Genomic DNA, 513,103 nt, shown 5'->3' on the forward strand with positions numbered 1-513,103 from the left:
ATGAGCACCCAATGTACCTGGGACTCTTATAGCCATAAGATACAGAAGTGAACAAAACATGAAAATGTCCATCCTCACACATTCTAGAGGAGGAAAGAAACAAATAAGTAAATATACAATGCATCAAGTGGTTGTAAATGGTAGGGGAAAAATAGGGCAAGATAAGAGGAAAAGGGCATGTCTTATCAAGACCTCTTTTCTAGGCCGGGCGTGGTGGCTTATGCCTGTAGTCCCAGCGCTGTGGGAGGCCGAGGCGGGTGGATTGCCTGAGCTCACAGGTTCGAGACCTGTATGTAACAGCAGTGAGCCAGAGTAAGACCCCGTCTCTACTAACATCAAAACTAGCCAGACGTTGTGGTGGGCGTCTGTAAACCCCGCTACTGGGGAGGCAAGGGGACAGAGCATCGCCAGAGAAAGAACATCTAAAAAAAAATAAAAGAAGAAAGACCTCTTTTCTTTTTCTTCTTCTTTTTTTTTTTTTCTTTCTTTTTGAGACAACAGAGTCTCACTCTGTCACCTTAAGTAGAGTGCTATGGCATCATAGCTCACAGCAACCTCAAACCCTTAGGGCCCCTCTTGCCTCAGCCTCCCAAGCAACTGGCTAGTTTTCCTTTATTTTTAGAGACAGAGTCTCACTTTATCACTCTCGGTAGAGTGCTGTGGCATCACAGCTCACAGCAACCTCCAACTCCTGGGCTTAGGCGATTCCCTTGCCTCAGCCTCCCGAGTAGCTGAGACTACAGGCGCTGACCACAAAACCCGGCTATTTTTTGTTGTGGCCCAGGGCTGGGTTTGAACTGTCCAACCTTGGTATATGGGGCCGGTACCCTATTCACTGAACCACAGGTGCCGCCCCTAGTTTTTCTATTTTTAAAAGAGTCCAGACTGGTCTTGAACTCATGTGTGGTTGCTCATCCCTGCAATCTCAGTATTTTGGGAGGCTCAAGTGGGAGAATCTTTTTTTTTTTTTTTGCAGTTTTTGGCTGGGGCTGGGTTTGAACCTGCCACCTCTGGCATATGGGATATGGGGCCGGCGCCCTACTCCTTTGAGCCACATGCGCCACCCAGGAGAATCTTTTGAGGCTAGGAGTTTCAGACCAGCCAGGACAAATGGCCACTCCCCATCTCCAAAAAAAAAAAAAAAAAGGAGGGATTATTTTGCTATTTTATGCAGTATGGTCAGCCTCATTGTTAAGGTGATATTTAAACAAATACCTTGAAAAAGGTGACGAAGCCAAATTGATTTGGATAGGAGGAAGAGATTTGTAGACAGAACAAAATGAGCATATACAAAGGCCCTGAGGTAGGAATGTGTCTGTCAGGTTTGAGGAAAGTTCTAGAACAGAACATGATGTTTATAGATGCAATCAAAGAGTAGCCAGGAGTCAGATCACATAGCACCCTGCAAGTCTTACAGTTCTTTTAAATCATTGCAATGATTTTGGCTTCTACTCTGAGAGGGATGGGTTGTTACCAAAAAATTTGAGCAGGAGAGTGAGATGATTGAACTTGTATTTTAAAAGAATCATTCTGGCTCGGTGCCTGTGGCTCAAGTGCCTAAGGCGCCAGCCACACACACCTGAGCTGGCAGGTTCAAATCCAGCCTGGGCCTGCCAAACAACAATGATGGGTGCAACCAAAAAATAGCCGGGCATTGTGACGGGTGCCTGTAGTCCCAGCTACTTGGGAGGCAGAGGCAGGAGAATCGCTTAAGCCCAGGAGTTGGAGGTTGCTGTGAGCTGTGATGCCGTAGCACTCTACCCAGGGCGACAGCTTGAGACTCTGTCTCATAAATAAATAAATAAATAAATAAATAAAAGAATCATTCTGTGGGCAGCGCCTGTGGCTCAAAGGAGCTGGCCCCATATGCCGGAGGTGGCAGGTTCAAACCCAGCCCTGGCCAAAAATAGCAAAAAAATTTAAAAAAGAATCATTCTGTGTGTGGAGATTAGACTGTAGGGATAAAAGTTATTAAATTCGGAATGTCATTGTTAATATGTACCTAGATTATGCAGGAAGAAAGAGCAGACCTGGTTAGTTGACCAGCCATTTCTTTTTTTTTTTTGTAGAGACAGAGTCTCACTGTACCGCCCTCAGTAGAGTGCCATGACGTCACACAGCTCACAGCAACCTCTTAACTCTTGGGCTTACCCAATTCTCTTGCCTCAGCCTACCCAGCAGCTGGGACTACAGGCGCCCGCCACAATGCCCAGCTATTTTTTTGTTGCAGTTTGGCCGGGGCTGGGTTTGAACCCGCCACCCTCAGCATATAGGTCCGGCACCCTACTCACTGAGCCACAGGCGCTGCCTTTGACCAGCCATTTCTTTTGGATGTCTTCCATCAGCACGTGACCTGCAGAGTTGTTTTTTTTTTTGCTTTTTTTTTTGTTTGTTTGTTTTTTGAGACAGAATCTCACTACGTCGCCCTGGATAGAGTGCTGTGGTGTAACAGCTCACAGCAACCTCGAACTCTTGGGCTTAAGCGATTCTCTTGCCTCAACCTCCCAAGTAGCTCAGACTCTAGGCGCCTGCCACAACGCCCAGCTATTTTTTGTTGTTGTTGTTGTTGTTTGGCAGCCCAGGGCTGGGTTCCAATCTGCCACCTCTGGTGTATGTGGCTGGTGCCCTAGCCACTGAGCTACAGTAGCTGAGCTTGAGATGGAGTCTCAAGCAGCTGTTGCCCTGGGTAAAGTGCTGTGACGTCACAGCTCACAGCAACCTGAAATACTTGGGCTTAAGCAATTCTCTTGCCTCAGCCTCCCAAGTAGCTGGGACTACAGGCACCCGTGCCACATGCCCAGGTATTTTTGTTGTTGTTGTTGCAGTTGTCATTGTTTTAGCTAGCCCAGCCATGTTCAAACCCACCAGCCTGGGTGTACGTAGCTGGCGCCGTACCCAGTGAGCTATGAGCACCGCCCTGTTTTTTGTTTGTTTTTAACAAGGTTGGTTCATTATCCTTCAGGAAGACACAGAAAATTTGAGGGAAACAAAGTATAAAGTAAATGAATTTCAAAGAGACGGAGAGGATGCTTGGAGGGGGAAATGGGACTATAATAATTTAAAAAGTCAAAATAACTATATTTTGGGTAAATATTAAGTTCTATCATAAGAAAAATAGCTAAGACTTACTGAGAATTTTTATTTATTTATTTATGTATTTATTTTTTGAGACAGAGCCTCAAGCTGTTGCCCTGGGTAGAGTGCTGTGGCATCACAGCTCACAGCAACTGCGTCACAGCTCACAGCAACTTCCAACTCCTGGGCTCAAGCGATTCTCCTGCCTCCGCCTCCCAAGTAGCTGGGACTACAGGTGCCCACCACAATGTCCGGCTGTATTTATTTATTTTATTTTTTTGTACAGACAAAGTGTCACTTTATCACCCTCAGCAGAGTGCCATGTCATCACACAGCTCACAGCAACCTCCAGCTCCTGGGCTTAGGTGATTCTCTTGCCTCAGCCTCCAGAGTAGCTGGGACTACAGGTGCCTGCCACAACGCCCGGCTATTTTCTTGTTGCAATTTGGCCAGGGCCGGGTTTGAACCCGCCACCCTCGGCATATGGGGCCGGCGCCCTCCCCACTAAGCCACAGACACCACCCATATTTATTTATTTTTGAGATAGAGTCTCAAGCTGTCACCCTGGTAGAGTGCAGTGGCATCACAGCTCACAACAACCTCAAATTCTTGGGCTTAAGCAATTCTCTTGCCTCAGCCTCCCAAGCAGCTGGGACTATACGCACCCACCACAATGCCTAGCCTTTTTTTTGGTTATAGTTGTCATTGTTGTTCGGCAGGCCTGGGCTGTATTTGAACCTGCCACCTCTGGTGTATGTGGCTGGCGCCCTAGCTGTTTGAGCTATAGGCGCCAAGCCCTGAGCATTTATTGTATTTCAAGCACTACACTAAATGCTTCAGATAGTTATCATTAATCCTCACATTCTATGAGATAAGTACTGTTATTTTTACTTTCTTAGATGAGGAAAAAAAGAGGCTTAGAAAAGTTAAATAATTTGTCTATAACTCAAGCCTGTCTGATTCATGACAGAGCCTGTGTTTTGTTTTGTTTCTTTTAACAGTGAAGCATACTTCAATTTATTGACATTGTCAATTTATGAACAAGACGGGTATATTTTTTTTCCATGATGCAAGATTGTTTTCAATCTGCCATAGTTTATGCCCACACATCTTTACCTTGGAAATGTAGCATTTCATGCAGGGTAGATCATTCCTTTTTCACTTTCACAATTTTCACACTGTTGCCAGCAGTCTTCTTGGCATTTGCTTTGAATTCTGTCTTCAGGGCATCTCTCACTGCTTTTGCACAGATCTGGGAGTATCCGATGTAGCTGAGTCCGGCCTGTCGCTAATATGCCACCATGATGTCGCCAGAGTGAAGTGTGTCGGGCCGAATCCAGAACCTGTGCTTTTAACCACCATACCATACTATAGACCTGTATTGTATTTCTTGTGTGGGTGTGGGGCACTCACACATACTCTGTATCCAGAATATGTAGAGAACACTGGCAACTCAGTAACAAAAAGATGACCCAATATTTTTTTTGTAGAGATAGAGTCTCACTATACCGCCCTCGGGTAGAGTGCCGTGGCGGCTCACAGCAACCTCTAACTCTTGGGCTTAGGCAATTCTCCTGCCTCAGCCTCCCAAGCACCTGGGACCACAGGCGCCTGCCACAACGCCCGGCTATTTTTTTGTTGCAGTTTGGCCGGGGCTGGGTTTGAACCCGCCACCCTCGGCATATGGGGCTGGCGCCCTACTCACTGAGCCACAGGCGCCACCCGACCCAATTGTAAAATTAGCATAAGCCAGGCACAGGTGGTTCATGCCTGTAATTCCTGCTGCTCATGTTACCGCTCCGGTGGCCAAATGAAGAACAAGAATAAGCAGTTTGAAGAAAAGGAAAGAGAAGTTTATTAACTTGCCGGTAAATGAGGAGGATGGTAGAGTCCTGTCTTAGAAAAAAAATCATCCCGACTATAAGCAGAAATATAGGACTTTTAAAGGGGGAGATTTCAGCTTTTGGCTGTAACTGTTTATAACTATAGTTCTGATTTACCCCATTTCCAGTGAAAACAATCTTGTGACTTCTGCTCAGGCAATTCTGTTGAGCCATCTCTTACATTATGAAAACACAAAGAACATTTCCCCACCCCTCTGATTACAGTCCTCAGGCAGGGATGTAGGTTTTAGTTCCCTAAAAGGGTCAGGGGCCTTTAAAGAGACAGCTGGTAAAACTCTTTTGCTCTTTTTCAGCTCTTTGCCTGTGTTATACTTGGCATTGAGGAAGAAGGATCCCTTGAGGCCTTGAGACCAGGAGTTTAAGACCAGCCTGGGCTACATAGGTGACTCTATCTCTAAAAAATTTTTTTGATTAGCTGGTTATGCTGGTGTTACCTGTGCAGGCAGGGCCTTGGGCTTTCTACGTAATAGAAATTAACAAGAGGTCAAATAGAAGTCACAGGCAAGGCTTTATTTTTTATTTATTAATTTATTTTCCAGACAGAGTCTCAAGCTGTCCCTGGGTAGGGTGTTGTGGTGTCATAGTTCACAGGAACCTCCAACTCTTGGGCTCGAGCTATCCTCTTGCCTCAATTTTTCTATTTTATTAGAGATGGGAGGGGTCTCACTTTTGCTCAGGCTGTTCTCAAAGTCCTGAACTCAAGCAATCCACCTGCCTCAGCCTCCTGGAGTGCTAGGATTAGTCGCCTGGCCACAGGCAAGGCTTTCTCAGGGCTCACCTTAGAACATAAGGCAGACAGCACAAAGGAAAAAGTCCTCAAGTAGTTTCCACAAAAGGAGTTCAGGGAAAGTGTTGAAGAGGCTTGGGCAGGAAAAGGTGAAGTGTAAGCATGTAGAGGTGGAGAATTTCTTGCAACCACATAATTCTATTTTAAGGTTTTTCATGCATCATATATCTCATTTAACATGTTAAATCTCCACCCTGGGAGTGAATTTTAGCATTAAAATGAGAGTATAGTGAGGGAAAAGTCAGGGTAAGCTCAGCGTAGTAGTCTTTTCTGGCTTGAGGCAGTTGGATCTAGCTAGGTCTGGTTCTTTTGCAGCCAGGTACTCTATCAGCCTATGTCAGTATCTTGCTCCAGTGGACCTGAAAAGCTTTATTCATAAGGTTATGCTGCCTCATGTTGTCTCCCTTGGTCAGAACGGAGGCCCAAGTCCTGACCGTATACTGTCTCAATGATATGTGCTTATATTCAGCTATTCTGGAGGCTGTAGCAAGAGGATTGCTTGAGCAGAGGAGGTTGAGACCAGCCTGGGTGATATCGAGATGCCATCTCAAAAACAAAAACCAAAAGAAAGTAAACCTGGCAAAAGATCTGAATAGACGTTTCTCCAAGGAAGATATAAAAATAACCAAAAGCACATTAAAAGATTCTCAACATCATTTGCCATCCAGGAAATGCAAATCAAAATCACAATAAGAGACATTTTATACCCACTAGGATGGCTACAATCAAAAAGGTGGATAATGACAAGGAGTGGGGAGGATGTGGAGAGATCGGAATCTTCATACACAGCTGGTGGGATTGTAAATGGTGCAGCTGCTTTGGAAAACAGTTCAGCAGTTCCTCAAAAAGTTAAATATAGAGTTACCAAATGACCCAGCAATTCCATCCTGGGTGTATATACTCAAGACAATTGAAAACATATGCCCACACACAAACTTGTGCATGAATTTTTGCAACAGCATTATTCAAAATAGCTGAAAAGTAGAAACATTAAATGTCTATCAACTGATAAACAGGGAAGCAGTCTTGTATCTATCCATACAATGACATTTTGTTTGGCAACAAAGATGAATGATATACACTACAATGTGGATGAAGCTTGAAAACGTTGGCCCCATATACCGAGGGTGGCGGGTTCAAACCCAGCCCCGGCTGAACTGCAACCAAAAAATAGCCGGGCGTTGTGGCAGGCGCCTGTAGTCCCAGCTGCTTGGGAGGCTGAGGCAGGAGAATCGCGGAAGCCCAAGGGCTAGAGGTTGCTGTGAGTCCTGTGACATCATGGCACTCTACTGAAGGCGGTAAAGTGAGACTCTATCTCTACAAAAAAAAAAAAGAAAAAAGAAAACGTTATCCTAATTAAAAGAATTCAGTCTTAAAAGATCACATATTGTGGGCAGAGTCTGTGGCTCAGTGAGTAGGGCGCCAGCCCCATATACCAAGGGTGGCAGGTTCAAACCCAGCCCTAGCCAAACTGCAACAAAAAAATAACCGGGCGTTGGGCGGCACCTGTGGCTCAAAGGGGTAGGGTGCTGGCCCCATATGCCAGAGGTGGTTGGTTCAAGCCCAGCCCTGGCCAGAAACTGCCAAAAAAACAAAAATAGCCGGGCGTTGTGGCAGGTGCCTGTAGTCCCAGCTACTTGGGAGGCTGAGGCAAGAGAATCGTTTAAGCCCAGAAGCTGGAGGTTGCTGTGAGCTGTGACACCATAGCACTCCACTGAGGGTCACAAAAGTGAGACTCTGTCTCTAAAAAAAAAAAAAGATCACATATTGTATTTATATGAAATGTTCAGAATAGGAAACTCTATAAAGGTGGGTTTAGGGGTGTGGGGTACTGTATATAGACAATAAGGAGCCACTGCTAATGGGAATAAGGTTTTGTTTTGTGGGGGGTTTTATTGAAGCAATGAAAATCTCTAATTGGCTGCCTTCACAGTTGCACAATTTTGTGAACCTACTAAAGATCATTAAATTGCACACTTTAAGTGGATAAATTGTATGTTGTTTCAATTATATCACCACAAAGCTATTAAAAATGCTCAACTAAGTTCATTAATTATGTTAAACAATTACAGGCCATGATTAGTAAATACAACAAATATGGCATAACTATAATCCTCATTATTTTTGTAGCTCATGAGGTAAAAATTGTCTTTCCTCAGACATGCTTAGCTTTAAAGCAATGGGATTTATTCAGTCATGTAATAAATTAACACTATACACACTATTAAGGACACAAATTGAGCCTCAAGTGATTTAATCCCAGCCTAGCCCTTTGGTGGTGGAAGTGAGTTAACAGTATATTGGAAGACATGTGTTTATTCATTTATTAAACAAATACTTATTGTAAACCAATTATGCCCCCAGTCATCATGCTAGAATTGGGAATACAATGGTCCGATTCATAACATGCAAATATCTTTTCCCATTCTGGAAGCTGTCTATTTGCTTTGGTTGTTGTCTCCTTAGCTGTACAGAAGCTTTTCTGTTTAATTAAGTCCCATTTGTTTATTTTTGTTGTTGTGGCTATTGCCACAAAACAAAAGCATCAAGTCTTTCCCTAGGCTGATATCATCAAGTGTTTCCCCCCACATTCTTCGAGGATTTTTATTGTTTCATGTCTTAGATTTAAATCTTTTATTCACCTTGAATTAATTTTAGACTGTTGGCAGGGTCACAAACTCATATAGCCTTTTTGGGAAAATGTATGGAGAATTCTCAAAGATCTCAAATTAGATCTCCCTTTTGACTCTGCAATCCCACTACTAGGCATCTACCCAGAAGAAAAAAAATCATTTTACCATAAGAACATTTGCCGTAGATTGTTTATTTCAGTTCCATTTACAATTGCCAGCATGTGGAAACAACATAAATGCCCATCAACTCAGGAATGGATTAACAAATTGTGTGGTACGTGCACACCATGGAATACTATTCAGCCATAAAAAATATGGTGACTTCACATTTTCTGTAATATCCTGGATGGAGCTGAAACACATTCTTTGAAAGGGGGCGCATGCTAACATTCTTCTTAGTAAAGTATCACAGAATAGAAAAGCAAATACTTAGTAAAGTATCACAAGAATGGAAAAGCAAATATTCAATATACTCAAAACTAATAGGAAGCCAGTAGACAGTCCAATGCATGCCCAAAAAGGAGAAAAACTCATTTCAATTCAGGTTGGCGGGAGAGGAATTGGAGGCTCTCACTGAGGCACAGGGTAGGGGAGGTTGACACACCTTTTGTGTGTAGGACATAACCAGAAGACAAACTCTACCTAATTAAATCAAGTATTTTGACCTGGTTGCTTATACCCCCATATTAACCTGAAATAAACTTACTTAAAAAATAAAATATGGGCAATGCCTGTGGCTCAAAGGAGTAGGGCACCAGTCCCATATGCCAGAGGTGGAGGGTTCAAACCCAGCCCTGGCCAAAAACTACAACAACAACAAATTAAAATAAAGTAAAATAGGAGCTTGGAAGTCTACTTAAAAAAAAAAAAGAAAATAATATGGAGATTTCCCCAATTTACATTATCTATTCTCTATTCTCACAGTACAATAGAAGATTAGGAGGTAGCTGTTAACAGTTATCTGTTGTCACAATAATGTTTCACAAAACCCCACAGAATCACAGAGGCATTCAACACGTGTTTATTACTCTTATATCAGGAGGCTGACTAGTGATTTTGCTAATTTTGGTCATACTTCTGTAAATGTCTACAGTCAGTATACTGTTGAATATTCTATTTTTTTTACAGGTTCTTTTTTTTTTGCAGTTTTTGGCTGGGGCTGGGTTTGAACCTGCCACCTCCAGCATATGGGGCCAGCGCCCTACTCCATTGAGCCACAGGTGCCGCCCTACAAGTTCTTAATAATAACTTTTTTTTGAGACAGAGTAGAGTGCTGTGGAGTCACAGCTCACAGCAACTTCAAACTCCTGGGCTTAAGTGATTCTCTTGCCTCAGCCTCCCAAGTAGCTGGGACTACAGGTGCCCACCACAGTGCCCAGCTATATTTTTGTTGTTGTTGTAGTTGTCATTGTTGTTTGGCAGGCCCAGGCTGGGTTTGAACCCGCCAGCTCTGGTGTATGTGGCTGGCACCCTATGCTGAACTACAGGCACTGAACCAATAACCTTTTCTTTTCTTTTCTTTTTGGCCAGGGCTGGGTTTGAACTCGCCACCTCTGGCTTATGGGGCTGGCGCCCTACTCCTTTGAGCTACAGGCACTGCCCACTTTTTTTTTTTCTTAAAGTTAATATATGCAGTATAGGAAACTGAAAAGCACAGGAAGCAAAAAACAAAGTTATCCACAATCACGAGCAGTTTATACTTTGACACGTCTTTCTTGAACTGTTGGATATTCTAAAATTACCTTGGTGTGACACCTGGAGTGATTTGGCTCTACTCCACACATTTCAAGCAAGCTAACATGCGTGGGGACGATTTTTAATGGGACAAAAGGCAAAAACACAAGTGAAAATATGCAAGTGCCTGCTTACATCACAGCCAAAGTACATCACAGGATCAGACCTAGAGTTACAGTGGGAAAGTGTTACAGATTATATGTTAAAAGGAGTTGTAAGAAGTTTGGGCAAGCTACAAAGTTAGAGAAAACAGTTCCCTCCAGAGAGGACCCTCACATCTGATATCCACTTCAAGGTTGAGGGATTCCCAAAACCACCCTTGGTTTCAATAGAAAGAGTCACAGAGCTCACTGAAAGCTATTAACCTCATGGTTATTGCTTATTATAGGGAATTAATACAGATTCATGTCAACCAAGAGAAGAATCACATAGGGACAGTGTGGGGAAGCTTCATCACTAAATGTGGAGCTTCCATTGTTCTCTCTGCAGAGTCAGGATACATTATTTTTCCAGCATTGGTATGTGATAGTTACACACAGGGAAACTCACTCAAGCCTCTGCATCCAGAGTTGTGGGTTTTTTTTTAATTTTTAATTTCAGCTTGCTTGTTTATTCTTCGTTTGAAGTACTCTTTTTTGTTGTTTTGTTCATTTTCTTTCTTCTTTTTTTAAAATGTTCTTCCTCTGGTGATGCTCTGTCCTGTTGCCTCCCCAGTAGCTGGGATGACAGACGCCCACCACAACGTCTGGCTGTTTTTGATGTTAGTAGAGACGGGGTCTTCCTCTGGATCACTGCTGTTCATACTGGTCTCGAACCTCTGAGCTCAGGCAATCCACCCGCCTCGGCCTCCCACAGTGCTGGGACTACAGGCGTGAGCCACCACGCCTGGCCTGCATCCAGAGTTTTTATTGGGGTTCCATCACTTAAAACTTGCACTCTAGGGGCGGTGCCTATGGCTCAGTGAGTAGGGCGCGGGCCCCATATACTGAGGGTGGTGGTTCCAAGCCGGCCTCAGCCAAACTGCAACAAAAGAATAGCCAGGCGTTGTGGCAGGCGCCTGTAGTCCCAGCTACTCGGGAGGCTGAGGCAAGAGAATCACCTAAGCCCAGGATTTGGAGGTTGCTGTGAGCTGTGACGCCATGGCATTCTACTGAGGGTGACAAAGTGAGACTCTGTCTCTAAAAAATATATATATATTATATATATATATATTAGTTCTAGTAGGCCGGTCGTGGTGGCTCACTCCTGTAATCCTAGCACTCTGGGAGGCCGAGGTGGGTGGATTGTCTGAGCACTCGAGTTCAAGACCAGCCTGATGGCTTGTAGCCCAAAGCTCAGTGGTTAGGGCGCTGGCACATACACCAAGGCAGATGGGTTCAAACCTGGCCGAGTCTGCTAAACAACAATGACAATTGCAACAAAAAAAATAGCCAGGCATTGTGGTGGGCACCTGTAGTCCCAGCTACTTGGGGGGCTGAGGTAAGAGATTGCTTAAGCCCAAGAGGTTGCTGTGAGCTGTGATGCTACTGCACTCTAATAAGGGAGACATAGTAAGACTTTGTCTCAAAAACAAAAACAAACAAGGTGGTGCCTGTGGCTCAAGGAATAGGGCACGGGCCCCATATACCGGAGGTGGCTGGTTCAAAGCTGACCCCAGCAAAAAAAAAAAAAATTACAAAACAAAAACAAATAAAAAAAAATAGCCAGGCATTGTGGCGGTCACCTGTACTCCTAGCTACTCTGGAGGCTGAGGCAAGAGAATCGCTTAAGCCCAAGAGATTGAGGTTCCTGTGAACTCTGATGACGGCATGGTACTCTACTAAGGAGCGACAAAGAGAGACTGTCTCATTAAAAAAAAAAAAAAAGATTAGTTCTAATTATTTCTATTTCTTTTTTTTGTCAAAGTCATTGAAGCAAGTATAAAACTCATCAACCTTGACTCTGTGATTTAAAAACAACAACAGGGGGCGGCACCTGTGGCTCAAAGGAGTAGAGCGCAGGCCTCATGTGCCGGATCAAACCCAGCCCTGGCCAAAAACTGCAAAAAATATATAAAAAAATAAATTAAAAAATAAAAATAACAACAAAATAAAATCCACACAATTCTATGCCATATAGCATCTATTGATGATTATTCATATTTTTCTTTTTGAGACACAGTCTCACTGTATCGCCCTAGGTAGAGGCTCATGGTGTCACAGCTTACAGGAACCTCAAACTCTTGGGCTTAAGTGATTCTCTTGCCTCAGCCTCCCAAGTAGCTGGGACTACAGGCGTCCACCACAACGCCTCGCTATTTTTTGTTGCAGTTGTCATTGTTGTTTAGCAGGCCGAGGGTGGGTTCAAATCCACCAGCCTCGGTGCATGTGGCTGACACCATAATCACTGTGCTATGGGCGTTGACCCAGATGATGGTTACTCATATTAATATAGTACTTTATATTTTTCCAAGAATTTCCAGAATAACTATGTCCAATGATTTTAACGATGTCTTTGTTTTTTTGTTTTGTTTTGTTTTTTTGAAACAGAGAATCACTTTGTCACCCTTAGTAGAGTGCCATGGCATCATAGCTCACAGCAACCTCAAACTCTTGGGCTCAAGTGATTCTCTTGCCTCATTCTTCCAAGTAGCTGGGACTACAGGTGCCTGTCACAACATCTGGCTAGTTTTAGAGATGGGGTCTCGCTGATGTTCAGGCAATCCACCTATCTTAGCCTCCCAAACGGCTATGATTACAGGTGTGATCCACTGTGCCTGGCAATTTTTATAATGTCTTTGCATGGTTGGAAGGGAAAATATTATTATGGCCATTTGGTTAATTAAGAAATTTCAGCATTAGGGCGGTGCCTGTGGCTCAGTGAGTAGGGCGCCGGCCCCATATGCCGAGGGTGGCGGGTTCAAACCCAGCCCCGGCCAAATTGCAACAAAAAAATAGCCGGGCGTTGTGGCGGGCGCCTGTAGTCCCAGCTACTTGGGAGGCTGAGGCAAGAGAATCGCGTAAGCCCAAGAGTAGAAGTTGCTGTGAGCCGTGTGGCGCCACGGCACTCTACCCAAGGGCGGTACAGTGAGACTCTGTCTCTACAAAAAAAAAAAAAAGAAATTTCAGCATTAAAGTTAAACCAATTCACTCAAGGATACTCTAATATACTGTTAATAGTGGACTAAAACCTGGGCTCACTGTTTCCATTAGCTCTCCTTACAAATCAAAAGTTATTATTCTTCCTATCAGATACTGTAATTCTGTGACTGAATGAACTCCAGTTTCTAAACCCTGAGTTGTGTTTCACCAAAGTCGAGGTTACTGGCATTCTTGCCTGGTTTGTTTGAGCTCCCGACAAGTTTATATGAGTAGAAGAATGCAGGGACCAGCCAAGCTCTACAAATCTTTCGGATAGCTAAGTGAGATTCTGTTTGTTTATAAACAGAATACACAAGTATTCTTCTGAAATATAACTTTTTGTTTTTAGTAAAATATTTCTTAAATTTGTAAACATTTTCTTTCTTTCTTTTTTTGAGACAGAGCCTCAAGCTGTCACCCTGGATAGAGGACTGTGGCATCGCAGCTCACAGCAACCTCCAACTCCTGGGCTCAAGTTATTCTCCTGCCTCGGCCTCCCAAGTAGCTGAGACTACAGGCGCCTGCCACAACGCCCGGATATTTTTGGGTTGCAGCTGTCATTGCTGTTTGGCGGGCCCGGGCTGGATTCGAACCCGCCAGCTAGGGGGAATGTGGCTGGTGCCTTAGCCGCTTGAGCCACAGGAACCGAGCCCGTCAACATTTTCTATGCTTGATAGAGTAGCTGTTGGATATGCCCCTGCAAATTATAGAACTTGAAATATTTAATATACAGGACTCAAATTATTATTATTATTATTATTTTGTAGAGACAGAGTCTCACTTTACCACCCTTGGTAGAGTGCCGTGGCCTCACACGGCTCACAGCAACCTTCAGCTCTTGGGCTTAGGAGATTCCCTTGCCTCAGCCTCCTGAGCTGCTGGGACTACAGGCGCCCGCCACAACGCCCGGCTATTTTGTTGTTGTTGTTGCAGTTTGGCCGGGGCGGGGTTTGAACCTGCTACCCTTGGTATATGGGGCTGGCGCCCTACTCACTGAGCCACAGACGCCGCCCTCAAATTATTATTATTATTATTAATTTATTTTTTTTTTTGAGAAAGAGTCTCAAGCTGTTGCCCTGGGTAGAGTTCTGTGGTGTCATAGCTCACAGCAACCTCCAGCTCAGGCTCATGTGATCCTGTTGCCTCAGTTTTTTTCTATTTTTAGTAGAGACAGGGTCTCGCTTTTCCTCAGGCTACTCTCGAACTTGTGAGCTCAAGCAATCCACCCGCCTCAGCCTCCCAGAGTGCTAGGATTACAGGACTCAAATTATTTTATTTTATTTATTTATTTATTATTATTTTTGTAGAGACAGAGTCTCACTGTACCGCCCTCAGGTAGAGTGCCATGGGGTCACACGGCTCACAGCAACTTCTAACTCTTGGGCTTATGCGATTCTCTTGCCTCAGCCTCCCGAGCAGCTGGGACTACAGGTGCCCACCACAACGCCCGGCTAAAATTATTTTATTATTATTATTTTTTTGTAGAGACAGAGTCTCACTTTACCGCCTTCGGTAGAGTGCCATGATGTCACAGGACTCACAGCAACCTCTAGCTCTTGAGCTTCCGTGATTCTCTTGCCTCAGTCTCCAGAGCAGCTGGGATTACAGGCGCCCACCACAACGCCCGGCTATTTTTTGGTTGCAGTTCAGCCGGGGCTGGGTTTGAACCCGCCACCCTCGGTATATGGGGCCGGCGCCCTACTCACTGAGCCACAGGCGCCACCCAGGACTCAAATTATTTATATTCAAAGGGCACTATATAATAACTATATCACTACGAAAAGATACTAGAAAACAGAAAAGGAACAAATGGGGTTTGCTACACATGTCATGCTATTCATAAATTTTCAGAAACCAAAATTTGTAAATAACTATACCTTATTCACCAAGATATTTCCAATAGCTGATACAATGTCTGGCATACTATAGGTGCTCAACGAATATTTATTGAAGGAATGAACAAGTGAATAATTAAAACAGGCTTCCTTGCTTGGTAAAAGGAATTATTCTTCTGACACCATTGTCTTCCCTTTGGGAAACAAGTATATCTTCTTTAGGAATTATAAATTTTGTTCAAAACAGAACAGTCGAGAGCTGAGTTTTCACTTTCTCTAGAGTGGATCTTAGTACTGAGTATTTAAGAGTTAGTGTTAAGGTACTACATCAGTTGTGTTGTTTTCTTGCAACTGTGATTTGAGAAAACTGAAATTTAATATGCTTAAACAATAGGGAATTTATTCGCTTATATAACTAAAACATCTAACGTTAGTTCAGGCTTCAGATACCACTGGATTAGGGCTTTGCTCACTTCCTGTCAGCTCTGACCTTTTCCATGTATTGGTTTCCATTATGGTAGAGAAATGGATTCCAGAAGATCTTAGGGCGTTTGACTTTATTATTCCTTTTCAGAGCACGTATACCCTCAGCCATGAAACAAAAGTATGATATTCACTCTGTTGATACCAATTCAGGTTACAATCCCCCTTTCTGAGCCCCTAACCAAACAATTCCTGAGGTTAAAGGGATTTCATGAATTGTTTATGACCTGGGATAAGTAACCATTTCCCAATCATTATGGAAAGAAAGACTATCACATTACTGATGCAAATTAGGCACATTTGAGTGAGGAGAGCATGCGTAAAGTGAGTTTGATGTCTTTCATTATTATTGGAATATTCTGTCATTATCTCTTCAAAAACAAATTTTTTTTTTTGAGATAGAGTCTCACTATGTTGCCCTCGATAGAATGCCATGGCATCCAGCTCACAGCAACCTCAAACTCTTGGGCTTAAGTGTCTCTTTTGTGTCAGCCTCCCAAATAGCTGGGACTACACCACAATGCCCGGCTATTTTTTTGTGTGTGTGTGTGGTTTTTGGCCAGGGTTGGGTTTGAACCCGCCACCTCTAGCATATGGGACCGGCGCTCCACCCCTTTGAGCCACAGGTGCCGCCTCCAGCTATTTTTTGGTTGCAGTTGTCTTTGTTGTGTACCAGGCCCAGGCCAGGCTGGAACCCGCCAGCCTCCGTGTAAGTGGCTGGCACCCTACTCACTGAGCTACAGGCAGCCGAGCCTCTTCAATATTTTCTAAAGCCCCATTTCTTCAACAGTTCATATGCAGATTATTTGGTATTGTTCCATAGCTTTTGGATGCTCAGATGTTTGTTTTTTACTCTTCTTTTTTTCTTTTGTACATTGGTTTGGATGATTTGAAATTTTCTCAGTTATGCTGAGTACCAATGAGTCCATTGTTCACATTTTGATATTCTGAATATTACAAAATTTTTCTCCTCCCACTTTTCATTCAACTCTTTCTTATATTTTGCTTTGTTTTGACAGGGTCTTGCTCTGTTTTCCAGGCTAGAGTGCTGTAGTATGATTATAGTTCACCGCAACATCAAACTCGTGCACTCAACGTATCTTCCTACCTCAGCCTCTCAAATAACTGGGACTACAGGTGCATGCCACCATGCTGGGCTTTGAGGGCTCACTTTGTTCCTCAGGCTGGTCTCAGAGTCCAGGGCTCTATTGATCCTTCTGCCTTGGTATCTGAAAGTGCTGGGATTATAGGTGTGAGCCATTGCACTTGGCCAGTTTAACTTACATCTGCAAAGTTCTTTTGCCATGTGAAGTAATGTATTCACAGGTGCTAGGCATTAGGATGCAGACATCTTTGAGGGGCCATTATTCTGCCTACCACAGTGAGCATCCCTATTGAGGCCACATAATGTAGGTGGTCTTGCTACATCAGTGCAGCCAGGATGTCTGTGACTAGAATTCTTTCCAGGTTCAGTTCCATTCTAGAATCCCTTATTTCCTGACTTTCATTTCCCTACTCAGGAACATGGAGGAAGTCCCTGTCTCATACTCTCTAGGCCCATCCCCATGTCCAGTGACATGTCATTCAAAGGAAAACCCTTCTCTTACATTGCATTTTTCCATTCTTAAATGGAAAATAAATAACATAATGTTACTCTGTTGCTTCAAACACTTCAATGCTTTCCTTGTGTACTAGTTACAGTGCTTAATAGGCCCTGCATGATTTAATCTTTGCACACCTTTCCAGTCCCTTCTTGTAAGGGTTTCTCCCTTACTTACTGCACTTACTGCACAGCCATACTAAATTTCTTTTAGTTCCTCAAACACACCTTTTGTTTGCTTTCAGTTACACAGGCCTCACATATACAGTACTATTCTCTCTTTTTAGAATGCTTTTATTCACACATTTCATCTGGCTGACTTGGGTCAGTTTAAAGGTCACTGCTTTGGCGACACTTTCTTTGTGTTATCAATCTAAATCATGTTCTTCTGTTATTCTTTCCTATAACACACATATTTTCCTTATTATTTTCACTTATCAAATGTATGTATATATATGCATATATATGTATATACACACACACACACACACACACATATTTTGTATGTTGTAGGTTTTTTTCAAAGGGCTCCAAGCTCTACGACAGCAGGAATCATCTACCCAACACTTAGCATATTCTATTCTGGTTTTTATGGGCAGGCAAATATTTATTGCATAAATAAATTCCCATTGCTAAGGTGCAGGTTTTAATTCTTTCCAATAAAAAAATTCCTTTCTACACTTGATCTTAGCCAAAAGGCCAAGAAGCGATTTTTTTTTTTTTTTTTTGTAGAGACAGTCTCACTGTACCGCCCTCGGTAGAGTGCCATGACATCACAGGACTCACAGCAACCTCCAACTCCTGGGCTTACGCGATTCTCTTGCCTCAGCCTCCCGACCAGCCAGGACTACAGGCGCCCGCCACAACGCCCGGCTATTTTTTGGTTGCAGTTTGGCCGGGGCTGGGTTTGAACCCACCACCGTCGGTATATGGGGCCGGCGCCCTACTCACTGAGCCACAAGCACTGCCCAAGAATCCTTTCTAATAAAGATTATAATTACGAACTCCTTAGAAGCAGAGCTTGTTCAAGTTTGTTCTTCTAAGAGCCAGTTGGCAGTGTCCCATAAATATTTATTTATTTATTTATTATTTTTTTTTTTTTGTAGAGACAGAGTCTTACTTTACTGCCCTCGGTAGAGTGCTGTGGCGTCACATGGCTCACAGCAACCTCCAGCTCTTGGGCTTATGTGATTCTCTTGCCTCAGCCTCCCGAGCAGCTGGGACTACAGGCGCCCACCACAACGCCCGGCTATTTTTTTGTTGTTGCAGTTCGGCCGGGGCTGGGTCTGAACCCACCACCCTCGGTATATGGGGCCGGCGCCCTACTCACTGAGCCACAGGCGCCGCCCTAAATATTTATTAAATGAAACTTGGATTACTAATCTAGACTTCACTTTCTTTTTCTTTTTCTTTTTTGAGATGGAGCCTCAGGCTGTTGCCCTGGATAGAGTGCTGTGGCATCACAGCTCACAGTAACCTCCAACTCCTGGGCTCAAGCTATTCTCCTGCCTCCACCTCCCAAGTAGCTGGGATTACAGGTGCCCGCCACAATGTCCGGCTGTATTTATTTATTTATTTTAATTTTTCGTAGAGACAGAGTCTCACTTTATCACCCTCAGCAGAGTGCCATGGCGCCTTAGCTGTTTGAGCCACAGGTGGCATCTTACAAGGGTACCTGTGAAACTTAGTGAATGCAGAATATGATTGTCTTAACACAATAACTAAGAAAATGCCAGGAATGCTGTGTTAGCCAGTGTGATGAAAATGTGACGAACTGTTTATAAAACCAGTGTATGGTGCCCCATGATCGTATTACTGTACACAGCTATGATCTAATACTAATAAAAAAAAATTTTACACAACCACACGGGGCTCAGTGGCTAAGCCTATAATCCCAGCAACTCGAGATGCTGAGGCACGAGGATTGCTTAAAAGGCCAGGAGCTCCAGACCAGCATAAGCAACATAGGAAGATGCCGTCTTTAGAAAAAAAATCTTTTACCATCCAATAATTCGAAGAATTTCCCATGGATTAGCTTTATTGTCCCTAAAATTCAACCCTGCTTCTCTTCCACTATTCACATATTTTTTTGCTGCTAGAGCACTGGGCACATTCAAATAACTATAAGAGGTCTGGTCCCATACCTTTGTCTTAAAATGCTGGGTAGGTGAGCATAATGGGCAATATATTCTTGGAAGCCAGTTGAGACAGCTGGCAATATTTAACTACACATGGAAGTGACTGTGGGTTACAAAAATATATCCCAGTAAACTCAAACCAAATGTATCCCTACCTCAACATCCCTTTAGCTACATTTAAAAAATGTCTGCTAGCCATTCCAACATTCTAGAGAAGGGGGTACATGGAAGATGGAAGTCACTAAGCACTAAAGATTGTAGTTAGAATACCTTACTTTTACAAATTTTGCAAAAGCGTATCACTGTGTGAACATATGGCTAGGGCTTCTTCCAAGTACTTGGAAAGGGCTGTGCAAGTGAGAGCCCCTGAAGCTGAAGTCTCTTTGGCTACAACAGTAAATCTGCCTCACAGGGGTCTTCAAACTATGGCCTGCAGGCCACATGCGGCTGTGTGATTGTATTTGTTCCTGTTTTGTTTTTTTTACTTCAAAATAAGATATGTGCGGTGTGCATAGGAATTTGTTCACAGTTTTTTTTTTTTTTTTTGTAGAGACAGAGTGTCACTTTATGCCCTTCGGGTAGAGTGCCATGGCATCACACAGCTCACAGCAACCTCCAACTCCTAGGCTTAAGCGATTCTCTTGCCTCAGCCTCCTGAGTAGCTGGGACGACAGGAGCCCGCCACCATGCCCAGCCATTTTTGGTTGCAGTTCAGCCGGGGCCGGGTTTGAACCCGCCACCCTCGGTATGTGGGGCCGGCGCCTTACCGACTGAGCCACAGGCGCCGCCCTCACAGTTTTTTTTTTAAACTATAGTCCCGCCTTCTAATGGTCTGAGGGACAGTGAACTGGCCCTCTGTTTTAGAAGTCTGAGGACCCCTGGTAGAGAGAGTCATTTAATTACCAGGTAAATTGTCAATTTTCACAGTCAGCTTTACCTAGGACCAGTAGAATTTTTGAGGCAAAAATTCCCTAACAGGAAGATACCTTTGTCTCCTGTGTCAAAGGGCTCCCTGCTATTTGTTTAGACTAGATCTCAAACTCTTTCCTCTTAGGGCCACTTCACACTCCAAAGTATCAAAGACTCCAAAGAGCTTTTATGTGGATCATTTCTATCAACATTTGCTGTTAGGGATTAAAACAAAAAATGTGAAATACTTGTTTATTCATCTCTTGAAACTACAATAATAAATCTATCACATGTTAACATAAATAACACATTTCAAATAAAAAATAACTATTTTCCAAAGCAAAAAGAATTTAGTGAGAAGAGTGGCATTATTTCACATTTCTGCAAATTTCCTTAGTGTCTAGCTTAATAGAAGATTTTCCTATTTGCTTTTGCATTTAATCTATTGCAATATCACAGGACATGTAGTCTCCAGAAAACCCCACTGTATTGTTATTAGAGTGAAAAAGGCAAATAAAGTCTTAGTATGAAATTAATTTTGATTTTGTGGAGAATCATTGATTTAGACATCACTATATCTACTTTTTAGTTGCCTAAGCTCCCAAAGTACACTCTCTCTGACGTTTTCTGCAGCTATATAAACAAATTCACCTCCCAGATAAGAGATGATGGCTGCATTTTTTAATCATACATGGAAAACTTTAGAAAATTATTTTTAATGAATAGGATTTTTTTTTGTTTTTTGAGACAAAGCCTCAAGCTGTCGCCCTGGGCAGGGTGCTATGGCATCACAGCTCACAGCAACCTCCAACTCCTGGGCTTAAGCGATTCTCTTGCCTCAGCCTCCCAAGTAGCTGGGACTCAGGCGCCTGCCACAATGCCTGGCTATTTTTTGGTTGTAGTTGTCATTGCTGTTTGGCAGGCCAGGGCTGGATTCGAACCCGCCAAGCTCCGATGTATGTGGTTGGCGCCCTAGCCGCTTGAGCTACAGGCGCCAAGCCACTGTCATTTCTTTTTTACAGATAAGTAAACTGAGATTCAGCGGTTGTTAACGCTCAGTGTTCTGCAGGACTGAGCCAGGATTTGAATCCAGGAAATCTGATTCAGTCTATTATCTAATGATAAAGTATAAAAGTAAGAGATATAATGAGATTAGTATAAAATGACCGTAGAGGTGTGAGAAGGTTGGCAAAGCACAAAGCCTTTCGAGGGCCGAGACAACTGACCTATGAAGTCTGAACGCACTGTATTATTTTCCACCCGTCCACGTTTTATTTTCTACACGCTTAAGTTCTGCTTCTCATTTTTAAGTCATTTCATTGCCAGCGGCTTGGTCCCTTAGGCCTGACACTGACCCTGAAATTAAGGAGCGAAAATAAATCAGCGTTGGGGTGGGGCAAACCCACGTGGTAACCACGGTAACACGGGTAGGGCTAGAATCCTGCGCAAGCGCGTTACATCCCAGGTCCGCCAGCCCACCGCTGGGCTGCCAGCCTGAGTCCCTCCTCTCTGCCTCAGACTCCTAGGGCGGGCCCGGCAGGGGAGGGAGAGCGAGGCCGGGGCTGAGCGCCTGCGCAGTGGCTGGGGCGCTGGTGTGATCGAGCTCACGTAGCGAGGGCCGCCGCCGCGGCCTAGAGGTTATAAAAGGGCTAACTGGCTCCCTCTGCTGCCCAGTTGCGCCGCCAGCGGGCTGAGGGGAGGGAGAAGGTAGCCAGCCCGGGTGCAGGCTACAGGGGACCCAAGAGCGCGCCACCATCCTGTCCCACTTTACAGGTGAGACGCTCCCTCGACCTTGGGTGCTGAAGTTGAGGCTCTTGGGCAGCGGTGGTCTGTCTCAGATGGCTGCGGCGATTCGGTCCTCCCAGCTCTGGTGGGATGGCTTGGGGGCGGGGGGTCTCCAGTTCGCCACAGCAGCCTCGGGACCTTTTCCTCTGGAGACTCGGCCCCTCGCCCTGCGCCGCGCGACTCCTGGCTGCAATGGCCCGGCTGCCAGTCCTCTCAGTGCTCCCCTTCCCACCTCCGTCCCCGTTGTGCCTCCGACCCTCGGGGCTGCGGCAGCCTCCGTCCCCGCTCCGGGGACCAGAATTTTCTTGAGTTTTCCTTTCCAGGGAGGAATCACCCTGTTGACTTTTCCAAGCTCCCTTCGTACCTGGTCCTCCTATGAAGCCGAGGGCGGGGCGTGGCTTTTTGGCCGCCACAGCCGCAGATGGTTAGCGTGTGGCGATGGAGAGTGGATTTTAAAAGCTCAAGAGGATGCACTTCATGCGTTTTCGCCCTGTCGAAAAGTGGTGGGTTGGGGAAGTGGATCAACCCAGAAAGTTCTGGCTGAACTCATCTGTTGCACGGGGCGGTGCTTCCTCCGCAGCTAGACGTAGCCCCGGGCGCCGAGTTCAGTGCGGCTCGCGCGGAGGAAGTCCGCTGTCAGGTCACCTAGTTGTCTGGGAAGCTAGGCTTCTTCCTTCCCTTTTCTTCGTAAAAAAATTTTAAAGCCACCAGAACGTTCAGCGCTGCTCTCTCTGTGATTTGCGGCTTTTAGAAATTCACATCAGTTCCAAGGCTGCGTGAGAATTTTGAGTTAGGGTTAGAGATGTATGTTTCAAGGGGGGAAGAAGGATGGTATCTTGAGACTATTTCTCCTAAATGATCTGATCTTTTAAAAAGAAGTCCGAATAGATTATGACCTCCGAGAGGAGAAGACCCTTGGAATTTTGCGCTTTCTTGAAGAAAGGGCTGAAGAAGCTGCTAGATCCCCTTTTGGGAATCGATCTAAAAGGCCGGAGAAACTTGCCAGTTCGAAACCGTTCCACTTAACTGTTTCTGTTTCTGCGAAAGCTATGGTTCTTGGACTTTCCTTGGAATGCACTCTAAAGGGGTGAAGTAGCCACTACGTGAGTGGGGGAAGGGGAGAGACGTGGCAGCAGAGTTCTTTAATCAACCTTTTGGTCCTTTTTTTTTTTTTTAAGGTTCTGGGTAGAAACGTGTCCCCTTTTAGGCTTAGATGTAGCTTATGAATGAGGCTAGTCTTTTCCTAAAATAAGGAAAAATTGAGGCTACATAGCAGGAACATTGGAAGTTAACTTTAAAAACATGTTAAAAGGATTTTCTGATGAAATTTCTATGGAGAAAATGGATACTTTTAAAGCAGGAAATAGTCAAGAAGCTGAAAGTGAACAATCTTGAATATTTGCCTTGATCTGAACTGTGAATAGATATTCTGTGATTTTTCTCTTAATTTTGGCTTTTAGCCTGTGAATATAATTTAAGAATCTTAAATTTGAATTTCAAATCTTACCTTTTTTCTTTCTATGGAAAGCATAGATTTTGTCTCTTACCTTTAAAAGTCATATTAGTTTTGGTTTTAGAACATTGTGCCCTAAGTTCTGTCATCGTTTCTGATAGCTGATGGCAAATGCTTATTAGATTTGTGTAGACCAGGAAAAGGACCACTTTGTCTCTTTTAGATGCATTTGCTGTTTCCATTGATAGCATGAAATGAGTTTTATTTTGAAATCCTGAAAGCCAGGAACTTTGGTAAGAGGATAATTACATTGGCTATTTTATATTTCGGTAACTTAGGTGGTAAAACAGATGAAAAATGTGTACAGCTTTTAATGATTACAAAAACCATTTAGACACTGCAAAAGGCTATTGAAAAAACAAAAATTTTATTAAAAAAATTTAAAAAAGCAAAGTTTTTTTTTTGGCCGGGGCTGGGTTTGAACCCACCACCTCCGGCATATGGGACCGGCGCCCTACTCCTTGAGCCACAGGTGCTGCCCAAAAGCAAAGTTTTATTATTGCTTATCTAGGCCTGTTTTTGCAATTAAATCTTGGTTTTTGATAAGGAATTGTTAACCTTTTTTTTGTTTTTTTGTTTTTTTGGCCAGGGCTCGAACCCCCCCACCCCTGGCATATGGGCCCGCGCCCTACTCCTTGAGCCACAGGTGCCGCCCCTGTTAACCTTTTTTTTTTTTTTCCTCTGAGACAGGGTCTTACTCTGTTGCCCAGGCTAGAGTGCTATGGCATCAGCCTAGCTCACAGTAACCTCAAACTCTTGGATTCGAGTAATCTTCTTGCCTCAGCCTCCCAAGTAGCTGGGACTACAGCCCCTCCAGACACACACACACAATGGCTGGCTAATTTTTCTATTTTTAATAGGGTCCTACTCTTGCTCAGGCTGGTTTTGAATTCCTGAGCTCAAGTGATCTTCCCCGCCTTGGGAGTGCTAGCATGAGTCACCACACCCTACTAGTTAACCTTTTCTATTACTGCAGAGTAACTTGGCTGCTGATAAGTAGTATCTTTCATAGGACAATTAAGTTCAAACTCCTGCTTTATTCCAGAAGTGCCACAAGATTGGGATAGCCATAGAGCTTAAGAGCCTTCATTTCTATGGAAGGAATATTTTATTTTATTTAGCAACTAATTATCAAAGTGGGACATAATTACTGCTCTTAGATTGACCTGTGAGAGCCATAGTAGTGGTGCTCAACCTATTTTGAGTTCATGAAATTTTTTGAGAATCTGAGGAAAGTTGTGGTCCTAGATCAGAAGATGCAAATACAGTAGAACCTCTGTAAGTTGACACTAAAGGGACTGTAACAAACTGGTCAACATATGGAGGTGATCAACAAAAGGAATGAGACCTTCGTATGTGTGGTGCATGTCCAATTTATATAAATTAAGTCAACTTAAGGAAGTGGTCAGTGTAGGGAGGTGGTCAAATACGAAGGTTATACTGTATATAATTTCCTTCTCCTCCCCCAAGCTCATTCCTGAATTCTATTAAAAGAATCCCTAAAAAGTAAAAGATATGAAGCTATTCTTTAAGGATATCTAGGTGTCCTGAGATGTAGTTCTTAAATATTTCTGAAAGTTGAGTTGGGCTTGTAAGTTGGATTGGACTTGTATGTATTATAGATAGTCCTAAACTTGTGCTTATTTAAAGCCCTCTTGCATGTAATACAACATACCTGGTTTTTCACTCTGAAAGTGAAACAGGCTTGGAAGTAAACAAAAATAAATTGCACAGACCCTTGACATTAAACTTTATTCTTGCAGTGAGATCTTGAATCTTAGAATTAAAACATAATGGGAGTGTATGTATAAGTGTATGAATATATTTCAAAAGACAAGTCCGCCTGGGCACAGGGACTCATGCCTATAATCCTAACACTGTGGGAGGCTGAGGTAGGGGGATTGTTTGAGTCAGGAGTTCAAGACCAGTCTGAGTAGGAGTGAGACTCCCATCTCTACTAAAAATAGAAAAAATTAGCCAGGCGTGGCAGTCTATGCCTGTAGTCCCAGCTACTTGGGAGGCTGAGGCAGGAAGTTTGCTTGAGCCTAGCAGTTTGAGGTTGAAGTGAGCTATAATAGCACCTTTGCATGTAACCTGGGTGACAGAAAGAGATCTTGTCTCAAAAAATAAATAAATAGGCTGGGTGCAATAGTTCATGCCTATAATCCTAGGACTCTGGGAGGCCAAGGCAGGAGAATTTCCTTGAGCTTAGGAAGAAGCTCAAGCATGAGACCCTGTCTCTACTAAAACCAGAACAAATTAGCTGGGCTGGTGACTGATGCCTATCTTCCTAGCTACTTGGGAGGCTAAGGCAAGAGGATTGCTTGAACCCAGCAGTTTGAGGTTGCTGTGAGTAAGGCTGATGCCTTAGCACTCTAGCCTGGGCAACAGAGTGAGAGTCTGTCTCATAAATACATATATACATACTTACATACATATATACAAAGTGGGTAAAAATACACGGGAAATTGGTTAAAGCTTTGTCTTTCTCCCCTTATCCCCTTCTATGGCCCAGGCTGAAGTGAAGTAGTGGGATTATAGCTCACTGCAGCCTTAAACTCCTGGACTCAAAGAATCATCCTGCTTCAGCCTCCTGACTAGCTAGGACTACAGGTGTGTGCCACCACACCCAGCTAATTTTTAATATACAGGGTGTCCATAAAGTTCACTATTTTTTTTTTGTAGAGACAGAGTTTCACTTCATTGCCCTGGGTAGAGTGCTGTGGCATCACACAGCTCACAGCAACCTCCAACTCCTGGGCTTAGGCGATTCTCCTGCCTCAGCCTCCCAAGTAGCTGGGACTACAGGTGCCCGCCACAACGCCCGGCTATTTTTTTTTTTTGTTGTTGTTGCAGTTTGGCTGGGGCTGGGTTTGAACCCGCCACCCTCCGTATATGGGGCCGGTGCCCTGCTCACTGAGCCACAGGCGCCGCCCTAAAGTTCACTATTTTAAATTGTACACGAACTCTGTGGACACCCTGTATTTTGTAGATACGGGATCTCATTGTATTGCCCAGGCTGGTCTTGAATTCTGAGGCTCAAGCAATCCTTCCTTAGCCTCCTTGAGTGCTGGAATTACAGCCATGAGGCACATGCCTGGCCTTTGTGTTTCTACTCAATGAAATTTATTTGTATAAATTGAATCTGTCCTGTCATTAGTTTAAGGAAATAAATAATTGTGCCAAAAGAAAAACTTTAGAAACTCAAAAGGACTCCGTTAGGTTACACTAGCAGTTTTTAAACTTGATATAATGAAAAACATTTGTTTTCTTGGTCTTTGGATGATCAGTATGACTATTAGTCTATTTAGTTGAACATGGGCTAAATATACATTAAAGAGATCCATACTCTGTGTGTGTGTGTGTGTGTGTGTGTGTAGAGACAGAGTCTCACTTTATCACCCTCTGTAGAGTGCCATGGCATCACACAGCTCATAGCAACCTCCAACTCCAGGGCTTAGGCAATTATCTTGCCTCAGCCTCCCGAGTAGCTGGGACTACAGGCGCCCGCCACAATGCCCAGCTATTTTTTTGTTGCAATTTGGCCAGGGCTGGGTTTGAACCCACCATCCTCTGTATATGGGGCCGGTGCCCCACCCATTGAGCCACAGGTGCCGCCTGAGATTCATACTTTTTACAGAATTGTCATCAGTGAATAACTACTATCTTGAACTTCTTCCTCCTGCTTAGAGTTTCATATAAATTTGCCCATATTTTAGTAGTTTAGATATTTCTCACTTAAATAGTAATATTATATCAAATTAGTATACCCAGCCTTTCTCTCTTAGAGCCTTTCTCTTATTTGTTTCTTCATTATAAGAAGTGCAAAGAGAAGACTAATTTAGTAATTAATTATTTAGTTAAGTGATTATTTTGAGATAGGGTCTCACTCTGTTGCCTGGGCTAGAGTGCAATAGCATTATTGTAGCTCACTATAACCCCAAACTTCTTGTCTCAGGCCATCTGCCTGTCAGCCTGCTGAGTAGTTGACACTATAGGTGTGTGCATTTGGCGTCCAGTTTTTGACTGTTATAAATAATGCTGCTATGAGCATTCATGTACAAGTTTTTGGAGGGATGTATGTTTTCTCTTGGGTAAATTTCTAGGAGTAGAATAGCTAGATGATAAGTGATAGGGAAATTTTTTTTCTGAGTTTGTGACTAGGAGTGGAATGGCTAGATGATATGTGATAGGAAAATTTTTTTTTGAGTTTGTGGCCCATGTTTATTCTTTTAACAGTGTGTTTTGGAGAGCAGTCTTTATTCACAGAGAACATGGTCTATGTGGGAAATCCAAAAGACTTTTCTTTTTTTTTTTTCTTTTGTAGAGACAGAGTCTCACTTTACTGCCCTCGGTAGAGTGCCGTGGCCTCACACAGCTCACAGCAACCTCCAGCTCTTGGGCTTATGTGATTCTCTTGCCTCAGCCTCCCGAGCAGCTGGGACTACAAGTGCCCGCCACAACGCCCCGCTATTTTTTTGTTGCAGTTTGGCCGGGGCTGGGTTTGAACCCGCCACCCTCGGTATATGGGGTCGGCGCCCTACTCACTGAGCCACAGGCGCCGCCCCCCAAAAGACTTTTCAAAAAAGCTCTAGTGAGTAAATGAATTCAGCAAGGCGGCAGGATAGAAGGTCAATAATACAATGACCAATTGTATTTCTGTGCACCAGTATCGACCAATTGGAAATTAAAATAAAAATTTAAACATTAACTGTACAAAGTGTGTTTAAGGTTTATATGTTAGAAATTATAAAACACTGATTATGCTATGGTCATGTATTGAAAGACTTTATATATATATATATATTTTTGGGACAGTCTTACTATGTCACCCTCAGTAGAGTGATGTGGCATCATAGCTCACAGCAACCTCAAACTCATGGGCTCAAGCAATCCTCTTCCAGAGGTTCTCAACCTTCCTAATGCCACAGCCCTTTAGTACAGTTCCTGTGGGTTGAGAACCTCTGCTCTTGCCTCATTCTTTCAAGTAGCTAGGACTACAGGTGCCCACCACAACGCCCGGTTATTTTTTTGATTTTAGGCCCAGGCTGGGTTTGAACCCACCAGTCCTGGTGCATGTGGCCGGCACCCTAACCACTTGGCTACGGGCGCCGAGACTGAAAGATTCAACATTAAGATACCTTTTCTTCTCAAACTCATCTATCAATTCATTGCAATCAGTCCAATCCCACTGGCATTTCTTATGGAAACTGATGAACTAATTCTAAAATTAATATGGAAAAGCACTGGAACTAGAAAAGCTAGTACGATTTTGAAAAGAAAAACAAAGATTTTGACTTAGTTTAAAGCTGCAGTAATCAAGACAGTGTGGTATTAGATAAAAGATGGACGTACAATTCAATGGAACAGAGTAGAGAATCCAGACCCAAAAAAAGTCAATTCATTTTTGGCAAAATATAAAGGTAATTAAATCAAGAAAGGATAGTCTGAAACAGAGAATTGTTCATATGCAAAGAAGAAAAAGAGTGCTTTATTTGAGCACCCAGTATTCCGTGTTGGACACTGGGTAGCACCTTGGCCAGGAATTTATATGAAAGTTGGGACAAATGGTGTAAACTTAGTTTATGCACACAATAAATAGCAAGAGGATTCCTGAAGGACAAGGACTCGGGGTTAGTTCAGAGTGAAGTAAAGCAAGAAGGAAGTAAGGTGACATGGAGTAGAGAAGAATAAATGCATAAGAATTAGTTACTTGTCTCAGTGCCTGTAGCTCAGTGAGTAAGAGCACCAGCCACATACACCACATACACGAGGGTAGAGGGTTCGAGCCCAGCCCCTAGGCCTGCTAAACAATAACAACTACAACCAAAAATAGCCAGGCGTTGTGGTGGGCGCCTGTAGTCCCAGCTACTTGGGAGGCTGAGGCAAGAGAATCACTGAAGCCCAAGAGTTGGAGGTTGCTGTGAGCTGTGATGCCATGGCACTCTACCAAGGGCAACATAGTGAGACAAAAAAAAAAAAAAAGTTATTTCATTATTTATTTGAATATAAAAATTTACCAAAAATATTAACTGCAGGGTTGATGAGATAAACTATTAATATATTAATTGGTACCCTGGGTTAAACAGAAACCCAACTCATACTAGCACATAGGAGAATTTATTGAATTATTATGGGAGAAAAAGAATTGTCTTAAAAACTGAGGTCAGGAATGTGATTAGACTTGAAGAGCAATTGGAATATCAGAACATTCTCTTCTCTCTAATCTTTCTTTCTTTTGCATATTTATCTCACATTTTATTCTTTCCAGATAACCTTAATCCACTTTTTTGACCTATGTGACAAAAGTAGGTCTCTAAGTTATCTTGAGCTTTATTTATATAGTTCAATAATTCAGAGAGTAACTGCCATTTCTTTCTCAGTTTTGTTTCCAAAATTTTCAGGAAAGAACTTTGAATAACCTCTTAGTTAGGACATGCTGTATGTAATATGACTGATGAACCTATGGGAATGAATTAAAGGTAGAATAGAGTGGCAAAAAAAAGAAGGTAAAAAGGGGCAGTTTCCAGAAGAAAGAGAAAAGACATGGTGGAGGTGCCACTGGCAAAAACAGCTATATGGTTTTGAAATGATCTTGATGTTATTTCTGATGAAGGAGACTTAGGACTTTGGAAGAACTTCCCAAAAAATAGCCTGTGTAGTACTTTGAGTTAAAGGAAATATCTTGACTTTGAGCTGACTTCCAATATGAATTTTGAAATACTAGTCAATTGGAATTAAGCCAACAACTAGGCTCACTGCCGCAGTGAGGAAAGAAGCTAGCATGATTTCTGAGCTTTTCATAGAAAAGTGGTCATAGCATTAAAGTATTTGTCCATCAGCTTCTAAGTCATGTATCTCTCAGACAAGTATGTCACTCTCTTTGAGAGTAAAAGTATGACAGGAATTCATGGAGTTAAGTTAAAACAAATGGCAATTTGTAGAGGGATTATAGGGTAAGAACATAAATATAACTAGTTCTATTAGTAATCACTCATTTGTCTCAGAAGATACATCCTGCTTAGATGGATAAGACATGGCCAATTTTGCTATATAGCACATTGTTGTGGCCTGAATTAGAAGCATGAATTCAGGTTGCTCTTTTGTGTTGACCCTGAAAACTGTCAGAAAGATTAAAGTCTGAACACAGATGTCGGGAGGACCAATACTTGAATAAGGGATCCGTATGAGGAAAAGTAAATTTAAAGCTGGCACTTTCTAAAAGAAAAGGTTTGGAACAAGTATAGAAAGTGTGGAAGCTGTTAAAATGACCCTTGTGGAAAATATTTAGTGAACATTTAGATTAGAATATGAGGCATTCTTGGCTGGTCTGATTGTAGTAATGTTTACAGGTAACTGATCACAACCAGTTAAATTTTGTTTCTTTTCCACTCCCACAGCTTCACTTGACTAGCCTTAAAAAAAAAAAAAAAGAAGCATTCTGTAGTCTGCCTTATTAATTTTGGTATGATTTGTCTGGGAAAGACAAACTTTTTGAAATGTTGCAACTTTTTCTTGGAAGATGTTAGACTGAAAGACTAGTAGAATTATTTGCCAGGTGCCCTGTTGTAGTAATTCATTGAGTAACTTGAACTTAAATGACTCCTGACAGCTCAATATTGTAAATACAGATGCTTCTTGACTTATGATGGGGTTACATGCCAATAAACTAATTGTAAGTTGAAAATGCATTTAATATACCTAACCTAATATGACCCTTGTGGAAAATATTTAGTGAACATTTAGATTAGAATATGAGGCATTCTTGGCTGGTCTGATTGTAGTAGTGTTACAATAGCTTAGCCTAGCCCACCTTACATGTGCTAAGAATAGAATACTTACATTAGCCTTCTGTTGGGCAAAATCAATCTAACATAAAACCTATTTTATGATAAAGTGTTGAATATCTCATGTAGTTTATTGAATACTGAAAGTGAAAAACAGAATGGTAGGATACTCAAAGATATGGTTTTCATTGATTGCATCATTGTAAAGTTGAAAATCATAAGTCAAATTGTCTTAAGTTGAGGACCATCTAAATTTACAATGTAATAAAACTGTTTTAAGATCTTTTCCTAGATTTGCTTGACCTGTTGAATGTATGAGACTGGACTTCCTAGAAGAAGGACTGTAGGAAATTTTTGTGTTGGGATAAGTAGCACACTTTACATTTTATTTTTATTCAGGCCTCCCTGAATTTTCTTTTTTTTTTTTTTTTTTGAGACAGAGCTTCAAGCTGTCGCCCTGGGTAGAGTGCTATGGCATCACAGCTCACAGCAACCTCCAACTCCTGGGCTCAAGCCATTCTCCTGCCTCCGCCTCCCAAGTACAGGCGCCTGCCACAACGCCCGGCTGATTTTTGGTTGCAGCCATCGTTGTTTGGCGGGTCCGGGCAGGATTCGAACCCGCCAGCTCAGGTGTATGTGGCTGGTGCCTTAGCCACTTGAGTCACAAGTGCGGAGCCCTGAGACTATTTTCTTTCTTTCTTTTTTTTTTTTTTTGAAATGGAGTCTTACTTTGTTGCCCTGGGGTTGAGTGCTTTGATGTCATAACTTACAGCAACCTCAAACTCTTGCACTTGAGCAGTTCTCTTGCTTCAGCGTCTTGAGTAGCTAGGACTACAGGTGCCTACCATAGTACCCGGCTAGTTTTTCTGTTTTTAGTAGAAAGGGTTTGCTTTGCTCAGATTGGTCTTGAACTTCTGAGCTCAGGCAGTCCACCCACCTCAGCCTCCCAGAGTGCTAGGATTACACACATGAGTGACCATGCCGGCCTCTGAGACTATTTTCCAGTAAGATTTCTTCCATACTGTTTACTTTCTTACAGTTGTAAATATATAATCTGCATACCAAACATTATATGTATTATGCATGTACGTTGCAAAATTATGTAATAAACACTCATGAACCATCCAACTGAGAAACAAAATATTACTTATGCATACTTTTTTTTTTTTTTTTTTTTGCTGGGGCTAGGTTTGAACCCGCCACCTCCGGCATATGGAACCAGGGCCCTACTCCTTGAGGCGCCGCCCTACTTATGCATACTTTTACAGCACTGAATTTTACAGTATTAATTATCTTTGGATCTTTGATGCTTGGGTTTTGTTGTTGTTGTTTGTTACAGTTTTTGGCCAGGTCTGGGCTTGAACCCACCACCCTCGGCGCATGGAGCCGATACCCTACTCCTTGAGCCATGGGCACCACCCATGAGGTTCTTTTTTTTTGGTTGTAGTTATCATTGCTGTTTGGCAGGCCTGGGCTGGATTCAAACCTGCCAGCTCTGGTGTAGATGGCTGGCGCCCTTGCTTTGCTTGGTATGGGGTGATGCTATATGGGTCACCTTTACTGCAAATGACAGAAATCCATCTTAAACTAGCATAGTTAAGAAAAAGAGAACTTACAGGTTTCTTAGCTGGCTTGAGATTATTGGGATGGTTCACAGATTCAAAGCAATAGTTGTGAAGAATCAGGGCTCTGCTGGTGGAATTGCTTATCTCTGTATGACTTTGTCCTGTTATAGATCCTAAATAAGTGGGAAGGATGGTCACAGGACAGCTTCAAATTCACATTTCAGCTTACCAACTCTAGGAGGAGCTGCTTTCTACAACTCATTAGACCATACCTCAACCATTATGTTCATGGGGGTGAGGGGTCAGTGACTAACTTAGTCTAGAATATATGTCTGTCTATAGGAGAAAAGGATGAGAAAGTGTGCTACTTTGACAAGTAGGTAATTGGGTTGCTTTTAGGCTTAAGTCTCTTAGAGAAGGAGAGAAAGAGAAATATGGAGGCTTGTAGAGTTGGAAAATGGAACATACTCAAGCTTATGGTATTTCTTACTTTTTTATTAGAGAATAGTTATCTTAAAAACTTTGGGGTATCTTAATCTGAGAGTTGATGTTTTAGGTTTATTATTTTGTATGAAATCAATTTTTTTTTTTTTGTAGAGACAGAGTTTCACTTTATTGCCCTCAGTAGAGTGCCGTGGCATCACACAGCTCACAGCAACCTCCAACTCCTGGGCTTAGGCGATTCTTCTGACTCAGCCTCCCGAGTAGCTGGGACTACAGGCGCCCGCCACAACGCCCAGCTATTTTTGTTGTTGTTGTTGCAGTTTGGCCAGGGCCGGGTTTGAACTCGCCACCCTCGGTATATGGGGCCGGTGCCCTGCTCACTGAGCCATAGGCGCTGCCCGAAATCAATTTTTTGTGACTATAAAATAAATATTCTATAGGACATCTGGAAACTACAGAGATACAGAAAAAAAACACCTAATGTTCTATTATCCAGAGATAACTACATTTTGGTGAATTTCCTCTGCAGAATTTTCTTGCATATTTTTATGAACATACTATGATTTTTTTTCTTTGTTTTGAACAGTATTAATTATCTGTCAAAAGAGTGACAATCTCATCCAATACTGATTCCAGCAGGGTGGCATGATGTTAATTTTTAAATCTTGTTTTTGGGGTGCTGGCCCCATATACCGGAATTGGCGGGTTCAAACCCTGCCCTGGCCAAAAACTGCAACAACAAAAAAGTTTGTTTTTTCACTTAACTTTACAAATTAAAGGATATGTTTTTTTCTTTTGAGACAGAGTGTTACTGTGTTGCCCTTGGTAGAGTGCCTTGGCATAACAGCTCAAAGCAACCTCCAACTCTTGGGCTTAAGCAATTCTCTTGCCTCAGCCTCCCAAGTAGCTGGGACTACAGGAGCCCACCACAGCGCCTGGCTATTTTTTAGAGCCAGGGTCTTACTTTTGCTCAGGCTGGTCTTGAACCTGTGAGCTCAGGCAATCTGCCTGGCTCAGCCTCCCAGAGTGCTGGTATTATAGGCATGAGCCATCACTCCGGCCTCATCTTTAGTGTTTTCTTAAAAGTTGATTTGTAGGGCAGCGCCTGTGGCTCAAGGAGTAGGGCGCCGGTCCCATATGCCGGAGGTGGTGGGTTCAAACCCAGCCCCGGCCAAAAACCACAAAAAAAAAAAAAAATAAATAAATAAATAAATAAAAATAATACTCAAAATTAAAAAAAAAAAAAAAGTTGATTTGTATTAGCTTGTTAAAAGAGCTCTGTTTTCTTTAAATGGTTTCCTAGTTAATAGGTTTTTTTGACATATAAACTTAAATTATTTTGTATATTCAAATTCCATCTGTCTTGATACATTTTCTCATTTTTGAGTTTAAACATCTCTTTTAGTGATCCAATGACTTTCCGTTCGTTATTGTTAATTATAACTGTTCAGTGCATCTAGAATCTATTCTGAATCATGATGTAAGGTAATGTTTGTCTATGTGATTGATGTTTTCAATTTTTATATAAGCTGTGGATTCTTAATATTTTGGAGTTGTTATACTTGAAAAATACCATCTTTTTCTTTTTTTTAGTTATTTCTATATAGGCTGTTTTTTGTTTGTATTAAATCATAGCTGTGTACATTAATGCAATCATAGGGCACCATACACTGTTTTTATATACAATTTGACATATTTTTATCACACTGGTTAACATAGGCTTCCTGGCATTTTCTTGTGTTAAGACATTTATATTCTACATTTAGTAAGTTTCACATGTACCCTTGTAACATGCACTGTATGTGTGATCACACCAATTACTCTCTCTCCACCCATCATTCCCCTCCTTCCCCTCCCTTTCCCCATATTCTTCGGTTATAATTGGGTTATAGTTTTCATATGAAAGCTATAAATTAGTTTCATAGTAGGGCTGAGTAGGCTAATGTTTTTTGATTCATTGTGCAGTTTAAGGACAAGGAAAGATGACAAGGAAACTTTAGTGACTTCAGAGTATATTTTTATTTTGACAGAATATATTTTAGCAATGAAAAAATAATTTCATACCCTGAAATCTAAACTCTCATCAAAGTTCAAAATTTAAACAACATTTGTGATTAGCCTTTTGTTGCTACAGCAAAAGCATTTATATTTTCTGGAAATAGCATTTACTCACGAAAATTATGACAGAAATCTGTTTAAGTAGAAAATTCTAGACTCTTCAGACAGCCCAGTGTTTTGAAAAAGCTTTGTGCATTGGCAGGAGCCCAGGAGAGGAAGTGTCTACATTTACTACATTCTAGAAACCTTCCCAAAAATCACTGTAAGGTAGCCAAGAGTGCAGTGTATTTCACTGCTGTGTGGTTCTGGAAGTATCTGGAAGTTTGTAGTAAACTTGAGGGAGGAAGATTAGGAGTACTTTTAGAAAGTCAATTTTTGTGGTGAGCTATTTTTATTAACATTCAAGTTAGGGGGAAAGTAGGGCTATTTTTCAGCTTTTGTGGAATAGGGAGCTTTCAGTGTGGACTTGAGCCTGTTGATTTGGCTCAAGTCACATGAGAAATATCTGAGGTGCCCGCACAAAGATGAACAGGGTGACAAGTCCGAGTAATCAACAGGAACCTGTTGCTGGGGCAAACTATATGGTGATGTTAACTTATTCTTCGGTAAGGTAATAAGAAAAACATAAAGTCCATATTTATGATGGAGAAAGAGCAAGAGAAGAGTGCTAGCAGGGGATCTGAGAAAGCGAGGTAAAGCCTTTGTTGGTTAGTTGATATCCTCATCTGCCATGGTGAATCTCATTAGAAAAGACAGTGCTACCAGGGACATAGAGAAAAAAGACAGAAGGGCTTTGATGCAGGGTTTTTAAAAAGGAAAAAATGAACAGTCACAGCCATGTCTTAGGTTAAGATATTTTTACATAGAACATAATGGCTAAGAAAATACTAGGTCCTTTGAGAGAAATTACTGGTTTAAATGGACAGGGCTATTTATTCATTTTGGATTCTTTACAACTTAAAAAAAAAGAAGCTGGCTCTAGTGGGCTGCCTGTAGTTCCAGCTACTCAAGAGGCTGAGGCAGGAGGATCCCTTGAGCCAAGGAATTTGAGGCCAGCCTGTGCAACACAGCAAGACTGCCCCATCAACCTCCCAAAGACAAAAAAACCCAGCATTATTGAGATATAACTCATATATCATACAGTTTACCCATTTTATAGTCATGGTTCAGTGGTTTTACTCTCACAGAGTTGTTCAACCGTCAGTTATTCACTACAGTCAATTTTATTTTACTTACATATTTATTTATTTATTTATTTAATTTTTTTTGTAGAGACAGAGTCTCACTTTATGGCCCTCGGTAGAGTGCCGTGGCGTCACACAGCTCACAGCAACCTCCAACTCCTGGGCTTAAGCGATTCTCTTGCCTCAGCCTCCCGAGTAGCTGGGACTTCAGGCGCCCACCACAACGCCTGGCTATTTTTTGGTTGCAGTTTGGCCGGGGCCGGGTTTGAACCCGCCACCCTCGGTATATGGGGCTGGCACCTTACCGACTGAGCCACAGGCGCCGCCCTACATATTTATTTTTTAAGAGGGTGCTGTGTTGCCCAGGATATCCTCCAATTCCTGGGCTCAAGTGATCCATGACTCTGGAATAGCTGAGACTATAGGCCAGTGCCACCACACCTGGCTGATTTTAGAACATTTTCATTGCCCCTAAATCTACTTTTTTTTTTTTTAATGAGGCAGAGTCTTACTCTGTGGCTATGGGTAGAGTGCCCTGGCATCATAGCTCACAACAACCTCAAACTTTTGGTCTCTTGCCTCAGCCTCCCAAGTAGCTGGGGCTATAGGCACCTGCCATGACACCCAGCTAGTTTTTGTATTTTTTAGTAAAGATGGGGGTCTTGCTCTTCTTCAGGCTGGCCTCAAACTCCTGAGCTCAAGTAACGGCCTGCCTTGGTCTCCCAGAGTGCTAGGATTAGAGGGATGAGCCACCATGCCCAGCCTACAAATCTGTAACTTTATTTTACTTAGTGTTTTTTGTTGTTGTTTTGTTTTTTTTTTTGAGACAGAGTCTCACTTTGTCACCTTGGATAAAGTGTCATAGCATCATAGGTTATAGCAACCTCAAACTCCTGGGCTCAAGTGATCCTCTGGCCTCCACCTCTCAATCAGCTGGGCCTACAGGCGCCCGCCACAACACCCAGCTATTTTTTTGGGGGGGAGGGTGGGCAGAGTCTATGTCACCCTCATTAGAGTGCTGTGGAGTCACAGCTCACAGCAACCTGTAACTCTTGGGCTTAAGTGATTCTCTTGCCTCAGCCTCCCAAGTACAGCTGGCCAAGTACTACAGGCGTCCACCACAACACCCAGCTATTTTTTTTTTTTTTTTGTTGTTGTTGCAGTTGTCATTGTTATTTAGCAGGCCCTGGCCGGGTTCAAACCTGCCTGCCTTGGTGTATGTGGCCGGTGCCCTAACCACTGAACCATGGGTGCCAAGCCATCACCTGGCTATTTTTAGATATGGGTTTTGGCTCTTGCTCAGGCTAGTCTTGAACTCCTGAGCTCAAGCAATCTACCTGCCTCAGCTTCTCAGAGTGCTAGGATTATAGGCATGAGCCACTGTGCCTGGTCTGAACTTACTTTAAAAATTTAAGCCATATAGGGAAAAAAATGGAATACGTTAGTAATTTTAAGTATTAATCTGAAACCTCTGAAGTTGTTTTACTGTAAAACATAATCTGACATCTTTAAAATGCACAGGTCATATTTAAATCAATAAATTAGTATATTTTTATGGGAAATTGGTTTAGACATAGATGATGGAGAAAATTGTTATTCAGGCTGTATGAAAGAGCTGCTACTGTTCAGTTATTCTAATTGTTAATAGTAACTAAGGAGAAAAACTCAGCTTGAGATTTTAAGCATGAATTTTAGGTGATAAACATGTACATTTTCTCTTATGTGAAATATCAAGGCACTTCTGTAAGTGTAGGAGGAATAATATAGTACCTATTATTAAATTGTTAAACAATTTATAAGAATTAACATTAATTCTATGGGCAGTCTTGGAGTCTTAACTTTCATTTTGTTTATAGAAAGAATAGGTAAGGAATTTTTCCTTCCCTTTTTTTTTTTTAAATAATGGCTATATTTCTCTCTTGTAGATTTGTGAACCTATAAAGTTAAATCTTCCAAGATGATCTGGTGTATTTTAATTGTAGGGAGTCTACTTCCCGACTCTTTGGCCCATCCAGGCTTTTTTACTTCAATTGGTAAGTCTTACAAATTTTTTGTTTGCTTTTACATTAAAATTTTCTATTTTTGAGTGTTTTCATTTATTTTACTTATTTTTTGAGAGACAGTCTCTGTTACCCAGGCTGCAACCTTAAACTCTTGGGTTTAAAGGGATCTTCCTACCTATAGGTGCATGCTATTACACCTGGCATATTTTCTTTAAATTAACTTTTTCCTGGTTATAAAAATGATTTATATTCAGGTTATAAACTTATGAAAGTTTAGGAAAGCATATCAAAGAAAGTTGCTCAGTAATGGGTCTATCAAGCAAATAATTTAATGTACATAGTCTTTTATGCATATTATATATGCATATTATTTTCCAACGTGCTTTTTTTACCTAAGATGCCAGTGAATTGGCTTGGTGCCCATAGCACAGTGGTTACAGCACCAGGCACATACACCAAAGGTGGTGGGTTCGGACCCTGCCTGGGCCAGCTAAACAACTGCAACAACAACAAAAAATAGCTGGGTATTGTGGTAGATGCCTGTAGTCCAACTACTCTGGAAGCTGAGGCAAGAGAATCGCTTAAGCCCAAGAGTTGGAGGCTGCTGGGAGCTGTGATGTAACAGCACTCTACCGAGGACAAGTGCTGTGGCATCACAGCTCCCAGCAACCTCAAACTCTTGGGCTTCAGCAGTTCTCTTGCCTCAGCCTCCCGAGTAGCTGGAACTACAGGCGCCCGCCACAATGCCCGGCTATTTTTTGGTTGGAGTTGTCATTGTTTAGCAGGCCCAGGCCAAGCTCAAACCCGCCAGCCTTGGTCTATGTGGCTGGCGCCCTCCTCACTGAGCTACGGGCGCCCAGCCTGATTTGTATCTTTTTATAGTATCCTGTATACATACTTTTTTCATCTTCAATGAGATATTTTTCTTTCATTCTGTTGATCAGTTTTTACCCTTGTGGAATTGTAGAGCTAACTAAAACATAAGTATTATGTGACACTTGATTTTAGGATATAAAATGATGACTCCTCTTATTTTATTATAAATAAGCATAGATCATTTGAAACTTCTTTTTAGTGTGTTTTTTGCTTATCAAATGAAAACTTAGTCTCAAAAAATGGTAAGGGAGGAGATGGTGAAGAAATGTTGATCCTTGGAAAGTTGTGTTGTTTTGTAATTTAAAAATAAAATTTGTGGATGAAAAGACAATTTGCCAACATAGTCTAAGCTTGTGAAATTTAAGTGGCTTGAAAATTAGAACTGGAATACTTGATTAGAAAAGTTTTGGGCTTTATTTTTATTTATCTGGTTAAAAAAGGGAAATAAGATGACAATCTTCAATGTTTATGATTTTTGCCCGTTACATCCTCTCATAGAATGAAACATTCTCAATCATTTTTAAATTATTCTAAAATATTTGTGTTGACAAAAACTTTCTCCTTCTAGGTCAGATGACTGATTTGATCCATACTGAGAAAGATCTGGTGACTTCTCTGAAAGATTATATTAAGGCAGAAGAAGACAAATTAGAACAAATAAAAAAGTAAGCAAAGTGTTTTACTTATTATGACTGACTCTCCACGGATGTTTCCTTTCTTAAGCTCAAGTATTCCTTGAATAGGGATGAAAGCCATGTTTCAGTCTTATAAAGTTAGCTAAAATGACTATAATAAGAGCACAGAAAACAAGAGTTAGGCCTCAGCCATGGTTTACATGGAAGAACATGGATTGAGATAAGAGTATGGATGGATATGGGAAGTTGACTGACAAATTTCAAAAATACTATTAGTATCTTCTGTCTTGCCCCAGCTTCCCTAGTCAAGCCACCTGCTGAAACTGTTTTCTGATTCTATTATGCACTCCTATGTTTCCATTGTAGAGATTATAGTGATAAGTATGGTTATTATTTAACTGATACAGTTTTTCTCAAATACTAATTTATTTTCAAGTGACTCAGGTTCATAGTTAATCCTGACCTGAGAATTCCTATTTTTTATCTAATGCATAGCCAAATGTTCACGTTTTTTGTTTTAAAATACAGTTTCTAGATACTGGATATAAAAATTCGCTATAAGTTGATTTTTTTTTTTTTTTTTTTTTTTTTGCAACAGAGTCTCACTTTGTCACCCTTGGTAGAGTGCTGTGGTGTTATAGCTCACAGCAACCTCAGACTCTTGGGCTCAAGTGATTCTCTTGCCTGAGCCTCCCAAGTAGCTGGAACTACAGGCATGTGACACCACACCTGACTGTTTTTAGAGATGCGTGTCTTGCACTTGCTCAGGCTTGTCTTGAACTCCTGAGCTCAGGCATGTCTTGAACTCCTGAGCTCAGGCAGTCTGTCTGCCTTGGCCTCCCAGAGTGCTAGGATTACAGGTGTGAGCCACTGTGTCCAGCCATCTAAGTTGATTTAAACAAACATATAAGTAAATTTGGGTTAATTTGTACTTTGCAGTAATCAGTTGGCTTTACAGACCTATGGGGAAATACATTTTTGGTCTTTTACTAGAGGGATCCAGTCACAGCCTTGACTGAGATAAGGAGGTTTCTTTTACTGTAATTGTTAGGGGAAACAAAACTAAAACAAAAAGTCTTACAGTTGTGTTTTAATTCTGCCAAGTTAGGGTTTTTTGTGGGGTTTCTTTTTTTTTTAATTTTTCTTGAGATTGCCCTGGGTAGAGTACCATGGTATCATAGCTCCAGCAACCTCAAACTCTTGGGCTCAAGTGATCTTCTTGCCTTAGCTTCCAGAGTAGCTGGCCTGCCTGCCACAACACCTGGCTAGTTTTTTAGTTTTTAGTAGGGAAAGGGTCTCGTTCTTGCTCAGGCTGTTCTCAAACTTCTGTGCTCAAGCATTCTACTTTCTCAGCCTCCCAGGCTGCTAGGATTTATAGGCGTGAGCCCAAGTTATGTTTTTCTTTTTTTTTGGAGTCCCACCCTATGCCCTGAGCAGAGTGCAATGATGTCATAGCTCACTGCAACCTCAGATTCAGGCTGTGGTCATCCTGTTGTCTCAGCCTCTGGAAGCTGCTGGGATTATAGGCACGTCCCACAGCGCCCAATTGGGTTTTTCAGTTTTTTAGGAGTCAGGGTCTCACTCTAGCTCAGGCAAGTCTCGGACTCCTGAGCTCAAGCAATTCTCCCTCCTCAGCATCCCATAGTGCTAGGATTTACAGGTGTGAGCCACTGTGCCCAGCCCCAAGTTAAATTTTTATCCATAAATAAATCTTGCTTTTGGCTCAGTGTCTATAGCTCAGTGGCTAGAGCGCCAGCCACATACACTGGAGCTAGCTGTTGTTTGAATCCCGCCCAGGCCTGTCAAACAACAATGACACCTACAACAACAGAAAAAAAAATATAGCCAAGCGTTGTGGCGGGTGCCTGTAGGCACAGCTACTTGGGAGGCTGAGGCAAGAGAATCGCTTAAGCCCAAGAGTTTGAGGTTGCTATGAGATGTCATGCCATGGCACTCTACCCAGGGCAACATAATGAGACTGCCTCCAAAAAAAAAATCTTGCTTTTTAAAGAGCCTTTATAATTGACTGTGTGTGTGTGTGTGTGTGTGTGTATGCGTGCACGTGTGCATGTGAAAGAGTCTCACATTGTCACTCAAGCTGGAGTGCAGTGGCTCGTCATAGCTCACTGCAACCTCTTTAACTCCCAGGCTAAAGTGATCCTCCTAGTTCAGCCTCCAGAGTAGTGGGGACTACAGGTGCATGCCACCACACTCAGCTAATTTTTTAATTTTTTGTAGAGATGGGGCCTTTCTGTGTTTCCCAGGCTGATCTTGAAAATCTGGACTCAAGTGATCCTCCTGCCACACTTTCTCAAAATGCTGATAACACAGGTGTGAGCCACCACTCTAGGTTTTATAATTTTACTTTAAAAAGAAATTGTATGTATAGTTTAACTTAAAAACCTCTAGCCGTTTTTCCCCCCAAGTGCTTTACTAAATTGTATTTTTTCTGTGAAGTGTGTATATACTCCATTTTCATGTTTTACATCTACAGATGGGCAGAGAAGTTAGATCGGTTAACCAGCACGGCAACAAAAGATCCGGAAGGATTTGTTGGACATCCTGTAAATGCATTCAAGTTAATGAAACGTCTAAACACTGAGTGGAGTGAGTTGGAGAATTTGGTACTTAAGGATATGTCAGATGGTAAGTCTGAGGAGAATATTGAGCCAAAAAGAGTGTTCAGTATTATAAGTGGATTATTGCATAGGTACATTTGGTTTGAATAGAGTTAATTTAGTCAAGATCTTGAATTCTTTGATTAAAAAAGTAGTTTCTGCTGTTGGTAACTAATACTGGTGCTTTTTCTTTTGAAAGCTGCAAAGTGAATAGATTATTTGGCATATAGCTTCATTTTGGAGAGATTTTATTTTAGGATTACCTTCATACTTTAAAAATGTATGTATAGGCCTGGCGCCTGTAGCACAGTGGTTACAGTGCCAGCCACGTACACTGAGGGTGGTGGGTTCGAACCTGGCCCTGGGTCAGCTAAACAACTGCAACAAAAAAATAGCTGGGTGTTGTGGTGGGTGCCTGTAGTCCCAGCTACTTGGGAGGCTGAGGCAAGGGAATCACTTAAGCCCAAGAGGTTGAGGTTGCTGTGAGCTGTGACGTAACAGCACTCTACTGAGGACAACATGGTGAGACTGTCTCAAAAAATATATATACGTGTGTATGTCTTCAGTCAATTTTTAAAGTGTTGGGAGTGTTAATGTAAAGAGAAGTGTTAGCTTTGTCGTACCTACTTTTTTGACCCTTAGGATTATTTTACTCAACATAGACAATAAAGTGAAAAGCTGAGGCTGCAAACAGTGACAGGAAGTCTTTCTATGTGAAATAATAAAATTATAGTTAGAATGTAGAGATATTTTAGATATGTTAGTAGCAGATATAAAAGACTAATTCTACAGTGTACAGAGGTAAAGGGATTATGCTTGATACGTAGTAGAGGCTCAAATAATGGATGAATTAAGTGGCAAAAAAATAGAGAACAAGGGAGAGAAATGCAGTGCTTCAAGGGTGTTTACCAGTGTTTGTAAGCAGTGAAGTAAGCTATTCTGCCTATACAGGGAATGTTGAAAAGAAAAAATAAGGCAAGTACTTGAAAAGTACTTCTTCACTATGAGAGAGAAATGCCTTTGATTATTTTCTCTACTATGTATAACACGTTGAGAACATCTTTAAGGAAGTGTGTGTGTATCTATGTGTGTGTGTCTCTCTTTCTTCTCTCTCTTTTTATTACAGAGGATTTAAGCAACTTCTGGGATTTTGTTTGGGGCATAAGAAACATTAGGGCCTTCTGTAAAATTTACTAGTAAAATTCCATGTAGAGACTGTGATTGAAAGTTGGTGTTAGAACCAAAAAATGTAGTCTAACGTATTTTTTGTTAGCTACAGGGGGAGGCGCCTGTGGCTCAAAGGAGTAGGGCGCCAGCCCCATATACCGGGGGTGGTGGGTTCAAACCCGGCCCCGGCCAAAAACTGCAAAAAAAAATACGGTCAGAGGCAGAGCAGGTCAAAAGTTTCATGCTGATCAGTAGGGGGATCATGCCTGTGAATAAGCCTCTGCATTCCAGCCTGGGCAACATAGCAGGACCACAACTTTTAAAAAGGGCAAAAAAAACACTCATGAAAAATAATACTTAAGAATTTTAGCCCTCTTCTAGCTACTTGTTCATTTATACATTTCTATTAACATTAAAATGCCAGGTCTTTTGCTATTCAAAGTACATGTAGCTGATTATAATTTAATGGGGGGGGAAGTCTCATGTCTAATTTTTATTTGCATATATATATGATGACACCTATATTAAATTTTTAAAGCACTTTTTTTGTTTGTTTCTTAAAGAATATTTAGCATCCATTATCCCTGAGGGTTATACTGTTACTAATAATTGGTTTGTTTTTTGCTATACTTTATATAAATCCTATTTAAATTAAGATTAGTTTTCATATGTAGTAAATCTTGATTGATGAATACTATATTTGATAATTAAACAGGTCTAAATATATTTTAATAAACTAGTTTAGCTGTTGATCTTAAACATATAATTAATATCTTTTCCTTCAAAGAATTCTATCAAATTATATGTTTACATATTAATACAATGCGTGGTATATAGAAGACAATGATAAGAGCACAGATTTTACTTATTACCTAGTATCTGAAAGTATAATTGATTGCTAATATATATCATTTTCAGATTCACAAATCTGTTCATTTCCTAAGCTCAGTGCAGGCACTTTCTGTTTTCTTGCTATATTGTATAACTAAGAACTCAGTTATTGTGTTAGTTGTTTTTTACTTTCTAATACAGATATAATTAGACCTCTGATTACTTAGGCAACATTAGAAAGGGTTTGCTTGGATTTAATAAGTTAGGGGTATGTTAAATCTCATTCAATGTGTTTAATTTTTTTTTCTTGTTGAGATGTGGAACTTTCATGGTATGGTGGGAAATAATAATAAAGTAGATTGGGAAAAATCCTTATAAAGACTCTGGATTGGAAGTCTGTAGAGTTCAGTGGCATCATAGTAACTCACTGCCATGTCAAACTCCTGGGCTCAAACCATCCTCTTGCCTCAGCCTCCTGAGTAGCTGGGACTACAGACACATAACATATGTGGCTAAATTTCTGGGTTTTTTTGTAGAGATGGGGTCTTGCTCAGGCTGGTCTCTTAACTCCTGAGCTCAAGCAATCATCTCACTTGGGCCTCCCAGAGTGCTAGGATTATATGTGTGAGTCACCATGCTCGGCTTTTCTGTGATACTCTTTTACAATTTTTTTTTTTATCTTGTTTCCACAGATACCACAACGACTTACTTTTTTCTTCCTTTTCTTTTTCTATTTTAAGGCTTTATCTCTAATCTAACCATTCAGAGACAGTACTTCCCTAATGATGAAGATCAAGTTGGGGCAGCCAAAGCTCTGTTGCGTCTCCAGGACACCTACAATTTAGATACAGAGACCATCTCAAAGGGTAATCTTCCGGGTAAGATAATTCTTCCAGTCTATAAAATACCTATTACTTGGCTTCTCTGTTCAGTCCATTAGGACAATGTTAATGTAAAAAAGATGTGTTTGAGATTTTTTATTTTTATTTTGTAAGGTTTTATTTATTTATTTATTTATTGAATTTTTGAGACAGAGTTTCAGTGTGTTGCCCTTGATAGAGTGCCGTTGGGTCACAGCTCATAGCAACCTCCAACTCTTGGGCTTAAGTGAGTCTTTTACCTCAGCCTCCCAAGTAGCTGGGACTAGAGGCGCCCACCACAATGCCTGGCTATTTTTTGGTTGTAGTTGTCATTGTTGTTGTGGCAGGCCTGGCCTGGGTTCAGATCTGCCAGCTCCACTGTATGTGGCTGGCTCCCTAGCTGCTGAGCTATAGGCACCAAGCCGATTTTAAGATTTTAAACTATAGTTTGTTTCATAGCCTTTGAGGACAAAATAGCCACCTTCCCTTTCTCTCAGGGCTTAGTTGTGGATATGCTTCTAGCTTGTTACTGTGAAAGCTTGTGTTTATAAAGACTAACTTAAATAGACAATTTAAGTGTATAAGAGAAAGAAATTGTTGCTTTTCCAAACATTTTTCTTCAGAGTACTTGAAACTACTTGAGTGCTTTGTATGTAAAGATATAAGAGTACTGATAATTTAGTGACTCCTTGAAGTGTAGTTAATCAAAATTTATTAAAGAAAACACCATTTTTGGGCGGCGCCTGTGGCTCAGTCGGTAAGGTGCCGGCCCCATATACCTAGGGTGGCGGGTTCAAACCCTGCCCTGGCCAAACTGCAACCAAAAATAGCCGGGCGTTGTGGCGGGCGCCTGTAGTCCCAGCTACTCGGGAGGCTGAGGCAAGAGAATCGCTTAAGCCCAGGAGTTGGAGGTTGCTGTGAGCTGTGTGAGGCCACGGCACTCTACCGAGGGCCATAAAGTGAGATCTGTCTGTACAAAAAAAAAAAAAAGAAAACACCATTTTTCTTTCTTCTTTCTTTCTTTCTTTTTTTTTTTTTTGCAGCTTTTTCTTTTGGGCTGGGGCTGGGTTTGAACCCACCACCTCTGGTATATGGGGCCAGCACACTACTCCTTGAGCCACAGGCGCCGCCCGAAAACACCAATTTTTCTTTCTATACCAATTTCCTTTGTGATATCTGTTTGTTTTTTGGCTTTTTTTTTTTTTTTTGAGACAGAGTCTTACTATGTTGCCCTCAATAGAGTGCTGTGGCGTCCCAGCTCACAGCAACCTCCAGCTCTTGGGCTTAGGCCATTCTATTGCCTCAGACTCCCAAGTAGCTGGGACTACAGGTACCCACCACAATGCCCAGCTAGTTATATCTATTTTTTTTGAGACAGAGCCTCAAGCTGTTGCCCCTGGGTAGAGTGCTGTGACATCTCACAGCAACCTCCAACTCCTGGGCTGAAGTGATTCTCCTGCCTCCGCCTCCCAAGTGGCTGGGACACAGGCGCCCACAACAATGCCTGGCTTTTTTTTGATGGCAGCTGTCATTGTTTGGCGGGCCTGGGCTGGATTCGAACCCACCAGCTCAGGTATATGTGGCTGGTGCCTTAGCTGCTTGAGCCACAGGTGCCGAGCCATGATGTCTGTTTTATTAGGAAAAATATAGTTTAGTCTGACTGATAATTTATTTTAAACACTTTACTTTTCTAGAAGCATGACTTCTAGTATAATATTTTAGTCTCAGAACTATACTATAAGTAAAGTGTTCTTAAGTAAGTAATATTTATCATATAATTTAATCTTTTCCCACATACTTGTCATTTTTTTTGTTATTAGTGTCAGAAAGGGAACTATGTGGTTTTCTTTATAAGGCCCCGGACAACAGGATTTTCTTCTTTTTGTTGTTATTTATAAAACTTATTTTATTATGGAAAGTGTCAAACATCACATCCACACAAAATAAAGATAATGAGTCTCATGCTTCCATCACCAAGCTTCATCTATTCCCACCACCCCTTCTTTTTTTTTTTTTTTTTCTTTTAGAGACAGAGTCTCACTTTGTCAGCCTCGGTAGAGTGCTGTGGCGTCACAGCTCACAGCAACCTCCAGCTCTTGGGTTTAGGCGATTCTCTTGCCTCGGCCTCCCATGTAGCTGGGACTACAGGTGCCGACCACAATGCCCAGCTATTTTTTTTGTTGTTGTTGCCATTTGGCTGGGGCCAGGTTTGAACCCGCCACCCTCAGTATATGGGGCCGGCACCCTACTCACTGAGCCACAGGTGCCGCCCCTCTTTTTGTTGTTTTTGTTGGAGTATTTTAAGAGCAAATCCTAGCCATCACGTCATTTTATCTGTAAAGACTTCAATATGCGTATCTAAATGATCAGGTCTTTTTTAAAAATAACATAACCATTTACTATTAACCCGCCTAACAAAATTGGCAGTATTTTCTTTTTTTTTTTTTTTTTTTTTTGTAGAGACAGAGTCTCACTTTATGGCCCTCGGTAGAGTGCCATGGCCTCACACAGCTCACAGCAACCTCCAACTCCTGGGCTTAAGCGATTCTCTTGCCTCAGCCTCCCAAGTAGCTGGGACTACAGGCGCCCGCCAGTTCAACGCCCGGCTATTTTTTGGTTGCAGTTTGGCCGGGGCCGGGTTTGAACCTGCCACCCTCGGTATATGGGGCAGGCGCCTTACTGACTGAGCCACAGGCGCCGCCCGAGTATTTTCTTACTATAACTTAATACTAAGTCAATATTCAATTTCTCTGGTGATCTCAAAGATGTTTTGTTACAGTTGCATTTGTTTGTTTTATCTTCTTTTTTTTTTCTATTTATGACATTGATTATTTGGGAAAACCAGGTTATATGTTCTGTGGTCTGTGCTACATCAGTTACATTCTGGAGTTAGCTGATTTCTTCTTTGGTGGTTAATTTTTTCCTTTAATGCCTGTGTTTCCTTCAAACTGATTAGAGATAGAGGCTCGATTAGATCCAAGCTAAGTTTTTAATTAACTCCATAGATGGCGCTATGAACTCTCTGTTGAACTGTAGGAACTGACATCTAGTGTCTGTCAAGCTTTTTGTGATCTCATTGATAAATCAGGCTCTTCAAGTGGTGAGTCTGATTTCCCCATGTAAAGTTCTCTTTGAGTTTCATCTAATGGTTTTGGCAACCTTTGGTAGTTAGAGTGGTTCATTGCCTAGAACTACCACAACATTAGAGGTTGCAAATTGGTGATTTATCTCATTCCATCATCTTTTTTACTTTTTTTTTTTTTAAGACAAGAGTCTCACACTCAGTTGCCCTGGAGGTGAGTACCATGGCGTTATAGCTCACAGCAACCTCAAACTCTTGGGCTCAAGACATCCTCTTGCCTCAGCCTCCCTGGTAGCTAAGACTACAGGCACCCACCACGATGCCCGGCTATTTTTAGAGACAGGGTCTTGTGCTTACTCAGGCTGGTCTTGAATTCATAAGCTTAAGCACTCCACCCGCCTTGGCCTCCCAGAGTGCTAGGATTACAGGCATGAGCCACCATGCCTGGCTTTCTATTACTTTTAATAGCTAGAATTCTTTTATTTTTTTGAGACAGAGCCTCAAGCTGTCACCCTAGGTGTAGTGCTGTGGCATCACAGCTCATAGCAACCTCCAACTCCTGGGCTCCTGCCTCTGCCTCCCAAGTAGCTGGGACTACAGGCGCCCGCCACAATGCCTGGATATTTTTTGGTTGGCGCCCGCCACAATGCCTGGATATTTTTTGGTTGCAGCTGTCATTGTTGTTTGGCGGCCCGGGCTGGATTCGAACCCACCAGCTCAGGTGTATGTGGCTGGCACCTTAGCTGTTTGAACCACAGGCACTGAGCCAATAGCTAGAATTCTATAAACAAGAATGTCCTTCATGGGCGGCACCTGTGGCTCAGTCGGTAAGGCGCTGGCCCCATATACCGAGGGTGGCGGGTTCAAACCCAGCCCCAGCCAAACTGCAACCAAAAAATAGCCGGGCATTGTGGCGGGCGCCTGTAGTCCCAGCTACTCGGGAGGCTGAGGCAAGAGAATCACTTAAGCCCAGGAATTGGAGGTTGCTGTGAGCTATGTGAAGGCCATAAAGTGAAACTCTGTCTCTACAAAAAAAAAAAAAAAAAGAATGTCCTTCATGAACTATTTGGTTACCTTGAACTATAGCTTACATTGGAAAGATAAGATAAATCTATAATTATCCTATATTTTTCTTTTTCTTATTGTTCACTTTTCAGAGTAATGAGTTGATGTCCTAACAACTTTCAGTAGTGACCAGTGATTTTTATCTGAAGTCTCATGAATTCATGGATTTACATACATGTTTTTATTTCCATCCATTATATCTTTATTTCTTTGATGCTTAAATTCTCTCATTTCAGGATAGTGGCAACTTCTTCAGGTTAGCACATTTGTCTTTTTGAAATTATCTTACTGTTCTTTGATAGCAAGGAAGTAGCTCAGGCTGGAATACATTGGCTGTTCATAGGTGTGATCATAGCTCACTACACCCTTGAACTCCAGGGCTTAAGTGATTCTTCTGCTTCAGGGTCCTGAGTGGCTAGGGCTACAGTTGCATACCACTGCATTAGTTGTGTCTTGATTCCTCTTAACAAGGAATGGCATTTAAGCAGCAGTTTAGCTAAGTTTTAAGGGTGTTTATTGCTTTTGATTTTGTTATTTATTCCAGATCTTTCCAATGAACAGAGATAAGAAATATGTAAGTTCATATTGTTATTCCAATTCAGATTGAGACTATAGAGTTCATACTTAAATCTCTTTTCTCTTCTTTTGAAAATCTTGGTTCCTAATGACCAGTGACCTAATGATGCCTAAAATGTTTCAAAATCATAATAACATTGAGAATAAGGAATGCAGTGTTTAATACTTTTTTTTTGTATGAAAGGTTTTTATTGGCGAGGGAGGGATGCTGCAGAGCAGTACCAAGAAGGGGAGAAAAGAGAGAGAGAGAGGAAAGAGAGAGGGGGGTAGAGAGGAGAGACCCGGAGAGAGACAGAGAGAAGAGAAGAGAGAGGGGAGAGAGAGTTTTTTTTTGGTTTTTGGCCGGGGTTGGGTTTGAACCCGCCACCTCTGGCATACGGGACTGGCCCCCTAACCCTTTGAGCCATAGACGCTGCCCTGTTTTAATACTTTTTGTCCTTATAATATGTCATAGTGGATATCATCAGTCAAAATACTGTTTTAAAGACACCTGAAGTAATTCAGTTGCCTGCGTAGTTATGCTCTCATCATGTTAAACAGATAGGTTCATTTATTTCAATATCTTTTCTCCTATTTTTTAGGGATTGTCCTTTTTTCTTTTGATTTATTGTTTTTAATTATGCAAAACTTTTATATTGTTTCATAGTCCAAACTATTCTAATAAGGTACATTAACAGAGATCTCACTTTGATTTCCTGTGCTCTTCATCTTAGTCCCTTCTTTTTCCTGTATATAACCATTTTATTAATCTTTCCATTTCTAATTGTTTAAAATAATAATATACTGTATATTTATTCCTATTTCGTTTCAACACATACCCAAAAGCTATATACTATAAATACCATTTTGTACTTTTGTGCTTTAATTTATTGATGTGTCCTAGATATTACCTCATATCATGTATAGAAATCCTTTTTTTTTTTTACAGCTGCATATTACTCTTATTTTGTGGAAGTTCCACAGTTTAACTAGGCCCCTATGATAAACATATGGTTTGTTTGTAGTCTTTTGTTGTTAATAAAAATACTGCTGTGAATAACCTTGTACATAAGGTGTTTTGTATTTTTGCTAAGAGATCTTTGGAATATTTTCCTTTTTGTTTTTAAATTTATTTTTTATTTTTTTGTAGAGACAGAGTCTCACTGTACCACCCTCAGGTAGAGTGCCGTGGCGTCACACAGCTCACAGCAACCTCTAACTCTTGGGCTTACGCGATTCTCTTGCCTCAGCCTCCCGAGCAGCTGGGATTATAGGCGCCCACCACAACGGCACTATTTTTTTGTTTTTGTTGCAGTTTGGCTGGGGCTGGGTTTGAACCCGCCACCCTCGGCATATGGGGCCCGTGCCCTACTCATTGAGCCACAGGCGCCGCCCCCTGGAATATTTTTCTAGAAGTGGTGCCACTACATCAAAGAGATAATTTTGCTTATATGGTTCCGTTACCCTCCACAGGAGTTATATCATTTTGCATTTGTACTAGCAATATATGAGAGTTCCTATTTCCCTGTTACACCACCAGAAAAATGTCAAACATTGAAAATTTTGCCAGTCTGGTAGTTCACTTTTCTTTAATTTAGATTGGTTTGTATGTATACCACTTTGTGGATTATTCTTTCTTGGTCCTCAGACTTTCTTTCTAGAATTTTCCTCTTGAAATATATCCTTGGCTCGGCGCCTGTGGCTCAAGCGGCTAGGGTGCCAGCCACATACACCTGAGCTGGCGGGTTCGAATCCAGCCCGGGCCTGCCAAACAACGATGGCTGCAACCAAAAAATAGCCAGGCGTTGTGGCAGGCGCCTGTAGTCCCAGCTACTTGGGAGGTGGAGACAGGAGACTCGCTTGAGCCCAGGAGTTTGAGGTTGCTGTGAACTGTGATGCCATGGCTTGAGGCTGTCTCAAAAATAAAAAAAAATTACAAAAAAAAAATATATCCTTAAGAAGCCCTTATATATACTTTATTTGTATGGCTTGAGATTCTTTGTGTTTCCTGAATCTGAAGTTTCATTTGTTTAATTTTGGAAAAATTTCTACTATTATCTCTGTTTATTAGAGCTGGAGATCATTTCTTTTTTTTTTTGTAGAGATAGAGTCTCACTTTATGGCCCTCGGTAGAGTGCCATGGCCTCACACAGCTCACAGCAACCTCCAACTCCTGGGCTTAAGGCGATTCTCTTGCCTCAGCCTCCCGAGTCGCTGGGATACAGGCACCCTCCACAATGCCCGGCTGTTTTTTGGTTGCAGTTTGGCCGGGGCCGGGTTTGAACCTGCCACCCTCGGTATATGGGGCTGGTGCCCTACCGACTGAGCCATAGGCGCCGCCCGATCATTTCTTCTAGAAAAACAAGCTCTGGGGTTAGAATGGAACACAGTGAAATAAGAGAGCTCACTTTATAATTTATCTATCAAACTAATTTAGAGTTTATCAGTTTCTTTATACGAGTATTACTTTGACATTATATAACAAGTTATTAATAGAAACAAACTCAAAAACTTTATATTCTCAATCTAGTCAGTCAACTCTTCTTAGAGTTTTGAAGACATAAAAATAATTTCTGATAACAGCACTCAAATACCATATGCATTTGTGATGAGGTACAGCAGTCAATTTTAAGCCTCATATTTTCCAGGTTTTAGCTAAAATAACCCTTAACCAGTTTCTTAGGTTTTTGTCAGCTTTGTTTTGGGGCTGTTTGTTACTGGGCATAAACAGAAGATAGTATTAAATATGTCAGTATATATGAGAACACAGTGTAAGTGGGCTTCTAATTCCTTAGGGACACAGTGGAAACACAACTGAGAACACTGGTGACTGCTCCTAGTTATCCTGCATTAGGCAGTTTCATGCAGTCATTTTTTTTTTTTAGCTCGAAGTCTGTGGCTTGATTTTCCTTGTAGCTTCCAGAAAGTGGGTTTACTTTGTTACCAATTTCTTTTCTTGGTGCTCAAGAATGCCATTTTCCTGATGCTACCACAAAAAAATCTCCTGAAGATAAAGCTTTACCTTCCGGGTTTTCAGAGTAGGCTCCATTACAGGCTCAGAAGAAGTACCACACCCCAAGATGGATAAATTCTATAAACATCATCCTCTGCTTTTGTGGACTATAGAACTTTTTCTTTTCATCCAGAAAGGTTTCTCCTTTGAAATAAGGTTGGAAGCCCTTTATTTCAGTCCTGATCTGCTCCTTCACCTCTGCATGGAGAGGGTCACCCAGCTCATCCAACTTGTGGCTTCAGGGAGGACAGGTCTGCAGCCTCTTCCTGACAGAGGAAATAGCCTTAGCCTGGCCTCTGCACAGCCATAATCAACAGCTCTATTCTTTTCCCTTTGCTTTGAAAGTCCTTGGTTCTTCATTGTTTTTAGGTCTATGTCCTCTAAATACTCTAGCACTGCTTTCTGTACCTTAGACAGAAACACATTATTGGCCAGGAACAATGCCATGGCAGCAGTGCCAGGACCTCCTGCACCGATAGCCCATATCCCCATAGTTAAGGAAGTTGTGTCTTTGTCTCTAGCCATCTCCACCTTCTCCTTCAGCTCCTGCAACAACCCCAGAACTTTCCCTTTCACCTCCCTTCTCTGGTGTCAACTGAGGCCTGGATGCTGAGAGGCCAAATCCTCCTGGGCTTTGTTGCTCTGGTAGGGTGCCAGAGAAGGCATCACAGCTCATAGCAGCCTCAAATTCTTGGGCTCAAGAGATCCTTTCACCTCACCCTCCCAAGTATCTGGGAATAGAGGTGCCCACCACAATGCCTGTCTAGTTTTACTATTTTTAGTAGAAATGGGGTCTTGTTCTTTCTAAGGCTGGTCTCGAACTCTTCAGCTCAGGTGATCCACCCACCTTGGCCTCCCAGAGTACTAGGATTACAAGCATGAGCCACCACACTTGGCCTATCATGGTGGTTTTAATTTCATATTTCTCCAGTGGTTAATGAGGCTTAAGTATTTTTTCAAGTTCTTTGGTTTTCTATTTATATTTTATCACGTGTGAACTGTCAGATATCTCTTTTTCTTGAAATAGAAGTTTCACTTCAGAAATCAGTTGACATACTACTACCACCAAGAGCACAAATGGGAAACGTTTAATAGTTATACTGCTTCAAAATAAAATTTTGTGCTTCAAAGCACACCATCAAGAAAATGAAAAAACAGCTCTTACAATGGGAAAAAATACTGTAAAGCAATGTGAATGATAAGGGATTTATATTCAGAAAAGCTAAGAAACTAACAAATCAATAATGAAAATACAAATAACCAAATTCATTTAATGGGCAAAAAATGTAAACCAACAATTTTCCAAGGAAGATCTACAAATGGGCAAATGGCACATGAAAAGATGCTTAATATCATTAGTCCTCAGGGAAATGGAAATGAAAACCACAGTGAAATGCCACTTTGTACCCACCAGAATGGGTGGTACAAACCCACCATGATAGGCCAAGTGTGGTGGCTCATGCTTGTAATCCTAGCACTCTGGGAGGCCAAGGTGGGTGGATCACCTGAGCTGGAGAGTTCGAGACCAGCCTTAGAAAGAACAAGACCCCATTTCTACTAAAAATAGTAAAACTAGACAGGCGTTGTGGTGGGCACCTCTATTCCCATAAAAAAGGATGATAATAAGTATTGACATGGATGTGGAGAAATTGACATCGCTGGTGGGAATGTAAACTTATGTAGCCACTTTGGAAAAGTGTGGCAATTTCTCAAAATGTTAACATAGAGTTGCCATAGGACCCAGAAGTTTCACTGCTACATATATACTTGAGAACTGAAAACATATGTCCTCATAAAAACATTTATACAAATGTTCTTAGAAGTAGTATTCATAAAAGCCAAAACATTTTTTAAAAGGGAACAACCCAAATATCTATCAACTGATAAACAAAATGTGGTCTATTCATATAATGGACAATAAGAAGGGTACTACAACAGGGATGAACCTTGAAAACATTGTGTTAAATGAAAATGGCCAGTCATATTGTATGATTCCATTTATATTAAATGTCCAGAACAGGCAAATCTATTGAGACAGAAAGTAGATTGGTGGTTGTCTTGGGTTGGGTGGGAGGTAATAAGTGGTGACTGTTAATCATTACAGGGTTTCTTTTGAAGTGATGAAAAAGTTCTAAAACTGGATTGTAGTGATGATTGCAGAACCCTGTGAATATACTAAGAACTGTTGTAATCTTTTTTTTTTTTTTTGGGGGGGGGACAGTCTCACTTGGTCAGCTTCAGTAAAGCGCTGTGGCATCACAGCTCATAGCAACCTAAAACTCTTGGGCTCAAGCAATTCTTTTGCCTCAGTCTCCCTAGTAGCTGGAACTATAGGCACCTGCCACAACACCCAGCTTGTATTTTTGTTTGTTTGTTTAACAGGCCCGGGCTGGGTTCAAACCCACCAGCCCCAGTACAGGTGGCCAGCGCCCTAACCACTGAGTTACTTGTGCCCAGCCAGAACTGTTGTAGTCTTTAAATGGGTGAACTTTATAGAACTTTATAGTATTTAGATTACATGTTATTAATGCCATTTAAAAGAAAGAAAGAAACCAGTTAACAGGTTGTTCTCTCCTATACATCCATCTTGCCTAGAGTATTATTTAGGGCAGCAGTTCTCAACCTGTGGGTCGCTATGCAGTATACCCTTTTAACAATGAAAATACATTGTGGCATTGTTGAGAACCACTGGTTTAGGGTGAAATAGATATATATGTGTATCATATGGTGCTTCCTACTATGTTAGAAAACAGCATATTTCAACTTAATTGATGTTTCATTTGTTATGATGTTATCATTTGAGTCTTAGGTTTTCTAGGTCCCACATCCTCTCTTACCAATTGTGTCATTCTTGTCATATTACATTACCTTAGAGATTGTTCCTTTGTTTATAAAGTTAGGGAAATGTTTGCTTTTCCTATCTTACAACATTATTATGAAGTTCAAATAAAAGAGCAGTTTGAAAGCTGTATGGTCTTAAATGTGTAGTAGTGTTAAGATTACTGAAGTTCTCTGTATTTTCTTTTCATAGGAGTAAAACACAAATCTTTTCTAACAGCTGAGGACTGCTTTGAGTTGGGCAAAGTAGCTTATACAGAAGCAGATTATTACCATACAGAACTGTGGATGGAACAAGCACTAAGGCAACTGAACGAAGGCGAGGTTTCTACTATAGATAAAGTCTCTGTTCTGGACTATTTGAGCTATGCAGTATACCAGCAGGGAGACCTGGATAAGGCACTTTTGCTCACAAAGAAGCTTCTTGAACTAGGTATGTTATCTGGGCCTAATTTACGTCTGTAGTTATATTGGAGAGTATATATATTATCTATCTATTCCTATCCATATACCTTTGGTACTTTTCATTTGTTAGAAGTCAAGAACCTTATCTGTCTAACATACTTTATCCTCTTCCTGTTTATTCTCAGGGTAAATGGGAACTGAGTTTTCTTACCAAATAGTACACAGCAGCTGTATTTCTCTGCTTTGTCTTCTCCAGGAATTTCAAAACCTAACCTAGCTAACTTAGTCAAAAATGTTTGTTTCAAATGTTAATCAGTTTCATTTGAAGGATGGTTTGGTTTATTGCATTTTATAATGAAAAATAAAGTGATTTAAATGAACTGAAAATATATTTGATTGTCATATTAAATGTTAGCAAAATGTAATGCCTTATGAGAGAATTTTATCAGTATTACTTTGAATAGAGAAGGTAGTTGTTTCTTTTATGGTCTAAGGACCACATGCATCAGATACTTGGATACTTCTTAGAAATAAAAAGTCCTTGATCTATACCTTAGACTACTAAATCATCATCTCTGGGGATGGAGTTCAGAATTTATATGACAATAAGTTCAGGAGGCCTTTGGTATATAATGAAACTTTAAAAAGTTTAAAAAATTAATTATCATTTAAGACAGTCTCACTAGAGTATTGTAGCATCAATCTAGCTCACAGCAACTTCAAAACTCCTGGGTTCAAGCAATCCTCCTGCCTCAGCCTCCTGAGTAGCTGGGAATACAGGCGCCCACCACAATGCCCACTTCGGTTTTCTATTTTTGGTAGAGATGGGGTTTTGCTCTTGCTCTTGCTCTTGCTCAGGCTGATCTTGAATTTCTGAGCTCAAGTTATTCTCCTGCCTCAACCTTCCCGAGTACTAGGATTACAAGTGTGAGCCACCACACCCAGCCCTGAAATTAATTATTTTTATGAATAGAAAAATATGTTATGTGCTGTGAGCTGTGTGATGCCACGGCACTCTACCGAGGGCAATAAAGTGAAACTCTTGTCTCTACAAAAAAAAAAAAAAAAGAAAAATATGTTAGGAGAGTCAAACAGCTCAAAAGGATTGATCATCTGAAAATGAACTTTGGGTAATTGGGTTATTTTTTTAGTTAGATGAAATAATAAATTGACATATTAGTTCAAATAGCCTTTTTCATCCTTTCAGTATTTTCCAGTGATTTTTTCCTCCTGATGTAAAATACCTATTTTGTATTCATTCTAAAAAATTTGTTAATACAGATAAAGATACAGAATCATTCATAAGCCAGTCATTCAAAGATAATCTACACATTTTTGTTTTCTTGTAGTATGCACTCTCCTTCTCCACTCACACACATACTTTTCTCTTTATTTTATAAGATTAGGCTTATGTTGTATATCATAATATATATTGTGAGCAGTTTTTGAAGGACAAGAAATATTTTACAATATAGAGCTAAATTTCCTAAACACTTAAGTTACTGTCACAAGTAAAGTTTCTACAAACTGTTCTACTGTGTAGGTGTTTGGATTTTTTTCTCCCAGATGGGCAGTTTAGTCCTCTTTTCTCTTAGTAAAAATTATGACTAGCAATTCTGAGGTTTTTAGTGGAGTGGTGGCTTTTTTGAAAATTATACCTTAATTTACCTTTTCTTTCTTACCTAGAAATTTGGGACTAAAATCTGTTCAGCCCTCAAAAGTAGGCTACATTTATAATGCATTTGTGGTAAGGGTTGCTTTTCAACCAGTTTTCCCCATGATGAATATGCCCAGTTTTCCCCATGAGGAGTATTTTTCAGTCTTAGGAAAATCTTTTCCATTGCTTAAAATAAGTAGAATGAATAAGATTTTAAAATTCATTTGACATCAAATTGAACATAGTTCCTTTGGCTGATTATTAAATCACTAGTATGCTACCTTGAAATAAATGGCTATTTTCATCTCCAGAACTGTGTTTATATAGGGTGACTGTAGGTCCTGATTTACATGAGGGCTTTACTAGTTTAAACCTCTTGTTTTTGGTATACTTTTTATTCGTGATTCCTTTCACAAAAGCAAGCAGTTTTGGAAGATAAATTATATGGTCTCTTATTTTTATATCACTGTATTCTGATGCTTAACCAAGTGTAACCTTACCCATGGACATGTTTTCTTTCTCTTTTAATAGATCCTGAACATCAGAGAGCTAATGGTAACTTAAAATATTTTGAGTATATAATGGCTAAAGAAAAAGATGTCAATAAGTCTTCTTCAGATGACCGATCTGATCAGAAAACCACACCAAAGAAAAAGGGGGTTGCTGTGGATTACCTGCCAGAGAGACAGAAGTACGAAATGCTGTGCCGTGGGGAGGGTATCAAAATGGTAAAGTGGAAAAGCCAATCGTGTGTGTGCGTGTGTATGTATTTATACATAGTTTTAGAGAGAATTAGAGTTCATTTATATTTAAGCCTATGTGATAAAAATCAGAATGAGTACATAAAATACTACAGTATGCCACATTACATCAGTATGGGTGTCACACTTAATATGTTACAATTATTAGTAAAACAGCTTGAAGATAAAGCTTGCGAATTGTGTACTATTATATGCATTTGTGGTAATATTATGCTTTCTGTAGCTCAAAAAAAGGGTTCTTTTCTTTCTTTCTTTCTTTTTTTTTTTTTTGAGACAGAGTCTCACTCTGTCACCCTAGGTAGAGTGCTATGGTATCATAGCTCATAGGAACCTCAAACTCTTAGGCTTAAGTGATCCTTTTACCTCTGCCTCCCAAGTAGCTGGAACTGCAGGCGCCCACCACAATGTCTAGCTAGTTTTTCTATTTTTAACAGAGACAGGGTCTCACTCTTGCTCAGTCTAGTCCCAAACTTCTGAGGTCAAGTAGTTCTTTTTGGCTTCCCAAAATGTTAGGATTACAGGCATGAGCCACCACTTAAAAAGAGTTATTTCAAGCGTGAAGGATCATATACGTTTGTGGAAAGTGATTATTTTTCTTATACTTAATGCAAAAAAGATATCAGTAATCTTAAGTAGAAATAATACAGTATTCTGACCTATCTTAGATGAGACATAACAGATTCATCTATACAATAATCTCGTGTTATTGCTTTTAGTCATTTGATAAGATTGGTTGGTAAAATTAATGAAATGTTTTAGTCTATGTTAGAAAAGCTTAAAATGCAGAAAGACTTTCAACAGATTTTGTCTTTAACTTTTATTTTATGTTATTCATTTTTTTAGAGAAAGAATCTTGCTATGGATTGTCATGGTGGCTTTTTGGTTTGTTTTTAGAGATGGGGGTCTCACTATGTTTTTTTTCCTTTAATTGTTCAAATTGTTTATTTGATTCACAGCCTGTGCATGTGCTATATCGTGCAAAGGTGGAAGCTGCAACAAATTAAGTGTTGCAGGCAGTGGGTAACGTGGTCTCAAACTCCCAGCCCCAGGTAATCCTCCCATCTCAGTTCCCCAAATACTGGGATTACAGGCATGAGCCACCATGCTCAGCCAACCTTTATTCTTTAAAAGGCCCAAATATGGGGGCTGGGTGTGGTGGCTGACACCTATAATCCTAGCACTCTGGGAAGATGAGGTAGGTGGATTGCCTGAGCTCGAGCAAGACCCATCTCAAAAAAACAGCTGGGCATTGTGTCAGGCACCTGTAGTCCCAGCTACTTGGGAGACTGAGGCAAGAAGATCATTTGAGCCTTAGAGTTTGAGGTTGCTGTGAGCTGTGATGCTATAGCACTCTACCTAAGGTGACCAAATGAGACTCTTGTCTCAAAATAAATCAATAAATAAACGACCCAAATATATCTATAAATATTTCTTTATTATATATTTATATATATGTATTTATCACTCAGAATGCTACTTCTTCAGGATGTTACTAGATACTAGGCCACAAAAAAAGATCATAGCCTTGGAAACATTTGTTAAACAAATTTGAAAATAGGTTTTTGTTTAGCCTAAGGACTTCTCAGAGCCTTTTTATGATAATGTGCATTATGGATATGAAATACATTATTTTCTAATATTGAATGTGGAACCTTATAGAAGTTTATTCATTTATTTATTCTTTTCTTTTTTTTTGAGATAAGAGTCTCATTTTTGCTCTCAGTAGAGTGCTATGGCACCATAGCTCATAGCAACCTCAAACTCTTGGGCTCAAGCAATCCTCTTGCTTCAGTCTCCCAAGTAGCTGGGACTACAGGTGCCTGCCACAATGCCCAGTTATTTTTAGAGATGGGCGTTTCGCTCTGGCTCAGGCTGGTCTCAAACACGTGAGCTCAGGCAGTCCACCTGCCTCAGCCTCCCAAAGTGCTGTGATTAGAAGTATGAGCCACCGCGCCTGGCCTTTAAAAGTTTTTTTAAAGAAAGGAATATCATGTGTTACTAGTGTTCAATTGAACACATGCTTGCATAGAAGGAGTTAGTGAATTTTTAGAGCAGGTGGTTTAATGTGAATATTGGAAAAGTGTTTAAATTTTTCTTTATTGCTAATAAATTAAAACTGGGCTTTACATTTTGATACTGATGACTGTTAGCAGCTTAACCACTAACAACAAGTAAGTATATCATGTCTATGTTGACACTTGATAGCTAGGTTCATGGAGTCTTAGGAGGCTATGCATGCTTTTACTTTGAGAGCTAATGAGTAAATACAAGGATAGTGACACTTTGTTAGACTCAATAAACATTTTCTTGTGTAATTTTATTTCTAAATATTTTAGTATGTGCTTTTTAAATATAAGAACTTGGCTAGAAAAAAAATAAAGTAAAGCACTCAAATTAACTACAATTCAGGGCGGTGCCTGTGGCTCAGTGAGTAGGGCGCCGGCCCCATATGCTGAGGGTGGTGGGTTCAAACCCAGCCCCGGCGAAACTGCAACAACAAAAAAATAGCCGGGTGTTGTGGCGGGCGCCTGTAGTCCCAGCTGCTTGGGAGGCTGAGGCAAGAGAATCACATAAGCCCAAGTGCTGGAGGTTGCTGTGAGCCGTGTGACGCCATGGCACTCTACTAAGGGCAGTAAAGTGAGACTCTGTCTCTACAAAAAACAACCAAAACAAATTAACTACAATTCCATTGTCATACCTAAAAAATTTCACAGTAGTTTCATAATATCATCAAATATCTAGTTAGTATTCAAATTTCCAGCAGTAAGCAGATTTTCTTATTGCCCTTAGGAACTCTTAAAGAGCAAAATAAAACAGGAGTCTGCAAATTTGCCAGTTTATTGATGTGACATATACATGTCAACTCTGTATTTTTCTCAGAATATTTAAATTTCGGTTTGGCAGCTAGGGTGCCAGCCATATCCACCGGACCCAGTGGGTTCGAATCCAGCCCGGGCCTGCCAAACAGCAGTGACAACTACAACCAAAAAAAGAGCCTGGCATTGTGGCAGGTGCCTGTAGTCCCAGCTACTTGGAAGGTTGAGGCAAGAGAATTGTTTAAGCCCAAGAGTTTGAGATTGCTGTGAGCTGTGATGCCACCACACTCTACCCAGGGCAAGAGCTTGAGACTCTGTCTCAAAAGAAAAAAAAAAAGAATATTTAGGATGGTGCTTGTGGCTCAAGGAGTAGGGCACCGGCCCCATATACTGGGGTGGTGGGTTCAAGCCCAGCCCCCACCAAAACTGCAAAAATAAAAAAAGAATATTTCAATTTATTTCATTACATAGAAGATACTAGATAGGGTGGTGCCTGTGGCTTACTGGGTAGGGCGCAACAACAACAAAAAAAAAAGAAAAAGAAAAGAATCAGCAGTGAGATAACTTACTAATATAATACATAGATGATTCAAGGGAATTTACGTGTTTTGCTGACTGCTCTTTTTATACCCCCTAGTAAAAGTACTTGGCGTTTCTGTTTTATAACTTACCTTCTCTTTTTCAGAGGTACTCATTTTCATAAAAAAGTCTTTTTTCTTTGAGACAAAGTCTCACTCTGTTGCTCCAGGTTAGAGTTCCATGGCATTAGTCTAGCTCACAGCAACCTCAAACTCTTGGGTTCAAGCAGTTCTCTTGCTTCAGCCTCCTGTGTAGCTGGGACCATAGATGCCCACCACAATGCCTGGTTAGTTTTTTATTTTTAGTAGAGATGGGATTTCACTCTTGCTCAGGCTGGTCCGGTGATCCTCTTGCCTCAGCCTTCTGGAGTGCTAGGATTACATCCGTGAGCTACTGTTCCCAGCTTCCCCCCCGCCCCCCCCAAGCATTTAACTGTGAGGTATTTAAGAAAACTTTGTTTGGTTTTTCCTTTTGGAAACTTTCTTTCTGGGTGCTTCTCAGTTACATTGTAAAGTTCAGAACAATGCTAGGCATATATTTAATATTACATAAACATTTCATTGTTACTTTCATTTTTATAACAGCTGAACTTTATTTTGAGAAGAGAAGGATTAAAAGAAAAACTCTACCTTTTTTGTTAGTAAAGGCTTTCTCCCATCTCCTCCAGAAAATAATCATTAATAAGCCTTAACAACAGCAAGACTTTGTCTCTTGAAAGATAAATAAATACATAATTATAAGAGAGACTCTACTTAACAAATGCAAATATTGTAACCTTATTCTTTGTACCCTCAAATTAACTTGAAATAATAATAAAAAGATAAATATATAAAAACATAAATATTTTTGTCATTTTTTTCACTTCATGTTTAGACTCCTCGGAGACAAAAAAAACTCTTCTGCCGCTACCATGATGGAAATCGGAATCCTAAATTTATTCTGGCTCCAGCCAAACAGGAGGATGAGTGGGACAAGCCTCGTATTATTCGCTTCCATGATATTATTTCTGATGCAGAAATTGAAATTGTCAAGGACCTAGCAAAACCAAGGGTAAATAATTTTTACTTTTTTCTCTTCAATTTACTGTACCTGTGTATCAATTTTTTCTTTGTAAGATAACAGGAAATTGATATGGTAATAGCTCCAGAGATAGTTTTAGATATTGTCACCTCAAAGTAATGGAGTTGTTAATGACTCTGTTTATGCCAGTTTTTTACTGTTTATCATCCACACAAATGACATACCCTGCACCTGGGTTTTAATCACTGAGTTATGAAAATCGTAAATGAGATTTTTATTCACACTTAACAAATTTATGTTGCATCATCTTTCTGAAAAACTTCTCTATATATTTTGGAGTCTCTTAATCTTAGGGACTACTCAAAACTCGCTTTTTATGCCTTCTGTATTCATCTGAAAGAATACTTGAAGTATTTCTATTCCCTATTACAGCTATTAGACAAGTCATCACTAGAAAGATAGAATTTGGCCCAAGCATCATGTTAATTTGAAATGACATCACAGTTTTCTGACTTTAACCCACATAATTTTTCTTTTCTTTTCCTTTCTTCCTTTTCTTCTTCTTCTTTTTTTTTTGGAGACAGAATCTCACTGTGTTCCCCAGTGCCCAGTGTAGCTTAGCAGCCTCAAACTGCTGGATTCAAGTAATCTTCCAGCCTCAACCTCTCAGTTAGCTGTGACTATAGGCACCTACTACCACACATGGCTGATTTTTCTATTTTTAGTAGAGACAGGGTCTCATTCTTGTTTAGGCTAGTCTTGAACTCCTGAGCACAAGCAGTCCTCTTGCCTCAGCTTCCCAGAGTGTTAGAATTAGAGGCATGAGCCACCACACCCGGCCACACGTCATTTATCTTAATAAGAAAAATAATGTATTGTAAACCCAATCTTAGAAACTTAGTGCTTAGCATAGAAACTCTTCTTCAGTGAGATTGTGGGAAGGACCAGCCTTAATATTTGGCCATTTTTTCCTAAGGTTGTTCTTAAAACACGTTTCATCTTCTTGATACTAAACTATGAGCTGCCATCATTTTCATAAAGAGATTGTAAATAAATGCTGGGTATATGAGCAAATTTTTTTTCTTAAAGAGACAGTGTTTCTTTCTGTCCCAGAGGCTAGAATGCAGTGATGCAATCATGGTTCACTGTAACTTTGAACTCCTGGGCTTAAGTGATCTTCCTCTCTCAGCGTCCCAAGTAGTTGGACACTATAGGCATGTGCCACCACATCTTGCTAATTTCTTAAGGGTCTTGCTATGTTACCCTGGCTAATCTCGAACTCTTGGCCTCAAGTGATCCTTCCATCTTGGCCTCCCAAAGCGCTGGGATTATAGGCATGAGCCACTGTGCCTGGCTCAGTGGTAAATATTTTCAGGCTTTGCAGGCCATAACTTAAGTCTGCATTGTAGTGCAAAAGCAGCCAAATATGTAAATGAACGAGTGTGGCTGTATTATAATAAAATTTTATTTCCAAAAACAGGCAACAGGCTGATTTTGGCCTACGGGCTGTAATTTGCTGACCGTTCTTGTATCATAAAGGTTTCAATTATCTGGTTATCTGTACTGCAAAATAAACTTAGAATTTTTGTGAAGTTTTACTACTTTTCTAAGTTGGTAAATTTTTTTTTCTTTTTAAGATAGAGTCTTGCTCTATTACCCAGGCTAGAATGAGCGCTCTGCAACCTCAAACTCCTGGGTTCAAGCAGTCCTCAGCCTCCCAAGTAGTTAGGACTCTAGGTTTGGGTCACCATGCCTGGATGATTTTTCTTATATTTGTAGAGATGAAGTCTCACTATGTTGCCCAGATTAGTTTTGAATTCCTGGCCTTAGGTGATCCTTCCGTCTTGACCTCCCTCAGTGCTAGGATTATAGGGATGAACCACCACTCCTGGCCAGTACTTTTTATTTTTTTATCAAACAAAGATTACATTATATATGCAAACTGCTGGGCTAATATTAATATGTATGGATGTTGTCCAAGGGAATTCTTATAAATCTACTGCCAAACAGAATGTTACTTACGATTATATCAGATTCTGTCATTAACTTTTGAATTCCTATTTCAGTCTTTTATTTATGGTCAGCAAACCTAGTAAACCAAAATCTCTTGATAAAATATTAAAAATTCATTTCAGGGTGGTGCCTGTGGCTCAGAGGAGTAAGGCGCCGACCCCATATGCCAGAGGTGGTGGGTTTAAACCCAGCCCCAGCCAAAAAAAAGCTGCAAAAAAAAAAAAAAAATTCATTTCAGTCTTAACCTCTCTGGGTTAGATGGCCTCAGTCTTCAAAGGAAATTCCTCCATTTGGATTGTTTTCAATAAATAATTTTAATGGCCATAAAATTTCATGCTGGTTATTTTTTAAAGTTTGAAATTATTATCTAGCCTGTCATCTTTTTCTTAACCATTTTTAACATTTATGAGTTATTTTTTTTACCTACCTTTGTACTCAGTCCAAGATTATTTCACTATATTTTACTGAGTGGATTACCTTGAAAGAAGAAAAGATTAATCTTAAAATGAATTTTAAACAACATTAAACTTTACAAACAATTTCATCACAAAAAAAATTAAAATCAAACTTTTTGGAATGGATCGTTAACCTCAAATAGCCATTCTTACATAAATTAGACTTCAAATTTTAGATATTTCTCATTTTCTCATGTTCTATCCTCTAACCATTGAAAGAAATTTAATTTCTAAGCTCTTTCATTTGTGCACAAATGCAAAACAAAGTAATTTTTTAAAAATGACAAAACTCTTAACCACTGGCTTTCAAGGCTCAGCACAAGGTGACTGGAAGAATATAGAGTTATTTTCTCTTTTCATTCTCCTTTGTTAAAACAACAACAACAATCACCCCCACCCGCCCCCACCCCCAGAATTCTGTCTGGTTGGATAAATGTGACTAAGTTTTTGTCTTGTAATGCAACTATTTTGATGGTTGGCTTCACAGCTGAGGCGAGCCACCATTTCAAACCCAATAACAGGAGACTTGGAGACGGTACATTACAGAATTAGTAAAAGGTAAGAGATGTGTATGCTGCATATTTTGCCCCCTAATGAGTGTTTTGTACATCCTGCAGGAACTATTATTTATTTAAGGGAAGTAGGTCATTTTCCGTCTCCAGCTCAAGTCATCACTACTCTGTATATAAATGGGAACGCATGAATAAACTGCTTTGTGTTTCACAGGTCTTTCCCTTTAACTGGAAGTTCTGTTTTTAATCTTTAATTGGTATGTCATTTTTATTTTATTTTTAGAGAAGTAATATGCTGTATATCTTTATTCAGATCAGGTATCAGATCTTCAGGAAATGGTCTGATACTTGTTTTCTTTTTCCCTTTTGTTGCCAAATGGGAAATAAAAAGCAGCAGCCTGGTTAATCTTGCTTCTGCATTTGTCTTCCATTCATAAATGTTGCAGTGAGTCACATCATCCTTCGTGGTGATTGTGTTGGCATTTGTTCATATGTCTTATAAAATACCCTTGTCATTACAAAGTGGTCCGTATTCCTCTTGTTGGAGTATTTTATCTTATTAAACTCACTGACTCAAAACTTGGCAATGAAAAGAATAGAGATATGCTCTGAACTCAGTCTTCCAGAAATTACTTGTGAATTTAGTTGCCTTTTGCTTTACCAGAGAGATTTAAAAATGGTTTTTTGCAGTCAGAGTTTTAAAAAACGAATTTTGAGGGACTACTAATTTTTTTCTGAAGTATTTAAATAAAATTAAGCTTCTAGATCTGAGAAAGCTCCTGTGAAACCCAGTGCTATAAATCATTTACATACAGCTTCAAATGATTTTTTTTTAAAAAAAAGTGAAAGGACAATAAATCTATAACAAAAATCTGTCACCCATTTCTCTTGATTTGGAAGTGGCTATTCTTATTGCCACCTTTCGAAATGTTTTTTTGCGGATTTGAAACCATTACCATCCAGACCAATCTGAACCCTTCCAATCACCTGTGGCTTGGCAAAACAAAACAAACAAATCTCAAAATTGCCTGCTACTAGAGTAAGTCCTTGTCCTTTCTCTTTTTTTGTAGCTGAGCCGAGCTACAGTACATGACCCTGAGACTGGAAAATTGACCACAGCACAATACAGAGTATCTAAGAGGTAAGGGAGTAATGGGTAGAACTTTAGTCATATTTGGACTATTTTCTTTCTTGGGAATCTAATTTTCACAAAGCCCATCATTTGATTTTTAAGACCTAGATTAGGCATAGATAAGTGAAGATATCTGTGCTTGAATTTTCATGATGGACTAATAAACAGATATGGTTATAGGGCATCTAATGGAGGTTTTCCAGAGTAACTTAATAAATAAACTACAAAATGCCTCATGAAGTTACCCAAACCCTACCTGATAATTAAAGTTGTGTTCTCTTATTGAAGTGTCAGAATTTCTTGAAGACCTTTCATAGAAAAAGGTTTAATTTGGACTCTAGTAAAGTAGGGGTTTTAAAAAATCTTTGGGTCTTTTTACATCTGTAGGTATTGAAAAGGTAAATGCCTTGAGTGACTACATAACAAAACCTTTGCAAGGCTCAGCGCCTGTAGCCCAGTGGTTAGGTGCTGGCCACATACGCAGGGGCTGGGGGGATCGAACCCAGCCTGGGCCTGCTAAACAACAATGACAACTACAGCAAAAAAATAGCCAGGCATTGTGGCAGGCACCTGTAGTCCCAGCTACTTGGGAGGCTGAGACTTAAGCCTTAAGCCCAAGAGTTTGAGGTTGCTGTGAACTGTGACATTATGGCACTCTACCGAGGCGACATATGAGACTCTGTCTCAAAAACAAACAAACAAAACCTTTGCAAGTCAATCAGTTTCAACTTTCTTGCTTTTAACAATGTTTAAAGAGAATCCAATTAGGTTATTAGTTGATAGATCACTAAAATAATTTTTAAAAATAGGTCACTGTGTAACTTAGGTATATAACTTTTAATGACCTCACAGAATTGAGTGACATTATTCCAACAGAGCTCCCAGCTCTCATGAAAATAGAAATATCTTTATGCTGAATTCTGTCTTATTCTAACAATAAGTAATGTTCACCTACAGGTGTAATAACTAATTAGAAATAAATCTATCTCATTAGGAGAGTTTTAATATAAATCTAGATTAATGTATATGTAATAACATACATTCCTGGTTTTCTGACTGTCCTTATATACAACCATCTGCCCGTTTGCCTGAGTAAGTATGGAGAGATTTTTTTCCTTGCCCTTCATTAGGTTCATGGCTAGGACTCCTATAACAAAAGACTAACAAGAGAAAAGCATGTACATTTATTTTTTATTAATTTTACATGACACAATTGCCTTTAGAAATGGCCCAAAGAAACCTCTGTAATTTTATGCTAGGTTTCATGAAGAGTGGACAGCCAGGCAGAACTGTTGGTTGGACAAAGGGAATATAATGTAATGATGATAAACTGAAGGGCACTTAGCAAGGCCTGTTTGTTCACATACTTCTTGATGACTCTGTGAGGATAAAGAGATTTCTTTCCTCTGGGTAAAGGGATGATATTTCTGGACTGAAAGTGTTATAACTTAATTTTAGAGGAAGATCAGAGAATTCTGGCTTGCTTAAGGGGAGAAGGTCAGAGAGACCTTCTGCCTCTGCTGTTTCCTCAAATGCTAAGGTGCCGTATTTTGGGGGTAGAGTGCCCTGAACCTTGTCAGAAGACATGAAGAAAATTTAAATTTGTCATAATATGATTTTGATTTTAATCATAGGACCAATTATCCTTAAGGAGCACTAATAGATAAGAATTTGCAGAAGCTAGTTTGAATAGACATATTTTGAGTTATGATTTATACTACTTCTGAACATTGTAATTAACCCTAATTTTAAGTAAAGCTAATTTTATATTCTATTATAGAAATTTATTCATGCCTGCAAAAATAAACACTTTATTTAAAAAAAAGATAAACTTAAGCTATTAAATATTTTATAAGATTATGACAAGCTTTTAGGTATTTTTACTGTTATGCAGTTTATAAGAATCTCAGATTTGGATGCTTTTCGGAAGCATACAAAACAAAATTTCATGAATTCAGTGCTTTAGAAGAGATTTTAGGGAAATTTCCTATTTATACATTGAACCTTTTGAAGAAATATCCAGCCCACAGAGTCAATAGACTTTTTTTTTTTTTTTTTTTAATTTTTAGTAGAGATGAGGTTTTGCTCTTGCTCAGGCTTGTCTCAAACTCCTGAGCTCAACTGATCCTCTTGCCTCAGCCTCTTTTGAGTGCTAGGGTTACAGGTGTGGGCCATCGTGCCCAGCTTAGAGTTGATAGACTGTTGACAGCAAATCAGAAAACTGTTGGAAAGTTATTTATTTATAAAACTTATTATTATTATTATTTTTTTTTTTTTGGCCGGGGCTGGGTTTGAACCCGCCACCTCTGGCATATGGGACCGGCGCCTTACTCCTTGAGCCACAGGCGCCGCCCTATAAAACTTATTTTTATTAAAAACTAAATATTTCTAAACATTTCAAACTTTCTTAAATATTCTAGTTTTATAGCTGTTAGAAGCAGCTTTAGGATTTTTGAGAAAAGTACAACTGTACTTTACGTTTTATGGTATACATTATAAATAGCTGCAGAAGCATTTAGCCAGTAGTATTAGAAGCAGTGGAACACTGTGAGAAAAACCAGAATAAATTCATTCAGTCTTGGCAAAGTATGCTATGTTTGTGTATCTCTCTGTTGTGTGTGCGTTTAAAACAACCTACTGAAAAAGGACTTCCATAGAACAGTGACTTTCGTCTTTACTTTTAGAGAAAATTGCTTAGCAACCTTTTAAAAAACATCTTTAAAAATACATATTGAGAGACAAATCTTAACTGTTAAAGAATTTGCCCCTTTAAATATGTAGCATATTTTATATTTTAATAAATGAAATATTTTTTACTGTTTTGAGAATTAAATAGCTATGTCAAGACATTTTCTACCCATCTCTGTAAATATGAATTTGAAGACTCCCTCAAATGAAATAAACAGTTTATATTTCCCTTTTAAATTATAAGACAACTTAAAAGAGAAAGTCATCTCAAATGCAAAGTGGAAGAAAATTTGTGCTCTGGTGTTAATTTAATCCCTTTTGGTCTGGGAACATCTGTATTTTGGGAGATTCAGAAGGGAATTTCAAATATGTGTATCCTTATTTTGAGAAATTTCTACAAGGTTATATCATCTTTTGTGGAAGTAAAAATTTGTTCCAACATTCCAGCAAATAGAATTTGGCAAAATATGTGTGGAAATCCTTTACTGTTTTGAAAACGTTTTTATTTATGTAATTGACCATGTGTTAACTTTTGACAAGCCATCTCTGTCTTTTCCAGTATTAAGAAATAAACAATTTACTACAGTTTGTTAATGGAAAAGCTAATAATTTTGGCTAGATCAGAGAAATGGAATTTTAAGTATTTAAAAGGTAAACATTCAGTTTTGTGCCCTAAAAAGACAGTTAGGTGAACTTTATAAAGTCCAGTTAAGTAATATAAATAATAATGTATGCAACTAAACAAGAATTTGTTTAGAATGGCAGAAAAAGCTTTTTTGATTCTGGTAGGCAAGTGGTTTTTATTTTAGTAATGATTTCCTACAATATGGTATTTAAGATTCATAAATGTAATATGCTTATGATATTTATGCTTAAGATTTTATTTTACCCATATTACTGAGGAGCAAATTAATATTAAAGTATAATATTTTTATAATATATATAAAAAAAGAAATCGTTTTGAATGATTTCTGTTTTTTTGTTTTTTTTTTCCTTGAGATGAGATCTTGCTGTGTTATCCTGGCTGGTCTCAGACTCCTGGGCTTCAGGGATACTGTTACCTTACCCTCCCAAGTAACTGGGATTAGCTCAGTTTTTTATTTAATTGGCATAGCATTTAACAAAACTACCTTCTCTCTAATGGGTTGAACAGTGGTTCACAGACTGAGGTAACTGAAATGTATGGGTCTATACTGTTAGTGCATAATTATCTCGCCAAGAAGCAAAGGGACTGGGTAAATTCCTTGTCTAGATGATTAGTCTGTGTTAATCATAGAGCATTTAGAAAAAGAATTATTGGAAAATTTGGCCCCTGCCACTTTGGACCCTGAATTAATTTTCTAAAAAAACACATAGTGGTTTTATATTAGCTAATTGGAAAGTTGATTGTTATAAGCTATGTTGTTTGAAGAAGAAGGCAGTCACCAAATTATATTACTGACATTTTTCTTCAGAGATTTTATAGCAGTCTCTGAAACTTTCATAATGGTATTATTTGTTTACTTGAACATGCCTTCCTTACTCACATATTAGAAATATAGTCATGCAGTGTGAGGATATTGTTCTCTTACTCAGAGCATTCCAGTGATTTTTTTTTTTTTTTTTTTTTTTTTTAGGCAAACTCTCATTTTGTCGTCCTTGGTAGAGTGCTGTGGCGTCACAGCTCACAGTAACCTCCAGCTCTTAGGCTTAGACGATTCTCTTGCCTTAGCCTCCCCAGTAGCTGGGACTCCAGGCACCTGCCACAATGCCCGGCTATTTTTATGTTGCAGTTTGGCTGGGGCCGGGTTCGAACCCGCCATCCTCGGTATATGGGGCTGGCACCCTATTCACTGAGCCAAAGGTGCCGCCCATTCCAGTGATATTTTTAAAAAGCATATTAAAATAATAAAAAAAATTTAATAGCAGAAATTCATTAAAAAGAGAAAAATGTAGAAATGTTATTCAAATTAACAACTTTGCTCTCAGGGCCTGTCATTAATGTGAAAAACTAGATATTTGGGGCTGTTTAGGTTTTAATGGAAAAAAGGGACACATGTAAAGTTATTTGAAGAAAGCATTCTTTTTTTTTTTCATAACATTAAATTGTGTTTTACAGGAAAAAGCATTATATAACTGAGTTGACATTTTCAGTTATATTTGTACAAATGATAAATGATCTTCAAATGATTTTTCCTATTAAAGTTTATAACTTAAAGTATTAAATACTGAAAGAAAGGATTGATTTCTGGTGATTTAATTTAATGCAGGACTAAAACTTCCAGATCCAAGAAGAATCGACCTTTATTACAGTGTAATGGTCACCACTGAATTTTTAGCAGTGTTGCAACCATGTCAATTCAGAGCTAATTCTTAGGCTAACTGAAAGGTCCACAATAGTAGCATTGAAGACAGAGTAACATTGTTAAGGATGGGATCCAGATGAATAAAGTGTTACAAATGAATGTAGTTTTTCAACTAGGAAGAGTCTTACTTCTTTATTTATTATTATTATTTTTTAAGAGATAGAGTCTTGCTTTGTTACCCAAGCTAGAGTATAGTGGTACAATTATAGCTCACTGTAACCTTGAACTCCTGGGCTTAGCCTCCCAAGTAGCTAGGACTACAGGCACATACCACCATGCCTGGCTAATTTCTTTCTTTCTTTCTTTTTTTAATCTTTAGAGATGAGGTCTTATATGTTGCCCAAGCTGGTCTCAAATTCCTGGCCTCAAGCACTCCTCTTACTCCTCCCTCCCAAAGTGCTGGGGTTATAGGCACGAGCCACCAAGAAGAGTCTTATTATATTTTGAGGAGGTTTTTACATGAAAGTCAAATTAAGTGAAATAACTTTCCATGTATCAGTAGAATTCATTTTTCAGTGTAGTGAGTATAACGTAACCACAATTAAGATGACAGTGTTTTTTGTTTTTTGTTTTTTAACTTACAACCAACATTGGCTTTATCTGCTAAGCCTCAAACCCTCTACTGCAGCAGTTCTCAACCTGTGGGTTGCAACCCATAGGAACTGTATTAAAGGGCCATGGCATTAGGAAGGTTGAGAAGCACTGCTCTACTGAGATTTTTTTCCTCTAGAATAAGCAGTGTAAATTAAAACTTAAAAAATTTAAACTATTGAAATCAAAATATTTTGCCTCTCAGATTGACAAAGAATAGAAAGGTTGATACTGGCAGAGATTTTATTAAATAGATAAGTATAAATCTGCAACTTTTTTGGAGGGCAGTTTGACATCATTTATCAAAATGTAAAAGTCATCTAGTAATTCCACATCTAGAAATTAATCTTACAGAGATATTCCCACAAGTGTGCAAAGATGATAGCTATAGAATTTTTGTTTAAATAATGTTTGTAGGCTAAGTATGGTGGCTCACACCTGTATTCCTAGCACTCTGGGAAGCTGAGGTGGGTGGATTGCTTGAGCTCATAAGTTCAAGACTAACCTGAGCAAGAAAGCAAGACCCTGTCTCTATTAAAATATACCTAGAGGTACAATTGTTACCTCATATGGTAAACTTACTTTAACTTTTTTTTAGGAACCATCAGACTATTCTCAAAGAATTGAAAGTGGGCTCAATACCTATGGCTCAAGTGGCTAAGGCGTCAGATACATACACATGAGCTGGTGGGTTTAAATCCAGCCCGTGCCCGCCAAACAACAATGATGGCTACAACCAAAAAATAGCCGGGTGTGGTGGCGGGCGCCTGTAGTCCCAGCTACTTGGGAGGCAGAGTCAGGAGAATTGCTTGAGCCCAAGAATTGGAGGTTGCTGTGAGCTGTGATGCCACGGCATTCTACGCAGGGAGACAGCTTGAGGCTCTGTCTCAAAAAAAAAAAAAAAAAAAGAATTGAAAGCGAGAAATCACAGATTCTTGGACACCAATGTTTATTGATAATAGCCAAAAGACAGAAGCAACCCAAATGTCCATCAGCAGATAAATGGAAAACATGTGATACATATACATAAAAATATTATTCAGCCTTAAAAAAAGGATGAAATTCTGATACTTGCTATAACAAGAATGAATCTCGAAAACATTACACTAAGTGAAATAAGCCAGAAATGACAAATATGATTCTTATCATAGGAAGTACCTAGATTAGGCAAATCCACATAGACAGGCACAAAATAGAGGTTACCAAGGGCTAGGGTTAGAGAGAGACAGGGATTTATTGTCCAGTGGGTACAGCGTTTGGGATGATGAAAAACTGGAATTGGAGAGTGGTAATGGTTGTACAACCTCATACCACTGAATTGTACACTTAAAAACGGTTAAGGCTTGGCACCACCTCAAGTGGCTAAGGTACCAGCCACATACACCTGAGTTGGCAGGTTTGAATCCAGCCTGGGCCTGCCAAACAACAATGATGGCTGCAACCCCAAAATAGCCGGGCGTGTAGCAGGCGCCTGTAATCCCAGCTACTTGGGAAGCAGATGCAGGAGAATTGAGCCCAGGAGTTGGAGGTTGCTGTGAGCTGTGATACCATGGCACTCTACCTAGGGCGACAGCTTGAGGCTCTGTCTCCAAAAAAATGGTTAAAATGTTAAGTTTTATGTCATGTATATTTACCATAATTTAAAAAATAGTTAAAGTGGTTAATTTTATGTTATTTTATGTATTTTACCATAATATTGTAAAATGAGGTAGTGCTATATTGCATTGGCTTGAAAAGATGCCAGAAATATTTTCAGGGGGAAGTATATATGTATATGGAGCTAGGGAGATTGGAGGGTCGGTAGACTACTTTTTTTTTTTAATTAAATCATAGCTGTGTACATTAATGCAATAATGGGGTACAATGTGCTGGTTTTATATACAATTTGAAATATTTTTCTTATTGTGTTAAGATATTTATATTCTATACTTAGTAAATTTCACATGTACCCTTGTAAGATGCACTGTAGGTGTGGTCCCACCAATTGCCCTCCCTCCCCCATCCGTCCTCCTTCCCCCTCCTCTTCCTAGACTACTTTTTTTCTTTATTAATTAATTTATTTTTATTGTTAAATCATAGCTGTGTACATTAGTGCAATCAAGGGGTACAATGTGCTGGTTTCATATACAATCTGAAATATTCTCATCAAACTGTTCAACGTAGCCTTCATGGCATTTTCTTAGTTACTGTATGTAGGCATTTGTATTCTGCATTTAGTAAGTTTTGCCTCTACCCATTCTAAGATGCACCGTAGATGTGGCCCCATCCATTACCCTCACTCCACCATAACCTCCCCCCTCCCTTCCCCTTCCTTGGCCTTTTCCCCATAGTCTTGTGCTATAGTTGGGTTATAGCCTTCATGTGAAAGCTATAATTTAGCTTCATAGTAGAGCTGAGTACATTGGATACTTTTTCACATGTACCCTTAGTAAGATGCACTGTAGGTGTGTAGACTACTTTTTAAAGAAAAATTCTCTTTGTTTTTATACAGAGGGAAAAAATGTTAAGAGTATATATTCATATTTGTTAATATTTATTTAATATTGTTCATTGTATATGAAACTAGGGAAGTCACTTCATATACTTTTATATTGTTTGACATTTTTATAGTAAACATTTTTTTTAAAAACCGCATTATTGAGATATAATTCACATACCGTACAGTTCACCCATTTAAAGCATACAATTCATTGGCTTTTAGTATATTCAGAGAATTGTACAACTATCATCACAATCAATTTTACAACATTTTTATTACCCCAAAGAATATCTTCATCACTCCAGAGGGAGTGGTACATTGACATACTAGGTTAGTTCTACCAGGAACTCAGTCAGCATTGGGAGAAATAAGTTTCTAATATATTTATCAGCTAGAGTCTTTACAACAATGAATATTCTTTGATTCTTTCTATTTCTGTTACATTGAGGAGGAATTTTACTCAGCCAGTCTTGATAATTTGGAGATCACCAGTCAAATAATTTCGGTAAAACAGGAAAAATTTTGGATTTGTTTCAAGAAGTCTTTTGGATTCGTTTATTCATTCAGCAAATATATATATTATTTATTGAGTATCTACTATGTGCCAGGCATTAGTACATAATGCCAGACATGACAAATATGATTCTTTGTCATATTTGAAAGTGCAAAGAGGTTCTGCAGATATAGTACTGAGTAGAAATAGGCAGAATTTATATGTAGTCAAATGAAAGTGGCTTACCTTACTCAAACAACATATTAATGTAAAACTATTACTATATCGTAAAAGCATAGTAGGGGCAACTGTCTTCTCCACTTCCAGGTGCTTAGAGGTGGCCAGGCTGTAAGTGCTTACCAACTCTTAGATTCTTGGAGAGCTATGAGAATCTGAGGACAGTTCTTTTTAGTTTTTTTTTTTTTTGAGACAAGTCTCTGTTGCCCCTAGGCTAGAGTGCCCTTGCATCCTCATAGCAGCTACAAACTCCTGGGCTCAAATGATCCTTTTGGCTCACCCTTCCAAGTACCTGGGACTACAGGCACTCGCCATAACACCCAGCTAGTTTCCTATTTTTAGCAGAAATGGGGTCTTCTCTTGCTCTTGCTCAGGCTTGTCTTGAACTGAGCTCAAGCGATCTGCCAGCGTCAGCTTTCCAGAGTTATGTACCAGCTAGGATTATAGGTGTGAGCCACTGTGCCTAGCCCCCAGGACAGTCCTGAGAGTTTAACTGTCACTACCCTTCACCTTCCTAATCACTAGTCGCATCCAGCAGGTGCTTCAATCCAGTTACATATTGTAGGTGCCACAGGCTCAGTTAATTTGATGAAGAACATCTTATTTCCATCATCAAAGAAAATATTAAGAGTATCTATAGACAAAGATATTTCTTCACTTTTGAAAGAAAAGTGCCAGCTGGACATCAATACTTTGAAGAACTAGGCAAAAGATGATTCCCACTAGAATAGGCCTGTTCTGATTCCTGCAGTGGGGACAGATGACCTGCTACATGTGACCCAAGCTGTGGTACATAACTCTGGAGAAGAAGACTGTGGTGCTGAAATAGCTGCAGGGCTACATGTGCAGGGCAGCATTCATGAAGATGTAGTTCCATCATTTGGGAAATGGAAAAAGGCTAGAATAAAGGTACATATGTATTCTTTTTTTTTTTGAAACAGAGTCTCAAGCTGTCACCCTGGATAGAGTGCTATGGTGTCATAGCTCACAGCAACTTCCAACTCTTGGGCTCCAGTGATACTCTTGCCTCAGTTTTCCTTTTTTTTTTTTTTGAGACAGAGTCTTAACTATCTGGCCCTTGGTGTGGTGTTATGTCGTGGCATCACAGCTCACAGCAACCTCCAGCTCTTGGGCTTAGGCAATTCTCTTAGGCAATTGCCTCAGCCTCCCAAGCAGCTGGGACTACAGGTGCCTGCCACAACACCCGGCTATTTTTTGGTTGTAATTTTCATTGTTGTTTGGATTCAAACCCGCCAGCTCCAATGTATATGGCTGGCGCCCTATCATATGCTGAGCTACAGGTGCTGAGCCCAATTTTTCTGGTTTAGTAGAAACAGGGTCTTGCTTTTGCTCAGGCTAGTCTTGAACACATGAGCTCAAGCTGTCCACATGCCTCAGCCTCCCAGAGTGCTAGGATTGCAGGCGTGAGCCGCCACACCTGGCCAGTATCTATTCTTCAGGGAGTCTAGAGGCACAGAAACTATTACTGAGGCATTCTACAGAGGGACATACTCTTGAGCTTGTTGATGATTACTTTGATAACAAGATTGGGTACAAAGTTGAGAGTGAGAGTTAATGAAAGATTGCAGACAGCCAACAATATTCTGTTTCTGAGAGATGTTACTCTAAAGGCAAGTGTTGCTGAGGAAAGAGATGTACGAATTGGTGTGGTGGTGAGACATGGCACTGTGGGACTAACGAATGATGAGAAGGCTGTAGTTTCATTATATCCTTCAGCACACTGCACCTGCCCTCTTTAACCCTGAGGATTTTTAAGGAAGACCAAACTGTTCCTCAGAGTTTTCCCTGTAGTATGGTTTCATTTTAACAGTAAAAGTAACTTTAAAACTACATCTAAAAATAGATGCAAGGACACTCTAGCCTGAGCACAACAAAAATCACTTCAGTACACAGAGGGATTGCTTCTAGGACTGTCAGTATGTATCAAAATCCTTGCATACTCAGTTCCCACAGTTGGCCCTGTGACAGTGGTTCTCAACTTTCCTAATGCCGCGGCCCTTTAATACAGTTCCTGTGGGTCATGACCCACAGGTTGAGAACTACTGATCTAGGAAAAGTCAGCATTCTGTATGTGTAGGTTTTGTATGCCAAGATTTCCACATATAAGTGGACTTATATAGTAGACTGCATACATCCATATATGTATGTAAGTGTATATATGTGTGTATATGTTCAGATTATATTCCACAGGTACATAAGTGGAAAAAAGATCTTGAAGTAGAAATTAATTTTAAAATCTATTACCTGGGCTTGGCGCCCCTAGGTCAGTGGGTTGGAACCCAGCCAGGGCCTGCTAAACAACGATGGCAACAACAACAACAAAAATAGGTGGGCATTGTGGCAGGCACCTGTAGTCCAGCTACTTGGGAGGCTGAGGCAAGAGAATTGCTTAAGCCCAAGAGTTTGAGGTTGCTGTGAGCTGTGACGCCATGGCACTCTATGGAGGGTGACATAGTAAGACTCTGTCTCAAAAAAAAAAAAAAATCTATTACCTGTACATGTTGAAATTATTTAAAACCGTATCACTAACCCTTATTGAGGGCAAAGTGTAGTCAATAGAAGAAAGTACTAACATACATATCAAATGTGTCATGTTTATGAGCTTATGTGCCTAAGTAGAAAGCTACTTTTGAAAAGTTATTCAGAAGCCTTGCTATTTTAAAAACTGGAAATATTTCAAAGGATTACTCTTAATTGTAATTAATTGCACCTGTTTACTTGTGAGGAACTAGAAAACTACAACAGTTGTAGTACAATACAGTAGAACCTCTGTAAGTTGGCCATCAATGGGACGGTAACAAACTGGTCAACATAAGGAACTAGGCCTACTGCACTGATAGATACATGTGGTGCACCTCAGGTCTATGGAAATTAGATCAACTTAAGGAGTGGTCATGTAGGGAGGTGGTCAACTATGGAAGTTCTGCTTTATTTCCCTACCATTATACAAAAGCAAAGGTATTATTTGCTTGTACTTGAAAAGAGCAAAATTTGGAAAGAAAATTTCAGTCTTATAACAATTGAGTATATGTCAAGAAAAAATCTGAGAGGCTCGGCGCCTGTGGCTCAAGCGGCTAAGGTGCCAGCCACATACATACACCTGAGCTGACAGGTTCGAATTCAGCCTGGGCCCACCAAACAACAGTGACAGCTGCAACCAAAATATAGCCGGGCGTTGTGGCGGGTGCCTGTAGTCCCAGCTACTTGGGAGGCGCAGGCAGGAGAATTGCTTAAGCCCAGGAGTTGGAGGTTGCTGTGAGCTGTGATTCCACAGCGCTCTGCCCAGGGCAACAGCTTGAGGCTCTGTCTCAAAAAAAAAAAAAAGAAAGAAAGAAAAAGAAAGAAATGATTCTCTTGCCTTAGCCTCCTGAGAAGCTTGGGACTATGGGCGCTCACTACAACGCCCAGCTATTTTTTGTTGCAGTTTGGCTGGGGCCGGGTTTGAACCCACCACCCTCGGTATATGGGGCTGGCACCCTACTCACTGAGCCACCAGGTGCCGTCTGGTGTTCATGAATTTTAAGTGGAACATATCTGCCCTGTTTTGTGACTTTCTCCAGTTGGGTTTAGTGACATAGATATAAGCTCAAAAAAAGAGATTAATTAAAGATTGTGTTTTTACCAGAAAGTTGAATTTAAGGTTTTAGCAAGAATGTTGTTAAAATGATGAACCATGGAATCAAAATTTAATGAGAGAAGACGTGAAGAACACAAAGGGATGATAGATGAGGAAAAGCAGATGTAAAAAAGGATATATGGTTGAATTGGGGGGTGCTTTTAAAATTTGAAATCTAGATCCCATAGCATAAAATCCCTGCCTTTAAAGTGAACATTTAGTGTCTCGTAAACTTTTTTTGTTGTGCAACCATCACCAATATCTAATTCCAGAACATTTTTAGTTATCCCAAAAAGAAATCCTAACCCATTAGTAGTCATTCTCTATTCCCAGCAACCACTACAGTACTTTCTATATTGATTGATATACCTGTGAATATAATATTCTATTTACATGAAATATACAACATGGCCTTTAGTATCTGGCTTCTTTCAGTTGATGTTTTTAAGGTTCCATATACATTGTAGCGTGACAAAATAATATGCTATTTTATAAATAATACCGTGTTTTATATATCCATCAATTGATAGACATTTGGGTTGTTTCCATTTTTGGACTGTTAGGAATAATGCTGCTATGAACATCTCTGTTCAGGTTTTTGTATGGACATAGATTTAATTCTCTTATATACATACCTAGAAGTAGAATCACTAGGTCATTTGTTAACTATGTTTAACATTTTGAGAAACTACCAAACTGTTTTCCAAAGTTCTGTACCATTCCATGTTCCCACCAGCAGTGTATGAGGATTCCCAGTTTCTTTTCTTTTCTTTTTTTTGCTGTGACATCATAGCTCACAGCAACCTCAAACTCTTGGGCTCAAGTGATCCTCCTACCTCAGCTGCCCAAGTATCTGGACTACAGGTGCCCGCCATAACGCTCAGCTATTTTTAAAGATGGGGGCTCTGACTCAGGCTGGTCTAGAACTCCTAAATTCTGGTGATACACCTGCCTTGGCCTCCCAGAGTGCTAGGATTACAGGTATGAGCCACTGCACCCAGTCTAGGACCCCAGTTTCTTAACGTCCTCACCAACACTTGTTAATGTTCTTATTTACTTTTTGACACCCTGGATAGAGGGTAGTGGTATCATAGCTCACTGCAACCTCAAACTCCTGGACTCAGTCAGTCTTCCTGCCTCAGCTTCCCAAGTAGCTGAGACTGTAGCCACATAATCACCATGCCCAGCTAATTTTTCTATTTTTTGTACATAAGGGGCTTTCACTCTTACTCAGGCTGGTCTCAAATGCCTGACCACAAGCAGTCCTCCTGCCTTGGCTTCCCAGAGTGCTAGAATTACAGATGTGAGCCATAGTGCCTGGCCCTCTCTTTTTAACTATCTCAGTAGGTGTGTTTACTTTTGTTTAAAAAAAAATACAAAGTTTTTTCTTATAAAGTATTAGCATTACATATTTCAAATTATGGACTCTATGACTTCCACTCCAGTTTGGTGAGTATTTTTCTAGAAGTTTTAGAAATTCTCAATACAGGGCAGTGCCTGTGGCTCAGTCGGTAAGGCGCCGGCCCCATATACAGAGGGTGGCGGGTTCAAACCCGGCCCCGGCCAAATGGCAACCAAAAAATAGCCGGGCATTGTGGCGGGCGCCTGTGGTCCCAGCTACTAGGGAGGCTGAGGCAAGAGAATCGCTTAAGCCCAGGAATTGGAGGTTGCTGTGAGCTGTGTGAGGCCACGGCACTCTACCGAGGGCCATAAAGCGAGACTCTGTCTCTAAGAAAAAAAAAAAAGAAAGAAAGAAATTCTCAATATAAATGGCCTCAAAATAGCCTTCTTATATTAATCCAACTGTATTCATAGAAACTCTATACTAAATGATAATAATTTTTTTTCTGTTCCACTATGTAATTATAGAAAGTGTCAGCTTTTAAAAACTACAATATTCAGTGGCCAGGTACAGTGGTGAATGCTTGTAATCCTAGCACTCTGGGAGGACGAGGCGCATGGATTGTTTGAGCTCAGGAGTTAGAGACCAGCTTGAGCAAGAGTGAGACCCCATCTCTAAAAAAAAAAATAGCTGGGCTTTGTGGAGGGTGCCTGTCGTCCCAGCTACTGGGAAAGCTGAGGCAAGAGGATCTCTTACACCCAAGAGTCTGAGGTTGCTGTGAGCTATGACGCCAAGGCACTCTACTGAGGGTGACAAAGTGAGACTCTTGTCTCAAAAAAAAAAAAATAAACTACAATATTCTTTAATAACAATCATATCAAACAAGAAAATCAACTAAATGCCTTTAGATAAAGGTTTATTGTCCTATATATTATGGCTTTTAAAACAAAAGCTATTAGTCTTACTATAATGAAATATTATCAGTAAAACTATTATTTTCTACTCAGTGCCTGGCTCTCTGGCTATGAAAATCCTGTGGTGTCTCGAATTAATATGAGAATACAAGATCTAACAGGACTAGATGTTTCCACAGCAGAGGAATTACAGGTAGGTAGTCACATTATCCTTAATTTTCCGCTTCAAGAGATGCTTCAGATGAGATTTCCTGACACTGAGCAGGCAGTCCTTGATTTGCACAGTAGTTGGGGCTATGAAGAGAAGCCCTGTAAGGTGAAGCCATGCAAAGCGATCATAATAATCAGTCGGAAAAATTGTGATTATTCTGTGATCTTTAAATTTTTTTAAAAACATAAAAAACTCCTATTATTAAGCATAAATATGTGGAGAAGTGAAAAAAATATGTAGCACTAATATTTATGAAGTACACTGTAATTTGTTTTCCTTTTCTCAGGCTTCAGTCCACCTGTCATATGGCCAGGGTGGATTTTTTGTTAATAATTTATTTTTTTCTTTTCATTTTCTTGTTTTTTTAATTTGAAATAATCAAAGGAATACTTTTTTCATTATTTCTCTTTTATACTGTTAAGTCTGTAAATTAATTGTCATAAAAAGCAGCTCTCCCCCAATAATTCTTTTCCATTATAATAATCACAACTTGACACAATTGTCTTTTATTTTTATTTATTTTTTTTTTTTTGCGGGGGAGAGGGAGGGGAGACAGAGTCTCACTCCGTCACCCTGAGTAGAGTACCATAGCTCACAGCAACCCCAAACTCTTGAAGGGGCTCAAGCAGTCCTCTTGCCTCAGCATCCCAAGTAGCTGGGACTAACAGGTGCCCGCTACAATGCCTGGCTAAGCTTTTTTAGTAGAGATAGGGTCTTACTCTTGCTCAGCCTGCTCTTGAACTCCTGAGCCAGACAATCCACCTGCCTTGGCCTTGAGATTATAGGCATGAGCCACCACGCAGGCCTTTAAGATCATTTTTTTAAAAATTTATTTATTTTTATTGTTAAATAATAGCTGTGTACATTAGTATAGTCAAGGGGTACAATGTGTGGGTTTCATATACAATCTGAAATATTCTCATCAAATTGTTCAACGTAGCCTTCATGGCATTTCCTTAGTTACTGTATGTAGGCATTTGTATTCTGCATTTAGTAAGTTTTGCCTCTACCCATTCTAAGATGCACCGTAGATGTGGCCCCCCCATTACCCTCCCTCAACCAAAACCTCCCCCCTCCCTTCCCCTTCCTTGGCCCTTTCCCCATAGTCTTGTGCTATAGTTGGGTTATAGCCTTCGTGTGAAAGCTATAATTTAGCTTCATAGTAGAACTGAGTACATTGGATACTTTTTCTTCCACTCCTGAGATACTTTGCTAAGAAGACTATGTTCCAGCTCCATCCATGTAAACATGAAAGAGGTAAAATCTCCATCTTTCTTTAAGGCTGCATAATACTCCATGATATACATGTACCAAAATTTGCTAGTCCATTCGTGGGTCGATGGACACTTGGGTTTCTTCCATGACTTAGCAATTATGAATTGGGCTGCAATAAACATTCTGGTAGAGATGTCTTTGTTATATTGTGACTTTTGGTCTTCTTTTGTTGTTGTTGCAATTGCCATGGCAGTCTTCTTCATGAAGTCTTTCCCCAGGCCAATATCTTCCAGTGTTTTTCCTATGCTTTCTTGGAGGATTTTTATTGTTTCATGCCTTAAATTTAAGTCCTTTATCCATCTTGAATCAATTTTTGTGAGTGGGGAAAGGTGTGCGTCCAGTTTCAGTCTTTTACATGTAGACATCCAGTTCTCCCAACACCACTTATTGAATAGGGAGTCTTTCCCCCAAGGTATGTTCTTGTTTGGTTTATCAAAGATTAGGTGGTTGTAAAATGTTACTTTCATTTCTTGGTTTTCAATTCGATTCCAAGTGTCTATGTCTCTGTTTTTGTGCCAGTACCATGCTGTCTTGAGAACTATGGCTTTGTAGTACCGACTAAAATCTGGTATGCTGATGCCCCCAGCTTTATTTTTGTTACAGAGAACTGCCTTAGCTATACGGGGTTTTTTCCGGTTCCATACAAAACGCAGAATCATTTTTTCCAAATCTTGAAAGTATGATGTTGGTATTTTGATAGGAATGGCATTGAATAGGTAGATTGCTTTGGGAAGTATAGACATTTTAACAATGTTGATTCTTCCCATCCATGAGCATGGTATGTTCTTCCATTTGTTTATATCCTCTGCTATTTCCTTTCTGAGGATTTCATAGTTTTCTTTATAGAGGTCCTTCACCTCCTTCGTTAGGTATATTCCTAGGTATTTCATTTTCTTTGAAACTATGGTGAAGGGAGTTGTGTCCTTAATTAGCTTCTCATCTTGACTGTTATTGGTGTATACAAAGGCTGCTGACTTGTGGACATTGATTTTATATCCTGAAACATTACTGTATTTTTTGATGACTTCTAGGAGTCTTGTGGTTGAGTCTTTGGGGTTCTCTAAGTATAAGATCATGTCGTCAGCAAAGAGGGAGAGTTTGACCTCCTCTGCTCCCATTTGGATTCCCTTTATTTCCTTGTCTTGCCTAATTGTATTGGCTAGAACTTCCAGCACTACGTTGAATAGTAAAGGTGACAGAGGACAACCTTGTCTGGTTCCAGTTCTAAGAGGAAAAGCTTTCAGTTTTACTCCATTCAGTAAAATATTGGCTGTGGGTTTGTCATAGATAGCTTCAATCAGTTTTAGAAATGTGCCACCTATGCCTATACTCTTTTTTTTTTTTTTTTTTTTGGTTTTTGGCCGGGGCTGGGTTTGAACCCAACACCTCTGGCATATGGGACCGGCGCCCTACTCCTTGAGCCACAGGGGCCGCCTATGCCTATACTCTTAAGTGTTCTAATTAGAAAAGGATCCTGGATTTTATCAAATGCTTTTTCTGCATCTATTAAGAGGATCATGTGATCTTTATTTTTCCCTCTGTTAATATGGTGGATAACGTTTATAGACTTGCATATGTTAAACCAGCCTTGCATCCCTGGGATAAAGCCTACTTGATCATGATGAATGACTTTTTTGATGATAAGCTGTAATCTATTGGCTAGGATTTTGTTGAGAATTTTTGCGTCTATGTTCATGAGTGAGATTGGTCTGAAACTCCTTTTTGTTTGGGTCTTTTCCTGGTTTTGGTATCAGGGTGATGTTTGCTTCATAGAATGTGTTGGGGAAGATTTCTTCTTCCTCAATTTTTTGGAATAATTTCTGCAGTACAGGAATAAGCTCTTCCTTGAAGGTTTGATAGAATTCTGGAGTGAAGCCATCTGGACCAGGGCATTTTTTGGTTGGAAGATTTTTTATTGTTTCTTTGATCTCAGTGCTTGAAATTGGTCTGTTCAGGAGGTCTATTTCTTCCTGGCTGAGTCTAGGGAGAGGGTGTGATTCCAAATATTGATCCATTTCTTTCACATTGTCAAATTTCTGGGCATAGAGTTTCTGGTAGTATTCAGAGATGATGTCTTGTATCTCTGTGGGATCAGTTGTTATTTCCCCTTTATCATTTCTGATTGAGGTTACTAGAGATTTTACTTTTCTATTCCTTGTTAGTCTGGCCAATGGTTTATCTATTTCATTTATTTTTTCAAAAAACCAACTCCTTGTTTCATTAATTTTCTGAATGATTCTTTTGTTTTCAGTTTCATTGATCTCTGATTTGATTTTGGATATTTTTTTTCTTCGACTGAGTTTAGGCTTAGATTGTTCTTCTTTTTCCAATTCCATAAGATCTCTTGTGAGATTGTTGATGTGTGCTCTCTTTCTGTTTTTCGACTGTAGGCCTCTAAAGCGATGAATTTTCCTCTCAAAACTGCTTTTGCAGTATCCCACAGGTTTTGGTAGTTTGTGTCTTCATTGTTGTTATGCTCAAGGAAGTTAATGATTTCCTGTTTTATTTCTTCATGCACCCATCTGTTATTCAACAGAAGATTGTTTAATTTCCATGCCTTTGGGTGGGGTCGAGCATTTTTGTTAGAGTTGAGTTCCACCTTTAGTGCCTTATGGTCTGAGAAGATACAAGGTAAAATTTCAATTCTTTTGATTCTGTTGATATTTGTTTTGTGTCCCAGGATATGATCAGTTTTGGAGAATGTTCCATGGGGTGATGAGAAGAATGTATATTCTTTATCTTTGGGATGGAGTGTTTTATATGCGTCTATCAAGCACAGTTGTTCTAGGGTCTCATTTAAATCTCTTATATCCTGGTTTAATTTCTGTTTAGAGGATCTGTCCAGCTCTGTAAGAGGAGTGTTAAGGTCTCCTGTTATTATGGTATTATCAGATATCATATTGCTCAGACTGAGTAAGGTCTGTTTCAAGAATCTGGGAGCATTTAAATTGGGTGCATAAATATTTAGAATTGAAATCTCTTTTTTTTTTGGCCGGGGCTGGGTTTGAACCCGCCACCTCCGGCATATGGGACTGGCACCCTACTCCTTGAGCCACAGGCGCTGCCCTCTTTTTGTTGTTTTTTTTTGTAGAGACAGAGTCTCACTTTATGGCCCTCAGTAGAGTGCCGTGGCATAGCACAGCTCACAGCAACCTCCAACTCCTGGGCTTAAGTGATTCTCTTGCCTCAGCCTCCCGAGTAGCTGCGACTACAGGCGCCCGCCACAACGCCCAGCTGTTTTTTGGTTGCAGTTCAGCTGGGGCTGGGTTTGAACCCGCCACCCTCGGTATATGGGGCCGGCGCCTTACCGACTGAGCCACAGGCGCTGCCCCTGAAATGTCTTCTTGTTGTATTTTTCCCTTGACCAATATAAAGTGACCATCTTTGTCTTTTTTGACTTTAGTTGCTTTAAATCCACATGTATCTGGAAATAAGATTGCAACTCCTCTTTTCTTCTGAATTCCATTTGCCTGAAAAATTGTCTTCCAACCCTTGACTCGGAGCTTTAATTTGTTTTTTGAAGCCAGGTGTGTTCTTGCAGACAGCAAATGGATGGCTTGTGTTTTTTAATCCAGTCAACCAATCTATGTCTCTTCAGTGGGGAATTCAAGCCATTAACATTTATTGAGATAATTGATAAGTGTGGTAGTATTCTATTCCTCTTATTTTGTGAGAGTCCATTGCTTAGTTTTATCTTTTGCATCAGTGTGGAGGTTAGGTTCTGTCCTTTAATTTCTGAGTTCTTACTTTGCTGCTGATCCATTGTGGTGGTCAGTGTGCAGAACAGGTTGAAGTATTTCCTGTAGAGCTGGTCTTGTTGTGGCGAATTTCCTCCATGTTTGTATATCCGTAAATGATTTGATTTCTCAAATCAATTTTGAAGCTTAGCTTAGCAGGGTACAGAATTCTGGGCTGGAAATTGTTCTGTTTAAGTAGATTAAAGGTAGATGACCATTGTCTTCTTGCTTGGAAAGTTTCATTAGAGAAGTCTGCGGTCACTCTGATGGATTTGCCTCTGTAGGTCAACTGGTGCTTACTCCTGGCAGCTTGCAGAATCTTTTCTTTTGTCTTGACTTAGGACAGGTTCATCACAATGTGTCTTGGAGAAGCTTGGTTAGAGTTGAGGCGACCTGGGGTCCGATAGCCCTCTGAAAGCAGTGTGTCAGAATCTTTGGTGATATTTGGGAAATTTTCTTTTATAATATTCTCTAGTATGGCTTCCATTCCTCTGGGGCATTCTTCTTCCCCTTCTGGAATTCCTATAACTCGGATGTTGGAACACTTCATAAAGTCCCATAATTCTGACAATGAACATTCTGCTTTCTCTCTCTTCTTTTCTGCCTCTTTTACTATCTGAGTTATCTCAAAAACTTTGTCTTCTACCTCTGAAATTCTTTCTTCTGCATGGTCTAACCTGTTGCTGATACTTTCCATTGCATCTTTAAGTTCCCTAATTGACTGTTTCAGTTCCTTCAGCTCTGCTATATCCTTTTTATATTCTTCATATCGTTCATCTCTTATTTGATTCTGTTTTTGAATTTCCTTTTGGTTATTTTCCACTGTATTAGCAGTTTCCTTCATTGTTTCCATCATTTCTTTCATTGTTTTCAACATGTGTATTCTAAATTCCCTTTCTGTCATTCCTAACATTTCTTTATAGGTGGAATCCTCTGCAGTAGCTACCTCATGGTCCCTTGGCGGGGTTGTTCTGGACTGGTTCTTCATGTTGCCTGGAGTTTTCTGGTGATTCTTCCTCATGAGTGATTTCTTTTATCTGTTTCCTTGCCCTAATTTTCCTTTCACTTCCTCTTGCTCTTTAAGTTCTCGTGCTTGTGGAAGTTGCAGGCGGGTTTAGACGGATTGAACACACGCGACCACTTGCCGGTTTTCCACTGTTTTAGTCTTCCTCTTGGGTCCAGAAGTCTCTCGCTGACTCCCTGTATCATCTCAGGGGTGATTGTAGGCAGATCCCACCAGCCAGAGATGCCTGGAGTCCTATCTCCCCAGACTCACGGTGCCCAGATGCAAGGAAGCTGTTACTCGGCTGCCATCTTGCTCTGCCTCCTGTGCAGAAGCTTTTTAGTTTAGTTTGATCAGGTCCCAGTAGTGTATTTTTGATACTGCTTCAATTGCCTGGGGAGTCCTCCTCATAAAATATTCACCCAGGCCGATTCCTTCAAGAGTTTTCCCTGCACTTTCTTCAAGTATTTTTATAGTGTCATGTCTTAAGTTTAAATCTTTTATCCAGTGAGAGTCTATCTTAGTTAATGGTGAAAGGTGTGGGTCCAGTTTCAATCTTCTACAGGTCGCCAGCCAGTTTACCCAGCACCATTTGTTAAATAGGGAATCTTTTCCCCACTGAATGTTTTTAATTGGCTTGTCAAAGATCAAATAACGGTAAGTAGCTGGATCCATCTCTTGGTTCTCTATTCCGTTCGACATCTACTTCTCTGCTTTTCTGCCAGTACCATGCTGTTTTGATCACTGTCGATTTACAATACAGTCTCAGGTCTGGTAGCATGATTCCTCCTGCTTTGTTTTTATTGCTGAGTAACGTTTTGGCTATTCGAGGTTTTTTCTGATTCCATATAAAACGAAGTATTATTTTTTCAAGATCTTTAAAATATGGCAATGGAGCTTTAATAGGAATTGCATTAAAATTATATATTGCTTTGGGTAGTATGGACATTTTAACAATGTTGATTCTTCCCAGCTATGAGCATGGTATGTTTTTCCATCTGTTAACATCTTCAGCTATTTCTTTTCTTAAAGTTTCATAGTTCTCTTTGTAGAGCTCTTTCACATCCTTTGTTAAGTATATTCCCAAATATTTCATCTTCTTTGGCACGACTGTGAAAGGAATAGAGTCCTTGACTGTTTTTTCAGCTTGGTTATTGTTGGTATATATAAAGGCTACAGATTTATGGGTGTTGATTCTGTAGCCTGAAACATTGCTGTATTCCTTGATCACTTCTAAAAGTTTTGTAGTAGAATCCCTAGTGTTTTCCAGATATACTATCAAATCATCTGTGAAGAGTGAAAGTTTGATCTCTTCTGACCCTCTGTGGATACTCTTGATCGCCTTTTCTTCCCTAATTGCAATGGCTAAAACTTCCATTACAATGTTAAAGAGCAATGGAGACAATGGGCAACCTTGCCTGGTTCCTGATCTAAGTGGAAATGATTTCAGTTTAACTCCATTCAATACGATATTGGCTGTGGGTTTGCTGTAGATGGCCTCTATTAGTTTAAGAAATGTCCTTTGTATACCAATTTTCTTAAGTGTTCTGATCATGAAGGGATGCTGGATATTATCAAAAGCTTTTTGACATCAATTGAAAGAATCGGGCAGCGCCTGTGGCTCAGTGAGTAGGGCGCTAGCCCCATATGCTGAGGGTGGCGGGTTCAAACCCAGCCCCGGCCACACTGCAACAAAAAAATAGCCGGGTGTTGTGGCGGGCGCCTGTAGTCCCAGCTGCTTGGGAGGCTGAGGCAAGAGAATCACATAAGCCCAAGAGTTAGAGGTTGCTGTGAGCCGTGTGTTGCCACAGCACTCTACCCGAGGGCAGTACACTGAGACTCTGTCTCTACAAAAAAAAAAAAAAAAGAATCATATGGTCCTTATTTTTTAGTTTGTTTATGTGCTGAATCACGTTTATAGATTTACGTATATTGAACCAGCCTTGAGACCCTGGGATAAATCCCACTTGGTTGTGGTGTATAATTTTTTTGATGTGTTGTTGGATTCTGTTTGTTAGGATCTTACTGAGTATTTTAGCATGAATATTCATTAGTGATATTGGTCTATAATTTTCTTTTCTTGTTTGGTCTTTCCCTGGTTTGAGGATCAAGGTGATGTTTGCTTCGTAGAACGTTTTGGGTAATATTCCTTCTTTTTTCTAGATTTTGAAAGAGGTTTAGTAGTACAGGTACTAGTTCTTCTTTAAAGGTTTGGTAGAATTCTGACGTAAAGCCATCTGGTCCTAGGCTTTTCTTCTTAGGGAGATTTTGTATAGTTGATGCTATTTCAGAACTTGATATAGGCCTGTTCAACATTTCCACTTCGTTCTGGCTAAGTCTTGGTAGGTGGCGTACTTCCAGGTATTGGTTGATTTCTTTCAGATTTTCATATTTGTGAGAGTAGAGTTTCTTGTAGTATTTGTTAAGGATTTTTTTAATTTCTGAGGGGTCTGTTGTTATTTCATCTTTACCATTTCTGACTGATGAAATTAGCGATTTTACTCTTTTTTTACTGGTTAGGTTGGCCAAAGGTTTATCTATTTTATTGATCTTTTCAAAAAACCAACTTTTGGATTTATTGATCTGTTGTATAATTCTTTTGTTTTCAATTTCATTTAGTTCTGCTCTGATTTTGGTTATTTCTTTTCTTCTGCTGGGTTTGGGGTTGGAGTGTTCTTCCTTCTCCAGTTGCTTAACATGTCCCAGTAAGTTATTAACTTCCTCTCTTTCTGTTTTCTTGAGGAAGGCTTGCAGTGATATAAATTTGCCTCTTAGGAGTGCCTTTGCAGTATACAAGAGGTTCTGGTAATTCGTGTCTTGATAGTTCTTTTGTTCCAAAAATTTGGTGATTTCCTTCTTAATCTCATCTATAACCCATCTATCCTTCAGCATAATGTTGTTTAACTTCCATGTTTTTATATGGGTATACAGGTTCTTGTTGTTATTGAGTTCAACTTTTATTCCGTGATGGTCTGAGAAAATGGAAGGAATAATTTCTATTTTTTTAAATTTGCTGAGGTTAGATTTGTGGCCTAGGATGTGATCGATTTTGGAGTATGTTCTGTGGGCTGATGAGAGTAATGTGTATTCAGTTTTGTTGGGATGAAATCTTCTGTAGATGGCTGTTAAGTCCAGATATTGAATGGTTGAGTTTAAATCTAAAATTTCTTTGCTTAGCTTCTTTTTGGAGGATCTATCCAGCACTGCTAAAGGGGTGTTAAAATCTCCAAATACTATGGAAGTGGAGAAAATCGAGTTGCTCATGTCTGGTAGAGTTTCTCTTATACATTGAGGTGCGTTGTGGTTGGATGCATAAATATTAATAATTGAGATCTCATCATATTGAATATTACCTTTAACAAATATGAAGTGTCCATCCTTATCCTTAATTATTTTGGTTTAAAGACTATTGCATCTGCGAAAAGGATTGCAACGCCTGCTTTTTTCTGCTTTCCATTTGCCTTGAATATAGATGACTATCCCTTCACCTTGAGTCTATTATTTGTCTTTTAATGTAAGATGCGATTCTTGTATGCAGCAGATCTCTGGCTTGAGTTTTTGTATCCAGTCAGCCAACCTGTGCCTCTTTAGAGGACAGTTTAAACCATTCACGTTAATTGAAAATATTGATAAGCCTTTTGAGAGCCCAGTGGACATTTTTAATCGTTTTGCGACTGTGGAAGTTGGAAATTGATCAAAATTTTCTGGGTGAGTTTACTTTTGTGGTGGAGGATTACGCTGGTTATTATGGAGGGTAGGTCTCAGAATATCGTGGAGAGCTGGTTTAGTTATCGCAAATTTCTTCCACATGAGAATGTCATTGAAGTATTTAATTTCTCCGTCATAAATGAAACTCAGTTTAGCTGGATATAGGATCCTGGGTTGAAAGTTATTTTGTTTTGGAGATTAAAAGTTGATGACCATCCTTTTCTAGCTTGAAAGGTTTCAGCAGAGAGATCTGCAGTTATTCTGATATTCTTCCCCTTGTAGGTAATGGTTTTGTTTCATCTGGCAGCTTTCAGAATTTTCTCCTTCATATTAATTTTAGTGAAATTGATTATGATGTGTCTGGGGGATGTCTTATTTGGGTTGAGTTGTGCTGGAGTTCTGAAACTGTCTGCTATCTGAATTTCAGAATCTCTTGGCATGTCTGGAAAGTTCTCCTTCATAATCTCATGGAGAAGAGACTCTGTGCCTTGTGAAGCCACTCCGTTGCTTTTGGGGATCCCTATTAGACTAATATTGATTTTCTTCGAATTATCTCAGAGCTCTCTGAGAGAATGATCTATTTTTGCTGTCCATTTCTAATCCTCTTCGAGAATTTGGGGGCGTTTGATAGCTTTGTCTTCAGTGTCAGAAATCCTTTCTTCTGCTTGCTCCATTCTGCTACTGAGGGATTCTACTGTGTTTCTCAGATCTTTGAGGGCTGCAACTTCTTGTCTCAATGTGTCAAAATCTTTGGTCATTTGGTCTTTGAATTTGTTGAATTCTTGAGGTATCTTTTGAGTTACTGCTTAGAATTCTAATTCAATCTTATTTGCTATCCAGATTCTGAATTCGATTTCTGACCTCAGCTATTTTTTTGTGTATGGGATCTTGTGCTGTGTCTGCCCCATCGATCCTTGGGGGAGTTGCCAGAGTTTTTCTGTTGATTTCGCCTCATGATTGTTTTTCACCGTTGCCTCTGGTCGTCCTCAGAGTTGGGGAGGTGTCACTCCAAGATTAGATCCCAGCGGGATCACTCTATTGTTGCTGGATCTTTGTAGGAAGTGACCCTGTGTAGTTCCTCTGGGGCTGCTCCAGCTAGGGAGTTCTGGTTGTGGAAGCAGCTCCGGAGCATGACACACCTGGATCCAGCAACAGGGCGGGAGGTGGTGCGCACGGTTCTGGGAGTGCCTGGCGCCCAGTGACTTTGGTGCAGAGAGCCCAAGGCTCCAGCACTCTCTGGCCAGAAGAAGGGCTGTGCGCAGAGGCAGGGAGGTCTCCAGAGGGCATGCGGCTACCAGTATCCCTGGCCAGACGAGCGAGCCAGTGTGGAGGCTGGGAGGACGCGGTATTGCACAGCTCCCGCAATTCCTGGTCAGGGCATGCGGAGGCCCGGTTGGTGCTGGGTCACGGCACAGATCTTATTGAGGTCCAGGCATTGCCAAGCCCAGGAATTTGAGGTTGCTATGAGCTGTGACACCTCGGCACTCTACCCAGGGCAACAGCCCAAGCCTCCAGTGTGCCAAAACTGTCTCACTCTGTCCCTAAGGGTAAAGGCTGTAAGGCAGCTCAGTCCCCGCCTTGAGGCTGCTTAGTCACTAGGTTACTAGGTCCCACCCGATCCCTGCTCTGGGACCCTGAGGGCAGAGTTTGCCGGGGCCGTTATCTCACACAATGGCTCCCTGCAGCCCAGCTCAGTGGGTCTGTCTGGGGTCCCAGACAATGCCCAAAGTTCTCTGCACTCCTGCTCAAGCTCTCCCCAAGGCAGTTCAACTGAGTCCAAGTCCAAGTGCCAAGTCCAAGTTCACAGGTAAGGCCTTTCCGGTTTGCAGTCTCACTGCTGCTTGTACTACAGGTGCAGGCAGGAGTAAGTCGATCAAACACACGCAGCCATTTGCCAGTTTTCCACTGTTTTTGTCCTCCTCTTGGGGTCTAGAAGTCCCTTGCTGACTCCCTGTACCCTCAAAGGGATGATTTTAGGCAGATCCCACCAGCCAGAGATTTCTGGAGTCTTATCTCCCCAGACTCACCATGCTCAGTTGCAGGGAAGCTGTTAGTCAGCCGCCATCTTTAATCTCGGTCTGAAGATCATTTTTTGAATTGCTTTTCTGGCAACTCATTTTTTTTCCATTGGGGTCTGTAACTAACAAGTTATTATCTCAGTGGTGTCATATTTCATTGCTTTTTCATATTTCTTGTGTCCCTACATTCATGTCTGTGGTCTTAGTGTAACATTTGCCTCTTCTAAACTTGGTAGAGTAGCTTTCATTTTGAGACTTTCACCTGCAGTTGGGTCTTACTATGCCAATGGGGAAGAACATGGTGATATATAGTCTCTGTACAGCTTCTTCAGCTGCATTAAACATCAGCAATAACTGTTGGTGCCACAGTGGCCTGGGCTGGAGAAGTTTGTCGTAGCACTAGCAGCTGCCTTGGTTAATATCCTTGGTGGTAGGGGCTTTTGGGGATTCTCCTATTCTTGTTTTCTCCATAAAGGGGGGACTTAGCTGAGGAAGGATTCTTCTTGATTTCAGATTTGGCACAGGCTACAAACTGGTGCCATGGCACTGCAATCCATGTGCAAGGGACCAGGATCCTAGGCTCAGTCTCATAAAACTATTGTGACACCTGCATTTTAGGGAGCAGTTTCACTCTCTCTGACAGGGTTGGATATTGCCCACAGCGCCAGCATCTCAGACTCTGAGGCTACCTCTTAGCTACTTTGGCCCAAAGGATTGGGTTGTAGGTATGACTTAATGCCTGGGAGGTGGGGCACAGGGTACAGCCATAATTTAGGAGCTTGGGCCCATAAGGCTCAACGGCAACCCAGGTACGTAGGGATGAGGCACTGTATAATGGTCACTCTAGAACCTAGGATGGTGGGACTTGGCTATATCCCAGACTCCGTGAGGTTAAGTACATCAGTGGTGAGTACCACAGAATGGCCAAGCACAGCTGTTAATTGGGCCTGGGAATGAGGCAGAAAGCAGCATAGTGATGACTTTGCTCAGTCCAGGTCTAGGGAAGTGGGGTACTAGAGTTATTTTGCCTATGGGTGGGTGTTTCAGCTCAGCTACTGCTCTGCTACCCTGGGACGTAGGGACTACATCAGTCCTGGCATGTGCGGCCGATTTACTTGGCCAAAGCATCAATTCTCCAGTAGTAATGTACCACTTCAGCTCAGGCTGAAGGGTGGGGAGCATAAAGCATTTTTCTGTGATGCAGGGCTCTGCCAAAGCACTGTTTACTTAGGAAGGAGTATGAGCTTTAGCTCCTGCCTGAGGGGTTGGGAGAGAGGTAGGTGGAACAGTTATACCTCTTTTGGGCCCCACTAGGGAGGTGTAACAGCTGCTAGCAGCTCTGTGTGGGAATATAGGGCCAGCTCTAGGAGGGGGGTGGAGTTCAGGTGACAGTGGCTTAGCTTCAGGGATGAAGCGGTGCTATGGCTACTCACCCCCAGAGCAGGACATTTCAGCAGCAGTTCTAGTTCCACAGTGTTCTTCTATTTTGTCAGCAACACTCTTAATTATGTTCTTTCACTTTGTCTGCATTTTATTGTTCTCATTTTACAAATAAGAAAATAGATCATATCCAAAGTTACATACATTTTAATTAAAAGAGCTGGGATTGGTACTCAGACCAAGTAACTTCCTCTTGCTGTCTCACACATTGTCATAACCACCTGAAATTGTAGGGCCCTTCAGCAGGAATAATTAAATTAGTGTTAACTTTTTCCCTTTTTACCTTAGCAGGGAAAAAATATGTAATAAAAGGGATTTGGTTAAAATAGATTGGGAGTTTGCTTTTATTCAAGGCTGTGGGAAAATTTTTTTTATAATTTAAATTCTAAAGGAAAGTGTTTGGTAAAAGTAAATAATAGAGATCTCAGATTTTAGTTTTGTTATGTATTAGGAAAAAATGTGTCCCCCCAAACATTTGCTAAGGAAAAGCATATTAACTAAAGTTCTAAAATAGCTCCTAGTAGTTATTCTTACTTTTTAGCCTTATTTTCTTAGAACTCTTACTGATTTTAAATACTTTGCTTTTCATTCATAGGTACATATCATATATAAGAGGCCAAAATGGGGCTCCTGATTTTTGAATAGTAATCTTCAAGATTATTTGAATAATAATCTTTTTTCTTTCAGGTAGCAAATTATGGGGTTGGAGGACAGTATGAACCCCATTTTGACTTTGCACGGGTAAGTAAAATAAATGGAGAATGTAAGAAATTCATTGAAGTTTAAGTATTACGTTGTTGAAGAAAAAATTATTCATGACACTCATTAAAGATGGTAAGGCAGACTATACTCAAGGGGGTGAGGGTATTGTGATAGGTAAAGGGACCACTGCAATGGAGTTTTGCAGTGAGGTAGAGAAACTAAGCTGCACTCCAAATACAACAAGGAAAAGTGGAAATTTATAGCCAGTGAACAGAGGTGGGAGTCAATAGGTAGAAAATTACTATCAAGAGGGTCAGTATGGGTATTCTAGCTAAACTGACCTAAGATCAGGATTCTTACTGATCAGACATCACCCAGGAGCACAGAGGAAGATGAGGGACCCAGTTAGATATTGAAGTTATCAGATATCAAGGATGGGGGATTCTGGCTAAACTGACTTAGGCTTCTTAGTAAAATTGGATGATGCAGATCTGAACACAGAAGCCCAAAGGTCAGGGCATACTTTAGAAGGAAATTCAGAGGAGGCTGGATAGAATTTGGTTAAGGAAAAAATCTTTGTCAACATGTTAATTCTGTTTTTTTAGCATTTAGATTTCATAGCCTATTTGGAATTTGTGGAAACTTTGTATAATTATAATAGGTAACCTATGAAGCCTTTTTAGCAGTAAAAGAAATACGTAGATAACCAATAAAAGTATTTAAGATTTTTTTTTTTTTTTTGTAGAGACAGAGTCTTACTTTATGGCCCTCGGCAGAGTGCCGTGGCCTCACACAGCTCACAGCAACCTCCAACTCCTGGGCTTAAGCGATTCTCTTGCCTCAGCCTTCCGAGCAGCTGGGACTACAGGTGCCCGCCACAATGCCCGGCTATTTTTTGGTTGCAGTTTGGCCGGGGCCGGGTTTGAACCCGTCACCCTCGGTATATGGGGCCGGCGCCTTACTGACTGAGCCACAGGCGCCGCCCAGTATTTAAGATATTTTTAAACGCATTGGTGAGCCTGGAAGAAAGTAAGGCAAATTGAACAAAGATCAAAAACCCAGGGACTAAAATTAGAGTTAAAGGGGTGGGTTAAAAGGCTGGGGCTGGAGACATATGCCTCTAGGAACCTAAAGCTTCAGGGCTTTGTCTAATCCAAAATGCTTGGGAGGGCATTGTGGCTCACACCTGTAGTCCTGGCACTTTGGGAGTCCAAGGTGGGAGAATTGCTTGAGGCCAGGCATTCAAGACCAGACTGAGCAACATAGCAAGACCTTATCTCTACGAAATATAAAAAAAAATTAGCTGGGCATAGTGGTCTATGCCTGTCCTTGGTAGGCTGAGGCAGGAGAATTGCTTAAGCCCTGGAGTTTGAGGTATCCAGCGAGCTATGATGACAGCACTGTACCCTATTCTGAGCAACAGAGTGAGACCCTGACCCCAAAAAAACCCCAAAACCAAAATACTTGGGAACAAAAAGTGTTTTGTATTGAGGATTTTTAAGATTTTGGAATATCTGCATATACATAATTATACATCAACTGAAAATACAGAATTCATTTATGTTTCATATACATTGTATATACATAGCATAAGGCTAATACAATATTTTTAATAATTTTGTGCATGAAACAAAGCTTGTGTTAAGTACTTCCATGTGGAATTTTCAGCTTGTGGTGTGTCATAGCGGCACCTAAAAAGTTTGGATTTTGGAGCATTGCAGATTTTGGCTTTTTGGATTAGGGATGCTCAACCTGTATTCTGCTGAATAGATGAAGCACAGTTTAGCCATTCACCCACTGAAAGACTTTGGGATAGTCTTTAGTTTTTGCTATTACAAATAAAGATTGTATATAAACTTATGTGTAAAAAATACATTTTTATTTTTCTGGGATAAATACCAAGAGATTATATTGTATTTTAATTTAGATTTTTTTTTGTTTGGGCGGGGCTGGGTTTGAACCCACCACCTCCAGCATACGGGACCGGCGCCCTACTCCGTGAGCCACAGGCGCCACCCTTAATTTAGATTTAAATATCTAGATATGAATTCTCTAGCATGATATAAGTGCCTACTGACTGACTAACAGAAATGCAGTCTCAATAACAGTAAATACTTGAATGGGTCATGAGTTCAAAATAAATGTCAGGGTAAGTTTTTTATCCACAGAAAATAAGCTTCACGAATGTAGCTAAGAGGTGGCTCTCATGTTTTGCTTTTTTGGAAGCTAACATTGCAGGTTTTTTTTTTTTTTTTAATAATTTGCAATTAGGTGATACTGGCTCTCATTTGTTTAAGCTAACACAAATCTCCCCCGCCTCAACAGTGATCTTGTCAAAAGTATTCAGTATACAAGTCCATTCAAGTGCCTGATGTGTATAGTGCACTAGGCATTATAAGGGAACATTTAGGGGCTTTTTTGGCATATATTTCAATATTTTACTACTGTATATAGTTGCCCCTGGAGTATTTGCATTAATGAATTTTACGCCATTGAATTCACTGTGTCTTACTCACAGAAAGATGAGCCAGATGCTTTCAAAGAGTTGGGCACCGGAAATAGAATTGCTACATGGCTGTTTTATGTAAGTATTGCAGCTAAAATTTTTTTATTTTAAATTGGGATTTGATCACATAATGCATTTAGCATCTTAGCATCCTAAAGTTTTTACAACTGAGTAAAGAATTTTCTTGCATTTGGAACTTTTTCAGAGTATAATATAGATATTCATTGTAGAAACTTTTGGAAAAAACCTGAAGAAGAAAATTAAAATTATTGATAATTCTGCCACTTGGAGATAACCATTAATATTTTGAAACATGGACTGTTTAATCATATATATGTATATAAGAATTTCTGTATATTTTATATGAATTTCTGCATATATACACACATTTTAGTAAATTTTTCTGAATTAAATTTTTATTGAAGTATATCATTTATCAGAAGAGCGAACAAATCCTAAGTATATAACTTCATTAATTTTCACAATGTAAACACATCTGATGTAATCAGTACTCAGATTAAGAAATAGCACGGGGAGGAGGATGGGCAGAGGGAGAGTGATTGGTGGGATTATACCTATGGTGCATCTTACAAGGGTACATGTGAAACTTAGTAAATGTAGAATATAAATGTCTTAACACAATAACTAAGAAAATGCCAGGAAGGCTATGTTAACCAGTGTGATGAAAATATGTCAAATGGTCTATAAAACCAGTGTATGGTGCCCCATGATTGCATTAATGTACACAGCTATGATTTAATAAAAAAAAAAAAAAGCACAACACCCCAGAGTCCAATTAAAGGAAACCATTCTCATTTTGTTGAAAAATTCAAAACAGTATTATCTTAATTTTAAAAATTGTTTATATATTCATAAATAGATTTTTTGATCATATTTGTTCCAGTTATTTATTCCGACATATAACAAATTCCTACACCACAAAACTGAATAGTTTAAAATAACAATCTTACATTATTTCTCATAGTTGCAAGGTTGACTGCGCTAAACTGGTTCCTGCTCCAGATTTGTCATCCATTTGCAGTCAGATGTCTGGCCCTAGGGTCATCTTAAAGGCTGAAGTTGAGGCTGGCTGTTGTCCATCTTAAAGGCTGAAGTTGAGGCTGGCTGTTGTCCAGAATACCTAAATTATGGCCAATCCAGTCCTTCATTTCCTTACAGCATGGGGACTGGTTTGCAAGAGCAAGCATCCCAAAAGAACAATGCAAAAGTACATGGCATTTTTATGACCTACCCTCAGAAGTCATAGATGTCATTTCTGCTATATTCTATTACAGCAATTACAAATGGCCCATCTTTAAGGAAGGGCATGTAGACCCATGTAAAAACAGCATCTATGATGGGGCATATTGGGATGTATTACATGTGTATTTGGAAAATACAGTCTACCATAATACAGCTTTAGTTGACTTTAAAAAGGTGTATTTTATATCTAGACTTAATTTTGTTTATTGCATTGATTCCTTACTCCCATTTGAATTGTATAAAACTATATCTTTTTGCTGTCTGTAGTATCTTACTCCCTACCGTATTGTCTCTTTACTCAGGCTTTTCCTCTCCCTGCCTCCTCTCATTTATCTTTTCCTCTTTCCTTCCTTCCCTTTTCCCCTTCTTTGTATCTATCCCGTCCTGTCTGCAACCTACCTTCTCACCCTACCTCCCACCTTCTTTCCTTACCACTCTCTCTTCTTCCTTCTCCATTTGCATCCCTCTCACAACTCCATCTTATTTCCAAAAGAATGTAAAATACATTACAAACATTCATATAAAATAAAAGAGAGAAATATCACAAAGGGAAAACCAGGAGAGAGGTTGTACCAGTTTGTACCCCACCTGTAAGCATAATATGTTTGTGAGATATGTTTGTCAGACTTTTGGATCAGTACATCTTTTCACTTACCAGATTGACAGTGTGGCTTTAATTTGCATTTGTCTTATTAGAGAACTTGAGCATCTTTTCAGATGTTTAAGAGGCACTAGTGTTTCCTTTGTTTCTGCATTCCTGTCTTTTTGTTTCTCCTCATATTTCTTTGCTTTGTGAGTGTTAATGCTATATTATTTGGTCCACTATCCACATGTTAGATTATTTGGTTATTAGATTATGTTCACTTATTTAATATTTTCCTCTTAATGCATACATCCTTTTTGTTTTCCTAAAATAGTTATATAGCATTTTTTGGTTAGTATTCATTCTAATAGCTAAATAGTATTCCAAAGTGGAATACAGTATATTATGTAGTGTTATATATATAATATATAGTGTATATTATATATTGTGTGCTCCATTTATAAAAGTCACGCACAACTTTTAAATGTCTCCAAAGTGAATTTTTTCATTGCTTCAAAGCTCTTAACTCTTAATTATATATTTATCACTATAAAATACCCTCTTCTCAATGCTTTTTCACCTTGATTTAAACTCTCCCATATTAAGATCATAATCCAAAAAAAAAAAAAATCGTAACCCTGTTTTCTTTGGACCAGCATTTGCCCCAAATCTTGTTTTCAGTGTTTGTCAGTTGCTTTAGATGCAGCTCATTGATTCAGCATACACTTGGATTTTGCTTTGTGGTAGGATCTGACTCTGTCTGTACATTTTATTCATGTCACTTTAAAAAATATACATATATATGATTTTTCTTTGTCTTGTACATGTGCTGCTTCAGTTAATTTCGGTGTTTTTTTTATTCTAGGTTACTTTATGACAATAACTTTATATAATCCTTTAATTTTCTCATTAGTTAATATGTATTGACTGTCCACCATGAGAAATGACAAAACTGATTTTAGGTTATTGTTATTTTTATCTTGGTGTTTCTTTGTTTGAATTTTTTAAAAATAAATACTTAGTGAGCACCTCCTGTTCTCAAGGTACTGTTCTAGACATTAATGGTCAGCAGTGAGCAAAATGTGAAAATTTCTGCCTCCATGGAGATTACATTCTGGTATAATAAAATACATGTTTGTACCTCTGTATTGATTTATCAGTTTTAGGTCATTTCTTTTTCCTTTCGGCTATAAATTAAGTGCCTATCCCAAATTACATCCCTATCTCCCTTCCTGACATTTTCTTTGTTAATCATTCCTTTATGTTTTGTAGTATTTTACTTATGTATATAAATGGCATTTTATTTTTGAAAAACTGAGTAATACGCACAAACCCTGCTATGTAAAGACAAGTCTGTATAATCCCAGTATTTAATAACAAATCCTCCTCATAATGGCATATTTTATTCTACCAGCACTTTTGATTAATATTCTCTGTGTCTTATAGATGAGTGATGTATCTGCAGGAGGAGCCACTGTTTTTCCTGAAGTAGGGGCTAGTGTTTGGCCCAAAAAAGTAAGTTTGGCTTGTTTTTATTGTTTTCATTTTTTAAAATTTTTCTCCTGAGGAAGAGAGAACACTTGTATTTCATGGTCTAATTAGTTATATCTTTAAAAGTGGACTACATTATCTCTTGGTAAAAGTTTAGGTATTTTTATGGCACAATTTACCTTAAATACCTAGAGCAGGGGTCCTCAAACTATGGCCCGTGGGCCACATGTGGCAGTGATTGTATTTGTTCCCGTTTTGTTTTTTTACTACAAAATATGTGCAGTGTGCATAGGAATTTGTTCATAGTTTTTTTTTTTTAAACTATAGTCCAGCTTTTCAATGGTCTGAGGGACAGTGAACTGGCCCCCTGTTTAAAAAGTTTGAGGACCCCTGACCTAGAGGTAAGGAGCAGCAAGCAGAGACTAAAAGTATTTAAACTTTACATTTCTAAAATGGATTCCATATGATGTTTGCCCCCTCATCTGGTTATTACAAGATTTAATTAGTTAGCTTTATATTGGCAGAATACTCTTTTTTGGTCAAGCAATTTTGTGGTATTAACTTTTTCACATGATCAAGAAAAGTTTTTTAAAGTGATATATAATCATATTTAAAAAATTACATAAGGGCGGCACCTGTGGCTCAGTGGGTAGAACGCTGGCCCCATATACTGAGGGTGGTGGGTTCAAACCCGGCCCTGGCTGAACTGCAATTAAAACAAGAAATAGCTGGGTGCCTATTGTCCCAGCTGCTCGGGAACCCGAGGCAAGAGAATCACCTAAGCCCAGGAGACGGAGGTTGCTGTGAGCTATGACGCCATGGCACTCTACCGAGGGCGATAAAGTGAAACTCTTGTCTCTACAAAAAAAAAAAAAAATTAGAGGAAGATAATATGGGTCCTTCAGGAGGAACAGAGGAAAATTTAAGTACTGTAGAAAACAATAATCTAACATTTTATTTTGGCATAATTTTGAATTGTTTTCCATAGGGAACTGCTGTTTTCTGGTATAATCTGTTTGCCAGTGGAGAAGGAGATTACAGTACACGGCATGCAGCCTGTCCAGTGCTAGTTGGAAACAAATGGGGTAAATATTTCTTTTTTTTTTAAATCATAGCTGTGTACATTGCTATAATCATGGGGCATCAATCAATATTTCTTGAATTATATGAGTAGATTCGTGATTTTTGTCTCATATTTTGAAACTATTATAATCTACATCTTAAAACAGCCTCCCCCAGATTTGCATAATATAACTTTAACAGTTCAACCAAGCACCTGGTTTTAATATAAGTTTGCATTTAACAGATCAGAATTTTGATGATTTTACTTTTAACTCTATTGCCACTTACTAAGAAACACTGACTCAGAATTGAGAAAGACAATTACCTTCTGCTCTGAGAGTTAACAATCTGTGACAGAGTCTCACTTTGTCACTCTCAATAAAGTGCTGTGGCATTATAGCTCACAGCAACCTCAGATTCTTGGGCTCAAGTGATTCTCTTGTCTCAGCCTCCCAAGTAGCTGGGACTACAGGTGCCTGTGACAATCCACGACTATTTTTGTATTTATTTATTTGAGACAGAGTTTGACTATGTCGCCCTCGGTAGAGTGCTATAGCGTCACAGCTCACAGCAACCTGAAACTCTTGGGCTTAAGCAATTCTCTTGCCTGAGCCTCCCAAGTAGCTAGGACTACAGGCGCCTGCCACATTGCCCAGCTATTCTTTGTTGCAGTTGCTTAGCTGGCCCGGGCCGGGTTTGAATCTGCCATCCTTGGTGTATGTGTCTGGTGCCGTAACCACTAAGCTACTGGCACTGAGCCCCGGCTATTTTTTTAGAGTCTTATTGTGGCTCAGGCTGGTCTACGAACCTATGAGCTCAGGCAATCTACCTACCTTGGCCTCTCAGAGAGCTGGGATTACAGGCAAGAGCCGCCATGCCTGGCAAAAATGTATTGCTTGGGATTTTTTGTTTTGCAGTTTTTGGCCAGGGCTGAGTTTGAACCTGCCACCTCTGATATATGGGGCTGCTGCTCTACTCTCTGAGTCACAGGTGCCATCCAAGAATGTATTTTTCTTTCTTTTTTTTCTTTTTTTTGAGACAGAGTCTCACTTTATCAACCTGGGTAGTGTGCCGTGGTGTCATAGCTCAAAGCAACCTCAAACTCCTAGGCTCAAGTGATTCTCTTGCCTTAGTTTTTCATTTTAAGTAGAAAAAGGGTCTCACTTTTGCTTCAGCTGGTCTTGAACTCACGAGCTCAAGCAGTCCACCCTCCTCAGTCTCTCAGAGTGCTGGGGTTAAAAGCGTGAGGTACCATGCCCAGCCTGGGATACATTTTTCCAAAAAATCTTAAAAACTTAATGAGCATATAATAGCATGGTTAATTTATCATAAAGTTGTTCCCTTAGAGTGGAGAGGTTATGGGTTTGTATCCATTATTAAAATATCTTTGTATTTTGGCAATTGTACTGTTGAGTAGGGCGCTGGCCCCATATACCGAGGGTGGCGGGTTCAAACCCTAGCCCCGGCTGAACTGCAACCAAAAAATAGCCGGGCCTTGTGGCAGGTGCCTGTATTCCCAGCTGCTCGGGAGGCTGAGGCAGGAGAATCGCTGAAGCCCAAGAGCTAGATGTTGCTGTGAGTCCTGTGACATCGTGGCACTCTACTGAAGGCAGTAAAGTGAGACTCTGTCTCTACAAAAAAAAAGAAAATAGATAAAAACAATGTTCTCCTGTATGTGTGCCTATATCTTAATTCTATTTGTGTCTCATTTCAAGCTTCACAATGAATATTGGAAACTTTAGGAAATGTACATAGACTTTTAAATATACATACACATGTGTATATATATACACACACATAAGTACAAGTGTTGACAAAAACAGTTACATTTTTGAGTAGCATCTGCCTTTATCTGGTTTTGAACTTTTAGCCATGTTGAAACTTTTAGAAGCTCATTAAATATTAATGAGGGGGGGGAATTAATACATATTAATGGGGGGAATTAATACATATTTTCTTTTCTCATAGTGTCCAATAAATGGCTCCATGAACGTGGACAAGAATTTCGAAGACCATGCACCTTGTCAGAATTGGAATGACAAACAGGCTTCCCTCCCTCTTCTGTTGACGTGCTCTAATGTGTCTGATACACACATTTCCTAGTCTTAACTTCCAAGAGTTTACAATTGACTAACACTCCATGATTGATTCAGTCATGAACCTCATCCCATATTTCATCTGTGAACAATCACTTTGTGGGTTTTTTCCTGTTAAAAGTAACACTAAATCACCACACATTATACTATATATAAAACATTAAAGTTCAATTAGTATCACAGAAACAGGGCAGAGTTTAAAATGAGGAATTTTTAATTTTGTGCTATATTTTAAAGAACTTTTTGGTTGGATAAAAAATAGAATTTCACTACATCTCAGTTGGATGGTAGGCTAGAATCGGCCATGTGATAGGAAACACCTACCTTACAGTATATATCTGGGTGTTATGTTTACCTAGCCTTACTGTTTATTTTCTGGATCTGCCTAATAATCTAGGACTCTAATATGGGTTCTCTACAGTGTTTTCTCTTCCATACAGTATTCTAACTTGATTTTTTTTTTCTTCCATCCCTTTCTAGTCTATCATAGCTCCTCTGTGGTGAATTTAACCTGTTTGAGTTAAAGTACTTTGATTTAAAAAAAAAAAAAGTTTTTACGAAGTCCTATATAACAATACTGGGCCTTCTTAACCAAAACACTCATCATTTAATCTGTTTCCTTCTTATTAAATGACTAATAATTTTGTCCAGAAATTTTGTTCTTTTTCTTAGTGCTAATACCTTGCCTCTTACTCCTGCTACAGCAGGGCGGGGTGGTGATGTTGGCATTTTGATTAAACAAATATTGTGCCTTAGGAGACTGGAAGTTTAAAAATGTGTAAGTCCTTTCAATGATGAGGAAAATGATTTTTTAAAAAGTAGCCTTTTACTTAAAAAGCCAAAATGTTTGTTTTTTAAAATTCTGAAATGTGTTGTGACAATAATGACCTATTTATGATCTTAAATCTTTTTAAAAAAAAATGTTTGTTTTCTGTGTGGTTTTTTAATTTAAATCCAAATGTATAATATAGAAATAACAGGTTAATTCTAATTTATGTCATTTCTTTAGTACCTAGGGCTTAGACTCTTGCTTTTAACTCACACTAATGCCAGTCACATGTTTATAGAAGAAAAATTGAAGTTCTCTAAAGTTTGACATATTTAATCAATCAAAATGTGTTTCCCTCAAAGAGAGCTCTATGACATTACTGTGGTTGTAGGGTTTTTTTTTTTTTTGAGACAGAGTCTCAAGCTGTCACCCTGGGTAGAGCGCCGTAGTGTCACAGCTCACAGCAACCTCCAACTCCTGGGCTTAAGCGAGTCTCTTTCCTCAGCCTCCCAAGTAGCTTGGACTCAGACACTCCCCACAACGCCCGCTATTTTTTGGTTGTAGTTGTCACTGTTGTTTGGCAAGCCCAGACTGGATAAGAACCCGCCAGCTCCAACATCTGTGGCTGGCGCCCTAGCCACTTGAGCTACAGGCGCCAAGCCTGGTTGTAGATTATTATAATAATGATACTTAAGACTCTCTCCTATTCAAAAAATACAGTGTGATACAAAGCTGTGAACTTAATGAAATAACAAATTGATTCTTTAGACCAACATTTTACATTTTAATGGCGAATGTTAGTTCACACAAGGGCTCTTTACCATTTGTGCAGTGTTTAAACTTTGTGTGGTATTTAAATTTTTAAAGAAGAATTTGGTTTGTTCTTTGGAAAAGTAGGAGTAGGTATTTTTACTTGATCTTTTTTTTTTTTTTTGAGACAGGGTCTTGATCTGTTGCATGGGTTAGAGTACTGTGGTGTCATAGTTCATAGCAGCCTTAAACTCCTAGGTTACAGCCATCCTCTTGCCTCCACCTCCAGGGAACCTGGGACTATAGGAACATGCCACCACACCCAGCTAATTAAAAAAAAATTTTATCAAACAAGATCTTGCTATATTGCTCACAATGATCTTGAGCTCAAGTAATTCTCTTGCCGCAGCCTCCAAAAGGGCTGGAATTATAGGCATGAGCTACCATGCCCTGACTATACCTATTTTTAAAATGAACTGCTAAGATCCTTTCTTCCAACTACCCTTTGTTCCAATACAAGTATTTGAGAAATGCTGAGAATTAAGTTCAGCACTTTAATTCACTCAGATTTTGCGACCATATTTTTTTTAACTTTATATAAAGATTAGATGGAACCAACAAATTCAAAAGTATGGAAATGAAATGGGAGGTTAAAGGATGGGAAATAATGTTTATTACCATGTGTATTAGTAAGTAGAGTAAAAATATCTTTCAGAAGGAAATTAAAATATTTCATAATCTTACAAATTTCTTTATTATATTCAACCTGGAGCCTCACATGGGAATTAGTAAGTTCTTCAGCGTTAGATCTTATAGAAGTCTCCAAAGTTTCATAATCACTAATGATTTTTCTTTCCAAATTAAAAGGGGATAGAGTCCAATATGAATGGGTGGCACCTGTGGCTCAGTGAGTAGGGCGCCGGCCCCATATACTGGAGGTGGTGGGTTCAAACCCAGCCCTGGCCAAAAACTGCAAAAAAAAATCCAATATGAAGCTTTATATTGGTTGTTACAATTCTTCTTTTTCCTTTTTCTTTCTTTTTTTGTTTTTGGTAAATGCTGATCTTTTAAATGAGGGCCAGAACTACCCTGGAAACTGGTTTCCTTACCCTAAGTCTTTCATTCAAGATTGGGAGTTCCATTATACACTAACTTTAAATATGGAGATACCACCAAGATGGAGTTAACTGAAGTAACCATCAGAACATCCTAACAGTGGGGTCTTGAACTAGTAACAAAGTAAGAAAAGTGAAGAAACTTAAGGATTCTTTGAAAAGTTAAATGGTGCTGGGTGTGGTAGTTCACGCTTATAATCCTAGCTCTTTGGGAGGCCAGGGTGGGTTGACTTCTTGAGCTCAGGAGTTTCAGAACAGCCTGAGCAAAATCGAGATCTCATCTCTGCTAAAAGGCATTGTGGCAGGCATCTGTAGTCCCGCTACTTGGGAGGCTGAGGCAAGAGGCTGGAACCCAGGAATTTGAGGTTGCTGTGCTGTGATACCATGGTACTCTAGCTTGGGTGACAGAGTGAGACTCAGTTTCAAAAAAAGAGAAAAGTTAGGACATTTCACATCCTTCATATTAACCTGGATGGAAGTGAAGACATTATTCTTAGTAAAGCATCACAAGAATGGAGAAGCATGAATCCTATGTACTCAATTTTGATATGAGGACAATTAATGACAATTAAGGTTATGGGGGGGCAGAAAGAGGGACAGGGAGGGGGGCGGGGCCTTGGTGTGTGTCACACTTTATGGGGGCAAGACATGATTGCAAGAGGGACTTTACCTAACAATTGCAATCAGCGTAACCTGGCTTATTGTACCCTCAATGAATCCCCAACAATAAAAAAAAGAGAAAAGTTAAATGGTAAATATAATGGTGAAAGAAGCCATCAAAGGTTCATTTCAGTGGTTGAGAAAAATTACAAGTAGTAAATCAGCACATATATGTAATATATATAAACTGGTATGTGTGTATATATATGAATGAAATATTGTTGCTGCTTACAAGAATATCAATATCTTTACATAGCCATGTGTTGACTACTATATGTAAACCCCATAACTGACAGATGAACAATTTATGTTCCTGTTAAGAAACTTATAATACCAAAATAGTTATGATTTAATAATTACACATCATTTAAGAAATAAAATTATGAAATAAAGATTGCGGAATGGAAAAATGACATCTCAGTACAGATAGCCAGCAATGCAAAGACCAGACTTTCTTGGCAGCACTTACCTCCTCTGTAGCAAAAGTTGGTGTTTTAGAAGGAAGACTGGGACGGAGGCGGAGCAAGATGGTGGCCGAGTAACAGCTTCCTTGCATTTGGGCACTGTGAGTCTGGGGAGATAGGACTCCAGGCATCTCTAGCTGGTGAGATCTGCCTATCATCACCCCTGTGAGGATACAGGGAGTCAGCGAGAGACTTCTGGACCCCAAGAGGAGGACTAAAACAGTGGAAAAACGGCAAGTGGTCGCGTGTGTTCAATCCGTCTAAACCTGCCCGCAACTGTAAGTTCAGTAGCAGCGAGACGGCAAACCAGAAAGGCCTTACCTGTGAACTGTTTTGGTGTCTTTTGACTTGGCACTCAGTTGAACTGCCTTGGGGAGAGCCCGAGCGGGAGTGTGGAGAACTTTGGCTGTTGTCTAGGGCCCCAGTCTGAGCCGCTGAGCCAGACGGAGGTAATAGTGTTTGGGTGTGGGTCACATGGAGCCATTGTGAGCGATCTGCCCCTGCAAGCCCGCCCTCAGGGTCGCAGAGCTAGAATCGGGTGGGAGCTGGTAACCCAGTGACCAAGTAACCTAAGGGTGGGGTCTGAGCTGCCTTGCAGCCATAACCCTCAGGGGCAGAGTGAGACCAGTTTTGGCACACTGGGTAAGTGGATAGCCACTTCAGCAGTGATTCCAGCGACAAGCACTTTCCTGGGAAAGCTTCTGCTCAGCAAGTTTACAAGTTCAAAGTGCCTTTTAAGTGGGCTGAAGAGAGATTTAGGGTGTCTACCTGCTGGGGTTTGAGAAATCAGCAGCCTCCAGTCATATCAGAACTGTGATTAACATCTCATACCCCAGAAGACCACGTGTTGCCCAAACAATATTCAATAACATATACATACTGCTTTGTTTTTGGTTGTGTTTTTTTTTTCTTTGGTTTGGTTGGTTTTTTTTGTTCATTTTGATGTGGTTGATGTTGTTTTGCTTTTTAATTTCAACCTTTTCCATACAGATCCTTTTTCTTTCTCAATTTTTCTAGTTTAATTATATTTTCCCATTGCTGCCTTTTTCAATAACTAGAACTTCATTTTTGCTAGTGTTTCTACCGCTATTATTTGGTTTTTCACCCCATTTTATCCTGTAAAGTTTTCTGTTTGCTTGTTTTGGTTTGATTTATAGCATTTTTGTCTTTCCTCTCTACTTGGTGGAGGTGGGGTACTGTGTCTGATCAGGTTAGCAAAGAGCTGCTGACCTCAAGGGAACCACCCAACTGGGCACCCCCAGAAGGTGGAATTTTTTAAGGTTGTGTCAAAGTACCCTACTGTACACCTATATTGCTCTGTCTCCCTCTTTCTCTGCCTCTCTTCTTTTTGTCAATATTCCTTTTAGCACCTCCTCTCCTTTCTCTATTTTTCTTTTTTTTTCTTATCACTCGGTCCTTCTTTCTTTCATCCTTTTTTTTTGGCTGGGGCTGGGTTTGAACCCACCACCTCCAGCATATGGGACTGGTGCCCTACTCCTTGAGCCACAGGCGCCGCCCTTTCATCCCTTTTTTGCTCTTCAACCTTCTCACCCTTCTGGTCCTGTAACCCTTAGTCCACAGGCACGATAACTTAAAGAGCAAGAGGAAGTGAAAGGAAAATTAGGGCAAGGAAACAGATAAAAGAAATCACTCATGAGGAAGAATCACCAGAAAACTCCAGGCAACATGAAGAACCAGTCCAGAACAACCCCGCCAAGGGACCATGAGGTAGCTACTGCAGAGGATTCCACCTATAAAGAAATGTTAGGAATGACAGAAAGGGAATTTTGAATACACATGTTGAAAACAATGAAAGAAATGATGGAAACAATGAAGGAAACTGCTAATACAGTGGAAAATAACCAAAAGGAAATCCAAAAACAGAATCAAATAAGATATGAACGATATGAAGAATATAAAAAGGATATAGCAGAGCTGAAGGAACTGAAACAGTCAATTAGGGAACTTAAAGATGCAATGGAAAGTATCAGCAACATGTTAGACCAGGCAGAAGAAAGAATTTCAGAGGTAGAGGACAAAGTTCTTGAGATACCTCAGATAGTAAAAGAGGCAGAAAAGAAGAGAGAGAAAGCAGAACGTTCACTGTCAGAATTACGGGACTTTATGAAGCATTCCAACATATGAGTTATAGGAATTCCAGAACGGGAAGAAGAATGCCCCAGAGGAATGGAAGCCATACTAGAGAATATTATAAAAGAAAATTTCCCAAATATCACCAAAGATTCTGACACACTGCTTTCAGAGGGCTATCGGACCCCAGGTCGCCTCAACTCTAACTGAGCTTCTCCAAGACACATTGTGATGAACCTGTCCTAAGTCAAGACAAAAGAAAAGATTCTGCAAGCTGCCAGTTGACCTACAGAGGCAAATCCATCAGAGTGACCGCAGACTTCTCTAATGAAACTTTCCAAGCAAGAAGACAATGGTCATCTACCTTTAATCTACTTAAACAGAACAATTTCCAGCCCAGAATTCTGTACCCTGCTAAGCTAAGCTTAAAAATTGACGGAGAAATCAAATCATTTACAGATATACAAACATTGAGGAAATTCGCAACAAGACCAGCTCTACAGGAAATACTTCAACCTGTTCTGCACACTGACCACCACAATGGATCAGCAGCAAAGTAAGAACTCAGAAATTAAAGGACAGAACCTAACCTCCACACTGATGCAAAAGATAAAACTAAGCAATGGACTCTCACAAAATAAGATTAATAAAATACTACCACACTTCTCAATTATCTCAATAAATGTTAATGGCTTGAATTCCCCACTGAAGAGACACAGATTGGTTGACTGGATTAAAAAACACAAGCTATCCATTTGCTGTCTGCAAGAAACATACCTGGCTTCAAAAGACAAATTAAAGCTCCGAGTCAAGGGTTGGAAGACAATTTTTCAGGCAAATGGAATTCAGAAGAAAAGAGGAGTTGCAATCTTATTTCAGATACATGTGGATTTAAAGCAACTAAAGTCAAAAAAGACAAAGATGGTCACTTTATATTGGTCAAGGGAAAAATACAACAAGACGACATTTCAATTCTAAATATTTATGCACCCAATTTAAATGCTCCCAGATTCTTGAAACAGACCTTACTCAGTCTGAGCAATATGATATGTGATAAGACCATCATAACAGGGGACTTTAACACTCCTCTTACAGAGCTGGACAGATCCTCTAAACAGAAATTAAACAAAGATATAAGAGATTTAAATGAGACCCTAGAACAACTGTGCTTGATAGATGCATATAGAACACTCCATCCCAAAGATAAAGAATATACATTCTTCTCATCACCCCATGGAACATTCTCCAAAATTGATCATATCCTGGGACACAAAACAAATATCAACAGAATCAAAAGAATTGAAATTTTACCTTATATCTTCTCAGACCATAAGGCACTAAAGGTGGAAGTCAACTCTAACAAAAACGTTCATCCCTACACAAAGGCATGGAAATTAAACAACCTTCTGTTGAATAACAGATGGGTGCAGGAAGAAATAAAACAGGAAATCATTAACTTCCTTGAGCATAACAACAATGAAGACACAAGCTACCAAAACCTGTAGGATACTGCAAAAGCAGTTTTGAGAGGAAAATTAATCACTTTAGATGCCTACATTTGAAAAAAAGAGACAGCATCAACAATCTCACGTGATCTTATGGAATTGGAAAAAGAAGAACAATCTAAGCCTAAACCCAGTAGAAGAAAAGAAATATCCAAAATCAAATCAGAGATCAATGAAATTGAAAACAAAAGAATCATTCAGAAAATTAATGAAACAAGGAGTTGGTTTTTTGAAAAAATAAATGAAATAGATAAACCATTGGCTAGACTAACGAGGAATAGAAAAGTAAAATCTCTAGTAACCTCAATCAGAAATGATAAAGGGGAAATAACAACTGATCCCACAGAGATACAAGAGATCATCTCTGAATACTACCAGAAACTCTATGCCCAGAAATTTGACAATGTGAAAGAAATGGATCAATATTTGGAATCACACCCTCTCCCTAGACTCAGCCAGGAAGAAATAGAGCTCCTGAACAGACCAATTTCAAGCACTGAGATCAAAGAAACAATAAAAGATCTTCCAACCAAAAAATGCCCTGGTCCAGATGGCTTCACTCCAGAATTCTATCAAACCTTCAAGGAAGAGCTTATTCCTGTACTGCAGAAATTATTCCAAAAAATTGAGGAAGAAGGAATCTTCCCCAACACATTTTATGAAGCAAACATCAACCTGATACCAAAACCAGGAAAAGACCCAAACAAAAAGGAGAATTTCAGACCAATCTCATTCATGAATATAGATGCAAAAATTCTCAACAAAATCCTAGCCAACAGATTACAGCTTATCATCAAAAAAGTCATACATCATGATCAAGAAGGTTTCATCCCAGGGATGCAAGGCTGGTTTAACATACGCAAGTCCATAAACGTTATCCACCATATTAACAGAGGCAAAAATAAAGATCACATGATTCTCTCAATAGATGCAGAAAAAGCATTTGATAAAATCCAGCATCCTTTTCTAATTAGAACACTGAAGAGTATAGGCAGAGGTGGCACATTTCTAAAACTGATTGAAGCTATCTATGACAAACCCACAGCCAATATTTTACTGAATGGAGTAAAACTGAAAGCTTTTCCTCTTAGAACTGGAACCAGACAAGGTTGTCCTCTGTCACCTTTACTATTCAACATAGTGCTAGAAGTTCTAGCCAATACAATTAGGCAAGGCAAGGAAATAAAGGGAATCCAAATGGGAGCGAGGAGGTCAAACTCTCCCTCTTTGCTGACGACATGATCTTATACTTAGAGAACCCCAAAGACTCAACCACAAGACTCCTAGAAGTCATCAAAAAATACAGTAATGTTTCAGGGTATAAAAACCAATGTCCACAAGTCAGTAGCCTTTGTATACACCAATAACAGTCAAGATGAGAAGCTAATTAAGGACACAACTCCCTTCACCATAGTTTCAAAGAAAATGAAATACCTAGGAATATACCTAACGAAGGAGGTGAAGGACCTCTATAAAGAAAACTATGAAATCCTCAGAAAGGAAATAGCAGAGGATATTAACAAATGGAAGAACATACCATGCTCATGGATTGGAAGAATCAACATTGTTAAAATGTCTATACTTCCCAAAGCAATCTACCTATTCAATGCCATTCCTATCAAAATACCAACATCGTACTTTCAAGATTTGGAAAAAATGATTCTGCATTTTGTATGGAACCGGAAAAAACCCCATATAGCTAAGGGAGTTCTCTGTAACAAAAATAAAGTTGGGGGCATCAGCATACCAGATTTTAGTCGGTACTACAAAGCCATAGTGCTCAAGACAGCATGGTACTGGCACAAAAACAGAGACATAGACACTTGGAATCAAATTGAAAACCAAGAAATGAAACTAACATTTTACAACCAAACAAGAACATACCTTGGGGGAAAGACTCCCTATTCAATAAATGGTGTTGGGAGAACTGGATGTCTACATGTAAAAGACTGAAACTGGACGCACACCTTTCCCCACTCACAAAAATTGATTCAAGATGGATAAAGGACTTAAATTTAAGGCATGAAACAATAAAAATCCTCCAAGAAAGCATAGGAAAAACACTGGAAGATATTGGCCTGGGGAAAGACTTCATGAAGAAGACTGCCATGGCAATTGCAACAACAACAAAAATAAACAAATGGGACTTCATTAAACTGAAAAGCTTCTGTACAGCTAAGGAGACAATAACCAAAGCAAAGAGGCCACCTACACAATGGGAAAGGATATTTGCATATTTTCAATCAGACAAAAGCTTGATAACTAGGATCTATGGAGAACTCAAATTAATCCACATGAAAAAAGCCAACAATCCCTTATATCAATGGGCAAGAGACATGAATAGAACTTTCTCTAAAGACGACAGACGAATGGCTAACAAACACATGAAAAAATGTTCATCATCTCTATATATTAGAGAAATGCAAATCAAAACAACCCTGGATATCATCTAACCCCAGTGAGAATGGCCCACATCACAAAATCTCAAAACTGCAGATGCTGGCGTGGATGTGGAGAGAAGGGAACACTTTTACACTGCTGGTGGGACTGCAAACTAGTACAACCTTTCTGGAAGGAAGTATGGAGAAACCTCAAAGCACTCAAGCTAGACCTCCCATTTGATCCTGCAATCCCATTACTGGGCATCTACCCAGAAGGAGAGAAATCCTTTTATCATAAGGACACTTGTACTAGACTGTTTATTGCAGCTCAATTTACAATGGCCAAAATGTGGAAACAGCCTAAATGCCCACCAACCCAGGAATGGATTAACAAGCTGTGGTATATGTATACCATAGAATACTATTCAGCCATTAAAAAAAATGGAGACTTTACATCCTTCGTATTAACCTGGATGGACGTGGAAGACATTATTCTTAGTAAAGCATCACAAGAATGGAGAAGCATGAATCCTATGTACTCAATTTTGATATGAGGACAATTATGGTTATGGGGGGGGGAAACAGAAAGAGGGAAGGAGGGAGGTGGGTGGGGCCTTGGTGTGTGTCACACTTTATGGGGGCAAGATATGATTGCAAGAGGGACTTTACCTAACAATTGCAATCAGTGTAACCTGGCTTATTGTACCCTCAATGAATCCCCAACAATTAAAAAAAAAAAAAAAAGGAAGATTGGGTAATTTAGGAAAAACAGAATTAACAAGAGCGTACCATAAATTACCAGATTTACCAAAGTCAAATAGGTTTCATATTTTCTACTCCTGAAGTCCTTGGATATTATTTCACCACATTGATGGTGTTTTGCAAAATTAACTGTAGTGGAAAAAGTTCTCAGCTGCCTGTTTTCTTAAATTTGAAGACTTTAAAATTTACTTTCTACCTTGTAAATACAGCTATCAGTTAAATTTAAACTTCGAAGCAGGAAACTGATAAGACTGCTTTACTGTTAATTTTTAAAAATAATTTATCAAATGTGCAAGCAGATATTAATGAAAGTAACAACCAAAAGAGGTAGAAATCTTTCTACTGCTTTTTGAGGTCTTGTTGAGCTAATGTGGCCCTGTTCCGTTGAGTTATGGGTCACTTAACAATGAGAAATGTGTTGTTAGGGATATAGAGTGTGCTTACCCAAGCCTATATCGTATAGCTTACTGCCCGCCAAGGCTATATGGTCTGTCCCATTGCTCCTAGGCATCACACCATATAGCATGTTACCATACTGAATACCGGAGGCAGTCATAACACAGTGGTGTGTGTCTACGCATATCTAAACATGGAAAAGGTACGGTAAAAATACAGTATTACAATCTTACGGGACCCCCATCATATATGCAGTCTGTCAATGACTGAAATGTCATTTTGCAGTGTGTGACTGTTGTGCTTTACAGAGCAAGATAATCACATATGAAATAAGTTCTAAAAAGAAAGTCTGAAAAAGGAAGATCCTCAGTGATATCATTTGGCCTTCCCAATTCATAATAGGCTTATTTCTAACATAAATCTGTTTTAACCTAAGCACTTCAAATAATTCAGAATAGAACATTTTAAATATGGAGTGATGTGCACTTCCACATTTCATTGCTTTTAGTTAGAACAATTGTCTCTCAAGTCAGCCTTTTCTTAGAAAAGGCATTCACTTACTTTATCCGCAGTCAGAATTGTTAATATCTACGTTAAAGTCATAAGCGTAGTTGAACTCCATTGCAGTGTAGGTTTTACATGGGTTTGGATATATCATAAGTTAAAAGATACCATGTAAAAAAACTACATACTGGTTAACTTCTAATATCTTTTGATACATGTGTAATAAGTTGTAATTAAGTCTAAAATGAATAACTTACATAATAGTTGAATTTAGTTATGCTCTATTTTTAGTTTTAACAAGCAAAAAGATGAGGTTCTGTGACCTGAAACACTTTTCAAACTTATCAGACTGTACTATCTTCTCCATGTTCCTTTTTTATGTCTCTGACTATGGGGTTCATGGAAAGTTTAAAATAAGGCAATAATAAAAGTGCCCTGAAACCATGCAAGTCAGAGTGTGATTTGTAGATGAGTTACTGTGAGTTTTCTTATTGGTCCACGTAAGCTGAGGAGCTTACGCCAAAGTGTAAATACACTACATCAAGTAAGTACACACTTGATTTGGTTCAGTTGACTTTTTTCATATCAAGACTACCTGGATAAAGAAAAGTTTGCTATTTGCCCTGTGGTCTAAATTCCTTATCTCGGTGAAAACCCGATCTATTTGGTAGTATTGCTCAATTCCATCCCTTGAACTGGAATGAACAGAGCAGAACATACTTCCAACATTCTACCTTATCTGGGGACTGTGTGAAGGACTGGTCTGTTTGACCTAACTCAGAGCTCAGGAAACATAGCTGGGGAAGGTCGAAGGCCTGCAAGACCTTTAAGCCCTCACCCCAAGCTGATGACAAAAAAAGTTGTAAGACATACAGAAAAGAAAAATGGCACACGAAGGTTTTCCCCTATTAGAAGGTACTAGTGAAGTAAGGTTGTCCTTGGCATGGAGCCAGTCTACAAAGACAGGGGAAAAGGGGAAAGTAACTTTTTAGATGCCTAATTTCCAACCAGGAAACCACAGGCATACAATGAAACTGCAAACATGACATATTCAAAGGGAAGAAAAGCAGAAATCATCTTTGAAGGAACACAGGCTTCAGAGGTACTAGACAAAAACTTTGAAACATCTTTAAAATGCTCAAAGAATTACAGGAAAACATGGCCAAGGAATCAAAAAGAAGTCAAGAAAATATGTGAACAAAATGAGAATATCAGCAAAGAGAAAAAAACAAGCCAAACAAATTCTGGAGTTCAAATACACAATAACTGAATTGAAAAATACATTATGGCAGCTCAAACATCAGGCTAGAATTAAAGTTACTTTGTTACATTAGATGTTATATGATTCCCATGATACCAAAGAAAATATAAAATATACCCAGAAGAAGTGTCTCTACCAAAGGTGACATAGGCTATCTCAAAAAAAAAAAAAAAAAAAAAAAGAAAAGTTGCAAACTAGAAAATAATCACAACATAAATGAAAGAGAATTTATAACTAGATTAATAAGACAATCTTGGGCGGTGCCTGTGGCTCAATGAGTAGGGCGCCGGCCCCATATGCTGAGGGTGGCGGGTTCAAACCCAGCCCCCGCCAACTGCAACAAAAAAATAGCCGGGTGTTGTGGCGGGCGCCTGTAGTCCCAACTGCTTGGGAGGCTGAGGCAAGAGAATTGCGTAAGCCCAAGAGCTAAGAGTTAGAGGTTGCTGTGAGCCATGTGATGTCTTGGCACTCTACCCAAGGGCGGTACAGTGAGACTCTGTCTCTACAAAAAAAAAAAAAGACAGTATTTTATTTAATTTTTTTTGAGACAGTCCTCCTGGGTAGAGTGCCATGGTGTCACAACTCACAGCAACCTCAAAACTCTTGGGCTTAAGCGATTCTCTTGCCTCAGTCTCCTAAGTAGCTGGGACTACAGGTGCCTGCCACAATGCCTGGCTATTTTTTTTTTTTAACACCTGGCTACTTTTGTTGTTGTTGTTTTTGTTCTAGTTGTCCTTGCTGTTTAGCAGGCCCTGGCTGGGTTCGAACCCAAGAGCCCCAGTGTGTGTGGCCGGCAGCATAACCACTGAGCTATGGGCACCGAGCCACAGTCTAATTTTAAAAGGGCAAAAGACATTCACCAAAGAGGATACATGCTACAAAGCATATGAAAAGAAGCTTAAAGTATTTGGTCACCAAAGAAATGCACACTGAAATCACAGTAAGATACTACCACATACCCACTATAAAGCCCAAGATTAAATTTGAAATCACTGGAACTCTCCTGTTAGTGGGAATGCAAGATGGTATAATGACTTGGCAAACAGTTTTGCATTTTCTCATGAAGTTAAATACATAGTTGACCCTTGAACATCATCGGTTTGAACTGCAAGGGTCCACCTATGCACAGACTTCCCCCCCCCCCCAACCAAACAAAAGATGAAAATACATGTTGGGAGGATAAAAAATCCACTCATATGGAGGACCAGTATTTTTCCTCTATGTGGATTGTTCAGGGCCCGCTAAGAAATGAGTACATGCAGAATTTGGTGTATGTGGGGAGTCCTGGAACCAGTCCCCCTCATATACTGAAGAATCTTATCACATACCCATCAATTCCACTCCTAGGTAAGTACCCAAGAGAATGAATACATGGATCTTCTTAGCAGCTCTGTTCATAATAGCCCCAAACTGGAAATAACCCAAATTTCCATCCATAGTGCAATGGATAAACATGTAGCATGTTCATTCGATAGAATACGTCTTAGCAACAAAATGGAGTAAACTAGTGATATATGCAATGATATATATGACTCTTGAAACATGCTGAGTGATAGTGACCAGACACAAAAGGGTAAATATTCTATAGTTACATTTACATGATTCTACAGAAAAGAAATTTCATCTAGGGCCTTAGCCCCCCCTCCACGAGCCCAGCACCTCCTGCCGCTCCCTCTGTTCCTTCCCCAGCTCCTGCTAAATGCCCACCACAGGCCCTGTGTCCAAGGACTGGTAGGATGGGGCTAAGCCACTTGTCTGAGTTTTGAGTACCAGTAATTGCTTTTCCCACGTGGTGCTCACCTGTCACCAGAGGCTTCCCCACCCAGGGTGCAGTGAAGCATACAGGGCCTCTCAGTGCTGCTCGTGGATTAACCAGACTGAAAGGTTTAAGGGGTAAAATGGGTACATTTCATTCAGATGCTTCTGGAACGTTGAAATTGTTTCCTTTGGAAAGAACAATCCCCTTTGGTCTTCAGAGGCCCAAATTTAAGGTGCAGTGATGACAAGAGGTGGTGGTTCAATATGATACCAGTCTGGAGGGACAGACAGAGCTGAATAGCAGACACTGTCTTCTTTGTAAGCTCGGTGCTCAGAAATTTAGTCTCAATATTTGTCAAATGAGCAAGTAAAGACAAAGGTCACAGGACAAATGTATAGTTGCCATAGAGGACAGATAATCTATGTCCCATTTATGTAAATAGTGAAAAACTGTGTCCATTATGACCAATTAATTGTAAGATTGCTCCTAGAATACAAAGTACTTTTATTGTTACCAAGCAAAACAACAAGACTAAAAAAAAGAAAGAAAAAATTTTCATCTATTGTCATACAAAGTAGATTGCAGGTTGCCAGAGGTAAACATCCTAGTGGTGTTTACTCAGGTGTATACATTTGTCAAAAGTCATTTTATAGTACTGTTCCTCACGCCTATAATCCCAGCACTTGGGGGGCTGAGGCAGATGGACTTCCTGAGCGCACAGGTTCGAGATCAGCCTGAGCCTGAGCGAGACTCTGTCTCTAAAAAACAGCCGGGTGTTGGGGTGGCGCCTGTGGCTCAAGGAGTAGGGCGCCAGTCCCATATGCCAGAGGTGGCAGGTTCAAACCCAGCCCCGGCCAAGAACCAAAAAAAAAAAAAAAAAAAAAAAAACAGCCGGGTGTTGTGACAGGTGCCTGTAGTCCCATCTACTTGAGAGGCTGAGGCAAGAGGATCAATTGAACCCAAGATTTTGAGGTTGCTGTGAGCTATGACACCACAGCACTCTACCCAGGGCAGCTGAGTGAGACTCTCAAAAAAAAAAAAAAAAAAAAAAAAAAGGTATGATCCCCCAAATTCTATTCTAGGTACATGCCCTAAAGAATTGAAAGCAGGTCTTGATGACCAGGATTTAAAAATAAAATTGAAATCAAGGACCTGAACGGGTATTTGTCCACCAACATTCATAGCAGCATTATATATAATAATGGATTGACACATGCAACATAGATGAACTTGAAACATTATGCTAAGTGAAATAGACACAAAAGGACATGTATTATTCTGTTTATATGAGGCACGTAGAACAGGTCAATTCATAAGGCCAGAAAGCACAATAGTTGTTGCCAGGGGCCAGAGAGACAGGGGAATTATCGTTTAATGAGTACAGATGAAAAGTGACAATTGTGAGGTGATCAGAAGATGGCGGCTTCCCTGCAACTGGGCACAGTGAGTCTGGGGAGATAAGACTCCAGGCATCTCTGGCTGGTGGGATCTGCCTATAATCATCCATTTGAGGATACAGGGAGTCAGTGAGAGACTTCTGGACCCCAAGAGGAGGACAAAAACAGTGGAAAACTGGCAAGTGGTCGCGTGTGTTCAATTGGTCTAATCCCACTGGCAGCTGTAAGTACAGCAGCAGCAAGACTGCAAACTGGAAAGGCCTTACCTGTGAACTGTTTTGGTGTTTTTGGACTTGGCACTCAGTTGAACTGCCTTGGGGAGAGCTTGAGCAGGAGTGCGGAGAACTTTGGGCATTGTCTAGGGCCCCAGACTGAGCTGCTTAGCTGGATGGAGCTAATAGTGTTCGGCTGTGGGCCGCAGGAAGCCATTGTGAGAGAACTGCCCCAGCAAGCTCCGCCCTCAGGGTTGCAGAGCAAGGATGGGGCGGGAGCTGGTAACCTAGTGACTGAGCCGCCTTACAGCCTTAACCCTCAGGGGCAGAGTGAGACCAGTTTTAGCACACTGGGTAAGTGGAGAGCAACTTCAGCAGTGATCGCTGCAATAAGCGCTTTCCTGGGAAAGCTTCTGCTTAGCCAAGTTTAGAAGGTTAAAGTGCCTTTTAAGAGGGCTGAAGAGAGATTTAGGCTGTCCACCCTGTGGGGTTTAAGAAATCAGTGGAAGCCTCCAGTCGTATCAGCATTGTGATTAACATCTCATACCCCAGAAGACCACCTGTTGCCCAGACAATATTCAACAAGATATATATACTGCTTTGGGGTTTTTGTTGTTGTTTTTTTTTGGTAGAGACAGAGTCTCATTTTATGCCCTTGGTAGAGTGCCATGGCATCACACGGCTCACAGCAACCTCCAGCTCTTGGGCTTACGTGATTCTCCTGCCTCAGCCTCCTGAGCAGCTGGGACCACAGGCGCCCACCACAACGTCCGGCTATTTTTTTGTTGCAGTTTTGCCAGGGCTGGGTTCGAACCTGCCACCCTCGGTATATGGGGCCGGCGCCCTACTCACTGAGCCACAGGAGCTGCCCTGTTGTTTTGTTTTTTAATTTCAACTTTTTCCGTACAGATTTTTTCTTTTTTTCTTTCTTTTCTTTCTCCATTTTTCTAGTTTAAATACAATTTCCCATTGCTGCCTTTTTCAATAATTACAACTTCATTTTTGCTAGTGTTTTTACCCCTATTATTTGGTTTTTCACCTAGTTTTATCCCGTAAAGTTTTCTGTTTGCTTGTTTTGTTTTGATTTATAGCATTTTTGTCTTTCCTCTCCACTTGGTGGAGGTGGAGTACTGTGTCCGATCAGGTTAGCAAAGAGCTGCTGACCTCAAGGGAACCACCCAACCGGGCACCACCAGAGGATGGGTTTTTTTTAAGATTGTGTCAAAGTACCCTACTGTACACCTATATTGCTCTGTCTCCCTCTTTCTGTGCCTCTCTTCTTTTTGTCAATATTCCCTTTTACCCACCCCCTCTCCTTTCTATATTTTCTTTTTGTTCTTTCTTTCATCCCTTCTTGCTCTTCAAACCTTCTCATCCTTCTGGTCCTGCACAAAAAGGACTCATCAAAACCTTAGTCCACAGGCACAGGAACTTAAAGAGCAACAGGAAGTGAAAGGAAAATCAGGGCAAGGAAACAGATAAAAGAAATCACTCATGAGGAAGAATCATCAGAAAATTCCAGGCAACATGAAGAATCAGTCCAGAGCAACTCTTCCAAGGGACCATGAGGTAGCTACTGCAGAGGATTCTACCTATAAAGAAATGTTAGGAATGACCAAAAGGGAATTTAGAACAAACATGGTGGGGCGGCGCCTGTGGCTCAGTGAGTAGGGCGCCAGCCCCATATGCTGAGGGTGGTGGGTTCAAGCCCAGACCCAGCCAAACTGCAACAAAAAAATAGCCGGGCGTTGTGGCGGGCGCCTGTGGTCCCAGCTGCTCGGGAGGCTGAGGCAGGAGAATCACGGAAGCCCAAGAGTTAGAGATTGCTGTGAGTTCTGTGATGCCACGGCACTCTACCTGAGGGCGGTACAGTGAGACTCTGTCTCTACCAAAAAAAAAAAAAAAAAAAAAAAAAGAATACACATGATGAAAACAATGAAGGAAATGATGGAAACAATGAAGGAAACTGCTAATAAAGTGGAAAATAACCAAAAGGAAATCTAAAAACAGAATCAAATCAGAGATGAAAGATATGAAGAATATAGAAAGGATATAGCGGAGCTATCGCTTCTCGGCCTTTTGGCTAAGATCAAGTGTAGGATATAGCGGAGCTGAAGGAACTGAAGCAGTCAATTAGGGAACTTAAAGATGCAATGGAAAGTATCAACAACAGGTTAGACCATGCAGAAGAAAGAATTTCAGAGGTAGAGGACAAAGTTCTTGAGATAATTCAGATAGTTAAAGAGGCAGAAAAGAGAGAAAGCAGAATGTTCACTGTCAGAATTATGGGACTTTATGAAGCGTTCCAACATCCGAGTTATAGGAATCCCAGAAGAGGAAGAAGAATGTCCCAGAGGAATGGAAGCCATACTAGAGAAGATCATAAATGAAAATTTCAGAAATATCACCAAAGATTCTGACACACTGCTTTCAGAGGGATATCGGACACCAGGTCGCCTCAACTCTAACCGAGTTTCTCCAAGACACATTGTGGTGAACCTGTCCAAAGTCAAGACAAAAAAAAGATTCTGCAAGCTGCCAGGAGTAAGCGCCAGTTGACCTACAGGGGCAAATCCATCAGAGTGACTGCAGACTTCTCTAATGAAACTTTCCAAGCAAGAAGACAATGGTCATCTACCTTTAATCTACTTAAACAGAACAATTCCCAGCCCAGAATTCTGTACCCTTCTAAGCTAAGCTTTAAAATTGACAGAAAAATCAAATCACTTACAGATATACAAACATAGAGGAAATTCGCCACAACAAGACCAGCTCCACAGGACAGACCTCACCTGTTCTACAGACTGACCATCACAATGGATCACCAGTAAAGTAAGAACTCAGAAATTAAAGGACAGAACCTAACCTCCACACTGATACAAAAGATAAAACTAAGCAATGGACTGTCACAAAATAAGATGAATAGAATACTACCACACTTATCAATTATCTCAATAAATGTTAATGGCTTGAATTCCCCACTGAAGAGACATAGATTGGTTGACTGGATTAAAAAACACAAGCCATCCATTTGCTGTCTGCAAGAAACACACCTGGCTTCAAAAGACAAATTAAAGCTCCGAGTCAAGGGTTGGAAGACAATTTTTCAGGCAAACGGAATTCAGAAGAAAAGAGGAGTTGCAAACTTATTATACATGTGGATTTAAAGCAACTAAAGTCAAAAAAGACAAAGATGGTCACTTTATATTGGTCAAGGGAAAAATACAACATGAAGACATTTATTTCAATTCTAAATATTTATGCACCCAATTTAAATGCTCCCAGATTCTTCAAACAGAACTTACTCAGTCTGAGCAATGATATCTGATAATACCATCATAACAGGGGACTTTAACACTCTTCTTACAGAGCTGGACAGATCCTCCAAACAGAAATTAAACAAAGATATAAGAGATTTAAATGAGACTCTAGAACAACTGTGCTTGGTAGACGCATATAGAACACTCCATCCTTAAGATAAGACATTCTTCTCATCACCCCATGGAACATTCTCCAAAACTGATCATATCCTGGGACACAAAACAAATATCAACAGAATCAAAAGAATTGAAATTTTACCTTGTATCTTCTCAGACCATAAGGCACTAAAGGTGGAACTCAACTCTAACAAAAACGTTCATCCCTACACAAAGGCATGGAAATTAAACAACCTTCTGTTGAATAACAGATGGGTGCAGGAAGAAATAAAACAGGAAATCATTAACTTCCCTGAGCATAACAACAATGAAGACACAAGCTACCAAAACTTGTGTATACTGCAAAGGCAGTTTTGAGAGGAAAATTTATCGCTTTAGATGCCTACATTCAAAAACAGAAAGGGGGGGGGAAACAAGATGGCGGACTGAACCCAACTTTCAACAGAGGCTCCCGTCCAGAAGGGGAGTTAAGGGACAGGAATTTAGTAAGTATCCTGGTGGACTTGAGCCTCACCAAGAGAGAAGGTTGAAGAACGCACATCAACACCGCTGAGGCAAGCTGTGATCACAAGGACGCAAACAAAAGGTACAAAATCCACCACCAAGCGGTCGGGAGTCCCCCTCCCCCATGGGACCAGCTCAAGAGCCCCACAATTAAACAAGTGGGCAGAAATTAAAGGCCTTCCCACTACACTCCACGGGAGAGACCTTCTAAAAACTGGACCTGCCTCCCCTACTGGGGTGCCGTGGCGTTCTCCTGCCGGGCATAAAACTGAATAAAACTTTAAAAATCCTTTGCTGGCAACCCTGAATCCCCAACACTCCCCTCCCGCCCACTGAGGTCTGGAGGCCAGTCCCCTAGGAGTTCAGATCCTTGAGTGATTTCTCAAGGGGAGTGGACAGTCCCCGAGTTGTGACTGGTCCACATTGACTCTGAGGCACGCGAGTGAGGAGAGGGCACCGGGCTGAGGTGGATTCACGCCTCGGCGGCACTTCCCTGTGGTGTGGTGCAGCAGCCCTCCCTGTGCATCAATACAGCCAGACATAAAACTGAATGAAACTCTAGCTTCCCCCCCGACTCTCACTCGGGGTCTGGGGACCTGTCCCCCAGGAGTTCGGATCCTTGGGTGATTTCTCGAGGGGAGCGCACAGTGCCCGAGCCACGACTGGTCAGCGCTGACTCTGAGACACGCGGGTGAGGAGAAAGCCCTCTACTGAGGGGGAGTCACGCCTCGGCAGCACTTCCCTGCGGATTAGGTGCAGCAGCCCTCCCCGGGCAACATTACGGGGCCGGGCACAAAACTGAATAAAACTCTAGCTTCCCCGCTGAGAGCCGACAGCCCCTACTCTCACTCGGGGTCTGGAGGCCTATCCCCCAGGAGTTCAGATCGTTGGGTGATTTCTAGAGGGGAGTGCACAGTGCCCGAGCTGCGTCAGGTCAGCGCTGACTCTGAGACACGTGAGCAAGGAGAGGGCACTCTGCTGAGGGGAAATCAAGCATTGGCGGCACGTCCCTGTGGTGCAGTGCAACAGCCCTCCCCAGGCAGGCGTAAAACTGAATGAAACTCTAGCTTCCCCCCCCACTCCCAATCGGCGTCTGGGGGCCTATCCCCCAAGAGATTGGATTCTTGGGGGATCTCTTGAGGGGTGTGGACCCAGCATAAACTGCGGCCGCTCAGTGCTGACTCTGGGGAGCGAGACAGAGGAGAAAAGGGTCGGCTGAGTGCCCACACCAGAGCAGCAGTTCCCTGGAGGTAGATCAACAGCCATTTTTTCTTTAACGGAAGAATGCTCACTTCTGGATATTCTGAGGCCACACCCGCTGTCTCCCTGGGCAACCAGAGGAGGCCACCGGTAAGCGGGAGATTTCCTGACACTGCACACAAACCTGGGAAGCTTCCAGGGCGGGGCCGACCCAGAGAGGTGATCGGCAAACCTCCAGTAGCAAAGAGGACACAAACCTCCAGCAGCAAAGACGTTTGAACTCAGAACAGCCCGTCTTCTGTAGACGATTTCGGCAGGAACAGAGACAGAACCCCGCAAAGTTGTCTGTTCTGTTCTGTTAGCAGCATCCATCAGGGACGGGGCTAAGCCTGAGTGAACACCTCCTTCCCATCACCTGCATCAAGCACTCAAAGATGTCAGGCCCCATCTCCTCCTGCTAGATAGCGGCAGTCTGCGGGGGCCTGGCAGACTTCCTTGCGATTCAGGCAGGTGCAAACCCCTGGAGTTTCTGTTCACTGCAGGCAACTGGGTTAGCCATCTGCAGAGATACCAGTGACTGGGTCCGAAGGAGGGGCAAAGTGGGGAAGGAGACGTCAACCTTCCCAGACTGCTCTGTTTGCTGGGTGGCTCCTCCTGACTCCACTCTGCACTGGGGTGAGCCATGTCAGAGGAGTCACCAGGCTCCTGTGATCCAGTTCCCAGAGACCTCTTGAACTCTCCCACCCGAGACAGGTGCCGATTGAGATAGTTGATTTGGACCTTTTGACCTGGGCTAATAGACTGAGGACTTTTCAGGCGGTGCCCTGGATGTGCGGTTATAGGAAGGTTTGATTCTCCTTTTCCAACTGGGGCCAGAGGTGGGCGGGCGGGGTGACTTAATTGCTGATTTTTCCACACAGCTGAGACTTCAAGCCAGAGTAGAAGTTGCAATAGGATCGAACAGAAACCAGCTGAAAACAAGACAGAACCACTTTGCTCCACCATACCAGACAGGGCCCCAGTTTCTTAGGCCACAACACTGTACGGCCCCTCGATAAAGCCCCAGGGGAAAAACCAAAGGGAGTAAAATAACCATGGGGCGGAATCAGCGGAAAAACTCTGGTAACATGAATAACCAGAATAGATCAACCCCCCCAAGAAAAGATACGGCAGATGTGATTGAAGATCCCATTCATAAACAACTGGCTGAGATGTCAGAAAACGAATTCAGAATTTGGATTGCAGACAAGATTAATAAAATGGAATTAGGAATTCGAGGAGAAATTCAAAAGTTGTCTCAAGAATTTAACGAATTTAAAGAAAAACCACCAAAGACTTAGACACACTGAAGCAAGAATTTACAGCCCTCAAAGATATGAAAAATACAGTAGAATCCCTCAGTAACAGAATGGAGCAAGCAGAAGAAAGGATTTCTGACATTGAAGATAAAGTCTTCGAACGCTCCCAATCTCTCAAAGAGGAAGAGAGATGGAGAGCAAAAATGGATCACTCACTCAGAGAGCTCTCAGATAATTCGAAAAAAAAGCAATGTAAGAATTATAGGGATTTCTGAGAACGATGAAGTGGCCTCCAAGGGCACAGAGGCCCTTCTGCATGAAATTATGAAAGAAAAATTTCCAGACATGCCTAGAGAATCTGAAATTCAGATAGCAGACAGCTTCAGAACCCCAGCACGTTCAACCCCAATAAGTCATCCCCCAGACATATCATAATTAGCTTCACTAAAGTTAACATGAAAGAGAAGATTCTCAAAGCAGTCCAGCGAAAGAAAACTATAACGTACGAAGGTAAGAATATTAGAATAACTGCAGATCTCTCTGCTGAAACTTTTCAAGCCAGAAGAGGGTGGTCATCAACTTTTAATCTCCTAAAGCAAAATAACTTTCAACCCAGGATCTTGTATCCAGCCAAACTGAGTTTCATCTATGATGGAGAAATTAAATACTTCAATGACATTCATATGTTGAAAAAATTTGCTATAAGTAAACCAGCTCTTCAGGATATTCTCAGACCTATCCTCCACAATCACCAACCCAATCCTATACCACAAAAGTAAACTCACTCAGAAACTTCGGATCAAACTCCAACTTCCACACTGGCGAAAGGATTAAAAATGTCCACTGGACCTTTGAAAAACTCGATACCCAAAATTCCACCAGACTTATCAATACTCTCCATCAATGTGAATGGCCTAAACTGTCCTCTAAAGAGGCATAGGTTAGCTGACTGGATACAAAAACTCAAGCCAGATATTTGTTGCATACAAGAGTCACATCTCAACTTAAAAGACAAGTACAGACTCAGGGTGAAAGGATGGTCATCCATAGTTCAGGCAAATGGTAATCAGAAAAAAGCAGGTGTTGCAATTTTATTTGCAGATACAGTAGGCTTTAAACCATCAAAAGTAAGGAAGGACAAGAATGGTCACTTCATATTTGTTAAGGGTAGTACTCAATATGATGAGATCTCAATTATTAATATCTATGCACCCAACCAGAATGCACCTCAATTTATAAGAGAAACTCTAACAGACAAGAGTAACTTGATTTCCTCCAGCTCCATAATCGTCGGAGATTTCAACACTCCTTTGGCAGTGTTGGATCGATCCTCCAGCAAGAAGCTAAGCAAAGAAATCTTAGATTTAAACTTAACCATCCAATATTTAGATTTAGCAGACATCTACAGAACATTTCATCCCAACAAAACTGAATACACATACTTCTCACCAGCCCACGGAACTTACTCCAAAATTGACCACATTTTAGGTCACAAGTCTAACCTCAGTAAATTTAAAGGAATAGAAATTATTCCATGCATCTTCTCGGACCATCATGGAATAAAACTTGAATTGAGTAACAAACAGGAATCTGCATACTCATACAAAAACATGGAAGTTAAATAACCTTATGCTGAATGATAGCTGGGTCAGAGATGAGATTAAGAAAGAAATCGCCCATTTTTTGGAACAAAACGACAATGAAGACACAAACTATCAGAACCTCTGGGACACCACAAAGGCAGTTCTAAGAGGGAAATTTATAGCACTGCAAGCCTTCCTCAAGAGAATGGAAAGAGAGGAAGTTAACAACTTAATGGGACATCTCAAGCAACTGGAAAAGGAAGAACATTCCAACCCCAAACCCAGTAGAAGAAAAGAAATAACCAAAATTAGAGCAGAATTAAATGAAATTGAAAACAAAAGAATAATACAGCAGATCAATAAATCAAAAAGTTGGTTTTTTGAAAAGGTCAATAAAATAGATAAACCTCTGGCCAACCTAATCAGGAAAAAAAGAGTAAAATCTCTAATCTCATCAATCAGAAACAACAAAGATGAAATAACAGACTCATCAGAAATCCAAAAAATCCTTAATGAATATTACAAGAAAGTTTATTCTGAGAAATATGAAAATCTGAAGGAAATTGACCGATACTTGGAAGCACGCCACCTTCCAAGACTTAACCAGAATCAAGTGGAAATGTTGAACAGACCCATATCAAGTTCAGAAATAGCATCAACTATACAAAACCTCCCTAAAAAGAAAAGCCCGGGACCAGATGGTTTCACGTCAGAATTCTACCAAACCTTTCAAGAGGAATTAGTACCTATATTACTCAACCTGTTCCAAAATGTAGAAAAAGAAGGAAGACTACCCAACACGTTCTATGAAGCAAACATCACCCTGATCCCCAAACCAGGAAAAGACCCAACAAGAAAATTATAGACCAATATCACTAATGAATATAGATGCAAAAATATTCAACAAGATCCTAACAAACAGAATCCAGCAACACATCAAACAAATTATACATCGTGACCAAGTTGGTTTTATCCCAGGGTGTCAAGGCTGGTTCAATATACGTAAATCTATAAATGTAATTCAGCACATAAACAAATTAAAAAACAAAGACCATATGATTCTCTCAATTGATGCAGAAAAAGCTTTTGATAATATCCAGCATCCCTTCATGATCAGAACACTCAAGAAAATTGGTCTAGAAGGGACTTTCCTTAAACTGATAGAGGCCATCTACAGCAAACCCACAGCCAATATCATATTGAATGGAGTTAAACTGGAATCATTTCCACTCAGATCAGGAACCAGACAAGGCTGCCCATTGTCTCCATTGCTTTTCAACATTGTAATGGAAGTTTTAGTCACCGCAATTAGGGAAGAAAAGGCGATCAAGGGTATCCATATAGGGTCAGAAGAGATCAAACTTTCGCTCTTCGCAGATGATATGATTGTGTATCTGGAAAACACTAGGGACTCTACTACAAAACTCCTAGAAGTGATCAAGGAATACAGCAGCGTCTCAGGTTACAAAATCAACATCCATAAATCGGTAGCCTTTATATACACCAACAACAGTCAAGTTGAAAAAGCAGTTAAGGACTCTATCCCATTCACAGTAGTGTCAAAGAAGATGAAATATTTGGGAATTTACCTAACAAAAGACGTGAAAGATCTCTATAAAGAGAACTATGAAACTCTAAGAAAAGAAATAGCTGAAAATGTTAACAAATGGAAAAACATACCATGCTCATGGCTAGGAAGAATCAACATTATCAAAATGTCCATACTACCCAAAGCAATATATAATTTCAATGCACTCCCTATTAAAGCTCCACTGTCATATTTCAACGATCTTGAAAAAACATTACTTCATTTTATATGGAATCAGAAAAAAACCTCGAATAGCAAAGACATTACTCAGAAATAAAAACAAAACAGGAGGAATCACACTACCAGACCTCAGACTTTACTACAAATCGATAGTGATCAAAACAGCAGGGTATTGGCACAAAAACAGAGAAGTAGATATCTGGAACAGAATAGAGAACCAAGAGATGAATCCAGCTACTTACCGCTATTTGATTTTTGACAAGCCAATTAAAAACATTCAGTGGGGAAAAGATTCCCTATTTAACAAATGGTGCTGGGTGAACTGGCTGGCAACCTGCAGAAGACTGAAATTGGACCCACACCTTTCACCATTAACTAAGATAGACTCTCATTGGATTAAAGATTTAAACTTAAAACATGAAACTATAAAAATACTAGAGGAGAATGCAGGGAAAACCCTTGAAGAAATTGGTCTGGGTGAGTATTTCATGAGGAGAACCCCCCGGGCAATTGAAGCAGCTTCAAAAATACACTACTGGGACTTGATCAAACTAAAAAGCTTCTGCACAGCTAAGAACACAGTAAGCAAAGCAAGCAGACAGCCCTCAGAATGGGAGAAGATATTTGCAGGGTATATCTCTGACAAAGGTTTAATAACCAGAATCCACAGAGAACTCAAACGCATCAGCAAGAAAAAAACAAGGGATCCCATCGCAGGCTGGGCAAGGGATTTGAAGAGAAACTTTTCTGAAGAAGACAGGTGCACGGCCTTCAGACATATGAAAAAATGCTCATCATCCTTAATCATCAGAGAAATGCAAATCAAAACTACTCTGAGATAACATCTTACTCCAATAAGACTAGCCTATATCACAAAATCTCAAGACCAGAGATGTTGGCGTGGATGCGGAGAAAAGGGAACACTTCTGCACTGCTGGTGGGAATGCAAATTAATACATTCCTTTTGGAAAGATATATGGAGAACACTCAGAGATCTAAAAATAGATCTGCCATTCAATCCTGTAATTCCTCTGCTGGGCATATACCCAGAAGACCAAAAATCACAACATAACAAAGATATTTGTACCAGAATGTTTATTGCAGCCCAATTCATAATAGCTAAGTCATGGAAAAAGCCCAAGTGCCCATCGATCCACGAATGGATTAATAAATGGTGGTATATGTATACCATGGAATACTATGCAGCCTTAAAGAAAGATGGAGACTTTACCTCTTTCATGTTTACATGGATGGAGCTGGAACATATTCTTCTTAGTAAAGTATCTCAAGAATGGAAGAAAAAGTACCCAATGTACTCAGCCCTACTATGAAACTAATTTGGGGCTCTCACATGAAAGCTATAACCCAGTTACAACTTAACAATAGGGGGAAGTGGGAAAGGGGGTGGGTGGGTAGAGGGAGGGGGATTGGTGGGATCACACCTGTGGTGCATCTTACAGGGGTATTTGTGAAAGTTGGTAAATGTAGAATGTAAAGGTTTTGACACAGTAACCGAGATAACACCGAAAAGGCTATGTTAACCACTGTGATAAAAATGTGTCAAATGGTCTATGAAGCGAGTGTATGATGCCCCATGATCATATCAATGTATACAGTTATGATTTAATAAAAAAAACAACAACAAAAACAGAAAGAGAACACATCAATAAACTCACAAGCCATCTTATGGAATTAGAAAAAGAAGAACAACCTAAGTCTAAACCCAGTAGAAGAAAAGAAATATCCAAAATCAAATCAGAGATCAATGAAATTGAAAACAAAAGAATGATTCAGAAAATTAATGAAACAAGGAGTTGGTTTTTTGAAAAAATAAATAAAATAATAAATAAAATAGATAAACCATTGGCCAGAATAACTAGAAATAGAAAAGTAAAATCTTTAGTAACCTCAATCAGAAATGACAAAGGGGAAATAACAAGAGATCCCACAGAGATACAAGAGATCATCTCTGAATACTACCAGAAACTCTATGCCCAGAAATTTGACAATGTGAAGGAAATGGATCAATATTTGGAATTACACCCTCTCCCTAGATTTAGCCAGGAAGAAACAGACCTCCTGAACAGACCAATTTCAAGCACTGAGATTAAAGAAACAATAAAAAAGCTTCCAACCAAAAAATGCCCTGGTCCAGACGGCTTCACTCCAGAATTCTATCAAACCTTCAAGGAAGACCTTATTCCTGTACTGCAGAAATTATTCCAAAAATTGAGGAAGAAGGAATCTTCCGCGACACGTTCTATGAAGCAAACATCACCCTGATACCAAAGCCAGGAAAAGACTCAACCAAAAAGGAATTTCAGACCACTTTCACTAATGAATATAGATGCAAAAATTCTCAACAAAATCCTAGCCAATAGATTACACTTATCAAAAAAGTCATACATCATGATCAAGAAGGTTTCATCCCAGGGATGCAAGGCTGGCTTTACATACGCAAGTCCATAAACGTTATCCACCATATTAACAGAGGCAAAAATAAAGATCACATGATCGGGCGGCGCCAGTAGCTCAGTGAGTAGGGCGCCGGCCCCATATGCCGAGGGTGGCGGGTTCAAACCCAGCCCCGGCCAAACGGCAACAAAAAAATAGCCGGGCGTTGTGGCGGGCGCCTGTAGTCCCACCTGCTCGGGAGGCTGAGGCAAGAGAATCGCGTAAGCCCAAGAGTTAGAGGTTGCTATGAGCCGTGTGACGCCACGGCACTCTACTTGAGGGCGGTACAGTGAGACTCTGTCTCTACAAAAAAAAAAAAAAGATCACATGATCCTCTCATAGATGCAGAAAAAGCATTTGATAAAATCCAGCATCCTTTTCCTTTTTTTTTTTTTTTTTGGCCAGAGCTGGGTTTGAACCCACCACCTCTGGCATATGGGACTGGCACCCTACTCCTTGAGCCACAGGTGCCGCCCTCCAGCATCCTTTTCTAATTAGAACACTGAAGAGTATAGGCATAGGTGGCACATTTCTAAAACTGATTGAAGCTATCTATGACAAACCCACAGCCAATATTTTACTGAATGGAGTAAAACTGAAAGCTTTTCCTCTTAGAACTGGAACCAGACAAGGTTGTCCTCTGTCACCTTTACTATTCAACATAGTGCTGGAAGTTCTAGCCAATACAATTAGGCAAGACAAGGAAATAAAGGGAATCCAAATGGGAGCAGAGGAGGTCAAACCCTCCCTCTTTGCTGACGACATGATCTTATACTTAGAGGACCCCAAAGACTCAACCACAAGACTCCTAGAAGTCATCAAAAAAGACAGTAATGTTTCAGGATATAAAAATCAATGTCCGCAAGTCAGTAGCCTTTGTATATGCCGATAACAGTCAAGATGAGAAGCTAATTAAGGACACAACTCCCTTCACCATAGTTTCAAAGAAAATGAAATACCTAGAATTATACCTAATGAAGGAAGTGAAGGACCTCTATAAAGAAAATTATGAAATCCTCAGAAAGGAAATAGCAGAGGATATTAACAAATGGAAGAACATACCATGCTCATGGATTGGAAGAATCAACATTGTTAAAATGTCTATACTTCCCGGGCGGTGCCTGTGGCTCAATCGGTAAGGCGCTGGCCCCATATACCGAGGGTGGCGGGTTCAAACCCGGCCCCGGCTGAACTGCAAAAAAAATAGCTGGGCATGGTGGCAGGCACCTGTAGTACCAGCTACTCGGGAGGCTGAGGCAAGAGAATCGCTTAAGCCCAGGAGTTGGAGGTTGCTGTGAGCTGTGATGCCACGGCACTTTACCGAGGGCCATAAAGTGAGACTCTGTCTCTACAAAAAAAAAAAAAAGTCTATACTTCCCAAAGCAATCTACCTATTCAATGCCATTCCTATTAATATACCAACATTGTACTTTCGAGATTTGGAATAAATGATTCTGCACTTTGTATGGAACCAGAAAAAAACGCCATATAGCTAAGGCAGTTCTTAGTAATAAAAATAAAGCTGGGGGCATCACCATACCAGACTTTAGGCTGTACTACAAAGCCATAGTGGTCAAGACAGCATGGTACTGGCACATAAATAGACATAGACACTTGGAATTGAATAGAAAACCAGGTAATGAAATTAACATCTCACAACCACCTAATCTTTGATAAACCAAACAAGAATATACCTTGGGGGAAAGACTCCCTATTCAATAAATGGTGTTGGGAGAACTGGATATCCACATGTAAAAGACTGAAACTGGACCCACACCTTTCCCCACTCACAAAAATTGATTCAAGATGGATAAAGGACTTAAATTTAAGGCATGAAACAATAAAAATCCTCAAAGAAAGCATAGGAAAAACACTAGAAGATATTGACCTGGGGAAAGATTTCGTGAAGACGACTGCTGTGGCAATTGCAACAACAACAAAAATAAACAAATGGGACTTCATTAAACTCAAAAGCTTCTGTACAGCTAAGGCGACAATAACCAAAGCAAAGAGACAACCTACACAATGGGAAAGGATATTTGCATATTTTCAATCAGACAAAAGCTTGATAACTAGGATCTATAGAGAACTCAAATTAATCCACATGAAAAAAAGCCAACAATCCCATATATCAATGGGCAAGAGACATGAATAGAACCTTCTCTAAAGAAGACAGACGAACGGCCAACATGAAAAAATGTTCATCATTCCTATCTATTAGAGAAATGCAAATCAAAACCACCCTGAGGTACCATCTAACCCCAGCGAGAATGGCCCACATCACAAAATCTCAAAACTGCAGATGCTGGCGTGGATGTGGAGAGAAGGGAACACTTTTACACTGCTGGTGGGACTGCAAACTAGTACAACCTTTCTGGAAGGAAGTATGGAGAAACCTCAAAGCACTCAAGCTAGACCTCCCATTTGATCCTGCAATCCCATCACTGGGCATCTACCCAGAAGGGAAAAAATCCTTTTATCATAAGGACACTTGCACTAGACTGTTTATTGCAGCTCAATTTACAATCGCCAAAATGTGGAAACAGCCTAAATGCCCACCAACCCAGGAATGGATTAACAAGCTGTGGTATATGTATACCATGGAATACTATTCAGCCATTAAAAAAAATGGAGACTTTACATCCTTCGTATTAACCTGGATGGACGTGGAAGACATTATTCTTAGTAAAGCATCACAAGAATGGAGAAGCATGAATCCTATGTACTCAATCTTGATATGAGGACAATTAATGACAATTAAGGTCATGGTGGGGGTGGGGGAAGGGGAGAGCAGAGAGAGAAAGAAGGAGGGAGGGGTGGGGAAAAAAGAGCAGAGAGGGAAGGAGGGAGGGGGTAGGGCCTTGGTGTGGGCCACACCTTCTGGGGGCAAGACACGATTGCAAGAAGGACTTTACCTAAAAAATGCAATCAGTGTAACCTGGCTTATTGTACTCTCGATGAATCCCCAACAATAAAAAAATTAAAAAAAAAAAAAGTGGGCGGTGCCTGTGGCTCAGTGTGTAGGGCGCCAGACCCATATACCGAGGGTGGCGGGTTCAAACCCGGCCCCAGCCAAACTGCAACAAAAAAATAGCCGGGCGTTGTGGCGAGCGCCTGTGGTCCCAGCTACTCGGGAGGCTGAGGCAGGAGAATCGCCTGGGCCCTGGAGTTGAAGGTTGCTGTGAGCTGTGTGACGCCATGGCACTCTACCAAGGGCGATAAGGTGAGACTCTGTCTCTACAAAAAAAAAAAAAAAAAGAAAAGTGACGATTGTATAACAGTGTGAAGGTACTTAATGACATAGAATCATACACTAAAAATGGTTAAAATGGTAAATGTTATGTTATGTACTACAACAAAATTTTGAAGATACTGAAAATGGGGAAAATACTGTTAACAGCCCTAGTAACAGTGGCATCAGCAAAGAGCCCTCTCAAAATTAAAAATTATCAAATATTACTTTCTACTTGCATGTGCCAAGAGCTACTGACATTGTTTACAGTTATACCGAGGTAAAACAAAGCTGTTAAAAGTATTAACTTTGATGACCTAATCAATGACTTTCCAGAAAAGCAGTCAGAAAATTCTTACGATCCAGCAAGATACCACATATTAAAGTATTAGATATTGTATTATATACAATTATGACACTAAGTTTTTAAAGTTTGTTTCTATTGATATTCATGTATCACTATTACCTCTATTATATTTTACAAACAATAAAACATTTTTTAAAAGCTTTATATTTAGTATTTTAGAGCCATTTCCCTCCTGCTTTTTGAAAAGAAATTCTGTGTTTTGTTCTGATTGGCCTCGTAAATTATGTAGCTGGCCCTGGTCTCAGCTTTACTATTGACAGCCTGTCCAGCTTTGGCCAAGTCATTTATCCTGTCTTGGTTTTTCCACCTCTCAAATGGGAATGATATTTGCCTTGCATCATAGAATTAATGTAAATATTTGTGTATGTGTGTGAGTGTATAAGAAAATGGTTTGAAAACATATAGGTATTTTAACATATTGATTGGCATTGTTGTTAATATGGATAATTTTTTTTTTTTAAGAAATGGGATCTTGGCTTGAGGTCTGTGGCTCAAGCAGCTAAGGCGCCAGCCACATATACCTGAGCTGGTGGGTTGGAATCCAGCCTAGGCCCACCAAACATCAATGATGGCTGCAACCAAAAAATAGCCAGGTGTTGTGGCGGACACCTATAGTGCCAGCTAATGGGGGGTGGAGGCAGGAAAATCACTTGAGCCCAGGAGTTGGAGGTTGCTGTGAGCTGTGATGCCACACCCCTCTACCTAGGGAGACAGCTTGAGGCTCTGTCTCAAAAAAAGAAAAAGAAAAAGAAACAGGATCTTGCTATATTGCCCAGGCTGGTCTTAAACTCTGGACTCCAGTGATTCTCTGACCCCAGCCTCCAAATAGCTGGGGGTACAAGTGTGAGCTACTACCCCCACCTAATTTATTTGTCTTTATTTTATTTTTTAGAGACAGAGTCTGATTATGTTGCCCAGGCTAATATGAATAACTTTTTTTTTTTTTTTGTAGAGACAGAGTCTCACTGTACCGCCCTCGGGTAGAGTGCCATGAGGTCACACGGCTCACAGCAACCTCTAACCCTTGGGCTTACACGATTCTCTTGCCTCAGCCTCCCAAGCAGCTGGGACTACAGGCGCCCGCCACAATGCCCAGCTATTTTTTTTTTTTTTTTTGTAGAGACAGACTCTCACTTTATGGCCCTCGGTAGAGTGCCGTGGCCTCACACAGCTCACAGCAACCTCCAACTCCTGGACTTAAGCGATTCTCTTGCCTCAGCCTCCCGAGTAGCATCGCCCAGCTATTTGTTTGTTGCAGTTTGGCTGGAACTGGGTTTGAACCCGCCACCCTCGGCACATGGGGCCGGTGCCCTATTCACTGAGCCACAGGCGCCGCCCATGAATAACTTTTAATCACTACCATTTTTGCAGTTTGAGGTGTTAGCCAAACACATTTCTTATCTGAAATGAAGACATTTTTAAAATTCTTTAATTCATTAGTTTCTATAGAGTCTTCCAGCCATTTGAGAAAGAAGCTAAATGATTTATTTCGTCTATAAAGATATCATGTTTATAGACTACTCATCTTATAGGTAGTATTTCTTTACATGACTGAAAGTAAAGTATAAACTAAAAGTGATACCAGATACTACACTCTAGTGAGCAATCTTGAAAGCCTAAAATCTCAAATAGGCTTTCTATTTACTAAACCCCTGGCTTTTAAGTAATTCAAAGGAAGAACAACACTAGGGGAGCCCCCAGAACTGTCCTTGGACCATCTATAGGTCTTGTGATCCAATATTGCTGAGTGTAAACAAAGATGCTGCTGGAAATAGCAGCTAAAATGCTCTGGCACCCAGATGGCTGTTTAGGAGGTTGCCAGAATGGAGGATTTGAGTCTGAGAGCCAAGGAGGGACCAGCGCAGAAGCCAGGGTCTCCAGTTTGAACCCCTACTTGACAGCATTCTCAGACCACGTTCGCTGACGATACCCAGTGAGGCACTGTCCACTCTCATCATTTCTCAAGCCCTTGACACATCATCCGACTCTCCCTACGGACTCTGTGGAGGTGACTGGTGAGGGTGTGGCTAGGACCTTGGAACAAGCTCTTGCGTTGAGATGCTGGCCCTGGAGAGCCACATTTGTAATTGATCGGTAGGTTAAAAGGCAGTTGAGCGCATAATTCTGAGGATGCCTGCGTCCTACAAGTTGGACAACGCTTCCCTCCTCCAGGATGGTGGAATCCACTCTGAAGTGCTCTCTCTTCCCTGGCCATCCCTGAGACAGGCCCTCCCCCTGCTAACCTTTGCCCTCTTTCTAATTGCCCTGACCTCATCCCAGCCTCCATAGCTATGTTTAAAGTCCACCTCTTGAGAACACAGATTGAACGTTCCAGATAATCCCTTTCCCAGCCCTGCCTGACATCTGGCTGGGTTGGGGGGGGGGGAGTACTTTTTACCTGAACTTCTTGGGACCTGGCTAGGGTTTAGGAGAGAACTCTACCCACCTGTCTGAGGATGAAGCTGGCCACTGGCTTTGCGATTTTGTGGCTCAGCCTGGGCAGTGGCCTGGCTCAGAGTAACACCAGCCCTGAGGAAGAGGAGTCCTATTCAGACTGGGGCCTTCGGCACATCCGGGGAGGCTTTGAGTCCATCAATAGCTACTTTGACTCATTTCAGGAGCTTCTGGGAGGAAAGAATGGAGTCTGCCAGTACAGGTGCCGATACGGTGAGTGTGCGTTTCTCTTCCTGTAAAAACTGTCTCTGGTGACCTGTGCGCAAACCCAGAAGGGTCACAGGCTGCCGTGCACTTTTCCTGTTATCCACCTCTTAGGTAAGGTTGCCAGATTTAGCAAATACAAGGGCAGGATGCCCAGTGAAATTTGAAGTCCAAATAAACAACAAATAGTTTATTAGTCTAAGTATGTCCAGTGAAATATTTGGGACATACTTATGCTGACAAGTTACTCATTGCTTATCTGAAACTCCCGAATTTCCCAGAGCTTCCTGTATCCTGGAAACCTGCCCTGGAAGCAGGTACTTTGGGGAAAGCAGCATGGGGTAAGGAGTTCCTAGGGATGAAGACCAAAGTTGAAGACTCAGAGAAGATTCTGCCAGAGGGTGAAACACCGTCCTCAGTGGCTCTGTGCTCAGCTTGGAAACAATTTCTCCTCTCCCCACCCCCTCAGCGAAGCCCACACTTTTGACCCAGCTCTGTCAATCTCTGATTGGCATCAGTGTGCCTGATCCTCTCAAGGGATGGTCCCTGCACCGCTGTCTCAGGGGGCAATGGCAGGCCAAGCTATCCAGAGCTAAGTCTTCCTGCCACCAGGGACCCATCTCCGGCAGGCGCCAGACCTAGGATGGTGAGCTGGGAGGAGCACTCCCCACTGCCTTGCCTGAGTAATCAAGAGGGGACACAGGAGCAGTGACACACGCCTGACTACCAAAGTGGAGGCCCTGGTTCGATCCTTCCTGCACACAGCACTGCCAGTTAGTGTGAAGGGAGCAGCATACCGAGTCTTGGACCTCAAAGCGGGGTGACACGGTGTAATTTCAAAAACAGATGAAAATGAAAATGTTTTCCAAAGTGTACTCCAGCTCATGCAGCATTAATTTTATGGTTTATCAAACGTCCCATTGTAGGATTTGAAATGAAAATGATGAGTCAGTTTAAGCAATATTTTCTGCAAACACTGACCAGATAAAACACAGTTTTCAAGAGAGACACGAAAAAAGCTACATCCTTGCTGGACTCACCCCCCCAAGTCTCTTTCCCCTTTTATCTTTGAGCAGGGAAATAATTTCCTTATGCACTAAGAGTGGCCGGGAGATAATGGTTAATCATTGCTCTGGAACCAAAACTTTTGCAGTACAGAAGTTTTAACCACATAGGGATATAGGAGTAAGGTTAAAAAAAAAAAAAGACACTGTCTTGTCTATGTGCTCTGTTAGCATTTCATAGGGTAAAAAGCTGCCTGGTCTGTCAGGACCCACTGACCCACCTGGACCCCAACCCATGTATTTGTCCAAAGTGGGGTGACAAATACAGAGTACCTTGCCATCACATTATGGGCCAGGAAAAGGGTTAAGTCACTTTAGGCATTGGAATCAACACACGACTCATATCTGTGGTTTAGCAAATGGATAACAGCAGGAATGATTTAGGACAGTGGTTCTCAACCTTCCTAATGCCGCGACCCTTTAATACAGTTCCTCATGTTGTGGTGACCCCCAACCATATAGTAGCAACGAAAATAGTTTTATGGCTGGGGGTCACCACAACATGAGGGACTGTATTAAAGGTTGTGACATTAGGAAGGTTGAGAACCACTGATTTAGGAAGTCAAGAACCAAACCCTCTTCTTTCTTCTCCAGCAAAACAGCATGACAAGATTCCAGCAAATTTTAGTTTCAGAGCCTGGGCAGGGTCCATGTCAGTAGCCACTGGTGGGGACAGGAATAGTCAACAGAGAGGTGACAGGAAGGCAAACACTTATTGTGCAAAATAACCTGTCCAAGTAGGGGCCTGGAAAACACTTAGGAAAACAGGGGGCTAAGCCCTTTTACCTTTGAACCCCTGGGAGCCAAGAAGCTGGAGGTTGTGACCAAACAGCACAAAACTTCTTCTCAAACCGATTGTGAGTCAGCCCTCGTTGAACACCTGATCAGTCACTGACCCTCTCTGTTCTTTTGCAGTGGGCTTTGTATTCCATCTCTCTCTTTAGTGATTCTCAAACTCACCTGGGCATGGAAGCCCCAGGGGGGGCGCGTTTAAACTGATTGCTGGTAAATACCCCTGGTATTTCTGATTGGCAGGTTGGGATGGGGCCAGAGAGTTTGCATCTACGAGTTCCTGGGTGGTCCTGATGCTTCTGCTTTCAAGACCCCATATTTTGCCAGAAGAAACAATTTAGTAACTGTCTATAGGAAAAAATGTTACATTTGATAGGCACTAACCACTGTTTAAAACTGTGGCTTTTTAACTGGGCTACGTATTAGAACCACCTGTTAAAAACTCCTGAAACCAAACCAATTAAATGAGAATTTCTGTGGGTTGAACCCCAGATAGTAGTAGTTTAACATTTCCCAGGTGCAGCCACGGTACAGGAGAACTATTCTACAGCACCATTCTTAGTGAACTTTAGCTCAAAGCTTAAATTACTTAGTCAGGTAGAAGTGTGTTTGTGTTCTGGTAGCCCACCATTGTGTGTCCACAGTTTCCCAGTCTTCTCATATCTAAAATAATTTGCTCCCCAATGTGGATTTTAGGAGTGCTGAACCCCTGCACAGTCAAAAATGCACATAATTTCTTTATCTCTAAAAACTTAACTATTGATAATTTCGTGTTGATTAGAAGCCTCACTGTTGCAGGAAGACAAGGCCCAATGCAGAAAAAGAGCACCCAAATACCACGTTTATAAGAGGAAGGGCTTTATTCACCAGCCGGGAGCTTACAGCATAGAAGATTCCAAATGGCCGGGCTCCCCGCCTGCCTTGGTCTTTCCCTTTCTATTGACAGTCAAAAAATTCCACCCCACAGGTACCCTTCTCATTGGCCAGTTTGAATCAAGCAGGAGATGCTATTCCCGCCCCCACAGAACTACAGGATTTCACAGAACTTGGACATTTCCAAGTTTCAGGAAATTAAGTTTACAAATTCCCAAGAGCTGAGTCACCATGGAGAGGACCCTGCAAGCGTATCCTTGTGGTCTCCTCGAGAAGACCTGCTCTTCTAGACCTCACCCTTCTCAGCTATCCTCTCTCATTCCCCCCTTTTGAGATTCCGATATATTTTAATTTGGGGTCTCAATATCAGCTTGTTTCTGCAGGTGCCAATATTAATTACTTTTCAGCACTGAGGTTTTAGGGACTGTGACTGTTCCTGGGTTCCCTACTCAAGCCTTAATAGTACCATGGTGGTAGGCTAATATACATACGAGTTTTTACTTTTCTCTGTGACATTTCCCCCCTTTTCCCAAAGTTCAAAGTCCAATTAAGACAAGTCCCTTGAGGGGTTTCCTTAGGCTTCAGCGGTGCTTTGACCAGCCAGCTCCCAGTATGTGGCTGGAGCAGGGCATGCTGATTGTCTTAAAAGTTACCTTTATTTTCCTAGGGGCAGTGAAGCCCTATTCAGCCAGCTGTGATGACTCCAGGTGAGGATTCTTTCCACCTTCACTGCTGTACGTGTGGTCAGAATGATGGTGTAAAGTCCTTTTTACCTTGGTTTTGGGGGGATCAGGTTCTGATTCCAGACCTAGACTTGGTCCCTTTTGATCTTCCAGAGAGAAAAGATGTACAGACACCAAAGACTAAACAGAACAAGGTTAATCACCCCAGTGGAGATTTTCCTTGCTATTTTTTTTAGGGTTTTTGTCCTACTCAGTTCAGTCTTTCCCAGTTCTTTTAGGAGTTCCTGCTAAATTGCAGAGAATTGACAGAGGCCTCTTTGAACAACACCAGTGGCAAGGCCTGCATCCAGTTAAGCTTTGCTTCCTGGCAGAGTTTACCAATTTCTGCTCTTATGGTCCTGTTTAGGCACTTTACCCTGTTTAAGCTTTGAGGCCTATAAATTATTCAAAGGTTTAGCTTATTATTTGCACTAGTTCTGTTAAGAAGACTAGCCCGTTGTCAAATTTAAAACAGCCTAAACCATGGGACGATTTCTCTGGGCAGTATTTGTACTACTTCAGGAGTCCTTTTTATCCCGGTGGGGAAGGCTTTAACCTATCCCAAGTCTGATAGACCATCACCAGCCAGTACTTGTTCCCTCTAAACCTGGGCATTTCAGTAAAGTCTACCTGGAAGTCCTCAAAGGGCATTGCTCCCTACGACTGGATTCCTGGGGGTACCGCTGGTCCTTGGCACGCATTGAACTGGCTGCCGGTGACACGCTGTAGACTGACAGTTTTGGCCAGGGCTGCCAGGTGGGAGATGTAGAGGCCCAGCAACTTCATCAAATACTCCTGTCACCACGGTGGCTCCTAGAATCTGGGGACTGCTACTCGTCCGTCTGGCATCTTTAGTCATCCTCCCTCTGCTTCCTGGTTCCCTTCCGCTGCCAACCAATCCTTCTCCTCCCGGGAGTAGATAGGGGTGAGCTCCGGGACCCATGGGATGAGGAGAGCCACCTGTGACACCTGGTACGGCTGGGAGGCAGCCCTCTTTGCCTCAGCTTCGGCTCTGGTGTTCCCCTTGGCGATGGTGGAAGCATCTCTTTGATGTCCACGACAGTGCATAACTGCCACTTTCTGGGGTTTCCATACTGCCTCTAGCAACTGAAGTTATCTCCTGCTGATACTTAATGTCTTTTTTCCCAGAATTTAATAGTCCCTTCTCCTCATACAATGCCCCGTGCACTTGGAGAGTCAGAAAAGCATACTTAGAGTCAGTGTAAATATTTATACTTTTTCCTTGGCTTAATTCTAAGGCTCGGGTCAAGGCAATTAACTCAGCCTTCTGACCCGATGTTCCTTGGGGTAGGGGCTTAGCCTCTACAGTCTCTGTTAAGGTAACCACTGCATACCCAGCCTGCTGCTCACCTTGCGCTGTCATGTAACTGCTTCCATCTACATACAAGTCCCAGTCTGCATCTGTCCAGGGCTGGTCACGCAAGTCAGGTCTGCTAGAGTACACATTATCTATAGCTTCTGTATGCTCATGCTCAGTCTCTCTTCCACTGACCGGAAGGAGTGTGGCTTGGTTCAGAGTGTTGCATTAGAGAGCCAAAAATGTCCCTTAGTGTCCATTAAATTGAGCGCAGAGTGCGGTACTTTCACTCTGAGATCCTGCCCTAGAGTCAGCTTATTGGCTTCTTGCACAAGGAGAGAAGTGGCAGCTAGAGCCCGTAAACAGGGTGGCCATCCTTTTGCCACTTCATCCAACTGCTTAGAGAGGTAGGCTACAGGCCTTGACCAGGACCTAACCAGCTGGGTTAACACACCCACAGCCATTTTATCTCTCTCTGTTAAGGTGACCACTGCATACCCAGCCCACTGCTCACCTTGACATACAGAGTAAAGGGCTTGGCCAAGTCAGACATACAGAGTAAAGGGCTTGGCCAAGTCTGGCAGTCCCAGTGCAGGAGCAGCCATCAGCCTCATCTTTAGCTGGGAGAAGGCATGTTCCTGTTCTCCTCCCCACTCCAAGGGCTCTCCCTCCTCTCCTTTAGTTGCCTCATACAAGGGCTTAGCTAAGATGGCAAAGTTGGGGATCCAAAGATGACAGAAGCCAACTGGGTCTAAGAATTTCCAAACCTGCTTTTGGCTTGTGGGGCTGAGGAGACAATTAATGACCTGCCTCCATTTCATGCCTAGATACCTCTACCCCTGCTGGATAGTAAATCTTAGATAACGTACTTGCTGCTGGCAAATCTGGGCCTTCCATTTGGATACTTTATAGCCAAATACCTCTAGATGTCATAAAAGATAGTCCATGCCTTGGGCGCAGCCCTCCTGGGTAGGGTGTCCTGAAAGGAGGTCATCGACATATTGGAACAGCACACATTCTAATTCCTTAGCAGGGAATTTCTGGAGGTCACGAGCCAGCCTTTCTCCAAGAATCATGGGTATTTTGAACCCCTGTGGCAACCTGGTCCATGTGTACTGTTTCCATGTCTGGTCTCTCCCACTGGAAAGCAAACAGCCTCTGGCTTCCCAGAGCCAGCCTTATACTAAAAAAGGCCTCTTTTAAGTCCAGACAAGTGGGCCACTTGTCTTCTGCTGGCAGCAGATTCAGCAGAGTAGGATGCAGTGTTTACAATTACACCATTTATTGGGAAATTCTAGATAACATTTAATACTGCACAAGTTTTTCCAGTGTAGCCAACAGGTGACCTTTGTTGAGTCTTAAGGCTTCAGAGTAAATATAATTACTGTATATAATTCTATACTTTTTGGCCAGTCTCTTAATGCCATTTAACAGATCAATTTAGTAAAACAGTTATATCTCATTTGTTGACAGTACAGACAGGGTTGGGATCTAAATACAGATGGACCACAGCTTCTTTTTCCTCCTTTTAAACTATTTCTCTCTCTCCAATTTCTCTCTTTACTAAAGGCAAATTATAGTAGAACTAACTTATTTGCCAAAATAAACTGTACCTTCAGTATACAGGGTCTGATTATTTGCATAAAGTGCAGTAAGAATAATTAATTATTAGCCATCTAGGCTCTTCTTTCCTTTAAAATTTGCTTTGCTGGAACCTTTTATAAGGCATCTCAGGCTGGACTTTCTTGAAAGCCTTTCAGAGCCCAGGTTTCATCTGTGCCATTAGATACCTGTATGTGTTGGGTAAATCCCTCTTCTCTTGAGGTCCCCAAGCACATTTTGATTCCTGAACCTGTCAGCAAGCGACCTTCGTTACTTACTACAGATAAGGAAATGTTACTGATGGGTATCTGCTAGTTTTCTTTTTTTTTTGTTGTTGCAGTTTGGCCGGGGCTGGGTTTGAACCTGCCACCCTTTATATGGGGCCGGCGCCCTACTCACTGAGCCACAGGTGCCGCCCCCAATCTGGCCAGTTTTCTAAAGGGCTTTTTTATTGGCCTTATAAAGTCAACCTTAATTCCTTAACGCAGTCTGGACCCCTCTGGAAATGCTATTCCAGCCAAATCCTTGGTAAAATAACCAGTGCCTTCATCATGTCCTGTAGAACAAAACAGATTCTTATTGAACTTATGCAAATAACTGTATTGTCAGAAATTAAGAATAATTACAAATGGGTTTCAAATTCTGGAGAAATCAAGGAGAGAGAAAAATATGTGTTTCAAACTCTGCTCGTAAGTACATATATTGCTTGAAAAGCTACAAATAAGCTCAAAAGACAGAAAATTATTTTCTTGACTTCTGGAAAACAGAACACAGAAAGAATCGACAATATTTCGAACAAAAAGCCATTACAAACTATCCCAGTTCCACATAACTGATTTCTGCTCTATTGAAGTTAGGTTAGCAATACTCATAGACATGTTAATTTTCCAATAAAAGTTCTAAAAATCTGCTTTTAGTACAAAGGTATTCAATTTCCAAAGACATCAGGAATTTAAATTCGAGAGAATTCGTCAGCCTCTCTTAATATTTCTTTTTCTTTTTAGGATAAACTTTGGACTCAGCCAGTTACATAAAAAATGCTTTCTTTTTTAGATGAATTAAAATTATTACCGACAATATATGTTAGGACAGACCAGTGCTTTACAGATGAGGACAGACCAATGCTTTATACATTAGGACAGACAAATGCCTTATAATATTGGAACATATATAATCATAGCCCACACAAAATGAATCACCATTTCATATTTGACAATGTTTCCTATATATTTTGAATAAATCAAATAAGTTTGATTTGTTTTCCCATGACTTTCAGTGGTCTTAATATTTTAAGAAGACCAAATTTAGAGTTGTGTTTTTTTTTTTTGTTGTTGTTGTTGGCCTGGGCCAAGTTTGAACCCTCCAGTCTCAGTGCATGTGGCCAACGTTGCAACCACTGCCCTACGGGTGCCAAGCCCCAGATTTAGAGTTTTTATTTTGGAAGGTTTGTCAAATATCAAAGGCCTAAAACATTTGTTTAAACAAAATTACAAGCCAAAAGATTTTAAAGGAAATACATAGTCAACTGGATCACATGTAAACTCTTTCACAAATTCTCTTTTATGAACTTCATTTAACCTGCACAGACCATCAAACATTCTAAACTTTCTTTAACTTTTGCCCTGCCTTCCACTTTCTTACACAACCATTCTGTTACAGGACAAAATTTATCACACAAGATTCTTTCTTTACACAATGCCATTCTCCTTTCTGTCTAATTTCTCTTACTCTCAAAAACTCACTTCCCACAAAACAGGATCCCAGTTTACCATGCAGTCATCCATTCACTCGGCCAAACTGATAACTAGAAGGTTTAAAAGGCAAGAATCTTATCCTTTGACAAAGACTCAGTTTCCCCAATAATTTAAACAACCAAATTATTACATTTTACAAATGAGACATTTTATGAGATGTAACATTGATACAGGATTTTCCCACTCAGGGCTGGACAGGGAACCCCCATTTTTCAGGCTCAGGTGAGCTTAGATATCAGACTCCCATCTTCAGGCACAAACCCTCTGAGCCCCAGCAAGGTCATGGACAAAGCAGCCCAAAACCTTTTGGACGGCTCCACCATAAGCAGCACACACCCTAATCCCCTCCCCAGATAAATCTGCAGCAAAGACCTAACAACCTTGTCCAGGATGAGGTGCTGCATCCATTCATTTGCTAGAACACCCCTTCAATTTGTAAAGGTATTTTTCCATCTACCAAGTCCTGGCCAAAATATCTCTCAGGGCCAATTATTTACCCCTAGAAAAAGGACTTATGCAGGAAACTTCCGATCTGGGCCTCCTCCCCCCTTCCAGAGGCTGTTCACCTTGGATACCTGTTGCTTTTATGGATACAGCCTCGTCCAGCATGAGATTTACACTCTCTTCCCCAGATTTTCAAGGGCCATCCAGAGCTCACTGGACTGCCTGAACCGCAACACTTTTCAAGGCACAACCCTCTGCCAATAGCTCTCTCTGCATGCCCCTCAGTCCAACAAAATGCCATTTGATCACTGCTCTGTGGCCCGCAGGCTCAATTCTCAAATTCCTGAGACCAAACACTCACTGAAGAAATTCCAGTAACAAAACAACAACATCCTTTCTAATGTTTTTTCATTTTCCCCCAAGTTCCACATGGCCACGTGGCCACCACCAAAGACAGAAAGCGGAAAACCTGGAACTTCCAGTTTCTGTCAGAATAGCCAGGGGGCAAAGTTGGAGCAGGGAAGAAGGGCACACTCACACATTTGTTTCACCCCATGAATGGGGGGTGAAACCCCCACCTATTGTTACCCATCTCAGTCATTCTCCAAGCACACACATGCACACAATTCCAACCCATTTCTTAACCTGGGCAGCCTCGATTTCCCACTCCAGCTGCCACCCATAGGAGGCAAACCAACACTCCCCTAGGCCCTGTGAAGGGAGGTCCAACTCCACCCTCGGAGTTCTGTCAGTCACACCACATCCACACACTCTCACACACCTCTTAACAGACCTGCTGGCAATCGAATGCCCAAGGAGTTGATCAGGCATCTCTTCCACTAAAACTGTAGTGGGATCCCCAGATGGATCACACCTTGCCTTAGACATCTCCCTGTGTAGGTACCTGTTCCTGCATGCCAGTTCCTCCTGGTGTTTGACTCCTTGAAGACCCGCCGAGGGGGTCCTTTCTCAGCCCAATCGAGGCGTCCACACAAGGAGGCCAAACTGCCTCCCTGGCGCGCTCAGTGGTTCATGTTGCCCAGGCCGATCAGGGGCCCCCACGTGGGTGTCCAGAGCATTGGCAGCAACTACCAGGTGCATGTTCTCTCCAGGGGTGATCTCCCTTCCCGGTCAGGGAACCAAAAATGTTGCAAGAAGACAAGGCCCAAGGAAGAGAAAGAGCACCCAAACACCACGTTTATAAGAGGAAGGGCTTTATTCACCAGCCAGGAGCTTATGGCATAGAAGATTCCAAATGGCCACGCTCCCCGACTACCTTGGTCTTTCCCTTTTTATTGACAGTCAGAAAATTCCATCCCACAGGTACCCTTCTCATTGGCCAGTTTGAATCAAGCGGGAGATGCTATTCCCGCCCCCACAGAACTACAGGATTTCACAGAATTTGGAAATTTCCAAGTTTCAGGAAGTTAAGTTTACGAATTCCCAAGAGCTGAGTCACCGTGGAGAGGACCCTGCAGGTGTATCCTTGTGGTCTCCTTGAGAAGACCTGATCTTCTAGACCTCACCCTTCTTGGGTATCCTCTCTCATCACCAATAATATAAAGAGTTGATTAGTATATGTTTTGTGTGTGTATTATGTACTGTATTTTTATAATCTAAAAAAGAAAATGTTAGGAAAATCGTAAGAAAATAAATTTGCTTCTGAAAAAATGAAAAAAAAATCAAGTAATTTGTTCCCATGTCAACACACAAAATCTGTACTTGTCAAAGGATTGGGCTGTAAATATGATATAAATATTCAGTGCGTGTCAATGGCCTACATGGCCGTAAGGAGTCTGCACCAAGGAGAACAAGATTCTCTTGAGAATCTTTAACATAGAACTCCTTCTCCAGCCCCAGAGATTCTGACTCAGTAGGTCGGAGGTAGGACCCTGGTACTGCACTTTTAACAAACAGGTGGTCCTCAAGCCCAACTTTGAGAACTACTACTAATGGGAAAATCATGGATTTGAATTTGAGGAGGAAATCCCATTGTTGGTGGCCTCTGGTAGTTACCTAATGCTCTCAACCTTAATTTCCTGGTATGTAATAAAATAATGTTAACAAAACCTGCTTCACAAGGCAATTGTGAGAATTAAGGATAATATGCATGAAGAATTAGTGGTATGTATGGCGCATGGTAGGTAACATACAAATTTTATAAATGTTATGAGAAAGACAGTCTGGTCAATAGGTTAACTGCATTTCAATTCTCCCAAGTTCTCTTTCAACATAAAATTTTAAAAATCGGGTTGGCGCCTGTGGCTCAAAGGAGTAGGGCACCGGCCCCATATGCTGGAAGTGGTGGGTTCAACCCCAGCCACGGCCAGAAACTGCAAAAAAAAAAAAAATTAAAAATCCCAGAAATTGGGCGGTGCCTGTGGCTCAGTGAGTAGGGCGCCGGCCCCATATGCCGAGGGTGGCGGGTTCAAACCCGGCCCCGGCCAAACTGCAACAAAAAAATAGCCGGGCGTTGTGGCGGGCGCCTGTAGTCCCAGCTACTTGGGAGGCTGAGGCAAGAGAATCACGTAAGCCCAGGAGTTGGAGGTTGGTGTGAGCCGTGTGACGCCACGGCACTCTACCGAGGACAGTAAAGTGAGACTCTGTCTCTACAAAAAAAAAAATCCCAGAAATCCTAGTGGCTGGACAACAGCCTCTTAGCTTCTGGGATGATGATTTAAGTGTTCTCTGCCTTAGAAAGGTCTCTGGAGCAGAGTTTCTGAAGGAATTGAAGATACCATATCCAGGAGTGTCTATTTTTCTCCCCTCTGCCACACATTATAAGAATAAGAGTTGTCTTCAATACACAAACACTAACAAAAGCTGATGAGCAAAAAAGGGCCATCCATACTTTCATGATATCCAACACCCCAGATAAGAAAAAAAGTGTCCTCACAAAATCAGCATGTACCTCCTGCCCCCACCCCAGCAGCAGTTGGACACCTGGTCTATCACATCCCACTTTAGTAAGAGGACTTTGTGATGAATTTCTTCTTGGTATAGTTCCAACAAAAAAGGTTTTTTATAAAATATCTTTTTTTAAAAAAAGTATCTTTAAATATCAGTCTTTTTATTTTTTTCTGCAGTTTATTGGCCAGGGATGGGTTTGAACCCACCACCTCCGATATATGGGGCCAGCGCCCTACTCCTTGAGCCACAGGCGCCACCCATATCAGTCTTTTTTTTTTTTAAGAGAGATTTTTTTTTTTTTGAGACAGAGCCTCAAACTGTCGCCCTGGGTAGAGTACCGTGGCATTACAGCTCACAGCAACCTCCAACTCCTGGGCTCAAGTGATTCTCCTGCCTCCACCTCCCAAGTAGCTGGGATTACAGGCACCCGCCACAACACCTGGCTGTTTTTTGTTTACAGCTGTCATTGTTGTTTGGTGGGCCTGGGCTGGATTCGAACCTGCCAGCTCAGGTGTATGTGGCTGGCGCCTTAGCCCCTTGAGCCTTTAAGAGATCTTTTATCTGTCTGAAATCTTAGAGCAAAATTTTTTGAACCTCTGAGTTTGTATATTTTGGCAGGGAAAGAAGTCATAAGCAGCATTAGATTGGGGGGATCCATAGCCCCCCAAAAGAAAATAGCCACTGGCTTAGAGGCAGAAAGATTGTTCTCTTGCTAGAATGACCAACCTCCCAGTTTGCTGGAGAGTCAGGGAAGAAGTGAGGGCATGTGGGGCAGTGCCAGGCAAACCAGGGCCAAGGTGGCCACCCGACCTCTGCAGTAAGTTAGTGACTAAAACAGAGTTCATTGCTTCAGTAAAACCGTCACTATTCTGTTTTGTTCCATCAATGCTGTGTTTGAGTATTTCTGGAATTAGAGAGGGTTTACATTTTGAATAAAGTATATAGACGCCTTACTAGCACCTAGCAAAGAAAAATTTAGAAACTGTACTGAGCCTGCCACGAATGTCCCTTTCCAGCAAAGCTATTAAAAAGATGTTTCGTTATCAAATTTAGACATTTATTTCTTCATTTAAAAATTTTTCACCAGGCTTGGCACCCATAGCAGAGTGGTTATGGCACCAGCCACATACACTGAGGCTGGCAGTTTCAAACCTGAGCCGGGCTAGCTAAACAACAATGACTATTGCAACAAAAAATGTCTGGGCATTGTGGTGGGCACCTGTAGTCCCAGCTACTTGGGAGGCTGAGGCAAGAGAATGGCTTAAGCCCAAGAGCTGGAGGTTGCTGTGAGCTGTGACACCATAGAACTCTACCAAGGGGGACAGTGTGAAACTATCTCCAAAAAAAAAAAAGAAAAGAAAATTTTTTTCACCAGTATCTATAAAGTAGTGTGTAGAATACCTGTAAAAGAACAATCTAATGGGGAAAAAGTCATCATAATCTTTTTTTTTTTTTTTTGAGATAGAGTTTCTAGTTGTTGCCCTTGGTAGAGTGCTGTAGCATCACAGCTCACAGCAACCTCCAACTCTTGGGCTTAAGTGATTCTCTTGCCTCAGCCTCACAAATAGCTGGAACTACAGGCGCCCACCACAACACCTGGCTGTTTTTTTGTTGCAGTTGTCATTGCTGTTTAGCTGGCCCAGGCCGAGGTTCAAACCTGCCACCCTCAGAGCATGTGGCCGGTACAGTAACTACTGTGCTATAGGCGCCGCCCATAATCTTACCTTCAAAGGGACATTTAATTGTCTGGCAAAGTGTGGTTATATTTGTATGTGTAATTTGATTCCTAATATTATTTAATCCACTCTACCCATTCCCTTATCCCCAGTGCTACACGCGCACGCGCACACACACATACGTGCAAGGTAGAATGAAATAAAGAGAAATCATCTAGTGGCAGAAACCAGCAGCCGAAGTGGAGAGTTGCTACTTCAGTGACTCTCGGGGTTTTCAGTCTGGAATATCTGTAGATGTCCAGAATTGAGGATGGTGTTTCAAGGTACAAAGACAGGGAAAGTAACTGTCACCTATAAGAATTGGGAAGCTGGAGCTGAAACAGCCTCAGAAAACTTAGAGCAGCGGTGCTCAACCTGTGGGTTGTGATCCCTTTGTAACAATGAAAATACATTGTGGCATTACGAAGGTTGAGAACCACTGACTTAGAGCCTGAAGAGCTGCCTTGTGTGTTTAAAAGGGATTAGAAAAATGCCACATGATATCCCAAGGTGGTAGCAAGGACTCTTTCCAACTACCTGGGGCTAATGGTGGAATAAAGAACATCTACCAAAAATCACCACCCAAGCATATATGACACATAGGTGAGGGATTTGAATTTATACAGTTAGCCTGGTGCGAGTGTCCTAAGCTGAGCACTAAACACAAATACTAGTCTGTCAAGTCTCGTGAGACTCCAAGAGCCACGGCAAAAGCCACTGAGAAACTACTTTGTACTTATGTGACCCAGGGCACAGGAACTCCCCCAGAAAACAAGCCCTCTGAAGATGAGCTCTGAGTAAGAAATTATACACCATGTGAGCAACTAACCCATTCTGAGGGGAAGTCAGTAGACATTGCAAAATGAGAGACTTAGCACCCCAAGGACTGGAGGTAATGAAATAATATAACAAGAATATCTGAAATATTAAAGACATAAAAGAAGGAATATAAAACAGAATATTTAAAAACCTAGAATTCAATGAAGAAGGAACACACAAATTTAAAAGATTCAAATAGAATTCAAAGAAGTAAAAATTATAGCTATTGAAAGAAAACACTCAGTGGATGGATTAAATAAATATAATCTAGAGAGAATTGGTAAAATGGAAAATAGATCTGAGGAAGCTTGCCAGATAGAATTCAGTACAGAGTGAAGAAAAGATGAAAAATGTGAAAGAGAAGTTAAGATACGTGAAGAGAAGGATTAAAAAAAAGATTTTAGGAGGTATCCTTAGGTCAGTGGTTAGGGAATTACCGTGTGACCCAGCAATTCCACGCAGGGGTCCTCAAACTGCGGGCCTGCGGGCCACATGAAGCGGTGTGATTGTATTTGTTTCCGTTTTGTTTTTTTACTTCAAAATAAGATATGTGCAGTGTGCATAGGAATTTGTTCGTAGTTGTTTTTTTTAACTGTAGTCCGGCCCTCCAATGGTCTGAGGGATAGTGAACTGGCCCCCTGTTTAAAAAGTTTGAGGACCCCTGAAGGAACTGCAAATAGATATTCAAACAAATGCTTGTACACATTGGTTCCCAGCTTCGCTATGTACAATAGCCAGAATGTGGAAACGGTCAAATGCCTACCAATGGCTGGATGAATAGACAAACTGTGGTATATCCATAGGATAGGATACTATTCTGCCAGACTGATACATTCTACTACATAGACAAACCCTGAAAACATTATGCTAAGTGAAAGAAGGCGAGCACAACGTGTTATGTATTGTATGATTCCATTTATTTGAAATACCCAGATAGGTAAATCCATAGAGACGGGAAGCAGAGTAGTGGTTGGGGGAAGGAAAGTCGGGAGTGTTATTTATGGACTGAATTTCTTGTCTGTGTCTTCCTCAAATTCGTGTGTTGAAACCCTCACCCCCTCCAGGAGATTGTCATTCCGAGGTGAGGGCTTTGAGAGCTAATTAGGTTTAGATAAGGTCTTGAAGATGGGAGCCCATGATCAGGTAGTGATCTCTCTCTCTCTCTTTTTTTTAAATAAGAGAAAGAGACTAGAGCTATATCTCCCTTTGCCTGGTGAGGACACAACACAAAGACATCTGCAAACCAGGAAGAGGGCTCTGGATAGACACTGTCTCTGAGAGCACACTGAACTTGGAATTGCCAGCCTTTAGAACTATGACGAATACGTTTTTGTTGTATGAGCCACACAGTCTATGATATTTTTGTGACAGCAGCTCAAACTGACGGAGACAGGAAATGACTACTTCATGGGCACAAGGTCACTTTAGGGGTGATGAAATGTTTTGGAGCTAGCTAAAGTGATGGTTGTATAATGTGAAGGTGCTGAATTGTATACTTTCAGCTGGTTGATTTTAAATGAATTTCACCTTAATAGAAAAGAAAATAGATACACCATCAAGAAAGTGAAAAGACAACCGATAGGATGGGAGAAAAAAAATATTTGCAAATCTGACAAGACACTTCTTTCCAGAAGATGAGGCTGGCACGTGAGTTTGCAAACTCGTCCTAGAAAAAGTGCTACATACCTCATTGCTGAATATCACCATGGCCACCTTTGAAGAGCTCCCCTTGGGAATCTACGCACTGAGGCCAGTGCCTAGTCCACTTTTCTTTTTTTTTTTTTTTTTGTGGTTTTTGGCCAGGGCTGGGTTTGAACCCGCCACCTCCGGCATATGGGACTGGCGCCCTACTCCTTGAGCCACAGGCACCGTCCTCCTAGTCCACTTTTCAAAGCACTTCTTCTAGGATGAATTCATGAACTTAATTTTCGGACCTTGTACAATGACAGGTCTGATGGCCATTTCAGAAAAAGTGTTCCAAAATTGCTTTGAAGGGTGGACTAGGTCCTGACCTTGGTGTTCACGAACTTAATTGTCTGACCTCGTACATAAAGACTGGTTACAACTCGAGACAGTAAAAAGAGAAATAACTCAATCATAGTGTGAGTAGAGGATTTGAATAGACATTTTTCCAAAGAAGATACGATGAGTGCCAATAAACACACCAGATATGGATTTCTTTTTGAGATGACAAAAATGTCCTAAAGTTAGATTGTGGTGACGGTTTCACACTCTGTGAATAGAACCATTGAATTGTACACGTTAAATGATAATGTGAATTAGAGCTCAATAAAGCTATCGCAGAAAAAAAATGTAAAGAAAAAGGATACCCAAATCATAGTGCCAAGTGCAATAGCTGCATAGTATTGAATAGCAAGTTACCCTGAAATGTAGCAGCTTAAAATAGCAAACATTGTATCACACACTCCGGGAGTCCTGGAGCAGCTTTGCACAGAGCTCCTGGTAAGCTTGAGGTCAGGCTGCCGGCTGATGCTGCCATCTCTGAAGAGATGTCTGGGGCTGGAGGATCTGTCAAATCCACATGGCTACTGGCGGGAGCTTTAGTTTTTTCCCACATGGGCTTTCTGTGGGGATGTTCATGACCTAGCTTCCCCCCGAGAGGATGATGACAGGCAGCACCCCAGATGTGTATCTCAGGCTTTTACAGTCTCGTGTTAGGAGCAGCACACCTGCCCTTCTGCAGCATTCTGTTGTCACACAGATCAATCCTAGGGCAAAAGAGGAGGGTCTGAACACCAGGAGGTGGGGAGCCCTTGGGGAGCTTGGTCCACAATCTTATACCACGTGTTGTATCACAGCAACAAATGCCCAAATGTTCTGCTTATCCTATACCCAGAAACTGCTTATGGTCCCCTAATGTCAATTCTTCCTTCTTTTCTACAGTAATAAGCCCTCCTCCTAATTTTTAGCTGCAACTTGTGGCTGACTACTTCTTTTCCTAGCCCACCTTTGCAACTGTTGCCATTTAATTAAGGTCTGGCCAAAAGGAAGTAAACAGAGTGTGCTTACTGAAGAGAGGGGTGTGGCTCTCTCAGTTTCCTGCTGGTAAGATAAGTTGATCTTGGGCCACCAGAGCCAGGGCCACAGGCTGGGGCTGGTGAGTCTGAAAGCTGGAACCAGCCTGGATGCCAGAAAAGTGCAGATTTGTCGTGCCAGCCTTGTGATCCTTGCTTCTGGACTTTTATGAGATATTCTCTGATATCTTGTTTAAGGCTCTGAATAATATAGGACTATAGGAGGTATACTATATGGGGAAACTGAAACAGGAAGTTGGGAAACACACAGGAAGACCTCAGTAAACAGAGAGCCATACTGCGCCCATGTTTGGGAAGACTGAATAGTCTAAGAAAGGCAGTTTTCTCCAACTTATACAGTCAATGAATTTTCAATCAATTTTTTTTTAATTGTTGGGGATTCATTGAGGGCACAGAGAACCAGGTTACACTGATTGCATTTGTTAGGAAAGGTCCCTCTTATAATTGCGTCCTGCCTCCAAGAGGTGTGTCACACACTGCGACCCCCACCCCTCCCTCCTTTCCTCTCTCTGCGCCCCCCTTTCTACCCCCCCACCATGTACTAGGTCATCAATTGCCCTCATATCAATCAAAATCATGACAATATTTCTTGTAGTGTTTACTAAGTTGACTCAAATTCATATGCAATAGTAAAGATCCAAGAATAATCAAGATGATTTTCAGAAATAATAAGAAAGGGGGCTTTAGCACAGAAACTTAATATCTAAATATTAAAACAGAAAGACGGAGGTAAAAAGGCTTCAACTTTACCTGAACCCGAACTGTGACATTAATGAAATAGAAAAATTATTTATAGCAAATTTGGCAAATGTTAACATTTATTATGTTTGCACAGTGGTGACAAAAGATTCTCTGATTTTCTTCAATTTTGAAATATTTCATAGTACAAAATAATTAAAAATAAGTACCTGATGGAAGAAGATTAAAGGAAAGAAAGAAAAGAAAAATTGCCTGTGCCTCACCCTGAGGCTTAATCATTCCCAGAGCATTTCCTCGGATTTATGTTAGGTTTTGCATCTCCTAAAAAGAGGCAGAGATGTGGCGAAGGCACATGAGCTTTGGGGACAAACAGGAAATCTCGATTTATATATAGTTTCCCCGCTAACTGTGTGTATGGTGGGCAAGTCACAAAACCTCTTAGCTCCATTTTCCTTTTCTGGATAGTGGGATAAAATAGTGGGTAGAGGACTGTGCTGAGGTCACCTCAGGTCAAGGTTATCTTCACCCGTGGTGAATGCCATTGATACAACTGACAAAGCTGCTCTCTACACGTTTTCAAGATCATAAAAACCAAGAAATTAAAAGCTTCTCCGATCGTTTCTGCTTAGTTCTATGACACGAGTGCCTAAAATATGGCATCAGAGTGTTTTATTCGCTCTTCGGTCAATAATGCTTTGTCTACGGAATCTTGAATTTCTTTTTTTGCTATAACTCCTGCAGAATGGAATCTTGTTAAACTTCCTTCAAGTTAATCCAAAACACATTTGGGTGCTGTAACACTTCCAGTTCCTTAAGCGTATAAGCGGACAGTGCTCTGCTTGTTCTCTGTGGAGTGTGTGGTCTTATGGTAGGCAGAGGAACAAGGAACCTTCAGTTTCAGTCTGGTTTTGCCATGGCCTTTAGCTTCAAAGTCCTGCACTTAAGAAGTGTTAGAACTGTTAGTAAATAAATGCTGATGGAATGCTTTGATATTAGGAGAAAATTGTCAAGCTTATCTGAAGGTTATTACTCTGTTATGACATCATCATAGCCTCATTTGGATGTGAGGAGCAGTGAATTTTTTTTTTTTTTGAGGCAGAATCTTGCTCTGTCACTCAGGCTAGAGCACCATGGCCTCAGCCTAGCTCACGGCAACCTCAAACACCAGGGATCAAGCAATCCTCCTGCCCCAGCCTCTGAGGAGCTGAGACAAAAGATGCCTGCCACAATGCCCAGCTAGTTGTTCTACTTTTGGTAGAGATGGGGTTTCGCTTTGCTCAGGTGGGTCTTGAATTTGACCTCAAGTGACCCTCCCACCTGGGCCTCCCAGTGTGTTCTCAGAGTGTCACCAAGCCTGGCCAACAAACAGTGACTTATAAAGGAAAAATGGAATATGCTTTAAAAAACCTTTTTCATTTGATGAATGATCCGAAATGCTTGATTTCTAAATGTTTCTTCCTGCTTCTCTTTCTCCTGCTAGGCAAGGCACCAATGCCCAGACCCGGCTACAAGCCTCAGGAGCCCAATGGCTGCAGCTCCTATTTCCTGGGTCTCAAGGTACCAGAAAGTGTATGTACCACCACCATTACCTTTGGGTTGATCGGTCTTAGAGTAATCTGAGAGTTATCACTGATAGAAGTGATAATTTATGGAATCTAGTTGAACAATATAATTAGGTATTTTAAATTGGATATGGGGGAAGGGAGAGAATTTTCAAAGAAGATATCTGAGTTCCTTTTCTCAGAGGCAGCTGTCCCTCAGTCAAGCCCTTGGTAGTAGACCAGAATTTTGAAATTAACACTGAAAATATCATCTGAGATTAGGATTTTAAAACATAACTTAATTTGAAATAGATCTGACAAGCTTGGCTGATCTAAGTTAATGAGTCATTCCAGTGATGTGCTGGAGCCGGCTGGGACTGGCCAGTAGAAGCTGATTGTCAAATGGTCATGACTTTGGCAAGTGGCTGACTTCACACCGACAGCACCAAGCCAGCTCTGTTGGGAGTAAGGACGTCAGAGGAATCTGCAGACACACACACCCCCAGCAGCCTGCTGTTGGCACACCACTGACCCTTTCTCAAACTGTTGGCCTCCCTGAAAAACAAATATTGAGTTAATTTCTTTTAAGTCTTCTTGGAAGCCTTTTTACCTTCTTCACTTTAGAAAAGAGATTTCATTTAAAATGTATTATAGATGGAGGGATTTTATATCTAAGCTATGAGTTTGAATTGTGTCTTCATCAGGCTAAACTTCACTTTTCTGCGGATGCAAAGATTTTACTTTACATTTACAGTATGTTTCTAAGCAGCATGGTGTTTATGCTTTTAATCTAAAAATACCGTTCACTCACGTGGCATTTTTGTGCAAGTTGTAAAAAGATTCCCCTTTCCTCAAGACAAATTTCTTCCATCTGTCAGAAATGTATCTGAATCTACTAATTTTGTTAGGAAAAGAAACTTGACTGTGACTACTGGCTATTTTTAACAAGTATGTGAATCTATAATGTCTTGGGGGGAAGGTGGCACATAAGGTCTTAGATGTGGTGCTCTGTGCATAGCCCAAAATCCCCAGCTGTGTGCCCAGCCTTGTCCACAGCATCAGTTGTACATGGACACAGAAGAAAGACAGGCCTTTCCAGTATCTATCTATATTAGAGAGACCATGTATTTTCAGGTAACATATTTTACCCCATATCAATTTAGTAGCTATGGAAATGATATGCACTCTATTACTTAGGATCACAATTGTTTAAAAATTTCCATTTAAGTTGAATTGAAGGACAGCTCAGCTAATTTTCCGTTGCCTCTGTTATGATGGATTTTTAGTCTCAGGGGTACGATATAGGCAAAATAGTTTACTTTAGACATTTATGGCAATTTACCCAGAATTGCAGAGCCCAGGCCTTTGCCTATATTATTTCTTGATGTAACAATTTTTTTTTTTTTAGCTTAAAAGGGCATTTTAAAATGTTACTGTTAAGGCGGGGACTGTGGCTCACACCTGTAATCCTAGCCCTTGGGGCTGAGATGGGTGGATTGCCCGAGCTCACGAGTTCGAGGTCAGCCTGAGCAAGAGTGAGACCCCCATCTCTAAAAAATAGCCGAGTTTTGTGGCAGGCACCTATAATCCCAGCTACTCCGGAGCCTGAGGCAAAAGGATTGCTTGAACCCAAGAGTTTGAGGTTGTTCTGAGCTATGATGCCATGGCACTCTACCCAGGGTGACCAAGTGAGACTGTCTCAAAAAAAAAAAAAAGCTAATGTTTATATTTTGTTTTAGGTGGCCATAGAATAAAAGTTTAAGTAATAGAATACTTAAGGACACTCACATGGAAAGGATCTATAATCTCTGGTTAATCAATCCCTATCCATACCCTGAAACCAGATTTTCACAGTTTCCATCCAAGTCCAAGTTTATAGAATGAGCAAAGCTGCAATAGATTCTAAGATGTCCACCTACATCCTGTTCCCATCTATTTCACATACCACCGAACTATTACTCTTCTTTAATCACATGGTTTTATCATGTGCCTTCCTTGCTCAACGTTCAACTAGTTACTTTGGAAGTCTCCCTAATTAAAAAGTTATACATATATGCACATATATATCTGTGTACATACTTATATCCCCAAGACCCTAAAACTAAGTTGACTTGTTCACATATGATTTGCTCATTATTTCCTTTTTCTATCCACTATATCCTAAGTCTACCCTCATCTCTACTAATCCTCTCTCAATTTTCTTTCAAAATCTTCTCACAACAAAACAAAGCAAACAAACAAACAAAAAAAACAAAAGTCTATTTGACACTGTACCCGTGGCATTCTATGAACTTACTCCGTTTGAGACACATTTGCAGTTGCATATAGAATGCTTTGTAAGCGGCTTGGCGCCTGTGGCTCAGGCGGCTAAGGCACCAGCCACATACACCTGAGCTGGTGGGTTCAAATCCAGCCTGGGCCTACCAAACAACAATGACGGCTGCAACCAAAAATAGCCAGGCATCGTGCCAGGCGCCTGTAGTCCCAGCTACCTGGGAGGCGGAGGCAGGAGAATCGCTTGAGCCCAGGAGTTGGAGGTTGCTGTGAGCTGTGATGCCACAGCACTCTACCCAGGGCAACAGCCTGAGGCTCTGTCCCAAAAAAAAGAATGCTTTGTAAGCATGTATGTGCAAATATATTTGTGTGTGTGTATGTGTGAGAGAGAAAGAGAGATGTGGTTTGGCAGTTGTCCCCTGTGGTGAAGAACTGTGTGTTCTATACCCCACCCTACTCCCTGACTTAGCCACATGCGCATATCCTGAAAATAGAGCTATATGGGGTGCCTGTGATCTCTTGATGAACTGAGGCCGATTTTTTTATACTTCTTAGTCTTGTAATCCTTTGCTCAAATAAAATTTCATGGAAATGTTAACAAGTTTTAATAGAAATTGGAACCCTGTAGTTCTGCCCTCTTGACTACCCTTCTGGTCTCTTTTTCATCACTGTAGCCTGGAAATGTGAAAACTACTAAAATCTAAAAAAAAAAATAAAAAAATTAGAGATGGGCCAGAGTTACTTATTAAACTGATAATTAAAGAATAATTAAAACTTAGCATCCTGGCTCAGCGCCTGGAGCTCAGCGGCTTGGGCACCAGCCACATACGCCAGGGCTGGTGGGTTCGAGCCCTGCCCAGGGCCTCCCAAACAACAATGACAACTTTAACAAAAAAATAGCTGGGTGTTGTGTCAGGCACCTGTAGTCCCAGCTACTTGGGAGGCTGAGGCAAGAGAATTGCTCAAGCCCAAGAATTTGAGGTTGCTGTGAGCTGTGACACCATGGCACTCTGCCGAGGGTGACATAGTGAGACTCTGTCTCAAAATAAATAAATAAATAAATAAAAATAAAAAACAATAAAATAAAACTTAGCATCCTGTGACGCTCCATCTGATGTATTTTGCTGAGTCATGGGTGTTTCTGAATTGATTTAGAATAAGCAACAGGGATTTGAGATCTGACTAGTTAATAACTAGGTGGGTGAGGTTGCCTAAAGTCCTTCACCTACACGTGGCATTTTCTTCCCTTCATTTTCCTTCCTTCACTATTCCCCAGATGGACTTGGGCATCCCAGCAATGACCAAGTGCTGCAACCAGCTGGATGTCTGTTATGATATTTGTGGTGCCAATAAGTATCGCTGTGATGCAAAATTCCGCTGGTGTCTCCACTCAATCTGCTCTGACCTTAAGCGGAGTCTGGGCTTCGTCTCCAACGTGGAAGGTAGGTACCTTAAGGGCATGTACTTGGGGGCAGGGAGTTTTGTTCCTGCAGCCAGAGCCCCTTGAGCTCTGAGGAGCTCACTGCGTCTTCTTTTAGAATGCAAGAAATGGTGTAGGAAGCATCTGGGCACTTTTTCACTAAAGTTCTTGCTGTCCTGCCCAGGAGCTGCTGGCATCACTCCTGATGGAAAGGACCACACCAAAGCATTCCCAGAGAAATAAAAGTCTAACCTTTAAGACTTGGGAAAGAGTTGCCCAACTGGCTGGGGTCATCCATTCCGTGGTTAAATAATTTTCCGTATCAGGAGTTATTCTGTATAGGACCACTTGGTTCAGCTTAAGCGTTTTTCTTTCTTATTTTCAGTCAGAGTAAGAATGCAAAATACTACTTCTTTTTTTTGTGTGTGTGTGCAAAGGTCTCTACATACTTGAGAATAATTATTTTAAACAACAGCTTTGCTACCCAGTTTCTCGCACTGACTCTTTAATCTCAGATTCCTAATTGACCTTAGGAAAAGTTCTTAGTCTCTCAGTTTCTGAAGTCAGAACATTATATCCAGGCGTTAATAAGCATTTTATATTTTTGGATGGTAAAAGTTAAAATTCACGTTTATAAAAAGCTGGCTCAAGGCCACAGAGATTATCAGCCATGGAAAGAATCTTAGATCTTGTTCACAGATCGATGTCTGGAGCGTAGTCCTGCAGGGAAGGTGTGAGGGCTTGCCGGCGTGAATAATTCACTTGGCCCTGTGCGAGGGAGTATCATTCTATTGTTTGTACAAAGGGTAAAAACGTGGCTGCTGCTAAGCTCCGGTCAGGTCCGGTTACTTCCTTAGAGAATGTCCTATTGATTTTTTTTCTCTTAAATATTTTTTTTATATCCAACTTGGCCTTGGCTATTGCAAATTAACCCCGTCTCTGTGCCCCATCTGATATTTTCCCCATTGAGACCAGATTTATTTTTATGGAAATTTTATATGAATCTGATCATCTTCACCCCATTTTAAGTCATTCAGTAGGTTCTTCCTCCTTAAGGATGAAATCTAAAATGCTTAGTATAACATCCATGGCCCTTTCTGATTCAGCCCTAGCCTGGCTCTCTAGTGTCATTTTGGTAATTCCCGATTTCTCTCCAGATTCCTCCTGTTCCAGGCTTCTTGGTTTGATGCCCTATACCTTTCCGCCCCTGCGTTCCCTCTGCTTCGAACACCCTGATCATTTACTTTGGTTGTTGAAACAAGCTTGTTAAGCCGTAATTCATGCACAATTCACCCTTTTAAATCCTTTCTAAATATGTTCAACTCCACAATCAACTTCAGCACATTTTCATCTCCCCCCAAAGGGAACTCCATAGCCGCTAGCAGTCCCTCCCCAAACCTCCCCCTGCCACCTCAAGGAACCTGCCAATCTATGTTCTGTTTCTATAGATTTGCCTATTCCAGACATTTCATACAAATGGAATCACACAGTACCTGGTCTTCTGTGACTGACTTCTTTCACTTAGTGAGGTTTATCCATGTGGTAGAATGTATCAGTATTTCACTACTTTTTATTGTTGAATAATATTCTATTATTATATGCTATAAAAATATTATATATATATATATTTTGAGATAAGAGGCTCATTCTTTCTCTCTAGGTAGAGTGCCATGGTGCCCTAGCTCACAGCAACCTCAAACTCTTGGGTTTGACCAATCCTCTTGCCTTAGCTCCCAAGTAGCTGGGACTACAGGCACCTGCCACAATGCCTGGCTAGTTTTTCTATTTGTAGTAGAGACAAGGTCTTGCTCTTGCTCAGGCTGGTCTCCAACACTGGAGCTCAACAATCCGTCTTAGTCTCCCAGAGTGCTAGGATTACAGGCATGAGCCACCACACCTGGCTTAAAATACTTTCTTTATTCATCATTTGATGGATAATTGGGTTGTCTCTACCTTTTGGCTATTGTGGATAATGTTGCTATGAACATATATGCACAAACTTTTATGTGACATGTTTTCATTTCTTTTGAATGTGTAGGAGAGGATTTACTAGGTTAAGTGGTAATTCTATGTTTAACTTTTGGAAGAAATGCCAAACTGTTTTCCAAAGTGGTTTTACCATTTTATATTCTCACCAACAATTTTTAAAGGCTCCAATTTCTCCACATCCTCACCAACATTTGTTATTATCTGTCTCTTTGATTAGAGACCTACATGTGAAGTGGTATCTCATTGTGGTTTTGATTTGCATTTCCCTGACAGCTAATGATGTTGAGCATAGTTTTATTGAGAGAAATGTCCATTCAGATCTTTTGTCCCTTTTTTGATTTATCTTTTTATTATTGAGTATGTGAGTCCTTTATGATTAACAAATATTTTCTCCCATTTTCTGGTTGATTTTTTTTCACTTTCTTGATGGCACTGTTTGAAGCATAGAAGTGTTAAATTTTGATTAAGTCCAATTTATCTGATTTTTCTTTTAATTTTCTTTTTATTTTATTGTATTTTATTTTTTGAGATAAAGTCTCTGTATATTACCCTTAGTAGAGGCCCATGGCGTCACAGCTCACAGCAACCTCAGACTCTTGGGCTTAAGCGATTCTCTTGCCTCAGCCTCCCAAGTAGCTGGGACTACAGGTGCCTGCCACAATGCCCGGCTATTTTTCTGTTGTTGTTGCTGCAGTTGTCATTGTTGTTTAGCAGGCCCTGGGCTGGGTTCGAACCTGCCAGCCTTGGTGTGTGTGGCTGGCACCCCAACCCCTGAGCTATGGAGCCTGATTTTTTCCTTTTGTCACTCACATTTTTGCTGTCATATGTAATAAGACTTTGACTAATCCAGAATCACAAAGATTTATTCATGTTTTCTTCTAAGAGTTTGTTTTAGCTCTTACATTTAGGTCTAGGATACATTTTTGAGTTGATGTTGAAAGAAAATATTACCATGAGAATGTAACCACTTCTCACTCTCTACCTTAGGAATGTGACCTTTTGTAACTGTTCCAGGAGATAGCCCCAGGAGCTGCAGCAAATATTTGACTGTTAGTCTTGTCTTAAGACAGTTGAATAGTGAACTAGAGTTCTTCTTATCTAGTTAGAGTCCCAGGTGTGTGTATTCTCTTTTACTTTATTAGACCCCCTGGCATGTCTGCTATTCCCGCCTACTTTGTAGTTTTTGCCTTTATAAGCTTGTAAAAAACTGCTGTGCGGGGCTTGACTTCTCGGCTCCTAAAAGAGTTGTGAGTCAAGTCCCAGTATACTGGAATAAAAATCCTCTTGCGTTTTTGCATCAAGCGACGTCTCTTGCGGTTGATTGGGGTGGTCAGAGCTCTGGGCTGAGTGGGGGTTTCTGCCCCAAGTCTTTCAATGTTTGTGTAAGAAAGGGGTCCCACTTCATTCTTTTCTATGTGGATATCAGTTACTCCATCACCATTTGTTGAAAAGACTATTCTTTCCCACCTTACATCATCTTTGCACCCTTGTCAAAAATCAATTGACCATAAATGTAAGGATTTATTTCTAGATTCTCAGTTCTCTTGATCTATGGCAGGATCACACTGTCTTTATTACTGTTGTTTTGGGGTAAATTTTGTCTTCTTTGTCAAAAGAAGATATTCTGGACCCTGTACATTTCCATAAGAATTTTAGGATCAGCTTGTCAATTTCTACAGGAAATTGCACCTGGAATTCTGATAGGGTTTTTGTTGACTCTGTACCAGGGGTCCTCAAACTGTGGCCTGCAGGCCACATGAGGCAGTGTGATTGTATTTGTTCCCGTTTTGTTTTTTTACTTCAAAATAAGATATGTGCAGTGTGCATAGGAATTTGTTCATAGTTGTTTTTTTTTTTTTAAACTATAGTCCAGCCCTCCAACAGTCCGAGGGACAGTGAACTGGCCCCTGTTTAAAAAGTTTGAGGATGCCTGCAAACCGATAGAGTTTATGGCCACCTCAACAAAATTGTGTTTCTTGAATGGTTTTCTATTTATTTAGGTCCTTAATTGGATGGGAGCTTTTCTGAAAAAGCTTCTCTGAAATGTATGTTCTTTTAATTCTATATTTGGGTTGCTGTCTGTACTTTCCTCCGGTATCATATCATCCTTGGAAATACACTGCTTCTTCAAAATCACTCAGTGCTGATCTTTATTTTTATTTCTCTTCATATTTTTCAAGTAGCCTGTGATTCTCTGGCTGACACTGTGTTCAATACTGTATGGACCTTGGGCTGCCGACCCTTCATGAATAGTCAGCGAGCAGCTTGCATCTGTGCAGAGGAGGAGAAAGAAGAATTATGAGGAAAAGGTGACAGCCCAGCCATCAGCTCAGAGATGGCAGTGTGACAGGTGTCTCATCCTTTCTTCCAGAAGTTGGGATCCCACAAAGCAGGAGAAAGGAAACATTGTTCTACCACTGAAAAGTGAGTCCTATCCTTTGAGGAAAATTGAAAAAAAGGCATGGAGTGATTTGAAGGCTATCTTCACTTTAACACTGATCTCCCCAACCAAGACACATTTACCTGGAAATTCATCTTAGCTTAAAGACTAAAATACAAGCAAATTCTGTAATTCCTGGAACTGATAATTATATTCACAAGTGAAATTTGGAGGAATCCAGCCATTTAAGAGGCATTGACTTTCCTGTGGCTTGTGTTTCAGTTGCTGGTAAGCATCTCACATTTAATAAAGTGTACTTTTTAGAAAATTTGAAACCAGGTGAATGAATTCCATGATTGCCCTATGCTTCCATTATCACTCAGAAGAGACCAGAGCCCAGCCTGGTTAAGGTCCTCTAATGACAACAATTACTCCCACTGAAGAGAGAAAAACAGGTGGACAAGGTCAGAGGCCAATGGAGGCAAAGGTCAGATGGAGGTAGTTCTCTGAGATTTCATTTTTTCCTCCAATGTCCAACCCTATTAGTATTCCCTGTTACTAAGTCGTGTTAGAGTCATGCTAAGATTTGAAACACACGAGAATCGCCTAAGCCCAGGAGTTGGAGGTTGCTGTGAGCTGTGATGCTACAGCACTCTACCAAGGGCGACAGAGTGAGCCTTTGTCTCTAGAAAAAAAAAAAAAAAAAGAGTTGAAACACACTTAGTGAGGGTTACCAGTGGGGAAAGTGGATTGCAGGGAGACAGTCATTCCTTAACTTGCTGCTCTCAGCCCTGACTATAGATTAGAATCACTTGAGGGCCTTTCAAAACAAACCAATAAAGAATTTTGGGAAGGTGGGGTGATGCTACAACTGGCATTTTGTAAATTCATTTCAGGTGATTCTGATGCATAGTGAGGCCTGAGAGCCACTGATCCTGATTGGGAATTGGCCAACTACGTCTTGTGGGGCCAAACCCAGCCCAGAGCCTATTTTTGTACAGTTTTACTGGGACGCAGCCCCGCTCACAGTTGTTTACATATCATCTCTGGTTCCTCTAAAACGGCAGAGCTGAGTAGTTGTGACAAAGACCGTATGGCCCAGAGAGCCTACAATATTTACCACTTGGTCTTTTACAGAAAAATTTGCTGACCTCTGATCTAAATAATTTTCTCCTTTCCCTTTCTTTTGTTAATTTTACTGATTTGATTAAGAATTGTTAACTGTAGCAACTTTTAAAAAGAAAAAGAAGAAAAACTGTTTTTCTGATCTTATGTAAAGTCAAAAAATTAACTGGCATATCAAGAAATTGGATTTAGCTGCAGATAAAATTTATCTTTGTTTATGATATTTATTTTAATTAAATTTATTAAGCACCTGCAAAATACAGTATGGTAAAACTTTATATTTTTTTCTATTGTTTTATTGGCCTGAAGGCATAGAATTCCAGTGATAGGGCATATGATACCAAACTTTAGTTATGTTTAGTCATTGAAACATTTAAATACATGTCAATCAATTTATTCATATTATTAAGTGAAACTATTTCACTTAAGGCAATATAAAAATATCAAAAGAAATTATGCAAGAGAAAAACAAAATTGGAATGTTTTAACTGCACACTCTTTTACACTTTTAAAATCACTTAGAACTAGTCTGTTTTCAAACAAATTTCAGGGCATAATGATTATTCACATATTTAATGAGTCATTAAGTATTTAAGTCATAATTTAGTAACGAATTTTTTAAGGTTTCTAACTTGAAATACTATACCCAATTTCTGATTTAGCGATCCTAATGCATCATACACGAGGTATTTAATTGTAGAAAAGAAACAAGGGAAAAGGGATAAACTTCCTGCTGGGTAACAGCTTAGCTTTCACTTTGGGAGGGTGAAACCCCACCCAGGCCACGTTGTCCAGCGGTGCAGTGACCTGTGCTAACCCGGTGGACAGGAATCAGAGTGAGTCAGTTCTGGGAGAGTTTAAAGAGGTGAGGCGCTCCAGGAGGCTGGCTGATGTTCTCAGAGGCTGTGGGGAGGAGCTCCAAAGGGGACAACAGCCCAAAGTGTTGGGGGGGGGGCGCGCCAGGGCACTGCAGGTGTGCCAATGAACTAGTCCTCCCAGTCGATGCTGATCGGGCCGCCCGTCAGTGTCTCGCTCTGTAGACCAGCTGAGTCCTCTTCTTCTGCCTCACGACGCATCCGCCGGTGGCAACCCTGGGCACAGCGGGAGTGCTGGTCCAGCATCCCACAGACCAGAACCCGGCAGTGCAGAAACACTTCCTGGAGAGAGGATCATGGTCATTAACAAAGACAGTGGTAACAGCTGCCACTTGTGGGGCACGGTTGGGAGCCAGAAACAATTCTGAGTGTTCCAAAACATCCTCTCATTTAATTTTGACAATAACTCTTTGAGGTGGAGGTTACCATCCCATTTTACACATAAGGAAACCGCGGTGCAGAGAGGTTAATGAACTTGCCTAAATGTACACATTTAGTAATAATGTGGCAAAGGTGGGATTGAAGTCATGTGGGTGATTTTCTTTTTTTTTGGCTGAGGCTGGGCTTGAACCGGTGCCCTACCCCATTTGAGCCACAGGCGCCACCCTATGTAGGTGATTTTAAAACCATAGTTCTTCCTCCAAGTATCTTAGTCTGCCTAAACCTTGCTCTGCCTAGTTGAGCGAGATCAGGATTTGCCAGCATTGTTAGCAGTTGTTCTAGATATAACTGGAAAGGACAGGAATATACTTAAAGATAGCATGGAGAAGAATGAAAACAAAAACTTTCTTTTGTTCAAATCTTTCAGCAATTATGGAAAAAGAACAGAAAACTTGCACCTTATCTCACTATAGCCTTTTTTTTTTCTTTCTTTTTCTTTTTTTTGCCGTTTTGGCCAGGCCGGGCTTGAACCCACCATCCCCGGATTATGGCGCCCTACTCCTTGAGCCACAGGCTCAGCCTCACTTTAGCCTTTTCTCTATAGTCCTGTATGACCTCTAAGCATGTGTATACATTCTTTTTTTTTTTTCCAATTTTTTTTTTTTTATTGTTGGGGATACATTGAGGGTACAATAAGCCAGGTTACACTGATTGCATTTGTTAGGTAAAGTCCCTCTTGCAATCATGTCTTGCCCCCAGAAGGTGGGGCACACACCAAGGCCCCACCCCTCCCCCTCCTTCCCTCTCTCTGCTTTTCCTTCCCCCCCATGACCTTAATTGTCATTAATTGTCCTCATATCAAAAGCATGTGTATACATTCCTAAGTGTAGCATATTTAATATGCATGAAAATTGTTCTGACAATAGTTTTTATGTCTTTTTTTCCCATATTCATCATTTTAACAACAGAACTGTGGCTATGAAGGTTGGAATCTGCTAAGTGTGTAATAACTCACCTGTCCCTCCAATATATATACTGTAGCTTTTAGCCTTGCTTGTTTGGTGGCTTTTCTTTCACCCCCTTAGAATAATATTCTACAAACATTTTCAACACACCTTGGTTTTTTGTTTTGTTTTTGAGAAACTGTCAAAATTAGAATTTTTAGGTAAAAGAATCTGTTGAGGCCGGAAGTGGTGACTCACGCCTGTAATCCCAGCACTCTGGGAGGCCGAGGCGGGTGGATTACTTGAGCTCGGGAGTTCAAGACCAGCCTGAGCTTGACTGAGACCTAGTCTCTAAAAACAGCCGGGCATTGTGGCGGGCTCCTGTAGTCCCAGCTACTTGGGAGGCTGAGGCAAGAGAATCACTTAAGCCCAAGAGTTTGAGGTTGTTGTGAGCTATGATGCCAGGGCACTCTACCAAAGGACATAGTGAGACTCTGTCTCAAAAAAATAAAAAATGAAAATAAAAAAATGAAAGAATATGACTATGGTTATTATTACATTTTATCAGATATCAAAAAGAATATCAATTTCTGCAGCTATTGTATACTGCTCCCTATAACCTTGAAAGTAGCATGCGTATAAAATGGTGTCTTATAATTTTTTTTTAGAGACAGAGTCTCACTTTATCACCCTTGGCCTCAGCCTCCTGAGTAGCTGGGACTATAGGTGCTTGCCACAATGCCTGGCTATTTTTTTGTTGTTGTTGCAATTTGGCTGGGGCAGGGTTTGAAACCGCCACCCTCAGTATTATGGGGCTGGCACCCTACCCACTGAGCCACAGGCGCAACCCTGTCTCATAATTTTTTAAATTGGCATTTTAAGTACTATTTTCACTGAACATTTCACTATTTATCTTTTCTGTGAATTCCCCAATATCCTGTCCACGTCCTTTGCCATGTGACCGACCACCACACTGGCTTTTCCAGCCATACCTGTCCACAAAGACTTTCAATTATGACTTTATAGTATTTTCTTTGAACAACACAGTTATTTTATGGGAGAGGGAAGATAATTGTGCCATGTATAAAGATGTTAAGCTTCTTGATGGCCAGTTTCTCTGTGTTTTTCCTAGAGGTCATGCAGATCCTAACACTGGGTTCTTAGAATGTCAACACACTGGGATACCAAGCAGGCAGGCTCAGGTCCCAGGGCTACCGGGGAAAGACATTCAGCTCACCTTGTGGTCTTTGCCCACAAACTTGAAGACTGGGACTTGGAAATGCTTCGCGAGGTGATCCCGGGATGTGTACTGCTTTACCGAGTCATCTGAAACACAGCTGGAAGTAGGATTGACAGCATGTAAGCTTTGATGGTTTTAACAGAGTGGAAAAATAATCCAGTCCAATACACTTGGCCCGGGGAGAGACCAACTGGGTGGAGGAGGCTGGGCTGCACTCACACTTTTTGAGAATGAAGGAAAAATTAAATTCCCTCCTTGTGAAGGCCTCTTCAGATATAGCACCACTCATTAACAATGTCCCACCCATTTGTGATTCAACATACCCACAAACTGGGCTTCCTGCTCAGTTAACATGTTTAAGTATTATCAACAGCAACATTTATTTCAAAGATACCTTTTGCTGGCAAGGCTATCTTTTCACTTGTAATATACTGCAGGAATTCTGCTTCCATGTACTTTATTATTGGTTTGAGGAGGCTTTTCTTTAATTAAACAAATGTTTATTGAACATCTAATACAAAGTAACCACTGAAGGGGATACAAAAGTGAGCAAACCACAATTAGGGGGCAAAGTGTTGCACAAACATCTAAGTTTATGTTTATTCAAACATCTAAGAATAACTTTTTCTACTGTATTAAAGTCATTGACCTCCAAACTGTTTCCATTTCTTTCCCCAAATTTCATGCTAAGCTGCAGTTTGATAGGATTTGGGGGTTTTAGTCTCCTGTCTACTGTGTAAAGTGAAACTCCCAAGTTCACCTAGGGTCAGCTGGGGGAAAGCAGCGTTCTGATCCTCCATGCTGAGGCCGAGGATTTGGACACTGACGAACCTCTTCTTTTTACAGACCAAGGATTCCTCCCTCATATCACCTTTCCCCTTCTATATTCTAAAGAAAGTTTTATTTTTCTGGATATAGTTGTCTTTTAATGGATACTTAGTGGTTTCTGCCTGCTGGGCCAGGAAAAACAGTGGGGGTCAGGTGCAAAAGCCTGGGAAAGTGGGTACCTGCTCTCTATGCTTACAGGCCACTGTCTGGTTCAATGATTACTGCTCTGTCAGTGCACTTGAAAAATACAATGAAACCGTTTGAAAATAAGGCATCTTGACGTGTATTCCTGCCAGTAGCGTATTCCTGCCAGTAGCGTATTCTGTCATACCAAAATGAAGAGGATCTAAATATAATGTGGTTTCTGTTATTTCTTCTACTTATTTACTAATTTTTATTTTCCTGGGGTAACATTAATTTATACCATCTTCTGATTATGTTCTATAATAAATGTCTTTTGTGTACCTAATCTGTGCAAACCCTTCTGCTGGGTACTGCAGAGGATGTAAAGATGAATAATACGGTGTCTGACATCAGGAGTTTACAGTCTACCATCTATGTTAATAGTAACACTTGATAATAAAAATGGTACTTTTTATCTACCAGCTTCAGGATTTTCAATTTACCTTTACCTAAAAATACTATTATTTTTCATTAAAAGCATAAACAAAGCAGGAGCGATTACAAGGTAACGCATTACAGAATAGAAACCAGGACAATGTCGACTCTTGATTTGGTGTAATTAGACAACTCTGGTTCCAACAACTCCAAGTTCATATGTTAAAAGTACATAAAGATGGTATAGGAGGATCCAAAATAATTGTTTACCAGAAAATTGTTCAATACCTGATTTTGGAATTCAATATTTTTTTTTCTGGAGATTACCTTTCTAATTATAGTTTGGTTAGCCAAGTATTAAATTATTTGGCATTTTCAGAGTACATACCAACTAAAACTAGAAAGAAGTGAATCAGACATGTTTAATAGCAAGGGACAACCAGGCTGGTTTAAGTTTAAGCTGAGGACAATGAAAAAAAAACCCAAAGAAATGAATAATCAAACAATTTGTAAATATAAGTAAAGTGAATTGTGTTACTTTAGGTCTGTGGACTAGTCTCAACTTATTATTATGAATACTTATTTAATAATTTATTTGGCAAATACTTAATGACCCTTACTATATATATGTTGGGTACTGAGGAAGAAGGAAAAGAAAGGAAAATTTCTAGTTCAGATGGGAAAGGAATCAGGAAGGCTTCACAGAGGAAGTAAATCCTGCTGAATTTTGAAAGATTAGTAAAGGTCAGACAGGAAATGAAGGTGGGGAAGATGGATTTCAGACAGAGGAAACAGCATATGCAAAGTCCAAAGGGTGTTTGGGAATTGTCAGTCATTCCGTTGGGAGGAGCAGACACGGAAGGAGACTCAGGTCGGAGGCTGAGGGTCAGCCAAGCTGAGCATCGGGTTATCTTACGCACCCCATTCTTGTGCGGTGCCACAGACGGCACTGTTTGCCTGCTTACAAATTAGGACCACATTATTGTGGTGTTCAAGTTCTCGAGTATGCTTTTTTCTTCTGTGGCATATATATTTTTTCTCTTGTTAGGGGCTGGTGAAATAAATAGTGTAGCTTCTAAAATAAAATAGTCCACTGAGAATCTGAATAACAAATATATAAATAAATTTCACACACTTTATTGAGACCTTAGGTTATATGTTTTCCCAGCGAGTTATAATTATATATATATTTATATATATAAAAATATATTTTTGCAAAAAGTGGATATGAGGGACAGGAGAAAATGTATAGGGTGCAAGAGAAAGTTCGATGACTTCGTGGGTGTGTATGTCAGAACTTACCGAGCTATATATACTTCAAATACATATGTTTATTGTATGTGTAGAGTACTCCATTAAAATTGCAAAAAAAAAAGGGCCGGCTGTTTACCCCTTTTATCTTTTTTGCCTTTTATTTACCAACTAAAGGTAATAAAGGTAAAAGGTTTTCATCAGGGATGTAACAAGATGCAGCTTTCCTTTTGAGTGGACTGTGGAAGGTGGGTGTCTATGAAGCTGAGGTTTGAGAGGTGGGGTTAGGAGTCTGTGGGAGGGGGCTGCTTTTTTGTCCAGATGAAAGACAACAAGGGCTGGAATTCAGAAAACAGCAATGAAACAGAGAGGCATTACTATTTTTTAAAAAAAACGCTTCTCAGTTGATCCTAATGTGCACGAAGGGTTGAAAAATCAGGGTGCAAGAGATGGACGTCAGCAGGTGAAGTTTGCCTGCGGTGACAGAGAAGGAGGAATAAAAGCTAAGTAGAAATTTCCAAGAGCCTACAGGCCAGCCAGCAAAGGGCAGGGACCAGAGCTGCGCCCGAGCCGCTCTTCCTGGGCCACTTTCCTGTCATTAAGCTTCAGCAAGTCCCTGACCCTGCCGGAGACCGTGTCCCACCTGACATTTAGAACGAGGAAGAAACTCATGGGTTTGGGTTTGAGTGTAATCTTCCTAGGAATGTAATTTTCATGGGAGTGCAATTTTCCCACTGAAAACTGTTAGATTTCCACCGACAGCGGAGGACACCTGCAGATTTCAATCCAAGGATTCTCAGCAAGTATCACAGAAAGCTCTTTTGCATAAAACAAGCACAAAAACAAACCACTATATCTTCCCCCTCAACCTACCAAGTATTTCTTCTCTTTCCTTCACTACCAAACTTCTCAAAAGAGGGCTTAATGCATCCTACTTCCACTCCATCATTCCCATGGTTCTCTGCCACCCCCATGCAGCCCTGGGCCTCTCTCAGGGTAGATTAACGCATCTTACAGTTTCAGCTGTAAACAGGGGAAGTGTCTGTTTTTCACCTCTAGTTGCCACCTTGTTCCTGAGTCTGATAAACATTTTTCTTTTCTTTTCTTTCTTTTTTGAGACAGAGTCTCACTTCTCGCCTTCAGTAGAGTGCTGAGGCATCACAGCTCACAGCAACCTCAAACTCTTGGGCTCAAGTGATTCTCTTGCCTCAGCCTCCCAAGTAGCTGGGACTACAGGCGTCCACCACAGTGCCAACTATTTTTTTAGAGACGAGGGCTGCCTCTGGCTCAGGCTGGTCTCGAACCTGTGAGTTCAGGCAATTCACCTGCCTCAGCCTCCCAAGTTCTAGGGTTATAGGCTTGAGCCACACACCCGTCTCTGATAAGCATTTCTAACTGCCCCCTGAACTTCTCTTCCTAGGTACCTGCAGGTATTTGAAATTTTAAAATATTCTGTATATTCTTTCAAACGATTAGATTCAGACACGTATCTCTACCTCAAATCTACTTTTCTAGTCAGCCACCAGTGCTGGACACGTTGGAATCATTTTTGACTCCCTTCCTCCCTCCCTAGATTTTACTTCCAAAATGCCAGCAAAGGGCTCCTGACCTAAGGGGGCGCGGGCAGGCGCCTAAGCCCGCGGTCTCGGAGGCCGGGGCGGCCAGGGAACCGTGCACCCTACCCGTCTCGGATGAGGTAGTACTTGAGCACCTCGTCGACCTTGGCCGTGGGCGTGGCAAAGCAGCTTTCCACCAGGCTCTCCAGGCCGCTCACGTGCACCAGCGGCTCGATGCCGAAGTAGAGGGAGTCGCGCAGCTTGAGGGTGGGCAGCGCTTCCCGGTAGGGCTCCTCGAACTCACGGTCCTTGAAGATCTCCAGCGTGAACGGGAAGACCCCGTGGTTTCGGCCCCTGATTTCCAGCGGCGAGTTTCGGAGGTTGGGCACGTAGCCCTCGGAGATGGTGTAGAGGCGCGGGAACTCGCAGGTCACCGGGACCAGCAGCTTGCTGGTTCGGATGATGACGTCCCCGCTGCTCCCCGGGGTCTGCTTGGGCAGACCTGTCACCAGGTTGCTGGCCACGATCTTGTCATTCACCACCTGAGCCAGGCCAGGCAAGGCGAGGAAAGAGCTCCTTCAGGTTATTCTGCACAGCTTCCCCAGCCCCACCTCAACCTTCTCTGGATTTCTGCTCACATCAAAGCACATTAGAGATTTGGTTGCCTAAGACTGAAGTTGTGGTTTTTGTTTGTTTTTTCCATTGCCTCTGTTTTATTAGCAAGACACCCCCTAGCTCTTAAGAACTTTACGGATTACTTCTTGGTCAGCCCACATGTCCCTTTGGAGTTCTACTCATAAAACCTGATCTCTGCGGGGGTGGGGTGGTGGAACCTGATCTCTGCAGAATCAGCATATTCAAAAGTCTGGTATTTTAGGGAAAAATAGCTTCCGTATATTACGAGTTTTAGACTTGGTGATCCTGCAGCAGCTTGACCTTGTGCTGAACTCATCTGCGCTCAGAACCTCAGCCGTGACATTCATGCAGATGATTTTCTGCTCTTTACCGCCAGCTTCATCTGCCCTCCTGGCACCAGAGAGTAATGCCAACCTGTTAGGGGGCGTTTCCATCTGATTACCGGCACACACAGCCAGCACCACTTGTCTAAAGTGGGACTACCTGCTCCTTGAATATCTGCCCCTTGTCTCATCCCGACTCTAATTAGCTTTCTGATTTTCATTTAGTAGGATCTGTAAATAAATGTTCATTTAACCAAATGATCGCAAAGGCCCCTGCACCCATCTGCAGGTAGACGCGCTTAGCTCTCTGTTGCCTACGCTTCTGTCAGACCAGGGCTTTCTTCACCACAGTCCCTGCCTAAACCCAGTGCTGTGGGAGGAAGCTCAGAGCACTCACGCTAGCATACAAGGCAGCCCTTTGGAAACTGTTTGCCTCATCCGCTTTTCCAGTTTCAGTTTCCAGTAGGAATTCCTTGCCAGTCAGGCTGTGCTGCCCATTCATCTCAGCACAGCCCTGAAATTCCCCTCTCTGGGACTTTGCTCACTTGTTTCCATATGAAAGGCCCTTTCTTTTCTCTGTGCTTATGTAAACACCACACACACAAACACACACACACACACACACACACACGCACACACACACGGATCTTCCACCTGGATCCAACTCCCACTTTTCTCGACTACTCCGGTGATTGTCCCTTTACTGGGCTTGTCGTCTGTCTCACTGTTCATGCCTTACTGAAATTTTATGTATTATCATCTCAGTACTGCTGTGTAAGTTTCTTTCTTTCTTTCTTTTTTTTTTTTTTTTGAGACAGAGTCTCACTTGTTGCCCTTGGTAGAGTGCTGTAGCATCACAGTTTACAGCAACCTCAAACTCCTGGGCTCAAGCGATTCTCTTGTCTCAGCTTCCCAAGTAGTTGGGACTACAGTCACCCGCCACAACGCCTGGCTATTTTTAGAGATGGGGGTCTCACTCTTGCTCAGTCTGGTCTCAAACCTGTGAGCTCAAGCAATCCACCTGCCTTGGCCTCCCAGATTGCTGGGATTACAGGCGTGAGCCACTGCACCCAACCTATGCTGTGTAAATTTCTAAAAGCATTTCATATATCCACCAGACTCTCCAGCTCAGGGCAGATTTTTGGATGAAAGTATAAATCTTTTTTTTTTTTTTTTTGGTAGAGGCAGAGTCTCACTTTACGGCCCTCGGTAGAGTGCTGTAACATCACAGAACTCACAGCAACCTCCAGCTCTTGGGCTTACGCGATTCTCTTGCCTCAGCCTCCCGAGCACCTGGGACTACAGGTGCCCACCCAGCTATTTTTTTGTTGCAGTTTGGCCGGGGCTGGGTTTGAACCCACCACCCTCAGTATATGGGGCCGGCACCCTACTCACTGAGCCACAGGCACCGCCTTTTGGCTCAACCTGGTTCAATACTTGAACCCATTTACTATGTCATAAATGACCCATCATTCGTATTAGTTGCTTTCTTCAAATAAAAGAAGTGGTTGAAGGGGATGGAGCCAGCCACCCAGTACCACTTGGGCCAATGCAGTCAGGAAAATGTGCACACTGGAGAGATGGGGCTATTTAATGGACAGAAATCGCAGAATTCTTCGTAACTCCCCGTCCTTACAAGTGCCAGGATCACGGCAGATGTTCAATAACATGCTTATTAAATGAATAACATGAGATGTCTTGAGCTTAGTCGGTTTATGTGTGAATATCCCATCTATGACACCAACCACACCGCATACCTCTGTTGACTACCTCCCAAATAACTGGCTCCTGGTCATTCCCCAAGTGTCCTCCAGGAGGAACCTACATCCACCACTGTACCACATGTCTTGAGGGAGAAGAGGATGTTGACGTGGGTGCCATTGGACACTCCTCGGCAGGATGCGTTGGTCAGGAAGAGCTCCAGGCCGCCAACCAGCTCCCTGGGGACACTCACTTCAATGGTGTTTGACTTGCACAACACAGGGACTGTGGCAAAAAGGGGCTACTGTTAGAACCAGGAAACGGGAACCGGGAAGAGGTCTTCTACGAGAAGAAATTTCACCCTCATGTAACCTGAGCTTTTTATTCTATCCTCAAGAAAAAGGGCTCAAACTAAGCTGGTGAATGAAACCAGTATTCCTAACTCCCAAGACTATGGTCAAATAATGTGCCTCATATATACAGTTCCCTGAAAGAGGAAATGTTATGTTCAAGTCTCCATTCAGCAAATAGTTGTTTCAAACTGTGACTAGCATAACTCCATGACCTGGAACACTTAAAGGTTTAACTTTTAAGCACAAACACAATTTATTAGCAATACAGAAAAAGTACTGCTATGATATAGGCTTGAACTTCATAACAATACTGCTTTGACTTTACCGTTAATTACTGCCCCATAAAACAGAAGTAATAAAAACTGTGCTAGTGCACTCGGGGAAGGCTTCCAAATTGTCCTTGCATTGCCCAGTAAGCCATAAACTCTGACCATAAACTCTCCATTTTAACTTCATATACAATAAAAAATATTTCCGTAGCATTCCCAAGCTCAATTCCTCCAGACTCTACAAATACCCTATAAAGTATTTTAGGGTCACTACTTGGGAGGCTGAGGCAAGAGAATAGTTTAAGCCCAAGAGTTTGAGGTTGCTGTGAGCTGTGACACCACCCACAAGGGTGACATAGTGAGACTGTCTCAAAAAAAAAAAAAAAAAAGTATTTTAAGGTCAGAGCACTGTCAGAGTCCAGTATATGAGGACATATCATAACAATGGTATAATATAAAGAAATCAGAAATAGGTGTTCATCAAATATGTGATGAATGAATTATTATTCTGGATGTCATGTAAACTACATGTCCGGAAAACAGTTCTCAGAGGATTGTTAATGCTCATATTATAAGTGTATGTAGAAGAATCCGTTCCCTAGGGCTTTCAAGTTAGTTTCACTTAGTTTCAATCCCAATTATTTTTTAGAAAGAGAAGGACTGTATCACTGTCTTATACTTCTAAACAGAGTATGAGTTATACAACTAACCATAGAAATTAGAGGAAAAAAGGAAAGGTAAAGAGCAAAGGCAAATTAGCTTTTTGGTAGTCTTTTTAAAGAGCTTCTCTCAAGGGATGACTCAGGTATACACACTACTCAAATACCTGGCATTTTAAAAGATGAGAATTATGACTCACTTGAGGGAAGAACGCTGGGAGTTTCAGGGAAGAAAGAAATGTATGTTAGAGCAGAGAGGAAGCCCCCACCCCCGTGTACTACCTTGGCAAGTGTGGTTATCTTCAGACAGCACCAAGCCCCGGGGACATTCGCACTGGTAGCCTTTCTCAGACCCAAGGCACGAATGGCTGCAGCCACCATTGTTATTGTGGCATCCTTCAATGTCTGGAGTAGGAACCAACAGAAAAGAGAATCATCTTGTGACCCTCTACTCCAACAAATATTGGCACTTTGCATCAAAGATTATGCTTATCTCATAGCAGTAACCCTGGTGCCTAACCCAGTGACTGAGACAGGTAGGCAAATCCACCAAAAATGTTTATTAAACATTATGGCTAGAAAGAGCAATCTTTCAACATCCATAGCTCTACCCAATTAAGCTGGTAAGGTATTTTGTAAAATGTTTTTCAATTTGGGTTTGTCTGATGTTATGGGTTTTTAGAAGTAAAACCCAAAAGTCATGCTTTAATCGCCATAACATTTATTCCACCCAATTCAAAATTTTATTGAGCATTATTGATGTAAAAGGGACTGATGGAATATAAACTCAACTAGATGGTCTCAATGGACCAGAGTTGTTATGGACTGGCTGAATCACCTGGCTTTCTCCCCAAATCTCTAGGAACAAGAGTACTGGGGATAAAGAGTCTTGGGCTGATAGCACCCTATAAAAATGAGGTCTGTCCAACATGATAAGAGAGTCCATTCCACTGAACTCTTGGTGACATTCCTCCTATGAGGCAACTTTTTAAAGGTTCCTTTTGTAATGTTTTGCATTTTCAAAAAGCATACTCAGTCAAATGGACAAAAAGGAAAAAATATTCAAGTGGAAACTAAAGGAACTACCAAGTGATTTCAAACTTAACAGAGGAAAAGTAATGACCTTTACAAGACCTGGACATTGTCTTCTAGGTCAGGTTATCAAACTCTAACATGCTACACATTGTTATAAATAAAGTTTTACTGGCACACAGCCATGCCCATGGTCATGCCTGCTTCTACTGATTCCTTATGGTACACAAAACCTAAATTATTTACTATTTGCCTTGGAGAAAAATTTTGCTGATCCCTGCTCTAGGTTAAGATAAAGGAAGGTAATGTTTGGAAATCATCTGAGATGCTCAGAAAAAGGTCTAAGCCGATTTCCAGTGATAGCTGTAACTCTCAGTTCAATAATATCTTTAAAGTTTCTTTGGACTATCAGTCCAATAATATTTAAAAGTTTCTTTGGACTGTCAGTAAATTAACTTGGGATGAATTAGTTTTTGTGAAATATACATAGAAAAAAATTTGTAATGAATCAATCTTTGAAAAACTTAAAAGAGAGTAAAGGTCACCTGTTCATAAATCTGTTTATTTAAGAAGAATAAAATCACACCTCTGGCCTTTTGAAATACCTGAAAATATTATGTAACACTATGGAAGAAAGCATAAAAAATGTTATGAGATGTTAAAGTCAATATTAGTAGAATTTTTTTTTTTACTTCCCTTAAGTAATTTTATTTCTCTAAGTCACACTTTCAGTATTCGTAAAATAAAGATGTCACACTAAATATTCACTTGGAATAGTTCCACGTCTAAAACTGCAAAGTACGAAATAAACTGAAAGTCTAAATTATCTTAAAAGATTTAAATCTGTCAGGAAGATATATCCAAATGTTTAGAATGGCTATAGCTAACAAATGAGGTTGTGGGTCATTTAAATGATCTTTCTTTTACTTCTATGTATTTTCTTCTATAATAAAACAAAATAATAGAAATTACCTAAAATTAAAAAGAGATGAATGTTTTGAAATTGTTTTATTTTATTATTATTATTTTTTGAGACAGAGTCTCACTCTGTCACCCTGCGGGGAGTGCTGTGACATCATCACACCTCATAACAACCTCAAACTCTTGGGTTTGAGCAATCCTCTTGCCTCAGCATCCTGAGTAGATGGGACTAGAGCGTGTCACAATGCCCGGTTAGTTTTTCTATTTTTAGTAGAGAACAGGGCTGGGGGAGGGTCTCCTTCTTGCTCAGGCTGGTCTTCAAATCCTGAGCTAAAGCAATCTACCTGCCTGGGCCTCCCAGAATGCTAGGATTATAGGCCTGAGCCACTGAACCTGGCCTAGAGCTGTTTATTATTTTTAAAAGAATATACAGTTATCTAATAGTCTAGCTAAAGAAATATGTATGTTCATATTATCAATGAAACTTAATGGTTATAAATAGAACTATAATCCTAAAGTGTAACTCATATAATTTTAATCTTCTGCTATAATATTTTTTCAGTTATGGTTATTAGGTTTTAAGACTATATGAGGATTAATTGTTTCTAATAAAGTGCTTATAAATAACTCTAAATGTTCCTCATAATTTAAAGAGGGTTCAGGATGTTACTCTTATTCAATAAAGTTTAAAATACATTAAGTCTTATTATGCAAAGTTTATTGCATGAAATAAATTGTGGATACTAGCCACGATGTTTCCTTTTGCGGGAGTGTTTTACTATTTTGACTATAACTGGAGTAAAGTAAACCCTTATAAGCAGCGCTATAGCTCCATTATTTCACAAATTTATTTATCCTAAGGAACAGATCATACATCCTCTGAAAATAACTGATAAGTCATTTATTTCTCCAAATAATCTGCAAAGAGTATTGTAAGAATTTAGACTTAATAAAGTGGAAGTGATTGAAATTTTAGTTGTGATATTTTGCAAGGGTAAATGTGCCTTAGAGGAAAGACATTATCTAAGTTTCATATAATAATAATAGACAATGTCCATTTCAATTATTTGATACACCCTGTGAATTCTTTTTTGTCATATAAAATGTATAAAGCATCCCTTCTACTAAAAATAGATGATTTTGTTTATCTCAAAAAAATGTATTAATCTCTGACAAATATAAAGCATAGGAAGAGAAGGGGAAATGGCTTCACGTAAACCACTTTCCCAGATTTCCAACATGGTAGGAGTTGCCTATGAAACTTGTTAGAAACTCTGAGGCCCCGTCCTAGCCCCTGTGAGGCATAGTCTGCAGGACAGAGGCCTGATGGGGCTGGGGCAGCTCCCAGGGAGCGTCAGCAGCAGGGAAGCTTGAGAAACACTGCTGGAGCTGCTTGTTTTCCTACCCGTCCTACCTTACTAATCCAGGTGTGCTCCTTGGACTGGCAGCATAGGTGTCATCTAGAAGTTATTTAGAAATGTGGTATCTTGACTTGATCCCAGACCTAATAAATCAGAATCTGAATTTTAACAAGATTCTAGGTAATTCCTGGGCATATTAAAGTTTGAGAAACACAGAATACTCCCTATTTTTATTTTCCAAATAAAAATGTGCCTTTCTGCCTCTTGCAAAATCCCTTTCTGTTAAATGTTGGAGACAAAATAGAACTGAATTCTGGACAATAACATGAGAATCCTGGATGATGATTAACCCTCTTGTTATTTCTTTACACAATCAAACTCACTCTCTCTCTTTCATTTTTTTTTTTCAGTTTTGGCCAGGGCCGGGCTTGAACCCACCACCCCCGGTATATGGGGCTGGCGTTCTACTCCTTGAGCCACAGGTGCCACGCCAAACTTACTCTCTTCTAACACTAACATATTTCCCTAAACATCAAAGAATAAGCCGATGGCTTCCTGTGGGTTCCTGATTGCAGACCCTTCTTACCCATCCTCACCTTCACAAGTCTTGCCGTCACTTCTTAGTACACGGCCAACCCCACACTCACAGCGGTAGGAGTTTTTCAGGTTCACACAGATCTCACTGCAGCCACCATTGTTTCGATCACATTCATTTTCATCTGTGGAAGGAGAACCACACCATTTCCATAGCAACTCAACTGTTTCCCAAGCCCCTGAGCAGAATCTCTACATCTTTTTAGATCTGTTGATTCTACAATCCAACTCTCCCACTGTGATCTAATCACTTCTATCAACATGATGTCAACCAAGTTATTTGTTCATCTGCCTTCTACTGAGTGGAAGGCATCTAATTACTTGCCAACTCCCTCCTCTTAAGGGCAAAACTTATGGGGAAATAAAGTTCCTTTTGTGTCCTGAATTACATCTAATTTATTTGTATTGGTGAACTTCACTTTCTCCAATGAGTTCTTGAAAAGTTGCTAAGGAGATACAAATTTATAGGCTCGGTGCCCATAGCACAGCAGTTACAGCGCTGACCACATAGACCGAGGCTGGTGGGTTCGAACCCAGTCTGGACCAGCTAAAAAACAACAATGGCAATTGCAACAAAAAACATAGCCAGGCATTGTGGCAGGTGCCTGTAGTCCCAGCTACTTGGAAGGCTGAGGCAAGAGAATTGCTTGAGCCCAAGAGTTTGAGGTTCCTGTGAGCTGTGACCACATGACACTCTACCAAGGGTGACATAGTGAGATTCTGTCTCAAAAAAAAAAAAAAACACAAACTTGTAAGTTAAGCTGTATTTTAAGTCATGAGATGAGCTTATGTTAGTGGAAGGAAATATCTGATAAAATATTTTGTGAGGTAGTCTTCTGTGGTAACATGAACAACCGCCCTCGAAAATCTACTTTTTAAATTGGTCTATTTTCACACTGCACTTCAGCAATTATTGCTAACATTGTTAAGTATCTGATGAAAGGTATGGACGCTTGCCATAAAAAATGCACACTTGGCAGGAAATGCCTACCTTCTTCCATCTATAAACAAAAGGAAGATGGGGAGCTAAAATTGTCATGGCCCTCGGGAATAACAAACCTGGATACAGGACATAAATCAGGGGTTTAAAAACCCATAAGGTGACGAGAAGAATGACCTTGGCCCCCTGGAGGTAGGACAAACTGTAACTGAAACTCTGCTTAAGTCTAGGACCCCAGAACTGTGTCCCTTGCTTAAGTTGAGGACCCCAGAACTGTGTCCCCTCAATGAGAGGGGGAGCAGAAGCACTTTCCCTAGTGGGCCAAGGGAGCAATCAGGAAGCTCTCTGCCTGAGGCCCAGGAGACAGAAAAGCCTTCAGAATAATGGAAACCCCAAGCCAGGACCCCCACAATGGACGGAGCATGTATTTATACTTTCCCAGATGGCGTGGGGATCTTGAAGCTGAGAAATTGATATAAAATTTGGCTCAAACCAGGTGTTATGGTTTGGATATTTGCCCTCTCTAAACCTCATGCTCAAATTTAATCTCAATGTTGGAGGTGGCGCCTAATGGGAGATGTTTGGGTCAGGGGCCTCTCATGAATTGTTTGGTGCCGTTTCTTGGTAACGAGTGAGCTCTCACTTCAGTGGCTGCTGCATAAGCTGGTTGTTAAAAACAGCCCGGGTACCCCTTCTCCCTCCTGCCTCCTCTCTTGCCATGTGATCCCTGCCCCGGAGGAGAAGCAGCCCGAGGCTGTCACCCTCTGCTCGCCTGCAGAACCGTGAGGCAGATAAAACCGTTTTTGTTTGTAAATCGCCTGACCTCAGGTATTCCTTTCCAGCAACGGAAGGCAGGAGACACGAGGAAATGATTCACTGCGAGAGAGCATTGGCAAGATAACAAACAAGGCTTGAACTACAGATGACAGAATAATCCAGAAAAGTCCATCATACTAATACCCATGAGAATGACTAAAATGATAAAAGATGAGAAATAAGAGAAGTGGGTAAAAAGACGAGGCAAAACTAAAAGCAAGCAAACAAACATACACAGTAGAACTTGTAGAAATGAAAGCGTCATTAAGATTCGAGTCTTACCTGCGGTCCCTTCTTTCCTTAACTTCATTATGCTGCCTGGAAAGTGGACAGTTAGAGACTAGCAACCCTCCTGCATGTGGACGCGGTCATCTCTGCATCTGGGTTCCATAGAGGCCTCTGTTCCAAGCCTGGATTGCTTACCTTAGGACTGATTTTTTTTTTTGAGACAGAGTCTCACTATGTCACCCTCGGTAGAGTGCTGTGGCGTCACAGCTCACAGCAACCTCCAACTCTTGGGCTTAAGCGATTCCCTTGCCTCAGCCTCCCAAGAAGCTGGGACTACAGGTACCTGTCACAACGCCCGGCTATTTTTTGATTGCATTTGTCATTGTTGTTTAGGTGGCCTGAGCTGGGTTCAAACCCTCTCAGCCTCGGTGTATGTGGCTGGCACCATAACCACTGTGTTCCAGGAGCTGAGCCAGGACTGATTACTTTTTAATGTGAGGGAGAGATAAAGTACTTATGTAAGCCATTGTTAGTTGAGGGTTTATTATTACAGACAATTTAGATACTCTATGCCCTAGCAGTTCCATTCTTATGATACATCCTAGAGAAAATCTCACACATTGAGTAAGGTAATATTTTTAAATTAATTTTAAGAACACATAAAACAATGCTATACATTGTTATAGGTACAAACATAAACAATAAAAGCATAAAAATAGGGACCAGAAGAACACGGCTAACTTCACAATAGTGATCACCCCTGGAGGGTGAGGGAAGGAAATAGAATGGGGTGGGATAGCTTGACTTGCATCTGCAAGTGAAGTAAAATACTTTACTGTAGGGCCGCGCCTGTGGCTCAAATGGGTGGGGCGCCGGCCCCATATGCCGGAGGTGGCAGGTTCAAATCCAGCCCCGGCCAAAAACTGCAAAGAAAAAAAAAAAGAAACCCAAAACTTTACTGTCTTTTATGCAAATTAGAAGAAAAAGAAAGCAAAATTTAACCACAGTTAAATCTGGGTACAAAGGTATCTGTTGTACTATTTTTTTGTACTCTGCCTGAAAAAATTGTATAATTTAAAATAAATAATTAAAATTATGCTACATTTAAATAAATACTAAAGGGAAATTGTGTGGCATAAACACAAAAGCCTGCTTGTAATTTCAGAGGATTCACGATCTCCCTGAAGCCCACAGACCCTAGATAGGAACTTGGGGCTTTGATGGATGAAGATGTCCAAGATAAATTAGGGAAGAGATGTGTGTGGTGTCTCAGTCTGTGTGGCCATAAAGGAATCCCCGAGACTGGGTAATTTATAAAGAGGTTCATTTGGCTCATGGTTCTGCAGACTGTGTGAGAATCATGGTGCCACCATTTACTCCTGGTAAGAACCTCAGGAAGCTTCCAATCATGACAGAAGGTGAAGGGGGAGCAGGTGTGTCATGAGGTCAGAGAGAGGAGGAGGTGCCAGGCTCTTTTTAATACTCCGTTCTCACTTGCACTAACAGAGTGAGAACTCAGTACCTCAAGGACAGTACCAAGCCCTTCATGAGCGATCTTTCCCTATGACCTAAATCTCCCACAAGGCCTCGCCTCTAACAGGGGATCAAATTTCACATGAGCGGGAGAGGGGACAAATATCCAAACTATATCACATACTATGCTACCTTTGATGTAAAAAAGAAACAGTAAATAATTATACACATTTGCATTTTTATATCTGCCTGAAGAAAGCCTAGAAGCATACGTAAGGAAATAATACAGGACTTAACTAGGGAAGGGGTGGGGGAAGGGCAAAATGGAACAATGGTGCACATGGGCAACTGAGAGCCGGACATTTCACTATATATCTTTTCATGCTGAAAGATACAATCATTAAATGTATTAATCAAATACAATCAATTAAATGCATTAATCAAAAGTTATATTAGAACAAAAGCAAAGAAACTGAACAAACAACTCCTGGCTTAAAATGAAGCCAAATATTTTTCTTTTTCTTTTGTTTTTTTGAGACAGAGTCTCACTATGTCACCCATGGTTGAGTGCCATGGCAACATAGCTCACAGCCACCTCCAGCTCTTGGGCTTAAACGATTCTTTCGCCTTAACCTCCCTATTAGCTAGGACTACAGGTGCCCTCCACAATGCCCAGCTATTTTCTGTTGCACTTGTTATTGTTGTTGAGCTGGCCCGGGCTGAGTTCGAACCTGCCAGCCTTGGTGTATGTGGCTGGTGCCGTAACCACTGTGCTATGGGCGTCGAGCCTGAAGCCAAATATTTTTCAACAGATGCCATGCATGAGCGTGTACAGAGATTATGGAAGCCACTATTGCCCTTTCCCCAGGCCATGATCATTAAACCAAATAGCCAGAGTCGACCATTTGAGACCCCTAACAGCCCCTATGGTAAGGCCTACACATGCTCCATAGGACGGTCAGTGGGGCTCATTTATGAGATTGAGGAGCAAAAGCTTTTTCTAAAATAAGAAGCCTTTTATAGCCCCTTACCCCCTAATCCCCTATCCCACCCTACCCCCCCCCTTAATGTTCTTCTTGGAGGGAGGAGAGTAGGAGTGGGGTAATCCTCCCCTTTGCCTCTAGACTTGTTTCATATATATTTGAGTCTGAATCCAAAAACCTTCATAACATTAGAGAAAGGGGGATGATCTTCACTCTTGGGTTTTTTATCTCTGTTCTCTTCCAGTTGTAGACAATGTAATATTATGTACAATTCAACAACTCTAGATTTCCTACAAACAATCCGACTTGCCTTTCTTTTTTCTTTTTTGAGACAGCCTCAAGCTGTCACCCTGGGTAGAGTGCTGTGGCATCACAGCTCACAGCAACCTCCAACTCCTGGGCTCAAGCAATTTTCCTGCCTCTGCCTCCCAAGTAGCTGAGACTACAGGCACCCACCACAACGCCTGGCTATTTTTTTTAAGAGACAAGTTCTTGCTCTGGCTCTGGCTCAGGCTGGTCTCAAACTCATGAGCTCTGGCAATCCACCCACCTCAGCTTCCCGGAGTGCTAGGATTACAGGCTAATCACTTATTACTATTTTTATTTTATTTATTTATTTATTTTTGGAGACAGAGCCTTAAACTGTCGCCCTGGGTAGAGTGCTATGGCATCACAGCTCACAGCAACCTCCAACTCCTGGGCTCAAGCGATTCTCCTGCCTCTGCCTCCCAAGTAGTTGAGACAATGCCCGGCTATTTTTTGGTTGCAGCCGTCATTGTTGTTTGGCCTGGGCTGGATTCAAACCCGCCAGCTGAGGTGTATGTGGCTGTCGCCTTAGCTGCTTGAGCCACAGGTGCCGAGCCATGACTTGCTTTTCTTGACACTCAGAGCAACCAACATTGTATTAGTGAAGCTTTAGGAGTATGTCCTTTGATAATTCTAGATCAGGGCTGCCTCAGAGAAATATTAAGCAAGCCATATATTTAATTTCTAATTTGCTAGTAGTCACATTACAATTTTTAAAAAAGAAATTAGTCAAATTAATTTTAATAATATATTTGATTTAATCCAATTATACCCCAAATATGTTCATTTTTATATATAATTAATTTTTAAATCATTGAGTATTTTATATTCTTTATTTGTATTAGTTGCCAAAATCTGATGTGTGTTTTGAACACACTTTTAAGTGAATTTATAGCATAACTAAATTCAAATAACAAATTTTTTATCAGAAATACCAGATCCGTACAGTATTTAGAGTCATAAAATATAATCTGTCATGAGATTAATTAAATAAGAAAGAGTAAATTATAATGAGTCATAAAATTTACAATAACCTAAGTTGTCCCGGACATTTTCAGTTTCCCAGTGACTGAATCAAATATGAGAGTTTTTTTTTGTTTTGAGACAGTCTCACTCTGTCACCCTGAGTATAGAGTGCTGTGGTGTTGTAGCTCACAACAACCTCAAACTCTTGGGCTCAAAAGCTCCTCTTGCCTCAGCCTCCTGAGTAGTTGGCCTGCCACAATGCCCGGCTAGGTTTTCTATTTTTAGTAGAGATGGGGTCTTACTCTTGCTTAGGTGGGCCTCGAACTCCTGAGCTCAAGCAATCCACCTGGCTTGGCCTCTCAGAGTGCCAAGATTACAGGCTTGAGGCACCTCACTTGGCCCCAAATATCAGATTTTAAATTAAAAGTAAGCAAAATTAAAATGCAGTTTTTCAGCCACATTAGCCGCATTTCAAGTGCTCCATAGCCATGTGCAGCAGAGAGCACAACTCCCCACTGTCTGGAGTCACATCTGGCTTGAGGCTTTAGTCTGGGCATAAAGTAAAAAGACAACAAACCGAGAAAATGATGGTTCTCTGAGGCAGGAAGAGGATTTTTTTGTCCCTTTGATCCTAATAGCCTGTTTCTGCCAGAGGATCAGTTTCTTACCGAGGCACGTCTGCCTGTCGGGGCCCAGCACAGTTCCTGGAGAGCATTTGCACTCACTGGTTTCCAAGCAGCTGCCGTGACAGTCCTCATCACAGATGTCATAAAAATCTGTGGAAGAATAATGATTACCTTTCATGACAGGAGAGAACCAGGAGCATGCTCTTTAAACAAAAAAAAAACAAAAAAACAAAAAACGGGGTCTCGCTCTGTTGCCCAGGCTGGAGTGTAGTGGTGCAATCACAGCTCAGTCCGGCCTCCAATTCCTCAGCTCAAGTAATCTTCCTGCCACAGCCTTTCAAGTCCTGCCACCACACCTAGCTTAGAAATTAATTTAAGAGTATTATTGATATCAAGTGGCTTCTTCCTATTATATTTTATATATATATATATATATTTTTTAGATACAGTATCATTCGGTTGCCCTAGATATAGTGCCACAGCAACCTAACCTCCTGTGAGGTAGCTCACAGCAACCTCAAACTCCTGGGTTCAAGCCGTCCTGCTGCCTCAGTCTCCCACGTAGCTAGGACGACAGGTGCCTGCCACTACATGCGGCCAATTTTTCTACTTTTATTTCATTTTATTTGTGTTTAGCAGAACTGAGTCAGGCTTGAACCCACCAGGCCTGGTGCATGTGGCCAGTGCCCTAACCACTGAGCACAGGCATCCAGCCCATTTTTCTACACTTAGTAGAAATGGGGTCTCGCTCTTGCTCAGGCTGGTCTTTAACTCCTGAGTGCAAATGATCCTTCCGTGTCAGCCTCCCAGAGTGCTAGGATTACAGGCGTGAGCCACCGCACCTGGCTTCAGTACATCATTAAAAAAAAAAATCAATGGATTCTAAGCACAACGCTACCATATAGCTATCTGAATATCTACCTATCTATCTATAGATATCTTAAAAAGGGGTCCTCTGTATGAAAAAGGTTAGAAATCCACTATTTAGATAACCTAAAGCAACATTTAATTTTCGAATTTTTTGTTTGAATGGAATGAAGACAAAATAATAGAACTGATCAAAATCCTGGGTCCTTTCCAAATTTTTCGGAGATTCTAAGAACAGATTTCAGAAATCACAATCTAGAGGCATCTTTGGCCCCAAATCAATGTTGTTCAGACTCTGAGATACTATTGTACATAACTTACATAACTGAATTTCTTGTGGCATTTTTCCCTTTGAATCTACCTGTGGCCTTATTGGGGAGGAAAAAGAGCACAGGGAAGGTACTCACGACCACAGTAGACGTGGAAGCAGACGCTTGGCTTGCTCAGACGATACACATAGTAGCCTCCAGGGCAGGCCTTGACCTCCACCGTGGTGTTCCAGAGGCAGCAGTTTCCATTGAAGCTAGCGCAGGCCTGGCGTTGCACAATGCCATCACCTTCTAGGGGGTGGCTGCCATTGAGCCAGACAGGTGCATGGGTTCCGCAGTGGTTTTCTGGGATGCAGAAGGTGGGCATGGCATCTCCTGCCATGCCTGTGAAGCGGTACCACTCTCCATCCATGTGGTTGTCACAGAGAGGAGGACCTTGGGACTCATCAAACTGGTGGTCAGTGTTCCTCCAGGGCTCGTTCAGACTGATGTAAGCAGAACAAGGATCTAGGGCTAGGGATAAAAATGACACCTAAGAAGTACCCCCTGCTGTTTCAGACCGTAGTGCCAACAGTCTGAGGCCACTGTCTGGCTCTTGCATTTTGCTTGAGTTCAAGAAAGAGATTATGGAAGGTCCCCAAAGGTCTTTGTTTAAATAAGTTTCCTCAAGTTGATTTAAGCGTGTTTCATAAATGTGTTTTACAAAATCATTTCAAACCTATTTAAGGTTTAGTGTTAGCACTGGATTAAACTTTTTATACAGAGTGATCATTTGATGGGAAGTTTAGGCTTAAAGCCTCACTGAACTCTGCCCTGGTCAGACCGTATTTTGAGTATTATGCTCACACCTGGAAGCTGTATTTTATGAAAGTAATTGGCAAACGTGTCCAGAGAAAGTTGACCAGATACAGAGGGGACCTACTAATTACTTCCTACAGAAGAACTGAGCACTGTCGTTTGGAAAAAAGACAAAACAAAACTCACATCAAATTTTAAAAATCTGGAATAGATTTGTGAAAGAGGAATTAGCTATTTTGTTACAGAAGCAAGAATAAATTGTTTCAGGAAAGCACATTTCCGTTCAGCTATCCAGTCACAGGAGAGGCCATATCACAATGGTTAGCTCCTAATCTTCGGAAATTTTGAAAAAAGTGTGTGAATGGCCATTTGTAAAGATGATGGGTGGAAATTTGCCTTAGTGGGAAGTTTGACTTGATCAAGAATGTGTAGCACTGAAAAGGAAAGGCCTCAGACTCGTGCCACCTGCTTTGAAATATCCAATACATTGTCACATAGTTACTAGAGCTATTCTCAAAGTGAATTTTGGCATATATCCCAACAACTTATTGACAGTATCAAGAACTTTGTGCATTCACAATTAGCTGGCATCAGTATCCTAGCTATCATACAGCAAAACTTCTCCAGCATGCATTTTTAGTACATGAATTACAAGGATAAATATCTCATCAAAAACATTTTAATGACTGAAGACACCACCATCTGCAATATTCTTATTGCTTCCCTCAACTGAATCAAGACATTAATGTAGGTAAATTGTTCTTATGAGGAACCTATGAAACCAAGAAATTCTAGAAAAGAGCACTGGCCAGAGAGTACTATCCTTCTTAATGTATGTGAAACTGACTTGGTCAATTGACATTGTAGGCAAGGAATTCCCATTCATTTTGTGGGCTGGGAATTCTGTATTAGCAAACACTGTGCAATTAAATGTGAATGAGCCATGTGAATTAATTAAATGTGAATGAGCCATGATCACCAAAGCTAAATTGTCTAGAAAATAGTTTGGATTTTCCCAATCTACATTTCAAAGTCAAGTTTACTCTCTAAATTTCAGTCAGAGGACGGTGCTAATGGTCCCAAGGGGAATATGACACTGAGAAAAGCAGTGAGTGGGATATTACACTTTCTGGAAATAACACTTAGCAGTGGATGGCAGGAGCAACTCTCTTAATTCTTTAAAATGTCCTTGATGAGCTGAGCCCTAGACCCCAATCCTTCGAGGAGAAGAAATGTCCTCAGACTCTCCTCTCTCAAAAGGGAAAAATTTCCTCTTCTGCTTTCCCAGCTTTCACTCTCTAGCAAGCAAGGTTTCCAGAGCAATTTCACAGATGATTATAAATTCAATGAAATATGTGATTCACCTCCCTGGCCCAATTTTATAAGAAATGGCTAGATACTCAACTTTTAATGGCTTCTACAGAAATTCCTAAACCTCTCGCAATAACTATGTCAGGATTTATAAAGTTTTCCCCTAGAGTTCACTGTCATTTCTTTTGCTATTTGTTAACAGTTCTCTTCCTCTGCTGCTGTAGGGAAGCTATGGCATGAAGAGGGGAAATTTATCCACCATCTTCTTTTAATAAATAATACATTTGGCGGGCATTCTTCCTTTCTCTGAGCTGCAATGCCATTTCTTGCTCCTTTTCTCTCTTTCCCCCCTTTCTCTTCCTCTCTCCTTCTAAAACATAAAATAAACATATACTTTTATAGCCTAAAAAAACCCCACACATTAAAAAAAATTTAACCATTCGGTATTTTCCCATATTAAGTGTACCCATCCCACACCACACCCCTTAAGGTAGCAATTCAATCCATTATGATCTGGCCACTGGTTTTAAGTCCTATTTTCAGACTTGCCGGGGAGCCTGGAATTTGGTATCCCACATATCCATCCCCAATTGCTGATCAGATGCTTCTCAATGGGAGGACTTCAAAAAGAGCAGGGCTGCAGGTCCCTTCCTGCCTGACAGAAGCCACTCAGCCATTTACTAGGACACCCCCTCCCCACCCCCTTCATGGGGACCACAGTGAGGGCAGAGAGCACGTGTCTGTGTCCTCCAGCCCTCCAAGTCCACACTGACACTCCCTGGAGGAGAGCCCTCAGCCGACCCTGCACCCCCCGGCCCCTTCCCTGCCTCCTCCTCCCTCCGACTCCCCTTTGTTCCCCTCTTTTCTGCCTCCTCTCCTTTCCTTCCTTCTTCCTCGTCTCTTACTTCTCCTCTCCTCCTAGGGCAAGGCCCACCACAGACTCAGAAGTTCCCCCTTTATCTTGCTCCTGGCATTGAGCCGAACCTCCTAGCAGTGCTGAGGCTGGGAAGGGCAAAGACACTTAGGAGGACTGGGAGGATACAGAAGGTCCTAGAGAGAGAGAAAGGAAAGAGAGTGGAAAGACGGGAGTGGGAGTTGCCCCAGGACACTCTCGTCTCAGTGACTCTGTAATTGGCTACAGATACATGGTGATTAAGGACAGGAAGCTCGAGTCTATTTTGGGGAACAGTTTTGGATTTACAGTGTAACTGAGAAGATAGTTCAAAGAGTTCCAATAGACCCACACTTGCTTTCCCTTGTTAGGATGCACCACCCGCGCACGGTGCCTTTGCTCCAATTGATGAACCACTGTTGATGCATCATTACTAACTCAAGCCCATAGTTATTGAGATTTCTTTAGTTTTTACCTATACCTTTCTCTGATCCAGGATTCCATCCAGGATACACCATTACATTTCACTTTCAAGTTTCCTTAGGGTCTCAGGTCTACTTTTAAAGGTGTTCAAGCAAAGTCCAAGTAACCATCAAGAAATAAATCAGGATCTGTTAAATACTGAGCTGCTCAAAGGTGCCAACAAGGATAGGTTTTCTCATCTCACCCTCTCCCCTTCCAGTGAGAATTGATATTCTACTAGAAAAAGAAGTGAGAGAGAAATCTGTCAGTTAGCTGGAATTGCAACTTTTCTTTGCCTGGTTGGCCAGTTTTGTGCCAAAATCTGAGGATAGACGATTTAAGATTTACTCAATCTGTGCAAAAAATCATTTTTTTCAGATGCGAAAACTAATGAACATGGTTTATCCAGATCTGTGCGCTTCATGGGGACAGTCTTTGCATTCATTAAAGAAAAACAGTATTCTCCACTTTCAGAATCATTATTTGCTTTTAAAGTTGGAACTATAAAAGTGCCTAGAATATAAAGAGGTTATAACTCCTTACACGTACTCTAAGAAATATTTAGCTAGTGGAAAGCTGTTGGATATGGCAGATCCATGGAAATTTTGGATGCCCAGGCAAGAGGCTAAATGGAATGTGCAACAGAAATTCTCTGAAAATATGTTTGCAAATGTTATCAGTGACTTTTCTTTCTTTTTTTTTTTTTTGAGACAGAGTCTTACTGTGTCACCCTGGGTAGAGTGCTGTGGCATCATAGCTCACAGCAACCTCAAACTCTTGGGCTTAAGAAATTCTTTTGCCTCAACCTCCCAAGTAGCTGGGACTACAGGCTCCTGTCACAATGCCCAGCTATTTTTTTGTTGTGGTTGTCATTGTTGTTTAGCAAGCCAGGGCTGGATTTGAACCCAGAGCCCCAGTGTATGTGGCTGGCACCCTAACCGCTGAGCTATGGGAGCCAAGTCTTTTTTTTTGAAAAAGAATCTCACTCTGTCATCCCTGGTAGAGAGTGCTGTGGTGTTACAGCTCGCAGTAACCTCAAATTCCTGGGCTCAAATGATCCTCTTGCTTCAGGCTCCTGAGTAGCTAGGACTACAGGTGCCCGCCTTGATGCCTGGCTAGTTTTTCTATTTTTAGTAGAGAAGATTTCACTCATGCTCAAGTTGTATCAGTGACTTTTCTTACATGATTCTAGAACTAGTATTTAGTCTAGAACTCATTTAATTCAGTACTGCAATCTAGTTCTTAGCAATCTGTACAAAATAGCAAGTTGCATGAACAAAAAATGCATCATGCCAAGTTCTTGACATGAGGCTTACCTGTCAATGACACCGAGGTGACCACGACGGAGAGGTAGATCAGCAGGAACAGAGGCATCTCTCAGGACCAACCACCAGACACAGACTGGAAAACCCTCAACTCCAGCGCTCCTTTGTCTTCTTTTTCAAGCACTTTTTAAAAAGGCCTCTAGGGTCTTGTGAAGAAAGACTTTATCAGCCCTGGTCAGGGCTTTCTCAGAGGAAGAGGGTAAGTGGGATAAGGTGTCCATTGCTCTGGCCTTGACCCCAGATAGAAGCACCACTCGACACTGTCAACATGATTATTTTATTGATATTTTTCTTTGAGAAAAAAAACTTCACAATTCCTCATCCTCCTATTGTTTTCTCTCAAGAATTCCCAGCCACGCAGCCTTCACTATCTTATCCAGAAGGGAATGGTAAATGAGGGACATCCCCTCACGTCAAAAATCTTGTTTTGTGACTTCAAGGAGTTGATTGGGTGATGGTGCAGCCACGGCCTTGCACGTGAAATGAGATAAAGCCCAATTGTGGGAATTGGTCATTAAGACATACCTTGTTCATGTGATCAAGACTTTACAATAGTGTCTAATAGAGTAGTAAGGGGAGGTATAGAATGGGGTAGGATTCTCTTAAAGCAAGTCCCTAAGCCCATCTTATTATGGTCTTTGGTCTCAAAACCTCCTAAAGAAATAAGCTTTTAGTTGTGTTTTTACCAATTCAAGCAGTAGTACCTTACGTTCTCATAGTCTTTCATCCCCCAAAGTTAAAATGGTTTATTATTATTTATTTCACTAATTCTTGCGTTAAGATAAGGTAGGAGCTTAAAATTAATACCACTGTGGAAAGTTAAGTGTCAACATTTATCAAAGTGTCACTTTTAGGCAAAGGAGGGAAAACACAGGGCCTGTATGTGACATGTTACTAGATGTAACCAAAGTAATTATAGGTTTGGAATTTGCTAGCTCCCTGTCATTATACAGAGCGGTGGACACCTGAGAATTAGCAAGAATGATGTGAAGGAGAAGGATAAAAAGGATAGGGAAAATTAAAAAGAATTAAGAAAGCATTAAGTAGAATCTATGGCAAACCAAACATTTCTCTCCCAAGAATAGAGGCTTTGGGCCTCTATTATTCCTGTTCTTGCTCTCATCTGCATTACTTTTCCTACTAACCAAATTTCTAGGGTTTGAAATAGAAATACTATCTTTGGAAGGTAGTGCTTAAACTTGTTTTCCTAACCTTTTAGCACCCCCCCACCCCCCAAGAGACAGGGTCTTGCTATGTGGCTCAGACCAGAGTGCAGTGGCTATTTGCAGGCACAATCACAGTGTACTACAGCCTTGAACTCCTGGGCTCAAGTGATCCTCTTGCCTCAGCCTCCTGAGTAGCTGTGACTATAAGCATGCACCATGGTCCCACCCAGCTTCCTAACACAATTTTTTTTTTTACTAAACTCAAAGGCATTCACATTATCATGGTCCATTTCTTCTAAGCATGTCAGTTCAATTAAACAGTGGCTACTGGGGGCCAGCTGGTATACTGACCACTGGCTTTTGATAAAGGTAAAAATGGTCCCCACAAACACAGAGTTTACAGTCTAGCAAAGGGTGTCCATCAATTTAAAATTGTAGCTAGCTACTTTATTACTAACGTTAGTGTAACACGGGCAATTTTATCATTCGCATATTAAGTTGTGGTTCGATGGCAGCAATGGGTGACTCTGGGACTGTGTCGTTACAGGATAGTGCCGGTAAGTGTCAGTGCTTTTAACAGAAAAAACAAACCCCACAATTTCCTGGCCCTCAGAAGCCATCTGAATGCTTCGTATGTGTTGTAGTGAAGCAGAGGATGTGCCCATGAGATAAACCCAGATTGGCTGCCAGGACTGATTGCTGGAGTCAAGGACTTTTACCAGATAGCCCTTTGGTTCTGTAAACAAGAATTCCCGGGATGGTAGGATTTACCCCCCTCCCATTTCTATTTTTTCCTTTTTAGTTGGCCTGCCTTTTCACTCTTGACTTTTTATGATGAAAAATTTCAAATGCATACAAAAGCAGAAAGAACAATACCGAAAATCTAGCTGCAATAATGACTTTTTGTCAATTTCATTTATATATAATTGCACATTTAAAATAATGGTCTTTCGGAGGGAGACAAGATGGCGGACTGAACCCAACTTTCAACAGAGGCTCCCGTCCAGAAGGAGAGTTAAGGGACAGGAATTTAGTAAGTATCCTGGTGGACTTGAGCCTCACCAAGAGAGAAGGTTGAAGAACACACATCAACACCACTGAGGCAAGCTGTGATCACAAGGACGCAAACAAAAGGTACAAAATCCACCACCAAACGGACGGGAGTCCCCCTCCCCCATGGGACCGGCTCAAGAGCCCCACAATTAAACAAGCGGGCAGAAATTAAAGGCCTTCCCATTCCACTCCACAGGAGAGACCTTCTAAAAACTGGACCTACCTCCCCTACTGGGGTGCCGTGGCGTTCTCCTGCCGGGCATAAAACTGAATAAAACTTTAAAAATCCTTTGCCGGCAACCCTGAATCCCCAACACTCCCCTCCCGCCCACTGAGGTCTGGAGGCCTGTCCCCCAGGAGTTTGGATCCTTGAGTGATTTCTCAAGGGGAGTGGACAGTCCCCGAGTTGCGACTGGTCAGCATTGACTCTGAGGCACGCGAGTGAGGAGAGGGCACCGGGCTGAGGGGGAGTCATGCCTCAGCGGCACTTCCCTGTGGTACGGTGCAGCAGCCCTCCCCGTGCATCAATACAGCCAGACATAAAACTGAATGAAACTCTAGCTTCCCCCCCACTCTCACTCGGGGTCTGGGGACCTGTCCCCCAGGAGTTCGGATCCTTGGGTGATTTCTCGAGGGGAGCGCACAGTGCCCGAGCCACGACTGGTCAGCGCTGACTCTGAGACACGCGGGTGAGGAGAAAGCCCTCTACTGAGGGGGAGTCATGCCTCGGCGGCACTTCCCTGCGGATTAGGTGCAGCAGCCCTCCCCGGGCAACATTACGGGGCCGGGCACAACTCTAGCTTCCCCGCTGAGAGCTGAGAGCCCCTACTCTCACTCGGGGTCTGGAGGCCTATCCCCCAGGAGTTCGGATCCTTGGGTGATTTCTCGAGGGGAGTGCACAGTGCCCAAGCTGCTTCAGGTCAGCACTGACTCTGGGACACGTGAGCAAGGAGAGGGCACTCTGCTGAGGGGAAATCAAGCCTTGGCGGCACTTCCCTGTGGTGCGGTGCAACAGCCCTCCCCGGGCGGGCGTAAAACTGAATGAAACTCTAGCTTCCCCCCAACTCCCAATCGGGGTCTGGGGGCCTATCCCCCAAGAGTTCAGATTCTTGGGGGACCTCTTGAGGGGTGTGGACCCAGCATAAACTGCGGCCGCTCAGTGCTGACTCTGGGGCACGAGACAGAGGAGAAAAGGGTCGGCTGAGTGCCCTCACCAGAGCAGCCGTTCCCTGGAGGTAGATCAACAGCCGTTTTTTCTTTAACGGAAGAACGCTCACTTCTGGATATTCTGAGGCCACACCCCCTGTCTCCCTGGGCAACCAGAGGAGGCCACCCGTGAGTGGGGGATTTCCTGACACGGCTCACAAACCCGGGAAGCTTCCAGGGTGGGGCCGACCCAGAGAGGTGATGGGACGCAAACCTCCAGTAGCAAAGAGGACACAAACCTCCAGCAGGAAAGACGTTTGAACTCAGAACAGCCCGTCTTCTGTAGGCGATTTCGGCAGGAACAGAGACAGAACCCCGCAAAGTTGTCTGTTCTGTTCTGTTCTGTTAGCAGCATCCATCAGGGACGGGGCTAAGCCTGAGTGAACACCTCCTTCCCATCACCTGCATCAAGCACTCAAAGATGTCAGGCCCCATCTCCTCCTGCTAGATAGCGGCAGTCTGCGGGGGCCTGGCAGACTTCCTTGCGATTCAGGCAGGTGCAAACCCCTGGAGTGTCTGTTCACTGCAGGCGACTGGGTTAGCCATCTGCAGAGATACCAGTGACTGGGTCCAAAGGAGGGGCAAAGTGGGGAAGGAGACGTCAACCTTCCCAGACTGCTCTGTTTGCTGGGTGGCTCCTCCTGACTCCACGCTGCACTGGGGTGAGCCGTGTCAGAGGAGTCACCAGGCTCCTGTGATCCAGTTCCCAGAGACCTCTTGAACTCTCCCACCCGAGACAGGTGCCGATTGAGACAGTTGATTTGGACCTTTTGAACTGGGCTAATAGACTGAGGACTTTTCAGGCGGTGCCCTGGGTGTGCGGTTGTAGGAAGGTTTGATTCTCCTTTTCCAACTGGGGCCAGAGGTGGGCGGGCGGGGTGACTTAATTGCTGATTTTTCCACACAGCTGAGACTTCAAGCCAGAGTAGAAGTTGCAATAGGATCGAACAGAAACCAGCTGAAAACAAGACAGAACCACTTTGCTCCACCACACCAGACAGGGTCCCAGTTTCTCAGGCCACAAAACTGTACGGCCCCTCGATAAAGCCCCAGAGGAAAAACCAAAGGGAGTAAAATAACCATGGGGCGGAATCAGCGGAAAAACTCTGGTAACATGAATAACCAGAATAGATCAACCCCCCCAAGAAAAGATACGGCAGATGTGATTGAAGATCCCATTCATAAACAACTGGCTGAGATGTCAGAAATCGAATTCAGAATTTGGATTGCAGACAAGATTAATAAAATGGGATTAGGAATTCGAGGAGAAATTCAAAAGTTGTCTCAAGAATTTAACGAATTTAAAGACAAAACCACCAAAGACTTAGACACACTGAAGCAAGAATTTACAGCCCTCAAAGATATGAAAAATACAGTAGAATCCCTCAGCAACAGAATGGAGCAAGCAGAAGAAAGGATTTCTGACATTGAAGATAAAGTCTTCGAAAGCTCCCAATCTCTCAAAGAGGAAGAGACATGGAGAGCAAAAACGGATCACTCACTCAGAGAGCTCTCAGATAATTCGAAAAAAAGCAATATAAGAATTATAGGGATTTCTGAGAACGATGAAGTGGCCTCCAAGGGCACAGAGGCCCTTCTGCATGAAATTATGAAAGAAAATTTTCCAGACATGCCTAGAGAATCTGAAATTCAGATAGCAGACAGCTTCAGAACCCCAGCACGATTCAACCCCAATAAGTCATCCCCCAGACATATCATAATTAGCTTCACTAAAGTTAACATGAAAGAGAAGATTCTCAAAGCAGTCCGGCGAAAGAAAACTATAACGTACGAAGGTAAGAATATTAGAATAACTGCAGATCTCTCTGCTGAAACTTTTCAAGCCAGAAGAGGGTGGTCATCAACTTTTAATCTCCTAAAGCAAAATAACTTTCAACCCAGGATCTCGTATCCAGCCAAACTGAGTTTTATCTATGATGGAGAAATTAAATACTTCAATGACATTCATATGTTGAAAAAATTTGCTATAAGTAAACCAGCTCTTCAGGATATTCTCAGACCTATCCTCCACAATGACCAACCCAATCCTATACCACAAAAGTAAACTCACTCAGAAACTTCGGATCAAACTCCAACTTCCACACTGGCAAAAGGATTAAAAATGTCCACTGGACCTTTGAAAAACTCGATACCCAAAATTCCACCAGACTTATCAATACTCTCCATCAATGTGAATGGCTTAAACTGTCCTCTAAAGAGGCATAGGTTAGCTGACTGAATACAAAAACTCAAGCCAGATATTTGTTGCATACAAGAGTCACATCTCAACTTAAAAGACAAATACAGACTCAGGGTGAAAGGATGGTCATCCATATTTCAGGCAAATGGTAATCAGAAAAAAGCAGGTGTTGCAATTTTATTTGCAGATACAGTAGGCTTTAAACCATCAAAAGTAAGGAAGGACAAGAATGGTCACTTCATATTTGTTAAGGGTAGTAGTCAATATGATGAGATCTCAATTATTAATATCTATGCACCCAACCAGAATGCACCTCAATTTATAAGAGAAACTCTAACAGACATGAGTAACTTGATTTCCTCCAGCTCCATAATCGTCGGAGATTTCAACACTCCTTTGGCAGTGTTGGATCGATCCTCCAGCAAGAAGCTGAGCAAAGAAATCTTAGATTTAAACCTAACCATCCAATATTTAGATTTAGCAGACATCTACAGAACATTTCATCCCAACAAAACTGAATACACATACTTCTCACCAGCCCACGGAACTTACTCCAAAATTGACCATATTTTAGGTCACAAGTCTAACCTCAGTAAATTTAAAGGAATAGAAATTATTCCATGCATCTTCTCGGACCATCATGGAATAAAACTTGAATTGAGTAACAACAGGAATCTGCATACTCATACAAAAACATGGAAGTTAAATAACCTTATGCTGAATGATAGCTGGGTCAGAGATGAGATTAAGAAAGAAATCGCCAATTTTTTGGAACAAAACGACAATGAAGACACAAACTATCAGAACCTCTGGGACACCGCAAAGGCAGTTCTAAGAGGGAAATTTATAGCACTGCAAGCCTTCCTAAAGAGAACGGAAAGAGAGGAAGTTAACAACTTAATGGGACATCTCAAGCAACTGGAAAAGGAAGAACATTCCAACCCCAAACCCAGTAGAAGAAAAGAAATAACCAAAATTAGAGCAGAATTAAATGAAATTGAAAACAAAGGAATAATACAACAGATCAATAAATCAAAAAGTTGGTTTTTTGAAAAGGTCAATAAAATAGATAAACCTCTGGCCAACCTAATCAGGAAAAAAAGAGTAAAATCTCTAATCTCATCAATCAGAAACCCAAAGACGAAATAACAACAGACTCATCAGAAATCCAAAAAATCCTTAATGAATATTACAAGAAACTTTATTCTCAGAAATATGAAAATCTGAAGGAAATTGACCGATACTTGGAAGCACGCCACCTTCCAAGACTTAACCAGAATCAAGTGGAAATGTTGAACAGACCCATATCAAGTTCAGAAATAGCATCAACTATACAAAACCTCCCTAAAAAGAAAAGCCCGGGACCAGATGGTTTCACGTCAGAATTCTACCAAACCTTTAAGGAGGAATTAGTACCTATATTACTCAACCTGTTCCAAAATGTAGAAAAAGAAGGAAGACTACCCAACACGTTCTATGAAGCAAACATCACCCTGATCCCCAAACCAGGAAAAGACCCAACAAGAAAAGAAAATTATAGACCAATATCACTAATGAATATAGATGCAAAAATATTCAACAAGATCCTAACAAACAGAATCCAGCAACACATCAAACAAATTATACATCGTGACCAAGTTGGTTTTATCCCAGGGTGTCAAGGCTGGTTCAATATACGTAAATCTATAAATGTAATTCAGCACATAAACAAATTAAAAAACAAAGACCATATGATTCTCTCAATTGATGCAGAAAAAGCTTTTGATAATATCCAGCATCCCTTCATGATCAGAACACTCAAGAAAATTGGTCTAGAAGGGACTTTCCTTAAACTGATAGAGGCCATCTACAGCAAACCCACAGCCAATATCATATTGAATGGAGTTAAATTGGAATCATTTCCACTCAGATCAGGAACCAGACAAGGCTGCCCATTGTCTCCATTGCTTTTCAACATTGTAATGGAAGTTTTAGCCACCGCAATTAGGGAAGAAAAGGCAATCAAGGGTATCCATACAGGGTCAGAAGAGATCAAACTCTCGCTCTTCGCAGATGATATGATTGTGTATCTGGAAAACACTAGGGACTCTACTACAAAACTCCTAGAAGTGATCAAGGAATACAGCAGCGTCTCAGGTTACAAAATCAACATCCATAAATCGGTAGCCTTTATATACACCAACAACAGTCAAGTTGAAAAAGCAGTTAAGGACTCTATCCCATTCACAGTAGTGCCAAAGAAGATGAAATATTTGGGAATTTACCTAACAAAAGATGTGAAAGATCTCTATAAAGAGAACTATGAAACTCTAAGAAAAGAAATAGCTGAAAATGTTAACAAATGGAAAAACATACCATGCTCATGGCTAGGAAGAATCAACATTATCAAAATGTCCATACTACCCAAAGCAATATATAATTTCAACGCACTCCCTATTAAAGCTCCACTGTCATATTTTAAAGATCTTGAAAAAACATTACTTCGTTTTATATGGAATCAGAAAAAACCTTGAATAGCCAAGACATTACTCAGAAATAAAAACAAAACAGGAGGAATCACACTACCAGACCTCAGACTTTACTACAAATCGATAGTGATCAAAACAGCATGGTATTGGCACAAAAACAGAGAAGTAGATATCTGGAACAGAATAGAGAACCAAGAGATGAATCCAGCTACTTACCGCTATTTGATTTTTAACAAGCCAATTAAAAACATTCAGTGGGGAAAAGATTCCCTATTTAACAAATGGTGCTGGGTGAACTGGCTGGCAACCTGCAGAAGACTGAAATTGGACCCACACCTTTCACCATTAACTAAGATAGACTCTCATTGGATTAAAGATTTAAACTTAAAACATGAAACTATAAAAATACTAGAGGAGAATGCAGGGAAAACCCTTGAAGAAATTGGTCTGGGTGAGTATTTCATGAGGAGAACCCCCCGGGCAATTGAAGCAGCTTCAAAAATACACTACTGGGACTTGATCAAACTAAAAAGCTTCTGCACAGCTAAGAACACAGTAAGCAAAGCAAGCAGACAGCCCTCAGAATGGAAGAAGATATTTGCAGGGTATATCTCTGACAAAGGTTTAATAACAAGAATCCACAGAGAACTCAAACGCATCAGCAAGAAAAAAACAAGGGATCCCATCGCAGGCTGGGCAAGGGATTTGAAGAGAAACTTCTCTGAAGAAGACAGGCGCACGGCCTTCAGACATATGAAAAAATGCTCATCATCTTTAATCATCAGAGAAATGCAAATCAAAACTACTTTGAGATATCATCTAACTCCAATTTGACTAGCCTATATCACAAAATCTCAAGACCAGAGATGTTGGCGTGGATGCGGAGAAAAGGGAACACTTCTGCACTGCTGGTGGGAATGCAAATTAATACATTCCTTTTGGAAAGATATATGGAGAACACTCAGAGATCTAAAAATAGATCTGCCATTCAATCCTGTAATTCCTCTGCTGGGCATATACCCAGAAGACCAAAAATTACAACATAACAAAGATATTTGTCCCAGAATGTTTATTGCAGCCCAATTCATAATAGCTAAGTCATGGAAAAAGCCCAAGTGCCCATCGATCCACGAATGGATTAATAAATTGTGGTATATGTATACCATGGAATACTATGCAGCCTTAAAGAAAGATGGAGACTTTACCTCTTTCATGTTTACATGGATGGAGCTGGAACATATTCTTCTTAGTAAAGTATCTCAAGAATGGAAGAAAAAGTACCCAATGTACTCAGCCCTACTATGAAACTAATTTGGGGCTCTCACATGAAAGCTATAACCCAGTTACAACTTAACAATAGGGGGAAGTGGGAAAGAGGGGGGTGGTTAGAGGGAGGGGGATCGGTGGGATCACACCTGTGGTGCATCTTACAGGGGTATTTGCGAAACTTGGTAGATGTAGAATGTAAAGGTTTTGGCACAGTAACTGAGATAACGCCGGAAAGGCTACGTTAACCACTGTGATAAAAATGTGTCAAATGGTCTATGAAGCGAGTGTATGATGCCCCATGATCATATCAATGTATACAGTTATGATTTAATAAAAAAAAAAGGTCTTTCCTCCCATAATCATGCTATTACTACAACTATGAAAATTAGTAATAATTTCTTAATACTATGTGTGTAATACCTAGTCCACATTTAAATTCCCACAGTAGTTTCAAATATTTCTTTTATATTTATATTTTATTTTATTTTTGAGACAGAGTCTCACTATGTTGCTCTTGGTAGAGTGCCATGGCGTCACAGCTCACAGCAACCTCAAACTCTTGGGCTTAAGCGATTCTCTTGCCTCAGCCTCCCAAGTAGCTGGGACTACAGGTGCCCAGCACAACGCCCAGCTTTTTTGTTGCTGTAGTTACTATTGTTGTTTGGCAGGCCCCAGGCTGGGTTCAAACCTGCCAGCCCCAGTGTATGTGGCCGGTGCCTTAGCCACCGAGCTACAGGTACCGAGCCTCAAATATTTCTTTCGATTGCTGGCTTGAGTCAGGATTCAAACAAGATTTATATATTTGGTTGTGTCACTTAAATTTCTTTTATCTATAATAATCTTCTCTTCTCCCTCCCATTTGTGGCAGAAACCAGTCATTTGTCCTACAGAATGCCCCACACTTTAGATTTGGCTAATTGCTTCCTTGTGGAGTCAATTCAGCCTTCCCTTGTCCATATTTCGTGTTAACATTTGTTCATATTTTTGAATTTTTCTAAAGTATGTGCTATTAGAATTTAAAAACAAAAATACTTTGTGACAATGAAGGAATTTAATATACAGAGGCAATGCTAGAAATAGATCAATTAGGAGGTGGGTGCATCAGTCCGCTGTTTAGGAGAGATCTGAGCTAGAGGGACCATCTGAGAGCCACTAACACAGACATAGTAAATGGAGGAGTGGGTGGAAAACAGGGTACAAGGTGGGACCTTGGGGGAGCCTAACATCAAAGATTGGGCGGAGGAAGACATTGTAAGAGATCAAGAAGGAATCAGAGGCTTATTCCCAAGGGTGGAATCTCTGAGGAGCTAAGGACAGTTTCAAGGAGGAGGGGCTGCTCAGCACAGAATGCATTTATAAAACATAATAAAAATTTATGAAGTGGGTAATTTTGTATTCAGTAGGATTCAGTAAGATTTAACCTATGTATTTATCCTAAGGAAATAACCAGAAAGTACATCATGGGAGACGAGCTTGGACTCATTGGGGAGAGCAAAGAACTAAAGGTTGTCAGCAGTAAGAAAAACTTATAATTTTTACACTTTGGGTGAAACTGAGCTCCAAAATCTAAGTGGTTCCATTTTTTTTTCTGTGAAATTTTTCCAGATAGATCAAAAATGTCAACCTAATTATGTTTGTTTTTGAAAGCATCTGCTATGTGCTCTCCTCTACACTCTGACAAGCATGCAATATGATCTCTGGTTATCTATTTTCTTTCTACTTATAATATTCATCAATTCTCCAGTCACTCAGTCTGGTATTTTATCATAAGATTCACTGATGAGTTGTGGCACAGATGCCATCTCTGTGCCTTGGTTTCTTTCTCTTTGCTTGTCAAGCAATGTTGACTAGATCAAGCCTTCTCAACAGAATTATCAGCAGAGCTTACTAAGCACAGCTTTCTAGGGCCACTCCCACTAGTTGATTCAACATAAGCCACAGAACTTGCACTTCTCACAGTTCCCAGAAGGTGACATGCTCTGAGCTCCCTTTTACTTTTTCCAGCTCTGAAAGTCTATGCTCCCTCAGAACTGCTTTACCTACACTTATCAGTAATAGATTAAACTATGTATTATCCATCTGTAAGGAAAAGTCACAACGCCTTTTATTTTCTATTGTGGTGAAGTATACAGGATGTAAAATCGATTTTAACTTCTTTTAAATGTACAGTTTAGTTGACTGAGTAGACTGACATTGTTGGGCAACCATCACCACCACCCATCTCCAGAACTTTTTCACTTTCCCAAACTGAAACTCTGTATATATCCTCTAAACAATAACTCTCCATTCTTCCCTCCCCCAGCAATCATCATTCTACTCTATAGTTCTATGAATTTGGCTGCTCTAGAGAGTTCATATAAATGGAATCAGACAGTAATAATCCTTCTGTGACTGGCTTACTTTACTTAGCATGTCTTCAAAGTTCATTTATGCTGGGCGGCGCCTGTGGCTCAGTCGGTAAGGCGCCGGCCCCATATACAAAGGGTGGCAGGTTCAAACCTGGCCCCGGCTGAACTGCAACCAAAAAATAGCCGGGTGTTGTGGCGGGCACCTGTAGTCCCAGCTACTCGGGAGGCTGAGGCAAGAGAATCGCTTAAGCCCAGGAGTTGGAGGTTGCTGTGAGCTGTGTGATGCCATAGCACTTTACCGAGGGCCATAAAGTGAGACTCTGTCTCTACAAAAAAAAAAAAAAAAAGTTCATTCATGTTGTACGTAGGACAGAACTTCATTCTTTCATGGCTAAATAGAATTCCACTATATTTACATAATCACATTTTGTTTAGCCATTCACGTGTTGATGGATACTTGGGTTGCTCCCACCTTTTGGCTATGGTAAATAATGGTGCTATGAACACGGGTGTACGGATACCTGTCTGAGTCCCTGCTTTCAACTCGTTTGGACATACACCCAGAAATGAAATTGCTGGATCGTATAATTCCGTTTAACTTTCTGAGGAACTGCCACACTATTTTCATAGGAGGTGTACCATTTTACATCCACACCAGCAGCGTAAAGGGTTCCAGTTTCTCCATATTCTCACCAATGCTTGTTTTATTTTCTGCTTTTTGTAAGAGTCATTCTAATGAGCGTTAAGTGGGATTTCATGGTAGTTTTGCTTTGTATTTCCCTAATGATAAGTTACACTGAGCATCTTTTCATGTGTTTACTGGCCATTTATGTATCTTCTTTGGAGAAATCTTCATTCGAGGCCTTTGCCTAATTTTTTTTTTTTTAAGACAGAGTCTCATTATGTCACCCTTGGTAGAGTGCCATAGTGTCACAGCTCACAGCAACCTCAAACTCTTGGGCTCAAGTGAACCTCTTGCCTCAGCCTCCTGAGTAGCTGAGACTACAGGCGCCTGCCACAATGCCTGGCTATTTTTTTTTTAATTATAGTTGTCATTGTTGTTCAGCAGGCCCAGGCTGGGTTCGAATCCACCTGCCTTGGTGTATGTGGCTGGCGCCTTAAACGCTGAGCTACAGGTGCCTAGCCACTTTGCCCATTTTTTAATCAGGTTGTTCACAATGCTTTAACATAAACATTAACTTGTAAGTTCTTTAAAGACAGAAATCATATGCTTTTATTTTCCTTTTTAAATAAATCCCCTGCAAATGTGTGGGAAAATGTAGATATTATTTTTGGAAGGCAGAGACTGGCTTACCGTTTCCAATCTTGTCATCTTACACCTTACACGTCTCAGGGCTGTGTTAGGCTGCTAGAAGGCAGGACCACAGCCATGGAGGCTCTGAATATCACTTTATACTGCACTAAAGCAACCAGACATCTAATACATGTTCTTTTAATATGCCTTTGTCAAACTTGGAAGCATATCACATTTTTCCTGTGTGGTGATCACTGTAAATTCAATATAATCTCTGAATATAGGGAATATTTGATCTTGGTTTATCCTTGAATAACCTTCTTCAATACAGGGTCCCATACTGGGCAATCACAGTGGTCTAATCTAATGGAGACTTTTCCTGTCAATCAGGAGAGGAGGAATCAGTCTCAGGGCTGCTATTGAATTTATTTAAGATTGTAGAGGTCACTCAACCTCTTGCTGGCTCTGTAAAATTAGGAAAATACTGAGCATCTTAGGTTCAGAAAGAATTAGTAAGATGACTATTTTTAATTATTTATTTAGAGACAGTCTTACTGTGTCACCCTCGGTAGAGTGCCATGGCGTCACAGCTCACAGCAATCTTAATCCTGGGCTTAAGCCATTCTCTTGCCTCAGCCTCCCAAGTAGCTGGGACTACAGGCACCTCCCACAATGCCTGTCTATTTTTTGTTCCAGTTGTCATTTGTTGTTTAGCTGGCCTGGGCTGGGCTCGAACCTACCAGCCTTGGTATATGTGGCTGGTGCTGTAACCCCTGTGCTACAAGTGCCAAGCCAGGATGGCTATTTTTAAAATATAGCCCTGGTAACAAAGCTTTTTTGGTAATAATAATAATATTATTATTATTGTTTCGAGACAGAGTTTCGCTATGTCACCCTCTGTAGAGTGCTGTTGCATCACAGCTTACAGCAATCTCTTAACTCTTGGGCTTAAGTGATTCTCTTACCTCAGTCTCCCATGTAGCTGGGACTACAGGCACCCGCCACAAACACCTAGTTACTTTTTTTCTTGTGTAGCTGTCATTGTTATTTGGCAGGCCCTGGCTGTGTTCGAACCCGCCAGTCACGGTGCATGTGGCCGGTGCCCTAGCCGCTGAGCTACTGGCATTGAGCCTGTAATATTCTTATACAAAATAATTTTAGAGGGTGGCGCCTGTGGCTCAGTGAGTAGGGCGCCAGCCCCATATGGCGAGGGTGGGGGGTTCAAACCCAGCCCCTGCCAAACTGCAACAAAAAAATAGCCGGGTGTTGTGGCGGGCGCCTGTAGTCCCAGCTGCTCGGGAGGCTGAGGCAAGAGAATCGCGTAAGCCCAAGAGTTAAGAGGTTGCTGTGAGCCGTGTGACGCCACGGCACTCTACCCGAGGGCGGTACAGTGAGACTCTGTCTCTACAAAAAAAAAATAAAAAAATAATTTTAGAAGTAAAATCTTCCCATCTATCTAGAACATAGGAAAGTTGTTTTTTTTTTTTTTTTCCAGTTTTTGGCCGGGGCTGGTTTGTGTTGAAGAATGAGATGCTACAGATCAAAAATTGAATATTTATTGTTCCAGAAGGTACATTGCTTTTTATACATATTTCATAAATGATACAGGATTTTACACATGTTCAATATTTTGCTATTTGTTTAAAGGATTTTTCTCCATGTCCTCCCTCCCTTCCTCCCACACACCCCGAGAGGATTTGCTCATTGCACTGTGCTGTTTCTTCTTAAAAACCCTGTGCACAAACAGGATAAATGGTTTAAAAATAATTCACACAACTTAACAAAAATAAATGAGGGAAGGGGTTGACTGCCTGTGGGGGGAGGAAGTGGGCGGAGGGCTGGGAAGTGGAGACATGCATCCTTTCATTCCGTCATGCCAGTGAAGGGGGTGGTGGCAGGAGCAGCAGCAGCAATCCTGGCTGGCCTTCAACCTCTGCAAGGCACCTGGAGTCTGGGTTTGTCATTTGAAGTTTTCCTTTTCATACACAATGATCTCAAAGGAGGAAGAAAAAGAGAGAGAAACCCTTGGCCACAATGAGGAAGGATGAATCAATAATGTGAAAGAAAAAAAGCCAATCAGTGGTATGGGAAACCCCATCTTCCTTTCCATTCTGCCCCCATGGTGGTTAAAAACAGGATATTAGACACAAATTCCCTTGACTCTTCCAGTGCAGATGTCATCCGGAAATATGGTAGAAAATATTTTGATAGAGTATAAGATTAATTCTTCTTTCTCTCAATTTACGATAAGAAAAACCTGGGTGAAGAAGGTAAGCTGAAGGAAGCCATAGAAATGTGTTCCTGTATAAAGATAAATTGCACCCTTTGAGATCCACGTACTAGATTCATGACAACTGAAGTTGCGGCGGTGGGAGGGCTCACAAGCGGTGTGGAAGTGTGTGTCCTTCAGGATGAACAGAGCCTCCAGACAAGGCAGTGCCATCTGGCTGGCCTGGAACGCTGTCACATACACAGATCAACAGCAATAAAACCATTCTGGTTCTGAAATGACTACACAGCCATGATTTTTAGCCAATTTGTAAACTTTACATCTTCCTGATTTGGTAATACAGCTGAATACTCCCCCTCTGACTTGAATAGTGGAGGGGGAGGGGGATTATCAATGGGAAAAGTAGGTAAAGGAGAGGAATCTTTCCTCCTCTGAAAGACTACTTTGTAAAAACAAAACAAAATAAAAACCTCATGCAGTCTTGCCAATGATTTCTAGATAGTGATCCAGAGCACTGGGATGTAGAGACATTTAAGAAGGTATTAAGGGATAATACAAAGTATCAATTATTGAACAGTCATAAGTTAGTTCCAAATAAAATTACCATAGCCAACAGGTATAGGTAGATAGTCAGTAAAGGGGCACAGGAGGCAGAGATTCTTGGTGACGTTGCAGAGACTGGGTCCAATTTAAAATAAATGCTAATGATACGGTCTCAGACTGTTTGCTACCCACATATCATAAGGATTTGATTTTCTGGTATATTTATTTACTCCTATGTCAAAAATAAGAAAAGATAAATTAAAAAAAATTAGAGCTGAGAAGGGTGCTGGTGTGTTACCATTTTGCTGACCCTGCAAAGATGCAAGAAACAAACACCCCAGCATCATTTTCTCTTTATGAATCTCTCAACTATATAATTGCATCATTTTCATCCAGAAATTGAGATGCTTAATTAAGACAATATTCACTAAGCCCTTTGAGCTTATATTCCACAATGCCTAGTCCTTAGATTTTAACATTCCTTTCTTCCGCAAGATCCTTTTTGTTTTTGTTTTATAATTAAAGGTAAAAACACTCTATCCGCACATGGCTCCCAGCTTCCACCTGCAATGCTTTAATTAAAAAGGCAAACAGGTGTTCTTTCTGCCAGGATTCAGAGGCTCTCTGCAGATCAATCTTTTTCACCAATTTGTCGGAGGGGCAGATGTACTTGTAATGGGTCTCTCAGTCTCTTAAGGTCCATTTCTGCCTAAAATAGAAACAAAAGGTGAGAAATACCGGCTAGTGAAGCTTTTGATAATATTACTAGTACTGTGAAAAAGAAACAGTCTTTCCTCCATTACTGAGTCAGAGAGATCATCTCAATTACTCTCAAAGTAAGAGTGCCTTAGAAGGGCGGCGCCTGTGGCTCAGTGAGTAGGGTGCCGGCCCCATATGCTGAGGGTGGTGGGTTCAAACCCAGCCCCGGCCAAACTGCAACAAAAAAATAGCTGGGCGTTGTGGCGGGCGCCTGTAGTCCCAGCTGCTCGGGAGGCTGAGGCAAGAGAATCAGGTAAGCCCAAGAGTTAGAGGTTGCTGTGAGCCGTGTGATGCCACGGCACTCTACCTGAGGGTGGTACAGTGAGACTCTGTCTCTACAAAAAAAAAAAAAAAAAAGAGTGCCTTAGAAGACAAAGTGCTTTAGCCCAGGGCATAGGACTGCAAAGGGTGAATCTAAAATGGAAGTCTGTCCTTGGCAGCTTCAGCTGTCAAAGCCTCCAGAAAAGGCCAGACTGTCAACAGGAAGGACTAAGGAGCCTAAGAATGTAGGGAGCATCTGAGATGTATATGTTGATGGCATTTCTCAGCCAACGTTTCGGCTGGAGACAGAACCTTATTATACACTACTCAAGACTGTGGTTACTTATACAATATCTGTTTAAATTTTTTTTCATTTACCCAGTGAATTTTATGTACAGTCAACTGCAGCACTTTCAAAAGTCATACTTGCTTGAACCTCACCCCTGAGAAAGAAGCGAGCCTCGGGGCCAGGTATGGTGGCTCGGTGCCTGTAATCCCAGCACTTCAGGAGGCCATGGTGGGAGGATTGTTTGAGGCCAAAAGACCCTGTCTCTACAAAAAGTAGAAAAATTAGCTGGGTGTGGTGGCATGTGCCTATACGCTCAGCTACTTGGGAGGCTGAGGAAGAAGGATCACTCAAGCTCAAGAGTTTGAGGCTGCAGTGAGCTATGCACTGGACTACAGCCTGGTGACAAAGCAAGAACTTGTCTCTTTAAAGAATAAAAAACAAGCCTAGGGTAAAACTAAAGCATCTGTATTCTTAATACCTCCAGAGATGATCCTGATGAACTCCCTCCTGCTGAAAACCACCACATGTGCAACAGAAGACATAAATAAATCCACAAGTCCACTTAGGGTGAGTCTAAGATAGGAATGTGGATTAAGCCTGCTGAGAGCATAACCCCATCACTGAGAAGAGACAGGAAAGGAGAGATGGTCCAGAGAAGAGCAACTAAATAATAAAAAGAATGGAAGAGCTTCTAGAATTTGTTTAAAAATCTCTAAAGTCACTCAAAACTGCGGAGAAAAGGAATGAGGATTTATTCACCAAAATCGAAGATATCAGAGTGGGGTCATTTAGAAATTTGAAAGAGGTAGCTTTTATTAAACAAACAAACAAACAAACAAAAAAACCACATCCAAAAAAAGCACCTTCTAGTTTATTAATCTCTGACCGGTGCCTGGCAAAGATTTCTAGTAGACTTTCCCTCTTGCCTGGATTTTACTTTTGCCCCATTGCTACCACACATTTAGATGAGGTCAATTGTTGTAGAGAGCTTAAAAAGAAGAAAGTAAACAGAGATAACTCTGAAGAAGTAAAATGAAAAAATAGTAAAAATATATCTAAAAATTTCAAGGTGCTAGTATTAATAGCATAGATAGGATCTACCATCTTCTCATCTGTTTACGTTATAAAGCTTTCTATGGCTAGGCGCTGTGGCTCACGCCTATAATCCTAGCACTTTGGGAGGCTGAGGTGGGTGGATTGCCTGAGTTTGAGACCAGCCTGAGCAAGAACTAGACCTCATCTTTAAAATATGGCCAGGTGTTGTGGTGGGGGCCTGTAGTCCCAGCTACTTGGGAGGCTGAGGCAAGAGAATCACTTGAGCCCAAGAGTTTGAGGTTGCTGTGAGCTCTGACACCACAGCATTCTACCGAGGGTGACAAAGTGAGACTCTGTCTTAATTAAAAAAAAACCCAAAAAACAATACCTTTCTGGAGAAGCATCTATTTTGCCCATTTGAAGTACTATGGTTATGGATAATAGTAATACCATATAAGATGGAGCTGGGATTTAGTTTCATTTTTGCAAAACTTACCTGAGCAATTGCATCCTTGAGTTGATTGTATTTCTCTAGGTCAAAACGTGACTTTTTGGCTCCTTTATGGAAAAATAATAAGTATTGTCTGTCTCTGGCTTCTGGATAAACATATTCCTATAAAAATAAAGGAGAAATGCAATTATTAGTTCTCAGTGTGCTATTTTTATAAATAAGCATTTACTAACTGCTGATTAGATTCTACAAGTATGTATAAATACAAAGGTGCCAAAAAGATGTATACACATTTTAAGAAAGGAAAAAACTGTATTAAAATTGTAATACTTAGTAACATAAGATAAATACAAGTCATGTTTGAGCACGCCTTATAACTGCAGAAGTCAAACATGACTTGAGTAATACAGTTATTTCTGTTCCTAAAATATGTGTACATTTTTTTGGCATCCTCTTCAAACAGGCTGACATGTACTGTGTTAAATATTTAATTACTTAAACATTTTTTATTGTAAAATATATAGAAGAGTACACAGAAAAATGATCACAATGGATCATCCTATAATAAACATGCTAATCATTACCAGACTAAAAAAAAAAAAAAAAGTGACTAATTCTCCCATAAATTGGATTTAATTTTGACCAAAGTACATTACTTAAACATTAATCTTTATTTCAACTTGTTCATAGGTTGTTTTGGATATTGCATCCTCATTTATAAGTGACATAGGTTTGTAATTTCCCCTTTATAATAATATATTTTCTCCAATTTTAATATGAGGTGTACCCAGATCAAGTAGAATGATTTTGAAGTATTTCTTCTTTTTCTATTGTCTGTGAGATTTGTCATGATCTATTTTTCAAAATTGTCTTTTACTTTTATTTATAAATTAGTTGTCTATTTTTGATACTTAAAAAAAAATAAGGAGTTAACTGATGACTCCATATTGAATCTCAGAGTCAAAGCATTTTATAATAGACATACTCTTATTTGACAATGTGAATGTTACTTCAATTGCCTGATTCCTTTTCTGAATGTATTCATGTTCGTTCGTTCTTCATGAGGTTTTTGTTTCTAGTCCTTATCTTAAACATTGTTATTGTTATTAAATTTTAAGTCTTTTTAATTCTGTGAAGGCAAAAAAAAAAATGGAAATCTAATAAACACATGTATATGTAAAAAAGAGAACACTGATAACAACCCAGAAGCTCCCCTTCTGCTTGTTTTCAACTAAAACCTTTTGCCAAAAGTCACCACTATCTTGACTTTTTATGGTAATTGTTTTCTTGTTTTTACAACTTTCTTCTAAGTACACATCCCTAAGCTTAATTCCCCCATTTTTGAGTTTTATAAAAATGGTGTCATATGATACTTATATATTCCATGTGCTTTTTTCTTTTTCTTTTTTTTTTTTTTTGAGAGTCTCAAGCTGTTGCCCTGGGTAGAGTGCCGTAGCATCACAGCTCACAGCAACCTCAAACTCCTAGGCTTAAGCAATTCTCTTGCCTCAGCCTCCAAGTAGCTGGGATTACAGGAGTCTGCTACAATGCCTGTCTAATTTTAAATTGTAGTTGTCATTGTTGTTTGGAGGGCCTGGGCTGGATTCGAACCTACCAGCTCTGGTGTATGTGGCTGGCGCTTTAGCCGCTTGAGCTACAGGCTCCAAGTCATGTGGCTATTTTCACTCAATGATGTTTGTGAGCGTCATGTTGTAGGCACATCTGTAGTCTGTTCACTTTCTTTTTTGCAGTTTTTGGCCAGGGCTGGGTTTGAACCTGCCACCTCCGGCATATGCAGGTTTGCATACTCCTACTCCTTTGAGCCACAGGCACTGCCCTTACTTTCATTGCTATGTTTAATGTATGACTATATCACAATTTATATACAATTTACATCTACCACTGATAGACTTCTTGGTTGTTTCCAGCCTTTGACTATTCTGAATAATGCTGCCAAGAACATTTGTAGGCTTATTTCCTAGAAATCCTAAATCACAGGATATGCATGTGTTTAAATTTCAGAAGTGATGTTAAACACGTTTCCAAAATGGTTGTTGCGCTCATTCTCCTATCAGCAGGATTTGAGCGTTACCATCACTCCACATCCTGGCCATTATTTGTTACTGCCGGTTTAAAAAATGTTAGCCATTCTGGTAAGTGTGAGGTAGTACTATTCCATTTTTAAAAAACAGATTAACAGATATAATTCATATACTGTACAACTTGTCCATTTAAAGTGTAATATTCATTGATTTGGAGTATATTCACGGTTTGTGCAACCATTACTACAATTTTAGAACATTTTCATCACCCCAAATAGAAACCCCATACTGTTTAACAGTCAATTCTCATTTCCCTCAACATCCCCAGTTCTAGAAAATTACCAGTCTCCTTTCGGTCTCTCTAGATTTGCCTGTTCTGGACATTTCATGTAAGTGGAATCAACCACACAAGCGGCCTTTTGTGTCTGGCTTCTTTCACTCAGCAAAAGGTTTCCAAGGTTCGCCCATCTGCAGCATATGTCAGTGTTTCATTTCTTTCTATCGCCAATAATATTCCATGGAAGGGACAGGCCACATTTTATTTATCCACTCAGGAGCTGATAGCATTAGGGGTGTTTCCACTTTTTGGCAATTATGAATGATGCTATGAACATCTGTGTACAAGGTTTTGTTTGGACATGTTTTCATTTCTCATAGAGACACACAGCATTTTCCTGCTTACACATGAGGCTGAGACCTTTTCACTTCATATGTTATTGGCCACTTGCATATACTTTTTAGAAGTGTCTATTCAAATTTCTTGCCATTTTTTTTCTAGTGGATTAGCTGTCATTTTCTTACTGATTTACAGGATTTGTTTATACATTATGGATACAGATCCTTTGTTGGATATATTAATTGCAAATATCTCTTTCCAATAAACAGAAATTAATTTTAATATAGTTTATCTTTTTAATTTCTTTTTTTTTTTTTTTTTAGACAGGGTCTCAATATATTACATAAGCTGGCCTCGAACTTCTGGGTTCAAGTAATCTTCCTGCCTTAGCCTCCAAGTAGCTGGGATTACAGGCATGCACCACTGTGTCTGGTTTTATTTGTCACTCTTATACTTTATGGTTCGCACTTTTCTTTTTCTTTTTTTTTGTAGAGACAGAGTCTCATTTTGTCACCCTCAGGAGAGTGCTGTGACGTCACAGCTCACAGCAACCTCCAGCTCTTGGGCTTAGGCGATTCTCTTGCCTCAGCCTGCCAAGTAACTGGGACTACAGGCACCCACCACAACGCCTGGGTATTTTTTTGTTGCAGTGTGGCCGTTTGGCCAGGGCCAGGTTTGAACCCGCCACCCTCGGTATATGGGGCTGGTGCCCTACCAACTGAGCTACAGGCACCAACCACGGTTCGCACTTTTCATTCTCTATAATAAGTCATTTTTTATTCCATAGTCATTAACATGTTCTCTTATATTATCTTTCAGGAACTTCATTATATTTTCTTTCATATTTAGGTCTACAATCCACCTGGAATTAATTTTTATTTATAGTGTAAAAATGGGGCAGCTTTTTTTTTCTTTAAATAGTATCACTCTGTTGCCTAGGCTGAGTGCAGTGGCATGATCATAGTTCACTGAAGCCTTGAACTCCTGGGCTCAAGCAACTCTCCTCCCTCAGCCTCCCATAGCAAGAACTACGAGTGAATGCCACCGTGCTTGGCTAAATTTAAAAATTGTTTTGTAGAGGTGAGGTCTTGCTGTGTTGCTTACATTGGTCCCAAACTCCTAGGCTTATGAAACCCTTTCACTTTCCAAATTGCTAGGATTATTACAGGCACGAGCCACTGTGCCCAGCCAACGTTTCATTTTTTAATGTAAATATTCAGTTGTCCTAACACCATTTATTGAAAAAAACTCTCCTTTCCAGATGGCAGAGCCATCTCTTTATAATCAAAAGTTTATTTATAGTGGGTCTATTTCTACACTCTATCTTTTCTTGCTCTATCCTTGTACCACTGTTTTATTTACTAAAGTGTAATCTTCATATTTGATAGAGCAAATCCTCTTACCTAGTTTGTCTTTAAGAGTTTATGAGATTTTCTTAGTCCTTTATATTTCTGAATAAATTTTAGAAGCAGCTTACTCAATGGCTTTCCTAATCCCCAAATCTGCTGAGATTTTTGACTGACTCTAATAGATCAGATTGTGTAGAGCTGGTATTTTTACATAGAGGTCTTGCACATCTTTTACACAATTTAGGTCTAGGTATTTTAAAAAGTAATTTCAAATTGTATCTTTTAAGAATTTTCATTTTCTAGCAGTTTCTTGCTGGCATATGGATATGTAATTGGTTTACATACACTGGCCTCGCATCTAGCAACCCGATGACACTCATGTATTCTAATCAATTTTACGTTTCTTTTGTATTTTTTTGGTATAAAATCTGCTGATGTCAGTTTTATTTCTTTTCAATCTTTACATCTTTCATATCTTTCTCTTGCCTTCTGCACTAGTGAGGGCCTCCTGTTCCAAGGTGAATATAAGTGGCACTTTTACCCTCTCCCCTCACAATGAAGGGACTTTAGGACCTCAAGTCTTTTACCTACTCCAGACTTAGCTGCCATTGTTATCGCATACTTTGCTTCTCTCTGTATTTTAAATTACACAAGGGCTTATTGTAACTCTTCTATGAGTGTTTAATACTCATTTAGACCCACTCAAAGATTTACCACTTTCACTGCTTTTCATTCCTTCCTGCTTTTCTGACTTTCCATCTGTGATAATCTTTTAGTAGTTCATTTAATGTAGATCTGATTGTGACAAATTTCATATTTGTCTGCAAATGTCTTTATTTCACCTTTATTTTAGAAGGATTTTTTTTTTTTTTTGTTACTAAGTGTTAAGTTCTGAGTTAACGGTCATTTTCTTGCAACACGTTGAGGTTTCCATCCCACTGACTCTGGCTTTCACGGTTGCTGTTGAGAAGACAGTGGGTCTAACAGGGACTGATCTGAAGGAAAGCTTTTTCCCACCCTTTGGTTACTTTTCAGATTTTTCCCTTTGGCTTTGGCTTTTGAAGTTTTCTTTTTTTCTTTTTTTTTATTGTTGGGGATTCATTGAGGGTACAATGAGTGAAGTTTTCTTATTGATGTGTTCAGATATGAATTTCTTTTTTGTACATTCACTGGTATTTGTTGGGATTCTTAAGTCTTGAAATTGATGTCTTTCATCATTTCAGCCATTAGCTCCTGAATGCTGTTTTTTTTCTTACCGTCTGTCCTTCTCCTGAGACTCCAATAAAATTAAATACATAATAGGTTTTTTCAATGTATGTACTGTGTCTCTTACCCTTTCCTGTATTTTATATCTTTTTGTCTTTCCATATCTCATTTGTAGAAATAATTTAAGGTTTGGGATAATGCTATCTTCTCCCAATTATGATTTATGTTCGTTTCCTCTTGGAAACTGAGCATCAGCACTCTAGGATCACCACTATCCCAGGACTACTTCAATCTACTTTATGGACTTGAGATGAATCAAAATGAGCTACAGTCCCTGAGAGAGCCTATACTCCTTATGCTACAATAGTAACCTTTAAAGGTTCCAAACCAAAACAAGAGGGTTTCATCTCCTTAGTGATCCCTGGTCCTTCCAGGTTAGCAAGCATGACTCAGCTTCCTGGCCTCTCAGCCATATCATCCTTTTTTAAATTTTTATTTTTTATTTCAGAATATTACAGGGGTACGTACACATATTTTGGTTATATGTTTTGGTTTTGTACATTTTAGGTCAAAGTAATAAGTGTGCCCTTCACCCAGAATGTGTGCATCACATCTGCTAGATGTGAACTAACCCAACCTCTCTCTCTTCTCCCACTTACTTGATTCTTATTGAGTTATAACTCCCTATGTGCACATAAGTGGTGATCAACTAGTTCCAGTTTAGTACTGAGTACATGTAGTGCTTGTTTTTCCATTCCTGCAATGCCTCACTTAGAAGAATGGTCTCTGATTCCATTTAGGTTGTTATAAAACATCATCATCATTTTTTATGGCTGAGTAGTACTCCATGGTATACATTTTATTAATCCATTCATGTACTGGTGGGCACTGGGGTTGTTTCCACATCTTTGTGATTGTGGATTGTGCTGCTATAAACGTTCGAGTGCAAGTGTCTTTTTATAAAATGTATTTTTTTCCTTTGAGTAAATCCCTAGTAGTGGGATTGCTGGACCACTGAGGTCTCTCCATACTACTTTCCATAGAGGCTGTAGTAGATGGCAGTTCCACCAGCAGTGTGTAAGTGTTCAGTCATACCATCTTTAATCAGCATAAAGCTCCAGAGTGAAAAGCACAGCTAAATGTTTGGCTTATCTTCCTGGGATTCCTCTTCTTTTGATCCTTGCTTGGCCATTTTCTGCTATTTTGTTAGCTCGCTAGCGTCTTTAGGGAGATGTACATTATATTTAATCTAACAATTGTAACTTTTCCTAATCAGAGGAATGGTCTAATCGCCCAGTAGGCCATAAGTAGAAACAAAAGTAAATATTCCTGCTCTCAGAACTTGCGGACTCCTCCTGAGCTTCAGGATGGTTCATGCTAAAAGATGAACCTTGAAGAAGCACTTTAAAGGCAACTCTAGTAAGGGTGACTTTGAGTTAAAGACAGCTGTGCTCCCACCCTTAAAAATTGGAGAGGCCCTGCTTGAAGCTTTGTTTCTCACCGTGGATCCTTACATGAGACTTACTTCCAAAAAATTAAATGAGGTGACATGATGATGGGGCAGCAAGTGGCCAGAGTTGTGGAGAGTAAAAACTCAACCTCACCAAAAGGAACTACTGTAGTGGCTTTTTTAGGCTGGACATCACACTCTGTTTCTGATAGGAAAGATCTGGAAAAGCTGCCGACAGAATGGCCAGATACAGTACCGCTGCCTTTCGGTCTGGGGACAGTTGGCATGACAGGCATAACTGCCTCCTTTGGCCTACTGGACATCTGTGGCGTGAAGGGTGGAGAAACAGTGATGGTTAACGCAGCAGCAGGAGCCGTGGGCTCTGTTGCTGGGCAGATAGCCCAGCTCAAGGGCTGCAAAGTTGTTGGAGCAGCAGGATCTGATGAGAAAGTTGTCTACCTTAAAAAACTTGGATTTGATGTTGCCTTTAAGACAGTAGCATCTTTGGCAGAAAATTTGAAAAAAGCCTCTCCTGATGGTTATGATTGTTATTTTGATAATGAAGGCGGAGAGTTTTCAAACATTGTTATCCCCCAGATGAAAAAATTTGGAAGAATTGCTATATGTGGGGCCATCTCTACGTATAACAGTACTGGCCAACTTCTACCAGGCCCAGCCCCAGAGGTTGTTATCTACCAAGAACTCCGCGTGGAGGGACTCCTTGCCACCCGTTGGCAAAGAGATGCCCACCAAAAAGCTCTGAAGGACTTGCTGAAATGGGTCTTGGAGGGTAAAATCCAGTACCATGAATATGTCACTGAAGGATTTGAAAACATGCCAGATGAATTTATGGGAATGCTGAAAGTAGATAATTTGGGGAAAACAATAGTGAAAGCTTGAAAACTAAAAAAGATACGTGGAATCTAGAGATTGTTTGGATGATTACTTGATGTGTTTTTCAACATTTAGATAAAATGTATATTGCCTTAATTATCTAAGAAAGAGTAACTGTATTGAGTCTGACCAACCTAAATAAAATACATTTCAGTGGTATGTAAAAAAAAAAAAAATTAATTATTGATGAGGACAGGTATTGGGTGAATGATAGATAAAGGGTCTATGGAAGCCTTTTAAAAATGGATAAAATTAAGGCTTGTGATCATTAATATTGGTGGAATTGAGAGAATTGGTGGATTAAAAACTTGAGGGAAAGCCCTCTACATTCAGGTAAATTGTTCTTACCAGGGTACCCATCTATGTTTGCTTAGGATGTAAATGCACAGTAATTAAATTTATTCAAATTTATTCTCCCTCTTTGGAGCAACATTTATTAAGCAACTAGGTGCTACACTCCATTCTAGATTATTTTATAATTTGATACTAGGTGAGAAGAGATGCATACAGCATGGTTATGAAGGAAAGAGTCAGAGAAGGAGAAGTTGAAAACACAGGGAACACAAAAAATAAACTAGAATAAAATATCAGAAGGAGGGAATGGGGTTAAAAACACCATGGAGGGGCTATCTCTCACTAAGAAAAGGCTATCTCTTCTTGGAGCTTGAAGGAAATAGTGTAAAGGTACAGATACAGTTAAACCCATCAAGTTTAGGAATTTGAAAACTTATATTAATTTCAATTTTCTAGAAGTAGGAAGCAAGGTTAAGGGTGGGATGGGAAGTTTGATGTGAAGTCTTAGAATAGCTACTGTGGGGGTATGAAAAAAAGGAAATATAATTAGAAACCTAAGTAGTGGCCCATTCCACACTATTACATGATTTTTCCCTAGTAATGCTTAGTACCTTGTATAGGATGAAGGACTAGATTAATTCAAGATTAGGAGTTTGTAGAGTAGGCTCAGTACTTGTAGTTAAGCGGCTAAGGCACCAGCCACATATGCCAGAGCTGGCGGGTTCAAATGCAGCCAGGGCCTGCCAAACAATGACAACTACAACCAAAAAATAGCTGGGCACTGTGGCGGGCGCCTGTAGTCTCAGCTACTTGGGAGGCTGGGGCAAAAGAATCGCTTAAGGCCAGGAGTTGGAGGTTGCTGTGAGCTGTGACATCAAGGCACTCTAACCAGGGTGACAGCTTGAGGCTCTGTCTCCAAAAAAAAAAGGAGTTTGTAGAGTATATGTGGTAGAAAGATGAAGAGGAAAAGCATTAAGAAGGGAATGACAACATGGTCTAAATTGGACAGAAAAGAAGCAATACAGGAGGAAGGCAAAAGTAAAAAGTTAAGAGAAGGATGTCAGTAGCCTCAAGGTCTTGATGAGGTCAAAGGAAACAGTGAGTGAATAAAAGTACTAGAAAAAGAATATGTGGCCAAAATTAACATACTAATTTATAAGTGGGACAGTTCCAGGAAGGAAAGACTCAAAGGGCTATTAAAGTGGTTTGCTAGAGTACAATATAAACTCACAGTGTTGGAATTGAGAAGTTAGAGTACAAGTATTAAAGGCTAGATCAGTGTTTATCAATTTTTTTTATTATTGCCCAAGTAGCCTTTTTGAGACATTTTCTCCTGATTATTCCTCTCCCTCAAAGAAGGGTATACTGTATATGTTTATGCCCTGTAATGTCTAAGGTGTTTTTTACTTTACAAGAACCAGCTTTCACTCTTGTGGAGCCACAATCCCTCCGTTGAAAGTAGGTAGATGGATGGTCCGTGTGAATGCTGACAGAACCCTTAACAATTCTTTCTGCCAGGCTACTTTTCTACATGATAGAAATTTGTACTCAGGTTTCACTGAAATATTAGTCAGTGAAAGTGAATATTCCACTTGATTTTATGATTTCTAGGAACTTGCCATCTTATAAAGATTCTTTAGAACTTAATCTACAGATGCTGGTATGGAGGTGGAGAGAAGGGAACACTTTTACACTGAAGGGAGAGGGGAGGGAGGAGGGAGGAGCTTTGGTGTGCTCTCACCTAATGGGCACAGTCTAAGAGTATATGGCACACCTCCTGGGTGAAGGGCACAAGTACAACAGGGACTTCACCTAACAAATGCAAACACTGTAACATAATTGTTTGTACCCTCATGTTAATCTGAAATTTAGAAAACATTTGTCCAAAAATAAAAAATAAAAACTTAATCTACTATTGGGATACAATCTAGGTTGTAGAAGAGTTTAAATGCTATTGAACAAGTATTTTGCTTTACGGGTTTTAATTATGTACAGTAGTTAGGTAAAAGAATATTTAACATGAAAAATTCTGCCTACATTTTGTTTTATTATTTTTTTTAATTAAATCATAGCTGTGTACATTAATGTAATCATGGGGTACAAGGTGCTGGTTTTATATACAATTTGAAGTATTTTCATCAAACTGGTTAACATAGCCTTCACCACATTTCTTACATTTTATTTAATCAGTGTTTTCTTATTCATACCCAAAATAGTGACTTGATTACTTACTACTGCTATTTTGCAACTTGTCACTTGGGGGCAGCAAGAATGTTTTGGCAATCACAGAAGTGGAGGGCATTTAACTATTAAAAGACAGGGCATTAAACATCTCACAACATAAGGAGAAGGAGAAAAGTAACATTATGTTGAGAGTCTAACACTTGCATTGATCTGTAGTTCAAGAAAACATTTACAAAACAGAGCTTTTTGTAAGTAGTTATTTCTCCAACATATTTCAGTTTCTATTTTATTTCTAGATTAATTGTGTTTTTCAGAACTACCTACCCATAAATTAAATCAACAGAAGGCAACATGATGACTGAGTAGAAAGAAAACAGCCAACAGGGCCAGATAAATCTGTGTTCAATTCCTGATCCTACAAGATATCAGATACAATGCTTGGGCAGATTACTTACCCTCTCTGAGACTCCATTTCCTCATCATAAAATAATAAATGAGCTTTAGTTGATAAAGAATAGACCAATACTACCCAAAGCAATCTACTGATTCAGATTCCTATCAAGAAATCAATTATATTCTTCTTAGAAATGGAAAAAACCAAAAATTTATATGGAATCATAAAAGACCCCAAATAGCAGAGTAATCCTTAGCCAAAAGAACAAAGCCAGGGGGTAGTACCTGTGGCTCAAAAGAGTAGGGCGCCGGCCCCATATACTGGAGGTGGCAGGTTCAAACCTGGCCCCGGCAAAAAAACTGAAAAAAAAAAAAAAAAAAGAACAAACTGGAGACATTGCACTGACTGACTTCAAAACATACGACAAAGTTATAGTAACCCAAACAGCATTTACTGTCATAAAAACAAATACATAGATCAGTGGAATAGAACCGAGAACCCAGAAATGAATCTGTGCATTTATAGTCAACTGATTTTCAACAAAGGTGCCACGAGCATACAATGGGGAATGGAGAGTCTCTTCAATAAACAGAAATGAGAAAACTGGATATCCATTTGTCAGAGAATGAAACTAGACTCACTATCTCTTACCATATACACAAATCAACTCAAAAGGAATTAAAGACTTAAGTAAAAGAAAAAACCCAAAACTAAGTTTGGCACAGTGGCTCATGCCTGTAATCCTAGCACTTTGGGAGGCTGAAGCGCGTGGATTGCTTGAGCTCAGGAGTTCGAGATCAATTTGAGCAAGAGTGAGACTCCCATCTTTACTAAAAATAGAAAAACACCTGGCTACTTGGGAGGCTGAGGCAAGAGGATCACTTTGAGCCCAAGAGTTTGAGGTTGCTGTGAGCTATGATGTCATGCCACTCTACCAAGGGTGATAGAGTGAGACTCTGTCTCAAAAAAAGAAAGAAAAAAAAGAAGACCCCAAATTAAGAAGCTACAAGAATAAAACATAGGGGAAATAATTCAGGACATTGATCTGGGAAAGAATTTTTGGATAAGATCTCAAAGCACAGACAATAAAAGCAAAAATAGACAAATGAAATTGTGTCATACTAAAAAGAAAAGGAAACAATCAGAGTGAAGAGATAATCTACAGAATGGGAGAAAATATCTACAAACTATTCATCCCACAAGGGACTAAGACTCAGAAAACAGAAGGAACTGAACTCAACAGCAAGAAAGCAAATTATTCAATTAAAAAAATGGGCAAATGATCTGAATAGTTGTTTTTCAAAAGAAGAGATACAAAAGGTCAATAGGTATATGAAAAAATTCTCACCACCACTAATCATCAGGGAAATACAAATCAAAACACGGTTAAAATGACTATAATAAATAAGACTACATAACAAATGCTGGCAAGGATATGAAGAATAGGGAACTCTTATGTACTGTTGGTGGTCATGTAAATTATTATAGCCATTATGGAAAACAGTATGAAAGTTCCTCAAAACACTAAAAATAGAAATACCATGTGACCCAGAAACCACACTAGAGGGCATATATATCCAAAGGAAAGGAAATTAGTATATCAAAGAGATGTCTGTATGCCCACGTTTATTGCAGCAGTAGTCACAATCACCAAGATATTTTATTGACTTAAGTGTAAATCAACAAACGAATGGACAGCCAGCATGGTGGCTCATGCTTATAATCCTAGCGCTCTGGGAGGCGAGGCAGGTGGATCACTGGAGCTCAGTAGTTCTGAGAGACCAGCCTGAGCAAGAGCGAGACCCCATCTCTTTCTTTAGAGATGGGTTCTGGTGGGCCTATTGTCCCAGCTACTTGAGAGGCTGAGGCAAGAGGATGGCTCGAGCCCAAGAGTTTGAGGTTGCTGTGAGCTAAGATGCCATGGCACTCTTAGTGGTTAGGGTGCCGGCCACATGCATGGGGCTGGTGGGTTCGAACCTGGCCAGGGCCTGCTAAACAACAATGACAATAATAACAAAAAAATAGCTGGGCTTTGTGGCAGGTGCCTGTAGTCCCAGCTACTTGGGAGGCTGAGGCAAGAGAATCGCTTACACGCAAGAGTTTGAGGTTGCTATGAGCTGTGACACCATAGCACTCTATCAAGGGCAACATAGTGAGACTCTGTCTCAAAAAAAAAAAGAAAAGAAAAGAAAATGTGGCATATATACATATATGCAATGCAATACTATGCAACCACAAAAAAGAATGAAATCCTGACATTTGCCACAACACAGTTAAAACCAGAGGCCGTGGGGCGGCGCCGGTGGCTCAGTCGGTAAGGCGCCGGCCCCATATACCGAGGGTGGCGGGTTCAAACCCGGCCCCAGCCAAACTGCAACCAAAAAATAGCCGGGCGTTGTGGCAGGCGCCTGTAGTCCCAGCTGCTCGGGAGGCTGAGGCAAGAGAATCGCTTAAGCCCAGGAGTTGGAGGTTGCTGTGAGCTGTGTGAGGCCACGGCACTCTACCGAGGGCCATAAAGTGAACTCTGTCTCTACAAAAAAAAACAAAAACAAAAACCAGAGGCCATTATGTCAAGTGAAATAAACCAGGCACAGAAAGACAAATATTGCATGTTGTCATTCAGGTGGGAGCTAAAAATGTTAATCCTATGGAAGTTTATCCCATAGAGGCAGAGAGTAGAACAGCACCTCCCAAAGGCTGGAAGGGTGGGGGTGAAGGATGTGAGTTAATGAGAATAGGCAGAGATGAATTAATGAATTCAAAATTATAGTAGATAGGAAGAATAAGATTCAGTGTTCAATAGCACATTAGAGTAACTGGAGTTAATACTAATTGTTAGTATATTTCAAAATAGCTAAAAAAGTTTAAAGATTTCCAACATAAATAAATGATTAATGTCTGAAGTGATAGATACGCCGATTACTCTGATTTGGACATTACACATTACATATGTACGCATGTATCAAAATATCACATTTATCCCCTAAATGTACAATTACTAGGTATCAATTAAAAAAAGGAATAAGTTAAGAGTATAAAGTGATTTTTACTTCTCTTCCATGAAATAAAAAACAATAAAACACCTATCCTTTCAACCTATTTAGAAATTCAGGATTTAAGCATTTGAGTAGTTATCATCAGCTCTGTATTCTAACTCAATAAAAATAAAAAGCATGTGTCTTTCTCATACAACTATTAAATTATTACATAGCACACAAAAAGCCAAGCCAACACAGGTGAGCAAGTCATTCTACAGCTGACCACTTTTCCCCTTGGCCCCCTTATTCCACACCTTACTACAGTATATTTTTCTGAATTTAATGATTTATATGCCTTTCTTAAGAGTTTATAAACTTGATGAGGCAAGGTTTAGCACCTAGAATAGTGCCTGATGCATATGTGGGTCATTACAAAAGTTTTGAGATACACAAAAATCAAGAAACGTAAAATCCGCTTGGACAGAAACAAATGAAGCCCTCCCAGCAACCCTGATAAGCTGGGTAAGCTCAAAGTTGCACGGGTGACTCAGAAAGGATGCTGTTGACTGTGTTTCTTGGAAGTGAAGTAATGGACATGGTCTGTCTCACAATGTTCATAGTCTCCCACATAACTAGCACACACGCACAGGCACATACATGTGTGTATGTGTAAAGGATAAATGAGTACTTAAACATGAGAGAAAAGAGAACTGCTTTGACAACTAACACTTGATCTCATGAAAAGTTACTTGAAGATTCTTACCTGGCGTGTAATTACAAAATATGCATACATTGCCATGGCACTTCCGTAAGTGATGAAGTAGGTGACTGGCTCCATGATGTCCCAGGAATATTCCCACCAGGTAAGCCGGGCCAAAATGCCAAACTGTGTAGCCATGTAGGCAAGGCCACCCCATAGCACCAAAGTGGTCCTCTTCTCAGCTTTTCTGCTAATCTCGATTCGGACCTGTTGGGCACACATGATCCATGTGAGGCCTTTTGACATAGAACCAATTTAAAAATCTTCAAGTGTTCTGTGTTCACTAAAGAAGCAGGGCTCATAATTAACACAAAACTTAGTCTCAATTCTAGCAAATATAGTTTGTCTTCCTAAATAGTGTCTGATCTGCAGTTTTCATTGAAGAAAATATCTTAGAGAAATAACTGATTTGGGGGGCATTTATTTTATGTTTCACCCTAGAAGTGAATAAAAACAGGGAGTGAATAACTCAGTCCCAACAGCTCTGCATCCAACCACAAGAACCTTCTCTGGAAGAAGAAAATATAAATATACCATTGTTGGGTACAAGATTTAACATATTTAACATATTGTTAGTTTTTAACTTAAATGATACACTATGGGCAGAACATGAACTCTGGATTCAAAACAGTCTATTTGCAAATTAACATTAACTTCATTACAAAGTTGTTCTGAGGATAAAAGAATACACGTAAAACACTTAGCATAATTCATGGCCACAGTAAATACTTGATAAATAATGATAATTATTTTTATAAATTCAGAAAATGCATAATATTAAGAGTATTTGTTCCTCTCTTTAATCCTTACAACTTAACTTCTTAAAATGGAAATAACTAAAAAAAAAAAAAAAAAAAAAAAAAAATGGAAATAACTGCATCATCAAAAAAGGTAAGATATGTTCATTGTAAACATTCAGAAAAGCGTAAAGAAGAAAAATCAAGCATAATCCTACTTCTCTCTTACCATTTTGGAATATATTCTTTCTGATTTTTTCTTTGTGTACGTGTGTATATATATATAAATACATATAAATGGGTATACCTTTATGCATAACACATTTAAAATTACATTATTATATGCACAGTTTTATAATTTAATTGTCATAATATCTCATGAATATTTTCTATAGCACATTAGATCTAACATACTCAGTTTTAATAGGTGCATAATATTTGATGGTAAGTCATCCCTTGGTGTCTGTGTGGGATTGGTTCTAAGACCTCCAGCGACATCAAAATCCATAAATGCTCAAGTCCCCCATATAAAATGGTACAGTATTTGCATATAACCTATGCATACTCTCCCATATACTTTAAATCATCTCTATATTACTTATAATACAATGTAAATACTATGTAAAAAGTTGTCATATTGTATTGGATTTTAAATTTACATTACTTTTTCTTTTTTTAAGTTATTCTTTTCCTCTAAATGTTTTCCATCCCAGGTTGGTTGGATCTGCAGTTGTAGAATCAATGGATACAGAGGGCTAATAATAATATTCATTGTTCAACTTGGCTAAAATCATTATCTACTATACTAAAGAACCTTTCCTGATCAGCAGTTATTCCAAGTGGTGATAAATCTGATTAAGGGAAATCTTATTTATTTATTTATAACAGACATAGGTTTTATTATTAGGCATTTGGCAATGTGTGAGAATTAATCTCATTATTGCCTTCACCTCCCAATCAAAATGGAATCATCCTTCATTTTTCCTTCCCCGGGCAGTATATTAATCTAAATCCATTACCAAGGCTCCCAACTATTCCTTTGTAAGTCTTTTCTTAACTTTGATTAGAACTTTACAATTAGTGGACTAATATGATTGACATGACTCAATTGCATAAAACTTAGAAGAAAAAACAGAAACACGTATGCTCTGGAAAAAATAGAGGTGATGAGAAAAATCTGAGAATTGAATTTTCACCTTTTCCAGGGGAGCCAGCTGCTCTTTGAGATCCTCTAATCTTTCGATAAGCTCCCTTTCCTTGTTTAACTGGTGCTGCTCAATGCACAGTGTGGTGTATAGCTGCTGGACCAGTGTCTTTACGTCATTCAGCGTCGCTGCATTTTCGTGGCTTAAGAGGTCTGAAAAAAAAAGGGGTTATAGTTAAAAAAAAAAAAAAAAAAAATATATATATATATATACATACATGCCTTAAATGGAGACTTACTATTCCTGAGACTACTAGACAATAAGAACAAGGCAAATTCACACCCCCTATAGGTATCCCGCCTTCAGTGTTAAGCTGAGGGAAAGTGATAGCTCTTTTTTTTTATTAAATCATAAACACATAGATCATGTATACATTAAGATAGTTCTTTTTAAAAGATAGTTGTCCACAAATTTAGAAAGTAAATTCTTACTTAGATATCTTGAAAATTTTTAAATATATTCACCATTAAATTCTTGGAAGTCTAAATGCTATAAATGAAACTGTAATTAAGGTAAATATTAAGAAAGATACAGTGAGACACCGACTCATGAAAAAAAATGGAAAAACCCAGCCAGGCGCTGGTGAGCGCCTGTAATCCCAGCGGCTTCCGGAGGCTGAGGCAGCGGGGTGCCCGCAGCCCGAGTCTGAGGTTGTGGTGAGCTACCACGCCCACTGCACTCTGCTCAGGGGCATAGGGTAGGACCCTGTCTCAACAAAAAAAAAAAAAAGAAAGATAATACAGACTCGGTGCCTGTAGCTCAAGCAGCTAAGGCGCCAGACACATACACCAGAGCTGGCGGGTTTGAATATAGCCTGGGCCTGCCAAACAAAAATGACAACTACAACCAAAAAATAGCTGGGCGTTGTGGCAGGCACCTTAGTCCCAGCTACTTGGGAGGCTGAGGCAAGAGAATCGCTTAAGCCCAGGAGTTGGAGGTTGCTGTGAGCTGTGATGCCACAGCACTCTACCCAGGGTGACAGCTTCAGGCTCTGTCTCAAAAAAAACAAAAAAAGAAAAATAATACAAATAATAATTTTTAGCAGATAGGGACAAAAAAATTAAGCAAACATTAAAAACTAGTAGAGACAGAGATTTAGAATCAATCTGATTATCTTGCTAATTAAAATGCTAATCTATATTTATCTGTGGTCCTGCCATTTTAATTTTTTTTTTCCTTTATTAACTCCTAAGGGAAAAATACGCAGTTATTTCGAATTTGCAAGCACAAGGTAAATATAATAAAAATATCACCATCCTAACAATCTTAACCCTCACACACATCAGCCCTAGGACACCAACTTTTATTCATTCCTAGTGAGGGAAGACAGAGAATAGCTGTCTGGGCCTCAAAATCATGCTCTAAGGACGTGAAGTTATGAGAATGATCAAAAGAATAAAAGATTATATTCTTTGATTTAACATCCTCTACTGTGGGTAGTTTTGAGACTCTAATAAAAACTCCAATCTCAGCTGTCAAAGAATTTTTTTCTTTTAAACAAGCAATGCAAATAAAGTTTTTGTTTTAGAATCTTACGTTCTTCAAATGTGACATTTTACTAGGTACAGCATACGGCCAGTCCTCTTATAAATCAAAATGAGGCATAGTCAGAATTAATCAAATATTTCAAATATTCTTCAAGGACATCCTTTAGTTCAGGTATCACAGAAATTCAATTAATGGAAAAAATTCAAATAAGGGTAACAAATTGGATTAGAGAAGAGTAGATATACTAAAATGGGATATAGCACCTAGCGTAGTACCTTACATGCCTCAGTAAACGTGTGCTGGATTAATGGAAGTGGATAAAAGGAAGAGTACTGGGGGATTCCGTGGCGGGTGGGGGACTCACTTTCCCTTTCAATAGGGCTTGTTCTCTGGGATGTGCTGAAGAGGCCAAATGTGACTCCATTTTGTAAGTAAAGCTCCATTTTGGAACCCAGCCCTGTTATAGAGAAAAGGCCACAGTGACACCTCTTCTGGGCAGGACCGATAAGCCCAGCCCTGGTGGCGCCAGCCTGTCAGAAGTGGACAAGCATCCCTTCCCAGAAAGATTCTGACGCAAACTCACCCTATGGCACCTGCAGCGTATCAGGTGGCGCCAAGCACCCCTAGACAACAGCTCAGCCAAAGGCAACCCCTCCCTATAAACGCCTGATGGAATTCTCCTATGCGCCTTTAAAAACCTTCGCCCGCTTCAGTTCAGGTTCGCCCCTCTGCAGCCATGCTGTAGAGTGGAGTGACCCAGGCACATGCTTGAATAAAGACATTCCTTTGCTTTTTTTTTTTGTAGAGACAGAGTCTCACTTTATGGCCCTCGGTAGAGTGCCGTGGCGTCACACAGCTCACAGCAACCTCCAACTCCTGGGTTTAGGCAATTCTCTTGCCTCAGCCTCCAGAGTAGCTGGGACTACAGGCGCCCGCCACAACGCCCGGCTATTTTTTTTTGTTGCAGTTTGGCCGGGGCTGGGCTTGAACCCACCACCCTCGGCATATGGGGCTGGTGCCCTACCCACTGAGCCACAGGCACTGCCTGACATTCCTTTGCTTTAAAAAAAAAAAAGGAAGAGTAGGAAGTCCAGAAGCAATCTATGGCAACAGTGTCATTCCAAGTTGCAGCGCACATTAGCATATAGCTTTAAACTTTCCAAAGATACCAGAAAAAGCTGCACTCTAGAAGGCTGAAGTAACTTGTCCAGAATGCCCGAGTAAGGGGCAGAGTTTATGTCTCCAGACCTTCTGTTTCTACTATGTCAATATTCGTATTTCTCCTGCAGGCTCAGTCCTCTTTCAAAAGGGTAATTCCTTAAGTAGGTATAAATTGTCTAAGGTTAACAAAACCCTCTCACATATATTACAGGATGCTTAGTGCCTACAATTTATAAACAAGGAATTTGACTCCCAGATATATAAGATTGACAAACATGTCTGTACTAGGTACTGATGTAGTCACTATAAAAGGGAAAAAAAGCAAATAATTATCCCTTTCCCTAAGGAGGTCTAGCAGTGATATTCACAAAGGTGCAGAGCTAGTAGAGTAAGGAGCAGAAAAGGCTCTGGCTGGTGTTCTGGTAACTTTCCTAATTTATGCCCTTTCCTTTTTCAACTTCCAGTACCATATTTACACTGAATTTACTTAGAAATCCAAGGAAGTAGGGAAGGAAAGGAAGGAAGGAAGGACAGAAAGAAGCAATCAATTAAACAGAAATTTTCTTTTCCTAACAAAGTACAGACACATTCAAAATGAACAGACATGAGAAGACTAATAGAACCTGAAGGTCTATATAATTTGAAAGCAGGATTGGCATGTGTTTCACCAAAAAAGTAAGTTTCTATTAAAATATCATTCATTGGAGATGTTGGTTTAAAAATTAATATTCATATTATAGGTTCTGCTGCGTAGAAAATTTATTTTTATATCAATATTTTCTTTTACGGATTTGGGGTTTCATGTCATAGTCAGGAATGTTTTTCTCACTCTAAGGTTATAAGAACATTTCTCTTTTGATTCTTTCAGTACTTTAATATTTCTTTTTCTCCTTTAATATTTAAGGTTTTGATCTACATACTCTTTGACATAGCATTTCTAGGTATTTTCCCTACGTATATGCCCATATACTTGATAAGTGACAGACTTTTAAAGTTATTTGATGCTGTAGTATAGACTATAGCAAAAGATGAATACAATGCAAAAGTCCATCAATAAATTATAAAATAAGCAGTTATGTGAATAGTGATACACTGCATGCATGTTTATAATGTACAACATAGAAGCTGTGTAAAATAATGAGGAATTATTATTTTTTTTTTTTGAGACAGAGTCTTACTATGTCACCCTTGGTAAAGTGCCAGGGCATCAGCTTGTAGCAACCTCAAACTCTTGGGCTTAAGCCATTCTCTTGCCTCAGCCTCCTGAGTAGCTGGGACTATAGGAACCTGCCACAACACCTGGCTGTTTGTTTTTTTTTTTTTTTGAGACAGAATTAGAGTTAAGCAAAAGAGAAGTTCAAATGAGATTTTGGAAGGTGGTAGTGAAGCAGAAGCCTTTATTCTCTGTGAAGGTGACTGTGGTTAACAGTGACACAGATGTAGAGGTTCCTGCAGATATCAGTTGTGCCCACTCTCCTCCGATCTGTGTACAGCTCTTTTTCTCAACTGCCACTTCTGTTGATTAACAGCAAATCCAAGCCCACACCAGACACAGCCTTCTGAAGCTGCACTGTCCAATATGGTAGCCATTGGCCACAAGTTGCTATTGATTTATCTTTAACTAATTATTAATTATTATTTTAAATTGACAAATAAAAATGTATATATTTATTATGTACATGTTGTTTTGAAATATGTATAAACTGTGGAATAGATAAATCAAGCTAACTGATATATCAGTTATATAGTTATCAGTTAAAAACACTTAAAATCTACTCATCAAAGGCTGTGTGCAGTGGCTCATGTCTGTAATCCCAGCACTCTGGGAGGCCAAGGCAGGTGGATCGTTTGAACTCAGGAGTTTGAGACCAGCCTGGACAACAGTGAGAAGCCTGTCTCTAAAAGTAGCCAGGCATTGTACTGGGTGCCTATAATCCCAGCTACCTGGGAGGGTGAGGCAAGAGGATCACTTGTGTCCAAAAGTTTGAGATTGCTGTGAGCTATGACATCATAGCACTCTACTGAGGGTGACAAAGTAAGACTACGTCTCCAAAAAAAAAAAATTTATTCATAAATTTTCAAGAACATAATCAATACATTGTTATTGTCTTAGTTAAGACATTTACATTCTACATTTGCTAAATTTCACATATATCCTTGTAAGATGCACCACAGGTATAATCCCACCAATCGCTCTCCCTCCGCCCACCTCCCCCCCTCCCTTTCCCCCTTCCCCCTATTCTTGGGTTATAACTGGGTTATAGCTTTCATGTGAAAGCCATAAATTATTTTCATAGTAGGGCTGAGTACATTGGATACTTTTTCTTCCATTCTTGAGATACTTTACTAAGAAGAGTATGTTCCAGCTCCATCCGTGTAAACATGAAAGAGGTAAAGTCTCCATCTTTCTTTAAGGCTGCAAATAGTCCATGGTGTACATTTACCACAATTTATTAATCCATTTGTGGGTCGATGGGCACTTGGGCTTCTTCCATGACTTAGCAATTATGAATTGAGCTGCAATAAACATTCTGGTACAAATATCTTTGTTATGATGTGATTTTTGGTCTTCTGGGTATATACCTAGTAGAGGAACTATAGGATTGAATGGCAGACCTATTTTTAGATCTCTAAGTGTTCTCCAAACATCTTTCCAAAAGGAATGTATTAATTTGCGTTCCCACCAGCAGTGTAGAAGTGTTTCCTTTTCTCCACATCCACACCAACGTCTCTGGTCTTGGGATTTTGTGATAACGGGCTAATCTTACTGGAGTTAGATGATATCTCAAAGTAGTTTTGATTTGCATTTCTCTGATGATTAAAGATGATGAGCATTTTTTCATATGTCTGTAGGCCACATGCCTGTCTTCTTCAGAGAAGTTTCTCTTCAAGTCCCTTGCCCAACCTGTGATGGGATCACTTGTTCTTTTCCTGTTTATACGTTTGAGTTCTCTGTCTTGCACTTATTCTTCCTAACTGAAATTTTGTATCCTTTGATCAACATTTCTGTACCTCCCCCACATATTGGTATAATAATTTAAATTAATTAAATTAAATTAAAAATTCAGGTCTTCAGTCACACTAACATTTCAAGTGCACAATAGCCCCAGGTGATTAATGGTTACCAGATTAGATAGAACAAAAATAAAAAAATTTCTGCATCACAGAAAGTTCTCTTTGGCAATACTGTTCTCAGATTTCTCTACCAGCCCTCCTTTGTAGTCTTGCCCTAACAACGTGATGTTCCTGGGTTTCCAGGTTCCTTGGCAAGCTTTGATTTGTCCACCTGTGCCATTGCTTCAAAATTAGTGACCGTTCTCTGATCCTCCAAGCTTGCCATTTCAGACTCTTACTTCATCAGCTTCATCTATAATTGTACAAGGTCTTATCCCTACAACAAATATTTTATTTCGTAAGTCACATGGTTCTGCTTCCCCAAATGAGCCCTGACTGATATAAACAGTATGTGTTATATGCTACTATTCAACATTTTTTTTTTATTTTTTTAATTTTTTTATTAAATCATAACTGTATACAATGATATGATTATGGGGCATCATACACTCACTTCGTAAACCATTTGACACATTTTTATCACAGTGGTTAACATAGCCTTTCCGGCGTTATCTCAGTTACTGTGCCAAAACATTTACATTCTACATTTACCAAGTTTCACAACATTTATATTTGCTTTTGAATGTGTAGACTACCTTGGTAAAGAACAAGAAACTATGAACAGTGCTTGCTGATGCAGAAGAGTCATTTAGATTTTGGGAGTTGACCTTGTGAATGGATTGGCTAGTCTAAACAAATTTAAAAAATTAATTTGCAACCACAATACCTTATGACAACAGTGAAAAGACTATAAAATGATACAAATCACAGGAGACCTCACAGATGTTCAATTCTAGACCTGGCTGAACGTATAGTTGTTATCTTTCTAATTACACATCAGAAAAGCTCTGGTAGACTCGAGAGACTAAGCTTTATTTTGCCAAGTTTTCTTACAGGAAGAATATGGCTCCAAGGTATTATCGTGGTGAAGGTAAAGAACAATCCCAGCCGTTGGCCCTAAAAAATCTGCTCACAAATTTGCAGATGAAGTTATAGGAGGTGGGAAAATATGCACATAAATCTCCTAAAGGCTTACCACCAACACTTTGGGACAATTACTGTATGCTTCACTAAAAATGCAAATAGGTTTTTATTAATGTTTCTGCACATGCCATCAATTTCAAGATAATAAAGGGGAGAAGTGCACATATGGGTAATGAAAATTCTTTACAACTATAAAAATGTTTCGGAAAGGATTTGAGCTCTTTGGGTCTCTAATGAGGCAACCATTATTGGTGGTGTTTGGTTTGGTTGTTCAACCTCTCCTCTCAAATCATTTATATCATTAAGAAAAAAGCTTGGCTCAAAGGAATAAGGCACCAGCCCCATATGCAGGAGGTGGCAAGTTCAAACCCAGCCCCAGCCAAAAAAAAAAAAAAAAGAAAAAAGCAATAACCCCTAAATGGATAAATGGAGAAAAGGGATTAGTGGTGCCAATCAAGATTCTCCTTGGTACACAAATGTATAACCACCAGCAAAATAGGGTAAACTTCCTTCTTCTCCAAGACAAAGGTAGTTAACTATTACTTCAACATGGATCGGGAAAAAGGGCTTTTTTGTGTTCCTTTCCATATTCTTCCCTCTATTCTATATTTAGACTAAATTACAAAATCATTTTATTGTGAAAATGGTTATACCTTTCACTCTGCGGTGTTAGAGAGGACCCTCACTATAAACAGCTACAGTCACCAAAAGAATTTGATGATGCAAGTAGCCTTGCTATTAAGACATGTCGCCTGTTGCGTTTCAGATTTTTCCAATCCTTCCAACTTTGGAGTTAGGCGCAAAGGTTGTGAACATTTAAGGATTCACAATACCTACAGACTGACAGTGCCACACTAACATGAAGTGTGGCTATACTGCATTCTAAGGGAATGAGCCCTCTATTTTCAGTGCCTGAAAATATGTCTGTGAAATTAGTTTGTTAGTGCACAACATTCACAGGGCATTTTTAGTTCCAAAGTGCTATCAATAAACACAGAAAAAAGAGTAAGTAGAATAGAGAAGTGAAAGTTAAAAGGGATGAGAAGTAGAAAAATGTGTGTCAAAATTAAACTGTCCTGGAAAAGTTTTCCTTCATCAACTATGTAAATTTTCATTAGCTAAAGTAGATTTATTCCACGTGCTCTATGTACATATAAACGCCCAGTATTTATTCCTTACCATCTAACACTTCAAACCTAGTGCCTGATCCTTCTTTCCTCCAGTTAGTCTTTTCACTGAAGAGTCGCAACGTAGGGCAGAGGAACATGCTTATTCATTTAGGTGAACGGGGTCCTCCACAGAAATTCAAACTGTTCTGTGACTCCACTCAATTGAAAAAGTGGTGGCGGCTGGCATGCCAGCAATATCTTCCTCAATCAGCAGAAGATGATAAGGTGGAAATAAAATTTGACACTATTTTGCACTTAATCAAAAGAAGAAAAGAGTTTTCTTTGTTATGTTTTAAAAATTAGGGAAAACAGCCAGGTGCTGTGGCTCACACCTGTAATTCCAGCACTCTGGGAGACCAAGGCAGGTGGATTGCTTGAGTTCAGGAGTTCAAGACCAGCCTAAGTAAGAGCAAGACCCTTTTTCTAAAAATAGCCAGGCGTTGTGGCGGGCACCTGTAGTCCCAGCCACTCCAGAGGCTGAGGCAATAGGATCTCTTGACACCAAGAGTTTACGGTTGCTGTGAGTTAGGACACCACAGCATTCTATGTGGGCAAGAAAGTGAGAGTCTGCCTCAAAAAAAAAAAAAAAATCAGGGAAAAGTGTTTATGGATTAAAAATATTATTTGAACTTCTGTTGGACATGGTATCTGATGGCATAATCTCTCATTGGCTAATAACAGAGCTAAATAAATTTTGATGTATGAATTTAAGTATTAAAAAGGTCTTAAAATTCTACACCAATGATACTGGGTTTACACTTAAATTTACAATTATTTCCATGAATAATAGGCTTTTCTTTTTCTCTCTTTGCGTGTGTGTGTGTGGGGGGGTGGGTGGGGGGCGGGGGGTGGTGGTTTTCAGAGACAGGGTCTAGTTCTGTTGCCCAGGCTGAGTGCAGTGCACCATTACAGTTCACTGCAGCCTTGAATTCCTGAATTCATGTGATCCTTCTGCCTCAGCCTCCCCAGTAGCTGGATTATAGGTGCATGCCATCACACCTGGCTTATCTGTTAATTACAGACTTCTGACTCTAGAAAGCTTTACATTCTAATTGACTTCTAGAGAAACTGGGTATATAGTCCATAGTCTTGAGATACAGATAAAGCTAAGAGTTATTAAGCAGCCAAATCACTAGGGAATCAAAATATAATTTCCCTCTTTTCAGTTTCTACCTTAACTTTCCCCTATATTTAAAAGACTAAAACATCCAATTCTTCTTTTAAAACACAGTATTAAAGAGATGGTTGGCATTACTCATTAATTAAAATATCTTTAGTTTAGTTTTCTTTTTTTGAGAGAGTCTCACTCCGTCACCCTGGGTAGAGTGCTATGGCCTCAGCCCAGCTCATAGCAACCTCAAACTCTTGGGCTCAAGCAACCCTCCTAGTTCAGCCTTCCAAGTAGCTGGGACTACAGGCACCTCCCACGACTCTTGGCTCATTTTTCTATTTTCAGTGGAGACAGGGGTCTTGCTTTGCTCAGGCTGGTCTTGAACTCCTGAGCTCAAGTGATCCTTCCACTTTGGCATTTCCAGAGTGCTAGGATTATAGGCACCTAGCTTGTATTTGTCAACGTTTAGAAATTACTAATATAGTAGACAACTATATTAAAATATAAATATGTTATAATTTCAAATTATTTATAAATTTATAAATATGAAAAATTTATTAGAAATTTTTAAACATGAAAATATAAATTTATTTACAAAATAATTTTCCTTAATTCTTAAAAATTTTAATAGATTTAGGGGAAACAATTTTTTTTTTTTATTACATGGACAAATTGGGTTGTGGAGAAGTCTAGGCTTTTAGTTTACCTGCCACCTGAATAATGTGTATCTGTGGTCCCCAAACCCTGGGTCACAGATAGGTACTGGCCCGCAGCCTATTAGGAACCAGGTCCCCCAGCAGGAGGTGAGCAGTGGGGAAATGAGTGAAGCTTCGTCTGTATTTACAGCTGCTCCCCATCACTGGCATCACCGCCTGAACTCTTCCTCCTGTCAGATCAGTGGTGGCATTAGAGTCTCACAGCAGAAACACTACTACTGTAAACTGCGCACGTGAGGGATCTAGGTTGTGTGCTCCTTATCAGAATCTAATGCCTGATGATCTCAGGTGGGATGTAATGTGCTCGAATCATCCTGAAACCATCTCCCCACCCCTTCATTGCCCTGTCTGTGGAAAAATTGTCTTTCATAGAATTGGTTCATGGTGCCAAAAAGGTCAGGGACTGCTAGTGTACATTGTACCCAGTAGGTAGTTTTCCATCTGCACCCCTTCCCATCTCCCCCTTCTGAGTCTCCAATACCTATTATGTCACTCTGTATGACGAAGCATAACGACTGCTATTAGTTCTCACTTAAAACTGATAACATGCAGTATTTGTTTTTTTTTGTTCCTGTGTTACTTTCACACAAGCTAATGGTCTCCAGTTCTATCCAAGTTGCTGCAAAAGACGTCATTGCATTCTTTTTCATAGCTGAAAAGTATTCCATGGCTTGAGTATTGATACATTCTCACCAACAGCACACAAGCATTCCCTTTTCACTACATCTGTGCAAGCATTGTTTGCTTTTTGACTTTTTAATAATGGTCATTCTGACAAGGCGAGGGTGGTATTTTATCGTGGTTTTAATCTGTATTGCTTTGATGATTAGTGATGTTGATCATGTTTTCATATGTTTGATGGCCATTTTTTCCCTCTTCTTTTGAAAAATGTCCATGTCTCACTTTTCTTTTTGTAGAGACGGAGTCTCACTGTACCGCCCTCGGGTAGAGTACCGTAGCGTCACACGGCTCACAGCAACCTCTAACTCCTGGGCTTACGCGATTCTCTTGCCTCAGCCTCCCAAGCAGCTGGGACTATAGGCGCCCGCCACAACACCCGCCTTTTTGTTGCAGTTTGGCCTGGGCTGGGTTTGAACCCGCCACCCTCAGCATATGGGGCCAGCACCCTACTCACTGAGCCACAGGCGCCGCCTCCCCATGTCTCACTTTTTAATGAGGTTGTTTATTTCTTTTTTTTAAATTAGTATTAGATCATAGCTGTGTACATTAATGCGATCATGGGGCACCATGCACTGGTTTTATAAACAGTTCAACACATTTTCATCATGCTGGTTAACATAGCATTCCTGGCATTTTCTTAGTTATTGTGTTAAGACAATCATGTTTTGCATTCACTAAGTTTCACATGTACCCTTGTAAGATGCACCACAGGTGTAATCGTTGATTTTTTTCTTGCTGATTTTAGTTCCTTATAGATTCTGTACATTAGTCCTTTGTAGGATGAATAGCTTGTGAATATTTTCTCCCATTCTATAGGTTGTCTATTTACTCTGCTGATTATTTGTTTTGCTGTGCAGAAGGCTTTTTAGTTTAATGAAGTCCTATTTATTTATTTTTGTTTTTGTTGTATTTGCTTTTGGTGTCTTAGTCATAATTTTTTTTTATCTTAGGTCAATGTCAAGGACGGTTTTTTCCTAGGTTTTCTTCGAATAATTACTGTTTAAGGTCTTTAAGCTATCTTGCGTTAATTTCTGAGGACAGTGAGATATGGATCCAGTTTCAGTCTGCTGCACGTGGCTATCCAGTTTTCCCAGTACCATTTATTGAATAGGGTGCCCTTTCTCCAGTAGGTTTTTAGGTTTTCGTCTTTATCAAAGATCAATTGGTTGTGGGTACTTGGCTTTATTTCTGAGTTCTCTATTCTGTTCTATTGTCTATGTGTCTGCTTTTATACCAGTCCCATGCTATTTTGGTTACTACTATCTTGTAGTAGTTTAAAGTCAAGTAATGTGATGCCTCCAGATCTGTTCGTTTTGCTTAGAATTGCTTTGGCTATTTGTGCTCTTTTTTGGTTCTACAGAATTTTAGAGTTGTGTTTTTTAATTCTGTGAAAAATGATGTTGGTATTTTGATAGGAATTGCACTGAATCTGTCAATCACTTTGGGCAATATGGACATTTTAACAATAACGATTCTTCCAATTCATGAACATAGGATGCTTTTCCACTTGTTTTGTCATCTATCATTTCTTTCATCAGTGTTTCATAACTCTCCTTTAGAGGTCATTCACCACTTTGGTTATTTCAAGGAGTTTTATTTTACTTTTTGCAATTATTGTAAATAAGACTGAGTTCTTGATTTTATTCTTAGCTTGGCCATTATTACAGAAATGCTACTGATTTGTGTATATTGATATTGTAACCCGAGGCTTTACTGAATTCATTTATCAATTTCAGAGTCTTTTGGAGGAGTCTTTAGGGTTTTCCAGGTGTAAGATCGTACTGTCAGTAAGCAGGGATGGTTTGACTTCCTCTTTTCTAATTTGGATGTCCTTTATTACTTTCTCTTGGCAGAGACTTCCAGTACTATGCTGAACAGGAATGGTGAAAGTATACATAGTTGTCTTGCTCCAGTTCTCATGAGGAATGTTTTCAACTTTGCCCCATTCACTATGATCTTGGCTGTTGGTTTATTGTATATGATTTTATTATATGAAAGTATATTCCTTCTGTGCCTAGTTTGTTGAGGGTTTTTATCAGGAAGGGATATTTGATTTTGTTGAATCCTTTTGCTGCATCTACTGAGATAATCATATGGCTTCTGTTTTTCATTCCAATTTACATGGTATATAACATTTACTGATTTGTGAATGTTGAACCATCCAGTATCCCTGAGATGAAATCCAATACCTTTTTGATGTGCTTTGGGCTTACTAGTATTTCATTAAGGATTTTTGCATCTATGTTCATCAAGACTATTGGTCTGTAGTTTTTTTTTCTGGGTCCTTTCCTGGCTTTGGTATCAATTTTATATTACCTTTGTTGGATGACTTAGGAGGATTCTCTCATTCTTGATATTTTGAGTACAACTTCAGTAGGATTGGTACCAGTTCTCTGTAGGTTTGGTAGAATTCAGATGTGAATCCATCTGGTCCTGGGCTTTTCTTAGCTAGGAGATTTTTTATTACTGATTAAATATTGCTACTCTTTATTGGTCTGTTCATGATTTCTACTTCTTTCTGATTCAAGCTTGGGAGGCTGTATTTTTCTAGGAATTTATCCATTTCCTTTAGATTTTCTAGTTTGTGTTTGTAGAAGTAGTCTTGGATGATGTTTTGTATTTCTGTGCTATTAATTGTAATGATTCCTTTTTCATTTCTTTTTTATTTATTTATTTTTTTTGTAGAGACAGAGTCTCACTGTACCCCCCTCGGGTAGAGTGCCGTGGCGTCACAAGGCTCACAGCAACCTCTAACTCTTGGGCTTACGTGATTCTCTTGCCTCAGCCTCCCGAGCAGCTGGGACTACTGGCGCTCGCCACAACGCCCAGCTATTTTTTTGTTGCAGTTTGGCCGGGGCTGGGTTTGAACCTGCCACCCTCGGCATATAGGGCAAGCGCCCTACTCACTGAGCCACAGGCGCCGCCCCTCCTTTTTCATTTCTGATTAGCTTATTTAAATCCTCTTCATTCTTTTCTTGGTTAATGTAGCTAGAGGTCTATTGATTTTGTTTATCTTCTCAAAGAACCAATTGTTTCATTGATCCTTTGTATTTTCTTTTGTTTCAATTTCATTTAATTCTGCTCTGATCTTTTATATTTCTTACCTTCTGCTAGCTGTGGTTTGTTCTTGTTTTTCTAGTTCCTTAAATTGTGATGTTGGTTTGTTAATTTGTGATCTTTCTGTCTTTATGATGGAGGTATTTATTTTATTTATTTATTTTTGAGACAGAGTCTTACTTGGTTGCCCAAGCTTGAGAGCCATGGCATTAGCCTTGCTAACAGCAACCTCAAACCGCTGGGCTCAAATGATCCTCCTGCCTTAGACTCCTGAGTAGCTGGGACTACAGGTGTCTGCTACAACACCTGGCTATTTTTCTAATTTTAGTATAGACCAGGTCTCACCCTTGCTTAGGCTGGTCTCGAACTCCTGAGCTCAAGCAATCCACCCACCCAGCCTCCCAGAGTGCTAGTTATAGGTGTGAGCCCCTGTGCCTAGCTGATGTAGGCATTCAGTGTCATAAACTTCTCCCTTTCAGTACTACTTCTGCTGTATCATGGAGATTTAGGTAGTTTGTGCCATTATTATCATTCATTTCAAACATTTTTTAATTTTCATCTTAATTCCATTGTTGATCCAAAGATCACTCAGTAGCAGGGTAGTTAATTTCCACGTATTTGTATAGTTTTGAGAGTTCTAGAATTAATTTCTAATTTTATTCTACTATAATCTGAAAAGATATTTGGTATGATTTCAATTTTTTTAATTTGTTGAAACTTGTTTTGTGGCCTAACACAGTAGAACCTTCAGAGTTGACCATCTCTCTACATTGACCACTTCCTTAAGTTGACATAATTTTCACAGACCAGATTGCACCACATGTATGTATCAGGTATAGTAGGCTTAGTTCCTTATGCTGACCACCTCTGTATACTGACCAGTTCCATATGTTGACCAGTTTGTTACAGTCCCTTAGGTAGTCAATTTACAGAGGTCCTATAGTATTTCTTTAGTGATTTTTCATTCCTGTCCTGAATTTTTTTTGTTTGTGTTGGTTTTCAACTTTCTCATAGACCCCCAATGAGCTTGCTCAGAATTCTATGTCTGACAGTTCAAAAATTTCCTTTTGCTTTGAGTCCATTGCTGGAGAGTTAGTGTGATCTTTTGTGGGGTATCAAAACAGCCTGTTTTTCTCATACTGCCAGAGTTCATGTGCTGGTTCCTTTTCATCTGGAACCTCTTATCTCAGCTCAAACCAGCTACCTCTGTGGCTTGCCTGTCTCTGCTGGGAACTCTGTTACTCAGTGTAGAGAGGGACAGGTGCACTGACTTTTGGCTTGAGCGGGTGAATACCCACCATGGTGTTGCTGGAAATTTGGTCAGCTGGACATCAGACCCCTGGGAGAATGTTCAGGTGCCTGTAGTTGTGAACGAGGTTAGGTCAACCTAGTCCTTAATCCCCTGGATGACATGCTTGATTCTTGGGGGGACCAAGGCTGAGCTGGCAAACTTGCCTTTAAGCTCCCTGAGTTCAGGTGCTGGCTGTGACAGGGAGGGGCAGTGTGATCTCGTGGTCTGGAAGAATGCTCAGGGAGGAGAAGGGCAGATGCACTATGGGCCCCTCTTGATGAGATCAGCAGAGGCAGGCAGCTGTGGAGCACATATACCACTCACTTCTCCCTCTGTCGGCAGTGACTGCAGTCTCTGTCCTTCAGGGACACAAAAGCACCCAGATTTCTAGCTCTCACCCTGGCCCAGTGGTGGTAGAGGCAGCTCAATCTACTGTGGTAGGGTACTAGGATAGTTTGGTGTCATTGCTGAAATGCTCAGGAAAGGGGGTGTTGGTGGCCATTATACCACAGATTTGCTTCTAGGTAGGGTAGGCTTTTCCCAAATGAGGCAGGCTACTGGTGGTGAGAACTGTCCACTACCGCCCTCCCTCAGTGGAGGTGGTAGTTTTTGTTCTTGGGGTGCTCAAAAGCGTCTGGAATCACAGCTTCCTTCTTGGCCGGGCTGTAGCACAGGTGATAGAGAAAGCTCAAACTATTGCACGTTGGGCTCCAGAATGCCTGGGGGCTGCCACTGAAATGCTCCAGTGGGGCAGGGGTAGTTGTGCCAGGGACTTGCCTCCAGGGAGGGTAGGCTCCTCCCAGAAGAGACAGGCAGCTCTGGAAGAAGAATGCATTTAATTTATTTTATATAAATTTGTTTTGTAGTTAGACAAATACATAAACACTAAGGGTATGAAGAAAGATATGCAAGAACCATGAGAGATCACTTTTCTGTAATATGCAATTTACTGGAGAGATGAACTGCTTATGCAGAGATGATTAAGTTAAACACGGCATTTTTGGCAGACTTGCAACACTTGAGCTCACCACAGTAGCAAGAGGAGGTGGCTATGAAATTATTACAGTAGTGCACTATGTACTAAAGTTAATTTTACATAATTATGATTTAATATTGCATCTTTATATTTGTTTAGTTTTTCTCTACGAATGATACTATGTACACTCTGTAAGTATATGAGTAACTTTTGATACATTTTAACTTTTATGATAGATTTGTGTATATTTTATGGTAGTAAATGATATCTACATGTATTTTTATACATTCATAACATACCTTTTCCTTAATTTCTGTTGATGTTTCTAAATTATGCAGTTTGTAATTTTTTTCAAATTGTCACAAATCTCAAAAACTTTCCAATTTCTTGAAAAACATCCGTGTATAAGTGGACTCATGCAGTTCAAATTGGTGTTACTTAAAGGTCAAATGTACTTGAAGAATATTTTTCCATTCTTACTATTTAAAGGGTACTCTTCTATATCCTTTTCTATACTTTTCCCCAGGTAGCTCCCTTGCAACAAACTGTTGGCCTTTGAACAACCAGACGCTACCCAGCTAACTCATTTAATTCACTCACTATAGAATGAAATCAATGGGGAATACAAAATAACAGTGCCCTCCCACCTCAGAGCATTTACAAAGAAAAGGAAAAAACAGAATCCAGAGGAGAGATTAATCACCTCTGTTGGCTGAAAGTCAGAGAAAGAAGAATAGGATCATTAAAGGCTTTGCAAAAGAGCTGACACTGATGATTTTGACATGAGGGAATAGGAGGTAGGAAGAAAGGAGAAAGACGTCTTAGGGAAAGGTGAGCAAATACTGAGATGGCAAAGAATGTGGCACAGTTCAGGAAATCACAAAAGAATACACAGTGGAGAAAAAGTAGGCAACATGCAGGAGGGAAAAAGAAAAATGTAAAAGATAGACGTGGATTAGATTATGGAGGCATTTAACACATAGGCCTTCACTCGGAACTTTTTCTACATTAAACCCCATTTTTAAAAGTGGATGAAAAAGAAGGATGTCCTAGGAGGCTGGTAGAGGGAGTGGTCATAATAGAAGAGGCATTAACAACAGCAATAACAATGGATATTAAGAATAAAGAGAAATGTGGCCAAAAAAGACAGAATTCAAAAGTCTTAGAGACCGGTTTAGCACCCATATTGGAGCCTGGGATGAAATGAAAAATTAGTAACACTGATTCTGTCTTTATTTTAAAATTTTATATTTTGTTTGTTATGAATTTTTTGCATTAACTTTGTCTTTACAAAATAGTGCAGTAAAATAAGGTTTATCTTGATTACTGAGTTTTTTGGCACCCTCTTAAAAAATGCTGGATATCAGAATGCTTTATTATCAGACATTCTTTCTTTATTTCATGTAATTGAGTATCTTCCATAATGTAAGCTTCTTTTGTGATTTCCTGAACTTTGTGCCCCATTCTTTGCCATCTCAGTATCTGAACACCTCACTTGAAGATAAAGCATATGTATGTCAAAAGCTACTAAGGATTATTAGTGTACAATAATTGGCTTTTAGACTGCTGATTTTGAGTAATCAAAAAAAGAAAAGGGATTAATATCTGTAACAATATTTAAAAGAACAAAGAACACATAGTTTATCTTAGAAAGATTTCTCTTTGTAGTATTATTAAAATAAGACGACTTTTAAACAATATGAAAGGAAGAAGCTTAAGTTATGTAAGATATTCAATTACGTGAAATAAAGAAATGATGTCTGATAATAAAGCATTCCAATATCTAGGTCGAATCTAAATGGTTTTTAGTCAATGTCTTAGGCAAGTATCAGATACTATGAGCTTTTCAACTGAAACAGTGCCTATCTGGCGGGGGTCGGGGGAGCAAGATGGCAGATTAGAGTCATCTTCTTACCAGCTACTTGCAGTGAAACAGGGGAGAGAGAACTCTAGCCACCTCTGGCTGGGGGAACCTACCCAGAAATATCACTCTGGGGGCACAGTAAAGCAGTAGAAGATACCAGGAGCCAACAAGAAGGTCTGGAGCTGAGGAAGACCAGCAAAGAAGGTGGATACTGCCACCACTGGATACTGGCAGAGGACAGCTGGCTGGTCCCTCCCACAGAAGACTGGGGACAGAAAAGCTGTCCTGCAGTTTTTTAATTAAGGATTGAGCTATTCACTGGAGATGCCTTGGAGGGGACTGAATGAGGCAGTGAATTCAAACAGCATGCAGCAGCTGGAACTGAGTGCCAGGAAGGGTAGAACTCCCAACGGTTTGGATACAGGCAGGGTGTCGCCATTGTGGTAAGACAATATGGGAGGAACAGTCTACAGGGGCCTAGTGCATGGTCAGCTGTGATGTGCCTGCTGAGCTCAGACAACCATCCTTAGGATGAGCTGAATGGGCCCCACACTCCTGGGAAGGCCACTTTGCTGTGAAGGGGAACTGTTTGATGCGCCTCCTAAGAAAGTTGGCTTAAGCTCAAGAGGTTTTTTTTTTTTGAGACAGAGCCTCAAGCTGTCGCCCTGGATAGAGTTGCTGTGGCATCATGGCTCACAGCAACCTCCAACTCCTGGGCTCAAGTGATTCTCTTGCCTCAGCCTCCCAAGTAGCTGGGACTACAGGCACCTGCCATAACACCTGGCCATTTTTTGGTTGTAGCTATCATTGTTGTTTGGCAGGCCCCGGGCTGGATTTGAACCCACCAGCTCTGGTGTATGTGGCTGGTGTCTTAGCTGCTGCCTTGGTGTCTATAGCTCAGCAGCTAGGGTGCCACCCACATACACTGTGGCTGGAGGGTTCCATCCTGGCCCGGCCCACAGACAACAATGACAATTACAACATAAAAATAGCTGGGCTTTGTGGCAGGCGCCTACAATCCCAGCTACCTGGGAGGCTGAGGCAAGAGAATAGCTTAAGCCTAAGAGTTTGAGGTTGCTGTGAGCTATGACACCACAGTACTCTACTGAGGGTGACATAGTGAGACTGTTTAAAAAAAAATTGTTTTTTTTTTCATCTCCACTCAAAGGTATGGAAATTAAATAACCTTATACTGATGGCAGTTGGGTCAGGAAGAGATAAAGGACGAAATTATTAAATTCCTTAAAATAACAACAATGAAGACACAAGTTACCAAAACCCATGGGATACTACACATTAAAAAAATTATACATCACGATCAAGTAGGCTTCATCCCAGGGATGCAAGGCTGGTTTAACATATACAAATTCATAAATGTAATTCACCATATCAATAAACACAAAAACAAAGACCATATGATCCTCTTAATAGATGCCAAGAAAGCATTTGTCAAAATTCAGCATCCTTTTCTAATAAGAACACTTAAGAATATAGGTCTAGGTGGCACATTTCTTATACTGATTAAAGCCCTCTATGACAAACCTACAGTTAGTATCATACTGAATGGAATAAAACTGAAAGCTTGTCCACTTAGAACTACAACCAGACAAGGATGTCCTCTATTGCCAGTACTGTTCAACATAGTGTTGGAAGTTATAGCCAATGCAAGGCAAGAGAAGGATAAAGGGCATCCAAATGGGGGCAGAGGAGGTCAAACTCTTGCTCTTTGCTGATGATATGATGTTATACTTATTGAACCCCAGAGACTCAAGGAAGACTCCTGGAAGTGATTAGGAAATATAGTAATGTCTCAGGGTATAAAATCAATGTCTACAAATCAGTAGTCTTTGTATATGCCAATAACAGCAAAGTTCAGAAGCTAATCAAAGACACAATTGCCTTCACAAGAGCTTCAAAGACAATGAAATACCTAGGAACATACCTAACAAAAGAGGTAAGGATCTCCACAAAGAGAATTATGAAACCCTAAGAAAAAAAATAGCAGAAGACATTAACAAATGGAAGAACATACCATGCTCTTGGATGGGAAGAATCAACATTGTTAAAATGTCTATACTACCCAAAGCAACCTACAGATTCAATGCAATTCCCATTAAAATACCAACATCATACTTGGAAGAACTGGGAAAAAAAAAATTCTTCATTTTGTATGGAACCAGAAAAAACCTCACATAGCAAAGGCAATTTTTAGTAACAAAAAAAAAAAAAGAAAAAAGCTGGAAGCATCACTCTACTAGACTTTAGGTTACATTACAACATGTGATCACAGTGATCACAGCATGGTATTGGCACATAAAGAGAGATGTAGACATATGGAACCAAACAGAAATCCAAGAGATGAAACTAGTCTCTTATCGCCATCTCATCTTTGATAAACCAAATAAAAGCATACACTGGGGAAAAGAATTCCTATTCGATAAATGGTGCTGGGAGAACTGGATAACAACATGTAAAAGACTGAAATGAGACCCACACCTTTCAATACTCATAAAAATCGACTCAAGATGGATAAAAGATTTAAATCTAAGACATGAAGCAACAAAAATCATAGAAGAAAGTGTGGGAAAAACTCCCCAAGATATCTGCCTGGGGAAATATTTTATGACAAAGACTTCAGCAGCAATTTCAACAAAAACAAAAATAAGCAAATGGGACTTAATTAAACTGAAAAGCTTTTGCACAGCTAAGGAAACAACAATTAAAGTAAATAGACAACCTTCAGAATGGAAAAAGATATTTGCACGTTATGAATCTGACAAAGGCTTGACAATTAGGGTCTACAGAGAACTCAAATTAACCAACAACAACAAAAAAAAAGAGCAAAAAATTCCATTTATCACTGGGAAAGAGACATGAAAAGAACCTTTTCTGAGGAAGACAGAAGAATGGCTAATAAACCTATGAAAAAATGCTCATCATCCCTAGTCATCAGAGAAATGCAAATTAAAACCACCCTGAGATATCACCTAATCTCAAAGAGAATAGCCCATGTCACAAAGTCCCAAAGTTGCAGATATTGTGGCACAGATGTGCAAAGAGGGGAACACTTTTATACTGTTGGGACTACAAACTAACACAGCTTCTTTGGAAAGAAGCATGGAGAATCCTTAAAGAATTCAAATTAGGGTGGTGCCTGTGGCTCAGTGAGCAGGGTGCCAGCCCCATATACCAAGGGTGGCGGGTTTAAACCTGGCCCCGGCCAAACTGCAACAAAAAAATACCCAGGCGTTGTGGTGGGCACCTGCTACTTGGGAGGCTAAGGCAAGAGAATCGCCTAAGCTCAAGAGCTAGAGGTTGCCGTGAGCTGTGATGCCACGGCAGTCTACCCAGGGTGACAAAGTGAGACTCTGTCCCTAAAAAACAAACAAACAAAAAAAATCAAATTAGACTTCCCATTTGATACTGCAATCCCATTACTAGGCATCTATACTCAGAAGAAAAAAAAATCATTCTATCATAAAGACATTTGCATTAGATTGTTTGCACAGTTCAATTTACAATCGCCAAGATGTGGAAACAACCTAAATGTTCCATTAACCGAGGAATGGATTAACAATCTGTTGTGTATGTATACCATGGAATACTACTATTCAGTCATAAAAAGATGGAGACTTTACATCTTTTGTATTAGCCTGGATGGAGCTGAAACACATTCTCCTTAGTAAAGTATCATAAGAATGGAAAAGCAAATATCCAATGTACTCAATACTAATATGAAAACAGCAGACAATCTAATACACACCCACATAAGAGAAAAACTCAATTCAATTCAAGTGGAGGGGAAGAGGACAGGGAATTGGTGTGCTTCCACTTAATGGGCACAATATACGGGTATATGGCACACCTAGATGCAGGACACAACTACAAGAGGGACTCTACCTAACACGTGCAAACACTGTAACCTAGTTGTTTGTATCTTCACATTAACCTGAAATAATAATGATAAAACAACAGTGCCTTATCTGTATGTAAAACTTTCAATGTTCTTTGAATATTGTCTGTCTCTCAGTGTTACCCAGGGGAAAACAATTTTTTTTCCAAAAGCCATTTTCATATTTCTGTTTGCTTATAAAGGCTCCTTTTTTTACCTCTTTTGGGTGGCCGTACATGATATGTTAAGTCATTAATGACCAGCTTAAAGTCATCAAGGAGGAGGAGGTCTATTCCTGTTGAGGCAGCAACTCGAACGCCATCTGTAAAAATATTAAACGAAATTTGTCTTATGTCCATAATTATTCAAGAATGATCAAGAAAATACAATCCTCAAGATTATTTTTAAAAATTACTTCTTCCCTTTTAAACTTCAGTTAACTTTTTGTCTCATACCCCAGTTTTATGCTGAACAACATTTAGATCGTCTAATGCTCTTTGTTTTAGGCCTCAAGTCTGTGAAGATTTAACAACATGCTTTTCCAGTAGAACTGTATAAGTAATTGAAATAAATATTGGTTATTAATCTATAGGTGTCAGTTGGGAAGCTATGGTCACTGAGAGAGTAATATGGACTTCTTACATTTGTCTATGATGGAAGCTGGTTGAGTGAAAAACAATATTTTCTAACATAGTACTTTTCAATATGGTCACTGATTAGTTGCCAGTAATTCAGTGGACAGATGATAAGGTTAGCAAAGTATACCAAGATGGTCTACTAATTATATTGCCAGATGAATTGGATATTAAGTATACATAAACTACTTAAATGTAGATATGTGGCAATTCTTAATAATTGGTGAATTTAATGGCTAACATACATTTGAAAAAATGCTTCTTGTTCCTAATCATCAGAGAAATGCAAATCAAAACCACCCTGAGATATCACCTAACCCCAGTGAGAATAGCCCACATCACAAAGTCTCAAAGCTACAGATGCTGGCATGGATGTGGAGAGAGGAAACACTTTTACACTATTGGTGGGACTACAAACTAATACAACCTTTTTTGGAAGGAAGTATGGAGAATCCTCAAACAACTCAAATTAGATCTCCCATTTGATCCTGCAATTCCATTAGTAGGTATCCACCCAGAAGAAAAAAAATCATTTTGGATGATGCCTGTGGCTCAAAGGAGTAGGGCACTGGCCCCATACACCGGAGGTGGCAGGTTCAAACCCAGCTCCAGCCAAAAAAACAGCAAACAAACAAACAAACAAAAAAATCATTTTATCATAAGGACATTTGCACTAGACTGTTTATCACAGCTCAATTTATAATTGCCAAGATGTGGAAACAACCTAAATGCTCACCAACCCAGGAATAGACTAACAAGCTGTGATATATGTATATACCAGGGAATATTATTTAGCTATTAAAAAAGATGGAAATTTTACACCTTTTGTATTATCCTGGATAGAGTTGGAATATATTCTTCTTAGTAAAGTACCATAAGAATGGAGACGCAAGAATCCAATGTAATCAATTCTAATATGAAGCCAGTAGACTCCATCATCTAATACATACCTTCATAAGAGAAAAACTCAAATCAATTCAAGGTGGGGGGCAGGGGAAAGAGGGAGTGTGGAGGAGGAGGAGGGAGGAAAATGGGGAGTTATGGTGTAAGGCATACCTCTTAGGGGCAGGACACAACTATAAGAGAGACTTTACCTAACAAATGTAAATAGTGTAACCTAATTCTTTGTACCCTCAATGAACCTGAAACAATAAAAAAATTGGTGAGTCTTGGTGAAGGGAAATCAGGAACTCACTGGACTAATCCTCTTTCAAGTTTTCTGTAGGTTTGAAATTTTTCAAACTAAAAGGGAGAAAAAACTTAAAGCTCTTAAAATATAAATAAATGAAACAGACGCTATATCAAATGGGAATTTAAGTGCCTTATTTTATATTCTTTTCAAATCACATAACTCTTTATTTTGGAAAATGTTCATGTGAAAGACATAAGAAGATCTAAAAAGAAGTTCTAACATTTCCTATCTCCAGAGATAAGGGCTCAACCACTAGAAAAATGTATTCTACACCCGAAGTAATGATAGAAAGTCTTAATAATATAACGTGTGGCTGGGAGTGGTGGCTCATGCCTGTAATCCCAGAACTCAGGGAGGCCCAGACCGGTGGATTGCTTGAGTTCGGAAGTCCGAGACCAGCCTGAGCCAGAGTGACACCCTGCCTCTAAAAATAGCAGGGCATTGTGGCCGGTGTCTGTAGTCCAACAGTCCCAGCTACTCAGAAGGCTGAGGCAAGAGGATAGTTTGAGCCCAAGAATTTGAGGTTGCTGTGAGCTATGACACCACAGCACTCTACCAAGGGCAACCAAGTAAGACTTTGTCTCAAAAAAAAAAAAAAATTATATATATATGTGTGTGTGTATGTATGTATGTGTTTGTGTGTATATGTGTATATATAAATAAAAATAAATGAAACAAATGTTATATCATACATCTGTTTATGTATATATTAACATGTGGGCCAGATGTGGTGGCTCACACCTATAACCCTAGCAGTCTGGGAGGCTGAGATAGGGAGATTGCTTGAGCTTAGGAGTTTGATACCAGCCTGACCAAGAGTGAGACCTGTCTCTATTAAAAGAAAAAAAGAAGAATTATCTGAACTTTGTGGCAGGTGCCTATAGGCCCAGCTACTCAGGAAGGTGAGGCATGAGGAGGGTGCTGTGAGCTATGATGATGCCATTGCACTCAAACCCAGGGTGATTTACACACACACACACATATATAAAACAAGTGATTGGTTCATCCTTGCCCATACATTATATGTGAGTTGTTTTTGAATGAGATTCACTATGTACATACATTTTCCAAAACTGAACAATTATGAGAACCACTGGAAAAGAAATTACTTTCTCTCCTGGCAGCTGCTAAGTAAAATATGTTTTTTAAAGTTTACTATATAGGATTCTTTTGGAGTATGTGTACATATGTCTCTAGATAAGGTTTGGGGGGAAATGAAGAGTGGGAGGGAATAATAATCAAGGTGACCATACCTGGTGAATAGATGGCAACTCTGTCAATTCCCCGATCTTCTTCTTGTAATTGTCGTAAAAACACACCAACAGAGTCAGAGATAGGTTTGAGTGTGAATTGGCATCGTTCACGTCGGGATGGTAGCCTCACAGATATCACAGGTAACCCATTTTGATAAACCACTGTCACATCTGAATGAAAAAGATTCACAATCATATGATAATTAGATTTCATTGTAAGTTGAAGCCACATTTTTAAGACAGAGTCTCTGTCACCCAGGTTAGAGTATAGTCATGTCATCATAGATCATAGCAGCCTTCAACTCCTGGGCTCAAAGGATCCTCCTCCCTAAGCCTCCTGAGTAGTTGGGTCTACAGCCATGTGCTACCATGTCTGGTTAATTTTTCTATTTTTTTGTAAAGATGTGACCTTGCTCTTGCTCATGCCAGTCCTTTTATTTTCTCTTGAATATCTTCCTGAGCTTAGTTAGAAGCCAAAGCTCAATTAGGATTTTATAACAAAATGTTATGAAGGGAAACATTAAGATAAACTATATAATTGAAGAGTTTTTCTGCAACAGTATGGCATAGAATTCTTAATTTCCTCTGAAATCTTGATTTACAGAGCCTTAGTCAGTAAAATATTGTTAGAATAACCCTCTCTCAGGATAATTTTCAAATGAATTTTGTAAATAAATAAATTTTTAAATAAAACCATTTTACATGAGCAAATAAGCATTTAAAGATGATGTTAGCAGTGAGAAAAGACAACAGGCTTTAGAGTCAAATTTGGGACTGAATCCTTGCTGTGAGCTATATGTGACAGCACACTACCAAGGGTGACAGAGTGAGATTCTGTCTCAAAAAAGTGAAAAAGGTTTAATCCCTAATTCGTAGACCGTTTGTGAGGAATAAGTGAAAGAAATCATTTAAAACACTTAGCATACTACCTGATACATAAGTGATAATGTTTCTTTATCATCTTTTAAGAGTCAAAAGGTACATTGTTATGCTTTCTTTTTCCTTCAAAAAACTTGCCCTTAAATTTCCCTTCTCTTTTCTAAAAGAATCTTAGCAGTCAATCCAGTATTTCCTTATGAAGGAACTCAGGAAATTTCATCCTAAAATATGACTCCCTGGTATAAAGAATATTTTAAATTGAAGGCCATTCAAGGTCAAGAACTATTAGGAGGGCCTTTCCTTCTATCTGCATAAACTGGACTGACTAGATGGGAAGCTCAAAGGGAACACCTGACTTTCCTTCCCCTTCCTGTTATCTCAATATATTGCAAGAATGAAGGTCAAGAATTCAAGCAGACATGGCCCAAATCATATAAAATATAATATCTGTTTCTCAGGTTGATCTTTATTTATTTATTTATTTTTATTAAATCATAGCTGTGTACATCAATATGATCATGGGGCACCATACACTTGGTTCATAGAATATTTGACACATTTTCATCTCATTAGTTGACATAGCCCTCCTGGCATTTTCTTAGTTACTTTGCCAAGACATTTACATTCCACATTTGCCAAGGCTCACATGTACCCTTGTAAGATGCACCACAGGTGTGATCCTTTCAATCCCCCTCCCTCTACCCCCTCCCCCTTCCCCCTGTTCTTAGGTTGTAACTTGGTTATAGCTTTCATGTGAAGGTCCTAAGTTAGTTTCATAGTAGGGGTGAATACATTGGATATTTTTTCTTCCATTCTTGAGACACTTTACTGAGAAGAGTATGTTCCAGTTCCATCCATGTAAACATGAAAGAGGTAAAGTCTCCATCTTTCTTCAAGGCTGCATAGTATTCCATGGTGTACATATACCACAATTTGTTAATCCATTCGTGGATCAATGGGCACTTGGGTTTTTTCCATGACTTAGCAATTATGAATAGGGCTGCACTAAAGATTCTGGTACAAATATCTTTGTTATGATGTGGTTTTTGGTCTTCTGGGTATATGCCCAGCAGAGGAATTACAGGATTGAATGGCAGATCTATTTTTAGATCTCTAAGTGTTCTCCATATATCTTTCCAAAAGGAATGTATTAGTTTGCATTCCCACCAGCAGTGCAAAAGTGTTCCCTTTTCTCCACATCTGCGCCAACATCTCTGGTCTTGAGATTTTGTGATATAGGTTAGTCTCATTGGAGTTAGATGATATCTCAAAGTAGTTTTGATTTGCATTTCTCTGATGATTAAAGATGATGAGCATTTTTCATATGTCTCAGGTTCATCTTTACAAGTTGATCTTTCCCTTCCCCCATCAATTCACCCTCTGTAGCAACCATTTATTACCCCATACTCTTCAATTTCCCCCCTCCCCTATAAAAGGCAAATACAAAAATATCTGAACTCCATTGAAAATCTGGGTTATTGGGCGGCGCCTGTGGCTCAAGGAGTAGGGCGCCGGTCCCATATGCCGGAGGTGGCGGGTTCAAACCCAGCCCTGGCCAAAAACCAAAAAAAAAAGAAAATTTGGGTTATTATTCTGTGATTTCTCCTCACGTGCATGGTAAATACATATTTTCTCTTATTAATCTGCCTTAATTGTGAGTTGATCTTTCAGCAAACTTTTGGAGGAAAAAACAAGTTTCGCCTCACCCCTACACTTGAAATCAGAGCCACTGATGTGAATATTTCTATCTTCTATAGGGAATAATAATGACGGGGTGATCATCATTAAGTAATTAACTTTATTCGCTTTGTATTTTTACCCCCCATTATGCCTTTTTTATATATGACAAAAGAGTAACTAACCACAGACTCTTGCAGAAGGAATGGCTTGGGAAAAAAATAGCAAAAATATTTTTCTGTCTGCCCAGCTTTTTGGCAACTGAAGCCTGCCTCCCTACCTCAAGCCAGTGGTCAGGAGGGGCAAGGACTGTCTCTTGTTCTTTGTGCCACAGGAGATAGCCTGAGGGAATCATCTGGGCAAGGTCACAAGATCTTTTTAGGTGAAGACAGGATGGGCAGAGGCCACAAGATAGTCTCGGTCTAAGATGGGATTATGGGATCAGAACCTTTAAAAGCTCTGTGCTTCTGTTCAGAACAAGAACGTGGATTTGAGACACTGTCTGCCATTTTCTTCCTTTGTTGGCAAAATAAAAAAACTTTTCTTCCCTTCTCCTCAAACCACTTGTCCCTCTTTTTCTGATGTGGGTTTGAAGGACAAATGCCGAACTTTTATAACAAAAATCTCAAGAAGTAGAAATCAGTTGAAATAAATGATTTAATATTTGCAAGATTTCACTAAAACATCAGTTTCACAAATAACAGTTTTCCTGTTTTAAAATAATGGAGACAAAGTCAACAGAGAAAATGAAGATCTTTCATACCTCATTTAACTTTTTCCTTTAAAGAGCATGATATCTTTTCAGGAGAATGAAATACGAAAGCTTTGAGAAACTCTATACAGAATAACACATTTCTGAGCTGATAAACATTTATTATAAGGCTGCTTTTGAAATAAATCCCCAGGTCTCCTTCTTTGCTACACACTAGATTGTAATGTAAATGTTATATTTTTTGGTTTGCAACTCAAGTGGAACAATCACCAAACTTCCTCCCTCTAGTTTAACGATATAAACAATACAAGGCTGGTTGTAGTGTAGTCACAGTGGGCATACAAGCTAATGACAGTTGTTAGCTACTATTCTATACAGACAAAATATTCTTTTAAAGTGTAAACTGTACCAAGTGACTCTTTGGTCAGATGTTTTTGCTCTTTTGCTTTAATCTCCTTATGAATAAAATAAGAAATATCCAAATATGTTCTACAGCAGTGTGCCTAGAAGAAACCTAGAAATTATGGAACACTAAATATGAATGCTCAGAGCCAGAACATGACAACAGATTTAGGCATAAAAACAAAATGCCATGGAATTGTGTAGACTAAGGAAAGTAGTGCAGGAACTATAAACGTTTGGGGTTGAAGAAGGAATAGATTCTTTAAAAAAGACTTCGAGGCAACAGGAGTTGAAAAAAATCATAAAATACAAATGTTTGTTATTTGGTTAAAATGTTTATGAAATGCTTTTAAAAATACCTTCAGGAGGTTGGTTGGTGTTCAAAATAATAGGTAAAATCTCCACTAAAATATATCCCCTGATAAACATGACTGCCTATATTTTGAGGAATTACTATGAAAAGGAGCTGGTATAATAAGGAAACACATGTGGGGTGTTTTCTGCAAAGCTACCTAGAGCTAAATTTCATACGATGGATAAATTTCAGTGACTTATAATTTTGCTACTGTTTCTTTCCTCCCTCCTTTCTGTAATATTTATTTATTACACATTTACAGATGTGAGATATAGAATTTTAACGTGGAAAGGCAAGAGAGATCATACAAACACCCTTCTTGGAGGCTGGCTATCATGCACTGTGTGTTGAGATATGTGTATGTACATACGTGTGTCTTGTCTGCCTGCGTCCTTATATGTAAGTATATATCATTGATGGGAATGATAAATATCAACTACTAACTTTAGGATAGTGGTTTCCTTAGGAGAAAGAAAGATCACCCTGCCTTGGTGTGAAAAATTGAACTGGAATAAGGCTAGAATAGCTAAGAATAATAAATTTGAGTAAAGTTAAGTAATATTCCTAAGGTCACATAGTTCAACCCAGTGCAATTTAGATCTCATCATTTGATTAAAAAATCATTTTCTCCTAGAGACAAAAAATTCTCCTAGGTCTGAAAATTACCGGTTTTCCCTATTTTTGTTTTTTTTTTTTTTGAAACAGTCTTGCTCCACTGCCTTAGCCAGACTGAAGTGGTGTCATCATACCTCACTGCAACCTCCAACTCCTGGGCTGGAGTGATTCTCTTGCCTCAGGCTTCCGAGTAGCTGGGCCTGCAGGTCTGTGCCACCAAGCCCAGCTAATTTCTTTCTATTTTTAGTAGAGATGGGGTCTTGCTCTTGCTCAGGCTGATCGTGAACTCCTGGCCTCAAGTGATCCTTCTGCCTTGGCCTCCCAGAGTGCTGGGATTACAGGTATGAGCTTCTGCTCCCAGCCCTGAGTGTTTTTAAAACCAGAACCTGACATTCCTCATACCTCATCAGTCAATATGTCTTTTCATTCTATTTTTAAAACATATTCAGTCTCTCCAACTCTACTACCTTAGTCTAAGCCACCACCGCCTCTTTCTTCTATCAGCTACATTGTAATTACAGTCCTTACTTTATTCTAGCCTTATTCCAGTTCAATTTTTCACACCAAGGCAGGGTGATCTTTCTTTCTCCTAAGGAAACCACTATTCTAAAGTTAGTAGTTGATATTTATCATTCCCATCAATGATATATACTTACATATAAGGATGCAGGCAGACAAGACACACGTATGTACATACACATATCTCAACACACACTGCATGAGTACCATGATAGCCAGCCTCCAAGATAGCTATCTATGGTCCTCGCCTGTAGGTATTTGCTATGGTTTGATTGTCTCTTCCAAAACTCCTGTGGAAATTTAGTTGCCATTGTAATAATGTTGAGAGGTGGGAACTTTAAAAGGTAATTAGATCAGGAGGGTTCTATCCTCACAAATGGATTTTTCCTATTATCATGGAAGAAGGTTAGTTATTAAGAGAGCAGGTTCCTGATGAAAAGGATGTAACTTCTCAATCTTGGACTTCCCAGCCTTCAGAACTGTTGCCCAAATAAATAAATCTTTTCTGAAATGACTCAGTCTGTGATATTTGGTTATAGGAGCAGAAAATGGATGAAGACAGTTTAGATGCTTCTCAACTTAACAATGGGTCACATCCCAAGAAATTCATAGTAAGTAAAAAATACATTTAATACCCTGATAAACCCATCATAAAGTTGAAAAAAATCATAAGTTGGAACCATCTTAAGTCAAGGATCATCTGCACTCATGCCCTTACGTAGTCCCATCCCACATCATATAAGGCCTGGTCTGTATAACCAATACAACATAGAAGTGACGGTGTATAACTTCTAAGGCTATGTCATAAAACCACTGTAGCTTCTGCCTTGTTCTCTTAGGTCACTTGCTCTGGGGGAATCCAGTGGCCACACAGTAGGAACAATCCTACATCCCTATGGAGAAGTCAACATGGAGAAGTGGTACCTCCAACGAAAAGCCAGCATGAACTTGTCAGCCATGTTAGTAGTGAGTCATCCTAGAATCAGATCCTCCAGCCTCAATCAAGCCTTCAGATGACTGCAGGTCTAGTTCATATGAGATTGCAACTTGCTTTTTATGCTCATTACTGCTTTGAGATTTATCCAGGATGAATCATATTTCTGGATCATTCACTTAAACTTCTATATAGAATTTCATTGTATGAATACTGAAAGAACTCAGAAAACTTCACCCCCAAATTTGACTCCCTGGTCATATTTTGAATTGAAATCCATTCAAGGTCAAGAAACAGTAAAAAACCTTTCCCTCTATCTGCATAAACTGGACTAACCTGAGGGGAAGATCAAAGGGACAAATGACTCCCCTTCCTCTTTCCTGTTATCTCAATATAAATTGTAGTATATAGTCATGTAGGATCATGAGAGGAATGCAGGGATGAAGGTCAAGAACGCCATATAGACCTGGCCCAAATCATTCAAGCCGTAAATACCTAACTCTCAGGTTAATTTACAAGTCAATCTTACTTCCCTCTATCCATTTGTCCTTCTTTGCTCTATACTCTTTAATTTCCCCCTTCTCTCTAAAAGGCATGAATTAAAATAACTGGCTCCATTGGAAAAATGGGTTATCACTTTGTGATTTCTCCCCATGTGCATGGTAAATAAATCTTTTCTCTTATTAATCAGCCTTAATTGTGAGTTGATCTTTCAGTGAACTCTTGGGGGAAAGGGTAACTTTCTCCTCACACCTATAGCACAATCACACTTTGCTTAATGATGGGAATACATTCTCAGAAATGCATCACTAGGTGATTTCACCACTGCGTGAACACCAAAGATTGCATGTAAACAAACCTAAATGGTATAGTTTACTACACACCTAGGCTATATAGTCTAGGTGTGTGACAGACTATACCACCTAGGTATGTAGGTATTATTCCTAAGCTACAAACCTATATAGCATGTTATTGTACCGAATATTGCAGGCAACTACAACACAATGATAACTATTTGTGTATCTAAATATATCTAAAAATGAAAAAGGCATGGTAAAAATAGAGTATTATAATCTTATTGTGACCACTGTCATTTAAGTGGTCCATTTTTGACTGAAAAATTGTTATGCAGGGTATGACTACATACCACAATTTATTTGTCCATTGAAAAATCAGATGGCTCAGTGAGTAGGGCGCCGGTCCCATATGCCGAGGGTGGTGGGTTCAAACCCGGCCCCGGCCAAACTGCAACCAAAAAATAGCCGGGCGTTGTGGCGGGCGCCTGTAGTCCCAGCTACTCAGGAGGCTGAGGCAAGAGAATCGCGGAAGCCCAAGAGTTAGAGGTTGCTGTGAGCCGTGTGACGCCATGGCACTCTACCTGAGGGTGGTACAGTGAGACTCTGTCTCTACAAAAAAAAATATATAAAAAAAAAAAAATCAGATTTCTCTTCCCACATTATAAACCAAAAGAAGAGAGACTCAGCAGCACTACTTAATGCTTTTAGTTTCTGATGTAATTTCTTTTTTTTCTTTTGTTTTTAGAGCTTTGCATTTGACCTTTTACTCTTTAAGTTGCTTGAAATTTACTTTGGTGATATAGAGAAGTCAACTGTAACAGCACCATGTATTGAATAGTACGCCTGCCCTTTCTCCTCTGATTTACAATGCTAATTCTATTACATGTCAGATTTCCGTATATAAAAGATTTCTCTAATCTGATCCAATAATCGTTCCTGTACCAATATTTCACTGTTTTGATTACTATCATTTAAAAGATATAACATGCCTCAATATGTATTTTAGGTAAACTATACCTCCATGCCTCTTTGTTTTCCTATTCTAAATTTTCTTAGTTATTTGCATCATTTTACTCTTTCATCTGAAATTTTAATTAAGTTAATCAGTTCATGTTGGAGCTTTGATTAGCATTACATTGAGTTTATATATTCATTTGGGGGAAATAGACAATTTATAATATTATCTTTTTTTTTTTTTTTTTTGAGACAGAGGCTCACTCTGTTGCCCTGGGTAGAGTGCTGTGGCATCATAGCTCACAGCAACCTCCAACTCTTGGGTTCAAGCAATCCTCTTGCCTCAGCCTCCCAAGTACCTGGGACTACAGGTACATGCCATGACGACTGGCTAGTTTTTCTATTTTTAGTAGAGATGAGATCTCATTCTTGCTTAGTCTGGTCTGGAAATCTTGAGCTCAAGTGATCCACCTGCTTCGGCCTTCCCTGAGTGCTAGGATTAACATGCCCACCCTATAATGTTGTCTTCTTATCTAATTAACATGGTATATAACTTTGCATTTATTCCTATCATCTTTTATATCTTTCAAATTAAAATTAAAATTTAAAAATCAAATGAAAATTAAAATTTATTCTTCTCAATAAACATCTTAATATACTATTTTTACTAGTTTTATGCCTACATATATTCAAATATTTTTAATAATCACTTCTATATTCATAAACATAATTCTAGAAGTTCATATGCTTTTTTGTTAAATTGTGATGTTAGATAAAAGACATGATTATCATTTTTTTAAATTTCATTTTATTTTATTTTTTGAGACAAATTCTCACTTTGTTGCTGTGGGCACCATAGCTCAGAGCAACCTCAAACTCTTAGGCTCAAGTGATTCTCTTGCCTCAGCCTCCCAAGTAGCTGGGACTACAAACACATACCACAACGATCAGCTATTTTTTAGAGTTGGGGTGGTGTCACTCTTCTTAGGCTGGTCTCGAACTCCTAAGCTCAAGTAATTCAACTGCTTTGGCCTCCCACAGTGCTAGGATTATAGGCGTGAGCCATGGCCTCCAGCCTATGATTATCATTTTAATAAAAAGAAGGGAAATATCTACTTTGGTGACTGTAAGAAGCTTCCTTCTATGTTACAGCAAAAATATCCTCAGGGTTAAGTAATATAGGTACCAGTTCCTGTTTAAAGGTTTGGTAGAATTCTGATGTGAAGCCATCTGGTCCCGGGCTTTTCTTTTTATGAGATTTTGTATAGTTGATGCTATTTCAGAACTTGATATAGGCCTGTTCAACATCTTCATTCTGGCTAAGTCTAGGAAGGTGGTGTGCTTCCAGGTATCGGTCTATTTCCTTCAAAGTTTCATATTTCTGAGAATAGAGTTTCTTGTAATATTCATTAAGGATTTTTCGAATTTCTGAGAAATCTGTTATTCCGTCTTTGCCATTTCTGATTGATGAAATTAGAGATTTTACTCTTTTTTTATTTCCCGGTTAGGTTAGCCAAAGGTTTATCTATTTTATTGACCTTTTAAAAAAACCAATTTTTAGATTTATTGTTCTGTTGTATAATCCTTTTGTTTGCAATTTCATTTAATTCTGCTCTAATTTTGGTTATTTCTTTTCTTCTGCTGGGTTTGGGGTTGGAATGTTCTTCCTTTTCTAGTTGCTTGAGATGTCCCATTAAGTGGTTAACTTCCTCTCTTTCCATTCTCTTGAGGAAGGCTTGCAGTGCTATAAATTTTCCTCTTATGACTGCCTTTGCGGTAAATCGGAAGTTCTGGTAATTCGTGTTTTCATTATCATTTTGTTCCAAAAATTTGGTAATTTCCTTCTTAAGCTCGTCTATGACCCAGCTATTATTCAGCATAAGGTTATTTAGTTTCCATGTTTTTGTATGAGTAAGCAGATTCCTGTTGTTACTGAGTTCAACTTTTATTCTATGATGGTCTGAGAAGATGCAAGGAATAATTTCTATTCTTTTGAATTTGCTGAGGTTAGACTTGTGACCTGATGTGATCAATTTTGGAGGATGTTCCATGGACTGATGAGAAGAATGTGTATTCAATTTTGTTAGGATGAAATGTTCTGTAGATGTCTGTTAAATCCAATTGTTGAATGGTTAAGTTTAAATCTAAAATTTCTTTGCTGAGTTTCGTATTGGGGGATCTATCCAACACTGCCAGAGGAGTGTTAAAATCTCTGACTATTATGGTCTACCCCAGTAAGGTTAGCCCACATCACAAAATCCCAAAACCAGAGATGTTGGCGTGGATGTGGAGAAAAGGGAACACTTCTGCGCTGCTGGTGGGAATGCAAACTAATACATTCCTTTTGGAAGGATGTTTGGAGATCACTTAGGGGTCTAAAAATAGACCTGCCATGCGATCCTACAATTCCTCTACTAGGTATATATACAGAAGACCAAAAATCACTTTATAACAAAGATATTTGCACCAGAATGTTTATCGCAGCCCAATTCATAATTGCTAAGTCATGGAAGAAGCCCAAGTGCCCATCGACCCACAAATGGATCAATAAATTGTTGTATATGTACACTATGGAATATTATGCAGCCTTAAAAATAGAAGGAGACTTTACCTCATTTCATGGATGGAGCTGGAACATATTCTTCTTAGCAAAGTATCTCAAGAATGGAAGAAAAAGTATCCAATGTACTCAGCCCTACTATGAAACTAATTTATAGCTTTCATATGAAAGCTATAACCCAACTATAGCCCAAGAAGAAGGGGAAAAAGGAGAGGGAGGGGAGGGGAAAAGGGAGGATGAGTGGAGGGAGGGTAATTGTTGGGAACACACCTATGGTGCACCTATGTATTCAAGGATACATGTTAAATTTACTAAGTGTAGAGTATAAATGTCTTAACACAATAACTAAGAAAATGCAGTGAAGGCTATACTAACCAGTTTCATGAAAATATTTCAAATGGTATATAAAAGCAGCACATTGTACCGATAATTGCATTAATGTACAAACTATGATTTAATAATAAAAAAAATATCCTCAGGGTATCTGTAGTTAACATGCATAAATACAATGTGCTTACTTCACAATAACCTCAGATAAATCTTTTTAAATATGCAAAAGACTTCAATTTCTCTTTACTCATAATACATCAATAAATTGATACACCAAATCTGTCACATATTATCATTTGAAAAATAATCATCTTGAAAAACACATATGTAAATAATCATGTAGAAAGTATCTTTTCACATTAACACATAAAATCACAATTATCAAATCATCATAATTTCAGTAGTTTGATAAATCCAGTTGTTTGAGTTTCTAACTAGTAATACAAATTAATTTTAATCTAATCAATGACGTATATCACTGTATACTGCAGGTTAACTAATATTTGTACAGCTAAACCTCTGTAACAAAAATTTATTTTCATGAAGTTAGGAGGCTTCAATGATAAAAACTGTAAAAACACGTACAGCTAAAAATCATCTCTTAGTATATAATGTTATTAGTCTTCTATTAAATAGCTGTACTGCCTTATGTACCGGTGCTAATTTAAAATCGGTTTATAAAAGTAACTCCTTTGTCATAAATGTCAAAAGCCTTTGTGTTGAGTAAAAAGATCAACTCCCTGCTTTCCTTCCTTTTTTTTTTTTTTTTTTAAATTTGGCCTTCCAAATAAGCAGAAAACCATTTATTTGATAATGATATTTTTACATAAGTAATGCTTACTTTTTTTATTATTAAATCACAGCTGTGTACATTAATGTGATCATGGGGCACCATACACTGGTTTTATAGACCATTTGACATATTTTTATCACACTGGTTAACATAGCCTTCCTGGCATTTTCTTAGTTATTGTGTTAAGACATTTATATTCTACATTTACTAAGTTTCACATGTACCATTGTAAGATGCACCATAGGTGTAATCCCACCAATCACCCTCCCTCCACCATGCTCCCCCCGCCCTCCCTCTGCCCCTTCCCATATTCTTAGGTTATAACTGGGTTATAGCTTTCATATGAAAGCCATAAATTAGTTTCATAGTAGGGCTGAGTACATTGGATACTTTTTCTTCCATTCTTGAGATACTTTGCTAAGAAGAATATGTTCCAGCTCCATCCATGTAAACATGAAAGAGACAAAGTCTCCATCTTTCTTTAAGGCTGCATAATATTCCATGGTGTACATATACCACAATTCATTAATCCATTTGTGGATCGATGGGCACTTGGGCTTTTTCCATGACTTAGCAATTATGAATTGGGCTGCAATAAACATTCTGGTACAAATATCTGTTGCTTTCCTTCCATTCATCTACTTATTCTACTGAGACTTTAAGATTTTATTTTGGTTTTGTCCTAATACCTTGTTCCATTTTTTTCTTTTAATAAAAATGCTTTTGATGGTGCTACTATGAAAACAACCTTAATATTACCTTGACTCTTGGCCCATTTTAATTTCTGGGTGGCAAAAAGCTGAATATAATTCTAAAGTATAGTCAGCGAGAACAGGAGAAAAATTATGGGTACTGGAAACTATGGGCACATTACCGAATATAAACTAAACCTCAGTTTCCTCATCTATAATGCAGGAACACTAATATTACAAGGCTGCTGAGAATTTTCAATGAGAATACACAAAAATGCCTAGTTTAACAGTTTCTCTTGCTTTTCCCAAAATCTAGACTCTAAAAATTGAGTCTAAAATGATATAACATAAGCATGAAGAAATTTCCAATAATTCCTTTAAATGTAAAGAGAAGAAAAATGACTTCTTCCACTGAGGTCAACAGAGGAAAAGAGTATAAGTTAAACACTAAAAGCCTGCAAAGTTGTGGAACAACAGGAACTCTCATTCAATGCCAGTGGGAATGCAAAATGGTATAGCCACTTTGGAAGACAGTTTGGTGTTTTCTTACAAAACTAAACATACTCTTACCAATCACAATCCTTTGTATTTACCCACAGGAGTTGAAAACTTATGTCTACACAGAAACGTGCACACTGATCTTTATAGCAGCTTTACTCACAACTGCCAAAACTTGGAAGCAACCAAGAGATCCCTCAATAAGTGAATGGCTAAATAAACTGTGGTCCATCTAGATAACAGACTTAATATTCAGCAATAAAAATCTATCCAGATGTGAAAAAACGTGGACAAAACTTAAATGTACATTACTAAATGAAAGAAACAAATATGAAAAAGGCTACATACTGTTTAATTCCAACTATAGGACATTCCGGAAAAGGCAAAGTTATGGAGACATAAAACAGATAATTGCTACAGGTTAGGGAGAAGACAATGAGTAACATAAGTTTTCAGTGCAGTGAAACTACTCTGTGTGGTACTGTAGAGGTGGACAGACGTCATTATAAATCTACCCCAAACCCATAGAATGCAAAATACCAAGAGTGACCCCTAATGCAAGTTATAGTCTTTGGGTGATGATGACGTGTCAATTTAGTTCACCAGTTGTAACAAATGTACCACTCTGATGGGAGATGCTGATAATATTGGGACAGGGAGTCCATAATTCCCACTTAGATCTCTTGCATCTTTCCCTCAATTGTGCTGTGAAGCACTATAAATAAAACCTTTAAAAATAAGTTTTATAGCCAGGCGTTGTGGTGGGCACCTGTAGTCTCAGCTACTGGGAAGCTGAGGCAAGAGAATCACCTAAGCCCAGGAGTTGGAGATTGCTGTGAGCTGTGTGATGCCATAGCACTCTACCAAGAGTGATAAAGTGAGACTCTGTCTCTAAAATAAATAAATAAATAAAAAAATTAAGTTTTAATTATACAAGCTAATTTGGTGCCTTTTAGTATTTTTGATTTTGATCTATTTGATAATCTGATGGGCTTCTCCCTTAGCCCTATTTCCTAAAAAATTCCAAACAATTTATACATAAAAAATTTTAGATATAATTTATTTTATTTCATTGGAAATGAATTTTCTTTATATTACCATATTTAAAAAATGTTTACAAAACCAAAGCATTTCTCCTAGTTTTTTTTTTTCTTTTTTGGCAGGGGCTGGGCTTGAACCCAGCATCTCCTGCCACCTCCAGCATATAGGGGCCAGCGCCCTACTCCTTTGAGCCACAGGCACTGCCCCCTCCTAGTTTTTTAAGCCAAAAGTAATAGTTATTTTCTGGGTTTTTAAAAAAATAAAGTATATAAATAAAACAGAAAATAAATTTTAATTCTGTATAAAGCAACATTTCAATTACAAGACTGCTATTGTTGGATTGATAAAGAAGTCACAGACTGGCGTGGTTTTAGAACATGGTAAATTGAATACATATTAAATATCCCAGAAGGCTGTCCCTCTCAGTTTTGAGGAAAAGAAGTAGTGAAAACTCTGAGAAGGTATGTGGTAACGAACACCATCACACTCCCACAGCTCACTTTGCCAGATGATGCCAGGGTAGGCTGGTACAAGGAACCTAAGGATTCTGTATGACTCTTAGAATTGAATTCATATCACTGTTTGATACAATATTAACAGTGAAAAGATTATAGATCCAAGTTTCAATTTTGACATTTTCTAAATGCCTGCAGAGAAACTGACAAGATTTTTCATTCATGACTAGCCTACAGCTACAGTTCCTCCAGCACTGCTGTCCATTTAACTACCTTACTCAAAGCAAAAGCTTGGCTAAAAGGATTTATGATTTTTCTGCCAAATCCACAATAATGACTGTTAGGTCTTGAATTAGAAGATTATACTCATTCATAAAGCCCCAAATATCCCTAAGTAAATCAAGACATGAATAAACTCCTCCTTGTACTAAACTTTCTTTTCTCGTAAAAAGCAAAACTCTTGCCAAAAGCTTAATCAAGCAAAGAATTTTACATTTTGATCCTTTTTCTTGAGAACCTTTTCTCATGAAATTGATTCCTTCTGTGATAGCGGGTAAGACTTTTAGGCCTGTTAGAAGGCTTTCGGTGCCAACGTGTACCAGTGGAAAAAAGCAAGGCATTATTACAATGGGTGGGACTGCTTTCTCCTCGGAGGCAATGTCAGTAGGCATGTTGCTAAGTTTGGAAGATGCACCATCTGTGCACAATGCACCAAGATTTTGCTTACAGTCAAAAAAATTTTTTCTGGTGATTATTTTGGCAAAGAAATTTAACACTCTTTCCACTGAGCTATGGCCACCCAGCCAAAGGGTTCTGCTTTCTTTTGTTGGTGACACTCTTTCAAAGATGTCTACAGCTATTAATATTAACAGCCTTTGCATTTTCACAAGAGATTCATGTATTAGGAACATTCCTATGACCCTGTCAATATTCATATTAACAGACAAAAACAAGGAACTAACTGCTTACAGCAATATCATTCATTTCATCAAACTGCATTCTGTAGAAAAATGGTATGGTTTCCAGTTCCCTCAAAATTTACTTTAAAATATCAGAAACATGATAGCAATCCCAGAATGGATGACATCACCTAAAATTTGACGTACATTTGGTTCTGCTAATAAAGATTAAAGGTCTATCCAATTTAATTTGGCTGCTTTTCTTGGCAATGTGAAAAGTCAGTCTTAAAGAATCCTGAAAGAAAGGGGTCCTGTGGTGGAATAAGTTCATCTACATTTTAGTGAAGTTTCACATTATAACTTCTAGTTACAAAAAAAGTCCAAACTGTTGGCTATATATACACTTTCTTGCATAGCCTGTGAATGGAAGCTATATTTTTTAAATGGAAAAAATACAGGGTGCATCAGTTTTCCTAACTTTAGATGGTAAGAACTCTGCCACATCAAAATACTGAGGATCTGTGTCCTTTTATCTTTTGCGATTAAGTAGCTAGCTACATTATTTTCATTTCTTTTTTGTTGTCAAAGTTGGAATGAAAGATGTATAGTGGTGGGGTATATTTGTGTCCTCAATATGATGATGACAATGAATATAGAATTTCCAACTATGTACAAGAATGGCTATTGATATTGGAACTTGACTAAAAAAAAAAAAACATTCCTCTCCCCCAAAACTATTTTTAAAAGTAACAGAAAAGGTTGGTTGAGATGGCTAATGTCTATAATTCTAGCACTCTAGCAGGCTGAGGCTAGCAGACTGCTTGAGCTCAAGAGTTCAAGACCAGGGCAGGGCATGGTGGCTCATGCCTGTAATCCTAGCACTCTGGGAGGCCAAGGTGGGTGGATTGCCTGAACTCACAGGTTAGAGACCAGCCTGAGCCACAGCAAGACCTAAAAACAGCCAGGCACCATTGCGGGCACCTGTAGTCCTAGCTACTAGGGAGGTGGAGGCAAGAGAATCGCTTCAGCCCAAGAGTTTGAGGTTGCTGTGAGCTATGATGCCACAGCACTCTACTGAAGGTGACAAAGTGAGACTCTGTCTCAAAAAAAAAAAAAAATTCAGCTCGGCTCCTGTAGCACAGTGGTTATGGTGCCAGCCACATACACTGAGGGTAGCAGGTTCAAACCTGGCCCAGGACAACTAAACAACTGCAACAAAAAAATAGCTGGGTGTTGTGGCAGGTACCTGTAGTCTCAGCTACTTGGGAGGCTGAGGCAAGAGAATTACTTAAGCCAAAGAGTTGGAGGTTGCTGTGAGCTGTGACAGCACAGCACTCTATTGAGGGTGACATAGAGAGACTCTGTCATCTCAAAAAAAAAAAGTTCAAGACTAGCCTGAGCAAAAGCAAGACTCTGTCTCCACTAAAAATAGAAAAATGTGTCAGCTGTCATGGCAGGTGCCTATAGTCCCAGCTACTTGGGTGGCTGTGGCAAGAGGATCACCTGAGCCCAAGAGATTGAGGTTGCTGTGAGCTATCATAATACCATGGCACTCTACCCAGGGTGACAGAGTCTCGCTTTTCTCACTCACATACACACAAAAAAAGTAACAGAAAAACTCTAGACTGGGTAAAGAACTCTAACAACTCAATAATAGAAAGTAATCAATTTTTTTAATGGGCAATAATTTTGAACAGATACTTCAGTAAGGAAAATATATGAATAATTAATAGGCACATGAAAATATGTACATCATTAGGCAACAGTAAAATACAAAGTAAAACGACAATGAAGTAATATTCCACATCCACAAATGCCTATACTCAAGAAGACTAATCATACTGAGTGATCATGAGGACACAAGAAAACTAGAACACCTATGCATTGCTGGTTGGAAAACAGTCTTGCAGTTTATCAAAAAGCTAAGCATATACTAACAATATGATCCAACCATTCCATTCCTAAGTATCCACCCCAGTGGAATAGAAACATGTCCACGTATGCTTATGAGCAAACAGCGGTAACCAGCATTATTTTTAATACCCTGTTTCCCCGAAAATAAGACAATGTCTTATTTTCAGGTGTGCTCCCAAAGATGCGCTAGGTCTTATTTTCAGGGGACGTCTTATCTTTCCTGTAAGTAGGTCTTATTTTCGGAGCATGTCTTATTTTGGGGAAAACAGGGTAGTTCAAAACAGAAAACAATTCAAATGTCCCTCATTTGGTGAATGAATAAACAAAATGTGGTACTACCCAGCAATAAAAATACACACTACAACGTGGATAAACTGTAAAAGCATTAGGCTGTGTAAAAGAAGGCAGATTCAAAAAACTACAAATCTTAAGAATCCATTTATATGACACTTTTAGAAAAGGTTTTGTATTCAGAGAGAAAGCAAAATAGTGATTGCTCAGGACTGAGGATGGGAATGAAGACTGGGAACAAGGGAGCTTTTAGGGGTGAAGCAAGTGGTGTAAACCTGGATTGTCATGACGGTTGCACAATGATGGGTGAATTTTATAGCATATAAAATATATCTCAATATAAAGCTTTAAAAAAAAGTAATAGAACAAAGCAAAGGGAAAAAAAAATAGGGCCATATATCTGGTTCTCCAAATCATTCACAGACCTTAGGCTAAGAATTTATATATTATCTACTTTTGGGTTGACTAAACAGACCATTGTTTATTATTAAACAGGAATTTTTAAGCTCAAGGTTAAAGTGAGCTATGATTGTGCCACTGTACTCCAGCCTGGTTGACAGAAGACTGTCTCTTAAGAAATTAAATATTGAGAAAAAATATAAGCTAAAAAAATTTAAAAACCAGGAATTTTTACTAACTCTCATTACTAAAATTATTTGCCGTTAAACAATTTTTTTTTTAAGAGACAGGGTCTGCCTTTGTCCCTTAGGCTGGAATAGAGTGCTGTGATCATAGCTCACTGCAGCCACGAGCTCCTTGGCTCAAGCACTCTTCCTGCCTCAGCATTCCAAAATGAGACTACAGACTCGTGATGCCATGCCCACTAATTTTTTTGTAGTTATAGGGTCTTGATTTTTTTTTTTTTTTTTTGAGACACAGTCTCACTCTGTCACCCTGGCTAGAGTACATTGGCAAGATCATAGCTTACAGCAACGTCAATCGCTTGGGCTCAGGCGATCCTCTGGCCTCTCAACCTCTAGTGTAGTTGGGACTACAGGCCCCTGCCACAATGCCTGGCTAATTTTTTGATTTTGAGTAGAGATAGGGTCTCACTCTTGCTTAGGCTGGAGGTCTTAGGCTGGTTTCAAATTCCTGGCCTCACGTGATCCTCCTGGCCTGGCCTCCCAGAGTGCTGGGATTACAGGGATGAGCCACCATGCCTGGTCTTGAATGATTTTCGTAAGGAAATCTTGTATCTTTTGTTTAATGCAAAGTTAACATAACAACTCACTAGCATAATTCCTTTTTTTTTTGAGACAGAGTCTCATTTTGTCGCTCTCAGTAGAGTGCTGTAGCGTCATAGCTCACAGCAACCTCAAACTCTTAAGCTTATGCGATTCTCTTGCCTCAGCCTCCCAAGTAGCTGGGACTGCAGGTGCCCACCACAATGCCCGGCTACTTTTTTTTTTTTGTTGTTGTTGTTGTTGCAGTTGTCATTGTTGTTTAGCTGGCCCAGGCCAGGTTTGAACCTGCCTATGTAGCGCCATAACCACTGTGCTATGGGCGCCAAACCTCTAACATAATTCTTAATACAGGACTAATTGAATTGGATTCCATTTCTGGATAAAGAAATGAAGGTCGTTAGATGAGACTATTGTCCTTGCTTTTTCTCTAACTTACCTTTTGCATTTTCCTTGCACCTAAGATGAAGACATGCCCTGATTTACACTATTAAAAATTAACCGGATGATCAGCTAGTATAGTCACAACCAGAAATGTAACAACAGAATTAATAAGCAATTACTGAGAGGCAGTATACATAGGTATACTAGGCACATAAATAATCACAACTTTATAATGTGGTATTTTAGGCTCTGGACTTTCAAAAGATGAAGGTCAAGTCCTCATTTGCATACTGAATATGACCCACCGGTCACAAGAAAGAGCAGTGAATGATGGTAGAAATGTGTTACTAGTGATTAAACTTATATGTCTTGGAGTAGCAGTGTACTAAGCAGAGTCTTCTCATATGCTATAATTACTTGAGGTAAAATTAACTTAGAAGTACAAAATAAGAAAGTGTATAATTTTGGGGGGATAAAGACATCAAACTGCAGTAAATCAAATAACTTTGTGCTTCTATTTCTTGATAACTAATAAGAACTGGTTTTCTTAAGCAAAAAGAATAGGTAGGAATTTGGGGAGACACTTATTTTGAAAAGTTGGTATCCTTTTAGCTTTTGTAAAAATATTGCCTTTAAACCCTCATGCAACATAGGAGCAAACTACTAGCATTTATGCCCTGGGATAACGTTCAGCCAGATATCCCAGCGCAATTGTTGAACAACCGAAATACCTCCATATGGACTGGTATATAGGGTAATGGTAACTGAAATATGTGGCAAAGTTAATATAAATTCCTATGTGAATTAATTAGTACAAATTGCCTTTGAATTTCATAACAATCACTGAGCTTCCTACTGTATGATCTGGTTGATGTTAAAATATATATAACTTACTGAATATACTGATTTATATAGACATTGACTATATAACAATTTCAGATTATAAAGGCTACACATTTTTGAATAAAATACTGTTAATTCAGCAAAAGCTGAGAGGATTCAGCACTACGAATAGTTTTTTTTACATTGAAAGAAATTCTCTTTCTATTGAAACTATCTAATAATGTCACCCTACAATGGTAATGGAGTAAGTCAGTACCCGGGAATAGTCCTGGGATATAAAGATATTAACAGCCCCCACGTGGCCAAATGGATCCAAGGCAGCATCAGGGGAAAGAGTGATACCCATTGCTTAGGAGGGCCTTAAGGAGGGAAAAGAGTAGGTGGCATGGCAGGTGACATTATGGTCCTCTGGTTCTTGGCCATATGGAAACTACTTGGTATCTGGGTACATGCTGAAGTCTTGACTGGGAGCAGCACACCTATCCACTCTCTGGCTGTAACAAAATGTTAAGTGCCACTTTTTAATTTATACATTAATTAGTACTACTCTATATCAGCTTCTCATGTCTCTAAGAGACAGGAAAAAGAAAGCCAGCTATTGTTCTTCTTATTTGGATTCTGGCCTGTTTTCCCTTTTAACCTTTCCATTCCACAAATGAGTACCCATCATGGATTTTTCTCCCAAGCAGAGAGTATTTAGCAAATATAAGCACCCTGCCTGTAAATTCAGATAGCTAAATGGCTTAGAGGAGAGAATTCTGATAACACTGCAAATAGCTATACTAATTAAATATGAGAAATTCTAGTATTTTCATGATTTGTCTTCCAGGCTTCTTTAGTTTTTAAGTGTGCTTGTAAATTTGCAGGATGCTCTTTCAGTAGTTGCTATGCCAATGAATTCATGTTTAGAAGGCTGAAATTAGAGCTCTATCAAACTAAACTTTGCACAGAGGAAACATTTTTAACAGGCAACCTCTAAGCCAAGCAACCCAAATTGTAAATGTACAACACTGAGACAAGTGACAATAAGAGTTGTAAACACATCTCCCTCCACGACTGTAAAGACAACCAAAGCTTAGATCCTGTTGCCAGTTTGTACATCATGGACATTTACAAAGTTGATATGTGGCCCCCACGCATCTGTTCATCCCTTCTCACATCAAAGAAGAATATTATAGTCCTGAGCCTTAGGGAAGAAAAAGACAAGCGGGAGCAGGAGGTCTCAGACTTTGAATTACTTCTGTCTAAGCTTCACAAAGGGGCTGGAGAACTTGATCATTATTCATAGTGTGAAGTCTCAATAGCTAGAAAATGCCAAAGACGGTGCTTGTGTGATCTTCACAGTAATGATGTCCCTAGTTTTAAAACATAAGTAAACATTCTGCGCTTACGAAGACTGATAGGTCTATTAGTGTTTTCTCTTGGTTTTTCCTCTAAATTCACTAAGATCCTCATCCAAATTTTAATTTCCTTCTTCAGCCTTCCTTTTTCTCTCTGACCCCAAGCCCACTGCAAGTAAGAGTATGGTTTGTAAACTTATATATACAGGGTGGTTGGGGTGATGGTGCACTCCCTACCCCTCTACTCCTAAAAAAAAAAAAAAAAAAATCGTGTATACAATAGAACATCCCTACCTTGACTACATCCTTAAGTTGACATAATTTTCAGAGACTAGAAATATACCCCACGTATCAATACAACAGGTCTAGTTCTTTATGTTTACTGGTGTATGTTGACCAGTTTGTTATAGTCCCTTAGGTAGTCAACTTACAGAGGCTCTACTGTATGTGTGTATGTGTGTGTGTAAGATACATACATACATACATGTATAGTAGAGATGAGGACTTGGTATGTTGCCCAGGCTAGTCTTAAACTCCTGGCTTTAACTGCTCCTCCAGCCTTGGCCTCCCAAAGTGGTAGGATTACGAGTGTGAGCCATCACACACGGCCTATATAAATTATTATGTTAAGAAGAAGATGAGAAACACTGAATTAAGGGGAGGGAGAAATGACATAAAAAAATGAATCTACCAAAACTCACCATCAGAGGGCACAACAGTACTGCAATAAACAACTCCCAAATTCTGCCAGGAAAGCCTCTGGTGCACCTAAAAAAACAAGACACATCTACTGTCAGGACAGAACAACAAATTTTACAGACGTTAAGTATGTGTACACAATAAATAACAGGTTTTTGGTTACCTAGGTAATATTTACTCTTTGTAGAAAAGCTTAAATATATAGATAAAAAAATAAAAGTCTCTCAAGCTCCTATCATCTTAAAATAATAGTGGTGAACATTGTTGTTTTCAAGACTGTATTTTATAAACATTTACATAAACATAAATACAAATGTTACAGTAAAATTACAATTCTACCACACAATCTTTTTTTTCTTACCTGCTTTTAAAAACACTTCATATTGGTGCTATTACACCTAAAGTAAATATTTTGGCTTCTTCCTCTTGTTGGCATTTAAACCTGCATTTCCTTCCTATCTTTTGCCAGGTATGTAGGATAAGATGGTTATTAAGTAACTGTATCATGAATTTAATGTTATTGAGTAGGCATCTGCCCTTTCTGTTTGCCCTGTTTTATAAAAAAAAAAACTTAGGCAACCTCCCTCTTTGAGAACTTAACCTCTTCTCACTGCAGAGTGTTAGAAGGAAATCACTCACTTATACCCACTTTCACTACTTCCTCAAAGGGTAATATCACTGTGGATCTGGAATTTAAGTCCCCATAATTAAGCCAAGTTTAAGAAAGAATACTGAATACATTTCTAACTTGCCAAAGGCTTAATTTATTCCTTTGTACCTTCTACTTACCCAGCCACAAAAAGTATCTGAGGAGGAAGAAAGGAAGGGATTGACTGAGTAAAATCCAATGTATTAGCTGCAGAGCCTGATATGTTCCACTTCATTAGCCCCCTAAAAAACCACTTGGGACTCTACAACAATGTATTTCACACAATTATATATGATAGATTTACATCTTTCATGACACTGTCATTAATTCCCACCTCCTTCCAACCTACAAGAGCATGCAGAAATCTAAGAGTGACATTAAAAAATGTAAGTAAGTCATTTAAAAATTACTTGAGATTTAGTCATAGCTAGTGTAGTTTTTTAGGTTTAAATCTTTGATTCGTTAGGAATTGACTTTAGTCAACATTAGTAAGTAGGAATCCCTCTAGTGACAACACAGCTGTCCTGTATAGTGAATAATTCATCTTTTCCTCACTTACTTTGAAATGCTGTCTTGATAATCTTCTAAATATCTGTATGAATTTGGATTTATTTCAAAACTTTAATTCTGTCTGATGATCTGTCTGCTCATGCCCTGGTAACCATATTATTGTAACATTCTAGTTTTACATTAAAATAATACCTTTTAATACCTGGTGGGGTGGGACTAGTTTTCCCTCATTACTTTCTTTTCTTTTAAGAGACAGGGTCTCATTCTGTCACCCAGGCTGGAGGGCAGTGGCATCACTACAGTCTCACTATAGCCTTAAACTCCTGGGCTTGAAATACAGCCCCTCCATAGTCTCCTAAGTAGAGGGATTTAGTGTCATCACACTTGGCTAATTTTTCTTTCTTTTTTTCTTTTTGTAGAGATAGGGTCTCCCTCTTGCTGAGGCTGGTCTCCAACTCTTGACTTCAAGAGATCCTCCCACCTTGGCCTCCCCAGAGTCCTAGGGTTACCGGCTTAAATCGCGTGAGCCACCACACCCAGCCTTAAATGACATCTTTTGACAGCTTGTAATAAAACATGGCTCCATATCATTTTTGTTCCTTATCTTTCCACCTTTCGTTAGTTACACCTTCATTACATTGTCAAGGTTTTAAAAATTCATTTTCTGGTCTGTAAACCTAATTTCCACATTTGTTTTAGTCTTATGTCTATAGATTAATGGACTCTACGCTCACTGCCAATACTTTAGCTATAGTTTCTCCTTTCATTTCTTGTTTGGTTGAACTTTTTCTTGCAGAAGTAGGGCTCATGACAGCTAGATTTCCTGAAGTTTGTCATGTTAATTCCTAAAGTCCTCTTTCTTTGAGGACAGCTTTGAAGGCTGCTGTGGAGTAATCTGAGCCCAGCAAATTCCTCTGGAGAACTGGGCTTGCTGAAGATCTAAACCAGGGGTATTATTTCTCATGGTCTTTCTACCCACCTATTTGACCTTCACTGGATCTGACAGCTTTTCTTTATGTGATATGCATTAGAACTGCAGAGATCTCCTGGTTATGCTGAAGACAGAACTTCTATAATATTTCTGTTTCTTATTCTCCTTCTTATTCCAAGGTATGAGAAGAAAGGAAGAAAGTGCTGTTTTTATTGGGTCATTATTCATGGCATCTTTTAAACACTGGCATCTTCAAATATACACAGAAGTAGAGAGCACAATGTGAAGAAATCCCATGAACCCATTACCTGCTCCTGTATTTATTTATCAACATTTTTTCAAACTCAGTTCATCTATATCATCCAGTCCCCTCCTCCAGAGAATTGTAAAGGAAATTCCAACTATCATATTTCACCCTAAAAGCAGTTCAGTATACATTTATTGGGAATTTAAAAACAGCAAGTCAGCTGGATATGGTGGCTCACATCTGTAATCCCAGCACTTTGAGAGTCCAAGGCAGGAGGATTGCTTAAGACCAGGATTTGAGACCAGACTGAACAACCTAGTGAGACCTAATCTCTAAAGAAACAAAAAGCAAGAAGTCCTGTGGTCTGTATAATTTCATAAATTCTCCTTAACAGTAATAAAAGATGGTCCTGCAGGGTAGAGAACTGCATCAATACATGTCTGCTTATGAATAATAATTGTTAGATGCTAGATGACTGTTTGTTTTTATATAAAAAGTTTTATTAGAACATAGCTAAGCTCATTTATTTATTTTAACTACTTTCTCAACAGCACAACTGAGTAGCTGGTATACAGTCGCAAGAGAGAGAGCTGAGATGTTGCAACAGAGACCACACGGGCCACAAAGCCTAAAATGGTTATCAAATGGTCCTTTAAGAAAACATTTGCTAACTCTTGCTATAATACATAGTTTCTCTAGTTTGGGGATGATTCACTTTCCCAAATTCATTCTCAGCTCACTTCTGTAACAATGGCAACCACAAAACACTATTCATTACATACACACACACACACATCCTTTTCTTTAAATCTTCTAGTAGCTTAAAGTCTAATAAGAATAACAGAAACAAAAGTGATTTTGCTCTTGGTTTTCGTCCTTGACATATGAAAATAACAACAAAAAACAAACAAACAAAAAAAAAACAAGAAGGGGATTATAAGTGCTCAAACCCAAAGAGCCATTGCTATTCCAAACTGTATTCCATGACTCCCCTAAACTGAATTTCATGGTTTAAATTTTGTATTCTTACATGTCACAAGAAAATAGTAAGCTTTTAAGAAATAATTTTGACTTCTTTTTGAATCACAGCTCTGTGTCCAGTTAAAAGGAAAAAAGAAAAGAATTATTTGACTGATCCCAAAAGTTTTAAGAATATGTCAAAAGTTAAAAATAAGTTAGCAAAAACATTTAGGCAAATGGTATGGATTAGTCACATATTTAAATTTCATAAGCAGAAAATAAGATTAAGGTTAAGAAACCTTAATCTACAGAATCTACAAAAATTAACAGTGAAATCACTAGGCAATATTAATGCCAGTGGAACAAGTTGATATGGTGAAATCAATGTCCCTTAAAAAAAAAATACGAGCATACTTTTGATACAGGATAGGTCTGTATCTTCAATATGTAACTTGAAAACTTCAAGGAAAAGCAGCAGCTCATATTTAAGGAAAAAGTATAATATCTGCCCTGATATTATAATTATCTTCCCTTAGTCTTAACCCCAGGATAAGAAAAATGCTGGCATTATCAATTTAGATTACAAAACACGGCAACCTTATTCCCCCAAGTCAGAAGACTTAAGCTAATAAAAATCAAACTGTAGTATTATAAAAAGACATTTCATGCCCTCAGAGCAAATTATTAAATTCAACTCACAACTTACTTTTAAGTCCTTTACTACTATCATAAATTATGCAACTATCTTTACATTCACTTTTCATAGTTCAGAAGAGCAAACTCAGCAGTGGATTCCTGCCAGCAACTTGAGAAGACTGTCAAGCCTAAACAACCTGTCAATACTCCCAAAATATTCATAGCCAATTAGACATCAGACTAAAGGAAGAAAGGGGAGAGACAGATGGAAGGAGGGCAGGGTAGAGAATTTCCTTATTAACCAAGCTCCCTTTAAATATATCAAGCAACTTTAAATGGAATAACTATATACATTTGTCCATGGCCAAACCTTATTATAAATATCCTCACTATCCCTCAAACTTAAATATGTCAAATTATAGCTCCCTGTTAGATTTTTCTTAGTATAAAATAGAATGCTTATATAAAAGAAATCCTTTCAATATTGTTCTAAAAGTTTCTTTTCTAAAACCAGAGTATCCATGTTTCAATAATTTTGCCAAACTTATCTGCAATAAGCATACTATGATTAAGGGTATAAAACTATTTCAGTTGGGCTAAAGCAAGATACACCTATAACTGCTTCTACAACTTGGGATACATTATCTCCATATCCCTGATAGAACAAAACTGTGGAAGTATCACATCAGCAATAGTTTTTCACTACTTCTACCAATCTACTAAAATAAGCACTGTGGCTTCAAATCTTAGAGCTCTGATACAGGAGGAAAACAATGGAGTTAGAAAACTTGGGCCCAGTTCTACAACTCACAATCTTGAATTCCAACTCCAAGTCTCAGTTTCTTCATCTGTTAAATTAAAAACTCTATAATTTCAACAAAATTGATTTTTTTCACAAGGATGATCTCACATAATGATAAGTGACAGGGCAGGGCCTGAAATCCCAACACTTTGGGAGGTTGACGCAGGAAGACTGTTTGAGGCCAGGAGTTTGAGACCAGCCTGGGCAATGTAGTGAGACCCTGTCTCCAGAAAATTAAAAAATAAAATAATTAGCTGGGCATGGTGGCATGCCCCTGCAGTCTTAGCTACCTTTCCAGGAGTCTGTGGTTGCAGTTGCAGTGAGCGACACTGCACTTTAGCCTGGGTCATAGAATGAGCCCCTACCTCAAAAAAAACAGAAAGAAAGAAAAATAAATAAACAGTGACAATATAAACATGACAAAACCTAAATGTCTAAATGTTCCACAGAAAATATCAACCCAAAGCTTCAATCTCCTTAAGGGATTGACTCAATGTAAAGAATTTAGTAAGTATAATATATTTTGAAAGCCACAACTATCTCTCATAGAGATAATATGCAGTATAAACATATGATACTAAGGGTAGAAACCTGAAGTTTTTAAAGAGTATCTCTTCAAATAGCACCATAAAAAGCCATTTAAAGAGTGGGACTAATTACACAGCATCTTAGATTCTTCATTCAATAACATACTAAGGAAACAAAGTTTCTAATATATTTTTAAGTGCAAGTTGTATTTGCATTTTGTGAGTTAATCTGTATTATAGGTTACTATTAGAAAGTCATCTTTCCCTTGAGTATATTATTTAAAATATTTGCTATATTTTATTATAACACAGGCCAACATGTTATAATAAAATATAGTATTAGAATATATTGTAACTTTATAGTGGAAGTCATGATTCAATTTATATACCTCTAATTTCTAAAATAATTTTACATCTATAAAACAAGACCATATTTGACACCTCTTGTTGCATCTTGTAATATCAGTTTTCTAATTAGAATATCAAATCTAGCCCCAAATTATCAATAAGGTTATTTAAAAATTAATACTTACTTACCTAACAATACTTTATGAGGATCAAGGAAGATAATGTATATAAAAGCACACCTTTATTATTATATATTTATAGCAGCTCTAGCCATAAAAAGTTCTTTACCACTGTTGATCTAGTAATAGATTAAAACAATCAGAAACCTTAAACCTTAACTACAATTAGTTGTATATCATATTATTCAATATAATATGAATTAGTGAACCATCAACTTTTTTGATTTTAATAAATATAAATATTTATCCATTTAACTGGATCCAAGAAATGTTCATGAAACCCTAATTCTATTATGTTAGGTCTTGAAATCAATAAACAGATTCTAAGAAGGAAAAAAGTAGTGACATTTTCAGCTTATCACTTCTTAGGAAGTCAAGATAATTTGGTAAAATTCATTTCATTGATAAATGATGTTTCTATTTTAGAATTGGTATTGCCTCAAAATTATAACCTGTGGTTATAGTATACAAGCATCAGAGTTCACTATGTACTCTAGACCCCTAGTCCAACACTTGGAATCTGTTTGTACTCTGACTTATGTCACATTTTGCTTAGTGGATGCCCCTTTACTCTCTTGGGTCTCATGACAGATACGTTAATGATTCCACAGCAAGAAACTTCTGCTTTTCTTATCGTCCACATTTCTTTCCTTCTAAGTGAAAACGGTGCTTAGTGGCCCGTTTATGACATGCTAGTTTTGTTTTTTTACAACTTAAAAAATTCCAACATTTTATTATGATACTTTTCAAACACACAGACAAACTGAAAGAGTTTTACCATGAACATCCTTACACTGTTTACCTAGTCGCTACATTATCGCCTATCTATCCATCTCTCTCTTTTACAGAAATTCTTAATTTCCATAGTTTCTTCTATATTTTTAAATATATTACATTTTTCACGTCCATTTTCTTTACAACTTTCTGTATTACTTCTAGATTTTGTCCATTACCCTGAAGACTGCATTCATTTCTTAATGTATTTTTATCCCCAAAAGACCAGGAGAAAATAGAAAATTAATATTTAATTGAGTTGTTTTGTCTTGCTTATGTCTCAATATGCCTGACAAGTTTTATAACTTTGCTTTATGCTTCAATTTTCCTCTCAGGAATAATTACTGATTTGCTATTTTACTGCTAACCTACTCTGAGAAATAAGGGAGTAGTTATGATTAAGTACTCTGGGATATAGTCAGAGTGCAAACTTCTTTATACACACACACACACACACACACAAAATATCTGCTTTATTTTTGACTGGTGTTAAGTTTACAAGCACTCCATGTTGTGTTGACTTGGTCATCAAATGTATTGCTAATTATTATTCTTAAATAAACAAAAAATGCAAATGCAAAGTTCTTACCTTAAAAGATAGTCAACATAAAACCTATCAATTAGACCTTTCATAATCATGTGTGTAATTCAAAGCAGCATAAGATTTAGGTATCAGGGAATAAAGTCAGAATGAAACTCCACAGGAACAGGAATTCTCAGTAAGTACAGTAGTCTCCTATTATCCGTGGGGGTTATTTTCTAAGACCCTCAGTAGATGCCTGAAACGAAACCATTGATAGCACTGAACCCTATGTATGTTTTTCCCTATATATATATACCTATTTAACTTATAAATTAGGCATAGTAAGAGATTAACAAAAGTACCCAATAACAAAATAGAACAATTTTAACAATTTATATCAGCATATCACTACTTATGAAGTATACATTGTTTTTTAAGAGATGGGGGTCTCACTTTGTTGCCTGGGCATGTGAGCAGTGATATGATCATGACTCAGTGTAACCTCAAACTCCCGGGCTCAGCTAGTCCTCTTGCCTTAGCCTTCCAAGTATTTTATTTTTTTGGAGTATACATTGTACTGTAATAAAAATTATATAAATATAGTCTCTCTCTCTCTCTCAATATTTTATTGTAATATCCTGGGTAAGACAGGGCAGGGCATTGAGAGATCTTATGACACTATTTAGAATACCACACTTTTAAAATGTAAGGACTATTTATTCCTGGAATTTTCCATGTAATATATTCAGACTGCAGCTGACTGAGTAACTAACTGAACAGCAGAAAGCAAAACCATGAATAAGGGAGGACAACTGTACTGTATTTGTTAAATGAATAAACACAGCTGGCTTGAAAGATGATGTTTTTATGGGACTTTATTTGCTCACTCTGTTTGATAGAGTTTGGTTTGGCTGTGGTTCCTCATTACCTGCATTCATATTTCCTTCAATAATACCATTAAAGTCAGCGGAACCTCAATATACTTGTTGATATAACAATATTGGGGAAACAGACAGTTGCATCTGTAAGTTAACATTTTTTTTACATGTATAAATTAATTTAATTCTCATAAAAAGCCTGTAAGACAGGTACAACATTTTTTTTTTTTTTTAAGAGACAGAGTCTCACTTTGTCTCCCTGGGTAGAGTAGCTGGGACTACAGGCACCTGCTACAACGCCCAGCTATTTTTTTGTTGCAGTTTGGCTGGGGCTGGGTTCGAACCTGCCAACCTCATTATATGGGGCCAGAGCCCTACACTGAGCCACAGGCACTGCCCTGTAAGTTAACATATTATTATAAAACTTCTTTCTTTAAAGTGCCGTAAAGATAGGAGAATATGAACAACTTTTCAAAATATTTTATTTTGACTTGATGGATAAACAGGAGTTGTTATATTATTCTCTACACTTTGAACAACTGAAATATCTTATAGTTTTTTTAAAAAGCTTTTTTCTATTTTGTCAATAACCTGGTGCTATAAGGATTCTGTGCTTGTTCTAGATGACTGCTACTCAAAATGTAGTCCATGGATCTGCAGCATCAGCATTCCCTGGGGCATTGCCAGAAATGCAGATTCTCAGGCCCCAGGGCAGAATCAGGATTTGCATTTCAACAAATGTCACTAGGACTTTCATAGACACATTTAAGTTTAAGAAGTATTACTACAGTTCACTCAAATGATATTGAAGGGGATACATTTGTCAGCTAGGCACAGTATTCTCAAACCTTTCACCATTCTCATTTATTAAGATGCCAGCATAAGCAACCAGGATCATAAGAACATAACGTAACAGAAAGAACGATGCATTGAGAGTTTGAAGAGCTAAATTCTAGTCTCATCTCTAGTTCTCTCATCTGTAAAATGAATGGGTTGCACAAGATGAAAGGTGGAAGCAGCAGCGCCCAGAGAGGAGACTGAGAGTGGAGAAGTTCAGGCCAGCTTTATTGAAAGGGTACAGCACCCACCTGGGCAGGGCAAAGATGGTGTCGTGCCTGGGGGTTGCTAGAGATCCTTTTTACATGGGGCCACATGGGGTGGGCAAATTCCACAGCCTGCCTGGAGTGCTTTGGTGGGTTAGGGTCCTTTGGTGTGAATTTCAGGGGCGGGCTAACTAGGTCCTTTATGTCCTTTGTTTCAGGAGGAGAGGAGGAGCTGGGGGAAGGTAATGCATAGGACTGATTAGGTCCCCCCCAACGTAAGATGAATTGTAATTTATGAAAATAAATATCAATATATTCTCTCCTGATACATAAGACACACACTACAAAGGAATTCGGGAAACAGTTCAACCATATGTGATACTACAAGAATTTGGGCCTATTTAATACTACGGGGTCTTGTCTATCAATTACTTTACATTTATTCACTTTTGAAAAAGCAACCTCTATCTTTTGTTTTCCCCACTTGGTTTCTGGAAGATACACAGTGGTGAATAACTTAGGAAGTGGGTGGTTGCTATAAATAATTCCCCTCACTGCTTCCTTTGCTCTTGAGCACTGATAAAACACAGGTAATAGGATTCCAGAAAAATTGAAAACATTATTTTGTACAAGAACAAGAAAATGTTATTGTTTCTAGAAAAAACATGGCTGAAGTATTTGGTGAAGCATTATGCTGTCTGACAATTACTGTCGATGGATTAGGAAACAACATACAGAAACGATATACATGTGTGTACATACATGTGTGTAGAGAGAAATAAAACAAGGGTGGCATTATTAATAACTGATAAATCTAGATAAAGCACATAAGAGTACAAGGGGTAAGGCGCCAGCCCCATATGCCAAAGGTGGCGAGTTCAAACCCAGCCCCGGCCAAAAACTGAAACAACAACAACAACAACAACAACAAAAAAAACCCAAAAAGGCGGTGCCTGTGGCTCAAAGAATATACATTGTACTCTTTCTGCATGTGTGAAATTTTTCAAAATAAAAATTGAAGGGGTCAGGGCATGGTGGCTCACACAGGTTATCATAGCACTTTGGGAGGTCAAGGCAGGAGGGTTGCTTGAGGTCAGGAATTTGAGACCACCCAGAACAACATAGTGAGATCCCTGTCTCTACCGAAAATACAAAAATTAGTTAGGTGTGGTGATGAATACCTAGCTACTTGGAAGGCTGAGGCAGGAGACCCAGCTGAGCCCAGGAGTTTGAAGTTGTACTGAGTCGTGATCATATCACCGGTCTCATGCCCAGGCAACAAAGTGAGACCCCCATCTCTTAAAAAACAAAACAAAACAAAACACTTGAGGGACGAAAAGAAATATAAATGTCTTCTGACCCAAATATGCCTTGTTATATTCTTTTCTTTTTTAGAGCAAAATATATTATATTAGATTTATAGAGGAAAATCAGCATATAGAAGATTTCAGTAACCTATACTCCCATGTTGCCACTTCATTTCGACCTTTACTTAAGACTTGCTTGATTTTTTTTCTTAGGTAACCCTAAAATAAAAAAGGGGAACGAAATGATGGTCATCTCTTATCTTCTTTATATTAATGAAACAAACAATTTTAATCCAAAAAGTAAGCTTTGTGTGATTTTCATTTTTGCTCTAGCTTCAGCTAATAATGAAAAAGAATGCAGTTACCACACACAAATATAAATAACTACAGGCTTTCCTGTTCCCTTGCAATGAGAGGGACGCAACAGCTGCTATAAAAATCACTCTTCACCCTCCCATGTGTTGTAAGAGTGCAACGGACTTATACTACAAGAAGAACAAAACATAAAATAAAAATGTTACAGCAAAGTAGTTGGGTTTTATTTCAGAATTCCTTTTCCATTTAACTTGTTTTACCTAATTAAAAACAAAATAAACATGCTGCCTGCATTTCCAACATAAATTTCCTGCTTAGTTTGTAATCTCAAAACTGAAATAGGAGTATTAGAATCATGTACCAGCTGACTAATAATGTCCCTTCAGTCCTTCCAGACTTTATCCAACAGGAAGACCATAAGGACAAGAAATTCATCTTCAATTAACTGGAGATTTTAAGGCATTCATAAGTCTTATTTGTCTTTAATATTCTGGCTTTATATAAATGCATAAATTTTGATAACCTCTCTTCCTTTTCTCTGCCTTTAGCTGAGAGGATTTTTTTTTATTTGCCTGATGTTTAAAAAGTCCTCAACAAAGCCATTCTAAAGTGTAACTTCAGACAATGAACACATTACTTAAAATTAATCCCAAGGCCCTGAGCTCACTCTGCCAGTGACTCTAGCTAATTTCTTCACTCTGTTTGGGGATCACATGGGGACCCGTCTCTCAGCAAGCAATTCTAGTCACAACTATGTAGTCTGAGACTGGCAGATACCTACTGTATACGAACAAGAGTCCCATCACTAATATTATTATCATCCTCTCCATTTTTTAAAGTATATACAAAACCCTAGTTTTCCAAGTATTTATCCCTTATGTTCTACAAAGAATTTGAAACAACTACAACTATTTTTAAAATTTATTTTGTAAGATGGGTTCTCACTATGTTGCCCAGGCTGGTCTCAAACTCCTGGCCTCAAGCGATTGTCCTGTCTTGACCTCTCAAAGTACTGGGATTATAGGCATGAGCCACCAAACCCAGCCTTCTTCTCTTTCTTAATGGTACACCTTGATGAACAAAATTTTAATTTTTAAGGTGGTACAATTAGCAATTGTTTCCCTTCTGGTTAGTGAATTATGCATTCTAGTTAAGAAATCTCTTACCGGGACAGCACCTGTGGCTCAGTGGGTAGGGCACCACCCCATGTATGGAGGGTGGCAGGTTCAGATCCGGCCCCGGCCAAAGTGCAACAAAAAATAGCCGGGCATTGTGGCGGATGCCTGTAGTCCCAGCTACTTGGAAGGCTGAGGCAAGAGAATCACCTAAGACCAAGAGCTAGAGGTTGCTATGAGCTGTGACGCCGCGGCACTCTATGAGGGTGACAAAGTGAGACTCTGTCTCTTAAAAAAAAAAAAAGAAATCTCTTACCACCTTAGGTCATTGTAGTATTCTCTTGTTTTCTATAACAGGCTTTAGTGTTTTACCTTTCACATTTACATCTATATTTTACACAGCAATTTTTAAACTGATATGAGGCAGGGCCAAGATTAAATTTATTTTTTTCTGTATGATATCAAACTGCTCCAGCACCATGTATAAAAAAGACCATTCTCTGGGCGGCACCTGTGGCTCAAAGGGATAGGGCGCCAGTCCCATATGCTGGAGGTGGTGGGTTCAAACCCAGCCCCAGCCAAAAAAAAGACCATTCTGGGAGAGAGATTAAAGATGGCGGCCGAGTTAACAGCTTCCCTGCAACTGGGAACAGCGAGTCTGGGGAGATAAGACTCCAGGCATCTCTGGCCGGTAGGATCTGCCTATAATCATCCCTTTGAGGATACAGGGAGCCAGCAAGGGACTTCTAGACCCCAAGAGGAGGACAAAAACAGTGGAAAACTGGCAAGTGGTTGTGTGTGTTCAATCGACCTAATCACGCTGGCAACCGTAAGTACAAGCAGCAGTGAGACTGCAAACCGGAAAGGCCTTACTTGTGAACTGTTTCGGTGTTCTTGGACTTGGCACTCAGTTGAACTGCCTTGGGCAGAGCTTGACCAGGAGTGTAGAGAACTTTGGGCATTGTCTGGGGCCCCAGACTGAGCCACTGAGCTGGGTGCAGGAAGCCATTGCGAAAGAACTGCCCCGGCAAGCTCTGCCCTCAGGGTCTCAGAGCAAGGATAGTAACCTACTGACTGAGCAGCCTAAAGGCGGGGGCTGAGCTGCCTTACAGCCTTAATCCTTAGGGGCAGAGTGAGACGGTTTTGGCACACTGGAGCCTTGGGCTGTTGCCCTGGGTAGAGTGCTGTGACGTCACAGCTCATAGCAACCTCAAACTCCTGGGCTTGGCGCCGCCCAGACCTCCATAAGAGCTGTGCAGCGACCCCTGACCGGTGACCCACACCCACTGGGCCTCCACATTCCCTGACCAGGAAATGCGGGAGCCACGCAACCCTGTGTCCTCCCTCCTGTGTCCTCCCAGCTTCCACACTAGCCCATTCATCTGAACAGGGACTCTGGTAGCTGCATGCCCTTTGGAGCCCTCCCTGCCACTGCGCAGAGCTCTTCTCCTGGCCAGAGACTGCTGGAGCTTTGGGCTCTCTGTGCCAAAGTCACTGGGCACCTGGCACTCCCAGAACCGTGCGCACCACCCCCAGCCCTGTTGCTGGATCCAGGTGTGTCACAAACCGGAGCTGCTTCCACAACCAGAACTCCCTAGCTAGAGCAGGCCCAGAGGAACTACACAGGGTCACTCCCTACAAAGATCCAGCAACAATAGACTAATCCCGCTGGGATCTAATCTTCGAGAGACACCTCCCCAACTCTGAGGACAGCCAGAGGCAACGGTGAAAAACAATCATGAGGCGAAATCAACAGAAAAACTCTGGCAATATGAATAATCAGAGTAGATCAACTCCCCCAAGGATCAATGGGGCAGAAACAGCACAAGACCCCATGCCCAAACAAATAGCTGAGATGTCAGAAATTGAATTCAGGATCTGGATAGCAAATAAGATTGAATTAGAATTCCAAAAGTTATCTCAAGAATTCAACGGATTCAAAGACCAAATGACCAAAGAATTCAACACATTGAGATAAGAAGTTGCATCCCTCAAAGATCTGAGAAACACAGTAGAATCCCTCAGTAACAGAATGGAGCAAGCAGAAGAAAGGATTTCTGACATTGAAGACAAAGCTTTCAAAGGCTCCCAAACCCTCAAAGAAGAAGAGAAATGGAGAGCAAAAACAGACCACTCTCTGAGAGAGCTCTCAGATAATTTGAAGAAAACCAATATTCGTCTTATAGGCATCCCCGAAAGTGACAAAGTGGCTTCACAAGGCACAGAGTCTCTTCTCCATGAGATTATGGAGGAGAACTTCCCAGACATGCCAAGAGATTCCAAAATTTAGATAGCAGACAGTTTCAGAACTCCAGCACGACTCAACCCCAATAAGACATCCCCTAGACACATCATAATCAATTTCACTAAAGTTAATATGAAGGAGAAAATTCTGAAAGCTGCCAGACGAAAGAAAACCATTACCTACAAGGGGAAGAATATCAGAATAACTGCAGATCTCTCTCCTGAAACCTTTCAAGCTAGAAGAGGACAGTCATCGACTTTTAATCTCCTAAAACAAAATAACTTTCAACCCAGGATCCTGTACCCAGCTAAACTGAGCTTCATTTATGATGGAGAAATTAAATACTTCAATGACATTCACATGTTGAAGAAATTTGCCACAACTAAACCAGCTCTCCAGGACATTCTTAGACCTATTCTCCATAAAGACCAGCGTAATTCTCCACCACAAAAGTAAATGCCCCCCAAAATTTTTGATCAAATTCCAACTTCCACAGTCACAAAAGGATTAAAAATGTCCACCAGTCTCCTGAAAGGCTTATCAATACTCTCAATTAATGTGAATGGTTTAAATTGTCCTGTAAAGAGGCATAGGTTGGCGGACTGGATACAAAAACTCAAGCAGATATCTGTTGCATACAAAAATCGCGTCTTACAGTAAAAGACAAATATAGATTCAAGGTGAAGGGATGGTCATCTCTACTCTAGGCAAATGGAAAGCAGAAAAAAGCAGGCGTTGCAATCCTATTCACAGACGCAACAGGCTTTAAACTAACCAAAATAAGGAAGGATAAGGATGGACACTCCATATTTGATAAAGGTAATACTCAATTTGATGATATTTCAATTATTAACATTTATGCACCCAACCAGAACGCACCTCAATTTATAAGAGAAACTCTAACAGACATGAGCAACTTGATTTCCTCCACTTCCATAGTAGTTGGAGATTTTAACACCCCTTTAGCAGTCCTGGATAGATTCTCCAAAAAGAAGCAAAGCAAAGAAATTTTAGATTTAAACTCAACCATTCAACATCTGGACTTAACAGACATCTACAGAACATTTCATCCCAAAAAAACTGAATACACATTCTTCTCATCAGCCCACGGAACATACTCCAAAATCGACCACATCCTAGGCCACAAATCTAACCTCAGCAAATTAAAAAAAAAATAGAAATTATTCCTTGCATCTTCTCAGATCATTGTGGAATAAAAGTTGAACTCAATAACAACAGGAACGTGCATACCCATACAAAAACATGGAAACTAAACAACCTTATGCTAAAGGATACATGGGTTATAGACTAGATTAAGAAGGAAATCACCATATTTTTGGAACAAAACAACAATCAAGACACGAATTATCAGAACCTCTGGGATACTGCAAAGGCAGTCCTAAGAGGGAAATTTATAGCACTGCAAGCCTTCCTCAAGAAAACGGAAAGAGAGGAAGTCAATAACTTAATGAAACATCTCAAGCAACTGGAGAAAGAAGAACACTTCAACCCCAAACACAGCAGAAGAAAAGAAATAACCAAAATCAGAGCAGAATTAAATGAAATTGAAAACAAAAGAATTATACAACAGATCAATAAATCCAAAAGCTGGTTTTTTGAAAAGATCAATAAAATAAATAAACCATTGGCCAACCTAACCAGGAAAAAAAGAGTAAAATCTCTAATTTCATCAAGCAGAAATGGTAATGATGAAATAACAACAGACCCCTCAGAAATTAAAAAAATCCTTAATGAATACTACAAGAAACTCTACTCTCAGAAATATGAAAATCTGAAAGAAATCGACCAATACCTGGAAGCACGCCACCTACCAAGACTTAGCCAGAACGAAGTGGAAATGTTGAACAGGCCTATATCAAGTTCTGAAATAGCATCAACTATACAAAATCTCCCTAAAAAGAAAAGCCCAGGACCAGATGGCTTTACGTCAGAATTCTACCAAACATTTAAAGAAGAACTAGTACCTATACTACTAAACCTCTTCCAAAATATAGAAAAAGAAGGAATATTACCCAGCACATTCTACGAAGCAAACATCACCTTGATCCCCAAACCAGGGAAAGACCCAACAAGAAAAGAAAACTATAGACCAACATCACTAATGAATATAGATGCTAAAATACTCAATAAGATCCTAGCAAACAGAATCCAACAACACATCAAAAAAATTATACACCATGACCAAGTCGGATTTATCCCAGGGTCTCAAGGCTGGTTCAATATACGTAAATCTATAAATGTAATTCAACACATAAGCAAACTTAAAAATAAAGACCATATGATTCTTTCAATTGATGCAGAAAAAGCTTTTGATAATATCCAGCATCCTTCATGATCAGAGCACTTAAGAAAATTGGTATAGAAGGGACATTTCTTAAACTAATAGAGGCCATCTACAGCAAACCCACAGCCAATATCGTATTGAATGGAGTTAAATTGAAATCATTTCCACTTAGATCAGGAACCAGGCAAGGTTGCCCATTGTCTCCATTGCTCTTTAACATTGTAATGGAAGTTTTAGCCATTGCAATAAGGGAAGAAAAGGCGATCAAGGGTATCCACATAGGGTCAGAAGAGATCAAACTTTCACTCTTCGCAGATGATATGATCGTATATCTGGAAAACACTAGGGATTCTACTACAAAACTTTTAGAAGTGATCAAGGAATATAGCAATGTCTCAGGCTACAAAATCAACACCCATAAACCTGTAGCCTTTATATATACCAACAATAGCCAAGCTGAACAAACAGTCAAGGACTCTATTCCTTTCACAGTACTGCCAAAGAAGATGAAATATTTGGGAGTATACCTAACAAAGGACGTGAAAGATCTCTACAAAGAGAACTATGAAACTCTAAGAAAAGCAATAGCTGAAGATGTTAACAGACGGAAAAACATACCATGCTCATGGCTGGGAAGAATCAACATTGTTAAAATGTCCGTACTGCCCAAAGCAATATATAATTTTAATGCAATTCCTATTAAAGCTCCATTGTCATACTTTAAAGATCTTGAAAAAATAATACTTCATTTTATATGGAATCAGAAAAAAACCTCGAATAGCCAAAACATTACTGAGCAATAAAAACAAAGCAGGAGGAATCACGCTACCAGACCTGAGACTGTACTATAAATCCATAGTGATCAAAAAAGCATGGTACTGGCACAAAAGCAGAGAAGTAGATGTCTGGAACAGAATAGAGAACCAAGAGATGGATCCAGCTACTTACCGTTATTTGATCTTTGACAAGCCAATTAAAGACATTCAGTGGGGAAAAGATTCCCTATTTAACAAATGGTGCTGGGTAAACTGGCTGGCAACCTGTAGAAGATTGAAACTGGACCCACACCTTTCACCATTAACTAAGATAGACTCTCACTGGATAAAAGATTTAAACTTAAGACATGAAACTATAAAAATACTTGAAGAAAGTGCAGGGAAAACTCTTGAAGGAATCGGCCTGGGTGAATATTTTATGAGGAGGACTCCCAGGCAATTGAAGCAGTGTCAAAAATACACTACTGGGACCTGATCAAACTAAAAAGCTTCTGCACATAGAACAAAGTAAGTAAAGCCAAGAACATAGTAAGTAAAGCAAGCAGACAGCCCTCAAAATGGGAGAAAATATTTGCAGGTTATACCTCTGATAAAGATCTAATAACCAGAATCCACAGAGAACTCAAACGTATTAACAAGAAAAGAACACATGACCCCATCTCAGGGTGGGCAAGGGACTTGAAGAGAAACTTCTCTAAAGAAAACCGACGCAAGATCTACAAACACATGGAAAAAAGCTCATCATCCTTAATCATCAGAGAAATGCAAATGAAAACTACTCTGAGATATCACCTAACCCCAGTAAGAGTAGCCCACATAACAAAATCCCAAAACCAGAAATGTTGGCGTGGATGTGGAGGAAAGGGCACACTTCTACACTGCTGGTGGGAATGCCCACTAATACGTCCCTTCTGGAAGGATGTTTGGAGAATACTTAGAGACCTAAAAATAGACCTGCCATTCGATCCTATAATTTCTTTACTAGGTTTATACCCAGAAGACCAAAAGTCACAATATAACAAAGACATCTGTACCAGAATGTTTATTGCAGCCCAATTCATAATTGCTAAGTCATGGAAGAAACCCAAGTGCCCATCGACCCACCAATGGACTAGCAAATTGTGGTACATGTATACCATGGAATACTATGCAGCCTTAAAGAAAGATGGAGACTTTACCTCTTTTATGTTTACATGGATGGAGCTGGAACATATTCTTCTTAGCAAAGTATCTCAGGAATGGAAGAAAAAGTATCAATGTACTCAGCCCTACTATGAAGCTAAATTATAGCTTTCACATGAAGACTATAACCCAACTATAGCACAAGACTATGGGGATAGGGCCAAGGAAGGGGAAGGGAGGGGGGAGGTTTTGGTGGAGGGAGGGTAATGGGTGGGGCCACATCTATGTTGCATCTTAGAATGGGTACAGGCGATTGCACTAATGTACACAGCTATGATTTAACAATAAAAAAAAAGAAAGAAAAAAAAAAAGACCATTCTTTCTCCCACTGAGTTGAGGTGGAGCATTTGATGTAAATTAGGTGAGTAGGTCTCTTTCTATACTTTCCACTTTTTTCAATTTGACTGTTTGTCCGTATACCAGTTCTATACTATTTTAATTGCTACAGCTTTATTAAGTCTTTTTTTTTTTTTTAGAGACAGAGTCTTACTTTATCACTCTCAGTAGAGTGCTGTGCTGTCACAGCTCACAGCAACCTCTGGCTTTTGGGCTGAGGCGATTCTCTTGCCTCAGTCTCCCAAGTAGCTGGGACTACAGGCGCCCACAACAAAGCCCAACTACTTTTTTGTTGCAGTTTGGCTGGGACCCGGTTCAAACCCGTCACCCTACTCACTGAGCCACAGGCGCCACCCACTTTATTAAGTCTTAATATATGGTAGTGTAAGTCTTCCAAGTTTTTCTTCAAGATGCAAAGACATTTGCATTTCCTCATACATTTTAGATTTAGTTCGTTAATTTCCACAAAAACTTCCTGGGGCTTAAAGGGGATTATATTGAATACTGTAAACCAATTTAGGGAGAACTGACAACTAAACGATGTCAAGTGGTCCAGTCCGCAAATGTGGTATATTCCTCCATTCACTTGGGTCTTCTTTGTGATTTTCTCTGTAGAGGTTTGGTACATCTTTCATTAGATCTATTACTAGGTATTTTTATGTTTCTTGATGTAAATAGCATCCTTTTCAAATTTCATTTTCTAATTGTTGGCATATAGAAATATAACTAATTTTGTAAGACTGTGTACTAAAGTATAAAATGCAACTTTTCTGTATATATATATATATATCGTAAGTGTTAAAACCTGATGAATTTTCACAAACTGATCATATACAAAATAAAGCTGATTTTGGTATACTGACTTCATTTCCATCAAACTTGTGATATTCCCGTATTAATTTCATATTTTATCTGTAAATTCTTTTGCATTCTCAACATACACAAAAACATTACCTGTAAATAAAGACAATTTTATTCCTTATTTTCCAATACTAATACTTTTATTTTTTCCCCCCCCCTGATTGCACTGGCTAGGGCTCACAGTCCAATAGCGAATAAGGGTGGTAATAGCCATATCTTTATCTCACTCTTGATCTCAATGGAAAGGTCTTTCAATATTTCACCATTATATTTATATTTTGTAAATTTTTGGCAGACAACCCTTCATCTGATTAAAGGGTTTCCCATGCGTTCTGAGTTTGCAGAGAGGGTCTTTGTGATTGTGGCTTGTTTTTTAGAGGATTTTTGTCTCTGTCCTCATGAAGAAGAGGCCTATAGTTTTCCTTTCTTATAATGTCCTTGTTAGCTGTGGAACAAGTAAGAAAGCAATCCCAGTTTTGGTATTATCTGGAAATTTCTTTAAGATAGCTATATCTGGCGGCGCCTGTGGCTCAAAGGGGTAGGGTGCCGGCCCCATATGCTGGAGGTGGTAGGATCAAACCCAGCCCTGGCCAAATACTGCAAAAAAAAAAAAAAAAAAAAAAAAAAAAGATAGCTATATCTTCCTTAAGTGGTTGAAAGAATTCACTGGTGAAGCCATATTTGGGCTGGGAGTTTTCTATGTGGGAAGGCTTTAATTATGGATTTAATTTCTTTTAAAAATAATGAGATTAATCAGATTTTATATTTCTTCTAGCACCGATTTTACTTAAAAATAACAGCATGATTGAAATTTAAGTAAATAATACATGGCTCAGCGTGGTGACTCACATCTGTAATCCTAGCACTCTGGGAAGCTGAGGTGGGAGGATTGCTTGGGGTGAGGAGTTCAGGACTTACCTTATGGCCTGTTTGGAATATGTTTCATGTGTACTGGAAAACAGTAAGGATCCTACAGGTGCTGGATGTCATGCTGCCATGCGCTTTTAATAGCAGCGGAGTTAAAGTCTGACACTTTTAGTGTGTGACAATTAAAGAGCTTAACTTTGTTTCTTGACTGACTGGAGAGCTATTCTACTTTGGCAAGGTTAAAATTTTTTTTAAGAAACTCTTATGAGGAACTTTCCAAATATACTGTATATGCTGCCACCTTAAAGACTGTGGAGTTAAAGTCAAGAAGAAAAGCATGTTTGTGTTTCATCTCTAAGTGAGCCCAAGAGTTTGAGGTTGCTGTGAACTCTGATGCCACAGCACTCTACCAAGAATGACAAAGTGAGACTCTGTCTCAAAAAAAAAAAAAAAAAGGAAAGCATGATTATTACTTCCTGCCCTGTAAAAGATATATTTCAGGATAACTGATACACTCAATTTCAGAATAAATGGTACACTTTCTCCTCAGACTTATCTTCAAGGGGGAAAAATGTGTTCTTCATTGACATAAGCATTAAAAAAACCATTTTTCCTTGGGTCAGCAATACTGTCTCACACTTTTTGATAAAATGTATATTAGTTAATAGTATTATATCAACGTTAAATTTCTTGAGTATCATGGTCTTGTAAAAGAATGTCATATTCTTTTTTTTTTTTTTTGCAGTTTTTGGCTGGGGCTGGGTTTGAACCTGCCACCTCCAGCATATGGGGCCAGCGCCCTACTCCATTGAGCCATAGGTGCCGCCCAGAATGTCATATTCTTAAGAGTCAAATGATGAACTTTTTATGGATAAAGTGTAAATGATGTCTCAAAAGGCTAAGTGCAAAAAAGTATATATATATTTATATATATTGTCAAAATATTAATAATTATTGAATCCGGGTAGAGGGAATTTGGATGTATTTTTTACTAGTCTTGCAACTTCTCCATAGATTTGAAAAAATTCAAAATAAAATTTTAGAAAGGAAAGCATTTATTAAAAATAAAAAAAATTGCTATGGTTGATGAATTACTATAGCCTAGGGCACTAGCAGTGATAAGTACTTAGAATACTGTAAGCTTCTCAAATGTAAACACTTTCTTCTCTCTGACTCCCATTTCACATTTAGTGACTATTGTTATCTAAACTTTCTTATGAGTGTTTAGCCTTCTGGGGTGGAGGCAATGGTAGGAAATAGGAGTAGCAACAATTACTGAAAGGACTCTCCAGATGTATCTTAATTGTGTATGTGTGTCTGTTCTCATCTCCTTTCCTTCTCTATAGCCACTCTGGCCTTCTTACCAAAATGTTGTACTTATAGCAAAAACTATTTTCCTCAAAGTACCTCTTCCATTAAGCTATGTATGGCTTGCAAGTTATGAGGCTGATCTTGGCTCACCTCATTTGTCAAATAATGAAAACTGACATAAATCAACCTCTGCTGTTGATTTTGACAGATGCTGGTCAATTTACAGCACCATTCTCCCCTGAAATTTTCAAATGTCATCTTGTCTACCTTGCCCAGCAGGAGAAAACATAAGAGATACTATAGAGTAAAGCCTGGCATCTGTTTATACATTGAATTAATGTTTCTATAAAAGGAAGTTTAGAAGCATTGAAAATTAAAACTAACTTTTATTTCTAGTATGTAACACTGAATGCCAGTATGTTTAATGTCACTGAAGAGCATCATTAAAGTAATGCTCTGAATTAGTACTGGTTTTATACGTATTGACAACACAAGTTTTTTGAGGATGGCCAAAATATCATCTAATCTTCTTTAGATTCAACACCACTAAATAATTCAACAATTAATCTTCAGTAACATGCAATAAACAAAAACAGGTCCATTCTACAATCAGAAGGTGTTAAAGGAGTTCAAGCTTCAGTGGAAATCAAAATCAAGAAGGCTAAAGAACTTTGGTGGCCTCTCAGAATAGGACTTTCTGCCTTATCTACATACAGTGAATTAACAAAACAATGCAAATATCCTTATTACCACAATAGAGCAATCATGGTTTGCTGAGGCTTAGTCTATCCCCTCCCACTAATCCTACCTTTGTAGCTCAAGAAAATCTGAAAAGTCACAGAATATGACCTAGACTACCAAGAGGAATTTTTCATTCTAAATCACATTTTTTCTATGCAAGATAGACAGAACATTTAATTACAAGCTGTTTAAGCCTTTTAAGTTTTCTACTCTATTATTTTCATATCATCTAATTCTTTTCCAAGAGGTAAACTGAACACTGACAATTTTACTTATTTTCAAACAGCTATTTTCCATTTTACAAAATTCTAAAAGATTAATGCAAGTTAAAATATTATCCACATTTCAAGGTTACAGTTAGTTCTTAATTGGATTTCATTAAAACACTAAGTATATTTAAGGCCACTTCATCTATGTTAATTTTCTTTAGGGCAAAATCTCAGAGCTGTCTGGGTCACTGAAGTCCATTAAAGTCTCTACTACTGTTTCTTTACCACTTTAGTAAGACAAAATAAGATATTTCTAGTTTTACTGAAGTGAAGCCTTGTGAAAACAGAAACAGTATCATTTTATCTCATTATAAAAACCACTTAACTGTCATCTTCAAGACAATAATTCTAATACTCAAGGACAGTGGTGACTGCAAGAAGCAAAATCTAAAGAACAGATCCACATGCTAACTCAAAATAATATCAGGTTTCCTTATATCGTATAGCAAACCAGCATACCTCAGGCTACTATTCAGAAGGTGGTAAGATCAATAAACCTATATTGGCAATCTGCAAGGAGAGGGTATGTGATGAGATGGAAGTACCTAGGACTGAAGAGTCTTCTTACTGTATTTCGTGTATCAATGGTTTCAGGGAGAAGGGTAAGAAACACACATACCAGGAGAGTTTATCTCTCCACGGCTGAAGCGTGGCCACCGTAAATACTTGGAAAATTATAGGTTATTTGTGCTTTGCAATATCGAGGCCTTAAGACTTGATATTATAGCAATTCTGGAATATGTAACAGAAATTGAAGGGAGACAACCAATGAAAAACTATTCTCCTGGATTCTTTTGGATTACATTGTTTTTAGGTATGTCAGGGAAAGAGACTAAAGGAAACTGACCCAAATAAATAATTATAAGTTACTAGTAATGAAAAGGAATAGAAAACTATATTAGTAGTAAGTGTGCCATATAATACTTTTTATAAGTTAGTTAAGTTGTCAAATGTGGCTATTTAAATAATGATATTATGTCACCAGTCCTCATCATGTTTATACGAACTTGCTCGTTTTCCTGGCTGCCCAGATGACTGTTTTGTAATGAAGTTCAGTAACCTCATCAGGGTACATCTTAATTTTAATCATTCTATATTAGCTACTTAAAAGTACATACTAAAGTCTCACTGGTTAGACCTTTACGGTAATAGAACATGTTTAAACAAATCAGTATATTGCTTAGGATTTTCAGGTGGGGTTCAGCATCCTTCTGTATGTGGTCTAGATGTCACAGTATGTATTTGGCAAGTTATGCATCATCCTTTATATTTTGGGGCTTAGCCTTGTGCCTAGTTTCACTAAGGATAGACTTCTATTTTCCTGTTTTCTTGTTTTTAGTGAGTTTCAAAGGAGAGCGGAAGAGTAAAAATTCCTTTAACTGAAGCCTCTTCCTCACACATTATATGTTAAGATGAGCTAATCATTAAAGCGATAAATTATAGGCTTGATATATTTTAATGCATGAGGGAAAGGGAAATTATAGAAAAAAAGAAAAAACCCAACATCAGCAGTGTGAAAGAATTGCTCACAAGAAGCCTGTGCCAGGAACAACATTTGTTTGGAGATCCGTTCCAGCAGCTGAGCCCAATCAGTTGTATCGCTTGGATTAAAAGTAGTTGCAGAATGCTGTACTATGAAAGACTTCTGTGGCATGCTTACAACTGGGTTTTACCAGTTTACCAGGATTAGGGTCACCAGTTTTACCTGCCCGTCACTACGGGCCCTTGTCCCACTCTTCCATTTGATTTGGCCCTCTCTTGCTGACACAGACACGTAACGATCTTTCCTTTTCTCCGCCACCTGGGTTCAAGTACGTCCTCCAATTTTAGGAGATTAGAGTAGGTGACCTTTCAAGTTTAAAATTCTTTGGGTCTGTGTATTAAAACGTCATGCTGTTTAGTTATAATATAAATTGTGCAGTAGAAAGCTAAATTATGTTTTAAAAGTATGTTTGTATAAACTACAAGGACATACACTAAGCTGATCTGTAGGTTATTTCTGTACAGCTTCCAAATGGTTTACAATAATCATGTGTTATTTCAGTCAGGAAAAAAATCACAAAAACATGCTATTCAGAGTGCAGATGCCATGAGATGGTATTCAAATTAATACTTCTCTTATACTTCTTTCCTAAATTTTGCCTTATTTTTCATCACCTGAAAAATTCAAGGTTTGAGTTTCTGCAGTCTTCCAAGTTGTTGATACAGCTCTGGACTTTATCTCACACTGCTGGTTGATGCCTTTGCTCATACTCTGTCTCTAAATGTTAATTTCCAAGTTGGGTGGTCAATTGCTACTTACTAATAGTCTGGAGCTGGCAGTATCTTTTTTTTTTTTCTTTGTCCAGTTTTTGGCCAGGATGGGTTTGAACCCACCATCTCCGGTATGTGGGGCCAGCGCCCTCTCCTTGAGCCACAGGCGCTGCCCAGCAGTATCTTTTGAATTTATGTTCCATTGGGTTCTATCCACCTTCCTAAATGTTGTCTCATTTAAGCTTCCTATGGGGAATCTGTTTGGACTATTACTGTGAGTCATCCTCCTGGCATACACAAAAAATTCAGAATATATATAAAAAAATCCAGAATGTTGGGTTAGGACACTGGACTAGGAACTAGACTGTGTTCCAAATGCTGGCAGTGGGACTTCACACTATTTAATGTTTAGCACAGCTTAGAAAAGACAGTGATGAAAGTGATCCAGGACTCAGAGTTGACAGTTAAAACACATCTTGAATCTGCAAGCCACAGAGATGATTAACTTGTCAAGCTACAGCTTTTGAGTTTACATAGGGCTGGATGCTTCTTCTCCACCAACCTCCCACAGCATGCTAATAAAGAAACAACATAAAATCTAGGCATTTGGTAAAACATTACATAAGGCAGTAATGGGAAGAAAGCTTATTCTTTATATAGCTTTGCAACAATTTGCTTCAAACTGCAGTGAAAAAAGTTATCTATTATGAGAAAACAGCTCTACATTCTCAATGCTATTTTAAAGCATATCTCAATAATGAATACTAAAGATTACTCACTAGAGAACATTCCTGAAATTCCTTTCCCCTTTGCATCATGTATCAACCATTGAATTTCTTTATGAAATTCTGTTCTCTCTGGTCACTGGAACATAGGCCCATTTCTTCCTTTTGTTCCAGCTCTTCCTCTGCCCACTATCTCCACCTCATATCAATAATGAAGTATAAACCTTGGAATTACAAATTAAACGCATTATACTTTTTTTTTTTGAGACAGCCTCACTCTGTTTCCCAGGCTTGCATGTTGTGGGGTCAGCCTACCTCACAGAAACCTCAAATTCCTGGGTTCAAGTGATCTTCCTGCCTTAGCCTTCCTAGTAGCTGAGACTACAGGCACTAACCACAACACCCAGATAATATTTTCTATTTTCAGTAGAGATGGGGTCTCATTCTTCCTCAGGCTGTTCTCAAACTCCTGAGCTCAAGAAATCCTCCTACCCTGACCTCCCAGAGTGCTAGCTAGCATTATGGGCATGAGCTACTGTGCCCAGCCAAAAACATTATACTTTCATGTAAAAAAAAAAAAAAAAAGCATTATAAACATACAAAATGATAAATACTGTAATATTTGTGAGCTGAAATATGTTTCATATAGGAAACTGCTCTCAAGTGCATCTAGTACATAAATAACAAGGAATACAGGCTTGGTTGAGAGAAATACATTTTTTAAGTAAAAAGGAAGGAAGACATAGGGAAATGTTTTCAGTTCTATCTGTGATGAAGGAAAAGACAGATTTAGAATTCAACAGGTACCAAAATAAGAATTAAAAAGCCACTAGGGACTTCTGGCAAAATTATTTTCAAAAATAATTTATGTTATCTTAAGAAATTATCATTTGTCTCCAAAGATAATTAATAAAAAATTTGAAACATTATTGCTTGATCTCTGAATGCAAAGACAGAAAAAAAATCATTAAATGATAAGCACAAAGACAGTTTATGTCTTTTAATTAACAGAAGGCCTTTCTATCAAACTAAACTGAGTAAAAGATCCCTTTCTTCCTACTCTGGAATTCTAATATGCTTGTTGAAAGAAATACGGAAAGGGGTGGGGTGGCTGCCTAGTTAAGAAACAAAAATGAAACTCAATTGTAAAAATAATCTGAAGGAGCCCTACTGGTCTTATAAAACAAATCTTATTTTCCTAATTAATAGAGGATCAAGTCTTACTGGTTACACTGGATCTCTTTTAACCAAATAACTACAATAGGCACAAGAAAATTGTTTATCTCATAAAAATGCCAACTCAGTTCAGCAAAAACACATGAACATATCAACAACATCTCAAAAATTTGTATTTTGGCTCATTGAATCTAGACTGCAAGTTTCCTTTAACATCAATAAGCTTTTCCTCAAACAATAACTATCACAGCAAAACTGAAAAGGCAGTCTGGATTTAAATCTCATCAACTATTTTATGGACTATCTTTCCTAAATTACAACTATGCATTTTTGTTTTGAGAAATTGGCAGTAAAAGATCTAAGTTTAAATTATCTTGGTTCAATTTGTGACTCTAGATAAACTAATAAAGAATTCAAAGATTAGCTGTTTCTGAAAGCATGTGCTGAACAGCTTTGAGATTTCTTACTGGGTACAACCAAAAGAAACTACGGAGACTTTTCAGTACTCTCCTTCATCACATCCAGACCTATTTTCTTTTTTCCACTGCCCTCCTACTCCGTATAAACCTTACTTTAATTATGTTATCTCTAGCATCTTGGCTTCCTAGACCCATGCTGCTAATCATTACTTCCTGGTAAATCCACTGCATGGATTCCTGCTGCAGGATGAGGCAAGACCTCTGACAAAAAGGCAACACAACTGTCTTAACTGATGCCCCAACAACATCATGTTACCCAAGTGTAGCTAGATGACTCAGTTTTCTCACTAAATGCTTTCACGCATTTCCAGTGGACCAACTCTCAGACTTCTTCCCCGTATTGGTTGTTTAGAACTTTTTCCTGCCTCTCGGTAGATGATGGAAGACCTTACTGCCTATTTTACTAAGGCAAATAAAATAGGAAATTTCTTCTGAGATTCACTCCCACAACTTCTCACTTCTCCATGATAGTTTCTCTCAATTCTCTTTTTTCTCTTCTTTTATTTTATCCCAGGGGAAGAAGCATCCCTAATTCTTTGCAAGGCTAGTTCCTTCACTTCTTCAGCTGGTTCTTCTCTCTTACGTATCTCTAACTTCAATGGCTCTTTTCTCCATCCTTAAATGTGTTTACTTCAGTACTACCTGCACGTCCACCCCCATGCACACACCTGTACACCACTTTCAATGACTCTACTTTCCATCCTAACTAGTTTTCACTTTCCATTGCCATTTTCTTGTTTCTCATTATTTATTTATTTATTTTTTTTGTAGAGACAGAGTCTCACTGTACCGCCCTCAGTAGAGTGCCGTGGCATCACACGGCTCACAGCAACCTCTAACTCTTGGGCTTACGCGATTCTCTTGCCTCAGCCTCCTGAGCAGCTGGGACTACAGGCGCCCACCACAACGCCCAGCTATTTTTTTGTTGTTGTTGTTGCAGTTTGGCCGGGGCTGGGTTTGAACCCGCCACCCTCGGCATATGGGGCCGGCGCCCTACTCACTGAGCCACAGGCGCCGCCCTTGTTTCTCATTATTATCATGTCTTTTTGGAAGCACCTGATATTGCTAACTACCTCCTCCTCATTGAAATTGTTTTCTTCGAATTCTATGGCACTGTAGAATCCTAACTTTACTTCTTTTTTTTTGAGACAGAGTCTCAAGCTGTCACCCTGGGTAGAGTGCCATGGTGTCACAGCTCACAGCACCTCAAACTCTGGGGCTTAAGCGATTCTCTTGCCTTAGCTTCCCAAGTAGCTGGGACTACAGGTACCTGCCACAGCACCCGGCTACTTTTCGGTTGTAGTTGTCATTGTCGTTTGGCAGGCCCAGGCTAGATTCGAACCTGCCAGCTCCGATGTTATGTGGCTGGCGCCCTAGCCACTGAGCTACAAGCGCCAAGTCCCTAACTTTACTTCTTAACCCACTGTATCTTTCACCACTTACGTGTCTCCTTTATTGACTCTTGCTCTTCCAGCTATCCCCAAAATAGTATTTCTCAAGGCTTATTGTTTACCCTTGTCTTTTCATTCTTCATTCTATGTGGAGAGCTCAAGCTCTCTTAAAACTTCAAGCTATTGCAATAAAAATAATGTCTTGAGTCCTTTCTGTATTGATTTTCAGATCCAAACTTCCAGCTGCTTATTAGAAAGCTCTGTCAAATATTATCTCTAGTTCCTTAAACTAAAATATGTTCCCAAACCTGTTCCACTCCTCTGTTTCCTATTTTTGATTAATTATAACTCCAAACTTTTGGTCAGTCTCTCGGGCTTTAAGGCTCATAGCTGTCTTAGAGTCTTCACTTACAAAGCCAATTCCAAGCCAATTCCTTATCTTATAAAGTCCACATCGCTCTTTTAGCTTCTTTTTATCACTTTTTTTTTCTATCAACATTGGTATAAATAAGTGATAAAGAGGAGAGGGCCTAACATCACAAACTGGTTTGAATATCAGCTCTCTGATTTATAAGTGTTGTTATTTTTTTTTTTTTTTTTTTTTGTAGAGACAGGGTCTCACTTTTATGGCCCTCGGTAGAGTGCCGTGGCCTCACACAGCTCACAGCAACCTCCAACTCCTGGGCTTAAGCGATTCTCTTGCCTCAGCCTCCCGAGTAGCTGGGACTACAGGCGCCCGCCACAACGTCCGGCTATTTTTTGGTTGCAGTTTGGCCGGGGCCGGGTTTGAACCCGTCACCCTCGGTATATGGGGCTGGCGCCTTACCGACTGAGCCACAGGCGCCGCCCAGGTGTTGTTATTTTGAACAAATTCTTTTGACTGTCTCAAGCCTTAGTTTCTTTAGCTATAAATCCAGATATTGTGAGATGTCAAAGGGCTAATGCACACACAGCACTAAGTACAAGGTCCAGCACTCCAAAATAGTTTGTTATTATGACTGCAATAGCCTTCTAATATATCCATCAGAATATACCAGCCACCTTTTAATGTAGAGATTAGATGATATTATTCTCTCTTCAAAACACTTTCACTCATTGCTTAAAATATAAAATCAAAACTACATATGATTTTCAAGGCTTTCTAGAAAATAACCCAATCCCAACTTTCCCTCAATGCACTGAAAAGATACTTTCTTCTAAAACACAGCCTTAAAAATGTGCTGCTGGAGTCTTATTTCCTTCATCTAACAACTATCTATCCCATTAATATGAAGAATTTGCCTGAATATTTAATAAAATTTTATGGGAACTTCATTGTTGAGTCAAAATTATAAAATATTTCTTAGCATTCTGCAAGCTTTATAACTTTCTACTGAAGTTAGTATTTTAGATGCCTGTGATTGTTCTTGCCTCACAAACAAATTTCTACACTAGACTCATCTAGGTTCAGGGCAAATATTTACTTGAATCCTTTCTCATTTGGCTGGTAATGAGCTCTGCATCGGAAGCCAGAGATGAGAAACTGGCTGAGTTTCAAAGATAGCAGGTGGAAGAAAAGGTAAGCCAACTGCTGAATGTAATGACAAAAGAAACCTAATATCCATTAGAGGTAATAACATGACTACTCTTTAAATTCAGGTTATTTTTCTCCTAAGTGTCCATTACAGAAATCATCCAGCTACCATCAGGTTGAAGAAAATAAGCTTGCCAATAGATTGTTATAAATTTTCTTATTAAATGTTGCTTATTGACTACATTGCATTTAAGTGACTATTTTTATTTGGAAAAGTAATTAGATGCTTAAGTAAGTAAATGGAATCTGGATAGAAATCAATGATTCTTCTTTAAGTTTTTTTCTACTTCCTGCTAATAATTTGCAAACATATGTTAACAGAATATGTTACTTTATTAATAATGCATATTCCTAGGTGAGAAAAGGGAAAAGATTCTTAGTGCTTTACCTACTATTGACTACTCCTTCGAAAAGCCAATCAAGATTTAAGTAAAAAAAATTCAGCATTAGATCTATTTTTTGAGCAAAGCTTATGTGTGTGGGAGATGGTGGCAGAGGGAAGAAAGGGTGAATATATATACACACTGTCTCCTTTGACTCCTCTCCATAGATACACATACACGTAAACGTATGGAGAGGAGTCAAAGGAGGCAGGACAGTCAAGGGTATTTGGACTTTAATTATAACATGAATGACTACCTTCCTTTTCTAATAAAAATGACAAATTAAAAAAATAACTCACTGCACTTAAGCAAATTTCCTTAGTTTTCTTGCCTTAGACTACAAGTTACCATTTACAAGGAGAAATACATGAGTAATTCTTAAAAAAAAGATTTCATAAGAAGTGCATTTGGCCTAATGGGAAGTCATTAAAATGTTATCATTAACCTTAGATTAACTTTAGGTAACATACTCATCAAAACTCTTCTTTTTTTTTTTTCAAAACTCTTCTTAAAGTTTTAGTTCAGGTGACTGTACTAAATGACTGTAAGTTACTTGTCAAAGCACGGTCTTTCCATTGTCACCTTAAAAACGTATTTGTTTGTGGCCAAAGGCAGGCTTTTAAACTCACCTATACCTCCAAATAATAACTGAAAATGCTACTCCTGTGTGTGAAAAGCAATACAATCCTAATTGTTTCTCAGTGACTTAGGAAACCATATTAACCACCAAAGCAAATGTCAGTCCTTAGAGCTGTGTAATCCAGACTACAAAGAAGCATGGCCTATATAAAGCTAAGTTATGAAAAACTCACCTCCACGTTTGTGTTTTACCCTGTGTTAGTGACTAGAAGTTCAATGTAGACAAATGATACACTGCACAAATCCTCTGTATTATTGCAAAAAAAGAAGAAACAAATGGTAGAAAAAATGAATCATCATATCACACACAGTAATGTCTGTATGCTGAACTAAAAAGCCTGAATAGTGGTAAATCAGCACCATATTTATATTGTAAGTTGGCCACTTAATTTTAAAAATACATAATCAAATATAATTGAGGCCACTTGGATTTTACTAGTTTTATAAAATCATTTTATAGCTACACAGGAGCTATATACTACTACAACCTTACTTTGTACCTCTGATATCTCACTCTTATGTACCAGCCCAATATCCTTCAACTGGCTGACCTTGTTCTGGCCTTATGGCAGGGGTCCTCAAACTGCGGCCCGCGGGCCACATGAGGGGGTGTGATTGTATTCATTCCCGTTTTGTTTTTTTTACTTCAAAATAAGATATGTGCAGTGTGCATAGGAATTTGTTCATAGTTTTTTTTTTTTAAACTATAGTCCAGCCCTCCAACGGTCTGAGGGACAATGAACTGGCCCCCTGTTTAAAAAGTTTGAGGACACCTGCCTTATGGTCTTGCATAATTTCTTTTCTCTGCCTGAAATATTCCTTCCATAGATTTTTCACATGATTAGTTCCTTCTCATCATGCAGGTTTCACTAAACATTCCCCAAACAATCACTCTGAACACAAGACTGCTGTATTTTATTCTTGGCACTTCTCAGTATGTGATTCTTTCTTTCTTACTAATTTGTTTCTGCTCTTTTTCCTCCTTCCTCCTATACCATCAATAGAATGCAAGGTCCATGACTGTTTCTATTTGTTTCTGGTTATCAAGAAAAGTACCCAGCACATAAGAGACACATTCAAATAATCACTGCATGTCTGAATGAATTAATGAATCAAAGGCCTCCATATAGCTGCCTGCAAAGCCCTTCATGGCCTGTTCTCTACCTATGACTTCGGCTTCATCTCATACTGGCCTTTTCACTTTCTGTCCTTTAGCCACACCTGATTTTTATAATTCCCCAAATTCTTCATTCTCCTGTGTGCGTACATGGCCTCTCCCCATTCTGTCTGGTTGGAGACAAACACTGGTTTCACTCCTTTATCTGGTTAACACCTACTGATTTTTGAAGACCTCATTTAATCACCACCTCCGTGGTAATTGGAATAAGTCAAATCCCCTTATGAAATACTCTTAAAGTTCTCCATATCTCTCTTCTAGCTCTTATGAAACTGCAATTCTATATTTAATTGTGAGATTATTTATTAGTGTCTATTCAACAAGTCTCTGTTCTTGTTGTTCTATGAAAGCAGGAACCATGTCACCTTTATAGGGCCTGCATATTACAGACTCAATACATCACATATTTATTAGCTGGGTAAATATCTAGGAAATGATTAGTGAATTCTATAGCACAAATGAACTTTTTTTTCAACAAATAAATGGCAAGGGGGGAAAAAGAGAAAAAAATGAAGCAGAGGATTGGTTTTCATTGACACTTTGTCAAAATGGAAGTTCTCTTTTGTTGTAGATAGATATATATTAGATAACATGCATACAATTTATAATGCATCTTACTTTTTTTTTCATTTTTCTTGGGAATCACACAAAATAGAATGGATACTTTTCTGTCTGTAGGTATAGTACAATGACTCCAACTATATGTGAATTTGGCAGTTTTTTCTATCCAACTGTCAACAATAAAAAACAAATTTTAATCAACTGTGCTAGAAAAAAGGCAAAATTAGCTTTACTCTCTATAAAAAAAATTAGAAAATCTTTATCATATGAAGAAATGACTAAAGAGTATAAAGGCAAACAAAATGTAGGAATAAAAAGTATTAGAGTCATGGCAAGAAGTTAATTAATAAAAATGTTCTGTTACTTTTCTGGATTTTATGGTGTTTGAGGTATTTGTTTGCTTTAAAAATGTGTAAATTGTTGGAATTCTTTTGTCATTCTAAATAAATATTTACTTAATTAAAAAGAAATCAAAAAGAAGGAGCCTATAGATTAAAAAGAGAATACAATGTTTAGTCCTTATTTGGACTCTGCTTCAAATAAACTAACCATAAAACATTTATGGGACAATCAGGAAAATTTAAGCAATTACTAGATATTTGATATTAAAAATATTGCTAATATTTTATTTATTTATTTATTTTTATTGTTGGGGATTCATTGAGGGTACAGTAAACCAGGTTACACTGATTGCATTTGTTAGACAGAGTCCCTCTTGCAATCACCAATATTTTTTAGATGTTATGATGGTATTGTGGCTATCCCCTTACATGTCCGAGAAATATGCTAAAAAGTTTATGGAAAAACCCAACATGATAAATGATTTGCATAAAACAATCCAGTATTTGTGTATGTGCAGAGAAATGAGTGGCAATAAAACCAAAATAAAACTGGCCACCTGTTGGTAATTGATAAAGTTAGGTACTAGGTACATGGGCTGCATTAACTTTCTTCTAACTTTCATAAAGGTATTCAATTTTCATAATGAAATTTAAGAAGAATGTCCAGTAGAAGTTTAAGGTCACTTAATACAAAAACCCTGGTGGATAGAAATTGAAAAGCCTTCAAACATAAGCCCTTTTCCTCAGACTCTCCGTTTGCACAAATAAATCAAGAGCAGAGGATGCTAATGAAGAACAAATTAAACAGGCCAGGTTTATGAGTTTGAAGTTTTTTCTTTGCGGCAAATATTTGTCAATTTTTTCCATTACTGCATTTTTAAATAAAAAAATCTGCAGCTTCCTTAGTCTCGGGGAATCTTTATCACAATAGGCAAGTGCAAGTTAGGGGAAAACAAGAGGCAACTAGATGAAGAAATACAAGGAAAATTCACGGAGAACTGATTTTGTGAAGAAATGTTTTCTAAAACAAACATACGAGCAGGAAAAAACCCAAACTATCTACTCTATGAGCTATATTCTCCTCTACAATAAGCTGAGATGGATTACCCCGATGGAAAAACCCACCTAATATTGTGCTTGAAAAATTATTTGGTTTTAAGTCTACCTTCTTTTACACTAAAATCCACAAAGGAGAATAAGGGGGAAAAGAGTATTATTATGAAATACAGAAACAATGAGTCATCAATAATACAAATGAAATAAGATACAATTCTTTTGGTACATGGTCTGATGGTTGTACAGGAAATGAAACCTCTATTTGTTAAGCTATAGTAAAATGGCACTCAACACAATTACTCAAGAGTTATAAATATTTCAAAGTAAGTGAGTAGCGATGTTTCTGTAAAGAATTAACAGATTTACCAGATCACTTTTCATAGGCATTTACAGCATAAGGGGAAATATATAACAATTACTGTTTTAAGGTTCAAATAAAAGCATAAAACACAAAATAGCTTCAAGGATTATGTAAAGGAATTAATATTCTGTTTGCTTTTAACAGCAAATGAATATTTTGAAGATATATACGTATATACACTGAATATACTTGAGCAGGTCAGGCTTAGAGAGCTGCAGCAATACAACAACCTAGAGGGGTTTAAGTATTTACCTTACCAAAAATTTCCTTTCACTTAGGTTCTGAGGAAATTACAAGTGTGTAGGCCTTGTTCAGATTCTTGCCAGTTTCACTGAAGGACGTTTAAGACACCATTCAGAAACGCTGGCCAGAGTTTCTTAGAGTATCTTTGGTAACACTTCCTTAAGCATGTTTTCCACATTCATGTGAGATTTCTTTAAGTATACCTAAGTGGCCTTTGAAGAATTATAATACCAAGTGTTCAACTCAAAAATGGAAGCTTCCATATTTGAGAGGCTGATCCACTCTATCCTGGAGGCCATAAGGCATTTCCTGTTGACCTTCTAGGTTTAACTTGTCCTTTTTCAGGAGGCAAACAGCTCTAGAGGTATAGGTTCTTGGTGTATACTGTGGATTTTCCTGCCTCCTTTGAAATGATTTACCTACCATTGCTTCAGTAACTTCAGCATTTATTAAGTCTATATATCTTCAAAAGTCATTTCTACAGAGGCGGCGCCTGTGGCTCAGTTGGTAAGGCGCCAGCCCCATATACCGAGGGTGGTGGGTTCAAACCCGACCCCGGCTGAACTACAACCAAAAAATAGTTGGGCGTTGTGGCGGGCGCCTGTAGTCCCAGCTACTTGGGAGGCTGAGGCAAGAGAATCGCTTAAGCCTAGGAGTTGGAGGTTGCTGTGAGCTGTGTGATGCCACGGCACTCTACCGAGGGCGATAAGGTGAGACTCTGTCTCTACAGGAAAAAAAAAAAAAAAAAAAAAAAATCATTTCTACAAATCACAGCCTCTGAATTGTTCTCTTCATTAGAAAGGCTGAGAATCACTAATAAGAAAAGCAAGTATCCTCCAGCAGAATACTGGGATTATGGATATTTTATGCATTATAGACACCATTTTTTCCTTTATATGTTAATGTATGATGCATTACTTTTGTAATTAGGGAAAAATAATTTAAAAAATTTAGACCTCAACATATTGAAGCATATATCAGAAGCTCATGGAGGTTAAGTAATGTACAAGGTAATACAGCAATTAAAGGGATATTTAAGGCAACACTCTAAGAGGTATAATTTACAACTAAGACATAACAATTATGAACATCAATATACCAAATAGCAAAGCTGTGTTATCATTAAGTAGAAACACACAGAAATATGCTAGTAACAGGAGACTCACTTCTTAGACCATCATGGTTCATGTGGACAAAAATAATAAGGAAAAGGCTATTTAAGAATATTGTGGGTATGTAGATATATTCTGTATCCTGAAATTTAAAAACCAAAAACCAAAAATGTTACCAAATGTCCTTGGAAAAATTATGCAAGATTACCACATTAAGTCACAAGAAAACATCAATAAATCCTAAGAAATAGCAAAAATAAAAAAAAATTCTCTAATTATACTGCAATAAAACTAGAAATTTGTATCAAAATCATAAAATTAAAAAGTCATTCCACCTGGAAATTCTAAAACTCTTTTACAAAAAGTTCTTGGTCAAAGAGGATATAGGATTGTTTAAAGTTTCCTGTTAAAAGTTTTGGCCTTACAGCCCGGCGCCCGTAGCTCAGTGGTTAGGGCACCAGCCACAAGTTCTGGGGCTGGTGGGTTTGAACCCAGCCCAGGCCTGCTAACAACGACAACAACAACAACAGAAAAATAGTTAGGTGTTGTGGCAGGCGCGTGTAGTCCCAGCTACATAGGAGGCTGAGGCAAGAGAATCGTTTAAGCCCAAGAGTTTGAGGTTGTTGTGAGCTGTGATGCCACAGCACTCTACGGAGGGCGACATAGTGAGATTCTGTCTCAAAAAAAAAAAAAGTTTTGGCCTTGAATTAGATGCAGTATCTCTTTAATTGGTGTCTTAAAGATTTTTTTTTTTTTTTTGGCCGGGGCTGGGTTTGAACCCACCACCTCCGGCGTATGGGACCGGTGCCCTACTCTTTGAGCCACAGGCGCCGCCCTGTTTTAAAGATTTTTAACTGAGAAATACTAAAATGTTGTATTTAGTTTAAGGTAATGGTTCTGAGAGTATGTACCTGGATTTCCCTGTGTTTTATGAGAAACTTGGTGGATCTATGATTTCAAACAGTTACAGACTGGCAATTTTAATTAAATTGTTCATTTGTGCCAAGAAACGGACATCATACGATAGACACATCATCAGAAGCCAGCATTTCTAGTTATCAGGAGTTGTGACCAACTGAAGAATGAATATGTAACAATCTTCCAGGAGTTACCTGGTGCTTGGGAAATTTGGCACAAATCCTTGGAGTGTATTTTTCTTGGAGTTATGGTGAAAAGCATTTTAATATTATAATAAACAAATATACTTACTATATAGAATTAAAATTATGCAAGCTTCAAATGTAAAACATGGGGTTTTAAAGAAATTTCCCACTTACCAAGGATGGCTCTAGGATCCTGAAAGATATACTTCTCACTCTCACTAGTTAGGGTACCTTAAGAGAACAGCTTGAAGTCACACACCTAGTGTAGTGACTTTTTTTTTGTAATGACGCTAGGTGAGATCCAGCAAAGTAGACCATGAGGCAGCTCTTGAGGATAAACAAAGTAAGTATAAGTTAAAAAAAGACAACAAAAGTTTCAGTGCAGAATTACAGATTACTGAAACAACTATGAGGTCTCTTTCATTTACTCAGTACTTTGAATCTTCCACAGATGAATCTTCCAAGAAACTAAAGCCTACCCTTTTACGCAAAATATTTTTTTAATTTAATTAATTAATTTTTTATTAATATTAAATCATAGCTGTGTACATTAATGAGATCATGGGGCATCATACACTGGTTTTATAGACCGTTTGACACATTTTCATCACACTGGTTAACATAGCCCGCCTGGCATTTTCTTAGTTATTGTGTTAAAACATTTATATTCTACATTTACTAAGTTTCACATGTACCCCCCTATAAGATGCACCACAGGTGTAATCCCACCAATCACCCAAAATATCTCTTTATAGTAAGTTTTAACTTTCTTCCCTCTGAAGAACTACCAAAGTATATTTAAATTTTTATTGTGGAAAATTTTGAATATATGTAAATAGACTGTATAATAAACCCTCATGTACCTAGCATACAGATTCAACAATTACCAACTTATTGTTGATCTTATTTCATCTGTACTCACATCCTATTTCTCTCACTAATATATTGTTCTGAAGTAAGTTCCAGAAGTTATTTCATGCTACATACTAATATTTAGGTATCTCTAAAAGATAAGATTATTTTTAAAAAGGTCAGGCACTGTGGCTCATTCCTGTAATCCTAGGACTCTGGGAGGCTGAGGTGGATAGATCACCTGAGCTCATGGGTTCAAGACCAGCCTGAGCAAGAGCAAGAGCAAGACCTCATCTCTAAAAATAGCAGGGCGTTGTGGCAGGCACCTGTAGTCCCAGCTACTCGGGAGGCTGAGGCAAAAGATCGCTTGAGCCCGAGAGTTTGAGGTTGCTATGAGCTATGATGCCACAACACTCTACCAAGGGTGACAAAGTGAGACTCTGTCTCAAAAAAAAAAAAAGAAAGAAAAGAAAAAGAAAAAGATTATTTTAAAAAATATAATCACAGTATTTGCTCAGTGCCCGTAGCTCAGTGTTTAGGGCGCTGGCCAATTACACGGGGGCTAGTGGGTTTGAACCCAGCCCAGGCCTGCTAAACAATGACAATTACAACAAAAAAATAGCTGGGCATTTGGTGGGAGCCTGTAGTCCCAGCTACTTGGGAGGCTGAAGCAAGAGAATCGTTTAAGGTCAAGAGTTTGAGGTTGCTGTGAGCTGTGATGCCACCGCACTCTACTGGGCAAAAAAAAAAAAAAAAAAAAAATATATATATATATATAAAATTACAGTATCATACGCATCCACATTTTTGAAAGAATATAGGGAATTTCACCCCCATATATGGCTCCTTTGAATTAATACTTTGAATTAAAATGTTTAGAGATCTCTAAAAGATAAGATTGAAATCTTCCAAGAAATTAAAGCCTACCCCTTTAAGCAAAATATTTTTTGGAAGACTTTGGAAGAGACTTTTCCTGTAACTATATAAAAGCAGTACAGACCCACCAAAGAGAACAACTGTGTCCTTGTTCCCCTGTTATCTCATCATTCATTATGGTAAAGAAAGCCAAGAATGTAACCATATCTGAGGAGGCTTTCTTGGACTATCTCCATGGATCTTTAAATTCCAAGAAAACTATTTACAGGTTAAATTCTGTTCGCCATCTATTCATTCTTCTGGTAATCATTTATTGCCCCTTTATAGAATTCTTCTCCCCTCCTCTTCCATGATCTGTTTTACCAGGATCTAAACCCTAATTCTTTCTGTAACCTCGAGAAGGTATTTAAGCTTCTGGAACCCATTTGGAGATTGAGCACTCTGTAATTCTCCTCATGTGTACGATAAATAAATTAGTAATCCTTTTCTCTTATTAACCTACCTTACTGTGAGTTATCATTCAGTGAACCTTCAGTGAACCTTAGTCCCTACAATTTCAATTTTTAGCAATTTTAATGAAAAAATTTCTATAATTTATTTCATTTTTCTTAAAGTCTACTGAATGTGAAGGAGCTTTTATTTGATAATCCACAATCAATATTCCTGGAACTGGGATACTGCAGGAAAATGAGAAAAATTTTACTGGAAGCGAGAGTGGTGAAAAGCTTGGGAATACTATGACCAATAGTAATGAAGAAAATCGGAATTCTTCTAGTTGTTTACAGTAAAAACAAGTGAAAGAGACATGCTACTTCTAAAAAAAACCTATCATCTTTTCAAGGAAAATTTAAAGGAGATATAAATAACCAATGATTTGTTGGGTTTGAAAAACATTTTTTCACTACTAGTCCACAAGGCAAACTATTCTCAAATGAAGAAATTTGTTCTCAGCAAATATCAAATCGAAAATGAACCTTAAAGATCTTTAATAAGACCTCCAAAAGATTTACATAGTGCCTTATAGATCTGTTCAAACAGAAAGAAAAAAAAGTCTATCAAAAGCATACCTCCCAGATACTCTCCATTATGTAAGAGGTGTCTATGACTCTTAAGGGTGTTGCCCCACCGTAGTATCACAGGGAGCTCAAGGTAAAGAGGATTTATCTCTAAAGAGATTTTTGGGTGTGGGTTTGCCTAATGAAGTTAATTTATAAATTGGTTCATGAAACCTACAAGAGTGAGACAGAGTCTCACAATTGTTTCCTGGGCTAGAGTGCAATGGTATCAGCATAAGTCACTGCAGTCTCAAACATCTGGGCTCAAGTAATCTTTCTGCTCCAGCCTGCAGAGTATCTGGGACTACAGGCATTAGCCAACACATTCAGCCAATTTTTCTATCTTTTTATACAGATGGGATCTTGCCATATTGCTCAGGCTGGTCTTGAACTCCTGGCCTCAAATGATCCTCCAACCTCAGTCTCCCAAAATGCGAGGATTACAGTCCTGAGCCTCACAAATGTTTAAAAGAAAATGTATTGGCTTGGATCGAAAGAAACAGAACAAAATGAAGAGAGATTTCTGGAAGAAATGAAGAGAAGTTCTTCCAAACTTCTACAGACAAGAAATAGGCCAAGAAAACTACTCTGCTACAAAAACTAGCCTACTTTTATGCGAAAGAAAGGATGACTCAGTAGAATGAAGAGCCCAGAGGGCAAAGCCAGGAACCTTGGCAAACCTACCCCATAGACCAGGGGTCCTCAAACTTTTTAAACAGGAGGCCAGTTCACTGTCCCTCAGACCGTCGGAGGGCCGGACTATAGTTTAAAAAAAAAACTATGAACAAATTCCTATGCACACTGCACATATCTTATTTTGAAGTAAAAAAACAAAACGGGAACAAATACAATCACACCGTCGCATGTGGCCAGCGGGCCGTATTTTGAGGACCCCTGCCATAGACAGAAAGATTGAGCCCTAATCAAAGAACTGGCAACATGTGTCCAGGTGAATGCCGTAACTATTATTCATTACTGCTATGAATCTCTCGTTTGCCCCCTTTTTGAGTGGTTATCCCAGGCTTGTCTCACCATTGTATGCTGTGTGTATGAGGGGCAGATAACTTGTCCTCTAGTAAAAAGTCTTCAAATCAAGAAGAAATACTCTCAAAGCAGCTGGTCAAGGAATTGCACCTGAAGTGCCTCATCCACACAGGGACGTGATTTAGATGCTAAGATTCTGGACTTAAAAGAGTTGATACTGAAATGCAATGTGAAACAAGAGTACTGGTAGATGGCGTTTGGTGTGATTTGTCTATGTGAGGGATGTGAATTTTTATAACCAGAAGGCAGATTTTGTTTTCTAAAGATGTTTTCTATACTTTCAGCAAAGTATATCCTATCCCATATGACTGTCTCACAATATGATGAAGCTGATATTCCTCCCATCAAGGGGTGGGTCTATGATTCCTTGACTGTCAGTAGACCTGTGAATATGTAAGAATTGATGACATATAACTTCTGAGGCTAGGTCATAAAAGGCAACACAGATTCCACCTGATTTGGAACCCAGCCCCATGCAGTTAAGAAATTTAAGTCACATAGAGAGACTACATATGTAGGATGGATACTATTCCTGCCTACAGCTCCAGCTGAGATCCCAGCTAATAGCCTCAGGCAGGCATGTATGAGGCAGTCCCAGCCATCATGATTAAAACCACATGAGGTACCCCTAGCAAGAACCACTTTGCAACTCCACAACAACCCCACAACTAATAAAATGATTATTGTTGTTTTAAGTCACTAGTTTTGAGTTTGCATGAAGCAACAGATAACCAGAACCCAGTAAATCCCTGCTTCATTAAGTTAAATCCTCACGGCCACAATGGTGTTTGCCTATCCAGTGGTTCTCAACCTGTGGGTCACAACCCACAGAACTGTATTAAAGGGCCGTGGCATTAGGAAAGTTGAGAACCACTGGCCTATATTAAAAAGCATTTTAAGTGGTCACAGACTCCTGAGCTTCTACAAATAACTTTTAATAGTTCCTCCATCTTTTCCTTTCCTTGGCTGCTCTCTCTTTTTAAGCATTACAACATCTGGCTGCCCATCCATTGTTTTATTTTATCTGAGGCAGGCTCTGGCTCACCTTTGTGACAATGCTTATTTCTAGGTCCTTGCTGTATTACTGTAGAAAGCCTTGAAAAGCAGCACAGACTCATCATTGCTCCAACATTTATTGGGCACTAGCCATATAGTGGACTACACCTTACCTGCATTGACATCATTTAATCTCCAAAAGAATTTACAAGAAGACATGGGACTTTAACCAAGGCCAAACAGCTAGAAGGTGGAGAGCCAGATTCAAATTTGACTTTAAAGGCTCCATTCATTAATTACTACACATATGGCTTCTTTTGATCAAGGGAACTGAGGTATCAATCTCCTCTGGATAGAATCATTTAATAAAATGTTTATTAGCTTTTGGCATTTAGAAAGAATTTCCTATATAAAAGAAAACATGTTCAGAAGGAGAAAAAGTTAAAATAAATTTATGTAATTTCATATTTGCATATAAATGTGCAAAGATAATTTTACAACCTGTATAATTACACTCAAACACTAATTATTCAGATAGTTGCACCTGGTAATTGTGGCGTCTCAATAACTACAGGAAAGCACATTGGGCAGAAAGGCTTCCTAATGATAAAAAAATAAAAAATAAAAATAACTTCTCATATCTAAATAGGCAATATAATTAAGATGAAACTTTGGCGGTGCCTATAGCTCAGTGGGTAGGGCGCTGGCCACATACACTGAGGCTGGTGGGTTCAACCCAGCCAGGGCCAGCTAAAACAACAATGACAACTGCAACAAAAAAAATAGCCAGGCATTTTGGCAGGCACCTGTAGTCCCAGCTACTTGGGAGGCTGAGACAAGAGAATGCTTAAACCCAAGAGTATGAGGTTACTGTGAGCTGTGACGCCACAACACTCTACCCAGGTCAACAGCTTGAGACTCTGCCTCAAAAAAAAAAAAAAGATGAAACTTAAAGAAAGAAAGGAAGAAAGAGAAAAGACATAGCCTTCAGCACTGCTTTTTAAAAAAAGAAAAATTGTCTAAAGAGAATTCATCTATAAGCCAGCATAAAAACTACAGACACTTTTCCTCTGGATGGGGTGTAGATGGGGATATTATGAAGAGAGTAAAAAATCAGAATTAAGTAAAATAATGACTGCCTGCCAGTAGCTCAGCTTTAGACTTACACTTGATTTTACGACATTAAGACATTTCAGAATTAAAGGGATGTAAAATGATGTATGACCCATCACTAATTTGAAACTGCTGAGATGTAAAGTCTCCACATTTTATGGCTGAATAGTATTCCACGGTATACATGTACTATAGTTTTATTACTCTGTTCATGTGTTGACGGGCACTTGGGTTGATTCCATGCCTTGGCAATTGTGAACTGAGCTGCAATGAATATTCTAGTGCAAATGTTTTTATCGTAAATGATTTCTTTTCTTCTGGGTAGATACCTACTAATGGGATTACAGGATCAAATGGAAGGTATACTTTTAGTTCTTTGAGGATTCTCCATACTTCTTTCCATAGGGGCTGTATTAGTTTGCAGTCCCACCAGCAGTGTAGGAGTGTCCCCTTCTCTCCACACCCATGCCAGTATCTGCAGCCTTAAGGACTTTGTAAGGAGGGCTATTCTTACTGGGGTTAGGTGGTATCTCAGGGTGGTTTTGATTTGCATTTCTCTGATGACTAGGGACGATGAACATTTTTTTGGTATGTTTGTTGGCCATTTGTCTTTTTTCTCCAAAGAAGGTTCTGTTCATGTCTCTTGCCTACTTGTAAATGGGATTGTTTGCTCTTTTCTTTTAGTGTAAGTTCTCTGTAGACTCTAGTTATTAGCCCTTTCTCAGATTCATAGCAAGCAAATATCTTCACAACAAAAGGTTGTCTGTTTGCTTTAGTTGTTGTACTCTTAGCTGTGCAGAAGCTTTTTAGCTTGATCATGTCCCATTTATTTATTTTTGGTGTTGCTGCAATTGTTAAGGGGGTTTTTCTTCATAAAAATCTTTTCCTTGGCTGATATTGACAAGAGTTTTCCTCATACTTTTAGAATTTTTATCATTGCATATCACTTAAATTTAAATCTTTCACTGATTTACAGTGGTGAGAGTTGTGGGTCCAGTTTCGGTTTTCTACATGTGGCTAACCAATTCTCTCAGCACCATTATTATTATTTTTTGCATTTGGAAAGTTTATTTTCTGTTTAGAATTTATAATCTAGGAGGTGATAATGTAGGGTGATGTAGTTTAAAATGCACTAGAATTATAATAAGAGACCTAGGCTTTTAGTCCCTTCCTCCCCCTTCGGGAAATAACTCACTAGATTTCAGTTTTAGTTGGTTAGTTTTTGAAGAATGTGGTTTTTTAAAGTAATTTTATTTATTTATTTGTTTTTATTAAATTATAACTGTGTACATTGATGCATTTATGGGGTTCAGTGTACTGATTTGACATACAATGTGAAATGCTTACATTGAACTGATTAACACATCCATCACAATTATATTCTATTCTTAATAGTTTTGAAATGTACCACTGCATCATGCACATTAGGTGAGGTCCGCCCAATACCCTCCTGCCTCCCCTCTGCTCTCTCTCTTCTTCCCTTTTACTTTCTGGACTATAGTTATGTTTTACCATTTGTATGAATGTGTAAGTGGTTATATATTGATTTCATAGTAGTACTGAGTATGTTCCAGCTCTATCCAGGTAAACATAAAAGATGTGAAGTCTCCATTTTTATGGCTGCATAGTATTCCATGGTGTACATATACCACACTTTGTTAATCCATTCATGGGTTGATGGGCACTAGGGCTGTTTCCATGTCTTGGCAATTATGAATTGGGCTGCAATAAACATTCTGGTGCAAATGTCTTTGTTGTAAAATGATTTTTGATCATGTGGGTACATACCTAGTAGAGGAACTGTAGGATCAAATGGTAGGTCTACTTTTAGTTCCTAGAGTATTCTCCAAACTTCTTTCCAAAAAAGTTGTATTAGCTTGCATTCCCACCAGCTCTCTCAGCACCATTATTTAATACAGATTCTTTCCCCCAGTGTTGTGCTTTTGCTTGGTTCATCGAAGATCAGATGGTGATATGGTTTCATCTCTAGGTTCTCTATTCCATAGATCTACATCTACACCTCCATTTTTTTACCAGTACCAAGCTGTTTTGAACACCACAGACTTGTAGTATAACCTGAAGTCTAGTGATGTGATATCTCCAGGTGTAATTTCTTAGAATTGCATTGGCTATTCAAGTTTTTTTCTAGTTCCATATGAAATGAAGTACTATTTTGTCAAGTTCTTCAAAGTGTGATATTGGTACTTTGATGGGGATTGCATTAAATCTGTAGATTGCTTTGGGTAGTATAGACATTGTAACAATGTTGATTCTTTCCCACCACAAGCAGGGTGTGTTCTTCCATTTGTTAACATCTGCTGTTTCTTTTCTTAGGGTCTCATAGTTCTCACCATAGAGATCCTTCACATCCTTTGTTAAGTATATTCCAAGGTATTTTAGTTTCTCTGAAGCTGCTGTGAAGGGTATTGTGTCTTTGATCTGATTCTCAGCTTGAATGTTATTGGCATATATGAAGGCTACTGATTTTTGGAGATTGATGTTATACACTGAGATGTTACTGTATTTCTTGATCACTTCCAGGAGCCTTGTGGTTGAGACCCTGGGGTTTTCTAAGTATAAGATCATATCATCTGCAAAGAGCGAGAGTTTGACCTCCTCTGTACCCATTTGAATACCCTTGATATCCTTCTCTTGCTTAATTGCATTGACTAAAACTTCCAGCACCATGCTGAATAGCAGTGGCAATAGTGGACATTCTTGTGTGGTTCCAGTTCTAAGCAGAAATGCTTTCTGTTTTTTGTTTGTTTTTTTCTGAGACAGAGTCTCACTATGTAGCCCTGGGTAGAGTGCTGTAGTGTAACAGCTCACAGCAATGTCAAACTCTTGGGCTTAAGCAATTCTCTTGCCTCAGTCTCCCAAGTAGCTGGGACTACAGGCAGCCACCACAACGCCTAGGTATTTTTTTTGTTGCAGTTGTCACTTGTTGTTTAGCAGGCCCAGGCCAGGCTCGAACCTGCCACCTTTGGTATATGTGGCTGGCGCTCTGCTCACTGAGCTACACAGGCGCTGAGCCGGAAATGCTTTCTGTTTTAATCCATTCAGTATGGTATTGGCTGTGGGTTTGTTGTAGATGGCCTCTATCAGTTTAAGAAATATTCCATCTATGCCTATTTTCTTAAGTGTTGTCAGAAAAGGAAGCTGAATTTTAATGAATGCTTTTTCTGCATCTTTTGAGAGGATCATGTGGTCTTTGTTTTTGTTTCTATTTATGTGGTGGATTTACATATGTTGAACCAACCTTGCATCCCTGGGATAAAGCCCACCTGATCATGATGTATATATATTTTTTAACATATAGCTGAATTCTGTTTGCTAGGATCTTATTGAATATTTGTTGCATTGATATTCATTAATGATATCAGTTTGTAGTTTGCCTTTTTTGCTGAGTCCTTTCCAGGTTTTGGTATCAGGGTGGTATTTGCTTCACAGAACGTGTTCGGGAGGGTTTCTTCTGTCTCCATGTTTTGGAATAGGTTCTGCAATACAGGTATGAGGTCCTCTTAGAAGATTTGGTAGAATTCTGGTGTGAAACCATCTGGTCCAGGACTTTCTTTTTTGGAATATTTTTAATTATTATTGTAATTTTAGTGCTTGATACTGGTCTGTTCAAAATTTCTAATTCTTGCCCAGGTGCATTAGCTCATGCCTATAATCCTAGCACCCTGCAAAGCCATGGTGGGTAGATTTCTTGAGCTTGTGAGTTTAAGACCAGCCTGAGCAAGAACAAGACACTCATCTCTACTAAAAATAGGAACACTACCTGGGCATTGTGGTGGATGCCTGTAGTCTCAGCTACTTGGGAGGCTGAAGCAAGAGAACTGCTTGAACCCAGGAGTTTGAGGTTGCTGTGAGCTATGACCCTATGGCACTCTACCCCCAGGGCAACAGAGTGACACTCTGTCTCAAAAGAAATTTTTTTTTCTCAGTCTTTCTAGTTGACTTTGGGAAGGTGACATGATTCCAAATATTGGTCCATTTCCTCTGCATTTTCAAATTTCTAGGCATACAGTTTTTAGTAGCAGTCAGTGATTATCTTTTGTATCTCTGTGATATCTGTTGTTATTTTCCCTTTTTAAGATCAATTCACTTTAAATTTTAATATACTCTTGCAACCCACTGCCCAACTTCTAAGACTATCAAGAACACATATTTGGGCAGAAGCTGATTAAAAAAAGAATATATCATATGCACTATTCCTTCTGGAGAGAATCAATCACTCTGAAAAGTATCCATTAATTATACACTAAGTCTTTCAAGATTTTGAAATGTCTCCAAAATATCTGATCTATCTTTGTCAGACCACAATATATTTCTTTTTTTTTTTGGCAGTTCTTGGCTGGGGCTGGGTTTGAACCCAGCACCTCCAGCATATGGGGCTGGCGCCTTACTCCTTTGAACCACAATATATTTCTTTGTTTCTTATTTCTCTATAATTAAAATGAAAAGCACTATTATGATTTAAAATATATACTGGTTTTGAGGGCTTAGGATTTGAGGGAATTTCAACTGAAGTGCTGTTAAACACAAAGTACTTTTGCAATCAAAGTTTTCTAAGTGTAATGGCATACAGTGTGCCTAGCAGCTTTTATTACGTAGTTTCAATCTTCCCTAGACATAAATCTATAAATAAATACCAAGGAATCCCAGAAATACCCATGGTTATTTCATCGAGCAGAGATACAATTTAATTGCAATTTGCTATTTCAACTCTATATCCCTTAAAAACCTTCATCTCTATTCATCTTCAAAATAATAGAATTCAAAAATAAAACACATCAGAATTATCTTGCAAAGTCTTCTTTTTAATACCACAGTTTCTAAGAGGAGTGCATTTGATTCACATTAGATCTCATTCCATTAACAATTTTTCAGGTTTGGTACAGAGCACATACATGCCTTGTGTAGTTTCTCTTCACTCCTCTAAGTGGGGGTGGGAGAAGGAAGATTAGAGGCCACTGGAATTTCTTAAGAATTATTTCCCTTCTGTTTTATGGCAACTTCTAACATTCACTAGATACAGGTTCTGGGACTGTCTTTTTCCCTCATCTCTATGCTGAATTTTGCAACATGAAAGACAAGTGATACCAGGTCTGGAATTGGGACTACAAGCTGTAGGGTTAAGCAAGATCGACAGTGTTCAGAATTACAATGTGTGTATCTATAGTTTAAGTGGCTCACGATGTGCATGGTACAGAGTAGGTTCCAATAAAATCTGATGAATCAAGCCACTGTGCAAATCAGAACCAAAGCCAGCAAATACATCAGAAGTGTGTAACCAGAACTGGCTTGTGGGCTTGGTAGTGAGAAGAGGAACTGACATCCTTGTGAAGATCTCAAATTATGTTAGGTGTTTTTCACATTTCTTTTCCAGTGCTCCATATTGTATGTGTGATTTAAGTAGCTTGGTGAAGTCTCAAATGTCTTTAAAAAGAATAACTACTTTCATGCCAGGACTGAAAATATGGATCTAATTTCAGAATCACAGGGAAGGTACAAAGATTAAGATACTGATAATCTTTTTCTTGGGTGCAATGTTCTCTGGGGAGAATAATGAGGAATGAAGTCTTGACAGTGCCTAATGATAATACAAAAGAGTATACTGGGAATCCTGGAGATAAAACTTCACCAATCTTACATGTGGGGGAAATTTGATGGAGAAAAATGAGGGAACAGGTGTTAACAGGGATTAATGGAAACAGAAAAAGCTAGGAATCCTGGAGGTAAACTTCACCAATCTTACATTTGAGGTGAGCAGAAGAGCAAATCCTGTGTGTCAAATATAGTTTAATCTTTATCTGGATGTAATATGAAAATAGAGCCGTTCCCCCATAAAACAAAATTAGAGTTCAAAACAAGATGATTGTTAGACTATAAAATGATACAAAGCTAACATTATTTAGAGGTAAAACATCTTAGTACCTCTTGTGTTGAGATTATATTCTTAAGTATGTTAGATGTTTCCAAAGTCTCTGGCCATTCAATTCCATTTCACAACTGGTCAAGTCACCCAAAGAAATGGTGAGAAGTTACAAGCCTAACCTCCAGTTTTCACTCATCTATTTACAACTTTCAAGGAGTAGGCACAATAATCATTCTATAAAGTACAGGGATCTAATTATAGCCTTATTTTTTCACTTAGGGAAAAAGATAACAAGACATAACAGATTCAAGAAGACTGCAAAACTAACTCTAAGACACCACACTCCATTCTGGAATTTTGTCAGAGGAAGAGATTTAGACATACTCAGCCCTTATTCTCTCTAGTCCTTACTTAGAAAATGGGAAGTTTATTGCAAAAAACCACCTGGTCCACTGCGGTATCTTTTAAAATAGGAGATATTATAGATTAGCAAGCAAGCGCTCTGCCATGATTCAAGTACCTATGATGTGCTTGTAGGTTTGTAGGTGACAATGCAAAATACAAAATGGTTTTTTTGTTTTTTGAGGGACAATCTCACTCTGTTGCCCTTGGTTGAGTGCCATGGCATCATAGCTCACAGCAACCTCAAACTCTTGGGCTCAAGTGATCCTCTTGCCTCAGTCTCCTGAGTAGCTGGGACTACAGGCACTTGCCACAAATGTCTAGCTGTTTTGGGGGGGGGGGGAACAGGATTTCACTTCTGCTCAGTCTGGAAAAGTGAATTTTTTTTTTTTTTTTTTTGAGGCAGAGTCTCATTCTGTTGCCCTGGGTAGAGTGCTGTGGCATCATAGCTCACAACAACCTCTAACTCGTGGGCTCAGGCAATCCTCTTGCCTCAATTTTTCTTTTTTAGTAGAGACAGGATCTCACTCTTGCTCAGGCTGGTCTTGAACCCATGAGCTCAAGTGATCCACTAGCTTTGGCTTTCCAGAGTGCTAGGATTACAGTGGCGTGAGCCACTGTGCCCCATCTGGAAAAATGATTTTTTGTTTTATTTTTTATTTTTTATTAATATTAAATCATAGCTATGTACATTAATGCAATCATGGGCACCATACACTGGTTTTATAAACAGTTTGATACATTTTCATCACATTGGTTAACATAGCCTTCCTGGCATTTTCTTAGTTATTGTGTTAAGACAATTATATTCTACATTTACTAAGGTTCACATATACCCTTGTAAGATGCACCGCAGATGTAATCCCACCTATCACTCTCCCTCTGCCCATCCTCCCAACTTCCCTCCCTTCCCTTCCCCCATATTCTTAGCTTATAACTGGGTTATAGCTTTCTAACCATTTATGAAAGCCATAAATTAGTTTCATAGTAGGGCTGAGTACATTGGATACTTTTTCTTCCATTCTTGAGATACTTTACTAAGAAGAATATGTTCCAGCTCCATCCATGTAAACATGAAAGAGGTAAAGTCTCCATCTTTCTTTAAGGCTGCATAATATTCCACGGTGTACATATACCACAATTTATTAATCCATTTGTGGATTGATGGGCACTTGGGCTTTTTCCATGACTTGGCAATTATAAATTGGGCTGCAATAAACATTCTGGTACAAATATCTTTGTTATAACATGATTTTTTTGGTCTTCTGGGTATATACCTAGTAGAGGAATTATAGGATTGAATGGCAGATCTATTTTTAGATCTCTAAGTGTTCTCCAAACATCTTTCCAAAAGGAATGTATTAATTTGCATTCCCACCAGCAGTGTAGAAGTGTTCCCTTTTCTCCACATCCACGCCAACATCTGGTCTTGGGATTTTGTGATATGGGCTATTCTTACTGGAGTTAGATGGTATCTCAAGGTAGTTTTGATTTGCATTTCTCTGATAATTAAAGATGATGAGCATTTTTTCATATGTCTGTAGGCCATGCGCCTGTCTTCTTCAGAGAAGTTTCTCTTCAAGTCCCTTGCCCAGCCTGCGATGGGATCACTTGTTCTTTTCTTACTTATACGTTTGAGTTCTCTGTGGATTCTGGTTATTAAACCTTTGTCAGAGATATATCCAGCAAATATCTTCTCCCATTCTGAGGGCTGTCTGCTTGCTTTACTTCCTGTGTTCTTGACTGTGCAAAAGCTTTTCAGTTTGATCAAGTCCCAGTAGTGTATTTTTGAAGCTGCTTCAATTGCCCGGGGGGTTCTCCTCATAAAATACTTGCCCAGACCAATTTCTTCAAGGGTTTTCCCTGCACTCTCTTCTAGTATTTTTATAGTTTCATGTCTTAAGTTTAAATCTTTAATCCAGTGAGAGTCTATCTTAGTTAATGGTGAAAGGTGTGGGTCCAGTTTCAGTCTTCTACAGGTTGCCAGCCAGTTCACCCAACACCATAGGAAAAAAGGACTTTTTAAAGACATTCTTCTCTACCCATCTTTTAGCAATATGGATGTGGTATAATATTTCCAAACGGAATGCACTAGATGAACTATATTTATCACTAGTTTTTATGTGCAACCATTTAGACCAGCCTACTACCTGTGTGTTTTCATTATAATCCCATCATTTCACTGCTACACTGGAAAGCATTTACTGAGTTGTTTAACCAATTTGAGTAATATACTCAAAGTCAACAAATACTTGTTTGGGTAAGGGCTGGATGCTTATTGAATAAGCCAGAACTTCTGTACAGATCAGAATACAGAATAGAATCTATTCTTGTTTTTTGACAATTGTTATTGCTTTCCTCAAGTACAGGTATAAACTCAGCACCTACTTTATTCTATAAAATAAAGAATTCTAAGACATGATTAGCTAAGAAGTTACAATCTAATTAGCAAGGCATAAGACAATCATAAAAATGGACATATACTTGTTTACAACGAGGCTTAAGTGACATATGAGAGGTAAACTCAATGAAATTTATATATGCAAAAGAAATCAAGCTTTCAATGAGGAAAGATTTTGTGTGCTAGAGTGGCCAGGGTAGGTTTCTTAGACACAGGCTTTTAGCTAGGTTCAGAAGGATATGTTATAAGGCAGCATATTTGTCTTCCAAATTATATTTTGTTTAACTGAATATAAAAATAATTTTATATTATTAAACTGATAAAATTTTATCCTTTTAAGCTTGAGATTAAACTATAGACTTTAAAAACTACCTATCTCCCCATATAAAAATTTCTTTGCTATTTTTCTATTTGATATTTGGTATGTAAACATTTATAAAAGAGCGGGAAAGCATAAATTTGGTGATTTGCACAAGAATAGGTGTTATGGGAAATACCTAAAACTTCAAACTCATGTATTCTACTAGTGAAGGCATATTTCCAGGAGGATTGAATTTAGTGAGAAAACTAGAGAAACAATGTTTTTGTGCTTTAAAATAATTTAATTTTAAATTATGGATTATTAGTTAATAATCCAGGTCATTCCAGGTCTTCTAATGAGAAAACTGAGCTCAGAGAGGACAAAGCTAAGAATTAGCACAGCCAGCATTTGAAATCAGATGCATCTTATTCTAAATTCATCTCTTTCTACTATGTGACTCGTTTTTAGGTAACAAGAACAGTGACTTTTCACTCTATATTAATGTGTTCAAATGCAAAATAAGACAGGATAGGAAGATGTTTAAAAACAAACAAACAAACAAAAAAAAAAAACCTAGCTAGAAATCCACAAACAGCCAGACAGAACTACATTAACTAAACTTGGTGACATCACTGAACACCAATCTTACATCTAATGAAATGGTCTCTGAGGTAAATCAGTCCGTTATAAATCATCCTATTCCTGAAATTTACTACATAGCATAATACCTTATTTCATGCAGTCTTATTCACTTACTATTCCATGGTCAGCTTTCATCTCTTCAAACATCTTATAGGAAAGGATGTTATTTTTCTTTAGAATCTCTAAAATGTTCAATACATTCCCATAGTATACAATCAGTAAATACCTAGTAAGAATTGCTGAACAACAGTCCTTTGATTGCTATAAAAAAATCTCCTTTCTAAAAGGGTTCTTTTCAACCATTTTTATTGTTACATTAACAACTGACATGAAATTAAAGTGGCTAAAAAAAAAAATAAAGTAAGTGGCTATACATACATAATAATGTTTTTCTTACAAATAAAACCAATGTGAATATTGCTGCTCTAGTAAGGGTCTTATTGCAGACACAAGTCAGAGATAAAGTAAGCCTTTATTGCCATGAAGTGAGCCAGTAGCATCGTTTTACATAAACACTGAAAGTGAATAAACTTGCAATTCTGGACTACATGCCAACACACAAAAGAAGCTCATTTCAATCTTTCAGATAAATGCCTACTCAAGAACCATAACTTCCTAGAATATATTTGGCTACTTTATATTCTGTTTTCTTAATCTGCCACTAACTGTGAACAATCACAGAATGTTTTTGAACATTGGGATGTATTTCTATTATGCGCATTTAGAAAAAAATCTAAACTGTTTTTAAAGAGCTCATCTCTCTACATACTATAGGCAAGTTTATTAACCTAAGTCGTAGCAAAAGGGGAGATGGGGAGATGGACAGGGGCAGAGAGAGAGAAGAAAGTTGTAGCTTCAGTAAACACAGCTGCTAACCTTGCTGGAGAGACACCAAGGTTATTAGAAAACTGCTGGCAGCAGTGCAGCCGGGCTTTTTGGAGCAGCCACTGCTACCATTTGCTTCGCAGACTGTGTAATACATGTGGGAATTGGGGAGATTCTCCTGCTGGATCATGAGACTGCATCTGCATGCTAATTATCTAGAGGATGCCGGAGCCCTGGGTAAAGGAGAGCAACGCCTGTACTATGTGGAATCCCAGCTCCCCTGACAACAGCAAGATTCTTCTTGAACAGCTCTATCAAATAAAAGCACACATAATATGAATTGGTTGTTTTAAATCATTGCTTATGTGTCCTTTTTTTGTTTCTCACTCCAACAAGAGCATTATCATTTTGGAGCTGAAAACACATCAGCATTTAGGAATTTCCCAAAATTTTCTGGGTAGGAGGGATTCCCCCACACTCAAGCCTGAAAAGGCAAAGCTGCTCTGAAGCATACTTCAGCCAGAGAGACAGAGTGCACAGCCAGCCCTCACACACGCCCACGCATACCTAGGGACAGGCTTTCCCCAGCATCTAGCATCGTGCCCTAAAAATCATGAGCTTGCTTCCTTGCCTCCCTGCACAGTGCCACATTAACATTTATGAGAACTACTGAATATAGAGAAGGCTTTTCCTGACAGAAAAGGACATCCAGAGATCTAAACCCTGCTGACAACTGCTTTACAGGACTTTCTGTCCTTAGATGTGCCACTAAGCAAACTCACCTAAATCTATTCTATAACCCCCCCATAACTAAATGTAGCAAATTAAAAATTGTACTTACCTTCAACAAAATGTTCGGGAGAATTATACGTAGCTACAAGGTGGCTTAATTTTAAGTAAAAAATAAATCACATTTATATTAGCTTTAAAAACCACAATTACTATCTGCATAGGAGACATGCTTCTAAGAAGTCTATTAAGAAAACAGCAGTATTTTTTAATTTGATAGAATCTGAAAAAACAAAAGGCAAAAACACCTAAAAAAAAAAAAAAGTACAACAGCCTTTGTACTTCCCTTTTAGTCGAATTCAAAGTAATCTCTTTCCCTCTCTCTGAATTAGGCATACTCTATACTGATTCTTAAAAAGGAATAGAAGGAAATCTTTTGGAAAATGACAGCCTTTTATAGATCCAGGTAAATAGGCTATTCAACTTTGTAGCAAAACAGAAAGGGTTGAGCAAGGAGCTACACCACCTACAGTGCCAGGTTCCCCTGGCTTCCCGTGGATCACACAGCAGGTTAATTATGTGGAACAGCCAAAAATGTACAGTAATTGGACACTGACTTTTGGGGGCTGGTGATTTCTACAATGCCTATGGCTCTAGCCTTCCTAATAAGATTTTCCTTCACCTGCTTTTGAAACCAAAGAGTCGAGGACAAAGTAAAAGAATTTTCGAAAAAGAAGAAAGGAACAAGCAACATCCCTCCCACCTAACATTTGGAGCTAATCATGGGGAAGATCGTTCCCACATGGATCTGATTTTAGGGACTAGTCTCATTTTTTTCCCCACTCCTCCCCACCCTACGTATTTTTCTTGGCATGATCTCTGTTCTCTTTCTTCCTTTGGGAAAATAAACCGTATTCACTCATATTAACACGTAGGATTCCACCAATCCTGGAAGGCTTAACTTGACATGTTTTTCCCTCATAAGAAAATGAGCTAGAAATCCCAACACTGTCGCACTTAAGCAAGCTCTCTAGGAAGACAGGATTTACAAAATACACGCAAAACCTACCAGATTCTGAAGCAGACTTGAATTAATGGCATTTGGTAGTTGCATACCTGAGTCCAAAACACATCCCTTCAAAGAGCCTCTAGTTTGTTTTTACTATACCCTTTCCCCTAAATAATATTCTAAAATGAATAGCATTAACACTTGTTTTGGATGCAAAGATGGCAGGACTGGAGGACAGGAAGCATTTTAAAAACTATCTATGCCTGGCTCAGCACCTGTAGCTCAGCAGCTAGGGCACCAGCCACATATACCGGAGCTGGCAGGTTAGAATCCAGCCTGGGCCTGCCAAATAACAATGACAACTACAGCCAAAAAACAGCCAGGCATTGTGACGAGTGCCTGTAGTCCCAGCTACTTGGGAGGCTGAAGCAAGAGAGTCACTTAAGCCCAAGAGTTTGAGGTTGCTGTGAGCTGTGACACAATAGCACTCTATCCTAGACAACAGCTTGAGACTGTCTCGAAAAAAAAAGAAAAAAGAAAAAAAAACCCTATTCCTTCAATATCTGGAGGATACCTAGAACATACCCAGATGTTATACCTATGCCAGGTAATAAAATCCAATTTGAAAACAGTCTATGCATTCTCTAGTCAAGGTGGAGCATCTGCAACACAATGGTTTCATTCTAACTATTCAGTGAAGTACTTAGGGTGGATATTGATTATGCCTAAAGTGCATTCAGCAAAAACTTGAAATCTGTTGAGTTATTATTTCTTTTTTAGGACTAGGAACTCCCTTCATGCTTTCCACCAGAACTGTAGGCTGCAAATTACTTAGGTTTGCCTTAAGTTCCATGAAAGACACCACCAGACACAAACACTATTAAATACTAAATTCCTTGGATTCTTATGCAAGATGTTGGCTCACAGTTAGACAGCTGTACTAGAGTCACAGTAACTTAGTCTGCCCTTAGCCTGGCCAGACAAGATAATTATGTACAAATAATACATGGATCCTATATGCAAGGAATTTAGAAATTAGTTAGAAAAACTAAAGACACATCCTTGTAAAGTTAAATTAAGAAAACAAAAGTAAAAATGAGTTCCACAGATGAGGTAAAAATTCAGTTTGATTTTAAAAATTAGGTAGGGTTTAGAGAAATGGAAAAGAATAAGAGTATTTGAAAGAGCACAGAGTGAAGGAATATACGCAGGGTAAGAAAAATAATGTACTGGGCACTAACAAAAGGAAACGAACAAGTTTAAGTATGGCTATATCTTTACAAGCTCTACACAATGGAGTTTGGGGGCAGACTGGGGAGGGATAAGGCATTCCATTATTGTACCAATTTCGTCCGACCTACCTGAATATGTGGTCAGAATATTTTTTTAGGAATCCACAATGGTGAAGGAGGGTTCTGAGACAGAGAATAGAGGTTCATGATGTAAGGACTGCAGAGAAGAGTTCACAGTGTCCTGGTAGCACTCATTTGTTTCATAAACGTGGCCCCAAATAGTTGACAAGAATGAAAACGGGGTTTCCCCTTTTTGCAGCCTATGCCTGGCCAGAAATCACAGTGTCTTTGTTCTATCAGAATTGACTGAATACTTGGATCTTCTATAGAGATCCTGTCACTACAATGGATTCCAGGATCATTGTTCCTTAGGCCAAGATGCAAAGACCCATATCAAAAGGAATTGACATAAACGTAGGTTCCTATTTTTCTGAAGAATATCTGGGAACTAAGCAACTTATCATTCTCATTCTTCACCCAGGAATTAGCTCGTGACGTTCTTTAAGCCTCAGCTATTTCTCTGGAAAACTACATGATTATCTATTTCTGAAAACACCCAAAGGCTTGCTTTAACCAAAAATGGAATCAATGAATGATGCCTCACACATTGCATATTTTATATACTTTGTGTGGTTCTGGTTTGGGAAATCTGCACCATATACATGACCTGAAACCTAGGAGTTGACTTTCAGCAGTTGAGAATGATTCATTTAAAATTAATAATTATAAAACACCAAGGAAGATGTATCAGAAAATAAATTATCAGAGGCGAAGTAAGCCATGAAGAAAAATTCTGAAAGCTTTAGAGCCAAAGCTAAGAATACAATTACTTTAATTTACAGGTAACTAAAGAGTCCGTATTGCCTCCAAGTAGGTTGGCCTCAACAATTTCTCAAATTCACTGGCTGCCAAATTCAATTCCTGAAATTTTTCCTAATTATCAATAACAAGATTCCAGATTCTACATCAAATACTTCCCTATCTAAATTTCCTTCATATTTCCATTCCCTTTTTCTCCACTCCAGTACTTCAAATATTAAAATTATATTAAGATGGCAATTAGCTATCCTTTCCTTCTTCCACAGCCATTTCTTAAATGCTTTTGATATAATTTACATATTATAAAATTTACCCTTTTAAAGTATACAATTAAGTAGTTTTTAATATTTCATAGTTATGAAATCATCACCACTACCTAATTCCAGAACATTAGCAAGACTGTCTCAAGCATTCCATCAAAACAATCAGTTCTACCCCTAATTCTTTTCCACTTACATAAATCTCTTCTCAACACATCCAAACACATTAGGTGTTCTACCAATCCCTTTTTCTTGATTAAATCTCTCCTAAAGCTTTCTCAATCGGTCCAAATTGGACTGGTCTCTCTAGGCTTGATGAATAGCTGTCATTTCATGATGTACATTTGATAGTATTTTGAAGATCTCTTTTGCCTCCAAGATTCCATTTCCAGTATACCATCTCCTTCTAAGTGTAGTTACTCATTTTGGTAAGCATATACTCCAGCAGCTTCCTGAGAAATAGTGCTTGAGAGAAAAAACTGGAAACCTTTCATATCTGAAAATGCCTATTCTCCCTCCTTCACCTTGAAGTTTGGCTAAGCACAGAAAAAACAGTTTTCCTCCAAAATTTAGAGCATATTTCTTCATCGCTTACTAGCTTCCACTGTTGAGAAGCTTGAAGCTCTGATTTCTGATCCTTTGTATGAAATGTTTTTTCCTGGGCGGCACCTATGGCTCAGTCAGTAAGGCGCCGGCCCCATATACCGAGGGTGGTGGGTTCAAACCCGGCCGTGGCTGAACTGCAACAAAAAAATAGCCGGATGTTGTGGCGGGCGCCTGTAGTCCCAGCTACTCGGGAGGCTGAGGCAAGAGAATCGCTTAAGCCCAGGAGTTGGAGGTTGCTGTGAGCTGTGAGATGCCATGGCACTCTACATAGGGTCATAAAGTGAAACTGTCTCTACAAAAAAAAAAATAATGTTTTTTCCTTGAGCTCTATATATGATTTTCTTTTTGTCATTATTATGAAATTTAACAAAGATGTCCTTGATTTGGGGTTTCTCTGTGCTTGGAAATTGGTGAATAATTTCAATTTATACTTGTCTTTCAGTTATCGAAGTTATCTTAAATTGTTTCTTTTATAATTTCTTCTTCATTTTTTTCTTCTTTGTCTTTCTGGGACTCCTAATACTTAAACCTCTTTTAGTTATTGAACCTTTTATACTCACCCTCTAATTTTCCAAATTTTCTCTCTTAAATTTTAGTTCTTTCTTTTAGTTTTATGTTCTTAGCTATATCAACATTTCTATGGAGTACTTTATTTGTTCTGTTATTTTTAAATTCTTAGGATCTCATTCTGGTTTTCTGAATATTCCTCTTGTTTAGAGCCACCTATACTGGTTTTAGGATGCATTAATTTCCCTTTTTGTTTCTGAAGAGTGTTAGGGATAGTTTTTGGAAGTTTTCCTTCTCCCTGCATAAGCTGTTTCCTCTAAGTTGCTGTTTTGTATTTGTTTTCATTATGTATTTCATATTAAAGATATTCCTAAAAAGTCTAGTGATCTTTGGCGGATGCTCATATTTGGAGTAGAGGAGTGTGGGTGGCTAAAAAGCTGATTGTGCAAATAAATGGTCTTCAAGCAGAATGATCTGGCTAGATTATTTCTCTGGGAAAACCCCAATGATCAGTATCTTTAGATCTTTTCTTTAAATTAGGTTCGCCAGAGAACAACAACCAGTCTTCTACTCTGAGGATAAAAGCTTATCTACAAGTGTTCTTTGGAGCCAAGTGAGAAAAGAAGGCTAGAAACATCAATATTTGTCAATTTTCATTTAATCTTCTTTCATTATAGCATCCCTCTGTCACAATGTCTGGGGTCCCTCATTCCAGAAAACTTGTTTCAAACTTTTTTCAATTCTTTTCTGAGATGAGAAAAGGTAATACAGGAGACTAATTGCCATATAAGGAAAATTTTAATTAAATCAACTAATTTCTTCTATTCTTAGGTCTCTCATTAGAGGTGTTGGGGGATATTATAGGAAAAGCCAGGGTCCTTCTCGGTTTATATCATTGCTGACTTAGAATTTGGCTTTGTTAAAGAGATTCCTAAATCTAAAATTTCCTTTCCCTTCCATTTTCCTCCCCCTTCCTTTGACTTTCTCTTCCCTGTGTAGAATTAGGCCATTAAAAAAAAAAAAATCTCTTTGTCATTTCAGTGGGGTTTTGAAGTGGAGGCAAATCTGTGTGCTTACTCTACCATCTTTAACTTGAAGCATCCATATGTAACTGGTTCTATGAAAAAAAATTCCAATGACCCCTATTTTTTTCTTTTCTTTTTTTTTGAGACAGAGTCTCACTTTGTCTCCCTCAGTAGATTACCATGGCGTCACAGCTCACAGAAACCTCCAACTCCTGGGCTTAGGTGATTCTCTTGCCTCAGCCTCCCAAGTAGCTGGGACTACAGTTGCCCACAACAATGCCTGGCTATTTTTTTGTTGCAGTTGACTTTGTTGCTTAGCTGGCCTGGGTAGGGTTCAAACAGTGTATGTGCCCAGCGCCATAACCATGGTGCTATGAGCGAGGAGCCTGACCCCTATTTTTTAATAATCTTCTCCCTTAACTAATTATTTGACGTTTATAGTTGTTTCCCAAAAATGGTGGATTATCTGCAAGACAAAGGAGATTCTCAAGGCCTCTGGGAAGACTCTCCTTCCCCACAACCTGCCCCCAGTGCATACGGCCTGTCCTTTAAAATCCTATGATCTCCATTAGTTGGGAGATGGGTTTGAGGCAACGTCTCCTGTTCTCCCAATAAGATGTTTTTCTTCCTTGGTAATCCTCATTGTCTCAATTATTGGACTATTCTGTGATGAGGAACTAGACCTAGGCTGTGAAGTGTTGAGTGATCATTTAAGAGAGTACTATCTAGCTGGCTTCAGTTGCTCACATCTGTAATCCTTTATTTTATTTTATTTTTATTTATATTTATTATTTATTGTTAACTCATAGCTGTGTACATTAGTGCAATCAAGGGGTACAATGTGCTGGTTTCATATACAATCTGAAATATTTTCATCAAACTGTTCAACGTAGCCTTCATGGCATTTTCTAAGTTATTGTATGTAGACATTTGTATTCTGCCTTTAGTAAGTTTCGCCTATACCCATTCTAAGATGCACGTAAGTGTGGCCCCACCCATTACCCTCCTTCCACCCTAACCTCCCTGCCCCCTTCCCCTTCCTTGGCCCTTTCCTCATAGTCTTGTGCTATAGCTGGGTTATAGCCTTCATGTGAAAGCTATAATTTAGCTTCATATTAGGGCTGAGTACATTGGATACCTTTTCATCCATTCCTGAGATACTTTGCTAAGAAGAATATGTTCCAGCTCCATCCATGTAAACATGAAAGAGGTAAAGTCTCCATCTTTCTTTAAGGCTGCATAATATTCCATGGTATACATGTACCAAAATTTGCTAGTCCATTCGTGGGTCGATGGGCACTTGGGCTTCTTCCATGACTTAGCAATTATGAATTGGGCTGCAATAAACATTCTGGTACAGATGTCTTCGTTATATTGTGATTTTTGGTCTTCTGGGTATAAACCTAGTAAAGGGATTATAGGATCGAATGGCAGGTCTATTTTTAGGTCTCCAGGTGTTCTCCAAACATCCTTCCAGGAGGAATATATTAGTGTGCATTCCCACCAGCAATGTAGAAGTGTGCTCTTTTCTCCACATCCATGCCAACATCTCTGGTTTTGGGATTTTGTTATGTGGGCTACTCTTACTGGGCTTAGGTGATATCTCAAAGTAGTTTTGATTTGCATTTCTCTGATGACTAAGGATGATGAGCTTTTCTTCATGTGTTGTAGATCGTGCGTCTGTCTTCTTTAGAGAAGTTTCTCTTCAAGTCCCTTCCCCACCCTAAGATGAGATCACTTGTTCTTTTCTTGCTAATACATTTGAGTTCTCTGTGGATTCTGGTTATTAGACCTTTATCGGAGGTATAGCCTGCAAATATTTTCTCCCATTCTGAAGGCTGTCTGCTTGCTTTACTTACTATGTTCTTCGCTGTGCAGAAGCTTTTTAGTTTGTTCAGGTCCCAGTAGTGTATTTTTGATACTCCTTCTATTGCCTGGGGAGTCCTCCTCATAAAATATTCACCCAGGCCGATTCCTTCAAGAGTTTTCCCTGCACTTTCTTCAAGTATTTTTATAGTTTCATGCCTTAGGTTTAAATCTTTTCTCCAGTAAGGGTCTATCTTAGTTAATGGTGAAAGGTGTGGGTCCAGTTTCAATCTTCAATCACCCAGCACCATTTGTTAAATAGAGAATCTTTTCCCCACTGAATGTTTTTAATTGGCTTGTTAAAGTTCAAATAACAGTAAGTAGCTGGATTCATCTCTTGGTTCTCTATTCTGTTCCAGACATCAACTTCTCTGTTTTTGTGCCAATACCATGCTGTTTTGATCACTAGCAATTTATAGTATAGTCTCAGGTCTGCTAGAGTGATTCCTCCTGCTGCGGTTTTATTGCTGAGTAATGTTTTGGCTATTCGAGGTTTTTTCTGATTTCATATAAAACGAAGTATTATTTTTTCAAGATCTTTAAAATATGACAATGGAGCTTTAATAGGAATTGCATTAAAATTATATATTGCTTTGGGTAGTATAGACATTTTAACAGTGTTGATTGAGCATGGTATATTTTTCCATTTGTTAACATCTTCAGCTATTTCTTTTCTTAAAGTTTCATAGTTCTCTTTGTAGAGATCTTTCACGTCCTTTGTTAGGTATACTCACAAGTATTTCATCTTCCTTGGCACTACTGTGAAAGGAATAGAGTCCTTGACTGTTTGTTCGGCTTGGTTATTGTTGGTATATATAAAGGCTACAGATTTATGGATGTTGATTTTGTAGCCTGAGACATTGCTGTATTCCTTGATCACTTCTAAAAGTTCTGTAGTAGAATCCCTAGTGTTTTCCAGATATACGATCATATCATTTGCAAAGAGTGAAAGTTTGATCTCTTCTGACCCTATGTGGATACCCTTGATCGCCTTTTCTTCCCTAATTGCAATGGCTAAAACTTCCATTACAATACTAAAGAGCAATGGAGACAATGGGCAACGTCGCCTGGTTCCTGATCTAAGTGGAAATGATTTCAATTTAACTCCATTCAATATGATATTGGCTGTGGCTTTGCTATAGATGGCCTCTATTAGTTTAAGAAATGTCCCTTCTATACCAATTTTCTTAAGTGTTCTGATCATGAAGGGATGCTAGATATTATCAAAAGCTTTTTCTGCATCAATTGAGAGAATCATACGGTCTTTATTTTTTAGTTTGTTTATGTGCTGAATTACATTTATAGATTTATGTATATTGAACAAGACTTGAGAACCTGGGATAAATCCCACTTGGTCGTGGTGTATAATTTTTTTGTTGTGTTGTTGGATTCTGTTTGTTAGGATCTTATTGAGTATTTTAGCATCAATATTCATTAGTGATATTGGTCTATAATTTTCTTTTCTTATTGGGTCTTTCCCTGGTTTGGGGATCAAGGTGATGTTTACTTTGTAAAATGTGTTGGGTAATATTCCTTCTTTTTCTATATTTTGGAAGAGGTTTAGTAATATAGGTACTAGTTCTTCTTTAAAGGTTTGGTAGAATTCTGACATAAAGCCATGTGGTCCTGGGCTTTTCTTTTTAGGGAGATTTTGTATAGTTGATGCTATTTCAGAACTTGATATAGGCCTGTTCAACATTTCCACTTCATTCTGGCTAAGTCTTGGTAGGTGGCATACTTCCAGATATTGGTTGATTTCTTTCAGATTTTCATATTTCTGAGAGTAGAGTTTCTTGTAGTATTCGTTAAGGATTTTTTGAGTTTCTGAGGGGTCTGTTGTTATTTCATCATTACCATTTCTGAATGATGAAATTAGAGATTTTCTCTTTCTTTCATGGTTAGGTTGGCCAAAGGTTTACCTATTTTATTGATCTTTTCAAAAAACCAACTTTTGGATTTATTGATCTGTTGTATAATTCTTTTGTTTTCAATTTCATTTAATTCTGCTCTGATTTTGGTTATTTCTTTTCTTCTGCTGGGTTTGGGGTTGGAGTGTTCTTCCTTCTCCAGTTGCTTGAGATGTCCCATTGTTATTAACTTCCTCTCTTTCCGTTTTCTTGAGGAAGGCTTGCAGTGATATAAATTTCCCTCTTAGGACTGCCTTTGCAGTATCCCAGAGGTTCTGGTAATTCGTGTCTTGATGGTTGTTTTGTTCCAAAAATTTGGTGATTTCTTCTTACTCTCGTCTATAACCCATCTATCCTTCAGCATAACGTTGTTTAGCTTCCACGTTTTGGTATGGGTATGCAGGTTCCCGTTGTTATTGAGTTCAACTTTTATTCCATGATGGTCTGAGAAGATGCAAGGAATAATTTCTATTTTTTAAAATTTGCTGAGGTTATATTTGTGGCCTAGGATGTGATTGATTTTGGAGTATGTTCTGTGGGCTGATGAGAAGAATGTATATTCAGTTTTGTTGGGATGAAATGTTCTGTAGATATCTGTTAAGTTCAGATGTTGAATGGTTAAGTTCAAATCTAAGATTTCTTTGCTTAGCTTCTTTATGGAGGATCTATCCAGCACTGCTAAAGGGGTGTTAAAATCTCCGACTACTATGGAACTGGAGGAAATAAAGTTGCTCATATCTGTTACAGTTTCTCCTGTAAAATGAGGTGCGTTCTGGTTGGGTGCATAAATATTAATAATTGAAATCTCATCATATTGAGTATTACCTTTAACAAATATGAAGTCTCCATCCTTATCCTTCCTTATTTCCGTTGGTTTAAAGCCTATTGCATCTGCGAGTAGGATTGCAATGCCTGCTTTTTTCTGCTTTCCATTTGCCTGGAGTATAGATGACCATCCCTTCACCTTGAGTCTAAATTTGTCTTTTAATGTAAGATGCGATTCTTTTATGCAGTAGATTTCTGGCTTGAGTTTTTGTATCCAGTCTGCCAATCTGTGCCTCTTTAGAGGACAGTTTAAACCATTCACATTAATTGAGAATATTGATATGCGTTTCAAGAGTCCAGTGGACATTTTTAATCCTTTTACGACTGTGGAAGTTGGAATTTGATCAAAATTTTCTGGGTGGGTTTACTTTTGTGGTGGAGGATTATGCTGGTCTTTATGGAGGATAGGTCTGAGAGTATCCTGGAGAGCTGGTTTAGTTATGGCAAATTTCTTCAACACGTGAATGTCATTAAAGTATTTAATTTCTCCGTCATAAAGGAAACTCAGTTTAGCTGGGTACAGAATCCTGGGTTGAAAATTATTTTGTTTTAGGAGATTAAAAGTTAATGACCATCCTCTTCTAGCTTGAAAGGTTTCAGCAGAGAGATATGCAGTTATTCTAATATTGCCCTTGTAGGTGATGGTTTTCTTTTGTCTGGCTGCTTTCAGAATTTTCTCCTTCATATTAACTTGAGTGAAATTGATTATGATGTGTCTGGAGGATGTCTTATTTGGGTTGAGTCGTGCTGGAGTTCTGAAACTGTCTGCTATCTGAATTTCAGAATCTCTTGGCATGTCTGGAAAGTTCTCCTTCATAATCTCATGGAGAAGAGACTCTGTGCCTTGTGAAGCCACTTCATCACTTTTGGGGATCCCTGTAAGATGAATATTGGTTTTCTATGAATTATCCCAGAGTTCTCTGAGAGAGTGATCTGTTTTTGCTCTCCATTTCTCTTCCTCTTTGAGAGTTTGGGAGCGTTCAAAAGCTTTGTCTTCAATGTCAGAAATCCTTTCTTCTGCTTGCTCCATTCTGTTACTGAGGGATTCTACTGTGTTTCTCAGATCTTTGAGGGCTGCACCTTCTTGTCTCAATGTGTCAAAATCTTTGGTCATTTGGTCTTTGTATTCGTTGAATTCTTGAGATAACTTTTGGGTTACTGCTTAGAATTCTAATTCGATCTTATTTGCTATCCAGATTCTGAATTCGATTTCTGACATCTCAGCTATTTTTTTTGTGCATGGGATCTTGTGCTGTGTCTGCCCCATTGATCCTTGGGGTAGTTGATCTATTCTGATTATTCACATTTCCAGAGTTTTTCTGTTTATTTCTCCTCATGATTTTTTTCACTGTTGCCTCTGGCCATCCTCAGAGTTGGGGAGGTTTCTCTCCAAGATTACATCCCAGCGGGATCACTCTGTTGTTGCTGGATCTTTGTAGGAAGTGACCCTGTGTAGTTCCTCTGAGGCTGCCCCAGCCAGGGACTCTGGTAGTCGAAGCAGCTCCGGAGTGTGACACACCCGGATCCAGCAACAGAGCAGGAGGTGGTGCGCATGGTTCTGGGAGTGCCTGGCACCCAGTGACTTTGGCACAGAGAGCCCAAGGCTCCAGCAGTCTCTGCCCAGAGGCAGGGAGGGCTCCGGAGGGCATGCAGCTACCAGAGTCCCTGGCCAGATGAGTGGGCCAGTGTGAAGGCAGGGAGGGTACAGGGGGGAGGACGTGGGTTTGCGCAGCTCACGCAGTTCCTGGTTATGGCATGCGGAGGCCCGGCAGACACGGGATACAGGTCAGGGGTCGCGGCGCAGCTCTTATGGAGGTCCGGGCGGCGCCAAGCCCAGGAGTTTGAGGTTGCTGTGAGTTGTGATGCCATGGCACTCTACCCAGGGCAACAGCCCGAGGCTCCAGTGTGCCAAAACCGGTCTCACTCTGCCCCTGAGGGTTAAGGCTGTAAGGCAGCTCAGTCCCTGCCTTTAGGCTGCTCAGTCACTAGGTTACTAGCTCCCGCCTGATCCTTGCTCTGCGACCCTGAGAGCAGAGCTTGCCGGGTCAGTTCTCTCACAATGGCTCCCTGCGGCCCACAGCCAAACACTATTAGCTCCATCCAGCTCAGCAGCTCAGTCTGGGGCCCTAGACAATGCCCAAAGTCCTCTGCACTCCTGCTCAAGCTCTCCCCAAGGCAGTTCAACTGACTGCCAAGTCCAAAAACACCGAAACATTCACAGGTAAGGCCTTTCTGGTTTGTAGTCTCACTGTTGCTTGTACTTACAGCTGCCAGCGGGATTAGGTTGATCGAACACATGGAACCACTTGCCAGTTTTCCAGTTTTTGTCCTCCTCTTGGAGTTCAGAAGTCCCTTATTGATTCCCTGTATCCTCAAAGGGATGATTATAGGCAGATCCCACCAGCCAGAGATGCCTAGAGTCTTATCTCCCCAGACTCACCGTGCCCAGTTGCAGGGAAGCTGTTACCCAGCCACCATCTTGCCCCACCTCTCACACCTGTAATCTTAACATCTTAGGAGGCTGAGGTGTGGGGATCCTTTGAGCTCAGGAGTTCAAGACCAGCCTAAGCAAGAGCAAGACCCTATCTTTACAAAATATAGAAAAGAAAACAAATACTAGATAGGTATTGTAGTGGGTGCTAGTAGTCTCAGCTACTCAGGAGGCAGAGGCAGGAGGATCTCTTGAGCTCAGGAGTTTGAGGGTACTGTGAGCTAGGCTGACACCAGCACCCTCTAGACTGCGACAACAGAGTGACACTCTGTCTCAAAAAAAAAAAAAAAAAGGTACTATTGTTTAGTTGTCAAAGCTGTGAAGGTGGATATCATTTTTATCTCCTTTATCCCTTCTTCCTGCCTTTATTCAATCACCAAAGACTATAGGTTCTAACTCATAAATAGCTGTTAAATCCATCTGTTTCTATATTTCCAAGTCCAGACTGCACCAGCCTTGTCCTTCTCCCTGCCTCCTAATTGTTCTCCACAAGATAACCACAATTTCCTTTCTAAAATACAAATCTTTTCATGTTACTCCCTTGTTTAAAACCCATTTCATTAGCTTTAAGAATTTTTAAAATTCCAAATATTTAAGGAGAGGAACAAAAGCAGGAACAGATTTTTGAGAATCAAGCGTCATGGTATATTCTTGGGAAAAAGGCCAACAGAAAAAACATGAATCAGCAAAATGCCAGGAGGAAAGAGAAGAGCAGCAGTGGGGGCCGGGCTGTGATTAAGCCAATTCTAAAATTAAAGATGGCATAAAAACTATTTTTAAAAATGAGTAAATTACCATTGAAGAACATCAAAAATACAATTTTACTTCACACAATTATTTATATTGTGATTCGGTAAATACTTTTTCAATTCAATAAATACTTAAGTCTTCTACTAAATGGAAGGCACTGGGTTACCTCCTTATTTCTAATAAGCTTCAATTACAAAGATTTTCTATGATTCTATACCCCAACAGGCTACCCCCAAGATAATAACTTCTCTACTTTCACTTAAAAACAGTTACATAGTATGTATGGATCGAATAATATAATTGTCTAGAACTTGCTTTAAAATAATTCTGAGAGGGGAGATTATGAGGGAAAGATAAAATAAGATTGGCAAAATGTTCATATGAAGCTGGGTACAACAGTGTTCATGGGTTAATTATACTATTCTTTTCAGCATTCAGCTTTGTATATACTTTTTACTTCGTATTTTTAAAAATTTCCCTTAATAAAAAGTAAAACAAATTGAAAAAATAAAAAAAACTCTAATAGAAAACATAATTATGAGAAAGAGTGGCAGTGTTTAAAATTAAATGCTTTTCTCTCTCAATTTCTCAAAATAGGATAAGGAGGTAGATTCTCATGTTTCAGGCATCCCTCTGATAGAATCTTGAACCACACTTGAAAAGATTTCTCTCTCAGATTCAGTGGTGGAAAAGAGGATTTATACCAAAAGGCAGAGATACTGTAAGGGATAACAAATAAAGTTAAGCTTGTTAGGTAACAATTTCTCTAACTAAGATACAGAAACCATTTTGCTCTAAAATTCAAAGTGTGTACTCCAGGAAACCTGGTTAGCATCAAACTTCCCTTCTTTTTTTCAAAGATTAGAGAAAAAAAAATTCTAAAAATTAGTTTTATTTCACAAATACTTGATTTTAGACAATGCTAGTTTATTTTATTTGTCACACTTTATAGGGCAAATTATAGGGGATTTTATACTTCTAATAATAAAACTTTTTTGAATATGATTACACTGTTATTTTTATCTCTAAAACTACCTTTGGTTTGGTTACTTTGCCCTATAGCATGGTTTCTTAACTTTGGCACTAGTGACAGTTTATGCCGGATAATTCACTGTGGTGAGGGGTTGTCCTCGCATTAAAATATGTTTAGAAGCATCCTGGTGTCTATTTACTGATATCAGCAGCACTGCCCTGTCACTGTAGCTGACCAAAAGTTGTTGATGACCCAAAGTGTCTCTAAACATAGGCAAAAACCCCTTAGCGACAAAAGCATTAAGGAATTAGACAGTGATTGACTTTAGTTTCCCTGTTTAAAGAGAGCACTCTAAGTTTAACATTTTACTTTTTCTTAGTCTATGACAGTGAGACACTCTGAAATGTGTGTACCTGCTATCCTTACTCATAGAGCAGCTTTCTAGTCATGGAAAAATCTTAGTGGTCCAATTCAGTGTTCTAAACATGGATCTAAATATATAACCCAGGACTGTGGTTATATATTCAAGAGTTTATTAGTTCTTAATAAGAAGTTTCAAACTTCATGCCTTCATCACTGATAACCTTTGGAAGTCTGTATAATCTGAATGAATACTTCCTAATAGAGTGCTGCCTGGATATTTGTGTGCCCACATTTGTGTTTATCAACTTGGGAAGTCTTCAGTTTCCCTCAGTTTCCTAAATTAATGAGAAAAGCAGAGAGACAGGCAATACAATTAAGCCAGTGAAGGCCAAATGATACCATGTTGCACTGAGTAAAAGATTTACAATAGTTTTTACAGAAACAAAGTGGTAGGAGTATTATTTTCTCATGAGACATCCAGTCCCACCTAAGGAGTAGTCAATATATTTTTCTCTTTGTGATTTTCTTAATATTTTCTTTTCTCTAGCTTACTTTATTGTAAGACTATAGCATATAATACATAAAACATGTAAAACATGTTATCAGTAAGTCTTCTGGTCAGTGGTAAGCTATCAGTAATTAATTTTGGGGGAAATCAAGTTATATCCAGAGGGTGGGATTTCGATTGCATGGGGTGTCAGCGTCTCTAACTCACACATTGTTCAAGGGTCAACAGTATTTCACCTTCTGCTAGCCCATGCCCAAAGGCTTTATTTTTATTAATATTTCATCACATCCTACATCCAGTAAGGTCCAAGGAGAAATGGCTATATATTTTCAGTATCTTCAGTTTGAAAGGCTCTGTGGGAAACACTGCACGCTATTCTTCCTCAATATTTGCTGTTATGTTCTTCACCAGCTTGTAACATATATCAATGATTTTCACCCTGTGTGCCATGAGAGGATCTTAGGAGTGCTGCAAAAAAATTTTAAAAATCATTCATTATTTGTGAAAGAAGTTCAAAGCACAGTTAAATATAATCCTTTTTCTTTACTCTTTTTTTGGATCAACATAACCTAAGGGTGCCATGGAAGTTTAACTATAGGTTCAAATGTGCTGTGAGATAAAAAAGGTTGAAAAACACTGACATAATACTAACAAATAAAAACCCTAAAAAAAAAAAATGATTGAGGTTTTTCCCCCTCTTATATTACCCTGATATTACTACACTTTCATGGGGGAGGTAGTAAAGAAAATAGTAAATCATTAATATACCTTATATAGGTTGCATTAACTAGGTTTTTAAATAAGTTGTAAAATACTTTTACTATAGATCCATTTTTCTTCAGGACGGTCAAAACTGTAATAGTTCTAGCAACATGGCTTAAATTGAATTTTAACCCTTTCTCCCCTATGGCAGCTACTTGGTGTCCAAAGAAGGTACTATGATTGAAGAATTGTTTTTTCTTTCTTTCTTTTTTTCTCTTGAGACAAAGCTTCACTCTTTCACCCTCAGTAGAGTGCTATGGCATCATTGTAGCTCACAGCAACCTCAAACTCTTGGGCTTAAGCGATTCTCTTGCCTCAGCCTCCCAAGTAGACGGGACTACAGGCGCTGGCCACAACACCTGGCTATTTTTTGGTTGTAGTTGTCACTTTTTGGCAGGCCCAGGCTGGATTCGAACCCCACCAGGTCTGGTGTATGTGGCTGGTGCCCGAGCTGCTGAGCTACAGGCAACATGCCCAGACTTGGTTTTTTAAAACAGGGACTCAAACAGATATTCGTACACTCATAGGGGCATAGTTGTAATAGCCAAAATGTGGGAACAACCCAAAATGTCCATCAACAGATGAATGGATAAACAAAACGTGGTATATACATTTAGTCAGCTTTAAAAAGGAAGGGAATTCTGATATATGCTACAACATGGATGACCCTTAAAAACATTATGCTAGGTGCAATAGGCCAGACATGAAAGAATAAATATTGTTATGATTCCATTTTTAGAAAGTAGTTGAAGTCGTCAAATTCATAGAGCAAAAAGTAGAGTAGTGTTTACCAGAAACTAAAGTAGTAGTAATGGGAAATTATTGTTTAAGTGATATAAAGTTTCCGATTGGATGAAAAAGTTTCTGGAAGTGGATGGTGATTAAGATGGCAAAGTTCACGTTATATGTATTTGTCACGATAAAAATAAATAAAAATGTAGAAAAATACAGATGATTTTCAAATAATTAGAATGATGCTAGTCTAATTGTTCCAAAATTGAATTACATTATTAAAAGTAACTGTCAAGCTAAAACTCTACATGCAATTAAGCTACTGGCAAAGGATAAGAGAAAATAAAAACATTTTGACAAAAACATAGTATGAAAGAATTTACTATAAACATACCCTAAGAGAAATTACTACTAAAGGATGCACTTCCCAAAATTGTACCTGAAAGGAAAGGAATGATGAACAAAGAAAGTGGCAAAGATTAGGATAAATCTAAACCAGCATTATATAAAAAGCAACAATAATAAAAATTAGATTGGAAGACTAAAAAGTAGAATTAAAAACTAGATAAAAGAAACATTTTGTATGATAGAAGGACTGGCAGAAGTAAAAAGCATATTAAAGTTTCTGAATTTTATGAAAGGAAGACAGAGATACAGATTAACTTTAGACTTCAAGCCAGAAATGCATGTTAAAATTTGTAAGGGTAAGTATTAATAGAATATACAAAGAACATATAATTTCTAAACCCCCAAAGGGGAAAATGGCCATAAAGAACACATTTTCAGGAAGAAAAAAAAGAAAAGCACAAGAAACAAAGCATAGAAACAACAGTAGGATAATCAGAAAATAAAAAGATGGTAAAAATAATTACAAATGGAGACAATTTCTAGAATGGCAATGTGAGAAGCACTATGGACCATCTACCCAACAAAACGATTGTAACTTGTGAAATGTATTAAAGAAAAGCAAAAAAACCCACAACCATTTAAAGTCTAGAAATTGTCCTAAGGCATATAGCAAATAAAGAAACATTCATTCAAGAAAATCTACTAAATCCCTGTAAGAACACTGAAAACTTGTGGCATATGAGCCACAGCCTGCAACCTCTCCTTCCCCTGACCCCCACTTTAGTGTGATAAAAGTTCCACTCTGAGTGTTACAACGGAGAATAGAGGGCTTCTCTCCTCAACTCCCATCTGAGGACTTTGGTAACTTCCCAGGAGAGACAGGCCATCCTGTAGGATAATATTTAGAAATGAACATAACCTACATCAAGTGAACTCAGTGTGAGTTTAAAACGGCTTGCTATTCTTACAGAGGCTTAAGGGACCAGGCACGCACAGAGCTGGCTTGTCTGGAGGCACGCACAGAGCTGGCTTGTCTGGAGTTAAAATTCCATAAGCCGATTCTCTGAAGTTGTGCACCCCATCAAGCCTAAGGTCAAAAGGCATGACGCCCAGAGGGTTGACGTATGTTAAACATATATTGTCAGAGGTCTATAGGTGTTCTGCCCTGTGGAGAAACACAGTCATTACTTCATGCTGGGTAAACTGAGTGAACGCTTGAAGGTACTCTTCCATTAACTCTGTTCCTCTATGGCTATTTTCTTCTTTGTGATCTTTATTTAGATACCTGCCCAAGAGATTAGTCAGTGTCTAGAAAAGAATGTTTACTGCAGAAGTGATTGTGTTGATGTGGTAACAAGATATTTCCTTACAAGTTAATTTCGGATAGGTAAAATGAGGTAATGGTGAAACTAACAGATGATAGATTAAGTGTGTATGTGACTAGAAGTGTATAAAATCAGACCCCAATAAAGAACTTTGCTACACGCCATCCCATGCTGCGTAGTCTGTTTCTTGCCCCCTTTTCTTAACATTGCAGGAGTGAGCTTATTCCTGAAGGCTACAAGGCTGTCTCTTTGTAGCCCCGGCATTCACACCAACACCATCCACCTTTCTCTTACTTCCATCTCTATGTTGTAGAAGCTTTGTAACAGAAAGAGCAGCTGAGAAGTCTGGGGATTGCTTCTTACACCCAGGCCTCACCCACAGGACAAAAGTTCTACCCTGGCAAGCAAGCAAAAAAATAAAAAACAAATAATAATTCCCAGCTTGCTCAGAAGGTGAAATTTCCTCAGTGGAAGAAATATAGGAGAGTGAGTAGGGATGCTATTCTAAGAGAAACAGGCCACTGCTTCAGGGCAGTAGCAGAGGTTTGGCCCAGGGAGAGAGGCAGATCATAAAAAGAGAGTGCTCAGAATCTCTCCCCAAGGAAATTGACTTTATTTAGAACACAGGATGGAGAATTTCATGCCTAAAGTCACTGTATAATGCAATGGAGATTCTGGAGGTAAGCAATCAAGAGTTGATTGGTAGTTTTATGAGATGATGGAGCTAAATCACAGAACAGCTAGAATTTAACCAGATAGAACCCAGGAAAGAGAAAGCTAAGATCAAACCTCAAAGCCTGGTCAAAACTATTCCTGCAATGAGACTTAATTTTAATTGTGTCTGACTATGGAAGAACTTATACCACAGGGATTACCAATAATAAAAGAGCATTCAGCTGAGTGTGATACCTATAGAGGCAAACAAATGAATAGAATATGGAGAGATACAGCCAAAGAGAGCCCTGCTAAAACCACATCATCCCAGGGTGACTCTGCACATGTCGCAGGAACATGAGAGGCTGCACGCTGCAGGGGAAACCGGCTCCATTCAAATGGTCCAGCCAAGTGAGTGAACAAAAAACAAGCAAACAACAACATCCAATTTGGGAGTGGGATCAGTATCCTCAGTTGCTAAAATATGTTATCTAAAATGTCTGGCTTTTAACAAAAAAATTATGAGATAAGCAAAGAGATAGGAAAGTATGACCCATGCACGGGACATGGGAATGGAGGCAGGCAACAGAAATTGCCTTTGAGAGAGCCCAAATATTAAACTCAGCAGGCAAAGACTTCAAAGCAACTATTACAAATGTGTTCAGAAAATAAAAGGAAGCAATGCTTCAAATAGAGAACTTCATCAAGACACAGAAATTATTTTTTAAAATAGAAATTCTAGAGTTGAGAAGTACAATAATCAAAATGAAATACTCATTAATAGAGCTAAACAGTAGATATGAATTGGCAGAAGAAAGAATCATCAAACTTGAATAGAGAATATGCAATCTCTATTTGTATAACAGAAAAAGAAGAATGAAGTATGAACAATTCTAGAAAAAAAAGGAACACCATTAAACACACCAACATATGCGTAATAGGAGCAAAGGAGGAAAAATATTTTCCCACAGAAGTAAAGGAGAGAAAGGAGTTAAAAAAATATTTGAAGAAATAATGGCTAAAAACTTCCCAAACTTGGTTACAACGAACTATATACCCAAGAAGTTAAACAAACTCCATGCAGGATAAACACAAAGAGATCCACACCAAGACATACAGTAAGAAATGTTAAAAGCCAAAGACAAACTCTCGAAAACAGCAAGAGAAAAACTCAGCATTCAATGGTGAACTTTTGTGTGTGTGTGTTTGTTAGTTTTATTTATTTTTTATTAATTTCAGATTAACATGAGAATACAGATGATTAAGTTACAATGTTTGCATTTGTTAGGTAAGGTCCTTGTTGTATCGCGCACCCAGAAGGTGTGCACAGGGACTTCTAAAAGATTGCAGCAGACTGTTCATCAGAAATAATGACATCAAGAAGGCAGTGGGATGACATAGGTGCTAAAACAAACAAACAAAAAAGGGTCAACCACGTATCTAACAAAGAAACTGTCTTTCAAGATGAAGGCAGATAAAGACATTCCAAGATAAAAACTAAAAAGATGTGTTGCTAGCAGACCTGCTACACAAGAAATAGCAAAGGAAGCTATTCAGGTTAAAAGTGCATGGCCCTGGAAAGTAATTCAAATTCACATGAAGAAAATAAATCAAAGAGCTCCAGTAAAGGTAATTACATAGTTATAAAAGACCATATAAATGCATTATCTCTATATTAACTATTTAAAAACAATTGTATAAAGTATGTATATAATATGTATTACTGTATCTATTACATTTAGTAATGTCATACATTTGACAACATCAGCATAAAGAATTTGAGTAGAATGTGAGCAAAGTTGCACTGAAGAAAATAACACCAAAAAGTAACTTGCATATAGAGAAGCAAATGAAGACAACCTGAAGTGGTAAATAAGAAGGTTAATATTATATAACAAACTCTATAAAAATATACATACTCTCCATTCTTCTATTGGCTTCTTTAAATGGCATAAAATTATACAAAATAGAAATTATAACACTGTTAGGTTTGTTAACATGTACAGGGTGGCCAAAAACTTCATGTGCAATTTAAAATAGTGTGCACATGAACCTTATGGCCACTCTGTATATCTATAGCATGTATAATGATAGCAAACAAACCAAAAAGACAGTAATAGCACAAAAGAGGAAGAAGAAATAGAGCTAACTAGGAATAACTTATATATAAACCCTAGAGTACACAGTAAGAAAATAATTTTTTTAATGGTAAAAAAAATTAGAAGAATTAAAATGTTACACTAGAAAATATTCACATAATACAAAAGAAAGCAATAAAGGAAAGCAGAGTAATAAAACGTAAGATATCACATGCTAGGTCATAAAACAAGCTTCAATACATTTAAAAGAAATGAAATCATAGGAAGTATATATGCTCTCTGATCACAACAGAATCAAATTAAAAATCACTAACAGAAGGAAATTTGTAAAGTTCACCAACATATGGAAATAAAATAATGCACTCTTAATAACCAATGGAGCAAAGAAAAAAAATCACATGGGAAAAAAGAAAACACTCCAAGATGAATGAAATTGAAGATACAACCTAGCAAACTTTATGGAATGTAGCTAGAGTGGTGCACAGGTGGAAATTATACTTGTAAATACCTATATTAAAACATACTGCTAATCGATAATCTAATCTTCCACACAATATCTGATTCTATTACAGAAATGTCCTGAGTAGGTAAATCTATAGAGACAAAAAACAGATTAGTGGGTGCCTAGAGATAGGAGGATTGAGGGGAAATGGGAAGTGACTGCTGGGTATGAGGTTTCTTTTGGGGGTAATGAAAATGTTCTATAATTGATTGTGGTGATGGTTGTACAACTCTGTGAATATACTAAAAACCATTGAGTTATACATTTTAAATGGGTGAATTATATGGTTGGTAATTATCTAATATATTTTAATAAAGTTGCTATAACCAATATACTACTAGAGCTGGTTGCAGTGGTATACTCTGGTAGTCACAGCTACTTGGGAAGCTGAAGCAGGAGGATCATTAGAACCCAGGAATTAAAGACCAGCCTGACAATATAGTGAGACCATGTCTAAAAAGAAGAGAAGAGAAAAAAAAAGAAAGAGAGGAAGAAGGAAAGAAAAAAATCCATTATTAAAAATAAATAATAAATGATATATTTCATCAATCTTGAGACCTTCTTTCTCCCACATTTTAACATCTATAAAATTAAGATGCATCTCCCTTCAATGGAATTTCTGACAGCAAAGCAGCAATTGTGACATAGTTGTCACTGCCTGGGCAAACGAGAACTTGGTTTTATTCTTCATGGCATAACTGGTCAACTGCAATCTTTTCATTTCTTTCAACAATCCACTTAATGTTCATTTCTGGAAGAAATATAAGTACTATTTATGATTTTAACATTCCATTGACACTAAGATCAAGAATGTAACAGCATCAAAAAGTACAGAACATGTGTCAGCAACCTGGAAGAAAATGCTCTTGGAAGACAGAGCATAGACAGAAAATAGTGATGCATTTTCTAAAAGCACAAGATGACACTGTGGAGGAAAACATGGATATCCACAACTGTGGGTTTAAAAAAATTATTCCTAAGACCTTGGCTCTGAATATGAAATTCTAGGGTTACCTTAAGCAATTCATTTCACTTCTGTAGTCCATTTTCCATGTCTAGGAATGTTATGTATTTTTTTCTTTTTTTTTAATCTGGAGACAGAGTCTTGCTCTGTGGTCCTGGCTAGAATGCAGTCTGCTACAGCCTGCTACAGACTCAAATTCCTGGGCTCAAGTAGTCTTCTCACCTCGGCCTCCCAAGTAATTGGTCTCATTGCCCAACTGGTCTCAAACTTCTAGCCTCAAGCAATCACCCTTATTTGGTCTCCCAAAATGCTGGGATTATAGACGTAAGCCACCTTGCCTGCCCTAACAGCATTTAGAGGCAATGAAATATAGTATAGTACGTTAGTAATAACAATCAACGTGAGTAAACTAAACTCACCATTTAAGAGGCTGAAATTGACTGAGCTCCACACAACATTCTGAGCCTTCTTACAACCACTGTCTAAATACACAGTATTATTAATACAAAAGGGATTTGGTATCTTCACCACTTAGCATAGTGTTTAAGACTGATTTGTCCAATTCGAATTCACTGGACTTCTAACATAAATATTAAATCCCAAATTCACTTAGAGTATATAAAAGTTTTTAAAACAAAAAATGAATTACCAGAAGCTATGTATAGAAGTTCTTCAGCCTTATTATTACCAATTATATAGCAGATTTTTAAAGGAGACATGTCTATCTCGCAACTTGGACAAAGGAGTTAATTTATTTTTTTTTTAATTAAAAAAGGAGTTAATTCTTAAAATACCAAAATGACTTCACAGCCAAGTAGTTTCACTTAAGAGGATTCCAGGGACTCCAAAGATAAAATTTAAGAAAGATTCTATGGTAATTTTATTTTGTGCACAAATTTATGCAATTTAAAAAAATTACAAACTCATTTTTAAAATAACTGCTCTTTATTTCATAATTATCTTTCCCCCCCTGGAAATATTCACCCTAATAAATAGTACAAGTCATTTTAAGAATCTTGACATTTTCTGTGTTCCCTTAGAGACTGTTTTTCAAGTTGATCTGATCATCTGACATCTGCCTAAATTAAAAGAACCTAATGAGATAAAGATGAATCAATCAGTACAATCTCTCCTCAAATTAAGCAAACTTCTGTTCAGTCATGCATTTTCCTTCAATCCTATAAGAACTCTGAATTTTTATTTCACTGTATAGATCAGAAAACTAAACTTCATAAAGTGTAAGTAACTAAACCTTTTGACCAAAGTCACTTTCAAAAAAAGAAAAAGAAGAAGAAGGAAGACAGATTCAGCACAAAAACACAAATCTTAAACCCTTAATCTCCTTTATAAATTCATCAGAACCTAATATGCCAGAGATAAAAGAGCTGATACAGGCTGGAAACCATGGCTATGGTTCCTAGCACTATGGGAGGCCAAGCTGGGAGGAGCCTTTGAGCACAGGAGTTTGAGACCAGCCTGAGCAAGACCAAGACCTAGTCGCTACTAAAAAAATGGTTTTCTGGATTCAAGTGATCCTCTTGTCTCAGTCTCCCTGTAGTCCCACTTGAATCCAGAGTTTGAAGTTGCTATGAGCTAAGCTGATGTCCTAGCACGCTAGCCTGGGGCAACATAGTGAGCCTCTGACTCAAAAAAATTAAAGATAAAATAATACTAATAAACGGATATTGTGCTCGCTTTGGCAGCACATATACTAAAATTGGAATGATACAAAGATTAGTGTAGCCCCTGCGCAAGGATGACACGCAAATATGTGAATTGTTCCATATTTTTAAGTATCCAATGTACTTAATTTTTATTAAGAAGCCAGTAGTAAATGATCTAACACAGTGGCTCTCAACCTTCCTAATGCTGCAACCCTTTAATACAGTTCCTCATGTTGTGGTGACACCCAACCATAAAATTACTTTCGTTGCTACTTCATAACCGCAATTTTGCTACTGTTATGAATTGTAATGTAAATATCTGATATGCAGGATGTATTTAGGCGACCCCTGTGAAAGGGTTGTTTGCCCCCAAAGGGTTCGCAACCCACAGGTTGAGAACCGCTGATCTAACACATGGCCACAAAGGAGAAAAACTTAATTCTGTACAAGTTGGGAGAAGAGGGGGGATTGGTGTGCTTCCACTGAAAAGGCACAAGATAGGGATATGGGGCACACCTTTTGGGTGCAGGACACAACTACAGAAGGGACTCTACCTAACAAATTCAAAATTTGTGACCTGGTTGTTTGTACCCTCACAATAACCTTTATATAAGCCACAAAACAATTATATAAGCCAATCTGATACTAAAACCAGTTACAGTCAAATCAAAATATTTCCATTCCCTTCATAAGACTGGCAACTCAGCTCCTTTTTCTTTCTTCTTCCTTTTTTTTTTTTTTTTTTAAAGCCACAAGGTCTCACTCTGTTACCTACTGTTGGAGGGTAGTGGCATGATCATAGCTCACTGTAACCCCAAACTCCTGGGCTCAAGTAATTCTCCCACCTCCACCTATTAAGGAGCTGGGACTACAAACACATGCCACCCATGTAGCTAATTTAAAAAAAATTTTTTATAGAGATGGGCCACTATGTTGCCCTAAGCTGGTTTCATCTTCCCACCTAGGCCTCCCAAAGTACTGAGATTACAAGTGTGAGCCACCGGGCCCAGTGTTGAGTTCCTTTTTTAACAAGCAAGAATTCACATCATCCTACATAATCTCTGATCCTATTTAATATCTGTGTTTCAATTTTCTTAACGTTATAGCAGGTAATACCTTCCTAGGCAACTTCAGAAATCAGAGGATCATTACAGAGAGCAGATGGGAAATTCTTAATTTAGAAACCTCTAACTTCCTACACCAAAATAATCCATTAAAATAGTAAAAAGAGGTAAAGTCTCCATCTTTCTTTAAGGCTGCATAACATTCCATGGTGTCCATATACCACAATTTATTAGTCCATTTATGGGTCGATGGGCACTTGGGCTTCTTCCATGATTGAGCAATTATGAATGGGCTGCAATAAACATTCCAGTACAAATATTTTTGTTATAATGTGATTTTTGGTCTTCTGGATATATACCTAGTAGAGGAATTGTAGGATCAAAAGGCAGGTCTATTTTTACGTCTCTAAGTGTTCTCCAAACATCTTTCCAAAAGGAATGTATTAGTTTGCATTCCCACTAGCAGTGTAGAAGTGTTCCCTTTTCTCCACATCCATGCCAACATCTCTGGTTTGGGGATTTTGTGATATGGGCTAATCTTACTGGAGTTAGGTGATATCTCAGATGGAGACTTTACCTCTTAATTTTATTCAAATTAATATTCATGTTTACATGGATGGAGCTGGAACATATTCTTCTTAGCAAAGTATCTCAAGAATGGAAGAAAAAGTATCCAATGTACTCAGCCCTACTATGAAACTAATTTATAGCTTTCATGTGAAAGCTATAACCCAATTATAGCCTAAGAATATGGGGAAAAGGGAAAGGGAAGGGAGGGAAGGGGGGAGGATGTGTAGAGGGAGGGTAATTGGTGGGACCACACCTACGGTGCATCTTACAAGGGTACATGTGAAACTTAGTAAATGTAGAATATAAATGTCTTAACACAATAACTAAGAAAATGCCAGGAAGGCTATGTTAACCAGTGTGATGAAAATATTTCAAATTGTATATAAAACCAGCGCATGGTACCTCACGATTGCATTAATGTACACAGCTATGATTTAATTTAAAAAAATAAAAATAAAATAGTAAAACAACATAAAATAATAAATTCAGTAGTTTAAAGTACATTAATACTTTTTATATATAGAATCCGAAACTAATGTGTAATGACAGAAAGCAAGTCAATGATAATTTTGCAAAGTGGCACAAGGAACTTTTGGGGTGACAAAAATGTTCTATTTATTTGATTGTGGTAGTGGTTGCATGGATGCATATATTTGTCAAACTTATTACTTATACACTTAAAAGAGGTTGAATTACATGGATGGAGCTGGAACATATTCTTCTTAGTAAAGTATCTCAAGAATGGAAGAAAAAGTATCCAATGTACTCAGCCCTACTATGAAACCAATTTATGGCTTTTGTATGAAAGCTATAACCCAGTTATAACCTAAGAATATGGGGAATCGGGAGAGGGAGGTGAGGGAGGGGGGAGGATGGGCAGAGGGAGGGTGATTGGTGGGATTACACCTAGGGTGCATCTTACAAGGGTACATGTGAAACTTAGTAAATGTAGAATATAAATGTCTTAACACAATAACTAAGAAAATGCCAGGAAGGCTATGTTAACCAGTGTGATAAAAATATGTCAAATGGTCTATAAAACCAGTGTATGGTGCCCCATGATCGCATTTACGTACACAGCTATGATTTAATAATAAAAAAAAAGAGTTTGAATTACATGATAAATTATACCTCAATAAAACTGATCTTTAAAAAATCTAAAGATACAAAATCAAAGCTAGATCCTGTAGGAGAGTTTCTGCCACAAGAATAATCTTTACTGAGTATCATTTTCACACCTACTGGTCTTTGGGAAAGTATCTAATGAGGATTATTTAATCAGAAGAAATAGCTGTTAATATATATAGTTCATTTGAAGAACCATAGGGTATAAACAACTAGCCTTTCGATTATATTATGAGTAATCAATAAGTAACAGAAACACAGGACCAGAAGGCTATATGGTACTTTACAGAGAGAAAAATAGGAGTATAAGAAAATAGGCTAGAACTTTCAATGTTCAGTTTCAATATCCCTAGCCACAAGATTCTATAATTTCTTAAGAGTACATATCAGAAAAGATAGCTTTTTTAATTATTTAAAGGTAAAATTGAGAAATGCTCAAGGGTTCTAGTAGTCTAAGCAGTTCTAAGCTACAGATTGCTAATTTAACCTCAATAATCTAAATGTAATGAATAAACATAGGTCCTCTATTGCATATTTCATAGTTAGCAATATATAAAGTCCATCAAGGAATAAAAAAGTTCATATTTGAGCTGCAGAGACCCTAGTAAGCCCTGATTTTACCATAAATTAATAATGTTAATTAAAGGCTAAGGTTGGGTTTAATATATTAAATTAAGAAAATCTAATCTTGTCATACTTTTCCTATTGAACAAAAAAAGAAATAAAAAGAGCTACATAAAAAATACTTGAAATTTCCAACTTTCTCTTAATTTTATTCCAATTAATATGAATTTCAAGAAATGAAATATAATAACCTTAATTGTTTTTATTCTGGAAAGTTTTAGAGCAACTATAACTCTCTAGGGAGAGAGTTCTTTTCTTTTCTTTCTTTCATTTTTTTTTTTTTTAATTTTGAGACAGAGTCTTACTCTGTTACCCTGGGTAGAATGCCGTGGCATCATAGCTCACAGCAACCTCAAACACTTAGGACCAATAGATCTTCTAGCCTCAGTCTCCCAAGTAGCTGGGACTTCAGGCGTGCACCACAATGCCTGCCTAGTTTTTCTATTTTTAGTAGAGATGGTGGGGGCGGAGGGGGGTATCTCTCTTTCTCAGGCTGGTCTCGAACTCCTGACCTCAAGCAATCCACCATGTCTACCTCCCAGAGTGGTAGGATTACAGGTGTGACCCACTGCACCTGGCCAATTTCTTATTCTTGGTGGAAGTATTTGCCTTAATAATATCTGCAACAGAAAATTTCACAGGTTATTAAAACAATAATCTTGGAAATATAAGGCATGACCTAGAAAATAACAACTTTACAGGAGGAGCTGGCATAATGCAGAACAAAAGGCTAATAAATCTTTCCTCCCTACTCATTACCCTCTTCCGTCTCCTTTTTTATAGTACTTCTAATGAAATCATTTGCAGATTTTGCAACATTTTCTGGACAAAGCTGTTTTAATTAATATATTTCTAAACTATCGGTTATAAATTAACTATACTCACTATCTAAATTCTTATAGACTGTGGTTATTGAGCAAACATAATGTTTTCATTAAGACCCTTGTTCTATATGCTCTAATATTAAATTCTTTCTAAAGACAAAAAAATCACATCAATATACGTTGCATTTTCCCCCACACTACAAACATGTGGTCATTAATGAATTTACATAGTAGCTTTTTCAAAGTATTTACAGTGAAATTGTGAATTCAAACCATTCCTTGATGGACACCATTCTCTTCCTACAGCCAAAAAGTTGTGTAAATTTACTTAGAACATCATAGCAATTACATTACTTACTCTGAGTAGAATGAAGCCCATATCTCAATTAGAAGCATTAAATTGTAACCCCAAATCTATTTATAGGAATGCAAAGCTTTAAATTCAAATCATAATTATTCCCACTACTGTACAGTTTTCCCAATGAAAAGGTAAAATCACCATTTAAACATTTTATAGTTTAAGCATTGTATGTAAGAACTCTTAATTCAGCTAGTAAACAGAAAATATTTGGGTACATGTGCTATAGCATGTATACTTCCTTTTAGTTGCCACATTTAAAGGTAAGTCTTTAACAAAATAGCTGGAATTCCTAGCTATTCAATACATTAAAATGTTGCATAACCATAAGGAAAAAAATGCCAGGTCTACATGTAAATTCCAATCTCAATCAGCAACCATCTCCCTGATTTTCTTTTTAAATATCTTCAGGTAACAAGTTCCTTCTGTGGCCAAGATTATACTGTCCATTAAATTGAATAATGGACTATTTGGCAAGCCAGAAGCTGGCTCCATCACCACAGCACAATGAAGGAGAAGAAAGTAAACTACAATACACATCTACCCGTACAATGCCCTGGTATCTTAAATCATTTAGAAGAACTGAGAGCCACAGGCAGGGAAAGGCAAAATATGTGGCCAGTCAACATTGTGTAAATGTAGAGGATGCCCAAGGGAAAAAAGCTTGCTCTTAGGAATGGAAAATCTAACAGTTCAACCTAAACTGTTTTGCTTACTTACCAATAGTAAATGGCTACTTTTAGAAGAAAGTTGACTCTTTACGAAGTTCCTTCTTTGTGTGTGTGAAAAATGTGAAGGGGAAAGTATTATTTCCTGCATCTCTCAAACCTTTCTGTTGGTATGATACAACTCAGTCACCTAGGCCAAAAACGTAGTCAACTGAATTATAGAGGGGGCCCATAAAGTTCATGTGCAATTTAAATTAGTTTTACATTGTAAATTGCACATGAACTTTATAGCCACTCTATAAATAAAGATATCTGAACAATAGTAACAGCCTTTTCCGTCTCTTTACCTCCAGCCTCTTCTCCAGACCCCTGAAAATGATCAACATAAAGTAAAATCTAATCAAGTCACTACCCAGGTTCATATCCTTCACATCATGCTAAACAAAAATTCTAAAATATAGTCCCACTATAACCAAACCTTTCTGTCCTTTCCTATCTCTCTCCATTCCAGCATCTCATACTAAAAATTTTGACTAATTTCTGGCTATTAAAAATGTAAAAATAAAATTTAAAAGCTATTCTTTCTCACACCTCATGTATACTCATACAGTTCCTCTTAACTCAAATACTTTCCCCTCACTTGATACCCAACTAGCAACCACCTTCCATATTTCAACCAATGTTAAGACTCAGTCGATCTGCTCCTAGAAGTGTTTCCTGGTCCCTAAACTGAGTTAGGTACCAAAATCTTCCATATTTCCTTGATACGGTAAGCAAAATAATGACCCTCAATTAAATATGTCTATGTCCTCATCCTCAAAATCTGTGAATATGTTACCTTATATGACAAAAGAGACTTTATACACGTGGTTAAGGTTAAGGACTTTGAGGAGAAAATTACCAAATCTTCAACCAGGATTATCCAGATGAGCCCAATCTAATCACAGTGGTTTTTTCCTGGATTAATATAAGGGTATATATGATTAGGTTACATCGTTTTCATTTGTTAGGAAAAGTCCAACTTGTATCTGAGTCTTTGCCTAGGAACTGTGTGCCACATACCCCTATACTGTATTTGTTAGGTAGGGGCTTACTGAGCCCCTAACCCCCCTCCACCCTTCTTGAATTTGTATTTTTCCTCTTGTGTGGGCCTGTAGTTGTTCATTGGCTAGTTTCAAATTAGTATTGAGTACATGGGATGCTTGTTTTTCCATTCCTGAGATATTTTACTAAGAATATTCTTAATCACCTAAAATCAGAAAACCTTTTCCAACTGCAGAGAACCAGAGAGACGGCAGACTGAGAGGAACTGGGTCCACCCTTTCTAACACTGAAGATGGAGGAAGAGATTGTGAGCCAAGGGTGAATGTATTGTCCAGTAACTAGAAAGAGCAAGGACACGGATTCTCCCTAACATGTCCAGAAAGGAACAGAGCCCTACTGACAGACATCTTGGTTTTAACCTAGTGAGATTCTGTCTTGACTTCTGAACTACAGAACTGCAAGATAATAGATGTATGTTATTTTATGCCACTAAACTTGTGATAATTTGTTACAGCATCAATAAAAAAACTAATACACTTGGTTCTAGTACTCTAAGAGGCCAGCCTAGAGGATCCCTTGACCTCAGGAGTTCAAGACCAGCCTGAGCAAGAGTGAGACTCCATCTCCACTAAAAATAGAAAAACTAGCCAGGCATTGTGGCAAGTGCCTGTAGTCCCAGCTACTTGGGAGGCTGAGGCAGGAGGATTGCTTGAGCCCATGAGTTTGAGGTTGCTGTGAGCTATGATGATGCCACAGCACTCTAGCCTGGACAACAGAGTGAGACTCTCTCTCAAACAAACAAACAAACAAACAAAACCTAATACACTTGAGAACAGTTTTATGACATTATACTATCACTGTGTCTGTTCCTTGACTGAACCCTAATATAAGTTTTTGGTGTAAGCCTAATATAAAGGAACTCTACATTACTTAAAATTGCATTCCCTGTACCTAGAATAGCTCCTGTCCATAGAGATGCTTAATAGTATTTCAGAACTGGTATGTGTTCATAATTGAATTCCAAAGATCCTACTACTATAACTAAAACATTTTTTGCCAATATAGAGTCTTAATTGGCAATATGAATTTCTTGCATTCCTCATCAGTCATTCCAGTTTATTTCTCACTTGTCTCCTTTTATTAACAGGACAAGTATTCACTACAACCCAGTCTTCCCATGGAACTTGAAAATGTATAGTCTTTTTAAAAAAAAAAAAAAAAATCTGTGTTCCTGGTTTGGCGCCCATAGTACAGTGGTTAGGGTGCCAGCCATATACACCGAGGCTGGCAGGTTCAAACCCGGCCCAGGCCTGCTAAACAATGATGACAATTGCCAGGTGTTGTGGCAGACGCCTGAAGTCCCAGCTACTTGGGAGGCTGAGGCAAGAGAATCACTTAAGCCCAGGAATTGGAGGTTGCTGTGAGCTGTGACACCACTGCATTCTACTGAGGACGACAAAGTGAGACTCTGTCTCTACAAAAAAAAAAAAAAAAAAAAAATCTATGTTCCTGTTTCATATCAGATACCATATTTTTAAAAAATCATAACACATGATGAGAATATTTCAGATTGTGTATGAAACCCGCATGTTGTACCCCTTAATTGCATTAATGTACACAGCTATGATTTAACAATAAAAAAATCATAACACATTAGAAACATTTTTTTAGTTTATCAATTCCAAGATCCGATAAGGACTATTTTATTCATCCATAGTGCTTTTAACTTAGGTACTCTAAATATTTGACAAAATAAATTAGTACTGGAGGTTCATCCTTTGAATCAAGCATTTAGAAATATTCAGAACACATACAAGTACCACTTCATAACCTTCTAAACTTGACATTATTTTCTCCCTCTCAGAGGTAGGGTCATTACCATAGTTCACAAGGATATCAGCTAACATTTTTTTGAGGGCATAACACGTGCACATCTGTGTACTAATTAAGTGCTTTGAAAGGACTCTTAATCATCATAATGACCTACAAAGTCGATTCTATATATTATCCCCATTGGAGTGGAGAATTCAGAAGGATTAAGTATTTGCCTAAAATTAATTTAGACAGCTCAAAAGTAATAGAGTTGGGAATTCAAATCCAGAGTCAATTAAAAAGCAAAAACTAGTAAATTTATTAGAACATTTGTATAGCTTATTCTACTAATCAAAATTGGAAATGGGGAAAGCTCGCTTCAACTTTCAGAGTGAAAGGTATCTCTGAAGGCATGGTAGTGGCTATCACAAAATATCAAAAAGAACCATCATGTAACAAAGTGAGAAAAGGTATTTTAGCCATAACTTCATTGTCTTTGAACTTAACAGACATTTGCCAAGACGAAGATAGATTTTTAAATCATATACCAGCCCTGTGTGTCTTTTTAAATCAAGTGATACTTCCATTCTTTGGGAAACAAAGCTTTTTTTTTTTTTTTTTGAGAGAGAGTCTCACTGTGTCACGCTGGGCAGAATGCTGTGGCATCACAGCTCACAGCAACCTCAAACTCTTGGGCTTAAGCAATTCTCTCGCCTCAATTCTCTCTTAGCCTCCCAAGTAGCTGGGACTACAGGTGCCCGCTTTTGTTGCTGTTGTCATTGTTGTTTTAGCTGGCCAGGGCTGGGTTCCAACCCACCAGCCTCGGTGTATCTGGCTGGCACTGTAACCACTGTGCTACAGGTACTGAGCCAATACTGAACATTCTTGCTTAAAATCAGAGCTTCTCAGTAGAAAGACTGTGTTTTATATCCACATAACACACAAAACCTACAAGATTTACACATACTGGCATAACTGCACTTTCTCTGAACTTGGAAACAGCAGTCTTCAAAAACTACTTGTTGATTAATTTCAACTTTGAAATAAATATATGACTTTCCTATATTAAGAAAGGGTTCCTTCCTCCCTTATTGCAATGTTTTGGGATATTTAAAGCTTTTATTACCATAAATTCCAAGCTGAAAGTCTCACAGCACCCATAATTTAGCTTTAAAAAACACACACACACACTCAACCACAGGCCTGAAAACTAGAGGATTTAACAAGGCTCCTACTCTGTAACTGAATGATCCTTACTGTGATCCATGCAGCAAGTAAAACCCCAAACAAAGATAGATCCTGTGTTTCTCTGTCTTCCCAATGTGCACTCAAGTTTTATTGTTGTTGTTCTGTTGCTATTCACATTTATTGCCACTACCAAAAGCTAGTTACACATTTATCATCAATACAACATTAGAGGAAGAATGTTCTCTCAATTTCATTAACGCCTGCATCTTCTTAGGTATAAAGCACATCCTGTATTTCCTGTGGATTATTCTGCCCATTCAAAGCCATTTTGATGGGAAGACATGAAACAGCTCTGGATTTAAACTTGAACCTGTTACTAAATGGTGCTGTGTCCTCAGCATGTCATTTAACCTCTGTGGTTCTCCTCTAAGATAATAAAACATGAAAAGGACTTTTTTTTTTTTTTTTTGAGGCAGAGTCTCATTCTGTTGTCCTAGTGAGTACAGTGGCCTAATCACAGCTCACAGTAACTCAAACTCCTGGGCTCAAGTGATCCTCCTGCCTCAGCCTCTCAAGTAGCTGAGACTACAAGGCATACAACATGACACCTGGCTAATTTTTCTATTTTTAGTAGATACAAGGTCTCACTCTTGCTCAGAATGATCTCAAACTCCTGAGCTTGAGCAATCCTCCTGCCTCAGCCTCCCAGAGTGCTAGGATTACAGGCATGAGCCACCACGCAGGGCCAAGGAATTTTTTTTATTATAAAGTGATATACATACAGAATTATTTCTGCCAACACTAGTCATACAAATAGATATAAAAATCTCTGCTTAGTTACCTTAACACATTATAAAGAAAACGTTGTGAAAGTGTTTTCATTTAAAAATATTTATATGCTTTTTACAGCCCAGAAAGCTAAGAATAATAGAAACATTTTACAAATGCATGGTTGTATCAACTACATTACTATGTTAATTCTTTCTTTTTTTTTTTTTTTTTGTCACCCTTGGTAGAGTGCTGTGGCATCACAGCTCACAGCAACCTCCAGCTCTTGGGCTTAGGTGATTCTCTTGCCTCAGCCTCCCAACATAGCTGGGACTACAGGTGCCCTCCACAAGACCAGCTATTTTTTGTTTGCAGTTGTCATTGTTGTTTAGCAGGCCCAGGCGGGCTAGAACTCACCAGCTTTGGTGCATCTGGCCAGCGCCCTACTCACTGAGCCACAGGCACGGCCCTACTATGTTATTTCTTTAGAATCTTTTTATAGCACTTGCTAAAGGCAATCCACACAAATGGCTCAATCAAAAGGTAACCATCAGCTGAGTGCAGCAGTTCCCCCCTGTAATCCCAGCACTTTGGGAAGACAAAGCAGGAGGATCACTTGAGGCCAAGAGTTCACCACCAGGCTAGGCAACAACATAGTGAGACCCCATGCCTACAAAAAATTTTTTTGAATTAGCTCAAGTGTAGTGGTGCATATCTATAGTCCTAGCTACTGAGGAGGCTGAGGTGGAAGATCACTTGAGCCCAGGAATTCAAGGCTGAAGTTTGGAGACAAATTATAGAATACCCTACCCCACTTTAGAAACATAACTCACAATCCCTATCTATCACCAAGACATAGAAAACAGTCCTTACAGGCTCAGCATCAATAGCTCAGTGAGTAGGGCTTAGCCATATACACTGAGGCTGGCAGGTTCAAGCCCAGCCCAGGCCTGCTAAACAACAATGACAATTCCAACCAAAAAATAGTGGGGCAAAGTTAAATGACCCTAATATGTTAGATGTCCAGATAGAAAGTTTACATCCATTTCCTTAAATTGGATCATTGTCAAGGAAAGAACAGGCTTCAAATCACAATTCTTTCCCGAGTGGTAACTGTACTAATCATGGTCTGTGTAATAAACCAGGGCAAAGATGTCTTTCCTTTACATAATAATTTATCATTTTAAAAACAATGAACTATTTCCTCAAAGAACAGACTACCACAACTCCTTAGATCTCCTTCTGGACACCCACTCTTTTCTCAGTGCACTAAACAGGAAAAAGTTAATACCTGTTATTATTTTTCCTTGGTAAACATCTGATAGGGGAAAAAGAATACAAATGTATTTGTAATTCCAGAGCTTTGGAAGGCAGAGATAGGATCCCTTTAGGCAAAGAGTTCAAGATCCACATGGACAACACAGCAAGAACTTCTTTCTAAAAAACTTTTTATTTTATGTTTAAAAAATTAGCTTTGCCTTCCGCGACTCTCCTGCCTCAGCCTCCCAAGCAGCTGGGGCTACAGGTGCCCACCACAAGGCCCGGCTATTTTTTTGTTGTTGTTGTTGCAGTTCAGCCAGGGCTGGGTTTGAACCCGCCACCCTTGGTATATGAGGCCGGTGCCCTACTCACTGAGCCACAGGCGCCACCAAGGGTGGTAAGGAGAGACTCTGTCTCTGCAAAATAAATAAATAAATAAATAAAATATTTAAAAAATTAGCTTTCTGTGGTGGCACACAACTGTAGCCCCAGCTCCGTCTGTAGAGACTGAGGGGGAGGACAGCTTGAACCCAGGAGTTTGAGGTTACCGTGAGCTAGTATGGTGCCACTGTACCCTAGCCCAGGCTACAGAGCAAAACCTGTCTCTAAATAAATAAATAACACATTTGGCTATATTATATTTCTATTAAACAATCCTACAGTAGACTATGTCTTGATATGTTTAAGAATCTTTATAACAATAGCAATTAATAATTACTTATTGAGTTATTTATAAAGTCTGCAATTATTATAACAAAAGTGCCAAGAAAACAAAATTATCTATAAAAAGAACAGTCCTTTTTACTTCTTTTTTTTTTATTTTTATTAAATCATAGCTGTGTACATTAATATGATCATGGGGCACCATACACTTGGTTCATAGATCGTTTGACACATTTTCATCACACTAGTTAACATAGCTTTCATAGCATTTTCTTAGTTATTTAATAACAAGCACCATGGTTCCTTAACAATTCTTTTTAAAGAACAAAAAGAAAGAAACACCAATATAAAAACTCAGATTGTTTTTAAAATGCACTATTCCTCACTTTTTTGGTTGGGGGGATACAGGTATTCTTACTGTGCAATCCCTAAAATATCTCAAAGCAACCCAACAGTGGATTCTGGAAAACCACAATGACAGCTTGGGAAACCCATGGCAACAGAGGAGAGCAATGTGGGAGGAGGAAACAAAACAGAGGCCCTGAACATGGACTAAAAGCAGAAAGCAGCAGCAACTACAGTTAAAGCAAAAACAAGGACCTTTGTCTTGCATCTACTCCCCAAACTTTTCCTTATGTTTTGCATTATATTTTTCGCTGGTTTGGGTCACATCTCCAGGTTAGACTGAAGAATCTAAACAGTTTCATTGTTAAACTCAGAATTATATTTATATTTTCAAATTTCGAAAAGGCTAAATTCATGCTTAGCAACATACCACTAAATGTTTACCAAATTTCTAGATAGAGATGACAATCAGTCACCTCCCTGATTCCCTACGGAATGAATACAGGTCTTGGTATCTCAGAGCAGGCATTGAGAAGACACAGACATGCCAGGCATGGTGGCTTATGCCTATAATCCTAGCATTTGGGGAGGCTGAGGCAGGAGGAAATCACTTTAGGCCAGGAGTTCAAGACCTGCCTGAGCAACATAGCAAGACCTCATCTCTAAAAAATAGAAAAAAATATCTGGGCATTGTGGCACATGCCTGTAGCCCCATCTACTCAGGAGACTGAGGCAGAAAAATTGCTTGAGCCCACGAGTTTGAAGTTGCAGTGAGCTATGATGACACCACTACACTCTGGCATAGCAACAAAGCAAGACTCTGTCTTAATGATTGACTAATTATTGATCAAATCAATAAAAAGATCCAAATCAATTATTTTTTCTGTACCCAGGTTTACCTCAATTATAACAAGTTTTGCAGTTAAGTTTTCATTTCAGATGGGCTGCTAAACATTGCAATTATACAATTAGCACAAAATCCCACAGAGGCTATTGTTATCTATGTTGAGGGCAATTCCAGATACTTCAAACACTGAAGTCTTGATATATACCTAAAACTAATAGAAAGCTTGCTGTTTAGGATAGCTAATGCTCTAATAGATACAATTCAAATGCTCTAGAGCCAGATTTATCTGATTTAAAAGGGAGGTAATATTTATATAGACATAGGTGATATACATGCCTCTTTGATACTTAAAGTGAACTAAGTATTGGGCTACTTTTACAACTACAAAAAAAGTCCAGATTCTCCAGGTATGTCACATGACTTGGAGCTTCTGCTAAGTATTTTCTTCTTTTAAACCTGACCATAATTCAAATATTTTATGGAGTCTTTTTCTTCTTGAGTTTTGAAAAATTATAGCAATGCCAATGTGGCTGGTATTAGACAGTCTTGTATTTGAATACTATAACAAATAGTTTTTACATAGGTTCTATGCACTATTGCGCACACAAAAGGTGCTAAACGAGTATTTGTTGAGTGAATAAATGAGGAGTAATATGTCCACTTAAAAATGCTTAAAATGATAAATTTTATGCTATGTATATTTTACTACAAGAAAATATTTACTGAATACTTACTATCAGACATATTTACGAATACCTATATCAGACATATTTTTTTTCTACTTGTTCGTTTAAGGTGCCGTGCGAGTCATGTTTCTACTTCTAGAAGCTTGCAGTGTAATTTTTATTATGTCAATTAGTACACTGTGACCTTTGAGGTAAATGAAAGAAATTTTGACAAATACAAATTCATTTTGCATTATCAACCTAGAGCAGTAGATGCTTTCATTGAAAGAGTGGTTGTGAAGAAATCATGAAAGACTGATATGTGCGTGATGGATTTGAGACCATAACCCAAGTTCCGTGTAGTAATGTTACTTCTGCTTGAAATTCTCCTGGTGCCTGAAGGCAGTTGATTCTGAGAGGCTGAGCAGGATACTGCCCTAAAGCATAATTAAACTCTGCAGCTCTTTTCAGAAATCTAGCTGTTCGTTTTTTGTAGGTTATGCTATACTTCATCATTTTAATTTCTCCCCCTTGGTAGTTTTTTATATAGATAAAAATAATTTATACGTAAGTATTTGTTATTTGAAAATTATTTTAACCCAATCCCCCTTTAATCCACTCTTAACATAGGAATTATTTTCTATGTAGTCTACAAATTTTTTCACTTTTTCTTTTTTTAGGTTGTAAATTTTTTGTGTGTATTATGTAGTAACTATGTAGTTGATCTTTTGGCTTCATTTTTTTCAATTCCAGATCCAAAGCAGCTTTCTTTTTTTTTTCCTTTTAAAAGAATTTTGGATAGTTAATATTTTGGAGAACTTTAGCAGTAACATGCTGTTCTGCTTAGTAACAGACTGAATGCCAGTTTGATCAGTGGATTGATTTCATTTTGTTAGCTAGTTTCTTAAATGCAGAAGACTTTGGGGGGAGGGGAGAAGATGCTAGAATATTAGGCTATCTGGTCACAGGCTTTGGGACAAAATATAAAACAGCAAAACATAAAATGGCGTCGCCTGTGGCTTAAAGGAGTAGGGCACTGGCCCCATATACTGGAGGTATGAGTTCAAATCTGTCCATGGCCAAAAACTGCAAAAAAAAAAAAAAAAAAAGAAAGAAAGAAACAGCAAGGTCTGTAATTATTCAAAGGGATAGGCCTACTCTCTTTTTTTGGTTGAAGCAGAATCTCATTCTGCTCCTCCAGGCTACAGTGCCATCATCATAAAGCCTGCTGCAACCTCAAATCCTGGGCTCAAGAGATTCTCCTGCTTCAGCCTCCCTAGTAGCTGGGACTACAGGCATGTGCCACCACACCTTACAAGTTTTTCTATTTTTAGTTGAGACAGGGTCTCGCCCTTGCTCAGGCTGGTTTCCAACTGGTGAGCTCAAGCAATACCACGGCCTTGGTCTCCCAGAGTACTAGGATTACAGGTGTGAGCCACCATGCCTGGCCAAAAATACATGGGTCTACCAGGCCTCTTTGAGCTGCCATGCAAACTTCTTACTGCCAGACCTGTTTCTGAGTTTTGTTGGGAACGATTACAGGAATGTTTAAATGGATCTTTCTGAGTCAACAGATAATCTCTATATCACCAGTTGAGGTTAGATATTTTCTTTTAACCTTTGGGTGTTTAGATTATGAGTTTTGTCATTTTTTTCATTAATATAATCTACCCCTAATTTTTTCTTTTGGATTTATATAATAAGGTTCACAGACAAGTATTTCATATTAATATTACAAAACTATTTCTAGGTTAGTGAACGTAAGATAAGAAACATATTTATAAAATTGAAAGGCTTATGGACAATTTAGACCAAAATACTTTACTTTCTTTTTTAAGCAAGCAGGTTTATTTCTAAATGCTCAAATTTTATTTTTACCTAAAGTTAGTTCTTTCTCAGTGGAATACTGTTAGTATTTTATACATAAACAGCTACTATAGCATGCTACTTTCATCACAGGCAAACACAAATATTTTGTTAAACCATATAACAACAAAAAGTTGTTTACAGTACTATTTTTTCAGGGGGAGCCTTTTTGCTTATTTTGCAGTTTTTTCCTTTACCACATATCGTAATATTTTACATGGTCAGACTTTCTCACCATAGCCACAGTGTCTTCCCATGAAAGTCTGTAGTCACATTTGGCTAAGTAGCTATTTAAAACAATTTTTTTTCCTGGCCAAGCATGGTGGCCCATGACTGTAATCCTAGCACTCTGGGAGGTGAAGGTGGGTGGATTGCTTGAAATCACCAGTTTGAGAATAACCTGAGCAAAAGTGAGACCCCATCTCTACTAAAAATAGATAAAATTAGCTAGGCATGGTAGCGCATGTCTGTAGTCCTAGCTACTTTAGAGGCCGAGGAGAGAAGATCTCTTGAGCCCAGGAGTTTGCTGTGAGCTATGGTGACACCAGGGCACTCTATCAATCCAGAGTGACAGAATGAAACTCTGTCTCAAAAAAATTTTTTTCTTATAGTAAAATACACATAGCATAAAAGTTACCATTTTAAGCATTTTTAAGTGTACGGTCATAGACTTTAGATGTATCCATCTTCAGAAGTTCTTCATTATCACATACTGAATAGTTATTTTTAACATTTCTAAGCGGAAAGTCTTCTCACCTGGTTCTGCCTGTATTTTCTTTCCTTGCATCCAGTTTTTCTTTGCAATCTGGTAGTAGTGGACATATTTTTCCTCTTCTCATTTATTCACTCAACAAATACTTGTTTAGCACCTTTTGTGTGCACAATAGTGCATAGAACCTGTGATAAAAACTATTTATTATAATATTCAAATGCAAAGACTGTCTGATACCAGCCACATTGGCACTGCTATAATTTTTCAAAACTCAAGAAGAAAAAGACTCCATAAAATATTTGAATTATGGTCAGGTTTAAAAGAAGAAAATACTTAGCAGAAGCTCCAAGTCATGTGACATACCTGGAGAATCTGGACTTTTTTTATAGTTGTAAAAGTGGCTCAATACTTAGTTCACTTTAAGTATCAAATTCAGTAAAAATGTCTGATAGTAGATATTCAGTAAATATTTGCTGAATGAATAAAGCAATTAGTTATAGTGAAGATTACTACCTCCCCTTCATAAAGATGCTTGTATTAAAGGGGTTTTAGAAACCTTCACCGTTCTCTAGATATCCAGTCAAGGTACAATGCCATTAATACTACGTGACAATCAAGGTGCCCTCCCCCTTCACACACACAGTCACTCCCCCACATACCTTCTCACTCTTACATTCTCTCTCTCTCTCTCTCTCTCTCTCTCACACACACACACACACACACACACACACACACACACACACACACGATACCAAAACCAAATGTAGGGTGCATGTTTTCCTTCTTTCCCTGACTTCCTGACTTGAATAAAACCCCTAGCATTAATTACAGCTTTGAATCCCCCAGAAATCACCTCTGGAACTGCCCAAAGAGCAGGCTGTCATTCTAATCTTCAGAAGAAAGCCCTTTTCTAACTTGGGTTCTCTGGTGCTTTCTGCCTCCTCCAATGGGTATAATCAATCTCTGCAGTTTATCTATAGTCCAGGCTCTGCCCATGAACAATATATTCTTTTAAAATTAATCACTCTTATTAGGCATACCTACGTGTGTGAAAGTTTTGGGACAAGATATGTGTCTGACTTATTTTCCACTGTATCCTACATGAATTCTATCTGGTATGATTTACTTTCCGTTTCCCTTCCATTTCCCTTCCCTTCCCTTTCCTTTCCAAGATATGTGTCTGACTTATTTTCCACTGTATCCTACATGAATTCTACCTGGTATGACTTTCTTTCCTTTCCTTCCCTTCCTTTTCCTTCCCTCCCCTCCTCTCTCCAGCCCTCTCCTCCCCTCCCCTTCCCTTCCCTAATTTATTGTTGGGGAATTACTGAGGGTACAAAGGCAGGTTACACTGCCTGCATTTGTTAGGTAAACTCCCTCTTACAATTGTGTCCTGCTCCCAAGAGGTGTGACCCCCCACCGCTCCCTCCTTTCCTCTCTCTGCTCCCCCATTCCCCCACCCGCCACCATGGACTAGCATCAATTGTCCTCATATGCCTGGTATGATTTTCACACAATCACTCCTGCCAATAAATAGACAAGTACCCAAGAAACACGTGAAAACTATGGCTAATAATTTATAAACAGAAACACTGACCAATTGATGTGACTCCAAGAATCATGGTCATATACATTTCTGAGTTATAATTTACTTAATCAAAGGCCTAGGAGACCAAAAAAAAAAGAAAAGCTAAATGGCATATAAAAATGCTGAGACTCTCTGGGGAAAAATGCTAATGTAATAACAGAATAAATAAAATAGAAATGCAAGTCTGAAAAAAGCCTCTGGTGACAAAGATGAACAGAGTACAATCATGCCTCACTTAAGGATGGGTATACATTCTGAGCAATGCGTCCTTCCATGATTTCATCACTGTGGGAACATCAGTGTATTTATGCGAGCCTAGATGGTATAGCCTACCGCGCTCCAGGCTATGCGGTACAGCCTATAAGGCAATGTAAGCTATACCACTGGAAAATATACAAGCAATATAGGCTATACCGTTGGAAAAACATTTCTAATAGCATGTTACTGAGTATAATAGCCTGTTGTTTAGTGTATCTAAACATAGAAAGGGTACAGTAAAAATATGGTATTATAATCTTATGAGACCATCACATATTTGGTTTATTTTTGACCAAAATGTTATTATGCAGCACATGGCTATACACAGAATAGGAACAAACAGAAACGAGTGGACTAAGCAAATATAAATTTGAGATACAAATAATCCATAAGCATAGTCATTTTCCTGTGTTACAGATAACACATAACACAGGAAATGTTAACAGTGGTGACCACAGGCCACAGGGAACATGGACACTCTTCTCACAGTACATGCCTTCTTTGCTATCTGTATGGAAATACTTCGTACTATCAGATTTTTCTGTATATTTATCCATGGCTAATTCATGTACTGTTGAAACCTGTACATGTATTTGCCATGGTCAACTAAATGCTGCTCTTTCAAGAGCTCAATTATTAAGTTCATTAACTGTTGTATCTGAGGGAGAAAAAGTTGTCAATTACGTTTATAATTAAATATATGTATCAGTAAATGTATTAACATTTTATTACCGACTATTGAAATACAGTGGGACAGCTGACATTACATCAAGTATTGTTAGAACTTGTTTATGCATCCAACAAGTCTTTGCCTATTAATTCTGGAATCCCTTTCTCTAAGAACCATGCTCTTCATCTTCCCTCCGGCACAAGCGGATTAAAAGGATCTCTCCCAGCTCATTAAGAGACACAACCACACCTAATATCAGTACACTGGCTGCCCCAGCAAAGTATCCGTTGTTTTGAATTCACCCTCGTACAACTGTTTTATGACCTTACTGAAATCAAAGTCAGAAACCAAGAAAACGAATACAAAATACACACAAGAATAAGAGTCAGAAGTCAAAAAGAAATGCAGAATTAAAAATCACAATTCTGAAGCTTGGTTGTTCAAGACGTTCCAACAAAACTGATAAATAAGTTTGATGTAGGAAAATCATTTCTAATAGTATATTCTGTTATTTCACTGTTATGCTCAGACATGAATTATAGAGTTTCCTATTTTGAGGTTAACAGAGGTGTAAGCTTTATATTAGAAGGGAGAAAATCATGATGAGACTGCTCTTTTCCAGCTGGCCACAGAACAATAAGCAGGAGAGTTATTAATCAACAATACAGTATGGTGAAAAGACACTGATCAGATCCAAACAGAGGAATATAATAAAAACCTTAATTTTCTTCACTAACTTCATTTATTAAGCCAACTTTTAGAGGAAAGAGGCTAAATAACCACTTATCTCCAAACTCTACTCCAGCAAAAAGTCAGACTTTGTGAGCATAATAAATTGGCTTTCTTTAAAATGGAAAATGTTTCTGTTTCATAAACAGAAAAAAGCCCAAAGGACTGTTCCAAGAAGGCTATTAAAATAAATTCACCTATACCTAAAATTAACACTTTTAAGCTAGAATTAAAAGGGGGGAAAGGATATAGTCTGACTTTATCACCTTTCTAATTCCCAACACAGGATTTTAAAAATTCTATTTGATGGAACACAATTTAATGAGATTCAAATTGTGCTAAATATAATTCTAAATGTTATTTTTAAAGTGTATAAAAAGGAATGGTCTACCTCAGATTTGTATGTGAACTTCTCAGTAATGTATAAAGGTCATTCCAGCCTTTTCTTTTTTGGGGAACCAGTCAAGTAATCACTAGTAATCAAAAAAATTTTAGGTAAATTACACCTAGATCCCCCAATTCATAGTTTCTACTTCAGAAATTTAATTCCAATTTACTATGCATCCATCATGTGCAGCACATCACTGTAATATGACTTTTAAGCCATAGTATAAGGTTAGTAAGTACCAAATGTCCAATTTCCTTAAGTACTAAGTTTGACAGTTGATACCTCTGACATTTTAGTTTGACACTTCTTATTGTGAAGCTACATCGTCATTCTTTCAAATGTATGTTTTGGCTTGTGTTTAGCTTTCAAATTTTTTTTTAAAGAATTTATGTAAAATCATAGATAAGTCAAAAATTCATGTTATTTTCGAATACAAGTTCCATCACGGAATCAATGAAGCACAGATAGCTTGAAATATCAACAAAGTGTTAGGAAAAATGTGGCTAATAAACACACAGTGCACTGATGGTTTGAAAAGTTCATTCTGGTAACTTTCATCTTGAAAATGAGCCCCATGGGCAACCGAAGACCATGGTAGACAATGAGCTGAAAGCTGTAGTAGTGAATCCATCTCACTGACTAGCAGTACGATCCGATGTTACTATTGCAACAATATTGGGCCATATGGAACACATAGTAGTGAACTTTACACAGGCAAGGTAAAGAAGCTAGATAGACAAGTTCTGCATGCATTAAACAAGCATCAGAAGAGAAATCATCTCAAAGGGTGCCTTTCTTCGTTGTCATGACATAAAGGCAGAAATTTCTATATCATATTGTGATGTATGATGAAAAGTGGATTCTTCTGGACAATCACAAGCATTCAGCACAGTGGGTGGATAAAAATGAAGTGCTGAAACATAGTCCAAAACCAAGTATTCAACAAGAACAGCTATTGGTGTCTGTTTGGTGGTCCAGTGCAGGTACTGTCCAGTGCAGCCCAAAGTATGCATAATATTTGCCTTCCAAAACACACCCAAACATATTTTGGCTCTAGCTGAATATAATAATAATAATAATGTCTTAAGAATAGTATAAACAAAAGGGTTGGGGCCCTGAGAAATAAACAGCATTTTGACCAGTAGAAAAGGACCCAAGAGGACATCTCACAAGTACCTCTCAAGAACCCAACACAGCAAAAGCAAAAGGGAAGGAGAAAAAAATAAGAGGCTAGAAGGCGGGGCTGGGGTCAAATCATGAAGGGTTTGCAATGCCAAAGCTAACAGATTTTAAGCTTTATTGTTCAGGCAGAAGATTTTAAGCAGAGGGGTGACCATTAAAAACAATGCGCCAAATAAAGAATTTCCTCAGATAAAAAATTTTAAGTTTCATACAATACTTTCTTATGCTTTGTTCTTTATAACCCTTGTTATTTATATTAAAATATGAGGCTAGGATACCAACATAATAGCTATCAGCACTCAACATTTCCTTTTTCAAAACAATTAAAAATTCCTATTTCCTTGCTTAGAATAAACTTTCTAAAAAGACTCATTGTCTTCCCCCCCCATTTTATCTAAAACGAACAGCACAAAGCAGAAAAGAGTCTTTTCTAATATTTGCTCTATCTAAGACCTAATTCTGACACGTAAGGTACACTTACTTTATTATGCTCTATTCTTTACTCAAGGAGGCAATTTTTGATCTGTTGGACATAAATCTGGAGGGAAGAATGAGAAGAATTTCTCAGAGCCCATGGGGTCATAATACTTTACTCCAACTTTCCCTCCACCTTCCCCAAATAAATTATTTTTGATCACTATAATTATTAGCTTTATTGTACTAGCAGAGTTAGAAAGCTTTTCCAGTGGTTTTTATTTATAACAGACTGTAAATCTGTCCCCAGTTCCCATCCAGGTTTTCTCATTCCCTTAAAACATTTCTCCAGCTGCACTAAATCCTGGAAGCCTGTAAATCCTAAAGAATACTAAAGCAGCAACTGTATCTAAAAATACCTTCCCCCACCCCTCATCTATACCACCCCTCCTCCCTGCTCCCACACCAACTTAAAAGCAGGAGAATAATATGGAGTTGCTATGGATATAGTAGACAGCTTGCTGCCTTGCCTAAATCCAGGGATAGCCTACTCTTGAACTTTAAGTCAAATGTAAGAAGCAGAAAAAGGGAAACTCTGCTAACTTGCCTTCTAAAGAATTCATACAGGGTTGCTTTCCTTACTTTGTCTCCTCTGAATTTTAAATTATAAATCCCTTACAACTATGTTATATGCTCTTTAAGCCTGGGACCAAGGCCTAGCAACAGGCCTTTTATATAAAGGGTACCGAATACAGCAGAACCTCTGAAGCTGACCACCTCACACCGTTGACTACCTCCTTACCGCACTCTGTGTTTGTATCAGAACAGCACGTGTAGTTCCTTATGTTGACCACCTCTACATGACCACCTCCAGTCCTTTGGGTCGTCAACGTACAGAGGTACTATAATAATATTTTTTTTAAATAAATTTTCTTGAATTGAGGTTTCTTCCCAATAATATTACCACTTTTGTTCCTATATTACTCTAATAGAAAGTTTCTATTACTACATTAACAATCACCGCTCTTTTACCCTGAAGATATTCATTTAATGCAGACAAGAATGCAAACCCATGACTGGAGAGTTTGAATTATACAACTACTATCACAGCAACAACTACTGTTATTCCAAATGAAGAATTTCTGAAGTTTAGAGAGAGCAAGCACAGAGTCATATTCAAGAAAAATGTTTGTGGCCATTTAAAGTTTAAATCATAATTCATACACTCTACAGACTTTACTACCAAGGCCAAAAAGCTTTTGGGAACACATTATAGTGAACTGTAAACAGAGTCCTCTAGAAACTTTTTATAAATATTGAAAGCAACCAGCCTGTGGGAGCTCTTGTACCAAATGCTAACACATTTTTCCTGGCACTACTATCTCAAATACCAAACAGCTTTATGTTGGCACCAAGAAGCAATCTCCATGATTGTCCACCATTTCTTCTGCTAACTGCTGTCCTAAAAAAATCATCAAAAGAGCACTGTCAGGCTAAGGCAAAGGAAGCATGTTAATAAACCTCTTAACTGACAACATGTTACAGATTTTAAAAATAAGTGAGATAACTACAGCATGTAAAAAATCAAAATTCTAAACAAACATTCACCAAGATAAAAATGAAGGAAGAAGGTGTGGCTCAGAGTTTTTGTTTGTAGCCTATTTACTAAAGCAACTTAGCAATGTTTCTCCTAAACATTTCCAGGAGACAAGAGTCATCATCATTCTATCCCAGTAATCATATAGGGCCAACCCTCAGTTTCTGGGGATAGAATAGCACCATCTAAGGGAAAGCAAAAGATGTCTGGGTTAGAAGGAAATATTTTCCTAAGAGAATGCAACAATTTTTTTCCACTGTCATTTCCTCTTAAAACAGCCTTTAGACAATACAGGAGTAAAGGCAGCAGCAGTTCAAAGGCAGGAAATGAATCACAGAAATTAGTCAGAATCTGACTATATAGTTATCTAATAATCCAAACCTGGAGGCTAACAGTAATTGAAGCACACAGAATGACCTGCCAAAGTCCAACCAACTTTCACTTGTCACCATTCAGAAAACTACAGAGAGAGTAAAAGGAAACATGAAGCAAAAATCAGTTTTCCAAAGACAAAAAAAAATCCATTGAACCAACCTTCATGTGTACACACACCTGTCAATACACGCCAAGGGGCTCAAACACTAAAGATCTTTATATTAATTTACTCAATTTTTTAAAATGTTTAATTTGTGTTGATTTGCAAAACAAGAGTATGTTTATAACTACTTTTCTTTTCTTTCTTTTTTTTTTTTTCCTGAGACAGAGCCTCAAGCTGTTGCCCTGGGTAGAATGCCATGGCATCACGGCTCACAGCAACCTCCAGCTCCTGGGTTTAAGCGAGTCTCCTGCCTCCACCTCCCAAGTAGCTGGGACTACAGGCGCCCACCACAACACCCAGCTATTTTTTGGTTGCAGCCATCATTGTTGTTTGGTGGGCCCAGGCTGGATTTGAACCCGCCAGCTCAGGTGTATGTGGCTGGCGCCTTAGCCACCTGAGCCACAGGCACCGAGCTATGACTACTTTTCTTGATAGAGTAATATATACTCATTGTAAAAACTAAACATATACCATGGAAAGTGGCAAACTCCTGTAGTCCCATCCCCCAGAGAAAACCACTATTAACACTTTAGACCCCAGTATTCTGCAATGTTCTATGATTACAAAATCTCAAGATTGAGAATGCATGCACAAAGGTATTATGTGTAATCAAGCATTTTCTCCACCCCTGTACCCCCTACTAGTGCTACTAAAATACACTCTACAAGGTGCCTGCTAAGGGTCATTCATCCAGTCTCTGCTTTAACAAATCCTGTGACAAGTAGCTGATTACCTCCCAAGGCAGTCCACTCCATCTTACAGCAGCTTTCACTCTATTACTGAGTGGCTATTACCTTCCCATCAGATCATCCTGGTTTCTATTTTGAATATACCTTTATTTTTAAATGTCTACCTTTAAAATAAGGTACCTACACATGAACACAATACTCTGGAACCATCATAGTCCTCATTCCGGACACTATGCTCCTATCAACGGAACTCAAATCGCACTGGGAGCTAATGCTGAACATGCTATCAACTGAAACCTTCTGGGTATTTTTCATGTTACCTGCCATTAAGCCATGTTACAACCATCTACAATAACACATTTTTTTTTTTACAGTGACACAAATGTTTAATCGTATCTGAAATTTTACATTTATCAATGTTAAGACACCTTAATCAATTCAGTCTATCCTTTCAGTCTGATAACTATTTCTAATCTCTATTTTGAAAAAACAACTATACAACTTATATTGCCTATTCCAGATCATACATGGATTTGGGAAGCAAGCCATTAATTTTTCTATCTTTGTCATTAACAAAAATGTTGAACACTGAAATACTATTCAGGTATAAAAAAGAAGAGAATTCTGATATATGCCATAATGTAGCTAGACCCTGAAAACATTCTGTTTAGTGATATAAGCCAAACACAGAGGACAAATACTGCATGATTCTTCTTATATAAGGTACACAGAATAGGAAAATTCATAGAGACAGAGGTAGAGTAGAGGCTGTCAGGCGATGAGGAAGAATCATTGTTCAATAGTTACTGTTTTTGTTCAGCATGATGAAAATGTTTTAGGCATATAGATAGTGGTGATGGTTATACAACATTGTGAGTGTATTTACCATCATTAAACCGTACACTTATGAATGGTTAAAATAAATATTGTATGCACTTTATCTCAATTTTTTTAAAGGAAGAAATTATTGATACACACAATTTGGATGAATCTACGGGAATCATGCTGAGTGAAAAAAGCTAATCTCATAAGGTTATGCATTATATGATCCAATTTATATAACCTTAGTTTTTTTTTTTTTGAGACAGACTCTCACTTTGTCACCCTTGGTAGAGGGTTGTGGTGTCATAGCTCACAGCAACCTCAGAGTCTTGGGCTCAAGCAATCCTCTTGCCTCAGCCTCCAGAGAAGCTGGGACTATACATGCCCATCACAACACCCAGCTACCTTTTTTTTTTTTGTAGAGACAGAGTCTCACTTTATGGCCCTTGGTAGAGTGCCGTGGCCTCACCCAACTCACAGCAACCTCCGACTCCTGGCCCGAGCGATTCTCTTGCCTCAGCCTCCCGAGTAGCTGGGACTACAGGCGCCGGCCACAACACCCGGCTATTTTTTGGTTGCAGTTTTGGCCGGGGCCGGCGCCCTACCGACTGAGCCACAGGCGCCTCCCAATCTTTTTTTTTTTAAGAGACGAGTCTCACTCTTGCGCAGGCTGGCCTCCAACCCATGAACTCAGGCAATCCACCTGCCTCAGCCTCCCAGAGTACTGAGATTACAGCTGTGAGCCACCGCACCCAGCTTTATACAATCTTCTTGAAGCAACCAACCTATAAAAACCAAGAACAGATTAGTGGTTAGTGAGGTTAGGGAGTGGGAGAGGAAAAAGATAGATGTGTTTATAAAAGGACAAGATGTAAGATCCTCGTGATAAAACTGGTTGGTATCTGATTGTGGTGATGGATACAGGAGCTGCACATGTGATAAAAATACATAGATATAAATATACACACCCATGCACACAAGTAAATACAAGTAAAACAGAAAACAAGATCTGTGGATTGTATCAATGTCAATATTCTGGTTGTGATATTGTACTACAGTTTAACAAAATGTTACCATTGGGGAAACTGTGTAAAGGGCACAAGATCTCTCTGCAGCATTTCTTATTGCTATGTGAATCCAAAATCACCTTGAAATTTAAAATTCAACTTAAAAAATAGGTAATTCTTGTTTTTGTTTTGGAGACAGAGTCTTGAGTGTTCTGACATCACAGCTCATAGCAACCTCAAACTCTTGGGCTTGAACAATCCTCTTGCCTCGGTCTCCTGAGTAGCTGGGACTATAGGTATGTGCTACCCCACCTGGCTAGTTTTTCTATTTTTAGTAGAAATGGGGTCTCACTCTTGCTCAGTCTGGGCTCAAATTCCTAAGCTCAAACAGTCCACGTGCCTGGGCCTCCCAGAGAGGTCGGATTATAGGCATGAGCCACTGTGCCCGGCCTAAAAATAGGTAATTTCTTAAAATGCTGAACAAAAGGTGGCAAAGCACAGTGTCTGACATGTTGCTTCCATTTTCCACTGTCTGCTGTTATCAGGGTCACTCCCACTATTAGATATCTGTATCCTTTTTATTAGAAGTCTTGAAGTGTTTGTTCAGCCAATTTTAATTATAAGAATGCACAGTTCTTACATCTTAACTTTAAATTTTCAAATTATTCAAAAATAACTTATACTCTAGTTTCTCTTTGGATCAAATATTTTACCTTTTATAAAAATAACTTAGTAAATATCCTAAAAGCACAACCCTATCCAATAGAAATATAATGTGAGCCACATGTACAATTTTAAATAGTCCAGCAGTCACATTAATAAAAAGAAAAAAATTAATAACATTTAATGCAATATGTAGAAAATATTATCATTTCAACACATAAATAATCCAATGTGTATTTTACTTTATAGGACACGGCAATTCAACCTAGGCATATTTCAAGTCACATGTGGCTAGTGACTCCCATGCTGGGCAGTGTGGTATTTTACTCAACTTCTAGTTTCATAACCCTATTCAGAAAGAAAATTAGGGTATCCTGCAACTATCAATTCCTCAAAAACACATTTTTTTTTTTACAGTGCCAGAGTCTCGCCGTGATGGAACAAGTAGAGTATAGTGGCATGATGATAACTCAGGAAAGCCTTGAACTCCTGGGCTCAAGTGATTTCCCTTGCCTCAGCCTTTGGAATAGCTAAGACTACAGGCATGTGCCACCACACCCGACTAATAACCCACATAAATAACTCTGTCTATAAGCTCCTTACAGGCTCTTCACCATTCCCAGATTAGACTAACCTATATTAATTAGCATCATTTCCACCCTTCAAGTAAAAACAATTTCCTTATGAAACATGTGAATAAGAGGTAAGGAATTATGCTATGCTTTCATCACCATGATGTTTTTAACATCATAATGATGTTTTTAACATCATTAAATATAAACAGCGAGCCTATCTTAACCTACTCCTATTACACCACAGTTTTTTGAAAATGTTTCTATTGTCACAGTATATCCTCCCCACTGGATTTTCTAAAAAGTCCATTTTAGATCTGAGTTAAGCAAGGAAATTCTTTTGTAGTATTCATCAGTGTTTTATGGAATCTTTAGTTCTTCCTCCTAACTTCCAATTGAAACTATTGTTTACTTCTGAGAGAATTTCTTTCCCTCTTGGACCACATTTCCATTTAAAGCCTCTGATAACAGACTCCTAACTTTTTTCTGAATTTTTGAGAATTTGACTTTTCAAATAAGTTCCCAAATTTTCTTCAATAAGCATATCTTACCTTTTGCATATGTGTGTGTGAGAGAGAGAGCTAGAGTGCACTGGTGTCATAACAGCTCACCGAAATCTCAAACTGCTAGGCCAGTGGTTCTCAACCTTCCTAATGCCTCCTAATGCTGCGACCCTTTAATACAGTTCTTCATGTTGTGGTGACCCCCAACCATAAAATGATTTTCGTTGCTACTTCACAACTGTAATTTTGCTACTGTTATGAATCGTAATGTAAATATCTGATATGCAGGATGTATTTTCGTTGTTACAAAGAGGTTGCAAACCACAGGTTGAGAACCACTGTCCTAGGCTTGAGTGATTCTCCGGCCTTAGTCTCTCACATAGCTGGGACTACAGGGGTGTGCCAATATGCCCAGCTAATTTCTTCTGTTTGGGGTAGAGATGGGGTCTCACTCTTGCTCAGACTGGTCTCGAACTCCTGGCCTCAAGCTATCTACCTGCCTCAGCCTCCCAAAGTGCTAGGATTACAGAAATGAGCCACCGTGTCCGGCCCATATTTCATTTTCCATTATAATAAAAAGTTAATTAAAAAAAAAGGCAGGTCCAAGTTTGCTTCCTCTACCTTATGTGAAATTAAGTTACTGGAAAGGCTCATAAAGATCAACTAGATGCACCAATTTAAGCTATATAAGATTATCAGAATTTTCCTAAAATATGTATACAGAGGGTACCAAAAAAATGAACACTAACTTTAAGAAATAAAAAAAATCTATATTACATGTAAAACTGTAATACTCAAGTCATGTTTGACTTCTGCAGTTACAAGAAGTGCTCAAACATGACTTATATTCATCTTTTGTTATCAGCATATATTGTGTATTACAATTTTAAGACAGTTTTTCCTTTCTTAAAATTGTGTATACATTTTTTGCTGCCATATGTATTTGAAATCTAGTATATAGCAGGTACCAACAACTGCAAAGCCTGCTATGTGACAAGCACTAGCCTAAATGTTTTTCACATGTTGGCTTATTTTACCTTCACAACAACTACCACAAGACAGTTTTTTGTTGTTTTTGTTTTTTAGGGACAGGGTCTTGCTATGTTGCCCGGGGCAGACTTGAGCTCCTGAGCTCAGGTGATTCCCCTGCCTCAGCACAAGACAGATTTTTATCAATCTCATTTTACAGATGAGAAGACTGAAGTTTAGAGAGATTAATATGGCTTGTCCAAGGTCACCCAAAGAGGAAACTCAATCTGAAACCAAAACCTGTCCTCTTTCCAACCCTCTCTACCTTTTTTCCAGCACTTAACAGATATTCTATTTATTTGTCATTTAATATTAATCTAGTATAAATGCTCTTTTTGATTTTGGAGACAGAGTCTCTTTTTGTTGCCCTAGGTAGAGTGCCACGAAGTATGCTCTTATTGAAAGATTACACCTGGGGCGGTGCCTGTGGCTCACTGAGTAGGGTGCCAGCCCCATATACGGAGGGTGGTGGGTTCAAACTCAACCCTGGCTGAACTGCAGCAAAAAAATAGCCAGACGTTGTGGTGGGTGCCTATAGTCCCAGCTACTCAAGAGGCTGAGGCAAGAGAATCGCCTAAACCCAGGAGTTGGGAGGTTGCTGTGAGCTGTGTGACACCATGGCATTCTATCGAGGGCGATAAAGTGAGACTCTGTCTCTACAAAAAAAAAAAAAAGGAAAGAAAAGAAAAGAAAGATTACAGCTATATTAACCTCACATAAAGTAGAAAAAGCATTCAAAAGAGCCATTTTCGTCACATAGATACTCTATCATTTTATCAAGCTAAGCATAATATCTAATAGCCTTCAATTGCTACTACAAAAAAAGTACATATGACAGTTGCGTACATCATTCTCATGATCTAGTTAAACCAGTTATGATTTCTTTACATACCCAAATTCCTGACGGAGGAGGGTAAAACAAATATATAATCAAAATGTTATGTGGCAAACCTTGCAATGCTAAGTACAGCTGTTGAATTCCTGATGAGGAAGTGTGTGCTTAAGGAGTGTACCAAAAACCAACAGTAGTTTTTAGCATTCAGCAGGATTCCCTGCTCAATCAGATTCTGTAAGAATTCTAGGGATTTAATTCAGTTCACCAGATCCTATCATGTTTGATCTGTATTAGCACTGCTTTATAATTTCTTTCACTTATCTGTCTTTGTACATCCATCTCCATTTCAATTTTCTAAAAATTATGGCTTAATCTCTTGGTGACCAGTATTTAAAATAACTGAATGACATATGTTCAGTTATTTATTCATTTACAGTAGAATCTCCATAGGTGACCTAATTTTCATAGACTGAACATGCACCACATGTATGTATCAGTACAGCAGGCTTACTTCCTTACATTGACCAATTCCATATGTTGACTAGTACAATACAGTCCCTTGCATAGTTAATTTACAGAGGTTCTACTGTATTTATTTATTTATTTTCAGAGACAGGGTCTTGCTCTGTGGCCCAGACTAGAGTGCAGTGATGCAATCATAGCTCATTGTAACCTCCAATTCGTGGGCTCAAGTGATCCTCCCACCTCAGCCTCCTGGGTAGTTGAGATTACAGGCATGTACCACCCCAAGTAGCTAAGTTAAGAAAACATTCTTTTTTTGCTGTTTGTGGCCAAGGCTGGGTTTGAACCCGCCACCTCCGACATATGGGGCCGGCGCCCTACTCCTTTGAGTCACAGGCGCCACCTCATTTTTTTCTTTTTGTAGAGATGGAGTCTTGCTATGTTGCCCAGGCTGTGTCATTCAGTTATTTTATTTTATTTTATTAATTAATTAATTTATTTTTTGAGACAGAGTCTCAAGCTGTCACACTGGGTAGTGTGCTGTGGTCACAGCTCACAGCAATCTCCAACTCTTGGGCTTAAGTGATTCTCTTGCCTCAGCCTCCCAAGCAGCTGGGACTACACATGCCAACCACAACTCCCAGCTATTTTTTGGTTGTAGTTGTCATTGTTGCTTGGAGGCCTGGGGTGGATTCAAACCCGCCAGCTCTGGTGTATGTGGTTGGCGCTCTAGGTGCTTGAGCTATAGGCACCTGTAGCCATGGCACTCTACCGAGTGTGACATAGTGAGACTCTGTCTCAAAAAAAAAAAAAAAAAAAGAAAAAATTGGTCAGGATATAGGTAAATTAGAACCCTCACACATTGGTAGTGGGACAAAAAAAAAAATAGTGCAGCCACTTTGAGAAATAGTTCAGCAGTTCAAGAAGTTAAACATAGAATTACCCATAACTCAATAATTCTACTCCTAAGTATATACCCAAGAGAAATAAAAATGTACATCCACAAAAAACTTGTACGAAAATGTCTATAGCATTATTCATAGCAGCAAAGAAAAAAAAAGAGACCCCACACATTTATCAGCAGAAGAATAAACAAAATATGTATATCCATCAATAAAATATTATTTATCAATAAATAGGAATGAAATGCTAAAACATTCTACAGCATGAATGAACCTTGAAAACATTATGTTAAGTCAAAGAAACGAGTCACAAAAGGCCACGTATTGTGTGGTTCCACTTAAATGTAATGTCCAGACAAGGAAAAATCTATAAACATAAGACAGACTAGTAATTGCCAAGGGCAGGGTGTAGAAGGAAATAAGGAGTGATTGCTAATGGACACTCGAGTTTTTTCTGTAATGATGAAATGCTTTGCAATCAGATAAAAGTGATGGCTGCAGTTGCAGAACTTTATGAATACCCTTAAAACTACTAAGGTGTATACTTTAAAAGGATGAATGTTATGCTATGTGAATTATATCTCAGTAAAGCTACTGCCTAAAAAGAGAGCACTTTCAGCCAGGCAGGGTGACTCATGTCTGCAACCCTAGCACGCTGGGAAGCAGAGGTGGAAGGATCACTTGAGTTCCAGAATTCAAGAACAGCCTGAGCAAGAGCGAGATTCCCACCTCTACAAAACAATATAAAAATTAGCTGAGCACAGTGGTGTGTGCCTATATTCCCAGCTACTCAAGAGCGCTGAGGCAAGAAGATCACTTGAGCCCAGGAGTTTGAGGTTGCAGTAAGCTATGATGGTGCCACTGTACCCTACTCCAGACAACAGAGGAAGTTAAGGACATTCATAGCTTTCTAAAATCCAATCCTTATGTGCTCATCGAAAGAAATACATAGTGTGAAATGTCCTAAGTCTGAACTAAATGGAGTTAGTTTTTACTTTTTCACAGGCTTGTTATTTGCACATCCTTAATTTGTTTTTTTTTTTTGGCCACTTAAAAAAAATGAGGCAGATGAATTTTTCCTTTTTAAAACTCTGCAGAGAAACACAAGCAAACGTGCCAATGAAAGAAAATCATAGTGCTTTTGAGCTCAGAAAAAATAATTTCTGAGAAGAGATGAAAGGGAAGTTTTCAAGATCAAGAAAGCCTCAAAGAAAACCTAGATGGCTAATAGCACCCTTAAAAAGAGATGTCAAATGTAAAAATATTCAATATTCATAAAGTAGCACAATCCACAAATACTAAATATGCATTCAAATAATGCTATCAATTCTATATGAGACTGAAATAACTCATTCCAAAGCCCATTTTCTAGATGAAAAAGGAGAATTAGTATGATTTTCATCCAGATTCTATAAATAGGAAATAAGTTCCAGTCATTATTCCAAAACACCACTACTATTACCTACCCCCATCAATAAATACTTCTTCAGTTATGTGGGTCACTACGAAAGTTCTGAGACAGACTGTCCTATGGTCTATTATTTCACGTCAAAACAAAACAACAGTTAACAGAATCAGTGTCCTTTCTGATTCACCTGAGCAAGTTTCAACTTGCTTGGCGTATCAGTGTTGCTAGGAGGGCTTCAACTGTTTTTGTCTGCACAGATTTTATGTTTCTTGATTTTTGTGTACCTCAAAACTTTCATAATAACCCAGTATAAATAGGACAAAACAAACTCAAAGTGGTTTAATTAAGTGGAAAATATACTGTCTCTGCAAGACCAGAGGTAGGAGTGGGCTTTAAGTCTGGGCAAGGCAGCAGTTCTACAAGGCCTTCAAGGACCCAAATGACCTCCACTTCTACTATCATCAGCTTTTTCTTCTTGTCATTTTAAGATGGCAGCCAGAGCCAATAAAACCTGAGTTTCTAACCTTCTCTGTACTCATGAAGCAGAAGAATTAAGGTTCCCTTATCTGAGTTCTTGCCTTCAGGTTGACTAGGCCAACTTAGATCATATGCCCATTCCAGAATCAAAAACTCCCAGCAAGGGAACTCACGTACACACTTGCTTAGATCTGGGTTCCCAGATTAATCACTGGCAAGGGTGGAATTGTCATGATTAGCTTAGACCAATGACTTTCCAAATTTTTCAACTAAAATCCAAAAGAAGAAATATATTTTATAAAACAATACACACATATACACACAGACCAGTGAAACAGCCTATGAAACAATACTTACCCTTATTATGCACAATACACAATGACTTTTTTCAATTACATTTGTTTTTAAAATGCTAGTTGCCAATCTACTAAATTGATTTTATGACTTTTTAATAGAATGTGTCCAGTAGTTTCAAAACAACTGGTTTAGGCTAATCAGAGCTCATATCTGAGGCTAGGGGCCACGTTCAGAAACCATACTACTCTACACAATGGGGACCAGGCAAAATAGTTGTCACAGAATAAACCATTACAACAGTGCATTCTTGCATGCATAATCTCATTTGATCTTATAAAAGTAAGACAGTATTAGAAAAATCTAAATAACATCCACACAGGAAAAAAGGTTTTGTCTTCTCACCAGAGGTTTTTATTATTGTTATTATTAGTTCTCGAGACAGAGTCTCACTATGTCGCCCTCAGTATAGTGCTGTGATGTCATAGCTCACAGCAACCTCAAATTCTTGGGCTAAAGCGATTCTCTTGCCTCAGCCTCCCAAGTACCTGGGGCTACAGGCACTTGCCACAAAGCCCAGCTATTTTTTGTTGCAGTTGTCATTGTTAGTTAACTGGCCAGGCGGGGTTCAAATCCACCAACTTTGGTGTATGTGGCTGGCACCGTAACCACTGTGCTACAGGCACTGAGCCCTCACCTGAGTTTTTGGTTTTTGTTGTTTTCTTTTGTTTTGTTTGAGATAGGCTCTTGCTCTGTCACCCAACCTGGAGTACAGTGGAATGAACACAACTCAAGTAACCTCAAACTCCTGGGGCTCAAGCAATCTTCCTGTTCATCTGGGACTAAAGGGCCATGATTTTTTTATTTTTCTGTAGGGACAGGGTCTTACTATTTTGCAAACTTTGGCCTCCCAAAGTACTGGGATTATAGGAGTGAGCCACCATGCTTGGCCTGTCTTCTCATTTAAAACTACATTAAAAATTTTCTGTACATTTAGGATAAAAGGATCACATGTATGAATTCTCTGCAAAGCATCTACAGGGTATGGCCGTCGGATAGTATTAGAAAGGACAAATAGAATGAATTTTAAGAAGGCCAAAGAGATACAGTTAGAATAATGGTTCTCAACCACAGATATCTGGTAATCCATCAAGACATTTTTGTCTATCACTGCTGAGAGCTACCGGCCTCTTGTGGGTAGAGGTTAGGGACAGTGCTACACATGTTACAAGGCACAAGAGAGCCTTCCAACCACAAAGAACTATGTGATACAAGATATCAGCGTCAAGGTTGAGTAAATGAGTAACTGAGTATTATTACCTACAGTTCTATTAGCTCACCTAAAGTCCAAATACCACTCCACACTATGCAAATATTAAATAAATCTGGAGTATCTTTTCTAGTTTGAGGATCTGAGTTTCACAAATTAACAAGGGTAAACAAGAAGCAGAGGGGTAACCATTCTGTATTCCAAAAGCAAATGTATTCCATTTGCTCCCCAGCTTACACACTCATGGGTTTGATTTTTTTTCTAAGGAATCTAAAAGGTGGCTTTCTAATGAAATTCTTCAATAGGAAAGACCTACCTGTACATTTAGGGTGGGATCCTTTCACTATTCTGAAGCAGCCACAAGAGCTAGGACTGTATGAGTAACTGCAACTATAACACGCTGTTCCTGGATATCAAGGTAAGAAGGAAAAAGAAAACTTTTTCGAGACCCAGGAGGATGGGGCACAGAAGGCACAGAAATAAAAACAGAAGGCTTCACACCTCTACTCACTGGAAACAAAGTATAATATCTCTTATCTTTGCTAGATCCCTTGTACTGTTCTCTGTCTAAACAGTATATAAATAATTTTAGTTACTCCATGATAGCCAACAGCTCATCAAGTTTAATAACACAAAAATGCCCTTTCCTATCTCTACACCTATAATTGCATCACTGCTCTCAACAGGGCACGTCAGAGGAGGAAAAAGGACACAAATTGAGTTTTCAAACTTCTTTCACAAAACCCTCTCTCCTATGTTATTTCATCCTATGCTCCCCAGCTTACACACTCCGGTCACATCAACTATCCTGCTGTTTCTTCTTGCTCTGAGTCCAAGCTCATTAACAATCTATTCTCCAAACCCCCAACCCCATCTCACACCGGGGCTCTTCACTTGTTCCCCTTGCTGATATACTTTCCACCCATGTCTTCCCAGGGATTTCTCCTTGTCATGTAGGTCTTAGCTTAAGTATCATGATCAAGAAAAGCCTTCTCTGACTACTCACATCTGAATTAACCTCTAATCATCCCAAGGCTGTCATATCAAATTTCCCATAGTTTCCAACTATTCCATACCTTTAAACAGCCTTCCTCCTTCGGAGAATTTCTCATCTCATAAATCCTGCCTCCCCAAATGAAAGTCAGAAATTCACTTTCCCAGCCTCTCCTACAAAGGAGGAAGGTAAGTGACCTATGTTCTACTGTGCAAACATATCCACATGGTATGCCAATTAGGAAGCACATGATATAATGGAGACACCATGAGGAATCCATTCTGAAGAACATTTCAGAGGGATCGTTAGCTTCCTTTCAGAAGCAAAAATAGCAGAGGTACAAGCAGTTGTATCTCACGTTCAGCATAGACAGTGCAAGTTCTAATACCTATTTTCAGCGACCAACCAAGTTGAGTCTGCAATGATTAAGGACAATATAATTTGGGTATTGTTCTGGCTAAGTAGACTGCAAGATTGATTCTCTGCCTTCTCTGAATATTCTGTAAGCTATCTAATAACCTTTAAAAAAATTCTGTTCAAACTAACTACAGTAGGTTCTAATATTTGCAATGAAGAGATGTGATTCATTCTTCTTAAATGTTTTCCTTAGATTCTTACTTTCTGATACTCTCTTATTTATAGACTATCTCTCCTCACAAGAATTTAAACTTCACAAGCACAGGGATGTTGTCTATCAAGTTCATTCCTATAAATCCAGTATTTAGAATAGTGTTTCACGTACAAAAGGCATTCAGTAAAAAACTCAAAAAAACCTTCTACTGCTACACAAATGCATACTCGTGAATCAGTGGGAAGAAATTAAAAATACTGGTGCTGCAGGAGTTAAGAGCAAAAAAAGGATCAATGTGGACTAGAGAAGTCAAAGAGCCTTTATGAAGGTGATGACATTTGAGTGGAGTACTGAAAAGACAGACTGCAATCAGGAGTAGAAAGGGAAATATATGCTTTCCAACGGCTGAGAATAAATGTATGGCACTGGCAATGAATGGAGCAAACATAGAAATGTGGGATTAAGGAAAAGTGTATTGAGCTCAGTGGGAAACATCAGACGAGCAAGATGATGAATGGGGAATGTTGTATGTGATGATGTTTTAAGAACACTAATCCTCAATGACTATTTTCATCTATTCTTTATTCTAGATGTTATCTGCTGTGTAAAACTACAACAGCTACCCACACATTTTCTACAGTGATCCCGCTCTGAACATTGGTGCTCTATATTTATCTGTTCACACTGAGAGACTACTAAAGAAAGAGATTCTTGTAATTAATCCTCTTACAACCAAGTGAATACTCAAAATTTTTTTTAAATTTTAGAATATTACAGAGGTCCACATGCTTTAGTTACGTAGTTTGTTTTGTACATTTCAGGTCAAAGTTATTAGTGTGCCCTTCACCCAGAATGTGTGCATTATACCCGTTGAGTGTGAATAATATATATATATATTGCTAAAGTGGTCTTTATTTCCCAACCCCATCCCAGAGGTCATATTTTAAATTTTGTCTCAACTCTATTAATTTTCCAGTCTATTAGAATATTACACTTGTTCCAGGTACATATACTAGAGCTTTGATGAAAGAACTGTTTTATTTTGTATCAAAGTTAACACATTCACTTAGATACAGCAAAATGATCAATTTTATAAAAAGAATTCCTTAGATAGGTTTTTAAGAATCCAGAAAATCCTGTAACAAATATAAAAAGGCTACACATGAACCAGAAGGGACCTTGGAAAGACTCTTAAATTGGTTAAGAAAAGCAGTTTGGCAGTAATTATTAACTATAGGTTGAGCATCGCTCATCTGAAATTGTTGGGACCAGAAGTCTTTTGGATTTTTTTCAGATAAAGGATCTTCAACTTGCATTGTTAAATATACATTTACAGACAGTACCAAAAAACTATATTTATATTTTGAGAATGGAAAAAAAGCTGTATTAAAATTTTAACACTCAATATTATTTATAATGTTTGTTATCTTGTATATTATGTCTTATATCTCTGTAATTGCAGAAGTCAAATGTGACTTGAATATTACAATGTTAATGCAGTTTTTTTCCTCTCCTAAAATGTGTATCTATTTTTGGTACCCTTTGTATATTGTATGTGTATATCCTGTGAACCATCAATCCCACTCCTATTTACCTCATAAAATAAATGTGCCAGTATGTGAGGGTAAGTACAAGATGCTTACTACAATGTATATAAAAAATAAAAAATAAAGCAAATGTCCATCTGTAAAGGATCCATTGTGCAGTTGTACTTGTAGTAAATACAATGGAATAACTCCATATATAATGACATATTACGCAGCCATTCAATTAATAACCTAGAGCTATACTAGTTGACTTAGAGGAAGCTCTACTATTACTATGTGAGAAAAATAAAATGCAGAAAAAAATGCAGAAAATAAACTACACATACATACCTGGGAAAGTGTGTGTATACTGATAGGTAGACAAAAAGTAGAAAGGCTGAAGCCACGCGCCTTTTGTCCCAGCTATCATGGAGGTTGAGGCAAAGAAACATTTGAGGGGAGGAGTTTAAGACCACCCTGGGCAACAAAGCAAGATCCCATCTCAAGGGGGGTGAGGGGTATGGCAGGAAGAAAGATAGGATGATTATTCAAGTGCAAGGAAAAATACGGAAGGCTAGGTATCACATAGTTATTCTGGAACAAAATGTGAAGAAAAGGAGAGGGAACCAAGAAATGAAAAAAAAGAAATATAAATTCAGTTATATAAAATCAGTATGTGCATATACAAAAGTTAATATTTAAAAAATAAAAACAGGATGCAAAGGTGGTATGAAAACAAAGCTAATCCAACCTTCCCAGTGACCCAAAGATTCATTTACTCAACATTATGTGCTAATTTTGTGTGATGAACTGGTAAAAGGGCATCTCCTTTCCAAATACAGATCTCATAGCCGAAAACATCCATCTATTCCCAAGGATACCCATTCCATTTTAAACTTGATCTAACAAGAGAAAATTCTTCCATGTGTTTAGCTGAAATTTGCTTCTCCATAGAAAGAAGGAATCTAATCTAACCTTCACTTACATAGTTGTCTTCAAGTATTTCCAGGACTAATAGCATTGTATTCATGCAGCAACATTATAGGTAGTTCCCTACTTTCACACATAACACGGCCCTTAAAATGTGCCTAAAAATTAAATGTGCAGGCTCAGATTTAAAGGACTTAAAATGTTCAAAGTGGCAAACCTAAAAAAAAAAAATTATAACTCAGATCACAGAGGATTAGTTTTCCATATATGCCAAGAGTTTCTACAAGTCACAAAGATCAATATCACTATAAGAGTTTAGAAATATGAGCTTCAGGTCACAGCAAATGGAAATACAGTACTTCAAAAAGATGCTCAACTTCACTTATACAAAAAATGCAAATATAATCTACATTAAGATACCATTTTTTTTTTTACAGCCAGAAAGCTTGATAACATATTGTGTTGGCAAAGATGTAAGCAGACAGTCATTCTCATACCTTCCAGTTTTAGGAACACCTTCTATAAATTCATACTTGAGCAATGATGAATGCACAAGGTTATTCACTGTAACAATGCAAATAACAGCAAAATGTGTGACAGAGGGAACTGATCTTTGATTTTTTTTTTTAAGTACAATACATCCATATACCTATATTAAAGAATCACAAGTTTACTTTTTTAAATTTCCTTGCTTATTTTTAGTTTATTTTTATTTCCTTGATTTTGTTGTTGTTGTTGTTGTTGAGACAGAGTCCACCCTATGTCCTGAGCAGAGTGCAATATATATATTCTTGGCTACCAAATCTACAGGCAGACAGATGAGTTTTCCAATTCTTCTTCCTTAGAGGAATCCAACAGTTTTTATTAAAATGGCAAAAGGGTTTCCAAGGATGGCATCTGAAGCAGATGGACTTTAAAGATGCTCTGAATAATTTTATTGTATTTGTGGCTGTTACTTGTGAGTGCATAAGAACAAGGTCAAGGCAGTAACCAATTCCAAATACACAACAACACAAGAGTCATCAGGTGAACTTGGGGAAAGAATGTTCATCATTCCCTAAGGTGCTACCAAAAACAAAACTTATTTTGAAAAGCATGTTGCAAACACATGGATTGATACAGCCACTATTTGGAATATTATGCTGCCATTAAGTGTATATGACATGTTTGTTAAATATTTAATATAATGCTAAGCAAAGGAAGCAATATATAGTTATGTAATTTTATGTTTGCATGTAAAGATGAACTATTCTTTTATTAAAAGGGAGAAGAACCACACAAAAATTGTTAGGCAGGAAACACATAAGAATGTTAACAATGGTAGTCTCTGAGGAGCACTTTTTTCTTCTATTTTTCTGTATATCTCAACTTTCCAATGATAAAATACTTAACACTTTTACCAGAGAAAAGAGCTATTAAAAGTGAATAATGAAGGCTCAGCACCCATAGCTCAGTGAGTAGGGCACTGGCCACACACACCAAGGCTGGCGGGTTCAAGCCCGGCCCATGCCTCCTGAACAAGGACAACTGCAACAAGAAAATAGCCGGGCGCTGTGGCGGGTGTCTGTAGTCCCAGCTACTTGGGAGGCTGAGGCAAGAGAATCTCCTGAGCCCAAGAGTTGGAGGTTGCTGTGAGCTGGGATGCTACAGCACTCTACTGAGGGCAACATAGTGAGACTCAAAAAAAAAAAAAAAAGGTGGATAATGAATCTGAATATATTAGAAGAAATAAGAATCATGGCATTATATACATGAATCCTAGAAATCATATACTTGAACAGAAAACTAAGTTTATCATTATTCTTTCTGACAAATTTGTCTGCTTTTAACAACTTAGTTGTAAAAAAACAAACAAACAAACAAAAAACCTCAAGAAGATAAAACATTTTCTGAAGACAAAAGTACCTTTCGGCCAGAAATGCCATCTTCCACTAATTCACCAAAATGACAACCACAAAGGGAAAGAGGAGAGGCACCCGATACATGTTCTCTAGGCCTTTTAGAAAACATGGAGTTGCTCCTTTGGCCACATATATGCGAATCTACAAGAAATGTGATATTGTAGATATCAAGGGAATGGGTACTGTTCAAAAAGGCATGCCACACAAATGTTACCACGGCAAAACTGGCTAGGGGTCCTCGAACTAAGGCCCGCAGGCCACATGAGGTGGTGCGATTGTATTTGTTCCTGTTTTGCTTTTTTACTTCAAAATAAGATACGTGCAGTGTGCATAGGAATTTGTTCATAGTTTTTTTTATTTTTTAAACTATAGTCCAGCCCTCCAACAGTCTGAGGGACAGTGAACTGGCCCCCTATTTAAAAAGTTTGAGGACCCCAGTGTTACCCAGCATGCTGTTGGCATTGTGTAAACAAACAAGTTAAGGGCAAGATTCTTGCCAAGAGGATTAATGTTCATATTGAGCATATTAAGCACTCTGAGAGCCAAGATAGCTTCCTGAAACATGTGAAGGAAAATGATCAGAAAAAGAAGGCAGCCAAAGAGAAAGGTACCTGGGTTCGACTGAAGCGCCAGCCTGAGCCACCCAGAGAAGCCCACTTTGTAAGAACCAACAGAAAGGAGCCTGAGCTCCTGGAACCCATTCCCTATGAATTCATGGCATAATTAGCATATAACAGAGCACACAGGAGTACCAGTGGACCCATGTTTTTAAGTGCAAGAACCTATTTATTCCCCCATGAGCTCATGGCATAATAGGTGTACAGCATAGCACACAGATAACCAATAGACCCCATGTAACAGTGATACAAGGTGCTGGACCTATTTCCCATGAATTCAAAAGTCAATCAACACTTTGTCACATTCAATGGCAAGGTGCCTCCCTGAGCTACTGGAATCTCTTCCCTATGAATTCATGGCATGGTAGATAAAAATAATAGCCTACTGCTACTGTAAAAATGTTTCTCATTCATTCACTTAAAAATGTGATTTTTTTTTTTCCCCAAAGAAGTATTAAAGCAAATTGTAATGTGTCCTTAAAAAGGACAAAAGTAACAGAACAAAGGAAATTACACTTGGATAAAAGAAAAGGACTTTTTCTCCTATGTTCAATAGTCTTGAGGAAATAACAGAAATTTTAGTTAAAACATCACTCAAGAAAAATAAATAAAATGTCGCTCAAAGTAACACAGGCAAAAGAAAGGAAGAAAGAGAATTTTCTCCTGTTTCTTAATCATCTGCTAGAAAGAAATGGCAATTTTCAATCCAAGCTATACTTTTCTCTGACCTCTGAATCCAAGCCAGAACCAAAAATGAGTTATTATGGTTATCCCCAAAAGATTAATTTTTTGAAAAGTAACTCCTAGCTATGTTTTCAACTCTAATTATACTGGAATTTTAATGGTAAATATAATTAAGTGTATTTTAAAAAATAGCAAAAGAAAGAAAAAAAAAACCCTGGCAATAACTACAACTCATCCTTACCATGTCATTGTAATGATGGCTGTGCCTAAACTAAGTCACGTGGGAGGTTAAAGTTCCATAATAAGACAGAAATGGAAAAAAGAGAGGCAGCAACTGAGGTCAAGGAGAAAAGATAGCATCTAGTTCATGAGAAGTCATATACTTTTATCATAAATCAGTATGGTACACTAGTCTATGCATTTTAATACTTTACAAAAATAACTCTTCATAAACTCACTTTGATCTTTCTTCAAATAAAATGTGCAACTTCCATTTTCTCATCTCTTAGCACAGATCTTCAAACTGACAATGTTACTGAGAGAATAACGTATCACCAAATATACACTGAACCAGAAATATTGCTGAGTTCCTCATAAGAAGCTTAAATGAATAGTTATTTCAAGTTGCAATTACCAATAACTGACCCAAACTGATTTGTTTATTCATATTACAGTATTTTCATTTCAACCAAAATGCAATATTTCTTTTTCAGCCTTGACAGCAAATATAACCATTATCCCCACCCACAGACAACAGTGCCTAGAAATAGCAGTAATGTATCACCACAGCAAGGCATGACGCAAGTACAAAAACACTGTAGTACTAATAAAAATCATCTCAGAACAACCAATACGTAACAATTTTACACAGGGAGATTACGGAAGAAGACTTTACTGAGAAGACAATAGAAGAGACACAAGAAAACCTGCATGTACTATATTTAGAAGAAGAGCATGCTGATCACAGAAAATGGCAACTGCAAAGATCCTATGAGGTGGGCGCATGTTTAGCATGTTTGAGGAAAAGCAAGGAGGTCGGCATCAGAAGAAAGGAGAAAGTGGTCCCAGGTGACAGTGGGACAGGAGCCTAATGTTCAATGGTGGTGCACTGGGGCAGACACTGGCTAGATGGCAGATCCTTATACACACTAGAACTTTGAAGCAGCCAACCAGCAGTAATTGTAGCAGGAAAACAGGCAAATGCTACAAATCAGACCTTTTCTCCATCCAGAAATTTGGTTTATCATCATACCTATAAGACACTTGAAAAATTTTGTCTTTTACTCTGAATGAGATTAGAAGTCTTCAGTTTGCTGTCATTACTCTTAACTGCTGAATTCTGATCACAGGAAAGAAAGGAAGAAAGCTGGGACACCAATTTGAAAGCTGTTAATACAATCTAGGTAAGATCCGTTGTTGGCATGAACAGCCAGTGGTGACAAAGAGTAGTCAAACTCTGGACAGGCGGAACTGCTTTGATTTGCGTCAACATGAGGCAAAAGTTACCAACATTCCTGTCTACAAATCAGTATCTAATTCTAACCTAAACATGTCATAAAAACTGTTAGTTTGACTTATAAAGTACTTCAAGAAGCTAAAAGAACCAAAAGTCTTAGATGTACATTATTTATCTTCTGCTATTATGAGTTCTACTCTAAAGCACTGAAGAGAATACAAAAAAAAATCTATATCCCAATCCTTTTCCTCAAAGGGGTAACAATCTAAAATATAAGCTAAAGCATTCACATAAAAAAGAAATGGATTCCAAGCAGTGACAATACAAAATGTGTCATAGAACTAACAAGTATTGGAGAGAGGAAGGGAGAAATCTGAAGATGGGACTTCAGCTATGCCTTGAAAGAGGAAGTGAGATTATTACTGAGATTATGAGAGAAAAGAGCAAGTACGGGCCTGACAAGCAGTTGATCTGCAAAGAGAAGGACTAAGGCAAAGATGGCAATGCACTTGGTAGTTGGGCGGTAACCTACTCAAGATACTCAGGAGCATGAGGAAATAGAGGTTACAACTGTGGTGTTAGCAGGCATATACGTGAACTCCTAATTCCATCATTTACTAGCTTGGACGTATTGATTAGAACCCTCCTCTCTTTATTTCTTTACCAGTGGCAATTATATTACCTACTTTACAGGACTATGGCTCCGAATAAATTAAATAAAATCATGCATGTATGGTATGTCACACAACCTGGAAATTAATAAGCATTATTAACTATCAAAAACAACATTTATCTTTAAAAATGGAGAGGCAGACTGACAATTACAGAAGGCCCCTATCGTATCCTATCATAGACACACATCAGACCTCAAGTCCTACAGGTAGTGGCAAGCCAAAGTTTTGTGTAGGGAAATGAAGCGGTAAGTGAGGTTCCAGAAAGATAAATCTTATAGGAAGATTAGAATGGATTGACTGAAGAACACTGAAAGCTAAAATCCAGACACATGATAAAAATCTAAACAAAGAAAAAGGTGGTGATAACGGAAACACAAATACAAGATAAAGGAGATGAGAAAGGCAGACTCCAACCAGGATTTAATTATAAATAAAAGGGTGAAATACTAAACTGCACACCTAAAAAAAAAAAAAAAAACAGTTAAGATGGCAAATTTTATATTATGTATGTGTATTTTATGATTTTTAAAAGAAGGGTGAGAAAAGGTTGCAAAGGAAAAGGAAAGAGCCAAAAATTACTGTTAACTCAAGTAATTGGAAAACCAAAGGCACTAATAAGTGGCAAAAAGGGCTCCATTTAGGAACAGGACTCTGCATTCTTTTTTCTTTTTTCCTTTTGTTTAGGTGTCTGCACCAAGGTGCATGGATTCATTTATTTCTCACTGCAGCAACAAGACAAAGGTCTCTACATTCAGCTTAGATGTGAATGATGTCTTGAAAGCCAAAATACCGTGTTTAGTAGAGATACAACACTCACCGATCTAACAAGGACAAACAGTGGGAAAAAGAACATACCTAAATACACTAACATACCCATGTCACAACTACTTGGCTTATTAGTCTTTACTGATGGATGGTGTCACTTGGTGACTCTACATTATAATACAGACCAAAAAGAAAAGGTGTCCTTCTCTGAGGCATCCCCCAAACCTGGTTACAATAAAAACGTGGCGCCTGTGGCTCAGTGAGTAGGGCGCCGGCCCCATATGCCGAGGGTGGCGGGTTCAAACCCAGCCCCTGCCAAACTGCAACAAAAAAACAGCCGGCCGTTGTGGCGTGCGTCTGTAGTCCCAGCTGCTCGGGAGGCTGAGGCAAGAGAATCACGTAAGCCCATGAGTTAGAGGTTGCTGTGAGCCGTGTGACGCCACGGCACTCTACCCAAGGGCGGTACAGTGAGACTCTGTCTCTACAAAAAAAAAAAAAAAAAAACAAAACATCATTGAAACCACCCATGTTATTTACCTTATAATACAAGTACAATTATAACACTCCAGTAACACAATGGTGCATCGATAATCCTATAATTCTGATACCCTACATATATATTCTAAAATAAAAGGTCAATTTGTCCTTTTCTTGTAACTTGTTCTCCATATATCCCTTTAACGTCAGCAGTGAAATTTTGTGTAAGGATTTTCCCCCCAGAATTGCTAATGCGTTTAGTATATTTTTTTCCCTTGAAGAATGACATGCACATGAAGAAGAATATCAACTTAATAATTTTTTACAAAGTAAACACACCAGCGTAACCAATACCTAAACCAAGAAACACAACACCACTAGTGTCCCAGAAGCCCCTTTGATACCATATTCCAAACACTTTCTCCAACTCCCAACAAAGGTCATCAATCTCCTGTTTACCTGTTTTTGAAATTTGCATAGATGGAATAATGCATTGTTAGCATCTGGCTTCTATTTTTGCTCAACATGGTATTTGTAAGATTCACACCTTTTCGTATGTGGCTAGTGTGTTCATTCTGATTACTATTTAATATTCATTACGTCATTATGTCACAATTTATTCACCCATTCTACTATAGACAGGTATTTGAAAATTTCCACTTTGGACTATTAGTCCTGCCATGACCAATTTTTTTGTCCATGTCTTTTGTGAACATACCCATATAATTCTGTTGTGCATAAATCCAAGGGTGGAACTGCTGAGTCATAGGGCATGCATGTGTTCAACTTTAGCAGATAATTAATGAACTTTTAAGGAAAAGATATGTTAAGGTCTTTATAAGGAAAAATAAATGATTAATAGATTCAACAGAAGGCTCAGACTTCAAAAACTACTTTCAGAAGGATAAACATGTTGAAGTAAGATAGTTGATCCACACCATTCCCAAAGGAGGTAATTTACTTTAGAATGTTTTCAACAGCAATTTAGTATATGACATTTAATAAAAGTTAAAATTAACCAAATTTATCTTGTTCTTTCTGAAACTAACAATGTTAAAATTTAGAAACAAACAATTAAAGAGCCATTACTATCAATAAGGTAAGGTAACCATTTTTTTCAGCATGTTACAGAAGAATATAAATGTTACAAGTCACAATTTTGCAGCAGTTAAGCCTGTACTCATTAAGGGACGTCAGAACTAACCTTCAGGTGACCACATAAATGCTTTCTACTTCAATGAACATGCTAATAAAAACTCATTTAATCCTAGAACAGGATAAGGACATTAGGCAAAAACTAAGGGAATCTGAATAAAGTATGAACTTTAGTTAACAATAATATGTCAAGATTAGTTCATTAATTTTAACAAATGCACCACAGTAATGTAAGATGTTAGTAATAGGGAGAGGGGGATAGAATATATGGGAACTCTGTAAAACTCTATAACTACTCTCAAATAAAATATTGTTTTAAAAATTCATTTTAAACTCTGCAACATAATCTGCAGATTGTAATATACCTGCTAAACTCTTTTCAGAATGCAATCCAAATATACTTTAAAAGCTGCTAGACACACACACACACACACACACTCTCTCTTAGATACATAGATATATGAGGGAAGCATTCTATCTATACCAATTTTGGTTTTGTTCCTAGCTATAAAATTATGAACAAGGTTCAGACTTCCTTTTTTATTACTCCATGTAATCTAACCTCTCTGAGTATATACTATAAGCACTTAAAGATTCATTAAGAAGCAATACCTCTTAAAAAATAAAAAAATTAAAAAATAAAAAAAAAAGAAGCAATACCTCAGCTATCTTCAAACAATAAAATAAAAGCATCCAGAACCCAAATTAATTCAACACTCCAACAATCATGTCTTTGAGTTTAAATCATCAAGTCTTTAATGGTAAGACAAGAAAAGGAAAGGAAAAGAAAAGATTTGCCTTCAAATGGTAGGGAAAATAAGCAGCCCCAAATATGATGTGAGAACTCATGGAAGAAAGCCTAGGAAAAGAAACAGGGGACTTAGCATGTATTTTCAGCTCTATCACTAATTTGCTTTGTGGTTCTTGAAATCTCTGGTCCTCAGTTTTTATGATTTCAAGTCTATTTTCTTTTTCGTCTATTTTTTAACTATAATAATTCTTCCATGAATTGGAAGGTCCTTTCATTATTATTTCTTGGCTGTGCAAGATGTCCAGGTTAAGTCTTTCTCCTTATCCGTTCTATAAAACATTTAGAAAACCTAAAAAATGATAGTAATATCCCACCACTGGATGAATGCCTACACCCAGTGGGAAAGTAAAAACGAGAATGAGACAGAGACAGAGAAAGAATTTAATAAATGAAAGAAAAATGATGTTGGACTACCATAGTAACTTTCCATTTCATTAACCTCTTATTAGTAATCATGCTATTTGTAGATTGCAAATATTTACTTGCTAGTCATCATTATGATACAGGTCTTGGCTTTCTTAGTTTTCTCTTTAGAAGCCTATTTGAAATCAACTGTGGCTCTAGTAAGTTTATATCTAACTATGATTTGAAGTTTGGTTCTTCTATCACAGGAGTTGGCAAACTTCTTAAGAGCCCAGATAATAAATATTTTAGGCTTATGGATCATGTGGTCTCTGTCATAACAACTGAACCCTACTAATGTGATGCAAGGGCAGCCATAGACAATGTGTAAATGAATGGATATGTGTTTCAATAAAACTTTATTTACAAAATCAAGCAGAAGTTTAAGCTATAGTTTGCCAACACTTGTTCTACAGTAAAGGGATTCAGGGGTAGGAAAATAACTGGCAAGATAAATTTTGTAAAACCACATGAGTTCACACAGAAATAAATTGTTTTCTTTGCAGGGAGAAAATGCTTATGAATCATGATCTTCACATACCTGAGAATGTTCAAGTTTCCCCTGCGTGAACAGGTCACATCACCAATACCTAAGACAGAGCAGGAAAACACTCTCCCTTACATGGTTGTTATGACATAACAGGGGCTGTGTTAATTTATATAGGGAAAATTTACAAGATGACCTGTAAAAGTAAAATACCAGATTTAAGCAACTTTACAGATAAATACAGAAGCCCAAATCTAATCAACTGTTACTTCTTCCATATATTAAGCCAAATTAATTAAGATAAATGACAAGGTCATTAGCCTTCCTAGGAAAGCTATTGTTTCCATGCAACCCCGTTGGTTTAAACCAGCAGACCCTTGATCATCCATAACCTATAAAATTTCCAGGAGGCCAGAGTAACTAACTTTGGAGCTAACAATGTTCTCATTTATCCTGAGATTGACAAGGGTTGTTCACCAGTATGGTCTAATCAGGCCAAGATTAGATCTATCATCTCTCAGAGTCTACTATAACAAAAATGTTCCACTGTGCAAAATAGTCACCTCACTAAATTCAGCCCCATGTTAGCTACTAGGTGTTCAACAGCAGGCTGGAGCAAAGAGCCAGCCCACAAGGATCAAGCAAGTGCCTTTTTAAAAACTAATCTTAAGAAGCTCTTCTACATGGCTTTGCAAAGTAAGCAAAAACCATGCCAAATAGTAAAAAAGGCACTTACTTGACTCCCACAGGCCAGCTCCACACTCTAGCAGCTAAGATGTCACTGGCATGGCACATGGAGAGTGAGGTGGAAACGATATCTTGCCAACCACTGTAGGAATGGTAGTGAAAGACCTAAAAGAATAGAAAAAAGTAAAGTCAATGTCAAAGGTAAAGGCCCTTGTGAGCCTGTTAACATGGGTACCTTAGTATATAATGCCAAAGAAGAAAAGAAAGTCTCAAAAGACCTTATTTAGGTCACTCTTAGCTGCTAGTTTTTACAGTGACCTTTAGGACAAGAGGGCACTTTCAAAACATATTGTGAGTTATAACCTAGAGTAAGGCTAGACTGACTATGAGAAACTCTGAATTTTTTTTCTCAGAGAAATAAAATATTAAATCTTTGGTCATCACATGGTAAGCTCATGAAATCTAGCAGAGCACATGGTGCTCACCTATAGTCCCAGTTACTAGGGAGGCTGAAACCAGAGGTTCACTTGAGACCAGAGGTTCAGTTGAGACCAGAGGTTCACTTGAGCCCAGGAGTCTTGTCAAGAACAAACTGCACAACATAGTAGGACCCTGTCTCTAAAAGAAGAAGAAAAAAAAAAAAAAAAGGAAAGAATTGGAAACCTGAAGCACCAGTTTATAAACCAATACAAAAGAAATACTTTTAGAGAAAAAAAACTCTGTGCTTTCTTAATATAAACAGTGATAGAACCTTAATAAACAATGAAAAAATAGGAAGTTCTTTAAAATTAAGTAAGTCTCAAGCTATCCAGGTTCATTTTGGAACTTTCACAAGTTTCAGAAACAAGTTTACAAAACTTAGAAATCTTGGTACACACATTCAAAAATCTAATTTGTTTGCCTAGATACACAACTCTCTGGTTCATGGGTTCTGTATGAAAATGACTGGAGATCATTCCAAAACAAAAATAACAATAAGGGCGGCACCTGTGGCTCTAAGTAGGGTGTCGGCCCCATATACCAAGGGTGGCAGGTTCAAACCCAGCACTGGCCAAACTGCAACAAAAAAATAGCTGGGCCTTGTGGCGGATGCCTATGGTCCCTGCTACTCGGGAGGCTGAGGCAAGAGAATTGCCTAAGCCCAAGAGCTGGAGGTTACTGTGAGCTGTGATGCCACAGCACTCTACCAAGGGCAATAAAGTAAGACTCTGTTTCTAAATTAAAAAAAAAAAAAGCCCTTTCACATACCACTACCTTCTTTTCCCACATCTATACTTTTCATGGGTAAAACAAATTGTGGGAGAAAAAAAAAAATAATTTGTTTGATTTTTTTTTTTGAGGGGGGAAGGGGAGACAAAGTCTCACTCTGTTGCCTCAGGCTACAGTGCCATAGAGTCATAGGAAGCTCAAACTCCTGTGCTCAGGTGATCTTCTTGCCTCAGCCTTCCAAGTTGCTAGGACTACAGGTACACACCATGAAACCCAGCTAATTTTTTGATTTTTAGTAGAGATGGGATCTCACTCTTGCTTGGACTAGTCTTGGACTCCCAAACTCAAACAATCCATCCACGTTGGCCTCCCAGAGTGCTATAATTACAAGCATGGGCCACTATACCCAGCCGTAATTTGGATGATTGGCAAGAAAAGTAGCAATAGTGAAAAAACAAAAATAATTCCCAATTAGCAAAACCTACTTTCCTCTTGCCATCTAATCATTTCTATGGAAAAAATATATCCAAAGATATATATATATATATATATCTCCATTACTAGAGATGTATATTCATTCAGCTCCCTTTCTGTCACAACCATGGAAGAAACAGTGGAAGAGACAGCTGAATGTAATCATTCTTGAGGCACTGGAATGTATCCAATAAAAAAAGGCAAAGATAATTTTTCATCATAAATAAGTTTTGGCCAAAAGACCATTCTTGCACAACAATTCTAATATGCTTAAAAACTGGTCTCCATTTTTAACAATCTGGTGGTTCAAAATGCCTAGATCACAATTAATTTAATGAGAATGAGATATTCACTGTTAATAGCATATTTGGCCAGACTACATCTTGGGTGCCTAACTTTTTCGTTTTTTCGTTTTAACTTTGGCTTGTGTTTGCTTTGTCTTAGCTACAGTCCCTGGAAAGCATCCCATTTATTAGTGTTTCCCTTGCTGCCTCAGCAATTCTGTTTAATGCATTATAGCAAATCATTTGGAGGGACAACCTGAATGAAGCACTATGCTGTGTATTCTGCAAAAATGCTCCAACTATTATCAAGAATGCTGCAAATGAAAGACAACAGCATGAATTAAGAAAATTTAAAAAATAATGATCAGAGGATGCCTTTTCAAAACAATGACTTTAAAATAAGAATATGTATTAACTAATACACAAGATTATTAAAACAAATATTTATATCACACCATCTGTCTCAAAAAAGTACCTCTCCTCATTTCTAGACTTTATCTTTTGCTTGCTCCATAAAACCATTAACACAATTCAAGAACTGTTTTTGTACAGATCCTTTTACAAAATAAAGCACACAGTCCCCAAATTGCACATAATTCCAAACACACACAAAAAAGGAACAGTGATTTAATGCCAACAAAGTTCCATCCACTGCTTGTCTGTACTTGAAAAATCTAAGAATTTTAGTAGAGTAAACCAAGATTTTGCTGCGGCAGCTCAATCCTTCACGAGCTTGCTGTATTATGGTAGATGCTGTTCTGCATTTTGCACAAGGTATGTTCATGTGTGTAATAAAACATTATTCTTCTCTGCCTTCTCACAGGAAATACAAAGGGTTTTCCAGAAATATGATAAACGAGGACATTACACACCAAAAAAGGAAACTGGCCTTTTCAAAGTCAAAACAACATTCCTAGTCTAACTTTAAAAATGGCATAATAGATTCTTTTTTTCCTGTCCCTCAAAATATTCAGCTAAAAAAGACTTTCAGTCAGCAGAAGATGTTTAAATACTATATGGAATAGAGACAGAAATGCCACAAAGTAGTTAAAAATGAATGAAATGTACCAACTAAATAAGCATTTTTAAAGTATTAAACAACAAGAACAAATTGCAGGATACATACCTTCTAAACAAGGTTTTAAAACACCCTTTCAATGCAAGTTTTACAGATACATATACAGCAAAAGGATAATAAACACGTGCATGGGGTGGTAAACAGCAAATTCCAGAGAATGTTACTTTTAGGAGAAAGGATGAAGGAAGGCCAAAGCATGTACATTACATTATTCTACTCCTTTTTATAAATACACTTCATGATTTAAAAAGAAAAGACTTTTCCCCTGTAAGTCTGACTGAACACAATGTAATTTCCTTGTGAAGCACCCCCTCCCCCCAAAAAAAGTCCGTCTGGTGATGGAATGGCCTTTGAGAGTGATAGCCTCAATAGTTTATCTTCTGTCTTTTCTTAAACTAGTGCTGTGACTTTCTGATGCTGGCTGTGATGTGACCTTTGGATCCATAACTCAGGGTCTCAGCTTGTGTCTACTTTTAATCTTACAAAGAATACTCATTTTAGGAAAGAAATCTTTGATAGTTCCTTTTCATTTTCTCACTTTTATTGTTAAAAGTTTTCATAACCATTAAAAAGCTATTAAATATTAATATTTAAAGCTCACCCAACTTTGTGTCACTTGGCCAGGATAACAACTTGAATTCATTCTGAATCAAAGAACAAGCAGTATGAGACATTAAAATTAAAGAAAGCCACAACTACAACTTGGACTATATCTAACAAATGCAAACAATGTAACCTAGTCATCTGTACCCTCATATTAATCTGAAATTTAAAAAATAATTAATATGGTTAGAAATAAAAGCAAAAGAAGTCGAATGTAAACAAATGTTAACAGTAAAAAAAAGAAAAAAAGAAAAAAAGAAATTCACCCTACATAAATATCTATAACATAATGCCAAAGTATTTGTGTAATTGATCATTGCAGCAATTTTTATTGAAAAAAATGATAAAACAATCTAAATGTTTATTGACACCAACTAAATAAATCGAAGTACTTCCATATGATTAAATGTAATTCAGTCATTAAAAAGAGTGTGTAAATCTGTATTGCTGATATGGAAAATGTTCCAAATATATTATTAAATGTAAAAAGGAGGGTATAAATACTGCATATTGTGATTCCTATTGTGTATATTTAAAAGAGCATATATTACATGAAGATCTTAGGTATTAAATTTTTTTTGGAAAGATGCCCAAAACTATTAACAGTGGTTAACTTTGAAAAGAGGTACTGTGAATAAAGGTAGAGAAATACTTTTTACTTTTCTATTATCCTATTTTTTTAAATTTTGCATTCAATTGGCTTTCATTTACCTTAGTTTGAAGTGCTTTTTTTTTAATTTTCATTTTTATTTCTTTTATTTATTTATTTCTTATTGAGACAGAGTCTCACTTTGTGGCCCTTGGTAGACTGCCATGGCATCATAGCTCATAGCAACCTGCAATTCTTGAGCTTAAGTGATTCTCTTGCCTCAAGCACCTGCCACAAAGCCTGGCTTTTCCTTTTTGGTAGAGACAGGGTCTCACTCTGGCTCAGGCTAGTCTCGAACCTCTGAGCTCGGGGCAATCCACCCGCCTCGGCCTTACAGAGTGCAAGGATTACAGGTGTGAGCTTTTGAATAGTAAATGTTGACAGTAGTTTTAATTTTTTTTTTTAATTTTAATAGGGATGAACTAGGTGCTAGCCACTATAGTTTTCTTCTATATGGTTTTATTCTATGTACTTTGAGTATTTTTCCAATACAGGAGAATTATAAAAATTAATTAATTAATTAATTAAAGAAAGCACAGACTGGAGTTCAGCTCTCCATTAAATATACAAATATTCTAAAGTTTTGTAATATGTTATACTAAAATTCTGTTTTACCATCTCAACTGTGCATATACAACATTTTGAGACAAGTCAGAACCAGAAATTTTAAAAAGTTAAGATTTCATTTTCTTCAGGGTTAAACAAAAACAAAACGAAGTATTACCAAGTATACATATAATGTCATATATTCATGCAAAGTATACCCTTGGGGCCCCCTCAAAAAATAAAAAAAAAATAAAACACCACCACCAGTTTGTGACCAGACAATCCTTTTCCCTGTCTATTCAGCAGCTTTGAGCACTGGCACCCAAAGATCAGGAAAAGAGGCAAGAGAAAGAGAGAAACTGATAAACACAGACATATGCTGGTATTCTTTTGTTTATAAAAAAAATGTAATTCCATCAAAAGCAAATCAAAAACTTTCAATCTTCTCATTAGATTTTTACTACTTCTTCCACTCCACTCATCTATCTTTAAATATGTCTTTAAAGTATTCTGACATCTGTATTCCGCTTTAAGATGAAAAATAGGTTTTTATCACACTTGGCCACTCGCCATAGCCCTGCTTCACGGGAGCTAGCAGAATTCTGGCAGCGCAAGATACAGGATATGATGGGGGCAGAATGGAAATACGGAAGATTAGTTCTAAAATAAACAGCTTCAAAACTCTGTTATCTTTAGAAATATATACATGAAGAATCTACAGCTGGCAGTACCTCTTTTAAATAGTTCTTTTCTCTTCTTTTCAATGTCCAGCATGGCCCACCACCCACCAATACATACCAAGCAGATGCCACTGTATCAATTTCTCAAATTACTTTTAACATAATAGCTCTACAATCCTTTTCCATTACTATTTTTGCTTAGCATTTTATATAGTCCTACTTATTTCAGCACAATCTGTGAACTGTTTTAAGAATATTAGCTGCTATGTGAATCAAAGAGAAGTATTCCTTCTTGACATTTCTATATAGTACAGGGCATAGAGAACAAGATGATGATCGACAGCTGTGTTACCCATAGGGTAAGAATTTCAGCGATGGTTAAAGGACTGTTTAAATCACTACTCTCACTCACTCAACGCTGACTGAATGCCTATGTTACGGACACTGTTTAGGCTCTGGTCACAGAGCTGGGCTACTAGTGGGCAACTAATCACTTGCCAAGTTTTCATACTTAGGGTTCCAATAGTGTAACTACAAAATAAACATTTTGTTTCAGGCCAGAAGGCCACAACTCTGAACTTATAAATTACTAGTACAGTCCCATCTTATTTCAACACTTCAACCTTAACCGCTTTTTCCTTCTCCCAACTTTCCAACTTGCTGGGTTCCCCAAGACATCTTCCCCTCTTTCTCAGCTCCCCTAAGAAGTTGAAATGGAGAAAAGAAGACAAAGAAAGATAAGACTAAAGGCATAAAGAACTGTTTAAGGGGAAAACAAGGTAAACTGTTCATCAAGATGTCAGAAGTAATTACCAAAACTGCCCTTAACCTCTTGACCCTTATGTGAACAAAATATGTGATGCCTGGGTTTACAATTTTATACAAACCACCCATATTTATTTATTTATTTATTTATTTAATAATTACTTGTAAAGTATTATGTAAAAACTATATATGCATTATAATTAAAGAAGACCTTTAGGCTCACTTAATCAAGCATCCTTATTTAACTAACAAAAACATTAAGAGGTTAAGTGATTTGTCCAAAATTAAATAAGTTAATGGAAGAGAAAGGGACAGAACCCAGATTCCTAACTATTATACTACACACCACCAAAGCCTCTTCACTCACTTAATTTTGGTGGAAAATACATACTCACAAACATACCACTCCCACCTCTTCATTTAGTTAACTATCTCAAAACTAACATAAATACATTCTGTGATGGTGCAGCAATTCTTTGCTCCCATAAAATCTCAAAGGGCTCACCAACAACATTGCAATCTCTTCTGGTAGAGCAGATACCATAATGTCTCTAAAAAACTGTCACAGTTATCAAAGAAATAAACACCTACTTTCGTATTGCAATACTGAGAAGACCAAAGAATGTGTACTTTCTTTTTTTTAATTTATTTATTTATTTATTTATTTTTTTGTAGAGACAGAGTTTCACTTTATCGCCCTCGGTAGAGTGCCGTGGCGTCACACAGCTCACAGCAACCTCCAACTCCTGGGCTTAGGCGATTCTCCTGCCTCAGCCTCCTGAAGAATGTGTACTTTCTAAATAAGGAAGTCCAGTAAGAAACCTAGTCAATTTAAATGCCAGAGAATCACTCCAAATAAGTTTTTTTTTTTCAATTTTATATTTTTAATTTTTGTACCTCCAGAGAAACTGGGGTGGCAGAAGCAATAAGAATCTCACATATTTAGATTTCTAGTGTGGAAAGGAAGGTTGCTTACAATTTTACTAAGAAAAGGTTTCATGCTTAAGAATGACTACTTAAAAAAAGAAAAGAAAAATATAAGACCATCTTATGCTCAATATTCCCTAAAGGGAATTAAAACAAATTAAAGCCATTAAAGAGCTTTTTATCAATTCATATATTATAAAAATGGAAAGTTAAAGAAAATTGCTTAAAAATATTTCTGTAATTAATAAATATAATAAGAGCTACTACAAAAAACAGTAGAAGAACTTAATACATACAACACACTCTTTGAATAAAGATCTGCTGAATGCTTATTATGCGGTGTGTACCTCTTCAAACTGCTACGTAAGGGGAAGAAGGGGAAGGGAGGCAGGCACGTGAGAATAAAGCGGGCATCTGATTTGATACACAAATTTGAAAATCACTTAAAAATAATCTAAAAGGTCAGCACATTTTAAAATACAAAATTAGAGGCATAGAAGAGACAAAAAAGCATATTTAACATGAGTGTAAAAAGAAACACTCAGTGAAGGTCAAGAAATAAAGTTTCAGTGCCTGAGTAATAAAACCAGACAGACCTGGAATTGAATTGCCTTTCCACTGGTACTAGGCGAAGTGACAGCCCACATCCAATCACCAAGTTCTATCAATTGTCCTTCCTAAATCTCTCTCCCCTGTTTTCCCTTTTCTCCATCCCCAAAGCTACTTTCCTAGTTCAGAAGCTCTTGCTAGGTCCATCAAGATGCCTCGATCTCTGTACCTCTCTGGTCTCAATCCCTTACCTAGCCTTCATACTCCTGCCTGTGAGACCTACCTAAAAGCACAATCTTGATCATCTGATTCTCCTACTTAAAATTCTTCAGAGGCTTTCCTATTGACAAGCAGTATTTTCTTTTTCAAACTTTGACTTAAGTTGTAAAATCAATTTAGGTGGATCCCAACCAGTATTTCTTCAACAAAACAGAATAGAAACTAAGTATGCCTCATACATAGTAAAAATATGTTTTCATGAAACTTTTCTTTAGTTTTATGTGTGTGCACATTGTCATGATATAAAATGTACTTCTACTGTGAGTTTAAAAAAAGAACCACTGACCTACAAAACAAAATTTCAACTTTCTCACAAGTCCCTTCACAGTCTGATCCTTCACCAGAGCAAGGTCTGGAGTCAGACTGTTCGGGTGTGCCATTTGCTAGCTGGACGATTGTGGGCAAATCATAAACCGTGTGTTATTCAGCAGATTGGACCCTGACAACTCACTTAACCAATTGAGGTAACCAATTTCAATGTCTTTCAAACGAGAATAGTAAACAGTACGTACATCACAGTGTATCACAAGAATTAAGTGAGATGTTATATGTAAAGTGCTTGACACATGGTATACATGAAAAATATTAATTATCATTGGCATCGCTACTGCTATCCAGCCTTATCACCAACTATTCTTGCCCATAACCGGGTTGTAAGAAACTACTGGCTCCTTCTCAGATACATCTTACTCCCTCATCCTGTCAAGTCAGATCTTGATGCTTCCTGGAATGACAATTACACTTTTCTAGTCCCCCTCACATTATATTTCCACATGTTTCATCTCAAACAAAACCTCCTCCATGAAGCCTTCCCCAGCTCTCACGGAACCTTCATTAGAAAAAAAAAAAAAAGAAGCACAATTACAGTCTGTTTGTACCATGTCTCCTGGCCAGGCTGCAAGCTCTTTTAGGAACTTCACAAAGGCATCTCTCTCCCCAGTGCCCAGCACAGTGCCTCACAAAAAGTAGGAATTCCAGTTATTTTCTCAATGAATCCAGGTTATTTAACCTTCTAAATCTCCATTTTTCATGTGTAAAATGGAAGTAGCATCATATTTTACCTGAAAGATTGTTGTGGAATACACTGTAGAATTTTATAAAAAGCATCTGGTACAGAAACAGCACTAATAATGATCAGGTTTCCTGGGTGGGACATTTTAGATCCCCAGGAGACAAATACCTTAAGCTCCTATCAGGAGCTGGGTCTAATAGTATCCTAAAGCTGAATGAGGTAACAATGCTCTGGAAGGGAGGGTGGGGAAAGAAATTTAAGAAATGCAGTTAGTAGGAAGGATGATGAAATCTCTTAGGAAAAAAAAAAACACAGTAGATGCTTGAGAAGGAACGTGGCTAAAAGAGATGGAAAGGAAGTAGAATCCACAATGACATTTAGCATCGTACAGTTTCAATTCTAGCCAGACCTCAGCTTAAATCTAAAACATTTTTCTTATCCATATTTGCAACCCTAGAACAGTTAATGATGCTTAGGAAGAAGGGAGCCTTTCTCATCCTCAATTTGTTCATCTATAAAACTGGGATAATAATACCTCTCATAAGGTTATGATAAAAATTAAATGAGGTAAAAATGCCCTCAGATTACAGGTGCTTTCTTCTACCTCTATTCTTCTATCTATAAAGATCAAGTAGTTTGAGCTAACCTATTTACTCTCTTATTATTAACGTTTGACAAATTATCAGTCACTTCAACTTTCTGTGAACTAAAGCTGAAAGTACACATGAATATAGTAATTAAACACCCCGTAACATTAGTTACTATAGAAAAGTAAGGTGTACAAGGTAGAACCTGTCTGAGTAGGCAAAAAATAAGTTTAAAGGATCTTACTACCAATAAGTCAGTACAGTTCAGTACTGTATATTTCTAACTATATAGAACTCAAACACCTAATGGGCTCCTTAGCAATTTTCTAGTGATTATCACAAATACTCCCCAAACAATAAAATGGATAATAGGAGGAAAAACTATAAAAGATTTCAGTAAAAACTTAAATCTTGAGTAATAAAGCATGAAACATAAACACTGATTATTCTAGATTAATAAATACTACCAATGTCATCAAAAAAATTTGGAAAAAGCTTTTCATTTTAAGAGTGATGTCAAAATGCAGCGTCACGTTATCCAATTATTCCAGAACTGCATTAGAAAAAGTTCAGCTTTAGGATACTATTAGACCCAGTTGGTGATGTGATTTGCTAAGTTATATATATATATATATTTTTTTTTTTTTTTTTGTAGAGACAGAGTTTCACTTTATTGCCCTCGGTAGAGTGCCGTGGCGTCACACGGCTCACAGCAACCTCCAACTCCTGGGCTTAGGCGATTCTCCTGCCTCAGCCTCCAGAGTAGCTGGGACTACAGGCGCCCGCCACAACACCCAGCTATTTTTTTGTTGCAGTTTGGCTGGGGCTGGGTTTGAACCCGCCACCCTCTGTATATGGGGCCGGCGCCCTGCTCACTGAGCCACAGGCGCCGCCCTGCTAAGTTACATTTTTATCAATGTAAAACAATTCAAGGCTATATACAGTTTATAGGCCAATAATTCACTAAACTTATTAAAATAAATTTGCTTGATGTCAATTTTCATTTTTACACAGGCTATCTCACTGAACACATTTAACAAAATGCAACGAAATAAATAATGAATTGTTTCCTTTTTTGTATTCAACCTACAGAGGAAAGGTTTTCCAGTAGGTGCTGTCAAGCTTGATCTAAATCAGAGTTATCATTACAGGCTAAATTTTAGGTTTAGTACTTAGTGTAAGAATTCTGACCCAAATTCATTTCTTAAAACCAGTCCCAATTTAACAGTTTTTTAAAAAGTGAAATACATAATTGTGTAATTTAGTAGGAGAAGAATAGAATGATAAAAATCAGCTGATGTATGAACCATTTTCAGCTCTATTTAATTTGCAGGCTACTAAGGAAAAAGTCATTTCACTGCTTTAACTCCCTGTTTCCTCAATATTAGGTATTACTAAGCTCTAAATTCTTGGATTTCTAAAGTACACATCTTCCACAATAACATCTTAACCTTAATAACATGTTAGTAATTCTAATAATTACTAGAATGACATTAATCAAATAAAGAATAAAGGATTCATAGCCAGGGAACATAATAGTGAGATCTCATCTAAGAAAAAAAATCTGTTTTAATTAGCTGGTCATGATGGTGCACACTTGCAATGCCAGCAATTTGAAGGTTGAGGCAGGAGGATAACGTGAGCCCAGAAGTTCAAAGCTCCAGTGACCAATGATTGTGTTACTACACTCCAGCCTGGGTGACAAAGTGAGACCCTGTCTCCAAACACAAAATAAACAAGCAAAAAGAAACACATAAGAATAAAGGATTCAAAGGCTGAGACCCCATACTAAAGGTAATCTTGACCTTAATCAATGGAAAACAAATAGCTATTTTTAAGAAAACCTATAGGGACAAAAAGCTAAAACGTAAGAACAAATAAAAATAACATCCCAGCAGCTGACAGTGTGGAATAAAAATAAAATCCTTACCTCCCCCTCCAAACCAACTGAGCAGACCCCTCTTGGCCAAGGAGACACTAGGGCAGTGGTTCTCAACATTCCCAATGCCGGGGCCCTTTAGTACAGTTCCTGTGGGTTGTGACCCACAGGTTGAGAACTGCTGCACTAGAGAAACATTAAAACTAAGTTTCCCAGGCATGATGAGATGGGAGGTTGGTCACACCTCAGTATACCCCCTTCCTAACTAACCATCACCAGACTTTTTCCCCCACAAGAGTTAAACAGAAAATAGCCCAGTAAAAATAAAGAATGGAAGACTTCCCCACTAACTTCAACCAATTGCCTAATGCAACTATACTCCCTTCCCTTTTCATAATTTTGACATTCTACTACATTCCTGATAACTGACCACTGACCACAGACTGGTCCTGACCAATTTACAGAGGATGTGCCTTGGTGTCTTTTGCTTTACCTTTTTACACACAAAACCTAATTTTATTGCATTTTAATGTTAAGTCTCCACCGCAAAGTAAACATGGGACATATTTAATGTATGTTTGCTTAACACATATGCATCTGACCCTTCTTCATGAATACACATAGCTCCTGTTAAGTATGTATATTTAGCCAAACCATTTGGCATAAAACTCCTGTCCCTGCCTTCCTCTAATGAAGTGCCTGCTTTCTGTCTCAACCAGAGGCTCCACTTCCCAGCCTGAAGGCTGCAAACCATCCTAAAAAATAAAAGTTCTCCTTTACAAATGTACAGATCTCATAATTTTAAGTTGACAACAGCAATTAATTTTTTTTTTTTTAGAGACAGAGTCTCACTTTGTCGCCCTCGGTAGAGTGCCGTGGCGTCACAGCTCACAGCAACCTCCAGCTCCTGGGCTTGGGCGATTCTCGTGCCTCAGCCTCCTGAGTAGCTGGGACTACAGGCGCCCGCCACAAGGCCTGGCTATTTTCTTGTTGCAGTTTGGCCAGGGCTGGGTTTGAACCCCTCGCCCTCATGATTGAAATTGAAATTAAGGCGTGGTCATGGTCTTCTGCTATAAGACTTCACTGATAACATTAGCTGAAGGATTTGCTATCAACTTCTTATCTTTCTTAGCCACTGTTGATGCTAAGTTCCAGGAAGCATAAAATAGAACCTTTTGGAACTTAAAAAAGTTCAAATAATTGAATTTCAAAAAATTTAAGTCACTCATTCAAATATTTTATGGGTTTCAAAATAAGCAAGATTTTAAGGTGAATAAAAGAATGGTCATTTCCTTAAAAAACAAAACAAGTCTGCTCTAAACATTATTTATTTAGAACCCTCAAAATCTTATAGTAGAATAAAACAACAAATTTGGAATCTGAGTTAAATATATATTTATAATAATCTGGGTAAGTATCATACTTTTGCTGGCTATGGACAGAAAGCTACTGAGCACTGCTGAGTTAATCCAATGGTATCAATTCTTTCCACCAACCCACCATAAAGAAGTGTAATATACAACCGAAGACAGCCCTGGCAATACCAGGCTTAAAGCAATGACCCAAACGTGGCTACCTACGGAACAGGATAGTAAGCAAGTCAAATCAGGTGTAGGAGGGATGGGTAGAGTAAACAAAAGGCATGCCTTTTCCCTGGCAACCAGAAAGAAAGGCTGCGTAGCCAATTAATGCTTGTCCAGGCATCACCTATATACCTGGCACTGTGCAGGAATCTAAGCGACACAAATGTAATAAAATACACAAATACACATCTTTGTATTTCTCTCTCTAATGAAACAATATGCCCACATTGATTGCAAGAGGGACTTTACCTAACAATTGCAATCAGTGTAACCTGGCTTATTGTACCCTCAATGAAAAAGAAAAAGGGCAGCGCCTGTGGCTCAGTGAGTAGGGCACTGGCCCCATATGCCGAGGGTGGCGGGTTCAAGCCCAGCCCCGGCCAAACTGCAACCAAAAAATAGCGGGGCGTTGTGGCGGGCGCCTGTAGTCCCAGCTGCTTGGGAAGCTGAGGCAGGAGAATCGCCTAAGCCCAGGAGTTGGAGGTTGCTGTGAGCTGTGTGACGCCACGGCACTCTACCAAGGGCAATAAAGTGAAACTCTGTCTCTACAAAAAAAAAAAAAAAAAAAAACAGTATGCCCACAAATTAAACATTTAGAGAACAAGTCAGGGTCAATTCAATTTGTGTCCTGAAAATAATAAATCCTCTCAGAATTCAGGGAGGGCAGAAAAGAACAAGAGAAAGAGATTAAGAGCTGAGAATTATACGAATTTAGATTCAGACTAGGGATTCTTGAATCCACCTCCATTTGAAGGAATTTCGATCCCAGGTCTGCTAGTAACCACAAACATAGCCCAACAGGACACTTCCCTCAGTTTCTATTAGGTTGGTTTTCTTATCTGTCAAGCAAGGATGTTAGACTCAAAAGGAGTTTTAGGTCAGTCTCTGACCTGAAATGTACCTTAGAGGTTAGAGGAGTGATTAAGGCTGAAATTCAGCTACAAAAACTGCATAAAGATTTAATATGGGTGTATGGGACATTTGGGGACGATACAGACTGGCTCAAGTACAATGAAGTATTTGTGCTAGGGTAGATCTGGCAAAGTAAGAATGGACCAGATCATGAGGAACTCAATTAAAGAATTAGGACTTCCCTCTGTGACAGATAATGTAACTTCTGTTAAAACTTTCAGATTAGATTGAAACAGTATCATTGCCAAAGAATTGCAAAGTGTAATGAGGGACAGCCACAAACTATAGCAGCACAGTAACAAACTAAAATAAAAAGATGTAGTAATTCAGCTTAGCTGTTGACCACCAGAAAATGCCAACAGGCTGTCATAATCTGAGATGACAGTTTGATTTAGCAATGGAATTACGCAGCTCACACTGAAAGGCAGTTCTCCTTTAAAGAACCGTCCTTAAAAATAGCAGCCACCTTCACTGACAAACAGGCATGCAACAAACATTTTACATCAGTTTTTATTACAGTCATAAGCCGGAGAGAAGGAAAAAACTACACTAGATGTTAAAAATACTAAATAAGCCTCTGCACCTTTATTCCTATTCACTCAATTGAATGTTGTTTTAACAGAGGAGGGGAATTACAAATTATATTTACAACCTCACAACTGCATTTACCTGAACGACTGTATTGCTTTAGACTCATTCTCCAAACTCAGAAAAGATGCATTTCTCAAGCAAAACATTTAGCAGTAATGCAACTGGTTATGCCCCCCCGGCTCTAATTTACCATACCTACTAGAGCAGAACAGAAGTGGCACAAGCTGGACGTGTGACCCCATCCAGTGCAGACTGCCATCTGCTGCACATACCCAGGATGTCTCCTATGTAAGAGTCAACCTTAGTGTCTCTTAGGGACCTTCATAAGAACACCTACTCTCTCTGGAAAGCTGTCTGTTTCCATATTCACCTAACACATATGTGCCTCCAATCAATATCTACTTACAAGAGAATTCCTATTTCGTGGAGTTTTGAAATACCATTACTTTCCTAATAGACAAAAGTAAATTTTATAAGGGAGTATTTATAACATAATAAGAAAGTCAGAATATCTGAGGTAGATGGGTATCCTAAAATTGTTAGGTATTACCTGTATAACCTTGGCCAAGTCTTTCCCTTTTCTGGGCCTCAATACTTTTCAAATTGAGTGTCCTGTGAGGAATCTTAGAATATCAGATGGAGACATCTGTAGACACGATGGCTTCAGAGCAAGTGTAGAAAAATAAAAAATCTGTTTACATATTTTATATAATCATGTTCAACTTTTTTCAAAATCTTACAATTCTAAATTTACAAGTCACATTCCCATGAAAACACTTATGCCCTTCAGAAATAACACTTCATTTTAATTGTGCCTTCAGTTAGAAATTCGGCACATCACTTTTACCCACCCTAGAATAGCACAGAGAACACTTTCATGAAGCTTTCCCACAAGGAAGACTCTCGCAGCCTGACAAATTTGCATAGTGGAAAGTATACATGGCTAAATGAATACCACACCCAAACAGTCTTAATAAAAACAAACTGTGCAAAGTCAGAAGATGTCTTACAAAAATACAGAGTTAAAGACAACTTGGGATGTCTTTAAATAGTTTAGAGGAAGGAGGGATGCAATCCGATTTTGCAATGGCCTTATGTTTTTAACAGAACAAAATACATAACTGGAGACTATGAAACATGCAAATGAAATTGAACTATGGAAAAGCTCAGCTCTTGCCCAAAAGCTTCAGCAAAGCAATATGCCAGCATGCCAAATATGAAGAAGTACAATTCTCTCACAAGAATGAGGACAGGGTTCGTATCCATGACTAATAATAACAATACTATCTTGCATTTGCAGAGCATTAGTTCTTTCCACAGCTCTTGCAGACACAATTTTATCCTGAATTGGTCTTGGAGTATCCTCTCTGAATAGCTCCTGTTCAGTTTCCTTTTAAGAACTATATAAACAAGGCAGGTGGTGTGTTTGTTGAGGGCTGAAGGTACTAGTTTCTCCTAACAGGCTGTCTGCAGTGATCCTTTTATTACCACACTGCATAACTTAGCCTTAGGAAATAAAACATACACTCTTTCTCTCAGAGTTGGCCAAAGACCAACACATGTGGGATATAGGTCTAGGACGTCTAAGGAATGGGAAACTCCTTCTTAGGTCAAGAACTCCATGCCAACTTGATCTCTTCCATCTGAAAAATAATCTCTCTCTTTCTCTCTTACACACACACACACCCTCAAGACTGTTCAGATGGAAACTCCTTTCATTGTCAACTAATACAATCACCAAATCTCTGCCTCTGAGCACAACTTGTCGTATTGGCTTCTCCTGTGCCTGCTGCCCTCCCTTCGTGCTTCGGGCACACGTGAACAAGCTCATAAACCAACCCTCCAAAGAACCACGGAGAGGACCTTTAAGGACCCGAGGGTATGTATGGAGCTTGCCTCCAGAAGCAATGCAGCATCCGTCTCGAGGGAACTGGTCACACACACGCAGGAAGTCACCCAGGGGGGGTAAAGTTTGATTTTACTTCTTGCCCGTTCCCAGAGGGCCGAGGGAAGCGAGGAAGCGACCCCGCTGGGGGTCTTGGGTTGCTCTCCGGGGACAGTTCCCAACAGCATGGCACTGCCACTCTCCTGACACACACAAGGCAGCCGCGGCAACTCAAGACACCCCAGGCTGCCTGGAGGGGGAAGGAAAGGGGACAACTAGCACCGGGCTCAGTTCGGGAGCAGCGGGGCAGAGCCGGTAAGAAAGAAGGAGGGAGGAACCGAGACCGGGGGCGGGTCAGCGAGAGAGTCCAGTCCCGTCCCTTCCCCGCCCTGGTGTCCCCGGTCCTGCGGGAACATCCCCGCCGTCGCCCCTCCTCCTCCTCTCGGCTTCCTCGCGCCTGCCCTTCCTTCCTGGTCGCCGCCGCAGGCGCCTGAAGGGCACGGCCGCTCCTCGGTGCCCGGCAACCTCGGGAGCGGCCGCGAGTTGAGGTAACTCGCCCGCTGCCCGGGCGGCCTGTCCGCCGGCAGCTCCCTCACCCCAGCGCCGCCCCGCCCTCCCGGGGCCGCCAGGCGCGCTCGCTCACCGTCCGGTGGTGCTGCTGCTGCGGGTGTCGGCTGACGCCCAGCCCGGGGAAGCAGCCGACAGTCAGCGCTCCGCAGCCGCCGCCCCGGGAAGAGAGGAGCAGCAGCAGCGATCTACCTGCCGCGGCCGCCATCTCTCAACTGGAAACGGCGCCGACCCAGGCAGCGCAGCGGACGGCCGAGGCGGAGCTAAGAGCCGCCACTCACCGACGCCAGGCCAACTGCCGTCCTTGACTGAGTTGATGAGGCGGGGCTTCCTGCAAGGCCCAATCGGCAGGCGGGAGAAACACAGTTGAGGCTGCCTGTCACTTCCAGAGTTACCTATTATGGGACCTAGTCAACTACGGGCAAATTCTAGGGAAACGGTAATTGGCACCCAAGCCCCTCAAAATAGCAGCAATAGAGGTGGCATGCTCGATTCAGCTAATCTTCACCAAAGTTAGAGCTATCATATCGGTAACGGGGAAATAGGTATTTGCTCAAAGCTTTGTTCTAAGTTGAGTTCTAAGTGAGTGTTCTAAGTTGGCAAAATAGACATCAAATTAATAACCATTAACTAGGTATACTGTAACTCTCAACGACACTCCCAGAGTTATCATTCATAACTGATAGTATTTGGGTATTCTGATTAACCCTACATCGTGGAATGACTGTAATGTGTAACAGAATATAGGAGGGGTAGAATGATTACAATATCAAAGTCCCAGAGTGAGTGCATCCCATCGTAATGAATTAACAGACCTGTGTATATTTGACAGGTGACCCAAATCATTTTTACAGCACCTTTATATTGATATTCTTACACTCTCCAGAAGTAGCACGTGCTATGTTCTTACCATACACGACCTTGAATGCATTTATTAAACTACAGAAACAGAACAGGGGATAACATAATACAAATCATGTAAAGGCTATTTTAATGAAGTTTCATATTTCTGCTAAAATAACGATTAGAATACACTTTGGAATAACTTTTTTTTTTTAGACAGTCTCACTTTGTCACCCTTGGTAGAGTGCTGTCGCATCATAGCTCACAGCAACCTCAAACTCTTGGACTCAACAGATCCTCTTGCCTCAGCCTCCAAAGTAGCTGGGTCTACAGGCGCTGGCCACAACGCCCAGTTAGTTTTTTCTATTTTTAGTACAGACCGGTCTCTTTCTTACTCAGACTGGTCTCAAACTCCTGAGCTCAGGATATATGCCCATCTTTGCTTCCCAGAGCGCTAGGATTACAGGCATGAGCCACTGCGCCTGACCTAGAATAACAAACAAGCTCGTACCTGGGGCTCATTAAATACTGTTTTGTAAGAAAGGATGTTTGGGGTTCCCAAACTTCCTCAAAAAGAGAATTTCCTTCCTATGTGTTTATTAGTATGAGCTGATTAATTGTCACACTTCTTTTTAAAATCTGGAGCAGAAAAACAGTTTGGAAAAAAAATACAAGCAGTATTGTAAATTTTGGAAAACATCTTTGTAGTTTAGCCTTAGGTGATAAATCTTTTTAAAACCCACAAAAATACAGAGAAAATGTTGTCACTTGTTCTAATAATATTCTTTAAGATTAACTGAAATGGTATTTTCTTGTTCAAGAATAGCTACATAATGAAGTGGAAGTTTTGGTTTGCTTATCCTTATGCCCATCCACCCCAGGACAGAGAGATGATTGGCTTCTCCAGGTGAGAAATACACCACTTGGCCAAAAAACATTCTTGCCCAACAAGTGCAACCTGAGAGCTCACGAATGAGGCCCCCATCCAACAGCTGCACACAGTAATCCCTGTGGTCAGAAATCTGTGACATTCCTGGAGCAACTTCACTTACAATCATTTTCCACTCTTCTATATTTATCCCAACTCCATTTTATGTATTTACTCATGCTGTGGCATCTTCCTCTCTCTCTTGCTCCTTCACACCTTACTAAGATCCCCATAGATTTTAGCTTTGTTTTTATTTTCATGACTTTGCCAAATCTGACGATAAATCGTGATTGTTCCTTCCATCTCAACACTTTATACTTTGAGAAATTTCACTGGAATTGTCTTTCCCCTATTTCTCCAGGTATGAAAATCATACATGCATCCTGCTGTACTGAGACTTAGTCCTGTGCATTTGCAAAAGAGCCACAGTAGTTTTCCTTTAAGTGCACAAACCTGAAACTGGAAGGATTATCAAAGATTTCTTCCTACCTATTTACCAAACTGTGCTGTCTTTTATCTACTAGGATGAAACCACTGATGCACCAGAGTAGGCTGTGTAGGGTTCACCAACTAAACTGGGTTGGTGGACCCAGTTTAGGGCTAACAATTAAACTAACCACATGTCAGTTACCTTCTTACAGAGAAAACCTTGTCCCAAACTGCAAATCGCATAACTCATATGAGCTGGTTGGCCAAGCCCCATGAGGAGAAAGTATAGACAGCTCAACAGAAAGTCATCTAAAAAATTGGACATATGAGGCCTGGCACAGTGGCTCATGCCTGTAATCTTGGCACTCCACCAGGCCAAGGTAGGTGGATTGCTTGAGCTTATGAGTTTGAGACCAGCCTGAGCAAAAAGCAAGACCCCCATCTCTACTAAAAATAGAAAAACTGAGTCAAGAGGATTGGTTGAGCCCGAATTGGAGGTTGCTGTGAGCTAGATGCCATGGCACTCTATCCAGGGCGACAGCTCTGTCTCAAAAAAAAAAAAGACATATGGAAGGGAAGGGGAATACCTGCCATGTGCCAACAATTGGGCTGATTACTATAGAGATTTATAAAAGATGATAAAGCAACCACAAAAAATAATTTTAAAAGATTATAACTCTTATGGGTAAGAAGTTGAAGAAAACCTCAATGTCTTCCAATAGGAAATTGGTTAAATAAACTAGACACTAATCTTATACATGTAACAGAATATTACTCAACCATTTAAAAAATAAAATTATTTAGCTAGTTGCAGTGGCTCATGCCTATAATCCCAGAACTCTGGGAGGCTGAGGCAGGAGGATCACTTGAGGCCAGGAGTTCAAGAACAGCTGGAAACATAAACACCCCCCCCCATCTCTACAAAAATTTAAAAAATTAACCAGGTGTGGTAGTACATGCCTGCAGCTCCAGCTACTTGACAGGCTGAGGCAGGAAAACCACCCGAGTCACGGGAATTTGAGGGTGCAGTGAGCTATAATCAGTCTACTACATTCCAGCTTGGGTGACAAGGTCTCTCTAAACAAATAAAATTATTCTATCTATACTTTTTAAAAAGCAGTAATATAGATTATACAATATAAATGATCCTTCTAAAAATAACATATATGTATATAATTTAGATAGATAAAAATTTCTGGAAAATTAAACAAAAAGCATGTTACCTCTGAGAAGTTTTAAGGGGTAGCTATCCTTTTGAATAGTTTGTTCCTGCCTGCATATTATTTTATAATTATGAAAGCATGGTCACTAAAACCTACATTGCTGCAGAATTATTTTCTGCACCAATCCTTAAAACCAGGTTAATCTTTTTTTAAGCTAAAACTAATCAGAACCGGTTTCCTGGACATGAAACCTTAACTAGGTTCCCTGCTAAAATGTACACTGACGTCAGCTCCTAAGTACAATTCAAATCAATGGAGTATTTGCCTAAATACTCCAGAATAGCTAGGGTAGGAAATGCACACAGCTCATTTACATGAGCAAGAAAGCATGAAAGGAATCTGCTCAGAGGTCTGGGGGCCGTGTTCCATAGTTCACTGATAACGTGAATTATTAGTCAAGTGAAATCAGCAGTTCTTAAAGATCAGGAAAAGTATGTGAAGAAGAAGGCCAAAAGGAAAAGTTTAGCCTTCAAATATCCTGAACCACAGAGCCGGGACCTGTTTCCTGGCTATTTTTGCTTCACCTTTTTCCCAAGTGTCATTATTCTCATTTTTCTACACCCACCCATCTTCAGTCATCTTCCCCATCACTACCACTCTCTTTCCCATGAGTTCTGAGTTTCTATGATCTTTTCTGTCAGCTTAAATGGCTCATAAATATTTCTAGTCAGTGTAGAACGGCTCAACCGTTCTTAAGCCCCACTACATATCTTTTCCTATCCATATCTATTCTTACTTGATACACACATACTTTGTTTTCCTTCCTCATTTTTATTTCTCTTTTCTTTCCCATTTCCCCTACTCTACAATGGACTGCAACCCCACCCTAAGCCAGAGATACATTTACACACTCCCTATAAAAATTTTTGCGCAGCAGGAGGCTCACGTCCCAGGCTCCAAAGAATGACTGACTCCATATTCATTTTATAATTTAGTAACCCTATCGTCTAACTTCAGTATGCAAGTTCTTTTTCTGTTGAGAGCAGAATACCAGGAAAACACTGAGTTGAGAAGGGTAGAGCTTGTTCAAATAGGATTGCCTTTGTTCGTGTTTCTCAAGATCTGAGAGGTTGGCGGCAAACTTTAAAGCTGTCTTTTTTGTGTTAGATCAGCTTGTGGCCTTTGTATTTATCAGATTCTTGGATCTAAGCAGTCTTTTGTCTCTACCTGAAGTAATTAAAAGGAGCAGGATGTGATTTTACACTCAAGCCACTCCTCCTAAATTAGGAATTCATTAGCTCATCCATTCTAGAGTATTCAAAAGATCATAAGAACTTTCTGACAGGGCTGAACTACAACAAAATCCCAAACTGGCAAAGTGGCTCCTTGCTCTCAGCAATCTTCTCCCCAGATATATAATTTCTGTCCTCTGAATGTGCTCTGAAACTTCAATCTCCAACTCTTTGCTCCTACCGCCCCCACAGCCACCTGTCCTCTTCTTCTTATCAACACCAAGTCAGTTTCCTCTGAGAGTAAAGGTCCAGATAAAATTGAACTCATCCTCTTGGGCACTCTCATAATTCCTTGTTTGACTTTCTATCATTAGTATCTGGGTCTGGATCTGACCCGATCTGATTGTGAGGTCTGTCACATCCCTTGGTTATCAGGCCCATTTAATCAGGCTATTTTGGCTGGCTGGGCCACAGTCCCCTTCTCTCACCATTCCATGTGTGTTTTACCTTAAACCTATTTATGTTTCTATCTTTCTCATACAGAGCTCTTCCAGGGTAGAGTTGCAAATCTGGCAAATTAATTGAAACTAACTCTAAATGTCGATTACTCCTTAGATCACCTTTTTAAGGCAAGATTTACATTTACAGCAGGTTACAATGCTGGTATCTAAAAGAATTTCACAAAATATGGCAAACCAAAAAAAGTTATTTGGGGGTGAGATAGTCCCTTAAACATCTTCAAAAATTCACCAAATACCTAGCCATATTTAGTCTGCCTACTTCAAGGTCAGCTACATCTTTATATTATGCTGGATTTTGCCCAAATTTGAACTCATCTGAAATTAATTTACTGTCAACATGTTATGTTCATTCTCAGTTATAATGTATATCATCTTCATCAATACTTATTTACACAGGGAGGCTATTTGGTTGCAGTTGGGAAGCAGGGGGTGGAGGAAACCGTGGGTGGGAAATTGGTCATTGCCAGTAACAACAGGTGCGAACACTGCTCTTTAAATTTAGCCATTGCACTTGGCATAGTGTTACTTATGGCAACTGCTGCTGATTTGGAAAGGATCAAGGAAAAGGTGACAGAAAGGGTCACATCTATTAAAAGGCAAAGAGAAAAAAGTTCTGTTTTCTTTTATTTAACACAAGCTAGCCTAGAGAATGAAAAACAGTATGAGACTTGGAAAGTGTAAAGACAGCTTATAAGAATGAAAAGGGGAAGGAAATTATTCAAAGAGATAATAATTATTAACAAATTGTTCTCAATTAAGTACTTTAAAATCCATTCCAGCTGCCAAAATTGGGAGCAAAATCGTCTAAATATTTGGGATGAAAGTTCAGAAAATAAATACAATTAATTCAGAGTTGGGATAAGAATAGGTGACAAAACCCGGATTGGTATTCATTTATTTAGTCTATTCACTCAGTCAAGAAAAATATATTGAATAGCAGGTGCCAGGAAATATATGCTAAGAGAAAATTTCCAAAATTTGCATTCCCTATATTGTATATTTCTTTTTCTGAAATAGACATTTAACCGTCCTAACCCTAACCTTGATATGGAATTGCTTCTTCCCATAACTTTGCAGTCCAACATTTATATATCACTTAAAAGAATGAAAGATCCCTTGAGTAATCTCAGAGCATTAACATAACAAATTGGAAACATAACTACCAATGGTGTAATCACCCCACTCAACATTATTAAGAAGATATGAAGAATTTCTAGTTTTTTGCTGTCAATGTGTAGTAGGGTACAATTTTATTTAAATATCTTTGAACTATTTCACTTCCTAGGGCAGTGGTTCTCAACCTTACTAATGCTGTGACCCTTTAATACAGTTCCTCATGTTGTGATCCCCAACCATAATATTTTCGTTGCTACTTCATAACTGTAATTTTGCTACTGTTATGAATTGCAGTGTAAATATCTGTTATGCAGGAAACTCCCATAGGGATCACGACCCACTGGTTGAGAACCGCTGTCCTAGGGTATAAACTAAATTTCAGTCTCAGAGAATTAGAAGACATTGTATTACTTTCTTCATGCCTTGCTTTGCTAAGATATATATATATATTAGGTTGAAATGGGGTCCTTTGGGTTATCCACAGGGGGATAACTCAATTTATAACCTATAGCATCTATAAATATTACTATTAAGGCCCTGAAACAGTTAGGCCTATTATCTATTTAATCAAAACACATTGTTTATTATGAAGAAGAGAAAAATTTCCCCTTAATACCTTGAGATTATTAACCCAAGAAATTATGTGAAAGTATCCTAAATCAGAATTCTAAGTTAATTTGGAAACACCATTGTGATTACTTCCCATACTATACAACTAACATAAGAGGATTTGAGAAAGAATGTAAAGATTTAAGGTTCTTTTGAAATTGGCCTTTGCTGCTTTCTTATCTGTTTTGTGTTTTAGAAAGAAAAGAAATATGTAAAATAGACAAATAATTTGTTTGTCAATATGAGTCCTTTCCCAAGAAATAGTACTGGGACATGAATGAATCTTATTGAATCAAATTTTACAGATAGGCTAAGCAGACCAATTTTGAAAAGTAAAACACTAGTTAGTCATTTCTGGAATGTATCCTTCACAGTGGAATTCTCAATCTTTGTTCCATCTTGGCAGATAAACTTTTAACACATGCTCACCACAAACAATAGTTCACTAAATACATCTGAATATGGCAGACTTCAGCTTTATACACACTTCCAAGTGTGTTAGCTACATTGTGCCCAAACATCTCCTTATTAAAGGGATCTGAAATACTCGTTAAATTTAATAAAAGAATTCCCTGCGACTATAGTATGGTTATCCTGGAGTTTCAAGAAATTCATTCATTATTTAAACAAGTAATATGACTTGGTTGACTTACTGCAGCTAACCAAATAAAAGCTTTGGTGTGACAGAGCTACCATGTAATAAAAGGAAAGGAAAGTAGGAGAGCATCTAACCCAGATTTGAGGGTCTGGAAAGGAATATCCAGGGAAGCAATATTTGGTGAGATCTGAAAAATTAGTAGGATTAAATGACAGAAGGAGAGTGGTGGGATGTGAGATCAGAGAGGCAACAGAAGGAGGTTATAGAGGATCTTATAAATCAAATGAAGGAATTTGAACTTTACCCAAAGAACAAATGAAAATTTTGAAGGGCTTAACAAATGGGAGAGATAAGATTGGAGCCTGGAAAGACTAAGACAGGGAAACAAATTAGGGGATCTGGGCAAGAAATGCCTGTAGTAGGGGTTATTGTACTGGCCATGGGAAAGGAAAGAATAATTTGAAAGGTATTATAAACAAATTGAATCAAAAGGTGTTGGTCATTATAGTGATTATAGCTAACAAAAATATTCATGAAATATATCAAGAAAGTAATTTTTTTTTTTTGAGACAGAATCTCAAGCTATCACCTTGGGTAGAGTACTGTGGCGTCACAGCTCACAGCAACCTCAAACTCTTGGGCTGAAGCCATTCTCATGCCTCAGCCTCCCAAGTAGCTAAGACTACAGGCACCCACCACAACGCCCAGCTATGTTTTGTTGTAGTTGTCATTGCTATTTAGCTGACCTGGACCAGGTTCGAATCCGCCAGCCTCGGCGTATGTGGCTGGCACTGTAACCACTGTGCTATGGATGCCAAGCCAAAAATAGATATTAAAAAAAGGTATTGGTGACTCACAGGATATGGGATAAGAGGATGAAAGAAAGTAAAATATTAAGGAAGATTTCTAGGAATTTTGGTTGGGCAACTGGGTAGATACTGATGCCATATACTGAAAAAGAAAATACAGAAAATATTTGTTGAGAGATGAGAATGTGTTCATTTTGGGAACATTGTATGTCAGATGCCTTGAGGCATCCAAGCAACAACACTCATTAGACAGATATTTGAGGCTTAGGCTCTGAAGGACATCTGGGCTATAGAAATAGATGTGGGAGTCATTAGCATATAGATGACACTACCCAGGATAAGTATGCATAAGAAAATAAGACCTCAGAAATTAATTTCCATATAATGCGCTTTATACATAATATGTGCTTAATAAATATTTGATTTAGGTAAATGAATGAATGAATAAAAACATGAATCTTAATAAAATCTAGAAGGCACTGTTAACATTTGCACAAGACTTTTCTAGGTAATGATATTCCCTGCCCTCAGATAGTTAGTAGATATGGGTTGTTCAGTTTTCTGAAATGTTCTGGAATCCTGGAGAACTTTTAAAATCTATCTGCAAGATTCTGATTTTACTACAATGATGATATGTGTAAAGTTCCCCAGCTAACTTATGGTATTTCAGAAAGAAGCAAGCTGACATACCTGGCCCAGTTCCTGGCATATAATTAGCTCCAAAAACATGTGCTTGGGAGGCTGAGGTAGGAGGATTGCTTGAGGGTAAGAGTGTGGGACTCTGGGCAACATAGTTAGACTGTCTCTAAAACATAGTTAGACTCTGCCTTTAAAAACAAAAAGTGCTGAAAGAGATTTGTGGAATGAATGAATAAGTGCATGAACAAAATACATGTTCTCAACTTCTGACAATAGAGAAATTTACAGGACCTCTGTTATACTACACTTGTTTGTTGAGGAACTATAACACAATAAAAATAACATAGTAATTTGGTCTCTATAGCCATTTAACCAAAGGAGGTATATTCTGAAATAGGAAGACTTCTTGGGCATATTCACAGACAGCTGGAGCCATAGAGCCTACAAAGAACTCATGTCCAAAATGTACAAAGAACTTTTACAAATCAGTAAGAAAAAGGCAGTAATGCAATAGAAAAATGGGCCAAAGCCTTGAACTGATACTTCACAAAAGAAGTTATCCAAACAACCAGTAAACAGACAGAATGCGGCTTCCTTACCCATCAAAAAAATACAAATTAAAATTCGCAATGCAATAGCACTTCAAGCCCACCAGATCTGTCAAAATAAAAAAGATAAAAAGTACCAAGTTTTGGCAAGAATATGTTGCCAATGGGAATATAACTTTGTACAGCGCTGTTATCAGTTATAGTACAGCCAGGAAACAGAAACCACAAGGACTATTTGAACAGAGACAATTTTATATAAAGAGTTGTTAATAAGGGCCCCCTCTCTGAGTTTCTAAGTTTTAATAATTCCAATTTTAGTCCTTTTCTTTTCTCAGCCCTAGGGATTGCAGCTGCTTCCAGCAATTGTTACCTCATGATTCATTAGAGTTTTTTTTTTTACCCTTTCAGTTACATCTATGTAACCATCTAACAATTGTTAATATTAAATGATCTCTTTTGAAGTAACTAGTATGGCTTTTGTGTCCTGATGGATATAGAATTAGTACCAAGAGTGATCCAGGAAACAGATCTGATCAAGTCTTTGAGCTTGAGTGCAGTGCTGAGCTCCTTGTCAAGAAATTTACACTAGTAATCCAGGGCATATAGTATATTAGCGTTTAATCTAATCATCACCTATGGGTGAACATCATTCATTGCCTACTGAGGCCAGTGTCTTGAGAGCCCAAATGGCTTTTGCATTTTATCAATATGGCAGTAATGATGATTCCTAGTACTGTCCTGTGGCCTGGGGCCTAGACATCTAAAGATGTAAATTTTCATGTTACTGGGAGTGGATGTGTGCCAAGAGTTTTAAGATTTAAATTATGGGCCAAGTACAGTGGCTCATGCCTATAATCCCAGCACTCTGGGAGGGTGAGGTGGGTGGATTATTTGAGCTCAGGAGTTAGAGCCCAGCCTGAACAAAAAGTAAGACCCCCATCTCTAAAAATAACCAGTGGAGGCAAGAGAATCATTTGAGCCCAAAGAGTTTGAGGTTGCTCTGAGCTACAATGCCAGGGCACTCTACCAAGGGTGACAAGAGTGACTCTGTCTCCAAAAAAATAAAAAGAAAAAAATTTAATTATGTAATTCTTGTACCCTGGTAGCCAGTATGACCTTCCCACACAGTATGGGAATAGATCAGACTTGGAGATCTTTTGAGGGAACTACGCTGTGTACCTGGGAGAGATAATTGAGCTATTAAATTCAAAACAGGCTGAATTTTGAAAATAAAAGTTTCTATTAAAAGCATAAAAAGATAGATTAAAGATGGAGATTAAAAAAAAACACTTTGGGAATAATCTAGTCCTATTCTCTGCTTGGATCATAAAAGTTTTAAGGAGACCTTGAGAAGTGAATGACTTGACCAGGATCAAGAATTAATTTAGTAGCAGACCTAGGATGAGCAATGTCAGACACCATGCTGACTGCTCATTTAATCTTCTCACTAACATTACAACAAAGTTATATTCCCATTGGCAACATATTCTTGCCAAACAGGGAAATTGAGGTGAAATATTAAAATTTGTCAAACTCAGAAATGAAGGATCCCAGCACCTATATTCTTAACAATAAATATAACCTGCCTCTCTGGGAGTCAACACTCTTGATATGCAGTCCAATATAATTCCAAAGCTACGATTTAGCTTTGCTTTTATCTCTCCTAGGCCATTTGGTTTGTAAAGGGTAAAAAGAAACATAGAAGATGAGAGCTGAAAAAGATTCGAAAGTTTCTCTAATTCAGTCTTTCCATCCACAGTGAAGCTATTGAGGTCTAAGCACATAACTGATTTTCCCAAGGCCACAAAGCTATTTAGTGGTGAAAAGTTGAACTCTAATCCAAGTCTCCCAACTCTCAAAGCAGTTTTTCTTTTCACTGAACCATAAACTCTACCCCTTCTACAAAATCTTCTTTCAGAGTAGGCAGTATAGGGTCCAAAGTTCTTGTTGATCTAAGTGGACTGGCTGATACGGCGCAGGAAGGATTCATCATTACATGAATATAGCTTACACTTCCTGGCCTATAATTCCACGCCACCTCTACTTTCACACATCAGCAGAGTGGGCAGGTACTATGTGAGGTGCTGAAAAGTCCCGTTTTCAAACTGTTTTCCTACATTAGCTTTGCCTCGATACCTCAAATTCTCGAGGCATCCTCTGTTAAAATGCCAATGGATAGTGTAACTAAAGAAAGGTCTGGTCAATACCTTAGCTGAAATTTACTTATGCAATTAGCTCTTGTCTGTTGGAAGAGTCCTAAAGGGGTGGGACTCTGGAGGGGTTAGGATTTTCATGGCGGAATAAAATGATACAGAATGACCTGATAGATCTGAGATGGGTTAGAATGGAACTGCAGTGAGGGGTCATGGCCATATAAAAGTCTCTGAGCACCTGGTGAAGGTGGAAAGGAACCAAAAGGAAGGAGGTGGAGCAGAAACAGGGGTGGAGAATGGAGCACCTTCCTACAAATTAGAAAAAGAGGCACCTTCTGCACATCTTGGAAAATGGAGCACAGACTTGATGTCTGTCCTGCTGGTCCCCTTGCACAGCAGGTCCTGGAATAATGTTGGTTCATACAGTGATGTTTTGTTAGAAAGTTGATAAGAATAAACACAATTGATTTCTGACTGGGGCCATGGAGTTTGCACGTTCTCCCCATGTCTATGTGACTTTTCCCTGGAAACTCTGGTTTTCTTCCGACATCCCAAAGATATGCACGTTCAGTTAATTGACGTGTCTGTTGTCTCAGTCTGAGAGCGAGAGTGTGTGTGTGTGTGTGTGTGTGTGACAGAGAGAGAGAAAGAAAGAGACATAGAGCGAGAGAGGGAAAGAGGGAGACAATGCCCTGCAACCCAATGGCATCCTGTCCAGGGCTGGTTCCTGCCTGGCATCCTCAATGTCCAGGACAGGCTCTGGCCAACAGAGATCCTGAACTGGAATAAGTAGGTTGGGAAATGAATGAATACAAATTATTGTAAATTAAAAAATACGTAAAGTAGATGAAATACAAATGCACTATAATGAACGATGAGATACAAAACTGCTTAGCAAGCCTGGTGTATTTGTTATTGTTTTCAAATTGCATGGTGGGAGGAGGTGAGCCTTACAGTTTTTGAGTTGCAAACATTTACTCCATGGTTTAACCCCCCACCACTATGACTGCCATCCCTCTCTGATTCACTGAAAATTGGATAAATCATTATTTATCTTCTTTCTTCAGTGAATTTATAGCTAGCTATTATTTCAATGTTTAATATTAGAAATGTTTTGGGTTATTTGTTTAAAAGGTTGGTGATGGATGGTTTTGTGACCAGAAATATGCTGTAGTAATTTACCTTTTGTTCATATCAATCAGCCTATGGTAAAATTGGTTTCATAACATGTTAATTTGCTTAAAGTTACAGTTTCCAAGAATCTATTGACAACATTAAATAGGATTTACTGTACACTGAACAATCAGACTTGTTTCAAGCACACACATCATAATGTCACTAAGGGACTATCCTACCTGTCACCCCTGCTATGGCTACTCTTTTATCAAGATAGCCATAGAAAAAGAGAAGTGGGGCTTGGTGTCTATAGCTCAGTGATAAGGGCGCCGGCCATATGCACTGGGGCTGGTGGGTTCAAACCTGGCCAGGGCCTGCTAAACAATAATGTCAACTGCAACAAAAAAATAGCTGGGTGTTGTGGCAGGCACCTGTAGTCCCAGCTACTTGGGAGGCTGAGGCAAGAGAATCGCTTAAGCCCAAGAGTTTGAGGTTGCTGTGAGCTGTGATGCTACGGCACTCTACCCAGGGTGACTTAGTGAGACTCTGTCTCAAAAAGAAAGAAAGAAAAGAAAAAGGAAAGAGAAGTGGACCAGGTATGGTGGCTCACTCCTGTAATCCTAGCACTCTTTGAGGCCATGGCAGGAGGATTGCTTGAGCTCAGGAGTTTGAGACCAGCGGGAGCAAAAGCAAGACCTTGTCTCTACTAAAAATAGAAAAACTAGCTAGGCGTCGTGGTGGGTGCCTGTAGTCCCAGCTACTTGGGAGGCTGAGGCAGGAGGATTGCTTAAGCCCAGAAGTTTGAGATTGCTGTGAGCTGTGATGCTATGACACTCTAGCCTGGGGTAACAAACTGAGACTCTGTCTCAAGAAAACAAAGAAAAGAAAAGAAAATGAAAAAGAGAAGTGACCAAATATTCAGTGCCTCACTGCAGCTCTTGATAGATTTACCGAGCCCCTACTAATTGTCATTACAGAAAACTCAGTGACTTGTATGTTATTATCCCAGTTTTACAAATGAGAAAAATAATGATCCAAAGAGCTTAAGTAATTTTCCTACGGTACCTAACTAAGAAATCATTCAAAGAGGCTAAGTATTGTGTGCCTAGTGGAGTCCAATTGAGGTTTTCAGACTCATACCTATCTTGTCTCACTACCATGCCCCTTCACAAAAAAACTGCTGCCTGGAGTGTGTGTAGGTGCACATTCTCGGTGATGCCAATCCTACTCCTTACTACACGGCCTTGACCTTCAATGGTCTAATTTATCACAGGTAAGCTTCTCATTTGTAAGTGGGCCATCTGGCAGGCAGCATATGGAAACAGACCCTTCAACAAGGTCACAAGAAGGTTTATTGAGTCTAGATTTAAAAGTATTTTTCTGAAATCCGAAAGAAAGAGTTACTGATAATATTGAGTACTAGTTCTTAGCAGTACTCTTAGCAAGGTTTTGTCCTTTGTTTACTTCTTTATAACAGCTTGTTTAATTCTCACAATATCCCTGGGAGGAAAATACTGTATAGCCCCCGTTTTTCTAATGAGAAAAATGTGGCATTGAGAAGTAACTTGCTAACGATCTCCTGGCTGGCAAGTAGTATGGCCAAGATATGGACCCAGGATATCTGACACTGGAATCCACACACTGAATAGTCACTCTTCCCCACTACTTCCTCTGATAGGGAACACTTCTGGACCTAATGAGTATCTCAGAGTAAATCCCGTAGAACCAAAAACTATTAGCTTAAAAGCAATCATTCTGAGCCCCGAGGGGGCTATTTTCAAGATAAACATAGAGGAGGCTCAGGGCCCATATCTCAGTGACTAGGGCGCCAGCCACATACACCGAGGCTGGCAGGTTCAAGCCTGGCCCAGGCCTGTTAAACAACAATGACAACTACAACCAAAAATAGCTGGGCGTTGTGGGATATGCCTGTAGTCCCAGCTACTTGGGAGGCTGAGGCAAGAGAATCACTTAAACCCAAGAGTTTGGGGTTGCTGGGAGCTGTGACGTCATAGCACTCTACTGAGGGCAACATAGTAAGACTCTGTCTCAAAAAAAAAAAAGAGAGAAGAAAAGGAGGCCAAGCATGGTGGCTCACGCCTGTAACCCTAGCACTCTGGGAGGCTGAGGTCGAAGAATCACTTGAGGTCAGGAGTTCAAGACTGGCCCTAGCAAGAGAGATACACCCCATCTCTATAAAAAAGAATAGAAATATTAGCCAAGTGCGCCTATAGTCCCAACCACTTGGGAGGCTGAGGCAGGAGGATCATTTGAACACAGGAATTAAAAGTTGCAGTAGGCTAGGTTGATGCCACTGCACTCTACCCCAGGCAATAGAGTGAGACCCTGTCTCAAAAAAAAAAAAAGAAGAAGAATAAAGAAGAAAGAGATTTTGTGTTTGTAAAAATTTCTTTGATACATTGTTTTTTAGTGTAAGATTCAGTGTACTAGATGATCAGCACTTTAGGGGTAAATACCAAGTCTTTGACTTTTTCTATTTCCTCCACTCCCTTAACCATTATTAAATAGATGATATTGAGTCATAGAGTAATGAAGAATGCGCAATTTTTTTTTTTTTTGAGGCAGTGTCGTGGCATCATAGCTCACAACAACCTCAAACTCCTGAGCTCAAGCAATCTTCTTGCCTCAGTCTCCTGAGTAGCTGGAGCTATAGGTGCCCGCCACGTTACCTGGCTAGTTTTGATTTTTTTCCTATTTTTTAGTAGAGACAGGGTCTTGCTCTTGCTCAGGCTGATCTTGAACTCCTGAGCTCAAGCAATCCACTGGCCTCAGCTTCTCAGAGTGCTAGGGTCTGTGAGCCAGCATACCTAGCCAACATTCAAATATTTATTGAATGATTGGTTGGACAAGGCAGAGGCTTTTCCTGAAGTCCTCTAGATTAGTCCTATTGAAATTAATCATTAAAATTAATGATTTTGGTAAGTTCATCATGAAATTGCTAGATAATATTCCACTAGGTAAGGGCTGGATTAGAGTTTATGTTTACTTTATTTATTTTTTATTTTTTATTTTTTTGAGACAGAGCCTCAAGCTGTCACTCTGGGTTGAGTGCCGTGGCATCACAGCTCACAGCAACCTCTAACTCCTGGATTCAAGTGAGTCTCCTGCCTCAGCCTCCCAAAGAGCTGGAACTACAGGTGCCCGCCACAACACCCGGCTATTTTTTGGTTGCAGCTGTCATTGCTGTTTTGTGGGCCGATTCAAACCCACCAGCTCAGGTGTTTGAGCCACAGGCACTAGCCTAGAGTTTATGTTTAGTGTAAAAATTTGTGAATTGTTTGGTAGGCAGAAAATTTTCAATATCATAACCTTCCTAGGGTGTAAGTAAATTGAAAATAAGAATTATTTGTTTTTTCCTTTAAAATTTTAAAAGCTCTCTTTACTGAGAGTAATAGGTTACAGTGACATCAGAAGTTTGTAGCTCAAGTTAATTCAGCAGTGCCCCTCCACCTTGTTTTAGAAAGTATAGGAAATCCTTTATTTATAGCAAGTCAACTCAAAGTTCTAATTTCAGGATTCTGCCTGCAACTACCATATTCAACTTAGAGTACCCTGGGCGAACCCCAAACAAACAGGCATATGGTGCTCAGACACTTTTGAAGAAATGCATTTCTACCTTATTGAAAGAAAAAGGTTTATAATCTGATCAGTAAAATCTATACATTGCTAAAGAAAAATATGATGGTCTATGGCCATACCACCCGATCTCGTCTGATCTTGGAAGCTAAGCAGGGTCGGGCCTGGTTAGTAGTTGTATGGGAGAAAAATATGATGAAAAACATAGGAATGCAAAATAAATATTCCTGCATTCCATTTCTCAAAAAACCATCAATGGGGCAGGCACTCTAATCATTGAACTATAGGCTCCCAGCTTCAAAAAGCCATTAAATGTCCAAAAGTTTATCTAGAAATTGCCTGAAAATAAAAACCAAAATATTACCATAGCCTTTTATGAAAGGATAATAGAAAAGATATTGAAAGTGGTTTTGGAGACCTAGATTCTAAATCCAAATCTTCTACAGTGCGATTTGTGTGACCCTGGGCACGTTACTCAACTTCTGCTTAGCAATTTCTAAAATGAAAATACTCAATTCTCTAGGTTGTAAAGGTTAAAAATAGAAAAAAGAAAAAGGTAATGTACTTAAAGCTATCTGGCATCCCATAAAAAGTCAGTTTAATTAAAACCAGGAATGTTATGCTAAAGATATTTCTTCATCTTCTAATTTATTTAAAAACTAAGGAAAGAATTATGAAGGAATGAGATCTTTGTTGGCATGGCCCCTACCTGTCTGGAGTTCTGATTTATATGAAAAGTTTCACTGCTGAGGAAGTCTATGTGAACTTCATATCTTTTATATCCCCTTCAGCAGAGCAAAATGCCCATGCCCTTGAAAACACACATATGTAGGGCGGCGCCTGTGGCTCAGTGAGCAGGGCGCCGGCCCCATATACCGAGGGTGGTGGGTTCAAACCCAGCTCCGGCCAAACTGCAACAAAAAAATAGCCTTGCGTTGTGGCGGGCACCTGTAGTCCCAGCTACTCGGGAGGCTGAGGCAGGAGAATCGCCTAAGCCCAGGAGTTGGAGGTTGCTGTGAGCTGTGTGACGCCACGGCACTCTACTGAGGGCCATAAAGTGAAACTCTGTGTCTACAAAAAAAAAAAAAAAGAAAACACACGTATGTCTGAGAAGGATACCAAGTGTCAGCCATTTAGTGAGAACTCATCTCCCTATTTTGCATCTGTTGTCTTTTCAAATTTGGTGAAAAGCCTCTAGGTTTCTGAATTAAGACTGGTCTCATCCATTCACATTTGCGAGGTAAAGCAACAGATGTCTTAAATGTAGGACAAAGGATGCTCCACCCCCCCTTCTATTTTCTACTTTCCTCCCCTAGCCTATTCTCAGAGCCTGAAATGGACCATTACCTTTCAGACTGACACGATGGACTAGCCAGCCCACTGAAAAACTGAACTCTCAAGCCTGCTGATTCATACTGTCTTCAAGCAAAGAGATAATTGTTTTTAACTTGTAATGTCTTTTTTTCCTCTGACTCCTAATGAGCTTTAGTGAACCAAGGTCCTTCTATATCATACAAGTGAATTCTAAAATAGAAGAAATAGCAATGTCCACAAAAAATTTCAACTTGAGACTTTTCTCCCTTAGATAAACCAAAAGGGGGTGGGGGGCAATTATTCTGCTTATCTATAGTGAAAAGTTAACTGGACTAAATGCTGGTTAGCCCCTTACAGAATTACCTCGACACTTTTTGATAAAGTTCAGTCATTTAGTCTCACAGCTTAATGGCAGAATCAGTGAACAAGGAGGTAGATACTTGGACTCTATTTTCAGTTCTAGCTCTGGATCATTACCATTATTCTGCCCTGATCATCTTCTATTATTGCTTGGAATCTCAATTAAGTTAACAATGCAGAATAATCTGGAAAAAACACCCTGCCAGCTTACAACAGGAAGCAATAATTTTATTTCTGCTATTGAAGCAACATTGTGGTTGCAGGTAAGAAATTGTCTACTTCGGTGCCTCAGTTTCTTTACCTATGAAAAGGGGATAAATAATTTTCTCCCCTCCCACCCCCCAGTTCCCTCACAGAAATGCAGTAATAATCAGAGAAATGGTATCAATGCTACAAAAGATTTTTTTTGTTTTGAGACAGAGCCTCAAGCTGCCACCCTGGGTAGAGTGCCATGGTGTCACAGCTCACAGCAACCTCCAACTCCTGGGCTCAAGCGATTCCCTTGCCTCAGCCTCCCAAGTAGCTGGGACTACAGGCGCCCGCCACAACGCCTGGCTATTTTTTGGTTGTAGCATCATAGTTGTTTGGCGGGCCGGGCTGGATTCAAACTGGCCAGCTCAGGTATATGTGGCTGGCACCTTAGCTGCTTGAGCTACAGGCGCTGAACCGCTACAAAAGATTTTTGATCTCTCTAGAATGTTTCTATGTAAAGAGAATGTCCTTTCTATTATTTCTACTGACATTTTTGGGTAGTTAGTGCTCCCTGAGTTTGAGTCAAATCAATTTTATTTGGAAAAAAATTATTATTTATACTGTCATTTTTTGCAGCAATAGATAGGCTACAGAGAATACACTTTTGAGAAAACAAAATTACTCCACAAGATTGCTGAAAGTTAAAAATTCTTCTGATTCACACCATTATCCATAATCAAGAGGAAGCTTATTAATTTAGAAATGTCTACAGCCAAGCTTTCTAGGTAGCAAATACCAGGTAACAAACGAAGAGACTATTCAGTTGACCCCAGATATTCCAGGATTCTTGCAAAATGCCTGAGAAAGGTGTATAGGTGTGAGGGATCTTAACATCTAACAATAGCTGACAGCTTCAAATCTGTTTAGTTTTGTGTGTGTGTCAAACCTAATTATTACACAGGGATATTCACCTATCTCCTGGGGACAGGTTGACAGGTAATAACTAATATCCTATTCAATTACTAAAAGAATTATTATCCTTACACTGCCCATTTTAATTTCTGAAGACTGTGATAATAGTCTATTTTGTTATAAAATCTCTTTGTCACATTAGAATACCACTGGATCCGAATCTCAAAGGGTGAAGGAAAATATTCTCAGACTAAGACATGAAATAGTATCAATTCGAAGACAAATTTATGGTGTAAATGGAATAGAGGAATGTAAGTACCAAAAATCCCAACCAATTAAGACCCAAGTTGGGTCTTACATGTCGGAGTGGTTAACTGACAGAGATCCTTGCTGGCACGTCAGAACTGTAGATGCCTGGCAATAAGTATTGAAAATTAGTCACTACAGCTACTCGGGAGGCTGAGGCAGGAGAATCGCCTAAGCCCAGGAGTTGGAGGTTGCTGTGAGCTGTGTGACGCCACGGCACTCTACCGAGGGCAATAAAGTGAAACTCTGTCTCTACAAAAAAAAAAAAAAAAAAGAAAAGAAAATTAGTCACTAGGAAACTGGAATCCAAAGGCAGGAAATCTGGTTACTTTGATTATAAAAGATATCCATAGAAAACCTACAAACTCCTTAAGGGCAGATCTTCGGGGCGGCGCCTGTGGCTCAAGGAGTAGGGCGCCAGTCCCATATGCCGGAGGCGGCAGGTTCAAACCTAGCCCCGGCCAAAAAAAAAAAAAGGCTCAAGGCTCAAGGGCAGATCTTCATTCATTCAATAAACATATATAAGTGCCTATATACACCAAACACTATTCCAGACACTGGAGAATCAGCAATGAACCAAACAGACAAAGAACACTGACTTTGCACAGCTTATAGTTTAGTTGTAGGAACAGACAATGAACACATAAATAAGTAAAATATATAGCATGTCGTATACCCATAGTCCATGGGCCACTACTAGTGTTTTTGGTTCTTAAAAAAAAGAAAAAAGAAAGACATCTGCGGGAAAATTTTAGTGGGGAATACTGAGGTAGAGAGTTGGGCTGCAATTTTAAACAGGTAGTTAGAGAGGGCTTATCTGAGAGAGTGCTTTAGATAAGTAAAGACTTGAATAAGACAAAAGGGAGGGAGAGAGTCAAGAACATATCTGGAGAAGAGTGTTCGAGGCAGAGAATACAGTAGAGGCAAAGAGGCCTAGTTGGAGCAGAGCGAGGAAAGTGGAAGAATAGTAGATGATGTCAGAGCAGTAAGGAGAGACATCAATAACGTCGAGCCTTATAGGCAACTTTAAGGACTCTGGCTTTTATTTTGAGTGGGATACAAAACTATTAGAGTATTGAGAAGAGGAACAGCACATGACTTACAGCTTAAAGGGATCAGTCTGATTTTTGTTTTGAGACTAGGGAAGAAAAAATGGTAGCTCACACACGCTGGTAATGGTGGAAGAGTGAGAAGTGGTTAGAATGTAGACAAATTGTGAAGGTAGGGCCATCGGGATGTGCTAATGGACTTGAAACAGGAGAGAAGAGAGAAAAAAGAAGTCAAAATTGACACCAAGATATTTTGGCCTAAAAAACTTGAAAAATGGCTGGGTTTGGGCTTGGAGAAGATTGTGAGAGGAATCTTAATTTTCTTTCTTTTTTTTTTTTTTTTTTTGCAGTTTTTGGTTGGGGCTAGGTTTGAACCCACCACCTCCAGTATATGGGGCTGGAGCTCTACTCCTTTAACCCACTCCGGCCCCATATACCAGAGGTGGTGGGTTCAAATGAATCTTAATTTTCTTTGCATCCCTGTAGCCTAGCACAATGCCAGACACATTGGAATGTTCAGTGACTACTCATAATCTAATCTGAATCTAGTTCTGGTGTATGTGGGATCAGAGTTGTTCTAGATACAAGATTGACTTGTTAGAGTTACTAAACTAGGGTTTGTTTCCACACTCTGAGGCAAGGTTAAAATCAAATGAGGGCTTCCCACACCCAGCCCCAGAGCCGGTTAAATCTGTAAGTGGGAACGTAGTGGTCTGTAATTTGAAAGCAATGATGGAGGAAGAACAAACTGTTAAGTATTTTGTAAATAATAGCATGTATAGCACTGCACACTGAGTAATGGTGTGCTGGAGGTGACTCATACAAAAGCCAGTTGTTAAATTTTCAGGATATTGCAGATATTAATGACAGTCATTATTTAAAATTAAATTATATAAATTCATAGCTCATAAATTATATTAAAAACAAAGATAAAATACTTAAAACTCATCACTTGCTAATTATTTCACTACATTTTACCATTGTTTAGGTTCTTGAAATTGCTTATGAGTGTTATATATCTACGTGGTAGAAACCCCATGTAATGGTGTGCTATACTGTGCCTCTCTTTCCAATTCTGTTCACCGCTGTTATGTCAGTAGGTTTAAACTGGTCATGAGGTGAGTATTAACAATCCAGAAATAGGCAAATGCCTCAAATGAGGGCTTCCCACACCCAGCCCCAGAGCCGGTTAAATCTGTAAGTGGGAATGTAGTGGTCTGTGATTTGAAAGCAATGATGGAGGAAGAACAAACTGTTATGTATTTTGTAAATAATCGCATGTATAGCACTGCACACTGAGTATTGTAGTATTCATGTATAAGAGGCCTTTCTTGTTCAGCTGAGGGAGGGTTGGGAGCTGAAGAAATAGCAGGAGAAAAACATGCAAAGAATTTCCACATAGTGAAGGAAAGAAATATTGACCAAAGTGGGAATGGCAAAGCATCTATATTCATTCAATGCCATAGTAGGCATTGCTATGCCAAAATAGGCATTTGGACTGCTTATTTGTATATTTAATATTGTAGAGAAGGAAAACAGGGACTAGTCCATACCATATGCATTGACTAAATATTTGCCACTGTCATTAAGAATATTTCAGACACTGTCTAATTATTCCTGTAAGACAACTAGGAAAACAGTACGATTTAATTTTATAGTTTTTATTTTACAAAGAAGGAAGCTGGAATCCAAGGAATAGTAATGAGCTGTTGAGGAAAACAGAATGAGTGACCCAATGGCAGAAGTGGTGGGTAGGGGAAGTAGGAAGTGTAAGATCCTGCCACTGTAAGATGGTCAACAGTGAAAAACAAGGAAAAAATAAATCACAGCATTCAGTGGTCCGTTTCTCAAGAAAAGCAGGATTTAAAAATATGTATATTAGGGAGCCCCATAGCTCAGTGGTTAGGGCGCAGGCCACATGCTTGGGGCAATGGGTTCGAACCCAGCCCAGGACTGACAAACAAACAGAGGAACAAATAAAAATATCTGGGTGTTGTGGCGGGTGCCTGTGGTCCCAGCTACTAGGAAGGCTGAGGCAAGAGAATCGCTTGAGCCCAAGAGTTTGAGGTTGCTGTGAGCTATGACGCCATGGCACTCTACGAAGGGCAACAAAGTGAAACTCTGTCTCAACAGCGCCTGTGGCTCAAAGGAGTAGGGCACTGGTCTCATATGCCGGAGGTGGCGGGTTCAAACCCAACCCCGGCCAAAAACCGCAAAAAAATAAAAAAAAATCAAAAAATTAAAATAATAATAATAAAATTAAAATACATATGTTAGGTCAAGAGGGGTGTCTCACACATACAATCCTATCACTTTGGGAGGCAAAGGCAGGAGGATTCCTTGAGGCCAGGAGCTTGAGACCAGCCTGGGCAATAGCAAGATCCCATCTCTACGAAAAATTTAAAAATTAGCCAGGATTGGTGAGGTGTGCCCATAGTCCCAACTACTTGGGAGGCTATGAGTTTGAGGTTTTGGTGAGGTATGATGACACCAATACACTCTAATCTGGGCAACAGAGTGAAACCCTGTCGCAAAAAAAAAAAAGCAGTATATTAATTACAAACATGGTAATTAAAACAACAAAAAATTGAAACCAACAAAGGAAACTATGAAAAAATGTCTTTAATCCCCAAATCTCCCTACTTCACTGATTCTAGATGTTTCCAAAATTGCTCTGTTCTCCTTTTCCTTAGATATATTCATCTTCCAACTCGCATCCTCCCTCACCAGCTTTCTGTTTCAAGCTTTAATCTTTTTTACATATAATATTTTCACATATCTGTTTTCCACAACTCCTAAACCTTCTTATATAGCAGAATCACGTGGTTTGAGCATTAGTGTTGTTATTTCCTAGATATATTTATGACTGTGGGGGTGTGGAATTACTGGGTCCAAGGGTAGAAGTTTATCAAGACTCAAGCAATGCATAATAGGACCTGTTTATTATACCCTTGCTTGTTGACATAATTGTTTAAAATATTTACTAAATTCCAAAGGGAAAACTTATACTTTATTATCATTTTAGGTTTTATTTCTTTGATTACTAATTACTACATGTTTATATACTAATACCATGTATTATATTATTTGTTTATCCATTTCCTTGAAACCTAGTATAATTTTATCAATTTGTATGAGTTCTTTATGTGAGAAAAATAATAGCCCTAAAAAATAAAAGAAGAAAAAGAAAAAGAACAGCCATTTAAACTCAGTGGGTTTTGCAGATATTTTTCAATCTGTGGTTATCTAATCATTTTGGTTAATTTTTAAAAACCTGTTCATATTTTATCCTGATTTTTTATTGCTTCTAAGTATAAAAAATAGTCACTCTCCAGAGGCTTATTACATATTCAATTCTATTTTCTTCTGATTTTTTCCATTGCTTAATATTTTATATCTACTCTTTAATTCATTTGAATTTATTGAGTTTATTTTCATGTATGATGTGAAAAAATAATCTAAACTATTTTTTCCAAAAAATGTATGACACATTAAGTAAATATTTATAATGGGACTATTTATGCACTATACCATTTTTTTAACTTGTAATTCTCTATTTTAATTTAATAGTTTTGGCATATTATTATATTCAATTAATTAGTCCTTTTTCATTATGAAAACATTCTTTTCTAGCTCGGTGCCTGTAGCTCAGTGAGTAGGGCGCTGGCCACATACACCAAAGCTGGTGGGTTCGAGTCTGACCCTGGCCTGCTAAACAACAATGACAACTGCAACCAAAAAATAGCCAGGCGTTGTGGCAGGAGCCTGTACTCCCAGCTACTTGGGAGGCTGAGGCAAGAGAATTGCTTAAGCCCAATAGTTTGAGGTTTCTGTGAGCTGTGACATCACAGCACTCTACTGAGGGTGACATAGTGAGACTCTGTCTCAAAACAAACAAAAAACAAAATGTTTTTTCACGTCTGTTATTTGCATTCTTATTCTCTCACGTCAAGTTTTAGAATCCTTATAGATAGTACAGAACTTTTTTTTTTTTTATTAAATCATAGCTGTGTACATTAATACAATCATGGGGCACCATACACTGGTTTTATAGACCATTCGACATATTTTCATCACACAGGTTAACATAGCCTTCCTGGCATTAGTACAAAACTTTTGATAGTAACAACAGTTCTTTGTTCTTTCATAGAATAGTTATTTCCCCAATGTCACTCATTATATTAATGATTACTAATTAGGCTAACGATAATGAAAGAAGTATATAAAGTTGGTTTATGTGATTGAATTCTGCAATATTACCTGAAACACTCCCAATGTCTTAGAATCTGACAGAGAAAGATTTTTTTTTTTTTTTTTTCCGTAGAGACAGAGTCTCACTGTACCACCCTTGGTAGAGTGCCGTGGCGTCACACGGCCCACAACAACCTCTAACTCTTGGGCTTACGCGATTCTCTTGACAAAAATGTCTATATGAAGTTCTCCCTGGGAAGCTATTTTGTAATTTGGAAGAAGAAAGATTTTTCTTTGAAGTAAATAAATAGAAAGAATATGAAACATAAAGATATTGAAATATAAATTTACATGCCTTTGAATGTATTATATATCTTGCAATAAACTTTTACAATGCTCCTGAAACTTAAGAGAAAGCACTGTGAACAATTTAACAAAAGAGCTACTTGTACTTATTGTCCTAATTCAGGTTATTTTCCTTATACACTAATTTGTCTAAGAATCATGAAAAGCCTCTTATAAGTTAAAAAAAAGTTTTCTTTCCCACCACTTTTTTCTTCAAAAATGATAAAATTCGTAGAAACCATATAGAAATTGAGAGCTTCTATTGTGTATGGAAAATATTTCTTAATACTTTAAAAGTGAAAATTAATTTTTGTTGTCAACATAAATTACTAAGCTTTTACCCTTTTTTTTTTTTTTTTGCAGTTTTTGGCCAGGGCTGGGTTTGAACCCACCACCTCTAGTATATGGGGCCGGCGCCTTACTCCTTTGAGCCGCAGGCACCGCCCAGCTTTTATACTTTTAGAGAAGGCTCTTTAATATATGAGTGTAAGTCAGATAAAAGATAGTAAAATATGTTTAAAGTATATTCTTAGGATTCTGTAGCAATGATTTAGAGTCTCCATCCACAGTTGTTCCTAACAATATCTTTATTCCTAACAATTTTCTTTATTACGAGACAAAGCATTAACTCTCCAAAAATAATCAGGAAACTGGACAGCAACAGAGCTGCTGTTTGTAAACGGGAAGAATAAAGGGTGAGTAGGAACCCATAAAAGCAGCTTTATGTGCCCTACATCTCTTTTTCAAAATGATTCTATCAAAACAACCTAAATGCCCATCAACTCAGGAGTGGATTAACAAACCATGGTATATGTATACCACGGAATACTATTCAGCCATAAAAAAGATAGTGACTTTACATCTTTTGTATTAATCTGGATGAAGTTGAAACACATTTTTCTTAGTAAAGTATCACAAGAATGGAAAAGCAAATATCCAATGTATTCAATACAAATATGAAGCAAGTAGACAATCTAACACACACCCATATAGGACAAAAACTCATTTCAATTCAAGTTGGGTGGAAGGGGAATGAGAGAGAGAAGAAAGGGGAGGAGGGGAGGATAGGGATACTCCCACTTAATGGGCACAATGTAGGGTGTATGGCACACCTTTTGGGTGCAGGACACAATGACAAGAGGGACTCTACCTAACAAATTCAAAAATTGTGAGCTAGTTGCTTGTACCCTCACATTAACCTGAAATTAAAAAAATGATTCTCGGCTTAGCCTCCATAGCTCAGTGGTTAGGGCGCTGGTGACAAACACCAGGGCTGGCAGGTTTGAACCCGGCCTGGGCCTGCTAAACAACAACAATGACAACTACAACAAAAAATAGCCAGATGGGCAGCACCTGTGGCTCAAAGGAGTAGGGCACAGGCCCCATATGCCGGCGATGGCGGGTTCAAACCCAGCCCCGGCCAAAAAACTGCAACAACAACAACAACAACAAAAAATAGCCAGGCATTGTGGCGGGTGCCTATAGTCCTAGCTACTTGGGAGGCTGAGGCAGGAGGCTTGAACCCAAGAGTTTGAGGTTGCTAAGAGCTAAGATGCCACGGCACTCTACCCCTAGGGCAACAGAGTGAGACTCTGTCTCAAAAAAAAAAAAATTCTGTCAAGATATTTCATTATAATATTATTTTCTGTTATAGTTGGCTCTCATTTCAAAAGAAGCCTTTCCTATTGGAAAAAAATGTCAAGAGTGTCCAAGAGTTACTAATTTATATATTCCTGTTTGTAATTTATAAAGTCTTTTGAGATGTTATTACATTTTCTCATCTTGCCATAATGTGAATATTTGTCCCCTCCAAAACTCCTGTTGAAATTTCATCCTTAATGCGGCAGTATTAAGAGGTGAAGGACTTAAACAGGTAAGTGGGGGGCTCACACCTGTAATCCTAGCACTTTGGGAGGCAGGGGCACCAGCAGTGGCCTTTCAATTTAGGAGGTCTTAAACTCCATAACTGTAACAAATAAATTTCTTTTCTTTATAAATTGTCCAGTTTCAGGTATTCTGCTATAGACAACAGAAAGACTAAGATGACCTCCCTTTTGCTATTAAAACATAATATCTTCTGCTTTTGATCATTAGTTTCTTTAAATTGAATATTTATAATTGTTTTAGATTTCTGTTATTACTTGATTTCCTGTTGCTGAGTCTTGCTTTGTTACCTTAATAAAGCATAAATAATGCCTGCAGTGGAACTGTGTTTACTCATGCAACTGAATAGCCACACCCTCATAATTTAGAGATTTGGTAGTCATTCAGGGAGTGGTAGTCACCACCAAAATATTATGCCACAGGCACTTATATAAACACTTTTTTGAATGAATCTGGAAACCAGCCAGGAAATTTACCAAACACAATGTCTATTCTTCATCTCTTTGAAATTAATAAGTTTAATATTTGGTAAAAAAGATTTCACAGTTGAAAACCACTACTTTCTATGTTTTTAACAACTCATAAAAGTCTGCTTCCTCCTTTCCCACCCAACCAATAACCTGTAAATGTTTAAATTATACAAGCAAAATTCAGAATGAGGGGATTCTCAGGGGAAAGTGATAGAAAGTCAACTTTTTCAGAGATTTATTCCTTTTTCAGAAAACGACCAAGAGATTTTAAGAAATATCTACAACAAAAGAGGTGGAGTAAACTACAGTTAATATACCCAATGAAACAGTATACAGTGTTTTAAAGCAATGATATAAATCTATCCTTATTGACATGGAAAGACATTTATGATACATAAGTTAATAAAAGGAGATTATAAGAACATAATCTTTTGTTCAAAATAAGAAAATAAAAATATACAATTCTTATATGTATGTATGTATATATATGTACAAAAGATAGTGTCTGGAACTCAAGGTAACTTTAATTTTGTTCATTTTAAAATTTTCTGATCTTTTTTATAATTAACATTTATTACTTGCATAATCAGACAAAACCAAACGATTATTTCTATTTTTAAAAGGAATAAATATTAAATGAGTTGTGTAGTAAAGAGAAAACAGTCTCTCTCTCCTCCCTCCCATCTCTATGTTTTGATTCTGCTTGCCTCTGATTGGCTTGCTACTATATACAACTTCTAGCTCCAAGGTGGGAAAGATGACTGCCCTTAGCTCCAGACTCTGAAACTGTACCCACAATTCTGTCCAGCAGATAGAGACAATTTTCCTTATTGGTTCTAGTAGAAAAGTCACAGGGCAGACTGTCTTGGATTAGGAGCCAACAATATGGTGGGACATGAGTGGAAATGGGTAGGGAATGACAGGTGTTGGCCACAAGACATCCCACATGTCTTGGCATATATCATGGCCAGGGAGAGAGCCCACATTGACTTGGTTCCCAATAGGACATAGGAGTTTCATCATCTGAAGTAGGGAGGAAGGAATACTGAAAAGACCTGTAATCCTAGCATTTGGGGAAGCTGAGGTGGAAGGATCACTTGAGGCTAGGAATTCAAGACCAGTCTGGGCAACAAAGGAAGACCTTGTCTCTAAAAAAAAAAATAAGTAAAAAATAAGACTAAGATAATAGACATACAATATTCATTTTAGACTCTCATAATAATAAAAAGAAGAATTTTTAAAATGAATTCACACTGGAATTTTCAGTGTTTGGGAATTGGAAGCCATAATATCTAAACTACAAAGCTTAGTTAATTCAGTAAATATTCCTCGAGTATCTACCATGTGTCCAGTAGCCTATATCCTACTGGGATGAGCAGTAAACAAAAAGCAAACAAACAAAACATCCTTACCCTCATGGATCCTACATGTTCAGACATCAGCAACAACTCTTAAAAAATGGAACTGGAATTGTCCTCTGGCTGGAAATTTTGCTGTAGTAGTTGAGGTAAAAGAAAACACCATTTGGTGTTCTCAAGTATTTTTTCACTTCCCTATGAACATCATAATAAAATCTTATTCTTGAGAGAAACAAAACTGAGATGAGTCATGAGATTTACAGGCTAGCGAGAAGAGTACTGGCTTTTGTGCATTGATATTAATGGAACATTACATTGTCTAGACACACCCCAAGGTGTGTGCAGCTTATCCCTGAGCTTTAACCTGCCCTTGCAGTGACACTGGGCAAACCAATCTTGAGTACATATTTAATTTCAAGCAAAAAGTATTTTTACAGTTGACTTAGCCATGAGCAAACTTCTTTGTGCAAGCCAATAGGTTAAAGTACACGGATCAGAACACGACAATCATTTTGTGTCTTGTTAGTGTTTATCCTTGGTACAGCAAACACCTAACACTGAATTTAAAAAGCTTTAGAAGGGGAATCTAAAGCAAGTTTTGGCTAATGTATTATGCTTTTTCTTTTTAACCATTAAGAATGAAGCAATTATCATTATAATTCCTTACCATGGTGATTCTCAGCTTTGGCTACATACAAAAAACACCTTTTAAAAACTACAGGGGGCCAGAGCAAGATGGCTGACCTGGTGGCCACGACTGAGGTCAGCAGCTCCGGAACAAGATCAGGAAGTAAACAGTTTCCTAACCCTGCTGATAACTACCATTTGGCCTGGAGGAGAACCCTGCAAGTGGTTGTGAGCTCCTTGCTGACAGAGGCAGGGTTTGAGAGTGCTGAAAAAGCAGCCGTGGAAACATCGACAGAGATACTGCAGAGCTTCATTTCAGAAATTGGGAGGAAGGCCAAGTCTTACTGTGAGCACACAGCCAGGATATCACACTGTTGGATATCGTGGTCACACTTGTTGAGATGGGTTTCAATGTGGACACTCTCCCAGCTTATGCAAAATGGTCTCAGAGGATGGTCATCACTGCTGCCTGAAGTGACCATTCAGCCAGTGATCCCTAAGGCCCTCACTGCAAGGCAGAACCTACCTCTCAACACACATCCCCAGCCACTTTCCTGAGTTCCCTGATCCCCATACTTACGTCAAAACTCCCATGTACCGTGATCCTGTGTTAGACTACCAGGTCCTGCAAGAGAAGGCTGCACTCCAGAGATGTGATGTGGAACAGGCACTCACCCAGTTCATGGCCCAGACAAGTGAGACCCTGAGATTTTTCAGAGGTGATGTCAGCACATTTTCATTGATTGCTGCCAGACCATTCACCATTCCCTACCTGACAGCTCTTCTTCCATCTGAGCTGGAGATGCAACAAATGGAAGAGAAGGATTCCTTGGAAGAGGATGAGCAGACAGACACCGAGAACCTCTCTGTTCTTATCAACACCGATGATTCTAGAGCTGAGAACACCTGTCCTGCAGCAGAACAGAGGGGGCAGCCGGGATGGGGAGGAGAACACCTTTGATAACCCCTATCTGCAACCTGTGAAGAAACCCAAGATGCACAGGAAGAAGTCCCTCGCGTGAGCTGAGAAGAAAACCTGGCTTGTACAAGGGCCTGGACACCACCCTCCTGGGGAGTTAAAGCCACTCCAGGGAAGAAGGGAGGCTAATCTCTTTGTGGCTGCGGGAGGTATCAGGCATGATTTTAACAGCAAACCTTATAGTAAGATTACCTGTTTTCACTGGATGTTTGGGTAGAAGAAGACATGATGGTAGTAATGAAGCTTCCTTAATCACTCAGGAATACTGTGGGGCTTAGCAGCAGCCAGAACTTCACTTATTAACATGGCAGGAAAAAAAAGGATTCTTTGTTGCTTTGCTTGCTACCAACAAGACTGCTTGCCCAGGCTGTATTTTAGGATATCTGGATTCCTTTTATTGATTCACAAGCAATTTGTGGCACCAGTTTATCATCTCAGAACTTCATTTGTACTTTTCTCCCCATTTGGGGTCCAGGTGTGCTGCTGAAGTGATGGAAAGTGACTTTGCACTCCCTCGACACGTTGGCAAAAGGAGGCCCACACATCACAGCTTCGATTTGGTGCTGGCAGGAGTCATGTATTCATCACATTCTCATCACTGTGGAGGAGACAGATACACCAGGGCAGTACTGATCCTTGGGTCAGCATTTGATGAGTGCTCCCTAAAGTGGGGAAGTGCTCTCCGTCCTCCGCTGTGGAGTGGGAACTACTAAGTCCTGCCCCTCCTGGGAAAAGAGGTCTGACAAAAACTTAGAGTGTTGACTATATTATGCTGTGACTTGATAAAGTCATAGAATTTAAGCTATAGGAAAAAGATTTGGTGGGGTGGTGATGGGATTCTGAGGGTTGGCATTGGGCTTGTATTCTGAAAGCTGAGAAATTTGGCCTGCTAGAAGGCTAGTGTGGACAGATGAGGGCTGGGAGGATTCTGCAGGCTAAGCTGAGGTGTTCTCCAGGAAGCAGAACTAAATCTGTTCAACCTTTTTGCCTCCTGCAAAGAGAAGACTTCATCTCGGATGTACTCAACAAACCAGAAAGTAAGTTTTTAAGGAAGATGATGGGCAAGCTGGTACCCTTTGATCGCTGAAGGATGAGCTTTTATTTTTGAGACAGAGCCTCAAGCTGTCACCCTGGGTAGAGTGGTCACAGCAACCTCCAACTCCTGGGCTCAAGCGATTCTCCTGCCTCTGCCTCCCAAATAGCTGGGTCTACAGATGCCCACCACAACGCCTGGCTATTTTTTGGTTGCAGCCATCATTGTTGTTTGGCGGGACCGGGCTGGATTTGAACGCGCCAGCTCAGGTGTATGTGGCTGGCGCCCTAGCCGCTTGAGCCACAGGCGCCGAGCCCAAAGGATGAGCTTTTAAAACCAAATCTAAGGAAGAAGAATTCCAACAACACCTGAAAGCTAACACTGGATAATCAGGCTGTTCCCTGGGTTAGAATACTCAGGTCCATATTTAACTTTACTTAGACCCCCTTGGCGTCCACAGTCCTCTCTTAATTATCCATTCTCTTTGGGAATTTAAAAACTCGAGAAACTTGGGGACTTGAGAACAGGCTCAATGCCCACCTGGTGTCTTTGGAAGGAAAGAGCTATTTGTCAGGAACTGAAGAGGGGTCAATGATGAGAAAATTGGATTTCCCAAATTAGACTGGGTCTGTGCCAACCCTTTGGAGCTTGTGATTCAGTTCTTGATAATTCTTGGCCTGGAGAGTTTAAATACAGTCCCAAGTTCAAGCCATGGCTGAACCCAGCCTGTTGTTCTCATTGCTCTTAGGAGCAGTCACCCCAGTCAAGTTTCTGCAGTTTCTCACTCATTGTTATCCCACACCTGTTGAGCGCCTTTGTGCTAAGAGGTAGGTGGGATTTGGAACAGGGTTGCCATTTCTGCTGGTGAGAGTTCAGAGGCTGTATTCTTTTCAGTTCTGGATGGGAGACCCTGGGAAAGGGTTGAACAAGTTGAAACATTGACTCGCCTGTTGTGTAAATACTGCATAATACTCAAGGTGAATTTAGGGATTTCTATTTTGTAAAGCTTTAGGGGAATTTATAGAGGGAAGAAGTGGTAAACAGGTATATTAAAAATGTGGGGTGGTGCCCATAGTTCAGTGGGTAGGGTGCTGGCCACATGGGCTGGGGCTGGCAGGTTCAAACTTAGCCCGGACCAGCTAAAACAACAATGACAACTACAACAACAAAATAGCCTGGCACTGTGGCAGGCGCCTGTAGTCCCAGCTACTTGGGAGGCTGAGGCAAGAGAATCGCTTAAGCCCAAGAGTCTGAGGCTGCTGTGAGCTGTGATGCCACAGCACTCTACCCAGGGCAACATAGTGAGACTCTGTCTCAAAAAAAAAAGTGACTCATGAAAGCTCATAATAAAAGTTCATAATAAAAACTTTGTGAATAAAAAAATTAAAACTAGTGGGATGAGAGTGGAGAATTGGGACTTGGCATCAATATCCTTTAAAAATCACTATAGGTGATTTTAATTTGCAGCTGGAGTTAGGAACTAAATAATAAGGCATGCTCTAAGTACAGGTGGGAAAATAGTACATATTGGGTCTAGAACATTTGGGTATAATCATTTTATTGCCAGTCTAATTGTTATCAGTGAATCACTTAAACTTATCATCTATACACTTTTAAAAGAAGGGTAAATGATTCTATATGCATAGAATTCATTCATCTTCCCTTCTTTCATTCTTTTACTTTCTTTCTCTCACTTCCTCTTTCTCATCCAGTCATTGAATCATTCATTTGTTAAATAAGCATTTAATGAGGGTAAAGTACTATGCTAAGGACACAGAAGCAGAATTCATACTTTCATTCAAGTAGTACAGTATTAATAAGATAGCAGATATAAGTTAGCCATCCTGAGATTCTCAAGCTCAGTTCTATTTTTAAAAAATAGTTGCAAAATATGTACACCAATCTTCCCCCGCTTTGTAAAATATTGTCTTGAAGTTTAAGTTGTGTTAGGCAAATATCAATATTCCTGACCTATTATGCTTTAAATGAGTTATATAGTAAGCTATCTGTCTGTCACTGTGTAATTTTCAATCTTCTATATATTAAGTAAAAGAATACAAATGCCGGGCAGCACCCGTGACTCAAAGGAGTAGGGTGCTGGCCCCATATGCCAGAGGTGGCAGGTTCAAACCCAGCCCTGGCCAAAAACTGCAAAGAAAAAGAAAGAAAAAGAAAAGAATACAATACCTGTCATTTACTAGGTCCTGCATAAGAAGAGTTTTCAGAGATATTATCCACTTTAATTAAGAATTACACTAATTTGTGTGGTATATGTATACCATGGAATACTATGCAGCATTAAAAAAATGGAGACTTTATCTCTTTTATGTTTACATGGATGGAGCTGGAAAATATTTTTCTTAGTAAAGTATCTCAGGAATGGAAAAAAATATCCAATGTACTCAGTACTACTGTGAAACCAATTTATAATCACTCACACTTGCATATGATAAATGAAACACAACTATAGCCTAGGATGAAGGAGGGAAGGGGAGGGGGAGGGAAAAGGAGGGGGATGGGTCGATAGAGGGAGGGTTAGTAGGGGGACCACACCTATGGAGCAGATTGCAAGCACAAGATGAATCTATCAGGTGTAGAACACAAATGTCTTAATGCTGTAATTGGGTAAATGAGGTGAAGGCTATGATGATTAGTAGGATGTAAGCACTCCAATTTGTACAAATAATCAACACATTGAATCCCATAATGGCAAAAATGTATTTATGATCTATGGAGAAATGACTTAATAAAAAAAAAATAATAATAATTACCCTAATTTAGCTCGATGCCTGTAGCTCAGCGGCTAGGGTGGCAGCCACATACACTGGGGCTGGAGAGTTCGAACCCAGCCCAGGCCTACCAAACAACAGTGACAACTACAACAACAAAAAAATAGCCGGGCACTGTGGCAGTCACCTCTACTCCCAGCTAAGTGGGAGACTGAAGCAAGAGAATCACTTAAGCCCAACAATTTGAGGTTGCTGTGATCTGTGATAAAAGGCACTCTACCAAGGGCAATGTAGTGAGACTCTGTCTCAAAAAAAAAGAATTACCCTAATTTAAGATCTTTGGATGCATTTGGAGTATTTTGTACAGTTTTGTTACTTCTGATATACCAAATCCCACCCAGAGAGTCCAGCAGTACAGCTTGATCTTTAGCTACTATCCATTTCCCAAATCAGGTTACTTTGTAGATGAAGGCAGAACACAACATTACTTAAAAGTAAGCAGGCACTTTCCTCTTGACTGTTCTTGTCATTGTCTCTCATTTTTAAGTTCCAAGTTGCAGCTTAGTAGCTGGTCAAAACTCTACTTCAGGGGTCAACACCAAGGTTAGGGCTGCTAGATCCTTCCTGGGGAGTTGGACGTTATCATAGTATAGAAGTAGTTACAGACAGATTGAAAGCTAAGAACAAACACAGGCTCACTTCACCTGAAGTGAAGGTACCCAACTAAAACCAAAGGACAAAAGAGAAATATTTTGAAGAAAAACCAGCATCAGAAGGAAAACAGCAGGAGGGTATGAAGAGAGAACAATCTTTCTGTCAAAAACAGATTCCAAGGTAACAGGTTCCCAGAAAGCAAGTCTTACCCGTAACATAGACCTTCCTTGTAACCAGGAAGTTTACGTTGCTATCACTATACAGTTGTAATTACTAGACACATGAGTTTTCTCACAAGAATAAAAATGTAATGAAAGGAGAACCAATATGGAGAGACTCAAGTACAGCAGGTCCTTGAATAAAGTTATTTCATTCACTGTCACGTCCTTACAATAATGAGAAAAAAATTGATTCCTGGCCAAGGCCATTGTCTGTGTGGAACTTGCATGTCCTCCTCATGTCTGCATTTGTTTCTTCTGGGTTTGCTCCCACATCCTAAAGGCGTGCACATTAGGCTCATTGCTGTGTCTACCTAGTCCCGATCTGAGTGGGAGTGCCCTGAGCTGCTTGGATAGGTTCCAACCACCCTCAGCCTTAAACTGGAATAACTGGGTAAGTAATTGCCTTGTTTTTATTAATCTTTCTTAAATGAATATACAGCTTACATTTATTTTAATGTTTAATATTAGAAATTTTTGGTCTTTATTTAGAAGTCTGATAATTTTTTTGTGACCAGAAATATGGCATAGGAACTTAACACTTGTTTATATCAATTAGCCGATGGTAAAATTGGTTTCATTTTATGTTGTAGTTTCCAAGAACCTATTGATGTGAAGTGAGGACATACTGTAATCCAGGGTCTGGGACTACTACGGTATGACTGTTTCTGCCCTCCTAAAATTTGTGTGTTAAAACTACATCTCCTCATTGCCATGGTATTAGGAGTGGGGGCTTCGGGGAGGTAGTTAGGATTAGATGAGGCCGTGAAGGTAGAGCCCTCATGAATAGGATTAGTGCCTTGATAAGAGTCCCAAGAAGCAGGACCATGGCCATGGAAGTCAGAATCCACTAAGGAGTGTGTAAAGAAGAAAAAAAGAAAGAGGAGAGAAAGAGTCCCAAGAGAAGTTGTTTGTCTTTGCCTTCTGCCCTGTGAAGATACAACTAGCCGATGGCAATCTGCATCTTGGAGAAGGGCCCTCACTAGAGCCCCACCATGCTGGCACCCTGACCTCAAACTTTTAGCCTCAGGAACTGTGAGAAATAAATTTCAGCCATTTATAAACCACCCAGCCTAGGGTAATTAGTTATAGTAGCCTCAACTAAGACAGAGGTGCAAAGGGATTTACATTTCTGAGGTACATAACCATTCAGTACTCTCCATGAAGGAATTACTGTGTCCTAAGAAATAAGAACATTATTTTCAATAATGGTAATAATAGCTAACAGTTACTGAGCATTTATTTTATATAAAGCACTGTTAGTGCTTTGGTGCATCACTTTATTCAATCCTTTCGACAACCCTAATTACTATTTTCCCATTTTCCTAATGAGAACAATGAAAGTTTAGAAAATTTAACTAACTCGCGTAAGGTAACACAGTTTATCAGTACTCAAGGATTTGAAACCTAGATTTGGGGCGGCACCTGTGGCTCAGTGAGTAGGGCGCCGACCCCATATGCCGAGGGTGGCGGGTTCAAACCCAGCCCCGGCCAAACTGCAACCAAAAAATAGCCGGGAGTTGTGGCGGGCGCCTGTAGTCCCAGCTACTAGGGAGGCTGAGGCAAGAGAATCGCGTAAGCCCAGGAGTTAGAGGTTGCTGTGAGCCGTGTGACGCCACGGCACTCTACCCGAGGGCGGTACAGTGAGACTCTGTCTCTACAAAAAAAATGAAACCTAGATTTGCCAGACCCGTTCTTTTAATCCTTACACCATTTACTGTTCTAGTTTATAACTGGAGATTATATAGCTACAGCCATTTGGCTCAGAAGGGCTTAAAGTATAATACTTTAAAGATTTCTGTAGTTTTTGCAACTACCCTGGGCCTTTTGCACTGTAGCTGTCAAAGTAACGTGCAAAGCTCTCATTGTGATATAGTACACTGGCAGGTAATTGCAAAGAGGAAGCAATTTGTAGTTGCTGAATATGCACTGTACAAATTTAGGGGTTGCAACCCTCTAGTCAGGTACAGACATGAAGCAGAAAGCAAAATCTATTAATATAGATTGTGGTAGCTGATAAGAAAGAATACTGCCAAGACTAATTGCTCCTCTTTAAAAATAAAAACAAGTTGAAAAAGTTATAAACTTTAAAAAGCTTTGTTCTCCTTTTGTATTGGCAGGTAGTAAATACACACACATATCCAAGATTGCCTAAGACATTGTTAACTTAATGGGATGTTAGGTGTGTTGCACTGATGTAGCCTCTACTAGGTACATCATGATAGTAATGTGGTAGGGAGTAATTAATTTTCAGGAAATTTCTCTGGCTATACTACCGCATTGATGTTGCACCAAATGGAATGAACTTTTAATTATGGGTTGCTGAAGCCAGATATTGGCCCGTGATATACATACCCATATGCTTTGAACAGCCTGCATATATTGAATGTAGGTCTCCATTCAACCTCTGAATTTTAAAACCTTTATTTAAAAATTCATCACCCATAACCTTGAGTTGAACATATTCCATGATATTTAACTCTCATGCACATATTGGAATGTTTAAAAAAATTACAGAAAGAAGGAAAAGAATTTTTGGTAATAAGCTTCAGGAGTTATCAATATGCAGATATGTAACTTGCTCTGGTAACCTCTGGAAATAAATACATATATACAGACAGACAGACAGACATTTCCAACAAATATAGGTAATTTTTGACTAACAGTTATAGCTTGCATAACCCCTAGTGACCATGGTGTCAGAAACTCCAGGGTCACACCCCCAAAGTTGACACTGCTGTTGGGCTCCCCAGTGGTATAGTGGAAGGTTCCTGACAATGATGTTGTAGTGTGGTGAGCAGGTGATAATCACAGTTTAACAGGGGCCTCTAGCAACTGCCAGAGACAGGGAGCAAAGCTTCTCACACTTTACAGTGCATAAGAATTACCTGGAGAACTTGTTATAGCAGATAACTTCCTTTACTCCCAAGATTCTGATTTGGTAGGTCTGTGATTGTGCAGATAAATCTGCACTTGTGACAAACTATTAAGTGAGATGAAAGCGGCCTATTTAGACCACATTTTGAATGACATTTATCTAAAAGTATCTGTCAATTTAAAAGTTAATGAATTCTGAACTTTTTTTTTTTTTTTGTAGAGACAGAGTCTCACTTTATGGCACTCGAGTAGAGTGCCATGGCATCACACAGCTCACAGCAACCTCCAACTTCTGGGCTTAAGCGATTCTCTTGCCTCAGCCTCCCGAGTAGCTGGGACTACAGGCGCCCGCCACAACGCCCAGCTATTTTTTTTTTTTTTTTTTTGGTTGCAGTTCAGCCGGGGCCGGATTTGAACCCATCACCCTCGGTATATGGGGCCAACGCCCTACCGACTGAGCCACAGGCGCCACACATGAATTCTGAACTTTTATCACATTCCTGTCTGAGCACATCTGGTGACTACAGAAGGTAGCTAGCCATAGCACTCTATAATCCTAGCACTCTGGGAGGCCGAGGCTGGTGGATTGATTGAGCTCAGCCCAAGCAAGAGCAAACCCTGTCTCTACTAAAATAGGAAAACTAGCAGGGCACTGTGGCGGGCACCTGCAGTCCCAGCTACTCAGCAGGCTGAGGCAGGGAGGATGGCTCAAGCCTATGAGTTTGAGTTTGTTGTGAGTTATGATGCCATAGCACTCTACCCATGGCACAGAGTGAGAACTCGTATCAAAAAAAAAGAAGGTAGACGCTGGAGAAAGTAGAAACTGCATAAAACTATGATTTGACTGGATGGAACCATGATTGATAGAACAGTACAAATTTATAAATGTTTAATAGAGGTCCCTTCTGAAACAGTTAAGAAAGGCTAATTTGATATATGGTGATGTATACAGAAATTAATGGGAGTGTCAGATTGATAGCCATTGGGCATAAATTAGAGAAATAATTCAGCTTGAAGTAAAATACTGATTCTATGCCCTTTACAGTAGTAATTTGATGTTGCTAGACCAGCAGTATCAGCATCACCTGGGAATTTGTTAGAACTGAAATTCTTGGTCCGCACCCTAGACCTACTGAATTAGAAATTGTGGAAGTAAAGCCCAGCAACATTCATTCTTTCAGAGACAGAGTATTTCTCTGTTGCCAAGACTAGAATGTAGTGGTATCATCATAACTCACTGTAACTTTAATTCCTGGGGTCATACAACTCTCCAGCCTCAGCCTCCCAACTAGCTGGAACTATAGGTATGCCAGCACACAGCTAATTTTTTCTATTTTTAGTAGAGACAGGTTCTAACTCTTGCTCAGGCTGGTCTCAGACTTCTGACCTCAAGTAATTCTTCCACCTCAGGCTCCCAGGGTGCTAGGATTATAGGCATGAGCCACCACGCCCACCCTGTACCCTGTGTTTTAAGGTTTCCAGGTGATTCCAATGCATGCTAACATCTGTGATCATGTCAGGCTAGTGGCGCCAGATTTAGTATGCAACAGAATCAGAATTACTTGGGCGCGCTAGTTTGAAACATGAATTCTTGTTGCTTCTTTGGTGTGGACCTAACTTTTAAATACTTCAGGGTTTTTTTTTTTTTTTTTTGAGACGGTGTCACTATGTCACCCTCAGTATAGTGCTGTGGTGTCACAGCTCACAGCAACCTCAAACTCTTAGGCTTAAGCAATTCTCTTGCCTTCTCCTCCCAAGTAGCTGGGACTAAAGGCGCCTTCCACAATGCCCAGCTATTTTTTGTTGTTGTTGTTGTTGTTGTCAGCCCTGGGCTGCGTTCAAACCTGCCAGTCCCAGTGTATGTGGAGGGTGCTCCAGCTGCTGAGCTATAGGTGCTGAGCCTGGAATTATTATTATTATTATTATTTGAGACAGAGTCTCACGCTATTGCCCTGGGTAGAGTGCCATGGCATCATCATAACTCAGCAACCTCAAACTCATGGGCTCAAGTGATCCTCCTGCCTCAGCCTCCCAAGTCTCTGGGACTATGGGTACCTGCCATGACACCTAGCTAATTTTTCTTTTTTTCTTTTTCTTTTTTTGTAGAGACAGAGTCTCACTTTACTGCCCTCGGTAGAGTGCCGTGGTGTCACACGGCTCACAGCAACCTCCAACTCTTGGGCTTATGTGATTCTCTTGCCTCAGCCTCCTGAGCAGCTGGGACTACAGGCGCCCGCCACGACACCCGGCTATTTTTTTGTTGTTGCAGTTTGGCCGGGGCTGGATTTGAACCCACCACCCTCGGCATATGGGGCCGGTGCCCTACTCACTGAGCCACAGGCGCCGCCCGTAATTTTTCTATTTTTAGTAGAGACAGGGTCTCTTGCTATTGCTCAGGCTGGTCTCAAACTCCTGAATTTAAGCAATGTACCCATTGCAGCTTCCTGGAGTGCGAGGATTATAGGCTTGAGCCACCATGCCAGGCCTACTTTTAGGAATTCTAATGTAGACAGCATTTTGAGAAACAATGCCCAAACTCAGAGGCTCTCAAACTTTTTTAACCAGGACAAACGTTTTACATCAGGACTCACTCAACACGTGTATGAATATACATATATATTTTTTATTGTTTAAAAATAGGTTTACCGGGCGGTGCCTGTGGCTCAAGGAGTAGGGCGCCGGTCCCATATGCTGGAGGTGGCGGGTTCAGACCCAGCCCCGGCCAAAAAAAATATGTTTACCATAGCATAATTTATGAACGTAAAATGTTAAACATGGAAAATATCCAAAAATAGATACAGCCATCCAAATGATGGTTATAAAAACCATGATAGTAACATAGGAAAAAATTTTGTTTATTTTTTAATTTAATTTTTTTTATTAAATCATAGCTGTGTACATTGATATGATCATGGGGCATCATTCACTAGCTTCACAGACCGTTTACCAAGTTTCACATATACCCTCGTAAGATGCACCGTGTATGAATATATTTATAATTAAAACAAGAGTTTCACAAAACAATTCTTACCCTTATATATGCAGTCTGCTTTGATGTTTTGTGTTCTGTTTCATCAAAAAAATGCTGGTGACAAAATCACTGAACTGATTTCACGACCCACTAGTGGGTTGTAACTATAGCTTGAAAAACATGCCCTGGATTGGTGCTTCTCAAATTTTCCAATAAATTTGAATTACCTAGAGATCTTGTTATAATAAAATTGTAATTCATAAGACTAGGGTGGGGCTTGAGATTCTGCATATCTAATAAAATTCCAAGTGTTGCTAATGGCATCTAATACAAACACTGCCTTCTAATAACAAGGCCTGGACCACAAAGAGTACAAAGAGGTGACAGCAAACTTGATGGCTCTCCCTGTCATGAACTACCTACCTCTCTTTATGATAGTGAGCTTTAATAGAAATTGTAACTAGACTAGTGGTATTACTGCCCAGTAATACCAGTATTGCCCAGTATTACTGGTATTACTACCACTTAGTAGACAGTAAGTGGTCCTGAAGACTACTGCTACTATTTATGCAATTCTAACTCTCAACCTACGTAGGTGTAAGTAGACACTAATTCTCAGCAGATCATGTCAAATTAGTACATTCATCAGAACCCAAAAGGAGATTCTTGTCCTTATCATCTAACTGATTTAATCCTAGAGTAGGATAACCTTACTAAATTTTGGTTAAATGCCAGAATTAGAAAAAGAAAAAACTAGGATCACGTAGTTCTAGGATGATGATATGTATGTGTTGTGTCACGTTGTTTAAAAATCCTTTCATATGTAGGTGAAGAAGTTCAAAGAAGATGGTACCTGGAGAGGTTGGGGTTTTGCCAAAAGCAAGTTTGTTGACTAACCCCTGTGGGTGGGCATGACTTGGGTGAATTCACAGGTTAGGATCTGACCCTCAGTTTGCAGGCTCAGAGGTCTGATATGTCAGCCAACATTCTCAGGGGACTGACTGATGTTAACTTCGCTCATAGAGGCTGATAGATAAAATAAGAATGCTGCGTTTATTTTACAATGGAAAGTATAGCTGCCAAGAGGACTGACACTTCTGTTCTTAGACTTGTGTCCTTTCTCTCCCTATAGGAGATTTTATGTGGGAAGGCAAATTAAATCACAAGGCTGCTGGATGAGCACGGAATCAAAGAAAGGGAAGTTTGTTAAATATTTCACAGGCGTATGTATCATTTCCATAGCAGAATTTACCTGCCAAAGGGCACCTTTTCCCTTTAGATAGCTCTGCCGATGTCTGTCTCTGAAAGCCTCTGCATTCTAGACTTCCTGAACTCTGAACAATGCATGTTCTGACTGATTTTTTCTTTAAACCAGAGTGTGTTTAGTCAGTACATCAAGTACTTTATGTGTGCATCTTCTTGTTTTTGCATAATTCTACTCTAACCCCTAATTATGTATCATTTGTTGATCTCTCAGAGGGCAATTTAATTTCTATTTTTTGAGGGACATATTTGCCCCTTTTATTGAATACCACAAGTTTAACTATTGAACAATTAATGTGAAGAAAATATAATTCTCTCCTCATTGGGATCTAAATATTTTCTATTTTTTTAAAACGTCATTTTTATCAAAGCGATACATATATATGTAATTTTTTTCTCTTTTTTTTTCTTTTTAGAGGCAGAGTCTTGCTCTGTCATCTAGGCTGAAGTGCAGCAGCTTCATCATAGCTCACTACAACCTCAAACTCCTGGGCTTAAATGATCCTCCTGCCTCAGTCTCGCAAGTAGCTGGGACTACAGGCATGCACCACCAAACCTGGCTATTTTTTTTTTTTTCCTATCTTTTGCAGAGATAGGGGCAGTGGGTACAGGGTTGGCTTTCTCTTGCTCAGGCTGTTCTGGAACTTCTGACCTCAACTGATCCTCCTGCCTTGGCCTCTCAAAGTGCTAGGATTACAGGTGTGAGCCACTGTATTCCTAGGCAATACATAGATTTTTCAAGGCCAATAATGTTAAAAGATTATGATTTTAAAAAACGGGATAGTATCCCTCTTCTCCTAGCACTATCCCTGCAACCAGCTATCCAGAGGCAGCCACTTTCAAATTTCAAAACCTCCATCCATGTTTTATTTTGTTCTGTTTTTGAGACAGAGTCTTGTTCTGTTGTCCGGGCTACAATGCAGTGGAATCATCCTAGCTCACTGCAACCTCAGACTCCTGAGCTCAAGCCATTCTGCCTCAGCCTATAGCTGGGACTGTAGGTACACATCACCACACCCAGCTTTTTTTTTTCTCATTTTTTCACAGAGACAGGGTTTCCCTACATTGCCCAGGCTGGGCTCTACCTCCTGGCCTCAAACAGTTCTGCTGCTTTGCCTCCCAAAGTGGATCTATCCATGTCTCTGAAGACTCTTCTTTCTCTTTTTGCTGTTATTTCTTGAGTTTTCAATTTTAGACATTATTCATTGACCTTTTTCTACAGAAGATGAAGATTTGAAAATTTTATACTTTCATCCAAACATTTACTCATCCTTCTACATTGCCAGTTATATCAAAATGTTCTATCTTGTCAATAATTAGTGTTTACATTGTTATGATTATATAAATATTAGTCAGTGCTTAACCATGAAGAATACTATGAGAGCATTTCCTTTTTTGTACAATTTCTTAGCTTTTCTGGAGTTCATGATTGCCTTCCCCCACGCCCTCCTCCAGTTAGCTCTTTAACACACACACATGTACACACACTGCACACACATACACACACACACACCACATATGCACACACACATGCCATTTTCTCCTGTTATTAATATCTTGCATTGAAATGGCACATTTGTCATAATTAATGACTAATACTTCATATCAATACATTATTATTAACTAAAGTTCATGTTTCACTCATATTTCCTTAGTTTTTACCTATTCTTTTTTCTGTTCCTAAACCCCAATCCAAGATACCACATTTTATTTTGTAGTCTTCTCTCCTTAGTTTCTACTTGGCGGTAAGAGTTCCTCGGACTTCTGTTTTTGATGACCTCGACATTTTTAGGAGTACTGAACAGGTATTTTGTAGAATGTTCCTCAATTAGGATTTGTCTGATGTTCTCATGATTAGATTGAGGGATAAAGACCACAGAAGTAAAGTGCCATTTTCATCCCTTTCAATATGGTCACTGTATCTGATTCAGTTTTTTTTTTTTTTTTTTTTCACTCTCCGGGAGGTGTTTCTTCTAGAACCCCTGCACTGTTCCAGTTTGGATTTTGATTCTTTCTCTAGGCTTGCTGTCATTCTGAGTTTTACCATCACATTCTTTCCTCAAGATTCTCTTTACCTTCCTTCTATATTAAATTTCCTGTTTCCTGGATCTCTTTTCTCTTTTTTAGTATTTCATTTGGGTATTAAAGAATATATCCCCTAATAGGCTCCTGGGAAAGGGTATAAAAGAGATATCTTTTTTTGAGGCATTACAGTCCGAAATGTCATTATTATGTTATAGTTGACTGATGGTTTTGATAGTTTTTTTTTTTGACATTTCTTTTTTTATTGTTGGGGATTCATTGAGGGTACAAGAAACCAGGTTACACTGATTGCATTCGTTAGGTAAAGTTCCTCTTATAACCATGTCTTGCCCCCAAAAGGTGTGTCACACACCAAGACCCCACAACCTCCCTTCTTCCCCCCTCTGCTCTTCCTTTCCCCACCCTCCCTCCTTCTTTCTTTCTCTGCTTTCCCCTTCCCCCATCCCCACCATGTCATTAATTGTCCTCATATCAAAATTGAGTACATAGGATTCATACTTCTCCATTCTTGTGATGCTTTACTAAGAATAATGTGTTCCACTTCCATCCAGGTTAATACAAAGGCTGTAAAGTCTCCATTTTTTTTAAATGGCTGAATAGTATTCCACAGTGTACATATACCACAGCTTGTTAATCCATTCCTGGATTGGTGGGCATTTAGGCTGTTTCCAGATTTTGGCGATTGTAAATTGAGCTGCAATAAACAGTCTAGTGCCAGTGGACAATGAGCATTTTTTCATTGTTTGTCAGCCCTTTCCCTGTTTTTTTCAGAGTATGTTCTGGTCATTTCTCTCGCCCACTTGTAAATGGGATTGTTTGCTCTTTTCTTGTTGATTACTTTAAGTTCTCTGTAGACTTATCAGCCCTTTGTCAGCTTCATAGCAGGCAAATACCTTCTTGCATTCTGAAGACTATGTGTTTGCTTTAGTCATTGTACTCTTAGCTGTGCAGAGGCTTTTTAGCTTGATCGTGTGTCTTATTTGTTTATTTTTGGTGTTGCTACAATTACCAATGGGATATTCTTTTTTTTTATTGTTAAATCATAGCTGTGTACATTAGTGCAATCAAGGGGTACAATGTGCTGGATTCGTATACAATCTGAAATATTCTCATCAAACTGTTCAAAGTAGCCTTCAGGGCATTTTCTTAGTTATTACATACAGACATTTATATTCTGCCTTTAGTAAGTTTTGCCTGTACCCATTCTACATGCACCGTAGGTGTGGCCCCAACCATTAGCCTCCCTCCACCCCTAACCTCCTCCCTCCCTTCCCCTCCCTTGGCCCTTTCCCCATATTCTTGTGCTATAGTTGGGTTATAGCCTTCATGTGAAAGCTATAATTAAGCTTCATAGTAGGGCTGAGTACATTAGATACTTTTTCTTCCATTCCTGAGATACTTTGCTAAGAAGAATATGTTCCAGCTCCATCCATGTAAACATGGAAGAGGTAAAGTTTCCATCTTTCTTTAAGGCTGCATAGTATTCCATGGTATACATGTACACAATTTGCTAGTCCATTCGTGGGTCGATGGGCACTTGGGCTTCTTCCATGACTTCGCGATTATGAATTGGGCTGCAATAAACAGTCTGGTACAGATGTCTTTGTTATATTGTGATTTTTGGTCTTCTGGGTATAAACCTAGTAAAGGAATTATAGGATCGAATGGCAGGTCTATTTTTAGGTCTCCAAGTATTCTCCAAACGTCCTTCCAGGAGGAACATATTAGTGTGCATTCCCAACAGCAGTGTAGAAGTGTGCCTTTTCTCCACATCCACGCCAGTATCTCTGGTTTTGGGATTTTGTTATGTGGGCTACTCTTACTGGGGTTAGGTGATGTCTCAAAGTAGTTTTGATTTGCAATTCTCTGATGATTAAGGATGATGAGCTTTTTTTATGTGTCTGTAGATTGTGCCTCTGTCTTCTTTAGAGAAGTTTCTCTTCAAGTCCCTTGCCCACCCTAAGATGGGATCATGTGTTCTTTTCTTGCTAATACATTTGAGTTCTCTGTGGATTCTGGTTATTAGACCTTTATGGAAGGTATAACCTGCAAATATTTTCTCCCATTCTGAGGGCTGTCTGCTTGCTTTACTTACTATGTTCTTGGCTATGCAGAAGCTTTTTAGTTTGATCAGGTCCCAGTAGTGTATTTTTGATACTGCTTCAATTCCCTGGGGAGTCCTCCTCATAAAATATTCACCCAGGCCGATTCCTTCAAGAGTTTTCCCTGCATTTTCCTCAAGTATTTTTATAGTTTCATGTCTTAAGTTTAAATCTTTTATCCAGTGAGAGTCTATCTTAGTTAATGGTGAAAGGTGTGGGTCCAGTTTCAGTCTTCTACAGGTTGCCAGCCAATTCACCCAGCATCATTTGTTAAATAGGGAATCTTCTCCCCACTGTTTTTAATTGGCTTTTCAAAGATCAAATAATGGTAAGTAGCCTGATTCATCTCTTGGTTCTCTATTCTGTTCCAGACATCTACTTCTCTGTTTTTGTGCCAAAACCATGCTGTTTTGATCACTATCGATTTATAGTACAGTCTCAGGTTTGGTAGCATGATTCCTCCTGCTTTGTTTTTATTGCTGAGTAACATTTTGGCTATTCGAGGTTTTTTCTGATTCCATATAAAACGAAGTATTATTTTTTAAAGATCTTTAAAATATGACAATGGAGCTTTAATAGGAATTGCATTAAAATTATATATTGCTTTGGGTAGTGTGGAAATTTTAACAATGTTGATTCTCCCAGCCATGAGCATGGTATGTTTTTCCATTTGTTAACATCTTCAGCTATTTCTTTTCTTAAAGTTTCATAGTTCTCTTTGTAGAGATCTTTCACATCCTTTGTTAGGTATACTCCCAAACATTTCATCTTCTTTGGCACTACTGTGACAGGAATAGAATCGTTGACTGTTTTTTGGCATGGTTATTGTTGGTATATATAAAGGCTACAGATTTATGGGTGTTGATTTTGTAGCCTGAGACATTGCTGTATTCCTTGATCACTTCTAAAAGTTTTGTAGTAGAATCCCTAGTGTTTTCCAGATACACGATCATATCATCTGCGAAGAGTGAAAGTTTGATCTCTTCTGACCCTATGTGGATACCCTTGATCACCTTTTCTTCCCTAATTGCAATGGCTAAAACTTCCATTACAATGTTAAAGAGCAATGGAGACAATGGGCAACCTCGCCTGGTTCCTGATCTAAGTGGAAATTATTTCAATTTAACTCCATTCAATATGATATTGTGTGTGGGTTTACTCTAGATGGCCACTATTAGTTTAAGAAATGTCTTCTATACAATTTTCTTAAGCGTTCTGTTCATGAGGGGATGCTGGATATTATCAAAAGCTTTTTCTGCATCAATTGAAAGAATCATATGGTCCTTATATTTTAGTTTGTTTATGTGCTGAATTACATTTATAGATTTATGTATGTTGAACCAGCCTTGAGACTCTGGGATAAATCCCACTTGGTCATGGTGTATAATTTTTTTGATGTGTTGTTGGATTCTGTTCGTTAGGATCTTATTGAGTATTTTTGCATCAAAATTCATTAGTGATATTGGTCTATAATTTTCTTTTCTTGTTGGGTCTTTCCCTGGTTTGGGGATCAAGGTGATGTTTGATTCATAGAATGTGTTGGGTAATATTCCTTCTTTTTCTATATTTTGGAAGATGTTTAGTAATATAGGTACTAGTTCTTCTTTAAAGGTTTGGTAGAATTCTGACGTAAAGCCATCTGGTCCTGGGCTTTTCTTTTTAGGGAGATTTTGTATAGTTGATGCTATTTCGGAACTTGATATAGGCCTGTTCAACATTTCCACTTCGTTCTGGCTAAGTCTTGGTAGGTGGCGTGCTTCCAGGTATTGGTTGATTTCTTTCAGATTTTCATATTTCTGAGAGTAGAGTTTCTTGTAGTATTCGTTAAGGATTTTTTAAATTTCTGAGGGGTCTGTTGTTATTTCATCGTTACCATTTCTGATTGATGAAATTAGAGATTTTACTCTTATTTTCCTGTTAGGTTGGCCAAAGGTTTATCTATTTTATTGATCTTTTCAAAAAACCAACTTTTGGATTTATTGATCTGTTGTATAATTCTTTTGTTTTCAATTTCATTTAGTTCTGCTCTGATTTTGGTTATTTCTTTTCTTCTGCTGGGTTTGGGGTTGGAGTGTTCTTCCTTCTCCAGTTGCTTGAGATGTCCCATTAAGTTATTAACTTCTTCTCTTTCCATTTTCTTGAGGAAGGCTTGCGGTGCTATAAATTTCCCTCTTAGGACCGCCTTTGCAGTATCCCAGAGATTCTGTTAATTCGTGTCTTGATTGTTGTTTTGTTCCAAAAATTTGGTGATTTCCTTCTTAATCTCATCTGTAACCCATCTATCCTTCAGCATAAGGTTGTTTAGCTTCCATGTTTTTGTATGGGTATGCAGATTCCTGTTGTTATTGAGTTCAACTTTTATTCCATGATGGTCTGAGAAGATGCAAGAAATAATTTCTATTTTTTTATATTTGCTGAGGTTAGATTCGTGGCCTAGGATGTGGTCGATTTTGGAGTATGTTCCGTGGGCCGATGAGAAGAATGTGCATTCAGTTTTTTGGGGATGAAATGTTCTGTAGATGTCTGTTAAGTCAAGATGTTGAATGGTTAAATTTAAATCTAAAATTTCTTCACTTAGCTTCTTTTTGGAGGATCTATCCAGCACTGCAAAAGGGGTGTTAAAATCTCCAACTACTATGGAACTGGAGGAAATCAAGTTGCTCATGTCTTTTAGAGTTTCTTATAAATTGAGGTGCGTTCTGGTTGGGTGCATAAATATTAATACTTGAAATCTCATCATATTGAGTATTACCTTTAACAAATATGAAGTGTCCATCCTTATCCTTCCTTATTTCGGTTGGTTTAAAGCCTATTGTGTCTGCGAATAGGATTGCAATGCCTGCTTTTTTCTGCTTTCCATCTGCCTGGAATATAGATGACCATCCCTTCACCTTGAGTCTAAATTTGTCTTTTAATGTAAGAGCGATTCTTGTATGCAGCAGATATCTGGCTTGAGTTTTTGTATCCAGTCAGCTAACCTGTGCCTCTTTATTGGACATTTAAACATTGACATTAATTGAGAATATTGATAAGCCTTTTGAGAGTCTGGTGGATATTTTTGATACTTTTGCGACTGTGGAAGTTGGAATTTGATCAAAATTTTCTGGATGGGTTTACTTTTGTGGTGGAGGATTATGCTGGTCTTTATGGAGGATAGGTCTGAGAATATCCTGGAGAGCTGGTTTAGTTATGGAAAATTTCTTCAATATGTGAATGTCATTGAAGTTTTTAATCTCTCTGTCATAAAGAAAACTCAGTTTTGCTGGGTACAATATCCTGGGTTGAAAGTTATTTTCTTTTAGGAGATTAAAAGTCGATGACCATCCTCTTCTAGCTTGAAAGGTTTCAGCAGAGAGATCTGCAGTTATTCTAATATTTTTGCCCTTGTAGGTGATGTTTTTCTTTCGTCTGGCTGCTTTCAGAATTTTCTCCTTCATATTAACTTTAGTGAAATTGATTATGATGTGTCTGGGGGATGTCTTATTGGGGTTGAGTCATGCTGGAGTTCTGAAACTGTCTGCTATCTGAATTTCAGAATCTCTTGGCATGTCTGGAAAGTTCTCCTTCATAATCTCATGGAGAAGGGACTCTGTGCCTTGTGAAGGCACTTCGTCATTTTCAGGGATTCCTATAAGACGAATATTGCTTTTCTTCAAATTGTCCCAGAGCTCTCTGAGAGAGTGATCTGTTTTTGCCCTCCATTTCTCTTCCTCTTTGAGAGTTTGGGAGCATTTGAAAGCTTGTCTTCAATGTCAGAAATCCTTTCTTCTGCTTGCTCCATTCTGTTACTGAGGGATTCTACTGTGTTTCTCAGATCTTTGAGGGCTGCAACTTCTTATCTCAAAGTGTCAAAATCTTTGGTCATTTGGTCTTTGAATTCGTTGAATTCTTGAGATATCTTTTGGGTTACTGCTTGGAATTCTAATTCGATCTTATTTGCTATCCAAATTCTGAATTCAATTTCTGACATCTCAGCTATTTGTTTGTGCATGGGATCTTGTGCTGTGTCTGCCCCATTGATCCTTAGGGGAGTTGATCTACTCTGCCTGTTCATATTGCCAGAGTTTTTCTGTTCATTTAGCCTCATAATTGTTTTTCACCATTGCCTTTGGCCGTCCTCAGAGCTGGGGAGGTGTCTCTCCAAAATTAGACCCCAGTGGGATCACTCTATTGTTGCTGGATCTTTGTAGGTAGTGACCCTGTGTAGTTCCTCTGGGGCTGCCCCATCCAGGGAGTTCTGGTTGTGGAAGCAGCTCTGGAGTGTGACACACCCAGATCTAGCAACAGGGCAGGAGGTGGTGCGCACGGTTCTGGGAGTGCCTGGCACCCAGTGACTTTGGCACAGAGAGCCCAAGGCTCCAGCAGTCTCTGGCTGGGAGAAAGGTTCTGAGCAGAGGGAGGGAGGGCTCCAGAGGGCATGCTGCTACCAGAGTCCCTGGCTAGATGAGTGGGCCGGTGTGGAGGCAGGGAGCGTACAGGAGGGAGGACGTAGGGTTGCATGGCTCCCACAGTTCCTGGTCAGGGCATGCGGAGGCCTGGCAGGCACGGGTTGCGGGTTGGGGGTCGTGGCGCAGCTCTTATGGAGGTCCGGGTGGCACCAAGCCCAGGAGTTTGAGGTTGCTATGAGCTGTGACACCACGGCACTCTACCCAGGGCAACAGCTCGAGGCTCCAGTGTGCCAAAACCGATCTCGCTCTGCCCCTGAGGGTTAAGGCTGTAAGGCAGTGCTGTTCAACCTTTAGGCTGCTCAGTCACTAGGTTACTAGCTCCTGCCCGATCCTTGCTCTGTGACCCTGAGGGCGGAGCTTGCCAGGGCAGTTCTTTCACAATGGCTCCCTGCAGCCCACAGCCAAATGCTATTAACTCCATCCAGCTCAGTGGCTCAGTCTGGGGCCCTAGACAATGCCCAAAGTTCTCTGCACTCCTGCTGAAGCTCTCCCCAAAGGCAGTTCAACTGAGTGCCAAGTCCAAAAACACCGAAACAGTTCACAGGTAAGGCCTTTTCGGTTTGCAGTCTCATTGCTGCTTGTACTTATGGCTGCTGGCGGGATTAGGTCGACCGAACACATGCAACCAGTTGCCAGTTTTCCACTGTTTTTGTCCTTCTCTTGGGGTCCTGAAGTCCCGTGCTGACTCCCTGTATCCTCAAAGGGATGATTATAGGTAGATCCCACCAGCCAGAGATGCCTGGAGTCTTATCTCCCCAGACTCACCGTGCCCTGCTGCAGGGAGGCTGTTACTCGGCCGCCATCTTCCCAAATGACCAATGGGGGTTTTGATAGTTTTGTTATATCACTTGATAATGTATTCCACTCCATTTTCTCTGTTCTCTCATAGTCACATGTTGGAACTTTTGTCCTTTTATTTCCTTATCTGTGTTACCTTCCAGAAAATTCTCTTAAATCTTTAGTTTTATCATTTGTTTAACATACCAGAGTTATTTATTATTTTTTGTATGTTATTTTCTTTTTAAGAACATTGTTCCTAATTCTCTCTCTTTTTTTTTTTTGGCCGGGGCTGGGTTTGAACCCACCACCTTCGGCATATGGGGCCGGCACCCTACTCCTTTGTGCCACAGGCGCCACCCAATGGTTCCTATTTCTTGAATGAAATCTTTTCTTTTATCTAACTGAGAATAATAATTTTTGAAGGGAGTTGAGTCCAATCTTTCTCTCCTACTGCAAAACCCCATTGTAGTGGTCCTTATACTTATTGCCACGGCCCTCTTGAATAATGTTTGCCTCCCTGCCTTTAACAGGTGTCATGAATAATTTTTTTCTTTAACAATTGGAATGATGCATGGATGGAGCTGGAACATATTCTTCTCAGTAAAGTATCTCAAGAATGGAAGAAAAGGTATCCAATGTACTCAGCCCTACTATGGAACTAATTTATGGCTTTCATAGGAAAGCTAAAACCGAGTTATAACCTAAGAATATAGGGAAGGGGGAGAGGGAGGGGAAGGAGGGGATAGGTTGGGCAGAGGGAGGGTGATTGGTGGGATTACACCTGCGGTGCATCTTACAAGGGTACATATGAAACTTAGTGAATGCAGAATATGATTGTCTTAACACAATAACTAAGAAAATGCCAGGAATGCTATGTTAACCAGTGTGATGAAAATGTGTCGAACTGTTTATAAAACCAGTGTATGGTGCGCCATGATGATATTACTGTACACAGCTATGATCTAATTCTAATAAAAAAAATAAAAACAAAAAAATAAGAAAAACAATTGGAATGATGGGGCGGCACCTGTGGCTCAATGGAGTAAGGTGCCAGCCCCATATGTCAGAGGTGGCGGGTTCAAACCCAGCCTTGGCCAAAAACAAAAACAAACAAACAAACAAACAAACAAAAAACCCAAACATTTGGAATAATGAAAAAATGTTTTCTTCACTTCCCTGCCCTGTCTCTGTTTTCTCCAAGTTCTTTTTTCCCGCATCTGCCTCTGTCTTTCTTGTTAGCAGAATTTCTTCACTTTTATGAGCTATGAGGACATCAGTGTACTCTAGCCAAGGCAACAAAGTGAGCCTCTGTCTCAAAAAGCAAAACAAAAAAGGAGTGAAGGACTGAAAAACCTTAATGGGGAGCCTACAAGAGCAGAGAACACATGGCAAGGGAGAAAGCAAGATGTGAGGAGATGTCAGGCTCTTTTTACCAATCAGCTCTTGTGAAAACTAATAGAGCAAGAACTCATTGCCATGAGTGGGTACCAAGCCATTCATGACATGGCTGCCCTCCGATCCACACACCTCCCATTAGGCCTCATTTCTTTCTTTTTTTTTTTTTGTAGAGACAGAGTCTCACTTTACTGCCCTCGGTAGAGTGCCGTGGCATCACACGGCTCACAGCAACTTCCAGCTCTTGGGCTTATGTGATTCTCTTGCCTCAGCCTCCCGAGCAGCTGGGACTACAGGCACCCGCCACAACGCCCAGCTATTTTTTTGTTGCAGTTCAGCCGGGGCTGGGTTTCAACCCACCACCCTCGGTACATGGGGCCGGCGCCCTACTCACTGAGCCACAGGTGTCCCCCTAGGCCTCATTTCTAATGGAACAAATTTCAGTGTGACATTTGTGGGGATAAGCATCCAAACTACAGCAGGGAGATAGTCTCAGGACTGCAGAGACTTTCACCTAATCCCCTTTTTTAAATTCAGTGCCTCTACCTCGCCTCTACTTTGCTTAATATTTCTGAGCTTGAGGCCATTTTAGTTCAGTGCAGGAGATATTGCTTGGGTATAGGGACTCAGCCAGAAGGATGGAGGGGATCTGAGGGTCCAATGTGCTCTATGCATACAAACTATCAACATACTCACTTGTTGTAAGCTCAGACCTCAGCTTCAGATATACCTAGTATCTCCAGTTGCTGATGATTTTCAGTTTCCAAGGTATAACCATCTTCCTTTTTACCCTTCCCCTTTGGCAAGATAGATTTCAATTTCTTTCTGAAAACCAAATTGATTACTCTTCCATCTATTTTGCATCATCTTGGTCTCCTCTCTTTCTGTGTTCATCTACATTTAATAGAGTATCAGAACCTTTCAATTTCATCTCCTAAACATCGATGAAGATCACTCCCCTTGCCCTCTCTCCATTCCCATGGTCATTGTTTTACTTTAGGCTCTCATTTCTCTTCTACACTGTGGTGACAAAAGTCTACTAATTCTCCTATTAATTATTGTTAATTAATTTCTGAGACAGGGTCTTGCCCTTTCAAGCAGGATAGAGTGTAGTGGCATCATCATAGCTCACAGAAACCTCAAACTCTTGGGCTCAAGCAATCCTCCTGCCTCAGCCTCCCAAGTAGCTACCACTACAAGCATACACCCCCACACCTGGCTAATTTTTCTATATTTTGTAGACATGGGGTCTCACTATGTTGTCCAGGCTGGTCTTGACCTCTTGGCCACAAGTGATACTCCTGTGATGGCCTTCCTCAAAATACTAGGGCAGGCATCCTCAAACTTTTTCAACAGGCGGCCAATTCACTGTCCCTCAGACCATTGGAGGGCCGGACTATAGTTTAAAAAAAAAAACTATGAACAAATTCCTATGCACACTGCACATATCTTATTTTGAAGTAAAAAACAAAACGGGAACAAATATAATTCACACTGCTTCATGTGACCCGTGGGCCACAGTTTGAGGACGCCTGTACTAGGGTTATAGGCATAAGCCACTACACCTAGCCTACCTATTCTCCTGTTTTAAATCTTTAGCCATCTCTACCTCTCAACATTTGCTTTCTAAAACATAGACTTGATTTTTTCCATTACTGTTTAAAATTCTTTGAAGATTTTTTTCTTATTTACTAAATTCCAAATTCTCCATACATGACCCCCCTTCTAAACCCTGCATACGTTTTCTAGTCTCATTCTGTGCTACCATCCCCAATATGGTCACACAGCAAAGCAAACTACTTGCCATTTTCTGATGTATCTTTTGGACATTTCATAACTCCTTTCTTCTTTCTAAATGTCCTTCCCTTTTCTACTTTCTGGCAAAGTATTGCTCACTTATCTAAGCTCTGGTCAAACTTCACCTCCAAGAAGCCTTTCCCAATCCCCCAAAAGAGTTAATCATTTTCTCCTCTGTACTCCCATGGCCTGTCTCACAAACCTCTATTATAGCATTTTTTTTTTTTTTTTTTTGAGACAGAGTCTCAGTATGTCGCCCTGGGTAGAGTGCCGTGGCGACACAGCTCACAGCAACCTCAAACCCTTGGGCTTAAGCCATTCTCTTGCCTTAGCCTCCTGAGTAGCTGGGACTACAGGTGCCCGCCACAATGCCTGGCTATTTTTTGGTTGCAGTTGTCATTGTTGTTTAGCTGGCCCGGGCTGGGTTGTAACCCGCCAGCTTCCATGTATGTGGCTGGCGCCATAACCACTATGTTGCTGGCGCTGAGCCTCTATTATAGCATTTTTTATATTGTGTGATGATTGCTTATAAGTCTCTTTCTCACACAAGTTGTCCTACTCGTCTTTGAACCCTCCTTTTCTCTACCCACCTCCCACCTCTCAGCATACATTATACCTGCAACATAGTAACAGGCAGCTAACATAGTTTGAGCTCTGAGGCACTTAATAAATATTTATTGAATAAATGAATTCATCACAGGAGAGATTTAAGGAAGTCTAAGAAAGTTCCTATCTTTAGGATTTCCTGAAATCCTAATTATAGGGGTTTATACAAAACATGCTTGCCAGCACAGGTGTGTGTATTTCCTTATTTGTGGCTAATGACAAAACAGGCATATAACCAATATGCTATATGTTGTTGCTCAGGTGAGGCTATAATCTATGCAGAACGGAATACAGGGCATGTTAAAACTGGCTAAAATGTAGTCTCCAGAAAGCAGGGATTTTTCCATCTTTGTTTACTGTTGCATCTTTGGTGCCTGGTACATAGTAAGTGCTTCCATTAGTCAGGGTACCAACGGGGAACAGATGGCACACTCAAAATAGGATGAGTTGAAGAGAAACCATTTATAAAGGTGTAGGTGGGGTGTAGGGAAACCACAGATGATAGCGAAGTAACCCAGAGCTTGTAACAGTGAAGAGCTGTTACCACTGCCCTGCGTCTCAAGGGAGAGGTGACGTAGAGCAGGCTTCTCTGCCTCGAGAAGAACAATGACCATCAGCTGCAGCCACCTCCATGAGGGCAACCTCAATTCAAATCACAGTGTTCAAAACGATGTAGAAAAATTCAGCCTTATGTGGCTAGCAGTAGTGTACAAGGAATGTAATCTAGTTTAAGAAACAATCAGCTAGTCTTGGCCAAGGCTGGCAAAGGTGTGGCCTACTTGTCACAATTCTTCCCTTTTTCATTCCTCAACCTGGCCCTGAAGGTGGACTTTTTAAAATTTAATCAGGGGCGGGAGCCGTTGGCTCATGCCTGTAATCCTAGCACTCTGCGAGGCTGAGGCAGGTGGATTGCATGAGCTCACAAGTTCAAGACCAACCTGGGTAAGAGCAAGACTCCATCTTTACTAAAAATAAAACCAGCCGGGCATTGTGGTGTGTGCCTATAGTACCAGCTACTCGGGAGGCTGAGGCAAGACAATTGCTTCAACCGAAGAGTTAGAGGTTGCTGTGAGCTATGATGCTATGGCACTCTACCCAGGGCAACAGAGTGAGACTCTGCCTCAAAAAAATAAAATAAATAAATCAGATTTTTTTTTCCTACCTCACCCATAAAACTCCCTATAATACTTAAAACACAGTGCTCCATGCAGTAACTACAAGTAAATTACTGTTACCCAGTGGTATTAAACCTATTTGCCAAACTGGCTTTAGTCAAATAAATATACTAGTACAACTGGTAGGGTCTTTCTAGTTTGAATAAGCCCCTTGTTACGGCTGGGGATACAGAGATCGGGTCAGCTCCCAGGGAGAAGGAACTGCCAAGTGCTATACTAAGCAGCTGGTGGTTGTTTTGTTTTGTTGGCCCCAGACATCAGGGTTAGGGTTCAACATAGGATTCTGGGTCTACAGGAGGAAATGAGAATGAAAGTAAGCAAAGTAAAAATTCTACAGACTGGTCAAAACAATGAGAGTTGAACAAAAGGAATATAGTGGGGGCAGCACCTGTGGCTCAAGGAGTAGGGCACTGGCCCCATATACCGGGAGTGGCGGGTTCAAGCCTGGCCCTGGCCAAAATTGCAAACAAACAAACAAAAAGGAATACAGTGGGCATATAGGAGATGTTTAGCAGAATGAGATTAATTTCAGACTTGTGCTAGTGGAAATGATGTTTCTAGTATACTGTTTTAGGCATGGTGTGGATTGACTCAGAAATTTGGTATGACTGAACTCACAACAGTTGGAAAATCTCAGGTATCTGCAGCTAAGTGGAACAAGATAGAGAAAGGAGTAACAAGCTGCTTTCCTTTTCCTCTTCTATTTTTTTTTTTTTTGTTAATTTTCTAAATTAAGCCAAAAGCTTTTTCTGTGCATACTTAACTAAGATAAGCATAGGAGATCACAATAACTATCATTTACTCAGTATCTACGATGTTTTATGCTTTAGATATGTTCTCATTAATCTGCATAACAACTCTATAAGGTAGATATAATTATACTTTGCAGATGAAGAAATGGAAGTTTAGAGTAATAAAGCAATTAAGTTGCAGCTCTGGGGTTTCAAGCCAAGCTTCTTTGGCTCTAGAACCTATACTATTTCTGATGTGTCCGCTGCCTATGCTATCCTGTTGAGACCATGATTTCACTCCACCTCAAGGCTTGAATTCCTCAGGGTCATCATAAATGATGAAAACAAGCAAGCTCTATATAGTAAAGCATAAAAGAACCAAATATTAGCATGATTAATTTTATTTGTCTCCAAATTTTTTCATGTCAATTATGTTACCTGCCTTATACAAAGTACTTTCTAGAAGAGGTCATCTTATCCATGGTTCCTGATGGCAGGACAATCTGTGTATTATGCTATGTTATTTTTCTCTTTCAGACTGTCCCTCCCTAGATGTGTGGTCCAGGGACAGGCATCTGTCCTAAGAGGTGCCAGTCCGTAGGGTAGCCAGTAGCCTCCCACACAGCCTACCATGATAAAACAAATTGACCCAGTTGCCTGAGGTTTTCTCACTCAGATTTGGAATTGGCAAGTACAGAGAATATCAGGTTAAAGGGTAGAATCAAAGCCCTGGGGGATTTTGGCAAAATGAAGCAAAAGCTATAAGATAAAAAATAAAATAAAACACGTGTTAGATGTGGTGGCTCACAACTATAATCCTAGCACTCTGGGAGGCCAAGGCAGATAGATTGGTTGAGCTCAGGAGTTCAAGACCAGCCTGTGCAAGAGTGACAAAATAGAAAATAGAAAACTATCCAGGGATCATGGTGGGTTCCTGTAGTCTCAGCTACTCAGGAGGCTGAGGCAAGAGGATTTCTTAAGCCCACAAGACTGAGGTTACTGTAAGCTATGATAACAGCATGGCATTCTACTGAGGGCAACAGAGTGAGACTCTGTCTCAAAAAAAAAAAAGATAAACAAATAAAACAGACTCAGTGGCATGCACCTGCAGTCCCAGCTACTTGAGAGGCTGAGGTGGGAGGATCCCTTGAACTCAGGAGTTCAAGGCTGTAGTGCAACATAGCAACACCCTGTCTCTAAAAAAAAGTATATAAGTTGGGATTGTGACAAAAAACAAAGGACATATTCAAATTATCACAAGTTAAGGAGGGTTTATCTACAAAGAAACTAATTACAAGTATGTGGGCAGGGTGTAGGGGAACCACAAAGACAGAGAGAAACACAGTAAAAGCAACAGGGAACTATTACCACCCCTAGACTTGAAAGAAGGAGGCGAAGGAGAGGTGGGAAAGGGAAAGCTGTAGAGTGAGCCATCTGGAGAGGAGCTGTGGCCTTTTGTTGAGGGATACAGCTGCGTAAAGTGACTTTCCAGGGAGGGAGCCAGGAGAATAAATATACTGACCTCATTCTGTTCATATAATCCATACAGGCCAAGCTTCCAGGAAAGAGAGCACTGTGGAGAAGGGCAAAGGGGAGATTGGAGGGGCAGAATGAAGATATTTTGGGCATAGCAAGTTAAAAAGAAATAAAACAATGAGTAGAGGGAGGCTGGAGTAGACATGTCGAGAGAAAAAGGTGCTAAGTAAGAGAAAGAGAAAGAGAACATGCTGTCCACAAGAGAGATCATGAGGGTAGGTCATTCCTGGAATTGCCTCAGATCCTGACGACTTTCCAGTTTAAGATCTTGTTCCAGTTTTAGTCTCAGTTTAGCTTTACAGTAGACCCTCTTCCTTTAAAATAGTCTATGAGTGATTCTTTTTGCAACTCCAAAAGCCTAATAAAATGCTGAGTGCAATGAGAATAGTTTATTCCTCTTAAAAATCATTCAAACAAAGGCATTTGAGACAGGTAGGCCACTTACTCAGAAAGAATTATAACACTCTCACCTTTTTATAAAGTGTCCAACTTTAAAAATAAAGGTGCCAGTGTCATGAAAACCACCTACTGTCAAAATAGAGAAATTATAAAACTGACCTAATTAAATGTGCTATTTCGGATTATGGAAAACATAAGCCATTCTTTAGGAGAATCACAGACCATTCTATAGGAAATTAAGATAACAGTACATTTTTTCTTTAGGAGCCTTCTCCTCCCATCCCCTAGGTTTACTGAGGTATTGCTGCACTAAACTGCACATGTTTAACGTGCACAATTTGATCAGTTTTGACATATGTATTCATTACCACAATCAAAATAGTGTTTCCATCTGTTCCAAAAGTTTCTTTGTACCCCCTCTCGTAATCCTTTCCTCCCTCTACTCACATCCCTGAGCCACCACTGACCCGTTTTCAGTCACTACAGATTAGTTCACACTTTCTAGATTTTTATATAAATGAATCAGATTCTTTTTTCCTGTTTTTTACTTCAGCATGATTATTCTGGGATTAATCTATGTCATTGCACATATAAATAGTTCTTTCTTTCTTTTTTTTTTTTTTAAACTTTTTTTTTTTATTGTTGGGGATTCATTGAGGGTACAATAAGCCAGGTTACACTGATTGCAATTGTTAGGTAAAGTCCCTCTTGCAATCATGTCTTGCCCCCATAAAGTGTGACACACACCAAGGCCCCCCACCTCCGTCCCTCTTTCTGTTTCCCCCCCATAACCATAATTGTCATTAATTGTGCTCATATCAAAATTGAGTACATAGGATTCATGCTTCTCCATTCTTCTGATGCTTTACTAAGAATAATGTCTTCCACGTCCATCCAGGTTAATACGAAGGATGTAAAGTCTCCATTTTTTTTAATGGCTGAATAGTATTCCATGGTATACATATACCACAGCTTGTTAATCCATTCCTGGGTTGGTGGGCATTTAGGCTGTTTCCACATTAGGGCGATTGTAAATTGAACTGCAATAAACAGTCTAGTACAGTGTCCTTATGATAAAAGGATTTCTTTCCTTCTGGGTAGATGCCCAGTAATGGGATTGCAGGATCAAATGGGAGGTCTAGCTTGAGTGCTTTGAGTTTTCTCCATACTTCCTTCCAGAAAGGTTGTACCAGATTGCAGTCCCACCAGCAGTGTAAAAGTGTGCCCTTCTCTCCACATCCACGCCAGCATCTGCAGTTTTGAGATTTTGTGATGTGGACCATTCTCACTGGGGTTAGATGGTATCTCAGGGATGTTTTGATTTGCATTTCTCTAATATATAGAGATGATGAACATTTTTTCATGTGTTTGTTAGCCATTCGTCTGTCGTCTTTAGAGAAAGTTCTATTCATGTCTCTTGCCCATTGATATATGGGATTGTTGGCTTTTTTCATGTGGATTAATTTGAGTTCTCTATAGATCCTAGTTATCAAGCTTTTGTCTGATTGAAAATATGCAAATATCCTTTCCCATTGTGTAGGTTGTCTCTTTGCTTTGGTTATTGTCTCCTTAGCTGTACAGAAGCTTTTCAGTTTAATGAAGTCCCATTTGTTTATTTTTGTTGTTGTTGCAATTGCCATGGCAGTCTTCTTCATGAAGTATTTTCCCAGGCCAATATCTTCCAGTGTTTTTCCTATGCTTTCTTGGAGGATTTTTATTGTTTCATGCCTTAAATTTAAGTCCTTTATCCATCTTGAATCCATTTTTGTGAGTGGGGAAAGGTGTGGGTCCAGTTTCAGTCTTTTACATGTAGACATCCAGTTCTCCCAACACTATTTATTGAATAGGGAGTCTTTCCCCCAAGGTATGTTCTTGTTTGGTTTATCAAAGATTAGGTGGTTGTAAGATGTTTGTTTCATTTCTTGGTTTTCAATTCGATTCCAAGTGTCTATGTCTCTGTTTTTGTGCCAGTACCATGCTGTCTTGAGCACTATGGCTTTGTAGTACAGACTAAAATCTGGTATGCTGATGCCCCCAGCTTTATTTTTGTTACAGAGAACTGCCTTAGCTATACGGGGTTTTTTCCGGTTCCATACAAAACGCAGAATCGTTTTTTCCAAATCTTGAAAGTACGATGTTGGTATTTTGATAGGAATGGCATTGAATAGGTAGATTGCTTTGGGAAGTATAGACATTTTAACAATGTTGATTCTTCCCATCCATGAGCATGGTATGTTCTTCCATTTGTTAATATCCTCTGCTATTTCCTTTCTGAGGATTTCATAGTTGTCTTTATAGAGGTCCTTCACCTCCTTCATTAGGTATACTCCTAGGTATTTCATTTTCTTTGAAACTATGGTGAAGGGAGTTGTGTCCTTAATTAGCTTCTCATCTTGACTGTTATTGGTGTACACAAAGGCTACTGACTTGTGGACATTGATTTTATATCCTGAAACATTACTGTCTTTTTTGATGACTTCTAGGAGTCTTGTGGTTGAGTCTTTGGGGTTCTCTAAGTATAAGATCATGTCGTCAGCAAAGAGGGAGAGTTTGACCTCCTCTGCTCCCATTTGGATTCCCTTTATTTCCTTGTCTTGCCTAATTGTATTGGCTAGAACTTCCAGCACTACGTTGAATAGTAAAGGTGACAGAGGACAACCTTGTCTGGTTCCAGTTCTAAGAGGAAAAGCTTTGAGTTTTACTCCATTCAGTAAAATATTGGCTGTGGGTTTGTCATAGATAGCTTCAATCAGTTTTAGAAATGTGCCACCTATGCCTATACTCTTCAGTGTTCTAATTAGAAAAGGATGCTGGATTTTATCAAATGCTTTTTCTGCATCTATTGAGAGGATCATGTGATCTTTATTTTTGCCTCTGTTAATATGGTGGATAACGTTTATAGACTTGCGTATGTTGAACCACCCTTGCATCCCTGGGATGAAGCCTACTTGATCATGATGAATGACTTTTTTGATGATAAGCTGTAATCTATTGGCTAGGATTTTGTTGAGAATTTTTGCGTCTATGTTCATGAGTGAGATTGGTCTAAAATTCTCCTTTTTGTTTGGGTCTTTTCCTGGTTTTGGTATCAGGGTGATGTTTGCTTCATAGAATGTGTTGGGGAAGATTCCTTCTTCCTCAATTTTTTGGAATAATTTCTGCAGTACAGGAATAAGCTCTTCCTTGAAGGTTTGATAGAATTCTGGAGTGAAGCCATCTGGACCAGGGCATTTTTTAGTTGGAAGCTTTTTTATTGTTTCTTTGATCTCAGTGCTTGAAATTGGTCTGTTCAGGAGCTCTATTTCTTCCTGGCTGGGTCTAGGGAGAGGGTGTGATTCCAAATATTGATCCATTTCTTTCACATTGTCAAATTTCTGGGCATAGAGTTTCTGGTAGTATTCAGAGATGATCTCTTGTATCTCTGTGGGATCAGTTGTTATTTCCCCTTTATCATTTCTGATTGAGGTTACTAGAGATTTTACTTTTCTATTCCTCATTAGTCTGGCCAATGGTTTATCTATTTTATTTATTTTTTCAAAAAAACCAACTCCTTGTTTCATTAATTTTCTGAATGATTCTTTTGTTTTCAATTTCATTGATCTCTGATTTGATTTTGGATATTTCTTTTCTTCTACTGAGTTTAGGCTTAGATTGTTCTTCTTTTTCCAATTCCATAAGATCTCTTGTGAGATTGTTGATGTGCTCTCTTTCTGTTTTTCGAATGTAGGCATCTAAAGCGATGAATTTTCCTTTCAAAACTGCTTTTGCAGTATCCCACAGGTTTTGGTAGCTTGTGTCTTCATTGTTGTTATGCTCAAGGAAGTTAATGATTTCCTGTTTTATTTCTTCCTTCACCCATCTGTTATTCAACAGAAGATTGTTTAATTTCCATGCCTTTGGGTGGGCTTGAGCATTTTTGTTAGAGTTGAGTTCCACCTTTAGTGCCTTATGGTCTGAAAAGATACAAGGTAAAATTTCAATTCTTTTGATTCTGTTGATATTTGTTTTGTGTCCCAGGATATGATCAATTTTGGAGAATGTTCCATGGGGTGATGAGAAGAATGTATATTCTTTATCTTTGGGGTGGAGTGTTCTATATGCATCTATCAAGCATAGTTGTTCTAGGGTCTCATTTAAATCTCTTACATCTTTGTTTAATTTCTGTTTAGAGGATCTGTCCAGCTCTGTAAGAGGTGTGTTAAAGTCCCCTGTTATGATGGTATTATCAGATATCATATTGCTCAGACTGAGTAAGGTGTGCTTCAGGAATCTGGGAGCATTTAAATTGGGTGCATAAATATTTAGAATGGAAATGTCTTCTTGTTGTAGTTTTCCCTTGACCAATATAAAGTGACCATCTTTGTCTTTTTTTACTTTAGTTGCTTTAAATCCACATGTATCTGAAAATAAGATTGCAACTCCTCTTTTCTTCTGAATTCCGTTTGCCTGAAAAATTGTCTTTCAACCCTTGACTCGGAGCTTTAATTTGTCTTTTGAAGCCAGGTGTGTTTCTTGCAGACAGCAAATGGATGGCTTGTGTTTTTTAATCCAGTCAGCCAATCTATGTCTCTTCAGTGGGAGTGGAATTCAAGCCATTAACATTTATGGAGATAATTGATAAGTGTGGTAGTATTCTATTTGTCTTATTTGGTGAGAGTCCATTGCTTAGTTTTATCTTTTGCATCAGTGTGGAGGTTAGGTTCTGTCCTTTGATTTCTGCGTTCTTACTTTGCTGCTGATCCATTGTGGTGGTCAGTGTGCAGAACAGGTTGAAGTATTTCCTGTAGAGCTGGTCTTGTTGTGGCGAATTTCCTCAATGTTTGTATATCCGTAAATGATTTGATTTCTCCGTCAATTTTGAAGCTTAGCTTAGCAGGGTACAGAATTCTGGGCTGAAAATTGTTCTGTTTAAGTAGATTAAAGGTAGATGACCATTGTCTTCTTGCTTGGAAAGTTTCATTAGAGAAGTCTGCGGTAACTCTGATGGATTTGCCCCTGTAGGTCAACTGGCGCTTACTCCTGGCAGCTTGCAGAATCTTTTCTTTTGTCTTGACTTTGGACAGGTTCATCACAATGTGTCTTGGAGAAGCTCGGTTAGAGTTGAGGCGACCTGGGGTCTGATATCCCTCTGAAAGCAGTGTGTCAGACTCTTTGGTGATGTTTGGGAAATTTTCTTTTACAATATTCTCTAGTATGGCTTCCATTCCTCTGGGGCATTCTTCTTCCCCTTCTGGAATTCCTATAACTCGTATGTTGGAACACTTCATAAAGTCCCATAATTCTGACAGTGAACGTTCTGCTTTCTCTCTCTTCTTTTCTGCCTCTTTTACTGTCTGAGTTATCTCAAGAACATTTGTCTTCTACCTCTGAAATTTTTTCTTCTGCATGGTCTAACCTGTTGCTGATACTTTCCATTGTATCTTTAAGTTCCCTAATTGACTGTTTCACTTCCTTCAGGTCTGCTATATCCTTTTTATATTCTTCATATCGTTCATCTCTTATTTGATTCTGTTTTTGGATTTCCTTTTGGTTATTTTCCACTTTATTAGCAATTTCCTTCATTGTTTCCATCATTTCTTTCATTGTTTTCAACATGTGTATTCTAAATTCCCTTTCTGTCATTCCTAACATTTCTATACTGGTGGAATCATCTGCAGTAGCTACCTCATGGTCCCTTGGTGGGGTTGTTCTAGACTGGTTCTTCATGTTGCCTGGAGTTTTCTGCTGATTCTTCCTCATGAGTGATTTCTTTTATCTGTTTCCTTGCCCTAATTTTCCTTTCATTTCCTCTTGCTCTTTAAGTTCTTGTGCCTGTGGAGTAAGGGTTACAGGACCAGAAGGGTGAGAAGGTTGAAGAGCAAAAAAAGGGGATGAAAGAAAGGAGGACCGAGTGATAAGAAAAAAAGAAAGATAGAGAAAGGAGAGGGGGTGGGTATAAGGAATATTGACAAAAAGAAGAGAGGCACAGAAAGAGGGAGACAGGGCAATATAGGTGTACAGTAGGGTACTTTGACACAACCTTAAAAAACCCCACCTTCTGGGGGTGCCCAGTTGGGTGGTTCCCTTGAGGTCAGCAGCTCTTTGCTAACCTGATCAGACACAGTACCCCACCTCCACCAAGTAGAGAGGAAAGACAAAAATGCTATAAATCAAACCAAAAGAAGCAAACAGAAAACTTTACGGGGATAAAATTGGGTGAAAAACCAAATTATATCGGTAGAAACACTAGCAAAAATGAAGTTGAAGTTATTTAGAAAGGCAGCAATGGGAAATTATAATTAAACTAGGAAAATTGAGAAAGAAAAAGGGATCTGTGTGGAAAAGATTGAAATTAAAAAAAGAAAAGAACATCAGCAACGTCAAAATAAACAAACAAAAAAAAACAACCAAACCAAAAGAAGAAAAAAATACACCACCAAAAACAAAGCAGGTTGTATATGTTATTGAATATTGTCTGGGCAACACGTGGTCTTCTGGGGTATGAGATGTTAGTCACAGTTCTGATACGACTGGAGGCTGCTGATTTCTCAAACCCCAGCAGGTAGACACCCTAAATCTCTCTTCAGCCTACTTAAAAGGCACTTTGAACTTGTAAACTTGCTGAGCAGGAGCTTTCCCAGCTTTCTCGCTGGAATCGCTGCTGAAGTGGCTATCCACTTACTCAGTGTGCCAAAACCGGTCTCACTCTGCCCCCGAGGGTCAGGGCTGCAAGGCGGCTCAGACCCCACCCTTAGGCTACTTGGTTGCTGGGTTACCAGCTCCCACCCGTTTCTAGCTCTGCGACCCTGAGGGCGGAGCTTGCCGGGGCAGATCACTGACAATGGATCCGTGTGACCCACCGCCAAACACTATTAGCTCCGTCTGGCTCAGCGGCTCAGACTGGGGCCCTAGACAACGGCCAAAGTTCTCCGCACTCCCGCTCAGGCCCTCCCCAAGGCAGTTCAACTCAGTGCCAAGTCCAAGGACATCAAAACAGTTCACAGGTAAGGCCTTTCTGGTTTGCAGTCTCGCTGCTAGTGAACTTACAGTTGTGGGCGGGTTTAGACGGATTGAACACACGCGACCACTTGCCGGTTTTCCACTGTTTTAGTCCTCCTCTTGGGGTCCAGAAGTCTCTCGCTGACTCCCTGTATCTTCATAGGAGTGATGATAGGCAGATCCCACCAGCCAGAGATGCCTGGAGTCCTATATCCCCAGACTCACGGTGCCCAGATGTAAGGAAGCTGTTACTCGGCTGCCATCTTGCTCCGCCTCCCCTGATAACTGGCAAACTCACTTTAGTCCTCAAGAACTTTCTTCAGTTAAAATTTGGGAAAATTGACAAATACATTTAAAATGCCATCAGCAAGGTAGAAAAGTGTCCAATGCTTTCCACGGCGCTCCAGGCTCCACTCCCCGCCGCCTCGGCCACCCGCTCCGCATCCACACCCCCACAGCCGTCAGTTTTAAAGGAGTAACAGCAATGATATTTTTCTGTATGATCAAGAGCGGTTAGAATAAACTGCTTCATTAAATGGAAATTCAAAAGCCCTATACCTAGACAGAGAAGATCTGGGTTGGTCATTTACTGGCTGTGGGACTTGGGGCCAATAACTATAAACTCGCTGAACTTGAATCTCTCATCTTTAAACATAAAATTAATAATTCCTGCCTCAGCCAAGTACTATGGTGCACACCTGTAAGCCTAGCTACTCTGGAGCCTGAGGCAGGATTGCTTGAGCTCATGAGTTTGAGATCAGCCTGGGCAACATAGTGAGACTCTGTCTCAAAAAAATGAAAAGAACAAAAAAGTTATACCCACCTCCCAAGATTGTTGTGAAGATTAAATAAGACATGCGTGCATAATCTTTTATTCAACTATTACTATTATAGCAGTAGAGGAGAGAGTGTTGAGAAGTTAGGGAAGAACTTGTCTTGCTTGGGCTGGCATAACAAAATAGTACTATCAGCCGTGTGGCTTAAACATCAGAAATAAATTTCTCACAGTTTTAGAGGCTTGGAAGTCCAAGAACAACGTGCAAGAATGATCAAGTTCTGGTGTAGTATTTGTAAACTTAGGCTCTATTGTCTCTTCCTTTAAGGGCACTAATCCCATCATGAAGGCCTTCCCCTCATGACTTCTTCTAAACCTAATTAAAAGTCCCATCTCCAAATACCATCTTACTGCGGGTTAGGGTTTCAACATATGAATTTTAGGGCATGGGGTGATTCAGTGCATAGCAGAGAAACCTTTTAGTTTTTCTAGGACTCCTTGCAGACTCTTATAATGACCAAAGACACTGTCAAGTATGTTGGCTCTGAGCAAAAAGATAAAATATGTTGGTCAATCCTCTTTCTTTGTGAGGGCAAGCTCCATTTCTTTTCTTCTGCTTTCACATTAATTAACATGCTAATTCTTCTATTAGGTACTTTATTCCATGAATATTTATTGAAGTAATTGTAGTACCCAGCAAAAGGACCCCTAAAGGCCCCTAACTGTCTCAGCCTGAGTCCCCGCACATCTCAATACCCCACCCTTGGGTTAATTCTGAGAACAGGTTTCAGAACAAGGAAGTTCCCTAAGTTCCCAAAATGGAACTTTTTCCAGATAAAACAATGGTAGAACTTACCCCAACCCCCTAGCAATGGCTAAACACTGGTGGAAAGCTTACTCAAGCAAAATTTCCCAAGCCAAGTTTGTCCCCATGCCAGCTACCATGATGTAACCCCCTGAGCCAACCAGGCCCCTTGACCTTAACCCCGCCCTGAGCTACCCCCTGAGCTAACAAACCGTCCACATTCTGCTTCTGTGCCTGCCAGCTTGCCTGCCAACACAGCACAAAAATGGTATAAAAATCAACCTGCTCCTCACTTCAGGGCCCTTTGTCCTTTGGGATGGTGACTTGCCTGCGCAGGTGTAATAAATCACCGCAGTCCCTTGCGCAGGTGTAATAAATCACCATCTGAATTATACCTGAAGTGGGGTCCGAGTTTTTCTTCCAGGTGGCAAATGAGTACAACAGTAATAAGTTCTTACATAGTGATCTATCTATATGTATGTTTTTGAGGCAGAGTCTCACTTTGTCACCCCCAGAATAATGCCATGGCATCATAGCTCACAGCAACCTCAGACTCTTGGGCTCAAGCAATTCTCTTGTCTCAGTCTCCCAAGTAGCTGGGACTATAGGCGTCCCACACAATTTTAGAGACAGAGTCTCCTTCTAGCTCAGGCTGGTCTCAAACTCCTGAACTTAGGCAATCCTCCTGCTTCGACCTCCCAGAGTGCTGGGATTACAAGCATGAGTCACTGAGCCCGGCCCATAGTATTCTATAGATCACAATGCCTTTTCAGATATATTATCTCATTCTGACACTCAAACTTCTCCCAGGGAATTATGGATAGCCGATAATATTATCCCAATTATCAGAGGGGGAACTTAGGCTCAGAGAGGTTAAAAACTGGTAGAATAGCCCAGTTCTCCAAATGACAGTGCGGAGTATCTTCTACTTTGGCACACTGTCTACCACTATTCTTGGTAGGATTCATGTGAAAGTTTTAGCCTCCAGTTAATACTAATATAGTAACATGTAGTATCTTTGCAGGATAAAACCCCAAATTTTACTTTACTTTAATTTTATTTTTTTAAGAAAGAGTCTCACTTTGTTACCTTGGTTAGATGCCATGGCGTCATAGTTCACAGCAACCTCAAACTCTTGGGCTCAAGAAATCCTCTTGCCTCAGCCTCCTGAGAAGCTGAGACTATAGGCGGCAGCTACAATTCATGGCTAGTTTTTTCTATTTTTAGTGGAGACAGGGTCTCACTCTTGCTCAGGCTGGTCTTGAACTCCTGAGCTCAAGCAGTGCTCCCACCTCAGCCTCCCAGAGTGCTAGGATTACTGGCTTCAGCCACCGCAGCAGATTCAAACTTGATTTTTAAAGTTTGCTTGGTCTTAGATTAGAAAACTGACAATTAGGAGCCAGGCACAGTGACTCACACCTGTAATCATTAGCACTGTGGGAGGCTGAGGTGGGAGAATCCCTTAAGCTCAGGAGTTCAAGACCAGCCTGAGCAAGAGCAAGACCCCCATCTCTACTAAAAAAAAAATGGAAAAATTTGCCAGGCATTATGGTAGGTGCCAGTAGTCCCAGATACTAGGGAGATTAAAGCAGGAAGATTGCTTGAACCCAGGAGTATGAGGTTGCTGGGCAACAAAGTGAGACTGTCTCAAAACCAAACCAAAACCAAAAACAACCCTTCCCCAACCCCACTAATAGTAGCATTTTGTTACTTACACTGCAGTATATGCTTTTATAGGGAACAACAGGAGATCTGAAATTTTCAGGCTATAGTACATGTATTAGGACTATAACTATTTGCAAAATTTGAAATAGATAATAACTTTTAATAACTCCTTCCTCCTAAATTAAATTCTGAGCAAAATAAGAATTTAAATTGACTACAAATACTTCATACCCATAATAGTAATTTCTTTCTTGAATTTTGTTTCTGATTTAACCAGTAAACTAAATATTGCCTGAGGATTATTTCCCATTTTTTCTTTTTTCCTTTTCTAGTCTTACTTAGAAAAGTTTTTTGGCCTATTGCAAGTGTGTAATAAAAGACAGCACATAGTACATCTATTTTGCATTTTTATCTGTGTAGAAAGCTCAGGTTTTTCATTTTCTTTTGGGATAAACTTCTTTTCACTTACTCCCTCCTGGAAGAAAAAAAAGCCTTCTTCAGTAAATAAAAGAACAAGAAACAGTTGGTGATCTTTCTTAGCTAATCACTCATTACTATTGCTTGATCTTAAATTAGATGTTATCTCATAGGATCTAAATTGGTACATTATATGGTTAACACATGACAAAAGGTTTAGCTGGGATATGGGATAAGCTGGACTGTGTACTCTTATTTTCATAATGAAAGCTCTAGATATCATTATAATTTCTTAATTTAAAAACAGAAAAACTATTCATTTACAAAGAGGGACTTAATCTAACTGGATTATAATATTTCTGGTTCTTTTTAAGTAAATTGTTAAAGAGATATTTTAAAAGGCCACAAAGATTTTGGTATTTTTCATTCATTTTTATATAAATGAGATTTCATATTTCAAAGAGTCTGAGTTTCTAATGAAATATGTAATATTTTAGGTTTTCTTAAAACCTAGAAATGCTATAAACCTAATGTTCATTTTTAATTAGTTCAAAACTAAAAAGTCCATTAATTAAAAAATGCTAATGGTGTTCAACTCCACAGACCTTACTTGTAGCCTGGTGAAATTTTAAAATATCAAGCTAAAATTGGTAGATTAAAAAAAAAAAATCTAGGCTTGGCGGTCATAGCACAGAGATAAGGGCACCAGCCACATACACCTAGGCTGGCGGGTTCGAACGCGGTCCAGGCCAACTAAACAATAATAACAATTACAACCAAAAAAATAGCCAGGCATTATGGTGGGTGCCTGTAGTCCCAGCTACTTGGGAGGCTGAGGCAAGAAAATGACTTAAGCCCAAGAGTTTGAGGTTGCTGTGAGCTGTGACACCACAGCACTCTGTCTCCAAAAAAACAAAACAAAAAAACCCAACAAAATAAAATAAATAAAAACAAAATAAAAATAAAGGAGAAAGATCTAATTCTAAGTATATAATTTAAAGTTCCAAAGGTAACTGCTAGAATAACCAAAACTGAAGAGAAGAAGAGATAAGGAAAAGTAAGAAGGAATTAAGTGTTAAATTCCTATCTTTTGCAATTAGTATCAATAGATACTGCTGGAAATTGATAAATCAAGAAATGGAGGTATCTTTTTTTTTTGAGACAGAGTCTCACTCTGTTACCCTGAGTAGAGTACTATGACATCACAGCTCACAGTAACCTTAAACTATTGGGCTCAAGTGATCCTCTCGTTTCAGCCTCCTGAGTAGCTAGGACTATAGGTGCCCACCAGGATGCCTGGCTGGTTTTTCTACTTTTAGTAAATATGGAGTATTGCTTTTACTCAGGCTGGTCTTGAACTCCTGAGATCAGGCTATTTATCTACCTCAGCCTCCCAGAGTGCTAGGATTACAGGTGTGAGCCTCTGCACCCAACCGAGATATCCTTATTTTTTTATTTTTATTTTTTGTAGAGACAGAGTCTTACTTTATGGCCCTAGGTAGAGTCCCATGGCATCACACAGCTCACAGCAACCTCCAACTCCTGGGCTTAAGCGATTCTCTTGCCTCAGCCTCCCGAGTAGCTGGGACTACAGGCGCCCACCACAATGCCCAGCCATTCTTTGGTTGCAGTTTGGCCGGGGCCGGGCTTGAACCCGCCACCCTCGGCATATGGGGCCGGCGCCCTACCGACTGAGCCACAGGCGCCGCCCAAGATATCCTTATTTTATACCTTGTAATACTGCTTAAAATTTTTTAGTCATGTGCATATATTACTTTTATGATTAAAAAATGAATACACAGATAGTACTAAGAAATCTTAACCTCATATTTTTAAAATTTTTAATTGCTGTGGATACATAATAGTTATATATATTAATATGGTACCTCTGATGTTTCAATACAGATATACAAAGTGAAATAATCAAATCAGGGTAATTGAGGTGTCCATCAGTTCGATAATTTATCCTTTATGTTAGGAACATTCCAATATCACTCTTTTAACTATTTTAAAGTATATCACAACTGTTGAATATAATCCCTTCATTGTGCTATCAAATGTTATTCATTCTATATAACTATCCAACTATATTTTTGTACCCATTAACCATCCCTACTTTATTCTCCACACCCTGCTATACTTCCTGGCCTCCGGTAACATCTTTCTACTCTCTGTCTTCATGAGATCAATTTTTTTTTTTTTTTTTGAGACACAGTCTCACTCTGTCACCTTGGGTAGAGTGCCAAGGCATCATAGCTCACAGCAACCTCCAGCTCTTGGGCTTAGGTGATTCTCTTGCCTCAGCCTTCCAAGTAGCTGGGACTATAGGCGCCTGCCACAATGCCCAGCTATTTTTTGTTGCAGTTTGGCCGGGGCCCAGGTTTGAACCCGCCACCTTTGGTATATGGGGCTGGCACCCTACTCACTGAGCCACAGGCGCCATCCTTGATTCCAATGTTAATGATTGTCAGTATCACTGCAATAAAAATGGGAGGGCAGATATCTTTCTGATATACTGATTTCCTTTCTTTTGGATATACAAAGATCTGACAATAGTTTGTGAACTCATCCGAGAAAAGGTGCCACATACCTCATTGCTGAATATCACTATCGTCATCTTTAAAGTACTCCCTCCCTTTGGGAAGCAACGCACCAACACCAGTGCCTAGTCTACCCTTCAAAGCAATTTTGGAACTCTTTTTTCTGCAATAGCCATCAGAGTTGTTGTATTACTCTTTTTTGTTTTTTAAATTAATTCATTCATTTATTTTTTTTTTTTGGAGACCGAGTCTCACTATGTCGCCCTCGGTAGAGTGCTATGGCATCACAGCTCACAGCAACCTCAAACTCCTGGGCTCAAGCAATTCTCTTGCCTCAGCCTCCCAAGTAGCTGGGACTACAGGCACCCGCCATATAGCCCAGCTATTTTTTGTTGCAGTTGTCATTGTTGGTTAGCTGGCCCAGGCTGGGTTCAAACCCACCAACTTCGGTGTATGTGGCTGGCACCGTAACCACAGTTCTACGGGGGCGCTGAGCATGTATTACTCTTTTTGCAGTTTTTTTGGCTGGGGCCACGTTTGAACCCACAACCTCTGGTATATGGGGCCAGCGCCCTACTCCTTGAGCCACAGGCGCTGCCCGTATTACTCTTAATGTTCTGAATGTCATCAAAATGTCTTCCTTTCAGTATTTCCTTTTATCTTCAGGTAAAGAAAAAAGTCATTGTGGACCAGATCAGATGAGTAGGGAGGGTGTTCCAATATAGTTGTTTACTGGCTAAAAACTTCCTCACAGACAGTACTGTGTGAATTGGTGCATTGTCATGATACGAGAGCTATGAGTTGTCAAAAAGTTCAGGTCATTTTTGTCTAATTTTTTCACATAGCCTTTTTATCACTCCCAAATTAGTAAACTCGGTTAATTGTCCAATTTGGTACAAATTCATAATAAATAATCCCTTTGATATCAAAAAAGGTTAGTGACATTGTTTTGACTCTTGATTTGAACTGATGGAATTTTTTTGGTAGTGGAGAATTGGCTGACTTCCGTTGTGCATTTTGATGCTTTGTTTGGGGGTTGTATTGATATATCCATGTTTCATCGCTAATGATAACATGGTCGAAAACATCATCGTGCTTTTTCAAAAGGTTTTGGCAAACTTTGACTACCCTTTGCTTTTGTTCACTGGTGAGCTCCTTTGGGACCATTTTTGCACACACTTTTCTCATGTCAAGATTTTTAGTTAAGGGCGGCTGTGCCTGTAGCTCAGTGGGTAGGGTGCTGGCCACATATGCCCAGGCTCACTGGTTCCAACCCGGCCATGACCAGCTAAAACAACGACAACTGCAACAAAAAAAATAGCTGGCCATTGTGGCAGGCACCTGTAGTCCCAGCTACTTGGGAGGCTAAGGCAAGAGAATCACCTAAGCCCAAGAGCTGGAGGCTGCTGTGAGTTGTGACACAACAGCACTCTACCGAGGGTGACAAAATGAGACTGTCTCAAGGAAAAAAAATATAACTGCATGAATTGGATCTCCATTTTCTTTTCGTATCGTGTCTTGGAATGCTCAGAGTGATTTTATCCTTGGGTCTGGAACCTCAGTGGTGAGTTCACGAACTTAATTGTCAGGCCCTGTATATCTAGCAGTGGAATTGCTGGGTCATATATCATTTCACCTCAGTGAAAAAGCCATTGTAACTGAAGTGAAATGATATCTTATTGTAGTTTTGATTTGCATTTCTCTGATGACTAATAATGTTGAGCATTTTTTTCTTATGTCTTCTTTTGGAAGCCGCCTATTTTTATTTTATGTGACTTAGCTACAAGTACTCTGAACTGGAATTCTCCATCCCTAAACTGATTCAGGAGACAGGAAAGCAGCTTCCCAGGGGATGTAGCTGTACCTTAATTGCTTCTGAGAGTAAAGCTTTCTCTAGGCTGTGCAGTTATTCCTCACTGAGAAACTGAAGTAAGTGGACCTTTTGTATTTCATGCTGGTAAGCAAAGGGATAAATGGAGGTAATCTGCCAGCCCTGAGTCTAGTAGTTTCCCCTTCAGGGGAAAAAATAATTAGTGCTCTTGTGGAGAAATAGGACTGGCAACAGTCGGAATCTCTATGTATATATAGTGAGTATTGCTGACTAAATACGTTCACTTAGGGAAAAAAAAACCTAAGTTTTGAAAAGGCTAGAGCCCTAGAACAATATTTTACACATAATGAGCATTTAGTAATTTTCTACTGAACTGAGAGAGACATGCATAATGACATGATGATACCAACACTGGGCTCATCTCAATGAATCCAAAGATTATGTAAATTGAGAAGTAAGCCTGAAAAAAAAAATAAAGGGAGTGGAGGGGGAGCTACAATACTTGTACAATTAAAAGGGAAACCTCTGTCTAGCATATAAGGTACCCAAAGTACATAATGATACAAAACTTCCTTCTCATATATTCTGACCAGCATTCTGGTTATCCTGTAAATAGACTTTCCAAACATCCAGATGGGACCTCAAACCCGGTAAAACATGATACACTGTATCAAAACATAGAGTTCCTCTTTGATCTCAGAGTTATTATTTAACAGCTTATTAGTATGTGTTCTTAAGTGTAAATCCAAGGAGCCCATCATGATTAACCATCTCTTACATTTACAAAATATGGGGTTGAGATGACGATGCCCTAATAAAAAATTGCCTTCATTTCTTTTCCTGAATAAGCAAACTGGGAGGTGAAGACTAGAGAAAGACTGGAATGCATGCAGGAAATTTATTCGGGAAGGTAAAGGAATAAGGTAAGTAAGACAGGGAAAGGATGGCAGTCAATAAAGGATGTGTTATCCAGGCAGCTACTGGGGGAGAGTGGGAGGGGCATCGACAGACAATAGGATTCCATTCCCCACTAGCTTTCAGTATGGGGTTATGACTTTAATTTTATTTAAAAAATGAATATATTATTTCTTATGCATTCAAGTTTGTTGAGTGAGATGGAAAACTATTCAGTTCATCGTCTATATTTGATACTTGTTACTATTCTAAACCTTTTATGATCCCAGATTGCCTTTCAGGATCATCTTACTATGTCCATCAGATTCATGGGAAGACATTTAAATAGGTGTTCTCTTTTCTCTTTACTTTGGGCATTCCTTACTATTATTATTTTTTACATTATAGTAAACATACAGAAGATAACGTAACTGACATCTTTATAATCACCATGCAGACTTTACCATATTTGTTTCAAGTTTTTTTTTTAAAAGCAAAATGTTCTACACAAGTTAAAGCCCTCCCCCTTCATCTCGTTCCCTCTTTTTCTCATGATAATTGCTGTCTTCAGTTGCTATGTATTCTTTCTATGTTTATTTTCTAATTCTACCTTACGTGTATGTATTAATAACATCGTATTTTTTTGTTTTTAAACTTTATATGATTGGCATAACATTTTACATTTTGAAATTTAACTTTTTTAACACAACATTGTATTTTAGAGATTTACCAATATTGTTACACTTAGTGCTGTATAGATTTCCATTGTGATAAGAAGTCACAGTGGCTATGTTCTACGACTGATGGATATCAGTTTTCTCCAACTTTTGATATTATAAAAAATGCTGCAATGAACATGTGCTCAACTTTCTACAGGATATCTTAGTCTGTTTTGGGTTGTATAACAGAATATCACAAACTGGGCAATTTATAAAGAAATTATTTCTCACAGTTCTAGAGGCTAGACAGTCCAATATTAGGGTGCCAGCATCGGGCAATGGCCTTCTTGCTGCGTCATCCCATGGAGGAAGTGCGAAGTGCAAGAGAGCACATGCATGAGAGAGGGAGAGAGAGCAAGAGATCAGACTTATATCCTCAAACTCTTTTAGAAGTCAGCATTAATCCATTCATGTGGGTGAAGCCCTCATGACCTAAATACCTCCTATTAGGCGCCTCCTCCCAACATTGTTGCATTGGGGATTAAGTTTCCAATGTATGTTTTTTTAGATATGTTCAAATCATAGTAGATGTCTACATAAAAATGCCTTGTCTTTTCATGTATTTTATAATCTCTAAGTAGAGTGTGGTGGCATCACTGCAACCTCAAACTCCTTGGTTCAAGTGATCCTTCTGTTTCAGTCTCCTGAACAGCTGGGGATACTGATGCATGGCACTACTCTTGGCTAATTTTTCTATTTTCAGTGAAGACAGAGTCTCATTTTTGCACAGGCTATTCTTGAACTCCTGAGCTCAAGTAATCCTCCTGCCTCAGACTCCCACAGTGCTAGGATTACAGGTATGAGCCATTGCACCAGCCAATAATTACTTCTTCATGATAGATGTTTTAACTTCATGTCTTTCATATAGTTGGGATATATTTTTGTATATGCTATAAGGCAGAGATCCAATTTTATCTCTTTACATATGAAAAAGTATAAGATATTTCCATCTTTTTTATATTAAACTGAAATACTTCAAATATATGTCTCCTTGGCAGATAAATACTTAAAAAAAACATAACCATGGCTCGGCACCCATAGCTCAGTGGTTACGGTGCCAGCCACATACACTGGGGCTGGAGGGTTCGAACCCCACCTGGGTCTGCTAAACAACAATGAGGACAACAACAACAACAAAAATAGCCAGGCATTGTGGCAGGCACCTGTAATCCCAGCTACTTGGGAGACTGAGGCAAGAGAATCACTTATGTCCAAGAGTTTGAGGTTGCTGTGAGCTGTGACACCATGGCACTCTACCGAGGGCAACATACTAAGATTCTGTCTCAAAAACAAACAAACAAAAACAAACAAACAAACACATAACCACAATGCTATTTTCACATCTAACATACATTAGTTCTTTTATATTGATTTCTCATCTATGTGAAAATTTTCCCAAATATTTATTTAGAGTTGATTTCTTTAAAATAGTATTCAGACAAGGTTAACACATTGCATTTGGTTAATATATCTCAAGTCTTTAGTCTGTTATAGCTTCTCCTTTCCCAATTTTTTTTTTTTTTTTTTTGGGACAGAGTCTCAAGCTGTCACCCTGGGTAGAGTGCTGTGGTATCACAGCTCACAGCAACCTCAAACTCTTGGGCTTAAGTGATTCTCTTGCCTCAGCCTTCCAAGTAGCTGGGACTACAGGCGCCTGCCACAACACCCGGCTATTTTTGTTGTTGTTATTGTTGTCATTGTTGTTTAAGCAGGCCCTGGCCAGGTTTGAACCCACCAGCCCCTGTGCATGTGGCCAGCACCATAACCACTGAGCTATAGGCACCGAGCCTCACGAATACTTTCTATGTGGCCCTATGTGATTCCCATATCATTATTTCAGGAAGAATACAATGTTTAGTTTTCCAACTTTTTAAAATTAATAGACTTAATATATTCTAGAATAGTTTTAGATTTACAGAAAAATTGAGCAGATAAGTGTGGTACATTTGTTACGATTAATGAACCAATACGATGTACTCATACATTATTAGTAATTAAAGTCTGTAGTTTATTCAGATTTCCTTTGACTTTATCTAATGTACTTTTTCTGTTTCAGAATCCCTACCAGAATATGTATGAGGGCTCTTTTACTTTTAATGATGTAATTTTGACCAGTGGGTTCAAGTCTTTTTAGAGGGATGGGTCCATTATAAAATTCTCCATTCAAACTGTCTCTTAATGGTTTTCACATCTGTTGACAATCACTCGCTAAGTCCATTATTTCATTAGGAATTGCAAAATCATGATTTAAAAAATTCTATTTTTCCTCTGCAATTATAACTCAGAATTATCCTATAAAGAACTTTCCTTTTTCACCCATTTGGTTACTTTGAAATATTATACAATTTATCTTGCATAGATTTTAATGGTTCTAATTGTTAATGATTCTAATGTACCTATGTGGCATCTGTGAGAAATTCTAATTACTTTTAGCTTTTAAAATTATCTTCACAGTAGTATAAAGATAATGTTTTATGAAAGCTATGGCTTTCATTTCTCTCCAGGTAATTTCTGCTATTTATACAGACTGCCCAAAAAACATGTTAGACTAGTTGAGAGGCTAATTGTTATGTGCCTTAAAAAGAAAACTATTACAGTATATTTGTGTGAACCAAAAATTCCAAGCATTTAGCTGACAATTAGTCCTCATAGATTAAAAAAAATTAATTATAATAAATAGCCTTCCTGATTAATTTGCATGATATAGCAAATGTAATAGTTCATAGCTGAGGAACTGAGATGAGATAGTTGGAAAAAGTGGCCTGAGGGAACTTAGTAATTTAAATGTACAGGCCTATTAAAATGAATTAGTAATAAAAATAAAAGAATGTGACCCCTTTTACAAAAGTATGGCATGTCAGTTGGTTCCCTTCTCCTAAATACAATCTGCTTATGTAAAACAAACTTAATTTCCTAATAGCAAAAAATTATACAATATTAGAACCATAGGAAGAAAAAATATGTAGTTATCAGTCAAAAATTGCTTATAAACAGTGGCCTCTTGGGATCTAATTAACAAAAAAATTCCCGGATTCTCAAAAATGTCAATACCACCATTATATAGAGATTAAGAGCATGATCCACATTTTTTATTTTATTTTATTTTATTTTTTTTTTGCAGTTTTTGGCTGGGGTCAAGTTTTTTTTTTTATTAAATCATAACTGTGTACATTGATATATTAATGGGGCATCATTCACTAGCTTCACAGACCATTTACCAAGTTTCACATATACCCTTATAAGATGCACCACTGGTGTAATCCCACCAATCCCCTTCCCTCTACCCACCTCCCCCCTCCCTCCCCTCCCTTTCCCCCTACCCACTATTCTTAGGTTATAACTGGGTTATAGCTTTCATGTGAAAACCCTAAATTAGTTTCATAGTAGGGCTGAGTACATTGGGTACTTTTTCTTCCATTCTTGAGATACTTTACTAAGAAGAATATGTTCCAGCTCCATCCATGTAAACATGAAAGAGGTAAAGTCTCCATCTTTCTTTAAGGCTGCATAATATTCCATGGTGTACATATTCCACAATTCATTAATCCATTCGTGTGATCCACATTTTTAAAGAGACATGTAAAATGGGGTCCTTGGTCTAGGAAAGAACTTTTCACATTTCCTACCTCATGTACATATGAGAAAATATGTTCCTAAAATTGGGGCATGTACTCAATTGAACATGCTAGACTTAAATGATTCATGCTTATGACCTGTGGAGGCAACAGCTGAGGGTAAGAGAAACTTAGACCGGGTCGTGAAGGAGGGAAATGTTGAGTACCAGTTGTAGTCTGAGACCACCCGCAGAAATGGAATGCTGTAGTTCATCCCAATAATCCTCCTCTTTTAAGTTTCCCCTTAGGAAAAGAGGCCCACAAGAACCATAAAAAATATGCTTCTAGAATATATGTAGAGAAATGTATCAGTGAAGTGCAAGAGGGGGGCTATGGTAGCCATGGAGGTGCCCTACTCACATCTCCCTTCAGGAGCACCTGCTGGAGGGAGCAGCGCTGAATGACAGCTCACACATTTTGGGTTCTAATGAGCTCATGCCAGACAACACTCCTTCTGGGCTGCTCCCAGCCTATGACTGAGCACAGCAACTGGTGTATTCAGGAACAAAGCAAGCTTCCTTTCATTGGCCCTTCAGCTCAGGCAGGGACTTCTTGTTGGCATGGGTGAATTTCTCTGAGTTGCTCTATGGTCTGGGGCTCTGCCGGTCCAATCCTTCCTCCTCTCTCTGTCACAGGTGTTAGACTTGCATCACACTCCCTGTCTACTTCTGGTCCCTTTCTCTTTATCTTTCATAAGCATTTCATCCAATTAATCCCATCGTGGGGGGGGGAATCTTCTTTTTTTTTTTTAGTGTGAATATACTTCAGTCATTTTTGTTTACAATTGAAATTCTAGAAAGGCAAAATTAACAACTTTGCCCATGAACAGACCGTGTTCTGCACTATTCTGCTGTGTTTTGTCCAAATGCACCTCTATGAGCAGGCTTTCGTCCAGCTTCATGCGAATTCTGTTGCTCACAATTTCCCTTGGGAAGACCAAGTCCTCAAAGAGTGCATCATGCATAGCTGTCACAGTGCAGCTCCTGGGATGCTCTTGCTTTTGGTATTATTATTATTATTCATTTTACTATCAGAGTGTGTACAATTAAGTTACATTGTTGCATTTGTTAAATAAAGTACAAGTTGCACTCAAGCCCTTCACCCAGGAGGTGTGCCATATACTCCTACATTGTACCCAGTGGGTGAGAATTTACCACACCCCTTCTTCCTCCCCGCTTCTTGAATTTAAATGTGTTTTTCTCTTGTGTGGGCATGTAGTTGTTCATCCACTAGTTTCATATTAGTATTGGGTACATTGGATGCTTGCTTTTCCATTTTGTGATATTTCATTTAGGAGAAAAAAATCATTTTACCATAAGGATATCTGTGCTTGAATGTTTGTAGCAGTTCAATTCACATTTGCAAAGATATGGAAACAACCCAAGTGCCCATCAGCCTATGAATGGATAAGTAAACTGTGCTATATGTATATCATGGAATACTAATCAGCCATAAAGAAAGATGGAGACTTCACATCTTTTGTATTTACCTGGAAGGATATGGAGAAAATTTTCCTAAGGTTTTGCTTATTTTTTTGTATGGCAAAATTTTTTTGAGTTGACATAGGTAGAATTCTCCTCTGAGCAATAAAGACAACATGCCTTCAAATGAACTTTTTCTACAATTCATGTACTAGTGGGACTTGAATTTTCTGGAAAGATTTCAGTTGAAGAATAGGAACAAAGATTATAATAGCTTTCTGACCACCACCAATTTCAGTTTCCTTGGCTGCCATGATATTAGCTCCCTGAACTGAGCCTTGAGGTCTGAGTTCATCTCCAGCTTCTGAAGAGCCTGAGAAATACCAGACTTGAGCTCATCCAGCTTCTTGCCATTAGGCTGCAGGATCTGAGCACTTGAACTGAACATGACCTTCTCCTTACGGCTGGCTTAGGAAGAGAGGTTGAGGTCTTCTTGATGGATTCAAAATGGTACATTTACATAAGAGTGCAGGCTAACCCACACTAAACTAAACTCTCAAACTAAACCTAATTGGAAGTAATTTCTTAGAAAACTAGATCAATAGATAGTTAAGATTAGAATAAGTACTTGAATATTAAAATAATAATAATAATGGACATTTACATGTAAATTATTGAAATTCTTTTTCAGCAATCAGAATATCTCCTGAGTCTTGGTCCTAGAAGGTAAATATATCTATTATATAAGTGCCATTCTTAGCAGAAATTTTCTGTCTAAAACTCATTATTTCCTTCAAAAGCTCACACCTGTGATCCTAGCCCTCTGGGAGGCAAAGGCAGGTCGATCGATTGAGCTCAGGAGTTCAAGACCAGCCTAAGCAAGAGCAAAACCCCATCTCTAAAAATAGCTGGGCGTTGTGATGTGCACTTATAGTTGCAGCTACTGGGTTGCTGTGAGCTATGATGCTAGAGCACTCTACTCAGGGTAACAGTTTGAGGCTCTGTCTCAAAAAATTTTTTTTGATTGTGTGTTAAAAGACTAGTTCATATGAGTGTGCATGTGTTGAAAATAAGTTGAGTAATCAGGCTAGGGCTAATGTGACACAGCTGGTCTGGTCAGTTTAGGTACTAAGTGACCTTTACCTCCTGTTTCCCATTTTGTTTTGTAAATTTAGCTCCCTCCCTAAAGATACCTATCTTGAGTAGTTTAGATGGATTAACTTAGCAGATTCAATTGAATTGGAATGTTGTAATAGGTCATTGAGTTATGCTGATTATTATTTAAAATAAGAGTTAATGTGGTCTTTGCTTTGAACCTTTTATGCATAAAACTGTGATTTTGGAAACAGAAGAACAAAACAGTGTTGGAGAGGCTACTCATACTGTTCCCCAGAATCAGACTTCTGACAGTTTGGTGGACTTATCCCCTTCTCTAATATTGGCTGACAGAGACAGATGGCTGGACTGTCTTCATCTGGTAACACACACAGCACAAAGACTTCAAACCAAAAGTGGTAAGAAGGTCAGGAGTGGTAACTCACACCTGCAATCCCAGCACTCTGGGAGGCCGAGGTGAGTGGATTGCTTGAGCTCAGGAGTTTGAGATCAGCCTGAGTAAGAGTGAGATCCCATCTCTAAAAATATCCAAGCGTTGTGGTCCCAGCTACCCTGGAGGCTGAGGCAAGAGAATCAATTTGAGAGAGAATACCCAGAAAAAGTGAGGTCTAGGAGAACAGAGGTCTTCTCAGGGAGACCCAAGGATACACCTGGGAGGTCCTCCCTGTGGTGACTCAGCTCTTAGGAATTTGTAGAAACTTAATTTCCTGAGATCTGGAAACTAATGTTTGCTTCCTCTTCTGTAAAAGCCTGATCCTGCTTCTCCAGCTTGATTCAAACTGACCAATGAGAAAGGTACCTGTGGGCCGGAACTTCTTGACTGGGGATAAAAAGGAGAAGACTGAGCCAGTTGGGGAGTGTGGCCATTTTGAACTCTTCAGGATGGTCACTCCGCCGGCTGAAATAAAGCCCTTCCTCTTTAAAAACGGTGTTTGGGTGCTCTTTCTCTCCATTAGGCCTCATGTTCTTGCAACATTTTGAACCCAAAAGTTTGAGGTTGCTGTGAGCTATGACCCCATTGTACTCAACCCCAGAGTGACTGAGTGAGACTGTCTCACAAAAAAAAAAAAAAGAAAGAAAAAGAAAAAAACTGATAAGTTTGGCTCACAGCAGTTATACTGCAGCTCATAAAACATAAATAAAGAAATATATTGATCCTTATTGTGATTGACTGTTGACAAAAGACTTTGATCAAAACTTTAGTCAGGCTTCTCTGAGTCCTGTGCTTGACTAAGCCAGATTTTGGGCTTTCCTCTTTGTCCTTGTAGAATCCAGTTTGAGCAAGAATCCTGCTAAGTTAGTTTAGGTAAAATCCCCCACACTTGGTATCTGACCATCCTTGACTTATTTTTAATTTTTTAGAAATAGGGTCTCCCTCTGTCACCCAGGCTGAAATATAGTGGCGTGATCGTAGCTCACTGCAAGCTGAAACTCTTTGTCTCAGGCAGTCTCCCAGCAGCTGGGACTACAGTTGCTTACCTCCATGCCTAGTTAATTTTTCCTTTTTGAGGAATGAGGTCTCACTCTGTTGCCCAGGCTACTGTTGATATTTTATAACCCTGGCCTGCCTTCAGCAATAATCCTATCAAGTCAGTTTACCCAGAAACCCCTTTTCCTTAATGTTTCTTTTAATAATTTCTATCCAGCTTTGCACAGTGGCAGTATCATAGCCAATGAGGTTTATCCAAGGCACGATTATTGTTAATGGAAAACTTTTCCAAGTACCCCACCATGATGACTTGAAATAATTTTCCATCCACTGACTCCCACACTGCTCCTTGGTTTTAAATTCCCACTTGTCTTTGTTGGAGTGGTAGTTGAGTATAACCGCTCTCTCCCTCACTGCTTGACTTCATAACAGTGGTCCCTACATCGTATCTCCATGGTCTCTCCCCCCACCCCACCTTTTTCTTTCTTTTTTCTTTCTTTTGAGACAGAGTCTCACTCTATTGCCCAGCCTAGAGTGCCTTGGCCTCAGCCTAGTTCACAGCAACCTCAAACTTCTGGGTTCAAGCAATCCCAAGAAGCTGGGATTATAGGCATCCTCCATCATACCCAGCTAGTTTTTTCTATTCTTAGTAGAGATGAGGTTTGGCTTTTGCTCAGACTGGTCTGGAACTCCTGAACTCAAGCCATCCTCTCTCTTTGGCCTCCCAGAGTGCTAGGATTACATGAGTCACCTGCCTGGTGGTGTAATACTTGTTCATGTAGTTCTTGTTGTTTAATCCTCCCAGAGATCATCTGTTGACTCAGTAGCTGCTGACAAGCATTTAAGACTTTTTTTTTTTAAATTAAATCATAGCTGTTTACATTAATACAATCATGGGGTAGAATGTGCTGATTTTATATACAATTTGAAATATTTTCATTTAAGACTCTTGAGAGAGTACAACATACAAGGAATATTACCAATATGTCTAACAGCAAGATGATACCCCCCTGAAGCCAAGGTCCTCAAGAACTAAGATTTAATCAATTAAATAGATCAAGTGATTGTGCCTCTCTGATATAATGCAATACTTGGATCTGACCTAACAGATCAAAGTCACAAAGATTTTAGGCTACATTTCCTGACTTATTGATACAGAAACTTCATTTTTCTCTGATAAGAACATAAGCTTCAGGCGGTGCGTGTGGCTAAAGGAGTAGGGCACCGGTCCCATATACCAGAGGTGGCGGGTTCAAACCCAGCCCTGGCCAAAAACTGCAAAAAGAACATAAGCTTCTCCTTCTTGAACAGTGAGGGTATGATAAACTCTCCTGTTTTGAAATATGACTAAAGATAACTTCTCACAGATTCTGTCACATAAAGAGAATTTAAGGTATTATCGAAACTCTTGAGAGTAGATAAACAGCCAGGTGTGGTTGACTCACACCTGTAATCCTAGCACTCTGGGAGGCCGAGGCTGGTGGATTGCTTGAGCTCACAGTTTCAAGACCAACCTAAGCCAGAGCCAGACCCTGTCTCTACTAAAAATATAAAAAACTGAGGCAAGAGGACTGTTTGAGCCCAAGAGTTGGAGTTTGCTATAAGCTATGATGTTGCCATAACAGTCTACCCCAGGCAACAGCTTGAGACTCTGTCTCAAGAAGAAAAAAAAAAAAGAGACTTGGTAAGTGATTTTTCTTGTGCAGAGACTTCTGGTTGAGGGAACAGTGCTCTAAAGAAAGAATGGAACCCAGCACTTCTCTGTATAATTAGGTTTGGAAACTCATGAGAAATTCATTTGTGTGGGGTTACTTTAAGAACAAATGATCCCAAGTTAAGAACTTGATTAATATTTATTTATGTATTTATTATTATTATTTTGAGACAGAATCTTACTATGTTGCCCTTGGTAGAGTGCTGTGGCATCACAGCTTACAGTAACCTCAAACTCTTGGGCTTAAGCAATTCTCTTGCCTCAGCCTCCCAAGTAGCTAGGACTACAGGCAGCTGCCACAACGCCTGGCTATTTTTTTGTTACAGTTGTCATTATTGTTTTAGCAGGCATGGGCCGGGCTCAAACCTGCCAGCCTTGGTGTATGTGACTGGCACTCTACTCACTGAGCTATGGGCACCAAGCCCTTGATTAATATTTAAAAAGTCATATTTAGAGTGGCGCCTGTGGCTCAAAGGGGTAGGGCACCAGTCCCATATGCCGGAGGTGGCGGGTTCAAGCCCAGCTCTGGCAAAAAAAAAAAAAAAAGTCATATTTAGTTATTTGCAGTGAGAGATACCCTAAAGCACAGCATCCAGATCATTTGGGGAGGAAACCTTTATATATATATATATATATATATATATCCTTACAACAAAGAATGAATAATCCAGTGTTGTTAATGGGAAGAGTTAAGGTGGTTCCCATTACTGAAAGGTCAGATGTGATGCGGAGTATCATGATTATTTGCTAGTGGTGGCATTTATATATTGCTAATTTAAATGACTGTGATTTAATCCACATTTCTATGGATTTGAAAAAGTAATCCATGTGTACCATTACTAATTAGATAACAGTGGTTCCCTTTTCAGATGTGCCCTTAATTTTTATCTGTCTAGTCTACAAAACTGTTGCTAAGTTTATATAATGGTGTTATAGGCCTAGTTTGGTGGCTCATACCTGTAATCCTAGCACTCTAAGAGGCTGCGGCAGGAGGATTCCTTGAGACCAGCCTAAGCAACAGTGAGACGCCATCTCTACAAAAAATGGAAAGATTAGCTGGGCATTGTGGCCTGTAGTCTCAGCTACTCAAGAGGCTTAGGCAGGAGAATTGCAAGGATCTATGAGTCTGGGGTTGCTGTGGCTGGGCTGACACCAAGGCACTCTAACCTGGGCAACAGAGCAAGACTGTCTCAAAAAAGAAAGAAAAAGTGATGTTATAGAGGCATTCCACTCTCCTATAGAGTTTCCAGGAGTTCTTTAACAGTATAAATGACAGTATCATTATCATTTTCTGTTTTTAGATCTGTGTCATATAAAAGAGTTCACTCTCTATCTGTGAATCAAACCAGGGAGTTTGATTACAGAGTGAGTCTGGGATCTCACCTACGTCAAGTGCAACACCAGTAAGGATTTCTGTAAATAAAGGGAGGCTACCAGTAACAAATTTTATGGTGGTTATGTGACATATTTTGAGTTCTAATGTTCTTCTCAATGCCAAACCAATTTGCCATAAATATTAGTTGAATGATCTGGTTAGCTAGGGGAAGGATGACAAGTCTTTTCTTTAAAGCCGTTCTCCCAAGTTAGTCGCCCAAGCATCTATTGGTGCTAGTTTTAGTATTAACTGAGATTTTCCCCAAGCATTTAAATGGCTTTGTAAAGCAGCAATTACACTGGTTAGTAAGGGACACTATATGTGGAATAGTAGGCTTTGGTGGGTGTTTAGTCTGTGTAATGAGGGTCCCTAGGCAGGAGCTGAAATATGAATTTAAACATTTTGTGTTAGTTTGCAAGGTAGCAAGATTACAATGATTACCATGGAAAGAAAAAATCCTGGCAAAATAAAAAGAAATTCGTGTTCTTGGGCAAAAATGGTCTACTTTAGATTGTCATCTGCTCCTGGTGAAAGTATTTTCCTAGATGTCCTTAATTATAAGGCAGCCGTAGGTTGACAGTTTGTGAAAGTGCTTTTGAACAAGGTTCAATGCCTTGCAGTCTGACCACTGTGTGTGAAGTTAAAAAAAACCTGATGTGGTCCCTTACAGCAAGGTTCAAGTACAATTTTCCACTGATGCTTTTTCCAAATTACCCCATCATCTGCTTCTGATGTGTAGAGTACAAGGTCCTTGTCAATGGAGTGTCTCTGAGGGCTCCTAGTAGAAGTAAGTCAGATATTTCATACTAGTGCTTTACAATATTGGGTCATATCAGAGTTTACATAACTAGGTAAATAGGGAGTTCTAGCATTAAGGGCATAGGTTTTCCAGCGATAATTTTGTAAAGAGTTAATGTTTTCCAAAAGGTATAGATCTTATTGACATAAGAGCTAAGGAAAGTATTTTAGGGCAGTATAGTCCTTTTGTCTCACTTTTTAGTTTTAATATACCATTGGTTCCTGTCTACCTTTCCAGAATATTGGGGCTGATAGGGATAATAATAATAATGCAATAACATTTGAATGGCTTTGTTTATTCATTTATTTGTTTATGAATAAATTTATTCATTTAGAGTGCTGTGGCATCATAGCTCACAGAAACCTCAAACTCTCAGTCTCAAGCTATCCTCTTGCCTCAGCTTTTCATTTTTAGTAGAGACAGGGTCTTACTCTTGCTCAGGCTGGTCCCAAACTCATGAACTCAAGCAATCCACCCTCCTCGGCCTCCCAGAATGCTAGGATTAAAGGCACGAGCCATCATATTTGTCCTTAATGGCCGTGTTTAATTATGACTTGCTTAGTAAAGTGTTTCCTCTATCACTTAAAATTTTTCTGGGAATTCCCCAAAGTGGACAAATATTCTTTTTTTTATTTTTTTTGAGACAAAGTCTAAAAACCTCAAACTCCTGGGCTTACGCAATTCTCTTCCCTCAGCCTCCCAAGTAGCTGGGACTATAGGCACCAGCCACAACACCTGGCTATTTTTTGGTTGTAGTTATTGTTGTTTGGTGGGATTCAAACAATTTCGGCTGGATTCAAACAGCCAGCTCTGGTGTATGTGGCTGTCGCCCTAGCCGCTTGAGCTATAGGTGCCGAGCCTGGAAAAATATTCTTTAGTAATTTTTTTGCTGCAGTGATTGTGTCAGCCCTTTCAGTATGGAAAAGGTTCTACCCATCCTGAGAACATACAGACCATTACAAGTACATATTGATGACCCACGTAGGTGGGCAACTGAATGAAGTCCATCTGTGAGTGTTCTAATTGGCCTTGATGGTTGGGGAATTATTCCTGGGGCCACCATAATGATTTTTCTGGGATTATGGGTTTAATAAGTCAGACATTGATGACAGAATAGTTTGGTTGCTTTTGAAAAGCTTCCTTGGCTTGGCGCCTATAGCTTAGTGGTTAGGGTGCCGGCCACATATATCGGGGCTGGCGGGTTTGAACCCAGCTAGGGCCTGCTGAACAACAATGACAACTGCAACAAAAAAATAGCCGGGCATTGTGGTGGGCACCCATAGTCCCAGCTACTTGGGAGGCTGAGTCAAGAGAATCATTTAAGCCCAAGCATTTGAGGTTTTTGTGAGCTGTGGCACCACGGCATTCTACCAAGGGTGACTTAGTGAGACTCTGTCTCAAAAAAAAAAAAAAAAAGAAAAAGAAAAGAAAAAGAAAAAGAAAAGCATCCTCCAATGTTTCGTGGATCCAGTTCATTTTGTCAACCTCATGGTGAGTAAGAGAATAGAATACTCAGAGGAGTGACACTTAGTAATTTAGGAAATAACAAGTGGCTCTCTGAGCCCTTTCAGAATCCCTTAATGATCTTGAATCCTTTATTATCCAATTTTGCTTTTCAGCCTTTGGGGCCTATTTCTGTCATTCGTACAAATGTTGGATTTCTTTAATGTATTTAGGATGGATCTCATTCAGAGCACATAAATTACTTGATGGGGCAATTTCTTGGGTGGCAGCCTTAGCATGAAAAGCAGCCATGGCATTTCCCTAATATTTAGGGTTAATTTTATGACATGAGCTTCAATTTTTATAATAATTATTATTGTAACTATAAGACCATTATAATTATAAGTTATAATTGTAAGGCCAGCCATTAATTTGATTGCCTAATGGTTCCTTTTTTGGTTAATGTCCTTTCAAAATGTTCTGGATATTCCAGTTCTGGCAGGGGAGTTATCTCCCATTCCATGTTTCTTTACTAAGTCACTTATTTCTGTGTGCAGTCCATGAACAAAATGGGCTGATAAAGTCAGTTCATCATCTTGGCCTTTCAGGTTAGTGTGCTATTTGAAAACTTCTTCTAGGCAGATCTGATAGTGCATAGCAGATATGTTTTTTTATTTTGCTTAAAGATTAGATTATGGCCCAGTTTATTTATGAGGAATATTTCAGAGTAGCTTCTAATAACTGTTGGCCCATTTTTCTAGCCTTTTGTATTCCCTTTTGAAGTCTTGCTTAGAATCTTCAAGGTATCCAGTGGGCTTTTTATAGCCATTTTCAAGCATCCCTGTGCCCCTATGAACAAAATTATATATATCAGGGAGCCCTGGGTCATAGGTCTACAGAAGAATTTAAATTCTTCTGTAAAGTTGACTTGGTCCTTTTTAGAGTCACAGAACTTCTTATAATGCTTCAGAGTTCTGCATGAGACCAAGGTTTAAACTTAGCCGTTGCACTGCAATATTTGAAGTTTATTTGAGGGTTTATTTTAGGGAAATCTGGTGCTGAGGGGCATCAGGCAGGAGAAATAAGGGAATGAAAAGGTTAATGGACTCAGAATAATCAGGTAGTAAAGAGTAGAGAAGAGGGATGGGGTTGGCAGCAGGGTCTGTAAAGTCAGTCTAGGTTTTAGCTTTTCTTTTTTATTAATGTACTGTGAATCATTCTGTCTTTTGGAAGAAGTCTTTCTGTCTTTTGATATGCCTCTGCATACCAAAACATGCATTCCATTATTTCCGAGAAGTTCAGGATATTCTCTTTCCTTTTCTTTTTTTTTTTTTGTGGTTTTTGGCCAGGGCTGGGTTTGAACCTGCCACCTCCGGCATATGGGACTGGCGCCATACTCCTTGAGCCACAGGCGCTGGCCAGGATATTCTCTTTTCAAGGGGACCTTTAGGATGGTCCCCTTGAAAAGAGATGAACTATCTTGTTAGAGTTGAAGTTTCTACAAAGTCACTGAAATTCCAAAGTATCTTTTGTAAAGTTCAATGATTTTTCCAAAAAAAGGCAAAAGATCTTGATCCTCAGTGAGTATACATATAGGAAGCAGGGGTTTTGGACTAAGTGGAACTTATATTTGCCCTAGATTCCCTAAAGCAATTGTATTTACCGGGAAGACAGTAGTTTTATCGCTGTCTAAAAACCCAAGGAATCACAAATCTCCTCCTTTTATAAACAGAAAGCTGACTTACTCAGAAGCTTCACAAGAACACAGGTATGCACAATAAAATCTGAAATCTTTAAGCACAAAAAGTCAGACCTTAGATTCAAGAGAGATTTACCCTCATCCCAGGGATGCAAGGCTGGTTTAACATACGCAAGTCCATAAACGTTATCCACCATATTAACAGAGGCAAAAATAAAGATCACATGATCCTCTCAATAGATGCAGAAAAAGCATTTGATAAAATCCAGCATCCTTTTCTAATTAGAACACTGAAGAGTATAGGCATAGGTGGCACATTTCTAAAACTGATTGAAGCTATCTATGACAAACCCACAGCCAATATTTTACTGAATGGAGTAAAACTGAAAGCTTTTCCTCTTAGAACTGGTGTCGGAAGACATATAAGGTACAGCTTAGCCTTACTTCCTTTTTAAGTAAAAAACAGTTTTACCTTTTCCCGGTAACTTTACCTGGCAACTAGCCAACTAATCACCTTATGCCGCATCTTACTTACTCTAGCCAATCCCCAATTAACAACTCCTCTGAACCTCCCAACAAGACCCACCCACCTTCCCCATAATGCTTATAAGGTACAAGTTTTTTCAATAAAGTTGGAGACTTGATCAGAAAACTGTCTTGTCTCCCTTTCTCGCGCCCCTTGTTCGTTTTTCTCCTTTAGGTGGTTCCTGCCCCCCCCCCGTTGCTGTCCCGCGGGTCGGGACATCCTGGCGCCCAACGAGGGGTGATCGGGACCCCCTGGAGGAGAATGCTTGCCTACAGAAGCCCCGGCCGGGCACCCTTCGGAGCTGCAGCGAGGACCCGCGTGCACTCCCCATTCAGATCGCCTCGGTTCACCCGCCGTGAGACGAATCAGAAGAGAAGGTAGGCAAACGATAACTTACAAGATTTCAAACATTTCACCCCTTTGTCTTGGCTGTTGTTATTGGCTCTCCCAGATCTAATCCACTTATCAACACTCACATCGCCAAAGCGGGGAAGGACGAGAGGTACCCGTTTCGGCAGTGAGAACTCCAAAACACTTGGACTAGTTTTTCTGCCTAACACTCTCTAACAAACTCTGAGCTCGCTACGTCTTACACGGTCGTCCACCTCAAGGGCACTCCCAGGGACGCTGTCTCCCAAAGGCTAAGCCTGAGAGCGGTAGGCAGCTGTCCTGCCTGAGAGGGTCCGAGCAGGCGGATTATACCTGCCGACCTATGACACGCCAGCAGAGATCGTAAGGCACAGGGAGAGTGGTCACAGAGAAACTTAAGTTCCGAGTCGACTGGAGACTTGCGTGAACC

At 39.3% G+C, this 513,103-nt stretch overlaps 4 protein-coding genes, 1 non-coding gene and 7 pseudogenes across 14 annotated transcripts; 6 read left to right on the plus strand and 6 right to left on the minus strand.

Moving 5' to 3' along the window:
* Positions 1-4,186: 4,186 nt before the first annotated feature.
* Positions 4,187-4,378, minus strand: LOC128582338 (ATP synthase subunit epsilon-like protein, mitochondrial; annotated as a pseudogene).
* Positions 4,379-17,755: 13,377 nt separating this feature from the next.
* Positions 17,756-17,881, minus strand: LOC128582970 (uncharacterized; annotated as a pseudogene).
* A 3,378-nt stretch (positions 17,882-21,259) lies between these two features.
* Positions 21,260-105,864, plus strand: P4HA1 (prolyl 4-hydroxylase subunit alpha 1). 4 transcript variants are annotated; one of them, XM_053586149.1, is made up of 15 exons: positions 21,261-21,990; positions 38,479-38,586; positions 40,001-40,097; positions 42,562-42,713; positions 45,424-45,561; positions 56,290-56,529; positions 58,690-58,886; positions 63,188-63,364; positions 66,290-66,360; positions 82,266-82,365; positions 96,252-96,305; positions 98,785-98,850; positions 102,065-102,133; positions 103,098-103,194; positions 105,140-105,864. In XM_053586149.1, exons 2-15 carry the CDS (start codon positions 38,511-38,513, stop codon positions 105,208-105,210), a joined length of 1,605 nt encoding a protein of 534 aa, XP_053442124.1. In that variant the 5' UTR covers positions 21,261-21,990; positions 38,479-38,510; the 3' UTR covers positions 105,211-105,864. The 4 variants fall into 4 exon arrangements, with proteins under 4 accessions (XP_053442127.1, XP_053442124.1, XP_053442125.1 ...); XM_053586150.1 differs by lacking the exon at positions 66,290-66,360 and adding an exon at positions 67,385-67,455; XM_053586153.1 differs by lacking the exons at positions 21,261-21,990; positions 38,479-38,586 and adding an exon at positions 42,306-42,398.
* On the minus strand, positions 52,793-54,206 carry LOC128582336 (peroxiredoxin-like 2A; annotated as a pseudogene).
* A 33,579-nt stretch (positions 105,865-139,443) lies between the features above and the next one.
* Positions 139,444-168,366, plus strand: PLA2G12B (phospholipase A2 group XIIB). Of its 4 annotated transcripts, none has more exons than XM_053585419.1 (4): positions 139,444-139,803; positions 159,043-159,131; positions 162,654-162,819; positions 166,970-168,366. In XM_053585419.1, the coding sequence occupies exons 1-4, from the start codon at positions 139,593-139,595 to the stop codon at positions 167,086-167,088; spliced, it is 585 nt and encodes a 194-aa protein (XP_053441394.1). In that variant the 5' UTR covers positions 139,444-139,592; the 3' UTR covers positions 167,089-168,366. The 4 variants fall into 4 exon arrangements, with proteins under 4 accessions (XP_053441394.1, XP_053441393.1, XP_053441395.1 ...); XM_053585418.1 differs by having other exon boundaries at positions 166,967-168,344; XM_053585420.1 differs by having other exon boundaries at positions 159,043-159,119; positions 166,967-167,104.
* A 291-nt stretch (positions 168,367-168,657) lies between these two features.
* Positions 168,658-196,230, minus strand: OIT3 (oncoprotein induced transcript 3). 2 transcript variants are annotated; one of them, XM_053585416.1, is made up of 9 exons: positions 196,027-196,224; positions 191,386-191,760; positions 190,154-190,261; positions 183,776-183,898; positions 180,148-180,270; positions 178,709-178,869; positions 176,051-176,466; positions 171,729-171,828; positions 169,277-169,448 (listed from the first exon to the last, which is right to left on the minus strand). In XM_053585416.1, the coding sequence occupies exons 1-9, from the start codon at positions 196,082-196,084 to the stop codon at positions 169,278-169,280; spliced, it is 1,635 nt and encodes a 544-aa protein (XP_053441391.1). In that variant the 5' UTR covers positions 196,085-196,224; the 3' UTR covers position 169,277. The 2 variants fall into 2 exon arrangements, with proteins under 2 accessions (XP_053441392.1, XP_053441391.1); XM_053585417.1 differs by lacking the exon at positions 180,148-180,270 and having other exon boundaries at positions 168,658-169,448; positions 196,027-196,230.
* A 14,310-nt stretch (positions 196,231-210,540) lies between these two features.
* MCU (mitochondrial calcium uniporter) lies at positions 210,541-421,742 on the minus strand. Of its 3 annotated transcripts, none has more exons than XM_053584295.1 (8): positions 421,576-421,741; positions 277,028-277,094; positions 255,262-255,432; positions 252,399-252,503; positions 230,669-230,829; positions 228,739-228,942; positions 214,614-214,730; positions 210,541-212,478 (listed from the first exon to the last, which is right to left on the minus strand). In XM_053584295.1, the coding sequence occupies exons 1-8, from the start codon at positions 421,705-421,707 to the stop codon at positions 212,458-212,460; spliced, it is 978 nt and encodes a 325-aa protein (XP_053440270.1). In that variant the 5' UTR covers positions 421,708-421,741; the 3' UTR covers positions 210,541-212,457. The 3 variants fall into 3 exon arrangements, with proteins under 3 accessions (XP_053440270.1, XP_053440269.1, XP_053440271.1); XM_053584294.1 differs by having other exon boundaries at positions 210,541-212,482; positions 421,576-421,737; XM_053584296.1 differs by lacking the exon at positions 228,739-228,942 and having other exon boundaries at positions 210,541-212,482; positions 421,576-421,742.
* Positions 221,149-222,263, plus strand: LOC128581449 (prostaglandin reductase 1-like; annotated as a pseudogene).
* Positions 355,627-355,730, plus strand: LOC128582757 (U6 spliceosomal RNA). The gene has a single exon (XR_008379202.1). It is a non-coding gene; the product is annotated as a U6 spliceosomal RNA (small nuclear RNA).
* A 29,174-nt stretch (positions 421,743-450,916) lies between the features above and the next one.
* Positions 450,917-451,830, plus strand: LOC128581450 (transcription initiation factor TFIID subunit 8-like; annotated as a pseudogene).
* Positions 451,831-487,874: 36,044 nt separating this feature from the next.
* LOC128581066 (40S ribosomal protein S7-like) lies at positions 487,875-502,651 on the minus strand (annotated as a pseudogene).
* Positions 502,652-504,963: 2,312 nt separating this feature from the next.
* Positions 504,964-505,072, plus strand: LOC128582648 (uncharacterized; annotated as a pseudogene).
* Positions 505,073-513,103: the final 8,031 nt, after the last annotated feature.

Source organism: Nycticebus coucang, chromosome 3 (genome assembly GCF_027406575.1).
Source record: "Nycticebus coucang isolate mNycCou1 chromosome 3, mNycCou1.pri, whole genome shotgun sequence".
Lineage (NCBI taxonomy): Eukaryota > Metazoa > Chordata > Mammalia > Primates > Lorisidae > Nycticebus > Nycticebus coucang.

Bases quoted from the DNA above. Each gene is read 5' to 3' on its own strand.
- P4HA1 (XM_053586149.1), top strand. From the start codon at position 38,511: ATGATCTGGTGTATTTTAATTGTAGGGAGTCTACTTCCCGACTCTTTG. The intron at 40,098-42,561 runs GTAAGCAAAGTG...TTACATCTACAG, and splicing joins AAATTAGAACAAATAAAAAA to ATGGGCAGAGAAGTTAGATC. The intron at 82,366-96,251 runs GTAGGTAGTCAC...TTTTTCTTTCAG, and splicing joins CCACAGCAGAGGAATTACAG to GTAGCAAATTATGGGGTTGG.
- PLA2G12B (XM_053585418.1), top strand. From the start codon at position 139,593: ATGAAGCTGGCCACTGGCTTTGCGATTTTGTGGCTCAGCCTGGGCAGT. The intron at 139,804-159,042 runs GTGAGTGTGCGT...TTCTCCTGCTAG, and splicing joins CCAGTACAGGTGCCGATACG to GCAAGGCACCAATGCCCAGA. The intron at 159,132-162,653 runs GTATGTACCACC...ACTATTCCCCAG, and splicing joins GTCTCAAGGTACCAGAAAGT to ATGGACTTGGGCATCCCAGC.
- OIT3 (XM_053585416.1), bottom strand. From the start codon at position 196,084: ATGCCTCTGTTCCTGCTGATCTACCTCTCCGTCGTGGTCACCTCGGTG. The intron at 178,870-180,147 runs GTAGTACACGGG...TTTTTGCCACAG, and splicing joins AGATAACCACACTTGCCAAG to TCCCTGTGTTGTGCAAGTCA. The intron at 176,467-178,708 runs GTAGGTTCCTCC...GGCCTGGCTCAG, and splicing joins CATGTGGTACAGTGGTGGAT to GTGGTGAATGACAAGATCGT.
- MCU (XM_053584294.1), bottom strand. From the start codon at position 421,707: ATGGCGGCCGCGGCAGGTAGATCGCTGCTGCTGCTCCTCTCTTCCCGG. The intron at 277,095-421,575 runs GTGAGCGAGCGC...TTGTTTTTTTAG, and splicing joins AGCAGCAGCACCACCGGACG to GTGCACCAGAGGCTTTCCTG. The intron at 255,433-277,027 runs GTGAGTTTTGGT...TTTTTCATTCAG, and splicing joins TACTGTTGTGCCCTCTGATG to ATGTGACAGTGGTTTATCAA.